The sequence below is a fragment of the Hesperophylax consimilis genome, chromosome 23, assembly GCF_061612785.1.
Source record: "Hesperophylax consimilis isolate HC1 chromosome 23, BYU_Hcon_1.0, whole genome shotgun sequence".
In the NCBI taxonomy this organism is placed as follows: domain Eukaryota; kingdom Metazoa; phylum Arthropoda; class Insecta; order Trichoptera; family Limnephilidae; genus Hesperophylax; species Hesperophylax consimilis.
In genome coordinates, this window is record NC_142858.1 from 22,471,954 (window position 1) to 23,013,354 (window position 541,401).

General features: G+C 33.9%; 5 protein-coding genes, 1 long non-coding RNA gene and 1 pseudogene across 9 annotated transcripts; 2 read left to right on the top strand and 5 right to left on the bottom strand.

Annotated features, from left to right (window-relative positions):
- Positions 1-5,393: 5,393 nt before the first annotated feature.
- On the bottom strand, positions 5,394-17,739 carry LOC149412467 (uncharacterized). The gene is made up of 4 exons (XM_089645916.1): positions 17,322-17,739; positions 15,980-16,103; positions 7,245-7,496; positions 5,394-6,428 (listed from the first exon to the last, which is right to left on the bottom strand). The coding sequence occupies exons 1-4, from the start codon at positions 17,562-17,564 to the stop codon at positions 6,337-6,339; spliced, it is 711 nt and encodes a 236-aa protein (XP_089502042.1). The 5' UTR covers positions 17,565-17,739; the 3' UTR covers positions 5,394-6,336.
- A 5,446-nt stretch (positions 17,740-23,185) lies between these two features.
- On the top strand, positions 23,186-34,116 carry LOC149412468 (solute carrier family 66 member 3). 4 transcript variants are annotated; one of them, XM_089646197.1, is made up of 5 exons: positions 23,186-23,439; positions 23,837-24,003; positions 25,298-25,523; positions 29,391-29,511; positions 30,823-34,116. In XM_089646197.1, exons 2-5 carry the CDS (start codon positions 23,852-23,854, stop codon positions 30,951-30,953), a joined length of 630 nt encoding a protein of 209 aa, XP_089502323.1. In that variant the 5' UTR covers positions 23,186-23,439; positions 23,837-23,851; the 3' UTR covers positions 30,954-34,116. The 4 variants fall into 4 exon arrangements, with proteins under 4 accessions (XP_089502323.1, XP_089502327.1, XP_089502325.1 ...); XM_089646201.1 differs by lacking the exon at positions 23,186-23,439 and adding an exon at positions 23,491-23,571; XM_089646199.1 differs by lacking the exon at positions 23,186-23,439 and adding an exon at positions 23,511-23,602.
- An 8,397-nt stretch (positions 34,117-42,513) lies between these two features.
- Positions 42,514-63,198, top strand: LOC149412469 (TBC1 domain family member 13). Its single transcript, XM_089646195.1, has 9 exons — positions 42,514-42,756; positions 47,118-47,191; positions 47,525-47,650; positions 48,272-48,450; positions 52,163-52,261; positions 53,988-54,195; positions 55,861-56,062; positions 58,067-58,189; positions 61,652-63,198. The coding sequence occupies exons 1-9, from the start codon at positions 42,737-42,739 to the stop codon at positions 61,788-61,790; spliced, it is 1,170 nt and encodes a 389-aa protein (XP_089502321.1). The 5' UTR covers positions 42,514-42,736; the 3' UTR covers positions 61,791-63,198.
- A 6,595-nt stretch (positions 63,199-69,793) lies between these two features.
- On the bottom strand, positions 69,794-478,981 carry LOC149412470 (uncharacterized). The gene is made up of 6 exons (XM_089645888.1): positions 478,533-478,981; positions 437,818-438,701; positions 236,326-236,469; positions 129,692-129,853; positions 74,937-75,117; positions 69,794-74,323 (listed from the first exon to the last, which is right to left on the bottom strand). Exons 2-6 carry the CDS (start codon positions 438,084-438,086, stop codon positions 74,126-74,128), a joined length of 954 nt encoding a protein of 317 aa, XP_089502014.1. The 5' UTR covers positions 438,087-438,701; positions 478,533-478,981; the 3' UTR covers positions 69,794-74,125.
- LOC149412471 (14-3-3 protein zeta pseudogene) lies at positions 164,704-165,000 on the bottom strand (annotated as a pseudogene).
- A 10,199-nt stretch (positions 478,982-489,180) lies between the features above and the next one.
- Positions 489,181-507,938, bottom strand: LOC149412472 (lipopolysaccharide-induced tumor necrosis factor-alpha factor homolog). The gene is made up of 5 exons (XM_089646204.1): positions 507,812-507,938; positions 500,591-500,643; positions 498,193-498,323; positions 497,715-497,862; positions 489,181-496,135 (listed from the first exon to the last, which is right to left on the bottom strand). The coding sequence occupies exons 3-5, from the start codon at positions 498,320-498,322 to the stop codon at positions 496,030-496,032; spliced, it is 384 nt and encodes a 127-aa protein (XP_089502330.1). The 5' UTR covers position 498,323; positions 500,591-500,643; positions 507,812-507,938; the 3' UTR covers positions 489,181-496,029.
- Positions 507,939-531,091: 23,153 nt separating this feature from the next.
- Positions 531,092-533,518, bottom strand: LOC149412473 (uncharacterized). The gene is made up of 4 exons (XR_016304583.1): positions 532,969-533,518; positions 532,308-532,469; positions 531,978-532,076; positions 531,092-531,314 (listed from the first exon to the last, which is right to left on the bottom strand). It is a non-coding gene; the product is annotated as an uncharacterized LOC149412473 (long non-coding RNA).
- Positions 533,519-541,401: the final 7,883 nt, after the last annotated feature.

Consider the following 541,401-nt stretch of genomic DNA (forward strand, 5'->3'; position numbering starts at 1 on the left):
TGGCCGGAATTGGATGGTATTGATCTGGACAACGTTTACTTTCAACAAGACGGCGCTACGTGCCACACAAGCAACAAAACCATTGATCTTTTACGATTGAATATTAAAATAACACCTCTTATTGGAAAACCCTGTCACTTACGAATTTTTTACACGGTATCCGCTTGGGGAAGGTATGTGTGTGGGTGAAGGGAGTAGAATATGAATTATTATATTCACAAACACACGTAAAAAGCGCCGCAGGGGAATTTTTTCTATCATATTCGCAATTAGGGTAGGTATGTGGTGTGGGTGAATGGATTGGAATATGAATTATAACATTCACAAAGACACGGAAAAAGCGCCGAGGGGATTTTTTTTCTAGGTGGAAGCGCAAATCAATAAATATTTTAGATATTTATTTTTCGGAGAGTCAGTATCCCAACAATATTTAAACGAAAATTCTTTAGTATTTTCTTAAAAGGAAATATTTTAGTAGGTATTTTTTAAAACGGAAACCTTTAAAACAACAAATGGACAAATGATGTTGATGATTTCCCATCGAGACCTTAGATATTAAAAATTAAAATAATGATCCCCCCCCCCCAACCAATCTCGATCCTAAGAGAAATTCCTGCCCTGAATGATACGACGCATAATATATGATACTAAACTTGTCACATTTATTATAAAAAATAACAGATTTGTAGTCCCCCTTCTAGTTCCATGTTAATGCGTCGTACGCTTACGATAATATATCATTTACTAAGTTTTGATTGGCACAGATGAATGTGATATTTTTAAGAAAGCTGAATAATAATTAGAAGATGTATTATCATTTTTTTTAAATGTTATAAAAAGTTTCACTCCTTCATTATATTTATACATTTTAATTTACAATTCAATAATTGTTTTAAAGAGCATGTTGTTTGTTGAGCATTTTTGTAAAAATTCACTTGTAAAAATAGAGATAAAAAATAATATTCTTAATACGGCGACGTCGGCGACGTTTTGTGAAAAATTTTCATTCCACTCCAATATGCATAAAAAATGATCCTTTTGAAGACAGGTGGCAAGAAAAATCATGACATCATTGAAGAACCTATACTATTTTGTTGATAAATTCAGTGAACTGAATTTATAATAAAAGAATGCACGATTTTCCACATAAACTACAATAAGTACTACCTAACATTCTTAAAAACAAAATAATTAAATAGTGAACTTGTTCATTAATAGACAAAGTAATAACATTTGAGAATTGAAAATAAAACTCTGAATAAATTGATTTAAATCAATTAAACTGAAAAATAATAATATTCTGATCACTTCTAAAATGACACAAAGGAGAAACGATTTATTTATTTATTTACTAACGGACCATGTCCAATTATACAAGGAGAAATTTTACAATACATGTTAATTAAAAAATTACTGGTATGAGAAAAATAGGGCACATAAACAATAAAGATAATCTCAAGCCAAGAAATAACAAGGTTTTGATGGAATTCACGACGTCTGCCACATCAATATAAAATATTACTTGCATAATGACTTATCTACTAATGATTTATCTACTCTAAGAAACATAATTGTAAAATTAGTTTCTAAATGTTTGAAAAGGAGATGGATAGTTTGTTATTTATTAATAACATTTAATTTATTAATTATGATTCCTGGTCGTCCTCATCACACGTAACTTTCTGGCAAAACACGGGTACTTTAAATTATAGGGAAACGCAAATATTCTTCTCTCAAACCAAAAGGTATTAATCACTTGCCCGTCGCACAGAGGGATTTATGATCATTGTTTTTCAAATATCGCTATTTTCAATCTGTAATGGACCAGATGAACCAGACTGTATAATTTGAAGTGTTTGTATCAGAAGATCAAAGTCAATGACATCCTAACATAACAATCCATCCTTGAACATAATTTTAAAGAATTGTTAGAGAAATAATTTTATGCGATTGCTATGAATTTTGTTCTAATATTTTGCGGGTAGATAAAACATTTAAATTTTATTTTATTTTTAATATGTATTTCGGTGACTTTTGCCTGAACGGTGACGATATTATGTTGTAAAAATAACTCTCATCCGATTTTTAAAATGGAATGTTTCAGTAATAAGAAGGCACTTTCAAATGAAACAATTTAATCGATTTATAAACAATGTTTATTTAACATAACTTAAGAATAACACTAAAAATGTATGAAAAAAAGTATTATACAGTTAAATGCTTTGACTACAATAGACTGACTTCTAAGAATAGAGTTACAAAATAAGTATAGCTTTCAACATCAACACAAGGTAGAAGTGATGATGGCAAGAGATTTCAGGTAAATTTCCACTTAGCATTAAGAATCTATCATTACAATAAAGCTAATCGATGAATTCAAGTAGATCTTAGTCCATACTTAATGATCTCAATTGGCACAAATTTCTTGCTCACATACAGATTGATTCTAAACAATGTGGTTAATCGGGAAAAACAATAAAATGGACTATTCTTAAATACTGCTATATTCAAATATTTTCAATTTGAAACTTGGCAGCATACAAATGTTTTAAGAAATATGTTCTCTAAACTCAGTTCCATACTTAATAATTATGTAGAGGAGTTATAAGTATATTCATATGCAATACAATGCTGTGTAATTTTAATTGTGTCATTTTCAAAATTGGATATGATTTGTCAAAAAAAAAATTAAGAAACTTCGAGGGCCATCCAGAAAGTAAGATTACAAGGGTTCCTGAGATAGGGGGAATTTTTTTGTTTGGATGTTAGTACACCTGGCGTGTAGGAGGATCCTAACGGTCAGTTTGTTTGGTTCCGCGTGCTTGTCGGATATTTTGTTCAGTCACCGTAAATTCTTCCGATGGAGAGGTCGTCGCGCTCTTCCCCAGACACCAAAAAGTTCAAGACGACCCATTAAGCCGGAAAAGTCATGGCACCTGTTTTTGGGAACTTAAGGTGTTCCTTTGGTGAATGTTATATCTAAAGTTACTACCATTAATGCAAAGGCTTACTACAATACCCAAAAAACTTAGAAGAGCCATTCAGAACTGCAGAAGGGCAATGCTGACCTGGGGACAGTGGCGGCTTAAAGGGGGGGCGGGGGGGGCTATCCGCCCCGGGTACCAAGGACCAAGGGGTGACAACGACAACACACTTGTGCAGCCAAATAAGACCTGCGTCACACACAGCTATAAAAGCGCAAGCAGATATCTTTTGAACCGCGAGCGCTTATCTTTTCTACCGTCACACGACGCTATCAAGTTGAAGTGAAGGAATCATTTCTAGGTTTTTTCCCTATAGCTGGAAAGACTGCAGTTGATCTTGCTGAAAATATCCTTACACAGCTGGGGAGTGATAATTTAGACATACATCTATGTCGAGCCCAAGGATATGATAATGCTGCAACCATGGCAGGAATTCATGGTGGTGTACAAGCAAAAATCAAAGAATGCAACCCGAAAGCTTTGTTTTCGCCTTGTGCAAATCATTCGCTTAATCTATGTGGAGTACACTCGTTTTGTAGCGTTTCTTCAAGTTTAACTTTTTTCGGAACTGTAGAAAGAGTTTACACATTCTTTTCATCATCCACACATCGGTGGGAAATATTAATGAAAAATGTAGGCGTGTCCGTTAAACGGCGATCAGATACAAGATGGAGTGCTCATCACGACGCTGTTAAACCATTGAAGAATAATTTTGAGAAGCTTGTATCAACACTCGAAGATATGTGTGATCCCAACACCAGTAAAGAAAACGTTGAGACAAGGGAAGCAGCATCAACACTCATACCAGCTTTGTGTGACTTCAGTTTTCTATACTATCTTTCATTTTGGTGTGAAGTACTAGAAGAAGTTAATCAGACGCAAAAGTATATTCAAACATCTGGGCTATCATTAGAAAAGTGTGTAATAAAGATTAAGGCCCTTAAAATTTTTCTTCAAAGTCAACGCAATCAAATAGTGGAAAAGGCTATTTGCTACGCAACAAAAATATGTGAGGACTTTGACATTCCGATTGAAGGAAAAAGAGGAAGGAGGAGATTTCGTAAACGTATGCCCGGAGAAATGGCCCGAGATGCTGGTCTTACATTACCAGACGAGCTGCAGAGAGCAATGTTAGAATGTCACGATAGATTTTACAAAGAACTAGACCATCGTTACAGGGCAATGGATTTTATTCTGGTTACATTTAGTGTTGTTGAGACAAAAACGTTGGTAACATCACCAAAAGGAGATCTTCGTGGAATGGTTCCAAATTTATTAAAAGTTTACGATGAATTTTCAGGAGAGGATATCGTGTTGGAGATATTACGATTGAGGCGCCATTTAGAAGCCGCCAACATTTCTGCCCACGAAGCAGTTCAATGGACTACATTGGAGCTCCTCAGATTCATTGTTAAATGGGGCTATTCTGAGTCAGTTCCAAGTTTAGCGCTGTGTCTAAGATTTTTTTTTGACAATCTGTGTTTCGGTGGCTTCATGTGAAAGAAGCTTTTCAAAGTTAAAATTAATAAAATCTTATTTAAGATCCACAATGAGCCAAGCGCGACTAACCAATCTTTCGATTTTATCAATTAAAAGAGACAGGAAAATAAATTTTGATAATGTCATAGAATATTTCAGTAAAATAAAGTCTCGTAAGCATGTTTAGTATTCGGTGTTTTATTTTAAGTAGGGGTGCTCAATACAAAACCGCCCCGGGTGCCAATCTACCCTAAGCCGCCACTGCCTGGGGAGTCAGCCTCCTGTATGAATTATGAATATTACTTTGAAAAATATTTTAATATATTTGTGAAGTATCCTGTGAATTTCAATTAAATACAAGCATTTTTCAATCTTACATGAATATTGTAACCTTAATGGAAACCCTTGTATTTCTGTAAAAAAAAACTGTTAATTTTTTGTTTTTGCAATAATTAATGTGACGTAATTATATGTTGAGCAAGGCAAGTTGTTATTATTATCTATATAAATTTCCTTTTTAGGTTTTTTCATCACCTTTAGTGACTTTATATAACTCATTTTATATAGCCCATCTCATACAAGACCCCACCGAGAGACAGCCTGGGTTCTCACTGCCTCGCAAAACCTGGTCCGCCATCAATAGGTTAAGGTGCTCCCATAGCCGCTGTGCCCACATGATGCACTTATGGGGCCTTAAAGAGTCGGCGATGTGTGAATGTGGTGCGGTGCAGACTACTGAACATGTGGTCAACGAATGCCCGCTCCATTCATTCCCCGGTGTGATTGATGAGGTCCACATGGCGACGCCTGAGGCCCTAAAATGGCTCGCATATCTAGATGTCCCCCTCTGACCCCCCACCATACGAAAGAAGAAGACTCATTTTTTATAACTATTTAAAAAAATATATTTTATAAACTACTACATAGCTGCACTCCCCGGTGTTTCTCGGGCTTCACACAGAGTTTTCATAATCACACTTAGACGGTGATTTTCCTCTCGTTTTGATGGTCAAGTGAGCAAATTTTCATTAACCTCGGAATGAAACTGTCGATTTGTATAAAAATCAAATCCAAGCCGTCCACCCTCCGGCAACCCGCCTGCCTTCCCATGACAATCAACTTTATATAATAGATTTAAATTCAATGTTTAGAAATGTTTGAGAATCTCTGGCTGTGTTCTGTATCTTTCAAATACCATATTCATGTCTCCAATCCAATCTAAAATTTCCTCTGAAATCATTCAAAGGTTGTCTGGAAGCAGATAGAATCAAATCTCTCATCACTAGATCAGTTGTGATTTGGTTTCTTTTGGAATGTGTAAAAATTAACATTATTTGAAATATGTACATAATTTTTCTTCTAATAAATTTGCATAAAAAATTATTCCAAGTCAACACACAAAAAAAGTTTTGAGGTATGGGGTATACCTTCTATTGAGGTGATGATATTATGTAATAGTAAGATGATTTAAAAATAGAATTACAAAATCTCTTATTAGTAGATAATCTGTCATATGGCTAGATATTAGAGAGGAAACTATGTGTCAATTGTAAATAATTGAATTAAATGAAGAAAATACTTATATGATAAATCTTGCAAATATAATACAGGTAGTTACATTACTTACACGTATTTTAGATATGTAGGTACTAGCAAAATACCTATTTTAGAAAAGTTTTCAACAATTTACACTTAACTATAACTAAAACCTATACTTGCAACCAGAAAGTATTAACATGACATAGGTAGTAGGAGGTATAAGGCTCGAGCTTCCCTACGCTGTTTTTTTCAGAAGCGGGTAAAATAATCTCTGTCTCAAGGGAAATAATTCTAACCGAATTCCAAATATATGTTCAAATCAAACACGGTGTCACTAGGGTGATTTTTTGGTCCAGGCCTCTGCAGCCAGACGATAGGCATTTAGAAGTTGCTTGTTTCCGCTAGTGGCAGTGCTCAAGTAATGATCTGCGAATAAAACAAAAAAATCAGTTTTACGATTTATTATGTTTTACAATGTTTGTACAATAATTTTTGAATAATGGATTGGCTCTGTGAAGCAAACACGCCAAAACCAAGGGTATGCGTCTCAAGCACTCAGCCCTGAACCTCACTACTGTGGTGTCCTACAAATGAAAAACGGACACACGAGAATAAAATTTTAATGAAGCTTTTATTTTATAGTACTGGCAATAACATGTTTGTAAAGTTTTTTTCTCTGATATTTACTTTCCAAGTTTTGTAAGCGACCTTTGAATTAAGCATTGAATTTCTTTGCAAGTGGCCTTAGTAAAGTGGATATCATAATAAATTCAATTATATATATAAAAAAATATATGATTTAACAAATTTAAAAAAAAAAATTCTCTTAGTAAAAATACGACAAATAATTAATATTATTTTTTATTTACATGAACATTTTCTTATTTTAAATAGAAATATTTTTTACATATTGATCAAATACACAAGTAAATTTTAATAAAATAATTCATATAAACATGGGTTTTTAAAAGATATTAGTGAACGACAGAAAACCAGAAACAAAGTGGGCGACCACACCGAGGGAGAGGTCGATAGACTGCTCAAAAGAGGCAGGACTGAAAACTAGAGGCAAATGGTGAAGGACCGCAGCCAGTGGAGAAAATTTGTGGAGGAGGTCAAATCTCACCCCAGGGTATTGTGTTATGATGATGGATGACCATCCTAGCATTTCCATTACGATTAGCTTGCACTCAATCCTCCGTTTTAGGTTTAGGTTATAATTATTTAAAGAAAATTAGTTACTTGGATTAAAAGTGCACAAGTGCCTGGGATCAGCCCAGCAGTACTGGCCAGGCTGTTCTCCATAGAACTTGATCGCCTGGTGGATGTTTGTAGGCTTTACGGACAGGCAGTCGGGCCTCTCGCCCACTGGCAGTATCTGCGCTGGCCACCAAACACTCTTCTTCATCTTATGCCAAACCACATCTCCAGATTTAACTCTGCATCCTGCCTTGCATTGATTGCATACCTGATTACTCCGATCTGCAGATGTGTCTGAAAAATACAACCACATACACCATATACACAAGTTGCAAAATTAATGGTAATAGGCAGGTCATCACTTAAAAACGCACAAATTTTAGACTGCTAACACAAGAAAGACTACAAATGATTTACATATCTGTAAATTTTATTGTTTTTTAAGGGACTTAATGTAAAAAACCATGAATGTGGGAAAACAATGGAATATAGAATAATACTACATTCGTACAATTGTCATGTCACTTAGGTGAGCAGTACAGTTATCTAAAAATAATAAAATATATCATTGTTTTACGTACATTGCGCAGCAAGATCCCTTATAAACAAAATTTTAAATGTTCATAGTCATTCATTCTTCATTCCTTTTTGTTTGCGTAATATTTTATGGGTAATGTTTTCGTTTTCTTAAAACACCTACGTAAGCTTTGGTGTGTGAGGGGCTCCTATTCTTTAAACATTTTCATTTTCTTAAAACACGTACATAGGCTTCAATCAATTTTCATTTTCTTAAAACACGTACATAGGCTTCAATGTGTGAGGAGCTCGCATAGGTCAGTTCCATCATTGTTGATGCAAAATAACACGGAGATCCTCTCTATCGACCCTTTACCATCATGGTTAAGACACGCCCTTTCTAGTTTTGAAGATTTTCTGCACAGTAAAATTATCATAATATATATATATATATATACAAAATATAGGACTACATAACAATAACGGATGATCGATATCAAAAATTTCGAATGTTCTGATCTTGTTTTATGAGTACCGTTAATTAAAATCAAGCATATAGCTTCAAAATATGGTTGTACTGGAGACCTACGCCAGTGACATTGACCGTAAAATAAATGAATGAAGGATTTGCAATTGAAACACAACTTTGCGAATGTCTTCGAACAACTGACTAATTGGGCCAGTTTTTTGCATATTTATTGAACAGTTTAAAATTCAACAGTTTCTACAAGTGTTAATGTGCAGCAATTATTCTTATCTCTAAACAGGATGCATGAGAGCATTAACCTTTTGCTCCGTTTTATCTATACCAGTACGTGGTACATATTTTCAAATACCTATGTACGCAATTAAATGTCAAATTATACCATTATGGCATGATTTATTGGTCTATATAGACAGAACAGATTATTCTCCACAAAATGAAAACAAATCCTCCTGTTAGATGTCTATAAAAACAAAAACATAAAATTTCATACAAAAATGAAACATGTCTTTTGAATGTGGTCGCGCCATTTACTCGACGTTTGTGTACGTAGGCCACTGTGTTAATAGACACAAGTGGGACACCATGATCACTTATCATTTTTAGTTATGAAAACTTTTTCTAAAACTCAAGACTTAAAAATAACAGATACATTTTATGTCACATAATATTGTTTTAATTATTAAAGCACTTTAGAGGAATCTGTGTCGGTCACATTTTTTTGGAACTATGGTAAACTTTAAAATAGGGTTCGATACATAAAGACCTACCACATTGATTGTGATACACAACAATTGGCATACACAACATCTAAATTCGTGAGTTTAATTGAAGAAATAAAAACATTTATAAACGATAAAAAGGAAAATTATGATGAACTAGCTGACTCTCGCTGGCTGATTGATTTGGGATTTATCACAGACATCATGGAAAAATTTAATTCTTTAAATGTGGAGTTGCAGGGGAGAGACAAAAACATAGCTGAAATGATAAGCCATTTAAAGCTAAATTGGATTTGTTGATATCACATCTGCAGATCAATAGGCCACTTGCATCATATTTTTTAATTTTTTTTTCCGGTTAAGGAAAATATTCTAAGACATTCTGTATTATTATTATTTTTTTAATCGTATTTTTGAAACCCTGGGGATTTTTTGAAAATTTCAATCCGAAAAATCAGACCTTTTTTTATAAACCGGAAAGACGGGACATAATTTTATAGGTGAGAAAAAACAATGATTACATAGCCGAAAATCATTTTAAAAAAAAAGAACGTTTTCCACACGAATGACACAGCAGAATAACGAGGCAACCAAAAATATTACATCTCATAAATATTTTTTTCCTTGATCCATCTTATTGATCATAAATCATTATAATGTACAACGTCTATATTAAGAAATCCAATGTAATATACTTGTACTTGTAAATTATAATAATAATAAGAATATTATAAAATTTGATTTTGATAAAATCAGCACCATAACCATTATACCTCTAAAACACGTACCGACATCTAAATTGTACGGGGTTCTCTTCACATCTGTCAAAAATTCAAACCAAATGAAAAGTTCGCAGAGAACAAACAATAAATCTAGTGAACGAATTCAAAAATTCGCCTGAAATCAAAGTGATGCCATATAAAAAAATTAAATCAGTGTGGAATTTTACAAAATTAATAGGAACATTTTCAGTAGACGGGACATTTTCATGTAGTGACGACACGAGCCCAAATAATGGATTTATTTATTTAAAAATAAAAATAAATGTACATTTCTACAAAATTTTACTAACATTTTCGTAATCTTAGTAAAAAGATCTATCCACACGATTTTTTCCAAGTCGTTATGAAATCCATGCAAGTGGCCTATTCTCTCATGCATTTCACACATATGAAGAAAATGCTAGGTAACAATGAATTAATCGGGTCATTATTTATTAAGAATCTTCAAGTGTTAAAAAACAGTTTGAAGAGAGATTTTTGCAGTTTACACATATCGATCCAATTGTTTCCTTCTGTATCAATCCCTTTACTTGCAAAATAAATGTAATGGCCACATGTATTGCAGATTTTGTTCAAGGTAAGACAGAAGAACTAGAGTTAGAAATTTTGGACCAATAATGATATTTTTCTAAAATCCTTAAAGTCAGAGGGCTTTTGGAATATGGTTCCATGATAACTCAACACAGTGACAATTCAACACACTTTTAAAAAGTGATATAAAGACATTAGAAACGATGAAAATTTTTTTTTTTTTAACCTAACCTACTTAACCCAGTTAATAAAGTTTTTGTTTCATCACTTTATATAACTAATAATTATGATTTATCCAGTCACCATTGATAAAATGTTTTCTTTGTATTTGTGTTTTTGGTTTACGTTTTTTAAATACATTTCTCTCTGCGTATCACAGACATATGAATATATAGACTAGAAATTAAAGGTGAGGGGTAAAATCAACTGTTGAAGAACGAAGGGGGTAAAGCTGACTGTGATTCGTCAATAAATCAATCTGACAGTATATAGGCATCTCGCATTTTAATATCACCATTTAGTTCTTAAAAGTAAAATCTGCTTTTGAATGAATAGACATTTTTACATGGGAGCGCAAATTACTCGCCACGTTATGAACAAATTTGCGAAGTCCAAATTCGGCAAAAAAAATTTCTTCTATTTTCAGAGTCGAATATTTTGTTTACGTATTTAGTTAAGACACTTTTATAAGTGTTCATAATTTACTTCCCAGTAACAACGATGCGCACACTTGGGAATCGCTACATTCGACCAATGTTGGAGGGTTGTCACAACCGCTATGTTCCTATTAATAATAAAATATTGAAATCTTTAAGAAAGAAAAGTAAAACAACTAAAAAAACAAATGAAATTATATACACACAGTTTTTACCAGCGATTCCTAAGAGTATTTGGAGTAAAAATTTGGACATCATTTTGCCTTCTGATGACATTTTTTCAATTAAAAACAAAAAACATGATTTTCTATCACACATCGCCACTCGGTATAACCTAGCGCATTACGTGATATGCACTCCTTCTCGTTCCAGCAGTACCGTACATACGAAACAAGCGCGTACCTAACACGTGGTACCTAAAGCGCAAAAGGCAAAGGCACATCCCTGATTCTTATGCAAACGGCTTTGTATTTTGCGTCCAGATATATATCGATGTGATAGTATATGTTTCTACAACTGATCCATATTATACGATGTGAATAAGCTTAAAATAATGCTTACATATGGAATGTAATACGACAATTGGGTTTATTCTCTTTTTCACATCTATTTTTACAAGTTTTCATATCACAAGCCACCATTTTGCCGTGTTATTTCGTAAAATGCCTCGACCATAGCTCGACGCTAGTTCGAACAAGAATGATGACGTCACATTCTCAAGATTCACGGGAAGCCATACGCGAGCCCAGCCGGCTCCAATGGAACTGGTATGGGGAGTGGGGAATAATACGCTTTTAATCACTTAGGACCATTGATGTATTATACTAGATTAGCCCTGTCTATATTAAATCCATTTTAATAATGACCCCACATAGCGCGTACGTCAGAAATATGGAGATGAACTTAACAACCCAACTCTGTTTAAACTCTTTTTACAACCGTTCAAACTCGTAAGCGAAACCACGGAGAATTTGTTGTCAGAGGTGTTGTAATATGGACATAAAGCCAAAAAGAAACTAACACTTACAGAAAATTTTATGTGCTGAATAAGAGCTGAATCAGGAAAAGAATTGATAAAAAACACAAAATGATTTTAATTTATTTTATTTGTGTTTTTGAATTTTATACAGGTCCTATAGAACCAAAAACGTTTATATTTTTATTATTGTGCATAGGTTTTTTTTTAATTTACCATAGTATTTATATAGAATGGTATATAATTATTGAAGAAAGCAATCACTTTGTGACTTGACATCATTTTATTTTCTTTGGTTTTATTCCCAGTGGGGCTTTTGCATGCATTTTAATACAGAATATATCTAGTAAGCTATCGAAAATTATACAAAATAATTAAAGCTGATGAATATAAAATAATATTAGTAAAACGTTTAACAGTAACATAAAAATTATAGAGACTAGAACAACACTACGTAGCAAAAAATAATTATACTACTATCATTAAATTAATTAAATTATTTTGTCTTCAACCACTTTGTTAGAATTGAGACATTGTGTCAACTAGTTTATCAACCTTCTTCAAGATAGCATTATTGAAAACTAACCTAAGTACTAAACGACTTTTCATTAAACATAATGTAAGATTAACATAAAGAGAGAGATAAATCATATAATGTTGCGTGTTCACAAGCGAGCTGAATCACGACTTATTAAGAAATATAAGGTTGCTTCGTTCCTTTCCCATAATTCGTAGTTCGGCTCGCGTTCCGGTTCGCAAATGAATAAGCAGCAATGATGAGGACAGAGCTTCAGGGAGCGTATGGGAGAGGGGTAAGGGGGGAGGGGGTGGAGGTTACATGATTACAATACATACTTATTTATTTATTTACGCCCGTTAAATAGAATTTTACGTATTATTTACGGCATTCACACACATCGGTTGTTGCAATTCTGGTAGAGGAACAACCGGCTTGTCGATTACAGAAGAAGTTTCAGCAGGATCGAGAACCAGTCCTGTTCGAGAAGAAACAATGACGGTATCTCTTTTCGCAGGACCTGTGGCCATGGTGGACAGCTACAGTCCAATAAACAACGACATTATCAATTAAAACCTGATCAATCCATAATAAACTTGCTTAAGTTTTCACACAAAAATCAAACCAAATAATTACTGGAATAACAGGCAAAGCTTTGCAGTCTACACGTCGGAGGCCGCTTGCAGTTAGATAAATATGTTTGGCGTGAAAATTATTAGAACAAACGCGGTTTCCTGCTGATGGTACCCAGTTATTGTCACATAATTGAATGCGGATTGCTTCTAACCATTTCTCCATTTTTTCCGGTTTATGTGGAAACCTAAGCGAAAATACACAAAAAATAAATGAACTAATTAAATGACGCAATTTTATTTCTATCAATTCTTCTGCAAAAAATCGAAAAGGCGAAGCAGTTATTACCCGAAAAGCAATGACGACTTAATACAACCCTGATTAGCAAAATGCACGGACCAAATAAATCACACACACTTGAGTTGTCGCGCGTGTCAACGCTAGACGACTAATACATCCATAAGTATCACGCGTTGGTTGCGTGATTTTCGTATGCTCACCACGTGATAATAATTAACATGAATCACCCTATTGGTCGAATCACTTGGAGGTGTGTTATGCATGTGACGTCACAAATTTGCCGGAAATAAATCTAATCTCGTTGAATTTTTCACATTTGTTAATACGCTGCCCTCAATCGATCTGTAAGGTACTGATATATTTTTGTATTCAGATAGCTGATTACATTTTCTTAAATAAAGTCCGCGATAGGTACAATCTAAAATATTTGGAACTGGGTTATTTTTGTGATTGAAAAAATGAACTTGCCCAGCCATAGCTGGAAGCAAAATAAGTAAACTCTAGACCAACAAAAGGCAAAACGCAATGCACAGTGCCCATTTCGCATTGCGACACAATGCGTGGGCCTTTTCATAAATGTGCACGTGAACCAAACCAAAATTGTGTTGGGGTCATTTTTCAATGGATATAACGTGTCTAGTCTAATTTAGTCTATGCTTAGGGCAGGTCTACTAATATTCATATGTCTATGCTGCGTATGCATTTTGAATAGTAATTTTATTATTTTGAAACATTTTTGTTTATTATTTATTAATAAATTATGAATATAAGAAAATAAATTATGGGAAAATAAGAAGTTATGGAAGAAGTGTTTGATTAAAAATAGGTGGTGCCCGCCACCCTACCGATATCTTAGAATGTGCTCTACAGTACAAAAAGGTTGGAAACCCCTGCTTTGAATGATGAATGTGGTACAAGGATAAAAACAGAAAAAAAAAAATGACAAATGAGGGAAAACGCTTTTTGGGGAACGATCTATCGAGAATTCACTTTTTTTTTATTTTTATAAACTCCACACAGGAGGCCCTGAAGAAAATAATTTCCCTCAGGGCCTATGTCATCTTTGGGGATGCTGTGTGGAGGGTCTTTTTGTGGAGAGGAAGGAGTGAACATGGGTCTTGAAGAGTCCCATGTTGTAGGAGGGAGGAAACACAGAGGCCGGCAGTTCGTTCCACAGCTGAGCTGTTGAACTTAAAAACGAATCGTAGAAGCGACCCGTTCTCATGTGACAAATGTCAACCGTTTACAAATGTTGGGCGCGCGTTTGGCGTGTATCCCGACTACGCACCGGTGCCGAAGGGATCAATGACGCTAGTTCCTCAGAGCATCTTCCATTGTAATACCGATAGAACAAGGACAGCATACCTACCTGACGCCTGTGCTCTAAAACTAGGGGCTTCGGACCAGAGATGGATGCCAAATTCGACAGTAGGGCGCACTTGCGATTTATACAGGGTCAGCAGTTGTGTACTATTAAAGTATCTGCAGGCCCTGTACAGTAGGCCCAGCTTCTGAGAGGCCAACTTTACTCTGGCTTCGATGGAGCCCCCGTACCTGAGCTGGTCACTTATAGTTACACCAAGCATATCAATGGAAGGCCTGTTCGGAAGATTGCTTCCGTTGAAGGAGACTAGATTATCATTTGGATCCCTTTTAGACGTAATCAGACAGGATTGGGTCTTTGAAACATTAAATTCGACGAGATTATTTTTACCCCAGGAGGAAATACTCTCGAGATAACCGTCCATTCTCCGCTTCAAAGCCCTCCGAGCCGTTGGAGTTTGTGTGCCCTCTGGGGGCTTGTCAAACAAAAAGCTATCATGAACTGTACTGTCATCCGCGTAACAATGAATCGGTGCACATGTCAAAAGGTCATTGATGTGCAACAAAAACAAAGTCGGAGACAGAACCGATCCCTGTGGGACGCCAGCATTTATGGAGTGCGAGGAAGAGGTGAAACCGTCAGCAACCGCCTGAATCGACCTATCCCTTAAAAAGTCAGCAATCCACGTACACATGGATGCGGAAAGTCCGTAAGAAGGCAATTTGTTGACAAACTATATTTGATAGCACCGAAAGAACTTACAAAAAAGCATTTCACATAATAATATTTTTTAACATTTATTAGTTCACATTTTGTTTCCTTTAGCCTCATAGTAAATTTTAGATCATATTAGTATATTTACATTGTATAATTGTTTTGTAATCTTTTTTATAAAAATTATTTATTTGGTGTATTTAATGGTACTTTTTTTTATTCATTTATCATTTTTTTTCCTTGGCTTCTCATCTCACTCAGGATTTCCTGTGTCGCGATGAGCAGCTTTACAATTATATTCAATCAAATAAGTAACTCACATAACACAAATACAGATGGATCACTTCGATTATGGGCAATCCAAAATCACCACTCTCAGCCAGTATGGATTTTTTTACCATTTTTTTACCATTCAACGAACCTTTAGTTTTTATATTTTCACCGAGCATATTATAAAACAAAGGAGCTTTATAAGAAAAACCCCACTGTCCAAAGGATGTTCTGATATTCACCGGCTGATACATTAAAGAAGAACTCAATCTAGTGTTGTGCACTTGTTGTGGACCGTAAATAAGTATTGTGCCCGGCTTGGCCTCTCGACAGTCCTGATGGTGACATACATATCTTAAACCTAGAATCAATAAATTCTCATTGACTAACTCGGTTGGTATTAGGTACTTACCACAAGTATCACGGCATGCTTCATGATAAGAGCTGCAGCATTTTGAGCAGCTGATGGTATCATCTTTCTTGGTCTTTGCGCCACAAACAATGCACCAAGGTACATTTAATTTTGTAGCCACAACCTGCAACAAAAATGCATGATTTTGATTTGAAAATGTTTGTATATCTATTAATATAAAGAATAAAGCGTGTCGTGGACAGGATTTAATTTGCATCTAAATTTTTGCACACTTGACCTTCAAAATAAGAGCAAGGTAACATGGGATTTTGAAAAACTACCCCATCCCCTTAAGACAGAATTTTGATATTTTGGAAACTTGGCATTCGAAGAGGAAAATGAGTATCTACGTCTGATTTCGAAAACTTTGCATAAAGCTCGGCCAAAAACAGTGTTTTAGTATGCTTGGGTGTTTGGATCATGGTTGTGACGTAGAACCATGCTTGTGTGAAATTACCTAGTGTGCAGCATTTATTTTTTTAAAGGGATTAATTATTTTTATCTGGACGATGGGAAAGTTTTTGTTACCGCAAATAAGAAATTGGAGTAAAGATTTCTGAAAGTAGAGCACCGGAAAGTTGATGAAATCAAGGAGCGGACAAGTAAACTGATGGAGAACCTAAAGCACACCACGTATATGATAACCGTTATCAGTTTCTGAATGAGCATAGGTAAGTTGCAGTCACAGAAAATTTCAAGAAGTGTAATATATACCGATATGAAATAAAATTGTTTTCATCAGTTTATACAACTCCTAGGCCTCAGACAGGACAATGAAATTGATTACCTTTTAGGAAAACGATCATAGAAGTAAGGAAGCACTAAGCAAACTTCGGGAACACTGACATAATGACAACACACTTATCTCGATTGATCTCTTCAGAATTATATTGGTTTTGGCTATATTTTCTTATGTCCATCTATATTATGCTAATATACAATACTTAATATACAATAATTATTGGTAATTATTTACCTAACCTCCGCACTTGTAGGCATAGATTATCGAAATTACATTTTGTTTCAACAACCAATTACGTGCACAAAATAGGTTATAAGATTTTTAGTTTGGTTGATTAAGTAATTTATGCATATTTAGATTGAAACGAAACTTTTGCAAGTGTCCCACCATACAAAAAGTAAAAAAATGGCGGTTTTGTACTTTGATTGCATAAAATAGAATTATAATGCATATTTTACGTAGTAATTAAGTTGAAACAAAGTGTAATTTCCATAATCTGTGCCTACTAAAAGTGCGGCGATTATAAATATTTACAACATTATCTTATATACATTATAATATAATATAATCCACTAATACTAGGATAATATACATTCTTACCTCTTTATATTCATCAGAGTCAAAGCTGATGGATATATCACGGGCTTGCTTTTCTCCCTTGAGGAAACTCCACAAGGTGCGTACGTGGGTTTTCATTCTTTCACTGGTATTTCTTCTACACTCGTCGTTGCATTGCGTATTAGTGTCGTGGTTGATTTGTTGACATTGTACATTGGCTTTCAACTCCCGCATTTTGAGTCTGAAAAAGTCCTCCGGATTCCACAATCTCGATTCGGACGCCATTATCAGAAAAGTGGAAACAAAAGTATGTAATTATAAAAATTATCAGAAGTAATAGTAATTACACTGTGTCATATTACAAAACTTAGTCAAATGAATTAGGATTCTTTACTTTACTACAATAAAGTTACTTTAACAATAAAGATTTCGAAATTAAAAATTAAAAGTAAGTAATGAAAACTTCAGAAAAGTGAAAATAACTATAAATAAGCAGGGTGGCCGACTAGTGCGTTCTAAAATACCCACAATAGGTGATCAAAATCCCCGAATTGGGGAGAACAAAATAACAAATTCCCCACAATTTCCATATATCATTCTACTTTCAAAATAATACAAAATTCTATTGAAATTAGCATTTATTTTTTAGTCATTGTCGGAATTTCATTTTCGTTCAGGCTTAACCCTTTCCTTACCAGAGTTCTTCTGGAGGAACACGAAGGAAAATTATTTATTTCTCTTGATTTTATGAACCAAATAGCCCCGTATTTTGCATATCGCTTGAGGAAGATATTGCTTATAAGGAATAGAACAAATGTCGTACTGGAAACACATAATATTACTGTTATTACGAATTAAAAACGCGTGTTTTGCAGTTTTTAACGGTTTGACATTTCTCGGATTTCAACATTATTTTAAAGGTAAGATATCGCATATTTTTGTTGAAAATAATTATTATATTGTATATACATGTCTTATCTGATATGTAAATATGATTTCCATTCAAAAACATTGGTTTTTCATTTGGTTTTCGGTAAAAACATTCATGTTCCTGAGCTGGCACTTTGGTCGTTCGTGGATGTTTTTCATAGAAATCTTTCTTTGGCCTTTAATATTGTTTTACTTGTTTTTATTTGATTCTTTCAAGATATATTAATTTATTTTATTATTTTCCGGTAGATTTTAACTTATTTTATTCATTTTTATTGATGGAGCATCGTGGTTTGACACATGAGGAGATCACCGTGATGCTGGAAGGAGATATTTCCGACGTGGAGTTGGAGTTGGAAGATGAAGATGAAGAGGGCTGGTCAGTTGAATATTTCCAGGATGTTGCAGAGGAAACCAATGTGGAGGCATTGAGCCAAGCTCTTGGAATGGATGTGGAAGTCCATGTTAGTACTTTTGTCATTATTTCTTATTGTTATATTACAGCGATTATTGCGTTTGAAAGAGATTTAAATATGAACAAATTTGGGTTTCAGATGAAACCATAAAGTATATATTTTTAATTATAGACTTTGGAAGAGAGGCAGCAGCCAGTGGAAGACGAGCTAGAGTCCTGCACCGTGCCTCAAGGACAGCCCAGTGAAGCTTCAGCTTCCCATGGACGGAGAACCGATCTACGGTGGATCAAGAAAGATGTCGATCATGTGGACTCCTACTGTGATGTTACTTTCTCAAAACCACTACTGGATATGTCTGCTCTACAATATTTTTTATGTTTCATAGATGAAAATATTATATATGTCTGCTCTACAATATTTTTTATGTTTCATAGATGAAAATATTATAAAAAATATTGTTGAGCCGACAAATTTGTATTCGCTTCAAGAAAATAGCACAAGCGTCAACACCACATCATGATGGGTATCCTTAAGTATCCGGCATTCCACTTTTACTGGGCCAATGATACGAGGCTCTCTCTCATCGTTGATGTCATGCCTAGAAATCGTTTCACTAAGTTACGCTGGTGTCTTCATTTAAATCACAATAGCTCGTTGATTCCAAGAGGACAAGAGGGTTACGACAAATTATTTCAAATAAGGCCGATGGTAAATGCCCTCCTTGAAAATATGGCTAAGATCGAACCTGAGGAATTCAATTCTGTAGACGAGCTCATGATACCGTTCAAAGGGAGAAGCAATTTGAAACAATATATATGAAAAACAAGCCACACAAGTGGGGCATCAAAATCTTCTTTCGAGCGGGAGCCAGTGGGCTCGTCTTTGATTTTGAAATTTACAGGGGCAAAAGCACGAATGTCGGTGTGTGTCTCCAAAGAGAAAGAAATTGTTTTGTTTTATTTCACCACTAATATTTTTTGACTATTTGTTTTTCTTACGTTAATTTAGGGTAATGGTCCGTTTTAAAAAAAAAAAAAAAATTTGATTTTTTCTTTTTTAATAAAATTATTTTGGCACAATATTAAATTTCAATTTAATATGCTTGCCTTTACAGATTAATAAAATTGATTTTTGTGTATTTATTTTCTATTTAAACAATTAAAAACACTTTAAAATTATGTATTCTCCTTGTACTACCCGTTCTTTAACTTACACCCCCTAAGCCCCAATGTTCTTCCTCAGGAACATGAAATATTTCGAAAACCGTAAGGAAAAAAAAAAAATTTTTTTTTGTAAACATATTGAAAAAAATCACAGAACTCAAAAATGTAGACAAACATTTTTTTCGTTGGCTGGAAAAAGTCTGGTATTGAAAGGGTTAAAAAAACAAAGTGGTTTGAGAAATAGCTGCGAAAGAAAACGAAATTACTAGTTTGAAATTAATTGTAAATATTATTATTGCATGGAAAATCAAGAAATAATGATCTTTCGATATTGATTACTTAGAGTTGCCAATTTATATATTTTAAAATACCCACAATAGTTCAAATCTTCGATAATAATTTTCTTTAGCTCCAAAATTAAACAAAATTCTATTGAAATGAGCATTTTTTACTATACACATATACATTTTCAGATTAAGATTACTTCCATTCAGGCTTCAAAACATGAAATTTGTTGGAATATTTATGTTTCAGTCTCACAATTATTTTGATTATTTATTCAGTGTGGTAGGATAATCAAGAAATGTCAAGAATCCTCGCATTTTCCCCACAAAAAGTTCTCCCCGCAAAATACCTGATTCTTGACAAAATTTTAGAAACTCCCCGCAAGTTGAGGAATGGTCCATGAATTGGCAAGCCTGATAATAAGGTAGTTACAATAGGTTTTCGTTTTTTTGTATCAGACTGTTTTTAATGTTTGATGGGAATAACCTCAGAGCAACAACATGCGTAAATGCATTAGTTATTATCTAACCTTTCTTATAATATTTTTTATAAAAATCTAAATCCTCCAAGCGGTGTTCCAAATTACAAAGAGTCTGTTTATGCACTTCAATTCTGCTTAGCATTGATGTATTATTAGCATTATTGCAATTAGTCAATGCTGCTTAGGCTAAAATTGTATTTAATCCGATTGGGCTCTGGAGTGACTTCATTATAATGCTTGATTGATTCGATTGTTGAATAAAAAACATTAATTATAATTTGATAGAAGCCAAAAAAATTATCTCTCTTGGCTGCCTGCAAAGATAAGTACCTACACACGTTCTTTGTTATATGTTGCAGAAATATTTCCAATATATACATAATCAAAAAATCATTTTAAACGCATTTGAATGTTCCAATAATAATTGATTAAATTATGACTAAATAATATTGCGTTATATTAGGTAGGATACTTTAGAATCAAGATTCTGTCCTGAAATTCGTACTACATATTATTTTTTAAATATTTTTTATTAAGTTATAAAATTACATTTTATATGTAGTATAAACCTTTTTTACTTATTTCTATTTCATTGAGGACACTTTACAATACATCTAAAACTTATTCTTTATCGTATTTAGGTATAACCCATGAAAAGCAGCGAGTTATTAATTTATTATTAAGTTATTAATTTATTCTCAAAAGTATTCGAGCATGTACAAACATTAATATCGAAAGAGAAAAACACATTACTTGATTATTTTACGTTATTTCATGTATATATTTTTATCTGTGAATTAGAATTAATTTTAATATAAATTTCAGATATGGAAAAACAATCGCCGTTCTTCCTTGCAAAGCGTTAAATAATAAACAAAGTTTGAAATTAAATTTTCTTGGAATGTTCTCCTTTCGGAAAGTACCAAAGTACCTACCACTAATCATTTTACTGGATACCCTTTTGTTTGGTAAATCTTGGTGTTGCCATTTAAAATCTTGTAAACAATCGCAGCCATAAATAAACCACTCGGCACTCGGCACTCACATCGCAGCGGACCAGCGGACTCAGACGTCAGAACAGGGGCATTTAACTAAGCTTTGGCCTTGAAACTCATTTGAAACCGCCACGCCCACCTCAAAATTCTTATAGAAAACGAATAATATGGCTAAAAGCTCAGATCTCATTGGTGAGAACAGAAGGATTGGTTTGATCTCTCGCTCTCTACCATAATGACTCGTTTAACAGAAAGAGATGACGGAATTTTGCCGTTTGACAGTTTCAAATCATTCAAACAAAATGAGAGTGGTTTATTTATACACGCGGGTTGTCATTTGCTGCCGAAATACTATCATTTCCGTCGAAAATATTGCGTGTTAAAGTTGTTCGTGATAAAAATACAATATAAGCCAGTATAGTGTCAGCGAGTTACAAACATATTATATTCAACCTACCTACGTAAGTTCAAGTTTAAAGTGAATTAACAGTTTTAGGTTATTCGTTCGGTTTTTTGAACAATGCTTCATACTTGACATATGTCTTCCTCCACAACGTATAAATGTTATTTATTATATCGATAAACTTATTCATGTTATTGATTATGTCATGTGTTATCCTGTATTATCTTATTGTTTTGGTGAAATTAAAGATTTTTAAACATATGTAACCATGAGTTAATGAGGCTGAAAAATGTCGGAATTTTTCGTCGTACTGTCGGACAATCATGTTTTGGAAATTTTCTTCAGTGTTTTTGCAAATTTCTTGTCATTTTGGGTTTCTTCTTCTCAGATTAACAAGTTTCATCTTAAGGAAATGCACTGTAAAAGTTAATTTTCTTAGTCAGATGAACCTTGCCCTTGGAAAACATTTCGACATTTTTCTGCTTCAAGGACATTTTTATTTTTATAATAGTTTTTTTGGGCTAGTGAATGAATAGAGTAGGCGGAGAGCAATTATGTTGTCTATGTTCGCATCTTTTTTTAAATGGCCTTGAGTTTCCTCTACCTTGTCTACTGCTCTGCTCCGCACGGTAGGTACTGCTTGTATATCTGTGGTTAAGTACTGTATAATTCTGTTGGATACAAAAAGCCGGAAGATATCGATCTAGAGAGTGGTATATTTATGCGTCAGAAGAATCAATAAGAATCGGATATTCATGGAATCACATGGAATATTCTGATTTAAAAAAAGTCAAAATCGTATATACCTATACTTATTATTTTTGTTTTTGTATATTCTTATTTATGTTACCACCATAATGCGGGCATTTGCCTAGATTGGGGTATTAATGATAAATAAATATTTATTAGGCTCATCATTAGAAAAACTATAAATCATTGACAAACTAAATACTTTTGACAAAGGCCAGAATAGAAATTTCTAAATTTACGCGGTAAGTACTGGTTTTAGAATCATATATGTTTTGTCGTTTTAATCCTTCCATAATCTAAGTTTTAAAATAAGAAATTCAATAGCAACAAGTTTTAAACAAAAAGCCGCTTTCATGAAAAAGTTCATTTTTATTTGATAAGACCTAGTGACTGTTGTGATAAAAAATATAGCAACTGGTGAGTGGTTTATTTATGGCAACTGGCAACACCGAACCAGGAAATCGTTTCGCGCTTTATCTGCTTCGTGACACTTTTAATAATTTTGACCTTAGCTGACAGAAAAAATATAAAAGTATGCTGTTTCACAGGATAGATTTAGTCGAGGGGAACAATAAGGAAATTGCCAGTTTGCATTCCAAATTCGGAGACGGCTGTCACCCTGATTGAAACAATCACAGTCCGCGCGAGAAACGAACAAGTTGTTTGCTGTTCGTAATTCGTAATATATTTCCGTTTGTGAGTTGCATCCAGTATCGATCGAGATTCTACCAGTTGAGGTGGGCGGCTATTTACCTATGTATTATACTATTTTCTTCTTTCACGGTTTTGTGATAATGTGCTGATATCTATTACCGAAAGCTATTTATATCGCCCGGGCAATTTGTGTTACGAGCAGTCAACATTACCAGGTGACAGGTGTTCTGCTGCTGATTACTTTATGTGAGGCACATACTAAATCGGTGACAATGTTTTCTTTACCAAATACGAACACTTACAACCTTACGAGGCTTTTGCAAAACAATTTAGAAATCGCGTAGGAGCTACACATTGTCAAGGACAAGGCTAAATTTTAGAACATGAATTAAGGACACGGAAACTAACTTTCAAATATCAGCATATTTCCATAGTATCACTTCTTCACACATTTTGTTTATTTATAACTTGTACTTTCAGCCTGTAAATCACACAATGGATCCTATAACCCGTCTGATCTCTGACTCCTTGAGTGTCATCACCATAGCATCATGCCTGGTGTTGAAGGTGCCCCAGATCATGATTCTGTATTCCAGGAAGTCTGCTGGAGGCATGAATCTGACAGGACTGTCACTGGAGCTTTTCAGGTAGCCAGATTTTTTTGGACTTATTTTATTATTCCACGTAGGTACATTTTGTTTAATTTTGAACAAAAAATATATTGTCAAGTTTTAATGGTGTGCTTTATTCTGTGAATATTGTTTCAAGCCTCAGAGAACCTCTGCACATAGAATTATAAAAACACCTAAAACTTTTATGCATTGCATAAACAATGATAAACACATAAAATAATCTGATACAAAAAGAATTTATGATAATAAACCCTTTATCATCCAAAAGCGTTGTTAATTATCGCTTCATTGGAATAAAAATTATTTTATTTCGAATGTTAAAAGTTTTGTCCAACTAATTCAATTGTTATGAAAATTAATTCTTTTGTTTCTAAAAATACAACCATTCCTGGATTGATTACGTTATTATTTCTATACAGGTATTTATTCAGATAACAATTGTTTTTTATTCAGTATTACATCCACACATAGCCTCGCTAGTGACCTTGGCACAATCAGATTTTTTTTCAATATCAATATTCCAATCTATCTACATATCTCTATATAAATAAAAATGTAAATATCAGTTTGTTGAAAATCTTAAATCTTAAAAAATTCTTCACCGATTGATTTGAAATTTCGACACAACGTTGCATTCGAGTACATGTATTTTTATTTACCTATTTTATATAGATATAACCTGTAACAGGAAAATAACAAAAACAGCGCCATCTGTTGGACAAAAATGCTTTTTATGGAGGTAAAAGCAGCAAGCGATATTGCTTCAATTGAGTCACAGAAACGCATAGCGGGGTACAGCTAGCAAAGAATAATTTGATGATCAAAAAAGCATTAGCAGGACATGCCAATAATTTATAATACTGGTTATCTTATAATGCAGTAGACAATGTCAAATAATAGTCTGTAAATATGTATATAACTAATCATTGAAGACAATATTAGCGACTCTTAAACGAAATTTTGAAACATTAAATTCAGAAAAAGGTTCAGTCGCATCTATGAAATGAACTCAGTTTGAATATTTACATAATATACATTCAAATATGACGGGGATAGGGTCGAAAGCCCTGGTAAGACTGCGGTTCAATTCCTAGATACGAACAAATCTTTTTCTGTGTATAACTCTTTATTACAAGCACAAATTGACGTAACTAGCAGTTTGTTTATGTTTTCTGATAGGCGGAAGTAGTATTGCGATTACATGCAGAAACCGTTCCTTTTTTTATTTCCGCTAGGCTGCTAATTGTGCTCTATTACTGGCCGTGTATAAATATACGGATTTTATAAATGATTTGTCTATCCATTTCAGCTACACTACAATGTTCCTGTATAACTACTGCATGGGGTACAGCCTGCTATCTTACATGGAATATCCTATAATTCTTGTCCAAGAATTGGTGCTGGTATTCCTTGTGCTTCTCTACAAGAACGTGCTTGGAGATGCCAGGATGCTTGGTTGCATCTTTGGATACTTCTGCATCTTGCTGGGATTTGTCACCAAAATTCTGCCAGCCTCTTATCTGGTTGTCTTGGTGGTAAGTTAATTAATTCTTGAGGCTTTTAGGTAAGATATAATATTTTGTCATCCCAAGAAAGAAATTCTTTTGAAGTATTTCATCAGAAAATTTCTAAACTACCAATCTTAAACTAAAGGAATATGATTTCTATGAAATCAAGAAACAAAAACCAGCGCACAATATCAAATTTGTGTTATAATAGATAATCTGAATATTATCATTTCTAACGGGTCCGGATTATGAAATGGGGTATTTTCAGAAAACACGAATCGTGCATGTATTATTTTAAAAATTGCATGATTCATCAGGAAATTTCTGAACACTATCGGTTAAATTTTTACATCATATAGAATGATTTGCATTCTTCCATTTCTTCTTTCTTTATATGCTGTTATCACTCTGTGGCTCGCTATGAATGTAACAATGTATTTGGTAATTGAAATGTTTGCAACATGCGTAATTGAAATAACTTGTAATCGTAATCAGAATTATTTTATCCATATACAGTACTATCTCAATAATCCGTCGCTCGATTATACAACAACTAGTATAATCGGCCATTTTTCGTACTAGTCGAAAGCACAAAATCATGTTCTATGTAAATAAAAATTCTATAGTTCGCCGCGTGCTTATACTCGAGCATCGAGCTTTTAGACTGACGGGTTGGGTTATCTCACTCTTACACACTCAGTTACTATAACGGTGTCTAGTTTGCTAGAGCTGATCATTTTTGTTCATCCCCATATTAGAATGTTTCGGTTAGTTGTCTGTGTATTTTAGCAACTGTCGCATGTCTTTCTGTTTACAAGTTCTCACAAGCGTAAACATGACACCATAAAATATTAAAAACCGAAAGTTCGATAGCGGTGTTTGTTTTTAAGGAATACGAAAGCAAAAGTATATTTTTCAGTTAATAGTTTAACAAAATAACATTTTTGTAATAGATTACTAAAAGAGTGGAAGTACAGCACATCCGACCACCAATAATTAGGAATGTCGGAAGAATCTGGGCATTTTATAAAAATGATTTATCCTATTCTTTTGACTAAAACTTGTGCATGTTATTGCATTTCGCTATTTGTTGTTATAGTGCCTGTGTTTTGATATTTATCAAGACAAATTGTGCCCATGCAACATTCTTTGCTATTTCATATATATAGAACATATATTTAGACATAGTGACAATACTGTCCTGCTTTTGATGTCTGTTTATTATCGCTTATCTTAGTCATAATGAAAATAATTTAAAAAGGATATTTGCACTAAACGACGTGTTAAATACACACCGAACTGACATCATAGTTTATATTAGTAAGATTGTTCATTTTCTTATGCCTCACATCATAAATAAAATTATTTTATCTCAGTAATAATTTTCTGAAATTAAAACATTTTATCTCTTTAGTCAATACTGGAGAAATAAGATGCGTCACGTATCATCCGAAGAGGGTTCACTAGGTCCCCCATAAATTGAAGGGCGATATGTCTCTTAATTTTCCTTTTGCCCTTTCCAGTAACACTTTTAACTAATTTTTAAATTTTTATTTTAATCACCTAATTTTTAATTTTAATCACTTAATTTTTTTTTATACCTACCGTTTTAACTGGACATCGGCCACCTTCACCCAGCTGTCAATCATTAAATAATGCAAAAACGTAAAAGTGTAGTATAAAATCGAGCATAACTAAAATATATATATTATTCTATCCCTTTTCAATAAAATTCACTTTTTACATCCGCACTCACGGCTTGTTTGCAGCAAGTATTTGAAAAAAAAAAATTATCCGGGGGGGAGTAATTTCATTACTGGTATTTGCGTAATATTATTAAAATCTTAATTTGTGGTAATGGGATAATTTTTTAAAATACTGATTGATTACCGAATAGTTTTTCTAGGATTACCTAAATTATAGACTATAATATGATGTAAAAAACAACTTAGATATTGCACAAAACTCTCATTTGGGGGATGTGTATTACCCCCCTCCGGTGCAGAAGGGTTAATACAGTAATCTCTTGATCAACTGCATAACCCATTATGTTATTTGATTAGGATTTAACTGTTTCAGTACCAATCACTCCCATGGGCAGAATAATCCTACGTAATTAGAATGCTAACAAAAGCACCTAGCAGCGATTAACCAGGTTAAGGCGATGCACTACATCGTGTAATATTTTAAATTGAGCCGCTATCAATAACAACCCTTACGTAGATAGCGATAGGGTTTAAATTCCCACTTAACACCATCCGCCTGTTTTGATTTATGCAAGAAAAAAACATGGCCATGATTTTGTGGATGTTCAGGCATAAATATTTAATTTTTTTCGATATTTTTTTAAATAACTTAATTTGCCACATTGTACAATAAAATCATAACCGAAAATGGGTTCGTAAGTAGGAGATTTTGAACTTTAAAGCAGTTTTCATAGGCCTTTACACTATTTTTTTCTGGGGTTATAAAAATACTTATCCAAAACATACTCGATTATTACAAAGGCCAAGATGTATTCTACTCGCAGTATTTAACCGTTTGAGTGCCAATCGTCGATTTTCGTCGTTTCGTGTTTTAACGAAGATTGCCGATCGTCGATTGTGTCAGTCGTGTTCTGATTCGCGCGTACGTCGGTACGTAAAATTCTCACTTTTTCGAAACGCCTGGACTTCGGGATCCTCCTCCGCGTGATTCTAAACCAATATTCTTCAGTAAAACACCGAAAAAATCATTGAAATCCTTGAAAATTCAAAGAATTTATGGGGTTTTAAAAAAATATATAGTTTCATAAAAAATAATGTTTTTTTGGTGGCATTTTACAAGCAACTGTATGAATTTTTTTGGCACTCAAACGGTTAATTAAAGCATCTGAAACATTTCTAGGCGACCAAATTTTCAAACCAAAAACACATGATTTTGCATTACTACGTATGGCATCGCCTTAAATTTGAACCTATCAATATTTTCTAACTTTTTAAGGGCGATTGTTCACACTTTCCAAAATACTTTTTGTTATTTATTCAGATTTAAATTCTTTCCCCCTAAAAAAAGCAGAAAAGTCTCCCAATGGATTGCTCTGTAAGCTGTTACCCTACTTTCGACGTATACTTTTCTTCGCGGCGAACTGTATCGGCATGCGGTACCGTCGCTCCGTGGACGTTAATAGCCGCTAATAATGAACATCGGTGACGAGTGCCTTAATATTGCTAATAACAAGTTGCAAGATGTCCCATACTTTGATTTCATAAGAAAATGATCTTGGAGTATGTTCTCCTAGAGACTATAATCGTACAAGTTGAAACAATACGGATAGTTCTTATTGTTAACGCTAGGGGTGCCAGAGTTCACCTACGCAAGTGTTATGGTGGCGGAGAGGTCTTGAATCGTCAATTGGACGTAATTCAAATGTATAAAACGAGAACTATGAAGTCGAAGTCAAAGTAGCTGGTACGAATAATACACATTGCGATTGGTCATTAAATTTGAATCGCAACCATTAGACATAACACATAGAAAAATAGTTCTGATGTTCAAATAAAAATTATGGGATTTGTAAAAAAAATTCTAAAATAAATTTTTATTTCAATGCAAGATTTAATATGGTTTGGTTTTGACGCACACTATGCACTCACATCCCTGCCGAGAGAAAGTTGCGAGAGAAATATTTCAGTGCTGCTAGCGCATAGTAAAATCCATGTTATAGATAATATTTAGGGAATATTTTAAGTAAATTTAAATACAAAAATTATTTTGTCGCATCGCCTCTCCAGAGATGTTGCCGGGCTCTTTGCACATTTTTTAATGTATGACAGATCCGACACTGTTTTCACATACACAATTGACACTGCAAATAATAAAAATATGCTTACATACTATGTTTTTCTCTTTCAGCCTCTATGTACACCCATAAGTGCAAGCAGCAAGTTAGTGTTTCTGTACGAGATAATTAAGACGAAAGAATCCCAGTCCATATCTCTCCTGACATGGTTCATATCTGCCTTCACCAATGCCAGTAAGTTACACTTTTACCATCATTATTTTATTTTCTTCTTCACATTATTGTAAAATCGGAATAACTTTGGTTGATTGTTAAATTAGCTTTGTATTTATCCATTGCGATGCTAATATAACTGCACACAACAAACTGGGTGGTTTCAGTATGACCATCGAAATGAGTAAATACGAGGACATGTCAAAAATTATCTATACTTCATTTACACAAAGGTAGAGGTTCAACATGTATTTTTCTACAGTCACATCCCTTGTTAATGTACTTGGTCCAGCGGTCCACAAGCTTGTGCATTTCTTCTAAGAAGAAGGTTTTCAGTTGGTCACAAAGGTACTTTTGAACTGCTTCCTGCACGTCTTAAGTCTGTGGGAATTCGAGCAGTCCAAATAGATGAAAGTCGGAGGGGGCAAGATCTGGGTTTCAGGGCTATAGGGCTTTTTGGCCAGTATCTTATAAATCAACCTGTTGATGGGCAGAACCATGTCTGATGTTACCTCACCGATGGTAACATGCCCATTCCCTAGAACCATCTTTCGAGCTACTGAATCTGATCCGTGGTGAAGGTTGACAGGCGTCCTGCTCCCGCTTAATGCTTACACTCTTCTCTTAAAACTTTTAAACTTTCCAATTCATAAAAAAACACTTGTACACGTTAAAGCACTCTCCCCGTGATAAAAGTCTACAGAGAATTTCAGCCCCTTTCACACCCTCCAACCAGAGAAATCGGATCACTGCTTGGTGTTCCTCCTTGGTGCAAATTGCTAGCGGAGTGGACATGTTTACACTGTACACTTTCCTTGTTAATACTTCCGGGCAATGCCGTGTTATTCCGTTTCTTTGTGTTTAAACTTTAGGAATGAAAATAACTCAATCGGGATAAAATATCGCACTTTGCACTTGGTTGCAGTTGTACCAATTCTATGAATGCATGAGCAGAAGGCAGTGTGACAATTTTAAAGGTGTGTTATGACAAAAGTCTAGATAATTTTTGACTCCCATGTGTTACGAATCGCAAGACTAGTCACCAGCTCAGTTTGTTTTAAACGATACGTTTATTTTGCCTCCAGCATTGTTATTGTTATTATTAGTAGTTCGCTAGCGCTCGTTGGTGGCTTGCCACGTTACACTTACCGCCCATACCCTCCCTTCATTCTGAACAACTCTAGTGAACAATCTTTTGTTTTTTGCCAAACTATGCCTGTATAATATGTTTGCAGTAATAATTTATATAGGGATAAAAAAATAAATAATATTGCCTTTACGACACTATAATTCCAATTGCTTTTCTATTAAATTGAAAAAAAATCATTCCAGCTCGCATTTTCACCATCTACATGGACTCCGCTGACTTCAACCTTCTGATGAACTTCATAATATCCACCTTCCTCAGTTCTTCTATCTTCCTGTCAGCTTGGTTCTACAAAAACAAATCAAAAGGCGAATAAACCCGATACCAGAGGAGTTTCAACTTCAGCTTTTGAAAAGTGGTTGTATATTTTTAACCTTCTAATCATGTTATGTATTTTCCAGAGCACTATTATTTTTTTGTCATTTTTTCTTTTTGTTTTATTGCCATTTTATTATTAATCTCTGACAGAGTGAGTTTTTGAGAGAAGAAAGTGTTCAAAAGAGAGTTTTTATATCCTAAAGGTTAATAGCAAAATGTGTTAATTGTTTATTTTTTGTCATGTGCATATTTATTTATTAAATCTGTGTTGGTTAGAGTAATTGTATGCGGTACATAGCTCTGATAATTCTTGTTACATTAAATAGACAATATATGCCATAATATGTTCCGTGTGCCTAATTGCTTAGAATCTCAAGGGGTAAAGAATGAAGACAATCGATATAGACTAATGAAACTTTTTCGTTTTACAAAATTCGGGTTTGCTAGCTCAGACAGTAAAATTCTCGGTTATTTATTGGCTTATCGGGATACATATCGGATAAGTTTGTCCTAGACATATGAATGTCAAAATAACTTTATTTATCACACATATATTATAGTCAGAAAGCACTACATGTGAAATATACAAGTACACTAATAATAATAGTTAGGTACATAAATGTTATAGTGCCGATTATTTGAGGATGTACAGTTCATATAAGCATAATGAGCTGATTGTACTGTAAATTATCCAAATCTTATTTAAGGCGATGCACTAGGTCGTGTAATATTTTAAATTGAGCTGCTATCAATAACAACCCTTACGTAGATGGCGATAAGGTTTAAATTCCCGCTTAAGACCATCCGCCTGTTTTGATTTATGCAAGAAAAAAACATGGCCAAAAAGTGTCTTTTATTTTATTTTGTGGATGTTCAGGCATAAATATTTAATTTTTTTTCGATCATTTTATAAATAACTTAATTTGCCACATTATACAATAAAATCATAACCGAAAATGGGTTCGTAAGTAGGAGATTTTGAACATTAAAGCAGTTTTCGTAAGCCTTATACATTATTTTTTTCTGGGCTTATAAAAAAAATTATCTAAAAAATTCTCGATTATTTCAAAGGCCAAGATGTATTCTACTCGCAGTATTTAATTAAAGCATCTGAAACCTTTCTAGGCGACCAAATTTTCAAACCAAAAACACATGATTTTGCATTACTACATATGGCATCGCCTTAACATAGTAGCTACCAAAATGTGTGTGTGTGTATTTTTTTTTAATTTAACTTTTTGTCTTACAAATTTATTTATGTATGCATACTTAATTTAAAGTATTTTATTTATGTGAATTTTTCAATTATTAGCATTGCCAAAAATACTAAAATGATACCAAAATTTATTATAAATAATTGTTTGTATGCGTGACGTTCCACCATTTTTGTTTACTAGTGACTGATTTTTACAATTTTTTCAGAATGAATCGTTATAATAATTATTTAAGATCATCCAAAAATATAAATATTATGTAGGTACATAATATGTATTATGGTGTTTGGTAAAGATCCTACAACAATAAATAACAGAAGCTTTTTGCTTGTTGCAGGCAACTAATTGGTAAAAAAATGTTGTGTGATGTGATGTTTGAATGTGGATGAAGCGAGTAGTGTGTGCCTACAAATGTATTATGATGAATGTGAATTTTTGATTTTATGGATACTTACGTAATCCTCTAACTAGCTAGGGCTTATAGCAATACCCTTTCATGTTTCTAACTAACTAGTACTGCGGCTCATTTGGCCTTATTACTATTACCATCTAATGGTTGTATTCACTGGACTGATTTTACGTTACATTAATGTGTTTGTTGAAGGAGCCCAGGGAGCTCAATTTACCAAACCTGCCACTGGGCCACTTCGATCGACCGGGGCAAAGTGCTCAGTTTGAGCCGTATCTCGCAAAAAGGGCTCTAGGAGCTTACGCTCAGTTTGATACCCATATCGGATAAAACGAAGACTCCTACCACCTAGCCACTTAGATTGCCAAGACTCTAAAAAAAGTAGTAAGATTGAAAAATACAACATCGTATATACCTAAATTAAGGTAGCCACGGCTCAAGGCCTACAGCATTGAGAGGTTATTTATTGTTCAATTAATTAATTATAAATTGAAATAAAATATGTTAAATAGCACAATTTATTAATAAAAATAAAATGTATTATTATGGTTCAACAATAATGGTGTAACTATTGCTAAATCTGATTGATTTAATGTGCGAGCGATATATGTTTTATTAAATTGTCTGCTATGTTTTTTGTGACGGATAGATAGATAATATTTAATGTTCCCTAGCATTCTTTCAGTTCTAATTTCAGACTTCCAACATTAAATATATTCATAATTTCACTCTTCGATCTGAAACACTTAGGACGGGTTGTTTCGGAGAATTTGAACAATTCATCAAATTTCAACGTTGATTTTCAAGTTCCTCGAAAGATTTTTTCTAGTTCTGTTTTTATTTCAGTTCTGTCAAGCAAATAGCCTATAATAATATAATAACAGAACTTGAATAGGACTTACACAGAACCTGAAAATGAATGTTTAAGTTTGATGAATTGTTCAATTTTTCCGAAACAACCCATCCTTAGTAATAAGTTTATAAATTTGTATGATTATTTTCAACTGTTATGTAAGTATTAAAATCTACATCTATTTTTGTAAATTGTGCATTTAATCCATAGTTTATTTTCCTCTAATATGGAGTAATATTATTTTATCAGAGGTTAAATTAATATGAATTTAAAAAGTTAAATTTTTAAGTTTCCATAAAGTTAAAAAATCAGTAATTTTTAAATAACTTTTACATATGAAATTAGTTATTTTTCAAAAGTATTATTGTCATTTGGCTTTATAAGAAATTGTGTGCGTTTCTGTTGATACTGCGAATGTTCCTAAATAATATTATGAAGTCCTTAAAATATTTTTACATATTTGGTTTTACTTCCATTTTCTGTCAGCTTTCGTATGTTAATTCTATCTAACTTAGCTCTGGCTCACACGAGGCTTTGAAACAGTATTTTTTGTAAGTATTTAGAATGTTGTTTGTTAAGTTTGAATTACAAAAAATGGCTATGAAGCCATTATGAGGGTTATTCAAAAATCAATACACTATAAATATGTTGCTCATATTATATGGAATGTATTTAATAATAATAATCTCCTCTCAATTAAAATTTAAAAAAACACTTAAAAACTGATTTTTCATTCACATGTACGGTGTTTAGAAACTCAAGCGGGAAACTGGTGAATCTACATCACATAGAGAACCCAAAATAAAACATATTTTTTCAATCGATTTCTTCAAATTTGTAAAAAATATATCGCGCTATTTTCATGTTAAATATTTACTATACTTATAGCAAAAGTGACCGTTGTCCTCAGAAGTGATCTTTGTAATTGGTGATTTTGTAGAAGTGATTTTTGGACTGCAAAATGCTGATTATTTTGGAAAGTTTTATAGATTTTCAAATGAATCTTTAATCTTAGTTAGTTCTTTAGCAATGCCACAACTTAAAGCCACTTATGCTAATACTGTAGAAAATATTTACCACGAATATTGCGCTAACATTTTTTGACCTTCTAGGGAGAATGACCAACAACACAAATGTGATGTAAATTGACCAGTTTCCCGGTTGTACTAAAAGTTTTCAGAGACCTTTATCCCACACACTGTAACCAAAAGTATGTCAACAACATCACAGCTGAAAAATATATCCTTTACAGAAATGGTACAATATTTCAGTCAAACTTCTGTTGACTATAACATATTTATAGTCGGCGGGCCAGGTAGCAAACACGAGGACTCCTAGGTCTGTAGTTCCTTTTTTGGAGTCTTTTTACGGAATTGTAAAAAGACTCCATTACAAAAATTAAAAATTAGCTATTTTGAACAATTTTTTTTGTGATTTTTTTTTTAGATAAAAGTAAAAGAAAGGCATTCCTTAAATATCGCCGTTGTCTTCTTAGATTTAGAACAATACATATATATTTTTTAATGTGATACCACAAAGCCCTATATCCAGGAGCCTAATCAACAAACATTGATCAACTACAACTGAAATATCAGAATGAAGCTTTAGGCTCATGATCAAGACTCTGATGCCTGATTTTAAAATCTGTATTTTCCAAAAATAATATTGAAAAATAGTTTAGGAGAAAATAGGAACCACTGTACGCGGAACACGAGTTGCCTCTACAAATTAAAAATATATATATATGTATTCTAAAAAAAGTCAACGCAGGGTAGATAGCCAGATAGAGATGGCTCACACCTGGAATGGGTTATCACTGCACTGCGTTTCCAGATTCCGGATATCGATGTGGAACCGGTTCGTTATCCAGTTATCTTTTTGAACTGTTTCATCAAAAAGAAAGAAAAAAAACCTATGAAGAGTGGCTAGAGAAATTCTGAAAAAAAGGAACCTGTTCATTAAAATTCAAAATATTTTGTCGATTTTTAACAATTTTTTTATAAAAATTACCTTTATAGATACATTTGCGAACCGAAATGCGAGACTCGCCTCGAATTATGGGAAAGGAACGAAACAGAAAATGGTACGAAACGCCGCTTGCGGTTGCTTCGTTCCTATACAAAATTTCAGATGAGGTTAACATTTCGATTTACAAATGTATACGCAGCATAATATCATATAATAAGTTCTAAAAATAATCAGTTATTTAATATTATAAATAATACATTTTTATTGTTTTTTTTTATTCCCAAAAGAGGAAAAATATTACGATGATGAAGGTTATTTTAGTTTATTTTTATGTTGACGAATAAATGTTCTATAACGATTTGTAATGTGCCATTTTCGATTTGCTGCCTAAACGACATGACCATTTTTAACCGGTCAATGTTGGTGACGGCGTTTACTTTTTGGTGCTAATGCGCAATGTATTGGGCCAACGTGTACTGGGCCTATAAAATTTTATTTGGTTTCTTCAATTGGTACCTCTGGTTGTTTTGAATCAAAGTAGCTTAGCACGACTAGCAAAGGGCACAATTGATGATTTGCACAATCTTTCGAGACAATCGTTGTTAAACGTCAGAAATCATTCGAAAATGGAATCGAGACAATCGTTGTAAAACGTCAGAATTCATCAAAAAGATCACATGAGACACTAATGTGCTAGGGGAATGAGTGCCAACCAGAGACTGACACCCGGCTCACAAGTGAGTGACGTGAAAATGGGACTTGCCCTTTCTGCATCACTCATTATGCGAAATGTCGCTCGTTAAGAGAGCATATTTTTCATCATCTGTTTTGCTCGTTATGTGAATTACTCGTTATAGGAGGTTCTCGTTATGAGAGATTCCACTGTAACAATATAATCGAATATAATGTTGCTAGTAAAGAAATCATTGTGGTAATGTAAAACATTGGTTGATATTTTTTTGCATTACCTTCCTAAAGGCTGCCATACCTATGTACCATATTTTTCCAATGTGCCCTCTCCAGAGAAAAGAAAATATATTTAACATAATATATAATGCTGTATACAAACAGGAGAAATTTACTGCGAGCCGAGCCACGAATTATGGAAAGGAACTAGGCAACCGCATACGGTGCAAAAATTCTTCTGTACACACGCAGCCTTATATTTTCTACAAACCTTGAGTCAGTGGTAAACATGAATCTAAAGAGCCGGACGGAGCTATTCAAGAACAATTTTAATCTGCGGGGCGAGGGGAAAGATGTATGACAAATGTCACACATATTTACATTTTTTAATGACATATCCTATTCCCTGTCTCATGTAATACCCCCAAAAAAATCATTAGCCTTTAAAACTGCATTAACAACACAAAAATAAAATTAAAATAGTTCATTTATTCACCACTTTGCATACAAATCATTCAAAAGTTTGTCATACGAGATGGTTGCCAGGCAATTTCCCATGGACCTAAAACTGGACAGAGACATTCAAAAACAATTTGAAGCCGCGAGATGAAGGGAAAGATATACGCCAAACCTACTTAATTATTTTAATGACATCCTATTCCTGGTTTCATCAAATACTTGAAAAAAAATAATAAGCCGCTATAACTGCAATAACAAGACAAAAATATATTTGTTCATTATGCACCACTTTGCAAACAAATCACTCAAAAGTTTTTCGTACAAGATGGCTGCCAAAAATTTCCCTTCACCCTAGATTTGGCTTCAATGATATTCATACAAATCGCAACCTCTGTCCAGGACATTAAATGGTATATCTATGGTGGTTTATTTATGGTCTATGCTTCTCGCTTATGTCTATGCTCAGCGCTCAGCTGTCAATGTGTCAAAAGGTGTTTGTTCTCAGTCAGGGGCGTATATCGCCGGTCTGACCTTGTAACCCGGATGAGGCGTGACGTCCCTATCCCGTTTTCTTATAGACAAAACTGTTGTAGCTGAAAGTTCAGATCTCATTGGCGCAGAGCATAAATTGTAGTTTAATCTCTCGCTCTCTACCATAGCGACTCGTGTAACAGAAAGAGAGGCTATGCATGGGCCATGCTCCAATAAAATTAACGGAAATTTTCAAGATGCCATTCAATTGTTGAAGTTTACGTTGTAAGCGTAGTTATTTTGAATTTTCTTTTACCCATCTAAAAATAATGTTGCTTGCTAGAATTATTCGAGGTGATATGTCAATGTCGTGATGTGTCAAAGGCTGCCCAGATAGATATTCGATTCGACTTAGATATCCGATCTATGTGACAAAGGAAAGTCATTTTAGAAGAACTAAGCGCTCAAACAGACAGACGCGGATGTCACTTTATTTTATACTGAGATACACGGACACGGAACGAGAAATTCTAAGCAAATTAGATTGCCAACAAGAAAAAAAACAAGCACCCAAAAATCTCTGATGTACCAGGCCGTTCAACTCTATAACAAAATCCCGAAGGAAATTGCTGTGAAAGAAAATATTAATAAGTTCAAAAATGAATTAAGAAAATATGTCTATCTCAATTATTAATTTTTCTTTTTTGATACTTTACTGAAATATTTAAAGAAAGATTATGTTTTCCAAACAATGTACATGTTTATATGATTATAAAACGATTAGCACACACGAAGATGTGAGCTAACAAGATTAATAAATAAATACTATTTAGTGATAGTGGAATTCCACCACGAATTGTCAGTATCCAAAATAGAAATATTTAATACACGTTCTTAACTTCTATTTTATAATATCTTGTTTTACAAGCTATATTTAAAATTTCTTTTCAAAATTTTATTGTGTACAACATTTGTATTTCTTATATTATGGTTTATGTCTTATGATTTAAATTACACCATGTAAAAATCAAAAGGCATTCCCATTGTTGTCTAATCAGGGCCGGCCCTGCGTCTAATTCTTTTTTTATTACTTACTCGACATAATAATGAATATCTTTCAACACCTTTACACATATTTTTGTGCAGGGTCAAATTAAATCCTATTAAGAGGAACGGCTGCGGTGCCTGTTTCATACAAAATTTTAATTTGGATTTACGGCTAAAATACTAGAGTAAACTGTTTTTTTTTTTTTTAGTTAAAAGACATGGTAAATATAAAGTACGCATATGGATCAGATTTTCGATTTTTGCCTTAAATTATAGAATATAGGCCCCAGAAGATGACGATTTTACATGATTTTACGAGGCATCTTTGGCAATTTTTTGTGACCAAATGGAAGATATTTTTTGAAAAAAACTCACATATCCCGTCTCAGGCATATAATGAACTATACAATAAAATTTGAATCTTCACTGAAAAAAGTTTTATTTGCTTCAAAAGCCGAATTTGGTGGCCACAAATTCAACGTATATTTAACTAGCTTTTTTGTTATTGTCTCATTCGCACTTTCTTGAGTCGGACTGGCTAGAGTAGGTGAAGCACGGGCCGGGGGGCAGGGGCCCCGGAGAGATCGCCTGCCTAACAAATACATGCATACATACCTACGTCAATCGTCCTTCATTTTTTATTATTATTGCTAGTGTATGTATATGTGACATTCGCAGTCAGCCCGCGCGGACATATAATTGACGAATTTGTTACTTTGTTTACGAATAATATTATTTTTAAACTCCACAGTTTTTAACCGAAGCATCCCCAAATAATTTATTTCATTGAACATGGGTAAGTAATCATTATTTGAGCATTTTTAACAATGATAATTAGGTTATGAATTAGGGTACTTACGTTATTGATTTTTATAAAATGTTATTTGTGTTTTAGGTCGAAAGTGGATACGTGGTAAGCCACCCAGTATGCACCGGAAAAAGAGGAAGTGCAATGTCAAAAAGACAGAAAGAACTCGGAACAGGTGAAAATTAAATGCAATATTTAAATCAATATTTATTATAAGTATTAATTTTTTACGGTAAAAATGTAATGTTTTTTTGTTGTTTTCAGTTCCGTAAATGATGTTAAAGATTGTCAGGCTAAATTTGCCAACAAGGATTTTTTCGATGCTAAAACATCGATGTGAATTGTGGGATTTTGAGCAAACGGTAAGCAAATAATTTTATTTTCACAAGAACAAACTCTCGAGAATGTACACAATAACATCAAGATACCATCTTTTGGTTAGTAGTGAGAGTTTCATTTTATTGCCGTTCAGCTTTTAGTTTTGATGACAGTGTTTTTACACATTGGTACAATTCAATATTACACCGACGATCTTTAATTAAAAGTGATTAAATTTAAGAATAAAAACCGTCCTCCATTTTTGCCTATAATTGCTTGTACTATTTTGTCGAATTTGTAAGTATAATCACTACACATATTGATCATACCTTGACAGTATAATATGCGGTCTTTTGTTTTCACGGTTTGATGCCTGATTTTTTTTCTTTTAGTACCGATGTGATTGAACCCGAAATATCGTCGCAGAAAATGTCAGACGTATCACCCGACATTATATAACATATAAGTAATGCCTTTAGTTAGAAAATTTGGAAAATTTTGTGGTTGACTGACAAATTTTATGAAATTAAATTTTTAATTAAATTTTATTTATGTAATTATTTATTTGCTTATTTATATTGGAGTCTGTTCTTACTATACAACTACTACCTGTCCGACTTTTTTTTATTTTTCACCTTGTGCACATGTATTGTGTAGATTATAAAATAGGATTTTTTTCAGTATAAAAAATCTGGGACTAACTACCATAAATGTATTCCTCACTGCCTAGAATGGACGGAAATAATTATACCGATTCATTGAACATTTTTTAATAAAATATGCTTGTTGCTATTATTCTTGCTGTTATTGTGCTGCTATTTTTATGGTTATTTTTATTTATAGTTGTATTACTTAATTTTGTTGTTCACATAATATTCTTCTTACACAACACTTAAAAATAATCTCGACCAAAATCCCAGTGATAAAGTCAGTGCGTGTTCGGAATTATATACACAGCGACACGACTTTATAACTTTCTTCCAGATAAAATAAAAAAAATGTGATTCACAAAAATTTCAAAGGTAATGTAAAAATTAAAAAATAAAAGATTATGTCAAAGGTAAGGCCTTTACCGGTGCACTTACACAAATTTTAAGTAAGTGTATATTTCTATTCTCTACAATTATATTACTTACTGTTCATATATTATTTACTGCTGTTAATTCTATGTACTTATCTAATTTATAAACTTATACACCTATTATTACTATTATAATTTCGTCTGTGGCCACATGTACGATGCACGTGTACAATTTCCGTATCTCCTACAATAATACACGTATCTGCTAATTTAAATGAACTAAACAAAAGGGTGATTCCCCGTTTAGATGCAAATATATTCACGCACAAAAGAAAAAAGCATTTCTCTTTTACTGGCCTTTTATGCGTGATATTGTCAGTGCCTAAAGGGACTTGGACACGGTCAAGCGGCTTGATCGCAAGCACGTAGTTTTTTTGTCTATTGTTGTCTATTGTTGTCTATTATTGTCTATGCTTAGCGGCTTGACAGCCCGCATCAAGCCTCTCCGTCAAGCATGGCCACGCCTTCCTGTGATTTCGTGGTGGTCTATGTATATGTACTTCTATGCCTTCCTGTCATTTCGTGACTCGCGGCAAAATGGAATCTGTCAAAGACAAAGCATTCTTGGCTCTTACGTTAGCTTTATGTTTGAATAAAATAATAAAAAGAAACGAATTTGGTGTCAAGAATGGTACAAGTTAAGGTACCGCTTTACCCATGAGCATTTGCAAAGTGTATTACAGGCTACAGCTATTTTTTGTATGAATATCTTGTGCGGTATTCATACAAAAAATATGTTTTCTCCATTGAAAATTCAGAAAATTATTTATTCTACAGTTTGATTATTAATGACCGTGAAAACCGCTGTAATAATTATTAAAAAATACTAAAATACTTCCAAAAATTTTAAATTAGATGGATTTCTACAAATTGAACACAAAAACAATAACTAAGTACCTATTTTATAACAATTTTATTCAATTTATATCATTGTTTATGATACGTGATATTTATTTGTCTATTGTCGTTTGTCTATTCCCACAAAAATATAAATTCGCATCAAGCCTCGCCGCAAGCACGTAGAATTGCGCAATGCTTGCAAGCCAGCTTCGGTACACGGTCAAAATGCTTGACACAAAGTGCCATAGACAATAAACTACGTGCTTGCGATCAAGCCGCTTGACCGTGTCCACGTCCCATAACGTGTACATGCGCATATACCAATACTATTAAAGAATAGGTCGGAAGCCCTTGTATGTCTGTGCTGCTAATGGAATGAACTAAACGAAAGGGACATTTCACCGACTTCGTGCAAATATTCAAGCATTGAACTTAATTTCTTTTTTATTTAATCTCATATTATCTAACTTTTTTTGATCGCTTGCAACGTCAGCCGTACTAAAAGCCAGGTACTCCCTCTCCGTTCCCCGCTGCACGCTCCGTTAGAAAGGGACACAGGACAATAATTATTTTTGCGGGAGTCGAAATTTCGTCCGCGAAAACAACGCTCTTAAGTTATTGCAGTAAGACAGAGATCCTGAGTTCGATTCCCAGTTGAGACCGTTATTATTATTATTTATTTATTATATTTATTACATAAGTTTATTTTTGTTTATTTGTTACAATATATGATTAAATATTTCAAGACCCCTCTTCCATAGAAGCATTAGCTTGTGGCTGGAAGAGGAGTGTACATTACTGTTACTTTTTATTTTTCTGTGTCTTGTTCTGTTTCATGTTTCGTTTAGATTTATTAGTATTATCTTCTACTTCATTGATAAATCAATGCTCAATACATCAGTGGTACTGACCTAGTTTTGTGTTACTATCCATTGTCTTTTTGAAAATAAAAACATATTTTAATATGTTTAAATGTGCATAACTGTGGGTTTTTCATTTTCCTTTTTCTGCATTACGATATATATATATATTTTTTTTTTTATTATTTTGGGCTAAAGAATGAACGATGTTCGCTGAGTGCAGTTATATTGTCTATGGTCACACTTTTTTTAAATGGCCTTGAGATTTCTCTTTCTGTATGAGTTGTTTATTTATGGTATTATTTTATTTACCTGTCTGGACCGTACGACCGTTTTATCTGTGGTTAAGTTGGTGACAAATTCTCCCCCTACAAAAAGCCCAAAGATATCAATCTAGAGAATGGTTTATTTATGTTCTCAGTTTTCCATTTCGGCGCGCCGCCAGAGTATTGTCTCTTCTGTTATCATCCAGTTAGAAGTATCAATATCTTCTTTGCTTTGGAAAACCTTTCTGGTGTTGTTACTAACCGTAACGTAACTAAGCAACATGGCCTTACTTAAATCACGGTACGTGTATACCTTTAAAACTCTTGATTTGATTGGCGCTGTGATAATGATTAGTCCTTTGTGCTAAATGTAGATCACAGATGACGATGAGGAAACACTTCATTACCTACGGTAGTAATTGGAGTCCTTTAACTTTTCCAAGTCAGTGCTGTCAGATAAGTATTACATTTTCAGACATGTTTATAGGTCTTGACCTAAAACAAATTTGGTGATTATTTCTATAACCGTCGCATTTTTAGGCACAGATTATGGAAATTACACATTGTGCCAAAAAGACAAGTTTCAAGAAACAACTATTTAGATGCACAAAATTGTTTATTAGGTTCTTAGTTTGGGTTAATTAAGTAATTTATTGCGATTGACACGAAACGTTCGCAAGTGTCATTTCATACAAAAAGTTCAAAATGGCAGCAAAGGAATCTGTAAATTTTGAATATTGAATAAAAATGGAACTTTTTTTTTTAAATATACTATTTCGAACGTAAAATACTTGGGGCACATTATTAATCAAGACCTATCGGACGATGGCGATATCGAATGACAAAGGAGAAGCCTAAGCATAGTGTCTAATATGAGTGCCCGCAGATTTTGCAAATGCAGCAATACCGTTCAACGCATTCTATACTGGCCTGTATACGTGTGAGACATGGTGTCACTACCGAACTTGCTCGATGGAACGACTCCGAATTCAATATAATGACGCCTGTAGAATCATATTTGGATAACGAAGATACAGCAGCGCATCGACAATGTTCACGGAATTAGGGCTAAATGGATTTGCCGGCCTGATGAGACACCGGGTCACTGGAGCCAGGATGCGGCTAATGGCCTCTGCCAAAACGTTGGTGACCGCAGCCCACCAGCACCAAACGCCACTCCTGAGTGAGCTCTGGGCCCAAGCTCACTCAAGACCACGCCTTGCATAGTTGTACTCTTCTTAATTATTAATTTATTCTTCTTCATTGAGTTTGGCATTTTTCAAATATCTATTGTACAAAAATATTTATATCTATATGGGACTTGTGGGATTGCACCAACCTCCCCACGTAATTTATAGAAAATATAGTAACTATTTCACCTAATTTTATACATTACAGCGCCCTTGAAAAACGGCACTATACAAATCATCCAAATATTATTATTATACATAAGATGTACCAAGATAATAAAGCTAGGCTTGTGTGTATGGGGATGTGTGATTTTGTTAGTTATTTTTTGTGTAATATGCCAAAGCATTCAGTTTATATTTTCATTGTGTTTTTTAACATGAAGTTTAAAAACTTTGTTATTTATATTTTGGATACTTCCTGGTAATGAATTAAAAAAAATGTACTCCAAGATATTTATAGTTGAATTGCTTCATTGTTTTTAGAGGTATTTTATTTCAGTTTTGCTTTCTATTACTAAACACAAGTTATTTCAGTTATGTTGTTGTGTATTTGTCCTAGAGTGGATTATAATTTGTATTCATTTATGTGTTTCTTGTTTTTTTTTATGCTAAATGGTATATAATAAGTGTTTTTCGAATTTAGCATCAATAAATTTATATAAACCATTTTTTTAGCTTGCTCATATCTGCATTAGCCAAGTTGTTGACTTCCATCCAAGTATTAGCTTTTATTAGCAATACTGTGTCATCTGTGTATGAAATAATTTTGTCATATTTAGAGACATTAAATATATCATTAACACATATGATAAATAACAAAGGGCCTAAAACTGTACCTTGAGGTATTGAAAATTCACTCTATTTAGAGTCACTAACTTGATCAATTATTTTAACTTCTTGGGTTTTTTATTTAGGTAACTAATTATCCATGCTAAGAGATTTCCCTCTATTCCAATGGATTTTAAATTATTAATTAGTTTATTATGTGATATACTGTCGAAAGCCTTTTTTAAGTCTATAAATATTCCTACACATTTTTCAATAGAATGTAGTGTGGTATATAGGTAATTCGTTAATTTTGCCATAACCTCTTGAGTGCTTGTGTTTTTTTTTAGCTAAATTAATTAGAATTTATTATTTAATTGTTTTCTAAAAATGCCCAAATCTGTTTTTTTGCAATTTTTTCATATATCTTTGCTGTATTTTGTGAGTCTTTATGACATTCTGTTTTATGAATAGGGGTGATAATTGTTTGGGAATAAACCACTTTCTAGACTTAGATTAATTATGTTTGTTATGGATACGCACTGGATGTTGTTTCATTGTGTTTAGTGTCTTAATCTCTATGTTGTCAAATCCGGGGTAGAGCCTCCTTTCAGTTTAGCAATAGATTTTTCAATGTCAGATTCTGTTAACCGGTAGAAGTTATAATATTGATGTTGTGTGTTTGCATTATCAGAGTCAGACGTGTTAATGGAGTTTGCCAAGTTTTGTCCGACATTTACAAAATAGTTAGTTAAGATATACAGTATTTTTAATTTTTATTTATTATCTCATTTATTGTTGATCAAATTTTTTTACTATTATCTTTAGCTTCTATTATAATTTTAGAATCATAGTTGTTATTCATCTTTCTGATTAAAGTTGTTAGTATATTTTTATGTTTCTTACAATATGATACTGTGTTATTATTAACTATCTTTGTGTTATTTTATACAGTTTTTTTTCTCTTATGGCTTTTATTAGCCGATTTGTAATTCAGGGTTTTAATTTTTTTGTTTTTGAATTGCTAGTGATTGTCGCTTTTTTAATATGTGAAGATAGAGTTTTTTCAAACATTATAGCACTTTGGTCAGCGCAATTAATATTTCTTCCCATTTTTAATAGCTTAATTTAGTATTTAGGTTTAGTTTTTCATTTGTCTCGTGACACTCGTGTTGGTCAGTTATATTGGTTTTCCATACAGTAGATATTATATTTTTTATGTCGTTTAGTTGTACATTGCACCAAATGTGGTCTAAGCATGATGGTGTTTGGTTTTGTATTTCTCGAGTATAGTTGATAATTATTATACAGGGTGTCCGGAAACTCGTAGTACAAGCGGGAAACTGGTGAATCTACATCACATTTGGAGTCGATTTTGTAGTATATTTTTTTTTTATTTGAGCTTTCGTTATCGAGTAAATCGAGTTTGAAGTTGATTTTTTTTTTTTTTTTTTTTTTAATCAAATTCTTATAAATTATTACTGAAGATCAAAGTACCCAACTAATTAAAACTATTTGAAAGTAAAACAAATGAAGAAACTCGGATTTGAAGCATTATTTTGAAATCACCCTTCATTTAACCCGGTGTAATCATAAAATATTTCTGCTCTGCAGGGTTAAAACATCTGTTATTCAACCCTAAACACCAGAAAAAACTTTAACCCTAAAATAGCCGAAAAATATTTTTTTTTGGTTTTTTTTTTTTTTTGAAAATGCTCAAATCAAAATTTTTTATGTTTTTTTGGGTTCCCCATGTGGTGTAGATTCTCCAGTTTCCCGCTTGTACTACGAGTTTCCGGACACCATGTATAATTAATAAACAAGATTTATTGATATTTTTATTATTGTTATTAATTTGTATGCATCGCATCGTTTAGTTGTACATTGCACCAAATGTGGTCTAAGCATGATGGTGTTTGGTTTTGTATTTCTCGAGTATAGTTATTAATACAAGATTTATTGTTGTTTTTATTATTGTTATTAATTTGTATGCATCGCATTGCTGTATCTGTATTTTTGGTAATGGTAACACTGCATCAATGGATTACAGTCTTCCACTTTAATTTGATAGAATCCGAGGTTCACGCGTTTTTTTTGCTAAAAGTAGATTTCGTATTTCTCCTGTAGTTCGATGATAATTTTTTAAATTTTTTTATTTTAACAGGAATCGTTCCTTTGAGCTCGAGTACATTTGCATCCTTTTCATTTAATATTTTTATGCCTTCATTTTGTATTTCACTTTTTGTTAGGAGTTGGTTTTGTCATTCTATTATTTTATTTTGGAGTTTCAAACGTTCCCTCTTTATTAGCTCTTCAAGTTATATTGTAAACTTTGTTTTATTTTCGACTCTTTTACTGACGTTATTTTGTTTATATCACTTTTAATAATATCAATGGCTTCTTCCATGTTTATTGTTCGCCCGCCCGTCCGGGGGTTTGTAGGTATGTTTTTAATTGAATTCAGGTTTACATGCAAAACAAAACTATAAATCGACCGCACCATAACAATGCGGGAATAATATTTATAATGATCAACGAATGCATCTTTTACCATCTATTCCGACATAAATCGTTATTTCTTGTAGTAATTAAGTTGAAACGAAGTGTAATTTCCATAATCTGTGCCTATAAAAATGTGGCGGTTAAGGAAATATTCACCACAACTTGTGAATATTAACAAATTTCTAATATTGTTTTCTCTTTTCAGGGTGAGGGAGTTTGAGAACACATTACATGCAGATATTGTAAGCCTGACAGATCTACAAAAACTCTGCTTCAATGGTAAGTCAATTAAAAACAATATTTTTAAATGTTTTTTATCTGTAAATAATATTAATTAAATAAATACAATCATTGTTATTCTTGATCACCAGCCAATACAGATAAAACATTAACGATTTGGTAAATATGCAGAGTCTATAAACTGAGTTTATAAACTCCATCTGTCTCATAAGCAAACTTGGTTTTTGCAAGCATCAGAAGGTTTTTAGTCGTTGTTGTAACGCTGTTTGAAACATTGGATAAAGAAGAAGGTAGGGCAACTTTTTAACTCCTAGGGATACTTTTGGCCATGAAAATCTTAAGTCATATGTGAATAATTTGAATTGTTTGCAGGAATACCAGACGCGGGGGGCTTGAGATCAATGTGCTGGAAGCTGCTGCTAAACTATCTGCCACTCCAGGAAGCTGCCCGTCCGTCCACCCTTCAGGCTCAAAGGCGTTTGTACAAACAACTCATTGGTGAGCCGATCCTTATATCATATCTTATAATATCAGGTATTGTAAAGAGTTGTTGCATAGCTTTTATCAAATGTAATTTTATTCTTATTTTTTATGTTTGAAAGTATTTGTCAAATTAAAATTATACTACCAACCATGTAAAAGCCCTCTGGGCGTTAAAAAAAAAAAAAAGAGTTATACTATAATATTATAATTTTATTATGAAGTAAGTCAAGTATGTCTCTTTACACCCTGTATATTTCGCAACATAAAAAGCAACTGGAAATCAGCATCCGCCAGCTCAGATAGGCCTTAAATTGACTAATTGGTGGTTGAGAGATTTCACAGTTAAATATTGATTTTAAAAGTTTTATCCAACTCCCATATCTATGTGGATGTACACCCCTCAATATAAAGAGAAAGATGTAAATTTACATTGTAAATGAATGTGTACATCGTGTTAATAAACTGCTTAATTGTAGTTTGACGGGATAATATTTTGGAGAACAATAAAAAAATGGTGAAAAGGTCCCACAGAAAGATTTCTCCAACTCTTATTTTCCAAGCTCTCTAACTGAGCTTGCCATTGTTCTACTATGCTATAGGATTCCTGTATGGTATTAATATCATTTGGTATTTCAGATGAAATGATCTCCTCACCAAATGGAGAACAAGATGATCCTCTGGGCGTCAACCCAACCAGCTCCTGGGGAGTCTACTTCAAGGACAATGAGGTCCTCCTGCAGATTGATAAAGATGTCAGGCGCCTGTGTCCTGACATCTCATTCTTCCAATCTGCCACTGAATTTCCCTGTGCTCAGGTATATCTTATTTTCTAAGGGCCCGTTGTTTCAAAGAATTCATCAAATTTCAAAGTTTATTTGAACGTTCTGTGAATGTTCCATTCAAGTACTGTTTTTATAAAATGGGCTTTTATAAAACTGATATAAAAAACAATTTGAATAGAACTTTCACAGAACTTGAAAATTAACACACAACACAAAATATACACCAGAGCTAAACGAAGAAAACCACTTTAAATAAAAAAAATAAATAAATTAAAAAAAAAAAAAAATTATACGTTAACCCTAGAATACTAAACATATTTTTTAGCCCATTAATGCTAAACTTCGCCTGTGAGGCGACTTTTATAAAAAAAAACCATATTTTACTTAAAAAAAATACAACATATTAAAACAAAAACAAAAACACTTTTATTACATATTGGGTAACAAAAAAAAAATAACACAATTCATTTTTTAAATACATTAAATATATTAAAAGCTTATTTTAAGATCATATATTTTGTTTCGTGGTATACAGAGATCTTTTACAAAAAAAAAAAAATCAAAAAAATTCACAATTGGAAATAAAAAAAAAACTTCTGGGTCTTATAGACCTGAGATGTACTAAGTCTATAAAAATATATTTCACAGCTTACAACTTAAAAATATTCATTGAGACCAAAATAAAGTTTCGGTTTTTTCCACCTACTTTTTTTTGTCGCATTTGCAACAGTTTGGAGACCGGTGTTCTAAGCAGTATGTTAACTTGCATTTTGCGCAGAAATAAATACTCATACGCCTCAATTTCGGGGGGCAGAAGTCACACATTGATCTTTTTCCCTTTTTTATGCATGGTTCATCTGAATCAGTGTCAGTATTATGACCAACCACGTCATGAATTGCAGAACGGACTCTTTTCTGCATACGTGGCCTTTCTTCCAAACGGATGGCGCACCAGTCGCTGCATAGGTTCTTGCTTAATATCTTGAGAAATTCTCTTCTTGACATTGGCTTTGTTTTCAAAGCTTCGCAATTGGATACATAAATTACAAAGCTATTGAGTAGAGCCATATTCAACATTCCATAGAACATGCAAAGTGGCCAACGCCTAGTTTTACGGCTACAGCTTGAGTGACCACACATCTGGTCAAAAGTATCCACAGCACCTTTTGTTTCGTTATAAGAATGAATTATTGTCGGCTTACCGGAAACGGAGTCAACAGAAGGCTTGTCGTGCATCGTAGAGAGCAAAAGAACGGTCTTTTGAGGTTTTGGCTTGTAGCTAACAAGAGTGAGCTTTTCGTGGAATCCAAAAAGAGATGTCCCAACAGGGCGTGATGAATTATGTTTGAACTCTGGTGGAATTTCTTGCTTATTATTTCGAATTGTTCCAATAAGAGTAAGGTTGTATGGTGGTCGAAGCAATTGCTCAGCTAGCGGTATAGAAGTAAACCAGTTATCGGCAGTTAAATTACGATTTGTGCCATGTATAGTCTTTGTAAGCAGCTTACAATAGTAAGAGCCTAATGGTTCGTTTATAGCTGTACCGAGGTTTTTTCCCAAATACGGTGAGGCATCAAACATATATTTTGATCTAACATCGCACACTAAAACAATCTTTATTCCGTATTTGGCCGGCTTATTAGGAATATACATACGGAATGGACATCGTCCCCTGAATGCCAAAAGTTGTTCATCTATTGTCACGTATGAGCTTGGTTTATACAGATCTCTACATTGCTTGATAAAAATTTCCCAAATATTTCGGATAGGCGCAAACTTATCAGTTTTTTTTCTGTCGTCTCGAGTGTTACGATCATCGAAACGCAGACACTTTACAAGGAACTCAAACCGTTCACAGCTCATTGCAGCTAAATTTTGGGATCCACAAATCGTAGGATCAAACAGCTCATTTGTTGTCAAGTGATTATTTTTCAACGCTCCGCTCAAGATAAATATGCCAAGAAGCGCACGAAGCTCTTCTATTCTGACCTGTGATGTAGTAGTATTCTGAATTTTATACTTGGTAGCTGTTTGTATAATATATTCATTAGTCCGCAAAAGTACTTCGTCCATCAACTCCGAAGTAAAAAACAGTTCAAAACATTTCATGGGATCAACAATGCCCTTGGCGCCTTCTTTTGGGCCTGGCACAATATGGACTATGTTTCTCGAAGGAGTTCTGTTCGATTTTTGTTGTGACGAAGAAGGTTCTGAGGACCAAATATATTTGTTCTTTCCCCTCATAATCGATGCCGATGGCGTAATTATCCGATTCTCACAAGCCGGCTGCTCCCTATTTTGCGCCGTGGCTAAAGCTTCCTGAACATGAGTCGGTGTGGATTGTACATCGACATGAATTTGATTTGATACATGAATATTCTGCAAGTCATCGTCTAACTCAGTGACGTAATTGGGGTCATCCACACTGTCATCTGAATCAAAATCCGCTCCTAAATCGTCGTCCTCTTCACTTCCATCTACCGATATTTCCTCCAGCCATTTAAGTAGCTGCGCTTCAGACGTTGCCATTTCATAAAACTATAAAAATTATACTCAAACTTTAATTTTTAGCAAAAAATCAAAAAAAAAACCACAAACATATATGTACAAAAAAATTACCTTTAATGCTAAACTTCGCCTCACAGGCGCCACACGTGTCTGTATCTCAACAACGCAGCCGAGCAAATCCAAAAAACGTCTGTGCGCTAGCTCGTACAACACTCAACTGAGTTGGCGCGAGCGCATGCTTTGATACGAGTGAGCGATCAGGAGATATCACTCCAAAAAAAAATTGCTTCGCCTCACAGGCGATGTTTAGCATTCTAGGGTTAATGTTAGCTCAGAGGGTTGGAGCTGGCAACACGGTATCACAACCTCATACATAAGCTCACATTTTAACACAACCTCAAATAACACATCTGCCCTGATGATGGGCACTGCAATTCTGTCCGAAACGTTGGCTAAAGAAGGAGTTAGCGCAACACGGCATAATACCCCAAAAACAAATAACAAAAAAAAAAAAAATTGAAAATTAACTTTGAAATTTTATGAATTGTTCAAATCCTGTGAAATAGCCCTTCCTTAAACTTTTTATATCAATTCATATATGAATTATGATACATAAACTGTTCCATGGCAACTCAGGATTCAACACATTTTGAAATGTGATATAGTAATTGAAAATTATGAAAAAAAAACCAGCCTGCAATCCAGTGACGGTGGGTAATTTTCTTGTAAAATGAATGTTAATGGGACAATATGTATAGGTATACCTACTACCAAATATGCAAATCTATAGGCTAGTGTGTTCACTAGCCTGATGTGATCATGATCATAATGTTTCTCAACCCGTAAAGCAATAAGTATTAAAATAAAGTGGGTCAAACAATTTTCTATGTTTATATTGTACATTATTATGACAAGCCGTAAAGTAAATGCTTTCTTCAATTTCGAATTATGATATGTTCACGAGATCTTAATTTTAACCCACAGCACCGACAAGAAACTTCAATAAATAAAAATGAATGTTACAGTCAATATGTAGTCAATCCATTTTGATAAACTGACATTTTTATTTTTGTTTTCAAATCACCTAGCAGAGTTTATATCCGAAGGCAAAATGAATGTATAAGGTCGACACTGCAATTTCAGTGCTTCGTACCGTGCGTGGACACTATTCTTCAACATTCGATGCTTTCCGGTACTGGAAAATTATGGACTAAATAATCTCACTTTCTCATTGCAGGTTGTCAATAGCAGTGGAGATAAGAGGCTACACAAAAGAGTAGAAAACTCTCCATTCAGTTATGAAACTTTGGAGAAAAAGGGAGTTGGACTCAAAAGGGTAAGATAATTTACAAGAGTCAAGAAATTAATTGTTCCGTTGTGAAAATCTTTTTGTAATTTTATTATCTCTCGCCTTTACATAATTTCTACTCTAAAATAGCTGCACAACTACACTCGCACATTAATTAAATTAACTGTTATTTAATATAATTTAATACTTAGATACTGTATTTTTGTTGTAATAACGATGCCTACTATTTATGATCACCTTAACTATTTATAAATATAATGTATTTAATTAGTAAATAGACTAGCTCCCCAGTTAGACCCGAGATTTCTCTACTAACTGGGTTATTGATATGTTCAATGAATATCATATATAATAAAAATTATCCTGTATTTACTTTATTAATACAAAAAATAATATATATACAAAAAAAACTATACTTTTTTCAATTACATGAATATTTTTGTATATTGTACTACATTTCTTTTTTCTTATAAAAATACACGATGTCCGGAAACTCGTAGTAAAAGCGAGAAACTGGTGAATCTTCATCACAATTGTGGTATAACTTTTTTTTTAATTTGAGCTTTCATTTTCAAGTAAATCAAATTTGTTTTTTTTCAAATTTGAGACCTAAAAAATTCGAACATCAGTCACTCGGGGGTTAACATCAGCTGTTTCATGGCTTTTAAAATGCGTCGCAGCGTAGGCTGGGCATAACTCTTTAACCCTTTAGTTGCTGTAAAAAAAGGAATAATTTTTTTTTGGGTTCTCCATGTTACATCACATCACTACTGTCGCTCGTAGTACGAGTTTCCGGGTACCAGTGGGTCAATTTGACTGTCTTAAATGGGGATCTTCCTGGTTACGGTCAAGGTTTTCATTTATCTGTATTTAATAAATAAATAAATGAAATTTGTGTGCGATCGATTCCTTTTCTTTAGCTACAACTTTGCATTCTTGTCACTTCTCTGACGGACCTATTTACAATCGGAATTTATCAGTCCTAGCCAAAGGAAATTTGTCAGAAGGCTCGGCCATTGTTCATGCTTTCCTTCAGCCTTGCCCATTTTATTCAAATTTAAAGATAAATCAGATTGTCTGTAGGCCCGTTAAGAATTTATTGTTCACTGTGTTTAGTAAATTATTTTATGACATGCATTCACCCATGATGTATGTACTGAATCATTTTTGAATTGCGGTATAAGTTGTAATTTTGTGATGTCTACATAAAATTTTTCTTTTTATAAAATTCATCATTAACTTATCATTTTTGGATCCGTTGAAGAATTACCAATCATCTTATATCACTTTTGTAACTGAAATATGGCCTTTGAAGAAAATCATTCAATATTTATACATGTAAACATAGTTAACATGTTGCACTTTAGTATTACAATTACAAATAGTAACTGACGCCGTGCTTATATAGCATTGGAAAAACAATTATTGGGAATATAAAAAATGTCACTGTTGTCACAAAAACAATAACTACAATTTGTGACACATTTTAGAGGTTGTCATCGACTAGAAAAAGAATCACTTTTTGGTCCCAATCTGCTTATTACATATACGGTTACGTTCACAGACATTTGTGAATTAATAATTATTGTTTTTGTATCTTTGCGTTTTGCTGTTTTAAGTATTGCGTTTTTATTGTAAACCAACTTCTTGTCCTTTTGTGATTTCTAAACATTATTATTGCATTATTTTGTCTTTATATGATATTTTTCACACTGTGTTCATTTTGATGTGGTAATCTCGATCCTTGTTATAGCTCAAGAAATGCGTTGGAAAGAGTGTGAACGATTCAAGTGATTATCGCCCGATGGATGAAGGCAGCGAGGCCCACTGGGAGGTGGTGGAGAGGATCCTCTTCCTCTATGCCAAGCTCAACCCGGGACAGAGCTACGTCCAGGGGATGAATGAAATCATTGGACCGATATACCACATCTTTGCCATTGACCCGACCACATCCTTCAGAGGTAAGACTTGCAATTTCAGTCATTGAGGAAAGTTATCAATTCGATAGAGTCCTTGAGTTTAGCCTCAGAAGAGGTTGAAGAAAACTAGTCGGTCGGATGACAACAACTGGTACAATATGGATTAAGACAGCCCCTACATTTTATAAGTGGTACTTACCTTCAAGTGATGCATTCTGACATAATATTAAGCGAAATTTTAAAGCCCAATCTGAGGTATTTAAATAACTCACTTAACATCCCAATGACGACAAACTTCATTGGGATGCACACATCGAAGGAACCTCAAAAAAGCTAACAAAACTCATCTATTTCTTCAAAAAATTACGAAATATCTTGTCAACTACAGATCTAAAGAGAGTATATTATGCTCTATGCCACTCTCTACTGGAATATGGAATAATAGGATGGGGCTCAGCATCATCAAACCATATTAAACTACTAAAGAAAACTCAAAATTGGATCATAAAGACCATATTAAAGCTCCCCGTAAGGACGCCAACTACTGATATTTTTAATCTGTTTGATGATCCAAGTTTACAAAAAATCTATGCTAAAAATATTCTAGTTCATCACTTAAAAAATAAACCAGAGGCAAACCCCTCTCACGATCATAAAACCAGAGCCAAGCAAACAGACATGCTAAATATTCCTAAATGTAATTCTACCTTTGGACAAAGAAACTCTGAATTTTTAGCAATTAAATTATATAATAAACTCCCTCTCAACATCAAACAAAGGAAAACGAAAAATAACTACATTAAGGACATCAAATTTTGGCTTAAGGAAATATCGGAAGAAGAACTAGCTAATATATTTAAAACATCATCTTAGTTGCTGAAAACGTATACTAACATATATAGTCCCCCTCAGCACAGGATCTCCTAGTGAGGAGGACTTCAATGATCTGTTTTAATTTTATATATATATTTTATTTCATGTGCCATACAAAAATGTACCTAATTATTTAAAAAAGTAACTAAATAAAAAAATAAATCATAAAGCCAGGTTGACAGCAGCCAAGTATATGGTTGTTCGCTCCTCTTGAATAGAATAACATTCTGACATTCTATTCATTCGAATTCTATTCAAATTGTGTTAACCCATTGACACACGAAGCCGGTGAATCGCCGGTCTAATGTGCAAAGGTTGACATACAGCGACTATAGGATAGGTATTGCGGAAAGCATATTAGAGAATATTACGCTACCACCATACAAGAGGCGAGGAAGGGCATCTGGAGTAGCATGCCCTTTACGATTACAGGCTGTACAATGGGCACATTTCCCTAGATAAATTCCTTCAAATCCTGTCAAACTAAACCTGTCCAGGCTTTGTAAAATGTGTTCATTACTGAAAAAGAAAAGTGCATTACGATGGGAATGTGAGAAATGCTTGGTGGCTCTCCACATGTCAGAGTATTTAAAAAAATACCATACCCTTCCAAAACTGCCTGGAGATGAAGATTATCCAAATACAAAAAAAAAATATAGTTCTATGTTGTACCGTTTTAAGTTTAGTGTTAAGGTTTCTTTGAAATAAAAGTTGTAATAATTAAATAGTGTTTTTAATTAACAAATCAAGTCATATTATTAGTGGTGGAATGGATTAAATGTGTCAATGGATTCGCATTACTAATTATTAACCACATCATATGTTTTTCTCCAGAAAATGCTGAGGCTGACAGTTTCTTCTGCTTCACAAATCTAATGAGTGAAATCCGAGACTTCTTTATTAAAGACATGGACGAGGCCGAGGGAGGAATCAACCAAATGATGGACAAGTTAGAGCGAGCCGTGCAGACTTATGATGAGGAACTGTGGAAAAGGCTCAAGGAGCTGGATATCAAACCCCAGTATTATAGCTTCAGGTATGTATACATTTGTGTTCATTAACTAACTAACAAACGGCCATACCATTTCACTGCCGGGGTAGACAAGAGGCCCGGAGACCCGGTATTGCATTTTCCTTAAAGTTTGTACATGTTTTTATGCATTCCATTATGTTACTTTTCCTTATTTATTTTTTAGAGACGCAAACAGTACAATAATGAAACATAATTAGTATAAATGTCTCTAGACAATACGTCTGCAGCATTCACGTTAGATTACGCACAAAAAATATTTAATTATTTACGTTCTGCTTTCCAAGTTCAAGATTCCACCAATATTGCTTTGGAATTGATGTAACGAATTCTATATCAGAAATGTCATTTTTTTTCAATGTTAGTCCATATTTAAGTGAATATTGTATATTTTTCAAAAACATATTATGATGTAAGCTATTTAAGACATCACAAATTTAATCTTACCCACCTAAAATTAATGATGAAATCAGATTTTGTTTAATTGATTGTAGAGGTGGGACATGGTAAAACCACACCATTTCATATGGGTATATCACCATCCTCTCGATAACTATCCATTATAATAAATTAAAATGATTACTAAAGTAATATGTAAATACTCACAATATTCAGCTAACTTATCCTATATACAGGATGTCCCAAAAAAATTGTGTCAAGCTGAAGGTAGAGGTAGAGCACCCCTAGGGTTACCAAAATCACCCCCATGTATTTTCTGCGATTTTTTGTAGTTTTCGATTAATGATTTTATTTCTCATATTTTTTGTAGCCCCTGATTGGTCAATCTGTCAATCACCAGTTATAAATCGTTAAATATACATTTTTATATGGATAGGGTTTTAAAAGCTTATCTTTTATTATATAGTTAAAAATATATAACTTTACAATTTTCTATACACATATCTGATAAATCAATAAAAATCGTGGAACATGTCAAAAACGCAATGAACAAACTTTGGCGAATATGTCATAAAACTCATTCCTACATTCTCTTCTATTATTCTGACTCTTGACATGATCGACTCAAGTATTTGATTCCTGACTTATTTCCACCAACCTGTACTAATATTATTTTTTAATGATAAACTAATGTTTATAAGACAAGGTTTTTTATGCATAGCACAAAGGAATAAGCAATAATTAGTCGCCTGGAATATCCATACAAATTGAAAATATCTACCGAGTAGAAATAAATGCCGCTGACGGGAATTGAACCCGCACTTTCTGATGTCCGTTCAGGTTCTCTGGACCACTGAGCTACGTCGGCTTATTCCCAACCCTCTTTATTTCTTATTATTCTATTTTTACTCGGGAGATACTTTCAATTTGTATGGATATTTCAGGCGACCAATTATTGCTTATAATAATTTGTTATCCTTTGTGCCATGCATATAAAACCCTGTCTTATAAACATTAGTTTATCATTAAAAAATAATAATATTTGACAAAATATTTCACCAACAAAAATGAAGATATAATATGTCTCGACGCCATCTAGTGGGAAATTTAGCACTAACAAAGTCTTTCCTACAAAAATAAAGTTGGTTGTTTACAGGTGGAAATATATAATAAGCAGTAATTGTTGATTGAAGTACTAGTACATATTGACTTATTTGGCGGGTTGGGAATAAGCCAACGTAGCTCAGTGGTCCAGAGCACCTGACCGGACATCAGAAGGTGTGGGTTCAATTCCCGTTGGTGGCATTTATTTTAACTCTGGAGATATTTTCAATTTGTATGGATATTTCAGGCGACTAATTATTGCTTATAATAATTTGTTATCCTCTTTACTAATATGTTCACATGTTTGTTTTCAATTATTTTACAAGCAATAATTATTCGTCTGAAACACTCATCCACATTGAAAAATCTCCTGATAAAAGATACATGACGCCAACGGGACTCGAACCCGTGTGTAAATGTAAAATAATTGTTACCCTTTGTGCTATGCATAAAAAAATCTTGTCTTAAACATTAGTTTACCAAAAAAATAATAATGTTTGTTTTCAGATGGCTTACTCTTTTGTTGTCTCAAGAGTTCCCCTTACCTGATGTAGAGAGGATATGGGACTCGCTATTCGCCGACTACAATAGATTTGAATTCTTGCTTTATATTTGCTGTGCAATGATTGTGTAAGTACATTTTACCTAACTCTCACAGTATTTTTTTTTTTTTGTCCTGTGTTACACCAATGTAAAATCGTGCCGTGCAATCAACCGTTCATACAGGAATTAAAATTGTATTAATGAAATGTAATAAAATCAAATTTTTAAACTTTATTCCACTTTTAACAAACCTAAATTGTAACAAGTCACAGTAATTAACAAATGAAGTTTAAACACCATTATAATAAATTGAAACAATTTAAAAAAAATTTCCACTTATTTTATTTTTTTATCATTATCGGTTTAAGCTTGTTATAGCCATCTTCACACTGGTACAATTATTTCTTAAACTATGGTTTATGTACACAACATTTATGGGTAACAGGGGTGGTATACAATGATATTACAGTTGTGTGGTTTTTCCCATCTTTAAAAATAATCCCATGTTACCAAGAATATAATAATACTGCTGTGGTAAATAATAATATAGAGTATCTTAGTATCCTTGAGAATCTTAAATCGTGTTTTTAGTTAGTTGCCTGACAACTGTAAATGGGTGAAAATAATTCAAATTCCCCAAATAAATAGTAAATCTATTAAAACGAGGTAATTACGCCTGCTGGTAATTACCAAATAATTGGAAATTCAGCTGTGAAAACCACAAAGTAATGAAGATGTGAAAATCCATATAATTGTTATAAAATCATTGTACACAACCCCCTGTTAACCCCCCTCCCACAAATGATTATATAAACCATAGTTGATGAAATAATTGTACCAGTCTGAAGAAGGCCATAATAAGCTGAAACCAGTAATGGTAAAAAAATAAAATAAGTGGAAAAAAGTTTAATTGTTTCATATATCATTACATATGTAAGTGTGAAGCCCTCGAGTGCGTTAAATTTATCAAAAATTTAGGCGTTATAATTGATAATAACCTCAAATGTAAAAATAAGATTGAAAATGTAGCTAAAAGAGTGCGCACCCTGATTCACATATTTATTTCATTACGGGAAATTTAAAAAAAACAAGACTTAAAAAACATATACTACGGGCTGTGTAACTCAATCATAACCTACGGTTGCATTGGGTGGGGATGTACAGGAAGAACTACATTAAACCCGTTATTGAAGCCACAGAAATCTATTTTACGTGTTATTATGAAGAAACCTTTCAGATATTCGAGCAACCCTCTCTTCAAGGAATTTAATGTACTAGATATCCGACAGTGCTATATAAAAAAAATTGTAATCCATGTTCATAAAAATAAAAACAAAATGAAAACAGCCGAACACAAACATCAAACCAGAAGTAAGGGAAGGAATGACCTTTCCGTTCCAACAAGCAACAGAAAGGCTTATCAAAAATATTCTCATATCTCGGTCCTAAAATATATAATAAAATCCTCTCTCAGCTGAAACTGTGTGAATTGTCATCCTTCGGTCCAAGAGTGACGAAATGGTTGTTGGATCTAGGCAGGACTGATTCCGAAATGATACTAAAAAATGTAATTTGAAATCACGAACGCCTCTATGTATCTTTATGTATCTTTTTTATGTATCTTTTTATGTATCTTCGTTTAAAAAAATATAATGAATTCCACCACGTATTGTCAGTACATATGTATCAAACATATGAATACTATAAACCCCATTGTCTTAGCAAAAATGTCTCAGCAATGATGGACGCGATTGTCTGAAACCGGTCTGGCCAGAAAGAAATAAATTTTATTAAGCGCTTGTTATATGCCAGCGAATTTTCTCAAATTGTCAAAATTTTTTTGTAGCTAGAGGGCGGTAGTTGTACATTAATGAACTTGTTAAAATACAACGTCAAATGTGCGTTCATCATATCCACATGTCGCAAAGCAATGAACGTACGCAATCGGAAATATTAAGTAAAACAAACAACATAGTAAAAAGGTATTATGTACTTATTTGCAGAACCTGCTATTTTGGCAAAGCATTTAATTTTACATTTTTTATAAAGGTTTCATCATTCACTTGCTGTTGTCAAATCTAATTAGATTTGAACGGCTTTTGGCTTTACGACTCGCATTTGAGGAACATTCCGATACAAAGAAAGTTTGTTTTACACGGTGTTCGGAAACTCGTGGTATAAACGATATAAGCGCCCCTGAGGTGATAACTCATAAAAGCGGCGCTATAAAAATTGTCTAATTATTATTATTATTAACTAATCTACCTTTCATTTAAAGTCAATTTTGGGTTATGACTTTTTTTATTTGAGCTTTCGTTTTCGAGAAAATCGAAGGTGGATTTTTTGGGTAAATTAAATTTTTTATATTTGATAGAATATCTATACATATTAATAACATCATTAATAATATTGACCTCGAGAAATAAAAGAAAGTTTATTTATATATTTGTTAAATTATTCTGTGTTATTTAGTACCTACAACTAAACAATAATCTTTTTTCATTCATTCGTTACTTGAAGCATACCTTGTTTGGAGTATTTTTTCCGGCTTCTATGGGTAAATCATGTATTGATCTACAAACTCAAAAATAATATTATTATTTGTAACTTTACAACACAACACATAGATAGAATATCTTTGATTTGACAATGTGTGAATGGTTACGTGTTTCTAAGCAGAAAGGTCATATTATTGTTGATTTCCTTAAAAGGTTTTTTTTTTGTCTGTTTAATCTAAAGATAAAAATAAAAAACGGTAATAAACTTGTTTACTCCTTATATTAATACCCCTTGCCATTTAAGGTCGGAACAGTGAAAAACTTGACTTGTTATCACTTAAAACGGCTGATTTTACCAAACCAACAAATCCAGCTTCAGATGGTAATTTTTGGTTTTATTACCAAACGCGCCATATGAAAAAGCGTTCACTCTCACAACTTAGTCAGAGCGCGTAAAGACAATGAATTCTCACACACACTTGCAAAAAGAGCGGGCCAGTCAACATCATGATGTTCGTGTTATCCGTTATTGAATGTTGTATTTTACGCGTTTCAAAGAATTTGGCACTTGAAAAAATACAATGCGACAAATTTACATAAAAAAGAGAATTTGTGAGTACTTGTATATACACTATATTGTGTAAAATCATTATTAATGCGATAATCTTAGATCGTAGTTTTAAAAGTGGATTGTATGGTGTATCAATGTTTTTATTTATTATGGTCGAATGCCTACATCAACTACAAAAAAAAAAAATAGGCAGACTGAAAAATAATACATAGTTCATTATTTAGTAACAAAAAATAAGTCTGAGAATGACATACAAAAGGTAGTATTAAGCCGTTTTAGAGAGACATTTTCCAGCAAATCACCATTCTGCCTTATAACCCACTCTTAATAAAATTGACTTCATTTCAGTCACTCACATCTGTCATCATTTGCAACTCCTAACCAAAGCTTGTTCACAAAGCAATTTCCAGTGTCTTAAAAATAATGAGGGATTACATAGTTACTGTACTTAGCATTGTATTGTGTACTTTTCTTTTTCAGGTTGCAGCGGGAACAAATACTGTCTTCGGACTTTGCAACAGTTGTGAAACTGCTCCAGAGCTATCCTCCAATGGACATCTCTGACATTCTCTCCAAAGCCGTCTGCATCAGGGATTCCAAGATCACTACTCCCCAATAAGACAATACTTCTCGAACCAATACAAATGTGCTATTACTTATAACTTTGTGAGATCAACCCAATCAAATTTTTTTGTACTGATACAAATTAGTTTGTAAGAATATAATATATCAAATTCCGTCGTTGTTCAATGCTGCTCAATTTGAAAAGACATATTCATAGTTATTACATTTGTCTGAAATATTTTTATATTCTGTGGGCCCTACAAATAAATGTGTTTTAAATTTTATACAACTAATAAACAACCGTTATGTAGGGTAAATGGTTGTGTAAAATTTGAAACAAGTTTTTTAGTAAGGGGTCTATATTTAATTAATGATCGTGGATAAGTCGATACTGTGTATCATTTCTCCAAGTTATGTTAAATTCCATTGCATGTAGTTATTGAAATTAAGCAGTTTCAGAACAAAGCAGAGATTTAATTCTGTCTATTTACATAGTTATGTTCTCGACTTGCCATATTATTTGGTTTTATATTACATATTATTTCTTATGGATCTTTTAATCCTCAGTCTGCGAATAATTGTATGTTTGGCGAAACATCTTCTCGTTTCGTGATGGTGAAACAATGATCGTTTTTTGAAACTTTGCATAATATTACAAATTCACATTTCAGATGATTTTTCCTTGTTTTCAACTGTTTGTCGCTTTCCCGCAGCCCGAGGGTTAAAAGACCGTTTAACACTTTTATATTAGTTTGTTGTTATGTATTGTAATAGTTATGGGTGATAAATAAATATCAATGAAACTCATTAGTCAGTTATCCATTAGTTAGGTTCCTCTGGGGTTACAGTAAGTGCCATTACTGCTATTTAAATATGACATATTACATAATATGTAGTTTTTAACATCTCCGCTCTCTATTCTCTAGTTCCTTATAATACTCTAATCACACAGGGTAGATGAAATATTGGGTTTTAAATAACTCCACCTAGTAGAATGTAGCTTCTAAAAGGGCCAATGTCAGTTTTTCAATATATATATATTTTCGCCACAAAATTGGGTTATCTTCCAAGTTCTAAAAATACCTTTCAATTTCGAAAAAGGAAGTTTAGATTTTCGGGGCCAATTTACAATATAAAATTGCTTTTCTTGAACTTAAAACTTGTTGAACTTGAAACAGAAGCCACAATTCTCATACAATCTGTTGCATGCCCATTTTATATATTTCGGTACTGAAAAATAATACTAAAAATGAGATAAGTGTCCATTATTATATCGCAATAAATCAAGTAATTACATTAGCAAAAGTATTTATTTTTCATCCGATTTATGTCAGTTTTAGTGACACTCGTAGTTGAAATACGCACATATACTCCCGGCTTATTCGTACATTAGAATGAGACGTATTGGTGTGCAAGCGGTCCTGATAAACATTCGTCCAGCACCCTTTCAGCACATTCCTATTATGTTAAAGTAGTTAAATATGTTTGTAATAAAAAGGTCAAAAGATTGCATGAAATGATTTGTAATTCTGATAAAATATTAATTTTTAATAACTTTACTATGATAACAAGAGCGACTATAATAATGTAGAACTTTCTGGAATCTGTAATTTTTACTAGAGAGCCACCTAATTATTTTGATGTAACGAATTTTTAAGTGGAAAAAATAATTAAATTCATAGAACAAGCTAGGTACTCGGATATCTGTCTGCCACCGGTTCGAACTTCGAAGTGACTGTTTTTTTTGTGCCTACAAGAAATGCGATAATAATAATAACAACATTTTTTGTTATTCTAAAACTATGAGGCATGTATTTTATAAAAAATCACAAATATTCTGGGAAGGGAGTGAATCCCAGATTGAGTGAAATACTTACGTATTACGTAGGTATTTTAAATTCTGTTAAATTTTTTGACATTTTCACCAGAAATGTTTGTGATAACCTTTTTTTCATATTTAAATAAAAATATTGCACCTCTTAAATATGAAAGTATATTTCAAATACAAAAACCTTACAGGTAATTTTATCTAGTTTCTAAAATGATATTTGTTATTACAACATCGTCAAAATGAAAAAAAATATACAACATTTAAAATACCTTGGAAAAATTCCGAATTTCAAAGAGAATTTTTTGTTATTTCTTGTTTATACAACAGATAAACAACCCCCTTTGACTGGATAAGCAATGTAAATACTTATGTATCTTTCCATGTACATTTTATGTCAGTTTCTATTTTAGGTTTATGTTAGTAAGGTTTTCACATACACAGTCATTTATCAATTGAATAATATTTTCACCACGTTTTTTAGTAAGATCGTAAATATCTAACCATCATGCCGCACGCGGTTTCACGGGTCACCAAACGTAACGAACCACTTAAGGTGACCAATGGCAGAGGTGTTGATTATTCAATAAATGGTTCCCGGGGTGGCGGTTCCCAAACCCGCCACCAATATTGAAATGGCTTGAGTTATGTTTGATGTTCAGTTCTGAATAGCCAGGTACTTCCTCACTTTACTCTTCCCCATCTTCTTCCCCTCCCCAATACCTTCAGATTCACAATCTTGGGGATGCCATAGTCTCACTGGCTCCAGACTCCAGTTGGGAGTCTTGTGCAGTATTCGTTAGTAACTATCTAATTAACTAACCAAATGTCAAACTGTTTCCCGCAGGCTAGGCAGAGAGGACAGATCACCACTCGACTCTGTTGCAGCACACACATCTTACTTTATTCACATTCATACCGACTCAAATATTTGATTCACTTGATCGTGCCGTGTTTTCCTTGGGCATCTCCGACTTCTTCCACCCTTCACTGTCGTGTCATATTCTCATTCACATATCATCTCATACACACTTTTCTATTATTCTGACTCTGTGATCCGACTCAATTGTTTGATTCACTTGATCGTGCCATGTTTTCCTTGGGCATCTCCGACTTCTTGTAGCCTTCACTGTTGTGTCACATTCATATTTATACATTGTTTCATAATAAGATTAGTATTACCTATTAGCAAACTCATAATATCTACATTATTATGGATTATGTAGATGCTAATTTTCCTGGGATTGAGCAGACGAGAAATATGTTTCTCTACCTAGCAATTCTTACCATTTCGTTGGTTTGATAAATTCGCTGCATTCAAATACAGGAATAGATCTGACTTCTTGACAAATATTACTTTACTAGAAGCAAAACTCTTTTTAAGAAGCATAATTTATCATTAGGTACATAGCTAGCACCCATGGTTCAAAAAGCCTGTTTAATATGATAACACATTTTATTGTTTTTAATTGAAAACAAACTGAATACATAAACATACTGATAAATATAATTTTGTGGACTGCCACATTCTTTGTTGTCAGTAAGTGAGGCTACTGGTGTTAGGGTTTGTAATCCCTCGGGATTTCAGCAATATTTGAGCCTACAACTTTGCGGGATTCGTGGGATTGAAAAAAATACTAAATTTACACCAAAAACACGCTATTTTGATTTGCACATACTTACAAGTTGCGAACCACGTGATATGCGAGCATCAGAATGCCCGGAAGTCAGTAATGTCCTTTCACTTAAGTGTGGCAGGACTCTCAATAGTCTGTGTTTTTTACAATCTTATTTTTTTATCAAAGTGTTTTTAAAATACTTATTGCGTTACATTTTCAATTTAATTTTTTAATAATATTATTAATACCAAAGATGATTGATCTCAAATGACTGTAGAGAGTCCTGTCAGTGACAGTTTTGTAATATATGTTTTTACGATTTATTTTTTTATCAAAGTCTTCTTAAAATACGTATTATGTTACCTTTTCAATAACTTTTTTATAACATTTCTAGAGAATATTTACAGAAACCTCTCAGAACTTTTCGTTAGAAAAAATAAAAATCACTAGCAAAAAATATATTCGGTATCGGGATCTATGTAATATGGACTTATCAAGCATGACCAGACCAAGATCGTATAAAATACCAAGCAGGATAAATAAGAGTCTAATTAACGCCAGCATGCGTACCGTAGGCCCTTGTTGCCCGGCCGGCCCTTTTTATAAATTAGTAAATCTCTCCGGGTGTTCATTTAATTTACTGAATACAATAATCTTCATATCTTCTATCTCTTATGCATTTCACTTGAGGTTTATAGGTACAAAAAACTATTTATACAGATTAATATATCTTATGAAGGGTCGACGTGTTAAAGGTGTTTTATTTGACAATATTGAAAATAACGCCATCTATCGGTGCAAAGTTTCTAAACATGTTTTAAATATATCCTTAAATAGTGAAAATTCAACAATGCCCCGTGAAAGCTGACATTGGCCCTTTTAGAAGCAAGCCACAGATGTAATATGAAAGAGAGAGATAAGACTTCATTTTGTTTATGAAATCCTGTTTAAATTTCCACCACAATTTTATTTCTATTGTAAATAAATAATAGTATATTAAATTTTATCTAAACTTGGTTCTACGTTTTTTATAAATGTGGTGTGAAATAAGTGTTTCAAATAGTTCTTGCATTTAGTAAGTTAGTTCAGTACATAAAACTTTAAGCACAAATTCAATATTTTTCTTACATAGTAACTTATCTGTATTTATCTCGCTGCTGCACTGTATATTTCTTATAAACATTTTGAAATAGCCATAATTGTTAATAATTTTTTCTTCCATTGTATGTGCAAGTAGGGAGGCATGTATGTACATATATGTATATCACACATGCTCCTTTTATACTCTCAAATAAGATCAATGATGTATTTAATAATATTACTTTTGTTATAAAAGAAAATCTATTTTTATAAAAATATTATATTTTTCTATTATTATTTATACTTTGTTCCTTATGCAAAAAAATAAAATCCTTTGGAAATATATCAATTAATGATAACATTGTTTAATTAATGGCTCCTTAATATTCTCCTTCCTGCAAGTAAGAACAGTACTGCTAACATGGCAGGTCCTGTGCAGGCGCAGTTGGAGCCAAAGCGCTGATAATAACCTAACACAGCGCCCTTGAGATTTTTACTAGTACCAGGCGCCGCTTGGCTCTGGACCACCCCTTACTATATTAATATATAGTTTTTCTCCTATCATGTACACCGCCATGCGTTGCTATGGCTCAGTCTGTCTGTGCAGATATATAAAAGTTAAACAATAGCGTGTGTTGCTTTTACGTCGAACAGATTGCGCTGTTTAAAAAAATAAGTATGCTTTTTACCAGTCACAGGTGACATCTCTATAATATAGGAATATAAAAACACAGACGTATATGATTTAAGATTTTCACAGTCAAAAGTATTTTTGTCGTTTGTTTTTGGGGTGTTATGCCGTGTTGCGCTAACTCCTTCTTTAGCCAACGTTTCGGACAGCATTGCAGTGTCCATCATCAGGGCAGATGTGTTATTTGAGGTTGTGGTGAAATGTGAGCTTATGTATGAGGTTGTGATACCGTGTTGCCAGCTCCAACCCTCTGAGCTAATTTATAATTTTTAAAGTGGTTTTCTTCGTTTAGCTCTGGTGTAACCGTCAATTACCGGATACCAAGAACTATTGAGCTTAGCTCCATCGTCTCTATTAATGTCTACGGGATTTTTATGAATTTCAATGGCCTCCGTAATTAGCCGTGCTCTATAAGTTTTGGGTCTCCCCAGGACTTCAGGAACAAATCCAAAGTAATGCCCGGTGTCAATCAAATGTTCGGCAATTGCCGATTTGTCAGGGTGGCCGAGTTTACAAGCTCTGAAGTGTTCTGCAATCCTTTTGGAAATGGTCCGCTCTGTCTGGCCTACATAGACCTTGTCACATCCGGAATAGCTGAGTTTATACACTCCATCTGTTTCCAGAGGAAACATAGTCTTTGCAGACCTCAGTAATAATACTGAGGTCTGCAAAGACTAAGTTAAAAAACACAGACGTATTCGAATGAAACGTTGTGTCAAAATTATATAGATGAAGAACTTTCAGAGATTTAAGATTTTGAACAATCAAACATTTACATTTTTATTTAAATAGGTTATAAAATAATAGCGAGGAAATAAACGTGTTTTCTTTTAAGGAAATTTGCAGGAGCGAAATTCTAATATTTATAATCAAACAGACCGGTCAGTAGCTGAGTTGACATCTTGTTTGGGTCCCACCCAGGCGTCGCACATTCAATTGCTCGGAAAATAAGCAATATTTTCCGCTTACTGTGGTGGTAGTAGGAGATTTTCAAATATTGTCAGTTATAAGTAACCCGGACACGTTTGTCATTCTTTTAAAAATAAAATAACTAATAATAGTTAATCTATCAAAGATAAATTTTTGATAAGATAAAAAAATATACCCGTCTTTATATATTATATCATAACAAAATTGACAACAGAATTTACCAATTTGATCTGGGAAAAAATCTTTTTTTAATACATCGCGAAATTAGTGGGTGTTTAACTTTTAAACTTGTAAAACTTATAAAAATAAAGTATGCTATTTATTTTATGGTAATAATTATTTAGTTAAAGAATTACAGGATTGTATTTTAATATAAAAACCAATTTAATTTCATCAGATATTATGGTTGCAAGTTTCAGGATAAGTGACAAGTCTAGTAGTATCAAAGGACAAATATTTTGAAAACTACCACACACTGTGGTGATCAGAAATATTAAGAAAGGGATGTTTAACACCCCAAGCCTCTGCCATATTTTGACAATAGTTTAGAGTATTTCCGCTTTGTGAATGGAATATTTCTGAATGTAACTGAAAACTAAGAATTGCTTTTTAAAGGTGGTCAAATACATTTTAAAATTTTATTATTATAAGCAAAATAATATTTTTTTAAATAGCTCACATTCATTGATGTATTATACTAATATTAGTCTATGCTCACATTATGTTTTTTGTAACTAAAATTACTGATATAAATATATATGAAAACACATGCATATTATTAGACAAATGTAATACAAACATTATTGTCACCTCTCTTTTTTGTCGTTTCGTATAAAAATAATGAATAAAAAGTTTGATAACTTTTTTCAAATTGCGTTCAGAACCTTTGGTTTCATAAAGGCGCACATTTTAATCTTTGCTCTAGATTTGAATATAAAGCGTGTGTTTTCTCTTTCTAACTCCATTTAGATTGTAATTCTCACCATGTATCACTCACCTCTATCAGTATGAGAGATACAACGATTTCTATGAGAACATGAATTTCTATGAGAAAGCAAACCAATTTGCTTGAAGGGTTAAATTGTTTGGGCATGTAGGGCAAATGAACAAAGAAAGGAATGTAAGGAGAATATACAACGCGAACGTAAATAGTAGAAGATGTCAGGGGAACCAAATAATTGAGTCGGTTCGTGGAAAGAGTCAGAACAACAGAAGAATATGTCTGAATCCGAATGAGGCAAAGAGTGTGTGGCAAGGCCGAATTGTTTGGCGGTCTGTGATCTCTGCCTACTCCTGCGGCGAAATGGTGGTTAGTTAGCCAAATACTTTTCACTCAAGCTAATAGCTACTGCCATCTGTTGATAAAAACAAGCACTTATCGCTGATAATGGTTCTGAGATACGGTGATTGTTACCGACATCTAACGGAATATTTAAAAAAACTCTTTTATTTACAGTGTAATCGGTTAAAGCAAGAGCGTTTCAAAAATATTCCGTTAGATGTCGGTAACAATTACTATGCAACCGCTGGCAGCGACAAGTTTTTTTTAGATAACAGTAGCTATTAGATGAGTTTGAAACTAGTAGAAAGAGTATGTTTATTTCCTCACTACTTTGTTGAAGATAGTCAATTTTAAAAGACTTATAACTTACATAATTATTATACATATTACCTAAGAATTTCAAAATCATCGATATGTAAGGGGAGTGGGTATGATTGGGAACTATTAAGTTAACCGCTCGTAATACACAGTATTTTATACTTAGTTTGTCTAACATTGCTTTAGAGCTCATCCTGATCCCGACGATGGCTTGAAAATTCAAGAAATAGGATCATTCTGATGGATTTATCGCCAGATCTAGTGTATTTTTTTTATATCTGGTGATATTACATGAAAGAATAAACATGAATGTGGTTCTTTTACAGTTTTATTCATAAATTAATAAATTTATTAACCAATACAGGCCTAGAATTTAGGCTTAGACACATTGAATGCCCTGTGCCAAAGTTTTTACACTCTTGACATATAGATACATTTTCCATTTTATATATTTTTACTTAATTAAAACTACTTCCCATACTTAGAAAAATAACAATCAATGTATGTACATACATATATAGTATTATATTTGAATAGCATAGTGTCAAAACATGCCTTATGTCATATAAAGAAAGAAAACTTATTTAATAAACATTTATAGAAATTTAAGGAATAAAGGTTTTTTTTTCAGGAATATTCCCCGAAAAGTGCGTAGAAAGCTTAAGTTAGTTTTGACACTTTTAATCTCCTTTCATAAATATGTTTGACGGGGATGAAGGGACTCTCACCAGCAACTCTTCTCAAACGGCAATTCTTGTACACAATACATTGTATGATCTGTGAATGGTTTCTGTTGATTCTTTGGATATTATATTTGGGTAATCAATGTAATTCATTCCATTGAAGGAATTGAATAAAAATGCCTTCAGTCACTGTCTGTTTTCATAAGTAGAGTTGAGTATGTTTACTTAACTCGGTGCCTAATTCAAGCTTTCATCTCAAACTTGGCAAAAAACATGTTATGTAGTCAATGTGCAACAATGCAACAATACATTAAAATACAATATTGACATAGCACTTGGATGTTTTAGTGAGGAACCTGTTGTAAAAAAAAAAAAAAAAACCTTTTGATGTTTTTGATGGTAATATATTTAAAAACGAATAATATGCATACAAAATGTGAATCAGAATATCTATTCTCCCCATAGACATATTAAAGTAGCATTGATATAATATATCCATGGTTCGATTTAGTGTCCCATCCACAAGGGGCACAGAAATGCCGAAACATTTGTGTTTCATTCTATCACCCGTGCGTAAGAAACGCGCACATTGGACCACGCATACTCGCATTCAAATGGTGTTCATTGGAAAGAAGCTTGGACCTTTATTCCTTAGTTGAACAAGAAAATTATGATTAATTCTATGATACAGTAATAATAATACACATTCCCTAAGTTATGCCAGGCACCTCGGACTCCTTGAGTTTTCCAATCTTACATCGGCCGTGCCACCCATTGCCATCTCCACCCTCCAAACTGGGATCTCTTCCGACCATCCTGCCATGTAGTTGATGACCAAACAAGAAGCCAGTACATAATATATAATATTAGCTACACATCGATTATTCAAAATGACCTCGGTAAAAATAATATTACAAAAACACGCCGTTAACAAATCTTCATCATGACTATTCGTACTTCTTCGCTAGGTTAATAATATAATATAGGCAATTAAGGAAGTTTAAAAAAAACATCTGATCACATTTGCGACTATATGCGACTAAGAACCTAATAAAAAATCTAGATGAAAATTAAATAGGTAGTCTTTATTATTAAAACGAGCATCCAAAAATGACAATTAAGATTCATAAAAAAATGTAATAATATAAAATTAAGGTACTAATACTTGTGACAGTTTTCGACAAGTGTAAGAATTAGTTGACTATTTTAAAATGCACCATTCTTGAATAAATAATGATAGTAAAGATGTTTTACTTCTTGTAGATTCTAAAAAATAAATAATTATGAAGTTGAAAGAGGCATACATTTTGTATTATGAATTCACTATACGATACTGTTTTAAAATAATTCTGTAGGATATTTGTATTATTAAACTAACACCACAAAGAGCTGTCAGCAAGTTAATTTGAAAAAATAAAATAGTCACTGAAAATAGCAGCCATTGATCATACAATTTAATGAGTGATAATATTTTTTATAAATTACAAACTGTTACATAAAAATACATAAAATTTATAAAAATATTCTCAGTAATATTTGGAATGTTATTTTCCAACTCAGATAAAAAAAAAGTTTTTTTGTTTTAGGTTATAAGATATATTCAATAAAAGTATACAGGGTGACTGTTACTTGATGTGAAATAATGAAGGACTAGTAGAGGAGACATATTTGTATGTGTACAAGCAAAAAATGTGTGTGAGAATTGATGTTATTTTATAATACTTAATCAATACAATATTAGCGATTCTCAAACAAAAATTTGAAACGGAAAACCCAGGACCTCAGCATTGACAGGGCTTTTCGGTTTTATTTAACTGTATCATTCTTTGACTGAGAACTACCATCATTATCTGCATTTTCTTAATGCATATGCACTGGCAGCAATTTTATAGAGCAAAGCCTGGGTTCAATTCTTAGAAGCGACTGGATCTTTTCTGAGTTTTCTGTTTCAAATTTTCATTTGAGTCGCTAATATTGTCTTCAATGATTAAATATTACAATTTAAGGTGTTAATTAAAAATAGAAAATATCTAACATTTGTTGGTTTTTTTTTCTTTCTTTTATATAGATGATTAGTTATGTTCAGACAAACTTCCGCTTGTTTCCTACAATAAGTCCTCCAATATTAAGCATAAAGTACCAGTCAAACTGCATTTTAAAATAATGTTTCTAAAAAGTAATTAAACTATCATAATACTATAATATGATAAAGTATACCGAACCTAAGTTATAAGAGACACCAAACATGTACAACATAGTGATAATATTTTTATGAGTGTTACATCGAACTATGCGTAAAATGTAAAATACCAAATGAAAAACATAGACTACTTGCTTCAGTTTGTCTACTGCCTCGGTGTGACAACGCCTGGACGCTAGTGGGGCAGAAACCGAGCACGTTGCGTTATGTGTGACAACGACGTGTTAGATGGGAGAGTCATGTACACAAATGTCACGTTAGATGGGACAGCCATGTACACGAAAATCACATGGATCGGGATAACACCAAGCAATGTACCATGATGCGGGACGACAACTGGCGATGTAGCAAGACAACACCTATATATGGGACATCAAGGGAGAGCCGTGACCGTGAATCGTAACATTAGAAGCCAGTGGTATTCGGCAGCAGCATTTAATATAATTTACAAATTCAACATTATTCTATAAATTACAATATCAATTTAAATATTTATTTCATTATAAAACAGCTTCAAAAATGACCAATCACCAACAACCATAAGATGTTTTATATTTTTGTTGAATTTTACCAGATATCTCCCACCAATCAGCTGCCACTTGTTGTGTTAGTCATTCATGAAGCTAACGGTACATATTCAATTTTATGACATTTTACATAATATATATTATGCTACATCAGTTTAAAATAAAAATTCACATAGTGGGCTCGATAATAAACACAATTGTTTTATTTTTGTAAGGCATTTGAAAAGAATGAAGCAACTTCAAATACTTATAGAAGTTGATGGAACATGCTTTATTACTATTATTAAAAGATGCAATAAGTGCGAATGAACGGTAATATGCCAGGGGAACCACAGCCCTTCAAGATCTATGAGGAGGCTTTTTAAGCTGATACGTCTAACAGATATATTACTTATTTATCTTTTAGAAAGAAAACACTCCAGTTCATAGTTGAAAATCCACAGATCCCAAGAAGCTTTTTCATCATCCTTTAAATTATGTACATTCATATTATATTATCATAACATGCCGATAGATTTAATAATCTCAGAAAAGAGTTGAAAGATAATAATTACCGGATAATGTCTAAAGGCAAAGTGTTTCATCGAGCCCCCTTTACAGTGAATATATTCTGTCTGACAGAGGCATGGAGTTGTCCCAAGTGCTGCCACTGTAATTTCCTTATGAACTTGTTCATACTCAATTAGCTGCTCAGACACTGATCATATTCATTTCTTCATAATATTGGCCATTTTAGAGCGCAATTTACTCAAAAAATAATAATTCTGCTTCTACAACCAAAAATTACAAGCCGCGGATAGTTTAAAACCTTTCAACATCCAATTAATCCAGTGGAGTCGTGCTTTCCAGGGAAAGTCATATTTTCCTACTAATGAGGTTCGAATCCACATGTTTTAGTCATACAAGCCACAAAAGCTAACATAATAAAGAGCTGCAAAGATTTTAAAGAAGAATTATTTTGGCAAATTGAACAAAAGACCATAAATACCACCGAGTGGGCTGAAAGTCTTTAGTTCACGTTTTATAAGAATTAAATAGTGGCTGCCATCAGGCGATAGCAACAAACCAATAGCATCACTCGAGAGTTTGTAGTTAAATTGTGGTGAATGTATGAAGTTTGTTGCTTGAAGTAATTATTAAAAGAAACTTGATTCCGGAGTCAGCTAAAATGGCCAAATCTGAAGGCAGAGTGCGAGGGCGTTCCCAGTGGAGTGAGAGAAGTCTCTGCGAAGTTACTGTATGACACAGCACTTGCATTTGGGTTTCTTCTTGATGACGACCAGCTCGGGCTGCATGGGCTCGGGAGGGCCGGCGCGCTGCACCTCCACCATGTGCGTGTCGGTGCCGTTGCTGGTACCGTTCTTCACGGTACTCTCCAGCGTGCTGCTGCTCACCAGCTTCTGTGGAGACTGCGACACCGGGGTGGCTACCTGCAAACAACGCACTACATATTAGAGGCGCTGTCACATTACATTTTAATGAGTTAGGTTAGGTAAGATGAGGTTAAATTAGATTGAATTAGACAAGTACGGTAGACCTTGGTCTAGGTTAGATTGATTGAGTCAGTAGACCTTGATAAGGTAAGTCTAGTTTAGATTGATTGAGATAAGCACAGTAGACCTAAGTCTAGGTAAGGTGGCTAGGTTAGATTCATTGAGACAAGTATGTACAGTAGACCTTAATCTAGGTAAGGTAAGGCTAAGTTAGATTGATTGAACAGCAGAACTTAGCCTAAGTAAGGTAAGGTTAGGTTAGGACAGTTGAGATTCTGTACTCACTCCAGTATTGTTGGCCACCTGGCTAGCAAGGCAAGATGAGGTTAAATTAGATTGAATTAGACAAGTACGGTAGACTAGTTAATAAGGAAAGACTAGTTTAGATTGATTGAGATAAGCACAGTAGACCTAAGATAATTAGATTCATTGAGACAAGTACAGTAGACCTTAGTCTAGGTAAGGTAAGGCTAAGTTAGATTGATTGAACGGTAGAACTTCACCTAGGTAAGGTAAGGTTAGGTTAGGACAGTTGAGATTCTGTACTCACTCCAGTATCGTTGGTCACCTGGCTAGTGTCGGTCTCGTCCAACTCGGGCAGCAGCGGAGTGTTTGCGCTGTTGGGAGTGGGTGTGATGGGCTTGCCGCCGCGGATCAGCGACACAATCTCATCTGCCTCTCTGCTCAGATCGCCATCGGGCCTGAAGGGGTTTTCCCATCCGCTCTCCGTGCTGGGAAAAGGAGAAAATTGTATTATAGAGAAGAATAATATTAAATGTTTATGAACAAATTTTAATTTCATACATTAAATGATCACTTTTTCAAAAAATTATCAAGATCAGCTAAAACTATAATATTATATTATATATTCTTGAAAAAAGCTTGAACATATTCTTTTGCAACGCTATATAATGATGTAGAATATTATTGTTGGTAGTAAAACTCCATTTGTCTTTTGGTGAAAACAAGTATTTCAAGTGCATTTTTGTGTATTTCAAGAACTCTATTAGGAATTATGAAAGTTGATAGAAGAACTTGACAACTTTAAGATTTAGCTGTTTACTGTATAATATTAATACTAACCCCCCTGGAAACCCGAGAATTCAGAAACGTCGTAATTGACCGAGAGAGAATTTACAACGGTGTTCTCAGCGGCAGAACTAAAATACATTTCGTAGATTAGGTACCTACCCATTATCCTGCTTCGGTTGTTCCCTCGGTCCCGTGATCACGTAGTACAACAATCCCCCGTGAGAGGTCGCCATCTTCTAACCAATACCACAGCGGGCACAACCTTCACTAGACTTGACCACTCACTTTACTGCCGGGATTAGGGAGAGAATACTCTAGTGCAACACTGAGTTGATTTCGCCTTAATTCAGTTTTTGTATTATATATTCTTGCCAGATGGTAACTAAATTGTAAAAATAACAGACTCATATTATAAATTCCTCATCCAATATCACCATGTAATGGAAAATAGAAACATTACTTAGGTTTAGTGGTCGCTATTCGCTATTCGCTATGCACCCTTACGCAATTTTTTTTTTTTTTTACATTGTCGCAGGAGGCCCTGAGGAAAATAATTTCTCTCAGGGCCTATGTCATCTTTTGGGATGCTGTGTAGAGGATCTTTTTTAAGGAAAGGAAGGAGAGGAAGTTCTGAGAAGGTAAAATTTATGAGTGTTGGGTAGGAATCTAGGGGTCATTGTGTCGATGGGTCGCAGTTGACCAGTTGGAGAGGTCAAATGGTCTCCCCAAACTAGCCTCTCCCGATCTGGCACGCAACGCAGCTTGTGGGCAGGTGCATCCCTGCTAAATCACCAAACGCAGCGAACCACTCGGGGTGACCGAGCAGAGGTGTTGGCAATCCAATAAATGGTTCCCGGGGAGGCGGTACCTAAACCCGCCTCCCAAATTCAACGGTACAAAATTCACGCGAATTTATTACAATAATGCACTATTTGCAGATTTATTTTTACTACTAATATGGTAATAAAAGCAGATCTAATAAAAAAAAAACAATTTATGTTTCGCTTTATAATTCAATTTGTGTTTCAAAAACATTATTTTCGTAGAAATACAGTCGCGAAAAACTCAATACTCGCGAATTAATCTCGGATAGTTCGCTTGATGAAATCAAATGTGGGATTTAGCGATGTTTAACATATCAAAAATAATAACTCAGAAGTCATAGCCTAATATGGCTCGATTACAATATAATGTATTTATTAACACTAGTAATAATTACGAATAACCGACGATGGCATTGTATTAGCCAATATCATAATTTGCATGGTCGTGGACTAAATAATGGGAAGCAAATGTATTGTAAGATAATATTAATGGCCTTTTCATACATCTGAGTAAGATTTTATTAATGAATCCGACCCTTACGATATATTTGTAATACAATCGGTGTTTTGATTCAGGGGGTTTAGCAGAGTGAAATCGATAACTTATCTTATCGATAGGCGTAACTTCCGATGATTTTATACCAATTTTTCCGAGCACGGTGGCGATGTTGATAGCCAGACCGATATTGAGAATTCCATATACGCTGGTAAAACTGGCGCATCCGTATACGCGTTGACATTACTAAACGACAGACGGCTACGTAAAAGTTAAAAAAATACTAATAAATTGACAATGTCGAATTGAAATAATAACTTTAATTTGTTTGTAAATTGAATAATAATTCAGTTCAACTCCTGTTAAAGTACCTACAGCGTACATTGAATAACTTTTACATAACACCAAACCAAAAAGCGCAAAAAGTAAATCAATTCTCTCATTAAACTGACTTTAATGAACTCTTACAAGTTTAACAAAAAAACTCATAATTTCTAGGTACACGTAATTTGATTAATTTAAATAGGTTTTGGGAGAAACAAGAACATAGATAAACTCTCAGCAGATACCAACGCATTTCCTTGATCAAAATACGTTATGTCCAGTGAAAGAATTCTGTACTCAGCTTCTAAATTCTATTTTTGATGTGTAAAGCTCACGCCCGCCCCCTCAAAATATTGTACTATGGTATTATAAACAACAAAAAAATGTGAGACGAAAAAGTTCCTAAAAAACGTTGCAATGGAAGACTATTAATCAATATAAGCATCAAATCGGACCGACGTTTTGACACTAATTATACACTTTTATCTTTGAATAGTCACAATTCTCAAAACCAGGTAAACATATAATGTAAATAAAGAACAACGCCTGATTTGTGACCAGATCTGATAAGTCAGGTGCTTCCCAACTTTCCCTTTTCCCATTTTCTTTCTCTTCGTTATCCCTTTAGTCTCCCAACATACCACAATTGAGGATGCCTAAATTCATAAAAAAAATCTTGTGCTATGATGACAAATACGATGCTTTGTTAAAAACACGCTATAAATTCTTAAAGTACATCTTTGGTTATTAGTTATTACAATACACGACGTTAGGCAAATTATTTATTTTTAATTTCACGCCCAGCTGGGTATTTTACATGTTTATTTTAATTTTAACACAAATAACAAATAAATTAGCATAACATCGTAAAAACAAAGTACTCTAAAGTGCAGATGGAAAAATAGTAGATTAGGAATACTACAATAAATATATTAACTACGTCGAAGCAGAGCTAGGTAGTTTGTTCAAATAGATTTGTTGTTCTGCTTGCCGAAATAAATTCTATTAACACCTATTTATATTTAGTATTGATGTGTTAAATATGTCAACATCATTACCCAAATTCTATATACGGCGAACGGGAGTATACAATTGTGATTCCGTGTTGGAGTTGTCGCAATAATACAATGATGTTGAAGTAAAACGAATTATTTTCAAAATAAGTTCGAACATGAAAAAAACTATTGTTTCTTGTATATAAAATATGAAGTAAAAACGGTATGTAAAATTATGAAATATATGTACAGCTATTTATTTTATGTTGGTAGATGTGCATTGAGTTTTCATTTCACGGGCATGAAGATCAAGGCTGGCTAATTGCAGTGGCTGCGAGGAATTGACAGTGAGGCGATGGAATAGTTGTGACGGGGAAGTATTAACGAGGATGCGACTCATTACTCAGCTTCGCCCGTGCCAAATAAATACGCCCGTATTATTATGTGGTTAGTTATTTGTAGAAAATTATTAAGAAAATAATGATCGAATCACGAAGAATGAAAATAATCATTGGTAAGTTTGAGAAGAAGATTCTAAGAAACTTTTGGGACAAACAAGGTATCAAGAGGTATATTTTTGACTCGTCATTTAAGAAGAGTTATAAAACTGGACATCTAAAGAAATCCCTGCTGGGCGTAAAACCAAATGAAAAAGCTTTTCTATAATTTCATCTTATTTGATGCCAAAAATTCATTTTTAAAACTTTCGTCACGCAGGTAGGTATCTACTACAATGTTGTAAAAATGCGAATATGAAAGTCAAAATAAAAACGGCCACCATCTTAAAACGGAACGTATAAACAAATTTACAGAAAGACGAAATTTTTAAAATTAGGTGAAATATTGAAGGTGAAACATTAAAGGAATACACTGCACAGGCATATCCTACAAGCGGAAAGGAATCTCCAGGGGATTTAGCGCCGGTGATAATGATTAAACGTAAATTATAATGATTAATTTACTAGTTCATGGGGGTTGGATTTAGAATGTAACTCAGTGACCTAGTTTCTAAAGAACAAAGGTCAAATACGAAATAATAGAATAGACGTAGGCACAGATTATTACAGAACTCGCTAATAACAGAAGTACGGTCCGGCTATCGGAAACGTTACGACTTCAGGTCCAAGAAACTTTGTCTCCTTCGGACTGCTCTGAATTGAACCATTGTCTCTAGTGTAATATCATCTGCGGTCTCTAGTGCCGTAATAACATAATCATCGACCGCTGTTATTCGTTTCAAAAGCACAAGGGAAACTAACACCCATGAACATAATAGTAAATATATCAAAAGCCGAAAATAATTCATTAGTAAGAAATAAATTTCATGCAAGTCTATTTCGATCCATTGACTAATAAATCGCCAGTCATCTCGACATGTAAACAGAAAATAAACAGAGTTGTTGCTATATTCACAACGTTTCCGAGTGCCAAGTAACGCAACGTGAGGAAGGTTGGCGAGCAAGAAACTGTGTGAAGCGGAAAAATTCGAATGATCACCATTAGTAAAATCCACTTTTAAATGTATCCTACATATTGTTTTCAGCGGAATGACTCCCAAGTTTGGCGAATGTAACACAAATAAGAATGAAATAATGACTTCGATGCGAAATCGCGGCAAAAATGGAAATGACGTTATTTCAGAGAAATAAAAACTGAGGAACGGATCGTAGGCGACATTAGAAATTAATACATTGTAACCTTATTGGTTCAACTTATTCTTACTGAGGAAACACAGTTCAATACTTTTTAGGTGTTTTGATTAGTCATTGTGTTCTGTTATCAATGAACCCTTTTTTTAATCGTAGGGTAAAAAATAATTTGCGTCGACGGAGACGGCCAGCGGCACATTAAACAGGCGGGTTTACGTGATGGAAATTGGATTGTGTACACAGCTCTATTTGATTTGAAAGATATGCCTTTATTTAACGATCAAATTGCAATAGATCAACGCCGCTTGCATTTGTCGGCTCCATGTTGTGACCTCACTATTATCATGTCATAAAAGGCGACCTGCTTTTCAATTAAGAGACGCGCATTACATTCAGTTGTTGGACGCATCTTGCCATTAGGGCATGTTATTTGTAGGGGGTCAATGGAAACATACAACGACACATTAATCAATGACAACAATACATACAAACCAACCACAAAAAGAACTAAAAGTTATATTGTGCTAAATAATTGTTGATGACAGAGTATTAGAAATAGACACGATGACACTGTATTCACAATTTGTTAGTTTTGCCAGTGCTTAATATGATGTATATTATCAGGATGTTAGAGAAAAGATACAACACAAGCGTCATGCTTGGTTCTCGTTAAAAAAGCTATTCAGTCCATGAAACCTTTACGTGATGTAATTTGTGAATATAAATGAACGCATCCATATTAGAATGAACACTTTTGGCATTTCCTAAGTTATTCAACGCTCGGAAAGGAATATTAGGCGTTGCAAGGCACAGACGAGGTATGAAAAGATATGTTTGTAAAAGGTCATCAAGCAACAGTCAGTCGGTATATATATATATACAAAGAGGTCGCCTTTCGCTAGCGCTATTGCAGCGCCCTTAATTTTTACATTGATGGCTAATGGAATTTTTAACGACATCGTAAAGGAAACCAAGTGCTAGGCATTGAAGAGTGATACTGGTAAGTTTAGAGTTATAATGGATTGGGTTGTTGTTCAACAAATGTTGAGACTTGGATTCAGGAGCTACGCCTGTGAATAGCAGAATTCGTAATTAGGGAATATAATGGAAGTTATGTCGATCGGATATAATAATATATGCATGCTCAATAATTCACTATGCGGTCGCTAGTAGCCACTAGTGGTGTGCATCGGTGAGGGGGAGGTGGGGGAACCCTGCCACAATCACCTAGAACCTAGATAAATATTGCCACTTCAAACATCAACGAGAGTTTTTTTTAACGATTTTTATAATAACTGCTTTAGAAAGTACGATTAAGTTATAAATAAAGTAATGAAGAGTAGGTTAGGTTCGTGCACAAAGGAAAGTTTTTAAATTTTACTTTCACTATAAATCTCTTCTCCCAGGATTTTACCGTCTATGTTACAATGAATACGAAAGAAAGTTCGATAGCCTCAACAACAGTCGGAAAACGGGTGTCCACAACCGCAACAACATCTATTGTGTTGAAATAAAACAACTGAAAATAGCTAATGGTGTAAACATTACGCATCGCAGTCAACATGAAAAATGGAACAGCAGAGAGACACAAGTATAGAATGCAAATTTCAATATAAAGATGCGCATTTCGCGCGGTGAGATGTGTAGGCGAAGAAGTGAATTAAAAAATAAACCCACCTGCTAGGCTTAAATAGGTTACAAAATGTAGCCGTTGATTCGAAAACTTATAACGATTGTTTCAAAATTATATAAACAGCTGAAATTAACAGATGTCAGTGTTTGCAATTAATATGTTATATATTGCAATTAATATATAATATATTTTAATGAACACTTATTCGAGTGGATTATACTGGTGCTGTTTTAATGGAAACAAACAGATGATTAAATCAAGCATTAACTATAATAATAACATAGTTATATTTATATATTATAACACTAAGAACATTTTTCCGGAGAGGGACAAAGCCGGAACGCGGAAACGAGGCAAATATTCAACGTGCGGACTGACAGGAATGTAACAATTGTAATCTTACTAGAAAATTATTATGACATACACCTATAATTTTAAAAATAACTGTTTGAAACTTCTAGTACTCTATGTTTTTTGTAATATTTTGACCGAACTGTCGCGATCGGTTTGTATTTTATACCAAGCGCGCGTTGGTTGTTGCCGAAAGTTAACCCAGTACTGACACTGAGTGACCCGGTGCCCCGGTTAGTCGCGCCACTGCGCAGGCGCACATCCGCCCCCCGTTGGCGCCATCTACCGGCGTGGAAAACTGCACGGAAAATAATATCACGCCACCCACCGGCCGGAAAACCGCCTTTTTGCTTTCGCGCTTTTAAAACAATGTTTGCGATTAAACATTACAGGTCGCGCAATTAGAGTTGACTCAAACAACATAAACTTAGAAAATGGTGAATATATCATCTTTAGGGAGGTTTGAGTAAATGCAGCAGTGCACAGAGGCCGAGAAATCATTTCTTAACCGAGCTCTTGAACCTGAAGAAGGAGTTGTAGAAGCGAACCGTTCTTATGTGACAATAAACTTGCAACAATAATGTTTTTTTATTTGAGTCACAAACAGGACATTTAAAGTACATTTTTGTATAGTTAAAAATAAATTTACATACAAATATAAATGTCCCTAGACTAATGTGTCTGCAGCAATCACATTTGCACATTCACTATCAAAGCAATATCATTTTTTTTATACTAAGCCTAAAATTACAGAGATTACAAGACATAATAATTTAAAAATATGTTTAAATTAGGTATAAAATAAAAAAATATCAAACCATCAAAAATCAACAAACAATATTTATTTTATATACATTTTTTTTTTTTTTTTTTTAAGTACAGAAATCGTGGAGATATCTCATGAAACAAGTTATATTATTTACGAAAATATCTATGCAAGCATGTGTTTTAGCAATATCGTTGTATGATCGAGACATTCTAGACATATGATTAAAATAACCAGTGTTATTGGTAAAAATTTCGGTCCAAAATATGTTACGGTTTCTAGTGAATTTGGGCCTGGCGTTTAACTTGATTAGATGGACTATGTTACTATCTACTTGATTATTGACAATTTTGTAAAGCATTAAAAGGTCATTTATGTTTCGTCTTTAAACTAGACTCTCTAATTTATTGCCAAAAATGAGAAACTGTTTTAGATTTAAGACCCCGCATTCCGAATTTCTACCGATTTATAACATATATTTTTCTTGATCACTTTATGTTTTCAAGTCCGACAAGGCGGCCGAGACGGCCGGCATAGTCCAGTGGTAACGCATTGGACTGCCATTCCAAAGGTCGCGGGTTCGAACCCCCGCGTGCGCAAATAAATTTTATTTGATTAATTTGTGTTATTTCACAATTAATTGTTTAAAAATTAATTAAAATAATATATAGTATATTTGCGGCACGTTCCAGAGTGGAAGATACTACCAGTATCGCCCTGGTGTAAGACCACCATTCAGAATTGAAACGTTGCTCCAAATGGCTTTAGCCGTGTTTAGTGACTAGATCTGAATAGCCAGGTACTTCCCCGCCTTCCTCTTTCCCTTCCCCACTTACCTTCAGCCTCACAACATCCCCCAATCGGGGATGCCATAGTCTCACTGGCTCCAGACGGGAGCAGTTGGGACTCTTGTGAGGTATTCACTATAAAAAAAAATAAAAAAAATGTAACTTAGTCAGTTGTAGAGAGATTTTTACTCTATTTTAAACGAGTCTTGTTTTATGAAATATTTTCATAATTTTCGCTTACAATCTACATTCGTATTTGCATATCTCCCTTTCAACCCATTTTCTTCTTCTTTTTAAAAAAACAGCGGAGCGGAGATAATCGAATTCGAACATTAGAAAGGTTTTACAGCGTGTTCTTTTTATTATTTTCATTTAATAACAGAAAAACAGAATTTTCATTTTTACTGGTATTTTATTTTATTACGTCGAATAAGAAGTTTTAAATATGACGTACCTAAGCATCTGTGTGAGCACTGTGTTGCAATATCTGTACTGCACGAACTCTCGTAAGCCCGTTAAAAGTTTTAATGTTTGTACGATTGTAACTGAGAATGCCGACAGGTGACCTAATATTTTATCGTTTTTTTTACGTGCGGCTTTTGCAGTAGAACCGATCAAAATGAAATATGATTGTTTCATGATTGAAAATGAAATTTTTGCAGCGGGAGAGCTGAACAAAATGTTAAGCGCGAAATAAACTATGGATAGTCACAAAGAGTCAAATAGTATTATTTTCACTACTGTAGCGAAAAATAACAAAAAATAGATAGTGCAGAACTGCCGAGACGTCGGGTAGGTATGCTGTCTTTGTTCTATGGTTATTATAATGAAAGATGCTCCGAGGAAGAAGCGCCATTGATCACTTCGGCACCGGTGCATAGTCGGAAAACACGCCAAACGCGCGCCCAATCAATTTCCACGGTTGACATTTGTCACACGAGAACGGGTTGTTTTTACGACTCGTTCTTGATTTCAACAGCTCGGCTTTGGAACGATTTACCCTCCACACAGCATATAGAAAGATGACATAGGCACTGAGGGGAAACTATTCTCTTCAGTGCCTCCTGTGTGGAGTTAATGTAAAAGAAAGTGAAACGGCTTTAAGTCCGAAACTTACAAAAATATACCTTAAAACGCTATCGTTCATAATGCAACCAACGTAGGAAGCTGAAAATCGTTGAATTGGCCAAGAAAGTCGGACTTTGAAAGAAAGAGAGATTTTGATTTTTCGTTTACGAAACCAACAGATTTTTCTCTTTAAGTCAAGATAACTTTTTATAATAATGTAATCGGGATAGGCAAATAAACACATTAATGTCCCGTACTAAGCGTTAAAAGATGGTTTGAAACAAATATGAAAAAATATGTAAATACGAATGTTAGAGCGAACGCGCTTATATTAAAAAACGATAATAATTTAGCGAAAATGGTGAAAACATTTAATAAAACACGACTCGTTTGAAATAGAGCAAACAGTTCTCGACAAATGCTTTAGTTGAATTTAAAGATATACTGTGCATTTGTTCATGCCTATAGCATGTCAAATAACAGAACAAAACGTGTTTTTAATAATTTTCGGAGCTTACTTTGCGATTTTTTTAAATTGTTTTTGTCGATCGTTTCGGCATAACAAATGTATGGATATTATCCAAAAAAATAACATATTTTTTTGGGAACTTAAAATCTTAAAGGGTTGACGAAAAACTTGTTATAAATCAGTAGAAATTGGGTTTGCGAGGGCTTAAGTAGTACTAGTTATTCAGATTAGCCCATTTTACTGTTTAACCCACGGCCATTGGTTGGCGAAACGTTCCCCCGAGATTTGTATTTACATATTCTTTGATTAAATATTGCGCACTATTTCGGGCGCGTTCGTGCAGCGCGTGCCTGGCAACCGGCGCGCGGATATAGAAATTATTTTATTAGATACAGGAGACCGAATAATCAGATCGGCGACGAATCTTGAACAATATGAGAAATCTCAACAAAGAGAACAGTCAAAATAATAACTATTGTAATGGAATATTTATTAACACCCTTTTTAAACCGGTTTAGTTATTATACAATATATAAATGTAACAATACCACAAACGAGCAATTCAAACACTCGCTTGTACCTAGATTACATGAAGTTAGTAATAGATACGCAGATGTGGTGGATTAGCCAATTACCTCTTAACTTAAGATTGGAAACGAATTATAAAAAAATCAAAAACTCCATAAAAATACTATATCAATAGCATATCAAAATCGTTTATACTTAAAAACACAATATAATCTCTCATTTTATTACTATATTGAAATCCTTTTCTCTTATTTCTTATTCTTATTTTCTTATTCTTATCTCTTTCCTTCTTTTACATCCTTTTCTCTTTTCTATTTGATATAATTATGTTATATATATGTTAAATTATTATTTACACGCGTTTTCTCCACCTTTTCAACACGAGCATTTGCTCTAAAAAAAGGTGTTCCAAGATGTATTAAAAAGAAAACAAACTCAATGTAATGTAATAACATGTAATTGTAAATTTAACGTTATATTTGAACTTCATCATAACTTGAAATTACCTAATAAAAAAAATAAAAATAAAAAATCTATCTGTATGGAATGTAGGAACAAGAAGGCTATAATTCTATCATATCTTTTCAATCAATATTAATTTTACGTAAGTGTACTTATACTTGTATCTCCTACTTGTATATCCTTCTAGAGATTAATTTTATATTTTCTGCCGTCGGAAGGATACGGGGCGGGCAGGAGATGGGATAGAGAAAGATGAGGAAGTACTTAGCTAAGTCTAGCTAGTCACCAAACGCTGGCTAAAGCGATTTATTAATAGATCTTGTATACTTTCTCCCATTTGTTCACATAGGACATTTTTCTTATTTACTTATGTACAACTTTTCTCTCTCTCAAATTTATGGTAATAATATTTGGCTTAAAGGCTTATTAGTATTATTTTTAACAGCTGTTTAGTTAATTTGTGAAAAATAGTTAGGGTGCAGTCGAGTTCTCCAATTTATGTTTTTTACTGTATCTGTATATATTCCAATAAAAAAGGAGACCTTTCACGAAGGCGATACTGAAAGTATCTACCTACTTCTCTAGAACAATGATTAATTGTGAAATAACACATATGAATCAAGTAAAATTTACTTGCGCATGGCGGGTTTAGAACCCGCTACCTCCGGATTCGTTGCCGATGATCGTAAACCCTCAACCACGGAGGAAATTTTATGAAAATTCGGGTCAAATCACATTTAAAGCAACAGGTATCTTCGGAGAGTGCAAATTTTGAACATAATAACAGCGGCAAGTCGCCGTTTGTGAAACATATCCTTGAAAAGGAGGAGCCATCTGTCAATCAAATAGGATGAAATAAATTAGTATTTGCGGGAACACATTTTCAAGCAAAAATCAGTATGCCGATGGGTTAAACCTTCACACTTTCCCCCTTACTAATAAACGTGTTTTAAATTTTACACAACTGATAAACGACCTTTTACCCTATATTCATGGTTGTTTACCAGTTGTACAATATTTAAAACACGATAATTAGTAAAGTCAATTGCTTAAACCACTGCACCTCTGACACTAGCAAACATCGATAAACAATTTCATCAGGTAAATATTATTTTTTTTTTAAATTAACCTATAAGCTATACTCTTTGTACTCTGTATTTTTGTGCAGTAAATATTTTTTTTAATTTGAATTTTGAATTTGAATTTAAATTTGTAGATATCATAATATCACGACTTGGCGACATTATAATTTTACGATCTGAAACATCTTTTCGCGAGCGGAAATCCCAAACCTATAGATACAAACCCTATTAGTGGCTGATTTGGTGAGGACCTACTTGGGAAAAGTGCCCTGAAAATGCCTTGAATCTGGTTAGGAATTGCCTTGAAATTGGCCTGGAATTGCCTGAAATTACCTGTCGGCCGCGCGGGCCCGGACGTACCCCAAAGGTCCCGCGGCGGGGCTAGTTATTGGCCCATATTCGGTACACAGCCATTTCCTGCTAAGTTCAGCGGAATAATAACGTCAGAAATGCTACCTTTCCCCTCCTCCTTAGAATTAATATTCCCCGATTGACGGCCTCCGTGGTTGGCTACAAATTCCTATGGTCACGGGTTCAAATCTAGACGTGCGCCACGAAAAACCACCATTCAGTTTCGAAACGTTGCTTGAAATGACTTTGTCGTTTTTGATGATTAGATCTGAATAGTCAGGTAATTCACCACCTTTTCCCCAACTCCTTCCTCTTTGGGGATGCCATAGCGCACCTCCAAAATTGTTACTCACACTAATATTTTGTATTCTTATGTTATCTATTACAGGCGAATTCTTCAATGTGATGCTGTTTAACCCCTCCAGCTTTTGTAGGTCATATATGTCCGGGAGTCCATGTTTTATAAAAGTATTTTTATCTTTTTTCTATCATGCGGAAATACTTAATTTTTTCACATTAGAAAGAGAGAGAATAATTCTTTCCAGTTTGCCCGGAATCCATTAAAAAATCCTAAAAATAGCAAAAATGAATAATTGAAAAAAAATGTCAGCTTTAAAAATTATTTCATATTTTTTATTATATGAACGTGATAAATGTGAAGGTACAGTTTTCATACAAATTTTCCCAACAAAACGAATGTGTTTTCCAAATGTCGAGTTCTCTAATTTTTTCTATGATTGGAGTAAAAGATTAATTAAAAATGTGGTTAGAGTTTTTGACAACATTTTTCACGTTTGATATTAAAATTTTATTATTTAGAAATATTTATTTTAAATGCATACACCAGAACGAAAACTTTATCTAGTTACTAAAACAGTATTTGTTTTTAGGGAAAATTAAAAAAAAAAAATAAGATGTACCTATATATCTCATTTGAAAAAAAAAATAGAAAACATTGGGAACTGTGCAAAAATGATGAAAGAACTGAAGGGTTAAACTTTTCTTTTCTTTGTTTATGTTAATGTAAGTACTTGGATACTGCTCACTAACCCCGTATGCATAGACTTTGGAGAATCTAGAGTGGTTCAAAATAAATGTAGCTTCGATCAACAAAAAATAGAGGCTTGACGTGTGCGGTGAAGGAGGTAACCATATGTTTCCTTATAACGCCGTTAGGAAAGTAGTGGGTCCCTTACAAAGCTCGCAAAGTTACATACATCGTGAGCTTTGTACCTTTGAAGTAACACAAAAAGACGAATTGTTTATTTCATAAGAAATCACACCATATATTTACATATATTTCACATACTACGAATTCTTTTATTGAAAAGAAGTATATATAAACAGAAATATTAAAAAGAAGACAAAAAAATCAATTTAACAAATGAGTTCTACAAATTAAAATTATTAGTAATATATTATGTGCTAAAATATTATAAGTTAATAACTGAATTCTCACCAAATTTGCTTACAATTCTGACAGGTGTTAGAGTTAGTGTTAGGACGGGTTGTTTCGGAGAATCTGAACAATTCATCAAATTTCAACGTTCATTTTCAAGTTCTGTGAAAGATTTTTTCAAGTTCTGTTTTTATTTCAGTTTTGTCAAGCAACTAGCCTACAATGATATAAAAACAGAACTTGAATAAGTCTTTCACAGAACCCGAAAATGAACGTTAAAATTTGATGAATTGTTCAAATTCTCCGAAACAACCCGTCCTTAGTGTAAAAAAAAACTTAATTCGAATAAATCTACTACTTTACGACCGAGTGGAATATTAGTCACACGATTCTCACAGTAAATAGAACAAACATTCACGTCGGTGTTTTTCAAACTTTTTACAGACATTTCTGGAAAACCGTACGAGAAATTATAACGGCCCAACCAGTACCATTACTCTGCAGGTCGGGTAAAATATTATTATTAAATATAATTGCAGAAATAAGTAAAAAAATAATAGGAGCAAGGTGCTTCTGGCACGCTATGGGAAAGAATTTTGTGAAATCGCACAGGAATAGAAAAAGGTTTAATGTTTTTCGAGAAAAATATTGATTAATTTTATTTTTTTTCTTAGTATGAATGTAAGTTGCAGTCACCGAGGAAACTAGATTGCATTAGTTTCAAAGTAATTAGATAGTTGAGGAAACTGAACAAACCCATATTATAATATCTAATTCAACAAATAGTTGCGCTACGATGAAACCAAACTGTTCCATTGTGTATACGAAATAGCACGAATATATTTTAAAGATTTTGATATTTTCACGAGGGTTCCATCAAGGCCAGAGTCAAGTTAGCTTCTCAGAAGCGGGGCGTATTGTACAGGACCCACAGATATTGCAGATAGCACACAACTGCTAACATTTAAAAATCTCAAGTGAGCCCCGCTGTTAAACGCGGCAGCCACCTCTGGTCTGGAGCTCCAAAGTACCTTAAACACTACTTGACTCTGTGCAGAAACGGGTGGCCCGTTTGATAGATTCCCCTATCTTAACAAACGGATCGCAATCTCTGAAGCACGGGCGTCAGTTAGGTATGCTGTCCTTGTTCTGCCGTATTACAAAGGAAGCTGCTCTGAGGAACTAGCGTCATTGATCCCTTCGGCACCGGTGCATAATCGGGAAACACACCAAACGCGCGCTCAACATATGTACACGGTTGACGTTTGTTACGAGAGAACGGGTCGCTTCTAAGACTCATTATTGAGTTCAACAACTCTATGTTTCCTCCCTCCTACAATATCCACTCCTTCCTCTCCTCTTAAAGATCCTCCACCCAGCATCCCCAAAGATGACACAGTGTGGAGTTAATGTAAAAAATTTATGTAATCAAAATTTTGCAACAGTTGCATATCGGGGATAGTAAATGAATTAGTGCACATTTTAAACACCCGTCACTTTTTAACTCTGGTCGTTCTCAATAATATTCCAACAACGAAAAACCGTTTTGAAATTCATAATTTTGAACAAAGAAAAAGTTTACGTTTTCCGAAAAACCATTTAATTATGCTAACGGAAATGATCATTATAAACATATAATAAATGAAATTAAAGCCAGTTTTGAACGCTAATGCCGGCAAATTGAGAAAGAAAATTGATCAATCTCCTTATACGTTAGTTTCGGCAATCGGGTACCGTATTCATTCGTCACTTACTTCCACCTGTGAGGGACTTCAATTACTTCGACGGTCATTCGCCGTCGCATTTCCGGCGATCGGGGCACATTTGGGGACTTATTGTCGCGGCGATTAGATTGTAAATGGCCCGAACGCGGCACACCTTACTCGCTGAGGAAAGCCACATGTTATATTATGTACACTGCACATATAATATGTTTTCGTATCTATTGCTAACATACGGTTCCTATCTATGTTGTTATGGATATATCAGCGAAACTACAGCTGTGATTGGAATATCCTAAGTCACGAATATCGCATGACAGATTCTTTTCTAGTTTCGAAAAAAATATTTTGTATTTATCAATGCTGTACCATGTAAGATTCAAATAAATTATGTCAATTAACAACAAGCAATGAAGGCAATTAAATATTTACACAACTTTGAAAACCTACCATTCGCAATTCAAAAGGTGTCTCAAGTAAGGAAGAACAAGAAAAAGATCAGTTTTTACAAATCATGCTGGCAAATAGCACCATTTTGTAACGTGACAATGGCGGCCTTTTAGGGGCTTTCATTGGTTATAAAAAGACACCACAACTTTCCCAATAGATTTTTTTGTCACGTGGAAATGAAGCGAATATTTCGAAAGAGCAAGCGTGTTTTCAAAAAGAAAATGCATTCTGCAGGTGAAACAGCTATTACTGATGAAATAACCGTAACAAGAGATCAAAAATATGGTTCTGGTGAAATGGTTTGAAACGGCTAGACCCGCACGGGGAAAATTTACTAATATAAAATATTGCTAATTTATTGAAAATCTGGTAAAATTATTCGAATTTCCGTTGAAAACGGGACTGCAACTTTAACGAATTAATTGACAGATTTCCTAAAAAAAAAACTATCAGTGAAACACGAATGTGTTACGAGAATGTTACGGTGTTCATAAAAAATATTTTGGTTATTAATCTTTATATTTATTAGGATAAACGTAACTGCAAGTTGTGATTTAATTCTGTATTTACTGAAATTTTGTTGGGAAATAGCGTGTCATCACGTTTTTAACAGGACTTTAATAAATCAGCAGTATTCATGTTTCTCCGTGTGTTTTTGGTGATCAGATCGGAAGAGTCAGGTACTCCCCAATCTTCCTTTTCCCATGACCTTCCCCTACCCACTCTCTTGAGCCTCACTACATATCTCAATAAGGAATGCCATAGTCGTACTGGCTCCGGTCGGCTGGAAGCAAATGGGACTTTGAGGTATACACATTAAAAATAAAATGAATGAGAATTCTATCCACCCTGCTCTGCAAACGGCGAAAAGGTACATTATACATTTTATAATAATTGTTATACATACTCAAGAATATTGGGCCTTTCAGGCGGCCACCGTATTGTTTATTCAGACAATAGTGAAAACGGGGTTATTTCAGCGGCTCAGACAACAGGTCGCTTCCAGCTTCAAATGTCAGCAAACAGCTAGCTCAACAACAGGTCGTCTTCTGCTCAAATGTCAGAAGGCAGCCAGAAGCCAGCTAGCAAAACAACAGGTAGCTTTCTGATCGAAACGTCCGATGAACTATCCATTGAAACCATTACACCACCCCAACTAGGAGTACTCCTGTCCAGGTGCGACAGGTATACCAGGGAGAACTGTTAAGACTTGGAACACGTCCTCCAAGGATGGGACGGAGGTTAGAGGTTTTTTTTTCTTCTTCATATTCGTTGTTGTATCCATGCTGCTTCTAGTTTCTTCCACTTCCATTATAGTGATAAAGGAGAGTGTACGTGCTCTGTGGTGGGTGGACCGCAGGGCGGCCGCGTGGCGCATACCGGGCGGGTGGCGTCGATTTGATTTTTATACAAATCTACAGTTTTATTCCGAGATTGATGAAATTTTGCACACTTGACTTTCAAAACAAAAGAGCGCTGTCTACATGATATTTCTTGGGACTTCGGCAAGTATATGTATAAATTCGGCAATTATAGGGCGGCCTGTCTTTATTTTTTATATAAATACAATTATGCACACTTGAACTACAAAACAAGGCATAAGGTCCACCATCCACAAGAAATTTCGAAAAACCACTCCCATCTCCTTTAAAGCAGAATTTTTTACTTTTTGATGAAATTTTGCACACTTTAAGTTCAACATAAGAGGAAAATTTCCGTCTCCATCTGATTTCGGAAAACTCTAAGTAAAGCCCTGGCAACGTCGCGCCGGTGACCAGATAGTGTAACATAAAAATGAAGTTGAAAAAAATACCTTCTCTTTGAAATTTTAAAACAAATATTTCCACAAGTACAAATCCAAAATTTTATTACAGTTTTTAGTAGATAAGTAATCCTAGTGAGTAAATTAATTTCAAGAAAGTGATGAAACTAAAACAAGGGCTATTTGCCCTGTCTGTTTGACCTGTCTATTTGACAGCTGTTTGAGGGCTATTTGCCCTGTCTATTTGGCTGTCTATTTGATATCTGTTTCGGCGTCCAAGGCCATTTAAAAAAAGCATGAAAATGGCCTTGAACGCAGAAACATCTGTCACAATAATAAAAACTAAAAATACTTGCTGAAGTTAACATTATTAAATTTGATTTACATAAAAAGGTGGAGTTGAGTTAGTAAAAAATCCGATTGAGTGTGACATAGTTCCAGTGTCTCCGAGCAGTCGGATAAATGCATAAGACGCATAAGTAACAAAAAAATGTTGAAATTGGAAATGCCAGTCTTTTGGCGGTTATTGGCCCACATAATAACAATGACATCACGAGTGCGAAAACAAAAATCCAACCCTCACCACCGCCGATCCGGTGCTCGTCACACAATAGAATAGAGCCACCCAGAGTCAGCACCACTTCTCTACGATCGATTCCACAAAGGAGAGCGAGAGTATACACATACACAGTACCTACATTCCGCCTAGTAGAACCGAATTTTCGGCGGGAAGGGAAAGGAGGAGGGATATGGGGTAGAGTGGCGGGACTTGGTGGGTGATGGGGGTGGAGGGTCGCCACCCAACAACCCGAAATATCCAAATATCTGAATGTTTCGGATGGACTCGAGCGGCGCGTGTTTAGGTGCCACCCTCGCCCCCCAGTTTACGGGCGCATGCGCGGAAGTAGTTCAGTGTAAATAAAAAGGACTGCCTAGTCTGGGGGGGTCTTATAGTAGGCGTTGTCTGATCCAAGACCACGTGGGTACCGTCACGGATTATTTACGTTTTATTGCCGGAATTTCAATTTGGCATTTTTTTAATCCCACGTTTCACTATGGTAGTTAGAGGAAAATGATAATACGAATATTTGGATGTACTAGATCGTATTTGACGTCATCTTTTAGTGTTTTCTGTCTTTTCGTTTTAAAACAAGACGCGTGAGAAGGAAGAGAACGAACCTCTTTGACGTCCGTACGAACTCTCAGTGGGACTAGTTTAATCACAACTTTACTTTACCTCGGTGTGATTTTTCATAAAAGCGGGGCTACAAAAAATTATCTAATTATTTTTATTTCTTATCATGAAGCCATTTCGCCCCGTAGTAGTAAGCAAAGGTTATGAAATGCTACAAATCATTATCTTGGCTCTTATTTTTTGTGGTTGTTTTTTTACATCAACCCTACATAGGAAGCCCTGTTTCTATGTCATCTTTGGGAATGCTGGGTAGTCTTTTGGAGAAAAGGAAGAAGAGGAAGTTCCGGGAAGGAAAGGTACCTGTGAGGGTGACAAGAGTGACGAACGTAGGGAATCCATCCCCACTGCGGTGCAAGGCAATTGGTAGGAAGAGAGTACGAAGACACGAACAAACCTTACCACATGAACCCAGGCACCCCAGCTAAATCACCAAATATAGCGAACCATTTGGGGTGACCTATGGCAAAACAGTGGGTTATCCAATGAATGGTTCCCGGGGAGGCGGTATCCGCCTTGGAAATTGAAAACATTTTTAGTCATTGACTTTACTGCAAATAATTGATTTACGTGCATCGTGCCGTGTCTTTCACGTGTCCTGCTTACTTTCCATCTCCCGTTCCACCTACTTTCGAGTCACATACGTATTCTTCCGATTACAATTTATTTTATTCGTTCACCCGCTGTACCTTCCCAAAAACGTATAATGTGTGTCTCAAGCTCAAACAGTGTGTTTCAAACCTTTATCAGACGATGCTATACGCATCAAGTGCTTTTTGGGCGTGGCCTATACAGAATATATGGTGTAGTGTCACACAAAGCAATAATCTTTCCTATCCCCCTTTTCATGTTCTAGAGTGGGAGAGCACGGAATGTCATTTCATTTAAGTTTTATGGGATTTTTCACGTTGACAGCTGACAGCCGCGCGACCACGGCAGCTCCCTAATTCATCTGACTGCATCCCCTGCATGAGGGAGTCGCATCATGTCTGTCATCAGGTCTGTATGGGACCGTATCGCGAGAGTTATGGTGATATAGGCCGCACCCAAAAAACGCCTGATGGGTATAGCGTCGTCTGACACAAGCATAATACTCACACAAGAAATTAAGCAAAGAAAAGCTGCTGAATACCTATCAACGAGAAAGGATTTTCCTCGTTAAACTTCTCCTTATTCACGCTCTACGGAGGGATTAAATTCGAAGATAATAATAGACCTACTTCTCCTCACCGGTAAGACTATCGGCGGGTTGCTTCTGGAGCCATGAAGATCTATGCTTTATCCTATTAATAATATTAACTACGTCGCTACATAGGTATTAGCATGAAAGTATCTCCATAAGAAGTATGGGAGCAACGGAAACTTACTTCTGATGACAATACTGTTGCTAAATATAAAACGAATTTTGACATTCCATTTAAAATTGTTAAAAATGCACGTTTCAAGTCGAGGACAGCTTTCCTAAAACAATAGTTGCGTTGGTAAATTAGTTTGAATTATTTGTCTTATATGTAGTTTGATGTATTTTTTTTAACTTTATGTTACTCTTGCGTTTTACTAATATTGCGTCATATTTAGTTTTTTTTTTTAATTATTTCTCATTATACTTGTAATCACAATTTTACAATTGTGTATTTTGTACCTTCTATACAATGGATTACACCTATTTACTGTCAGTATCTCCTGTATAATACAGATATTCTCCTATGTACACTGCATCATGTATCACTTCTATGTAAAAACCTTTTTAGGCGTATATATAAATAAATATATTATATCATGGTTTGCTATTTTTAATCAACATTAAATCGACATTATTTCAAGAATCCAAATAAGAAAACGTACTATAATATTCCACCTAGCTAGATTATACTCCGCGCGCACCAGTAACATAAGGTCACACTTTAAATTAGTTTGTGAGAGACCAGTGCATCGTAAAGCCGGAGTTTTATGGTCACATTTTATTGAGTCAGGACTGAACGATATATGTATTGTAAGTACAAACCTCCGTCCCACACAAATATTATAGCCTTTAATCGAATTTTGCGATTATACAAAAGTAGAAATGTTAATCTTTTTAGAACACTAAATGTCCTTTCAGATGTTATTTCAGTTTTTTTTTCATATAAAGGTTAGAATTTGATTTTGTGCATTCAAATTATTTCCATTTAGTTTTCTGGTGAAACCTGAAAGCAGAATGCACGAGCGTAATGCTTTTTGCATCTCCTGACGGTAATTGGCTTGAAAAAGAGTACGGGCACTTTTTGGCACCAACATGATAAGAATCAAAAATCGCCATGTTTTTTTAATTAAATTTTTTCACAAAAAAACATGATTATGGTCATAGTCACTGATCACTCGGCCAGCTAATTTGTGAACATTTATTTAAAAGACAGCACGGATACCAAAATGTCATTAAAATTTTACACTCCAAATAAGGTCAGGAATGACTGGTTAAAGTAAGTCAGGTATGTCTCTCAACGCGTTGCATAAATGTACATTTTAAAGGTTAAACAACAATTTGTTAAGCCTGACTATAATTAGACATAATATACGTCTCGAATAATTATTAAGGTGCTTCATTAGCCGACATTTTTTGATTCTTTACAAAATACTTCCCACATCAATAACATTGGTTATTTTCGCTTCGCTGTTCTGTTAGGCTATAGAAAGTAAAAATAACCTATTTAAATGAGGTGATTCCAAAAATAAAATATAAACAGAGCCGAGTTCCATAAACGCAGAATTTCCCAACTTGTTTGCTTTTTGAAGATCGATTATCACGAATGATAATAAAGGACGTTGTTGGGAAGTTATTTAGCTAAGAGCTTCACAGATGCACTCATAGAGGGCAGTGCAAAGAGCTTGCTTGGAAGTCCGCAAGATGGCAGCTAGTAACCAGTAGTCGCTAGGGCCAATTAGGCTGCTTCCAGACAAACGTGGTGTTTGCAGATCTCATTTAGCCAGCTCCTAGTTAGGTGCACTATCAACATTATAATTTTACATTATTTGACGCGTAATGTCATGAGAGCTCATGAGGCAATTTATCTAAGGATTCGTGGAAATAGACGACCTTCCGTAAGAGGGCTTATTAATAAATAAGAAAAAAAAAATCTGCAATAGTCAATATATTTAATGCAATGCCTGCAATCCCGATTTAAACTGCAATTAACAATTATTCCTCGAGGTTCTTAATAAATTAGCAAATTGTCATTTTCCTTCGCCTACACCTAATAATAACTACAAAATTATTTCAACAGCGCTATTGAAAATTATTTTACCCCAAGTGCGTTAACCCTTAACCCACAAATAATCTACATTTACATAGATAATTTATTCAGAGGTAGTCTTGGTGAAACTTACTCCCCCAATAGTGTTTACATAGCATTTACATTCTAACTAACTAGCTATGTAAATAATATTAATCAAATCATTTAACTTAATCTTTTATCCAATCAGATCTAATATCTTTTGATATTAAAGAATTTATATATAAAAATGCAATAATCAGTCATTTTAAATACATGTAGGATTACGAAACATTTTTTTAAATATTTATCTTGAAGAATTAGTAGGATTTATAGGTCCAGTTAGGAGTTCTACCGAGCCGAACCCTCTGATATGAAAATATCTGGAGTCGGTGAATTATTTTCCCATTTGATCTCTGGTGGGTTAATGTGTTGTTCTTGTATTGTTTTGTACTTATTATGCTTATATAATGCACTTGCATAATGTGAATTGACTTGATGTCATTTGTGGAAAAGTGTGTGGAAGGGTTTATTTTTTTCATGTGGGGAAGATTTAACCCGGACATAAAGTCGGAAAACTTTAAAAACATACTTTTAATGTTTTATGTATATTATCGAGGCTTTCGACTCACAGTGTTACAGTTTTTCGCATCTGTTTTTAAAATAAAATATTAATGTATTGTCATAATAACGTCTAATATTCTTAAACCTATGACAGACCATGCTACATACTCGTGGCTTGTACTATTTCAGCATATCGCTCGCTATACATTCCCATTGGGATTGTATGTTGAGCGATATGCTGAAATAGGCCAAGCCATGATGCGTATAGAGTAATCTGTCAGCCCCATTAAAAGGGAACTTCTTTATTCTTCACTAGCTGAAGTCTCCGATGTCGTCCGTGCTTTATATAGAGTTTTCGAAATTAGATTTCGAAACAGTTATATTTTAGTCTTATTTTGAACGTCAAGTGTACAAAATTGCTTCAAGAAGTATTAACATTCTGTTAAAGGGATGAGATATGGGGGAAGGGGTGTTTTTTCCAAATCTCATGTAGAAAGTGACCGGTTTTGAAACGGGAAATAAAACTAGATTTGTTTAAAAAAATTAAGTCACACCGCCGCCATAGACACTCGTCTTCGTATAGATCATTTAGTCAAAGCACTTTGCTGTCGCTTTGGAGCTCTTTTTTATGTTGAAGTGCACTTTTAGAATCACTAAATGTAAACTTCTTATTAAGAACAATAATATACTCGTACCTACATAGACAGCGTACTTTTTTGGCATAACTTTGGAACAGTGTTGTATCAACACACTAGCGAATTTCTGGATTAAACATGTGTATTCTTTTGATATTTCAGTGAAATAAACCAGTATAGAGGAAAGCAGTTCTACTCTAGATGAGTCCTTCTCCTTTTTTCCTACGCGACATATTTTCTCCTTGATGCAGTGGTTTCTTTCATGCTGCATCAAATGATTCTTCGATACATTAAAAAGTTGATCGAAGACTCATTTAAGAGTTCGGTTCAAAATATGAAATAAAGCTAAGTAGCAACAGAAACAGCGGAAAAAACAAATGAATGAAATACTTTTTAAAACATTTAAAATACCATGATAAAATTCGCAAAAAAAAAATTGAGCGTGTATACTTAACAGTTAAATTTATAAAAATAATGAATGTTCTCTTAAGTATATGACCTATATTGACGGTTATATACTTAAGAGAAGGAATTCTTAAATTAAAGTTGCTTACTTATTATTTACTTTAGAATATTAGGAGCGGGAGTTAAGGAAAAAAGCGAAAACTAAACCATTCGAACACAATTAACATGAAATTACGAAAGAAAATGTATTTAAACGTACTTGCTATATCGCGCCGTTATATACAGGGTTTTCCAATAAGAGGTGTTATTTTGAATAGCCCGCTATTTCGGTAGATGTTACTTTTGAAGCTGTCATTTTTTTGACATTTGACAAGTAGAAACTACGTCATTTATAAAAATGGAACGATACATGCTTCAACAACACATTGAAATTATTAAAATTCACTTGAGTGAATGAAATGCAAATCATCTTGAGTGATGAGGCCCATTTCCACCTCGGTGGCTTCGTCAACAAGCAAAATGGTCGCATCTGGGGCTCGGAAAACTCAAGAGTTATTGTTGAAAAGCCTCTCTATCCTCAACGTGTGACTGTTTGGTGCGGTTTATGGTCAGGCGGAGTAATTGGACCTTACTTTTTCGAAAATGAGGCTGGAGCAACAGTTACGGTGAATGGATTGCGCATCGAGAGATGATTAATGATTTTTTATGGCCGGAATTGGATGATTACTTTCAACAAGACGGCGCTACGTGCCACACAAGCAACGAAACCATTGATCTTTTACGATTGAATATCAAAATAACACCTCTTATTGGAAAACCCTGTATATATTTTTTTTAATGCGATTTAAATAATTCGCATTGGATCATTTAAGTATTTATCTGATGCACTGCTAAAGCGTTTTATATAATAACACCATCAACTTACTTTAGATCGGCTATATGATGTACTTGTAGGTACAAATTATGAATGGACAATTAAAAAACACCGCCATTTTCCAACAGCTGCGTTTCCGGTGCCATAACGGATCACTATCCGGATACGGTTAGAACCAAAAACGTTACGTGTTTTGTTAGCCTACCGAGGCTAACGGTGTATTGCCTTGTTGTGTTACGTCTTGATGCGTTCTGCATAAAACCCAACAGTGGATTTTTCTGGACTTAATGGAACTCCACAAAAGACGAAAGATTTCATAACACACCTGTAAGTTTTAGCCCGAGACTAATTGATATAACTTAATTAAAAATATTTTTTTTGTCCATGAACTGCTTCTGAACACACGGAGAAAAATGAGTAGTGCTAATTTATTTATTGGACAATTTGTATAGCGCCGCTTTTGTGATATATCACCTCAGGGGCGCTTTAGAGTTGATATAAATATTAGAAGAATAAAGTGAAGTTAAGTTAATTAAAATGAAGTACAGGAATAGGTGATACGACGATAGAAGATGGAGACTCTGCAGCAAGAATCCTAGGTGGTGAAGAAACTGGACCAGCTGCTGCAGCGAAATAGTCCACCGCGTCCACCAACAGATTCTTTTCAAATTATTGTTAATTAACTGTAAAATAGGAATATATTATCCAGGTGTCGGAACACGTGTTCACGAATATCCGAATATTTTACAAATTTATAAAACGCGAAACAAAACAAAATCCGAAAATAAATGTGTTAAACCTTTACGTACCCAATTTCATTAAAAATATTCAACAAACAGACGATGTATTTTTAACCCCTGGCTATAATTAACTTTTACGCTATTGTTGTGAAAACCTTTCTCTTGGAAATACGTAAATCCAGAGATTTTATAAAATTTTTCTGATTTGGTTTCATTTCTAAATATATCACATCAGAAATAACCTACCTGTTTATAACACGCCTCGTGTTTCAGAGCAATTATTAATATCAACAATCACTTCAAAATATAAAAACAAAAAAATACAGATATGTAACAAAGCTGGTTAGGGCTTTAGAAAAATTAAAAGTGAATTCCGCACAAGAGTCCCAACTGCTCCTAACAATATGAAGTCAGTGACTAAGACAATGGCATCATCGGGTTATTATTGAGGTGTGTTGTCAGTTATCAGGCTGATGGCAGTGGAAGGGGACGGAGTTGGAAAGAATGGTTGAGACATATGGAAGTAAAAATGGTTGAGACTGTTGATGTGGTTACCAAACACGACTAAAGCTTTTCGGCTTTCTACATTATCGATACTGAGACCGTCTACCTCTCCAAAGGAACATGCAAAATCATGGAAGAAAAATGTACTCGGGAGTAAAATATACCACACAGTAGCACTTAGCTCTAGCACAGCATAGCATGACTAGAGAAATGGTTCTATTGAATGGAATTTGTAAAACAGTGTTCATATTTAATTATTCTTCTTCTTAAATGTGGGTATTAGAAACCTTGTACTGTAAAAGGATCAAGGTCAATCTTTCGTACAATAAATCTAAATATATATTTTTTAAATCAGAAGTTAAAAATAGTTTTTTTTAATCTAATACATCTATTTTAAAATGTCTTAAAAAAGTTTGGCTGAAGATTGAACCTTCCTTCCTAGTGACCGGAGTCAACCGCATTACCGACCTTGCCAGATACATATTATGTACGACTGACATTTATTAATTAATTTATTTATTTATTGGATGATTTGTATAGCGCCGCTTTTGTGAGATATCACCTCAGGGGCGCTTTACAGTTAATGCAGGTATTACAAAAAATATAAATATTACAAAAATAAATTGAAATTAAGTTAAATAAAATGAAGTACAGAAACAGGTGACACGAAGATGGAGAATCTACAGCAAGAATCCTAGGTGGTGAGGAAACTGGACCAGCTGCTGCAGCGAGAGAGTGCACAGCGTCCACCAACAGTGCCAGCACGAGGTTCGTCATCCGTTCAGGCATGTGTCTGCTGCTAATAGAGTCCATCTCCATGTAATCTTGTTCCTGGTGGTTAGTGGTGCATTGTGCCCGCAATAAAAGGCGACGGTCGGGATAATAAATAACCCTGGGCACTTGTTAGAGCTTTCAGAGTTTCCAAGAATTCCGTTGTAAACATCTGGCGTACCTACAGTTACCGATTCTCGTCCCAAGTTCAACTTCAGCGAATTTCGAATATTTTTTAGCACAATTTTCGATTATTCATTTTTAACACACTGCACTCTAATCACATTACTATAAAGTTCTGATTACTAATTGGTAAGTTAATTTAAAATGTTGATTCACTGATTTTTAAAATAATTTCAAAGGGATGTTGCCTCATTTCCCTTGAAAATACTAAAAAAAAACACAAAGCGGTTGGAAGACGGCATGACGCGTCCGGCTGCTACGAATGGCGCTAACTAGGGAATGCAATCCCGGTATACCGGGATCCCGAAATACCGAGATCCCGCAGACATTTAGCGGGACTAATCTCGGTCGAAAATTTTGCGGGATCCCGCTGGACTGGCGGGATTACAGACCTTCAATTCACTTATAATGCGCTGACTATTGTGCCAACCAGCGTGGAAGCTGAACGAGCTTTTTCAGCCGCTGGCTACCTTGTGTCCAATATCAGAAGCCGTTTATCAGATGACACAATTAATACTTTAACTTTTTTACGAAGCTATTTCCAAAATAATGTTTAGTTAAACTTATGATGCTCATTGTGCAAGAATATTGTTTATCGTGTGAACGTTATTATTTAAATTTAAGTTTCAGTTCAATTTCAGTGCCGGCAATCCGGGCGTTTATTTTATTTTCATTTGTGTACATAGATTTCTTTTAGCCACCTCACTAGACAAAGTATGTTCCGAGGCGGGTATGTTATGTAAATTTATGTCTTATCTTATTCTTTGCCAATTTATGACTTAAACTTTACCTATGTCTAACTAAAGGTATACCTATTAATAAATCATTTAAAATGTCCCAAAGAACTTGTTTTATTATAGGTATAAATTTAAAACTCTAAAAACAAGGTTGGTAGATCGAGGTATCAGGTCTTTATTATACTATTGATTAGATATCTAAGTCCACTCTGCTGGATCCCGCAAATACCTGGATTGACATTTTCTTGCGGGATTGCATTCCCTAGAGCTAACTAACTATTATGAACCCTTAACATTAATATCGTTCAAGGTACGTATCGAGTTAGCAAGTTAGCTATTTAAAAGGATTTTTTTAAAAAGTAAAAGTATAAAGCGGAAAATCTTTGCTTTTCAGAAAAGAAACTCTCAAACATTGAGCTATGGTGTCATGCAATTCGCACACATTTTAAAAGCTAAGCCAACCATTTATGTTCAGCAAAAAATGTATTTTTTCCCCTGAAGATTTATTGAAATATATCTAGCAATAATATTTTCTAAAATATAATGATACAAAGGAAAAATTTTGACAATTGAAGTTACAAGAAATGCTACTTACTGGGACAGGAATTGTGAAAATGTTTTTCGTGGCAATTTTCAACTATAAGTTTCAAAGACGTACGTGTGTCGGCTAATGAGGGATAAAAAGCAGGGTATTAAAAATGTACAGAAAAAGGTATATGTTTACAAGAAAAAGCACAAAAGATTTAACGCCACACATTTCACATTCGTGAGAAATGTTTTGCGGAAATGATGGAAATTCTATTTTCATAAATATCAAGTAGGTGGTAAGATATTCCAATGAAAGATGTCAAGGGGATGTCGTTTGATGAAAAATACAATTTTCCAAATAAACGGCTTATTATTCTCAATTCTATAATAATAAAATAATAATAATACTTGGATGACTTGTATAGCGCGATTTTTTGTGAAAAAAAACCTCAAGGGCGCTGTACAAACTTATAATACATTTCTACAGTGATCAATGTTATTACTTAACTATTTATGGAGATAATATACAGTACAATACTTACCTGGTAGGTCACTTGAGATTAACACTTAATTAACATTATCTAATTGTTTATTGGCGAAATTTAGATACAGGATTTAGGACTTAATTGAAAAATTGAATATAACTGGACTTTCTCTTAGGATTGGTATATTTAATTTAAGGGTACGACAGCTTAAAAAGGTAAGTTTTTAGTTTATACCATTCTATACATTTAGTTCATTGTAGAAGTAGGTATAAAAATGCTTTTGATGTGAAAATAAGATATGTGGGACTGTACATGATTGTAACTTGTTTTTTTGGTAAACTTCATTATTAGGTACCTACCTAAAATATAATATTATAGCAAAAAAATATTTTATTTGGCATTTAAAAAATTGTAACTTATTTTCTGAAGAATTCAGATAAGCGATTAAGTACCTATCTATAATATAATTTTTTCAGAAAATTATTTTCATTCTAAATATGAGATGTGTTTTTGTTTAAATTTTTCAGGTCCAGGTCAGAATTGGAACAATTCATCAAATCTGAACATAATTTTCAAGTTCTTTAAAGGTTATATTAAAGTTCTGTTATTATATAATTATCAGTTTTTTTACAAAACTTTCACAGAACTTGAAAATTAACTTTGAAATTTGATGAACAGTTCAAATTTTGAGAAACAACTGGCCCTTGGGGTTAATCTTTATGAGTAAAATCAGTTATCTTGATTTTAGGTAATATGCAATTATTATCAATCCTACAATTAAAATCTAGATCCCCGAAACGCATTAACCAAAAAGTCGTTAAACTGCCGTAATTTCGTCCGATTTCAGAAAAATGCGTACGTGTCCACATGTGTGTATTCGATTGACCGCAAAATGATTGCATTGTCATGGACAATTGTCTATCTGCCGAATCTCAGTTCTTTCGGATGTCGAGAAGTAGGTGATTTCTTAAGCACAAACTTAATAAAATACACGGATAAAACTTACTGATATAAAATACTGTTAATTTATTTAAAAATCTGGTAAAATTAATCGTTTTCCTGTTAAAAACGAGACTGCAGGACTTTAACGAATGAATTGACTGAGTTCCTAACAAAGTATTAGTTTAAAGCGAGTGTTTTATGAGGATGGTGGAACACGTGTTCATAAAAATACTGTTATTGATATTGACATACTGATATAGTCGCATTCCGTCATAATATTTATTAGGAAAAAAACACGCGTTCTAGATCTGTGGCTGAGTTGACATTGCGTTTCGGTCCAACCCAGGCGTAGTGTGTTCAATTCCTTGGCTGGTTAAGGCGAAGCTTAATGCTAAATCACTATTTTGATTAATCTTTATAACGAATTGATGTAGATTATGAATACCAAAAAATATGCTTTAGATAAATTGAAGGTTTTCCTATCATTTCGCTTGGGTAGAATACAAATAAAATAATAAAACACTCAATAAAAAATATAAATGTTAAGTACTAAAAAAAATATTTTTTCAATAAAAATGTTTGAACGCGTAAAGGAAACAAAATACAGTATTATAGCTAAGATTATATTTCTGACAGTTTCACTTGACTAACTTTTTTGATTTCTTATAAAATTATTTACAAAATAAATGCCAGTTTTGTGCTTGAAATCGAACGATTCTAGATTCCGTTTCTCAAGCGATTTTAATGCCTATTACCTACAATATAAGGTATACCAAGAATATACACATTTTTGGCTTGTAGCTTCCTCTCAAGGCCCCATAACAACACAAGCAACATTTTCCGCTTACTGTGGTGGTAGTAGGAGATTTTCAAATATTGTCAGGTTATTCGTAACCGAGAATGTTTGTCTTTCTTTTAAAAAAAATATATATACTGAATGACTAATATTTTATCAGGAAATTGGCATGCTAACACTTTTTCAAAAGAATCTTTTATATCCGTGTACCTACTGAAATCTTATTAGATACAACTTCAAATAGAGATAAAAGTGTTACGATATCATTATTTTTTCCCTCCCCAGATTGTGAATTATTTCCGCGGGAAAATTCCTTCATGGATGATAATAAAAGAGGTCCACTGAATTTAATTATCATCTTCCGTGAGCTCAAAACTAAATTAAATTGCAATCAAACTGTAAACAATAAACTGCTTATGATGGCGTCATATAGACGTGAATGAAACGAAGTTAATTCTGGTAATATGAATAAAAAACATATTGATGTATACTACCAACCAGAGGCGTACAGATCAAAGCAGTATTAGGAAAATATAAAACAATTTTAACATTATTAGCAGCTTGTTGCTGCTTGAAAAACAAGCATGGATTAGCTTGTATTTCCTTTGGTGTTTTAAGGCGATGCACAACGTCGTGTAACATTTGAAATCAGTTTAACAAATTAATCTTGCGATGCACTACGTTATGTAACATTTGAAATCAGGTTAACAAATTAATCTTGAGATGCACTACGTCATGTAACATTTGAAATCAGGTTAACAAATTAATCTTACGATGCACTACGTCATGTCACATTTGAAATCAGGTTAACAAATTAATCTTGAGATGCACTACGTCATGTAACATTTGAAATCAGGTTAACAAATTAATCTTGCGATGCACTACGTCATGTAACATTTGAAATCAGGTTAACAAATTAATCTTGCGATGCACTACGTCATGTAACATTTGAAATCAGGTTAACAAATTAATCTTTCGATGCACTACGTCATGTAACATTTGAAATCAGATTAACAAATTAATCTTGCGATGCACTACGTCATGTAACATTTTGAGTCGAGCCGCTAACAATAATAACCCTTATGTAAATGGCGATAAGATTTAAATTCCCGTTTAACACTAGCCGCCTGTTTTAATGTATGCAAGAAAAAAAACATCGCAAAAAAGTGTGTTTAATTTTATTTTGCGAAGTTCAGGCACAAATAATTATATGATTTACGATCATTTTTTAAAGAACGTAATTTTGCATATTATTCAATAAAACCATTACCGAAAATGGGTTCGTAAGTATGGGATTTTCAACTTTAAAGCAGTTTTTATAGGCCCGATACTTAATTTTTATCTGCGCTTAGAAAAATGCTCCATTATTTGAAAGGTCACGTACGAGTATTTTACTCGCGGTACTTAATTAAGGCATATACAATATTTGTAAGCGTTCCAATTTTCAAACAAAAATTACATGATTTAGCATTATGAGTACTTCGTAGTGCTTCGCCTTATGTAATATAATTTTCCAGAATGTGACCTCAGAAATGGACCTAAATAAACTTATTTATGTAAAAAAATCTTAAAATGAAATCATTGTATTCTAAGAAAAAACAAATATCGATGTTGATATATTGAAAAAATTAAAAATTTATTTATTTATAGACTGTTACAGGTTTCAGCACATGGCGGCCATCACCATTCTGAAAATAATTATGGAATTCCACAACGAATTGTCACGATCAAAAATATAAATATTAAGATGTTAATGTTTTAAATTATTGCAAAAACTTTTTTTTAAGTATGTGCTTTCATGAACTATTTTTGTGTTAATCAAAACAAAGATATGATATTTTCGGTAACCGGATAAATCGTCACAATGATAATTCATCACATCTTTAAAAAGTTATATAAAGTCATGGAAAGTGATGAAACAAAAACTTTATTAACTGGGTTATGTAGGTTAGGTTAGGTAAAAAAAAATTTTTTTCATCGTTTCTAATTGTCACTGTGTTGAGTTATCATGGAACCGAGATTTTCACGACCTAAAATATTAACGCTATTTATTTTTGGGGTATTATGCCGTGTTGCGCTACCTCCTTCATTAGCCAAAGTTTCGGACAGCATTACAGTGTCTATCATCATGGCACATGCGCGATTTCTGAAACTTCTTTTATATCACTTGTTTTGGATACGTTAATTCTCAAGGCTTTACAAATGCCCTGTATATTATATTATATTATATAGTGATTTCAAGGAATATAACAAAACTATTGATTGTTGTTCTCTTCAGAAATTATTTTTTATTAGTGGAGATATAATTTGAATTTAAAATTGCACGCCCCTGCTACCTAGCCACTCAAAATTTGCATTGTACTATTTAATGGGAAAGTTGCTTTGACAGGAATAAACAGTCATTTTAAAGTTCGAAGGAAGACAAATAAAATTTCACAGGACGTCAATATATCGATGAAATTTGCAAGGTCTGATCATAAATTGAACTAATTTTCATTATTTGATAAAGTGGGAACGGCAAGATTCGCTTTAAACCATGATTAAAGTGCAGTGACAAATGGCAGTCGGAGTCATATAAGGTAAATGCGAGATCCGGTAATGTAATAACTTGGGTCACCATTCCGGGCTGGCACCCTGCTTTACGACCCGTGCTTTATTAGAGCTAATATTGTTAAACATGCTGCTATGCTGAGTTGGGTAAATGATGAATGAAATAATTGATACTCCTAAGTACGATGCAATTTTTTGTTTGTTTCTTGGAAAAAAAAAATGACAAGGGGCATTTCTAAAGTTTATATACTACGTTTTTGTCATGTCCCAAGATTATGATTGTTTCTTTTTCATGGTTACTTCTTGTAAAATATTGGAAGGTTATATATTTTTAACATGCAAAATGTATTAATGCACTTTATTTAGTTATTAAATAAAACTCATTTAATGAATTATATTTAGATAACAAGGAAGAGCGTTTTTATCATGTCCCATTTCCACATGCAATTAAACAAAGTGTGATTTTGTATTTAATTTTAGACATGTAAGATTAATTTTACGATGTCTTAAATAGCTTACAAAATATATTTTTTGAAAATATACAGTTTTTAGATACATTTGGACTAACATTGAAAAAGATCAAGTTGTAAGAAAACATATCTGGTAGAGAATCCGTTAGTTCCATTATGTGACAGCATTTTTTAACGCCTTTTTAGATGATTTTATGTAACGTAGGAATAGTTATGTTACTATTGAACTGATTTATTTTTATATATAACTGAAGTGCCTCAACAACAGTATTTTGTGTTTATTAAGTGATAAATTAATATTCTAGTAAAAATGTCACCGGAGACCAAGATTTCATGCACATGATTTACTCCAAATAATGTCAGGAATCACTGGTTTAAGTATGTCAAGTACATAAAACCTTAATGGCTCTGGATCGTTCATCAAAACATGTAGGAGATATATTAGTTCGGTTAGTAGTTGGTCGAGCGGTACAAAATCAAAGTTCTCAATGAGTCATCCTAAGATAAGCCCTCCATCATTGCACAAGCATATATTTTCCATATTAAAAATTTATTCTTAATCTGGGTGTTAACGCCAATAATGGCTAGTTGTCGTTTCATAGAGAATTGTTTATGGCAATGAATTTTGTTCCTAACCCCGTTATCCTCTCCTTCATACCTCTCCTCTGTGTCCGGGAGTCAGTCAAAAACCAACAGCCGTGACGCGAGGTGAACATTATTACCCATAACGCATCGCATAGCAATAAAAACCATCTTAACGCATCGCAATAAATAAAGTTTTGCTAAACCAAAACTACAATGGAATTAGCATCCCAACCAGTGAATGTTCCTCCACCTCTGTAAGTACCCTTCTACCTTTATAAAACTCATTGCCAAAGAATAATTGATTATGTTATTAAAAAGGTCCACAGCTTAAACACTGGGAATGTTTGTCCTTTTTAATATACATTTTTAAAATATTTCTATTAAAAAATTATGTTAATTAGTCGATGAATATCAAAGTAAGCGACACCGGCAGCATAATTAGTCGATGTTCACCCAGAACCGGAAGCGTGGAAACCCAATTACACCGCGACACTTGCAGCGCAACGCAATTAGGTCGAGGCGATCACTTCATCCCCTGGCGGAAATCTAGTTCAGTCTTCTAATGCAATGTGCCCCTTTAATACTTAACTGTAACTACACCTGCACCACCAATCAATTGTAATATTTAATACTTAACTGTAACTATATCTGCATCACCAATCAATTGTAATATTTAATACTTAACTGTAACTATAACTGCATCACCAATCAATTGTAATATTTAAAACTTAACTGTAACTACATCTGCATCACCAAACAATTGTAATATTTATTACTTAACTGAAACTACAACTGCATCACAAATCTATTGTAATATTTAATCATTGAAGACGACTCAAACGAAAAATGTGAAACTGATAAATCAATCGCATCTAGAAATTTAAACCAGGACCTCCGCCTTGCCGGGGATTCTACCACTGAGCTAACTCGACCATATCAACTTACGTCATTGTTAACTGTTTCATACTTCGACTGAGATCTACGAACATTATCTTCATTTTAGTAACGCATATTTTTATTGGCTGCTATCTTTAGTTATGAGTATTCAATAACACAACTAACTAAATAACTAATCATTACGCCGTTTACATGGGTAAACAGAGAGGATGGACCGCCAAACAACCCAGTAACAGTTCGTCAAAATAGACTGTTTTTAACAAATTATGGGAAATATTGTGTGGTAGAATGGATTGAATAAGGAAGGTAGAGAATTGCAGCAGTAAACTATGCTTAAATACTGCGAATTTCGCTTAACCCTTCATTAAAATATTGTAAGTAATTGTAATTATGATATAATATATGATGTACTCCATAGACAAATCATTATTAATAATTTTTGTGTTAAATTCGTAGAATTACATTTAATTTTTATAAAATATTAATATAAATCAAATTAAATAATGTTGCTATTAAGTTCTGTAAGTATTTTTAGTTTTAATTATTGTGATTTTCAAACTGTGGTTAGGCTACGTTGAGACGACTTATTTGTATGATTCTATTTAAATTTCAGTTTTTATGTTGTATAAAATGATTTATTAGCGGTTAAACCGATTTATTGAGAAGGTATTTGAGTCAATAGATTTTCTAATCTGTGGGGTATTTTAAAATTTGTTTTCCCCACATTAAATGGAAATGTGCTCTTTATTGTTTAATAATGATGTGACTGCTATTTATTTAAATGTTTTATATTGTTTAGGTCTTTGAACATACTGAGAAATGGGGAATAAATTTCTTTACTTAATTAATTAACGTTGAATTACGATCATTCGTTCGTTAACTGATTTCTAATTTTTCATGTAAATTTAATGTAAGTCCCTTTCTTTCCATATGTAAGAGTTTAGGCTCCACTTACATATATAAATAGAGAAGTCATAATCACAGTGATGGTCTTAGTTGGATGGTAATGAAGAAAATAGCTAATTAAAAAGAAATGCTGAGCTAGTTTCTCTGGGAATTGCCTGGACAGGGCTGGACCTGTTAACCGACACTGATGTGGAGATAATTTAAAAATAATAGTTAAAAAGGCATTAATCACAAAACAATGGGATTATGATTCATTAACAAGTTCCGACCGCGAATTAATTTGATACTCGTCCAACAATGGATCTGGTATTGTTTCCAGTGTGAAATGGGCTATACAGTCTATACATTGCCGAGGTCGGAAATGTTTTGGAGAGAGATGATCTCATTGTTACTGGAGTTTGCTGTAGTAAGATCTATTGTCAATATGTTCAATACAATTTGGTATATTTTAACATAATTATAAACTATTTGTATTAGTGTATTATATCAAATTCATAATAATACGTATGTTTGTGATTTCGCAGCATTTAGCCTCACAACATACCCCAATCGGGGATGTCATAGTCTCACTGGCTCAAGTCGGATGGGAGCAGTTGGGACTCTTGTGCTCGACAACTCCTGATGGAAAACACATCGGAAAATTTCAGAACTTTCTTTAATTAGTGCTCTCTAGAATTAAATGAATTAGAAAAAAATAGTCAATCAAATGACACGAATCTTTGATACAAATCAAATTCGTAGACTACAACGTCAGGACGCAATGCCAAAGTCTCGATTCATAAACTAACACTGACGGGTAATTCACGTCTGCAACCTTCACTCACTTGGGACAAGGTGGATACTTGTGGGACCTCCTTATTGAACTACACTATATAACTTTCAGCTTTGTCCATAAGCATATTAAGCATCATGTAGCGATCCGTGCATCTTATATAATGCACTAATCAAGTACCGGCAGCCTCCCGAGACCAAGGAGTATGGTGGCAGCTTCCGTTGGAGGCTTCGAATAGTGAATTGGCAATGAAGCAAGTTGCTTCTTAAATAATTATTATCACAGCCTGATATAAATTACTACATTGAGACGAGAATTTTCGAGCGTGAGAAACTGGCTGTACTGAAAAGGTGATCTGTGGTATGCAGTTTTTGGCATAATTAAAAACAATGTGAATAATAACAATTAAGGCGATGCATAGCCTAGAGTTTTTAGTAATACGTTCATCAGAAAAAAAACTGACAGAAAGATTTATTTTCTATGGCCGCTAGGGAAACCCTGAAAACTTAACAATTATAGAATTATTTAATTTATTACCTAATGAACAACAACCCAACGATAAACCCAAAAATCCCTGTCCACTTGTTGATAGCACCCTCACCACACATCACAGCAATATAAATTTGTTCAGCAGTAGGTATGTACGTACCATAATGTACAATATAATGTGTGTAGTTTATGTTTAGTATGTGTATTGTGTGTGTAAAATGTAAAGTGCCTACATCAGTCCGTTGGCGGCGCGCCAAGAGGTCCACCACTCCAAATGTTTACTTCCAGGAGCTGGGTAATCGATTACGCTAATGATGTAGGGTGACTGAAAATGGGATTTATTTGTTTGCATAAGGCAGATGTCTTGCCTTAAAGCCCTTACACAAAGGATTTTAACTTCTTTATCATAAAGCACACATTTGATGGTTTGAAACAGAATAACTCTCAAAATTTTATAAATAGCATTAAATCTTGACCAAAACACACAAGATTTTGTGTTGAATGTTGATAATTTTTAAATGACTTTACGACCCCTTGATTTTCAGATAGGTTAATGAAATTGATTGTATTAAATGTTCATGAAAGAATTTCGTTATTGCAAGAAGTATGGAAAGATTGAGTTTTACGGACACACCAACAATATACTTTCGGTGTTCTTAACCTACTCCTCACAAGAATCCATACTACTCACAACTGTCCAGAGCCAGTGGGACTATGGTATCCAAAATCAGGATATTTTATGAGGCTTATGCCTGAATGGGAAATGCAAGGATATGAGGAAGGTGAAGAATGGAAAGTACCAGGCGATTCAAATCTGGTTTCGATTTAAATGGTGATCTTTTACAAAGCCAGTTTTTCCCGAGGGTTTTTACCACATTTTTAAGTTTGGTGAATCTCAGAAAAATCATTTTCACAATTGTAAAATCTAATTTCTATATAATTCTTAGCAAAAAGCCGGGGCATATCTCGTGGAATCTACATCGATCGTTTCCATTACGCTCTTATTATACTAATTGTTTACATATTATTGTATAAATATTACAAACCAATCTTGTAATGGGATCTGTTTTAAGATCTTGAATTCAAACCGACCAAAACTGGAACGTCGCGTCGCACTGTGTTTCGTTTCATACAGCTAGATGGAAAAAAGTCACTTTAGAATTCTTGAAAAATGACGTCATGGGGGTATTAACAGGTAGTTAGTGTGACAAATGCTTTTTTAATTGGGGTAATTAATGCACGGGTTGACTCATACCAAAGCCCCAAAGTTAGGTAAATTAATTAATGAATTATCAGTTGTTTTTATTCGCATCTTGTCGCGCGAGCCTTAAGGTTGTTTATGTGCTTAAAATAATGTGTTTTGGTTCTAAAAAAAATGGAAACTACTTTGGAAGGTATGTTGTATTTTATTATTGTAAAATTTTAATATAAAACATTACAGTTTTTTAAAAAAATAATGTTAAACTTGTGTATTTTTTTGTGGTTTAAAAATATTCAATTTATAACTTCTCGAGAATTTTTTTCGGATAAAGTATCAATAAGGTTCCGTGATTTTTTTTTTGTAGATTAAACAATTAATTTTCTATTCAAATCACTTTCGATATTTTTGCTCATTAATGCTCACCAATCATAATTTGTCATTTCACAGGCACCACACACCAGATTTCCAGGCAGGAATTGTTCGAGACGCGGAGAAGTTTACCCAAGAAAGCAAGGTTTCAGGGAATATATAATCATATTTTAAGTAAATTTGAACGTCAAAATCTCAGTGCAAGCAGTGAAAAAAATTTGAAAAGCCAAGTACAGTTAATATCTTTGAATATAACCAAAAAGTGGCTAGCAGCTTCTCGGATTTGATAAATTTTAGAATTAACATTGAAGATGTAGATTTGAATGTAAAATTTAAAATGTTAAACTAGGGTAGATGGCAAAATTTGCAATGTAATGGACTGGAAACAAGTCGACTATGTCGTGTTATATTTGTGGTGCCAAACCCAGTGAAATGAATACTACGGTTATCAATAGAGTTCCACGACAAGAATTTTATTCCTTCGGCTTATCTACATTGCATGCCTGGATAAAAAACTTTTGAATGTTTTTTTGCATATCGCTTACCGAATACAACTCTGGCAAGTCAGAGGAGATGCAAATAAACTAATTTTAAGTACTATAAAAAAAGAATTACAGGAACGGTTTTAAAGTGAAATGAGATTAATTGTAGATAAACATTAATAAATTAGATTAGATTAATAAATAGATTAGCATTAATAAATCCCTTCCTACAGCCCCTACCTTATTCCGCCTCACAACGCCGCCCAACCGGGTGGTGACTCTTGTGAGATGTCACATAAAAAAATAAATAAAAAAATAAGCCAAAACCTGGGTTTGGCAACACAAACACTGGTTTTTTCGAGAGCACGAAAAGAGTGCCGAGATAACGGGTGTAGATGCGGGGCTCATCAAGAGGTTTTGCATCATTTTGAGTACAATAGCTTCTGGGTATAGCATTAACATAGAACATTTTGAACAGTATGTGCATGACGCTAAGGAGTTATATCTTAACCTATATGATTAGTATACCATGCCACCAACTGTTCATAAACTATTATACCATTCATTTGATGCGATTAGTTCGTGCATTGTACCTATTGGGCAGCTGTCAGAAGAGGCGCAAGAGGCGCGAAATAAAGACTGTAGAAGATTTAGGTCATTGCACACCAGAAAAATCGACCGAACATCAACAAACAGAGATATGTTAACCATGCTTAATTACATCAGATCCAATAATAAATAGTTTTAGAGAGGTTCCAAGAAAAAAATCGAGCTCACTTCCCTCTGAAGTGTTAAATTTACTTGTTCCACCCAATTCCGAGTCAAGAACACAATGTTTGCGATCTGATGACTCCTCTGAACATTATTCTGATGACTCCTCTGAACATTATTCTGATGATTCCTCTGAACATAACTCAGATAGCATCTACTTTCAATAAGCATTATGTTTAAGCACTTTCTCACAAATCTATTGGTTCTGTACTCAGTCATTAAAAAATTAAAGATGTTTATGTGCAGTTAATTTCTCTCGCCGCAAATGACTCAAATAGCACTTTATTAGATAAGTAATCATTTTTTGTTTCGTTACTGTTCTTGCATAACTTTTGATATTATTATTTTATTTTCTAACTGTACTTTCTGCAACTAATGCTTGTTTTTATTAAGTTCTGTTGCTAAATATGACTAAAATTGTTTTCCTAGATTAGTAATAATGATTGTTTTGATTATTTTTCTATCTATTTTTTTATCATTTATTTATACTTTCGCAATTGTTTCGTGATTTGTATTATATTTTTTGACTGTGCTTTTACATTTTTATTATTCTCAAAATAGATTGACTATTCTTAACTTTTTAAATTTGTTTTCTTTAAAAACCTCAAATACGGTATTAATACTGTTATTAATTATTTAAAAGATTTTTTTCCGATTTTTTTTTTTTTTTTAAGAAAAAAATTAAATTAATCATTTTCAACCAAAATTTTTAATACATTCGGATTAAATACTCCCCACAAGAGGGTTCCAAACACTTTGAAATTATAAAAGAGTTTTTTCCGTCTAGCTTGTATGAAACGAAACACTGTGCGTCGGTCCAAAACTATTAATTAATATTTAGTCATTGATAACAACTTCATAGGAAAACAGTTCCAACATTGCAGCAGCAGGAAGTCAGATGAATTGTCAGTTTAATACAGCGAATAAAGGACGTTGCAAAAGGAAACGTGCGCATTTTCATCGCGAATCTTTTAACGAACATAAGATCCAGGTTTGGGTTATTTTTTTAAATTATTTTATATTATAGAAACAAACAGTAGGTACATGATTTACAGAGGTGAAACAATATACAGGAATAAGATACTTCTTGTTGTGTACCTATGATATGTTTCCTTGTAATGTCTGCTAAGTGGTATGTTTATTCCTTAATTACCAGGTGACTTGTGTAGTTTAAAGGTGTGTGTGTGACGTGTGTAATGTATGTGTGAGTGTTTGTGTGTGTGTGTCTGTATGTGTGCGCATTGAATAGTTTAAATTATTGACATGATGCCACGTTTGAATTTGGGCAGTGAATCCGAAAAAATGTCAATGTTAGAGTAATGTTTTGTTCGGGTTTGGGTACCGCCACCCTGGGAACCATTTATTGGATAACCGACAACTCTGCCATAGGTCATCCCAAGTGGTTCGCTAGGTTTGGTGATTTAGCATCCCTCCTCATCAGATGAGGTGTGTTCAAAAAAAGCGTGAAAACACTGGAGTGTATTCTGTATGGCGATGTATATGACAATGAGATGATCGCCTGTTCACCTAGCAAATAATAATACCTACATAAGTAAGATTAAATTTTATTAATTTATATTTTTAAATAAAATTAATTGCCCCAGTGCGATTTGAGGCAATCCGATGTGACACAGTTTCCAGCAAAACATTAGCACCATAAATAGCAACAGCGGTAATACTCCCAGCGGTTAACCTTTACACGTCGCGTTGCGTGGACCGGCGGAAGAGCCATCCCCGGCTGGTCGCAGGGACCTGTCAGTCCGAGGGACCCTGACCTACTTGCGCTCGTGGACCGGCCCATCAGCCATTGTGGCCGCTAATGCCAAAGGGGAATGTCGGGACGGTGGAATCTACGTTCTCAAACTTTTTAAAATTAAACTAATTAAATATATTGTTTAAATGTAGCGAAGAAATACGGTAAGACAACCGGTTAGTGAAAGGTTTATAAAATAACTTACATTTAACCCTTAAATGCATGATTTATCAATTTTTCTGGAAAAAAATATATTTTGTAGATATTTACATGCATATGCAAGGAAATATAAAGAATTTATTTTATTTGTAATTTTTTAATGATATTTGATTAAAAAAAAATTGTTGTAAATTTACAACACCATGTATTTAATAAAAAATAATATGAACAATTTACGTATGGAAAAAAAAATAAAAAACCTAAAAAAAAATCTCAAAACTAATAAGTGTACCGGAAAAATACGAGTTATTACATATAAGTATTGCATTATTGTATCTACTTACCTAAGAAAAGCAAAATAATAACAGCAAAACCAAACTGTAATTCTAACCTCCAACCAATTTTCGAGAATCTTCACTTTGTTGAAGAAAAAGTGACATTTGACATTCGCGAAAGAAAAAGAAGGTGATGCCACTCGATAAAATATATTACCGTGAACTTGATAATTCTAAAACGGCATGCATTAAGTATACACCAAAGAGTTAAAGGTGGTTTGAACGGTATGTTGCAGTTTTACAACAGTATGCATTTAAGGGTTAACTCATAAAAAAATTATTAGTTTCCATATTCAATAAAATAAATACGTAAAAAAACATTTTTTTACCATAATATTACTACTCTATTTTTATTAATAGGATATATTTAAAAATACATAATAGAGACTGACTAAAATTAGTGAACAGCGGTATTACTTAAGCCAAAATCCTAATTGGATGGGACGGAGATGCATTTCGCATATTAACTGCTGTAAATTTTTATAGTGTCATCCAATTTCATAGAAATAAATCAGTGTCGCTAAAAGTTGATAGAATGCATTGTCATCGACGACGAGTCTATCTGCCGAGCCTTCAGCTCGATTGGATGTAAGAATTAATGAAGTACGTTAATTTCCACATTATTCATTAATTTATTTATTAATTCAATCAAGAATACAAAATGGAAATTCAATTAGATGTATTTACAAAAGAAACATTAAAATATATACCACAAATCGTGCGATTACGAAGACCTGTTACCTCAAAAATGTATCGGTAACTTTGTGTAGATATTATGCACGTATCCTTGAAAACAAATAGATTTTTTTTACGGTTTAGTATAATTATTGCGAAAATGCACGAGGAAAAACGCAAACATATATGTTAATCGACAAATTTTTTCTTCAAGGGATAGTTACTGCCCTCCAAAGCCCTTTGCTGTCCCTGACATATCACATACTTTGAGAAACGCTGGTGAACCCAGACCTACGCCGACGGCTATATCGAACACCGTGCCAAATAGAGCACGGAGAGTAGGCTGTACGCGGGGTATATATAATATAATGATGTTGCTTGTAATAAACGCCGAATCCGGGATGGTCCCTGGTCTATATACGGTCAGCCCTATAAACGGGGGAAAGGGGTTAACAACGTTAGCTACATACATCATACAATGAGATTACTCTTCTCTGACCTAACCTTTGGAGTGCCGGACTGGGTATAAAAGTAAGTTGATTATATATTTCAATTCTGTATGCATAAAAAGAAGGAATGATTTAAAAAATAATAATAATTCAAAGTTAGTCACAATTAACAATGTTCTCTTTCGTTATTACACTATCCTTTATCCTCCTTTCAACATGTGAAGATATTGTTTATTAGTATCTAATTAAATTGCAATATTTATATGAATGTTGGGTTATGACGAAGGGTTTTTCCTTGACACGAATGTCAAATTATCATAGTAAAAATCGATTGTGGGGGTTATTGTACCGCGAGTAGACGTGTGTACAAAAATACATGCTGCAAGCCACTTGCGGAGTCGCCATCAACAGTAAGGCCCATACCAGTCGTTTTGCAGAAAATCTAATGTGACATTGTCAACAATGACCATTCAGCGCCATTTTGTTTTTTGATATTGAAAGGTTCCCATTAAACTCTGATTCTAGGTGCGTTTCAGCATTTTATAAAATTGTAATAAGCTTAAAATGATAGTTCTATATTTCTGATCACAATTTATACAAAAGCAGAAACGGACTTGACGGGGAAATTCTAAATGTAAAAAAAATCGTAATGGAGCTGAATGGTTAGTGGATGACAATGGTACATTCGAATTTCTGTAAAACAACCCGTCCTAAGTATTTACCCAACCGATGGAAAGGATAACACCTCATGCGTGATAAGTACGAGTTGTTCCAGGCGCGCTTACACTATCTTCTAGAAGGTTTAGAACAAGGAACATTTAGAAGGTTAATCGATTTTAATTTTAATAAATATCATTTAATTTGTATGTGAAATATCAGACGAAAATATTGTGTCTACTGTGCATGACCGCGATTTTCAAAATATTTATTCTTGAATAATAATAATAATAATAAGTGTTTTATAATCTTCTTTTTTTGGTAAAAAAGGGATATAATGATATTCTCACTGGGATCTCCCGTGCTGAGGATTTCATTTACATATTATTAAAATTTAGTAGTATGGATAATGTAAAGTAATTATAAATATATAAAATGGTGTTTTTCTGAAATAGTTATGAATATTTTACATGGTGTTTTTTTTGTTCAGTTGAGAGGTTTCAGTTTCAATTTGTATTTGGTAATAAAGCGTAAATAAAATGAAAAAAATTGTTTCAATAGCAATCTGTTATGCCGACGTAATTTATAAATGTCACCACGGTATTATGAAAAACAAGGCGATAAATCAGAATCACGTCATTGTCACACTGCTAATTGTTGCTTTTTATAGTGGAGTTATTATCGCACTGCTATTTACAGAACGTATTTGCGTAATCGTGTTTTCCTGGGGCGTCCTCTAATTTTACAGCCATGCACCTGCATGACATTTATTCTCATTTCTTCGTACATTTTGTCTACTTGACCAAACAACCTAAGCGTACCACTCTTAATCTAATTGATTAAAAGTACATTAGCATTACATGATTTTCAAAGCCCATCATTAATTATTCGATCGAAAATAGTCTCACCACACTTACGCCTCAGCACTTACGTTCAGCTTTCGTACTTTATGTGTATTTGTTGGAATTGGCTGCACACCTAAATTCCAATTATTAGGGTTGGTATCGAAACTGCACTGGGGACATTTAGCCTAGTTTCCTTTGACAACTATTTATCAACGAATACTGCGTTCAGTCCTTAATTAAATGATTTTAAGAAAGTACCAATTTCTTATTACGATAATGTGTACTTTTAATGAAATATAACATCAAGGGTGTGCCCTTCAAAGTGGCTTCGATGCAAATCCATCACCGAGTGTCATTAAATTTGGCCTCTCTCCAGAAGAGACAAAATGCATTCGGAGCACATGGCTATTTTCGATGAATGTCCACTTCCAAACATCCTGAAAATCTGATATTATTCTAACAGATGTAGGAATACTACGACCCTACCCATTAACAGTCCAAGAGGGCTTTTTCTATTTTTGCGGTTTTTTTCGTATTTTCGAAGTCACTTGTGTCCGTAACAGCATATTCAAAAAAATATTTATCGTGTATGTTTTTTAGATAGATGTATGTTATATACAACCTGTTAAAAATAAATAATCTAAAAAAATATTTTTCTTACTTTACAGCTGTTTATAAAATAGTAGTTTTCAATAAATCGCCAATCGACCTCAAGATTACTTTCATCTGCTACTACATACAACATGACAAAAATATATAAAAAATATTTTTTAATAGAACATATCTCAACCTATAGGACCCACTTTCTATATTTTTATATAATAGCTAAGTAACTGTGTGATATTATTTTGAAAAACTATGTAAATACACTTACTTTGAAGTCAATTTTATGTATTAAAAAACAGCAATTTGAAAAAAAAAAAAACCGTATAATTAAACAGTATTTATTCTATCTTAATTGATAAATAAATTAAATTAATTTAAAGATTTAATTGGTGATATTCTATATTCATTTAAACTCTAAACACATATAAATGATTGCATTTTACATATTCAATCATAACGCGAAGATCGTTCGCCACAAGCGGTCGTTCGCGACGCTCTCTTCTGTAAAGTAGTGTTAAAAAACGTAAGGGTAATAGTTTATTTTCGATATACGTATATATTGTAGACATAAAATCAAAACGTAGACTTTGTTCATGTAATTTGAAGGGAGCGTGTCAAAGGTGAACAAGAATTTGAATAGCGTTGAGGCGAACGTTGTTGAGATGATTGTACCTTGTTATATATTACCTTCCAGCTGAACAATATGTAGCAGGTCTTAATTATTGTCAACTCATCTCATTTGCTTGCGCCCGCTGTGGATATGTACGAACGAGACAGCAGTATTATAATTGCTTCCAGCAGTATAGACGAACAGACGTATCGTATTTCATGTGACTAGTGTTAGGGCTGTGCAAATAGATTTTTAATTATAATAATAATTTGATTATTTAATTTGGCTATTATAGCTCTTCGTGAATTGAACAAATGAAAATAAAATATAATTATATAATATAATATATGTATATATATTTTTTTTTTGTAAAAGATTATATATAACTGTTTGAACCCGTTAGTCAATCTGCCAAAAAATGGTTTATCAGGACGTTATAAAAATACATATTTAAAAATACATAAATATTGTAAAAAATTCGTAAATCATTTTACTGCCAAACTTTTTCACTATCACGATCTAGGCAAAAAAAAATAGCACAAAAGTTCTATTATTTGGAATATTCCAATATGTAAATATCCCTTAAATTAATTTCCCCCCATCAGAAACACCAGATAAAGCAAACAACACAAACCTGACCTCAATTATTTGATTTCCCAAAAAAAAATTATTCGCACATGCCGGGATTTGAACCCGCAACCTCTGCAATCGAACTCGAGAACCTTACTTACAATAAAAATATCAATATCCACTTATTCCAAGAAGGGAAAGACATTATTCTAGTATATTTTTAAAGTGATTGTTACCATACCAAATTTTGGAAGAATCTTAAATGTGTATTTATTTATAAGCCTAAAAATTTTTAACGTAAAAGTGGAATCATTAGTGTTTATATGAAAATATCAATATTTCATAGGAAACTGTAATAGTCATTTTTTGTTTTTAACGAGTTTTATTATTCACAATGTACATTTGTTACGTATAAATTTTATTAAATTAGCGACCGGTTTCGACACGTCCGTGTCATTAACTAGCTATTACAAAAAATGTCTAGAAATTGTTACAAAGTGAATGCCAAAGAAATACAAAAAACAATAATAATATTAATAAAAATGCATAACAATAATAATAAAATATTATTGAATTTTATAAAATATATTATGATAAAACTATACTAACAGACCGAACGATTAGTCATAATAGACCCGGTATAGTTTTACATGACAATATTATAAAATAACTTATATCATTGATGTCGCTATTCCAAATTCCTGTAACATTCAAAAATGTGTTAATGAAAAAATAAGAAAATACACAGATTTAGGAAACGAAATAAAAAGAATTTGGCATTCTCAGACTATAAAAATATTATCATTCGTTATTTCGGCTACTGGCATCATACCTAGCTCTCTCATTAAAAATTTAGGCGTATTAGATCTATCAAAAAATTTATATATAAAGATGCAAAAGTCGGTCATTTTGAATACATGTAGGATAACGAAAGATTTTTTAAATATTTATGTTGAGGAATCAGTAGGATTTATAGGCCCTGTTAGAAGTTTTACCGAGCCGAACCCTCTGATATGAAAATATCTGGAGTCGGTGATTTTTTTTCCCATTTGATCTCTGATGAGTTGACGTGTTGTTGTTCTTGTATTGTTTTGTATTTATTTTACTTATACACGGTGTCCGGAAACTCGTAGTACAAACGGGAAACTGGAGAATCTACACCACATGGGGAACCCAAATAAACATAAAGTTTTTTGATTTGAGCATTTTCACAAAAAAAAAAAAAAAACCAAAAAAAAATATTTTTCGGCTATTTTAGAGTTAAATTTTTTTCTGGTGTTTAGGGTTGAACAACAGATGTTTTAACCCTGCAGAGCAGAAATATTTTATGATTACACCAGATTAAATGAAGGGTGATTTCAAAATAATGCTTCAAATCCGAGTTTCTTCATTTGTTTTACTTTCAAATAGTTTTAATTAGTTAGGTACTTTGATCTTCAGTAATAATTTATAAGAATTTGATTAAAAAAAAAAAATTAAAAAAAAAAAAAATCAACTTCTAACTCGATTTACTCGATAACGAAAGCTCAAATAAAAAAAAATATACTACAAAATCGACTCCAAATGTGATGTAGATTCACCAGTTTCCCGCTTGTACTACGAGTTTCCGGACACCCTGTATAATGCACTTGCATAGTGTTGATTGACTAGCTGATCATTTGTGGAAAAGTGAGTGGAAGGGTTTAGTTTTTCCTATAATAAATAATAATAATAATACTTGGATGACTTGTATAGCGCCGTTTTTGTGCAAAAACACCTCAAGGGCGGGGGGGAAGATTATGGGGAAGATTTAACCCGGACAACAAAATCGGAAGCATAAAAAAATTATAAAAACTGTTTTTTATATGCCTACTCACTGTCAAAACCAAAACTTTTAATTAAATAAATGTACTCTCAACTGTGTTTTATATTTCAATGTTGTGACAGCCTACTCACTGTAAAAACCTAAACTTTTAAATAAATAAAAGTATTCTCAACGGTGTTTTATATTTCAATGTTGTGACAGCCCTCATCAGTCGCAAGTCGGAAGAGCCGGCCGTTGGGGAGTGTGCTCATTGAATTGAAATATTTCCAATATTTGGGGAAAAAATATTTTTTCCTAAATTCTTACAATTTTATAGGGAATTTTAGTTTACATGTTAATTAAATCAATACCTCTCTAATAATTATTTCATATGGAGAAGATGCAGATTTACATAAAACTTTGAGATCTCTTTCGACATTTATGTATTTTGAAACTAAAATAAGCATAAATAGTAGTGGTTAAACCCAGTAAAAAGCTCATAGTTTACTTATAAAATCAAATTATTTTAATCGTGGATATCCGCCAGTTTTTAAAAAGCCGTTCATATAATGTTTATCAACACATTAGGGAAACTCAAGGGAAAATTCCCATATTGTAGGGAAAAATTGAAAGCCAGCTACCACATAAACGGCTAAGATAAAACACGCTATTTTTAATTTGTCATCGGGAATGTTCGTTGTTGTCGATCGGGAGACCTCGGGTGTTTATGCCCGGATATTAGCATCAAACCACTTGTTCAGTAACGTTTTGGCGGAATTGTCTACAAAATACGACGAGGGCGACACAATTGACCAATTTTTTAACTATTTTAGTAAATTTCGACAAAATCGTTATCTCTGCTACCCTCTTAAAGCTTTTCGGGACCACTTATGCGTTGATGGATCCACGGTAACTGTGATATCGGTTTTTGAGTGCTTTATTTTGTTTGAATACAAGTTTTAATCCTCGTGTGAATAAATACATAAATTTAGAATACGTAGTCACAACCAGCACTCTTTCCCGACAAAGTTTGCTTTGGGAACTTGCCTTCATTTTGTTCAAAATAAATAAAATATTGGAAACCAAAAATTGGAGTGTGAATCAAAACACAACACAGCAATGATGTATTCATCTGGACATCAGTATCGCTTGGCGTTTTTTCTTTAACCAAAAATAAAAAAGGTCGTTCATTGTGTTATTTTGCGAGGCTGAGAAAAATTAGGAGGGAACGGAAATGAGGAAGAGAACTGTAGGAAAGTTCCCGACTGTTAAGTTAACTCAGATAATTCATTTGAATAGTGTTCTTTCTCTTGGACTGTTACAAGTCCTAGTTGTAAGTCACTAACAATAAGTGTTGATTGTATATCATTAGTGAGACGTAGTTGTAAGTTACTAGTAATACATCGTAGCTGAGTCTTAAGTCGAAGTGATAAGTTGTAGGTTAAATAAATTAAGTAGTATAGGGCCCCTGAGGTGATTTTTTAAATGAAAATGGCGCTATATAATTAATCCAAAGATAATAATAATAATAACGACTGTTAGGTAGATTATCTTTCACTCGTAATTATAAAAGCTCATTGAGGCGTAAATCTGTATCCTCTCTTTCTCAAGTAACAGAAATGCTATAATGGAGCTACCATCGACAGGAGGATATGATATTCTATGGAATGCGGCTGGACAGATATGGATTGGAGGCTTTGTAATTATTTTCAAAATTGAATTGCAAATACGTCAAGGAGATAAAACAAAGGTAGGTGCCCAGATTATTCATACATCATTTATTAATTATTCATTATCCACAAAGTAGATACTACGTACGGCAATTGGACAGTATGATGTGTACAATTAAACTGCTAAAATAAATTAAATAAGTGGTGGGGGTAATGTAATGTTATGCGAATGTAATGTTATGTGCATAAAACAGCTAGGTATATATCACTCAAATACTTTGTCGATTTTTTATCAATATTAAATGTGCTAAAAGAACACAACAAATGCGGACAACTAGAATTAGCTCTACATTGAACTTTGTGGCGGTACATACTAAAACTTCTTTTGGTCAAAGTAATTATTTATATCAGGCACCACTTATGTTTAATATTCTTCCAAATCATATTAAGTCTACCAATTCCTTAGTTAAATTAAAAAAAATTAATTAAGGTTTATGTTTTGACAGACGCCATCTGATAAATGTTAAATTTTCAATTTAAATCACGGGCAAAGCCGGGTAAAAAAGTAAGAGAATAATACCTAAATCAGTTTATCTCGCCAGTGAATAATTATTGGTAAGGGTCAGTTTTACGTTTAATCAGCGAGGTGAACAAATAAACAACACGTTCGATTTATTGAATTTGATATACAATAACAGTAGCATACATATTTATCTTAGGAGTGATAAACAATAACAGTAGCTTACAAATTTATCTTAGGAGTGATAAACAATAACAGTAGCTTACAAATTATCTTAGGAGTGATAAACAATAACATCAGCTTATATATACATATATTAATTCTCAGTTTCTTCGTTTTTTTTTGCTCGCTGAAAATTAGGCGAAAAGCGACCACTCTCCCCCTTAAGTTCAAACAACTTGAGGTTGTTATATATATTAATTTGTACATTAGCTATATTAAATTTGTTTAAAATGATTTGAGCTTGTCCGTAGTACTACAGGTTGTTTTAATAATAGCGTAACCTATCATAATCATACGTAAGTTGAAATATAGATAATTGTCAACCATTCGTACATAAGACCTGGAGGTCTCTGCAATTGACCCTCCTGATTGACGTGTCCCATTTGTCTCTGACAAAATCAAATAAATCCATAAAACCTAATTGCGTTTGTACAAACTATCAATTTGTAAGTGATGTAAACGTCTAGATTATATGTTTTGTTTGCAAGAAAAACAAAGTAAATAACTAAACAATACATCCAACGCGTCGTTTACTCAGAGTCGTTGGCAAATAGGATGGAAAACCCCACAATTATTTTTCTCATACACACTCTTCTGTTAATCGGACTCTTGAGATGAACCGACTCGCTTATTTGATTCACCCGGTTCTGCCATGTCTTCCTCGCATGTCCCCGATTTCTTTTAACATTCACTTTCGTGTTATATGTTCTCCTGGCTCTGCCTTCTCCGTCCAACCGTTCTACATCTCTAAACCATCTAAGCGTCTCTTCCTTAATCTTGTTCATTACGCTTACATCAACATTGCATTATTTTCAGATACCCTAATCAAAACACGATGAAATATATACGTTGTGTGTGTGCTTGTATTGGCCGCGAACGCGCCGTTGCTGCACTGTCACTCACCGAATGTTGTAGGTAATACCATGTAAATTTAGTGTGTAATTTAATATCAGTCGCATTAATCTCGAAACATTTGTACCCATTATCAACTAGGTTTTTAACACAAGCTTGTTACATAAATGTCCTGTTCATGTCTCTAAGAAATAAATAAACAAGCATCGGTCTCAGGGTGTCTAGAATATTCCGTGGACCCTCGTGGGTCCCTCCTCCACTTGTTGCTCACCTTACTTCGACCTTAAATCGGGGTTGGAATCAGAACTCCACTGTGGAAAAGAAGCCTAGCTCTCTTTCCGGATATCCACACCACAGGAGAATTCAACGAAATGTTATGTACGATGTGGAAAGATCAGAGCGCCTAATCTTTTATACTGCCAAAAATTTCCATGGGTAATATACTCTGGACTGACTACAGCTTAACGCATCACATCCTAATACCCCTGAAGATAGGGCACCGTCTTTATAGTTTGTATACAGTTCCAACTAATTTGTGTGCTTCGAGCTCCGGTCCATTGATTTACGTGAAATCATCTTGTTAGGAATTTTTTAAAGAGACTGTAGCTTAGCGCATGGCATTCTGGAAGGTCTCAAAAGATAGGACATTTGTAACGCAAAAATATTGGTATTTTCATGAACACGTGTTCCGACATCTTATTTATTTACTTATTTATTTATTTATACTGTGTTTTTACAGATGTTCTCACTTACGTGAGAACTATCCAGTTATAAAAACTCAGTTAAGTTACAGGCAATAATCTACAAATTACATACATATAGGTAAAAAGGCAATTGAATACAGGTTACGTACAATGATATCGTGATGACATCGTGATAATATATTCATAATTTACTAAAAGTTTATTAGGAAACCTGTTAATTAATTCGTTAAAGGCTTGTAATCCCTCTTTTAACCGGATTACCAATAATTGAAGAGATTCTTAATAAATTAGAAATAATCATTTTTCTCCGTGTACAATAATTTTTAACCCTCGAGTATCTCAGCTGTAAAGTGGACATATACTACTTTCATTTTGATCTGTTTGTTCGTGTATTCAGCTATTTCGATAGCGTTATTATCTGTGTAAATATATTGCCGAAACTTTACTCGGTATATTTGAGCAGTAAAATCACAGTTCCTACGTAACGCAAAACGAAGCACCTATGTGTATTAAGATTAATGGTATTAATGCTTCAATTAAGAAATGAATTCATGTAGAAAATTAATATATCATGAACTATCAACCGCATCACTAAACCACAATTATCATTAATTAATTCGTTTTCCAGAATGTCAGTAATTTGTACACGAACTGTCGAACACAAATAATGGATAGCCGGGCGAACGCGACACGCGAATAAGGCTTTTATGCTGATTGTGCTCGACTAATTTTAGCTACACCCTTTCGTTGAAAAAACTGAATTCGAGAATTTACATGGTGCACATAGCGGATAGGGGGATTGTATCGCAATTGTCAAAGTTATTTCAAACTCGTACGGAGAATGTTGTCGTTCTGGTGAGAACCGACTAATTGATATTGAATGGCAGGGAATGTTTTTGATGTGAAACACCTTTAGGCGCGCCTAGGGGGGTAAAATCGACTCTTGCGTAGAAAGCGTGGCAAGACGGGACGACGCTCTTGGAAGAACGACGCTTCATTCGCCCAACCTCGAACTCGTCGGCCCTTTTCGACGGGCCACAAAAACTCTGTGCGGTATATTTGCTTTTATTCTCACCAAAGTTGGCAATGTACCTATTTGTTATAAATGAAGACTAATAATTAATTTATTTATTTGTGTATATTTAAATAATAACATAAACAGATTTTTTTAAATATAAAGACTTGTTTACTTTCATTCTCAATTCCTTCAATAAAAATCACGGCTATCTTTATTTTTATTTACATTTTCAACATATTTTAACACGGGTCACTCCGAAGGAAAACGAAAACAAAATATCAGGATTAGGCCCAACCATCCAATATTTAGTTTAAGTTTCCATCATAATGTTCAGTGATTTCTTTTTAGGAAAGTTAAGGGGAGATGACAAGATTTTCATTTCGATCAAATTAATCGATATCAGACTTGAACCGTTAAATTCTTATTCTTAACCACCCATTCTCAGCTTCAAGGCCCTATCGATAAGATAGAGTGTACTGAAGTAGACACTTTTGTCGATAATTTATAAGGATTCAGAAAAAATGTTCTGCTTTTGCTAAAAAATATGTTACGCTGATTATATTATGTATTACTTGCGTCTCTATTTGGGTCTCTTACTTTTTTTGTACTATTTGTCATTTGAGTGAGCTTTCATGAAATTTTATAATTTTGTACTTTTACTTTTATTGTTTTATGTTTGATTCGTTATTTAGATATACGAAAATGAATATATCTTATGTCTGAGTATATTTTTATGATTGTAGTATCTATTTGTGTATTAGCTCAGTTTTTATAACTGGATTGTTATCAAGTAAGTGAGATCATCTGTAAAAATCCAGTATAAATAAAATCTGCATAACATTGTTTGGCAATATGTCATTGATTTGCAATCAAAACAAAGTTGGAGACAGTATCTATCACGGTGGGACGCGAGTATTTTTTATTGGATGCGAGGAAAAGGTGAAACCGCCGGCAATCATAGACTGTATTGGTGGACACGACAAAAGGTGAAAGGTTGCACATTGATGTGCAACAAAAAACAAAGTTGGAGACAGTATCGATCACTGTGGGATGCTAGTATTTTTATTAGATGACAGGAAGAGGTGAAACTGTCAGCAATCATAGACTGCATTGGTGGACACAACGAAAGGTCATTGATGTGCAACAAAAACAAAGTTGGAGACAGTATCGATCACTGTGAAACGCTAGTATTTTTTATTGGATGCGAGGAAGATGCGAAACCGTCGGCAATCATAGACTGTATTGGTGGACACGACACAAAAAGTCATTGATGTGCAACAAAAACAAAGTTGGAGGCAGAGCCGATCCCTGTGGGACGCCGGCATTTATGGAATGTGAAGAAGAGGTGAAACCGTCAAACACCGTCTTAATTGACCTTTCAAATATATACGACCAAAGGGCATGGACATACAACAAAAATAAATTTGTAATCATAATAATTGATCCCTGTGACATGCAGTTACACCGCCTTGAGTCCTCTTTCTCAAAAATGCCCAGTGACGATCGAAAAACGTTTTCACAAAAAAGTATTGGTAGTGTGGGGATAATACTTATCAATTTTTGTTCTTTACTTTTCTTATATTTTCTGTTTTGTACAACTAAAATACAGATATGTATTGTTTGTTTCTTACCTTTCTTGGCGGTTGTAGGCCGTTTGGTGGTCAGGAGAGGCGGCCATGGCCGGGGGAGCGGCGAGCGCGGCGCTGTCCAGCTGCTGTTGCAGTTGCTGCTCAGCCACGGTCTGCGCGCGCACGCTCTGGAAGAAGGACACGCGGACCTTAGAGCGCTCCGATCTGAAAACAGTCACATCACATATTAATGTTTGGGTGGTATTGCAATGGAAATCTAAACTAAATTAACAAACCCGTATCTCTAATTTTTAAATCCTCTATTTCGTGGTAGAATTCCATTTTAGCATGACTTTTTCAATGGATTAATTCAATTTCAATTCAAAACAAAATTGTTATTTTAATGCGTTTTCAAAGAAATTTGTAAGGGATAATAACAAATGAAAAAATTGCGTCTATAGATTATATGTTTCAATGGTTGAAACTCTAAATAATCGGTGTTTACCACCTCAGATATTTTGTACCTACCCTACCTACAAATTAAAACAACACTGGCCGCTAGAGGCGCTAGTGTAGCATGGTATAATCATTCATAAACAACAACTCGGGCCGCTAGGAGGCGCTAATGTGGCATCAGAATGTATAGGAAATGTTAGAAGTTTTCTACAATATTGGCATGTATATACCATAGTTTAAAGAAAAGTGTACCATTCTGAAGTTGGCCGTCATAGGCGAAAATTCCGGTCACGACCAATAAAAAAATAGTAGATATAAGTATTAGATTGAATCATGCTAATTGCTAGTGTGTAAATTACTTATAGAATATAATGATACATTTACATTTTACAATATTAAACTTATCATAAAGTGACCTATTATCAAAAATATTTAATGTGGTTTAAATTGATGATTCCCAATCTATGGAATATTTAACGATTTCGTGGAAAAAAAATAAAAATACTGAAATAAGGTAACCAAAAACGTACTGGAAAAACCGAGGATTAAAAAGTCTACATGAATAATCGAAAGAAAATTATAGGTGCCTATGTTTGAAAAGCAGTTTTCAATTAAAGATAAATAGTGTGAATATTTAATAAATGAAAAAGTTTTATACTATAAAGTGAGTACAGTAAAATATCGATTATCCGAGGTCCAATACAAGTGAGTTGTTTATCCCTGTTTTGCTATGAAATCACAGATTATGTTGATTACATTATGGCCCGGTATATCAGTGGGTCCGTATGCTATATCTAGATCGAATGTCGCACATAGGTGCGACATTCGTCGCTCAACTTTAATCGGGCTAAATCGTCTGCCAAGTCTCGGTATGCTGCATAAAAGTTCAATATTTAGACGCCTTGGCGCTAGCAGTAACAAATGTCAAGTACGTCGTTTACGTGAATAATTTCCTAACTAGCAGTTGTAGCAGCGTAAATAATTACCGTTGTTTGAATAAATAAAATTGTACGTATTTGTATATTATATCGCTCTGAGCGGTCTGTCGGCCAATAGGGAAACTACTCCAGCGGTAAAGGAGGGATTGACATTTTTAAGGAACAGGACAGACTTCAAATATATAAAACGTAATTGTGAATAATTTTTACTGTAATGTTATTAATCCAATGGATTTAACTTTCTAAAACATATTTTCTTCGATATTATCTAAAAATTATATGAGCAGAAAAGATGCTTTTTAAGAAATCTCGTATTACATGAGGCGATCCTATTTTAGTATGAAATCGGGTCTTCATTTTCAAGTTAGCGGAATCTAGCCGAAACATACGATTTGAATTCGACCAATCAGAGGGCCCAGACCGTCCAGACGCTAGCGTAATAATATTTCCTAATTCCATCTCACTGAAATTTAAATTGCCTAATTTTTTCAGTATGGACTATATATTCATCGAGCGATGAGGAATATTGAATTAATTAATTGATAATCCATATAAGACAAATAGTCTGGTAAGGTATTATAAGGATTTTTCAACGTCAGGACAATGTTTTCAGCGGTTTGTTCATCATAATTTCATGAATAGTGCATTGACTGCAGCAAGAAATACTATTTAAATTTAGTATCCTCGCGTGTAGCACCATGCTGATGGAAGTAGGGAACTATATGAAAAAAATAAATATGTAAATTAAACGTGCCTAAAACATTTGACACTTTGAAAGCTTTCGATCACACAATGACAGTAGAGAGCATAGATATGTTACTCACGTAGAGAGTACTTTGGTTTTACAGAAAACAAGAAGTACACTCGTCTATTAAAATCATAGACAATAATGTAAGAAAAAAATAGTGTAAGATTGCTGATATCAAGGCTTCCGACATATAAATAGATTATATTCCAAGCAGCACTAAGCTCGACATTCCAACCAAGCAAGCTTAAAATCATTGATATGCCGGACCTACGTTTAGCTCAACGACAAAAAACGGTTTAACGGAGCATTTCAATTAACCGGGCTGTGAGAAACCAATATACCACGGATAATGGGTGTTTAAAAGTCCTTACTTACCGGTCAGTAGTCACCGAACCTGTGGGTACGAAAAAGTTGATTTGGTGATCAGGACTTAAAAGTAATGTAGGTAGGAACATACTAAGATATAATTTATGAAAAATTTTCTTTTATTACACATTAGGTGTTGCAAATGTCGTATTTGGAATAAAAGAAAAAAATAAGGAGCGTTGCCCAAAAATCTAGCATAGTACTTATAGAGTCGGTCGATTGCGTAATAAAATGCTTTATATAAAGTGATGTTTTTCTTATCTTTTCCCTTGAGGAGAATTCAAATAAAAAAAATTTATTTACTCCATATATAATATAAATGTAAGTTACTAAAAAATGTATTTATACAATAAAAATGTATGAATGCACAAATGAATCATTTTAATTTAAAAAAATAACATATTATGGCTAAGATTATCTGTGACAGTTTCCTTTGATTAATTTTTTGCGTACTTATAAATTTTTATACAAAATAAATAAAAACCACTTTTGCGCATGAAATCGAGTGTTTCTTGACTCCATTTTCCAAGCGATTTTAATGCCTATTACCTGTGAATTCGTCACAAAATAAGGCAAACAAAGAATATACATATTTTTGGCTTGTAGCTTCCTCTTAAGACGCGGCATTCTGCATTTCGAATTGTAGATGGGAGACGACCACCACTTTTACTTGTCATGGAATTCGTATAGGGTTACCAATCCATTGTGTTTTTTCCTATAGAACAATATTTTTCCATAGAAAAATATTTATTTATCCTTTAGTTTACTAACTTATTTACCTGAAATCGACCTTAAAGTGTTGGAATTTCGAAAAATTAACATTTTATTTTTTACTTGTATAATCACGCAGAATTACCTGCATCCTGTGTGGAGTTACGTAACAAAAACATCATCATCATTTAATGGCCAATACAAAACAAACTTACACGGTGTTTTCCAGATATTAATGCATTAAATATGTCTTTAAATGGACGCAATCTAAAAAAAATATAAAGTATTAGATTATAAAACCAACTTGAAAAAGTTGAATATGTTTTGTAATACAGAGTTGTCCCTTGAGGATAATTTCTAATACTCGATTTTTTGCTTTACTTCACTTTTTTCTTTTTTAAATAAAAATTGAATTTCATAAAGATATTTGTAAATTTTATAAAAGTATACGTGATAGATACATTTGAATTAAAAATGTTATTCAAAAATTTTTTTTTTTGTTTTAAACCACTTTATTTTGCTATATACGTCGACCGGTTTCGGTTGATCTCAATCTACTATTTCTAATGCTTCTAATTTATTAAGGCGTATTCCTATTTTATTTTTATTTATAATTTTGACTCCTGTATTTTTATCAAAAGTATGGTTAGTATTAATTAAATGTTCGGCAAAGTCTGAATAACCAGTATTTGTTAAACACCTGACGTGTTGTACTCTAATATTTCCAGAGTGGCAAAAAACGACTGCGGAATTCATTCAAGAAATAATCTCACAATAATTTTAGAACAATCAGCTTCCATTGCCTTGTGGCAAACGAATTTTTGGCGATTAGTAAAAAATGGTATACTTTTGTAAAGAAGCCGCGTCCTCTGGAGATATCATTTACGTTTGTTAATTATTTCTAATTTTTGAAAAACGATATTATTTAACCGATAATTTAATATTCACGTTAAATAAGATATTCAAATTAAATATTAAACAAAAATTCTGACAAACGTCCACTATGCCTGCCGACTGCGCGGGGACTGACGAATGTTTGAATTTGAAATGGTCTTATGTATGTAAATCCTAATGTTAGAGAGAGCGCGCTAATATTTAATGGGACTGAAATGAATAGACGTAAGCTACTGCTGTGAAAATATTAAATAAAACACGACACATTTAAAATAGAGCAAAAATCTCTCGTTATAGTTTTATTTGCATTTAAACATACACTCTAATTTTTTTTCATTCCTTTAACATATTAAATAACAGAACAAAACGTGTTTTTAATAAGTTTCGGAGCTTACTTTGCGATTTTTTTCTATCGAGGGAATTTCATATAGTTAACGTTTCGGCAAAACCAATGTATAGATATAATCTTCAAAAATAACATTTATTTTTTTTGGAACTTCAAGAGTTAAGGAGTTAGCGAGAAACTGCTTATAAATCGGTAGAAATTGAAAATTCCGGGTCTTAAGCTTGGAATGAGCTAATTTCATTGTATATGCGTTTTTCGTAAAAACAACTTTGAAGCTCTAATTCTCCCGATTTACATTTTTGTCTGTTGGACAAAAACGAACTAGAGCGACGAAATGTCTAGTGCGGATATATATTCTATTTTATTTATTTGTGATTTAAATTATAACTAACTAACTAACTAACCATCACGCCGTTTCCCCGCAGGGGTAGGCAGAGAGGACGGACCGCCAAACAACTCGGTCTTGGCACACACTTCTTGCCTCATTCACATTCACACATCGTATCATACATACTCTTCTATTATTCTGACTCTTGACATGGCCCGACTCGAGTTCCTCGGGCGTCCCCGACTTCTACTACCATTCGCATTTGCATCATATATCCTCCTTACACTCCTATCTTCGCTCATTCGCTCTACATGCCTAAACCATCTAAGCGTCCCTTTCTTAATCTTACTTAATTATAAATTACAGCATATTAAAAAAAATCATGAAATTAGAAGCAACGTTCCCCTTAAAATAAGTCTATGATTTTTTTGGGTATTACTTTAAAATACATTGCCGTCCAACATATATTTACAGCACTATATTTTGTGTAACAGTATTTTTTTATTGTATTATAGAATTACGTAAAGTATTAAAATTAAAAATTAAATAATAATATGTATCCATTTATCCGGAGAAGAAAGAAATATTCTTATGCGTAAAAATAACATAAAGGTAATACAACTTAATGGAAAAAGAGGTATTATTTGTGTTTATCGAGCGTTACCCACGATATTAAAAAGATAAACAAAAAAAACTTTATTATTTATTAACCAAAGATACAATTTTAGTAAATTTTACACGAAAAATTAATACAAAAAATACTTTTTTTATTTCACCCGTAATATAACAGGAAAAATGACGCTATAGAAATTAGTGAATTGAAATTACTGAGTGATTCCTGAATTAGACTTATTGAAGGTAACGGTAATAAATATAAAGATCGAAACATTAGTTTTTATTTAAATGTTGACAAAATACAAGCAAACGGCTTGTGGAAGGAAAGAAAAAAAAGACCATTATAAACTAGCCAAAAATATTCTAAATAATTGACTATGAAATGTAAAATTAGTTGACCACGAAAACAAGGAAGTGTGGCTAACACACAGTCAAGCAATGGAGTCTATATTTTTAATCCTTGATTGAAGAGTTGGGTGACTACGAAAGCAAGGCAGTCTATCCTTTTAACCCTTGATTGAAGAGTTGGGTGACCACGAAAGCAAGGCAGTCTATCCTTTTAACAATCAGTAAAGAGTTGGGTGACCACGAAATCAAAGAAGTATACCCTTCAACTAACAATGGAGAGTTAAGTGACCACGAAAGCAAAGAGGTATGTTATTTTAGCCTTTAGCTCAACAGTTAGGTGACCACGAATGCAGGGAAGTCTTTCTAACGAACAGTCAAGAAGATGACCACGAAAGCATGAAATTGATGCCGCGATGAGCGCTTGAGCTTGACGCGGGGGGAACGTAGAGCGTAATGCTCACTCTGGCCGCGGGCCAAGGAAGGACGATTCACGGACACAATCGATGCGGGATATTGCGGGATATCAACACATCCATCGGGGGCTATTTCGGGAATCAGAGCCACATGTGTTTGGGTCGGACATTGTGCAGATGGATATATTATGTAAACATCCATATTTCAATATTAGAAACAGAGAAGACATTCAACACAAAAAAATCCCAGTCCATTAGCGTTTCAAAATTCCGCCCGTTATTCAATAATATTCTTTTTGTGAAACGTCCGTATAATATTGAACAAAAATGCGAATTTTAGTTTATACTGCTAGGCTCGGAGGAAATCTACTAGGCTTCCAATTAGCCACTTGCTTGATAATTTTGTTTATTTCTTTTGAAAGATTTCTATGGTATCAAATATATATTTGAATTATTCCATTTTAATCCTCCGAAATGGAAGCATTTTTATAAAACTTATTATTGAAGTTTGAACAGTCAGACAAATTAAAAAAAAAACACCTAGGTGGTCGAAAACTATCAAATTACATTGCTAAAACCGAGGTTTATGTTTTTTATAAACGGTGTATATAATATGGAGCCTTGATAACATCGTCAGTTTTAAAATGACAGTCGTAAATTACCAAGGAAAATATGTTTGTTTATTTAATTTTTTAAATGTTACCTATAAATAACAAAAATGTTTATTTTTGTATACTTGGTAGTACCGAGCTTGTATACTTGGTAGTAAAAACACGTATTTGTTAACTTCTTTTAAAGTGCTCAATTATTACTTTCGTAATTTTTTAAAGAGCAAGTAAAGTCTCATTTGTACCCGATGGAAAAAAGTGAATACGTCGATTTGAATTTATTGCACGCGGATGCTTTGTGGGCACAGGGCGCCTGTTTTCCTCGCACTTATTTCACTATCTCATCCCGCATTTTTTTTTTTACGAAATGCACGTTATTTTTTTGAGTTTTTGTGAAAAAAATTGTTATTTTTCAGTAAAAGCAGATTATGTTGACACAAAAGTGACGAAATGTTATCTTTGTGATATTTGCAGCAAAATAAGAGTTGCAGACCTGTTTTAAAAAATAAATTAAATCAAAAAATCAATACGAAGTGAAGTTGAAACTGTGTTTTATTTTATGCCTATTCAAGCCTAGGAGAAAATGTTTGTAGTACTCGTATATATATATATAATTTATTTCCTTGAAGATTCAAGCTTGTTAAAACCAAAGAGAAAGAAATATATTATTTAGAATCTATACTATTACTTCACTTACGAAAAATTCCCGTTGTTTGCTAAAAAAATAGCGAATTTCGCGTTATTCTCGGAAAAATCTCAAAATTCGCGAATATCGACTTAAAATATGCGTAAAACTAAACGTGAATTTTTCAGGTCTCTAATGAACAACTTTTTCTCTTCTAACGTAAGAAAGAAGACAATATTAAATTGTAGAGTAATCTCATTACAAAGCTACACAACCCAGTACAAAAGCGCCTCATTATTGGTTTGCACTTGACTCTTGACTACGTCAACAAGGTCTCTACCAAAGACCGGCTATGTATTACAAACCCAGCACGACCCTCGGCGTGGTATTTCAAGGGGTTAGTTTGCGGCAATGCTGAACATGTAGAGTTATTCACCTCTCGGGACATGGTTTCTAATTCCTAGACCATCCGGTTTACTAATACCACTACGTTACCCGTCAAGATATATGAGGAGAATTAATTAAGCAACGATGCATTATCATAAGGCGTTTTTATATGGGCGAACATTATTCGCCAATTAAAGTGAAGACAATACGAAAGCGCGCCGCTGAAGGGGGTGAGCTTTGATTCTTGGGCTTGTGCACTCGAACATATAAACATTGGTTGTCGAGCCACCTTTTTGGTACCTGACTTAGTTTTAAGTACTTATATTACCTAGTACCTATATTATTAGTACTTATAAGTAGTGGTTTCGTAAGCTGTGTCCAGATATTCTACGTCTGGCGTATTCCTTTTTCTATTAATAAATATTTTAACATTAATGGATAATATTATTATAGCCACAAATGACATACTACTATTTTAATCTTGATTTATAAGCTTTACTTAATAAAACTTTAGATACACGGAGAAGAATGAGCCTGTTAAAAGGTGACAGCATGCGAACTTCCTATACAACATTAGTTATTCAGAATCGAGAACATGTGTTCTTTTCCTAAATGATATCATGACGGAATTCTACAATATAAGTATGATAGCATCAATATCAGTAATTAACACGTGTTCCGCTGTCCTAACAAAATATTTGCTTTTGACTTATAATTTTTTAGGAACTATTTCAATTCATTCGTAATAGAAACGAACGAACGAACAATTTGAACAGATTTTTAATAAATTAGAAGAATTTCATATCACAAAGTTTTCTCCGTGTACAAAAGAAATAATATAAACAAGATAGAGCTGAATTGAATGTTTTTTAGTTAATAATGTATATTACAAAGGATTTTATAATTCAAAAAGATGTTGTCTAAAGATTTCTCAAATACGTAATTAAAGAATTTACGAATTGTCTACCCACATCTGAAAGCCATTTACAAAGAAAGAACGCCGCAAACGGAATGTGAAAATATTTAATAAAAGACGACTCGTTTGAAATAGAGTAAAAATTCCTCCACAAACTCCTCCGCTTAAAAAGTGATGAAACAATAACTAGGTTAAATAGGTTACTTAGGTATATAGTTTAGTTTTTTTACACCACTTTCTATAAAGAGGTGGAAAGGTTTATTTGTCATTGTATAAGTTTCTAGTCTTTTATGTGTGTATGCTGAGAGACCGATTTTGTATTTTGTTAACATTTTATGTACGTAATACATTTTTTTTTATGTACGTATTAATAAAATATGCAATGTCCCTTTAATGTGAATATATCACACAATTTCAAATTTTAGGAGACAATGGGTCTGTGACATTTCGAATATTGGAGAATGTACGACTGACAAATATGCGAGAGGGAAGTTTGGGATGAACAGTACTGGTAATTTTTACCAACTTATGTAAAAAATATCTTAATTACAATTGTATTTTTTTAGCGCAACATCTGTCGGCGTAATAATAATATTGAATATTTAAAAAAAAAACAGTATTTAAATTATGTTCTTTGTTTGGAAATGGCCATCCTTCCAAGCGATTCATTTTATTAAGTGTAAACATAAAATAATTCATAATCTACTCTTTCATGGATGTCACTAATTTAAGTTATTAATTATGTTAGTAATAAACATTTTGTAAGCTAGGTTATAAAATTTATGAAGAATTATTTGTTGTATGCAGAAATGTGACAGGGCAGTTAAGTGGCAGATCAGGACACATCTGCCCTAATGATGGACACCGTAATGCTGTCCGAAAAGTTGGCTAAAGGAGATAGAACCACACGGCATAATACCACAAAAATAAATCGCTGTAATACTTTTGTAAGTGAAAATCTCTAATCATATCTATTTATATTTTCTTCGAGTGGCTTAAGTAGTTAAATTGTTTATGAATTCTTCAAACACGTTTAAATGCCGCGCTGACATTTAAATGGATTTTAATTGTGTACTTTTGGATCTTTAAAACAACAAAGGGTGTTTTCCATTATCGTTATAAAAAAACTAACAAAGTAGGATGGGTTTTCCGTTATCTTGTAAGATTTACGTATTTGTTGTGATGGTGTCTGAAAAATTGGACCTAATGGCAGTGAGGTATTGAGTAAAATGGAAACATGTGTATATTGCATTATACGTCTTTATTGCTTATTGATAAAACTATAATATTTGACTTCTTAACTAACTAACAATCGAGCCGTTTCCCCGCAGGGGAAGGCAAGAGATAACGGACCGCCATACAACTCGGTCTTGGTACACACTCCTTACCTCATTTACATTCTTATATTATTTATTAACTTATATTATTCTGAATTTTGTCTTCCTCGGGCGTTCCCGACTTCTTTTATCATTCACATTTACGTCATATATTTCACCTACAATCCTTTCTTCGTTCATTAGCTCTCCATGCCCAAACTATCTAAGCGTCCCTTTCTCAATTTTACTCACTATTCTTACATCAGTCTTGTATTCCTTGCGGATCTCCACATTTATCACACGATCATACATTGTTTACAGTGTTGTCTTCAATTTATTAATCTTACTGTGATTGTGATATTTTTAAAACCCAGGGAACTTAAATAAAAGGAAACATGAAACTAAAAATGAATTTATAACATGTATGTCACCTAATGTAGTAATATTGATTACCCAGCGATATTTCAGAGTCAAGACGAAGCAATATAAAGATGGGTGGGTGGGTGGGTAATTTGTAAGTCAATAAACGGAAACCAATTGAATATTAAAGTGGACGCATCATAAGTTACATAAAATTATAATATTTAATAGTTAATAGCAAAAGTTTTCCTGCCAATGGCCATCGAGAGCCAGTTTTCAATAACTTAGCTGAAATCGGAAGATTATGAATACACATTAAAATTTAAAAAAAAATATATGGTTAACAGATAACTTGGAAGCATCTTTCAGTTATTCTATATGATGGTGATGGAAAACGTATAAGTACATTTATATAATACATATTAATATACTTAGTAATGTGCAGTGTGTTAAGAGATGTAATTGATTTATTGTAACAAGTGTTTCCTGATAGGATTTGGAGTAAAAAATTAAATTTTGGTCTCCGGTGACACTTTTTTTTCATCTTTTTTTTTATGTTTTAATAAAATAGAAGATGGTATTGGCAGTTAGAGTCTTGGTGAGGGGTTGAGCAGTTGACGACATGTGGAAGAAAATAATATGTTCTTTTTTAAAAAAAAAGTTCACCGGAGACCAATATTTCGTTTACAATTTTTTACTTCAAATAATGTCAGGAATCACTGGTTAAGTCCCATAACTCTTTGTATACTACAGTAATTATATAATTACATAGACATGTTTATAGAAGATTGTATGTAATTTCCATAAATAAGCTTTACTCTACGTATTTGATTATGTGCAATGAAAATATTTAGACTTTGAATTATTGTCTGCGCACTAATTGCTTGTATTTTATACACCAACAATGTTCAAACTGTCTGCCAAAATCTCCACACTAAACGCAAAATAATTTACGTTCAAATTAAAAACTTTAAATAAACACAAATGGCGGAATCAACAACGAGTTCAAAGTAAGTAAGAAGTACAGGGTTTTCCAATAATATGTGTTATTTTGAATAGCCCGCTATTTCGGTAGATGTTACTTTTGAAGCTGTCATTTTTTGACATTTGACAAGTAGAAATTACGCCATTAATAAAAATCACGCTTCAAGAACGCATTGAAATTATTAAAATTCACTTGAGTGAATCAAATGTAAATCTTGAGTGATGAGCCCATTTCCACGTCGGTGGCTTCGTCAACAAGCAAAATTGTCGCATCTGCGGCTCGGAAAACCGAAGAGTTATTGTTGAAGAGCCTCTCTATCCTCAAAGTGTGACTGTTTGGTGCGGTTTATGGTCCGGCGGAGTCATTGGATCTTACTTTTTCGAAAATGAGGCTGGAGCAACAGTTACGGTGAATGGATTGCGCTATCGAGAGATGATTAATGATTTTTTATGGCCGGAATTGGATGGTATTGATCTGGACAATGTTTACTTTCAACGAGACGGCGCTACGTGCCACATAAGCAACGAAACTATTGATCTTTTACGATTGAATATCAAAATAACACCTCTTATTGGAAAACCCTGTATTTATAATGAACACAAATAATTAATGAAATGATGACACGAAGAGCACTGAGATATATTTAATGTAACTTACTCCTCTGGGCTTTGGCTAATGTCCATTGCAGCGAATCAATCAAGTCCTCTTCGTTATAAAACTTCACCCGAATCGAACTCACACTCGATTATATCGAAGTTATCACATCACATTCCTAATTAATTACCATTTTGTTATTACTTTATTACTTATTACGAATAATTCTCGTTTCATCTCCGAACTTCAAACGACCGGAATGTTCAAATCTAATACCGCACGACGAGAGACCGCAATACTTAGTGGGTGGAGGTTGAGTGAAGATAATATTATTGAATTAGAATCAGACGTAATTGCGTACATAAATTGATGGCCGTACCTATGACACGAAAAGGAACACAGAATACCGGTAGTTATTGCAGGGTTACGCCCAGATTTCAACACTATTTTATCTTATTGAACAATTGACAAATACGACAGTTTGACAGTTCAAGTTCTATCATGATTTCATATACGTCACGTTAAACTAGACAAAAATTTGAGTAAATTTGAAGTCGTCGTTTGTTCGACGTTTGTTCTGAAATTCGAGAGTTTGAATATTGTGAAAATTTCACCACTGTCTCTATTTCTTCGGATTCAGAAAATATATGTTCTGCCATTACTACATATCTTTAAGCAGAAGCAAGATAAGAAAAACGCTACAAAGCATTCTGCAGCGAAGTGAGTAAATTAATATCCGCTAGCCATTGTTGATAATATTACGTGAATAAATACATTAATGGAAAATCTATTTTTCCATTCAGAATTATGCCACTCGCCGGTAGTGTGAGTTAACAAGCAGTTCGTACGAATTGTGGATTGAATCGGAAATTGTTATTTGACTTACTCCTAAAAAAAGAGTAAGTAGTTTTTGTCAGTATTCTTTTAAATACTTCTCGAGGAAATTGTAATACCAGTCGATTTCAGGCAATAAAAATCGTTGAAAGCGCATTGTTTACAATACATCTTCACATCGTTTGTGGGACAGTAATGTGGTAACACTCTGTCCGGAGTCACCTACATGGTAACCTGCCTCTCATTGTGTCGGCGAATGAAGGCGAACTGTTGCCTGTTTTTACTCCCAATTGACCACTAATTATGCAAATCATATATGTCAGTGATAGTATGGTCGTACACTATAATGGGTGTAGGTTAAAGAAGAAAATGTACAGTGGGTGCAGTACATATGTCGTTCGTAGTTAACTAATATTTGAAGGATAGAAAAAAAAAATGGAATGGCTTAAAGGTTTGGATTATTAGCAGCTCAATTTTACACGAAGAATTCGAAGAGGACGCTCGGTAAGTGGAAATTGTATTGATTAAGATAATTGTAATAATTATTTAATAAGCAATACCGCATAAAGAACAACATCAAAGCATTTAAAAATGGATAGTAATAAAATTAAACAATTATCGTCCGATTCAAAGTGAATATGTAACGACTGATAAAAAAATACTGGTAAAGTTTTAAATGACTGTTTTTTGTTGTTGCGTAGGTTCTCTTATTTGTGTTATAAGCATAACCCAAACATCTTATTAATCAGGTTAACGTAACAACGAGCAAACTATAAATCGAGTGGTAATAAAGTCATTACTAAATGAATCTTACAGAAATGGAGTTAAATTATTGAAGACTATCACGGGGAGCCGGAATTTTTCATAAATGATATCCAATTTTTAAAATAAAATATCTTACCGGCTGAGCTCCAGGGTTTCTAACAAACTCTTTTATTAGGTAAATCTATGGCTTTAACAAAACGCTAATGTGCTCTAATATCTTAATTAGCAGGCGGTGGGAATGTAGACCCCGACCTGGGGCTCGATTCTCGACGAAGTCATTCCACTCGAACAACGAGTGGTTCGACCAACTAGTTATTAGAGTGGAATGACTTTTGGCGTATGCAAGTATGTACCTTCAACGAGACTCAAGAATAAGAGTGCCGACCAATGTATGCACTTTCGACGGCGATTACGAGCGGCCTGGATTGGAGAATCGATACATTGGAGGTTCCCACCTTATTTATTATACGCTCGGACTCTACAATACTTGACAGCTAAACGTCATCAATGTGTAAGCTAATATACTAGTCTAGTGCTATCTAAGGGTGAGCTCATACACTAATATCGAGAATATTGCACCAAAAGTGGGTACTTTATCGCTTATCTGAATTCTTCGCGAAATCAGTTCCAATTTTGAAAATGGAACTGTAATTCAAAACAATTGTTAGTTCATAGAACCATCCAGATTCCATGATTGTATGATTGATTATTTACAATATAAAACGTCACGGTACGCCTCATGTTATGTAGTTACCTGCGTTACCACAAAAAATATTGATACATTGACCGTATTCATCGAAAGCAACTGTCAACTTTTCATCTTACCACAGTTTACCGCTGATCTTGCATACACTACACAATGGAAAGTGGACAAGGGATTTGGACCGATAGAAGCGTAATATAACACGTTACAACAATGGCGGTATCGCAATAGGAATATACCGAACTTACAAACAATGGAGTATTATGTGCGTTTATTATCGTTTACTTTGGAAAAGGCTAAATGAAAGGGAATTATTATTGCAGACGTAAAAAGCGTTATCTAATAAATTGGAGATTTTAAATTATAAAACAACTTATATACATACCTTAAAAACAAAGGAACATATACTATATTTAAGGTGGGCTGCTTTTTGGCGTATTGGCGAACTTAACGTCAAATCATAATTTTCAATTAATCTTTACTACAATTCGGTTTACATTATGAATACCAAAACACATGCTTTGGATAATTTAAAGCTTTTTCAATCGTTTAACTCGAGTCTTATTAGCTTTAAAGTAAAATAAAATTGTAAGTTACAAAATTATTCATTTTCATTGGATATGTATTGAAGGACATAAGAAACAACTTAAAATACAATTTTATGGCTAAGATTATCTGTGATAATTTCCCTTAATTAACTTTTTTCTTTTTTATAAAATTAATCACAAAATTAAAAAAAACCACCTTTGCGGTAAAATCGAGCGTTGCTAGACTCCGTTTGCCAAGCGATTTTTAAACCTATTACATATATTCTGGGTGGTGACCGGATAAATCATCACAATGATAGTTCATCGCATCTTTAAAAAGTTATATAAAGTCATGGAAAGTGATGAAACAAAAACTTTATTAACTGGGTTAGGTTAGGTTAGGTTTAATTTTTTCTTCGTTTTTAATGACTTTATATCATATTTTGAAAGTGTGTTGAATTGTCACTGTGTTGAGTTATCATGGAACCATTCTGGGTGATATAAGGCACATTTTGGGGTATTTTATGAGGTTGAAGGGAGTTTTGATATTATATTTTATATTTGAATAGTTTTATCGATTTCACAAGAAGCGAGGAAAAACATCCTTACCTCGACCACACAAAAAACACTTTTATCGGTTTATATTTTCACTGACAAATAATAACCAAGTAAAATAACAATTAAAAATATTAATATTTAAAGCTGTTACATTTTTCTTTTAGTAATGTAATTTCCCGATTGAGAGCCATTGTTATCCTAAAATAGCAAATTTCTCACCATTTTGGGTAAATTACCCGGTTTTCGTTATATGATATAAGATGCAAAGGCGGCAATGAACCAAATAATAATTAAGTGGAACGGGAATAGTGCATGGGAACGTAGTGTGAGAACCGCCATTTAATTCAACAAATTACGTTCACTGCACTCTGGTGTGCTTTAAGTTTAAGGTCAACCGAGAGATTGGTGAAGTCAGTATACAAGGGAACACACCGAACAAATAGTCCCTAGAAGGGAGATCAATTTACATAGTAAATTAAATTAATTCAATACAAACACATTCACACAAACACGCACTTATATAAGAGTATTACACACTTCACCTGGTAATTAGACAATAAAATGTACCTACCAAAAAAAATACATCACAAGTAAATATCATCATAGGTAAATTAATTAAATATGGAATACAACACTTTTCTTTAACTTTTGAAGGTTATACCTATCAATTTAACATATTTTTGAAGAAACATGAAACAGAACAAAACACAGAAAAAAAAGAAGTTAATTTTTTTTTTAGTGATAAACTAATGTTTAAAAGATAAGTTTTTTATGCATAGCACAAAGGATAATAAATAATTATAAGCAATAATTAGTCGTCTGCAATATCAATACAAATTGAAAATATCTGCCGAGTAAAAGAAATGCCTTACAGGTGTTTTTTGTGAAAAAAATATAATAAGCAGTAATTGTTGATTGAAGTACTAGTACATATTGAATTATTTTGCGTGTTGGAAATAAGCCGACGTGGCTCAGTGGTCCAGAGCGTCTGACCGGACATCAAAAGGCGCGGGTTCAATTCCCGTCGGCGGCATTTATTTTTACTCGGGAGATATTTTCAGTTTGTATTGATATTGCAGACGACTAATTAGTGCTTATAATAAGAAGTTAACGGTTCAATTGGGAAGCGAACACAGGATATTAAAAAGAATTAAAGAAAAGTTGTTCAAATAAAATTGAATATTCATTTAGACATTAAGAAAAATTCAACACGTCTCCCATATAATATAAAAATCTGATGTGTTTTATCTAGCTTTGTGATCCTTCTAAAAATATCTGCCAAAATATGTGAAAAATTAGTTGCAAGAAAATATTGTTAATTCTGAATATGAAATATGAGATCGACAAGTATTCTTTATTATATTATCTTTTTATTTTCTTGTTCTGTTTCACGTTTCATTCAGATTTGTTAGTATTATCCTCTTATTCAATGCTGGAAATTATTGTTGCATAATACCGTAACCAATGTATATGTTTCTATAGTAAAAATGAATAAATTAGACTTATCGACTCCAAGGCCACAGTCCGTCCAAATATTTATTAATAATCTGTTTATTTCACTCTAAGTAAATAAGGGAAATTTGACCTTACAACGGTCACACGGACACGCCCACAATACATTTCTATCTGTTTATCTCTCCGGTGATTGGGAGCATAATAATTAAATTCAAATAGAGTCAGCCTGCAGCTTTCCCACACTAGTTTAAAATGTAACATTGTCGTGACCGAAAGAGTTAACTCAAGTTTAAATGTTCGATTTTTGTTGTAAACTATCGCAGACCCTCGAAAAACACAGACGACGTGTTTTCGACGAAAAATAAATACTTTTTTAATATTTAAACACATTTTTTTAATAAAAATAAAATAAAAGTTTTAAAAAAATCAAACGTAATTTTCAACTCATCTATTTTTATTAAAAATTAATAAAATACTTCGTTTTAACCACTTTTATTGTTTAATTACCAACATGTTTCATGAGCAACGCTCACTTCTTCAGGGTTTTTGATAAAACTAATTATAAATAATAGACGTAAACAATAGTGTCAATAGATAAATAATAGACATAGACAATGGTGTCATTAAAAAATAATAGACAAAAACAATGACAACAATGAAAAGATAAAACGGATAGGGGAAAGAGAGGCAATATGGAACAATTTACAAAGGGAATAGGTTTAATATTGGGTCATTTAAAAATCATTTTTGATTATTAATAATATTCAATTTTGCGTTCACACTCTTTCTAATCTCTAAAATTTCTAGTTTATCTAACTGGATGCCATTGACATTACAATGTATTAATTCTATTCCAGTATTGAAGTTAAAAGTATGACTAGTTTCCAACAAATGGTTGGCAAACTCCGAGAAACTGTTATTATTTAAAGATTTCATATGTTCTTTAATCCTTATTTCAAAGTTTCTCGAAGTTTTTCCTATATAAAAGAAACCACAATCATTACACTTCAATTTATAAATTCCAGATTTTTTCATTTTTGAATCTCTGTCTTTATTATTTAATATGTAATTTTTAAGTTTATTATTTGCATAAAATACAGGAAGAATTTCATTCGGTACATTTTTTGTTAAGGAATTAGAAATTTTATTATTAAAATACATAATTTTCCTCCGTTTATTCTTTTTCTCGTCCTTTTGTACAGGATAGATGTATGATTTAAGAAATTTATTCTTATATTTTTTATTAAGAATGTTTTCAATTAAATTGGTGTTATATCCATTATTGGTTGCAATTTGTTTAATGATATTGAGTTCCTTTGAAAAATTGTTAAGAGATAGGGGTACATTAACTAGTCTATGAATCATAGAATGGAAAGCAGACATTTTTTGAGAAAATGGATGATTTGAGGTGTTATGGATTACAATGTCTGTGTATGTATTTTTACGAAAAATATTAAATTCAAATTTGTTATTAATTATTGAAATATTTAAATCCAAAAAATTTATACTCAAATTTTGGCAAATCTCTACGGTAAATTTTATGTTTTTATGGAGTTTGTTTAAGAAATTAAGAAAAATATTAAGTTGTCTCAATGTACCTGTCCACACACAAAATACATCATCCACGTATCTCTTCCAACAATGTATGTATTTTAATAATAACGCACCGCTGTTAAAAATCTTGTTTTCTAAATTATTTATAAATATATCCGCGACCAAAGGGCTGGTACTAGCACCCATTGCCAAACCATCTTTTTGTTTGAAAATATTGTCATTGAATTGAAAATAGTTTTGTTTTAAAACAATATTAAATAATAAATTTAAATCCTGAGATAAGTCATTTGATAAAATTGATGAAAATAAAAGTTCTTTAATAATAGGTTTACATTCTTCAATTGGAATACTTGGAAATAGATTAACAATGTCAAATGATACTAAAATTGCTTTGTCAGGGATTTCCAAAGATTTTAAGTGTTCAATCAAATCAAATGAATTTTTAATAGTGTATTTAGGATGAAAAATATGTGAATCCATAATAATTCTATTAATTGTTGAAGATATTTTATTGTTAGGTGCGTTACAGTTTGAGACCACTGGTCTTATTGGTTGATTGGTTGATTCATCTATTTTTATTAATGCATTTTTTTTTGTTTGATTTTGGTATGACTGAGGATTGAACCTTTCTCTCCAGGCACTGGAGTCAATCGCCCTTACAACTGAGCCAAATCCCAATTGGATATGACCGACATTTATTTCGTATACGTAATTCGTCAGATTTCAGAGAAATGCGTATATATTCGCGAGTGCGTTTCATTAATAGCACAAATACACAAAACGAAGAAAAGTAAATACAGATTTAAAAAAATATATTATGTTACATTCTATAAGTACGGTATATTTTTAAGATAGAGTGTAACCAAAAATATAATTACAAAATTACAAACCAAAATAACAACAAACGTGATCTATAAATACGAGTATATTCGTTTCATATAATGCACCCTTTAAAAAATATATGTTACTCAGACAAATGGCAATACTCCCAACTCCGAAATGTTAAAATTCAACTATATATATATATATCTTGGAGTAATTTTTTTTAATTCATTACCAGATAGAATCCAAAATATGATAAAAACAAAGATTTTAAACTTCACGTTAAAAAAATGCACTGAAAATATAAACTGAGTCTTTGGCGTATTACACAACAAAATGACATCACCCACACAAGCTTAGCATTATTATGGTGGTACATCTTATGTATAAAATTAGGTGAAATAATCATTATATTTCTGTAAACTGTAATTATATTTTGTGAAATCTTTGCTCATTGTTTTACTACCACGACCCAAAAGAAATAACCGCACATTACATCGACATCCCGATTCAATGATTTCGAATACTAAAGAACGTAGAAAATGCTGGTAACGTCATTGATGAATAGGATAAATAAGAAAGGTCCCAGGTGTGAACCTTGCGGGACTCCACTGGTAGGAATAAATATTAAAATTAAGATGTATATTCAATATGACTTCGTTACGCCAGTAATATAAATATCAACAATGACCAGGTTTTCCAAGCATTGTTTCTGGTGTAAAATATTGAGAAAACCACTCGGTTGTTATTTTGTGCTATGTGATAGAAGCCACGGTTATTGAAAGACAAAAAAGCACTGTTTTTTTACGTTTGACTTGGTGCAGTTATAAAAATATGAGCCATTTTCACAGGGACAAAATATTGATTCAGCATATGATTGAATACAAGAGGAAAGTTGAAAATGAACACGATACTAGATTCACAAAGAATGAAGGCGTGCTTGTTCGAAAACATAGCAATAAAGATGGACAGCAAACCCTAGAATATAATGTGCCCAAAAAGTTAAAAAATGTTACCAAGTAATATAAAAAATTGCAAATTCCCAATATTCAGTCATGTGCTGAAAACGTGACTCATAAGTAGAGATACTTTATACTAGTCATCACTATCAATCAATAGTTTTAGATTAGGATAGTTTGTAGATTTAGGACGGGTTGTTTCGGAGAATTTGAACAGTTTATCAAATTTGAACATTCATTTTCGGTTTCTGTTAAAGTTCTTTTCAAGTTATGTTATTATGTGCTAGTTGCTTGACAGAACTGAAATAATAACAGAACTCGAAAAAATCTTTCACAGAACTTGAAAATGAACATTTGGAGAATTGTTCAAATTCTCCGAAACAACCCGACCTTAGTAGATTATGTGTGCCAATAATAATATACCTAAGTAATAATTATTCACAATCATAAATTTAATTTTATATAAAATTTTAAACTATCAGTTAGATAGATCTGACATATTAATGTTGATTCAATTTCATGTACCTACCATTAGATCAAGGTCCTCTAGTATGTATTATTGTGACAATTATACCAGTCTCAGGATATAACTCAGTTATAAATAGATTGCACACACTTAGGAACTTTAATGCTAAAATCGCAGATACTTTTAATATTCCCCTTGTAAAGTACAAAGCTGCACTAATAACACATTTTAACGCCACTTATTTTAATGAGGTCACTACATAACAGGCTATTGTCATTGCTTCTTTCTTTACCGTTATTTTATTTGTTATGTTTTAACTTAATTTAATTCTTTAATTCTTTTCATCAAAATTTAATACTGCACTATGTATATGTAAAAAAATAAAATAAAAACTGTGTATGTAAATGGCACTTGTGCCGTAAATTCTAAATAAATCAATGTTTTTTCTAACTTCAAATGAAACCGACGACAAATTCAACTCATTTCAGACTGAACTAAAATTATTTAGTTTCATGTCATATGTCGAAATACAGGCGTTTGTCGTCATCGGTTGATTACTTTACAATTTTAACTTATCAGCAGATAAGTGAAATAGTATCTACTACAGGAATTTCAGATAAGACATAATGTATATAAATTTCCACCATCGGAGTGTCAGTGACACACCATCATATATATACGATTCTCGGTGCATTGTGTGAAGATACGAAGTTGATTGAGAAGATACGGTGGTAGTATCCGAGTGAACAAGCACTTATCAAGTGAGCACAGATCAGCCATAATATATTATATTGTTACAATAGAAGCGACAAGCATTGTCATGTTTGTTACTGTCACTGGACAAAGATGGAAACAGGCATCCAGGAATTTGGTAGCTGTTTCTGATTTGTATTTCCAAGTCAACGGTTTTATCGATAATGTCGGTAACTCATCATCAATTCTGAACACGACTGCAGATCGCTAACGAAAAGTTCACGTCGACTAAAAATGCATAATTTAACGACGAAGTCGAAATGGCAATTGGGTAGGGATGCTCCTTTTGTTCACGGATAAAAATGAATATTGCTAATTTATTAAGAATCTTCAAATTATTGGTAATTTCGTTAAAAAAGTGATTGCAGGCCGTCTCCTGATAAACCTCTAGTAAATTTGTAGTAATATCGAAATACGTGTTGATGCATCTGCGTTTATCGTGATAATAATATATCACATTATATAATGACGAAATACGAAAATGGGTTTTTCAAGAATACGTTTACTGACATGGTGACAATACATTGGCATTTTACTTAAAAATTATCGGAAATCTATCAATTCATTCGTTAAGGGCTTGCAATCCCATTTTTAACCGGATTACGATTAATTTTAAGAGATTCTTAATAAATTAGCAATATTTTTTATCAGTAATTTTTCTGTGTTATTTTCTTCCATTTTTTGATTTGAACAACAGCCGATTCGACTTTCATCACATACCTACACAATAATATCTGTCAATAATATTAATAGATTGTATAAAAGGGAGATTAATAAATCATTAATTATTTATGGTGAATTAATTATTAATTCATAAGAATGCATGGGCAGCTAACTCTAAAACTGCGTAACGTAACTTAAATATATAAAGAAAAGGTTTTTTTTATATTCAGTTTCTTCGTCCTTTGGGTCCTGCCGGAAAGTTCTACAATCTACAGGTTCCACGCCAATTGGCTCTATCAGACCATCATTTTGAACGTCTGACATTGCGGTTGTATCGATTTCGTATGAATTTCGTCTGGACTGTAAAAACCTGTTTACACGAGGAGCGGGATTAGGCCCCGCATCCGCCGGACCGACCGACCTACCACCCACCGAAGAGAAATCCCATAGAAATGCTTGAAGCTGGCTCAAATTTTCCTAACTTTAGCTGAAAATAATCACACAATTCCAAATATTGTAATTCTCAGTTTCAAACAAATTTCATTAGGTTTTGCGTGGCTTAAAGTCAAAGGGTCTCATTTTTATATTAGCACTAAAGAAATTATCCAATACAAGAGTGTTGTGGGCGGGTCCGTATGCTCGAAGTAAACTCATTCTGTCCCTACTATTGCTGAACATTTTTCAAAATTATTAATGTTTTCTTGAACAGATAATCAATTTCATTGGCCTATCTGGGATGTCCACAAGGGCGATTCCAGTTCTACATAAGGATAAGGAATTGACCTTAACCTTAAATTTAACGACTTTTTCGCTGCCATCCGAGAGAACCGGAATCACAGTTAACAAAAAGTCGTTAATTTTACGTTAAGGACAATTCCTTATCCTAAAATAGAACCGAAATTGCTCCTGGTTAACGAAAAGGTTATTAATTTTAAGGGTTAGGACAATGTGTTATTTCACAAATAACTAATTTAAAATAATATATAGTATATTTGCGGCACGTTCCAGAGTGGAAGATACTCTCAGTATCGCTCTGGTGTGAGACCATCATTCGGAAATGGAACGTTGCTTGAAATGGCTTTGGCCGTGTTTGGTGACTATATCTGAATAGCTAGGTACTTCACCACCTACCTCTTCTCCATCTCCTTCACCTTCCCACTACCTTCAGCCTCACAAAATAAATAGAAATATAAGTTTAGGGTAAATCCATGCCTTTAAGTAGAGCCGGAATAGCCCATATGGAATGGAATGATCATAATTTAACACAGATTGAAGACAAACATGTTCTTCTATTCGGTATAGATCACACTACTAGAGATTACCTGATCAGTGGACCTACGTAATCAACCAACGAGCCTTGTTCCGCTGCCGGGCAACCGGTGCTTACACAGAGCAAGCATATGTATAAGGCCATGCTTGTATCCAACATAACGTATATTCATGTAAGTTATTTACATATTATATAACTTATATCCATTAATTAATTGTTTGACTATCGTTCCAATTAGCGAATGTATCCCGCTATTTGAATAAGTAAAGACGTTCTAGGAGCTAAATTTATACACACGAAATGTATATATATATTAAGATTTAATTTCTATACAATTATACCATAAGAGGCCCGACAAACATGATTAAGTATAAATCATCCAGTATTACTAATAAAAGTGGTATGAATTTTATACAATTGATAAACAACCGCGTGCATAAAAACCTTTCTAATAGAAACTGTAACGATATTATACATTGTTTATATAGCCAAAGATGATCTGTTGTATAAACTTGAAATTTCTGAATTTTTCCAATATATTTTAAATGTGAAATATATTTCTCATTTTTGAAAATATCATAAATTTTAAACCATTTTAAGAACGATTAAATTCACTTTTAGATTTATGTATGTATATTTTAATTTCAACCATGAAAAAAGTTGGAAAAAAAACAAATTTTTATTGAAAAATTGAAGAAAAAACGAAATTTATAAAACGCATACATTTTATTTAGGAAATCTCAAAGAAAACTGTCACTTCAATTTTTATATACTTTATATAATAAACAAACAAAAAAAATCCCAGAGAATGACCAAAAATTTTAACATTTGGATTAATTAATTATTCTCGTCCAATCTCGACTTTCTTATAACATAGTATGCTGGGGATCATGTCTAAAGTCCAATGTTGAACCACTAAATATTACTCAAAAATTGATCCTTAAAGTAATGTACAAAAAAAAATTCTGTTATCCATCCAACCTACTTTATAAGGAATGTAATGTTATGTGTATAAAACAGCTATATATCACTCAAATACTTTGTCGATTTTTTATCAATATTAAATTTGCTGAAAGAACACAACAAATGCGGACAACTAGAATTAGCTCTACATTGAACTTTGTGGCTGTGCATACTAAAACTTCTTTTGGTCAAAGAAATTATTTACATCAGGCACCAATTATGTTTAATATTCTTCCAAATCATATTAAGTCTACCAATTCCTTAGTTAAATTTAAAAAATTAATTAAGATTTTTGTATTGACAGACAATTGTCTTAATATTTTTTCATCCTTGTCCTTTCTTAAATAATAAGATTTTATATAAGTCCCATTTACTAAAAACTGAATGTCACCCTATCTGTCTTTATTATCTACTTTGCTTCTTCTTTTGAATAATGATTAGTTATGGTTCAAATATTGTTACAATATACTGTCAAATTACCCATCTGGTAACACATCTAATACTTATTTTTTTCTTTAATTTTGAAATATTTTGTGTTTGTATGTAAAATTAATTTATGTTTGTGATTACTCATATGTTTGCTTCACTATAATGTTAATTGTTAACCTCGATACAGGCTCAGTCCTAGTGAGGTTGATTTTTATGCGAAAAAAAAAAAAGTGTTTTATGGATAGTGAGATGCAATAAATAAATAAATAAATAAATTAATTGCGCAATATAAACTTTGATTTCTTAGAATTGTATTTACGAGTACACATTTAAAATGCATTATATTATTTAAAAAAAAAAAACACAGAAATAACCAATCGTTGATGATGGGAATAACATGTGTCAGCCAATAAAATGTGATGTTGCCAGCTCTTTCGTAGCCCAGTTAAAGATTTTTTTTTATTAGTAAGAACTCATATCCATGCTTATATTCTTACAGTGTATAACTAAACACCGTTTAAGGGCGGGTTGTGTTTTTTCATTAGTAAGATTGTTTAATTTTTGATGATTTTACCTTTAATGCCATTTTGAACCTGTTTCGATTCGTTATTGTCTGTCTCTTTAGTCTTTTTCCATCTCTTTTCTACACACACTTGCATCACATCTTACTTTTTGTAAAACTCGTTGTGTAAATAGCAAGGTTATTTACGTCAGTAAATAAACATATTCATTAACGACCATACTGATTGGCTTATATAGCTTATGAAAAAGAAGTTTTAAAATATTAATTGCAACACACATAAACAGAAAAAGTTTGCGAGAATAGATTAGAAAAAGAACGTCATGCAAAAACTATAATAAATTACATTTAAACATAAATTGATAAGTACGTACACACGTTTATTTTCTTGCGACAGGCTTTTGCCTAGTTAGAAACTAATGTTGACTAGGCCACAATGTATGTCACACCTGTAGTGCAACTTATCATTGAAGCACATGTCTACATTTTTCGGCTTAAATCTGTGAATTCATATTTTTTTCTCGAATTATAATATATGTATTCAATATATAAAATGTACTTAACACTTATTAATCCAAATTTACAGCCAAATGTTTAAAAGGAACTGAAGCCTAAATGTAAGTAATTGAAAACAACCATTATTATAACAATATTTTTTTAATTATTAAGGCAATATAGCGATTTCTAAACCAAAAAATACGGTCACATCTGGGACTCGAACCCAGGATCTTTGCCTTGCCGGGGCACTCTCCGGGGCATCTCTTTCGGTCATATTTAACTGTATCATACTTCGAATAAGAACTACCAAAATTGTCTTCATTTTTCTCACCGCACATTTTAATTGGCAGCGTTCTATATGTATGATCGCAAGATTCAACCCGAACTAAATGCAATCTAGACAGTGTCATTAGATAAATATATCTTATTTTTATTTTAATGTGCGACATCTATTGACTTTTTCTGCAAGTCTAGGATGAATATTTTATTTTTTGGAATAACTTAACGAGTAAAACTTGAAATTGTTATATTTAATTAAGAGAATATTAGCGATTCCTAAATGAAAATCTGAAACAGAAAAAACCTTTTTCTGATCTTTCTATTATAAATTTTCGTTTAGGAATCGCTAAGATTGTCTTCAATAATTAAATATTTTTTATCATTCCGGTTAGGTTAACATGAAATAGTTACAGGAAGTGGTAATATTATATAGACAATATAGAGTATTGTAACAAACACAATATAAAAGGTGAACCGTAAAGAGTTTAGAACAGGTCAAAACAAAACAGAAGGTGTTTGGGTTCCAGGTCAAACAAAAAAAAAACCTAATAAAAAAATGGTCTGGGCATCTATTGTGCATGTTACAGGTAATAATATTAAATCTTCGTAAGTAAAGTGACCTATATTTTCTTTTTCGTTTGCAATGTTGCAAAAAAATGTAAAATTTATTATTAGCCATAATTAACCAACAACAGAAAAAAATATTGATTTGGATTGGATAAAGGTAGAAATTGTGTTAAATATTTTTCCAAAATGCTCTAATGCATCCGTTATTACGGAGAAAAATGAGTATGGCTTCTTAAACAAGATACTGTTAAAAATGTGACTGCATGATCATTTTCCAATAAAATATTAATCTTTCAGAATATATCTGAATAAATGTTCATACAGGTGCCCTTGTCCGAATAAATATAATGGACCAGATGCAAAACTATTATTATTTAGAAGAACACGTGTTCCGACTTCCTTATAACATATGCGTGCTTTACTGATAGTTTGTTATGATATTTGTCAAATCATTCATTATAGGCCTCCAGTCCCATTTTTAACAGGAAAACGAATAATTTGAACCGATTTTTAATAAATTAACAATATTTCAGTTTTCCGTGTGGCCAAGAGTCTAGAACATACTAGAAGTAACAATTTAAAATAATTATCGGAAGTACTTGAGAGTATGTACCACCAAAATATTGATATTTGAGTACTTGGGTTCATGGCGAACAATCTCTCTGATCGTGCACTATAATTCAGTTATAAGAATTGTCATCACAAACCGCCAAAATTTTATCTTTCCCGTCACAACCGAGTTAAAAGGTAGGGCAACCAGATAAAACAAAACAGAACATGATAAAATATTGGGTAAGATAAGGGTTTTTTTTCTTTGCATTTATCTTAAATTTTCTTCTATGTATTGTTTTGAATGAACCTTAAGGTACACGGAAAAAATGATTTTTAGATAAAATAAATTTTAGATAAAATATTAGTCATTCAGAATATATCTGAACACGTGTTCTTTTCCTAATAGATATCATGACGGAATGCTACAACTTATGTGTGTCATCATGTATTTGTATGAATACGTGTTCCGCCGTCCTCACTAGACATTTGTTTTTGACTGATACTTCGTTAGGAACATTTTAAACAGGAATACGAATAATTTAACCAGAGATTTAATAAATTAACAGTATTTAATATCAATAAGTTTTCTCCGTGTAGGTAGGTATTATTTTTAGAGGTAAGGGATATCCATTAGCAAGTTATTATGTGCGCAGTAAACAGGTACTACTAGTAGCCATTGCGTAATTGATGGCTGCGAATCAATTACCGGTTGCCGCTGAGTAAACCGTAACGAGTAATCACACGAGGTGAAAAGGGCTTTCCTGTACCAATTAGGGGACATTGTTCAAGTGCTCTCGCTTGTCGCCAACAAGCCATCCAACCAGGGCAAGGGGTCATTGCTATACTAACGCAAGCAAACAAGAAAAAACGTTACATTCATTACAGTGTTTCTTTTATGATATGCTAGCTGACGTGTACCCAGCGTTGCTCTGGGAGTAAATGGTTTAAGTTAAAGTTTTGAGGTTTTAAGGGTGAGGCATTTTTAAGAAATACAATTCTGTAGTACAATATTTTAATGTACAGGGTTTTCCAATAAGAGGCGTTATTTTGAATAGCCCGCTATTCATTTTTTGACATTTGCAAGTAGAAACTACGCCATTAATAAATATGGAACGATACACGCTTCAACAACGCATTGAAATTATTAAAATTCAATGCCTTGTTTCCACCTCGGTGGCTTCGTCAACAAGCAAAATTGTCGCATCTGGGGCTCGGAAAACCCAAGATATTGTTGAAAAGCCTTTCTTTCCTCAACGTGTGACTGTTTGGTGTGGTTTATGGTCCGGCGGAGTCATTAGACTTTACTTTTTCGAAAATGAGGCTGGAGCAACAGTTACGGTGAATGGATTGCGCTATCGAGAGATGATTAATGATTTTTTTTTATGGCCGGAATTGGATGGTATTGATCTGGACAACGTTTACTTTAAACAAGACGGCGCTATGTGGCACACAAGCAACGAAACTATTGATCTTTTACGATTAAATATAAAAATAACACCTCTTATTGCAAAACCCTGTATCTCATAAGGTTTAATTAGCGTTAGCAATGTAAGCGTCCGAAAATATTTTTTAACGACTTGATTCCAAAACATTGAATTTTCTCTACTTACTATAAATACAATATGTATGTTTTATATATATATAAAAAATTTTGAAGAAGTTTTCTTATGACAGTGAAATTTAAAAAATAATTTTGATAGTAAATAAATATAAATTTAAAATTTAATAAATTTTCATATCCCTATCATAAACCGTCGCGTAATTTAGAAGAACTAAGCGCACAAACAGACAGACGCGGATAGCGACTTTGTTTTATACTATTTAGAGATGCGTGAACATAATTTTAAGTCGATGAGGTTATTTTAATGGTACGTATACAGTTGCGAACCGAAACGCGAACCGAGCCATGAATTACGGGAAAGGAACGAAGCAACTGCAAGCGGCGTTTCGCGCCATTTGCGGTTGCTTCGTTCGTTTCCCATAAGTTGAGGTTCAGTTCGGTAGTTCGGCTAGCGTATGTATACGTCGCATTATAATACCCAGAAAACTCAACGACAACACAATGACAATTCAACACACCTTTAAAAATTGATATAAACTCATGAAAAGTGATGAAAAAAAAACTACTAAACAGGTTATGTAGGTTAGGTTCATAGGATAGTTTTTATTTTCATCGCTTTTTATGACTGTATATCACTTTTTAAAGGCGTGTTGAATTTTCATTGTGTTTAGTTACAACGGAACCAATTTTAATATATTGTATCTCCGTAAACCATTATTTCATATTAAACCAAGTAAAACTTCAAAATCTTGAAAATTTGATTGAGCAAGTATCTGTAGAAAGGATATGTTCAACTTAATTTATTTGTGTTTCATATTATAAAATATGGGACAGTAAAGTATTCATTTTTCATGATTTTAGAGGCAACTTTGTAATTTTTTTGTCAAAGTATAATTTTAAATTTAATTATCAACGACTCACAACTAATTTCCAAAGCTGCCTCTAAAATTACGAAAAATTAATTTAGAGGCACCCGAAATCGAAATTTAAGTATGTAAAAGCCACGGAGTCGTTCCTCTTAATACCTTTGGAAGGGGGTGAATTGTTTTTTTCATTAGTTCCATATAGGAGACTCTGAGGGTCCATGTCACCTTTGGGGAAGCTGTGTGGAGGGTCTTTAATGACAGGAAGGAGATGAAATTCTGGGAATGATGGTATGAGGGGTGGGTGGTAATCTGGGGATCAGTGTGTTAAGAATGAGAGACGTATGAATCCATCCCTCCCACTGCGGTGCAAGGTGTTGAGGTAATACTGCTAGAGAGGTCAAAGGTCTCCATTAACCAGTCTATACTGAATCGGCCCGCCATGCCATCGATCTGCAGACGCATGCGTCGCCAAGACTTAGACAAGCTTTACCCCTAAGTCATCAAACGTAGCGTAGATCCAAATCTGGCTTCTTCTTAGTACAAATGCTAGAAAACCTCCGGCGATCTATATTAGGATCACTCCTACAAATATTTGGGTGGTAAATGTCATACATTTAATGTTGGCTTATCCTTGGTAGTTCTCAGTAAACGTTTCGGTCGGTGATATATTCAGTCCAGTTGAGCGAAATATCTTAGTAATGGGAATACTCGAGACACTTCGATTTTATCGATTATTAACAGAAACATTTAGCTTTTAAACAGTCGATATTTATTATTTTTTTATAAATTAGAAAGCAATCGAAATACTGCAACATGTAATGAGCAACACATAAGCAGTATAGATACATGTCAAGTTAGTTAAATTCCGTCAACAAACGATTAAAATCTAATATATATATATACAATCGAGATTAGAGAAATTCCTTGAAACACAGCGTGAATGAATTGTCGTTAGAGATTTTTACGATTTATTTCTAAGAAAATTTGGCCCTGTCATTTTTCTTAGAAACAGAATCGACATAGACGTCGACCGTGCCCGAGCAATTTATTTCGAAACATCATTCAATTAAACGCGTGAAATCAACTGCATGAATTCGAAGAGTAAAGCTCAGTCAGTGAGATTAGTTAAAAGATGTTCACGCTAAATTCAAGGCTAAGTTTGATAAATAAAACGCTTAATTGAGTAAAAAAAGTTGTTAAACTGAATAAGAGTCGCCGGAAGCGGTATTATGAAACATTCCACATATTTAAATAATCCTGCAGAATCAATGGACACAATATTAAAAAAAAAATGTTGCGTACAAAATATAGACGGAATTAACCATTATTTACCAGCAACATACCAAGCAGAACCTATGGATTAAGGCGATGCCACACGTACTAATGCAAAATCATGTATTTTTGGTTTGAAAATTTGGTCGCCTAGAAATGTTTCATATTATGCTTTAAATAAATAGCGCGAGTAGAATACATCTTGGCCTTTGAAATAATCGAGTATTTTTTACATAAGTCTTTTTATAAGCCCAGAAAAAAATAATTTATAAGGCCTATGAAAACTGCTTTAAAGTTCAAAATTTCCTACTTACGAACCCATTTTCGGTTTTATTGTATAATGTGGCAAATTAAGTTATTTATAAAATGATCGGAAAACATTTAAATAATTATGCCTTAACATCCACAAAATAAAATAAAAGGCACTTTTTGGCCATGTTTTTTTCTTGCCTAAATCAAAACAGCTGGATGGTGGTAAGCAGGAATTTAAGCCTTATCGCCATCTACGTAAGGAGTGTTATTGATGGAGGCTCGATTTAAAATATTACACGATGTAGTGCTTCGCCTTAAAAATTATTTTTAATTGCAACAACAATATCATGACCGAGTCACTTAGATACTCGCTTGTACCTAGATTGCATATAGTTGGAAATACTTTTGCAGAAATAGTAGATGTGTTCAACAGTTACAAGAAGGCTATAATAACATATAGTTAGCATAATACTAATCTTCTGAGTCCGTTCTATTTAATTTTAACTGATTATCGGACTACTAAATAATTATGTATATCACATGTTTGTAAAAGCCCGTATGGACGTATAATATAAATAAATTACTCGAAACCTTTCTTAAATTTTGTATTGTGAGACTCGGATTATTTTATTTGAGAATGGTAGATTAAGGCGATTACTTATTTAGTATGAAAAACAAAATTACGAGGTAAACCATGTTCTACTTTGATTCGAATATTTCGAAAGAAATGTTTAAGGGACTGTTCCTTGGCGACAGGAATCTACTTAAGCAAAATCTATTGACAGTAATCTTCAATGTAATAATATTTAGTTCACAAAAATACACAGGTTTTTGTGAATAAACTTATTTTCTTTCCCACGGTAAGAACACTCTTCTTCTTATTGAAAATAAAAAAAATATGGAACCAAGAACATGGATTCTTGTCTTAATTATTTACAGTGAAAACCTTTTCAGCGCCGCACTTTTATTTTCACATTTAGACCATATGTTATGCTTGACAACACCTTAAATAATTGTTTGAAAATTGTTGGTGCGTATTTTTGAAAAATTTTAGGCTCTTAGGGTTATTTTATTAGCAAGGAAAACTACCAAACAAAAACTTAAATTAAAAAAAAACAGCGTAAAATCCATAATTATAAAGATAACATAATAATAATGGATCCCAGTCCAAGCAAAAGAGCCGAAACGGGATCTGAAATAAAGGTTGTAAAATAGACGCCACGATGAATATCCTTCACTAGCGATACGCGAAATACGGGGCGATTTGTTTCACAAAATCAAGACAAATTAAAAAATATTCTTGTTCCTGAGGAAGAACTCTGGTAATGAAAGGGTTAAATGGGTGATGATCAGAAATCGCGAGCTGAACATAGTTAAGGTTACTTAGAAATTTGAAACAGAAAATACTACAAATTTCAAGATTAGAGTGACTGCAATCGTGCAGCAGAAACCAGTTATTATTTCTTCAATTTCAACATCTGTCAAAGCACTGTCCTTATCATTACGTATGCATGAAAAATAACACGTATTTATGCGCTACAATTTGTTTGAACATTGTGGAATAACCGAGGAATTGTTGAATTGGAAATAAATTAAATGACGCAGGTAATTTAAATAATTGGCCATTATCTTGTCAGGTCGGATGGAAGCCAACATGTAGCAGATCAGACTAATACTGCACTAACAAGACAAATCAACGTGTATTCTTGAACATTGTAGAGGTGATGCAACTGTTCTAAAAATATCCACAGTTCTGATGCTGATTCGTATTTAATTAAAATTCACAATCTCTTGGGAAGTTAGGAGACAATTTATACGAAAATGCAATGCAATTTATTTGTCGAATTCGTCCAATTCTTCAATGTAAAGAAAGAGCATTGAATTGGTTTCCAAACAATGAAGCTCGCAGTGTAAAAAAAGGAATCTTTAAGCTTTACAAAGTGTTAGCAGATAACATAATTATAAATTACAAATATGTACACAGACCGATGTGTGCGAACAAACAAATAATAATGAATCTGAAATGTATCTACTTTGAAAGACACCTGTGTACTTTGGATCAGAATCATAAAAATCGAATTATGTACACGTTACACTATTTCAAAATTTCCGTAGCTGTAACAAATGGTGCCTAATCGGTTATAGAATGTGGAATTCTTTGAGAACACTTGTAGATCATTGATTCGATTCAACAAAACAGTAGTCGTAATATTTAAGATCAGAATAACATAACGGTTATAAAATGTCCCTAACCTAAAATAAGGAAATATTTTAAATACGCTTGTGTATTTTGGAATCGGTCCATGGATGCAGCAAAGTCAAAATAATAGAACTATAAACATAGCCGAAATATGGACATTTAAAGAAAGCATACTTTCCATAAGTTATCACCGTAAAAACCAGTTTAAATAAAATGAAAAATATATTTTTAAAATCATCACAACATCGTATCAAAATGCTCAAAGACTCAACTACATTGAAGTTCGTACAATTATTTGAGCGTGGCAACAATGTACCTGACAAGTAAAAGAAAATATGTAAATAATGACAGTAAAGCAAATCATTTTTTGCACACTAATAGTGGATCTTACTCCACTGTAGTCCCATGTTACAGTACACCACTACACAAGCACGAATCTCCTTAAAGTGATTCTAGTTACACTTTCAGAAACAACTTTAAAGCAACGACTCTCGCTTGATGCTAATAAGAATTTGTTATATTCAAGAGCACGTTAACTAGAGATGGCTGAATTAACAATTGTTCGGCCACAGAGAATAGTGACAGGAAAGGATAATATGTAAATAACAGTACACTTGCATGAAATAAATTGGTCTAAAAACGACGATTAAAGCAACAACGACTCGCACTTGATGCTAATATAAATTCGTAATATTCAAATAGCGCGTTAACTAGTTATGGCCGAGATAATTGTTCGGTCACAGAGCGCGGTGACTGGAGAGAGTCCGTAAGTAGCGACCGACAATGCTGACATTTGCAGCGGTAACGCGCTTTGTTTTTCTCCTGGTCTAGTGGCAACACAGTCACCGTACCTACTCCCAGCAAACACTCCTCGTTCCTCGCGCCTCGTCTACGTTCCGTAGTACGTCTAGCGGCTTGAGGCCAGTAGTTGCGCCGGCAAACGGTATGATGTCATACCTGTTAGCGCCGATGACTAAATACGCTTTATAAATAGAGTAACCATAACAGACAACGTAAGGTCCCTTTTTATTTTAACTGTTACAATACAATTTGCCGGCGACATTACGCCATTATATTATGAACCCTTATCATTAATATCGTTCGAGTTTCGTATCGACATTTTTTTTCGTCGTTTTATATATATTTATACAAAGAAGAGTGTCTGTGACAAATTTTAAGTTTTATTAGTTATTAAGTTAGCTATTTAAAAGGTTTTTTTTTAAAGTAAAAGTAAAAAGCGGAAAATCTTTGCTTTTCAGAAAAGAAACTCTTAAACCTTGAGCTATGGTGTCGCACACATTTTAAAAGCTAAGCCAACCATTTATGTTCAGCAAAAAAATGTTTTTCCCTGAAGGTTTGTTGAAATATATCTAACAAAAGTATTTTCTAAAAAATAATGATATAAAGGGAAAATTTTGACAATCGAAGTTACAAGAAATGCTACTTACTGTGACAGGAATTGTGAAAATGTTTTTCGTGGAAAATCTCAACTATAAGTTTCAAAGGCCTACGTGTGTCGGCTAATGAAGGATAAAAAGCAGGATATTAAAAAGGTATCGAAAACAGGTATATATTTTCAAGAAAAAGCATAAAAGATTTATCGCCACACATTTCACATTCGTGAGAAATATTTTGCGCAAATAATGGAAATTCTATTTTCATAAATACCATTAGGTGGTAAGATATTCCAATGAAAGATGTCAAAGGGATGTCGTTTGATGAAAAATACAATTTTCCAAAGAAACGACTTATTATTCTGAATTCTATATATTTGGTTCGTTGTATAAGAAAGTAATTGTGGGACTACTTTATTTCCCCCCACATATGGCAATACTAACGCGAATTAATCCGCTGATATAGGCAAGCGAGCATGAGAAGAGAAATCATCATTCCTGTTTTAGCGTTCGATTCAACCGCCAGTACCTCCACTTTTTCTCTGTACTCTTTGGCCATCTGTTGTTTCCTCTCTGAGCCCTCCGTCTTCTGCTCGATGGAGGAGATGACTCGCCAGGAGGAGCGGCGGGCGCCTACCATGTTCTTGTAGCCCACGAAGAGGAGGTTCCTCTCCTCGTTGGACAGCTCCACGCTGGTCTCCGTTAGCTGGCGCTACGATGACATGGCGGCAGCCATGAAGGCCGTGACGGCCTAGGCGCCCGCCGCTCCTCCTGGCGAGTCATCTCTTCCATCGAGCAGAAGACGGAGGGCTCAGAGAGGAAACAACAGATGGCCAGGGAGTACAGAGAAAAAGTGGAGGTACTGGCGGTTGAATCGAACGCTAAAACAGGATTGAAAATTTCTCTTCTCATGCTCGCTTGCGTATAGCAGCGGATTAATTCGCGTTAGTATTGCCACATGTTAAGCTAATATGCAATTATTATCAATCCTACAATTAAAACCTAGATCCCTGAAACGCAGTTAACCAAAACGTCGTTAATTATAAGATTAAGGACAATTCTGCTGTCATCCGATGGAATCGCAGCTAACGAAAAGTCGTTAATAATTTTTAGGTTAAGAAAAATTCCTCCCCCCAGGTCACAGATAGCTAGGTGAAACGGGATTTTGTGTGAGGGCCCGTAATTACTTATTTGATGGAAATAAACTGGGGAAATGCATACTTCTATATTTCGTAGACAGAAAAATGGTGGCAAAAAAATTGTAGTCATTACATCGAGTTGCTCTCATTCTAGAAAATAAGAGTAACAAAAAATCTTGGGAAAATTCGAGCTCCAAGATAGAATTATATTACTAAACATCCCATATTATTACAACCTTTGTACTTTCTTCTGCTTATCTGGCAGACAATCTTCCCGCCAGAAATACTTCCAGATAAAATGACAACAAAAGATATCGGCATGTTATACTGAAAAATTCGATATCTTGAGATTATTCTCTATCAGTGACCATATCTGGATATCATTAATAACAATAATAAGGACCCAAAGGAATTTTTCTTTTAATGAAGTATCTAACAGGTTTAAACCAGGGTCACCGGGGATAGCATTTAATTGAAATTCTCAATGATATTCAGAGACTACATGACAGCAAAAATTGTTAACGAGTTTTCGAATTAACAATATCATAACCGAAACTTAATAAATTCAGATGGACACTGCAGCTGCTTATCTGTATAAGTGCTGCTTATCGGATATTTAAGACAGCGTTTGGTAATATCTAATTTGAATGCAATCTCGCGGAAATTACACTGAATAGAACATTTAAGAACTATTAATAAGAAGCCTACTGTATAAAGTATGTAAATGTATATTATAATTTTAAATCGAATATTATCGGCTATTACACCTAAATTAACTATACACACACGAATAAGTAGCAATAGCGTGCTGTGTAATTCAAGGTCAGAGAGAATTTTTAATTATAACCTTTATTCTTATTGCTTCAATTTTTGCATAATTTGGAGTGGAATCATTTTGGAATTCGACAAGCCAAAATCCAGCATTCAAACTGCACTCAAAAAAGCTTTTTGTTTTAAAAAACCGATACTGGAAACTATGTGAATATATCGCCCTGAAAATTAACTACGTAGAACTAATCAAGTGAAATGGATTTCTAGTTCCCAGTCGCAGTCGGTTCGTCCTAGCAATGAATTTAACTATAAAAACGCGGAAATGTTACTCATTACTGAAAATGTGGTCACTTAGTCTGATTGCGCGCATACAGACAGCAAATATACAAACACATTGTAAAAATATAGCGGGCCTCGTACAAAACTAATATAGGCAAACTTACGAAACAGTGAGTTGCGTAAACGAGCGGGAGATGAGTACTATCCGCGCATGTTTTATGTCTCTCCACACGCGTTTTCATAGACAATATTATGAATTTCAGTGGCCTTGCGCATCTACATAGAACATAACGGTGGCAGAGACAATCTTAATATTATAGTTTCTTTTGGAACACGCCTTATTCATTAAATCATTCAATTAATGATCGGTCCGGATAACCTTGAACGTACAATTCAGCAAAAAACATTGCATATTAAAGTATAGATCTTGAAATGTGTTCAATGGGTATTATTATAAGTGATGTGAATTAGCTTGCAATACTTTGTATCGTTCGTACGTAGGTAGGTATGTCTTTTTCTCGTTCTTTGAATCGGAGCGTATCTTGTCATTTGAGTGGTCTTGCCGCTGGGAACTCTATTATAAGTCTTTCTTAAAGAGGTAGCAAAGGAGCTATCTTTATCGGAGTCTTTCACGATATTTGTGTAGTGAGCCTTTCATATTATTTGCACCGCGGTATTTTTACGAGCTACCCATTTACCGCCTTACAAAGAATAAACCACTTCACATTCGTTAAACGGTGTTTTTGTTACACATTGTATAAAGAGTGTAAAAGTTTATATTCCAATTGGTACTAATAAAAAATATCTGTAACTGGCTCCAAAAGAACTGGCAACGTTGGATTTTCCGCAGGCTGAAATTCCGGTCTTGGAAAAATAAGATTATTTCGGACCCATTATTATTTAATTAACTGTTACCACGTGAATTTAATGATAATTCGATGAAAGTGGTGTTTGTTAATAAAAAAAAATGTTTTATGTATGAGTAAGTAAATATAAATCATAGAAATCAACGTTTATATTGCGCTAACAATAAATTCAAAATCTCATTTTTGTACCGTATAAACGAGATTAAAAGTGAGGTGACAGTTTTCTTGCAGATTACCTAAATAAAAGGAATGTGTTTTAATTTTTTTTTTTCATATTTGAAATTGAAATATTCTACTTTATAAATATCAAAGTCTATTATAAACATAATTTTAATATTTTCACACTCAGAAAAGCAAGGGTTGGCTGATAAAACGATACCAATACATTTCTCGAAGACGTGCGGTTGCACTCGATTCCAGTCCGAGAAAGACACTGGGGAAATGGGCATGAAAACATAAAATTAGTGAAAAACGACCGTTCTTGATCTGTGCCCGCCCCTGGCCATCTCATTCTAGGTGATTCATAACATTTAACTATCGGGCGAAAGCTGTATAAAATAGTTATTGATGGTGCAGTAACTCTTGTCTCGCCCATGTTGCTAAACGTTTAGAGGCACTTTGGTGTTTATATGAACGTAGCGCGGAAGATTGTTTTATCAATACAAAGCTTTGAGTACACGGTTAGGAACCACAGAGCGGTGTTCAGTGATTTTTTTTTCAATTTCCTCCATTTATTTTAAACGAGAGGGTTTGGTAGCCTTTTTTGTAAATTTTCTCCGACAGTTTTTTTACATTATGTTTCTATGGCAAAACAAGTTAAAAAAAAAATAAAAAAAAACAATAAACAGTTCAGTGGCATAAGATACAATAATTGTTTTTTTACACAAATCTAAAAATTAAAAAAAAATCGGTTAATATAATTGAATAATCGTTTTGTAATCCTTTCATTTGTAAAAAATGTTATTATGTGTATTTAAAGGTACTCAACATATTTATTCAGAAATAATCCATGCACGAAACAAGAATTTAAAAAATAACACACTAATATGAGGATCTGAACTTGATTGACTCGTTTAATTAGCAATAATAGAATGGACAATAGTTTTAAAATTACTACAAGGTTCTTCCACGAATACCGAAACATGTTTACCGAAAGAATAAATAAGCGAACCAGTGACCTGAGAAAGGTCATTTTATATAATGTAAATCGAGACAAGAATTCAACGATTTTCCAAGAAAATCATACTGTCAGACAAGGGTTGAATTCAACGATTTTAAAAGAAAAACAAAGAGCGTTTACTGGGAACAAAATCAAAATACTGTATTTTAGAATGCTTTTCTCGACGAGCAAAGTTCGCTCTGCCTTTTTATTGCAACCAAGGACCACGATGGCAACAGTGACCGTTTCGTTAGATTGAACCACTGAAAAGGTAATTCCTATGAGTGTATTATTGGAAAGATATTGTCCCGATGTTGCCGATTTAAATAAATCCACTATTCGCTGAACCACCATGCCTCACTCCATTGCGTTAATATTGTCCTGATGATGGAAGGGTACTTCAAAAGCCGGTGGAAAATTCTATTAAAAAATAGCAGTCACGAGATGCTTGGCAGATGAGAAACAACGATTTGAATTGATTTCTGTTGAAGGAAGTGAAAATGAAATAAAATAATAAATTTATTATTATTAAAATACACACAAAAACAATATTACAAATAAAAAAATCATCTTCAGAATAGATCGATTGCCAATTTTAGTGAGAAGAAAAACAAATATATCGCACAGAGTTTTGGCGGCTGGGCAAGAGTATCGCCCCGTTTATACAAGAGCATCGTCCTATCTTGCCACGCTTGCAAGGCACAGTCGATTTGCTCCCTTTTCACATCAAAAATATGGTTTATAAAAACGAAACGCTTTGGTAAAAAAACAGTCACTTTGTGGCTTGGCTCATTTATGAAATAAAACAATAACTTTGTTTATAACCATGAAATTTGTTTATTTTACTAAGACCGACCAGTTTTGCACAACACAAACATCATCAGGGTACAAATTAAATAGTATAATTTGTACCCTGATGGTGCTTGTGTGAACCGCTCGGTGTTAGTAAAATAAACAAATCTCGTGGTTATAAAGAAAAAAAAAAGTTAAAATATATTATACTTCTTTCTGTTTATCTCTTCAGTGGTGAGACAAAACCCTACTCGTGTTCCGAGAACAGTTCAAACAGAAACGTATTAAACGGAGCTATCGCCACATAAAAGTTCACCGGGCAGATCACAATATAGTCGAGCTTCGCCGGACGAGTATCGCCAGAGACGATTACGAAACTGTGTTTCCCTACGGCGGAATATTCCCGGGAATTTGATTCGAGAATTATTACCCGACCTTTTGTCGCCGATAACTTATTTAGGACAAGGTCTGTCTCGCATCTTACATTCATTTCGGAGGTTCGCAAAATTTACCTCAGTTTAATTTCGATAAATAATAACTGCATAATAAATTATCATCATTATTCAGGAATATAACTTTACATTATAACCCTGATTCAAACTAATACGACAAGGACAAGTTTATCGGGATAAAATAAACACACAAATACTTCACATCGATACAAAAGTGTAACAACTCCAAAATTGAATTTTTGAGTTAAGTATGAGGGATTAAGTATACTAAGGATGAGTTATTTCACAGAATTTGAGCGATTCATCAATTTTCAATGTTCATTATCAAGTTCTGTGAAAGTCCTATTCAATTTTGGTTTTTATACAATTATAGGCCAGTTAATTGACAGAACTTGAAAATTAAGTTTGATATTTGAAGACATGTTCGAATTCTCCGAAACAACCCGTCCTTAGAATTATAATATACAGTTCCAAAATGTAACAAATGTTATCTGTGTTTATTTTAAGATGACAGTGGTTATCATCCTTTAGAATTTAACATTTTTGAATATTAAACTTTTTCATACTATTAATAACTATCCATTACGCTATATCACCGCAAGGATAGGCAGAGAGGACTAACCGCCGATCGACTCGGTCTTGGGACACACTTCTTGACTCATTTACATTCATACATCGTCTCACACATACTCTTCTCTTACTCCTGAAATCGCCCTACATATGTATCTGATTTACTTGATCGTGCCATACCTTCCTTGGGCGTCACCGACTTCTTTTACTATTCACATTTGGTTCATATATTCTTCTTACATACTATAACAATTAATAAAGAAAAAAATCATCACCATATATAAACTAAAAATGCCATAATTGATTTAGATCTAAACTGCAACAACTACGAAAATCCGGTGAAAACGTTTGTAAACTAATCATCTCATTAATATTTTAAAATATTAAATTTGTGTTTATAATATTAAAAAATATAAATACATTTTTCTTTAAATCTGAGAATTTTCATAAAATCTACAAAAATTAGTTATACAATAGAAGACTAAACCTGCTTAAAATCCTGTTTCCTAATTATCTCAGAACTATGCTTCTTGAGTTGTTACATTTTGGAACTGAGGTTTCGATATCAAAATGAATAATCAGATGCAATTTGAGAGGATTTTTAAGTACTATAGCGCTGGTTAAGATTTGAAATTTTTATGGCCAAAGTATTATCGTCATTAAACACTGTAACGCTGTCCGAAACGTTGGCTAAAGGAGGGGGAAGTGCTACACCCCACAAATAATCACCATAATACTATGGCGCTGAATTACTTATCCAGTTATCATTGTTCATTGTTGTGAAATATATTGGTTCGTGATTTTGTTAGTGCCAGAGTGTTAAAAATGAAACATATTACATTGATGCAACCGAAAAATAGGCTTAATAAGTCCAGCAGAATACATTGTCATAATCGTACCTGCGAGAGACTATCATTTAACTTTTCCCATTCCACTTCTCATCCCTTATCCACATTTATTTCAGCCACACAACATTTCCCGAAAACCCGAAAAAGTTCTTCACTAAAAAAATCAACATAATATGTTTATAACTTTGGGACAATAAAGTCAGGTGCTTGACTCTGCCAGTATAGAGCGAGACAGATGTATTGTAGTTGTATAAAAGCCCATGTATTAGTTTGATCTCCCTCTTAATCATTGTACTTGGTTAACAATAAACATAGTAATCAATCTCGGAGCATCATTATATGAATAACCAAGAACCTTATAATAACCGCATAATATAAGAATAACAAAAACAATATAAGAACAATGTTTAATCAATCTGTAACTCTCTAGCACACACAAATTCAACAACCAACGGCGGTTGTTTTTCACACAGGGTTAAACAAATAAACCTGTTTAAAATGTTACACACCTGATAAACAACCATAATGGTTATTTATCAGTTATGTAAAATTTAAAAGACGTTTATTAGTAAGGGGGAATTTTTACGTCTGTTTAACTACTAACAACGAATTAATACAAATGCGATAAATGGTATCAATTATAACAAGTAATACATACTAAATTAACAATCAGCTATGAACCAGCGTCGTTTATTCAGCTCTCTAAGGCTTGTGGGGTATCCTCATGGCCATCCTTGGCAGGAACCGCTGGTAACTTAGCTGTGGTACTCTCCTTTCACATCATTCCTCATCCGGCACACCCTGCTGAGAATCCTCTAAAATAACAATCACCTAGTCAGTATGGCTGATACTTCTACAGAAATACCGCTGATAGCTCCGTTGTAACTTTCCCTCATTCTCATAAAATACGCTTGTTAGGGAAAATAGGTCGCGATGGTGCTCTCAGCGACAGGAACATACCATAGGTAGCTCCGTTATAACTTTCCCTCATTCTTATAAAATACGCTTGTATGGGAAAATACGTCGCAATGGAGCTCTCAGCGACAGAAACATAACATTGTAGCTGCGTTGTAACTTTCTATCATTCTTATAATAGACGCTTGCAGGGGGAAATAGGTCGCGTCAAGAACATACCATAGTAGCTGCGTTGTTACTTTCCATTATTCTCATAAAAGACCATTAAACTTTTGTAGGGGGAAATAGGACACGATGGAGCTCTCACCGACAGGAACATACCATAGTAGCTGCGTTGTAACTTTCCATCATTCTCATAAAACACGCTTGTAGGGGGAAATAGGTCGCGATGGAGCTCTTGCCGACAGGAACATACCATAGGAGAGAAATGAGTATTGCTAATTTATTAAGAATCTATAATTGAAGAAGAAGATAATACTAATTTATCTAAACGAAACAGAACAAGACACAAAGAAATAAAAAGATAACAGTCACAAGTAGGAATCGAACCCAGGATATCTTTGTCTTACAGGAACAGGCGTCTTAACCACTCGACCATTGGGACCTATTTATTAAACGTCATATTTATCAAGAACATTTTAAAATTCAGAACTAACAATGATCTCTCGAAGAGTTATCAATCATCATCTTGCAACAATTTTTTCTGGTTCAACTAGTTGTTTTCCGTTTTATGTTTGGTTTAGATTTATTGGTATTATCTTCTACTCAAATGATATGGGTATAACCTTCAATATAAGTTAAAGAAAAAGTTGTTTCTGAATATTAAGAATCTCTCCACATTATTCATAATCCGGTTAAAAACGGGAATGCAGGCCCTTACCGAATGAATTGATAGGTTTTCTGTTAAACTTTTAGAAAAGACTAATGTATCATCACGATGTCGGAAAACGTGTTCATAAAAAAATGCTGATATTCTCGCATTTGGTTATTGTATATTATCAAAGCAAATTCAAAGTGTTCCGATATATTATAAATTTACTAAAAAAATATCAGGAAACGGCCTGCAATCCATTTTTAATAGGATTACCAATAACTTGGAAGATATTGTTATCAAATTAGCAATACTCAATTTTCTCCTCATATATGACGCTTGTAAGTGCAAGAAAGGTAATAATGGACCATAGGTAGGAGCATAGTGACAGTGGTGATATCTCCGTTGTTACCTCTCCCTCTTTCCTATAAGCGACGTTTGTAACTGAAAAGGAGATCACAACGGAGCTCTCAGCTGCAGGACGAAACAATTCAATACTAGGAAAACGCCGTAACGCATCAAAATAATGTAATCGCCATGAAAATAAAATCGCAAATACACAATTTAAAACATTAACACACACAAATGGCAGCAAAATTCACAATGGATTTTAATCCTAAGTTAGTACATATAACACACAGGCACACATATCAGTCAGTCACCAACAAGCTGATAGATGCATCAATATCATCATCCGAAGGAAATTGCTGTGATAGAAAATATTAATAAGTCCAAAAATGAATAAAGAAAATATGTCTATCTCAATTATTAATGTTTCTTTTTTTGTGACTTTATTGAAATATTTAAAGAAAGATTATGTTTGCCAAACAATGTACATATTTGTATGTTTATAAAACTATTAGCACACACGAAGATGTGAGCTAACTTAAGATTAATAAATAAATAAATAAATAAAATAAAATAATGGGACGAAGATGTCGCATAATAATAATAATAATGTTTGATATTACTGTTATTATTTCTAGTTGCCTTCCAGCCAATTGACTCGGCCGTGGCAATTTTAAACGATTTATTTTAACAAAAAAATTACATTTATTTAAAAAAAAAAGTATTTATTTTTAAAAAGATCTACAGGGTTTTCCAATAAGAGGTGTTATTTTGAATAGCCCGCTATTTCGGTAGATGTTACTTTTGAAGCTGTAATTTTTTGACATTTGACAAGTAGAAACTACGCCATTAATAAAAAATGGAACGATACACGCTTCAACAACACATTGAAATTATTAGAATTAACTTGAGTGAATCAAATGTAAATCATCTTGAGTGATGAGGCCCATTTCCAACTCGGTGACTTCGTCAACAAGCAAAATTGTCGCATCTGGGGCTCGGAGAACCCAAGAGTTATTGTTGAAAAGCCTCTCTATCCTTAACGTGTGACTGTTGGGTGCGGTTTATGGTCCGGCGGAGTCATTGGACCTTACTTTTTCGAAAATGAGGCTGGAGCAACAGTTGCGGTGAATGGATTGCGCTATCGAGAGATGATTAATTATTTTTTATGGCCGGAATCGGATGGTATTGATCTGGACAGCGTTTACTTTCAACAAGACGGCGCTACGTGCCACACAAGCAACGAAACCATTGATCTTTTACGATTGAATATCAAAATAACACCTCTTATTGGAAAACCCTGTAAGTATTTGAATTTCACGTCTGTTTTCAGTAATGAATAATTGCAAATTTAAACCAACTTTCCGACGTATGATCGAGCTGAAAATTTGTTGGCAATCTTGCATAAGCTTTGAAATTGGATGACATTATAGTAGTTAATATTCGAAATAAATATCGGTTCTACCCGATCCGCACTAGTAAATTAATACTGCTGGACTAGCTTAGGTGCTACGATTCCTGGCAAGAGATTTTCTCTGGTCTCTTTTTGAAATGGTAAAAATCCTTGGGGACGGGTCTTGCGACTCTTTACCAATGATACATTGTTTAGTTCAGCCATCATTTGTTACATTGCAATGCAATGGAGCGCATTTACCAGCAGCTAGTACGGACTTTTTGTATAAAAAAACACCATAGAAATAGGACTTGCAAATTATACCCGTACAAAAAGTTCGGGATATAAACTGACTATATGACTATAAACTGAGTTTTAATTCCAGAAAATTGCGAATATCGGTAAAAAGTAGCTGCTCGCCACTGGCATTACATATTATACCGATTGCAATATACAGGATGTCCGGGGTAAAGTGCGCTAATTTAAAAGGAGCTAAGTAAAAAAGTTTAATAATTTTTTTCTAAATACCAATGTTTATTTTCCCATACAAACAATTCAACTTTAATTACCTTAAAACATTGTAATTTCGAAAAAAGTTTTAAACTTTTTTCTTCTAAAATCATGTACAATCAACCCCCGAAATTAGCGCACTTTACCCCCGGACAACCAGTATTTTAGAAGAAGTCTAACAAAGGTTTGTAAAAAAACCATTATACTCGGACTACTAAAGGATGGTCGCGCTACTATTTTTATAAATTTCATCAAAACAAAGTTATTCGGAAAATAAGTAAGATATTTAGGGTAATTTAAAAACATGTTATTTCGCAATATTTTGAGCGGTATTTCATTATAGCAATAGAAAGGCTGTTTTCAACCCATTAAGGGTTATTCCAGGAATGAAAAGGAATGTCCAGGAATGTCAGGAATGTCACTCATATCACACCATATTGCTGACAACACGTATTCCCAAATTGAAATTCCGCAAGTACTTACCGTGTAAGTAAACACTGGGTACTGCTTTTGTGTACCGAAGACCACGCAGAACATACGACGGTACAAAATGAAAGTGTTTGTTGGGGAAATTGCTTTCCCGGGAACCATGAGACCTCTTAGTGTTCGCGGCGCGACAGTTTGATAATTTTAATAGTCGTGCGCGGCGAGGGTGTGGGAGAAATTCCAGGGCCCGTGGGCGTATTTGTCAGTTTCTGACACCTCTCGATCAGATTTCCAACAATTTATATATTATGCCACTACCTATAAACATGTAACTTTTACAACATATTCAATAGGATATAATATTGTACTAAGAAACCCCTAGAACTAGTCGGCTTACGTTTACTAGCGTACGGTTTAAAAAAAATCAAGATACTGTCAAAAGTGTGACTGCATGATAATTTCCTAATATGTATTAGTCATTCAGAATATATCTGAACTTAAAGAGTTAACGAGAAACTTGTTATAAATCGGTAGAAATTGGGTATGCGGGGCTTATGAAACAACGCAGCGTTGGTCATTATATGTCTATTCTCACATCATACCCTTTAAAAAGTACCAATTCACGTCAGGTGATGTTTATGAATCCACCATCAAGCAGCAATTTGCTTGGTCGTTATTTTAGTCTGCCAGCAAAATCTGAATTTTCCCACCAGACATGGTAAGCTCGCCTCGAAATATCGGCTCAGTTTTAAGTGTGTTGTTTCAGTTAATGTGTATAACCAAACATGCTTACTTGCTTAGTTGTTAAGTCAACATGAGGTACTATTTGTGCCGTGACTTCGCGCACTGAGGATGTTCTTAGTAATGCATCGCAAACAAGAGTACGCAACGCTTGTGTTAGTGCAAAAGTTGGACATAATCCCATAATAGATGTTGCAGTTGACTTATTCGAACAATTGCCTTGTTTACATCTCCCGGAGGACAACAAAGTGTTTACCGAGATATTTTTACAGTTTAAAATTAGGTAGGATTCCGTGGGAGGAATGCTGGATTCTTTTCAATTTCGCACAAAAGTTATATTTATAGTGGTAACACTGCAAACAACAAAAAAATTGCTGAATGTAAAAGTTTTTAAGTTCCAAAAAAATATATGTTAATTTTGTAGATAATATCTATACATTTGTTATACCGAAATGATAATATATGAAATTCACTCGACACAAAAAAATCTCAAAATAAGGTCCGAAAATTATTAAAAACACGCTTTGTTCTGTTATTTAATATTTTACAGGAATGAAAAAATTCACATCAAACATTTTCACCATTTTCGCTTAACTGTTATCATTTTTTTTATATTATCGCGGTCCTTCTAACATTCTCATTTACATATCTCCCTTTCAATCCGTCTTCGTACACTTACTACTTGGAGTTTCCTATTCTAAATAAAGCTATATGAACGTTCAGATCTTAATAGGTATTTCCTTCGGCATTTCTAGGGAATGTGGAATGTTGATATCCTATTTGATTTCCTCGCAGTATGTTACTCTATTTTGCTATTGTGTTCCTCTAAGATCTGAAATTGGTATTTGTTTGGAAATGTACCTTCTTTGGAAGGTTATTTCGTTTCAGAATTACTCTAGGAATATAAAATAATGGATGTATTCTTTATTCTCTAACAACATGTTCTAACATTACAAGTTGTGTTTTTTTTATAAAGCATCTGTGTTTTTGTTGCATCTTTTCTTTTCTATTTCACCGATTTCGCGAAAACCGCACTAAAGCAAAATAATACTCATCTATTTTTTACAGAAATGCTAAAGGTTAATTTAAGGATTGAGGTGTTGCGGGTTGCAGCATGAAGTGTGTAGATTTCCCTAGTGTTGCCCAGATCCCCATCCTCGGTATATATTCGGTAAAACATAATTTGTCTGAGAAATGTGATTAAAACGGCTTTAAGATCTCATTTTTATTGGATTTTATATACTTAAGAGCAATATCTGCGCGGCCTTATTCATACAACACTTAAATATGGACTTTTAGCCAAAATACCCTACTAAACTAAATAATGATTTCACAACTTTTCTTTGAATTTTAAAGGTTGTATATATCAATGTAGAGAAGATAATACTAACAAAACATCAAACAGAACAAGACACAGAACATAAAAAAAAGATAACGGTCACAACTATGAATCGAAGCCGGGTTATCTTGTCTTACCGGGACAGATAAAACAAGATAAGATTCTGATCCGGTAAGACAATAGATCCTTACCGGAACAGAATCTTATCTTGTTTTATCTGTCTCGGTAAGACAAGATATCCAGGTATCGATTCATAGTTGTGACCGTTATCTTTTTTTTATTTTCTGTGTCTTGTTCCGTTTCATAATTCGTTTAGATTTGTTAGAATTATGTTCTTCTTCAATAATTATTTTTTTATTCAAAAGGTATAGCAGATATCTAGTACGGGATTCCATGATAAATCAACACAGTGAAAATTCAATACACTTTTAAAAAGAGGTATAAAGTCGTTATCGATGAAAATAATAAATTTAACCTAACCTAACCTAACATACTTCCCAGTTAATAAAGTTTTTGTTTCATCACTTTCCATGACTTTATATAAATTTTTAAAGATGTGGTGAATTATCACTGTGATGATTTATCCGGTCACCCTAGTACAGATATGTGTTAGTTTATTTATTTGTGTTTTAAATTATAAAACACAGGCCATTAAAGAATTCAATTAGTCGTTATGTTGGATTTTTGCCATTTTTTGTGAGTGTTTAGTAATTATTTAAAAAATAAACTTGCCCCTCCTACCTCTTAAATATAAACTAAAATCCTAGAAAACTTTTATTTGAGTGCGATACATTTGTGTTTTAACGTTTGTAATTTAGAATTAAGCCCATAAAAATGATTTCTTACAATTTACTTATTTTATATTTCAGTATATTTATAAAATATATTTTTAAATAATTATCATTAGCTCACAAATTAGCCAAAGTTGCCGCTAAAATCGTGAACAATCGATTTCTTTAAAGACCTTTATTTTATAATTCGAAAAAAATTTGATTAAAAATTATACTTAATTCAGTTTTCTTGATTATTTTAGTCTCAATCCAAAATTTAAGTTTAGCTTGAAATAGGAGGCGCAGCCGTTCCTCTTAATCTGAGCAGGTTTTTACATGTGGTATTTTATGATGCTAATAAACGACCACAATGCACATACTTGCTAAGACCACAAACAATGTAAATTGTTTACCTCAAATATTGTTTTGCTAATATAATATGTTTATTTAAGTTTAGCTTGAAATAGGAGGCGCAGCCGTTCCTCTTAATCTGAGCAGGTTTTTACATGTAGCATTTTATGATGCTAATAAACGACCACAATGCACATACTTGCTAAGACCACAAACAATGTAAATTGTTTACCTCAAATATTGTTTTGCTAATATAATATGTTTATTTAAGTTTAGCTTGAAATAGGAGGCGCAGCCGTTCCTCTTAATCTGAGCAGGTTTTTACATGTAGCATTTTATGATGCTAATAAACGACCACAATGCACATACTTGCTAAGACCACAAACAATGTAAATTGTTTACCTCAAATATTGTTTTGCTAATATAATATGTTTATTTAAGTTTAGCTTGAAATAGGAGGCGCAGCCGTTCCTCTTAATCTGAGCAGGTTTTTACATGTAGCATTTTATGATGCTAATAAACGACCACAATGCACATACTTGCTAAGACCACAAACAATGTAAATTGTTTACCTCAAATATTGTTTTGCTAATATAATATGTTTATTTAAGTTTAGCTTGAAATAGGAGGCGCAGCCGTTCCTCTTAATCTGAGCAGGTTTTTACATGTAGCATTTTATGATGCTAATAAACGACCACAATGCACATACTTGCTAAGACCACAAACAATGTAAATTGTTTACCTCAAATATTGTTTTGCTAATATAATATGTTTATTTAAGTTTAGCTTGAAATAGGAGGCGCAGCCGTTCCTCTTAATCTGAGCAGGTTTTTACATGTAGCATTTTATGATGCTAATAAACGACCACAATGCACATACTTGCTAAGACCACAAACAATGTAAATTGTTTACCTCAAATATTGTTTTGCTAATATAATATGTTTATTTAAGTTTAGCTTGAAATAGGAGGCGCAGCCGTTCCTCTTAATCTGAGCAGGTTTTTACATGTAGCATTTTATGATGCTAATAAACGACCACAATGCACATACTTGCTAAGACCACAAACAATGTAAATTGTTTACCTCAAATATTGTTTTGCTAATATAATATGTTTATTTAAGTTTAGCTTGAAATAGGAGGCGCAGCCGTTCCTCTTAATCTGAGCAGGTTTTTACATGTAGCATTTTATGATGCTAATAAACGACCACAATGCACATACTTGCTAAGACCACAAACAATGTAAATTGTTTACCTCAAATATTGTTTTGCTAATATAATATGTTTATTTAAGTTTAGCTTGAAATAGGAGGCGCAGCCGTTCCTCTTAATCTGAGCAGGTTTTTACATGTAGCATTTTATGATGCTAATAAACGACCACAATGCACATACTTGCTAAGACCACAAACAATGTAAATTGTTTACCTCAAATATTGTTTTGCTAATATAATATGTTTATTTAAGTTTAGCTTGAAATAGGAGGCGCAGCCGTTCCTCTTAATCTGAGCAGGTTTTTACATGTAGCATTTTATGATGCTAATAAACGACCACAATGCACATACTTGCTAAGACCACAAACAATGTAAATTGTTTACCTCAAATATTGTTTTGCTAATATAATATGTTTATTTAAGTTTAGCTTGAAATAGGAGGCGCAGCCGTTCCTCTTAATCTGAGCAGGTTTTTACATGTAGCATTTTATGATGCTAATAAACGACCACAATGCACATACTTGCTAAGACCACAAACAATGTAAATTGTTTACCTCAAATATTGTTTTGCTAATATAATATGTTTATTTAAGTTTAGCTTGAAATAGGAGGCGCAGCCGTTCCTCTTAATCTGAGCAGGTTTTTACATGTAGCATTTTATGATGCTAATAAACGACCACAATGCACATACTTGCTAAGACCACAAACAATGTAAATTGTTTACCTCAAATATTGTTTTGCTAATATAATATGTTTATTTAAGTTTAGCTTGAAATAGGAGGCGCAGCCGTTCCTCTTAATCTGAGCAGGTTTTTACATGTAGCATTTTATGATGCTAATAAACGACCACAATGCACATACTTGCTAAGACCACAAACAATGTAAATTGTTTACCTCAAATATTGTTTTGCTAATATAATATGTTTATTTAAGTTTAGCTTGAAATAGGAGGCGCAGCCGTTCCTCTTAATCTGAGCAGGTTTTTACATGTAGCATTTTATGATGCTAATAAACGACCACAATGCACATACTTGCTAAGACCACAAACAATGTAAATTGTTTACCTCAAATATTGTTTTGCTAATATAATATGTTTATTTAAGTTTAGCTTGAAATAGGAGGCGCAGCCGTTCCTCTTAATCTGAGCAGGTTTTTACATGTAGCATTTTATGATGCTAATAAACGACCACAATGCACATACTTGCTAAGACCACAAACAATGTAAATTGTTTACCTCAAATATTGTTTTGCTAATATAATATGTTTATTTAAGTTTAGCTTGAAATAGGAGGCGCAGCCGTTCCTCTTAATCTGAGCAGGTTTTTACATGTAGCATTTTATGATGCTAATAAACGACCACAATGCACATACTTGCTAAGACCACAAACAATGTAAATTGTTTACCTCAAATATTGTTTTGCTAATATAATATGTTTATTTAAGTTTAGCTTGAAATAGGAGGCGCAGCCGTTCCTCTTAATCTGAGCAGGTTTTTACATGTAGCATTTTATGATGCTAATAAACGACCACAATGCACATACTTGCTAAGACCACAAACAATGTAAATTGTTTACCTCAAATATTGTTTTGCTAATATAATATGTTTATTTAAGTTTAGCTTGAAATAGGAGGCGCAGCCGTTCCTCTTAATCTGAGCAGGTTTTTACATGTAGCATTTTATGATGCTAATAAACGACCACAATGCACATACTTGCTAAGACCACAAACAATGTAAATTGTTTACCTCAAATATTGTTTTGCTAATATAATATGTTTATTTAAGTTTAGCTTGAAATAGGAGGCGCAGCCGTTCCTCTTAATCTGAGCAGGTTTTTACATGTAGCATTTTATGATGCTAATAAACGACCACAATGCACATACTTGCTAAGACCACAAACAATGTAAATTGTTTACCTCAAATATTGTTTTGCTAATATAATATGTTTATTTAAGTTTAGCTTGAAATAGGAGGCGCAGCCGTTCCTCTTAATCTGAGCAGGTTTTTACATGTAGCATTTTATGATGCTAATAAACGACCACAATGCACATACTTGCTAAGACCACAAACAATGTAAATTGTTTACCTCAAATATTGTTTTGCTAATATAATATGTTTATTTAAGTTTAGCTTGAAATAGGAGGCGCAGCCGTTCCTCTTAATCTGAGCAGGTTTTTACATGTAGCATTTTATGATGCTAATAAACGACCACAATGCACATACTTGCTAAGACCACAAACAATGTAAATTGTTTACCTCAAATATTGTTTTGCTAATATAATATGTTTATTTAAGTTTAGCTTGAAATAGGAGGCGCAGCCGTTCCTCTTAATCTGAGCAGGTTTTTACATGTAGCATTTTATGATGCTAATAAACGACCACAATGCACATACTTGCTAAGACCACAAACAATGTAAATTGTTTACCTCAAATATTGTTTTGCTAATATATTATGTTTATTTGGGATCTTCATTAAAGTAAAGGTTTGTCTTTAATAAAAATCGACTAATAAGAAATAACAAAGGGTTCAGTGTGTTTGTCCTTCCACGAGCAGAATAGGCTTAGCTAGTTTTAACTTTTAATTATATAAACATATATTCAGTTTTTATAGATCACACGTAAGCACTCATTATTTCGCGAATGTTAATTCTGACTTTTCATTCTCAGCTTTCTGCAGAAATGATTAAGAACAATGGCTTTTTATATACTAAATTCTGTTCAAGAAATATTCAGCAAATACAGGAAATATTCCTCGCCAATTCAGCGTACATGGAGAGAGGTTGAATGGAGTATTCAATTGGAGAGAGATATTTTCCACACGAACAAATTTTCATTAAATTCTACTTGAATCGAACGTATCGATTCAAGAGTTTCTTTCCGAATTAATCTATTCATTTGAAGCTCGTATCACATAAAAATAAAATGTTGTTAAAGTCATTGAAGCTGAAAAAAAGGTAATAACAAGTCAAAAGGTAATAACAGTTTCTTTTTTTCATACGACAATATGATTGCAATTGTTCACAAATTTATAAAAATGTTTTTTCAAAAAGCCCAGGATCGCGGCATAACCGTCATTACCGGTATAAACATATATTTTTAATTAAAACTGTTAGGCCCTGAGGCTTTATATATTATATGTGATCACTCGCTCTATAATAATAATTGGATAATTTATAAAGCGCTGTTTTGTGAAAAAATCACCTCGACGGCGCTATGTATGTTTGTATATTATGCTGAATCGATTTAAATTGGGGAATTAAAATCAAATGTATTTCATATTAAACTTGAAAGCGTTACACTGCGACAGCCATAACACGAAAGAAGACAGATGTCATTTCAATGTACAGGGTTTTCCAATAAGAGGTGTTATTTTGAATAGCCCGCTATTTCGGTAGATGTTACTTTTGAAGGTGTCATTTTTTGACAATTGACAAGTAGAAACTACGCCATTAATAAAAATGGAACGATACACGCTTCAACAACGCATTATCAAAATTCACTTGAGTGAATCAAATGGAAATCATCTTGAGTGATGAGGCCTATTTCCACTTCGGTGGCTTCGTCAACAAGCAAAAAAGGCGCTACGTGCCACACAAGCAACGAAACCATTGATCTTTTACGATTGAATACCAAAATAACACCTCTTATTGGAAATCCCTGTACTTCACATTTGGAGTCAATTTTGTGGTATCTATAAAAAAAAATAATCTTTTATTTGAGTAAATTGAGTCACATTTGAAAAAAAAATCGGTCGCCAAGGGGGTAACTATCAGCTGTTTATCTTCGAACCGGCACAAATAATTTTCCATTTAGGTGTTTTTTGGTTCCCTACGTGATGCAGATTCACAATATTCTCGCTTGCACAACAAGTCTTTTTGTATACTTTTCTACCCTCTACGAGTTGCACCCCCTTCGAGAATAGCACAATAGGGTGGTCCGATTAACCCCCGGAGACCATATTAACCCACTTGGCTTGAAGAACGCGATGATAGTAATCACCCTATTCCTTGCAGTCAAGTGGTTCAAAGCTTTATTTGACCTATCAACCAAGTGGCGGAAGTGTAAGGAGACAAGCTTGGATTGGTCATATACGCTGAACAGGCAGGACAAAGCCATTAAAACTCCGTAGAAAGCGTTCAAGAAGAAGATGGTATGAAAGGGAGTGTGTTAATAAGAATGTTAGAGGAAGCGCGCTAATATTACATACAAAAGAACATTATATTATAATTAAAAGTCGTATACGAAAATATATTATTTAATAAAGCATGGTCGTATGGTCACATCATGGTTCAAATAGAATAAAATCACTGGAAAAATTTCTATAGTACCGCTAAAGTAACACTTTGAATTAACACCTATAACATGTTAAATAACAGAACCAAAAGTGTTTTTTATAATTTTCAAAAAATAACATACATATATATTAAGATCTTAAAATTTAAATTGTTCAAGGGGTATATGATATAGATCGTTAGAAATCCGGAATGCGGGTTCTTAATACGTGCAATGCACGAGACTATTTATAGTTTTATGAAAGCAGGACTTAGGGTCGGTATTTCAGTACACTCAGGAATGTTAATAGTCGGATTGCGATGTCAGGAAATCCACTCGATAGCTACTATAAGCCGAGCTTAAAAAGCAATTGAAATACCGGCCCTTAGGCAGATCAAGACAGATTAGTTGACAATTTATGAATTTAAGTAAAATATCATGTAAAATATATATGATATTAATAGATAAACGACGAATTAATAAATTAGAGAAACAGCTATATCTCGGAGAAAATTTATGCGGAAAACAATAAAAAAACGTATTTCGTTCAAGCATTCTTTTTCCACTTAAGTATATCACTTTTCCACTTCAAAATAATCAACGCATAATGTATGAGCAAGAAACGCTGCCACTCACCGCTAATAGATCACTTGTCTAAGTGTTTTCCCTCGGGGTAATTCTTTTTTAATCAAAATAAATATTTCATGTACAGAAACCATTAATACAGGGTGTCCGGGGTAAAGTGCACAAATTCTAGTGAATCTACATGATAGTATAAGTAAAAAATATAAATAACATTTTTTAGAAATTTCAACGTTTCAAGGTAATTTTCAGGTACAAAAGTTGAATTGTTTGTGTGGAGAAAATAATATTCGTAACAAAAATAAAACACTTTTTACAGAGTTTTAAATTAATTTATTACCGACCGGTTTCACTTAATTTACCAGTCGGTAAATAAATTTATTTAAAACTTGAGATTTTACACAAAATAAGTGTTTTATTTTTATTAAATATGTAAACCACAAAACGTTTACTTTATACAATAATAATAATAATATTGAAAATATTTTTGTATGGGAAAAAACTACGGAATTTCGAAAAAACTTTTGTATGTTTTTTACTTCTACCATCATGTATAATAACTCCCGAAGTTTGTGTGCTTTACCGCCGTACACCCTGTATTAATAAAATAAACAAAACATGTAATATTATTTAATATCTTACGCGTATATTTTTATATCGAAAAATTTAATAAAAAGATTTTTTGCATGTGTAAAGTATTACTAATTGGTCGACGGTGTTATATAGAATTATATAGAAAATGATGAAGATGGAGAAAATGATAAAGATGAAGATGCGCTCCTTTGAGAGACAGACTAATTATAAGTTTCCCACAAGTTGTTTGTTATTGTGACAGAGTTGTAAAAGTAAAATGAACCAACAAAGTTCTTTCTAAGAAAATTAGAAAGGCGATAGTATTCCAATCAAGAAGGAAATGTCAAGGAGCCGGTAAAGGTTATAATAACACGTTATCCAAAGGAGGAAGTCATTCCCGTCACGTTTTACCGCCCCCCCAGGAAGGCAGACGTTTTACCCGGAAACAAAGAATAAAGGCACGATCACGTTAATCGAGGGATGGATTGCGTAAGTTAATTAATCAACATGCCACCGAAATTGTTTTAATTAAGGCTGTCGGCAAAATGAAGCGGCGCAGGCGATTTTTTCCATCAATCAATGAGGCTTTTGAATATGCACCGACGAGTAACGGAGAAAGATAGCATAGATATTTTCATAATAAAGCCTAATCGTTTGCTAAAAAAAACGTGAATTCAACCACATTATTAAAGCACTTAGGAAGTGTGTTTTACAGATTTTGAACAATTCATCAAATTACAACGTTAATTTCCAAGTTCTGTTATTATATCATCAAATTACAGCGTTAATATGAAAATCCTATTCACGTTATGTTATTGTATCATTATGCGTAACATAAATTAAATAATAACAATTATTATAATTGAATAAGAACTTTCATAGAACTTGATTTTGTTTTAACTGGTGAAATATTCAAATTCTGTGAAACAACCAATCTTAAAAGTTGTCTTAGTTGAGTTTAGGACAAACTTGCAGTGTTCATCATCAGGGCAGAATGTATTATTAACATATCTAATTTATTAGCAGTACTTAAAAAATATATATTTAAAGAATTATGTAAAAATTTGCGATGATCAACACTTTAATAACCATATGATTAATCATGCTAATTTTTAAACGTTTATTTTTTTTAAAGAACGGTTATCGCGGAAATACGCGCCGCTTTCAGACAAATAAAATTTAAAAAAAATCGATAGTGGGATCGCGAGTTCAAGCGGAGAGAAAGAGTCGAGATAGATTAATGAGGATTCTTCTAGAGAAGACGAAGATAATTAAGTAATTGTTCAAGGGGAAAGGTTGGAAGAAAATTTGAAAGACTATTCAGATATACTGAGTACTGAAACCCCAAGAACCTCCCTTTTTCTATTTGTGTACTGTTTTGCACGTGAAACATATAATTATGATATTTTTTCTATTTTTGTACTGTTTCGTATGTGAAACTTATAATTTTGATATCAAAATACCAATGTAGTAATTGTAACTATGAACTCTCATATATGTATTGTAAGTTCCTCTCGTCTACAATTAGTATTGTAACATATCAGGATTGCTCTGGAAGGAAATAAAAAAAAATGATGCAGCAAAAACAAAAACCCTCGTACAGTGAACTCTGTCATAATAAAATAATTACAGAATTGCTAGGACAAAAAATCTGTAGGTGCTTGTGCCTGCCCTCAAACGGTGAAATATGGCGTCATAAAATTTGCACATTTTTCAAAAATTTGCTAATTTCCACCGTGATAATTCTGTCACATTGTTTGTTCAACCGACATTATTCATAAAGATCTATTTAAATTTCACTTTAGTTTTCGGTAAAACAAATTTTGGAAACTGATATTAAGCCACTTTCCAAAATGCTATCGAGCTGAAACTCGGCGGAGAGACTCGTCGTCGATGACGATGCGTGCAATTATCGTGAAAATCACGCATACACAAGCGGACATATTCGAATTTCTCTGAGATTGAATGACATTATCTACATCAGTTAATATACGAAATAAATGTCGATACTATGCAGTTGGGATTTGGCTAAGGTCTTAGAGTTGTTGACGCCAGTACTGACCCTGGGGAGGAAGGTTCAACCCTCGATAAACAAAAAAAGACATATATGTATAAAGTACAAACACTTAGTTTTATTAAATTATTAAAACATTGTTCTTAATTCTTCTGTGACTGTAAATATTATTTTATCATTCTATTTGTTTTGTTTTATTTCTACCATAAAAAATAAATATTATCACATAAAATTACGCAAGTAAATAAATGAATGCATAATGTAAACATGATAAAAATAATGAGGTGAGTTTTTTTATAGAATTTTTATTATCATACACGCAATCCATCAATAGCATTGGAAATATATACCAACACCGAAACACATTGCACGTAAGAGTGCATGAGATTCATTAGAAATGTACAAGAAAAAAAATCTTGTAACTGCGGAAAAAACTTGCCACAATAGGATAAACTTCACAAGGGGCGGCAAGAGGGATAAAACACGGAACCGAGGAAGGGGAGGCTAGCGTCACCCAACGTAGTATAGGTGGCGCACAGACTCGGTGTCGCCTGAATTCCGCTGTCGACAGGCGAAAGCGGGGATGTTCTGTTCAAGTATTAATGAAGTGACAGTATGGACGTAAGGGGGGTCCCAATGAGCCAGGCAGATTAGAAATGACTTAGCGCAAGTTGGCGAATCATGAATGGCAGGAGAAAGGACGCCCTATCACCGGATTTTGAATAAATAATTATTACTCGAAGGACCGGGGACGAAGCGATGACAACATTGTTCCATTGTTTATTATAATCTCCCTTGAAAGTTGGTATAAACGAGTTTCTAAATTAAGTTTCTAGTAACTTTGTTAAAACATGGTGAAGTGGCTTAGCAACAAAGAACTAAACGGGTTGTTTTTCAGAATTTGAACAATTCATCAAATTAAAATTTTCAAGTTCCGTTACTATATCATTATTGGCCAGTTGTTTAACAGAACTTAAATGGAACAATCTATTCAAATTACGTGAAACAACCCTCCGAACGGGTTATTAAAATATAAACAGTCCTTTTAAAGTTCTGATATTATCCAAGTAATGTGAAACAACATGCCCAAGATGAAATAATAACAGAACTCGAATTTTAATATTCTTCGAATTTCAAAGTTAATAATCAAGTCCTGGAAAAGTCCCATCCAAGTTCCGTTAGTATCCAAGTACTGTTAAGCCTCTAATCATCGATCAGAGGCTGGCTATCATTGTGACATTAATGTAGAATGCAGAATGGTACAATTCTATATTATAATATGTTGTTTGGAGGTTTGGAAGCCATGGAGTGCGAAGTCTTTCTTGGATTCCAATGGAAAACATTGTATTTTTCGTTCTTCAGGATATGACAAGATATCGAAGTTTTCTTCGTTAATAAGACGTTCGCATGTTTTGCCATACGAAAAACAATCTTGATACTTATCAAATCTGGCCAAGTTTGGAAATAACTGGGCGTAAGCATACACAAAATATAAATGAGAAACGAATGGTATTCGTTTCTCATTTATTCTCATGTTTATAAGTTTACAACTTATAAACATGTCAGATAACCGGAAAAAAGGAAGTCATTTCAGTACAAAACACAAGCAATTGATTTTTTAATATTTACTTAATAATATTAATATTATTGTATTACAAAAAAACAGTTTTTTGAAAAAAAAATTCTGCTGTTTAATTTTAACTGTTTCGCCTCTTTATTGTTTATATAAAGGGGAGTAGAACTCAAAATGAGAAATTTATAACACATTATTGTTATTTTTATTACCAGTGCCCTTATTCGGAAATTAAAAATCAATTTGTCAAAATAAAAGCCCATGTATAGAAATTTTCATTATAAGCACACGGTGAAAAATGACTGTTGTTAATTTATTAAGAATCTCTTCAAATTATTGATAATTCCGTTTAAAAGGCTTTAAGAATGAATTAACAGGTTTCCTGATAAACTTTCAGTAAAATACGAATATTTTTTGCATTACAACGAAAATCCTTTGTCTAGCAATGATATATTATCAAAGCAAATGAATAAAACATTCTTAAATTGATGTTTTCCTCCTAACTACTGAACGGAGAAAACATACTGATGAAAAAATCTCTTCCAATTATTTGTTTTCCGGTTAAAAACGGGACTACAGGCTTTTAACGAATGAATTGATAGGTTTCCTAATAAACTATCAGTAAAACAAGAATATGTTATGAAAATCATCAAAATGATAATTCATCACATATTTAAAAAGTTATATAAAGTCATGGAAAGTGATGAAACAAAAACTTTATTAACTGGGTTAAGTAGGTTAGGTTAGGGTAGGTTGAGTTAGGTTAAAATTTTATTTTTTTTCATTGTTTTTAATGACTTTATATCACTTTTTAAAAGTGTGTTGACTAGTCACTGTGTTGAGTTAGCATGGAACCGTTATGGCGAGGTCAGGACAAGTGAGTGGATCAAGTAAGAAATTAAATAACGTTACCAATATGAAAAAAAACTTAAAATTTAAATGGCGTTCTGCAAATTAAGCTCGACAACAATAAACGCAACCAGTTACTATTATTAATTTCTCCAAACCAAGAAAATTCTCTTCCCAGATACAAAATTGAATCTAAAAATGAACAAGAAAGAGTATATTTCCAGCCATTCGTACGGGTGACCTTCTGCCCTCGTGTGATTCCGCCAACAATCGATTAGTTCCGTGCGAACATTTTTCATTTGTTGCATGCTGTGACCGAGTCACATTACGATTTTTGCGCTCTCCCGCTTTTTGGGTCAAATTTTCGCAGTGCTGTGTTTAAGGCGGTTAACGGCGGCGAACATTAAAACTATAAACCAAACAGAGCGAATAGTCTAGTACCTTATTATAGGGGGGGGGCATATTACAACTGAGCGACCCCAATCAAGGGGCGGATTTTATGGAATATGGACAGTGTATGTGAACGAGGAGTGAATAACTGAGTTGACATTAGAGGTAATTCAAATTGATTGATGACATTTTTGCAATAAGTTGCATGTCGCTGAAAATTAAGAATTTTTAGTTTGATTTTGCAGCATGCGGAATAAAACATTGCTTGCGAAAGACTTTGATAGTAAGATTTTATATATACCAGTTTTTTTTATTATTCAAAATAAATCAAATTTAATAACGTTACTGCGCACGGAGGAAAATTAGTATTGCTAATTTATTAAGAATTTCTTCAAATTATGGGTAATCCGGTTAAAATCGTAACTGCCGGCCATTTCCTGATTAACTTTTTAGTAAATTCGCAATAATATCGGAACACGTGTTAACGCACCTGCGTTTATCTTGATAATATATATGGATTTTTAGGAACATATGTGTTCCTACATCGTGAATGAATTTTACTAAAAGGTTTGCAATCCCGTTTTTAATCAGATTAAGAATAATTTGAAGATATTCTTAGTAAATTGGCAATATTTTTTTTGGTTTAATTTTCACCTACCCAATACAAAGAAAAAATTAAAATACTTAATAATAACAGCAATAAATATGATTTATTTTAATTTATAACAAACTAAGTGGAGTTCTAGAAATTCATAATAACAATAAATAAATATATTATTACCGCTTGCTTCACTGAGAACTATTTATTAGCAATAGAAAAATAAAATAGATATACATATTTATTATATATTGCAGAAGTTTATAACTAAACAAGATATGAGCGTGGCGGACTTTGAAAACAGTGTAGTTGAAGATGTAAGTATACCAAAATTAAGTCCGAGCAGTGAATTCCTTTGAACGGAAATACATGTTTATTTGATAAGCAACGAATATTACCTCATTATAGTGAGAGCCGACTAAAAGCTCTGAATGCAGACTTACTTATAGGCGTCCATTGATGCTTCCAAACGAGCTTTAATATGTTGGAAACTTTTAAAATCATAACTGACTATAGCTATTAAATAATAATAGGTACATAATATATTATTATCATTAAACTGAAACCATCGAGATAGATCTATTCGAAATATTTAATCGAATGCTTTTAATAATCGAGTAATGTTGGCACATAGGTGACAATCGTTGATTTGAGCGTGTCGATCGAGAAAGGTTAAATATTAGGTTGTTTTTATTTATTTAATAACAACGGTATAAATATACCATAAACAATAAATCAAATACAATGACATCAGAAAGTATAAAATGATCAGAAACTCTAGAATGATATTAAAGTAAGAGATGCAGGTACACGCAAAACTTCTAAGTATTACGTACAAATACGCTATTTATATTTTTAATCTAATGTTATTTTAGTGCAAAATCATTGCCATAATCGACGAAAATGGGGGATGCCAAAAGAGTGTCTTTAAAATGAATCGTTTCTGAAATAATTAGCTGATTTTAGCCGTGTGTGTGCAACCGAGTTAATTCGTAGATATATTGATTTTTGGGGTATTGTGCCGTGTTGCGCATCCTCCTCCATGAGCCTAGGTATCAATCAATCTTGCAGTGTCAGTTACATAAGTGCAGATTGTGGTGAATTAATTCATTTCATATTATGTCACGTCACCAACCCTAGCAACAACTACCTTCATAATATGGATGGCAATAATTGAATAGTTTTTTTAATATTCTAGTCTTTATTTTATTTTATTTTTTTGTAAATTTGTGATTTTCTGAACTACCACACTAGGCTAATGTCCGTATTATGGTAGTCGTAAATGACTAAAAAATAATTAAGGAACAGATAAAACAAAACATATTTTGGAAAAAAAAAACAAAATCATACACAAACCATAATAGATATAAAAATCTTAATATTAAAAGATATTAAAATAAATCTGAAATTATTTAGCAAGACATAAATATTAACGCAGGTAATCATGGTAGGTAGGTAATTATCTAGAAGAGTATATGCTTATGGTCTCTTTTGAATTTAGTGAAACGAAAGAAATTGGAAAAAGATAGAATGTTAGATTGTAAGTATTTTAAAAAAAGCTCGTCACGGTATTGAACAAATAATACTCATTTTCTAAACAAAATTGTCTAAGTTAGATGTGTTTAACTGCAGTAACATGATGGCGTTTTTCGGACTCGGTATAGTGATAACCACAATGTACAAAACACCCGCTCGATTTTAGCTTTGTGTAACAGAAGACATTTTTTTAGCAAAAAATCCTGTAAGTTTACAGAAAAATCAGGATGGAATAATAATATATATTATTATATATAATAATACTATTTTTTAAATTAGGTGTCCTTATGAGCAGTTTGCAACCGTAATGACGTCACTTAACCATCACTAGCGAAACCTGGAAGGGTTCCAAAGGTCGGCCGAAGGAAACGGTCTCCGGCATGGCGGGATGCAGTTCCCACGTTTCTAGCGACACAGCAAACACAGTCAGCCTAGTTCACTATTCCCCAACCTGTTGATGTTGGACCCTTGCCGAGTTTCCCGCAAATTATCTTTCTGGCACGACTTACTCGAGCAGGGTCACCAAGTAAGAACTACATAACGTGTATCTTACCTAATTATAGTAATAATAAATTCCGCAAATAAACAAAACAAGAATAAACAGCTTTTCTGAAATTAAAGTGAGTATAAGGCAAATATGCAAGTGTGTTTAGTTAATTTGAAAAACCTTTCTGTAAACTTATAGAGATCATTGTGAAATCTTAAAAGTTATCTGCTCGTGGAGTAGAAATTTAGTTATTGAACAATATTAAGCCGTCATTTTTGTAAGTACCAGTAGCGAGTCCTCTCCTCTCTCACTTTCAAGAGTCCCAACTGTTTTCCAATCGTTTGGAGCCAGTGAGACTACGCCATCCCCAATCGAGGTTTATTGTTAGGATGAAGGTAGCGAGAGGGTGAGGATGTGGGGAAGTACTTGACTATGCAGATTGGATCATTAAACACGGCTAAAGCTATTTCAAGCAACCTTTAGATTCTGAATGCTAACTTCTTTCACCACGCCGTTACATATAAAACATATAATGGATGAATCCTAATAAAACTGAAGTATAATATCAAATTTGGATCAAATTAAATAATGCGAAAATTACGCATTTTAAATCAAAATTATAAAAAAGGGTTTGTTTCAAAATATTAATATGATGCTCGTCTCGATAAAAAAAATATATTATGGACTTCGCAAGTCCTTATTTTCACTTCCACGAAATTTTTAACAACATTAAATAACATATAATATTGTAAAAGCCGACTTGTTGTTGCGAACAGAAGAATGTGCCAGCCGGTCATTGTTATTTCAGGAAAACAGGAAGCTTCCATTAGCACTGCAATGGGGTCAACCGGCCATTCCCGACACCCACTGCAAGACCCCCGGCCACCGCATTCGGTCATATAATGCACACGCCACTCCCCTCCGCTCACCAATCACACTCACCACAGCAGCGGCATCGCAATCAGCCGACAATGCGAACTCCGTGAGGTCCAATCAAAGAACGGTAAAAAAAACACGTGGTCATTGAAGATTGTTTCATCGATCGCACGCCGCTGGGCAATAGTTGGATCGCAGATATTAATCAAGAAGATATTGGAACATCGCAGTAAAAGTCTTGATTGGTTTAGAAAGGTACTTGGAAACAGACGGGTTACTCTGAAATCGGAGTAAAAACTGCAGCACTAATATTGCCAATAAACAAGAACTTTTGACTCCTAGGTTAATGCATCTTAAATTCAGAAAAGAAAAGAATTCAGATATTTTGAAATGTTTACTCGCTTTTGTCAGAAGTTTATGAACACGCTCATAGTACACATAATATCGGTTAACCTATTCAGGATGTAACATATTGGAAAATCATAATTGATCCACGGTGATCGTTTCAATAACATCTAAAAACACTAAATATCGATACTACAGCTGTCAGCATTGATGAGATCGGGACATTATCCACGACTTCAGTCTTGAACGAGCGGTCTCAAAAAAAGGTTTACTGAGAGTATTCTCCGGGAGTGGGTGAAATGGCGACCGAGGCAATTACCTGGTATTAGTTTATAACTCTTCACTTGGTTTACCTCTTGTTTTAATCTTTTTACCTTCCTCATTATGTTAAAAAATTACATGGCGCCCGTAAAAATATTCATAATCAAAAATGATAATCACGCAAATGAATTTTATTAAAGTTATTTATGAAGAGAACTCTTTTAGTCTCATGAAAGTCATTAATAGGTAATCAAAATGATGAATCTTTAAAACTTTTAGCTTCATTCTTTTAAATAAATTTTGTAAGATGCTATTTTCTTTTAATAACCTCTAAATATTAATTAAAAATACAAATCTATGATAAGTGTTAAAAGTGATCATAACATACAGGTTAATCTGCAATCGGAGGTTCAACATTTTAAATCGTAGGTATGTGATGAGAATAATTTAATCTATATACCTACGATTTGATTCGGTCTTTCATCTTGTAATCTCTATAAGATTGGCATCAAATACGTTCTCATACTTTGAACATGAAGCAGGCACGACAAAAAAAAGCACATGATCGTGCGGGTGGGCTTTGCAGAACTGGCGTGGACTCAATTACACGACTGGCGTCAGTTAAGTAATGAGTAATGACTATTGAAATTACAATAATATGCGAAATGATGCAATTAAGACATCCAAGTTACGGTAAGAATTGAGTTGAAGATCTCCAGATCTTCGCATCCTAGCCTTTGAAACTTATATTGCGCATATTCAACACAAGTAATAATGGTATTATTGATTCACCTACTCTACTGCAACTCATTCCCTTCAATATCCCCTCGCAAAGACTCAGAAATAATGAACTGCTCTTCCTCAACCATCATTCGACAAATTATGGATATTATTCACCATTGTCCAGAATGTATAGACTGGTCAAGTGGTCAACTCAAGTCAAAACCTTAACTTTTTTGGGATAAGTCTGAATGATTTTTGCCAGTCGCTAAACAAGTGACGGAATTTTATAAGTGTCCTGTGGTCCTGACCCACGGCGTAGTCTTGACTTAATTCGACTTGTCACTTTATTTTCTTATATTATATCTGCCTTATGTCTTTGCTTTCATGTACCTTTGTCTACTCCTGTATTTTTCATTTTACTTTATTCGTGTTATTATTTTGTAATTTGGACGATGTCCGTTAATAAATAAATAAACAAGTGACGGCCATGACGTCCTCTGTGGTCGAGGGATAAACCTCTCGACTAGCAAGGCGAAGGTCGCGGATTAGAATCCGTGAATTTGAATTTAATCGATTTTTTTGCATATATTTCAAAAACGAACTATTAGAAATTAAATAATGAATAAACAATTTACTTATGGATACACATTTAATTAAAAGAGCTTTTGTTCTAGAACAATTACCGTTTGTTTTGCTGTTAAACAATATACAAGAACGTGGGTACCTACCTATTAAAACGATGTTTGTTTTGCAAAAGCTGACGTAATAATTAATATTTGAACAGAGCTCCGCTGTTTATCTCACTTATCTCGCGTTTACTTGAAATTAACTGTGTTCAAACAAGTGTATGGATTTCACATTACCGTGATAACCTGTATAAATTTTTTTTTGTCTGCTACAAACTCGGCAGTGTTATTGTTGCATGCGATAACAAAATGTAAACTTGATTTTCAATATTATAATGTATACAGCGTATAACATGTGAATCAATTCGGTTTTCGATGTGGAGTGATAACGTATTCAACAGCTGCTGTTGTGAATTGAATCTAGGTTACATTTTATTTGTTGTTTTATTTATTTAGTTTTATATCTAGTATAAACCTTTAGAATTACTAACAACTTGTTTGTATGACATTTAGGAACACTCTACTCTACATTTAATACTTATTCTTTGTAGCATTTAGGCATAACTAGAGACACCCATTCATAGCTTTAATTTTTAAGAAATGTAGCATTAATTATTGAAAAAATAGCTTTTAGAGCTTTAATTTTGCGTTTTCATAGCGTTTATAGCTAAATAGGATAACGTCAAGGAATGGGAGTCGGCAAGAGGGGAAAAACAATTAATTTAGCAAAATCACTTTTTTTTTATAGTGAATACCTCACAAGAGTCCCAACTGTTCCCGTCTGGAGCCAGTGAGACTATGGCATCCCCAATTGGGGGATGTTGTGAGGCTGAAGGTAAGTGGGGAAGGGAAAGAGGAAGGTGGGGAAGTACCTGGCTATTCAGATCTAGTCACTAAACACGGCTAAAGCCATTTGGAGCAACGTTTCAATTCTGAATGGTGGTCTTACAGCAGGGCGATACTGGTAGTATCTTCCACTCTGGAACGTGCCGCAAATATACTATATATTATTTTAATTAATTAATTGTGAAATAACACAAATTAATCAAATAACATTTATTTGCGCACGCCGGGTTCGAACCCGCGACCTTCGGAATGGCAGTCCAATGCGTTACCACTGGACTATCCGACTTGAAACATGTTTATTGTGTTATTGATTGCAACTCAACATGGCACATGTTTCTACAGTAGAGTGTGTCATGTTCTTTCTACGATCTGTCAATACAAGATTATAGCGACTAAAAAATCTTTTTATTTATCGCTTAAAACACCATTTATATCTGAAAATATCGTTAATGTTATGAATGGGTGTCTCTAGGCATAACCTACGTAGAGCTGCAAGGTTTTTAGCTTCTTTAACATCCGTCGGTAGTTCATAGAACATCTTGAATCCTTAAAATATAGATTATTTTAGGTTCCCGACAAACATAAATCTTTCTCGTGAGGTAGCCATGTATTTCGAAAAGTTACATTCTTAAGGCGATGCACTACGTCGTGTAATATTTTAAATTGAGCCGCTATCAATAACAACCCTTATGTAGATGGCGATAAGGTTTAAATTAGCGCTTAACACCATCCGCCTGTTTTGATTTATGCAAGAAAAAAACATGGCCAAAAAGTGCCTTTTATTTTATTTTGTGGATGTTCAGGCACAAATATTTCAATTTTTTTTTATCATTTTATAAATAACTTAATTTGACACATACAATAAAATCATAACCGAAAATGGGTTCGTAAGTAGGGGATTTTGAGCTTTAAAGCAGTTTTCATAGGCCTTTACATTATTTTTTTCTGGGCTTATAAAAAGACTTATCTTAAAAATACTCGATTATTTCAAAGATCAAGTTGTATTCTACTCGCAGTATTTAATTAAAGCATCTGAAACATTTCTAGGCGACCAAATTTTCAAACCAAAAACACATGATTTTGCATTACTACGTATGGCATCGCCTTAAACATGTATTTAGGGAGCCAGTTATACTTGAGCTTAAATATAAACGTATTATAAATTATAAGCTGTCTCACACTTAACCTTCCTAGTTTTTTGCATACAATTATCTCTGTGTTTGATTGCACAAGAAAAAGACACTAGAGCAGTAATTTAAATGAGATACTACTATACAAACTAATTCTATATATATATATTTTTTTTTTTTTTAAAGAAAGACAAACATTCCCAGGTTACGAATAACCCAACAATGTTTGAAAATCTCCTACTACCACCACGGAAAGCCGAAAATGTTGCTTGTGTTGTGATGGAGGACTTAGCCAGCCGAGGAATCGAACACGCGACGCTCGGGTGAGACCCAAGCGCTATGCCCACTCAACCACTGACCGGTCTATTGTATTTTCTTCTAACTTATTTCTTATTCTTCTAAAAAAATTACCTTTCTTGTTATTTTATTAACTAATAATGAGTACGTATTAAGTAAAACTAGATATTCGGTACGTAGATACATATAATATTTAGTATGTATAGTGAATTAAAAATTTTAATGCTCATAGTAAATAATTATTTATGCACAATTTATACAATTCTTGTGAAATATTAATGAAACCAAGAATGAAACAATTAAAAACTAGATGTAGTACCCGGACATAAATTCGGAAAATAAGAAAAAAAATTAGTACTTACCTATATTACTTAAAAATTATTATACTTTTGCAGTTAATCTATTCATGGCAAAACAAGGTTAAAAGTAATCGAATAAACAAATTACATATTTATCAATGTTATCAATATTTGTCAAACGTTTAATGGTTCAGAAATTATGAAAAAAGTTAACCCGTAAAAAACTAAGTTTTTTTTACCATAATACAAACATTTGGTTTCGCTGAGAATTGAACCATCCTTCCCAGGTTCAGGAGTCAACCGCGTTATCGACCTTGCCAGATGCCAATCGTGTAGGACTGACATTTATTTCGCATATTAAGTTTTTTTTTTTGATTTTAGACAAATGCTTATATTTCCGCGTGTGCATGCGTGATTGACACCAAAAGTTGATAGAATGTAGTGTCATCATCAATGAGTCTATCTGCCGAAATTCAGGCGGATTAGACATCGGAAAGTAGTTTAAATTCCGCTTCCAATATTTGCATACATTCATTGCCAAAAACGAAGTGATATTCAAAAATTATAAAAAAATACAGAAAAAAATAAATATCAAAATTGAAACAATAGAAAGCTTTAAAAATATATATTTTGTTAGTTCATGGAAAATGATGGAGAAAGTAAGGATAGTGGGATGAAAATTTCTCAGGTCCCTAAACAAGATTTAAGGCCATTTCAAACTGTTTCTGAATGGTATGTCTGAAAGTTTATGTATTCGAATCTTGAAGTCAGCGTTCGTACTGTACTCTACTTTCATACTCGTACTATAAACATTTATCAAATAAACTTGCAACTTTTCCGTCTAAAGGTTGACTCGAACTTCGCCTTAGAATCTTCTCAATTAATACACGAGAAGTAAAAAAAAGACTCTAAGCACACGGACACGGAGACAACACGATTACCGGCGCAGTGATTGTTTTTTCAAATGTGAATACCGTATAAGAGTCCAACTGCTCCGAACTGTCCGGAGCCAGTGGGACTATGTATATGGCTTCCCTAATTTGAGTATGTAGAGAAGAAAAAGTATCTAGTCACTAAATAGGGCTAAAGCCATTTCAAGCAACGTTTCGATTCAGAATTGTGTTCTCTCACCAGAACGAGCATCTAACATCTATTAATAATATAATCATCACAGCGTAATTTTGATAATGATCGCGATTTCCTAAATTCGTCTAGACCTGTGATGTGCTCCTCACGGCGCGCGGTGACATCACGCGGCCGGTGATGGAACCGGCCCGGTTGTGGGCGGGCGCGGCCAATAAAAACCGAGTGTCATAATTGAACCAGAGGTCACGGGAATATTGTGAGGAGGTCCGCGTGGGCGAAGGCGAATATACTGATTTAAAGACACCGTGTACTTCAGTCGAGCGACTCGACCGCTGTGGGAAGGAATGAATTCAATGTATTCGTCCCGGGCGGGGCTGTTGACTGATTGGAAGCGACCTCTGCACCCGGAGGTGAGAGATGACCGAATTGATAATTCATTATTATTTCATCACATACCATGAAAATGGAATTTACCGTTGAATAGTAGTAAACTTTATGAACATGCATTCTGCACTTGGGTGGGTGTGATATCGGCTAAGAAAGAAAATACAATATTCATTACAAAACATCGGTCAGACAACTTCATATTTTGTATAGACGGGAAAGTGGCTTTGTTTTATGTACAAATCTATCGTTTTTTTTCCAATATTAATGCATTTTTCATGCACAATTATTGACCTTCAAAACAAGAGGAAGGTGACTGTCTGCGCGATATTTCGAAATACTACCCCCCTTGCCGTTTCCCAAACGGAATTGTGATACTTTTTGATGAAATTTTGAACACTTGAAAAATAACTGTCTACATATGCTTTGGCATACACACATTGCCATGGCAACGCTGGGGCTTTAGATGTCTAAAAACAATAAACAAATTGGGCTGCAAATAATATAATTAAAAAATTGACTGCAGTGACAATGCAATTCGGGAGACAAGCATATGCGAGAATTCGTGAAATTTATTAGCGCTGGCAAGTTTAAACTTTTCAGTAAAGTTGGCATTGAGAAATTTTTCGGTCATATCAAAAGTGTAAATTATAACTCTGTATTGCATTACTGAAACAGATAGCACAGGCGAATTTTGAGGCAATTCAACACAGGTTACATATGCATTTTAAAAAACCAGCAAAATATTTAGGTATTTAGCAATATATGATTCTAAGAGGCTACTTAACGAACTGTCGGTAAGCTGTTCATTAGCAAGAATAATATACAACATTTAATATAGAGTATGTAGCGCTAATGAACAGCTTACTGAAAGTTTAAGAGTAGACTCTTAAATAAATGTAAAACTAATTAGGTACGGTCCAACGAAACATGGTAATCAAAATTACTGCATGACTTATTATGTTTGATCTGCTTTGATTGTCAATCCAGCAACCTCTCGGGTAAAATCAACCGCCTACACTTAGCGAGAAGGAATCTGCAAACAACGACATTATGATTATGGATTGGAAGCAACTTCTATTAAGTGCTCTGCAACTCTTCGCGAAATTCACAACAGCACAAGTCAAAGTTTTCGGATTTGCGGGCATTTCGGACATAATTTTTGTATTTTCCCACTTCATACAGCGGATCGTGACGGCTGGCTAACTTCCCACACGAAAGAGCAAGCGCGGAATTTTTCGATGAAAAACAGGGAAACAGGGGATGGTGAAAAATGCGCCAGGGCGATAGATTTCAAGCGGAAACTACGAAAAGACAAACGCAATTCTGCAACGCGATAAACCGAAGGTGGTCTTCTATCTTCTATACCCGGAAAATATAATGTATTGTATTGTACCTACATATCTAATGGAAAGTCGTTCCAACGTAACTGACGTTCATTTAAATGAAAATTACGTATTGAAGCGGTTTGAGCGATTTTGTGGTTATTCGAACATTGTGTTGTCATAAAATATGATACGTCCAACGTTTCTTGTGTGAAACTCTCTCAATAGACGTAAAAGTGAGTAATTAAATTCATAAAATTTCCCAAATGCTTTTATAATATTACGGGTTACTTCCCGAAAATTAAGGAATGTTAAGTGTGACATTTCTCAAGTGAGAAATTAAATGGCAGGCGATTTCTCAAAAGCATTATGAGAAACTTATAGGAATACCATTGTTTTTTAAATAGCCGTCACCAGACGGAAGGAAGTTAAAATGAAAGTAAACAAGTCTTCATAATATGTTTTTAATAATACAACAATTCTTTTATTACAAATAATATGTATAAATAAATTATTATTTTTTTGATAAATTAATGTTTTTAAGACAAGATTTTATTTATGCATAGCACAAAGGATAACAATTATTTTTATAAGCAATAATTGTTCGCCTGAAACACTCATCCACATTGAAAAAATCTCCTGATAAAAAATACATGACGCCAACGGGACACGAACCCGTGTCCATTCGATTTCCAGTCGAAAGCTCTGACCACTGAGCTATGGAGGCTTATCTCTTACCCGCGAAATTATTCAATATATGCTAGTGTTTCATCCAACAATTACTGCTTGTTACATTTTTTTTCACCTGAGAACAACCAACTTTATTTTATATGAGAAAGGCATTGTAAGTGCTAACTCCCTCACTAGATGGCGTTGAGACAAATTGTCTACATTTTTAGGTGAAATACTTGAACTTGTCAAATATTAATTATTATTTTTTTGATAAATTAATGTTGTTGTCCCGTTGGCGTCATGTATTTTTTATCAGGAGATTTTTTCAATGTGGATGAGTGTTTCAGGCGAACAATTATTGCTTATAAAAATAATGTATAAATACATTAGTATCCATGGATTGTATGTATGTAATTGTATAAATAAGTCTTTGAGTGGGTTCAAGTATGTTGTGTGCCTTTGAGTGCTTATGAAGATGTTGACTGTATTATATCTACCCTTCTATGCATATTATGTTTTTGTATTGTGATCACTTGAAATGTTATTGCGGCTTCTCGTTATATGTGTGCTTTAGTTTTATAATTAATATTGTGAAATTGACCTGCTGACAAACTGCTTTGGCAGTTTAGCGGGTGTAATGAATAATAAAAATATATTAAAATATTCCCAAAGTAATATATATCGAATTAACAATATATTTATTTATACCATGCGGTTAAGTTGATCATCAGTTGTATCGTTAATAAATCGGTTGTTTTAATAAAGAAGTACCACAATCACTCAAGAAAATATTGATGATTTTAGTGAAAATATTGATATTGAAGAAAGCGTTACTTCACAACAAAAAACTTCTCTTTCGAATGAAGAAAACTATTTGAGATTAGCTCCAGGACAACAAAATATCCCACAAAGTTTACTCCACAGAGTTTTGACGGCTGGGTGGAAAGAGCCGACAAATCACGAGATTGTCTTGCCATGGAAGAGTCGGTTTTACCTCCCTAGGCGCACTAAAAGATGATTCACATAAAAAATTGTGTATTAATTTCATAAAATGTCAGTTTGAATGATTTCATGAAACTTGACATTAACATTCCATTTAGATCGGTCAATGGTTGGGTCCCACACAGGCGTCAAGAGTTCAATTCATTTCTCGGTTGGTTAAGTCCATCACGACACGAGTCACATTTCCGCTTACTGTGGTGGTAGTAGGAGATTTTTAAATTATTTTCATGTTATTCGTAATCCGGGTAATGTTTTTCTTTAAAAAAATCTAATAATAATAAACATTATCATAAATGTTTAATTAAAACAATAATGGATACTCGTAAAGCAATAAACAAAGGTGCAATGGAAGATAATGGTAAGTTTCTTTTGAATTAGGACCTATTTTTCCGCGCCATAGATTGTAAGGTTCGAAGGTTATCAAGCAAAATACAGTTATAAAAACAAGCAAAAGTACTTAATTACAAATAATATAATGTATTTGCAAAAAAAACAAAAAATATATACAAAGAACTAACGTGAAGAAAAGTATTTCTCATGATAAAAATACAAATTATACAGGGTGTTAAGGGACGTACTTGACTTACTTTATAATTAAAACTGTTGAAGTTATTAGGTCACCACACTGCGAATCATTATAATTCATTTACATTTTTTACAACTTGCCTTTGTCTAGGGTGCGAATTAAATAATCTTGATTTATTTTAGACAATTTGTTTTTTTTAACATTAATGAGAGTTTCTTCAGAAGCTCCTCAGCTCACGATGGAAATCACGTTGCTAGATAACAATAGCTGCTTTAAACTAGAAAATATATTCAAATATTATGCGGCCCGATTTCGATATTCGTCTTTTTTGTAAGAGCGCTCAGCTCATGTTAGAAATAACGTCAAAATAATTGCGTTGACCTAGAAAAACAAAGAGAAAACTTGAAAAAAAATTCATAACGCGAGATATCTCTGTCCGATATATAATGTTAACCGTAGGGCAACTGTATGACATACACCGTTATAAAAAACTTATAAATTGATTGACAGCCAGAATATGTTTTCTGGTTATAAATCAATTTATAAGTTATAAAAAACTTATAAATTGATTGACAGCCAGAATATGAGAGGATTCAAAATATTTACAGCTTACATATACCAAACTCATACGTAATATTCAGAAACACACCCCGCGAGAACTTCAAACAACATAAGCTAAACATGGCAAACAGAAGAAAATAGATAATAACGTAACATTACATTGATTATATTGCAAATTTCTCTAACATCTCGAAACCATAAAGAAACTATTGAATAAATGCAAGTGTAATGCAGATTATCATATTTAGCATTTAATGTACACTACACATATTATGTACTAACTTTTACTAATTGTTTTTTTTTTAATTTTATTTATTTATTCTTTTAGATTTACACACAGTAAAAGATATAATTAAAATATTTTTAGTGATTATAGATTATTGTACCTTATCAGGTCGAAATTATTGGTTCCTTACTAGGCAAATTGCCCGTTCCAAGGAACCAAAAATATGTGAAAGTAAGTGAGTGATTTGTCTATGTCTATAATATATCTCATTAATGTATTAATTTGTGATGTTTAATCGTTATAATCTTATGATAGAGTCGAACTTGATCTATTGGGTATGTTTTAATTGTGTATGAGCAATAATTAGAATAGTGGAGGATATATAGTGTGTGATTAGTCTATGTCTATACTATGTCTATTTATTATGTGACGTTTTTTAACATTTTTTCAGATTCTCCTATACCCCGTCCAATCAACCATTAAGTTATTATTGGGCCTATGTAGGAAATATTACAAGTTTTTATATTTGTTATTGTTATTGCTACTACATACTTTTTTATGAACAGATTTTTTGTTACCATTTCTGATTTTCTGTAGCTACCTTTGATGTGTTCTACACATAATATATTGGGTACAACTATCTTATGGAGACTATGAATACAATAAATAATTCAATCAGCAAATAGTACTCCTAAAACCCTTGCAAACAGTAGATAGTATAAACATGTGTTATCCGGAAGATATATTCAGCTTGTGACTGTTTTGCCGGTGATGTTTGCATATTTAACCATTGCTAATACCACAGACATAGGAATTAATAGACGAGAAGATAAAGGCGAGGGGTAAAATCAACTGTTGAAGACCGAAGGGAGTGAAGCTGACTGTGATTCGTCAATAAATCAATCTGACAGTAAATAGGCATCTCGCATTATAATATCACCATTTACTTCTTAAAAGTAAAATCTGCTTTGAATGAATAGACATTTTTACATGGGAGCGCAAATTACTCGCCACGTTATGAACAAATTTGCGAAGTCCAAATTCGGCAAAGTAAGGCAGCTTCTATATTCATAGTCGTAGTTAGTATCAGAGTATTTAGTTAAGACACTTTTATAAATGTTCATAATTTACTTCCCAGCAACCAACCAGCTTTGTGTTTCGCGTCCAGACGTTTCTCGATGTGATAGTAACAACTGATTCATATTATACGATATATTATATGCTTAAAATAAAATAAAATAATGCTTATATATGGAATGTAATACGACAATTGGGTTTATTCTCTTTTTTCGCATCTATTTTTACCAGTTTTCATAGTACAAGTAAACATTTTGCCGTGTTATTTCGTAAAATGAACCGATGATGCCTCGACCATAGTTCGCACAAGAATGATGACGTCACGTTTTCAAATTTCACTTGAGGCCGTACGCGAGCCCAGCCGGCTCAATGGAACCGGTATGGGGAGTGGGGATAATACGCTTTTAATCACTTAGGGCAGGTCTACTAATATTCATATGTCTATGGCTAATACATAATATTACGCTTCACTAGTAGCCACTGAATCGTTTATCGTGACTGCTGTGTCGTAAATGACTCTACACCACGGGGCACGGGTAAAGAATATTTTCTCTAGATAAGTAAATAATTATTATTTTTATAAGCAATAATTGTTTGCCTGAAACACTCATCCACATTGAAAAAATCTCCTGATAAAAAATACATGACGCCAACGGGACTCGAACCCGTGTCCATTCGATTTCCGGTCGAAAGCTCTGACCACTGAGCTATGGGGGCTTATTTCTTACCCGAGAAAATATTCAATATATGCTAGTGTTTCATTCAACAATTACTGCTTTTTACACGGGTTCGAGTCCCGTTGGCGTCATGTATTTTTTATCAGGAGATTTTTTCAATGTGGATGAGTGTTTCAGGCGAACAATTATTGCTTATAAAAATAATTGTTATCCTTTGTGCTATGCATAAATAAAATCTTGTCTTTAAAACATTAATTTATCAAAAAAAATAATAATTAAGTAAATAATTGCGAATTATTGTTGAGGGAACAGAAACCGAGGTTATTCGAAACCACTGAACAGATAATCCTAGCAAGAAGCGAAATCTATACTGACAGGACAATGAAATTGGATGATCTAAAGAAAAAAATTAGATATTTGAAATGTTTCATAAATTTCAGCAGAAGTAGGGGAATAAATACATCTATGTATTTAAAAATATATATTCAACCTTACTACACAGGAACTGAAGTCGACAACTCTACCAAACATGCCAATTGCCGATCAGGTAGGACCGACATTTATTTCGTATATTGAGATGCTGTAATGTTATCTGATTTCAGAGAAATGCATATAAGTCTACGTGTGCGTACGTGGACACTTTAAGTTGATAGAATGCATCGTGTTCGACAACGAGACTATTTGCCGAGTTTCAGCTCGATCGAATTCATTCATAAAAATGAAATTCAAAGATATGTATTTTAAAATAGCTAACTGGCACAAACTTCTATCGGTTTACCTCAATCATTTTTTGTAAAGTATGACCACACATAAAAAATGCGTATAGATTAAGATTAGTATTCAAATATTTTAATACGTAGAAACCCAATGTAAATACGATTTTATATTTAATTACTTTATTTCTTTAATAAAAAAATAAATATATATTTTATAAATTATTCAGATAAATGACCACATTCCTTCCCAGTTACGTTGTGGAACTTAAGTGTAGTTCAATTTGTCAAGTACTATGAAAATACTTAAGTAGTGTGTAGTTACTGCAAATCACTATGCCAATGAAATGTCATTATCAGGGACATTCGTTCAACCGTGGTTAATCTCAAGCAATGTTACCGGCTTCAGTACTTAATAAATTCATTATTATGTACTATACCAGGGTGTGTTCTATTATATGCATTGATTCCTTACAAATTCTCTTATTTCTAAGTCAACAAAATGTATGTGTTTGACTAATTCCTACCTAGGATATCATTAAGAGTTTGCATAGTTTATCGATGTCAATTGCTTAGGATTAAGTGGAAATGTAAAAAAATAACAATAAAATCATCCTAATTCAATGTAGATTTAATTTGATTACAATAATGCGCATTTGATCTTATACATATATTAGGTAAATAATGAATATTTGATAATTTGTGCGGCGTCATAAAAAAATTCCAGCAAATCTAAATACAATGTTGGGTATTTTACTAATATATGTAGGAATAGCATAATGAAGTTGTAAAAGCAGATATTTTCAATACAATTATAAATTCAAAGAAAATGAAATCATCTTAAAAATGAGTTTTAAGTACCTACTACACGCCATGGCAATTTTACAAAATCGAATAAACCAATAAATATTGCGTATACTCCGAATTAGATAACAAATTGAAAATTGGTATTTGGTATTTGAGTACAATTATGAAATGTAAATCATTTATAATCTCTCCCTTCTTTCTTCTTTCGCGGATATTATTAAAGGAAAGATTTCAACTGAATTCTCGGTAACAGTTTAATTAAATAGGCAATGTAGGAATACCGCCAATGTACACCGCTGATAAATCCGTCAAAATCTCCTCTTTTTATAAACGGCACATGTAATAGAAAGATTGGTTACAACCACGCTCTCAGCGGGAGGATTCTAGTCATATCGTCAACGTATTCTAACAGACCTCTCAACGGTAGGAACTATGCATACTGAAGACAGATCCGATGTAACCTCACTTTTATTTACATGCGTCATTTAAATAACTGAAAGAGGTTAGACAGAAGCTCTCAGCGGCTGGACCATATAGGTATTCACCTGATGAATCCGTTGTAACATTTACACCGTCACACAAAGATGGATTCCAACGGAGCTTTCGGATGATCGACCAAAGACCGTTGTAACTAAGTATGCAACATAAAGAGATAATACAAAGGAGATCTCAATGGCAGGAACGTAGGCATCCGTCGGAACATCTCACAAACTACATGCATCACAGAAATATGGCTACAACTGATCTCTCGTTGGCAGGAGGGTGCCGCGAAGCGTGAAGGTCTGACCGAGGAGGCTGGTTGCTGGTTGGCTGGCCGGGTGGCCATGACGTAACCGCCTCAGGTCAACGCAATTCAAGACCACGGCTGATTGGCCACCGCGGATATTGCGGTTTCACTGCTGACTGAAAGGGCTCGGTACAAGACTGATGAGCTTTTTATTGGAAGTCGGTTCTTGAACTTGACTCTTTCCCAAGTTGGACCGATATTTACGTGGGAAATATAAAACGCTCTACGTAATTAATGTATGTAACTAATAGCTGAAACTATCTAATTGTATATCTTTAAGCATGAAAAGACCTGTACAGAGTTCCAGAGGCTTACTTTAGACGAATAACATTTTTTCGACCATAAATTAAAATCTTTTACGGTCAACACCGACGTTTTCTAATCAAAGCTTGCCTTTCACAGCTCGGCAAGTAGCTACTAAATATATAAGTAGGTACTTTTTATGATCCGAAAGCGAGGACTTCTGCCTATCAGAATGAGCCAATCAACAGAGCGACTTAACTGCTTAACGATTCTGCATTGACCATCGACATTTTCAATCTAACTTTCAGACAGCTCAGCAACTATCTTTGTCACAAAACATTAAAACTGCCCCTATGACCTTATGTACCTTCGATTTGTAATATATATTGGTGTGAAACCATTTTATGGAGAACATGAAGAAATAAATAAATACCTAGTACCTATAAATATATATATATCATCAAAAATACTAATTTCGGTTAAATGTTTGTAACTCGGGTTTAATTAACTTTAGAACTTCGATTTTCTTTCAATTTAAGAGTCATATTTTCAAAATTGGAAATGTTTGTTTGGAGAATTCAGACAAGCGATAAATCCTATATTGTAATATTAAAAAAAAAATGAATTAACATTTTTTTTAAATTGGAACTGATTTGTCTAGAATTCACTCTCTGTAATTTTTCACAAGCGTTTAATTAATAAAATTAAAATAAATAACTTTGTAAATTACTAATTCATTAATAAATATTAACATATTTTGAATCCAACGGGTTCTTTCATTTCATGTTTAGATTTGGTGTATTATTTTATTTCTTGCTAGAGCAATCCCGATGAGTCACAAAACTCATTGCATATATTTTTGAAATAATGGAAAGTATATAAGGGCGAAACCTTCTACAGTTTTTGTTAAAGAAACTCACTCGCAAAGGGCCTCTTTGCACATAACACGTGCAGGAAATAGGATCCAAGATAGGATAGACACAGGAAATCATCCATCGACAGGATTAACACAATTTCAGAAAAGTATCGTAGAAGGTGGGACCTTCCCGTTATTTGTCCTAAACCCATAACGGTATCACTGACCATCTTTGATCGACGTGCCAAACTTGGATTATGAATCTGAAGCGGTGATAAGCGTCGACGGGACGATGCGATACCAAGTACCTACCGAGACCTTGAGTCGGTATCTTTATTGAAAGAGGTTAGAGTTATAAGATCATTGCTCTATAGTCGACAGAAGGTGGTCAAAAAGTTGTAGTCTTTAATTATTTATATCTTCAAAAATTATTAATTAGATTTGTGGCATCAGTTTAATTAAATATATTGTATCTGAAACAGAACAAGGCACAGAAAAATAAAAATATAACAGTCTCAACTGGGAGTCGAACGCAGGATTTAGTGAGTATAATAATATATGTTTATCTGAGACACTATTTAGGTTGCAAACCTAACAAAACAAGGTTGAAGTTTGAGCATTCAAAAAGACAGCTGCCAATAATATGGGAAACATTAGTTGAAAGATTAATTCTGAGTTTGAAATATGAGATCGACAAAAAATGACGTACAATAATTAGGTTTCAATAAGACAAAGGATCCTGGGTTCGATTTCCAGTTAACCCATACCTTTTTATTTTTTTGTGTCTTGTTCTGTTTCATGATTCGTCTAGATTTATTAGTATTATCTTCTTCAAAATTGATGGATATAACCTACAAAGACATTAAAAAGTAATTCCAATAAAAATGAAATATATTTTAATTAAGTGTACTTTGTATCGTGATGAAGGAATCTTCGCTTCAAAACACGTGGAAATTTTTAATGAAAATGGATAAAGCTCAGGTTCCTTATTTTGCGTGTTGTTAAATTATTGTTATTTTACCGCACAAGGTTGACAACGCATTTATTTTATCGATATCGATGTTGCAAACTAGTTAAAAAAACTTTTATGAAATTTTCTTTACTATCGGTTTGCACAAATACATTAAAAGTGTCCTCTTTAAAGATTTGCCAGTGTATGTGCGTGTTTCAAGTGTTTGGTAGGTAGGTCACCACTTATTGAAATCGATATATTTCCGTACTAACCTAAATAAAGAACTGCGGTGTGCAAAGTTTTTTTTCGATTCTCCAGAACAAAGGAATCAAGTTTAATATTTAATATTGTTTTATTTTAGAATTTAAAATAACATTTAACAATAATAAAATCGTGTTGAAAAACAGTACAATAATTTTATATTCTCTATTACGTTTTTATCATTGACAGTTTATCTAAAAAACTATACCTTTCATAGCCTTTACCTGTAAACCAGTCTTTAAGGCCGGGTTGTTTCACAGAATTTGAACAATTCATCAAACAAATTTCATGTTCTGTGAAGGTTCTATTCAAGTTCTATTATTATTTCACGTTTGTGAAGCAACTGGTCAATAATTCTATAATAAGAGAAAGTGAATAGAACCTTCACAGAACTTGAAAATCAACATTGAAATTTGATGAATGGTTCAAATTCTGTGAAAGAACCCTAGTATTTGAAAGATTATTTATTGGTAATTTTAGTGATGTATACAAAGTACTAACATAATTTAAAGTTTTATTATAGTAATGAAAACGCCATTGAGTTTATGTTTCATAAAAATTGCGTTATGAAATTGTGTAAGTGTTATTATTTACACATACCTACGGATGAATATTCAAAGTCAAGCAATATTAACGACCATGTGATAAATAAGGTAGGCGACACATTACGCTGTACGCATCACGGCTTGGTCTATTTTAGCACATCGCTCGCCATACACTAACAATGGGAATGTATGGCGAGAGATATGCTGAAATAGCCCAAGCCACGAAAATACGGCAAAATTTTTGAAATATCCATATAAATTGATAATATCTCCCGAGAAAGAATAAATGTAGCCGACGGGAATTGAACCAGCAGCCATTAGCTAATTTCCGGTCAGCTGCTCTAACCACTAAGCTGCGTCGGCTTATTCCATACCCGCCAAATAATTCAATAAGTAGTAGTATTTTTTCTTTCAACAATTATTGCTTATTACATGTTTTCACGTGAAAACAACCAACTTTATTTTTGTAGGAAAGGCTTTGTTAGTTCTGAATCTCCCACTAGACGTCGTCGAGACATATTATATCTACAGTTATTTGTGAAATATTTAAATTTGTCTAATATTATTATTTTTAATGATAAATGATGTTTATAAGACAAGATTTTTATGCAAAGTATAACAAATATTTGTAAGTAATAATTATTTTCCTGAAATACCCATACAAATAGAGATTTTTGCTCCATGATATTTCATCAAAATGAAAATTCAACACACCTTTAAAAAGTGATGAGTTATTGAAAGCGATGAAACAAAAACTAGTTTTAATAACTATTAAAACTAACTATGTGACCTATGTAAACTATGTAACTACCTATGTAAACTATTTAACCTAGTTTTTGTTTCATAACTTTTTATGACTTTATATCACTTTTGGTAGGTTTGTTGAATTGTCATTTTGATGACATACTCGGTCACCACTTAATATATATGAATTCATATTTAATACATAATAATATGAATGCATGTGTGTATATATGTAATACGTAATAGTATGGTTTCATGTGTGTATATATTTAATACATTTATGAATGCATTTATGTGAATATATTTAATACATTATAATATGAATGCATTTGTATGTGTATATATTTAATACATACTGTGAGGGAATATTCCATGTACACATATTTCATTTCTGACACAGTTAACAGATCATGATTCATAGTTAGATCGAAAATTCGTGATGAATATTCTTGAACCAAAATAATCTCGTATGTTCAGCGAACCCATCAAATACAGGATGCCGTTAAATTCGCTGCAGACTGAGAAAAAATAAACAAACGGCGGAAAGTGTGACTGAATTTCGCAGACAAAATTTATTTATTTATTTTAATACGCGAACGCCTACGGTGGGCATGTAAATGGAATCGGTAAATGAAAACAACTGGGAACTGGATTAAATTAAAAATTAAAAATCAACCCGAAAGGTACTGACTCCAAACAGGACGGGTGTGATGCGCGAACATTTTAAACGATAAATTATTAGGGAATCAAAGTTGTAAAGTGTTCCAAACACTAATTGAATATCATAGAGGTCTAAGCATTTGACCTTGAGTCGGAAGGGTGCGGGTTTAATTTTAAAACACCTTATAAATAGGTAAACATAGTACTCGTTTAGGTGCATCGTTATAAGCATGTTATTAAGCGTCTTCAGAAAATGAAAATCTAGTGAAAATTAAAAAGTTAATTAATTTTTCATATAATAAAAATTAATAGCACCCTGTTGAATTTTTTGAAAAACTGTTCGAATATTTAAAATTGATGATCGAATAATAGTTCATTTCGCGTTTAATAATAACTGGCTGACGTGTACTCGGCGTTGCTATAGGTTCTTTTTAGGAGATAGACTTATACAATCACGGACTTTCTGCAGGCATTTTCAACATATAAAATTCCGTGCAACTTTACTTTATTCTCATATGGTTTAGCCAGCGTTTTCAATGAAAGCACGCAAAAATATTTTTTACGACTTAATTACAAAACGACTTTTTTCTACTTTATATAAGTATAATATGCATGTATTATATATATAAAACTGCCGGAAGAAATTCTCTAAATTTTATCAAAATCCGTTGCATAGTTAAGAAGAACTAAGCGCACAAACAGACATACGCGGATAGCGACTTTATTTGTATAATAGAGATAAGCAGGTAAAATGATGTTTCTCAGTGACGTTTCTCATTTTGGGAAGTGTACTATATATATGCACCAAAATACGGAGTCCCAAGATAATTTTGCTTGGGTCTATATGTGGTGATGTTGTTTGATTTTGACTGTTTGGATGTCTTGTGAAGCATTGATGGAAAGCTACATTTATTACCCACTAGCTAACGCACACCCGGCGTTGTTGGGGGTTATCCTTAGGAGATAGACATACACCATCGCCTACTTTTCTGTAGGCTTTTTTAAGATATACAATTCCTTACTACATGTTTTTATATGTCTCATAAGGTTTAGCCAGCGTTAGCAATGTAGTGCTCGAAAAAATATTTTTACGACTTGATTGTAAAACATCGACATTTCTCTACTTTCTATATATAATGTGCATGTATTACATTTGTAAACCTTCCGGAAGAAATTCTTTTAAGGATAGTGAAAACCCTATCAAAATCTAATAATAACTAAGTACACATTATACTATTCAAAGATATAAAATGTTGATTACGAAATTGAAGGTTTTGTTGATACATTTGATGAACGATATGAGCAATCATATTTAACTCACAAGGAACACAGTAGATAAAAATAAAATAATACACTAATTTGTGATTCTAGATCGCAAAAAAAAAGGTTATTCAATATTGCAAAAAGTGATTCTGGATTATAAAATTTGACTGTGAACCGGCCCTGGTGTGCAACCTTTATTATTAAAAAAAAAAAAAAAAAACAAATTAATGATTGACGCAGTTTTTTGCCGGAGTTACCGCTATCTTCCGTCCCGCCGCTTTCGACTCTAACTGAGTTCAACTTTTTATATACCAGACTGGTCGGAACCGAGATTGATACTACACAAAGCATGGCTTTGACAAAGAGGTCCATTACTGATACTCTGAGGAGATACTATAGAGATGGAGTATCTACCATCGATACTACAACTGATTTGGAACTACTTCCTGTAGCCTTTGATCATAATTATTTAGACCTCCTAAATGGTTTTTCACCCGCGCATTGTACCACGGCTCGGTGATACGATGTTTAGTAATGTTTATTAACTTAATAGAACTAATTATAGAACTTATAAGGAGTATCTAAGTATTAGAAGTAACTGAGAAGAAGTGAGAAGGAAACGAGTTGCAAGGACGTAAAGAAAATCTGAAGCAAGGACTGAAGGAGAAAACCCAATCTGATCACAATCTATTTTAGGGAGAGAACAAGCTGTTTATGGCTCCGGGTTGACTGATTAACTGTAATTATCAATAATTTCGTTTATGCCTGTGACAGACCACGCCATAAACGCGCTACACTTTCGTGGTTTGGCCTATTTTACCATACCGCTCGCCATACATTCCCATTGGTAGTGTATGGCGAGCGATTTGCTGATATAGGCCAAGCCATGATGCGGATGGCGAAAGTGTCGCCTACCTAAAACCTCAACAAACCATCCAAAAACTTTAAATGCAGTTTCAAAACTCCTTTTACAAATTGGAAACCACGTCTCGATAACCAATTGGACGATTAAGCTCATATTTGGTATTATCTTCAGCAAACTGTTTTTTTAATACTGCTGGCAGAATTGGGTTGTTAAAATTTTAACTTATTTTAAATTTTAACTCTTAAAGGGTGAAAAACAGTGGAAAAAAATGAAAAATAAATTGTATTCCTACGTTTTTAAAACATATAAATTTATGTCGGAACTGCTACCAATGATTACAAAACTCATACAGATTAATTAATACATTTTTCAGACATGTACAACCTCCGGAAGAGTGGTTAAAATATACAAAACCATAATAACAATATTAATTTTTCGGAATAACTTTATTGAGTAAACCTCAAATTGTAATATTTAAATATTGAAGACAATATTAGTGATTTTTAAACGAAAATCTGAAACAGAAAAATCAGAAAAGGAAACGGTCACATCTGGGACTCGAACCCAGGACCCTTGTCTTTCCGGGACAATGCTCTACCAACTGCGCTAATCAAAAATAAATTAATTCAAATAAATTGTCGTGGTCAGTGCGATTTATCTGTGTGATTGAATATATCACAGTATATTTTAGAATTATATTATTATTCGTAATAATATTACAAATTAATAACATTATAGCCAGATTTTCACGTTGACCTCCAATGTGATTTCACTGCCAGCAGTCGAAGCAACAGGAATACCACTGTTTATAAATTCCTCTCTAAATCTCCAAATATTTCAACAAGTGATAATGAGATAATAATATTATTACGCTGCGGCCAAAATGGGATACGATGTAAGAAGGTCGAATGATGTATTGAAGGAATACTGTGAGTGGATTGGCAATGTGTTTATCTAACGGTCCCTGTCTGGTGTCTACCATCATCCGTCAAACTCTCCCGTATTGGATTACGAGTCGAAATAAAGGCGAGTCATACACGGGGTTATTTAATTAGACTTGTTACTCTTGATTCTACATTCAACGGTAAATTGCAATACTTTTCACAAGTCAGAAGTTCCGAAGTTTAAGTTGGAGCAACAACTAGTTTATCGTTGTTTATTATTATTTACGTTACATGTCAAGCTTTTACCCAAAATTTAATGATGTGTATTGTGTTGGGAATAGAAATGTAGGTTTGTACTGAATGATGCGAGCTTTGTAAGCTCAGCTCTGGATGACATGTGCGAGCTAAAGTGTGACATTAGAGTAACTTTATGTCACCGCCTAAAATATTTGATAATATTGTGAAATGTAAAACAAAACGACACAGATAACAACACGATGATTGTAGTCCCCGACACTTTGAGTGCCGTAGAAGCAATCTTTGGAGGAATATTGTACAATATACGGAAGATTCAAAATGCAAAACTTTACACAAAACAAACACAAAAATCGCCAAGTACAAGTTGCGTCTTCGGGCTACAGACAACTAAACACTGTGTCATTGTCCGTCAGACGCATTTTTACAATATAATATCCGCAAAAGTGTACATTTCAGTCAAAGAAATAGACAAAATATCTCCGGCAGAGAAAGTGAACAAAAAAAAACTTGGAAACTTTGCATACCTGATTCAACAGCTGTCGCAGTCGGCCGGTAGTGATAATGCAATGGCTTTGTATGGAAACTTGCACTGACTGGGAATATTGAACAAGTACTAGTTCGGTTTAGTTGCCAAATAAAGTAGTGGGTATATCGACCGACAAGGAATACGCGCGAACGTCCGCCCAAGTTACAAGTATTCTCGGAGTGCGGATGGCGCGCCGCTTCTTCGCGAGTTAGCCAAAATGGCGGCCGGTCGGTAAGGCAGTCGCCTGCACTCTTATCTTACCCCAAATGGCCCAAATTCAAATGTGGGACAAAGACGTACCTACCCTACCCGCCTATGGTGTACTTGTGTGGCCGGTCGAATACAATTATTGCAACAATTAAATAAACATCACGTAAACTGTTATTGCGAATATAAATTGATATTATTATAAATGAAAATAAATCGTGAACCATGGATATTTCAAATCCTACCTAAAAAAACATTACGATACAAATTCAAATTGCGAAAAAATTAGCTCCACAGATCTTAGCCAATTTTTTTTCTGTAAATATGTAATTATTTAAAATGTATCCAGTACTTTAAAAATCCTTTAAACTGCATCATATTTTTTCCTATCAAATAATATCTAATTCCCTTGCAAGTAATGAATATAAAATAATAAATTTTTATTATGTACATAGCAAACGGAGGAAATGTTTTAGCGAGGTTCTACACCGCGTTAAGCGGAGATGTTGTCCACATACTGATAGAAGTTCGGATACATGTCACTAGATGGTGCTTGTAAAATAAAATGAACCAAATAATGCCGGAACCACAGAATAAAGAACTGCCGGAGGTATTCACATTATAATAATAATTTATAAATATAAGCACAGTGGTTGGAAGATGGCCGAATGGAAAAATTGGAAAATAACTGATTAAACCTTATATAGAATTATAAATTATATTTTAATTTTTGAGATCGACGTTTGATGAAATTCGTGGCGTAAAGGTTATAATGCCGATACTCTGTTATGCGGCCTTGGCAGGGGCGGATCTAATGCTGCCTATACATTAATTTGAGAACCGAAACGCGAGCCGAGTCCCGAATTTTGAAAAAGGAACGAAGCATCTGTAAGCGGCGTTTCGTGCCATTTGCTGTTGCTTTGTTTCTTTCCGATAATTCGAGGCTCGGCTCGCGTTTCGGTTCGCAAATGTATCCGTACTTTTAGACTCAAAAAGCAATAAGCAAACACAACTAAGGGGTAGTCTATATTGAATATCATTATAATGCCTAAAAAATTGGTCGGGAACTCAAAATAATAACTAACTAACCATCACACCGTTTCCCCGCAGGGGTAGGCAGAGAGGACGGACCGCCAAATAACTCGATCTTGGCACACACTTCTTGCCTCATTCACATTCATACATCGTCTCATACATACTCTTCTATTATTCTGACTCTTGACATGGCCCGACTCGAGTGTCTTTCTCGGGCGTCCCCGACTTCTGCTACCATTTGCATTTGCATCATATATCCTCCTTACACTCCTATCTTCGCTCATTCGCTCTACATGCCCAAACCATCTAAGCGTCCCTATCTTAATCTTACTCATTACGCTTACATCAGCCTTGCACTCTTTGCGGATCTCCACATTCCTCACACGATCAAACATGGATTTACTACACATACGCCTCAGGGATCTCATTTCAACAGCATTCAATCTACTTTCATCCTTTCTTTGCCAGTTCCATGCCTCACTTCCATACATCAGGGTAGGTACCAGCACTCCATTGTGGACTGCTAACTTCGCTTCTTTGGAAAAAATTTTGTTAGCGCCAACTGCGTTCAGTCCTCCATTAACGGAATTACCCACATTTACCCTTCTTTCAATATCTCTGTCAGTCTTCCCATCTCTCGTAAACATACTTCCTAAATACACTCATCCACCTGCTCCAAGTATTCCTCATTCACAACTATATTGCACACTGTTTTCGTACTCTCTCTTTCAAACACCATTACTTTAGACTTACTTACATTCACCATTAACTCATTCTTCATGCATATTTCGTTCATCGTAGAGACGAGAGACTGCAGATCATCTATACTATTAGCAATCAGCACCAAATCATCAGCATACAACAGGCAACATACTTTCAAATTACTCAAATTCGCGCCCAATCCCATCTCTTTCAATTCATGCATACAATTATCCATGATTTAATTGTATAACCACGGTGACATTACGCAGCCTTGTTTAACACCTTTTGTGATATCAAACCACCCCGTAAAACCACCGTTTACTCTAACACTCAAAATAATCTCTATTATAAAAGAATTTAAGTTTTTTAATGAATTACCGACAGATGTTAAAGAAGCTTAAAGCCTTGCTACTTTTCGTGGGTTATATAAATACATGAATTGTAAAGTGTCCTTAATGTAATAGAAATGAGTTAAAAGTTTATACTAGATATAGAAATGTAAAAAAATTATAACTAAATAAAAACATACAAAAAATCAAATAAGACGAACGGTAGCGCGGCCTTTTACATACGAAACATAATTATGGATTTGAAGCCAAAATACTAGGCACTAAACCGGGGGCCTCTCGAGCCTAGGCGGAAGTCCGGCGCTGACAGAGACGATGCATTACGACTGTATGTACACTAGGGTGGAGTGACATTGCAAAAATCAAATCTCGGTATTGTAATAGCTGCCAAAAGATGCTTCATGTCATTCATATTCTCGTAAAAATACTTTAAAAAATCTAAACTTATGTCTTCATTCAACAACCTAGCGATTTCGTAACGTAAAAAACGTAAATTTAGCCTTTTTTTCCCAAAATCTGAGTACAGTCTCAAAAATATAAAATAATATCCATTACTTTCAATTGCATTTACCTTATTGAACATTACATGTTTTATAAAAAAAAAACACTGTATAAATTGCTCTTAAACTAGTGAGTTTGTGAGCGCTGTGGAGGTGGGGGGGATAATTTCGCTCCTATTGTTTCGTCGCAGAAACTAGATGCGACTTGCATCTAGTTTCGTTTCGGCTACCGCTGACCGTAGACGTGTTAGAATCCTTGTCCGATTAAATTTTAACACATATAATTGTTGTGAAAATGAATGCAAATTACACGAGAAGCAAAATTTTATGTCCAATATTCGGGGCACCAACTGAAATGAACTCTCAAGTGTTACCTACTGTCTCAGAAGTGATTAAACATTATTTGTTCTTACGATATGAGCGTAATCTTAACTCTACAAAAAAACCGTCAGTATTCGAAATAAAAAGTGTTATATCTGCAATTGTTGAAGGAATTTGGAAGCGCGCTTCTATTCCCATTGTTTCACACAATCGAGTGATGAAACTGATCCAAGATCATTATAACGAATACTTAAAACTTAAAAATTGGCCAAAAAAAAGTGTGCATTATTATGTTAAGTTAAATTCTTATAAAATCAAAATGAATAAACTTTTCGATATTGCTTCATGCAAATGTAACAATCTTAATATGTGTTCCTACGAAAAGACGCGCAAGGTACCCACCAAAGAACAAGCATTCCTTGAAGACCAAAGATCCTCGAGAAAAATGATGCTGGGAGCAATAGACACCGACACAACAAAAAAATTACATCGGAAAATGAGGTAAGGGCAAGCTCGTTTATCTGAATTTGCTTCGAAGGTCAGCTCATCTACAGCATCAGCGACAAAACCACGTCAACCCCTTTTTGATGAAAACCAATCATTTTCTTCACATTCTTCGCAACCTCCAGAAAATTCCCGTATGATGTTAAAACTCCCCACTTTGGCCAGAATCTGCGATCAGTATGGTTTGTCAGACAGGTCGGCATCAGCTGTTGCAAGTGCTACATTACAAGATTTTGGCATAGTAACCGAAGACGACTCTGAAATGGTGATTGATAGGAGCAAACTCAGACGAGCTAGACAAACGTGTCGCACTTCTTTAATCAAAACATGGCAGATGTCGTCGGAGTCAACAAAAATTCGAGGTCTATATTTCGATGGAAGGAAGGATAAAACACTGTCTCAGGAAAAAATAGGGGATAGATATCATCGGAGAACGATTTCAGAAGAACATTATTCCATTTTATCTGAGCCGGGGTCTCAATATGTTGGACATGTTACACCATCATCAGGAACTGGCAAAAACATCGCAAAGAGCATATTACACCATTTAAAAGTGAACGGTTTTAATTTGAATGATTTATCAGCGATTGGATGTGATGGGACAGCTATCAATACAGGCAAAAGAAATGGAACTATTAGATTCATGGAATTGGAATTAGGTCATCCGTTACAATGGTTTATCTGTCAGCTGCATGCAAACGAACTTCCCCTTCGCCACTTGTTTCAACACTTAGATGGTGCTACAACAGGACCTAAAGGGTTTTCAGGACCTATTGGAAAACTTCTTTCAAGCAGCTCTGAAAACACCGTTATAAATTATTCACCAATACACTTTGTGATGCACAAACTCAACGCAGAGGAATTGAAAAATTTGAGCACGGACCAAAAATACTTGTACGAAATATGTTTTGCAGTTACAACAGGTCACTGCCCACCAAATTTAGCAAACCGTCATCCAGGTAGTATTTGTCACTCACGCTGGTTGACGACAGCAAACTCAATACTTCGATTATATATAGGAACAACTACCCCTTCAGTGAACCTAAAAATTCTTGCTGAATATGTTGTTAAAGCATATGCTCCGACATGGTTTGAGATAAAGAGGCACCCGTCGTGTAAAGATGGGGCATTACATGTTTTTACTATAATAAAACTCACCCGATATTTGAGCACCGATCTACGAGATATAATTAATCCAGTAATTCAAAGAAACGCCTATTTTTGCCACCCGGAAAATCTGCTACTATCCATGATAATGGATGACAACCTTTTTGTAAGAGAATTGGGTTTGAGACGAATATTAAAGGCGCGAGATAGATGTCCGAGTCCATCTGTTGTTAGAGACTTTATTATTCCAACAATAAACTTTTCAGCAAGTAAATATTACGATATTATCAACTGGCAGGAATGCGAAGTTACACCGCCACCGATACTATCCGAAATCAGTAATGATGACCTAGTCAAAATGATAAATAATTTCGGTGAAGAAAAGGACAGTATTGAATTTGCCAGATTTCCCTGCCACACTCAAGCAGTCGAGAGGTGCATCAAATTAGTTACCCAGGCATCGTTGTCTACAGTTGGGCCTGAAGCAAGAGATGGATTCATTCGGGCGACAATAAAATCTAGGCATATAATGCCCGAATTTCACACCAAATCTCATTTCAAAACACGATAAATATTATAAAACTTCGATAATGTTTAAAAAAATTCTCTTTGTTAAAGTATTTTATTAAATAAAAAAACAAGTTTCTCAAAAACACGAAAAAAACAATAAAAAATCATTAATCCTCTTCAAAAAACCAAAAATAGACCCCGCCTTGAAACTATGGTAATTTTATTTTTATTTTCACATGTGTTATGCACCTTATTAGCTATAAAACCCCTAATAAAATTGTATTTTTGCTATGAATATCGCTTGTTTATAATGCTTGGCAGAGTTTTCAGCGACTTTTTTCATACAATTTTTTTCTAAATATAAATGTGCTGGTTGTTGAATAAAGGAACGTTTCGATCGAGTTGATTTTTTTAGACGAAAGAGGTGTTATATAAAGGCAACTTTTTTTTGCTATTACAGTACTGGCATCTTTAAAAAAAAAAGTCCCATACAACGTCACTCCACCCTAATGTACACAACACTAAGCACGACGAATTTATTTCATACATAAACGTAAAATACAGTCTTGCATGACAATAATATTATAACGATGACGTGTTATGTTTCAAGTAACCTTTAAATGTATTGTAGGCGAACCTTACCAATAACAGAACAACTTTTAATTTTAACTTATTACTAAGGTTATACCCATCAATGTAATATATAAATAGGTACCGATGGTCGAGTGGTTTAAGATGCCTGACCCAGTAAGATAAGAGATCTTGAGTTCAATTCCTAGTTGTGACCGTTAGCTTTGTCTATTTTTCTGTTTCTTGTTCTGTTTCATGTTTCGTTTAGATCTATTAGTATTATCTTCTTCTTCAATAATAATTTGATTACTTATAAAGCGCCGTTTTCGTGACAAAATCATCTCAAGGGCGCTTTAAATATTAGGTAAGTAGTGTGATTTCTCGGGCCTATCCTGATGATTTATACCTCCATGAACCCTCGGCGACCCTGTCCATAGACGATGGTTCCGGGGCCCCCACGGGCCGGGGGTCCTATGCTCGTACCACACGTGCCCATAGGGTAAAGACGGAAGTGAAGGGGGCGCCAGTCAGCATTTCCTGAAATGCTGACCGTTAGATCTCCTCCTGCCCCTTCGCCTATAGTAACCTCGGTTGCTGGTTCGATTACTATTAATATTCATCATGGATTAATACAGGGTTTTCCAATAAGAGGTGTTATTTTGAATAGCCCGCTATTTCGGTAGATGTTACTTTTGAAGCTGTCATTTTTTGACATTTGACAAGTAGAAACTACGCCATTAATAAAAATGGAACGATACATGCTTCAACAACGCATTGAAATTATTAAAATTCACTTCATCTTGAGTGATGAAGCCCATTTCCACCTCGATGGCTTCGTCAACAAGCAAAATTGTCGCATCTGGGGCACGGAAAACCCAAGAGTTATTGTTGAAAAGCCTCTCTATCCTCAAAGTGTGACTGTTTGGTGCGGTTTATGGTCCGGCGGAGTCATTGAACCATATTTTTTCGAAAATGAGGCTGGAGCAACAGTTACGGTGAATGGATTGCGCTATCGAGAGATGATTCATGATTTTGTATGGCCGGAATTGGATGGTATTGATCTGGACAACATTTACTTTCAACTTCTTTCTTCAATCTTTTACGATTGCATTTCAAAATAACACCTCTTATTGGAAAACCCTGTATTATATAAAAATAATTATCTCATATGTCATCATCATCAAAAATACGATTACTGCCTATCACATTAAATATACAATGGTTTTTGCATTAGTCATCAGTCTATCCTGCGTAACTCTGGTTCAATGAACTCAGGAATAGGATTTAAAAAAAAAACTAAAGTTTCGTTTTCAAAAATGGAACAGTTTGTTTGAATAATTCAAACAAGCGATAAAGTACCAACCTAGCAAACATACTAATCTCAATCTCTTCAATTAACTCAAATTTGCTTTAAATGGTGTAATTTAAAATTGGAACTGATTGAGTGAATAATAATTATTCAAACAAGCTGTAAAGTAGTTACCTAAAATTTATAATCTTAATTTTATAATATAATACTTTAATGGAAAATTATTTTGTCTTTTTCCAATATTAGAATGGCAATATAATACTAATAAAAATTTTAATATTTCCATAGTTTCAAGAATTTAGACTATGACGTTGCTGTGCTAGTAGTATATTCTAATTACTTTCCACCACACATTTTTCACATTTCAGCTGCAGAAAATATATTTTTAATTAATTTAATTTATTAATTGTAAACGCCCTGAAGGTTTTTTATATGGTTTTATATTTTACATGATTTATTGAATGATATACAGAGTTTAAGATGTTTAGCCAAAAAAGTTATATTTTTTATTATATACATATTTTTTAAAATATTAAATTTTACATAGTACATGGTAAATATAAAGTTACAATTAAATGTATGAACATAGTACGTGGTAGTTATAAAGTTACAATTAAATGTATGAACATAGTATGTGGTTATTATTTTTCGGAATAACTTATTGAGTAAAACCTCAAATTATAATATTTAAATACTGAAGACAATATTAGTGATTTTTTCAAACGAAAATCTGAAACAGAAAAATCAGAAAAGGAAACGGTCACATCTGGGACTCGAACCCAGGACCCTTGTCTTTCCGGGACAATGCTCTACCAACTGCGCTAATGGGACCCTATCCTATTCGGTCACTTTTAACTGTATCATACTTCGAATAAGAACTACCAACGTTGTCTTCATTTTTTCACCGCACATTTCAAAAATGAAGACAACGTTGGTAGTTCTTATTCGAAGTATGATACAGTTAAAAGTGACCGAATAGGATAGGGTCCCATTAGCGCAGTTGGTAGAGCATTGTCCCGGAAAGACAAGGGTCCTGGGTTCGAGTCCCAGATGTGACCGTTTCCTTTTCTGATTTTTCTGTTTCAGATTTTCGTTTGAAAAAATCACTAATATTGTCTTCAGTATTTAAATAGTATGTGGTAGTTATAAAGTTGCTATTAAATTTATGAACATAGTACGTGGTAGATATAGAGTTTCAATTAAATGTTAGAAGAGAAAACTTATTGATAGGAAATATTGATAATTTATTAAGAATCTGGTCAATTTATTTATAATCCTGTTAAAAACGGAACTAGAAGCCTATAAAGAATGATTGGACAAATTTCAAACAAACTATCACTAAAGCACGAATATGTTATGAGGAAGTCGGAACACGTGTTCAAAATAATTATACTTTCTTTTGCGTCTGTTCCATTATATTTATTCGGATAAGACCACCCGCGTGAACAGTGCGTGTTCAGATATATTCTGAATGACTAATATTTTACTAGGAAATGGTCATGCAGTCACATTTCTAACAATATCTTTATAAAAAAACCATTCTCATTTTTCTCGGTGTACTTTAGGAATATATTTGAAAGCTTAGAAAGTTTGAATGCAAGTATTCAATTACCCCCCCCCCCCCCCCCCCGGAAGTGTTACGTGTGCACTTATGTACGATGTGCTCGGAGTAATTGGAATCGTTCTTAGACAGCGCGAATTATGATTACTTTTCAGCTTATCCTCGTTTATTCCCGGATTATCACGTTGAAGCCGGTGAACCCGAGACTAGTCTATTCTGCGTGCCTTTTCAAATATGCCTATATCGATTCTGTAATGGAAAGAGAGTATGGGTTCATTGGTACCTACATAAAACGTAAATTAATGTAGCTAAATATATAACCTGGTACCCCAACCGTGACATCAACAAAGTTACGAAAATATGGATCAATCGGTACATCGAACGCAGTTTAATGGATGACTTATATTATTTTATTTATAACTACATTAAATATATTTTGGAGGACTGTGATTATCGCTAATTTTAAATGGAATGTTGACTGGACGATTCTGTGGTTATCCGGGGTTGCGTGATTACTCTCGGTGTGTAAAAATGAGAATTCGAATATTTTCAATTTAGTTTTTTATTTTAACAAAACTCACGATACAATAATTTTATGAATTAAACAGATCGCGTACGTTAGAAGAGATTTAGGGCTAATAATAATAATAATAATAATAATATTGGACAATTTTTATAGCGCCGCTTTTGTGAGATATCACCTCAGGGGCGCTTTACAGTTGATGCAGGTATTACAAAAAAATATATATATATTACCAAAATAAAGTGAAGTTAAGTAAAGTAAAATGAAGAACAGGAGACATGAAGACAGAAGATGGAGACTCTGCAGCAAGAATCCTAGGTGGTGAAGAGGCTGGACCAGCTGCCGCAGCGAGAGAGACTACCGCGTCCACCAACAGTGCCAGCACGAGGTTCGTCATCCGTTCAGGTATGTGTCTGCTGCTAATAAAGCGCTGACATGTGTCTGCTGCTATTAAAGCGCTGACACAATATCCTCACATAGATAACAGACCTTGGCAGCACCGCTGTGACGTTCGAAGAAGATAGAGAATGGAGACTCTGCAGCAAGAATCCTAGGTGGTGAAGAAACTGGACCTGCTGTTGCAGGGAGAGAGTCCTCCGCGTCCACCAACAGTACCAGCACGAGGTTCGTCATCCGTTCAGGTATGTGTCTGCTGCTAATAAAGCGCTGACATGTGTCTGCTGCTATTAAAGCGCTGACACAATATCCTCACATAGATAACAGACCTTGGCAGCACCGCTGTGACGTTCGAAGAAGATAGAGAATGGAGACTCTGCAGCAAGAATCCTAGGTGGTGAAGAAACTGGACCTGCTGTTGCAGGGAGAGAGTCCTCCGCGTCCACCAACAGTACCAGCACGAGGTTCGTCATCCGTTCAGGTATGTGTCTGCTGCTAATAAAGCGCTGACATGTGTCTGCTGCTATTAAAGCGCTGACACAACATCCTCACATAGATAACAGACCTTGGCAGCACCGCTGTGACGTTCGAAGAAGATAGAGAATGGAGACTCTGCAGCAAGAATCCTAGGTGGTGAAGAAACTGGACCTGCTGTTGCAGGGAGAGAGTCCTCCGCGTCCACTAACAGTACCAGCACGAGGTTCGTCATCCGTTCAGGTATGTGTCTGCTGCTAATAAAGCGCTGACATGTGTCTGCTGCTATTAAAGCGCTGACACAACATCCTCACATAGATAACAGACCTTGGCAGCACCGCTGTGACGTTCGAAGAAGATAGAGAATGGAGACTCTGCAGCAAGAATCCTAGGTGGTGAAGAAACTGGACCTGCTGTTGCAGGGAGAGAGTCCTCCGCGTCCACCAACAGTACCAGCACGAGGTTAGTCATCCATTCAGGTATGTGTCTGCTGCTAATAAAGCGCTGACATGTGTCTGCTGCTATTAAAGCGCTGACACAATATCCTCACATAGATAAAAGACCATGGTAGCACCGCTGTGACGTTCGACGAAGATAGAAGTTGGAGACTCTGCAGCAAGAATCCTAGGTGGTGAAGTAACTGGACCTGCTGCTGCATCGAGAGAGACTACCGCGTCCACCAACAGTGCCAGCACGAGGTTTGTCATCTGTTCAGGTATGTGTATGCTGCTAGTAAAGCGCTGACACAATATCCTCACATAGAAAACAAACCTTGGCAGCACCGCTTTGACGTTCGACGAAGATAGAAAAATGGAGACTCTGCAGCAAGAATCCTAGGTGGTGAAGAAACTGGACCAGCTGCTGCAGCGAAAGAGTCCACCAACAGTGCCAGCACGTGGTTCGTCATCCGTTCAGGTATGTGTCTGCTGCTAATAAAGAGCGCTGAAATAATATCCTCACATAGATAACAGACCTGGGCAGCACCGCTGCAACGTTCGGCGAGTCCATCATATAATATTTGGACGATTTATACAGCGCCGCTCTTGTGCAAAATCACCTCATCTCTCCTAGTCTATTTTAGTCCCTACTAGTCGCTTCTTAGCTATTCATGCCACTTAGTGCATCTTCTCGACCCTTTTAGACTCTTTCCTGGCTCTAATACCTAAATAAAAGCCAAAAAAAAAAAAAAAAAAAATTACAATTTCTTTTATTGTGTCGTGATCCAACGATTTCATACCTCTGTCTCAGACCTATAGGGCTCGCTTATCGCAGGCTATCATAAACAAAATCTTGAACCAAAGTCAAAGTGAAGTGTATGTGTCATCTGAAACGAAAACATAAATAAAAACAAAAATTTTAAATAAAGTATGGCTTATCTGTTTTCTATGTAGATATCCTTGGTTGAAGAGGTCCCGTAAATCCCGAACTAAAGACACCACTTGACATTTGAGGAGTCAGGTATAAAATCTCCAACTGCTTTGAGCATCTTTGCTCTGGCTTCACTTCCCAAATTTTATCGGTTTAAAATGCTATAATAATTGCAAATTCCGGCTAAACAGTAACAGTTACGCACATTTCGTGAAAGAAGAAGATAAGCACTATATAAAACACGTATGCTGAACATTTTTCAGCAATCTCTTAACAAGGGAAACCTTTTGAAAGGATTAAACAAACCGGAGCAGTTAAAACACGTCCGCTCTTGTGTATATTAAACCACTGGAGAGAGAATGAAATATTTGCCGCGCGAAGTATTGCGCGCAGGTTTACAGTGATACCAGTCTCACATAAATGTAGGTAATAGTAATGTTGTTATTATTTTCGGGAGATGTAAACTCCCTATAATTTAACCTACAATATGTTAAAACAGTTTATATAATAATATATATTAATATAAATTAAAAACTTCTAATTCGGAGGTCTTGCAATACAGTTTGAATACCAAAAATGCATGAAACGGTGATTTGGCTGTGTTTGTTGACCAGAACTGAACAGCCAGGTTCTTCCCCTCCCCACCACTTAACCCAACCTCAACATAATCCAATTGTGGATAACATAGTCTCACTGGTTCCAGGCGGTTTGGGGTTTCATATAAAAATAGGTTTATCATAACCTAAAATAAAATAACATAAAATGTTTGTGTCACATAAAACTGAATACCAAAATAGTACTACCTATACAAGTCGAAAAATCCCTGTAAAATGGCGTCGCACAAAGTAAAATTGAATAAAAAAGCAAAAGAATCTCCAAAACAATGTATTGTCAAACTGATTTCTTGTTTTCATATCAACAAAATACAGAGAAAACGTATGTAAGAACATATGTAAGTAAAAACAAATCATCTCAGATTGTGTCATCTCGTCTTTATGAGTTTCATAAAAACTAAATATTCTTTCCTTTTGTACCAGTAGAACAAGGAATTATTGTGGTACGTATAAATTTGCGAACCGAAACGGGAACCGATCCACGAATTACGCGAAAGAAACGAAGCAACTACAAGCGGCGTTTCGCGCCATTTGCGGTTGCTTAGTTCCTTTCCCATAAGTTGAGGTTCAGTTCGGAAGTTCGGCTCGCGTATGTATACGTAGCATAAGATTCTTATTTTAACTTCAGTGAGTATAAGTTGGTATAAGTTTTTTTTTATTTTTATTTTTTTATTTGGCACAATATTTTTTTACATTTCAAAGTTTTCCAGTAATGTTGGCCTCACTGGGTGGCTTGCCCGTGCTGAGGCCTTCATTTTATAATATGAAAATATAATCTAAAAACAATTTACAATATAAGATAAAATAATACATTTAATATATAATCTTGTGTGTTTGTGAGTGATGTGTGTTTATATTGGTTTTGTGTGTTACGTGTAGGTTTTATTTTTATTTTATGCTATGACATTTTGGTAATATTGTCTTTTTTGTTGTTTAATCCATTTTGTAATTTTGTGTGTGAATTTATTTTTATTTTCCTCAATTTTAATTTCAATTTTTAGACTGTTGAAAGCTTTTATAGCATGGTATTGGTAGTGTCTTTGTCCAAAGCTTGAATTTACTGTTGGAGTTTTTATGTTTTCTTTGTACGCTTGTCTAACTGGTCTGTTAGTGTTATTTTGTGTATGTTGAAATTTATTTTTTTTGTCAAAAATGTAGTTTAGTAGTGTTTTAGTGTATAATTGGCGTATATCTAGTACGTCACAGCTGTTGAATATTTGGTCTGTATCAGTCAGTCTATGTTTTTTTAGTATTACCTTTAAGATCGTTTTCTATGTTTAAATCTTGAATCCCAGGGTCGATGAACTCCTCAGGGAAATTACGCTTTTATTCTAACTTCGGGCTGCGTAATAAAATATCAAATAAAAGAAAATATCCTAAATCGTTGTTATCGCTGCGGAGCTCAAATGAGAAGGAATGGTTTTTAGTTAGGAGGAGTTAGAGCATTGAGAAGTTAGAGCATGGCTCACAAAGACAAACCGGAGCGTAATGACTAAACAAACTAGCTAACCAGTATGTTATTTCCAAGCAGAAGTGGGCAGAGAGGATTGAACGCGGTACAACTCTGAACTGACACGCTTTACTTGTTTCATTTACATTCATAAACCGGGACAGGGGTGGCTGTATCTCCCTAAAAATAGGGTAGAAAAGGGGAAAAGATACCCGTAACTTCAGGAGGTGATTCTACAATATGATGGTAGAAGTAAAAATTATAAATAACCTTTTTCGAAATTCCAACTTACCAAAATATTTTTCCGTAAATAATATTTATTTTCCAATGCAAACAATTTTTTACCTAAAAACCCGTATTCAGTAAATATTTTCCTTACTCTACTATTATCTCATTGGTGATATCAACTATTGGCAACATTCTGCAGGAGGCCATAACAATGTTTTTTAAGAAAATTATTGTGTTATGTTTCCAAAAGTTTTATTTTGATTACAAATACTTGAAATATTCGTTTACAAAAATGTGTTTAAAAGCATTTAATTCTCTTTAATATTTATAAAATGTGAATAATTAAAGAACTCAACGTGCTAAAATAAACAAGTGTGTATAATATAGTCCAGATTTTGTCAGATAATGGTAAAATGTTGGGAGGGGTGGAACAATATTACCACGAGGGAGCTAGAGTTAAACTGCGAAAAATTTGCATTAGACGGCAATCAATATAATGCGTTGGAGTACAAATGTATACGTAAGAGAGGGAGGGGATGATTTGGGAGAGGTAAGGAGAGGTGGGGAGAGGGGGGGCCATTACAGGGATATGTTAAACTCAAAGAAAATATAAATCCCTTAGTAAGCACTTTACTATGGACTTGGACCTTTCAACCTGCTAGGGAACGCGAAAAAATATCCGTAGGTTGATAAATTTTACACACGGACATATTGATAAAATAATCTTATCGAATATTATTGTTTATTTGTTTTCTTCAGTCAATTTGAATCAATGTAAAGATACGAATTTTTTCGGGAGTTATTTGTGTGGTACTGCACAAGATTGTCATTGTCACCGTTTTAGGATTTTTTAAAGTTTGAAGAATTAGGATGAGGAATTAATTATATGCCAAGAGGTTCGTTGAAACTTTCTGTTAAGTGAATTGTTTAAGATTATAAGAAAAGAGGAGAGTGGAGAGGTTACAAACTCATCTGCATGTCATGTTAATGAAAATAATATTAATTAAATTAATGTTAACTTTAATAACAATCATATCGAACCTTCCCAAACTTGTCCACTGCTGGGAATACTACTAGATGCAAATATAATCTGGAAAGAACATGTATCTAAAGTTGTGGCAAAAATCAGTAGCTTTTCTTTTGTTCTAGGCACCCTTAAAAATATCATAAACATCGAAACAGTAATCACCGCATACTATGGATAGGTACGTATACTCCATGATAAAATACGGAATAGTTTTTTGGGGAAACTCAGTAAACGCCAAAATTGTTTTTATCATCAAAAAGAGGTGCCTACGAAAAATTACAAACTCTGATCACCGGGATTCATGTAGACCAATTTTTAAAAATCTCAAACTTCTGACAGTGACGGGCATATATATAATGGAGTTATCCCTGTTAGTTCGATCATCTCCAGAAAAGTTCCCACAAAAAAACTCAACACATAAACACGCTACAAGGTTCACAGAAAACTTATTAATCCCAAAAGCAAACAAAACTATATCTCAAAAAGGACCACACTACATGACCAATAAAGTATATAACAACCTTCCACGTAGCATCAAACAAATAACCGACATACTTAAATTTAAATCATCACTAAAAACATTTCTTTTCAACAAATGTCACGACACCTTAAATGAATACCTTACATAAATTAAATACCTATGTTTTTTTTTATTTTTTGTTTACATACATTTGTTAACATGTAATTGTTGAGTTATGTAATATAATGTGTATTTGTTGGGTTAGCTGGAAGAAATAGGATGTAACCTATACCCTTTGTACTCATTTTGTGCAATAAATATTTTTTTGAATTTGAATTATGTCTAAACCTATTTAACGCAGCTTTGAACATTTAAGGTCAAAAAGGGCCATTTAAGGGCCAAAACGACACCCTGTAACGAGGTGCAAACGTACATTAATTAACATAAATTAAGATCAGATTACTTAAACCTTATGGAACAACACATATGGTCTAACAGAAACCGTTGTATCTCCCTTAGCGTCTCGGTGAAAATTATTTATTTATATATTCTACGCCCTACCGGCTTTTACAAACAATTAATAAACATAATGAAAGTGCAACAGTAATCAAGAAATAAAAGTTTGCTATTAGTTTTATTGAAAAACAATGCAGAAGAATAGTATTATTCTAAGCTTAGTTATTAATATTATTGAGGTATGTTACTATAGCCTTCTTTAACTTTATCTAAAATATGATTTAAACGGTGTTGGAAAGAAAGAAATATCAAAAATATTAAAATAACAAACTAACCACATTTGTATTTAAATGTGCAACTATATGAGACAATGTTTCGACCGCATTTTTAAAATTTTAATTATTTTTAATGTTTGCATTAAAAATTTTAATATTTCAATAAATATATGTTTATTTCTACCAATAAAACGTATTTCATCATTTTCTAAAAAACAGTTTTAAGTTTTCTGATATACAGAAATGTTACATTTGTATGGATTTTATTGCAAATCTCCGACATTACGACAGTCCGTACATAATATGGCTGAGGTGTTAATCATTACGCAATATGTTATTGGTTACCTTCGACTCTAAAATAACATGAAGAGAAGGGACTTCACGGGGGGCGAACTGAGTGGGTATAATATAATGTATACCGTATTATATAAATGGGTATTGTGTTTTTATTGTATGTATTAGTGGGCATTAGTATTTTAGGGAAACCTTTCGACGAACCGCCCTTTAATCGACAGCGGGTGAATAAACTTTATCGGGCACATCACAGAAGGGAGGTGGACCGGTGAATAAATTACTAAGTCAGTATTTTACATATCACCGCTGAGACGGGTATGTAATCGATTTTCACACGCGCTTGACAATTACGTGAAGTTTTCAGTAATGCCGCCATTTATTATTTATATTTATGTATATTTTTTAAAAGAAAAGAGACTAACATTACCGGGTTAAGAACAGAGATGTGTAAAATGGGTACCCAAAACCATTTGAAATGCAAAATGGAAATGGGTCAAAACTTTTCTATTTGAAAATGCAAAATGCTAAATGGTTTTTAGAAAAGCATTTCAAAGGCAAAATGCAAAATACCTATTTTCAAAATGCATTGAAAATGCAAAATGGTTTCTCGGGTCAAACAATTAAAATTATTATAGAATTTTTAAACAATTTTGTCATTTAATAATGGACATCAGAACAAACATATTACATGATGGTAAATCCAAAAACACCACGACTACAGATTATGAAACCAACCAACGTTGCCAACGTAAAAACGTAGAAACTGCTATCTAACATTTAATATTACAGCGTCATGTTCAGTATTTTTTGTAATGGTATCACTCAATTGCCAGGGCTCCTACCAGGGAGCAACTTGACAAATGTAAATTATCTCTCATAGCGAGGATGAGGACCGACTGATATTTGGGGCTTATGAAAAAAAAGATGAGTGGAGATAGTAGGAAGAATGTTGCAAAAAAGCATTTAAAATGGAAAATACATTGAGAAAGGCATTTAAAATGCAAAATGGTTTTTAGAAAAGCATTTAAAATGCAAAATGGAAAGTACCCATTTTGCATTTCCATTTCAAATGGATTTATTTGAAATAAAGCACATCTCTGGTTACGAATAACCCGACAATATTTGAAAATCTCATAATACCACCATAGTAAGCGGAAAATGTTGCTCGTGTTGTGTTGGAGAACTTAGCCAGCCGATGAATTGAACACACTACGCCTGGGGGACACAAACGCGATGCCAACTCTCAGCCACCGGTCTAAATATTTATTTTTATAAATATTTAGACCGGTCAGATATACAGGTCTAAATATATATTTTTTTTTTTTTTTTTACATTGGCATCACACATGAGGACCCGAGGAAAATAATTCCCCTCAGGGCTTATGTCATATTTGGGTTTGCTGGGTGGAGGGTACTTTTAGGAAAGGAAAGCGAGGAAACCGAAATGATGGTTGGGTTAGAATCTGGGGGTCAGTGTGTCCAGAATGACGGATATATGAATCCATCCCTCCCACTGCGGGTATGTCCCGCTGGAGAGGTCTCCATCAACTAGTTGGTGGTCAGACCCATCTGTCGCCAAGATATGGAGAAGCTTTACTCCATGAACCCGGAAACCCCTGCTAATTCACCAAACGTAGCGTTTCCACTTGGGGTGACGTATGGCAGAGGTAATGGTTATCCAATTAATGGTTCTCGGGGCGGCGGTACCCGTACCCGCCACACAAATTGAAATATGTATATTATATAAATAAATGTGTAAATTATATAATACACAGCGCGTAACAAACTCGCACCGCAAACTTTTCGGGGGGGGGGTGATTATTCATGAAAACTTGCGCGAGCCGCTTTCTTGTCCTGTTTATACGCACCCTTATGTGTGCGTCTCTGTTCGCCACCTAAACTGTAATAATTTCGAACGCGATTAATATATTTCGATTCGGACCGCTAACAATAACACTCCTTACGTAGATGGCGATATGGTTTAAATTCCCGCTTAACACCAGCCTCCTGTTTTGATTTATGCAAGAAAAAAAGTTTTTAAATTTTATTTTGCAAACATCAAGCACAATTTTTTAAATTTTTCAATCTATTTAACAACAATATTACACAACCAAACTATAACCGAAAATAGGTTTGTAAGTATTAGATTTTGAACTTAAAATCATTTTTAGGCCTGGTTCTTTATTATTTCTGGGCTCATAATAAACTTTCAAAAAATGATCGACTATTTTGAAGGCCGTGTTCTACTCGCATTTAATTAAAGCAAAATAAAGATCAAATTTTCAAACCAAAAAAACATGATTTTTTATTACTACGTAGTGTTTTATTTGGCGATGTTATTCCAAGTTTTTTCAAGTTATTGCTGGATATCGTTTTTTTGTGTTGTGACTTTGTCTTATACATTACGGCAATCTTGATGGGACACAATATCTTGCCCGGCAAGACTAGCCAATTGAATTGGCTCGTTTACCAGCACCTTGAGCAGCAAAGATGGAAGATGCACAAGATTTTAGCGATGACTCACCACCGTGAGCAGATGGTTTCGACAATGACCAAGGTGAATTATCTTCAGCGAGTATTTTTAACACTTAAAACAGTACTTTTATTGGCTCGTACGGTGATGGTACTGTCGGGTCATTAAATTATTTTATCTTTTCAACATAATGACGTCAATAACAACTTATCATGTTTGTTCGTGGTCGTAGGATCGGGGCGCAGATTATGTATAGAATCCTTAAAAACTAGTAGTAGGTACCTATAAATATTCTACATCTTTTATAGCAGGGATCGGCAAACTCATGTGCTAAAAGAACCCACGTCAAAAATGTCAGATTTTCTTTATTAATACAATAATTTGTTGCAATGTCTAAAATACTAAACGAGTAATTCTTAAGATTGTAGCGAATCAATCAAAATCCAATCTTCCGTTTCACAATGTCGCAAGCGTGACTAAATATAACTCTTATTCTATATTCGATGGTGGCAGTAATTATAATCCATACCGTTAAATATCATTCTGTTAGAAGTAATTTCCGGCATGTATGGACATAAGGTATTAAACCAAAAATATTTCGACCTTTCCAATTTTACATAGATAATAGGAATAGCTTTGGATGAGTATAATATTTCCTGGGTACTTTGAATAACTTTAGCATCTGCCATAAAACTATATACACTTAATTCATCAGTAATCGTCACTCTAGTTCGGTTTTGTCCAACATATCAAAACGTAAATCGGGAGAAATAGCGCTTCAAAGTTTTTTTTACGAAAAACACATATTAAAAGAAATTAGCTCAATTTCTTGGCTTGCAATCAATGCCTTGGATGTTTGGATACATTTATATGAAATGTAACTTAACCGCCGGTTAAAAAATGAGGGGCATTTTGGCCAACGTGTGAATGTTGAATGAACACTCTCGGAATGTTGTTTAATTTTGGTGGACTTAAGACAAACTTCGTTTCGAAAACACATTAATTTTTTTTTTCAGTTGTATAGTATAAATAAATGCTTTCTGAGAGCAACTGCATACTTAACTCAATTTCGCCAAAAATGGTCTGTTGGACAAAAACGAACTAGAGCGATGAGTAGGCAAACTTTGACCAACATCTGAAGAATATGATGTTACAAATTTGGGAGGTGAGTACGGGTACAGCCACCCCGAGATTCATTCATTGGATAACCAATTCTTCTACCATACTTAACCGCCTATATTTTGGACTTTGGACAGGACCACCAACTGCGTGGTGGGTCTGTTGCGGAGAATCCTGTTGACATTTGCCTTTAACTGTAGTGGAGGGATGTTTTATATATCCGTCACTCATGGACACATTGAACCTCAGATTTATACGCACTCACGCCGTTTTCCTTACCAGAACTTCTTCTGATTCATTCCTTACAAATACGACATAGACCCATGGAGTGTGAGTTAATGGAAAAATACTGGGTAGGTTGGTACTCACTCTTCCTGCTCCAGGATGTCCTCCGGGAAGGGGAAGGGAGTCTCGTGGGGAACTGGAGGGCTGGACAGCTCAGGCTCCTCTTGCAGGGGACTCTCATAGATCAGTGTCTCCACCATGGAGCCCTTTGAACTGCCGAACGACACCCTGGAAAAAACACAACAAATTAATATTATTGAAGAGATGTATTGCTTTTCTTATCCATGTTTATTATTTCAGAGAGAAAACATTACCGCTTTACGAATAACCCGACAATAAAAACTCATCAAAATATAAAATGTTTATAACATCATTAAAAGAAGCAATATGGATGACTTAGCGCTTGTCAAAGAATTAAACCCAGCCTATTGTAACTAAGCCACCGATCGATACATAATAATATATTATATACATAGGTACTTATGGGAAACACATAATATATATACTTTAAAAAATAAAGTGTATAGCATGTGTTTAATGACCTCTAAATTTGGGATTTGATTTGATTTTTAAAATTGGGACTGACTGTCGGAACGATTCTGACAAGCGATATAGTAGGTACTTAAATTATTTTATTAATTATTCATTCTATATTTTAATTACGTATTTGCTTTGTTTAATTTTTTTTGACAGATAATGTGTCATATGAAAGAATCAGAGCGTTAATTAATCATGCTCTACTCGAGACTATTATTTGATGAGGATCAGATAAGACAGATGGAGAAATCGGAAACTGCATAGTGAAGAGTGGCGTTCTATTCAATCTCTGTCTACGCCCAATATATATGTAGTAATATTACAACATGTTAGATTGGCCCGCTGGTTGTGCATCTCTGCTTTACGTGGATTGGAGTTGGTGGGAGTGACAACCCACGTGGCGGAGGGTACGTTTGAAGGCTTTGTTTTACTTGTACAAATAACAAATGGTCATTCGGCAGTGTTTATAGCAAATTTGAATAAATGTGCATTATTGTACGGATTAATAGCTGGTGCTGCGAGTCGATAAACATTTACAAGCTTTATTTGCTCTGGCACCCTTGAGAGGGGGGTGGTTGGTCGATATGAGAATTACAAAGATCGTCTATTAGCCGTGCTACGTGCCCAGAGTAATATCACTCGATTATAGAGATTGCGACGATAACGTTGATAACCTTAGCTTTCACATAATCCTCTCATTAGATCTGACCCGGCACCGCCTTTTTTTATAAACACAGGCCGTGCTGTAGAAAATGCAGCCAATGTCAGTTCATTTTCTACAGTACGGCCTGTATTAATAAAGACGGCATTGGACCGGGGCGTCCATACACTATAAAAGTATTTTTATATTTTTTTCTATAATACGCCAATATGTGATTTTTTCGTCGTTACAAATGGAAATAATTATGTTTCCCAGTTTGTCTCAAATATTCACGGTATATTTTTTTAAATATAGATTTTTTGATGTTTTTTCAAAAAGAAAGACAAACACTGCCGGGTTACAAATAACCTGACAATATTTGAAAATCTCCTACTAACACGATTCCAACTCAGCCACTGAAATATAATACCTTAAAAATTGTCAAAGTGCACGATTACAAATTGGCAGAATGTTTTCGTTGACAAGTTGAAATATAAAAAAATTTAAAATTATATTACCGGTATAAAAAGTGAAGTGATAGGTTTATTACTACTTCCTTACAAAAATGGAATGTATTTTCTAAACATCGAAAATCTCTTTCAAAATGTTTCGATAAATTTATTTGAAACCATTTTTACTTTTCTATTAAAATTTTAGAATTTAGAAATACCAATGTTTATTTCAAATACAAACATCTGAAAGATAATTTTATCTAATTTATAAAATAAATCGGAAGTCCCACGGGGTGTGAGGGAAGGACGCACTTTGGGGAGGGGCCGCCCGCCGCACGTGTCAATTGAAATCACGCGGGGATTATGATCTGTTGTCTATGTTTGATCATTGGCGTTAATAAGGTTTAACTACTTATTATATATTGCAAGAAAACTTCAAAACTACAAATATTTATTTATGCCTAAAAAGGATTTTACATAAAAGTGATACATGATCATAGACATATGAATATTAGTAGACCTGCCCTAAGTGATTAAAAGCGTATTATCCCCACTCCCCATACCGGTTCCATTGGAGCCGGCTGTGATCGCGTATGGCCTCAAGTGAAATTTGAAAACGTGACGTCATCATTCTTGTGCGAACTATGGTCGAGGCATCATCGGTACATTTTACGAAATAACACGGCAAAATGTTGACTTGTACTATGAAAACTTGTAAAAATAGATGTGAAAAAGAGAATAAACCCAATTGTCGTATTACATTCCATATATAAACATTATTTTACTTTATTTTAAGCATATTCACATCGTATAATATGAATCAGTTGTTACTATCACATCGAGAAACGTCTGGACGCGAAACACAAAGCTGGTTGGTTGGTGGGAAGTAAATTATGAACATTTATAAAAGTGTCTTAACTAAATACTTAAACGAAATATTCGACTCTGAAAATAGAACCGAATTTTTTTGCCGAATTTGGACTTCGCAAATTTGTTCATAACGTGGCGAGTAATTTGCGCTCCCATGTAAAAATGTCTATTCATTCAAAAGCAGATTTTACTTTTAAGAAGTAAATGGTGATATTATAATGCGAGATGCCTATTTACTGTCAGATTGATTTATTGACGAATCACAGTCAGCTTCACTCCCTTCGTTCTTCAACAGTTGATTTTACCCCTCGCCATTATCTTCTCGTCTATTAATTCCTATGTCTGTGTACATGATGCAGTGTACATAGGAGAATATCTGTATTATACAGTAGATACTGATAGTAAATAGATGTAATCCATTGTAAAGTAGGTACAAAATACCCAATTGTAAAATTGGGATTACAAGTAGGTATAGTGAAAAAATATTAAGAAATAATTTAAAAAAAAGAAAACTTAAAAAAAAAAAACTAAATATGAAGCAATTTTAGTAAAACGTAAGATTAACATAAAGTAAAAAATAAATTAAATCGTTTTTGTGTTGGGTTTAACATAAACTGAAAATGTACATACGTAGAACGTCTAGGTCTTGTTCCTGCATTTCTCCAACTGTAAATATACTAGTAAAATAAACAGATTTTAATGTAACCGTACTTATGTTTTCGTATTTGAAATTCAAACTTTTTTAAGACAAGACCCTATATTCCTTAGTGACTTAGTTTCGGCAAATGCCGTATTGCTAGTTATGCAATATGGTGTGGAGCTTTCTTCATTACACAGCGACAGCAAAAGTCAGTACATTTTGATTAAATGTGAATGAATATTTAATTAAATATCCTCTTGAATTTGAACCCCCAGGGAAAAAGGCCGAACCGCCATTGCTCATACCACCATGATGCAATCACTTCACCTGTCCTTTCAAAGCGCCATTACGTTTGTACTGTGTATAAGGTAATCCAATGCTCAATATGCATTTTCACCACTGAAGGGATAAACCGGTAGACAATTTTTGTTAGCGTGTCTTATTGCACGAAGTAAGTTCATTTTTTCCTTACTTATATTGAAATTAATTATGCATTTTCAAATACATACAATCTTATTAAAAAAAAACTGACAATCGATTTAGCTGGTCATTCTGAGGCGTAGGAGTCGAAATTTCAACACGTGGCTAACTAACTAACTAATTAACCGATGATACAGTTTTGTTATTCCACGAAAAGGACTGGATGGACACTTATAAAGAGGCTGAACATGGACTAACTGCACTTCAAATTTGGCTTCGGATGAACTCTCTTACGCTCAATATAATTAAAACTAATTATCTAGCCTTTCCAATAAACTCAAGAGGTCAACCGGGTAAGGAATCCACTCTAAAATTGCACGAGTGTCAAAACAATAAGTTACATTGCTCTAAGAAAAAAATCAAAACATGGGTGAAAGAAATTAATGCAGACATACTAGAAAATGTATTAAAAACATCATAGAAACTAAATAACAGAAAATCAAAGAAATCTACCAGTCCGCCTCAGCACAGGACTACTTAGTGAGAAGGACTAAGAACAAACTATATGAATGAAATATTATAGATTTTTATATAATGTAACTCTCATCAAACCTTATTAAAAAGACACTAATTAAAAAAATTAAAAAATAAAATAAAAAATCAGTCGTTTCCTCGCAAGAGTAGGGGACGGACAGCCAAAGGACTTTGCAAATTTGCGTACACTCCTTGCTTCATTACAATTCACACGTTTTCTCATACATATCCTTCTGTTATTCTGACTTTGGACAAGACCCGCCAGTATTTCGCTTACCCGATTGAGGCAAGTCATCAAGAAATGGTGACAAAAGTTTTTTTCATATCGATATTATAGGTCAAACTTATAATAGGGATGCTATGTTCAGGTGTGGGAAATTTTCTTAGGTTGTGAAATTCCACATTTAATGAATTTAACCGTGTTTCGTGCCCATATCTGAATAGTCGGGTCATTCCCAACCCATTCTCTTCCCTTCCCCACTACCTTCAGTCTCGAAAAATGTTCACTTTGGATGCCGTAGTCTCACTGCACTGCATTCGGATCGTCAGGAGCAGTTGGGACTCTTGTTCAATGATTCACACATCCGCTGCTCTAATATAAACAGTTCATTGCCGCGACTCGTAATAATCCGTCCCCAGAATCGACTATTAATTGACATTAATATTCCAGGTTCAAAATGTCGATATTCCCGGGGGCGAAAATTCCGCCGTGATCAAATCTACCTCAACCCAGGCCTGAACAGCGAATCAAGTTTGTCCAGCAATTAAAATAAGATCCTCAGATCAGGATGTATTAACGCACACACAAAATACTTTAACCAGCAAATTACTGAGCATATCTGAAGTAAAAAATGTCGACGTGATAATATGGTATTTTCACTAGTTTTTTCTCGAGGAATATTAAGATAAAAATTAATGTATTTTTATGTTGACGAATACATTTTCGATTGAATCGACGACCAGCCAGTGACGTTTTCTGTCATAATGACGTTGTAGCCAGTTGGAACCGTTTCGGAATGTGCGGTTTTAGATCGTTTGCAAAATCAACAATTATGATAGAAAATACTAAAATTACATATTTATTTAAAATAAACTATTAATTTTCCACACATTTTTAACGGTATTTATGGTTTTTGAAAATTTTCCATTATGATGCACATCTATGCAAATCGTTCTCCTATGCGCATTGCACATCTACCTTTTTTCAATAAAATGGTTATAGACCAATATATTACAGATTATATAATACTTCATTAGTGTCAAAATCATCTTTTATAAATATCTTGGTAAAAATCATCTCATACAAATAGCAGTCCAACTTGATTAATTATCCTGGCCTTGGTTGAGGTGGTTTTGGGTGGAACAAGCAAAGTGCACCCCAGCGCAATGGATGATGGGACCTGTATCGATCTATCGCATTTCGCAACTTGCCGACGGTGAATAATCAGTTGATAGAACGTCGGAAGTGAAAATGAGCCTACGTTAATACAGTCTGCGAGGGGGCGGTTTCGGGTTGAGTGTTTCTCCCTACCAGCATTGTTGCAAAATTGGAAGCCGCAGACATGATTTTAATTTGTGCTGCATTGTTCGAGCGTAATGCAAATTTGTCAAGCTTGTTCATAGATTAAATTTGGCAGTTCATTCAGGTGGCGAATTCAACGTTATGTGAAGAAGAAAAAAGTAAGAAATTTACGAATCTAATCCAAGATTTATTAATGCTGTATCTTTGTGACGAACCAGAAGCAAAAAAGAATGTGGTGTATTCCTTGGTCTATCAATCCTTTATGACTAATGACTAAACTAAACTAAATGAAGTACGAAATCAATTAGATTTTGTACAAAGATCTCGTAGCAAACCTTAAAGCGAAGCTTAATGCTAAATCACTATTTTGATTAATCTTTATAACAAATTGGTGTTCATTATGAATACTAAAAAATATGCTTTAGATAAATTGAAGGTTTTCCTATCGTTTCGCTTGAGTAGAATACAAATAAAAAATAAATTACTCATTGAAAAATATAAACGTAAACTATTAAAAAAAATATTTTTTCAATAGAAATGTATGAACGCATAAAGGAAACAACTTTTCAAAAATACAGTATTATAGCTAAGATTATCTGTGACAGTTTCACTTGATTAACTTTTTTGCTTTCTTATAAAATTATTTACAAAAATAAATAAAAACTAGTTATGTGCTTGAAATCGAACGTTTTTAGACTCCGTTTGTCAAGCGATTTTAATGCCTATTACCTACGATATAAGGTATACCAAGAATATACACATTTTTGGCTTGTAGCTTCCTCTTAATGAAAGTTTTTCGTCCAGTATCCATATTATCGTCGTTTCATAATATGGATTCGGGATGAGAAAAAAAGACATTTTATTTTTGTACCTATTTTCGCACAGTTTAAGATGGAGGACATTACTTGACATCTGTCATTATTAAACGTTAAAATACAATGACATGTATTTATTACTGATTGTGAACGTATATTATTTGTGATGATTTTTTGACTCCAACGGCAAAGGCAAATGACAGATGTTTGCGTGTGATTTATGGTTATATTCAAGGTGTTTGATGATGTATTTATAAATCGTCGTAAAATATCATTTATTCTCAAATGGCAACAATCTTTATGAAATCGTACGCAAAACGATTTTCAAATTGATCCCGATATGGTTTCCATATGGGGAGCGACAGAAATTTGTGTAAAACGTCCATTAGTTGTAAAAAGTAACTCCCCACTCTCATCTACGAAGTTAACTTGAAGCACCACGATATCAAACAAATAAATACTGTCTTCTTATCTACGGGCAGTGAAACGCCACTCCTTCCCAGCGACTTATATGTACTTATGTGTACTTATCAGCGCTAGGGTATTAGGTTTAAGTAGAAATCTGATTTTCATGACTTCAATCGCGGAGCACGGTCTACTAAACTATGTAGCAAGATTAATAAAAATAATTAGGTAAATATTTGGAACGTTGAAGTAAACATTGTCACAAAAAGAAATTCTGGGACTAACTACCATATGTATTCCTCTTTGCCCAGGATACTAATGGTGGGACACAATTATACCAAGTCAATGGACATCTTCAATTTATCCTTAATCAAATATAAAATGATGTTAATGAAGGAATTCAGTTATGTACAATAAATAATGTATCTAATATCTAAAAGCCCCGAAAAGGGCGTTAATTATTAATAATAATAATTTATTTATTTAATAAATAAATAATACTAAGATGTAGGTATGAATGTAAATGGATCAAGGAGTTTTGTCAGACATATTTAGGCAGAAAGGATAGACTCTTTGCTTAATTTAATTATTATTGTTTTACCACAAATGGACTCCAAATGTGATTATTTTCCGAACACCGTGTATATAAAACTGAAAAGATCATAAAAATAATGAAGCTTTTGTTTTATGAGACAGTATCAGAACAATGAAGGATCCATTTCCTTTTTTTAAATTTTATAGCAGCCACAACTTACCCACAATTAGCGTGACCCAACGCAATTAGTGTAAAGTTTCAAATGTTTGGTTAGGTTACCTTGTGCTAAAATAGTTTCACGTAAATTTTTGCTTGTCGAATCTCTACGTTGCTTAACATTAGGTTGGTATAAGAATTTTACAACTCTGATCATTTTGTGGAATCATAAATATATATTACAGTGGTGCAACGATTCTCCCGTTGTCTGTTAAAGATTTTACGCTCGAACATGTCTCAACGTGTGTACCATGTCTCTCGAATCGAAAGATTCAAGGGCCGTAATTCTTGCTCGATGTTCGATTGATATTTCGAGCATGTGGACGCAACAACGAGCATGCTCCCAAGTCAACATCGATCGAGCCAAAACGGCGAGAATGAATATATACTAGTATGACCACCGTAGGATTATTTTTATTAGTTTTATTGGAAATATGAGTAGTATGACGTAGCTTAGTGAAAATATAATCCTAGAAGTTGATTTGGTTGCTCTTGAAGAATATATAGGGCAATTATGTGGTCGGGAGGTAAGCCTACCGACTAGCAAGCGGTATAAATACCGGCGTGTGCAAGTAAATTTTATTTGATAAATTTGTAAATTTTATCAAATAAATTCGACAAATTATTAATTTAAAATTATATAATGATATTTTGCTTGTGATTTGAACGACACAGTCAGTTAACACAATTGAGTTTCTCTGTTAGGAAAGGAGAGGTTTATTTTGTTAATCTCACAAGATTTACATAAAGAAAAGCATTCAGTAACAAAACATTACCTGTAAGGAAAGAAACGACATTAAATGTTATTAATTGTTATGTCAATTCCTTGATCACAATCACGATAGCAATTACCAATTATTGAAATTATTCCCATCAATCTGCCTTGTCAGACCCATAGATTATTTTTACTATGTCTTAAACCATAGATTACGAAATATCGAGTCGACTGTGTAGGTACTGTGGCGCACATCCAGCCAGTGACAGTCCACGACACACACAGCCACAATGACGAGACAAGCTCGGCATTGCCTTGAATTAAAGAAAATTATATTTTTCTTTACATATATACTAGTAGAAATAGAAGATATACCAGTATCGTCCTAGTGTAAGACCATCACATTCAGAAATGAAAATGTGCCTGTAATGGCTTTGGCCGTGTTTGGTGACCAGATCTGAATAGGCAGATACTTTCCCACCTTCCTCTTCCTCATCTCCTTCCCCTCCCCACTACCTTAAGCCTCACAAAAATACCCTAATTATGGATGCCATAGTCTCACTGGCTCCAGACATTAGGGAGTCTCTAATAGAATAGTACTCAAATAGTAGTAGAGTTTTTATCGCTATTTGCGCTTCACAGAACGCAAACTTTGATAAATCAGATATGAAGAAGTTGAAATATTAAACTCCGGATAACCGTACCCATAGGTTATTGTGTAAGACGTGAATAAGTCAATTCAAAAATATATCACGGACGCTTCAGGAAGACATGGTGCAATCGTGAAGTGAATATAACATTTGAGTAGGGTAATGCCAAGTTCGTATAACAGAATGAAATGTATAAATGTGAATGAAGCAGTGGGTGAAAGCCAAGTCAAATATAGTTTCTGCCCACAGACATAGGATTTCTGCCCCACCTTTCAGAGAAAAAGGCGCATAGTTCGTCACAATCGTGATCGTCAAATTGCATTACTGCTAGGAATTTAACCATTAGACGTTTAACATCGTAAATCGCGTCATACGAGTTTTTCCGATAATCGAGACACCTCGACGTAAGAAATATCGCAGTTAATTGTTCCTGTTTGCCCACCTGATTCATAATGCAAGGGCACTTGTTTGACAAACACCGCGTCGTTTGCCTCTCAAATATACATTATCGCGGCGGGTTTCCCTCCCAACTCTAAACGTTCCGGGAGTGTGTTTGTTAGCAGTTGTAAACGAGCTGCAGGACGCTAATACATATCACCTAACAAAGCATACAACTGTTTGACTGTTCCCTGTGCACAGGGGGTTGGAGAGAGAGGCGCGGCCGCGAATTAGGTTCGCCTACTTTTATTTAGGTCAGCTGGCTTTTAACTTTATAGTGGATGAATTTAAAGTTGGCCTACTAAGCAATGACATACTTGGACAGGGCGTGCTTTAGAGATGCCACGTTTTAAATCTAGCTGACATCCTACTTTGCATGGTAATTTTGCTATTTGAATTCGAGTAAAGCTGGAGTCTCGCAAAACTTATTTTATTTTTATTTAGCACATACGTATTATATTTTGTTTCTACCAGACATTCTACGTAGTTACATTGTTTTACGAGGAGTTTTTCTAAATCAAATGTAGATAGTAATTTTCCTCTCATTTTAAACGTCAAGTGTGCATAATTTCGTAATAAAATATCAAGGTTCTGCTTAAAGGGTTAAGTAAAGTGGGTGGGGCTGGTTTTCGACACCTTACGTATACTGTAACCTTCCTCCTGTTTTAAAGGTCAAGTGTGCAAAAGTGGGTGGGGGTAGTTTAAAAAAAAGACAGACGCGGGTGGTGACGGGTGGTGGTTGTTTTGTGCTATTTAGAGAAATAGAATAGATCGTGCTGATGAGAACCTTACGAAATCAGAAAATCAGAATCGAGACTTTGCAACGATTGTTTGATACAATTCAAGGTATAATATACTAGTAACTTGATCTGAAAAGCCACTAACTAATCCTTATTGTCTTACTATAGATCCCCTATTGTCTTACTGTGATAAGCTTAAATTATCGGATAATATTTATTTTATATTTATCACTATTGCCTACTACTTATTTACTTTTGGTACTATTATTATTACTACTAAAATCTATCAATACACAAGTTTTCTGAAATTGTATCAAATGCACAATATTATTCTCGTACAAAAGAATATTCAAACTTGCCGACGAGAATATTGTGAAAGCTTTTGCTTGTTATTTTCAATAGAAATGGGGTTTAAGATGAAGATGGATGAGATTGAATATTATCTTCGTAAGAAAAATGGTAAATTCTTTTAGGAAGATAAAAATTTCTAATATCTGCATACGAAAACAAATATTTTTGTGAATCTCAACATAATACTTTCATCGTGGAACATTAAAATAAAAAAAAAGTATATATTATCTCGAGAAGAATCTTGCAATCATACATAAATATAGCTGCCAATGCTGATATATAGCTGCAATAAGTTAGCTTAAGAAAATGAAGATAATGTTGGTAATTTAGTGGCGAAGTATAATAGCGATAATAATATAATAAATAATATAATAAACGGCCTACAGGTGAAAGCGAGAAAAATATAGCGAAAAAGACAAAGACCAGTAAGGATATCTAATTTATTAATTTACATTCTCTTTTTGTTTTTGTACAATAAATATTTGTCATTTATAAATACGTTTTTATTATTCAAAACCACGTATTAAAAATAACTGGGGTGACATTTTGGGGGTTGGAACGGATTAATGGCAGTCTAATTGTTTTGTATGGGGAAATCTGCATCGTTATACGAGTAATTCAAGATACGAGCAAGGTTGCGGAACGAATTAAATTCGTATATCGAGGTACCACTGTACAGTTAAATATGGTGGAATTACAATTCTCAGATGCGTCCGAATCTTTTTCTGATTTTCTGTCTCAAATTTTGAGTAGCTAATATTGTCTTCAATGATTAAATATTGCAATTTAAGGTTTTACTAGGTTTAAAGTTATTAAAACAAAAATAAAACTTTCATCTTTAAGAACATTTGTTAAAGTAAAATTGTTTATCAAAGCAATAAAATTTCTTCTATTTAATTATAATTTAACTAGCTGACTTGTATCCAGCGTTGCTCGACTTTTCTCTACTTTCTCTATATATATATATATATACCTTCCGGAAGAAATGTTCTAAATGATAGTAAAAACCTTATCAAAATCCGTTGTGTAGTTTAGAAGAACTAAGCGCACAAACAAAGAGACGCGGATGGCAACTTTGTTTTATACTATTTAGAGATTAAAAATAAATTGCAATGTTTTGGCTGTGAACGAGTCGAACTAGAAACCTAAATCGGAGACTACGCTCTAAAATCAAAGTCTTTTTATCTGGCTTTTAAAAAATACATATCTAGTTACCAAACAAATAGGGCGATAGTGAAAGCAACTCCCAATAGAAAACGCATTGATTTTTTGCTGTTTTTACCAACTAGTTTTAAATATTATTCAATGCTGTTTTTGGTAAATTCGCCGGGTTTAAGTCTCCAACTTCTGGACCCATAGTCAGCGCCATTACCGCTCATATTTGGTAGATGAATTTACTTTTACGTAATTTGATAAATACATTCCAAAAAAAATAATATTTTTCAAAGAAAACAAATACGTAGTTTATTCAAACATTATTTTCCCTTGATACATTCCTAACCAATTTCATCCCCATTCCACTCTGAATACATTACGCAAAGTGGGTCTGTTTGTCATTCATGTTCCTATTTTCTCAGTTTATTGAATATTTTTCTCAACCACAAAAGAATGAATACTACCAGGCAAGCAGCTGATAGCTATGTTATTTTATTTTCACTTTTCCCTCTTTCAAATAAAGGGCACAGTTTTATATACATAGAAAAATAAAATATAAATGAAAGTGTCTCAGTGTGGGTTTGTTTTAAACAAATATACAGTTCTATTCCAAGATTGTTGAAATTTTGCACACTTGTCTTTTGAAACAGGACGAAGTTTATTGTCTATAGTTGTCCACCACCCCAACCAGAATTTTGACACTTCTTGATGAAAAATTGCACACTCGATTTTAAAAATAAGAGGAAACTTACTTTTTTTTGTTAAATTAATGTATATAATTTTAATAATATTATTATTATTTTCCATTTTCAAACTGTATTGAAAATGACCTAGAAAGCCGAAACAGCTGTAACAATAACAAAAACCAAAAAATACTTGCAGAACTTAATAATTATAAAGGGTTTTCCAATAAGAGGTGTTATTTTGAATAGTCCGCTATTTCGGTAGATGTTACTTCTGAAGCCGTCATTTTTTGACATTTGACAAGTAAAAACTACGCCGTTAATAAAAATGGAACGATACACGCTTCAACAACGCATTAAAATGATTAAAATTCACTTGCGTAAATCAAATGCAAATCATCTTGAGTGATGAGGCCCATTTCCACCTCGGTGGCTTCGTCAACAAGCAAAATTGTCGCATCTGGGGCTCGGAAAACCCAAGAGTTATTGTTGAAAAGCTTCTCTATCCTCAACGTGTTTGGTGCGGTTTATGGTCCGGCGGAGTCATTGGACCTTACTTTTTCGAAAATGAGGCTGGAGCAACAGTTACGGTGAATGGATTGCGCTATCGAGAGATCATTAATGATTTCTTTATGGCCGGAATTTGATGGTATTGATTTGGAAAACGTTTACTTTCAATAAAACGGCGTTACGTGCCATACAAGCAACGAAACCATTGATCTTTTACGATTGAATATCAAAATAACACCTCTTATTGGAAAAACCTGTATTATTAAATTAAATTTAAAAAAAATAAAATAGAGTTATACGAATTAAACACAAAAACAATAAATATAGGATACTTACTGTTTTATCTGATTTTGAAAACTCTGTGTAAGCCCAGGGCAACGCCGGGGATTTAAACTAATAATCATATGATGATAGTTAATATATATAATAAGTAATATTGTTGAAAAACAGTAGTACCTATTTTCGAAAAATGATCTAATTTTATCCTTAAATAATACGTAGGAGAGCTAAGAAAACCCTATCAGTTATATTCTCTGGTGGCTATAATACTGCAAATAAGAACAAATAAGATTTTTCTTAAATCAGTAAGCTCCCCAATAAAAATGTGTTGTTGCTCAAGTATTAGTATACGAAGAGATCATTCTTATTTTTATACAGATATCTGCATATATGCCTTATCATGTGGAAAGTATACACTCAATACATAATGTGGACAGAATGAATACTACCTTATATGATAAGTTCAGTAATATTGTCAGTGTTATCGGAAAGCGGGAAAATGGGTCACACTAACCGCACCTCTAGAGTATCCAGAGTACAAAGGCGGGGGAGATAATGCTGAACTATTATAGCAGTCGTTTTAATGGGCAGTTTGCTTTAAACTGGGTTAACTCAGTGCCGGATTGATGGCCCACCCTATGAGAGTGCTTTATCACTCGCCAAATAAAATGCTTTGCTTGTTACCTACTAACCGACTTTTATGTGACATAACGCGTTTTCTAGTAAGCATTTTTAAATGATTGGAAAGCACGGAAATATTTAATAAAAATATATTTTAAATCATTTCACTTTAGCATCGACCAACAAAGTCTAGACAGGGCGTGTGGACATGTTAAAAATGACACCGAATCCAAAGTTATTGGTTCCAAAAATTGGGTTACGAAAACATTTATCCAAAAGAAAGTGTATTATTTCTAAGTCAAAATATCGAAAGATGCATTGCTTTTTATCTTTTTTTGGTATTCAAGTACCATTTATTGCTCAAATATATATTATTTAGAATCAGATAGGGTACCTTACGTATTAAATTACCCATTATAAGAGTTTATCAGGAAACGGCCTGTAATCCCGTTTTTAGTTCATTATGATCTGGAATGTTCCGGGATGTTCCCCAACGTTACAGACTATTCCCGAACATTCAACAATATTCCAGAATGTTCCGGTATGTTCTGGAATGTTGTGAAATGATCTCGAATACGTTCGAATGTTCTGGACTGTTCTAGAAATATATAGATTCTTCAAAAGCACATCCTTCAGGTAAAAACGGAACCTTTTTTATGGATGGGGGATAAAAGGGTACCACACCATATAACTCCGTTGATTGTACCGGGACTCGGTTCTGAGTTTTAGCGGCACGCACACTGTACCCTTACTTTCATAATATATATTGATTACCTAAAAAGTCAACCCTCAAAAATAAGAGTTATTTTCCTATAATACATCTATATTAAAACTTTAAAAATAATAATTGGTTTGACTGAGGATTGATCCTTTCTACTCAGGAATGAGAGTTAACAATCCTACCAACGTCGCCAAATGCCGATCGGGTAAGAACGACATTTATTTCATATATTAACCACTGTGATGTTTCAGAGAAATTCGCATATGTCAACTTTTATTTACGCGATTGCCACCAAAAGTTGATAGAATGCATTGTCATCGAAAAAAAGTCTCTCAACTTGATCGGATGTCGGGAAGTGGATTAACTTCTGAATTAATTTATTACACAAAACAAAGTAAATTTAAATAGATGTTATTGTTAATGATAAACTAATGTTTACAAGACAACGTTTTTGTACATGGCACAAAAAATAATGTATTATTTTCAAGCAATAATTATTAGTCTGAAACATCTATACAATCTTTTACAATTTATATATGTAGGTGTTTTAGACTAATAATTATAACTTTAAATAATAAAATTAATATATGTGTTTATACTCCGTGGTGGTGAGCCTTTGTTTTTTATTGAATTAATTTTGAACATTTAACCTGCAAAACAAGAGGAAGGTCCATTTTTGCGTGATTTCTGAAACTACCCAACCCCCACCAACTTTTCCCACCCCTTACAGCAGAAATTTGATACATCTCGATGAAATTTTGCGTACTTGACGTTCAAAATAAGATGAAAATTAATGTCTACATATGATTTCACTAAACTTGATATGAAAAACTTGGATAAAGCCCGGCAAACGCAGGGGACTTCAGTTAGCGTACGATTAATTGAATTGTACCGAAAACCGACACATAACTTCGGTGTACGTTATCAGTTTTTGTTCCTAAGTTACCCCAAAAAAGTTTGTTTTATTCAAAAAACCTTTAAAGAGACATTTAGTGATCTTTGCATTTTAGAAATTTATTATATATTTGTACAGCACCCATGAGGTGTTTTTTCTCGATCTTATTTCTTTTCTCAATCTCGATCATCATAATATGATTATTATTATTAACTTGCATATGTAAGAAGATTGGCTCTATATTTGATAATAAGTTTTCAGTCAGTTCTAATCAGTTTTCGTGTTTACTTAAACGAATATATTTGAATTTCACTTTTGTTTCCGTGAATGAATGAAAAAAAATCTTGGATGTGGAAATTAACCCATTTTCCGACATCCAATTGAGGTTAAGCTCGGCCGATAAACTCGTTGTCGATGATAATGCATTCTGTCAGCTTTTGGTAGAAATGACGCATCTGAACAGCTAGGCACTTTTAAGATTCCTCTTCCGTTTCTACATTCCCTCCCCCACTTAATTAAGTATCATAACATAAAACAACTTGTAAAGATGCAATGGCAAAAATTCCACTTTAACCGAATTAAACAAAAACCTCCTAGGTCACAAGCCCGAGACACTCAAAGCAGATTCCTAACTGTTAAGGGATGATTAAAATACTTCGTTTTAATTTTTACGTTTTAGTTAATTTAAAAAATTAAATAAAAATACATTTTTTGAAGGTTTCATACAATTTAGGAGGCGATTTGATTCAATGTCCCAGCCTTGGGATCTAGGAGGTTTTGATTTAACGCGTCTCCTAAACGGATCACTACAATTGTTTTGCTTGATCATGTATAGCTATTATTTTTATAAGCAATAATTATTATCCTAAAACACTCATCCACTTTGAAAAATCTCCTGATAAAAGATACATGACGCCAACGGGACTTGAACCCGTATCCTTTCGATTTCCGGTCGACAGCTCTGAAGGTGAAAAAATGTAATAAGCAGTAATTGTTGAATGAAACACTAGTATATATTGAATTATTAAAAATCGGATAAGAGATAAGCTGCCATAGCTCAGTGGTCAGAGTTGTCGACCGGAAATCGAAAGGACACGGGTTTAAGTCCCGTTGGCGTCATGTATCTTTTATCAGGAGATTTTTCAATGTGGATGAGTGTTTCAGGCTAATAATTATTGCTTATAAAAATAATTGTAACCCTTTGTATTATGCATAAAAAATCTTGTCTTAAACATTAGTTTACCAAAAAAAAATAATGTATAGCCAGTTCTTTTGGAACATTTTCAAATGAAAATACCATTCCAATACAGACATAAATAATAATTTTAATAAAAAAAAGCTAAAAGCGTAAAAGCTAGTAGATTAAAAAGATATAATTATACGTATAATAAAAAAAATAATAACAGATTATTCCATAAAAATGAAAAAATATTTTATTCCAAACTTGACGATAAACAAAATATTATTTCGAATAATAATATTCCGTTGCCATCTGAATCAGATATGCGCGATTTTTGGACTAAAATTTGGAGTAAAGATATAAAACATAACGAGTCAAGTCCCTGGATAGAAAATGAAGAACTCAATTTTTCAGGCATTGAACAAATGAGTTTTTCTAATATATCGGTTGAATTGTTAACTAAAATTATTAAAAATACTCATAATTGGAAAGCCACGGGTTGCGATTGGATACATAATTTTTGGTACAAACGTCTAACTACTTTACATCCTCTTTTGGCAAAAAATCTTTCAAAATTTGTCAGTCAACCACAAAATTTTCCAAATTTTCTAACTAAGGGCATTACTTATATGTTGCCCAAAAGCGAAAATATTAATAATCCCTCTCAGTACAGACCCATTACATGTTTACCGACAATATACAAAATATTAACCTCTTGCTTGACAGATTTAATATACTCATTTAGATGAAAAAAATATTTTATCTGAACAACAAAAAGGTTGTCGCAGAAAACATATGGGATGTAAAGAACAATTAGTTATTGATTCTGTAATTCTAAAACAGATTCAAACTCGAAAACGTAATTTACATACTTGCTATATAGACTACCAAAAGGCTTTCGATAGTGTCCCGCACTCGTGGCTGATCAAAGTATTAAATATATATAAAATTAACCCCATTATTATTAGCTTTCTGGAAAATATTATGTCCTTTTGGAATACCAATTTACTTATCAATTTAAAAGGTAAGAAAATAGTAATACCGGGCATTTCAATTAAAAGAGGAATTTTTCAAGGAGACTCATTGAGTCCTCTTTGGTTTTGTTTAGCATTGAATCCTCTATCTAAAATGTTAATTAAAAGCAAGTTTGGAATAAAAGTTAAGGGTAATACAAGGGAGAGTAGTACAATTTCGCATTTATTATATATGGATGACATAAAATTATTTTCGAATTCTGAACAAAATTTAGAGAAAATGATCGAGGTAGTTAAAAACTTTTCAGATGATATCAAAATGACTTTTGGTTTAGATAAATGTAGAACGATCCATATAGAGAAAGGCATAATTGTAGATGGGGACGAGAGTATATTTAGAAATTTCTAAATTACTAGTATGAAAAGGGATGAGGTTTATAAGTATTTAGGATACCCACAATCAAATAGATTAGACCATAGTAGTATTAAAAATGATATTAGGATTAAATTTCAAACTAGGATCAGGAAAATTTTAAAATGCAATCTATCTGCTAAAAATTTAGTAAAAGCAATAAATACTTGGGCAATACCTCTATTAACGTACTCATTTGGCATAATTAAATGGTCTAATACAGATTTAGATAACTTAGAAAGATTAATTAGAACTACGCTAACAAAGTATAATTGCCATCATCCAAATTCAGCTATAGAACGAGTTAATTTACCTAGAAATTTAGGAGGTAGGGGTATAGTCAAAATAACTTATTTGAAACATAATCAGGTAGAAATGCTAAGAACTTTTTTCCATAGGAAAGCTCATAGCTCAGAAATGCACAAAATAATTTGCAAGGCAGATAGAAATATTACACCTTTAAATTTATACGATGAGAATGCCAACATTTTTATAAATACCAACCAGGAATTATTAGATTCCTGGTCAAATAAAATTTTACACGCAAAACACTTCAATTATCTCAACCAAACGTATGTTGACAAAATTTCGTCAAACAAATGGTTGAGTATTGGAGAGTTGAGCGCAGAAATAGAAGGATTTATGCTTGCCATTCAGGATAGAGTCATTAATACTAAAAATTATAGAAAGCATATAATCAAAGATACAAATCAAATTGATGATTTGTGTAGAAAATGTTTGGCTTTTCCGGAAACTATAGAACATATTATATCGGGATGTTCTATATTAGCACCGTCCGAGTATACATTTAGGCACAATCAAGTTTTAAAAATAATTCACCAAAATTTGGTAATTAAACATAACTTGATTGACTGCCGTAATGTAGTACCATATTATGAATACGAACCAAATTCATTTTTAGAAAACGAATTTTATAAAATATATTATGATAAAACTATACTAACAGACCGAGCGATTAGTCATAATAGACCCGATATAGTTTTACATGACAAAATTAAAAAAATAACTTATATCATTGATGTCGCTATTCCAAATTCCTGTAATATTCAAAAATCTGTTAGTGAAAAAATAAGAAAATACACAGATTTAGGAAATGAAATAAAAAGAATTTGGCATTCTCAGACTATAAAAATATTACCATTCGTTATTTCGGCTACTGGCATTATACCTAGCTCTCTAATTAAAAATTTAGGCGTATTAGATCTATCAAAAAAATTATATATAAAGATGCAAAAGTCGGTCATTTTGAATACATGTAGGATAACAAAAGATTTTTTAAATATTTATGTTGAGGGATCAGTAGGATTTATAGGCCCTGTTAGAAGTTCTACCGATCCGAACCCTCTGATATGAAAATATCTGGAGTCGGTGAATTATTTTCCCATTTGATCTCTGGTGAGTTGACGTGTTGTTCTTGTATTGTTTTGTATTTATTTTGCTTGTATAATGCACTTACATAATGTTGATTGACTAGATGATCATTTGTGGAAAAGTGAGTGGAAGGGTTAAGTTTTTCCTTTGGGGAAGATTTAACCCGGACAACTAAATCGGAAGTTAAAAAAAAAAAGATTTAAGTTCCTGTAAAAATACAAATAATTTTCTTATGTCCTAAAATACGTTAAGGTTGGACACATTTTGATATTTTCATCAAATATTTTCGCCGCTTTAATAAATCGTTCACGGTTCATTTGTTTCTCTCAGATACCAGTGACTGTTTTACGAACGAAATTTCGAAAACTTCGACCAAACGTCCTTGGAATTTAAAAAATTACAGTGTCTGAACATTATTTTATGTGAACAAAATGGCAAGTTGGTATAACGAATCAGCGACGAGACGAAGTTATTCGAGACGTTTAGGAAACAACGGTTATTTTCATTTATTACTGTTACAGTATAATCCATAGATGTATTATAAAAGTAATAGTTCTTTGGTAAATCTTGTACTGGTATCCGATTTTCAACAAATATTATTTAATGTAACGTTTCGTTTAAAAACCAATGGCTAATGCCCATGTAAAAATAACACTTTTAGTGTTCATTTTATGATCTATGGATGGCTAGCAGTGACATTTCCAATATAATCATTAATAGACATTTCCAATATAGTTATTTCCAGAGCAAAATATTTTTTTAATTAAAAATTTTAGGCCTCCATAAAGACCATTAGTAGAATGACGGTAAAAATACCAATCTGTTGTACCCAATTTTACCTACATATTTTGTTCGTGAAAATTATGAAAAATTGGAACGATGTCACTACACGTCACTTGATAATTTCCACCAAACAATGATTTAATCGAACTAAACATCAGTTTATGTGAAAAAGGACGAATTTAATGTTTATTTTTTTAGAACTTGTTCAGTTAAAAATGTCCAGTGCAACCTTCAGCAGCGAAAAACTATTTGATGAAAATACCAAAATAGTACAAAGCCCGCCGTGTATGTGTGACCCGTTGCAATTAACCACTTGTCCAGACACTGTAATCTTTATCCAAGTACCTTTCATCGGGAGAGTTCGGAGACACGCGGCGCGGGAGAGGTCCGTCGCGGGGTCAGCCCCCCGTCACCCCGTCCCTCCGCGGCAGGTGTCACGTCGCCGGCCAGCTTCCGTCTTCAAGACAAAGCGAACCTCTAATTACTATCAAGTATGAGAGATTACAGGGCTCTTTGAAAAAACAGCCATTCTGCAGTCGCTCGCGTATAATGGCTACCGCCGCGCTGTGTGTTTTTGCCGCCTAGCGCGCTAAGTGTGATGGCCGTGGGGAAATCAACGCTCGGAACTAATCGCCCGGTATCTTCAGCGGTCGCAGACAGTAAGACCTGGTCAAATGAAAACCATCGCAGCAATATAATATCAGTTTAAAATTTCATAAAAATATATCAGTCGCACAAAAATGTAGGCAAAACAAGAAACGCATGTTAAAATAATATCACACAACACACTGACAAAAGTAAATTTGAGATTATAAGGAATACTTCACTTTGTAGGTAAGTATATAGATAACTATAAACACGAATAAAGAGATTTATACACGCTTTACAACTTGGAAGTAGGTAGTAAACATAAGTACTGATGTTAATACTAATGTTGACTGTATTTACAAACTTAAGTACTTATGTTTATTGTAGTTTGTAGTGTTTTTACCCTGGTTAGTTAAAGATGTTGTGTTCTTTCAAAGGTACTTATGCTTAAATTTATACCCGATTTACAGGTCAAAGTAATGTATCACCAGATGATTTCATTTCGCAATTACGTTTGTTAGAGTCATTAAACTATTAGGAATTCGGAACACAAAAATAATATCCAAGTCTATTTTATAAACTTTTTGCTGTGTAGTTGCGGGAGTGCGATACATGTACACATTAAATAAAGCAATGATTTTATAACAACCCGCATGTTTATAATCATTATCATCAAGATTCACCAAAAACGTGGATTATCGCTTGATGATTATTATTTAGGAAAGTTATGACGCTTTGCAAGTTAATACGAGACACAGGACAGGCAACATTTGATGTATTATATTTGTATATTAGAGAACAAATGAATCGAATTGGAGGGATCAAAGGAATGTAAAAGAAGAATCATTCACACATGAATTATGAATTATATTAGTCGCGAGAGAATCTCAACTAACTAGACTTTTTCTCAGACAAGTTAGTACAGTATTCAATGGAAAGACAGCTTTACTATGATAAATACTCTCAGGTAAAATTGGCTTTGGTCGTGTTTAGAGACCATAATGGAAGAGCAAGGAACTGCCCAACAATCCTCTGCTTCATCTCTTTGCCTTCCGTACTCCCTACAGCCTTACAACAACATTAATTGTAAAGTATTATATACCCGTAGATTAATAATGCATTGCTATTCCCCAATCACAATTAAACTATTTATGGATACCACTCTTCTTTGTACATAATGTAGTGACTTGTCAACTCAAATCAAAGAATTGAATTCTTGTCTTTTATTTTTCCAATATGAAACCGCACAAGAGTCCCTACTGAACTGTCTGGAGCCAGTGAGACTACGGCATCTCCAATTAGTATATGTTGAATGCGTAAATGATTTTTGGTGTCATCACGCACGCACACACACACACACGCATTTATTTGAAATTGGTAGACATAATAAAAAATCTAAAACATTTAATATACGCAATAAATCCAATAGGGACTTGGCTGTGATTTTTTTTACATTAATCCCACACAGAAGGCCCTGAGGAAAATAATTTCTCTCAGACCCACTTGGGATGATCAATGGCAGAGGTGTTTGTTATACAATAAATGGTTCCCGGGGCGGCGGGATATAGAGATAACGGTGTTCACTCATTTTAGTTAGTCCCTGGGGAGGAAAATTTTTTTCGGACTATTTTTTTGTGGAGATCAGAACAAATAAAAAATTCATTATTTGTGGATTTTTTTAAAGTTACATATTTCTCATTTAAGTCAAATATTCACTGTATAAAATTTTTGCGCAATACTTTCTAGACGTCCTGTGTATCACAATCTCTTTACTAAATACACCATATTGATAGTGGAATTATTGGCTGCCTGCAACTTTTTGCAGCTTATTTTATTACAAAGGACTTGTTTGCTTCATGGATTTCTGATAAGTTCCCTTTTCGAGAGAAAGAAATATTCATCTCGATATTATATTGTACAGCCACGCACACTTCAATTACCGACTTTGTTGGGAAAACAGAAGTCTACACTGATTCAATTATTAAAGTTTCAGCAACAATAGCAACAACTTAGATTTGTATTAAAGGGCTTCTTTGTATTTCCTCAATAAACGAGTGAGGCACTTACCAGAAATGTTTTACCGATTGTATATTACTTTATTTATTGATACACTAGTTGACGTGTACCCGGTGTTGCTGGGTATTATCGTTAAAAGATAGATATTTATACCATCGCGGTCTTTTCTGTGGCCCTTTTAAGATAATATGAAATTCTGTAGTAATTATTTTTAATGACTTGATTACAAAACTTCGAATTTTCTCTACTTTATATAAATATAATTCTCTAAAGGATAGTGATCTATCAAAATCCGTTGCTTTGTTTAGAAGAACTAAGTTCACAAACAGACAGACGCGGATAGCGACTTCATTTTATACTAATTAGAGATTATAAGTATTATTTGGTAATGTGAGTCTCACTGAGTGATTTACCTGTGCTGAGGCCACCATGTTACAATTCGATTCTGAATAAGGTACTTTCTTGCCCTTTTTTATATTTATAAGAATATATTTCTTCTTATTTAATGAGTTAAACCATGAACCTTTTTTATTTATGTGAAAACTCCACACAGGAGGCCCTGAGGATAATAATTTCCCTCGGGGCCTAGTCATGGTTGGGGATGCTGTGTGGAGGATCTTTTAGAAGAGAGGAAGGAGTGATTATGGATCTTGTAGAGACCCATTTTGTAGAAGGGAGGAAACACAGAGGCCGGCAAATCGTTCCACAGTCGACCTGTATTTTTAAATTGTTTTTTTTATAAATACGTTAATTAAAACGCATGTTAACTAACGTATTTATAAATAATAAGATACAAAACAATATGTGTGTAGGTAATACTTCACTTACATACGTTATATACACATCAGCGATGAACACAACATAAGTTAATTAAAGCGCATTTATTATTCAAATTCCGTGATTCTCCTTTATTGCACGCGCTGTACAACTGGTTACGGGTTACTTAACAGAATAATAAACATGTCATATTATATTGAACAGATGTTTCCATCGTTTGGTTAAGTTGGTTTATAGGCTACAATCCCACAGGCACTTAAGCAAGCTAAATTGCCCGGGATTATTCAGCGGTTTGACTAAATATTAGATCATCTTGTAAACACGGACCAATAACCGACTCAAATCGCACAACGTCATTTAGCCATGGACGCACATTCACTCAATGCAAAGTCACTAAACCATTTAGCAAATTAAAAATTAAAATTATTTAGTTTTGCTGCAACATAAATCGCACAGAAACATATTAATGCAATCGCAATGATCAGTAATGGTACATAAAATTAAAATCGCAATTAACATAAATATAAAGATATAATAGATTGCATGCAGTTGACGATATTTTTGCAGAAATTGAAGATGCACGAAATATAGTTACAAGAAGGCCATAACAACATATTTCAACAATGAGGAAATTTTAAGATTAGCATAATAATTTTCTTCTGAGTGGGTTTTATATAATTTTAAATGCATATTTTACTTAATTACTTCAAGATTACTGTTCCAATTAATGTTTATGTATATCACATATTTTAAAAAGCCTGTTATAGGCGTAGAATATAAATAAATTAAAAAATATATAGGTACATGTAAGTGATAAAGTTTCATTTTAATATCTTTTATTTTCTCAGGAATTTTGTTTTCTTAGTTACTTCGAGAATAATTATGGTTTAATTATATAACAGTCATAATATTTTATATGTATTATGCAATGATGAATGCATTTACTAATAATAACAATATGTTATGACAAACGTTTGACTTTATTGTTTAAAACCAATTTTTACCCAGAACAGAATTCATACAAATTACATTGATAATTGAAACCAGTAAAGCCAAACCACGCAATTGTTTGAAACAAAGGGAAATTGATTAATTCTGTGGCCTTTTATGATGTCTATGAAAGCACTATAGAAATAGTATTTAATAAACACGTTGTCCGTTTCGAATTCATATTGTGATTGTCGTTTACGTTAAACGTCATTGAAACGTGATAGAAATGTTATTGAAACGTGGTTGAACCGTCATTCAAACGTGTTCGAAACGTGATTGAAACATAATTTAAATGTGGTTGAAACTTGATTGAAACGTGATTGAAACGTGGTTGAAACGTGATTGAAACGTGATTGAAACGTGGTTGAAACGTGGTTGAACCGTCATTCAAACGTGTTCGAAACGTGATTGAAACATAATTTAAATGTGGTTGAAACTTGATTGAAACGTGATTGAAACGTGGTTGAAACGTGATTGAAACGTGATTGAAACGTGGTTGAAACGTGATTGAAACATGATTTAAATGTGGTTGAAACGTGATTGAAACATGATTTAAATGTGGTTGAAACGTGATTGAAACATTATTTAAATGTGGTTGAAACGTGATTGAAACGTGATTGAAACGTGGTTGAAACGTTTAATATATAATGTCCCGTTATTTTTGATTCCCAGGTCTATTTACAGGGTGTCGGGGAGTAAAGTGCACAGAAGTAAATAAGATAAATAACTTTTTTCGAAATTCAAATGTTTATTTTTCCGCAAAAGAATTTTTGTTTTTCCATACAAACAATTCAACTTTCTTACCTTAAAACGTTGGAATTTCGAAAAATTTAATTATTTTGTTTACTTGTACTATCACGTAGAATCGCCCCCGAAGTTAGCGCACTTTACCCTCGACACCCTGTAATATCCGGGAATTAAAAATATCGGGACATTATAATTGTAGGTTTTGTTAAGCTGAAAGTATTTTAAAATAAATATTTGCCTCAGAACTTTCAAAAGGAGAAATATTTATTTCGGTTGTTATTAAACATTAAAAAATACGACATTTGTCTAACATTTGAACAAAATAAATACACATTTCAAACAAAGAATTGTTAATCAACAAATTATTTTCGGTTCCTTCTTTATCACCTGTTAGAGATGATTTATATTTATCAGTTGCAAATTTTGAAAATTAAAAGATCATTGGACTTGAACAATTTAACGCATTACGCAGAAATCACTTTAATATGTGTATGTTTAATTACATCTACAATAATTGATAAAGTTATCGAATTATTATTTCCTAGAAATAAATAAAATTATTTAGATTTTAGTTTTCATATATATAACTGTTTCTTTGCAATAGCTCGTAAACCGATGTTCCTGCATCACACACATTATGAGAGACTGTACTGATCATAAATAAATAAAGCAGTGATTTATAGTGCATGCGGGTGGTGTATTCATAATTCGTATCAAGAAGGATGTAATTCGATTAAATATCATTTAATGTTAACCCCTTGTTTCGTAAAGGTCAGATGTTTATAGTGATGCGCATAAACCAAGCATTAACTTTTTTATGATCAAAGGATATTTCGAAATACGACGGAAAGACGCGAATTATTGTTAGATACTAGTAGGTTTTTGATGTGAAACATCTTTTGGCGCGCCTAAGGGGGTAAATCCGATTCTTGTGTGGCAAGCATGGCAAGACAGGACGACGCTCTTGCACGAAACTACGCTTCATTCCACCAGTCTCGTGCCTCATTGGCTCTTTCTACCAGGCCGCCAAAACTCTGTGTGGTATATTTGCTTCTATTCTCGCTAAAATTGGTAATGGACCTAATCTAAATGACGATTTTTTTTAAAATTTGTAGTATATTTATTATTAAAAAAGACTTGCTTACTTTCAATTTCACTACCATCAATAAAAATCAAATTGAATGTTTCACCTCTGCTAAGCCATTAAAAAAATAATTAAAGACGACGATAATTTTCTGTCAAAAAAATCAACAGGTGTATCGGTAGAAAAGCGGTTCAAATGAAATTTTGTTATTTATTATTAACAATGTATTCGAATGGATTAATAAATTTCAATGTATGTTTAAGTTTAAAAATGGTTATTTTTGTTCCTAATACTGGATCTTCATTGTTGTTATTATTTAAATTTAAATTTGCAAATCTTTTGCGGGGTTTTATTTCGATTACTGTATAATAATAACTAGCCATTTAATAAATAAAGATTCGAATTTTTAAAATTGTAAATTTATATGTCATACGGCATATATTGTGGTCTAGTAACTGGAAAGAATCTCAAACTTGTGATGTCCCGAAAGAAACCATTCATCTGTTCTGAATGCAATTACTAATGTTATTTAAATTGACCCTGGTAATAAATTACATCTTTGCGATTCTTTCAAGGATAAAGAAACCATCCTGTCACTTCGAATGCAATCAACAATGTTCTCAAAATTTGTTTTGACAGCATCGCTATTCCATTGTAAGAATATAATGTACTAAACACACAATTTGGCTGTCTTGAAACGGAAATCCTTCCCAGTTGGACAGACAAAGGTTCATTTTGTTTTGTATTGATTGTAATTTATATATATAAAACAAAACATTAAAAAAATGTGATGGATTGCTATCCCCAAGCGGATAAAATATATTTAGAATTTAATTATAGCGATAGATCTACTATAAACAATTATTAAATCTATCAAAGTTGTCAAGTTACTAATATTTATAATTAAATCCAATAGTATTTATTCTACGGATAGAGGAACGGCTGCCTTTTTCATACAAACTTAATTTATGATTTGAGGCCAAAAACCTGATGAAAAAGCATAGAAAATATTATTTATTATAGTAACGAAATAACGGAAATGAGCTACTTTATTTGTTTGTGTTATCAATATTATTATTATTCTACCCACAAATAAATGCCAACAAAATCATGAAATGTATTTTTTTAATTGGCCTATATTATATAATTTTAAAACAAATAAATAAAATAACCCACACCCGCACAAGATATTTGCAACACCTATTAATTATAAAAAAATATATATGTTTAAATATAGACATAATGTGGTTAAGTATTTTGGCCTCAAACCCAAAATTAAGTTTATACCGCTTGGTACTATCGACAAGTGTGAGATTGTTTTTACTAGATATCCTCATAGATATAAAATAGTGAATTCGTGTAGACATTAACCAGATAGGCCACATTTTCTAAATTGTGCCAATGCCAGACTTGGTTATTTTTATAACTCTGGAATCAAGTATTGTTTTAGCATTGAACTGTGAATAGCGAATAACTTTGTTTCATGAACAACAATTGAGTTACCTTTGCCATTTTTTCTGTCAAATATCACGTCATCAAATTCAGGAGTCAATCACCTCAAGCTTGAATCTACTAAAATTTATTCCGAAATCGTGTTGCCACAGAAATGAAAAATATTTAAAAAATTTATGAATTCTCTGGAATATCGGCGCACTATTTCTATTTTTGTTTATTTTACAGACAAATCAAAGTTTTAGCGAAATTAAAGGTGGTTACTTAACCAGATTGATAAAAATTTAAAACCCTAAACGAATTGGTAAAAAAACAAAAGAAATATATTAAATTGTCAGGACAACGTTATAATATTATGCGACGTGCGGTCGTAGTCGGTTGAAACTAAATTGTTACCATTGCATTTTTTTTTACAGATTTTATTATTAAATTTTTTTATTTTTATATAATCATCATGTCACCACCAACTGGGGGTGAGAAGGACGCTATGAAGTTGAAGGCAGACATCAGCGCGTTGAGGATGGCCAAGTTGATGATTAAGAAAAGGGACGCAGATTGGGGATGGCTTGTTGGTGTTGTGCAGTAAGTTTCTTTTGTGTATTTTAAATAAATTACTTTATAATATTATAAGGCAGTTGTATGCTTAATGAACAAGATTCAGAAGGTAGTGTGAAGATAATATTATTTTATTATGATGCAAAAGTGCATGGAAATTACATTCGCATTTTTTAACTCTAAATTATGCAGGAATCATTGGTAAAAGCAAGTCAGGTACATCTCTGAACACCTGTACAAACAGATTAGTTTGGTGTTCCATCCATTTCTTCCGCGTATCTTTATATCTTTTCCTACACGTACTAACCAATAGATATTATTCACCATACCTACACTATTCTCATTAATATTCCTGCATTGTTATAATCACGGTAAAAATCGTAGTATGTACAGGAATCCAACGAATGTTGAGTCAAACACAGTACTCACTAGGAAGCCGCTCAGATTACCGTGTTTTTTCGCAAGTTTTTGCACAAACTGTTTGCGCATGCAAGTCGCTGCGTGTAGACGGACCTTTACGAAAGTTTTTATCCAACATTTCTAATATTAAAAGCCGTTGTATCGTACGCACTAAACATGTTGTCTACTTTTTTCTGATAACAACAATAAGGCAAAAAAAGACAAAATACTAAGACAGTAATTTATTATATTATATTTCGCAGTACAGACATGTTATTCATATGCTGTATTAGTACTTAACCAGAATCCAGAAAAAACACAAGTTTAATACAACCGAGGAATCGATTAAAACTTTTTAAAAAGAAAACAAAAGGTATGTAATAAATTGTCGTGTCACTATTTTACGTCATGTTGTTTTGGCGCTCGGTAGGTTAAATCTAAGTGAGAATTATTGATTTTTTTTTACATTTTTTTTTTTTAATTTCTGTTTTTAATGACACCACCAACCGAAGGTGAAAAGGCGGTCATGAAATTGAAGGCAGATATCAGTGCAATGAGAGTGGCCAAGTTAGGGATCAAGAAAAGAGAAGCAGATTGGGGGTGGCTTATTGGTGTTGAGCAGTAAGTTCACCAAATTAATACCCTATTATATTTAACACCTCCAACTTCTGACATTTCCCGTACATTCTGATGGACCATGCTTACTAGGGCCTGTGAGTTGTGCGCCTTGGTTTTCTTTCAGGGTAAAATTCGGTTTATGGGAGTCACTCGAATAACCGAAATTGAACTTGATTTAGACTAATTTAGGGCTGGGGAATCCGAATCTGTAAGAATTAGGTGGGGGTCGGCACTATTAACTGAGTTATAGGGTTTTGAAATTTCGTACGCGATACATAGAAACCATGGTTTATTTATCAATTATGACATAAGAAAAAAAAAATTAGTGACGATTTATTAGTCTCACATTTCAGAAGTGCCAACCAAAAAATAAAAAGTGTTGCCATATTATAATAATATTTTTTTACAAAATAGGTTAGGTTTTTAGTTTGGGTTAGAGTAGGCAGAAGACTCCCATAAACCGAATTTTTTCCTTCTTTCACATATTGTGATGAATTTTATGTGAAACTTTTATTTTATGTTAAATATACTGTAACCTAATTTGTGGAATGTGGATGATTAAACACGCAGAACACCGCAATCAAGTACTAAATAAATTCAATTTACCGCAGTTGAAAGGAATTTTAACATCAAAATGCTATACTAGCGCGTCTAGCGGCCAGTGTTGTTGATGCTGCCAATATTTTACTGGAGTTGGTAGTTTTATAATGTGTACCCAGCATAGACTAAATACATCAATGGTACCCAGCGTTGTTGAGGGTTATTCTAAGGTAGATAGGCATATACTATCGCGGACTTTTCTGAAGGCCTTTTTAAAATATACAATTCCGTAGTACATAGTTCCCTCGCACCTTCCATATTCAATATTTTCTTAAAAGAAACACAACATACAACTCAAATCAACAGAAAATGTACATATAAATACTTTAATACGTGGCTAATGAACAAAAAAAGAAATTGCATTAACAAGTTACTTGCAAACCCACCATGCTAATTTTTATGACATATTAAAAAAAAAAAAGAACTTTCACACCAAAAAATGTTCAATTATTTGATTATTTGATTCACACTAAAAAAAAAAAAAATTTAAAAAAAAAAGTTCAATTACTGTTACATATGTATGTAATAATTTATATTTAGATTATTTTATCTAGGTAATCTTTTATTTTTTAATTACGTTTCTTTTTCCTGTATTTTGTATTTTTATTTATTTATTTTGTATTTTTATTCACTTTTATTATTATTGATATATGTAATGGTAGATACTGCTGGCTCAGAACAGATATTGTCTAGTGAGTCGGGTAGCGCACATAATTTGTAAACAAATATTGATGTCAATAAACGCCCGGGTTACCGGCAAATTAAAAAAAAATATATATAGTTTTAGCAGGATTAGCCAGCGTTAGCAATGTAAGCGACCGAAAATATTATTTTCGACTTTATTACAAAACGTAAATTTTCTCTACTTTCTATAAATATAATATGCATGTATTATATATGTAAACCTATATATTCACGCAAATTTAATAAACAAAGTGTGCTATGAGTGATTAATTTCTATTGATTATTAATTTATCTTCATTTTTACTAACACCGAACCTTTATTCAGTTTGCTTAATTTATTATAATTATAATCACAGTACAAATCCATTGCGATGTAATTATAATCATAGTGAAAATCCATTTCGATATTGATTTAGTAACACAAACTTGAAGTTATTTACCACAGACAAAATTCTAATATCCACAGGAAAAAGCTTCCAGAATAATGTAATTTATCTTATACTATTTGAATTCTCCGGCGTTACAGATGTAGACAGTGACCTTCCTCTTGTTTTGAAGGTCAAGGTGCAAAATTTCATCAATCTCGGAATAAAAATATAGATTTCCATAAAAAAACAAGCCGCTCGCCCGCCCGCCACAGACGCATGGAGAAAAATGAGTAATGCTGATACATTAAAAATCTCTTAAAATTATTGGTAATCCGATTAAAAATAGGACTGCAGGCCACTTCCTGATAAACTTTTAAGGTAATAATATCGGAATACGTGTTCATGCACCTGCGTTTGCTTTAATAATATATAATGTTGAAATGCGAAAATTTGGATTTTTATGAACACGTGTATCCGACATCGCATCGTAACAATTCATTGATATTTTACTATACTTTGAAGAGATTCTTGATAAATTAGCAATATTTGTTATCAGCAAGTTTTATAAGTACACTTTTCCATATATAAATAGGTAGATACAGAAAGAACCGTTATTTGGTCAAATTATTATGACATTACAAATAAGTAAGTACCTACAATCTTCAAAAGAACTAATTTTGAAAACCGATGTAAATGAGTTCGATAATAATTTATTGACAGTCAAACTTAAGTACTTATATTATGATTGCAAACTGTGACGAGCAGTGCTTGAAGTTATTCCAAAACGTCTAACAATAAGACTAGGTGCGTCGCGTGTAATTCAATCAATTTCCACATAATGCCTGAACTGACAAAAGCTGAAAAGGACGTGATACAGGTGAAGGGAGCGATCAGTGCACTTCGGAAACAGAAATGTCTACTGAAGAGATGGCACGAGGACTGGGGGTGGCTAGATGGTATGGTAAGGTGTGTAGAACCCAATTATATTAAACAATATGATTTGTTTTTAAAGAAAACCTTTTGATTCAGCTTAATTATTATAAAAGACATTAATTTTCTCTTATTCCATTTCACTCAATACGCAATATTTCACTTTCAAATAAATGGATTTAGCTTTATTAAAAACATGGGTAAAATTTCGATCGCGCTGGCCTCGCTTATTATGAATATTTTTTAGATAAAACCTTTAGATTCACCTTAATTACTGTACGACACAACTTTTAACCTTCGGGGAGGTGGAAAATATTGCAATAAAAATTTCAATTACGTAAAATTAAAATTAGCTTTCGTATTGTGAAACGAGACCGTCCATTTTCAAACTTTACTGTCAAACGTCATTTTGTTTTGTTGGTATTTCTGTTACTATGGGGCGAAACGAACGGCTAGAAGTGGCTAGATACATAATCGCGCGGGCGTTTTTTTTAATATTAAAAAATTCCGTCAAATTAGTATTTACCTAATATGCATGCATTGTGTGCGTTGTGATTGAATTTTATTAGCTGGATTTTATTTTTTTACGTTCAAATTTTATTTAAGTAAACTATTTCTGCGATGTTGAGCGGCTACGCTAAGTTTTTGTAACATGGTTTATGATGAAAAAGAAAATGCCCCTTTATACCGCCTGCTCGCGTCAATGCAAGAAAAACATCCCAGTTTTCAATTAGTTTAGCGGCTACGCTAGGTTTGTGTAACATGGTTTGTGATTCAAAAGAAAGTGTCCCTTTTATACCGCCTGCTCGCGTCAAGGCAAGAAAAACATCCCAGTTTTCAATTAGTTTAGCGGCTACGCTAGGTTTGTGTAACATGGTTTTTGAGATATATATATATATATATCTATATAAAATATATATCTATATATATATATATAAAAAACTACAACAAACCTAGCGTAGCCGCTAAACTATTTTAAAACTGGGATGTTTTTTTTGCCTTGACGCGAGCAGGCGGTATAAAAGGAACACTTTTTTTGAATCACAAACCATGTTACACAAACCTAGCGTAGCCGCTAAACTAATTGAAAACTGGGATGTTTTTCTTGCCTTGACGCGAGCAGGCGCTATAAAAGGGGCACTTTTTTTTGTATTACAAACTTAGCGTAGCCGCTCAACATCGCAGATATAGTTTACTTAAATAAAATTTGAACGTAAAAAAATAAAATCCAGCTAATAAATTTCAATCACAACGCACATAATGCATGCATATTAGGTAAATACTAATTTGACGGAATTTTTTAACATTAAAAAAACGCCCGCGCGATTGTCTCTAGCTACTTCTAGCCGTTCGTTTTGTCCTATAGTAACAGAAATACCAACAAAACAAAACGACATTTGACAATAAACAAATAAAAGTTTGAAAATGGACGGTCTCGTTTCACAAAACGAAAGCTGATTTTAGTTTTACGTAATTGAAATTTTTATTGCAACATTTTCCACCTCCCCGAAGGTTAAAAGTTTTGTCGTACAGTAATTAAGGTGAATCTAAAGGTTTTATCTAAAAAATATTCATAATAAGCGAGGCCAGCGCGATCGAAATTTTACCAAAACATGATTTATTATGTCGGGGGAGACGGAAAAATACGCACTTTTAATTTTAATTTCGTTTATTAAGTCACTTACGCGATATGTCAATTAGTATGCGGCGCCGTTATAGTCGCAGCCGACGGCGACTATGTTCAGATCAAGAGTTGGATTATATTCATAATATCGTAATTCATACCTACAAAATATTTCATAGACAATGCTGCCAACCAAAAAAAATTTAGTATTGCCATATAAAATAAATAATATCATCGTGTTTAATTAATCCATATTAATATGTAAGTCAATGTATTATTTATAACAAATAATCAACATACAATTAAATAAAATAACCCGAATAACAAACAAATAGAGTAAAATGTGATTAAACGTATTCCGTTTAGGTAGTTTAAGGTCAGGTTAGGTTAGAACATGGAAAATAGGTATAAGAATTAAATCACAAACCAGTCTATACAAACCTAGCGTAGCCCACAAACTACTTGAAAACTGGGATATAACTCTAAAGGGGACGCGAGCAGGCGTTATTAAAGGGGCATTTTTTTGCTATAGAAAATCACAGTTAGATTAGGTTAGGTTATACATATTAATTTAATATTTTCAAGTTTTTATTTTCTTTAACTGAATAAGTTCGTAGGTAGGTACTGTACCTAACCCGCGCACTGGCTAGGTAAATAACTAGTTGTGGTATTTCCGGCAAATGTCACATTATTTTGTTTCTTTGAAATGAGTCGTATAGTTCCTATCTACGATAAGTCCACTTTTCTCCAAAAATGAACTAATGATGCAGTTTTACTCTAGCGGCTCTATAGCACACTAATCAAATATCGATGAGTTCAAAACGGCCGTAAAAACCTACGAAAAGTGGATTTAAAAATCGCAATGAGTTCCAAACAACGATAAATCCACGGAGCAGTATGTTCCAAAAGCCAATAAGTCCACCGCTCGTGCAGGCAGCCAATGAGCGAGAAAGATTTCGTCCAGGCAGCCAATGGGGGGGAAGCATTTCTCAAATTCTAACATGGCCGCTGAAGCAGTTGTTTTGTAAAAGTGTCTGCCTTTTTATACGTTTTTACAGCTAAATAATGTCCGATCTAACCACAAATGTTGTTCAAGTGGCGGGTAATACATCTAGAAAGCGAGTTATCATCAAGGAATCTTGCAAAAAACACGTAGATAGCCGTAATAGGTCCTTAAAAATCTCCTATTTTGAGTGGAATCTTTCATTGAGAGTCGGTCATTACTGGGTGATCCCAAAACTTCGCTCAGTTGTTTTTAATAATTTTAAAGTTTGTATTTATTGTTTTCAAGTTTAATTTTTATTACAGTTTTTATTATTATTTCTAATAATAAGTAAGGTACATAATACTATTAACAAATTAACAAAAGTTTTTATTTTATTTATTTATTTCTTGTAATAAGTAAGGTACATAATATTATAGGCCAATTAACAAAAGTTTTTTTAATAAAAATAATACACTTGTTTTTTTTTTAAACCACGAGTTTTTATTAAGAATTAATAATTGAAAATCCTCGATTTTTGTATAAAATATCTGTTTTTGAATTTATCGAGATGAATACAAAAAAAAATTATCAAAAAAAATAATCATAAAATTGCTACATTTCTTTCATCATTTTAATAATATATATTGTTCTATAATTTAGTTTATTCGTACAATAGCTTTTGAATTTATTGTGATAAATACAGAAAAATTGTAATCATAAAATATCTGCATTTACTTTTTATAATAATATTATGTTTCATTCAATAAATTGTTTTTGTTTAATTCTTAAATATTGCAATGATTATTTACTTTTGTTTAGAGTACAAAAAATATTTTGTTTATTTTTTTAGGAAAACAATAAAAAAAATATTTTTAGGTTTTTTTTTTGTAAACACATTCTAATCCATCGTATTTTTTTGTAAAAAATTATTAAAAAAAAAATTTCGAAAAAAAAAATTCGTAAGTACATTTGTATTTTATTTAATTTTTCTTCTATGCACTTTTCTTAACTAAATTTTATAAAAAAAAAAAAACATTAAATATTTTCTTTTCATTTAAATCATTTTTTTTGTTGGCCCTATACTTGTCATTCACATTTCAACGGTGTTGAGAAACAAACACCGATAAGTACAGGCTGGTGAGTTCCTATATACGATTAATTTGACAGTTACTTTCAAATGCCGATAAGTCCATCATTATTTACGTAATTACTCCTAAACCTATTATGAAATTAATGGTTTTATCTTATTATTTACATTCGTAGTTTGACAACAAAGCCCACCTAATAAATAATTCTCTAGTTTTTATTTAAAAAACCTTGTTATTAAAAAATATTAATTTGCCAACATTTCACGAAAGTGGACTTATCGTAGATAGGAACTATACGACTCAAATCTCGTGTGACATATCGCGTAAGTGACTTAATAAACGAAATTAAAATTAAAAGTGCGTATTTTTCCGTCTCCCCCGACATAATAAATCATGTTTTGAATTAATAAAGCTAAATCCATTTATTTGAAAGTGAAATATTGCGTATTTATCGTGAAACGGAATTCGTAACCTTTACCTTAAAGACAACTACTGTTTGCATTTAAGAAATTTTTAATTTTAACATTCTAATTTTTAATTGCGTAAAATGAATATTCTGTGGGATGACGATATTTTCATATGTTGGTATTCCAGATACACGCGGGGCCTAGGAAGGCATGGAAAAATTAAGATTCCTTTTATAGTAATTAAGGTAAATCAGAAGGTTTTATTCAAAAATATTTCATATAATCCTTGTCCAGCGATTCCGAATAATTACAAAAATTAAATTAAATTAGGGTATTAGGGCAAGTTTTTTTAACAATTTATAAAAATATATTGTTTGTAAAAAAAACTTAACCTAATCTAACACATGCTAACCTTGCCTTTACTAATATAATCTAACCTAACTTAACCTAACCTAACTTATACTAACCTAACCTAACCTATACTATACTAACCTATACTAAACTAACCTAACCTATACTAACCTATCCGAAACTACAATAACCTAACCTAACCTAATCTTACTTAACCTAAAATAACCTAACCTAACCTAACCTATACTAAATTAACCTAACCTAACCTAACCTATACTATACTAATCTATACTAAACTAACCTAACCTATACTAACCTATCCTAAACTACAATAACCTAACCTAACCTTACTTAACTTACAATAACCTAACCTAACCTATACTAAATTAACCTAATCTAATCTTACCTAACCTAACCTAACCTAACCTAACCTAATTTAACCTAACCTAACCTAACCTAACCTTTAAAATTTAAAAAACACAGAGTAAATGGTAATAATAATAATAAATCATTTTTATTCCAGGATGTGACTTGAGTTTTTAATTTTTACATATGTTAATTTTTTAAACTCAATGTTTCTCTTTTATCAGTGTGCTTTAATTTATTCTTCTGTAATTATAACCTTTTTAATATTTTTTGTAATCTTTATAATTGTTTGTAAATATTCTATTTTTTTAATTCGATGTTTTCACTTTTTTTGATACATAAATAAAAAAATAAATAAAAATATGAAATTACGTCCACCGGGCGTGACGTACGAATACGTCCTAGTGAAGGAGTTCGCGCCCGTTATATGCTGCGTAATTCAAAACTGAACTTCCCGGTTAACAGGTTGGTGAATCAAAAGGTTTTATTTAAATAAAAAAATCGTATTAGCTTGGCCGGCCATCCCGAATAATAACCAAAACTTTAAACTCAATAAATTCATGATCTGTGTAATGATTTCTGGACACTTCGTTTTTTACCCCCATCAAACAACATCAAATCCGAGTTTGCCATTTCTGTGCAGTACTTGACTTAACTATATTCAAAGTCCCTCCGTGAAAAGGTACTGTTTACATTGTGAGAGGCAGATTATTTCAAAGTTGAACATGAATATAAATTTTGTTTCCTAGCCATCTACTCTTGAATGACATTACGGTGGATGAGTCTCATAAACTGAATTCCACGAATCTGATGAACCTCCTAAAATGTAAAATGTCATAAATTTTACTTTTTTTGTGTAGTCTAGTCTGGTATCATATTATGATAATTCTCGCAGTAATTACTATAATTTATGATTAGAATTATTAGTATGATGAGTGCTGTGAATCTGATTTGATTAGTATAATGAATTCCGTGATTTTTGCGACTTTTGTGAGTTTAATGAATTATCTAGTATGATGAGTCTTGTGAGTTTTGCGAATTCTGAGTCTGATGAGTCTCTCGTAAGTTTGACGAGTTCTGTGAGTCTAATGAACACTCTAGTATAAATGTCTTTCTATTATGATAAGTCTTGTAAGTTTTGCGAATTCTGAGTCTGATGAACTATATAGTATGATGAGTCTCTCGTTAGTTTGGCGAGTTCTGTGAGTCTAATGAACTATGTAGTATGATGGGGCTCATAGGTTTCTATGAGTCTGATGAACTGTCTAGTATGATGAGTCTCGTAAGTTTGGCGAGTGTATAGGACCGAATAAACTCATTAGACTTACTGGATCAGACTAATCGAACTTGCATGCATAGGGAGACTCAACTCACTTATCAAACATTTATGTGTGTGATTTGACCAGCCTCAAATAATATAGGTATTCGTAGGTATTTTAATACTCTGGGGGATAATATGTTTTTTGCATACACGATAACTCTCTTTTGACTGTTCCATCTCCATCTAATTCATTGTTCCTGTGTGATGGATTGAACAATCGATTGCATCCCTTATTATCAGGACGGTGCATTGAACGTGGTAGAAGCATGCTGGCATTGGTTCTTGTCAGTTTGAGGTGTTTAATTAGGTATGTATGACTGTGTTGCAGAGAGCGCCGATTAGCCTACAGAGCGGCGTTCGACGATGCACGCGCTCACGGCTGGCGCGGTGGGGCGAGGCAGGCCATCAAGGTGCGCGAGGACGACTCGGAGGAGGCAAAGGACTACGTCGAGACAAGGACGACCAAACCTATACCCGACACCGAGAAGAGGAAGATCGGGTGGATCAGCACTAGGTATAAATACATATTCTTAGGGGCCCATTTCGCCAGGACACTATGATGCCCGAGATAGCGAGCTGCTACACAGCGTTATACATTTTACTGCTTCGCAAATCGATGGGACACCAAGCAAACACCACGAGGTCTTGCACGGACGATCGAAAAAGCCCTGTGTCTAAGCTATATTGACGTAGTACGACATCTATGTTCAACTAGCGGTATTTGCGAGCACGGTCAGAATACGTTTCCGACAGTCGGTTGACAAAAGCAGCCACTTTTAGTGCGGCCTCCAAGGTGTCGGATAAGCTGTCAATATGCACGATTTTTGGATAATGTCGTTCGCAATGCAAAATAATTGGCTTACTAATGAATGGGGTGTTCTAACTACGCTCATAGAATGAAATAAATAGTATACACGATCCGTAGGCTTTATTAATTAATTTAATTAAGACGTGATCAATTGATTCTATTCCAGCTTCGAGAAAAAAAAGTTCTTAGTTATGGCTAATGACCTCATCAACTCATTAACTCTATTTTTAGTGTCAAAAAGTCCATGCGGACTGCCAATTTTATTGGTCTTTATGGGGTCTGGGAGCAGTAAGGTCTCATACAAAATGGCGGACATCAGTTTTCTTACATGGAATCAGAAGAAAGGTCATCTGCTTGATGGCTAGTTTCGAGATCTAGTAAAAAGAACTTGTCAATGTTTCAGGCCAGAATTCAAGTTGGAGAAGTACGTGACTTGGCGACTGAGAATACCTTACAAAGCGCTAGAAGTTTGGGAGAGGCCGGGCTTTGACTGTGATGCCATCATAAAGAAGGCAGACTGATTTATAAATACATCACTGCCCAACGAATACAGAACTTCTACTACAATACAGCAGACTCAAATATTCAAATCGATTTTTTTATGAAATTTTTCGATTGTCGATGGTGGTGTTATGATGATAGCTTTTAAAACATTTTTTCTAAAGACTAAAATTTATTGAGTTTATACATCGATTTTTGTTATAATTGTAACGTTATTTTTAATATTAATGTAAAACTTTATATTTAATAACAACAACAAAAAAACTATTTGTTTAATTTATAAAAAGAATGGCGGCCAAATTCCAAAATGGCGGTTATTTATAAATAATTTTGTACAATACTCGTTCTATTTGAAAACACGTTTTAATCACATAGGCTTTCAAAATGTCGGCGTTGTGACTAACAGTTCCGAGCACGTTGCGATCAACGTGAAGGTTTTTTTTAGAAAATAACAATGAGAGCCGTGTTACAATCATTTGAAAAGTCTTTAAATACAACGTTTGTTTGTTTAATGTTCCGTATAGGTACAACCTAATTACAATTATTATAAAGTTCATACAAAGAGTTTTTCATGGTTTTCCTTACTAGGGGTTCCTGTGCTGGGTCGGAATAGGTGTAAATTAAATACGTTGTATAGTTCCTCTTTTCCGATTTCTTAAAGCCTGGATTGAATTTGTTTTTTTCGAAAAAAATTTTCAAAATATTTTTTTCATGATATCCTCATTTTCAACACGATTATAGACAGTTTCACCACGTATACATCTGGGAGATCTCATTTATAAAGCATTCAGTCTACTTTCATCCTTCCTTTGCCAGTTCCATGCCTCCCTGCCATACATTAGGGTTGGTAACAACGCTCCATCGTAGACTGCTAGTTACACTTGGTTTACAAAATATTAGTGCTAAGCACGTTCAGTTCTCCAACAATGGAGTTTGCTGCATCTACTTACCCTTCTGTCAATATACTTAGCACCATTTCTTTCCGACATACTTCCCAAATCCACAAACTCATCCATCTGCTCTAAGAATTCATGATTTTCAATTATGTCACTCATCGTTTTTGTACTCTCTCTTTCAAACAGCATGAATTTAGAGTTACATACACTATTAACTCATTTTTTAGATCTTTTATCTAGAAACATCAGAATACAACACACAACATACTTTCAGATTGCTAATTTTTCCACCTAAACGATTATCAAATCTAGAGCTAAAATAAAAACCGCAATTCCAAAACGGTTCCAACTGGCTACATACTCATTATGAAATATAAAACGTCCATGTCTGGTAAGACGGCTGTCACCAACGTCGCCTGGCTTGACGTCAACGCTGCCGAATTAACAGAAACATGTCGTTTTGGCGGCAAATCGGAAATGGTACATTTTAAATCGTTGTAGAAAAACAAATAAATACCATAATTTTTATCGAATGTTAATAAAGTGAAAATACTATAAATAACTTTATTGAGAAATACTTAAAACATCAACTCCATTGTTAACTATTTTCACAAATCTAAGTCCAAACACCGCGCTTCTAGCGATCGAGGCAGTTCCCAACCAACCAAAAAAATGTAGTCAAAAGGACAAATTATTGTGACAGTAAATAATAAATTTTGACTCTTTTCATTGATGTTGACCTATTGCTTGTTGCACCCTTCGCGGTGTCAGAACGGAGCCTATGTTATATTATGTGTGAACATAGTAATATATTGTTTTCCCGATGGTAAAGTCTGCTAAGTGAGGTGTGTTGGCCGATAGTTCCCGACTAGCACCCGGCGAAATGCGGTATTATTAGATTACTGGACTGCTGATGGTCTGAGACACTAAAATTTCAATCCGAGAATGCGGATATTGCCTGCATTAATATTATTATCTTAACATATGATTATCTAAGGATGCTAAAAGAAGGGTGAACGCCACCTTTTTAACAATGCGAAAAAACATAAAAATGTACTACATCTATAGTCGCAGTCGATATTTTCATTTAGCATTTACGCTAAACTCTCAATTGTTAAATTTAATATTTTTTATTGTTTTTTTTTTAATTAAAGCCTCTAACGAAACATGCTGTATTTTTTTTTTTTTTAAAGAAAGACAAACATTCCCGGGTTACGAATAGACCCAACAATTTTTGAAAATCTCCTACTACCACCACAGAAAGCCGAAAATGTTGCTTGTGTTGTGATGGAGGACTTAGCCAGCCGAGGAATCGAACACGCGACGCTCGGGTGAGACCCAAGCGCTATGCCCACTCAACCACTGACCGGTCGAATGTAAGTAAGTCTCTGTATGTAAGTTTTGCATCTGTGTGATGAAATATAATGAATATCAATACTTATCCATGTATATAGATCGAGTTCTTTTTAAATGTAGAAATAATAATACTAAAAAATGACAGAAAACAACTGCTCACGGTGTTTCAAACAAGTGTTTCTAATGACTGCTTTACACAATCCCTTTTTTCATCATGTTTGTCCATTCCTAGCTATTCGGATGAAAAAATGAAGCGATCTATTTTGATACAGATTTTCGTACAGTTTACGGTGGCAGATATTATTTGATATCTGCTGTTACTCTCATTGTTTTACGTAACTATATTACAGAGCATGTTGCATGTTTCTTCAGTTTTATATTTAAAATAACGAACTACCTTTTTTAAAATCAAACAATTTCTAAGAAGGTTATGATTATTTAAATGTTTATTTTTTTAAATGTAGGTTTATTTATTTATTTGTTATTTTGGAAAATTTACAGATTTTTAACATCTTAAATTATAAGTTTAACATTGTGAAGTGCGTAAATGCGTAAGTAACCTACTTAAATCTTTTTCTCAGAATGCACAGTTTACGATTTGTATTTAATTACATAGAGATACCAACAATGATAAGACAAATAAAAGATATGAACAAAAAATAAGAAATATTTTAGCAAGTTGCTGATTATTAGAGACATCCATGGCGCTTTAGCTATAGACGAGAATATCACATGAAGTATCGATTAATATCTCGCGACAGATGTGAAGCTATTTCCGAAAAGATCATCAATCTTCTTCTTGAGTCGGTTCCTCATTGTCGAGGATCATGACCCCCCACTATAATTTCCGTGATGTACAAGGCTCCTTCACTCCTGGCGGATCTGCGCTGGGTGGAGAGCCAAGGACACCGACCAACCGGACGCCCGCCAGTGATACTTGGTCACTCCAATGCGTTAGTGACCTTCCTCTGCTTTCCTGCCAAACACTTTGCCAGTGACCATGATTTTCTCCAAGTAAGAGTAAGCAATTAGACGAGCAACGAATCCAAAGTATCTTCAAATACGCTGACATTTGATAGCCTATTGTGGTTGCCTACACGGAGAAAACTTCCTGATATTTTTTTTGCTAATTTATTAAAAAATCTCTTTAAATTATTCGTATTCCCACTAAAAACAGGATTGTATGTCATTAACGAATGAATTCATAGGTATCCTAAAAAAAATAAGTAAAATACCAATTTTTTGTTACGATGTCCTAAAACGTGTTTATACAAATCCTAACATTTCGTCCTTATAAATTATCAAGACCAACGCTGGTGGATGAACAAGTGTTCCGATTTTGTTAAGAATTTACCAACACTTTATCAGGAAGCGGCAGAATTTTAACAGGATGACTTATAATTTTAAGAGATTTTAAATCATCAGAATTATTCATTTTTTTCTGTGTAAGTCTTCACAGATAAATATGTATTAGTACCCATGGAAGTCCATAGAATCCTTAGCATTTGCCTCATGTTTCAAAACCGTATTTAATATGGGAGAAATCACCACCTAATCATTAATTTTGGAAATCCACAATAACAATAACAAGATTATGAATGGTTTTTGAAGGAGGTTGAAACCATTAATACTAAGCCCGGCGCGTGCTTTGTCACGTTTCGATGCAATTATAACGATATTAACAACCACATGAGGGATGTCAATGATATTGATTATTATATTTATTATTAGCTGTAAGGTACACCTTCATAAGTAGGATATACACAAGTTTTTATTTCCTGTACCTCTCTTAGTAAGGATATCCTACACTAGTAATCAAATTTTATTATTATTATTTAATGAACAGGCAGCATTCTGCTGATGCGCTCGTTTCTGTTTCGCAATAATTTAACAGTAATTGAGTTGTTTTAAATACAAAATAAGTTAAACCTTTCTTCTCTCCAAATAAAAAACCAATCGAACATTAAATTGGTTTACATTGGTAAAATCAATGACATGTTGTGGAAGTTTGTTCCATGCATCTACTAATTATTTTGCAAAGAAGTGTTTCCAATGGATGGATGCAAAATGTGTTGCATTAATATGTCCACGGAGATTCATATTTTTGTTGGTGGAGAAGATTTCTCGGATGCCAGGGCAAATAATCCTAATAAAATTTAGATTTTTTTAACATAATTTCGTAAGCAATTGCTTTTTACCAAAATAGAGTAAAATATAATTATTTCTCTGTACAGTCGTGTTGTGACTATCCTATTTTTGAGATATATTCTTTTGATCAAACTTTTATTGAAATATCAGCTTTTCATATCATATCGGATTTTCCATTAAAAAAATCAGTTGATATTTTTAAGATATTTTGCAAGCCGGCAATCTTGCTCGCAAAAATGGGAAATATAAGTCACGGCACGTTCCAACCCTCGCTTTAGGTCAACGAGTGGTAATCCTCGTACTTCTAGTGCGAACTTACGTAGGTACCAATTTAAAATTAAATGCGTGCGTAATCTTTCCGACAGAGTCCGTTAATAAACAATTCGTAGTCCATTGAAAATGTAATTAACGTGGGTGAGAAGAGTGGCTTCGTGTTTATCCGCAGAGTAAACGCCATCGTAGGGTAAACTGACATAATAAATTGTGTACATCCATCTGACTGTCGGCCATTTTTAGAGTTGCTGGATATCTGACGATATTCGGAAATATAATATAATTACCGGTCAAAATGCGAACAATGACGCGGAATTAGGAAGTTGTCATCCCAATAAGGTCCGACACAATAATAGAAAGGATTGAAAATATTTTTTTTTTGTAGAAAAACGTTAATATTTTCGGGTTTTATCAAATGTCATAATAACAGAAGAGTGTGTAAAAGACTATGTATAAATGACAGTACCAATACACTAATCACGTTTGTGACAGAACTGCAGACTAAGTTCACTACATGTCAAAAAATACATGGAGTTTTTTTTTGTTTGTTTTGCAAAAATTGTGTTGAGGGTCGACAATTATTTGGGTACTTCATCCAATAGATATAGATGCAACTTCTAGTAAATGTATATTATAACTCCTGTCGTATTATCAGTTTACAAAAACATACAACAACGTACGAGAAGGTAGCGTCGGTAAACAGTGTTGATTGACCCGTGGATTTGGGTGTGGAGAGTCACTGATTCCCATTTGATGGTCGAATCAAAGTTAGGCGAGTGCGCTCCAATCAGTCGAGGTCATCCGACGCTGTTATAACTTCCTCTAGTCTCGGGGGCCCGCAGGTCTCGGTGCATCACACTGCAGCACAAACACGCAAATGCAGAATTATATATATATATATATCTATATAATGTGTTGTTAATTGTAACGATAAACGTATTTAGGTGATTCCTACAATAAAAAAGATTAGCTGGTAACTAACAAAAGCAGCCATAATTAAGCCTGTTAAAAAAGATACTGCAACTTCCTGTTAAAATATTAGTCATTCAGAATATATCGAGAACATGTGTTCCTTTCCGAATATTATTATTTGTATGAACACGTGTTCCGCCGTCCGAATAAAACATTTGATTTTGATTGATGCTCTGTTATGAACTCTTTCTCGTTTAACAGAAAAACGAATGATTTGACCAGATTTTTAATCAATGAACAGTGTTTCATATCAGTAAGTTTTCTCCGTATGCATTTGAATTTTTTAATTATTCTATTTAATAAAAATTACCTTTCACAAAAAGGATTTTATAGTCATGAAAGTTTCGATTTTAAAAGACTACCATTCAGAATCGACAGAGTTCGAGAACCAGATCCCATAGCCAGATACTTCCCCACCTCGCTCGTCCCCATCTCATTCGCCTTCCCATACCCTTCAGCCTCACAACATACCATAGTCTCACTGACTCCTGGCTACCCCGCATATGGCAATGCAATAGTCTCACTGGCTCTGGTTGACAGAGAGCAGTTTGGCCTAAGGGAAAAAGTGTAATTTCAAAATAACACAATTTCACTTCAATTCATATAGACTCCACTCCGTTTCTCGTTTCTTCTAAGCTTTGCAAAATTCAGTTACAGTTGACTTCGCCTATTGTACTTACTGAATAACCTAGATCATATTTTGGTTGTTCTACTTTTATCAAATAAAATAATATTGTTTAGGTACACTCCAACAATATGAATGCTCTCCGCGCTTTGTACGGGTCAAGAGCAAACACCCTTGAGGAATGTAAGTCAAATAAATATATTACTAACATATTAAAACGAAATGATAAGAAAGAGACAAATGTTATTCGACGTTGTATCCTCAAATGGCGTCATTTTAATTAGTCATAGTAATAAGTTCGAATTCAATAAAAAATCAAAACCCGAAGAAATCAGAAATATTCTTTGAAACATGCACTACTTTCAGTGGGTAATTGATAGATATTTTCCTACTAAAAAAACTTTTGCATACTTCAAACTTTTATTTATCTGCTGATAATGTTAATTTGAGAGAAATAATTAGGATGCAGGCGAATTCTCCAGTTAATGTTTATATATTGCTTGTTGATTACTGAAGGCATCTGTGTTTTCTCTTGATATAAAAAATAACACTGAAACAATGCATGAATTTAGTGCTCATTTCGTAGATTTTCGTCAGAACTTATAGTGTTTGACAATACCTCCGAAAATCGAAAGAGTTGTGACGCGTTAAAATAAAAAAAAAAAATAATAATACGTAGTAGAAATGTATATTTTGAATCAAGCATATATCTAACGACACTGCTCAAAGACAGGCTTGATGGATTACCGTTTTTGCCGGCTATTCGATGATGTTCTGGCGGTTGGGGCGGAAAGGATTATCGGGCGACAGTATGGGGCACCTAACTTTTAAGATCGCGTAATCTAATTCCAAATCTGTTTTTGATCGAATTGTGATCAGAATTATACTTGTCAACTGATTACAATTGCATCTAAAGCTGACACGAAGCGAGAATCGGCGTTCAGATGGGGACCATTCGAATGTTAACCCTTTATAGCTAACGTTAGTCAAAATGACGAGCATCAAATTCAAATCTGCTTTTATCTTTTGAATGCTTCCACCGAGATTATAACCATCACTCGTGCGCATTTTGGTTGTATTTAGTCGGTTAGTTCTTTTGTTTTAGAGATACCTACTGGTACTAGTTATTTTTTCGTATTTTTAGTTAAAATATTTTGTGGTGTTAATAATAGAAGTATTAGCATTTTAGATATGTTATTCATTACTTAGATCTTGAATATGTCTTTGTTATTTTGTTGCTAAAATTCCAACCTCACTAGTCTACATTTTACAACATAAAATAAAAATAATAAATTCCAATTAAAAAAGTCTAATAATTTTCTGATTGAGGGACACCAGGGATGGGATAAATAACAAAAATGACACTGAACGTCGAATTGATGGTCATCAAATGTGATAGTCATCGAAAATCCCAGCCTTAAGCCGGGTTGTTTCACAGAAATCGAAAAATTCATCAAATTTCAAAGATAATTTTCAAATTCTTTTATTAATTCAGTGCTGTAAAGCAACTGTCTCTTAAAGATATAGTACTCGTATCAGAACGCGAGTAGGACCTTCTGAAATAAAAGTTGAAATTTAATGAATTGTTCAAATTCTGTGAAATAACTTGTCCTTATAGTGTTGTATTTACAGTTTGATGGTAAAACTAGTTTGAAAAAATGCTGCAGGCAGCGGCATCGAGCAGTATTATAATTCAACCGAGCCTTTAATAAAGGGAAGATACAATGTACACATTTAAACCAGAACACAATGAGAGTCATTGATACAGAACTACAAATGTCTGGCTATTTCGGGCGCAGTGTTCGCATATCGGAAATGAGCGTTGATGCCGATTTATTATGTGGAAAATTGCCCAAAAGCGTATCCGATTGAAGTCCGCGCCAAATCACGTATCGCCCGCCGGCTGACACTGTGACATTGTCACTGCGACATTGTAACTGGTACTGTGACTGTGACCGTGGTAGTGACTGTGATTGTGATTGTGATAGGACTGTGATTGTGATTGTCCGCTATCCGAGGGCCAGCGTCCGACTCGACCGGAAAGCGGCGCTTACGAACTGGGCGCAGATTGGCCCATTTTGGATCGATGTTTTCACGAGAACCGTAACCAATTTCCTCCCGTTATAATCTGGTGCCGTAATGGACCCCAAGCTTCCCCAACCGCGATATTTTACGAAACTAGAAATATTAGAACAAATGTGTCCATATTATGAATGACAATTAATGGCAAGTATCCGCAATTTATGCGTATTGAAGATTTGTCCACGAAGTGTCCCAGGTTTCTTCACACATTCTCCAGGCAATTTTTATTTCGCCAATCCACTCCAATACATTTTCTTTCATTGTATTACTCAGCACGCTTGCATCGCCATAGCATTCTTTAAGTATCTCCTCACTTGTCTCAAAGATCTCATTTCCACTGCATTACAATACGATTTCCAACCCTCTGATATAAAAACTAAAATCCGGTAAACTGAGGTCTGAAGGCAATGAAAGTTTACCAAAGTGTTGGCATAATATAAAGCTTTGATTAATTAATCATGTAAATAACGAGTAGGTAATCATAATTTAAGCATAATATGCTTATTTAAATATACATGATATCTTTTATAATTTATTTTTATTTTGTATTACACGTATATAAATTTAAAGAGTTTCTTTTAAAGTTAATTGTGATAATAACTTAACTTAAGTTTACTGTATGTTATGCTTTATTATTTGAGTTTTACTGTGGTTTTAAATTTATGTTGTGATCTTTATGTAAAAGCCCAGATAAATAATGAAATAAATAAAACCTAATCTTTTTCAATTTGGGAGGCGGGTATAAGTACCATATATTGGATTACCAACACTCCTGCAAGTGGTTTGCTACATTTGGTGACATAGCAGGGGCACCCGGGTTCATAGAGTGAGGTTTGTCTAGGATTTGGCGGCGGGTGCGTAGATGGATTCATACGTCTGGACACATTGACCCCCAGATTCCTATCCATCCCTCATACTTTTTTTTCCTCGCCAGAACTTCCTCTGCTTCCTTTTCCTAAAATACCCTCCATACATCACTCCAAAAATGACATGGGCCGAAAAGGATTTTTTTCCTTCGGGTACCATGTGTGGAGCGAATGTTAAAAAAAAATTAACAATAATGTGGGTTGATTTGTTTAAAAACCGCCTAGATAATGAATTTTTTAAATTTTTTTATAAATTATACAAAATATAAGGCAGTAACAAAAAAATCCCACAAAGGCGAAGCCTGTGCGTGGACATTATAAGGTATGTATTCAAAACAGTGGTGGTTACATTATCTTTTGTTTAAATGAAGAAAGAAATATGAATAAAGAAAATAATATATAAATTACATATAGTTATTTTTGCGTATTTGATACAAAAAAACAGTTTAAAAAGAAGTTTGACTTTTTTTTTAAATTTAGATTTAGGTAACATATTATCATATATAGGTATCATATTCGTAGTATAATTTATAGAAAAAATTCTCTCACTTCCAGATACTTTTTTACCCAGCTTTTGACATTTATTTTATACGAGTTTAGGTTTTGGCACATCTTGATGGAACTCGGAAAGGAATTAAACAATTTTGGGCCAGTATAGTTAATGTGTCTTTGGGCTAGCCTAGTTTTGCAGTTTACTTACCTCATTTAGACAGACCTTGATGCGTGCGGTGCGGACATGCAGGACTCAGCCCGGAGGTACTGATTAGCAAACGTTGACACATCCCGCAATGCACTTTGCTGATTAGGACTAACCGCCCTCACCCTCTACCAATGATAATTAGAAATCATTGGAGTAAAAGCAACCGACCAGAAAATAAAACTAATTTATTTTGCGTAATATAAGTTGATTTTTCGCTTTAACGTGATTGTACAGAATATATTTTAATAAATTAGCATAAGATAGCTACTAGGCTATGATCCTACGCCACATATACAATCCAAACACCCACAGATATTTGGAACATGAGAGGAACATCTGGTGAACAGTTTAAGCAGACAGAGAATTTTTGAGAAAATTTAAGGAAACGGTTATGGTTTGGGAACAGCTTTGTCGGCCATATTAATTTGTTCACTAGTCAACAGTCAATGTGGATGATGTATTGCACATAATCTGATCAGCTGCCAACTTTAATATTCTCCCAATTATGATATTATCGATTTATAGGAAATATTTGATGGACTACAAAATAAAATAAAATTAACCCTTTTCAGATAATATCAGCAAAGAATACTTTTTTAAGGACATATTTTAGAAGTCATAATAAATGTTTTTTAACCCTTAAAAGACGGCCAATATTTTGTAAGCATCTCAAAGCCAGATGTAATATTAAAATTTTTATTTGAAATAATTGAGAGGCATCTACAATGTCAACATTTTACTTAGGTATTTTCATGGACAACATTGAAATGCGTTCAAAACTTCGCTTTTTACACTGCACATTGCAGTGCACCTTAAGGTAGTCACGATTTCACTGAACTGCTATTGTAGTTGGTCGTATCCTAAGGGTAGAAAACGGAGAGATTTTGGCCTTTTTTAGATTAGTGAAATTACGATACCGGAAATATGTATATTAGACGACTTTTTTTGACTTTTTGATATAGTGGCTACAGAGCTCACGGCCAAAAAGACCCCTGTCTCTTTCATTATGAGTTTAAATTATGGTTCTTGGAAAATAAGATTTAGTTTTTGGTGAAAATTTATTTGCAATGGTACATGGCTGCAGTAAGGGGTGTAATTTGCGTAGAATTTGTTTCGGTTTTTTTTAAATTTAGTTTTGGCATTTACGTCGTACTGGACGAGACAATTGATGGACGCGTTTTTATGGGTTGGAATGCCCGAATAAAAAGATTCTGCGAAACTTATGATGCGGTCTTTTAGGAGAGGGACTTCAGAGTCCCGGTGGAGCTGGGAGATCCTCATCCACTTGGAGGCTCCCAGGGCTGTGCGAATGGCAGAAGTTTCCTTCATGAACCTTCTGGAGTGCAGTTTTCAGTCTTCCAACCATCCGAAACCGGCAATTCTCTGACGTCAGTCACGATCTAATTTATAAGATTCTTCTTCTTACAACTTGTTTATATTTGTTTGGAAATAGTTGGCCCAAAGTCACTTACCGAAAGACTATGATAAGCGGTTATGTTATGTGGATAGAAGTTGGTTGTGACATGTGTCGAACAAGTCTCATAGGCCCCAACAGCTGTACTAGGCTGAAGGCTTAGTTAGTAAAATTTAAGGTAAAGAAATAGGGCGCCACCGGTCCTGATAGGGATTAGACCTTCGTTATTACGGTAGAGAATATTTATTATGTTTCTAGGAGGACAATTGAAGTCCAATAAGAACACGGGGTTAACATTTCAGCAAGTATATTGTAGAAAAAAATATATACCACCTTCCTCCCTCACGCACGGAAATTATTGATCCTGTTAAGAAAGTGACAGCATGAGAACTTCTTGATAAAATATTAGTAATTCAGTATATGTGGAGAATACGTGTTCTTTTCCTAATGGAGATATCATGACGAAATGCTACAATATAAGTATGTCAGTAACAATATCAGCATTTGTATGAACACGAGTTCGGCCGTCTGCTAAATCATTTGCTTTTGACTAATACTAATAAGAATTCTTTTAATTCATTCGTTATAGGCGCGCAGTCCCGTTTTTAAAAGGAAAATGATTATATTGACCAGATTTTTAATAAATTAACAGTAAGTCGTCTCTGTATGGGGAAGCAAGCACTATTAGTTACAATTATTATACCAACGCACAAGGATCATACCTGCTATATCCTTACAAGTTTGTAATATATATTGTAATATATGTATTTTGGGTGACCGGATAAATCATTACAATGATAATTCATCACATCTTTAAAAAGTTATATTAAGTCATGGAAAGTGATGAAACAAAAACTTTACTAACTGGGTTAAGTAGGTTAGGTTAGGTTAATTTTTTTTTCATCGTTTCTAATGACCTTATATCAATTTTTAAAAGTGTGTTGATTTATCACTGTGTTGAGTTATCATGGAACCGTATTTTGAGTATCACCCCGGTGACAAAGCAGAATTCAGAAGCGATACGTCAACTCGATTATTTGATATTACTAAATTGAGTTGGATAAGTTTCACAAAACAAATGGGTTTTCATATAAATATGTGAAACCTAAAGAAATATTTAGTTAAATATAACGTACCGTTGAGAACCACCGCTATAACTGTAACATTTCCTTGATAATAATGGTGCTCCGTTTCGTAATAAAGGCTACGGCATTGTTGCTTTTGGGATTTTAATTGTTGACGAGCACTTTGGATCGTGATTGGATTACGTCGGTTAAATCCAAATTGATTTCCTTGGTTAAGATTATTATTTCAAATTACCTTCACCGATATGAAACCAATTATAATATCATTGGCTTTCGTAGACAAAGGAACCTAAACCTTCCGCACGAAGAAGCTGTAGTCAAGGTTTCTCCGCAATGGGAAACTTTTAGCCATGTTGACATCAAAGTTTTAAATTGTTTTGATGTTACGTTAGCTCGGGAGAGGTCTTAGCAATGCAAAACTGCAGACTGCAGAGTGTGTTGTCGCGTGGAGCAAATTGAATACCAGACAGACCTTTATTATATAACCATCGAGCTTTACGAGCATCTGAGCTATTGAATTGGATTTGCCATAAACGGCCATTCGGTACAGGGTGGCGATACTTGGCTATAAACTGAGAGGTTTCGCATTTTTATTGCACATGTATTATGGTTGTTGGCTTCCACGTTGACTCGTTTTGGAGACGTCGAAAACACAATTGTTTGAAGTGCTGTGACTTTTTTACAACTTTCGTGTACAAAAGATAATTATACCCCAAAAAATACACACGAAGAACATTTTGATTTTGAAAATCTCATACCACCAATTTGAATCGATAAATTTAAGAACTAAGGTAGTTCTTATAAATATTGTAAGTGAATATTGCACGAGGAAAAACAAACAAAAACCTTAACACGTTGACTCCGACGGTGAGTCAAGAATAACCCAGCAAAAATAATTTTTACGCCACAGGTTGAGGCAATTTTTCCTTAAGTTTTTTTTATAAAACATTTACCCACAATTTTAGTTTAAAATAAATATAATAATACCTTATATTTTGTTTCACTTTAGTTTTAGGAAGGTCTTGACTTAACTTGACACTTCTATTTCATTTCTATTTTCTTATGTTTTCCCTGTTTGTCTCTGCTTTTATATACCATCCTTTACTCTTGCATTGTACATTGTCCCAAATCTCTTGTCGCTTTGTTATATATTGGAAGTAAGTCCGTTAATAAATAAATAAATAATCAGGCTAGATTCAAGTGAGTTATTAATGGAAATTTTATTTTTAAAACTTGACGATTCCTGATAAAATCACTCAAACGATTTTTGGCATATTTTGGCAAATTTGAATTTTTTTGAGTGATCGCATGCCATAATTTGCTAAATTTATAGAACTTATAAATAAAGGATAAAAGGTGAAATCTAGGTGGAGTCGTTGGCTTATACCGCAGTCAGCAGTTCATATGTTTGTAGCAATGTAGGCCTGCTGAGTCTGTTCTACGGGTATTTTAATGGAGCCTGCTATAAGGAGCTAGCAGCATTGATCCCCGGTCATGGGTGCACGTGCGTAAAACTCGACGGACACGAGCGGAACACCCAGTTGATGTTGGCTTCATGAGAACGGGTTACCGGCATCTGTTTTTCCTCCTTCATTTTATCCGTGCTTCTTCAAGACCCACATTAATAAATCCCTCCCTACAGCCCCCTTCTTAATCCGCCTCAGAAAGCTTCCCAACCGGGTGGCGACAAAGCTACCCTGCCTTTACACTATACAGTCAGGGGCGCTCTTGTGATGTTTCACATAGAAAAGATTTATAAATGGTTCATATTATGTAAAAATATCCAAGTGTAAAACTGTTGAATTCATATCACATTTGTAGTCGATGTTGTGGTATAACGTTTTTTTGATTTGAGCTTTTGTTTTCAAGTTAATCGAGTTCAAAGTTGGAATTTTTAAAAACAAATAAAAAAAATCGGTCGCTACGAAGTTAACCATCAGCTGTTTATTGAAATTAAAATCCAAATTGTTGTTATTATTTAAATTTACGAATCTTTTGCGCGGTTTTATTTCGATTACTTTATAATAATGACTAGCCATTTAATAAATAAAGATTCGAAATTTAAAAATTGGAAATTCAAATGTCATACGGTATATATTCTGGTCTAGTAATGTGTAATTTCTATCACCTAAGAAATTCTAAAAAAAGTACTATAGGATTTATATGTCTTATACTGATTTATAAATGTGGAAATTCTAACTATACAATTGTAAATGTTCTCCAAAATGCCCTGGAAACAATCTCAGACTTGTGATGTCCCGAAAGAAACCATTCATCTGTTCTGAATGCAATTACTAATGTTATTCAAATTGAACCTGGTAATAAATTAAATCTTCGCGATTCTTTCAAGGATAAAGAAACCATCCTGTCACTTCGAATGCAATCAACAATTTTCTCAAAATTTGTTTTGAAAGCATTGCCATTCCATTGTAAGAATATTATGTACTAAATACACAATTTGGCTGTCCTGAAACGGGAATTCTTCCCAGTTGGACAGACGAATGTTCATTTAGTCTTGTATTGTTTGTAATTTATATATATATATATATATATATATATATGTAGAATAATGTTCTCGGTTTACCCGCGTAAAGTAGTCCTTAAAAGGACTTTTTAATTTCTGACGTTTCGGACAGATCTCACTGTCCATCTTCAGAGGCCTTATGTCCTGAATTTCGTCTCAAACTGAACGCTTTCGCGTGTCTGTTCGGTCCGGAAGTCAAGATACAAGTTACTTGTATCTTGACTTCCGGACCGAACAGACACGCGAAAGCGTTCAGTTTGAGACGAAATTCAGGACATAAGGCCTCTGAAGATGGACAGTGAGATCTGTCCGAAACGTCAGAAATTAAAAAGTCCTTTTAAGGACTACTTTACGCGGGTAAACCGAGAACATTATTCTACATCTTACACCCGTGAAAACCTTAACCATAACATATATATATATATATATATATATATATAAATGAAAAGAAAGCTTTTTTTTATTCTCTATGTGATGTAGAAACCCCAGTTTCCCGTTTGTGCCACGGTTTTCGGACACCGTGTAAAAACTACATTTACATATTTTCTTCGAGTTAACAACGAATTAGATATTGAAAAAAATAGGTCGCTGGAACGATGTTCAGTAGGAACTGGAAAATTACCTATTCGTAGTAATTTTATAGAAAGTTGTAAGTAAAAAAGATTAAGTGGAGTTAAGCGTTATAAGTTGGGCAATTAGACGAACTGAGGAATTCCCAGAGAAGCGGATTTCCGCTGTAGGTACTTAAACATAGATACGAGATAAAGGAAAGCTTAAGGAGTTAAAGAGGTGAATAATGAAAGTTAATTAAAAAGGGGTAACTCAGAATGAGCATGTCAAACAAACAAACAAACCGGTTACCGTGTGAAATTTTGCAGAAAGATAAAACAATATTGCAAAAGATGGAAAATCTCATATTTGTCCAGATTAAAGCACGTCCTTATCATATGTGTCCAGTAGCTACAAAATCTACGAGTTTATAGTGAAAAACAAGAAGTTGATCAAAATTTCTTTTGATTATTGAAGTGAAACTTCTTTAGGCGCGTAATGGATTTTCGGGGACGGAGTAAAACCGAGTCAGGATCGACACGAAAATGCGGGTACCCCCACCACCGCTCACCGTTCACTGTCCCTCTCTCACCATATGCGCTTGTTGAGGTGGGGGAGCCGCTCACGAACGTTCTCTCTCTTCTCTTCTTTCCTCTCTCTCAGACACCAGCGAACTGCGCCACGCCAAGCATCAGCTGCTTGGTTAGTATACTGCGTCGTGAGTGTAATACGAGTGAAATACGTAATTGATTGTGGTTCATACGGTTTGGTACAGAATTTCAGTGTTAAAAATGAGTAGTGACGAGATAGAGGTGATGAACACATCATTGTCATTGTAATTTCTTTGTAATTTTTAATTGTAATATTGTTATTTATGTAATATTGTATACTTGTGAATAAATTGAAAATTTTTGGAACTATACATTAATCGAACGTCATTAATCTATAAGAAAATATTAGAAAAAGCAAATCCATGCTTCGTCGTTGAATTATTTAACCTCTAATTTTCAAACTAACCTAAGAGAGAAAATAGAGATGATGAAATGAAAATAGAGAGAGAGGAATACTAGAAGTTTCACTTCTGTCTTGCGTAGGCTTGACACACCCACTTTTTTTCATTTTGTTTACGTCAATATTTAAGATTATATAATTACCTTGTTTGTGAAACCCTAATCTACCTACTTTATATGTATCCTCGTCCATACGTAATCACACCCATCCACGTTCCTACACCCTGCACCCTGCCCCCTGTGACACAATATTCCTTATATATTCATATATATAAATTAACAAAAAAATATATATACAGTACTTTATATATACAGTACGACTCCTCTTTGCTCTTAGTCTCAGTTAGCTTTTAGACGGTACAGATATACCTTATCATTATTTGTACACCTGTTTTTAGTGTGCTTTAATAAATAAATCTATACTTTCTGTATAATGTCGTTTTGGTGATTTATTTATTTGACACTCCTAAACCCGAATACAACGGACGGTGTTCTACCAATAGAATACGAGAAAACACGCGTGCAGAGAGAAGGAAATTTAAATAAGTTCTCCTAAGGGTCAATCACCAAACAGTTGCTTCCTTGATTGCCGTAACTATTAGTGGCCATCATAAAAAACCCAGGAACCAACGGGATCACATATTCGATGGGATCTCGAACCAGCTTCAAAATAGTCCCAATGGACCCCCAACAGTACGTCAAAATTGTGAATATGTGTGCACATAACTGGAGCCACAATATGAGATAACAGAGCACGAGCTGGAGAGCGAATTTCTCTTATATGCCTATGGAACAGGTGGTTGCAAGATCGACGACACGAAGCAAAAAAATAATATATGGATACCAAATCTTTATGAGCGATGTTCCCAGATTAATTGGCTTTCCATAAACGACTTTAAAGTTTAGGTAAGGACATAGTATCAAAAAATGTTCTTTTCAACCAGAAATGAATTCTAAACGTTAGTGGCAGATCTGATACTCGATGCGCATACCTATACATTTTATGTTGATATAATTTAATCTATTTTTCTTAGTGAACACACTATAATTAAATAATTAAACTGTTTTTTTTTAACTTTTATTAAAATAAACAAAAATATATTACAAATTAAAAATTGGTCATCATTTAGAATAGATGCATTGCCAATTTTAGTAAGAATAGAAGCAAATATACGGCACAGAGTTTTGGCGGCCGGGCGGAAAGAGCCGAAGTGTCACGAGGCTGGCCGAATGAAGCTTAGTTCCTTGCAAGAGCGTCGTCCCGTCTTGCTACGCAAGAGTCGGTTTTCAAAAGAATTTCCACATCAAAAACTTATACAAAGTAAAACTATCAACAAAACGAAAAACGGTGGCTCGCCTATTATGTCGGAATGATTAGTTTGCGTTTGTGACTGCTGGTATCATCATTCTAATTGGACCTTTTGTAATATTTATTTGCAATCCGTCAACAACGGGCATATTGAGCATTATAGATGAACTGTACTGTGGCTACTGAATTATTTATCGGCGCGGCTACCGTATTGTGCGGCCAATACAACGACTATCAGAATTGAAACGACCAATTATATTCCCGGAACCAATTTTTAATAATGAGACAAAACCAGCGAACCTGGGGCAAGCTTCTGACCCGCCTCCAGCGTTTTAAATTCACATTTGGTAAATTTAAATTTAAATTACGTGTTGGAACTTGCTCTAAGTTTCAAATCAATTATAATTAATATAGAGTAACTGAATTAGAATATAGATGGCGCTAGTTTACACCTTATTTAAAGGCAGCGGAACTAGGTTATTTAAGGTCCAAATTTAATTAGGGAACTCACTTCTCTTCGATATTTTCTAGCTAAAGGAACGCAAATTGACAATTATATTTCGCTCTCCGTTGGTGGAGTGATCTCCACAGAGTGTCGGTAGCAATATAAACTTTGGAAAAAAAAACATATACAAAAAAAAACAAATAAATCGGTGTAATTTCAACTTCTCCAAAGTGTTTTATTTTAAAAGAGGAATCTACCCTTTTGTTCACAAGTCCTAACTTTTTACACTGCGTTTTACCTAAAATCGGTAAAAAAAAAACCGGTTTGAATATATATTCACTAAGTTTCAATTAATGTCAGAAGACAATTAGCGCTGTGTAAAAAAATGTTGAAAAGGTTTTACGATACATTGACATTTCATCATTTTTCTATAACATAATTATATAAAAACAAAACAAAAATATATAATATGGATTATATTACGCGATGCAAACATCAGTTTTATGTTTTAATCCTTTATAATATGTATTTTATTTTTATTTTTTTAAGGAATAAAGAAACATAAAATTTAACAATATTACATTTTAGATCATCATTGGTCATGAATACCTTATCAGAAAAGAGAAGTTCTTGTGCCGGATAAGGGAGCCACGATTCTTACATAATTTTTATGTTATAATAATATTTTTGTGTAGAATATTGATTTTTCGGTGTAATGTTGAATTAATTTTTATTTTATTTTAATTTCATTTATTTGTTTTGATTTTTTAACAATACAGCGCATTTTTGTAATACTTAATTTGAACATGTATGTAGTTTGTTCCATTTATTTTCATTTCTTCCGTTCACAAAATGTCACAATTATTTTGTACGAACATAGCGATGCTACTGTTCTTGTTTATTCTGTTTGTCGTTGGCACATATTTATATCCAGGTATATAGTACGTCACTTCACTACTCGAATGAGTTTCTGCTAACACAATGCATGCCGGCTATTTGAGATCATTATTAATTGTTGCTAGAAATTCATCTATGTTTCGATCTATGCTTCTTATGTTCATGTGTAGTGGAGACAGTATTCTTCAAAACTGTTATATATTTTCTCGTTAATGTTATTTTTTTTCTTGTGCATTATATAAGAAGTGTTTCATTTTTATTCCTAGTCAATCTTGTCTATTGCTACTTTGAGAATTTTATTTTTGTAGAGACACGAAGTGCTGAAAGCCTGGTGGTGTATGCTATTTTCTTGGCCATAAATTTTGTTTTGTGATGTGCAGTTTGCACAAACCGGTGTTTTATCCCTTGCAGGACACTTGGCGAGAATGTGATCCTTCGTACAGTGAAGGCATATCGATGGATTTGTTCGATGTAAGCATCTGGTGACTGTGTGCATGAATTTACAGCAGTGGCAGCATTGGGTTAACGGATCACAATCCTCTAATAATAATTACTATTTTAATAAGTATGTTAAACAAACATTAGTTAACTTTGTTTAAATATATTTTTATTTTATTTATTCTTTTATTTCTCTTTTTTTGACTGTCCTAAAACGGGAATTCCTCCTAGTTGGACTGTCAAAACATTTTACAAATGTACAAAGTATTTTCTGTACTAAACAAATAAATAACCTTTTGAAAGTAGGTATAACTTTGTGGTTATGGATTATAAATAAATAAAACATTTTTATTTGTGTACATAATTTTTAAAAACATTTTATACACTTGACCTTCAAAACCAGAAGAAGGTTACTACCTTTATTAGATTTCAAAAACGACCGCATTTCCCACTCCAAACAGAATTTTTTTGACAGTGACAGTGAAACCTACCTATATATATATATATATATATATATTATGAGGTATTTCTATTGATGGATGTGCTCTGCTGCAGAAGGCAAACAATATTGGCGTCTCGGTGCGGGGAGGAGTGAGTAGCGTATGGTGGGTAGAGAATGAGAGAAGTGTGCACCACCCAAACCGGGCTGATTGAATATTCGCCCAGCCGATCAGTGAGCGCGAGAGGGACGCGAAGATATTCAATTGCTATTCACCCGATGCTATTCCGGCGATATTCGAATGCCATTTAGGACGTATAGAACAACCAAATTGATAGACTTGCCCTAAAATGAAATCTAGGTATCAATAGCTGGAGGCAAACCACGTGACCATATGTTTGGCACCAGGAGGAAATTATTATATTTTTTTTTTAATGAAAAAAATGTGAAATCTGGTTCTCTAATTGTTTTGAATTTAAGGGTCATTTTAAAACTGGAACTAGTTGTGTGAATAATTCAGACAAACGGTCAAGTAACTGTCTATGGTATAATGTTTTATTATTTCGAAAACTGTACTTATGTAATTTGTCAAGAACAAAGAATTCAGTATTTTCCTTGATTTTTCATGGATTTGCCAGAGTACACATATTATGATTTGAATATAACACTCAAATATGCGTTTTACACAAGATAAAAAACGGTTTATGAGCAACAGGTATAAAGGCATACCGTTGATAGTTAAGTTATAACTTTTACCTCTTTGTCGCGAACGATGCACGCAACAGAATGAAAAGCCATAGTTCTATTAAAATTCTGTGGCAGGTTTCAGAATAATGTGTCATCTAGCAGTGAAATAATACCTCGTAACCATTGTGCTGCATTTCAACTTAGTACTAAATTAACCTAACCTAATATTACCTCACCTAACCTTACCTATTATAACCTAACCTTTACAATTTTAAAAACATGCACAAATTCGTATGATTTGAGATTTTCACGGTCAAAAGTTTTATGTAGATTTTTTTTGGGGTGTTATGCCGTGTTGCTTCTTCTTCTTTAGCCAACGTTACGGAGAGAATTACAGTGTCCAGTAATATAATAGAGATATAAACAATAGAGACATAAACATTATTCACAAACCATCAGAGAAATATTATTTTATGGACCTCTTGTATTTGGTAAGTTCGCAACTGAAAATATCAACCTAGGATAATACGCTATTTTAATTATTGCACAGTCCGTTCAGGCAAGAATTCTCTATTAATAAATAAAAAAATCTTTCTGGAAATCACAAAATTTGTACAAAAAATGACAAAGCACGTCACTGTTGGCATGTACTAAACTGAAACTAAACCTAAACTGACCAATTATGGGAAGATGTCCACACTACTTCAACCTCCTTTGCTTCAATTATCCCCATTATGTCACACCGATGACTGCCGCCGAGGGTCGGAGCCAGCTCGGCGGTCGCGGTCGGTCATTACGTCATTAATTAGTTGGGCGCCCGAATGTAAAAATAAATCAGTCATTGTCAGACGGCAAGGTAGGGCCAAATCATTGCCACTGGTGTAGGTACATTACCACTGAAAAGATAGACCGATAGAAGTGTGCTATGGGTGTGACCATTATCAATTTCTCCTTAAATCTCTTCAAATCAAACAAATATTTTCAATATTAAATGAAAAAATACACTTTGTAAAACACCACTTTTATTATGAATTAATATTAACAGCCAACCAGGTTTCGCTTAGCTCAAGCTTCGTCAGGGCTTATTATATCAACTTAAGTTATTTTCATACAGCCACATATATATAGAAGAAAATAAAACAATGAGTGAAGGAGATAGAAATAAAATAACAGACACGAGTGAAAGAGATAGAAATAAAAGAGCAGACACCTTATTAGTGCTAGAACGAGAAAGGATGTAGGCTGATTACAGGATGGGTAGGTAGGGAGGGGGAAGGGAGGAAACAGTTTTATCAGAGGTTAACGGAATAAATTAAATATTGGACTATCGCGAGAGCGCGAGGGATAGGTCATATGTCACTCCTGGACACACTGACCACTATTCCTACCCATCCCTCATACTTTTTTTCTTCCCAGAACTTTCTCTTCTTCCTTTTTTTAAAAAGACTCCCACACAGCATCCCCAAAGATGATATAAGGCCATGAGGGAAATTATTTTCCTGAGGCTGTGTGTGTGCTTGTGTGGGGTTAATGTAAAAAAAACTCACTACATCAGGACTGTCTAACTGTCCATAAGTGGTCCAATAGTCACTTGTAAACCGGTGACATTTTTATTTGAATATACTATCAATTAAATTAGTTTTATGTAAATGTTGTAAAAGTTTTCTTTCACGTTAGTATATGTTAAACTTCTTTGGGTTTTCTATTCAGTGATCTGTACCTACCGCTCTACTAGAATAGGTGCAGTGAGTCATAGCCACCGTGCTGCAGTTGCTAGCATCAATGTTTATTTTATTTTTATTTCGTTTTCAATCCAAGTTTCTCGTTTTTTTTATTGAAATGGATGACAATCGAAATATAAGAGGTAATTAAAGAGAAGAATTGATTCACTTTGGAGGGAATGAAGGGCGTGCCAAAGGGTGTTTTATGATGTTCGTCGTTTTTAGACATTTAGAAATAGATTTAAAGAAATTCATTTGAAAGCAGTAAATAATAGTCTTAAAAATAAATAAAAATTCCCCAGAAAAAAAAGGATGGCTAATATTTTTACAACGGAAATAAAAAAACAATACTAGTGTTAATTATGAAGAACATTGTAGAAGAACTCTTTCACGAATAACAAGACTTTTTTGTACACGGAAAAAAATGAGTAATTATTTTATCAAGATACTGTTAAAATGTGACTGCATGACCATTTACTAATAAAATCATAGTAATTCTAAATATATATCAACACGTGTTCACGCATGCGGCCTTGTCCGAATAAAAATATTATTATTTTGAAGAACACGTGTTCCTACTCCTCATGCTGATATTTGTCAAAACATTCGTTTTAAGCCTCCAGTCGAATCCAATTATGTGAAGGCGATTATAAAAAAATGTTTTCATTGTGTAACGTACTCTCCATACGTAATAGGGTAGATTACCAATTAACGCTGGATGATTTCTGGAACACAGAATTCAAAAAACCTCAATTACCCTACTAGACATGGAGAAGCACAAAAGTTTATAATTAATAAATCACAAAATGTGTACGTAGTTAGAATAGAGAGCCACAAAATCCCTGAAATATTTAACGCATTACCTGAAGAAAAAAAGAGAGACATCTATCTCTAAAATGAAAACAAAAATCAGGTCTTTCTACCTCCTCAGAACATGAAAACGTATACCTAAGTATAAATGAATATCTAAGATGCAATATGTAAAAAGTCACGTTTTTTAACAGGAAAACGAATAATTTGACTAGATTTTGAATAAAATAACAGTATCTCATATTAGCATGTTTCTCCGTGTAGTGAAAAAATGCCATTTTTGATCTTTTCGGCTCAACTCTTCGACAAAACACAAGACAAGCTGCATTTATAGCAGCAGTGTATTTTGGTGGCACTTTGGATCTTATTTATATCCCTGGTCTTTTTATATACCGTGCCGGTTCATTATACCTATTTACTTTTTTTTATAAATTTCGGATGAATTAACTTGAGCAGCATGAAAATAAGACGAGAGAAGGGAACAAACTCACCGTGTTAACACAAAACTTTTCACAATTCTCATTTAGAAGTTGACTTCACACGTAACTTTTGTGAAGTCAGTTAGGTACTTGAATTACATAGAAACGGAGTTCTAAAATTAAACTATTTTCTCAAAAACATCTTTCGGTAGTCTTCTTTTTTCTTCTTCTCTGTTAGTTATTCTCTAGAACTCTAGAATTAATAAATATAAAAAGACTGTTCCCAGTCTTTCTCTCGGTACATTCTCTCTATAAATGATTTTTTTTAAATCTTCAATTACTTTAATAATCGAAGCAGATAATTGTTAAGACTCGAAATTGAGTTGATTCATAAAACCAAATCAACGGCTACTAGAATACGTCAATAAAACTAATCGATTTGCGCTTAGTTCTATTTTATTTATTTATTTAGAATTTACGGCACAAGTGCCATTTACATACAATTTTTTTATTTAATTTTTTACATATACATAGTGCAGTATTAAATTTGGATGAGATAAATTAAAGAATTAAATTTAGTTAAAACATAACTTTAAATTATTTGTAGCCATTTTTTTTCGTTTTAGACAATTTTCGTCTTATTTTGTACAACACATCATGATAAGTTTATTTACGATATCACTGATTCGAGATCTAAAATCTAGACAAAATTATAATTCCCATTTAATAAAACATGCTTGGTACCTACCTATACATGTCACGAGTATAATAAACCTCTTAACAACACATTCAGAATAATAACGATGGTTAGGTTAGGTTTAAGACGAGACAATACCATAAAATAAAGCCAGAATTTTAACGACGTAAGTGAAGCAGCTGTGTATTGGACAGGCCTGTGGTTGAATTTTCCCTATCGAATCTTTAAAATATAGTAGGAATCGTAACGACATAAGTGATGAAGTCGTGTAAAAACAACATTCGGCGCGCGGCCCGGCGTAATGGACGGACCTACGGTCGACTTTGCCCTAGCAAGCCTAGAAAATCTATCTTTCATTTATTTAAACATAGTTTATTTTAATTATTTCTGATAAGCGTATTACTAAAATCTCAGATGTTTCTAGAACGATCCCTTGGGAAGTTACTAATTCATTGTCTAGAAAAATAAAATCTGGTGCTTACCGCTAATTTTATAGTTTATAAAATTTAAAACCGTTTTACATAAAACATTTTAATGGTAAGGTCCTGTTTTCATTAATCTTATATAAATAACTTACATCCGTAAGAATCTCTCTAGAAACATTTGACATTTTAGTAATACGTTCATCGTAAATAATAAAATGTTATTAGAGTCTTAAATAATTTGGACCTTCCAGTAGCATGTTTTATAATTTGGGCACAGAGCATTTAAAGTATTCTGACCACATTCTTAGAATGGACTGCGTGTCGTCTTAGGTAATGTAAATGATATTGAAAACTCGGACAGTAAGTAAAAAAGCACAAAACAGAGCAAAACGGTGTAAATAAAACTTTAAAAGTACAATGGAATTTCACAAACATGCTCCACGTCTTCAATTTAAAATTATGTTAAGAGTATAAATAAGTTAAGAATCAAGATGCGATTTATTAATTTCTAGTATCTAATAAATATTGAGACTATAATGTGTTCCAATTCCTATCAATCCGTCAGATCCGCTGAGAAGAAAATAAGATATTGCTCATTGTAGCAAACATTTTAACGAAAGTACTGTCTATTTAAGGCGGCAGCTATTGAAGTTATTCGCGGTATTTCTGCGTGGATGGGTTAAGTAACGAGATTAGATCTTATTGTTTCTGTCAACATACAAGGCAATTTCATTGTACAACCATCGTAAATCTAACCAAATCCAAAGTCTAGACAACTAAGCGCTTAACACTCTAAGCTATTATGTAAGAAATTCATAAGATCAGCAATATCTACAACGAACAACGAACTCCTGAAAACGAAGCATCATCGGTACGAAGTACAAATACAATAAACGTCTTTTCGTGCTACCAGGTATGGCTGCCAGCTGCCAGTCTATAAAAGATTGTACAGTTATCGAGAAAAGTGCAGATTTAGAAGAATAATAGTCCAAAGAAATCTTGAACTCAAAAATCGTGCAGTTTGGGAGATCGTTAGATAATTTTTATTTATTTAGTGACTATATAAATACATACATTTGGGAGCTTAGGCGTGATCTTTAAAAGAGATCTGCGATTCGTGAGGCTATAAAAAGCTACTTATGAGATATTGAGAATTAAACTTTAGAATTCTGGGAGATGTCTTTCTGAATTTAAGATTTGTAATCATGGTTAAAATTATTGGAGATACTGTTGGTGTTTTGTTGTTGTCGTTGGAGACGATATCCATTTTATATTTTCATTGTTGTAAGTTAAAATTTATGTTTCTAAAAGCCTAAGCCCAACAAAATCTGTAACCGTTGCTCAAGTGATCTTAGCCAAGGTAAGTTCATGCATTTGAACTTTCAAGCATGTCAAAAATACGGGTGACTTCAAAAACTGTTGTGGAGTGGAAAAAAAGCATGATCGGCATTTAACAGAAGACTCAAAGACATTGTATTGTAATGGAATGGAAGAAGAACAAACAAAAGTAAGCGACATAATTGAATATTTTAAATCAAATGGCAGGAATGAGGACGTAGATAATAGGATTCAGTGGTGTTTAAAGAACGAATAGGACTTAAAATGAGATCCGCTGCAAACCACTTGGCAGCGCAAAGCAAGGAACTGTAAAAGAGGAATGATATTAGCATTCGTCCAGCAATGGACAGCCATAACGATGTTTCAAATGTACGTCATATACTTAACTCCTCCGGAGTTTGAGGGTCATATATGGCCGGGCGTCTATATTTTATAAAGGTATTTTTATCTTTTTTCTACCACGCGGAATACGTTAGAAAGAGAAATAATATTTTTTTCAAGTTTGTCTCAAATATTTATACTCGAATCTATTTATAAAATACTAAAACTAGCTACACTGAATAATTCACATTTAGCGACGCTATCGTTACAATCGGTTTAACTTTAATGTATATATTGTATATTTTTTATTTTTTTATTATATGAATTATCTGAAAGTGAAGGTACAGTTTTCTTAGAAATTTTACAAACAAAGTGAATATGTTTTTTTGATATCGAGTTCTCTCAATTTTTCTATGATCGGAGTAAAAAATTAAGTAAAAATTTGGATAGTGTTTTCGACAACATTTTTCACGTTTGATATTAAAATTGTATTATTTAGAAAAAGTAATATTTATTTCAATTGCATACACTGGAAAGATATTTGTTTATTATCTATTCTTTTTCCAAAAAGTATTTGATTTTACGGAAAATTAAAAAATAAGATAAATATAGCATTTGAAATAATCAGAAAACTTTGGAAAGTGAACAAATGTGATGAAAGTACTGAAGGGTTAAAATGAAACCACTTGTAAACCAACTAGTAGCGCAAAGCAAGGAATTGTAAAGAGAGGAATCAGATTAGCATTTGTCCAGGAATGGACACCCGATAACCGGATAAATCATAACAATGATAATTCATCACATTTTCAAAAAGTTATATAAAGTCATGGAAAGTGATGAAACAAAAACTTTATTAACTGGGTTATGTAGGTTAGGTTAAAAAAAATCATGGTTTCTAATGACTTTATATCACTTTTTAAAAGTGTGTTCAATTGTCACTGTGTTGAGTTATCATGGAACCTGGATACCCATAGAGTATGCCACTTTTGGAGTAATACTCTATTCATTCTTTAGGCCAATCATTTATTTATTTATTAATATCTCCATTTTTATATTTTAGACGATTCTGTATAAATATTAAAAATGGTTACATTATCAACATACTTTTTTGTTCTTTTGAGGATATGATACATTAGTTATTAGTAGAGTCCCAACCCAAATTTTCTAATATGCAGTTATTTCATGCAGTATATACGCATATTCATTAGTTCATTAGGCACCGGATTAATCATCTGTCAATTATCAACGACTTAACAGACAAAAATTCAGTAGTCCTGTGAACGACTCTATTTGAGGACACATTCAGATGACGGATTTCTTCACAAAATGTTTAATGCAGGATTGTTGGTGTTTAGTGTTCACTGTTCAGTCACTATTGAATGTAACTGTTGAGTAATAATTATTAGTTACAGTAGCGGCACGACTATTTCGGGCCAGTTTATTTACGTAATGCTCCGCCGCGACTTGCCGCTTCTCACGCTCGTCACTCATTCGAGGGCGTTTCTCGGAAACTCAGCGTCTCTTTAGGTACTCCGTGATCATTGGGTCTTTATAGTAAATTTAATAAAAAGATACTGAGGGCAGATAATACGGACGTGGAATACGGATCGAAACACCACCACGTGTTGACGTGTTAGAAGAGAAATAAAGACCAGGAAATCTGACGTTAAAAGAGAAATGCTTAAGTAAAACTTAACAGAAACAAAATTATTTTTCTAAGTAAGCATGCTTAGTAAGAATTCGTGGATTTTCGATATAACTTAGGATCGAAAGCTCTGCTGCCTCTTCGTGTGTATTCGTGGAGAAACTTCAAAACAAAATACTTTTTAGGTAATAGGTACTCAATGCTCCACGTGTATTTAAAGAGGATTAAGCGACAAAGGTCAGATTATACTAATACTGATTATGGTATGGGAGTCTTTCACGGAGAACAGAGATCAAAGAGAGATTGAAGACGGGAGTGAGTAAAAGATCTGAATACGGTTTCGCGAACTCTTCAAGCTCTTCAGCAGCAAGAATCAAATTATAAATTAATCTAACGAAATTAAATAAATAATATGTTTTAAGTGCCTCAATGTTGAAAGGAAGAGTAAACGATCAGCTGGTTACGGCCAGAAATAAATTAGCGAATCGATTGAAACCCGCCTCAAGCAGTGCGGATGTGCGGAAGGTTTGCGTTTACAGGTGAAGTGATTGGAGCCGCAGGGGAAATGCCCCGGGGCTGGGATCAAATTATGGAGGGGTGGCAGAACTTCGTAAACGTAGAGTTTTTCATCACATCGATTTAAATCCTTTTTTTTCACATGTATGCTTAACACTGATGTCTGTTATTTTATCTCTTTCTTTTTGTAATAGAAAGAGAACTTATGGTGGAGCTCTCAGTGGCAGGCCCATACTAATAGTACAATTATAAAGTGGTGTATTTCTATATAGATTGCACATAAGCAATATAACGCATTACCTAGTAATCTAAAACTTCCGGCAACGAACAAAAAAACATTGGCAAAAGCTATTAAAAGCTATTTCCTCAGCAGTTTTATTAATGACTGACACATTCTTTCTTTGCAACTTCAAAATAACTTCTGCGTTGATTTATTTTAATGTATCTATGTTGTCTTGTCTTTAACATAATGTTGTTTTTTCTGAAATGAGTTTTTTAAACTCACTGGGAATAATAGATTTTAACTTATTATTTTGTAATGTATTATTTTGAAATAAATAAAATAAAAAAATTAAAAATAATAGATTAGATTAGATAATATATTTTACACTGAAACACGCAGTTTGCATGGTATTGTTAATCCAAAAACAGAATGCAGTTTCTTGAAGGTATATTATTTAATATCATAACAGTATGCCAATCTTCAGTGTCTTTTATTAATATTATACCCGAGATTCAAGACCCTTTCAAAACGTGATCAATTGCAACATTCGTCATTGCGTTATGACCAGCCATGAATTTTGATCGGTTTTCCAGATGTCTTGGATGGTATTTTTTAAGATTTATTGGTTAAATCATTTAACAAAAGCAGACTAGTTAATAACTAAGCATCTTCCGTTAATGATTAACTACTCTCCTTCTGGCATTTTGGAATGTAATGCCCTGCATTACATTTCAAAACTCATTTAATTATAATTTATATATGCTTACATGACAGAGAATTTTAAAACTTATCAACATTAAAAATCTTATATTTTTCTTTAGTTTGAAGTCAAGTCGAATTCTTCTATTTGGTCCCCCCTCGCTTTAAAATCCGCTCCGATTCCTTTAAAAAACGGCAAAAAATTCTAAGATACTCGTATATTAGAAATATTATGGAATATTTTAATAAAGGTATTTAATTTGACTTTTTTGTCAACTGAAACAGAAAAAATATTTTTATTTTTTTATGTTTTGTGCCTGCATGCTGTGTAGATCAAGTTCAGTGACATTTTGACTTTATATTTATTTTTCTGCAATTGTTTTAAATAGTCGTTTCCTGCACTATTTTCGTGTATAATTTCGTAAATATTTTTTATATATGTGTATGTAAAAGCCTTCATAGGCGTGAAATAAATAAATAAATATTGAATTTATACTCGGTCTACCAATAGAAACTATAAATTACAACCACATGATGAAATAATTAAAATTATTAAAAATCTCAGATAGAAGACTTATTTCCGACTTGAATTTTATTTTTTTGATGGAATTATAGACAGCCCTGATTTATTCAACCTAAATCACTAATATTGTCTTCAATATTTACATATTCTTTTCATTTCTGAACCCTCCTTAACTTCTCAGGCCTCTGTCATATTTTGACAGAAGGTCGGAGTATTCCAAAATCAAAATAAATGGAATATTTCTGAATGTATCAGAAAACTGTTAAAGAAAGATGATATAATACGCTTTCAAATTTTATTATTGTAAATAAAAATATAATTTTCAATATTCATGCGTCATTGTAAAAAGGACTAATTATTCTTAAGCAGGTTTTATTTTTGAAGACTAAATTCCACTGTGCGAGTTGTCTTAAAACTATTAATCGGATTAATTTATAATTAATTTAATATTGAAGATAATTCCGTTAATGGAGGACTGAACGCCGTTGGCGCTAACAAAAAATTGTCCAAAGAAGCGAAGTTAGCAGTCCACAACGGAGTGCTGGTACCTACCCTGATGTATGGAAGTGAGGCATGGAACTGGCAAAGAAAGGATGAAAGTAGATTAAATGCTGTTGAAATGAGATCCCTGAGGCGTATGTGTGATAAAACCATGTTTGATCGTGTGAGGAATGTGGAGATCCGCAAAGAGTGCAAGGCTGATGTAAGTGTAATGAGTAAGATTAAGAAAGGGACGCTTAGATGGTTTGGGCATATAGAGCGAATGAGCGAAGATAGGAGTGTAAGGAGGATATATGATGCAAATGGTAGCAGAAGTCGGGGACGCCCGAGGAAGACATGGCTCGATCAAGTGAATCAGATACTCGAGTCGGGCCATGTCAAGAGTCAGAATAATAGAAGAGTATGTATGAGACGATGTATGAATGTGAATGAGGCAAGAAGTGTGTGCCAAGACCGAGTTGTTTGGCGGTCCGTCCTCTCTGCCTACCCCTACATTAATATATTAAATGTACCTACCTACGCATAGGAAGCTCTAGCTATCGATGATCAAAAAACACGTGTTGGCATCCGTGAAGTGGAGGGGGAGGGGGGAATTGCCCATATTGACAAGGCACGCGGCTACTTGATCAATCAGTGATGAATGTGTGCCCCTCCGGCGGAAGGTTCGCCGCCAGGTGCCCACGTGCCCGGGTGCATACTGACACCCGTGAATCCATCGGGCAACACGTGCCCGATACACAAAGCGGCCTAGTGTCGTGTAGACGTGTCTAGAATAGCACACACAGCCTCACAGAGGCACGGGGATACACGAGGCGCGCTTTGATAGGCTACCCTGACCCTTACATCGCGCCGGCCGTGTGGACAATGCTATTTATTTATTTATTTTTATTTATTTAATAACAACGGTATAAATATACCATAAACAATAAATCAAATACAATGACATCAGAAAGTATAAAATGATCAGAAACTCTAGAATGATATTAAAGTAAGAGATGCAGGTACACGCAAAACTTCTAAGTAGACTTTCTAGGTTTAGTTAATATTTATTGAAAATATATGATATTATAGCCTTCTTGCAGTTAAATAGATCCGCCACATCTGCTTATCTATTACTAACTTCATGTAATTTAGGTATAAGTGAGTATTTTCAATGCTCAACCCTGGTATTGATACATTTAAACATTATTTTGGAACGAGTAGCTCGCGCAAGTACATGAAATTCATTGAGGTTAAGTAAATTAGGGCTGCCTATACTACCAATTACGATCTTGAATATAAATATTAAGTCGGAGAATTTTAATTATTTGATTAAATATTTATTTATTTATTCAAGTCTTGAAGGCTTTTACACGCAAACATTATGTAGGTAAGTTGTTATTGAACTTACGTGATTAATTCTATTAGCAGAATAACTGATTCGACTGGTTCCTAATCAACTCGGGAATGGTGTGAGGTTACATTAAATAGAGGGAAGGTAAAAGATGCAATAAAGGGTAGGAATACATCCAAAACATTTGATTTGAATTTTTATGATGAAACACAGTTCTGAAATTGAAATATTGCAAAGAATAACTTGGATTGACTTTTATATCACAAAACACGTCCACGTCGCATTTCTCGTGTTCTTATTTATTCTATGCCTGGCATTGATATAACGAAATATTAAATGTGTTTTCAACTTATTATTTTTTTAATGATAGTCTAATTATTGCTTATAATAATTTGTTATTATTTGTGCAATGCATAAAACCTTGTCTTATAAACATTAGTTTAGCATTAAATAATAATAATATAAGTCAAAATATTTCGCCAACAAATGTAGATATAATATGTCTCGACGCCATCTAGTGGGAAATTTAGCACTAACAAAGACTTTCCTACAAAATTAAAGTTGGTTGAACAACCAAACATAGGTGAAAAAAAATAATAAGCAGTAATTTTTGATTGAAGTACTAGTACATGTTGAGTTGTTTGAAATAAGCCGACGTGTCTCAGTGGTCCAGAGCATCCGACCGAACATCTGAAGGTGCGGGTTCAATTCCCGTCGGCGGTATTTATTTTTACTCGGGAGATATTTTCAATTTGTAGTGATATTTCAGGCCACTAATAATTGCTTTTATAATATTATATAATTGATATTGAAATTCACCATAAACTGAATGTATTTTAATTGAGATTGATTTAAAACCAATTATTGAGACGTTGGAGATTGTGGATGTACCTACCAGCCGAAATAATTATGTTTATTTATTTATATTTTATTGATGTACACAACAGACAGCGGATAACAAAAAATACAAATAAATAACAAAAAACGAATACAACCGTTTAATAACGGTGTTCAACAATGTCTGAATATAATTTTATTTTTTTTAAACATGGACAGAATTTTTTTTTTAATAGTCCTGATTCTAGCTGAATTTATTTAGGATGATATGTATAGGATGTTATATAGTCGATACATTCGCACAAGAGGTCGGGAGAAGGTTAAGTTGATTCTTTGGAAAGGAATATGGAAAGTTTCGGGGTTCCTTAATAAACTGTGATTGGTATAGATTTTAATTATGGCCGAAACGGAAGACTCTACATGGTTATTTATAATATTGAAAATAAATTTTATGTAATTTTTATCACAACCTACATTTAATGTTTCTAATTTAAAATATTTTTAAATGGCATGCTCTCTAAATAATACTAAATTCCAAATCTTAAATGTTTGCTTAAACAGTTAATTATTTTCAAAGGCCTCAAAGTTACTGCCCGAAGCCTTGGATTCAAAGGGTCTTATGTAAATTAAAGACAACAATATTCTTTCAAATCGGTACGGTATCTATAGATTACACAGGGTGAAAGTCTTCTAACGTCTATCGGTTTATCTCTTCAAAGAGATTAATTATCTTATAATTTTTTATTAAATTAATAGTTAATTAAGTAAGTACATTGTATTTCACCAAGTACAAGATGGCGGTTAATATTATATGATATAATTTACTTAATATGCGCAAGGCGGTGGCTCTTTTTATTACAATTAAAAGGTAAAAATTGAATAAAATTTCGGAGACTTCCTAAAATAACGGTGATCATTACAAGTCGAGTTTGACTAATTGTCCGCATTATCCTTGGTCTGTGACTTGGCCTTGGAGTTCTAGAGACTAGAACGTTTTGAAAATGGGTAATACCTATCATTCCCATCGGATCACTCCTACATAGTGTACTTAAACGTGAAGAATTCATTTCCCAAGGCGAGAACCTTCCGAACCCAATTATTGCACACTACATTAGCGATGTTTAGAACTTGTCCTTGGGGTTTAAATAACGTTTTCGACGCCCAAGTACTAAAAAAACATAGGGCAAAAACGAGTATTGCGAATCTCTTGAACTTATTGGTAATCCAGTCAAAAACGGGATTGCAGGCAGTTTTCTGTTAAACATTTACTAAATTTCGAATATATCGTGTTCCGACATCGCGATCATATATTCGTCATTCATTAAGGCCTGCAATCCCGTTTTTAACCGGGTTACGAATAATTTGAAGAGATTCTTAATAAATTAGTAATGCTCATTTTTTTTCGTGCATATTCTATCGTTATCTGTTCGATAACGAGTTTTACGACAAATCATTTGGTGACAGATATAGCACTACGTGGACCGAGTGATTTTAGGTGCATGTTATAGTGATAAAATCGTAAAACTTAAAGTTTTTCAACTTACCTGGAACGAAATTCTTTTGGAGATAGTACGCTCGGCTGACAGAGATCGTGCCATCGCTCCCGTAACCAATTTGGTTCACTTTTTATATATCCAGAACTGAGAACTAAAAATAATTAAGTGCCGATTCCGGCGACTACAGCGGTCCTAACAGGGCAGTGCTCACCGCGACTAGACTTACCTACAGACCAAACATAATATTAACACTTTTCAGAGTGGTAGATCCAGTATTGCCCTGGGCAAAATAACCATTAAGAATCGAAACTTTCCTCATGTCTTTAGCCGGGCCAGGTACTTCCTAGCCTTCCTATTCCCCACATCATTCCTTACTCCCCTTCATCTACACAATATACCACGATTGGGGAAAACCATAGTCCCACTGGCACTGAAAAATTGGGAGCAGTTGGGACTGTTGCGCGATATTCACATTACCAGAGGGATTGGAACATTAAAAAGTAATATCTTTATCTCATTTTGTAATGGATAATATTAAGTAATTGTAAATAATTATAATATAATAGCCCTGGCGAAGCTTGAGATAAACTGGTTGGCTGTTAGTTATTAATTCAATAATAAAGTTGTATTTTACAAAGTGTGTTTTAATTTAATTATTATTATTAAAATTAAAAAGTGTTTTTTCTCAAATAATTATGAACTAATTACATGGTGTTTTTATTGCAGTTGAGTGATTTCGGTTTCAGTCTGTATATGTTATATTTCTGATCTTCTTATGTTTTGTAATCAGCTTTTCATTTGAGATTTAAATGTTTTGATATTTTTGTGAATTTTGAATGAGAGTGGGATTTTTTTGTAGAGTAATGTAAGAGAGTAAAACTTTCCACATTTCGATATTTGTGAAGAAGTAATTAAAACAAGGTAGGCTGTAAAAGTCCCCTTAAAATAATTTTCTACCGTAAGATTATATACAATTATAGAAAATATGAATTTATTTTATGCTAGTAGCAAATACTCGTTATTGAATGAGTTTTAAAACTATATCTCCAAAATTAAGGTTTGGGGTTTTTTTAAAGCTTTGTCACGATAAAAATGTAGTAGAAAGCTGAAAAATTGCATCGATCCAGAAATTTGTACAAAACTAAGTGAATTTTATAAAGAGGAGCTTCAGAAAACAGATTTCTAATTCTAATTTGTCCGAAGGAAGATTCAGTGAAGTCATGAATACTTTTTCTCTTCCTCTTATTTTTTTTTCAATAGAATACTTCACCCAGCAAAACATCCAACATTTAAGTAGGTAGGTACTTAAGTAAATCTCTTGGCGAAGTTAAAAATCTAGTAAATTTTCATTCGATGAGGTTAGCCAGGTCGCTGAACCCGGAGCACAGTTAGTATAAAGACTCGATTGTGTGGAAAAATACTTCAAATATAAAGACTCCAAGTCTCGGAGCCGAGAAATACGAATTCTCGCCACTAAGCTATTCACCAGTGTATTTTTGTTATTTATGGATTATTATTTCATTTATATAATCATTGAGTGGCAGCTCTGACTAACGCAAGTCAACATCCAACAAGAGGTGAAGAAAATAGTCTTTTACTAATAATATTATTTCTTTGTTATTTGTTAAGCGTGGGCTTTCACACATGTTATTGTGTATGTTTAATATTATACGAACAGCACAATGGCAAAGTGATTTCTTCCATATAAGGTAAAAATGAATTTGTTTTTTTTTTTTAATACAGGTTCGTGTTATTTATTTATGTTTTCCATAAAACGGCATGCATCAATGTACAGGGTGTCCGGCCGGGGGTAAAGTGCTCAAACTTCGGAAGGTGATTCCACATGATGGAAAAAGTAAAAAAGATAAAAAGTTTTTTTTCGAAAACAAAAAAATCGATACAAGAATATTAATTTCTCCATGCAAATAATTCAAACTTTGTTCCTGAAAGCTACCTTAAAACGTTTAAATTTCGTAAAAAGTTTTTTACTTGTAATAATAATATTTGGATTGTGAAAAAGTACTATCATGTTTGCGCACTTTATCCCCGGACACCTTGTATTACGTATGAGATTACAATTTGAGGTAGGTACATGTAAGTTTAAAAGGTCAAACATGCTTCCAAAAATAGTTGCCGAACTGTCTGTAAGTGATGTTGAAAATGTCGATGGTCAATGCAGAATCGTTAAGCAGTTGAGTCGTTCTGTTGATTGGCGCGTTTTAATGGGCAGAAATCCTCGCTTTCGGAGCATAAAAAAGTGCATTGGATTTCCCATGAGTATATACTTGTTGGTACATATAAGTTAACCTCTTTCAACGACTAAGAATAGTTTCAGCTTAAAAAAATGGTTATGATGTTTATGGTCGGTGGCCGAGTTGACATCGCGCTTGGGTCCCAACCAGGCGTAGTGTGTTCAATTCCTCGACTGGCTAAGTCCTCCATCACAAAACAAGCAACATTTTTCGCTCACTGTGGTGGTAGTAGGAGATTTTCAAATATTGTCAGGTTATTCGTAACCCGCGAATGTTTATCTTTCGTTTTAATTAAAAAAATATATCTCTTATTGAAGAGATATTGTTACATAAACTATTTGTAACAAGGTGTAAGGAGCCTTGTTTATCTGCCCAGAGCAGTGGTACTTCCTCTTGGCTGGTGACCGATGGATCGATGTTTCATCACTAATTAAAAAAAACCGAAATCTTCATCCTGGACGATGAGTAATCAAAAAGCATCTTCCCACCCAGCACGGGCTACTGACAAATTATTATTATTAAGTACTTACTCACAAAATTATGCATGTACCCTCCATTTGTTATTTTGATGTGAAACATCTCTTGGCGCGCCAGGGGGTACAACCAAAACCTCCTAGATCACAAGGCCGGGACACTGAATCAAATCGGCCTACTAACTTATACGGGAACCTCAAAAGTGTATTTTTTATATATTTTTTTAATTTAAAAATGTTTTATGAATCTCATACAAGTTAGTAAGCTGCGTTGAATGAGTGTCCCTAGTGACCTAGGAGGTTTTGGTAAAACCGAATTTTGGGTAGCAAGCATGACAAGACGGGACGACGCTCTTGCACGGAACGACACTTCATTTGGCCAGCCTTGTGACTCGTCGGATATTTCTGCCCGGCCGCCAAAACTCTTTGCGGTATATTTGCATATATTCTTACTAAAATTGGCTTTAATGGATTTATTGATCTAAATGATGATTAAGAAATTTTAATTTCTAATATATTTCTTTGCATCTATTTTAATACTAATAAAATAATTGTTTTTGGTTTCGAAAATATAGAGGCGTGTTTAATTTATTTTTCACTTCCTTCAATACAAATCAATTTTGATGTTCACGTCTGCCAGGCGTTTTAAAAGTACCCAGTTTTATATGTGATTTGCATAATTAAAGGCATATTACATACTCCTATTCCACATTACTGTCCGACAATTGGTAAATTAAAAATTCTATAATATATCAAATCAACATTACGCTAGATAATCTTCTTTTTATTAAATCTATCCTACAAAATGATTCAACCACAAAATGTTTTTATCCTCATCTTTAATACATTTAAAGGAAAAAATAATGTTTCACACGCATAGAACACTGCATAAACATAATGCATCCATCCGGAAAAGCATAGTAAAAAATACCACCGCAGGAGAAAATTTCGTTGTTAGTTTAACACAGTTTTATTGCTGATGTGCATTTAAATGTGTTGGCTCTATCCACTGAATAGATAATTCCAAGAGTAGTGATATAATATTCTGATTCGAAAATAAATTTACATAAGACCTTTCGATTCCTACAAACAGAAAACTTACTTATTATTTTTTTGGTAAACTAATGTTTAAGACAAAAAAATTTTATGTATAGCACAAAGGGTAACAATTATTTTATAAGTAATAATTATTAGCCTGAAACACTCATCCACAATCGAAAGGACACGGGTTCAAGTCCCGTTGGCGTAATGTATCTTTTATCAGGAGATTTTTCAATGTGGATGAGTGTTTCAGGCTAATAATTATTGCTTATAAAATAATAGAAAACTTACTGATATTAAATATTTTTAACTTATTAAGAATCTCCTTAAATTATTCGAAGACTGCAGGCCCTTGACGAATTCATTCAGTCACGAACACGTGTTCTTAAAAATCATATATTTTTAACATTTCGTCATTATATATTATCAATGCATGGTGCCAGTGCATGAACACGTGTTCCGATTTATTAAGAATGTACCAAAAGTTTAACAGGAAACAAACTGCAATAATTTTAAAATGTTTTTTAATAAATCCGAATTAAAATATGATTTCACAAGAAATAAAGACAAATTAAAAACTTCTTTGGAAATTCGTTTTAAAATCAATTTCTATAAAAAAACGTGTAACATTTATTGCAAATATCAATATCACAAGAAGTAATGAAAATTCAGAACACAGAAACGCCCACAGCACTTCTTACTATCGGTTTATTTCTTCAGTGGTTCAAGCTCTATTCCCCTGCCCCCAGGCGGGCCCATTGGCGCGACGCTGGATATTGCGAGGCGTCTTGCCCGAGGAATGCAGCTCGAAAGAATACGAAATCATTCTAAATATAATTACCTAGTTCTGAAAATAGCCAAAGTCTATTTGGAGAATGCAGAAATCAAAGGGGGATTGCGAGGTGATTAGACAAAATTAATTCGATATGGTGTCAACAGTTCTCTAAGTTATATGACAATAATACCAGATCAATATCACTTCTTCGATAATTATAAATTTACTTCGTGGCATCATTTTAATTATCATAAAATAATTTAATAATTGAAGATGAATTTAATAATAATAAATCTAAACAAAACATGAAACAGAACAAGACACAGGAAATAAAAAGGTAACAATCGCAACTGGAAATCGAATCCATGATCTCTATCTTTTCGGGCCAACGCCTCTAATCACTCGGCCAATGCGTGAACTGATTTTTCGTCATTTTTGTTCATTTCATATTTCAATTTCAGCATCACCAATATTAATCGTCAATTAATTTGTCCCATTTTTTGGCTGCTGCACGTAGAAAAATAAGTTTTGCTAATTTATTAAGAATCTCTTTAATTATTGGTAATCCGATTAAAAACAGGATTGAATTAGAAGATATTCTTAATAAATTAGCAATATTAATTTTTCTCATTGTGTCTTTTTGAATTGACACGAATTTCTTTGTAATCTAGATAATGTCTCAGATATACATATCAGATATTTATTTATATGGGACACTTATCGATATGTACTTGGTCGATGGAGACTCCCATTAACTTTTTCAAAAATATATATATTTAATTGAATATTAACATTTTTTTAATTTCTGAAGTTAACATTTATAATGCACCAGAAAAAAAGAACATCTCTTCTAAATTGATCACCTCAATGGTGTGGCAATCAATGCGAATTTAAAACTAATTTCTACATTGCGATGTCACTAATACAAGTTTTATTTTATTCGAATCTGAAGCAAACAGAGATACCTTGTGATTCGCCAAAGATTTTAAACCGACATTTACACTTCACAACAGAAAAGATGATCGGAAATAGCCCCACACATAATATTTACACGATGGAATTAGACGTATGAGGCGACACTAGCTCCGCACGTGACGTAACTCGTAGAAATAGGAATATGAATATGTGAATTATCTAGATCATTTATTTTCCTTTTAAACTCCGAGATTTCGGGTAGGTCTTCCACGTGACAGATACACACAGGTATGTTGAACAATATTTCTTAACTATGTTGACGAGAGTATTTTCAGTAAGCACAGGGTGACCGCAAAGTCGAAGTAAGAAAATAAATATATTCATAATTTTAACGGATTTAATGTAACAATCGCTTGTGTTTTCAGAGTAGGTACACAATTTTATTTTCTTCAATAAAATACACTAACGAACATACCTAACAAAATCACTAGATCCTTCGATTAAAAAAATATATCCAACGCACAAACGAAGACAACTTTTGGAAAAAAGAAATTTCATTTGCTACGGCATACAACTTAACAAAAAATTACCATACTTCTACAAAAAAACAAACAAATGCCAATATATTCAAAGCTTTCATAAAAAAATGGATCTGGGACACAGGGAGACAAGAAATTGAGAGAACATTGCAACTAAACACAGACTGATTGAAGTGAGATAGATATATAGATTACATTAGATTAGATTATATTAAAATTTAATAAATAAATACGGAAAATTTTAAATTTTTTCCCCAGCACGGGAAATCCCAGCGGGCAAAACATTATGAAATTCAATTATATTCAAAAAAAATTATCTTGCAATGGAATTTGTGTACCATAAGGTTTGAATTTGCTTTTCTTTTAATTAACCCAAAACTAACAACCTTAGAACGTAAAATATATGTCTTAAAAATCCAAACGGTAAAAATCTGCGACTTTTCAGCAAGCTAGCGTGGTACGATTGAAACATACGGCAGATTTAGTTGCATCTAAAATTATATTATTTTTAAAAATTTCAATTTTTTGGGGAATGAAACGAACTGAAAGAATCCTGAAATTCTTCATTAAAAAAAAACGACATTTGAATTTTCAACGTTATTTTTCAATCTTCTTCAACTACTAACTGAAAAGTTGCGGACCGTCACTAATGACTGTTTAGATTTACTGGTTTAACCACTAAAAAAAAAAAATTGAAAAAAATATATATATTCTGCTACAACAACGTTTTTGTTTCAATTTTACCTCTATAGTCTACTGAAAAGTCGCGGAACGTTACTAATAAAACTATTTAGATTTGCTTCTTTAATCACTGTGGTAGATACTCTCAGTATTACCCCTGTGAAAGGACCCCATTCATAATCAAAACTTTGCTTGAAATGGTCTTAGCCATGTGACCATACCTGAATAGCCTGGTTTATCCAACCTTCCTAAGTTCCACCTCCTTCCTTTTTCCACTTCCTTTAGCCTCACAATTAATAGCTAGAAAAAGTTCTGTGGCTTGTTTCTAAAGGGTCAGTGTCAGTTTTTTACATTTCACTAGGGTTGTGTAGAATTTGCTCTTTATAGCGAGTTGAAAAGTCATTTTCTTGTATAACATTGGCTCCCAAACACCGAAAAATACTTCCACGAAATCGAAAGGTTCTTTTAGATAAACCAATGTGTAAGCGAAATCGCACAAATGTATATTTATGACTCTAGTCCAGTATCTGATAGTATTATTGTCCTAGCGTCTGGACGATGTAGGCCCTCTGATTGGTCAAATTGAAATTGTCTATTTCGGGTAAATTCAGCTAACTTGAAAATTAAGACACGATTTCATGCTAAAATAGGATCGCCTCATAATAATACGAGATTTCTTCAAAAGCATCGTTTCTGCTCATATAATTTTTGGATAATATCGAAGAAAATATGTTTTAGAAAGTTCTTAATCCATTGGATTAATTACATTACAGTGAAAATTATCCACAGTTACGTGATTATGTTTGACGTTTATAAAAAATCACGCGTTCTTTCAATATGGCCGACAGAGCGCACCTCTGGCGGTATAAAAACGAACCAAATGCCTGGCGCGAATATTTAAATATGCGGCTCACAATACTTGACTACTTGACCATTAACAAGCGTTTAATAATAAGATTTCTTCTGGAAGCTTATCACTTTGTAATGGCATTTTTCATTATTATTTATATATTTTTTGCTTCTGATTTTATATTGACAAGTTTTCTAATTTCTAACAATAATTTTTTTTATAAACTCTCTTTTAAATATTTTCCCACTTAACTGGTCTTTCCCGTCTAACGATATTGTAATTCCTAATTCTTATAAACCCAGCCTACTCTTACCCCTTCCCCCTCCTTCCACTTCTTCTTTCCAATTGCAATCTATATTTAATTTTTGACTTCGGTTTATACACAATAAAATGTAAACATTATATTTATTTATTTATTGGACAATTTGCATAGCACCGCTTTCGTGAGATATCACCTCAGGGGCGCTATGTTGTAATAATCTACCTTTATATATAGATTTTTAATCTCCTGATGAAGGTGTATATACGAGTATAATCTAACTTTAAACTTTATTAGATACAGTAACAGTTGTAGGTAAAGAATTACCACCAGTTGGAGTAAAATTAACGCCTTTTAATTAAACCGACTGCTAAACTCATCGCACAATTACCCTCCTTTTATCCATAAACACGGATACAATTAATCACTATGTAATAATATATTTTTTCAGTGAAATTTGTTATAACTATCTTTGATTGTTGTGACAAACTTTACGATATTGATTCAACTTATAGACACTGACGGTTGTAACACATATTTAAGCACTGCAAGTCTCCTATTAGCAAATTATATTAGGTAAGATAACAGTTAATATCAGTTGTAGACATGTAGTCAATAACAGTGTTTCATTTGAAATAATTCATCACAAATACGTAAAATTTAATTTATTCAAACCACTTTCATTCTTATTGTGCGTAAATTTTGCATGTTATTATTCATTAACTCCTTCCTATTCCGTGTTTTAACAATATATACTCACCCTCTCTCTGTGAATGACCTAATATCTATCTATTAAATGTAACTGTTGTTAATATCACTTAAAATGGGCGAACCCCAACTAAGTGCCGCCCGCAGGGCCTAGCAGAAAAAACCCGCAGAGCGGGTTTTTAACTGCTAGTTTATATAAATTCTCCGTGGTTTAAATTATGATTTTCCTGTTTTCCATAACCTTAACATTTACGGACAATCCTACAAAACTACAGTGGGTAAAAATGATCACTGTACTTGTTTACAGGGTTGCCAAATCGTGGGTAAAATGCGGGGATTTTGAGCATTTTTTGATTATTCAACCAAATTGAAAAATAATATTTCAATAATTGTAGGAACGTACTATATTTCGTTTTTTTCACATCAAATTATCAAAAAAGATCCTTTTTTTAAGTCTGAACGAAAATGAAAAATTGAAAATAACTGGATAATAAAAAATTTGCGTTAATTTCAATGGAATTCTGTTTCATTTAAGAGGTAAATGAACTTGTGGGGAATTTGAACATCTATTATGGGGATTTTAGAACATATGCATCGGCAACCCTGCTTTTACATGCTGAATGTTTTCAATGCTCGGTGTTCAGTCCATTTTCCAGAGTACGCTGACACTGACATCCACGTCTCAACGCCATCATCTCAATTCGTGAGGAAAACGTGCGAGATGGATCGGCTTCACGCACAACACTGACATGACTCAAACTGCGTGTGCGGTCTGCGCATGTAATCAGTGTCAGCCGTCAAAATATTACTGTCATTCACCGGAGGAGTGCAGTGACGTTTCTTTTATACTCGGAGAAAACTTACAGATATAAAATATTGATAATTATCTAAAAATCTCGTCAAATTATTCGTATTTCTGTGAAAAACGGGACTGAAGGCCTTCGACAAATGAATCGACAGATTTCCTAACAAACTATCAATAAAACACGAATATGTTATGAGGATGATGTTTTTATCATCCAAAAGAGGTGCCTCCGAAAAATTACAAACTCTGATCACCGGGATTCATGTAGACCAATTTTTAAAAATTTTAAACTTCTGACAGTGACGGACATATATATATATATATATATATATATATATATATATATATATATATATATAATGGAGTTATGCCTGTTAGTACGATCATCAACAGAAAATTTCCTACAAAAAACTCAACACATAAACACGCTACAAGGTTCACAGAAAACCTATTAATCCCAAAAGCAAACAAAACTATATCTCAAAAAGGACCACACTACATGGCCATTAAAATATATAACAACCTTCCACGTAGCATCAAACAAATAACCGACATACTTAAATTTAAATCAACACTAAAAACATTTCTTTTAAACAAATGTCACTATACCTTACATGAATTAACCTTACCTCTATTTTGTACTTTTTATTTACTGTTATTTCTTTTTATTTATTTGTTAACATGTAATTGTTGGGTTATGTGATATAATGTGTATTTGTTGGGTTAGCTGGAAGAAATAGGATGTAACCTATAAATTATACCCTTTGTTCTCTTTTTGTGCAATAAATATTTTTTTATTTTTTTTGAATTTTGAATAATGATGTCGGAACACGTGTTCATAAATATTCTAATATTGTCGCATTTCGTCATCGTATTCATCAGAAAAAGCGCAGCTGCATGAACACGTGTTCCGATATATTCTGAATGTAGTAATATTTTTTTACGAAATAGCTTGCATTTCTAGTATTTCCTCAAAATCTTCAACATAAACCGTTTGTTTAAAAACCGCCTGACCCAATTATTCATTAGCTGCCCCGTCTGCATTCGCTGCAAATTAGCCCCCGGTCCCGCATACTAATAAATTGGTAGCGCAGACCGGAATCAATACGTGGCGCAAGCCGGCCCCAAATTGAAACGTTTGCGCACACAGAACGCGGGGCGCCGCACAGTGGGCTGAAAATCGCCTTTCATAGACATAGAGATTTGAATTTTCAAGGGTATTTTTTTGGCTAGAAATGGATTCTGCTGATCATTACTACGCTATAAAATGTCGTACGAAGCAATTGCGTGTACAAATGAAGGAGTTATAATTTTTTTAAGAAAAATTTGTATGGCGCTGACATTAAAAATGAGGCTATCTCTGGAATCATAAGGTTGTGCACAGTGTTTTGGCTTGCAGTGTAAATAGAATATTGTAAACTAGACAAAACATAATCATATGTAAAGCATTTAAGCATTAAAATGAATCATCAACAAAAAAAAGTTTTTTTTTTCCACTTTAGGATTTTTAAAAAAAAAATCGCACCTTGCGCCACAATATGAAGTATGTCAAAAAATACAAATAAATAGTAGTATTATCTGTGTGTAAGGATAGAACGGCCAACCTTATGATTCCAGAGATAGCCTCATTTTTAATGTCAGCGCCATACAAATTTTTCTTAAAAAAATTATAACTCCTTCATTTGTACACGCAATTGCTTCGTACGACATTTTATAGCATAGTAATGATCAGCAGAATCCATTTCTAGCCAAAAAAAATACCCTTGAAAATTCAAGTCTCTATGTCTATGAAAGGCGATTTTCAGCCCACTGTGTGCCGGCCATCCCCTGTTCCGCAGATGCAGCACCTCCGGGCGATGCGACGCGCGTTCTCTTGCACCTCTCTCGTGCAGTGCCTACATACTCGACCCAGCCCGGCTAGCAAACATAACACTCCACATTCTCTACTACACACTGTTGGCATACAGGACGGGTAGTTCGAATGGGGTCGTCATATTATTGTACCTTCTGATATTTTTTTTTATTATTTAATAAATGTTTACATGATACATTTTTTTACATTTTTTAACTACCATTCTAGGCTAATGCCAGTGTTGTGGTAGTTATACATGAAATAATAATAAAAAATAACATAAAAGAACTAAAAAAATACTATTTTATAGAAACATAAGTATGCAAGTAAAAATCATACATGAAATAATAATAAAAATAACATAAAAGAACTAAAAAATACTATTTTATAGAAACATAAGTATGCAAGTATGAATCATACATGAAATAATAATAAAACTAACTTATAAGAACTAAAAAATACTATTTTATAGAAACATAAGAAAGAAGTAAAGAAAAAAAAATAAATTTAATGATAAATAAAACTAAAAACAAATATATTAAAATTAATAGTAAACTGAAAAATAAAGAAAAAGTATAAAACCGAATTGCGCTGTATTATGAACCAACAAGAACAAATAAATAAAATCAAACTTTTTTTCCAAAAAAACTTATATTAAACAAAAATAAAAATATATATATAATAATATATATTATTATAATATATATTATTATATTATTATTATTATATCTCATTATGAATTATGAATCTAAGTAAGAATCGTGGCTCCTGTTACCGGCCATATTTTATATTAAATGCCATCCCGAACTTTGCAGATTTTCTGCGCGCCAATACTCGGTCCTCGAGTAATGTTCGGGATGGGCAGAGCATGAAACTGTCGCCAAGGCATGGGCACACAAAGGATTACAGGTTCTACTGATTGTAGTGAAATGAAAGCAGTAGTTTTGTTTTTGCACATTATAAAACATGGAGAATATATTTAAGTAAACATGTTACATATTATGACTCGGCACTTACCCCCAGGGATCAAAAATTGGTTCTTAATTCTATCTAAAACTGATTAACCACTTAATTACGGAAAGTGAGCGGGGAGCTTCCATACGGCCGGCGGTGGTCTGTCCCAGACAGATCGAGCTGGCACCATCAGGGCTTTGGTCCAGGAGACGGGTCCAGCGTCTCCGACAAGGTGGCTGATAAGCGGTTCTGGAGCGTATCGGGTCTATCGTTTATGTAACATTAATGGAGCGAATCCATCCATTGAGCTGATCGGCAGATTACTTGAGCGGGTGCCGTCCGGGCTTGTGATTTTATTATCCGTATCTTATTAAGAAAAATACGGCTTGTATCGCGCCACTTGAGGTGAATGCTTCATTTCCCGGAGTCCGCGGAATAACGATTTGCAAGGGATCGCGTATATAAACTTCAGTAGAACATTATTTGTGATCTTCACGAACACACACACGGTCATCCATTATACGGACGTTTATTTAATAGAGCCTGCACCGACTTGGTTTTTGTAAAAAAGAACCGAATAACCCGCATCAGGAATACTGATGTACACTTTTTAATACGATCGCCCATCCAGGGTAAAAATGAATTATAATCTCATTGACTGTGCGATCATTACACGGCCGTCCCGCTCGTGTAACAATTCCAGAGTGCCCAGCGAAAGGAAACGGAAACAAACAATAGACTGCCCGGCGGTCTATTTGTTGCCAGACCGTGCTCTCTATAATTTTAATCAAAATTAATGCTATGAATGGTACTTGTTCTGAAGAGGTGTTTTAAATAATTACTTTTAAATAAGACTTAACACCGCTTCATAACATTACCCCCCGCGCCACACAAATGTTTGTCCCCAAACATTAATACAACTCTAAAAAAAACTACAACTGCAATAACTAAGCTTGAAAAGATCCTCTGGGTTTCTAAAAAAACAATCAACAATTATACATGAGCATCATAATTTGTAAGATAAGTAAGGAATAAGACAAAATCTACGATTTGGATAGCAAAACTTATGATGAATGGGTGTGCCGCAGCTTCAATCGCACCCATCGAGCGTGCAGCCGGATGGTTGAGCCTGCGATTCATCCATTCTAGAACTTAAAGATAACTTAAGATTAATGTAACTTAATTACAAATTTTAGAAGATATTACGTGAACGGAGTCTGCAAGCACCCACAGTATCGGAATACCGGGTGATGATAAATTGACGATTGTCGAAGACTGCCGTTAGCGTTATATCTGTGACGGAAAATATTCTTAAACAAAATTGTAGGTAAACCTGTAGGTATATAAAAAAATATTATTGTTCTTCTCAACACATCTAAACAACTTAAGCGTTAAAGCTTCACTGGCCCTTTAATAGGGCGATAAGCCACTCAGGCAACACTTTTTTTTTAGGGAGGTAAACCAACCCTCACTTTTCACTGAGTCTACTTCTCCGTTGGAGATAAAACACACTTCGAAGAAATTCTATCTACTCTACCTGACCTGGTTATTGGGTAAGTCTTTCGAAGAGAATTTATACAATAAGACAAAATAATCATCCTTGGAAAGCATTATTTCGTAATAGTAGAAAAAACTTTTAACCTTTACACACACGCAGGTGTGTAAGGTGGTTTAATCGAGTGGAACTGTCAACAACCAATCTTATAGATGTGGTGCAATTAGTAGTAGTATACATCCATTGTTGTAAATGGAGTCATTGGTCGAAGATTGTATACATCCATTGTTGTAAATGGAGCCATTGGTCGAAAATTGTATACATCCATTGTTGTAAATGGTGCAATTGGTAGAAAATTGTATTATTGTACTAATTTATAGATAAAACTTACTTTTACTAAATATAACTAAAGTTATAGAAGGAATTTAAGGAAAAGACATATGCTGAACCAGCTCTTATAATTGTATCATTAATTACTATGAAATTATTAAACAAAATATCAAGAGTACTAACATAAGTATACCATTTCCAAACATGACAAGATAATTATAATAAAGTAAACAAAAATATATTTGGTAAAATTCAATTCTTAATAATAAAATTTTTAAAACTGCTTAGAAAACAAAGATGTACTGGACCGGTACATCTTCACTTTCTAAGTAACGGGCGAACGTATACAATATGCACATAAGTATATATTAAGAAACCTAGAATATACGGGGATAGTGGGAAAGTATCACCGTGCATTCCAAGATTTGGGCAGTTTATATATCCCATGCTACCTAACTTTCACTTGTTTAGTCAAAGCCATATTTCAAGTCGTTTTTTTTTTTTTTTTTTTTTAAATTATTTTCCTATAAGCTTATCTGAACAACATCATTGTCGTGTAACAAACTCGAGTAGGATACTAGAGTATTATACTAAATTTATTATGTTTCTTTCTATTATTTACCGATTATACTAACCATTTTACGAAATTTCTATATTTTCTAAAAGAAAATTAACTAGGACAGGACTAAGGACTGTCATAATGCTGGGTCGCTCCAACTCGGGTGATCAAGCCGCTTTGTGCTCCCGTGCATTGAAAAATATTTGAAATATTAATTAATTGAGAGTACTTGGTAGGGTGGCCAGACCCACCAAAGCACTATCAGAAACATATTAATCCGGTATATTTTCTGACTTGACGATGTCTTTCACGTGAAAGTTACCAGTTTCCTTACCTTTGAGGTCTGCTAATGTATAGATTAAGTCTGATTTTTTCTTCACGACTATATTTTGCACAAAGCGTGGAGCTAGTTTCTGTGCAAAGTAATTTAAAGCGTTTGATTGGACGAAATTTCTACGCCAAACCCTGTCTCCGACTTGAAAACTAACATGTTTTCTCCGCAGGTTATAATGGTTTGCTCCTTTTTGATAAGCTTTTAGTAAAGCATCTGAGACTTGCTCATAAACTGGTGACAGTTCTTCTAATTTTTGTGCGTAGATTCTCTGACTAGTATAATTTTGTGAATTAGATTCCGTATCAGCTATAGGGTTACGATGCAAATCACCGTCTAATATTTGCTCCCGACCATGCATTAGAAAATAAGGTGTAAAACCCGTAGCGCAATTTACGGAATTGTTCATAGCTGATTGTATTTGTGGTAAAAATTTTGACCAATTACGGTGGTCTGATTCAACTAATATCGATAATGCGGTGCCCAAAGTTTGGTTATATCTCTCTACCACATTATTTTGAGGGGTATAATAAGAGTTATAAAACGGAGGAGGTATATTATAATTATTTAATAAGTCCTTAAATTCTTTGGATACAAACTGACGGCCGTTATCACAAACAATGGTGCGCGGTACGCCATGTACAAGAAAGATACTTTCTTCTAAACTCTTCACAATGCTTCGCGCGGTACCTTTGCGCAACGGGAACAGCCAGGTAAACTTTGAAAAAACATCGACACAGGATAAAATAACGGTAAAACCAGAGTAACTTCTCGGTAATGGACCTACCAAATCCAACGATAACATTTGCATTGGACGTGTAACTTTTTTTGGATGTGATGAAATACCGTTAGGTGAGGCCGTACTGATTTTGTGGGCCTTACAGACCGTACAGCGATTTACAAATTGTTTAATGTCTCTGTACATATTTGGCCAAAAATACCGTAATTGTGCTTTTTTATAAGTTTTAAAAACGCCGGGGTGACAAGATCGAATAGACTCGTGAACACTACTTAAAATGTCTAATCTTTTTTCTTGAGGAATTACTTTTTTCCACGCAGTGTCTTCACACAGTGCTAAACGAGTTTTCGTGTGACGAAATAGTTCGTTTTCCCGAATTTGGAAGTTCTGAAAACGTTGGGGAAATTCTTGACAACCCTTCCAAATATTTTGATACCACTCATCTTGAATATTTCCTGAATCTATAATGGAGATTTCGGCAAGATCCATCCGCGAAAGGACATCTGGGACTATGTGTTGAGTACCTTTACGATGGATTACGTCAAACGAGAATTGGGATAGGCGTGAACTCCAACGCGCGAGACGACCGCTGGGGTTGGACAGAGAACCTAACCATTTTAGGCTTGAGTGGTCGGTTACAACTGTAAAATGAGTTCCTTCAATGTATGGTCTAAAGTGTGTAACGGAGTCTAGTACGGCTAAAAGTTCGCGCTCAGTTATTCCATAATTACGTTCGTGAACGTTTAAGCATCTCGAAAAATAAGCAATAGGGTGCTCCTGTCCATCTATAGTTTGAATTAATACCCCCCCAATGCCTACGGAGCTTGCGTCACAGTGTATAGCGAAGGGTTTCGAAAAATCTGGACAACTTAAGACTGGGGCAGAAGTAAGTGCTTGCTTTAGTGCAATAAATGCGGATTCAGCTTCCGGTGACCATTTAAAATTACTAATTCCCTTATTTGAACCAGTAATACTTGTTAAAGGAGCTGCAATGCTTGAAAATCCCTTGATAAACCGTCTAAAGTAACCGCACAGGCCAACAAATGCCCGAATTTGTTTAGCATTTTTCGGTATAGGAAAATCTTTAATACTATCTATCTTACTTGGATCAGTGCGAAGTCCCTGGGAATCTACCATATAGCCCAAGTATTTAAGCTCGGCTTTACAAAATTCTGACTTTTTTAAGTTAATGGTGAGACCCGCGTCTCGTAGACGTTCGTACACCCGATTTAACAAGTTTAAATGTGATTTCAAGTCTTCCGATACTAATATAAGGTCATCTAAATAGCAAAAAACATTATCATCGAAATCAGGTCCAAACAATGCATCCGCTAGTCTTTGTAATTCGCTAGGAGCATTTTTCAAACCAAACGGCATGCGAGTGAACTCAAAGAGGCCCCGCCCAGGAACAACAAATGCTGTCTTTTCACATGATTTTTTGTCCAAGGCTATTTGCCAAAATGCCTTGGAGAGGTCAATCGAGGAAACATATCTGGCACCGCCCAGTTTATCTAGGATACGCGCAATATAGGGAAGAGGGTAACTATCACGTACCGTGACGTTATTAATTTTTCGAGAATCAAGGCAGAATCTAGCTGTTCCGTCTTTTTTTTGTTACAATTATTACTGGACTGGACCATGGTGAACGAGAAGGTTGAATAACCCCTAATTTTAGCATTTCATCAACTTCTGTTTCTAATTGTTTCTGCCGTGCGGGTGAAAGAGGGTAATACCGCTGTTTGATGGGTGGTCCTGTTGTAATTATTTTGTGTTTAACTAAGTGTGTTAGACCTAACCCCTTTTTTTCAAAAGAAATTGACTCGAATTTTTTAACTATTTTAGAGAGTTCCCTGTTCTCTTCAATAGTTAGGGATGAGGCTGGCCGAATAGCCCGCAACCCACTAATATTTCCTTCCGAAACAGGAAGAGTAGCTTTCGAAAACAGTTCCGGTGCGATGTGGAACTCCTTCCAAAAGTTAACTCCTAGAATAATTGAAGGCGACAATGTCGGGATGACGTAGAAAAGAATTTCCTTTGTGGATGATTTATACGTGACCGGCAATGACATTGTCCCTAAGACTGGTTGGTTTGAACCGTCCGCTGTATAAACACTAAGCTTAACTTTAACTAACTTAATACCTAATTCCTTAAAAATTTTATAACTATTGCCTCCTAGACATGACAATGAAGCGCCGCTGTCTAGCATTCCACTGTAGAAATTATTTATAATATGTACATAAGTATAAGGACGGTTATCATTTTCAATAGCCATCTCCCGTGGCAGCGGGCCCACTGTTCCGGTTGATGGGGATGAAAGAAATTTATCAACTATTCGGAGCCAACTCTCCCACTCGCTTTTCCTCTGCGCCAAGGACGGCTTGTAGCAAGAGAGACTCCGACCTAGTTTTTTGACTTTTTATGAGCTTTGTCATTGATAGCTCCCACTTTAGGATTGTTAGACCTTGAATTTTTCTTCCTGCAATCTTCTATAACGTGTCCCGATAGTTTACAATATGAACAGAATGGTTTATTGTAAAACGTTCTAGAATTTTCGTGTTCAGTTTTTATATATGTGTTAGAAGTAGAAGAAGACGGTTTATTGTATTTATAATTATTATCTCTGTTTCCAAGACTAACTTTAGTATAGTTGTTGGAATAATTGTTGTTATTTGGTTTTCTGTACTGATTTTGGTTATAACCTTGGTGTCTATGCATATTATTATTATTAAAATTAGGTGTTTGTCTAGCAGTACTATCAAATTTCTCCGGTTTATTAGTGACAGGTAAGTCTACTTTTGGTTGAGAAACGTTGAAAGATACGAAATCATCCGACAGTGTTGCATAAGATTCCAAGTTGCCTGCATGAGTAGTCAATTGATCGAATGTCGATATATCTCTTGAGACTAGTAAATTTGTATACATAGGCAATAAAGCTTTTTTTGCCAACCGCAAAAGTTCTAATTCCGGTAGTTTAGCTTCAAGCATATTGTTTAATGATTTCATTCTGAGAGTGAATTCTAGCACTGACATACCTTTAGGTTGTGTCATGTTAAATAGTTTTACCTTAAGATCTGTTTGAAGGTCGTTTGCTTCAAATTGTCTTATCAAAAGTTTTGAAAGATCGTCCCATTTCAAATCCTGAGTGTAAATAGACCTGAACCACAGGAGTGCTAAACCTTCTAAAAGATCAGGAAAAACGCGTACAAGATGATCCTGGTTAAAATTTTTTGTCCTACATTTCTCCTCAATTAATAGTAAGAATTCCCTTACACTACTTTTTCCGTCATATTTCAGTTTCCAACCGTCTACGTTATTTGAGTGTGAGTCCCTATAAATAATCTTCGTTTGTTTAATTATGTGGGCTTTCTTAATGGTTGTGTCGTCTAATTCAGAATCCGATGATTCAGAATTCACTTCACTTATAGCAGGTATTTTAATCTCTTTATTATAAGCGCGCGCCTGTAAACGTAACTCATGAGAAGTCGACGATGGATCAATATTCCTGTCTTTAAGTTCTTTAATGAGAACCTCCTTCGAAGCCCCATTGATATTTGGTATTGGTATTGGTGAAGACATGATTACGTTCTTTGATGTTCAGATAGAAAGAAAGAAGTAAAAGAAGAGAAAAATAAATATTTAATTTTTTTTGTTTATAAAACAAAAGAAACTCTTCATTGACGGCTGTAGTATCATTAGACGTAATATTAGCTCAACTTCTATTGTACAATTGTGAAAAAAAACAAAAAAAAATTGTTAAAAAAAATATGCTCCACCCTAATGAGAATTGCGAAAAATGGACCACCCTATTATATTGTGAAACGTTATTAAACGTCGGCCTAATGTAATTGTCAATCAAAGATATCATTTAATTTGGGCGAAAAAAAATGACGTAGGTATGTATATAAATAATATTGAGTGTTTGTTGACTTACGAGTAATTAAAACGCATATCGATTGTAATGTGGACTTACAATTTGTATTGTAGAACGCCGACATAAATGTTTTTAATATTATGTATATTAGCGTAAAAATCTAATAATATTATAAAACGCAAATATGCCTTGATCAAACAAGTGAATGACATCGTAAAATAATCGTAAATAATTATGAATTAGACAGTTTGACATAACCTCCCATATAATCATCTTGTTTACCAATTAGTGTTGACATAAAATTTGACAGCTACAAAAGCATAGATAAATCATAGATTTCATGAAAGATGAAAGTTTACGCAAGATTTTACCATAGAATAACGCAAATTATGAATTATCGTTACAAGAATACTGAGTGTATTTGAGGTTATGAAACAATATTCAAATCACTTGACATATGTGATACAATATTATGTCAATTAATCATGAAACATTTCACCAAAATCAGCACAACATGCAATCACCACGAGCCAAAACACGTTGAGGCGCCAATTGTTACCGGCCATATTTTATATTAAATGCCATCCCGAACTTTGCAGATTTTCTGCGCGCCAATACTCGGTCCTCGAGTAATGTTCGGGATGGGCAGAGCATGAAACTGTCGCCAAGGCATGGGCACACAAAGGATTACAGGTTCTACTGATTGTAGTGAAATGAAAGCAGTAGTTTTGTTTTTGCACATTATAAAACATGGAGAATATATTTAAGTAAACATGTTACATATTATGACTCGGCACTTACCCCCAGGGATCAAAAATTGGTTCTTAATTCTATCTAAAACTGATTAACCACTTAATTACGGAAAGTGAGCGGGGAGCTTCCATACGGCCGGCGGTGGTCTGTCCCAGACAGATCGAGCTGGCACCATCAGGGCTTTGGTCCAGGAGACGGGTCCAGCGTCTCCGACAAGGTGGCTGATAAGCGGTTCTGGAGCGTATCGGGTCTATCGTTTATGTAACATTAATGGAGCGAATCCATCCATTGAGCTGATCGGCAGATTACTTGAGCGGGTGCCGTCCGGGCTTGTGATTTTATTATCCGTATCTTATTAAGAAAAATACGGCTTGTATCGCGCCACTTGAGGTGAATGCTTCATTTCCCGGAGTCCGCGGAATAACGATTTGCAAGGGATCGCGTATATAAACTTCAGTAGAACATTATTTGTGATCTTCACGAACACACACACGGTCATCCATTATACGGACGTTTATTTAATAGAGCCTGCACCGACTTGGTTTTTGTAAAAAAGAACCGAATAACCCGCATCAGGAATACTGATGTACACTTTTTAATACGATCGCCCATCCAGGGTAAAAATGAATTATAATCTCATTGACTGTGCGATCATTACACGGCCGTCCCGCTCGTGTAACAATTCCAGAGTGCCCAGCGAAAGGAAACGGAAACAAACAATAGACTGCCCGGCGGTCTATTTGTTGCCAGACCGTGCTCTCTATAATTTTAATCAAAATTAATGCTATGAATGGTACTTGTTCTGAAGAGGTGTTTTAAATAATTACTTTTAAATAAGACTTAACACCGCTTCATAACACTCCCTTATCAGGCACAAGAGCTCCTCTTTTCTGATAAGGTATACATGACCATATATGAACCTTAATATTATATTTTGCAAAATATGTATGTAAATGTAACCCATATGATGTATATTAAAATAATAAAAAAAAAAAAAAATAAAAAAAATAAAAAATATGTATATTTTAAAAGATACAAATAAAAATATTAAACATTAAGATTAAATTATAAACATAATTAATATAGATTGTTTAATGCATATAATTGTTTGTGTGCGTGTTAATTTATCGTAGGTATTATCTATAAGACAACATGTTTATGTTCAACACTTAATTTTAATTTTCGTGATATGAGACAAGTTGGACAGAAGTTTTTATAATTTTTTTTTGTTTGTGTTATGAACTCATATAATCTTTAAAGAAAGGTCGTCCCCTTTCAAATATCCATTGATGTACACGGGCACTAAATATGGATATAGAATTACTTGATTTTAAGTCGGTACTCAAAACATTGTATATTTTAGGCGCGATTTTTAGGCGATTGTTTTAATAAATATGGCATACCCATCGTTGTCATGTTGAAGGGAGGGTTGTTGAGAAGGGGCTAGTTGTATTGGGGAGCGAAAGTTGGGAAGTGACTAGCTAATCAGATCACGATGTTGTGATTCTGAATATTAGTATCTCAATGATTATACTATCCACTCAAAAACGAGGTTAAAAGAAATACATGTCTGTTTTGAATCAGCGACCTCTGGATCCAAAGTCAAGTAGTTATTTATTTATCTTATGGAACTAAAGTTCTAACAAAAACCGTCTACATGGTGTCCGGAAACTCGTAGTGTATCACATTTTTTTATTCGATTAGTGGTATGACGATCTTTCCCGAGCTTTTGTTTTTGTTGGAATGTTTAGGTCAAATTTGTGAAAAAGTCGGTCGCAAAAGCAATTTAATGTATTTTTATACGCGCTGAAGTGTAGACCCGGGTCTGAACGTTTTTTAACCCTTGGTTGATAAAAAACAAGATTTAAATGAATTTTAAAGTTTAAAAAAAATTCTCTATGTACTGACCTTCTCTTCACCTTAGTACTGACTCCACTATTTATTACTATTATGAGTTGAGACTCTTGTGCTGTATTCAAATGAAAATGAAGCACCTTCCTAAGAACTTAAGTAGGTACAAGTTCGTTTTATTTATATATAAATATGCAGGTAGGTATATATATATATACCCATATAAATGAGGTATCAACATATTTACTCAAGTCACACACGCACGCCTTTATAAAAATAGATAGATTATATTATAAGCAGTGATTATTAGCCTGAAACACCCAAACAAATCGAAAAAATCTTCGGAGAAAAAATAAATATATAATAATTGTTTATCCTTTGTGCTATGCATATTTCCAACTGGTCTGGCAATCCCTAGCCTCCCACCGCTGTCGGAGGGATGTGTTCATATTTCCATCACTCCTGGACAAACTTATCCCTAGATTCCCACCCAACCCTCATGCCTTTTACCTTCTCAGAACTTCCTTTCCTTCGTTACCTTAAAAAAGACCTTTAGCACAGCATACCAAAATATAGGTGGCTGGATAACTCATCAAAATGATAATTCATCACATATTTAAAAAGTTATATAAAGTCATGGAAAGTGATGAAACAAAAACTTTATTAACTGGGTTAAGTAGGTTAGGTGAGGTTTAAATTTTTTTTTCTTCGTTTCTAATGACTTTATATCACTTTTTAAAAGTGTGTTGAGTTATCATGGAGCCCAAAATATGACATAGGGCCTGAGGGAACCAAAATATAGGTGGCCGGATAACTCATCAAAATTATAATTCATCACATCTTTAAAAAGTTATATAAAGTCATGGAAAGTGATGTCACAAAAACTTTATTAACTGGGTTAAGTAGGTTAGGTTAGGTTAGGTTAGGTAAATAATTTTTTTTATTCGTTTTTAATGACTTTATATCACTTTTTAAAAGTGTGTTGAGTTATCATGGAACCCAAAATATGACATAGGGCCTGAGGGAACCAAAATATAGGTGGCCGGATAACTCATCAAAATTATAATTCATCAAATCTTTAAAAAGTTATATAAAGTCATGGAAAGTGATGTCACAAAAACTTTATTAACTGGGTTAAGTTTGTTAGGTTAGATTAAAAAATTTTAAATTCTTCGTTTCTAATGACTTTATATCACTTTTTAAAAGTGTGTTGAGTTATCATGGAACCCAAAATATGACATAAGGCCTGAGGGAAATTATTCCTTAGGGCCTGCTGTGTGGGGTATGTAAAATAAATAAAAAATAAAACATGCATACAAAACCTTATCTATAGTATATCACGAAAACAAATATAAAATAATAAGGTTGCTTATCAGTTATCGGCAAACTAAATGGCTGTAATTAATTATCAAATATTATTAAATTGAGAAATCATACTGGCGGCTTTAACGTATCAAAGGTCCGATGGTCCCGGTTAATGTGTTCCGCTTGTCCTTTAGTAGTCACGTTTTGGATCCCAGCTCGATAAGAAAACAAACGGCGAAGATATTATTGCGAAACGATTCCGCTGTTTGTGTTACCGATCTTAATTGGAACGACTCTTCAAATAAATGATTTCAAGTTGCACAATGAAATTGAAATCTCACCTATAACGTATTATAGAATTTTTTATGTAATAAAGTAATTAAAAATAGCCGTCACGGGATGCCTGGCAGATGTGAAAATTCGTAATTGATTTTCATTGAAGGATTTTTTTTATTTATTCAGTGCATTGTTTATTACAGTCATTGAGAATTTTTCGACCGCCATGCTAGGCACATGCCCATGTTGTGGTGGTCGATTATAAATAAAGTACATTAAAATAATACATCAAATATAGAAGAATATAAAAGAAATGTGGAAAGTGGTAAATATAAAAGAAAATAACGAGTTCAGAATTTAAAATAAGTATATAATTCAGAAAATATATATAATATCAATATGTAAAATCAAATTAACTATTAAGGAAATAAGTAAAAAATAAAAACATCGTTAAAGCTCAATTTTTATATGTCACAGTTGTGTCACCGATAGATGGTCATTTGGTCAATATAATACGACAGCGGAAAGTACCTACTGGTATATCGTTTAAATTATTTTATTATTTAATTTTCTTCAATTCTTATTTTTCATAAAAAAAATATAATTAAATTAAATTACAAAAAACATGTATTTCGGTAATGATTACTTATAGTAGTGTATTGAGAATTTGTTCATGCAAAACCTCACGTTGTTTACACTAGCCACCTGCAGACACTACACTGTAATTTAAACGAATTTAACTCATTGAATAATGATAATTTTACTGGCTTGCTTTTAATAATGTGTGGCTCTGGAATTCTTCATTTCGCCACAGCTTTGAACAAACAACGTGTATTAATAATCAGAAAAAAAACTTTGTATCTTCAACAGATTTTTAACGATATTATTGATTTGTGAAAATATCCCGTTCGGGTATGCTGTGAGGTTGAAGGGAGCGACACACATGAAATGGTGGAATTACCCGGCTGTAAAGCTGGCCTTTCCTTAAAAAAAACTATTAATTATATTTACATTTTTTCACAGTCACATTGAAAGAATATATTGTAAATATGAAATATAAAAGAATTTAAAAAGAAAAGTATTGAATATAAAACAAAATATGTATAAATATGTAATATGTAGTATACAATTTTAAAGAATATAAGAAGTTTATAATTTTTTTTAATATGTCTTATATATATATATATATATATATATAAAATCAAAACCAGTACTAGGTAAGCACAAAAGAAAAATACTAAAAACTGTTGATATTTTATATATGCGAGTTACAGTGTTTATACAAAGTACATTAAAATAATTTCAAAAAGGAACTTCTCTAAGGCGATGCCATACGTAGCAATGCAAAATCATGTGTTTTTGGTTTGAAAATTTGGTCGCCTAGAAAAGTTTCAGATGCTTTAATTAAATACTGCGGGTAGAATACATCTAGGCCTTTGAAATAATCGAGTATTTTTTAGATAAGTCTTTTTATAAGCCCAGAAAAAATAATATATGAGGCCTATGAAAACTGCTTTAAAGTTAAAAATCTCCTACTTACGAACCCATTTCGGTTATGATTTTATTGTATAATGTGGCAAATTAAGTTATTTATAAAATGATCAAAAAAAAAAAAATTTATGCCTGAACACCCACAAAATAAAAAAGGCACTTTTTGGCCATGTTTTTTTCTTGAATAAATCAAAACAGGCGGATGGTGTTAAGCGGGAATTTAAACCTTATCGCCATCTAGGGAGATCCCAGTGAGGATATCATTATATTTATTTGTTACACAAAAAAAAAGATAATAAAAAACTTATTATTATTATTATTATCTACGTAAGGGTTGTTATTGATAGCGGCTCAATTTAAAATATTACACGACATAGTGCATCGTCTTAAGAATATAAAAATAAGAAAAATTGATAAAATGATAATATTTTATACGTGCGAGTTACAATGACATGGGTAGATACATTATTCTTCAGCAATTTTTTTACAGATTCTTCTTTGAACTCCAGCTAATAATATTAGAGTGAAAAAAGTATTTATATTTTTGATAATAATTTTTTTTTATATTTTCCGATTTTATGTCCGGGTTAAATCTTCCCCATAGGAAAAACTTAACCCTTCCACACACTTTTCCACAAATGATCTTCTAGTCAATCAACATTATGCAAGTGCATTATATAAGAAAAATAAATACAAAACAATACAAGAACAACACGTCAACTCACCAGAGATCAAATGGGAAAATAATTCACCGACTCCGGATATTTTCATATCAGAGGGTTCGGCTCGGTAGAACTCCTAACAGGGCCTATAAATTCTACTGATCCCTCAACATAAATATTTAAAAAATCTTTTGTTATTATTATTATTTTATTATTGTTATTAAAATTTATCATCATTTAGAACACATCCATTGCTAATTTTCGCGAGAATAGAAGCAAATTTACGTTATATCAATGTAATGTATACGTTTTGGCAGCAGGGCGATTCTGAGATTATCTTCCACTCTGGAACGTGCCGTTAGCATACTATGTATGATTTCTTAATTAATAAATTGTGAAATTACACAAATATATCAAATAAAAATTTCTTGGGCACGCCGGGATTTGAACCCGTAATATTGCTAGTCGCCTTACCCCTCCATCACTGAGGCTTTGGCAAACGTGTATAAAATTATTGATGTGTCATTAAGAAAGTACGTAAGTAGGTTCTGCAGTGATTAAAAAATAAATCATCTATTTCACAAGGGCCCACAAATTTATCTTTTCCGGCAACTTACCACCAAATATATTTCACAGCAAACGCAATTTCAAGCTGAATTAGAACCATAATGATACATTTTGGATACCAGAACAAACATAAAATGTACAGCATAAATATACGACATATGATATGGCACATCTCATAAATTTGTTACAGTAACTCTACACAGTAGGCCTTAAGGAAATCGTACATGTATCTGCCTATATTTTAAAGGGTTAAAGTCTAGACTAGATCTGGAAAGATACAATTTAACGAATGTGGTTTCTCGTTTCTAGTTGACGTTTCTCGTTTTCCCCAATACCTGACAGCCGAGGGGAGAAGAGATAGACGAATAGGGTAAATTATATTCCACAGAAGCATTACGTGTTATTGGTATGGAACAAAATAAAATACGATTTTCCAGTCACGTCTGTATAATCCTAGATGTATTAATTTTCTACTGGTGGTTTATTATACGTTTGTTGTTGTGATATGTTGCGCTTTTTGGTGTGACATTATACGTTTACTGAAGATCATTTTTATGTTAGTAGATACGTAAGTACCTTTGTATGGGTAGGTATCTAAATAATATTTAATATTGCCACAAATAAGGATTACCTAACTTTTACGAAGCAAAAATGATGTCAAGCGACAACATTTTTTTTATTTTTTTATTTTTTTATAGTGAATACCTCACAAGAGTCCCAACTGCTCCCGTCTGGAGCCAGTGAGACTATGGCATCCCCAATTGGGGGATGTTGTGAGGCTGAAGGTAAGTGGGGAAGGGAAAGAGGAAGGTGGGGAAGTACCTGGCTATTCAGATCTAGTCACTAAACACGGCTAAAGCCATTTGGAGCAACGTTTCAATTCTGAATGGTGGTCTTACACCAGAGCTATACTGGTAGTATCTTCCACTCTGGAACGTGCCGCAAATATACTATATATTATTTTTATTAATTTTTTATTAATTAATTGTGAAATAACACAAATTAATCAAATAAAATTTATTTGCGCACGCCGGGTTCGAACCCGCGACCTTCGGAATGGCAGTCCAATGCGTTACCACTGGACTATGCCGGCCGTCATCTAACATTCAAAAGATACAAAACATTTCTCTTCGAAGATGTGTTCATTATACATATATATAAATATATATGGTTATAGTAATGGAACAAGCGTAACTGGTATGTTACTGGTAGGCATGTGTAACTGGTTGCAGTACGCAAGGTGAAGATTTCCTAGATTACAACCAACCTCCGATAGGAAATTGTATTAGAACAAAAATAAGGAGAATCTAATACTTTAATTTACATTAAAGGTGAAAACCAACATTTTATTTAATATTTTTAATGAGAAACGTCTTTTGGAGCGCCTAGGGGGGATAAAACCAACTTTTAGCAAGCATGGCAAGACGGGACGACGCTCTTGCAAGGAACTGAATGCAAAGCAAACCGACGCTCTTGCACGGAATGACTCGTCGGCTCCTTTAATAATAATTCAAGAATTGATTTGTTAACAAAAATATAAAGACTTGTTTACTTTCATTCACTTCCTTCAATAAAAATCAATTTCAAATATTCACATCTGCCAGGCGTCCCGTGACGACTATTTTTTTAGAAAATCGATCAAGTTTTAATCAATGTGCCGAAGTCTGTATCAGATTTATGTTATTTTGCAATCGACTCAAACCAAGTTTACTGTTTATTTAGTCATAAATCTTTATTGTCCTTGTGTTTACTGATAATACCGAGTAAATGTATTAAATTGGAAAGCCGTAAGGAGGAATTTAGATTGGAAAAGACGGATGGCACGTGCGCAGAAGTGTGCTCAAGAAATGCCGCCGTTTATTTATAAAGGTGCCACCACCACGTATCGAAGATAATATTAATATTGACGACACTGCGCACTTTCACAGTTGTGAATCTATTAAGAGAAGACGAAACATATATAATGTTCATATTAATCTTTGGATGGTATGCCACTGAGAAGGTGTGGCAGGTTTTGATGGGGGGTTTGAATACTATTATTATTTATCTTATCCACACACTAGCTGAGTTTTTCAAAATCTTATGTGACCTTCCTTTTGTTTTGAAGGACGGGTTTCGAAAGTTTCAAAATTTTTTGAATAAAACTGTATATTTGTATGAACATCAAATACATACCGCTCACAACAAACAAACAGGCACTCTAAAGAAGAAACATTATAAACAATTTCGTACTGAAAGGCGTCGGCACCTGGAAAAAGAGGACAGAGAGACATTGTCCCATCCAATGGCCGAAAAGTTTGTTTGGATAAGCGGATATTTATTTATTTTTTATTTTGCTCTCTCGAAAAGTGATAAGTGATAACACTTGATATAAAATGCATTTCGCCTAGGTACAAAACACATATGTATAATTTATTACAAATCATAACTTTAAAGTGGAAAATGTTAAAAAAGCAGTGTTTTGTTTATTTAAATCTATTTTAAGTATCTTTATTTTTTTTAAATTGGTTTGACAGACAAATGAACCTTCCTACCCAGGAACTGTAGTAACAATAATAAACAACTAATTAATTATGCCGATCGGGTAGGACTGATATTTATTTCGTATATTAACTGCCATAATATCATCCAATTTCAGACAAATCGTATACACGTGATTTTCACCTAAATATGCACTGTCATCAACAACGAGTCTATTTGCCGAATTTCAGCTCGATCGGATGCCGGGAAGTGGGTTAATTTTCGCTTCCAAGATTTGGATTCCTTCATTACCGAAAACAAAAGTGAAACTATATATAGTTTCCCTTTTGTTTTCGGTAATATACAGGGTTTTCCAATAAGAGATGTTATTTTGAATAGCCCGCTATTTCGGTAGGTGTTACTTTTGAAGCTGTCATGGTATTGATCTGGACAACGTTTACTTAAATAACACCTCTTATTGGATTTTTTTTTTTTTTAATCATTTAAATGTCAAGTAAAGCCGAGTACTAGAACTACTATAAAATATATTTGCAGGTTTTGAAATAACTTAATTTTTTATAATTCCCTTCTAGTTTCTAGATTTGGAATATTAAAATATACGAAATAGGCGATTTCTCAGATTAGAAATCTTTCTAATGGCTAAGTAGATTAGATAAATAAACATTCAGTATTAGATAATAACCAGAATGAAATGAAAACCCCACTCTCCAGGCCGTGAAGACTTAATTAATCTGAACCGGGCTTCCTGCTTCAGGTAACAGGTGCAACACTACCAAACTTCCAATACCACCTCAAACCAGGCCAGGACACTGAATCAAATTGGCGACTTACTAACTATTTAACTAAATGGCAGTTTGGCTTGGGTTTAATGGGAATCTGAAAAACAATAAATAATGTCAGTTAAATTATACAGTTAAATTAAATTATATAGTCACCTATTGATGACACACCTAGTAAAAATCTATCAGTTAGTTTTAATAAAAATAAATTACAGCATTCATTTGGAATTTTCATGAGCATTTGGTTCTTTAGAACAGGCAATCTGCTTAGCTAAGAACTAAAATCTACCTAATGATGACGCGATGACACTTGTTAATTAAAATTAAATTAAACGCTCTGTACGAAACTACATTGATAAAGTTGTTGCATTGGATTGAAAAATTAGAAAGATTAATAAATGTCTACTTCTGTATATATATATTTTTTTATTTATGTATAAATTACAAACATACAAAACAAAATGAACCTTTGTCTGTCCAACTGGGAAGGATTCCCGTTTCAGGACAGCCTAATTGTGTATTTAGTACATAATATTCTTACAATGGAATGGCGATGCTGCCAAAATAAATTTTGAGAACATTGTTGATTGCATTCGAAGTGACAGGATGGTTTTTTTATCCTTGAAAGAATCGCAAAGATGTAATTTATTACCAGGGTCAATTTGGATAATATTAGTAATTGCATTCAGAACACATGAATGGTTTCTTTCGGGACATCACAAGTCTGAGATTCTTTCCAGGCCATTTTGGAGAACATTTACAATTGTATAGTTAGAATTTCCACATTTCTAATTCAGTATAAGACATATGAATCCTATAGTACTATATTTTTATAATTTCTTATGTGATAGAAATTACACATTACTAGACCACAATATATGCCGTATGACATATGAATTTCCAATTTTTAAATTTCGAATCTTTATTTATTAAATGGCTAGTCATTATTATACAGTAATCGAAATAAAACCGCGCAAAAGATTCGTAAATTTAAATTTAAATAATAACAACAATGAAGATCAAGTTATTAGCAACAAAAATAACCATTTTTAAACTTGAAATAAAAAGTGACTTTAGATTTAGATATCTTTAGATTTAGATGTAGCCTCACGGTTATCAGGGATCGATTACACTGTAATTTAAAAAATATATATAATATTACATAAATCGTGTATTTCATCAAAAGCTTGCTCAGAAATCATAATATTACTGATGTATCGTTTTGTGAAATCTGTCATTGCTTTATTTGTGTGTAGCTAGGTACTTACCTACCATTTTCTTCATTCATTGCTACTGTTTTCAGTTCGTATTATATGCTTTTTACTGTGTTATTATTGGACAACAAAATATGTTAACAAATGTAATTAAAAAAATAACTATATGATAATTTATTTAATTTAATGAAGTAACTGTATGTGGTAGAATGGCTTTTAAAATAACAATAATAAGAGGCCAATTGTACAGACCTGTCGTACTCGTAATACAACTGTGTGAGACAGTAAGAAGAAAATATAAAAGCAAGCTTTTAAAAAAGACCAATACAAGTTTGTGAACGTAGATAATAGAAACGACCAGAGATTTGGCATGCAAACGTGCCGACCGTCTCCGACCTACGACCAAACTGCACGGTCTATCAAAGCTGCTTAGCATTGCAAGTTATGTGTGGTGTATACAAGGAGAAAATTGAGTACGGCTTTTTTTATCAAGATACTGTTAAAATGTGACTGCATGACCATTTCCTGATTAAACATTAGTCATTTAGAATATATCTGAACGCCTGGTGGCTTTGTCCGAATAAATATAATGGACGAGATGCAAAATATTTTTATTTTGATGAACACGTGTACCGACTTGCTCATTACATATTCGTGCTTTACTGGTAGTTTGTTATGACATTTGTCAAATCATTCGTTTTAGGCCTCCAGTCCCGTCTTTAACAGGAAAACGAATAATTTGACCAGATTTTTTAACAGTAAGTTCTCTACGTGTAGGTAGAAATAAAGACGGGGCGCTGCTGTGACGAGATCTGCAGTAGTAAGGGCAAACGTTGTTGGTGATATTTTTTAACGTTTTGAACAGGACTGTCCAGTTTTTTGGTACTCTGTCCTATTATAACCGAGGAGAACTTCGGGACGCCAAATGTCCCGTTTCCAGAAATGAGACATTAAAGTAAGAGAAAAATATTTATAAAGGTTAATCCGATTGTTTACCGCTATGAAAACTTATCCGCGCTGCAGTTAGATTGGGCATTTTGACGAAAATATCCACGTGTGAGGAAGTACTCAGATTCTGTACTAATTACTGCCTGAAAACAATCTGTAATGTCATGAATTTAAAATAGCTATTTAAAACTCAAACACTTTGCAATTTTTTTTAACAATATTAGTATTGAGAAAATCTTCATTTGGTCAAAGAAATTATTTGTATCAGGCTTTACTTCTATTTAATAGCCTTTCAGAAACACAATGAGTCGTCTAATTCCTTATGTACTTTTAAAAAGAATGGTACATTATTTGTCGTACAAAAATCAACTTTTCTGTACTTTCCATTATACATACCAACATACATACCATTTATAGATACCCAGAAGACCTAGTGAGACCCACATTATCAAATAATGTTTCATTCCGAGATCCGATTTTTTTTTGCACACACTACCTTTAAAACAGGAGGAATTTCACTGTCTACATGAAATTTCTAAAAACTACACCCATGCCATGTTCCTACACCTTGAAACAAATATTTGACAAAATTTTGCACACTTGAAGTTCAAAATAAGATGAAAATGACTATCTTTATCTGATTTTAAAAACCCGGAAAGTTCTGGGGAGTTTGGACATTTAACTAGAAAGACTACTAACTACCATATGTATTCCTCATTGCCCAGAATACTTATGAATGGAAATAATTATACCGAGTCGGTGAACATCTTTAATCACTTAACAAATACAAAATATTGAGTATATTATAATTTGATACTGTATTAATATTTAATTAAAGTAATTTAATAATTCATTTCAACTCTCATTGTTTACAAATTGAAAAAATTCAAAATAAATTTTTACGTTTTATTAATTTCAAAATTGGTATTCCTATTATTGAAATCAATTATGTCAATTTACGCAGTAAACTTAACTTATCGAATTTATCTGAAAGGCGAAAAATATTTGATCTTCTTTTATTATATAAAATTGTTCATTCAAGGTTAGACTGCCCTGACACTATAAACTTGCTATCTTTACATATACCTCCAAAATATACTAGACGGAATATTTTATTCTACAACAATAACTTCGCTACGAATTCTGTGTTAGAAAGAATACATAGGTTGGGCAATGAACTAAGTGATGTCGCTGACATATTTAATTTAAACTTCTATACATTTAAAGCCAAATTAGTCCACCACTTTTTAAATGTAAATAATGTATAAGAAATCATTTATTTTATTTCGATTTTCTATTGTTTGTTTTATACTGTTGTTAAAAATGATATTTGTAATTTTTATGTACTTAAAAGCCCAATAGGGCGTCAATAAATAAATAAATAAAAAGGAAGTTCGTGTAAAAAAGAACCAGGTGTTTATAATGCTACCTAAATCTAGTCACCTCCGGAGGAAATGAATAGGAAGTTTGTTTCTTAAAATGATTTACATTCTCAGAATTAGACAGATCGAGTTGTTAGAGCGGTCGCCTGAACGTAGCAAGTTTAACAATAAAACACAGAGTTGGATAATCAATAGACTGTGGGGTTCACAGCGCTTCGTCAGGTAGTTCCCGGGGTGCTCTCTCGCGAGGGGCGAATCAGTCTACCCCCTCTCTCCCCAAGCAACCCCACAGCAGCAGGCGGGTGGGTGATTCTCCCCGAAACCACGCAGTAATTTAAACGCGGTGGAATCGTCTAGCGTTTCCAAATGATTATCATTTATGTCTGGAAAGTCTTAATACTGAGAATGAGAATTAAATTAGTTACCTTATGTATTTATTTGAGACACAAACAGGATTTTATAAAACATGCTTACAGGTAATACAAAAAATATTAGTATTCAAACATAAATGTCTCATAAAAGACTCTGTAGCATTAACTGCAGCAATTTGTTTTGTGGGTATTGGTACTGCCGCCCGGAGATAATCAATTATTGGATTACTAACGCCCTCCCGTAGATCACCCCAAGTGGTTCGCTACGTTTGGTGACTTAGCAGGGGTTCCTGGACTCATGGGGTATGGTTTTTCTAGGTTTTGGTTGCGGAAGCATTTTCGCACCTACTGAGACAGGTTGAGTGAGATCTTTTGATTTCTCCTGTCGGACTCTCAAAATTTAAAATAATACTAGAGTACACACTAAGACAACATTATACAATTAAAAGAAAACCATTTTTGTGCAATATCTTTTGTAATACTTCCGTCTGTCTTGTCATTATAAAAAAGGAGTCTCGCTAACAGATATGGTATCATAAACATATTTTGGATCTGTAACCCCAGAGATCAAGTACGAGTATTATAAATTCACCGATGAAAGAATCTGTACAGAGATTTTTCACAGTTGAATAAAACGCATAAATGAATTAATCTATATTCTTATTTTAATAATACCCCAACCGTCAGCGTGAAATTATAATTAAAATATCGATTTATCATTTGCGTTTGTTTTTCTTGGCCCAAGTTCAAATACCCGAGATCTGGATCAAGAGAGTTCTGTGCCAAGTCGTCTCTTTGGTCCACCGAAGACCCTTATTTCAACGAAAAGATATTTGAGAAATTGACGAATTTATCGCCGCTAATAGAAAGCAAGAAAAACATTAATTTTGTGGGCCAGTGTCACTGTTTTATTTTAGAAACTGCCAGCCCAGGGAATGGGTAATAATTTAAATTTTTCAATGCGGGAGTCAGAATTTATTATACTCAAACTATTGATATTAAAAAGTGACGACGGGTATATTTTTATTGATTTTCCGGGACAAAAAGTTTGACCTTGGTATTCTTATAAAAAAAATACATAATAGATCTACGTTCATACGCGCAAAACGAAAATCGTAATAATAAACTTATATATTTACAAGACAAGGTTTTTTTAGGCTAATTATTATTGTGTATAATTTGTTATCCTTTGTGCTTTGTATAAAAAAAAATTCTTGTAAACATAAGTTTATCGTAAGTAATAACTAACTAAAGAAACTTACAAAGACAATGTACTACTTTAGAAACGTACGCAATATACTAAATAAAAATGATCTATATAAAGTCTTTTTATTTTTTTTATTTTTTTTATTATCAATATAAAGTTTCTTTTACAGGTTTTTTTTTTCGATGTCTGTCTCACTAGAATAAACCTGTGTCGAGACAGACGTATTTGATACATTAAAAATGTTTACATATTTTTTGATACATTAAATATTTCACTACATTAAATGACATTGTGAAAAAGATAGAAAATAAGTCTACTATGCTCTTTGCCAATCACGCTTAGAATTGGGATTATTGGATGGGGATCTGCCTCAAAATTTCACATGAAGGAGCTCGTTAAAACACAAAAAGTAATAATAAAAATAATCCTGAAAGTACCAATAAGGACTCCATCAAAAGAAATTTTAAAAAAATTTTACGTGTTCAGGATTATAAAACTGTACTAAAAAAATGCACTACTCAATTTTAAAGAAAAATATGAACACCTTGCTGAACAACATACCTACACTACAAGAACGAAATCGTCAAATCTACTAAACATTCCAAAATTAAATACATCTTTCGGCCAGAAAAACCACTATTTCTATGCAATAAAATTATATTATGCCCTTCCTATTGAAATTAAAAACACCAAGGATAGAGAGAAGTTTAAAAAGGACATCAAATTATGGCTAACTAAATATGAAGATGAGGAAATCATTAAAATTATGAAGTAACCCCAACGCAACCTACAGACAACAAACATAAATACGTTTTGCTTAATTTATTTTATATTTTGTGGGAACTAACAAATTAGAAGATGAGGAAATCATGACCAACACAAATACAACAAACTACAGTCTGCCTCGGAACAGAAATACCTAGTGAGGAGGACTGAGAACAAACTACATCACTTTATATCTTTTTTTACTTAATATTGTATCATTTTTACATTACATTATATTGCCGGTAAATAAAAAAATAAAATAATAATAATAATATTTGACAAGTCAAAATATTTCACCATTAAATTAAGATATTTATATTTCGGCGCCAACAAGTAGGAAATTTAGTATTTAACAAAGCCTTTCCTAGATAAATAAGGTTAATTGTTTCCCGGTGAAAAAATCTAATAAGCAAAAATCAATAAAATACTATATTTATTGATTTGGCGGTTTAAAATAAGCCGAAGTAGCATAGTGGCTCAGTGCACCTGACCGGCAATAGGAAGGTTTCCATCGGCGGCATTTATTTTTTTCTTCAATTTATACCTATAAAGGCTAAGTTTTAGGCTAATAATTATTGTTTATAATAACTAAGTAATCAATTAATCATTAATTAGACATCATTCTCTTTACACCTATAAGATTATCCTCCTCGATTATTTTTATTTTTTTTTTTCTTCCACTGCTCATCTCATTAAGGAATTCCTGTGTCGAGATGAGCAGATTTACAATTATATTCAATCAAATAAGTTAAGCACATAACACATACATAGATGGATCACATCGAATATGGTGCTCCTAAGTTGATTCATGACAAAGCCACGATATGGGCAATCCAAAATCACCACTCTCAGCCAGTATAGAATTTTTTACCATTTTCTTGAATAGATTCAATGAACCTATAGTTTTATATTTTCACCGAGCATATTAAAGAGCAACGGAGCTTTATTAGAAAAACTTCTTTGTCCAAAGGATGTTCTGGTATTCACCGGCTGATACATTAAAGAAGAACCAAATCTAGTATTGCGCACTTATTGTGATAATTAACTATTTGTACATTTCGACCTACACAAGACATACATTCGAACAAATGCTAAGTATTAAGCACCTATAGGTAGTAAAATTGGTTACGAAGTTGCTTGTTTAAAATACCTTTTCATCCGTATTAACACAATAGGTTCTAAATTCTTCATAATATTATGTCAGTTCTCAGAATCAGGACCAGTAATAATAAAGTAAAACTTCGTGTAATGAAGACGAAAATAAGAGCCTGCTTGGCCCGATTTGTTATGGCATACATTTTTCTGAGCCTGATATGGTATACATTTCTCTGCGCCTGCTTGGCCCGAGGCGTTATGGTATATTTCTCTGGGCCTGCTTGGCCCAAGACGTTATGATATACATTTCTCTGGGCCTACTTGGCCCGAGACGTTATGACATACATTTCTCTGGGCCTGCTTGGCCCGAGACGTTATGATATACATTTCTCTGGGCCTGCTTGGCCCGAGACGTTATGATATACATTTCTCTGGGCCTGCTTGGCCCGAGACGTTATGATATACATTTCTCTGGGCCTGCTTGGCCCGAGACGTTATGATATACATTTCTCTGGGCCTGCTTGGCCCGAGACGTTATGCCATACATTTTTCTGGGCCTGCATGGCCCGAGACGTTATGGTGTAAATTTATCTGGGCCTGCTTTGCCCGAGACGTTATGGCATACATTTCTCTGAGCGTGATGACACAACTAACGATTTCAAGGATTTAGTGATGTTAACTTTATAGAAAGTAGATAATAAACGTTCGGGCAAGGAGGCACTTTCATAATAACAGTTCATTGTGTTTATTTTTAAAGTTACATATTTGAAGCAATTTATGTGAAAGTTGTTAATTCGAGTAGAAAATACATTTCCTGAATTTCAACCAATCCATCACGTATGTACATCAAAATTTTTATAAATATTGTTTTTATAGATGTTTTTGACACATTTGCAACTTAATGTTACAGGAATGATTTTTTTGCTCTTTTTTTAAATTTGTGTTTAAAAAATGGTTTTATTATTTTCTTTTACAAACATATCAAGTAATTTAAAGCTAGAAATTGTCAGTTCAATACATGTTTATCCAATTTTCTAAAACACCTTTAAAAGCATCGGTTTAAATGAAAAAGAAACGATGAGCAACCTTATGTCAATTCAACCTGACATTTGAGGCAATAAGAAAAAAAGGAACAAAGATGCGTGGTAACCTTGTTCCTATGACCCAATGATCGTGCGCCCCGGCGCTCCGAGCCTCCGCAAATGACGAGGCCATCAGATGAGACTCAACTGCTGAAACGAGATGCCCAATGATATGAACCTCCAGAGACTGGGCTGACCCACGACACCATTTTTTATTATTAGATACATCATCCTCAAATACATAAACATTTTTACATTTGTATGGTGTTATTGTGGTTCGAAAATATCATGATAGGTATTTATACAGATATTTTTTTTTTTCGTAAATACCGCACAAGACTCCCAACTTCTACCAACCCTCTGGAGCAAGTAGAACCATGACATTACCAATTAGGGTATGTTGTGAGGCAGAAGGTAGTGGGTTGGAAGATGTGTAAGATGAAGATGGAGAAGTAACTGGCTAATCAGATCTGATCACTAAATACAGCTAAAGCCATTTCAAGCAATATTTCAATTCTGAACGGTGGTCCTACACCAGGGCGATACTGAGAATATTTTCCACTCTGAAAGAGTTCAGCTTGAGCGGTTTATAATGGCTCACAAAATGAAATGAAGTTGTTTTTCTCTAATGCTTAGCAGTAAAATTGTCATCAATTTAGTCAGATATTTTATCATACCATGGGTATTGTGTTTTGAAAATGATTTACAAACATTCAACATACAACAATGCGACGGAAACGCAGGATTATCTCTTAATAACAAAGACACGTATTAAATTTAAAATATCATTGATAATATCAGCCATAAATATCGTGATATACCTGACAAATTATTATAAGCAATAATTAGTCGCTTGAAATATTCATACAAATTGAAAATATCTTCCGAGTAAAAATAAATAAGCCGACGGGAGTTGAACCCGCACATTATGGCTGATTAGGTGCTCTAAGGCCACTGAGCTACGTCGGCTTATTTCCAACACGCCAAATAATTCAATATGTACTAGTACGTAGTCTCACGTATCGATTACTGCAACGGCATTTATGCCAGCCTTCCAAAATATCAAATTGACAAACTTCAATCAGTGTTACATCTCTGAACTATGCGTCCCGGAAAACACTGGTCTGAGACAGTCAACTCTTAGATCAGCAACATCATCAGCTGTAGGCAGACTGATGGAACCTAAGCGCAAGCCAAATACTAAGTTTGATGATCGTGCTTTCGGAGTTTCTGGGCCGAAGGCTTGGAATAAACTCCCTCCGGAACTAAGATCCATAACAAGTCCAACAGAATTTAGGTCTAAACTAAAAACTTACCTTTTGAAGCTGTCATACCCTTAAATTAAATATACCATTCCTGAGAGAAAGTCCAGTTATATCCAATTTTCTAATTATGTCCTAAATCCTGTATCTAAAGTTCGCTAATAAACAATTAGATAATTTTAATTAAGCGTTAATCACAAATGACCTACCAGGTAAGTATTGTACTGTATATCTCCATAAATAGTTAGTAATAACATAGATCACTGTAGAAATGTATTATAAATTTGTACAGCCTTTGGTGATTTTGCACAAAAACGGCGCTATACAAGTCATCATTATTATTATTATTACTTCAATCAACAATTACTGCTTATTATATTTTTTTCACCTGTAAACAATCAACTTTATTTTGTAGGAAAGGCTTTCTCAGTGTTAAATTTCCCACTAGATGGCGACGAGACATATTATATCTACATTTGTTGGTGAAATATGTTGACTGTCACATTTTTTTTTTAATGATTACTCGGGAGATTTTTTTTTAATTTGCGTAGATATTTCAAGCGACTAATTATTGCTTATGATAATTTGTTATCCTTTGTGCTTTGCATAAAAACCCTTGTCTTATAAACATTAGTTTATCATTAAAAAATTGTGATTAAGCTATATTATATATCGTGAAATCATGATAAACATCCTTCGAAACCGGATTATATACAGAATATCGATAAAAAAGAGCAGATTATGAGAAAAAGTTGTTTTTTGAGAGTCCTTTTAAACTGACGTTGATCATTTTCATTCAAAATTTCACTGTTTTACAAAGGCGTAAAGAGCAATTCACATATTAAGATGATATACAAATGATTTAAACATTATTACATGTTCGTCTTGGAGTCGTAAAATGGCATATTCGTCACATTTACGGTACGCTGCATACTGGCGTTGCCATTTTGGGTGATTATGTGGTGTTGACTGTACAAAGATGACTTCACAGTAGTCGTAATCTTTTTAAAGATCATTCTTAGTTTTCATTTGGAGTATTACAATTATTGTGAGAAGGTGGATTTTTTTTACTAATTTATTTAACAAATTATAACTTAATGAAAAACGAGAACTACAACAATCTTTAGTTAGCCAACATTACACACTATTTCAAAAATATTTTAAAATGCAATTACCACAATTATTAATAGACTATCCAGGCGCTTTAAAACTTGATATTTTCTATTTAAAATGAACATTTTATCAATTAAGAAGACTTAAAATACAATTTCTTATTAAATACTCTAAAAATACATACATTAGAAGATAGACGTAAAATAAACGATTTAACGTTCTTATTCAAAAAACTTAACTCTAAATTCAACTGTTGTGAACTCCTGCAACTTATAAACATACATACACCCACAGTAACAACAGGACAAAATACAATATTCTACAGCAGCACACATAAGCATAACTACATTGCCCACTCTCCGATACAACGACTTCACACCATGGGAAATCATTACTTGGGTGATGTTGACATATTCAATACCAACTTGGCAAGTTTTGTGGATCATTTAAAACATTTATTTCAACAATACTCCTAAACACATCATGTAAACCTACAAATAGCTGTAATTTTCTGTTTATGTTTCTTGTGTTTGTATGGCTTGTTGCATAGCTTTTATCAAATGTTATTTTATTCTTATTTTTTTGTTTCAAAGTATCTGTCAAATTAAAATTATACTACCAACCATGTAAAAGCCCTCTGGGCGTTAAATAAATAAATAAAAATTTATTGGACTATCTTTTTTTACGTATTAATTTAATATATCATTGAAGAAGAGGATAATACCATTAAATCTAAACGAACGATGAAACATATGTATATATATGTTGACCAGGGTTATATTTATCACATATTTTATTTTAGGGTTTATATGACATCTGTACAATAAGGAGATTTAGAAAGCATATAATACTAAATCAACAATTAATTATCTAACTGTAGTCAATATCAATTCGGAGAAATCGAATTATTATGAATTAGGGAACGTGCCATGTGCCTTCGAATATAGCTGATGGGTGGTTGTCGTTGGCACCGCCCGCTCTGTAACAGGCAGCGGTCGAGCTCGACTACAATGGGACATGAAAAATAAAAGCTCGAGACTCGAATCGAACGCAGCGAGGAGCACATTGGATCACGAGGTATGCAATTAATGTGAGAACATTCGGGCAACTGAAGTAAAACTACCGGTTAAGATTCCGAAGCGAGCCGCAAAGAAAAGACTATTTTGTTTTTGGACTTTTGTATTATAGGACGCTTATGTTCTTTTTGTTATGTAACTTTCCGAATTCATCTTGTTTTGGGACACAGACAAAAAATCCTTGACTCTGTGCAAAAACGGACGGTCCGTTTGAAAAATTCCCCTATCTTAACAAGCTGATTGCAATTTTGTTTTTGGACGTATTACAGGACGCCTATGTTTTTTTTTGTCATGTAACTTTCCGAATCTATCTTGATTTGGGAGACAGACAAAAAATCCCTGACTCTGTGCAATAACGGACGGTCCGTTTGAAAGATTCCCCTATCTTAACAAGCTGGTTGCAATCTTTATAGCCCAGGCGTCAGGCAGGTATGCTGTCAATACCAATATTACACAGGAAAATGCTCCGAGGAACTAACTTTGATCCCTTTCGCACCGGTGCATAATCGAGAAACACGCCAAACGCGCGCCCAACATATATAAACGGTTGACATTTGTCACATGAGAATCGGTCGTTTCTACGACTCGTTCTTGAGTTCAACAGCTCAGCTGTGAAACGATTTTCCATCTTCAGTGTTTCCGCCCTCCTACAAAGTGGACTTCTTCAAGACCCACGTTCACTCCTTCCTCTCCTCAAAAAGACCCTCCACACAGTATCTCCAGAGATGACAATACACGTACGTAACTCATGTGTGGGGTTAATGTAAAACGAGGGTATAAATCGACGCTCATAGTCAATTTATAATTATTTTTCATAACGATTAATATTTGTGAACTTAAATTTTGTGAATGAGTTCGCATGAGGAAAGAATCACCTGACGCTGTAAATAAAAGCAATTGCTTGGTATTTCATTATATTTCTTCATAAAATTTACTTATCGAAGAATCGTTTTTTCAAATCATCAAATTCTGCATAGTAATTCTACATAGTAATTTTACATAATAATTCTACATAGTAAACCAAAAAATCCCATTGTCTGATAGTTCAATGGATTTTCACAGAGTTTCCTATCTCTTCTTAGAAAAACGTAACGATATGAAAATAGATGAGTTTGCTAAGAAAGAAATAAATAGTTTTGTAAATTTCAGTTTATCCATCAAAGAGATTTTCTGTTTTATAGAGAATATATTATGTAATTTTATGCTATTTTTACTGAATAGATAATTTTTACATCGAATACAATTTTTTTAACGGAAAAAGCTTTCAGAAGATCGAATACAGAAGATTGAATACATTTACACGGTAATATATGTGGTTACGAAATGTATTTCCAAGCTGCTCAAAGTCTTAGTGCTATTAGAGTAACTAAATACAAATACTAATCTTCATTATCAACAACTTCATTAGAAATACGAAGGGAATAACCGACAAAGAAACCCAACTGCTTCTTAAAAGTGTTCCGGGGATGTCGTGCCAATAAAGAGATTGCTTTACGTTTACCATTAATCTCATTTATGAAACTTTTCTGGCAAAAGAAATAATAAATCCCTATTAACTGACTGAGCGTCCCAAAGCTTTTATTTTTTATTAGAGAAACTACAGATACAGACAGTAATAAACAAGACAGTAAAAAAACATAAATTGGAGAACTTGCCTGCATCCTAACTCTTTCTCACAGATTAACAGTTCTGTTTTACCTTGTCTGTAAGTTTGTTTGTTAGGTTCCGAATCAAGATGGTGGAAACGTAGGAAACTACCTTTTTATCCCGCCAGAGTTCGCATGATCAAATTTTTATCAAATCGGAATAATCAATAGTATTATAGGTACCTACCGGCGTAAATGAAATTTGAAAAAAGAATTGTCAGAAAAATTGTATAATTCCTTATATGAAACAAAAAAAGTTGCATGAAATGTTTATGGATTTATAATTAAGTAGTTAGGAGTTTATGTAGCTACTTGCAAATCTTATGATTTCAGAGGAATTTTTGGTTTTGAATTATTAAATAAGATAAAATTATAAAAACATATGACCAGTCAGTGGCTGAGTTAGCATGGCGTTTGGGAATTATTTGGCGTGTTGGAAATAAGCCGACATGGCTCAGTGGTCCAGAGCATCTGACCGGACATCAGAAGGTGCGGGTTCGATTCTCGCCGGCGGCATTTATTTTTACTCGGGAGATATTTTCAATTTGTTTTGATATTTCACGCGACTAATTGTTGCTTATAATAATTTGTTATCCTTTGTGCTATGCATAAAACCTTATAAACATAAATTTATCTTAAAAAAAAATATTATGTTACTAAAATCATAATTTGTAAATCGTGGTAAATAATTATTTTTTATTATGGACACAGTTTCAGAAAATACACAAAGAAATTCAATTCGTACGCTTTCAAAGTCAAACTCGTTATTTATCCATTAAATTTCTATGTGATCTTTGTTAGTGGAACAAATTCCTTAACCACGCAGTCTGGAGGCACCGAGAATGTCCGTTTCCCACTCGCGTTCGTAACAAGCCATTGAGTTCATAGAAAAGAAGAAAAGGTGAATAGAATTCAAGAGTTATAACTTTGCTATTGAAAGAATTTAACGCACGTGCACGTGCTAATGGATTATTTTTTTGGATTTTGTCGATTTTTGAAGTAATGAATAATTAATTTGTATGGTAGGAAAAAAATCAGGTCAGAAGGAAACCCGTGTTCATTGGTCCCAACTGACGAACATTTTAAGTCGAATTAATTTATTTGTAAATATATTAAGGAATCGTTTTATTATCTAAAATATACAGACTTATATCGAACAAGAAGATAAATTCACCGGTTTGGAACCCGCGCTATATTGTTTATGTTAACAGGTTAGAAAGAGTTCAGGAACGATTTCTCAAATTCCTCAATTTTAAATCATTTAACGTATACAACTCTTACGACGAAATCGAGAAACATTTTAGAATCACGAAACTACTCAACAGGAGGATTGTCGCTGATCAGATGCTCTTGTATAAAATTATTAACTCTAAAGTTGACTGCCCGGAGTTGCTGAACAAAATAAATTTCCATGCGCCAATTCGATACAGCAGACAAAATACCCTTTTCTACATTGATAGATGCAATACCAATTCCAATCAAAATGAATTTATGCAAAGGACATTTAACTACTATAATAATAAATTTGCAAATATAGACACTCGTGCTGACATATTCACTGCTAGTTACTATCACTACAAAATTTCATTGTATCAAATTCTAACTCATATTCACGACTGTTAAATTGATTGTACCTAATATTTTAATATTACTTGCGTGGCAACTTTTCCTTATCCCTCTCCTCCCCTTTCCCGTTCCAACCCAAGCTATTTAAGTATAGTTATAATCACATTTATTTTATTTTATTGCTGTTTATTGTAGGCATATTATAGGTTTATCGTTTGTTGAATTTACATTCGTATTATTATTTTTCTTATTTGCTGCTTTATTCTGATTTTTTTCTATTTTTATTAAATATTCTAGTTTACAGGTTAGTTTTATGTTTCTGAATATCTATCTGTGAACATTGATAATTGTTCTGTTTTTTTGTTATCCTCTTATGTATATTGTATTACTAAGACTGTTTATGTTCCTCAAATAAATAAATAAATAAATAATACCAACATCTTTGAGGACGCCGTGTGTGTGTGTGTGCGCTGGGTCTTTTTTAAGGAAAGGAATGTGAGGAAGTTCTTGGAAGGCAAAAGGTATAAGTGTTGGGTAAGAATCTAGGGATCAGAGTGTGTCCGTATGCATATATCCCTCCTATTGCGGTGGGTTGGAGAGGTCAAAGGATCTCCCCAAACCAGCCTCTCCCGATCTGGCACCTGATGAACCCGGGCACCCCTGCTGTCACGTCGTGTGACCCATGGCAGAGGTGTTGGTTATCCAATAAACGGTTTCCAGGGCGGCGTTACTCAGACCCGCCTCCCAAATTGAATATCTAAATGAAACATGAAACAGAACAAGACATAGAAAATAAAAAGATAAAAGATGACAGGATCTCCTGTCTTACCAGGACGGCGTCTTAACCACTATACCATTGGGACCTAATTTTAATATCATTTTGCAACTAATTTTTCCTAAATTTTAGATTTATTAGTATTATTTAAATAATAAAATGTTGTTCCTGCATATAAATACTTGTTTAGTTTCATTTTCACTTCCTCCAATAAAATCAAATTCAATTTTTCATATCTGCCAAGTGTCCCGTGATGGCTATTTTTTACGATTACTAATACAATATGGTCCTACCGCTGATAGTTCCATTGGAAGAAGTTAAGACTCTCTGCGGTATTCCTTTGTATATTATACAACCCAAGTACTAATTGTTTTGTTTTCTCTTTAGCCATTGTTTGGCATCATTTGTGGGTCTTTAGAAAAAATAATAAAATAGATTTTTCTTTCAAATCTTCACCGTTCGACTTCTGTCACAAAGTCCAGGAAGTCGCCATAGTGGCTGGCAGTGGCCATCCGTGAAGAAAGCCGTTAGCCGTTAGACCAAAAGCTGCAGCCAATAATGGATAATAAACCCAGTGTACTTGTGTACCTAGGGACGACATCAAACAAACTGCAACCATTGGGATGCAAATCACGTCAACTCCCGCTACCGATAAGGGAACAACGCGCAACGCCCAGAAAAATATGAGCTTCTCTAATAACAGTAGTAACAATAATAAATAACCGAAGAAATCGATTAAGAAACTATTAATGCTATTAAAATTGCAATAAAAGATTAACGGAATACAATATATTATAACATTTATTGTTTCTAGGTACGAGTGAACATGCTTACTATTGTGTTGAGTGCTATTACCTGCGCGTCGCATAGGGTTAACAGTTTTTAAATCGACGACCACCATGGGAGCTTTATCAAGCTTTACCTAATGAACGAAGATTTTTTAAACTTATAAATATTTTATAAACTAAACTAGTGGTTCTTTGAACAGTAGATCTTGCGTCTTATTCAATTAATCAAAAGCAAGATTTTAATTATAATATTGTAAGTTTTAATCTATTTGTTCAAAGAAACGTCACTTTTACAATGAGAATTCTTTTTCAAACTTTAGATGATCCACGCTTATGCGACCTCTGACGGGTTAAAAAGGCAGTATCCAACACGGTCACCATCTTGAATTGGAGACAGACGAAATGCAAAACGTTTTGAGTTATGACAGAACTTCGCTACACTCAAACGCTCGGTCAATAATGTTAACTGGTTGTCTAGTGTTGTAAAAGTCCAAATATCAAAATATTAGTATGAAGATTACTGTATAATAATAACTAGCCATTTAATAAATGAAGATTCGAAATTTTAAAATTGGTCATACGGCATATATTCTGGTCTAGTAATGTGTAATTTCTATCACCTAAGAAATTTTTAAAATACAGTACTATAGGATTCATATGTCTTTTACTGATTTATAAATGTGGAAACACTACACAATTGTTAATGTTCTCCAAAATGCCCTGGAAAGAATCTCTGACTTGTGATGTCCCGAAAGAAACCATTCATCTGTTCTGAATGCAATTACTAATGTTATCCAAATTGACCCTGGTAATAAATTACATCTTTGCGATTCTTTCAAGGTAAAGAAACCATCCTGTTACTTCGAATGCAATCAACAATGTTCTCAAAATTTGTTTTGACAGCATCGCCATTCTATTGTAAGAATATTATGTACTAAATACTAAATACACAATTTGGCTGTCCTGAAATGGGAATCCTTTCCAGTTGGACATGAACCTTTCATTTTGTTTTGTATTGTTTGTGATTTATATAAAATAAAAAAATAAAAATCATAATTTAAAATTAGGTAAAGTTATGTTTATCTGGTAAACGTTAAAAATGTTTTTTAAGCATTAGAAAAGTTCATGTTTTTGGATTTCAATGTTAGGAAATATGAACCGAAATCTGAAAAAACTTATTTAGCAACGCGCTCTTGCAGTGTTTCGTTTTTCCCAAAGTTTCCTACAAATATGGTAAAAGAAGACAAGGAATGCTTGAATTGATTATTAGATTGAGTATTTAAGTCTTTTCAGTGCATTAATGCACTAGCGCACCGCAAAAGAAAAACTAATAAAATGTATCGACTAGTATTTAATATACGCGTTACCTCTTTATTATCTTACAACAATGGAACATAGAATAGTTATTATAACATAAACATTAACCCATTAAGAAAAACTATGCGACCAGAATAATGTTATGAACCGACCTGTATTAGTTTGCATATCCTTTATACAGGGTGTATCGGCACTAACCCGACAAACTTTAACCAGCTATTCCTTAGCACATTTGGAGTAAAAAATGTTATGGGCACTTTGCTGTCCGGTAGCATTTTTTTTTCAATTAAAAACAAAAAAAAATAAAAATTTCCACACTTCATCACTGTCATTGGCATTGCTTTTCGTGTTCAACAGCTGTAATAAGCAAGTATGTCGAAGAGCGTCTTCGCTCTTTCGCACACACTAAATAATAATAGTTAAAAATGAGACGAATGGTGCCGTGCCATTTCGTTGTGATTATAAAAGCGCGCCAATATTGGTACACACGTACATTATTCAACGGAATTCGAATAAAATATTCCCAGATGGGTTTTCAAACTTTGACAAAGGATAAAACAGTGGTGACATGTGGTGAAAATATGAATAATAAATTTTTTATTAAAAAAAAACGTTACCGGACAGCAAAGTGCACAGAAGATTTTTTACTCCAAATATGCTAAGGAATAGCTGGTTAAAGTTTGTCGGGTACGTGCCGATACACCCTGTATGTGTGTCAATAGTTGATTAGTTTGTACAATATGGACGGACGCCAATATTGAAATGAGAATTTCCAATGGAAAGCATTACTCTAATACATATTAAATATGTGTACACATATCAACGATACTCTCAAACTCATTTATAAATGGAAATTAATTAGCTATATTATGAGGTCAGTAATATTTACACTCATCAACCCATTGAAAGCTTTCTCTATTATTCTGCATGGTATGGAAACGAGGACTATAAACCAACAAAAATAGAGAACACATTTGAAATGTGGATATATATATATATATATATATATATATACCGCCCTGGGAAATATTTATTTAATTACAAAAACCGCTGCCATTGGTCACCCCAAGAGGTTACACAACGTTTGGTGATTTAGCAGGGGTGCACGGCATCAAGGGGTGAGGTTAGACTAGGTCTTGGTGGCAGATCAATCTGCCCACCCACTGGGTTTTGGTCCGTTTGAGGGAGACCTTCTGACCTCTTCAGCAGGACTCTCTTGACTCATTGCCTTGCACCGCAGTGGAATCGATGAGCTCACGTCCGTTACTCCGGGACAAACAGACCGCCAGATTCTTACTCAACCCTCATACTTTTTTCCTTCCCAGAACTTCCTGACTTTAAGAGACCCTCCATACAACATCCTGAAAGATGGCATAGGTCTTGAGGGAGATTATTTTCCTCAGGGCCTCCTGTGTGGAGCTTACGTAAAAAATATATATTTAACCAATTTAGAAGTTCCTGATCGACTTGCAAAGAATTATTGTAAAAAATTGTAACAACAAGAAAACTCCAATATCTTATATATAGAGTGTTTTTAATTCGAGGGATTTATCAGCTTAAAATATTTTGAGGAAGCGCCTAAACACGATGTCCGGTAACTCGTATTACAAGCAGAAAATTGGTGAAACTACATCATATAGCGTACTCAGAAAACCCTTTTTTTTATATGAACATTTCAATTTTTTTCGGCAACTAAAGGCTTAACAAAAGCTTTTTTTAACGCATTTATTTATTTATTTTAAGAAACATAAACAGTCTAAATAAATCATTTTTATCCTTAATTTTCTATCCTCCAATATACCTTGGAGGATAAAAAAGAAACAGACCAGTTATAAATGTTCACAGATGGTTGAATTAGTAATATACGACTATGGACGGGTTGTTTCACAGAATTTGAACAATTCATCAAATTTAAAAGTAAATTTTCAAGTTCTGTGAAAGTTTTGTTCAAGTGCTGTTATTATTTTAGTTGAGTCAAATAACTCGTTCGTATGGATATAATAACAGAAATTGAATAGAACATCCACATAACTTAAAAATCACTATCAAATTTTTTGAAATACGCCATCCGTAGTATTTAGTGAATGTTGACTAAAATATAAAAAGCAGGACTAAGTAACAAAATTTAAAAGCCGAACTAAGTAACAAGTAAAAAATATATATATAAAATGGAAGTAGAACAAATGTAATAAACATATATAATGAATTATACAAGCACATATGTGTTTATAAGTATACCAGATGGATAGTGGGGGATACAACGCAATATCGTTGGAGCGAAAGGGAAGAGGGAATGTTGCCGCGCAACTCAGATTTAAAAGTAACAATTTAAAGATAAAATAAGGTACAATTAATTTAATCGTCATGATTTAGTGCTTTTCTCACCTAAAATGTCATACAATGACCTTCTGTAACGATGGTAACTATATATCAGGGTAAAAAAACACTAAATAGCCGATATTAATCCCCTATTGACCTTAGATTCAACGTTTCCCGCTTGTAGTGCGAGTTTCGGGACACCGTGTATATCAAGTAAACCAACATTCAAAATGCCTCTATGTTCCTCGTCGAAGCTTGGTTTAGTGTCAAAGCTTTGTCAAACCTCCAAAATTATGTATCATGTCTATTCTTTGTTATATTAAACTCTTAAATCGTACTGGTGGTTAGTTACATTATTCGTTTGAACACGAAAACTACACAAACACAAAAATTTCTTCAAGAGTTTGTTTAATAGTAAAAGAAAGAAGACAAATCCACTAATTCCCACTTATCAAAAGAATACTTTAACACATGTGTGTAAATGTTTGATACTTTTAATGCACAACTCCCATATGAGTCCATAACAACTGTAATAATACCAAATGTAGGACATATCGCTTCCTTTGCGCAGCGCTCGTTGCGACACCTAGTTTACACTTCTGCTTGTGAAGGAAAAACAGCTGTCCAGAACAGAAAACCTGGTATTGAAACAATTTAATTGACGTGACGTCAAAAAGATAGCTATCGGAACGGAGGATGTAGGTATTAAAAGTGTACATTATAGTATATCGTACAGATACTTACATCATATACTGTTTTTTCTTCTCAATGCAGACACCGAACCGAAATGATGTAAGCGAGTGACGCATACTTCACATTTGCCTATTAAGAAAGATTTTTATAAAGGTCGCAGAACGTCAACAGTGGTGGACACTAAAAATGAGTATTGCTGAGTTCATAAAATCCGGTTTAAAACGGGATCGCAGGCCTGTTAAACTTTTAGTTAATTCCTAATATATCGGAACACGTGTCCAGTCTTGCGGGGTTTAGGATCACAAGGTCCTATCTACAAAAAACAGTATTTGAGATAAACGCAAATAAAGATTGGAATGCTCATACACCAAACTGTATGCCCAACTGCAATCAATGCTTAACTCACTGTAATTAAACAATTTCTTTGAAAAAAATGTCATCACACCTTTAATGAATACCTTATATAAATTAAATACCTCTGTATTATTTTATTTTTTATTTACATACATTTGTTAACATGTAATTGTTGGGTTATGTAATATAATGTGTATTGGTTGGGTTAGCTGGAAGAAATAGGATGTAACCTATAAGTTATACCCTTTGTACTCTTTTTGTGCAATAAAGGTTTTTTTTAATTTGAATTTTAATGCACCTGCATTTGTCCTGATAATATGCAATAATGGAATGCGAAAACATAAGAATTTTTATGAACACGTCTTCCAACATCGCGATAACACATTCGTCTTTTACTGAAAGTTTGTTAAGAAACCTGTCGATTCATTCGTTAAAGGCCTGCACTGAAAACTGTGAGTTCTGGTGATATTAATCTTTACTTCGCACTTTGGGCCAATTTTTCAACACAATTTTTTAAGAGTGTTGTAATCTAAAAGCTCAAAATTTGAATTTAGAACCTTCTACAATCACACATCCTATTTAAGACAGGTACAGCATGAGCATCTCCTGCCCCCATCCCATCTTCCTCTGCCTCTTGCCCTTTCGTATTCCTTCTTCCTTCTAATATATTTATATGATTTTTTTTTTATCTTTCTCTTTTGTTAATTTCATTTTTAGTTAAATAGTTATAACCAATTTCAATTTAGTATTATATCATATTAACCAGCATAAGAAACTATCTTAGCTTACCTCATATTTAACCTCTTGTATAACTTATTCTGTATAAAATTGCTGTTTGTTTCTTACAATAAATAAATAAATAAATAAGAAATATAAAATCATTTCAAGCAATGTATCGATTCTAAATGGTGGTCTTACACAAGGGCAATACTAATAATACTATCTTATACTCTGGAATAAACACACGCTTAAAGATGTAGCTGCATTTACCGATTAAATAATTAAGAAGAGATCGCGTGATTGAAGCTGATCCTTCTTCCGATAGTCGTTTATCGGTGAAAGGCCATGAATCCCCCCCCCTTCGAAACGGTTTGCTTAGTCATACCAGTTCTTGTGTCCCCGCGATAGAATTTTTTTTTTCAAATCATTTGAATGATAATACATTTTTAATGGCCACGTCTCTGCTTCCATTCCTCGGTCAACGTACTCATTTTTCATTCATCAAGTAGCGTGCCATTGACTCGAGATAATAGTTCCTAGTTCCTACCACCGAAGATGTAGAAGTTTGTTGTGGGCGTGTCCGTGTGCCACACTGATAATAGAAAGAAGGGATTATGGGCCATGAATCACTATTAGTCGCCAACATAATTCATCCATATGCTGCTACACTTTTTTACACACATAACATTGATTTCGTAACCGCTATAGTCGGTCCATTTTTGTTAAAGCTCACCGTCAGTCTTCCATGTCATATTCCATTTTGTATCTATTAACTAAGGTGTGACAGTGTCTATAGTGTGTCTATTAAGGAGGTATTAAGGAGGTTATTTACCTACCTATCTTGTATATACTATAATTTTTAGAATCACCTCTCGAAAATCGTGTCTTACACCTTTTATGGTATATTTAAGGCACATACCAAGATGGTAGCTACTTTCAGTATAGCCCTGATAGACACCACCAATTGAAACCTTGTTTAAAATGTCTCTAACCGTGTTTGGTAAAGACATTTGAATAGCCGGTTACTCCCCACCTTCCTCTTCGTCTTCTCCTTTCCCTCCCCACTACCTTCAGACTCGCAATAGGGGATGACATAGTCTCACTAGCTCCAGACAGTTGGGAGCATTTGACAATCAATTTAATATTTTAAAGATAAATTATCAAAAAAATGAATAGTAAATATTCTACTTAAGAAGCAACTTCTTCTCCAAATATAGTATACATATTAATAAATATAGTAATAATAATAATGGTCTTTATTCCAGAAACTAATAACATCTTGTTTTTTATATATATATATTATAGCCACTAGTATGTATATCTACAATAATATAATGTACACTCCTCTAGCAACCACAAGCTAATGCCTCTCTGGAAGAGTAGTATTAAATATTGTCATTGTAAATTGTAAACCTTATTACTTATATGTACGTTTTCCTTTAATAAATAAAAAATAAAATTAGTAGCCTAATTAGTCACTTTTTGAAATATTTAAATTATATCGAATATCCATAGATAAAACATTCTAAGGTCGTACATGTAAATTGGATGCAATCATTTTCATTCAAAATTCTCCAGAGCACACTTCTAATAATTACCTCTTCGGTGGTCCGTAGGCTAGGCCGGGCAAGCATAGGCCGGTACTTTTGAGAAACTTCAAATTTAATGTTTTTGGAAAGGACTAGCGCAGACCAACGAAAAATAACAGGCTAATCTGAATTGTAGATAAATCAGTTAAAATTTTTACAACTACAATAACTTTACTGTTAAAAATTTTGGCATATTATGCCAAGTATGCAAAAATCTTTTGAGCAATTGCTTGACATAATATTCCAAATTTACAGAACCTAAAAATACGGGATAGACGGTGAAATTATATTGGATGTATTGGCCTTAAACTGCAGAAAGCAGTTTTACGTTTCCATATTAATATTTCAGGGAAAAATAACAGGGCGATACTGGTAGTATCTTCCAGAGTGGAAGATACTACCAGTATCGCCCTGGTGTAAGACCACCATTCAGAATTGAAACGTTGCTCCAAATGGCTTTAGCCGTGTTTAGTGACTAGATCTGAATAGCCAGGTACTTCCCCACCTTCCTCTTTCCCTTCCCCACTTACCTTCAGCCTCACAACATCCCCCAATTGGGGGTGCCATAGTCTCACTGGCTCCAGACGGGAGCAGTTGGGACTCTTGTGAGGTCTTTACTATAAAAAAAAAAATAAAATTGAGAAATGATGTTAATTAAATAAGGTAGATGTTTATATATGACAACAATCATTCGAGTGGTTTTAAAAAAATAGAATTTATTTAACCTCAGTTACGCAGACAATCGAAATTAGAACTTTCAATGATGATTTTGTTTGCTTTGCATTTTATTTCGTGTGTAGGTACTACCGACCGAATTACATCATAAGTTGAAATGTGAGAGACAATGTATATGATCGAACCCGCCACGCTCGTGTGGGAATCTAACGCTGTTGTTCACTCGGCTAATAACTTGTCAGGTATTTATTTACTTATTTTCTAACCCTAAAAATGAATTAAAAGCTCTACAGCATATTGTGCGTTGCCCAATGAAAAATATTTGGTTAACTTAAAAAAAGCTGAGTTTTTGCTGCATCACGTACACACACACAGAATTTCTGATTTATTGCTTAGAATGTTAAGATTGTGTGGAAGTTAAAGAAAAAAGTTATGGAGCACGATATATTTCAGAGGTCGAAGTTATAAAAATATTAAGTGTTCTTGCATCGTTAAAACTGTGCACAGTAAGGCAATGCAGTCATTTATACGCGTACAAGTAATTAGGTATTTAACTTATGGATCGTGCTTGCATCGCCAAAAAACTGTAATTTTTATGGGTGGATTGGGTCATTGAGCGCGCTATGGTCAAACTGACTTTCCAACAAAGCCTTATTAAGGCAAAGTATTGCAAAATCATGTGTTTTTGGTGTGAAAATTTGATGACTTACAAATGTTTTAGATGCCTATGATTATAATCCCAGAAAAAATAAAGTATCAGGCCTGTGAAAACTGCTTTAATGTTCAAAATCTCCTACTTTTAAATCCCTTTTCGGTTATGATTTTACTGTTTAATTTGTCAAATTTTAGAAAATGATAGTAAAGCATTTGAATATTTGTGCCTGAACGAACCACAAAATTAAATAAAAGCCACTTTTTTGGGCTTTTTGGCCATGTTTTTTCTTGCATAAATCAAAACAGGTGGCTAGTTTTAATCGGGGATTTATGCTTTATCGCCATCTACACAAGGAGTGTTATTGTTAGCGGCCCGATTCCAAATGTTATACGACGTAGTACATCGCCTTAAGGGATAACAGGTGGTGCAACATTTGGGGAAATCCAACGACGTTGATGATTGGTGACCTCTTTAATGAGATTGATTATAGTAATTGCAAATATTAACACACGTAATTGAGTGGTTCCAATTCTTGGCTACAAATCCGGAAAAAGCGGGTTCAAATTCCAGAGTGCGAACATTACATTGTATGTGGTTCATTTGTGTTATTTTACAATTTATTCCAGTTAGTTCTAGAGTGGTCCATACTTGCATTGTCACCCTTGTGAAAGATAACCTTTCAGAATCTAAAAGATGCTTGAAATGGCTTTAACCGTATTTGGTGACCAGATTCAAATACCCAAGTTTTCCCTCACCTTCCACTTCTCATCTTCTTCCCCTCCCATCTACCTTCAGCCTCACTACATACCTCAATTTGGGATGCCATAGTTTGGCTTCAGATGGTTGGGAGCAATCGGGAATCTTGTGCGATATTCACATTAAAAAAGTGGATGTAAACAAAACCTAAGGGTATTTCTCAGTGACGTTTCGTAAGGTTATTACATTCAGAAGTATACACGTATGCAATAAACAAAATTTTAATTTTGTTTTGTTTGAGAAAAACCGTAAATCACAATGTGGATCGCGTAATTTACTTTAGTTTTTTTTTTTTAATTGCACTCGATCATTTCTTATTATGCAAAACAATGTACACAATGGAATATTTTCAAAGGCACGTCATTCCCGGCCAAAATGCGTCAAAATGAGTTTTTTTATGTAAGATGCAAAACGTTGTTCAAAATCTCAATACGACAAAAACAATATTCATTTAAATTCGTCCCGCTTCTACTCTCCTCAAATTGAGGCTTGAAAGGCAAATAATTTTCCGTCTCAGCTGAGACAAATGTCACTGACACGATAAATTGGACGTGGAAAGAATAAAAAGTACAAATTTATGGCAATATCGGTATGTATGTACTTTGGCAGATCCTGTTACAGTACCTACCATGTTTTTTGCTTTCAAATCATTTAGAAAACAATCATTTGAATATCGAACAAGAAGTTTGAATGATAAGGGATTCGAACGGGTTTTTTCACATAATTTGAACAATTAATTCATAATATTTCATCATTTAAAAAATCATGTTCATAGAAAATCCCATTCAAGTTCTGTTACTATCCAAATATTGTGAAACAACTGGACCATGATGAAAAAATAACAGCACTTGAATAGGACTTTAACATAAGTTGAATATTTACTTTGAAATTTGAATTCTGTGAATCAACCCGTTCTGACTGATATGATTTGATTTTTATGCCGTGTTTCGCTTCCTCCTTCTTTTGTCAGCGTTAGAGTGTCCATACATTTGCCCTGGTGATTAAAAGCTTACTAAATAAGGAAGAGCGCAACACGGCACAATAACCCAAAAAAATAATCAAGATAATATTCTAAGACTGTTTAGAAGTTGTTGTCATGATTAGGGGTCATAAATCCGCGTGAAGGAGATAGGTACCTATACAGGTATGAAGGTACTCGTATATTGGTAAATGGTAGTATTATTATATTTTATATATAATGTGATATTAATACTAAAGCGTTTTTATTGCATGACACTAAAATATACTATGTACAAAACTTCATCGTATGTCGGCCACTTATTATCGCGTTATTAATATTAAAAAATTCAAATTACGTTAGAGATTATACTGAATACAGTAGGTACATTTGTTAGTATTTCAGACTCGCTAATAGCCTGTCGAATGGTAAAGCATTCTCAGCGTTAGTACCTACTTAGTGACTTAATCCGATTCCTCATAAATCTCTTATCACCACATTCGTTACGCTGCGATTTTCTATGAAAGTTTTGTAATTTCACAATCGATAAGAAATACAACATAAAAAGTTAAGATATAGTTCACAATAACTCCATAATTTCACAACTCAAGTTGATCTACGTCTCCCCTGCAACGTAACTGTCCATTTGCATCGATAGGTTTGTGCGTAGCCAATCAGTCGTTAGGTTTCAGTCGGTCGAGCAGATGTCGCATTGAGCGAGCCAGTGGGTAGTGGGTGTATACTATGGAGGGTCGGTTACAAAAACCTCTAATTTACCGAAAACTTATTTTTATTTATTTATTATTGAAATCAATTACGAACCTACACGATTCACTTACAATACTACACTTAAATTTTAAGCAATGTTTTTGTAGAGAAGCGGAGTGTATATATTGAAAATATATAAAAGTAATATGGAAATAATGTATGAAAACATGCAAACAAAACTAACCCTAATTGGGGACGCCATAGTCATACTGGCTTCAGATGGTTGGGAGCAGTTGGGAATATTGTGCGGTAGGACTGACATAAATATTTATGTGTTTATACCTACATTCCGAGATTCGAACCTATGGATAAGTAGCCGACATAGACATCCGAATTAACAGACTTGTATTAACATGAAATCTGGGTATCATTTCTACGAGCTGTAGACAAACTACGTAACCATATTTTTGGCACCAGGAAGGTTTGAATAAACTATGACGTCATTCGCACATTTACCACCGAAGAGCGCACATTGAAATAACCATTCACAGAAAATTCGCTAAAGTAAGGCAAAGGTTTGCAGCGCGTCCGTCAATTGAGGAACTTTTCTGCGCAGGAACTGAATGTTCGTTCTTAAACGAATCGTCTAACGTAGCGACGCTAAATTGAGTGAGGTGAATAAATTATAACACAATTGTGAAAGTGTCTAATTAAATAGTGCAACAAAATATTAAATTTAAGAAACAAGCCCGAACTTTTGTTAACCCGATTTGGTATTTGTAGTTTATTTTTTACGCAGCCTTCTTCTTCATGTGCCGTATCAGGTCCCCCCGACGTTGGCGATCACTCTAGAAAATGTCTCTTTGTCTTGCGCTGCCCGGAATGGCTCCTCCACACTTCTAATGCCGGTTCACCTTCGTATATTTCGCAGCCAAGAAATTTGTCTCCTACCAGGCCCTCTGCGACCCTCTCGCAGCCAGCAATTTAAAAAGAGATAAATAATTTGTAAGTGCATTGTATTTTATTTAGATATTTCCTGTAAAGTGTCGTTGGATTAATGTATTGAAAAAATCACCGAAAGTGGGACGGTCACGCCGCCTCCCGCGCTTAGCGTAATTTGGTTTGTTCCCCTTTTCTTGATTAGCTCGTCTCTTAATTTGAACGTCTTTGGTAGCCGAGGGTATTAACCACTAGGTCACGGAGCACTTTATTGCTATGCATAATTTTATTAAAACCTAAAACGGAAGAACGAGTATTAGATACACCCCTGTCCTAGATTTACTCCTTATCCACTCGCTTGACATTCTATCTGGCAAAGATATAATATGTATATCCATACCCACAAAAATACAAACAAAACACATACATACAAATTGATTAAAAATAGAAATGAAATGGTTGTTTTCAATTCCAATAATTCTAAAAGTCTCGTTATTGAAATCGATAAATCGTTTCCGATGAAAAAATAATACCTCTGCGCTTTACAACGATGTTAATTATATAATTCGTCCTATGCCCACCCCACAGGTCTTGTGAATCCATACAATGTGGCTAATTTGGTTAACGCCTGGCTAGCCTTGGCCGAACATTCCGCAAAATTACCGGAGAGTGACAGATTTGGCCGGCGAGCGACGTAACAGTGAAAATAGATCAGAAATATGGGTAATAGATAGTCCAGTTAATCCTAAGCATTATGTTCCAAGTGATTGCACTTCATTGTAATATTTAATAATTTAAAAAATCCTAAAATTGTTGGTCTCGGTAAGACTTGACGATCTGGGATCAAATTCAAGTTGCGACCGCTACTTTTGTTTTCGGTGTATTGCACCTCCATTCTGAAATAGAGGAAGAAAGCTGTAATCTAGGCCTACTGATCAACAAAGCCAATACAAAACTAATGGTGATCGACAGGGCAAACACCTTTGTAAGAACAAATAATGCTTTCACAGACTTAGAAACGCGAACAACTTCACATACTCAGGCTCGTCTATAAGAAGTAAATAGACTGTAAAATAGAAATGAAAAGAAGAATTTACATTACAAAAGACGCCATGAGCAAAATGCAAAAGATATGGAGTAACAAAGGCATAATGAAGACCACTACATGAACATTTAGAGCCAGCGAAAAAGAGCGGACAGACGCCCTCGAAATGTGGTGCTGGACAAAAATGCTCAGGATTACAAGGACAATCGAATGTATCCACATTAGTAGATCTAGACATCCACAGTAATAGGCTTTCAACTATCTGTCTAGAACGTATTTTAAGATACTTTGAACACGTTGTTCGCGAAACTGAGGAATTAAACTTGGAGAAACTCATAGTTACTGAAGAAGCAGAGGAATGTTACCAATGTGCTAGAGTGACCAAGTATTTCTGGCGTCAGGTTCGTCGGTACCCTATGCTCTCCGCGCAGCCAAGAACCACTAGAAGTGGACGAGCCTTGTCCACTATGGATATTGGAATGGGGGTCACGGCTCCTCGGCAACAAGGAACCGATTTAAGAAGAAGACTACATTTTCGTTTAGTTTATATTGAAGTGAAACTTCTTTAGGCGCGTAATGGATTTTCGGGGACGGAGTAAAACCGAGTCAGGATCGACACGAAAATGCGGGTACCCCCACCACCGCTCACCGTTCACTGTCCCTCTCTCACCATATGCGCTTGTTGAGGTGGGGGAGCCGCTCACGAACGTTCTCTCTCTTCTCTTCTTTCCTCTCTCTCAGACACCAGCGAACTGCGCCACGCCAAGCATCAGCTGCTTGGTTAGTATACTGCGTCGTGAGTGTAATACGAGTGAAATACGTAATTGATTGTGGTTCATACGGTTTGGTACAGAATTTAAGTGTTAAAAATGAGTAGTGACGAGATAGAGGTGATGAACACATCAGTGGCACAAGAGGAAATATCCTATCAAATCCATGCTTCGTCGTTGAATTATTTAACCTCTAATTTTCAAACTAACCTAAGAGAGAAAATAGAGATGATGAAATGAAAATAGAGAGAGAGGAATACTAGAAGTTTCACTTCTGTCTTGCGTAGGCTTGACACACCCACTTTTTTTATTTTATCATTACATGAAATAGTTTTTTTTTTTAAATATTTCATTAATTTCTGCTGTAGGGATAGACTGAAAAAAGCAAGCATATCCGTGGGTCCTAAGGTAGCCCATTTTAATATCACTTCTTGAGATTTTCAGAGGTCTCGACAATAAAATATGTTTCACTTATTACCATACTGGTGAGCTTTGAAGTTATGAAATGTGCATTGATTTTTTGGATTTGAAACGTCTGAAGTGAACCATTTAAATATCCATTAAATTATAAGGTAATAGCCGTCATGGGACGCTTAGCAGATGTGAAACTTCCGACGATCCACGAGTACGGCAGAATTAAGAAAAGAACTAACTTTAGAAAAAAAATCACCAATTCCACGTATATGTGCCCAATATAATACTTAATTTCAAAACATAGACATTTTTAGCAATACACTTCAAAAATATCGATTAGAAGTATCACGTACGATCGAAAATTAATACAATAGTATGGAATGTATCCAGAGCATCTCCTATCCTCATCTTAAATTCCTATTCCTCCCCTTCTCACCTAAAATATATATATAATATATATTATGCAATAAAACTCCATCTCCAATCAATTTTAATAAAGGAGACTTTTTGGCTGAATGTATTTAACATGTGCATATTTATATTTTATGTATAAGCTGTTTGTCTCTTACCTTTACCAAGAAATCTAAGTTTTTAATTAGAAACAAATTCGTTAATTTAATTATTCGTGATTTTTTATTATTAAGTTTGACAGGTAATTGAAAAGGCTATTTTAAAATATTATTAGCAGTCGAAACAATCACAAAATCCACTCCAATATGTATTGAATGTTGTAATGACATGAACACATGAGAACGCAGCCTTCAGCCGACGCTTTAGGTAGCTCTGTTTTCATGTATCGATTTTCGATAGCGCTGCCCTTGAATATATTCACAGCTCACAGCGTGACATTCTCGCCATTTAAAATAATAAAAAAAAACTATACTATTGCTTTTAGTGGGAACAGACGCAACAGACTCTGAAGATAATAAACAAAGAGAAAAGCGTATTGTGGGCGTGTCCGGTGCGCCGAAAGTAAGGTCAATGATCACTTACTTTACTGAAAATATTTGCAATGTTGTTACATAGATGTGGGAATGAACATTCAGTTTTTTTATCACCCGAGAAATAAACCATAGATTTATGTTGGGGGCGTGTCTGTGTGACCGTTAATCTTTCTTATTAAATAGATAATCAATTTCATCGACTTGTTTTGAGCTCATGTGAATAAGCGACTTCTGTTTTCTTTCAAATCTGTACAGATGACACTTTAAGGCTTTTCTGTTCAGTGGATGATGTTTTTCCACTTCCGAACATACAAGTCTTGATTATTCCTTTTTTGAGCCCGTGTCTACCTATAATGTTTATGTATTGCCCAATTAAACACTTCCAAGTATCCTTTTTATGTTCTGTGTAACTTTATAGATAATCACATATTTTCAATACGTACACTCCGCTTCTCTACACAAGCACAGGCTAACAGAGAAGCTTAGTATTAATCGAATTAAATTTGTAATCGATTTCAATAATAATAAAAAAAATTGTATTGCATCCATTGTTGTTGCTTCCGAAACTGCTTAAGAATTACAGCTTGAGATGAACATGAAAGTGGACTGTAAAAGATTTAAAATTAGACATAATGAAATTGGTGTTTGGTGGAATTTAGTAATAGTGTATGTAGGGTAAAGAATGAATGGAAGGAAGAAAAACAGGAAGACCAAAACACTTAACTCTGTCTCTGAGCACACAACAATATCTCGAGGTAAATATCGCCACAACAAAACGAATGAGTATTTAAAATGATTTTATACACTTTCTAAATATTAAACTTACTTTTTTTTACTTTTCAACGAGATTATGAACACGAAAAAAACTAACAACTTGCTTTTCAAGATAGTCCCAACACTTTTTTTCTGTTTTCAAAACAAATGCACTCGAATTTGCACTAAGTTCCTACCATTGTTCCAAATTTCATATATTTTTCCAGCAAGGTTAAGGATAGGTAGGAACTGGACAAATAACATCCCGGTAGGAACTAAGCTTATTCTTATTTCAAAATCAAACAAATCTCTTACTTCAATTTCTAACAACTTCTTCTGAAATTGATATGTCAGTAGAATCTAGAATACAAAAGGTCTAATTTTTATAGGTCTTAGTTATCTGTCAAATCGTTATAGGTACCTACTTCCATTTTCATATTTCTCAACATCTTCCCCTCCCCTCTACCTTTACCCTCCAAACATACCCCAATTGTGGATACCGAATTCTCACTGGTTCCATACGATAGAAGTTGTAACTCTTGTGCGGTACTCAAATGAAACAAAAAATAAAAATAAAAAAACACACAAATACCAAAAGTTTCAAAGTTTTTAAGCACATCTCTGAATTGCTTGAAGTGACCTTAATAATGAATGTGCACGATCGATTCTTACTTTCTCGACAAAACATTAGGTCATAGTTTTGGTATTATGACAGATATTATTTTACAAAATTAATATTTGTTTCTAATTTGTATGTTAATTTTTGTATTACATTTGTATTATTTTATGTACAATTTGTGTATTCATTGTAGATTCTATAAGCTTAATATTATATCATAGCTTATTTTCGAAGACTGGTAAATTGAAATTAACTTCAATTTCCTTGATATATCGATATAAATGGTGATGAATTTCAAGACAGAACATTTTGTGTTAATTTAATGATTCTAGAGCTCACCGATCTTATGTGTTGATATTCCAGCACACAGAGCATCTTCTTTAACTCAGCAGTAAGTCACTAGTAATAATCTCAGTAATTAAGTAGTCAAAAGTATGAGTGATAGGTTGTAGGTAAGATAAAAGAGATTTTTCACGAAAATAGCGATATTATTATTATCACTGGTGCTACGCGTACCATATGCCATCTACATTGAGGAAACTATAAAAAAAAACATGACCGCGTAAACCAATGACACATCTTTCGTTGTATTTACTCAACTGGAAACTTAATACAAAAGTTTAAAAACTACTGGCCGCCTCAGAACAGAAAACCCTTGCGAGGAGAACTGTAAAAATATTGAATTTATACTTACATTATACTTATACCTACATCATGCATTAACTTTCCAATTGCAACTAATAAAAAAATAACACTTTTCCTCAGTGTAAATAAGTAATCTTCTAAGGTTTTATTTTTCTTATAACTGATGACAATCGAACGTCGAAGGTCATAGACAATTGTATACATTTTTCAAAGGTTTCATTCAATGCATGTTGAGTTTGAGATACTCTACGCATCGCCATGATGATGGAACACCATTCAGAATCAAAACATTGCTTGAAATGGCTTTACATTGTTTAGTGACCAGATCTGAATGGTCAGGTATATCCAAATCTTCAAATCCTTCGTATTCATTCCCTTACCACGCTTCTCATCCAACCATGGCACTCCCAATTGTGTAAGTAGAGGTAATGGAAAAGAAAAGATAATATGTGGAAACTGAAGTATGTTGAGTAGAAGTACGTTGAAAGTACCTATTAAGATCCGGTTAATAAAACACGGCTTAATCCGTTTAGTGCAATTTTTCGATTCTAAACAATGGTCTTTCACCATGTCGATACTGAGGGTATTGAAATGTCACTATCTTCGTTTTTTTGGTAACTAACTAGTCCCCGACGTTGTCCGGGATTTTCGTGATCATCGTGATCTTCTTCTTGATTTGAAGGTTATCTCGGAATAAAACTGTAGATATGTAAAAAAAAATCAAACCCGGTATTCTCCACGCGGCAGTCTACCCTCCACAGACACTCTTCTTTTTATAAATAATTAGTTTGTTATCAGAGCCCTGAGTGAACTACTCCATTTGCACCTGCACTGGACCGACCCTGATTGTTATCGTAAAATTGAGGCAGGATATTATAAAAACATAAACTAGAAAAAGATCAATGAAGATATCTCTTTCCTTGGATTAAATTAAGCCAAATGACTCATGGCGTATTAAAGTGTAATGTTTCTCATATTCGTGGGCAACATATTCGAACATTGTTCATCGGGTAACCTTGTAGGTGGGTCCTCCGGAGGTCGCCATCTCCGAAGAAGGTCGTCATATGAGATAATAATACCGCGCACTCCGCACTATACTGTCCGAACGATAATTCGAATGATAAAATAGAATAGAATTTTTGTGATAAAACAGAACAGTGATAAAATAAAACAATGATAAAACAGAACAACGATAAACAAAAAAATATCCGTCATGGGAAGCCTGGTATATGTGAAACATCGAAATTGATATTTACTGAAGAAATTGAAAATGAAAAAAAAAACAAGTCCTTATATTTTTGATAATAAATCAATTATTTTAATATGATTAAAATACCCAAAAATAAATATTATACTAAAAATTCATCATCATTTAGAATAGATCTGTCCAATTTTAGTAAAAATAGAAGCAAATATACCGAGTTGACCAGGCAAGAGCGTCGTCCCGTCTTGCTACGCAATAGACGGTTTTATTCCCATAGGCGCGCCAAAAGATGTTTCATTTCAACATAATAGTGAGAAAAAATTGAAAAATTTTATTTTGATAAAACCTGCTTTTTTTGTCGTAATTTCATATGTATTTTTTAAATTAACCCCACATGCGAGGTCCCTTGGAAAAATAATTTGCCTCAGAGACAATGTCATCTTTGGGGATTCTGTGTGGATGGTCTTTTTGGCGATAGGAAGGAGTAAACATGGGTTTTGAAGAAAAAAACCTGGATATATGTTACTAATAACCGTGTATAAATGTTGGGCGCACTTTTGGCGTGTTTCCGGACTACGCACCGATGCCAAAGGGATCAATGATGCTAGTTCCTTGGAGAGTCTTCCATTAAAATAGCGGTAGAAAAATTTCGATACTGAAGAAATATTTATATTATGTAAGGTTAGGTTCTTCACTATTCTGTTTAATTTATTTATTTTATTTTGGGGTAATCAACAGTTTACAATGTGGTTTTGTGCATGTTCAATTTACTGAACTGAGGAATGTATTTTTCAATTAAACAAAATATTTAAGATAATACATGTATAAAATTGTATCAAAATATACTCCGTGTATGTTATTACCTAATATACCATTACATTTTATCACTGTTCTGTTTTATCATTGGTTAGGTTAAGTTAATTTTCTGCAAAGTTATTTTTACTCTATGTTCTTTGTTATCACTGTTCTGTTTTATCGTTATTCTGTTTTAGTAGTGATGTTTTGTTTAATTGTGCCTGTTTTATAACGATGTGTTTCATCACTGTTGTGTTTTATTACAGGTCTGTTAAATTACTGTTCTGCTTTATCATTGTTATGCTTTATCATGTTCTGTTATATCATTATATAATGAAAACTGTCCGCACTGCTGTCTGCTGAAATGTGTGTTGTTCTGCTACTACTCCGTGGCTTGGAACACAGGAAATAATCTACTTATTGCATTCAGCGGATGAATTAAAGTTTTAGCACAAGATTCTCATTTACATCCGTTCCCATAATACGTAACTACAATGTACGATAAATTATACCTGAAAGAATTCTACTTGAATGATTTGTTTTTATCATAGTTTCGCACCCACTGCTATAACCATTACTAAAAGTAGGTACTTTAAATATTTATCACATAGAACATTCAATATTTTTTTCTATGTGAATAGTGAAGAGTCTCAACTGCTCCCACCCGTCTGGAGCCATCCCCAACTGGGGTATGTTGTCTGGTGGTGGGGACGAGGAAGATATGGGGAAGAGCAAGGTGGGTTACGTACGTTATCTGATGTAAGATTTCTGAGGCTATCAAGAACACAAGACAAGGAACTATAATATCAGGAAAGTGTAAATATTCTTGTCACTTTTATAGCATGTCCACATTCATAATAAATTACAGATAATTACTATTTAAATTTGTATGTGGAGTTAATTAAAAATAAAAAAAAAACAAACCATTTTCATTATTGAAGACAATATTAGTGATTTCTAAACGAAAATCTGAAACAGAAAAATCAGAAAAGGATACGGTCACATCTAGGACTCGAACCCAGGACCCTTGTCTTTCGAGTCCTAGATGTGACCGTACCCTTTTCTGATTTTTCTGTTTCAGATTTTCCTTTAGAAATCGCTAATATTGTCTTCAATAATTAAATATTACAATTTGAGGTTTTACTCAATAAATTTATTCCGAAAAATAAACAAACCATTTTCAATGACATCACAGTGTGGTTGCTTTATTATGCTAATTGTGATTCTCATCTTATCTGTGAAAAAAGTAAAGGTTTACTTTTAAAGAGTAATTAACAATGAAGTCATCGAGGCTGCTTGGACTGAGAACCGTGTTCTAACAGTTCTTGAACATCACCGTCATCCATTCAGGAGAGTGCTAATTTACTGACACAACTGAGGAAATGGAACTGCGATGACTGGCAAATCCTTGAAACATCATTACTACTTGACCTCGACCCATTCAAGGGTTGATAACCCAACCTAACCTAACCTAATTAACAAATACTTAACTTTGGGCTAATTTTAGAGTCAACTTGTAAATGATTACAACTGTATGTCTGGATTTAAACAACAAAATATAACATAACTCTACCTGAAAAAGGGTTAACTAGAATAGCCTAATTCGACTACAGACTGTGTGAGCTGAAGTTATTGAATGCTAACACACAAAATTTGACCGTGACCAATTCACAGGTGTGAGAAATAATTATGTATAAAAAATGAGTATATCTGATTTATTAAAATCATGTTAAAAACGTATTGGCAAGCCATTTCCTAGTAAAATAATAGGCCATTCAGAATATATAGTAGCACGTGTTCGTGCAGCTTCGCTTTTACTGATAAATATAATGACAATATAAGATTTTTTATGAACACGTGTACCGACATCCTCATAACACATCCGTGTTTACTGATAGTTTGTTAAAAAATCTGTCAATTCATGCGTTAAAGCCTTGCAATCCCGATTTTAACAGGAGTACGAAGAATTTGACCAGAGTTTTCCACGTGCACTAATGTAGCTAATATAGCTCACTCGTAGTGTCGAGTACAATAAATAATTAAGTAACTTAGTATACAAAACACACGGAGAAAAATGAGTATGGCTGATTTATTAAAATCATTTTAAAATGTGCTCGCCTTATGACAACCAATTTATTAGAAGATAAACCATTTTTAAATATCTGTATGAATTTCACGTTTCTTTTCGATGATGAATAAATGCAAATCTTAGAACTGGAAATTAACCCACTTCTTGACATCCGATCGAACTAAAACTCAACAGATAGACTCGTTGTTTTAGACTCGTGTATTTTAGTGATAATCACGAAGACACACGCGGACATATACACATTTCCCTGAAATGGTATGACATCACAGTAGTTAATATACTAAATAAATATCGGTCCTACCCGATCTGTATTTGCCGAGGTTGTTAAATTGTCAACTCGTGAGGATATTATAATTCTTCCACTTTCTTCCTTTTATAACTATTACCTACTCATACATTAATTTAAATTTAAATTCATTGATTTTAACTTAAAATCTATAGTTGAGTTTTCAGAACCATCTCAAATATTTTATGGACATACGTAATGGGTATTACAACTATGTAATAACGAAAAACATCCTTAACTGTATCTTATTGTACTGTGTATGTCTTAGTAAATAAATAAATAAACTCCTTTTCCTGGGTAGGAAGGTTTAATACTCCGTCTAACTAAACAAAGTCCTAAAAGACTGATGAAGAAAGAGAAGGGGTTGAGTTTTTATAACAATATTACATTTCGTACCAAGTTACTGGAAACATAGGATAAAATAGTGTGATACTACTAGGCTATAGAACGACAGAAAGAGAAAAAAATCCAAAGAAATAATCTAATCTAACCATTATCAGTTATTTAGGGGAAGGGAGGGCAAGATGGAAGGCTTAACGTTAAGATGTAAAAAAAAATATAACAACATAATATCAATAATTTATTTTAATAAGTCTTCAGAGAGATCTTACATGCTTATAAAATTGAGTTATTAAAAATAATTAAAATTGAGTATAAAATCTGTTACGACCCATAAAACAAAAACAGAAAATATTCCATCTTGCCCTAACCCTGAGGGCAGGATGGAAAGCTTATAAGGGAAAGATGGAATGAATAGGATATCCTTACATTTTACAGTTGACACATAAAAGACAACCGTTTTCTATGTCTGAACATAGTTCATGTGCCCAACCACAACACTGTGGAAACTGTACCAAGTCCTCTGTGGGCGGTTCCACATATGCTTCTCCACATAATACACACAACACATCGTCTTGTGTTGACTGCTCCGGATGTTGTAGTATGTTCTCATCTTTTTCTGTCATTTTCCCCTTTCTTTTACCCTTTCCTTTGCCCTTTCCTTTGTTTTCCTTGCCATTGATGACCGGATTAAGGAATAATTTTGGTTTCGCTTTCAGCTCCTTATTTTTTTCAATAATTTCTTGGAATGAAGAACTAGTTAGGATTTCTGATTTTTTACATCTCAATTTTCGCTTCTTTACTGTAGGAGTAACTTTTGGTGATGGAAGTATTTTAATTGGCGAAATTTAGTACGAGGTGGATGGTTGTTCCAAACTCTTATCAATAACACCTAAACTTGTTTTAAATATTCTGTCTTCTCACATCGTATTCTGTGTATTATCAAAATTAAGTTGCACTTCTTCATCCTGTTTTTTTTTCATAACCATCATGGACAGTAGATGTTTCATTGGTAATATTGTCTACAATATTGACGAATAATCATTTGTGTCGGCATTTTAGTCTCCCTCATCAGTCACAATGAAATTTTGTTCGCCTTCAATTACTGGAGCGTTTTCATAAAAAGTGGCCGATGCAAAGTCTAAATCTGTAAACAAATGTCTATATATGGGAAGATGCCAGCCTTTCTGAACCCACTAGTGGCATTTTGCACAGTAGCGCTTTTGTTCATAGGCGATTCATACTAGCCTAGCTATATCAAACTGATTTAATCTTCTTCCAGGATGATTCTTTTGAAAAGTGTCAGGGCTTGCTCAAAAGCCACTTCCAAGAGACGTCCAATGGTTACAGCTTGTGGCTTGGTGAGGGGGAATACTGAGCATGAATATATATTTTTCTCGAGCTAAATTTAAAGCTTCTAGATTTTGATGAGTAACATGATTATCTGGAATTAATTAAACAAGTCTATCTGCTGTTGGTCTTGTTTTCTCAATAAATATTTGTAGCTGTAAGCTGCGCGTATTGTAGTAGTTACAGCTTCGTCCATCACTATCTGCATTGTTTCTTCAGTTCAAGATCCTATGTTTCTCTTTGTAATATACTTGAACACCATCTATAAAGAGAATCATTCTTAATTAGTTGAAAAAAATTAAATCAGTAATCAAAATAATTGCACGCGGGCAAAATGGAAACTATTCCATCTTGCCCTAAAATGCAATTTTCCATCTTGCCCACAAGCTAACTTCCAATAATAATATCAATTTCTTATAAAATCCTTTAATTTTTTTCCTCTTTAAATATCGATTCATAAATCTATTCCTTATAGTTAGTGTTTATAAAAACAAAATGGTAGTATTACTTACTTTCTATGCGTAATCACACTTTTAAAGTCCACTGATTTTGTAAGAATTCGTCGCGAAAATACAAAACACGCGTAGAAGTTGCTTGGTGGCGCGAGCCGAACCGAGTCACCGGACATAAATACAACATGGCCGCTTATATCTGTGTGCGTAGAGACACGGGCACTTTGTCGCATGGTTGGCGATAGGTAGATAGTTTCCATCTTGCCCGCTCCTTCCATCTTGCCCTCCCTTCCCCTAATGCAGTTCTTAGCCTAACTGTTCCATACATTTAAAAATTATATTAAATGAAGGCTACCATTATTTAAAAAAAAAAATTATGTGCGTAATATATGATGTTCCGTGGAAGTTTCAAAGAGAGTTTATTTCAATATCAACGGTATAAAATATACCATATCCAGTAAATTATAAACAGTGACATCAGAAAATATACAATTAACAGAAACTCTAGATGGATATAAAAAGTTAGAGATACAAGTACATGCAAAACTTATAGGTAGACTAGGTTAAGTTAGGTTAGAGTGCTAACAACAGAATCAATACATATCTAAAATCTGTAGCCTTGACCCAATGGAGGGAGTTATAAATAGATTACATTTTAAATAATAATTTTCTCGTCAAACATGGTGATTCACATCGGTGAATTTTGAACAAAATTGTAGTCAAATTACGCATAAAATTCGGAAACCAATTTGCGCTATTGGTGAAAAAGGCGAAGAGATAGAGAACTGTTATTTGAAACGGGGGGAAACTGCAATCAGACTGTTGATTGGAAAAATCACGTTTTCCGTTGTACAGTTAGTTAGAATATTATTATTTTAACAGTCGAGGCCATTTACGGATTGGCAAATATTTGCCGAAATCAGCAAACACAATGCGTTTTAAATATCCATATAAATTGAAAATATCTCCAGAGTAAAAATAAATGCCGCCGACGGGAATTGAACCCGCACCTTCTGAAGCTTAATAAACTGACGAGTGGATTAAGACGCTTGTCTCGGTAAGACAAGAAATCCTTCGTTCGATTCCTAGTTGTGGCCGTTATATTTTTATTTTTCTGTGTATAGTTTATTTTTGATTTCATATTTCAAATTCAGAATTAACAATATCATCTTGCAACAAATTTTTCACATATTTTTGGCATCTACCTTTTTAAATGGAAACAAAGTTTCTAATATAATTAGTTTATAACCTAGATAGTTTCTCGGATGAATATAAAATTAAATTTTAAGAATAATATAAATAATAAATAAATTAAATTTTAAAAATAAATAAAAAACGGAGATCGCACTAATTATTTTCAGTTTGCTGTGTCATTTCTATCACGCCTGTGAATAATCAACACTTATTTTGACACCTCGAGTATAACCAATCAGCGTCGATCATTTCGATTTACACAAATCATCAAAACAAGTTCCAGGATTTACAACCTTTGGCAAAATCGAAAACAATAGGTATTTGGCTAACAGACCGATTGTCGTATCTAATGGATAGACGCAATGTGGGCGTGCTGGGTCTGTTCTTCGGGTATTTTAATGGAGCCTGCTCTAATGAGCTAGCAGCGTTGATCCCCAGTGTACCGATGCACGTGCGTGAAACTTGACGGGCACGAGCGGAATACCCGTTCACAGTTGATGTTGGCTTCATGAGAACGGGCCGGTTCTACGACTCGTTATTGTGTAAGTACAGACGTTTGAATAATTAATATATACCTTTAAACAGCCCCTATCTTAACCCGCCTAACAGTGGATCCCAACCGGGTGAAGAAATAGTTCCCTTGTCTTTACATTGCACAGACCTCTCTTGTGAGGTGTCACATAAAAATATTACAGATAATAATAGCAAATGTATCTATTAGGACCAGTAATAAAGTCTGGATGTAATCCGAGGAGGTAAGCCAATACGGCTGACCTTGACTAGAACACGGCGAAGTACTTCCTTCAATTCAATCACAGTCACGGTAGGTACCTACGTGAAGCGTTATTCAATCACCGGATTTTTTTAACGCAGAACTCAATATATTTTCAAGAAACTCCGCGTATCCTCCTCAGTATAATGTGCTTACAAAATATAAAATAGCTGCTCAAAGTTATAACATAAGTTTAGGAAAAGCAAAAGATTGTGGAAAATCCGAGAAGCATGATCTAAACTGATTTGAAAGATAACTTATGTCGCCAATTTACATAATATGTTTCAATGAAATTTATGATCTGCGAAAGGCTCCGTAGTAAGCGTTCAAAAAGAAGAAGATGGTTTGAAAGAGAGATATGTATATATAATAACATTTAATAAAACAGGTAGAGCAAGAATCTATCGATAAATGCCGAAGTTGAATTTAAAGATATACTGCGATTTTTTTCATACCTATAACATATTATATAGCAGAATTCTTGCCTGAACAGACTATGCAATAATTACAATAGCGTATTATCCAAGGTTGATATTTTCAGTTGCGAACTTACCAAATACAAGAGGTCCATAAAAGAATATTTCTCTGATGGTTTGTGAATAATGTTAGTCTCTATTGTTATATCTCTATCATGCTCTGATTTATATCTACAACCTCTCTCCATGGCTATAAATGTATTGTTTTTTAAATTTTTCGTTTTATGTAATCTTTTGTTTAGTATAAATTTTTTAATTCATATTCCTTTCTTACAAATTTTATTTATTTATTCTATATTATGCTGTCTCAGTAGAGGTAAAGTCACAAGGAGGAAATCCATAATTGGTTTTATTTTGGCTAAATAAAACTTATGTACAAACTGATTAAATATATAAATAATAATAAAATAAAATATTAAACATCAGAAAAAATGTGTTGTTAATAATTTTCGAAACATACATGGCGATTTTTTTTCTATCGATGGAATTTCATATAATTACCGTTTCGGCTCTACGAAAGTGTAGATATTAATTTACGTCATTTTTGTTTGCCCATGTTATAGGTATACAAAATGACAGTAATGAATGTGGTAGAAGGAGTCATATCTATTTTTTCGAACATAAGAATCAATAACTGATTTAATAATTGTGTGAGGTTTTATGTTGAAGCTATTATTAACACTATTACTGAACCCATAATTCGATTTATCGTAACAATAACAATAACAAATATAAACGCAAAACTCATCCATCCGTTATAAAATAATTTGTGATTTACGAGATCCATTAGAATCAATAGCAATAAAATGCAACCTTCACGATGAGAAAATGTGTTTGAAGACATGTCCATAATAATTAATACTACTCCTATTATCTCAATTAGTCGCAGTACAAGTGAAAACTTCTTTAAGTAAGAGGATCGGTTCGGTTAGCTTAAATTAGGTTGATTATTTATTTTATTTATATCAATTCACTTTTCTGCGTCTTACATCACTCGGTTTATACATTGATGTATTGATCTCTATTGGTTTGTATCGATTTCTTACCGGCCCGTGTGGGAGCCGCGAGTCGCAGAACTCTAGCAAAAGTGTGAAGTTGGAATGAGAAAACTTGCAACTCTGACGTCAAACTCTGTCCGTGTACCAGATGAACCATCTATATATATGGTATGAACCATCTACGGGTCAGAAGAGATGTGCATATTGTATCACACTTCTTCAAACTGATTCGTGGATGGTTTGAAAATCCGACTATCATGGAGAGTATTAGTCTCTATGTTATTTATTGTTTTGGTGTTTAATTCGTAGAACTCCATTTAATTTTTTAAATAAATTTAAAATAAATCAAATTTAATAATGTTATAATAATTATTAAGTTCTGCAAGTATTTCTGTTATTTTTACAGTTTTGAATGTGACAGCTGTTTCGGCTTTTGAGGCCATTATCAAACTGTGGATATGTCCACACGGCGACGACTTATTTATATGATTTTATTTATCCCCACCCATTTAAATGTCTATAATGGTCAAAAATTATTCATTAAGAATTGGAATAACCAAAATATTTGGTAATCCAGCAGTGTTTGCACACCTGTTAAAATTAATGACCTAAGGGTTTTCTTAATTGTTGGTACGTGGCTGATTATGCTAAGGAATTATATTGTTTGGGTTTTTTGAAAATATTAAGCAGGGGAGAATTGATCATTTTTGTTTGATTATTAATTAGGGTTATGTTTGGATCATTAGTTCTTTTATTTATCTCTAATTGTTCTAGTAAATTTAATCTAAAACCCTTTCTTTCTATGTGTAAAGGTTTAGGCTTGTTGTTGTCAAGCGGGACGTGGTTTTTCTCCAAGAGGTGAGCTGCGAATTTTGAATCATTTTTGTTTTATTATTTTTGTAGCAACGCATATGTTCTTTGAATCTAGTTGAAAAGGCTCTCCCAGTCTGTCCAATATAAACGGCATCACAGTCTATATGGTCGCATTTTAATTCATAAATGCCGCTATTTTTAAGTTTAGGGATTTTACTTTTAGAAAAAAAAAAAAAAAAAAAGTCTCTATGTTCCTGATAGTTATCTCCGTCACCGACAGCATAGACTGTTTTATCTCCCGGCCTACAGGACTAACTTGCCTGCAGGTCATGCCGGTGGGGAGAGCAGTCTTGCTGTTGAACAGAATCAATTCGGATATCGACATATTCAGCTGAAGGTGAAGCTGCCTTTAAAAGGCAAGCTCTATTGATTCTGGTATAGTTGATACACCGCTTACTTATTATTTAATACCATTTTACAAATGTACTTAAAAACGAAATAAAATGTAATTTTGTAATGTTTTTAAAGGAATAAACTAATTGAATTAATTGAAAAAAATGAAAGCTCAATATTTTCTTACTTCTGCCGAAACTGATCAAACATGTTTTAAATATCGAATTTATTTATGACCGTTCAGTGGCTAAGTTGGCATCGCGTTTGGGTCCGACCCAGGCGTCGTTCATGTTCCTCGGCTGGGTAAGTCTTCCACCACGACACAAGCAACAATTGTGGTGGTAGTCAACAGACAATCATTGAAAATAGCCTCTCTTGGACATAGGAGTTGATACTTCCTGTAGAAGGCTTAAAGAAAAAGTATTGCTGCTCCATTTGAGATAAACGTTGAAAGTTTGAAATTCTTGGAATTTCGATGAAATTAGTGTAAATATATTATTTGAATTGATCTATGTTAGAAATGCCATATTTACAAATAAAAATTTAGGTGCCTAATCCTTAAGGCGAAGGACCTCGAAGTGTAACATTCTGAATCGGCCGAAATCCTTATTCCAGCTGTTTTGATTTATGCACATAAAATCGCCAAAATGTGCGTTTTATATTATTTTGTGAATTTCATGCACATATCTTTAAATTTATTCCAACCATAATCTAAAGAAATTAATTTCCCACAATATATAATAAAACCAAATCCAAAAAGGGGTTGGCAGGTAGGAGATTTTACACTTCAAAGCATTTTTCACAGACTTATGAAATTATTTTTCGATATGGTCGATAATAAGAAAATTCAAGATGTGTTCAGCCGTCGTAAGCAAAAATGCAACTTCGAATTTGCAAAAGTCACATTCTGATATACGAAACCTTTCATTGTCAACCTATTACAATGAAAAGTACACCAGAATGTTACTTTTGCAATTTCCTAGCTGCCTTTTACTTATGTCAATTAAATAATTAAAGTATGTATTCTTTGATGGGCGGACATAACAGTATAACTGCATTTTTGACCATTTAACTATTTATATGAGAAAATGTGTACATAAAACATAATATGTTTTGAGTACTGGTGTAACTATACTGTTAATACCATTGATGCCGGCATACACAAGACACATTTTCTCATATAAATCGTTAAATGGTCAAAAATGCAGTTATACTGTTATGTCCGCCCATCAAAGTATTCTAAACGAAGAAATTTCAAATAAAAACACATGATTTTTCATTATTTCGCCGTGCATCGTCTTAAAATCAATGATATGTAAATTGGCCACTTTTCAGATGACACTTCTAGGAATTATTTATGAGTTGGTCCCCCATTCCGAAATGATAAATTTCGGAACCTCATTGTAGGTGACCCTATTTTTTGCAGTGTTGAAAAATGAAGCACCTCTTTCAATAATATATTATGGTTTAATAGATTAAATGAAAAATGAGAGCAGCAAACAGGGATGGTGATCAGTCCAGATATGTTCGTATTGTGTTGTGCGTGGGGGAATTAACAATGGATCCAAAGCGTGATATCGTAATCTCTATGGATGTCATTTTTAATCAATTCTTATAATGCATTGTCATTACTTAAATAGCGTTGAAGATGTTTCAAAGACTGTCTTTGATAGGATGAGAGATAGGTAAACAAATCCTGCACCTACGACGAAATTTCATGTTGTTTACAAATCTATAAATTAGAAAATGTATTATGTTAATGAAAGAATTTTATAATTAGTCCCGGCGAGAACTCGGAAATGTTAGGAAATACCTATCTATTCAGATCCGGTCTCTAAATATGACGGCTTCCATGGTCAAGGGGTAAAACTCTCGAGTAGCAATCCGAATGTCACCGGTTCAAATCCCAGCGTGTGCAAGTAAAAATTATTCGAAGAAATTTTTGTTATTTCACAATTTATTCATTTAAAATAATATTTAGTATTCTTGCGGCACGTCCCAGAATGGAAGTTACTCTCAGTAACGTCGTGGAGTAAGACCACTATTCTGAATTAAAGCGTTGCCCGAAATGGATTTAGCTGAATTTGGTGACCAGATCTGAATAGCCAGGTACTCCCCCACCTTCCTCTTCCCCATTTCCTTCCCATTTCCACTACCTTCAGCGTCAAATCATACCCCGATTCGGGATGCCATAAGCCATTTCAGGCCAAGCCCAAGTTTTGATTTTAAATGATGGTATTTTACCAGGGCGTTACTGAGGTTATGTACTATTTATCACAACGATTACAATAAATTATGTTTATTTATTCTTCAGCCACGGAGCTGATGGTTTAGGAGCTATATTATTTTGAGCAGAACAACAGATTATTCAAGACACGGTGAGAAATAAAACAAACTATTTGCTCCTGTTTTTAGAGTCCCGCTATCTCTTTGCATTCTCCTGGCGTGCTCGTGTTTCATGTTCGACTCTTAACCAACTTGTTCTTGCATCAAGAGAATTGTTAGCGTTGCCATCCAATTTATTTTATTTTGAGAAAAGTGGTACCATGCAATAATAGTATGTTTATACAATATTCTATGAACATTTCGAATTAAATCATTATCATGAACAATAGTTTTATATACTCGTAAATAACAGCATTCAACATGTACTAAATAAAAATTATTTTTTTTACAATTTGTCCAAAGAAACGCCACTATTTTTATGAGAACTCTTTATTCAAACTTTCTTCAGGCATGTAGTTTTTTTTATATTTTTTATTTCAAATAAGGAATTATACAATTTGTCCAAAGAAACGCTACTATCTAAATGACAATACTTTTTTTAAACTTTCTACTGCCAGGTAGGCACCATGATGTTGAAAATCTCAGTCAAAGTTAGCCAATACTTGGTAAAGGTTGCTTAAATATTAAAGTGGATGCAGCCATTGATGTATTATACTAGATTAGCCCTGTCTAGTTAAATTCATTTTACAAATAACGCCACGTAGCGTACGTCACAAATATGGAGATGAACTTAACAACCCAACTCTGTTTAAACTCCTTGTACAAGCGTTCAGACTCGTAAGCGAAACCACGGAGAATTTGTTGTCAGAGGTGTTGTAATATGGACATAATTCAAATTTAAATATTTGGAACTGAGTTATTTTTGTGATTGAAAAAATGAACCTGCCCAGCATAGCTGAGAAGCAAAATAGCTTACTCTAGACCAACAAAAGGTAAAACGCAATGCACAGTGCCCATTGCGCATTGCGACACAGTGCGTGGGCCTTTTCATAAATGTGCACGTGAACCAAACCAAAATTGTGTTGGGGTTATTTTTAAATGAATATGCCGTGTCTAGTCTAATTTAGTCTATGGATGCAGCAGATTTTCGAAATTGAAAACGGTCGTGTTAAAATAGGACGTTGGACGTTAAAATAGACCCCGTAAGTATCGCCCAGGTAAAACTCAACCATTCAGAATAGAAACGTTGGTTGCTTGAAATGGTATTTGAGGTGTTTGGTAACCAGGTCTAAATAGTTATGTAGCTACTTCCCAACCCTCTTCTTAACATCTCCTTCTTTTTGCCTTTTACTTCACCCTCGCGGGATACCCCAATTGGTGATACCATAGTCCAACCAGCTCCGGATAGTCGGGACTGTTGGGACTTTAGTGCGGTAATCACAATAAAATATAATAAATTAAAATACTTAGATATGTATTTACGTGTATACAATTGTGGTGTTCATTAGCAATTGTTTTTTTTATTGAGTTTTCTCTAGGAAACATATTTTATTAAAAAGCTTTGAGAAACACGCCAGTATGAAAATGCTTCCGTCCTCTTCAACAAACTTTACCGGATCAATTTTCAAAGGAAGAGGGTAACAAGTTGGCAAGACAGAGTCCTTTTCATGGAGTTTTATTTAATAAACTCGAGCTTTCTTCTGTCGCGTTTTCTTCTATCTTTTTCCGATTCTTCGAAAATTTATCAGAAACGCAGAAAACCTGCATCCTGCATCCTACCTCAATTTGTACTTACTACTATCTTCACCTTTGATTCAAAATTGAACTTATTTCTAAATAAATAAATAAAAGTATAATTTTTAATTAGTGAAGACAATATTAGAGATTCTCAAACGAAAATTTGAAACAGAGAAATCAGAAAAAGATACGTCACATCTAGGATTTGAACTCAGGACCCTTGCCTAGCCGGGGCACCAATCTACTAACTGAGCTAATAGGACTCATAATGACTTTGATGAGAGAAATATCTCCCATGAAGACTCTAAGGTATAAAAACCTAACCTAACTTAACCAGTTCCAAAAGGAACAAAACTACAATAGCAGAAGGATAATAATGCAAGACTTAGCAGGGGAAGAGACATAACAAAGAAAGACCTAGTGGATTTAGAAGCCGCACTTCATGTATTCGAAATCTTCGCAGGTGGTGCGCTGGCAGTTCAGTGCCTGTAAGGTAAAGTTGACAGCCAACCTTCGATAAGAGATGGCACCAGAAGAAGAACGAACCACTATATAACGCTACGTGTACTTTAATCGATATTCTACATGGCCAGTTCTGTCGCGAGAACACTATTGGTCACGAGAAGACTCGTTCAGCCATACCTTCATCCGCCGCAAGGAGCAGACCATGAATTATTCAGTCCGCCTGTCCCGAGTAGCGGACGGGTTCACTGTGTTCACACGTGACCCAAAAGAGAATACGCTCAGCAGTATAAATCGAGTACTACCACTGGTGCTGGAATCAGGACCACACATTATACCTACATAGTCAAGTCAGTCTTCTGAAAATGGAACACATTTAGGCATAAATCTGTGCACGGAGAGAAATCAATTTTTGCCCTCACGATAGATTAACCGGCCTTATAAATAAAACATCAAAATAAGAACTTTTTCTCGATTTGCCTTGATATCATGACAATACAAAGAATTTTCATTGTAATGCAAGAATAAAATCCAATTTTTAACCGGAATTATCAATAATTTGAGATATTCTTAATAAATCAGCAATGTTAATTTTTCTCGGTGGAGCTTAAAACAATTGAATGAATACAATAAACTTGAGTTTTAAGAGATTGGTGGCATATCTAAGGTTATCCAGTTCGAATAGCCCAGAATGAACTTAAATTTAAATAAAATAAAAAATTAATTAAGTGTGAACTTGATTTTCAAAATACTATTTTTGTAACTATTCAACGAAAATATTAAAAAGGGTTCCATGATAACTCAACACAGTGACAATTCAACACACTTTTAAAAAGTGATATAAAGTCATTATAAACAATGAATTTTTTTTTGACCTAACCTAACCTAACCTACTTAACCCAGTTAATAAAGTTTTTGTTTCATTACTTTCCATGACTTTATATAACATTTTAAAGATGTGATGAATTATCATTGTGGTGATTTATCCGGTCACCACTAAAAAGATAGCACTACAAAGTTTCTTATTTATAATTAAGGAAAAAAGTTATTACAAATAAAATGTTACATTTTTGTCATCAAAAAATCTTTGTCCACCGTTTTCTCAGGTTTGTGATTTTATGGCTTGGCTCCCTTGACATCTACGGCGACGACATTTGAGGAAAGTTCCAGAGCGGAAGATACTCTCAGTATCGCCCTGGTGTAAGACCACCTGAATGGTGAAATTGAAAAAAAAATTTGGGCTGTGTTTTGGTGACCCGATTTTAATGGCCAGGAACTTCCAAACCTTCCTCATTTCCTTCCCCTCCCCAACAACTTCAGCCTCATAACATACCCCAATTAGGGATGCCATAGTCTCACTGCCTCCCCAGACGGTTGGAAACTGTTGGGACAATTGTGCAGTTTCACAAAAAAAAAATACATATATGTGTGGAGTTAATGTAAAATGTGATGTTTTGTGATGTCGATTATTAAATTGGATAAACCTTATGATTTAAGATTTTCACGGCCAAAAGTATTTTTGTTATTTGTTTTTGGGGTATTATGCCGTGTTGCGCTAACTCCTTCTTTAGCCAACGTTTCGGACAGCATTGCAGTGTCCATCATCAGGGCAGATGTCTTATTTGAGGTTGTGTTAAAATGTGAGCTTAAGTATGAGGTTGTGATACCGTGTTGCCAGCTCCAACCCTCTGAGCTAACATTAACGTATCATTTTTTTTTTATTTAAAGTGGTTTTCTTCGTTTAGCTCTGGTGTATCCGTCAATTACCGGATACCAAGAACTATTAAGCTTAGCTCCATCGTCTCTATTAATGTTTACGGGATTTTTATGAATTTCAATGGCCTCCGTAATCAGCCGTGCTCTATAAGTTTTCGGTCTCCCCAGGATTTCAGGAACAAATCTAAAGTAATGCCCGGTGTCAATCAAATGCTCGGCAATTGCCGATTTGTCAGGGTGGCCGAGTTTACAAGCTCTGAAGTGTTCCGAAATTCTTTTGGAGATAGTCCGCTCTGTCTAAAAAAAGTAAAAGCCTCTAGAACTCCTGCCCTGTATGGTCTCCCAAAAATACATAAAAAGGAAATCCCAATGAGACCGATTGTCAGCGCTATTGGCGCTCCTACATACAAACTTTCCCAATACCTCTCAAGATTACTGCAGATGCAAACTGGTAAAACTGAATCGTGGATTAAGGATTCAACAGATCTGATAAGTAAGCTCAAGAAAGTTAAGACTGAGGAAGGAGATATTCTGGTCAGCTTTGACGTCGTGTCACTTTTCACAAATGTGCCTCTAGAAGACTCCATGACAATGCTCAGGGAGATATATGAGGAAGACATTTGCAAACTTTTTGAACACTGCCTCAAAACGGGATACTTTGCATTTCAGGGTGAACTATTTGAGCAATTGGAGGGAGTTGCGATGGGCAGTCCGTTATCGCCAGTACTAGCCAACTTTTTCATGGAGAAGTTTGAAGAAGTGGCACTCGACACAGCTTCGGCTGTCCCTAAAGTATGGTGGCGCTACGTCGACGATGTCTTCGCCATTTGGCCTCATGGAACGGAGAAACTAAACGAATTCCTGGACCATCTTAATTCTCTCCACAGCAAAATTAAATTCACAATGGAACTGGAAAACGAAGATAAAATCCTGCCCTTTCTAGATGTGGAGGTGATGCGGAAACACGATGGTAGCCTAGGGCATACTGTATATAGGAAACCAACCCATACGAATCGGTACTTACACGCTGATTCGCACCACCACCCAGCGCAGAAGAGAGGACTTATTCATACATTGGTGACCCGAGCGACCAGAATATGCGAAGAACATAAAATCGGAGCGGAACTTACGAAGCTGACCGATGCACTGGAGCGTAACGGCTACCCAGCAAGTCAGACAAGGCAAATCATAAGAGCCAAATCTGCACCAAACGAAGACAGAGTTGAACAAGAATCGCAAGGCTGTGCCTTCCTGCCTTATGTGCACAATGTGACAGACAAAATTGCCAAGCTTTTGAGAAAGGAAAATATCAAGACTGTCTTCGGAACAACAACAAAGATACAGGACTTACTGAGGTCTCCAAAGACTAAGTTTCCTCTGGAAACAGATGGAGTGTATAAACTCAGCTGTTCCGGATGTGACAAGGTCTATGTAGGCCAGACAGAGCGGACTATCTCCAAAAGAATTTCGGAACACTTCAGAGCTTGTAAACTCGGCCACCCTGACAAATCGGCAATTGCCGAGCATTTGATTGACACCGGGCATTACTTTAGATTTGTTCCTGAAATCCTGGGGAGACCGAAAACTTATAGAGCACGGCTGATTACGGAGGCCATTGAAATTCATAAAAATCCCGTAAACATTAATAGAGACGATGGAGCTAAGCTTAATAGTTCTTGGTATCCGGTAATTGACGGATACACCAGAGCTAAACGAAGAAAACCACTTTAAATAAAAAAAAATGATACGTTAATGTTAGCTCAGAGGGTTGGAGCTGGCAACACGGTATCACAACCTCATACTTAAGCTCACATTTTAACACAACCTCAAATAAGACATCTGCCCTGATGATGGACACTGCAATGCTGTCCGAAACGTTGGCTAAAGAAGGAGTTAGCGCAACACGGCATAATACCCCAAAAACAAATAACAAAAATGGATAAACCTTATTTTTTACTTGTTTATATATATATTGTATTGTTGATTTTATTGATTGACACAGGAATATTCCTTAAGAATGTGCTCAAGAACGCTTCAACCGAAATAACACCAATCAACAAAACAATAAAAGAAGTATCCCGAGTACCGATGTGTAATGTTCCGGATAACTCGAAACATTATCGGATTCGTTTGTATAACGCACAGAATGTATCAACAAAACGAGCGAGCAATGAAATTATTTACTGCTTCGGCTTACGATATAACATGGGTGCGACGTCAACCTATTATTGTCTATGTACTCTGTACGATAAAGGTACTCAATGAGCATTACGTGAATGACTTGTATCACATACAATGGAAAATCACTCTTCAGATTTAAATCAAAGAGGGAGCCACATTCGATTCGTGAAGCAACATTCAGCAAACAGATACATTTAGCAGAATTTATAACAGTTTTATTTTTCAATTTGGTAGCAATTAAATGCAAAGAAGCAAGCAAAGGCTTCAATTTGTGGGGCCGGTTTGGGTAACGTGACCCCGGAAACCATTTACTGGATAACCAACACCTCTGCCATAGGTCACCCAAGTAACGTGACCCCGGAAACCATTTACGGGATAACCAACACCTCTGCCATAGGTCACCCAAGTAACGTGACCCCGGAAACCATTTACTGGATAACCAACACCTCTGCCATAGGTCACCCAAGTAACGTGACCCCGGAAACCATTTACTGGATAACCAACACCTCTACCATAGGTCACCCAAGTAACGTGACCCCGGAAACCATTTACTGGATAACCAACACCTCTGCCATAGGTCACCCAAGTAACGTGACCCCGGAAACCATTTACTGGATAACCAACACCTTTGCCATAGGTCACCCAAGTAACGTGACCCCGGAAACCATTTACTGGATAACCAACACCTCTGCCATAGGTCACCCAAGTAACGTGACCCCGGAAACCATTTACTGGATAACCAACACCTCTGCCATAGGTCACCCAAGTAACGTGACCCCGGAAACCATTTACTGGATAACCAACACCTCTACCATAGGTCACCCAAGTAACGTGACCCCAGAAACCATTTACTGGATAACCAACACCTCTGCCATAGGTCACCCAAGTAACGTGACCCCGGAAACCATTTACTGGATAACCAACACCTCTGCCATAGGTCACCCTAAGTAATTCGCAACGTTTGGTGGTTTAGCAGGGGGGCTCGGGTTTTTCGGGTGAGGCGTGTTCAGGATTCGCCTTCCAAATCGGGAGAAGCTGATTTGAGGAGATCATTCGACCTCTCCAACTGGTCTGTCAACACATCGCCTTGCGCCGTAGTGGGTGGGATTTATTCATATCAGCTTCTCAGAATATAACTTTCTCAAATAACCCTCCACACACCATCCCAAAATACTACATAGGACTGGAGGGAAATTATTTTCCACAGGCCTCCTGTGTGTGGAGTTAATGTAAAAAAAAAATGGTAGCAATTGTAGCATGCCAGTCTGGGTTTTGTGATGTCGAATATCAAATTGGATAAACCTTATTTTTTACTTGTTTATTATTAACTGAACACTTTACACAATGTTGTCAGCTTTATAAATGACAAACACCCGACTGTACATACACTCGTAACCCCAAATTAGCTACGGCCGTTTAGTAAAACTTGTGCACACACATTCCCGCTCACATTCTTTCATCACCTATCTTCCTCTTCCAAAATCTCACATGCTGTACTATTATTATATAGTTTTTTTATATGCATAACTGAACTGCCCCAGTGACAATATTTTGTATATATATTAGCCAGTCGAGCGATTTATGGCATATTGTGGCAATTTTGCAAAAACCTTTTGAGCGATCGATTGTCATAATGTGTAAACGGCGAAATCTAGCTGGATTCATTGGCTTTAAACCACAGTAGGTAGTTCATATGTTTCCATAATAAATATTTTGACGAATGATATTAATAAAATAATATGGTAAATGTATATATATATATATATATATATATATTTATATTGATATATACATGTACAACCAATCTCTTGGGTAGTTAAGTGATAAATTGAAGATTTCCACCGAGTTGGCATATTATAATCGTCCTAAAATGTTTGCACTGAAATAATTCCCCACTTCTATGTAGTATTACGCAATGGAATCGAAAGACTATCAATGCAAACAATTCTGGAACATCAAATACATCATTTAGAATTTTTTGTAGTAAAATACTAAGTACGGGTTGTTTCCGAGAATTTGAACAATTCATCACATTTCAAAGTTCATTTTCAAGTTCTGTGAATGATTTTTTCAAGTTCTGTTTTTATTTCAGTTTTTTCAAGCAACTAGCCTACAATGATATAATAACAGAAATTTGATGAATTGTTCAAATTCTCCGAAACAACCCGTCCTAAGTCAGTGAAAATCTGACAATTTATTCAAATCATAAGAGCGTTGTAATACAGTTATAGCAGGGAACAATGACAAACAAATAAATAAGACGAAAGGTCAATGTCTTTGTTCTGCGATGTTTTTCACTGCTACCAAAAGTCAACACATGAGAATTATTTCAAAGTTATGTATTATTCCGAGCAAACACTAAATGCACCGTCCGACAAAAATACCCTGAAACTATTCGTGTTTATTAAAATAAAATATCTGTAATAAATATTAATGTCAATAAGAAATCGTTTAAATTCTTATGTGATGTGTTATGGTGGATATTATAATATAAAGCTTTTATTTTGTTTATTTCCCAAGCACGACGAGGAAACGCCCGTTAGAAAACAGGCAAATTTTCATCCCAGATAAATCTCAATCCAAGCTCTGTTTATATACAAAGAGCTGTAAATAGTGTTTAGTATCCTCCACATAGTATTATAGTACGTACATACACACATGCTCACATATACGAGTAGGGTGGACCATCGATTCAAAAAACTTTTTTTTATGTTTTGCGTTTTCAGGGGATTGAAGTTGCGTTTGATTGATTCCAAACTTACCTTACACCGAAACTTGAATATGGGGCGGATTGAGTTATTCCGAAAATTTCTAAAATAGGTTTCAATAATTTCATGACTCAAGTGTTACAAACAGATTTGTTTATTACGGTAATTCCAACAATCCGGTTCCTACCTAAATTTCCCTCTCCCTTGTTTTTATTCCATTTCCTAAAGGTCTTTCACTCGAAAAAAGAAGGAAGAAGATTTGAAAAATAGAAGGCCAACTGCTAGTGGATTTTTAAAAAATGTTATTTTCGTGGTTGTTGTATATCGTTGCATATTTGCCGCCCACTCGTAATATTTTTTTTTTAAGAAAGACAAACATTTCCGTGTCTCAAATAACCTGACAATACCTGAAATTCTCCCACTATCACCACAGTAAGCGTAAAATGTTGTTTGTGTTGTGATGACCTCCTTTCCCACTCCTATTTTTCCTTGTAATAATTGTATTTTATGGTTAAAAATTAGTAAAAAAAGGACCAAACGATTTGGTACCCAATACAAATTTCTTATCATATTAAAATGTTTTCCACAAATTTCTGATCAAAATCTATGCTACGCTATCAAAGTAGCACTCAAAAGAGCGTTATATTGTGTATAAAAAGACAAGCAATTCTAATGCGCGTTTACGATGCTGCCATATCATTCAGTTTAAAATGACGGACATTGTTTTACATGTGTGTCTGTCATTGTTTTAAGTTACTATGTTATGAAGAAATGCTGCATATTTATTTCGTATTATATTTAAAACCTATGTGTTTTGACGATTTGTTGACGGCAACGGCCAAGGCAAATGACAGATGCTTTTTTGACTGTGATGCTGAAGGTATTCCCACTTTTCGACGATTTGGTACTGTCTTTTCTCTAATGGCAACTATAAGTATGACATCGAAAAATAACGATCATGTAAAGGAAAGATTTTCCATATGGGTCTCGATGTAGTTTCCAAGTAGGGATCGGAATGAATAAAAACATATTGTAAAACGTCCATAAGTATCTCTCAGATGAAATACCGCCATTTAGTGTTTGATACGTTCTTGAAACGGCTTTAAGCGTGTTATGTGGATATGCAGGTACTCCAACCTCGAAGAGGAACCTCGTGTACTTCGCCTAGAAAATTTAGGGGCCACCCGAATATACATATAAATTTAGTCCGCCTATATAACGCGCTCGGATTGTATATGTGATGTCATAAGTCTTCCTCTTTCTCTCTTTCTACAAATCGCGGCAGAAAGAATGCCAGAATCATCAATATGTTACTTGAAACAATGCCAACTACACCGAATAATTCTTGACACAGAATTCGCAAACACGGTGTCCAAAAAATTGAGGTTGGTGCTGTGTGGTGCGGTTTATTGTCTTGTCTTCTTTCCACCATTGTTATCTTTATCTCTGAGGGTATCGATCATCGCATACTAGAATAGGTCAGGTCATCTCAACATCTCACCGACGTTAAGTCGCACTGCGTCGTAACAAAATCAGGTCAAAGGTACTCTTACAAAAGGATTTATTTTCATGTCTTCCTTTTTACCTCTTTGGATTGTGATCTCGGAGTAACAATGTTCTGATTGTGATCATCGTATTACTGTTAAAACGTCTGGTTATCTAAACTTCTTCTTCTATTCATAAGTAGGTGAAAGGCTAAGTGGCATAACAAGGTCGAAATAACACAATAGAAAGGTTACCTTGTCTTCACTTCTTCGTTATTATTTTTTTATTTAAATTTCAATTGTATTTCAAAAAGTATTTTAACAACAATACAATTTCGGTTGTCTGTGCGTCCTGCGTAACTCTGGTTTAATGAACTCGAATGTGCTTTAAATTTAAATGTCATATCATGACGGCCACCGTGGTCGTGAAGTTCGAATCCCGGAGTGCGCAAGTAAATTTTATTTGATAAATTTGTGTTATTTCACACTTTATTAATTTAATATATGGTATTCTTGCGCCACGTTTCAAGTGGAACTCTCAATATCGCCCTGGTGTAAAAACACATCTATAAATAAAACGTTGCTAGAAATGGCTTTTGCAATTTAATGGCCGGAATATTAATGGCCTCGTTTGGTGACGAGATCTGAATAGCCAGGTACTTCTTCACATTTCTTTTCCCCATGTCCTTCCCCTACCCATTACTTTCAGCCTCACAGCAATTGCAAACAGTTGGGATTCATGAGTGGTGTTTACATAAAAAATACATATTAAAGATTTATAAACTTTAAAATTGCATCTGGTTATGTGAAGAATTCAGACAAGCGGTAAAGGACCTATTTTTCCGTAATAAAATATTTTAACAGAAAATTATTTTAAACGTCATTTTTAAAATTGGAACTGTTTTTGTTTCAGACTATCCAATGATTGTTCACGGATCTGTTTTTGTATTATTTGTATGCAACTGTAACATTTATGCCACCTTCCTAAAATAGTTAATGATGTAATAGACAGCATAGCTGCCTTCCAATCAGTTATATAAATATATTTTTATTTTTATTTTACTTTTCTTTTTTTTAAATTTTAATAATAAAAATTAACAAACTACCCACTAAAATCAACGACATATCTATTTTTTCTTCAAATCGATTACTGCAACGGCATTCATGCCAGCCTACCAAAATATCAAATTGACAAACTTCAATCAGTGTTTAATGCAGCAAGACGGGTCATAACCGGGGTCTCTAAATATTCGCACATTTCTTCAGAACACCTTCGTAACCTTCACTGGCTCAAGTGCCCTGAAAGAATCCAGTACAAACTGTGCTGGATGGTGTTTAAATCCATCAATGAAATGGCCCCACCCTACATCTCTGAACTTTGCGTCCCGGAAAACACTGGTCTGAGGCAGTCAACTCTTAGTTCAGCAACATCATCAGCTGTAGGCAGACTGATGGAACCTATGCGCAAGTCAAATACTAAGTTTGGTGATCGCACTTTCGGAGTATCTGGGCCGAAGGCTTGGAATAAACTCCCTCCGGAACTAAGATCCATAACAAGTCCTACAGAATTCCGATCTAAACTAAAAACTTACCTTTTTAAGCTTTCATATCGTTAAATTAAATATACCATTCCTGAGATAAAGTCCAATTATATTATATTTACCAATTATGTCCTAAAATTTGTATCTAAATTTCGCTAATAAACAATTAGTTATTATTAATTAAGTGTTCATCTCAAGTGAGCTACCAGGGAAGTATAGTACTGTATATTATCTCCATATATAGTTGGTAGATAATTGTAGAAGTGTATTATATATATTTGTACAACGCCCTTGAGGTTATTTTGCACAAAAACGGCGCTATGTCAATCATCCAAATATTTTTTTTATAAGATATCCATTCAAAATAACATATCTATTTTTAAATAGCGTCGATTTCTTATCTGAAATGTAGAGAATGTAAGGGCAGCGAACGTGTCCGCAAATTTTAAAGCGGGTAAGATCTGCATTAAATATTTAACTCCATCAAAAACTTTTATCATTATTTGTAGATGTTTGTTCTTTCCAGTCATCAATCATAAACCCTCTATTAAGAGTAAATATATATTCCTTTGTCGAGTGTTTGTAAAGAACGAATGCATAAATAATAAATAATCGAAATCTCGGCCGGTGCTCGAGCAATCATCGATCGGAAGGCCGAAGAAGTTAAAAGCTAATGAGCAGGAAATAAACAAGTTCGCTCGCAGGGACGGACGTACAGAACTTGGTACAATCTTATATCCGTGGCATGCTGTAAATTACACGGAGGATACGAATACTTAGCTTATATTCTAGTACCACTACAAAATTAAAAATAATTTTAATCGAGAAAATGATGTTACCTTTCTTTCTCGTACTTAGAACCTAAATTATTTAATATTTATTTATTTATTTATTTAATACATGTTACATTATTTTGAAATTTACATAAAGTAGATATAATGAATCACCATACTAGGCGGCTGCCTGTTTCCAACTGCTGCCTGTTTTGGTGACCAATTGAGTGTAATTACTTTGTATGAAATATGAAATCTAGTGTAAACATATGAAATTAGTAACTATAGATGAAGTATAATATATATAATATATATAACTATAATATCATTCCTAATGCTTGGAAAACGAAAAGTACAAATGTTTTGCGCAAATTGGTCAACGACTGGCTCCTCTATTTAGGGAGGGTAAAAAGTGAAGATATGTTGATCAATAGAAAATCTCATTACAAAAAATATATATGTACATTATTGTCAAATAATTTCATCATAATTTTTTAAAGTCCATACAATACAAAATCACATATTTATTACCTCCGAACACAATTGTCTATTCTGTATTAATCTGTACTTTATTTATCAATGCTATCGATTATTTTCTAATCACCCAACTATATTATAAACTTATAAACTACCCTTCCCATTTTTTCTACCTTACAACTCCTGTGGTGATCTGTCTTTTTATTACTACTATTTGGCTGTTATTTACTTTACCGGTTTTGTTTTATATTAAGTGCTAAATTATGATATGAACCAAGCTAAAATTATGATTTGAATATAAGCATACAATTACAATATTGAATTGAAACACCGGTACAATATTGTATTTGTATACCTTCTTTCAAAGAATAAAGTTTTTATAGGAACGAAATTATGTATTCGTGATTATATAGTGTGTGTACGGGCGCAAACAAATAATACGTCTTAATATTTTAAAATTGTATTTTATTAAAATAATTAAATTAACGCCATCTAAGAACGCGTCGATTATAACGAACTTTACGTTTACCATTTTTTTATTTCAAATAATGAATAATGCAATATTTGTCCAAAGAAATGTCACCACCTAGATAACATTTTTTTTTCAAACTTTCTTTCAGGCCGGTAGATATCACATAATTGATTATTCTGATTTAATTGTTGGCTGTAGGAACCACGATAAAAGGTAGTACCTATCCAACACGGTCGCTATCTTGAACCAGAATCATTTGAACGTGACTAACAAATTTACAGAGAGATGAAATGCCAAATGGTCGAGTGACAGGACTCCAACGCTCAAAATTCTACGCAAAGATTTTTCATCTGGGTCTCGATGTAGTATCCATACAATGATCGGTATGAAAAAATGCATCGTGTAAAACTGCTATTAGTGTGAGCGGCCAAAAGGATGTGAAGCGGATCTAGCCAATCATAATTGCTGCTACTACTCCGGGTACACTTCACACTACACAGTGCCCAGTAAACTGAGTACCTACACAGGCAGTAGTTGGTGCCGTCAGTGCGGTGCGGGGTCATAGCTGCGTTGAGTGCTCTAATATCTACCTAATGTGCCGTGGGGGACAGGCCATGTGACCGGTCGAGGTCAGGCTGACTGACGTCTTGCCGGCTAGGACTTCTGCGACCCGGAGACAAAAAAATAATTATCCGTACTCTGCAATTGTTCACGGAAACGCGTAGGTAAATCTTGTTGTAGATGATTGCTTTGCATGACCTTTGAGACCAAAACTACGGAACTTTTTTATTATTTTAACTCGAGGAACTCAAACATTCCATTTCATCTAGTGATATTATCAACGACTACGAAGCACTTGTTAAATTAGTTTAAATTTATTTAGTGGCACGATTGCATAAAATAAATATTTATTTACTAAATTTCCTGTTTCGTACAAGTACTTTCGGAAAAAATAAAGGAAAACCCGTGAAAAATTAAAAATAGGCAGCATTTTTGAGAATACAGTTATAATTTTGAAAATGAAAAGATTTTCTGTTAAAACCATTGTATTTTATGTAGGTACTTTATCGCTTGTTTAAATTATTTAAATAAATAGTTTCAATTTTGAAGATGACAATTAAATTCAATGCAAATCCTTGTTCTAAAGTTTATGTTTTATGCTGTTTTATGATATCAACATGTTTAAGACTATTTTCCCTTTTTCGGGAAAGAAGAAGAAGATTGTTAAAACGATGAAAAAATAGTGGTAAAAACAAAGTGTTAAACGTTTAAAAAATATTTTATCTCTGTTCAATCGGTAAACAAGGGGGACAAAGAAGGTAAACATTTGTTGTTTTTAGTGGGAGAATGAGTCTTTCAGCTCTCAGCTGTCCACATTCGTCTTTCGGCCTAGTTTTGATGGGGGCATCATGATTAAATATCTTCTTTAAGGCTCCGTAGTAAGCGTTCAAATATGGTTTGAAGGGGAGATATGCAAATGCGAATATTAGAGGGAGCGCACTAATAATAAAAAAAACGATAATAATTAAGCGAAAATGGTGAAAATATTTAATAAAACACGACTCATTTGAAATAGAGCAAAAATCTCTTGACAAATACTTTAGTTTAGTTTAGGAAGATGCTCTGAGGAACTAGCGTCATTGATCCCTTCGGCACCGGTGCGTAGTCGGGATACACGCCAAACGCGCACCCAACATTTGTACACAGTTGACATTTGTCACATGAGAACGGGTCGCTTCTACGATTCGTTCTTAAGTTCAACAGCTCGACTGTGGAACGAACTGCCGGCCTCTGTGTTTCGTCCCTCCTACAACATGGGACTCTTCAAGAACCATGTTCACTCCTTCCTCTCCACAAAAAGACCCTCCACACAGCATACCCAAAGATGACATAGGCCATGAAGGAAATTATTTTCTTCAGGGCCTCCTGTGTGGAGTTAATATAAAAAAATTTAAAAAAGTTACATTTAAAGATAAACTGTGAATTTGTTCATGCTTATAACATATTAAATAACAGAACAAAACGTGTTTTTAATATTTTTCGGAGCTTACCTTGCGATTTTTTTCTATCGAGGGAATTTCAAATAATTTCGGCAAAAAAAATGTATAGATATTATCTTAAAAAATAACTTAAAAACTTCAACTTAAAGACTTCACTATAAACTTGTTAAAAATCGGTATGAGGGAACTTAACCCGTCTCTCAGTCACCCATTGGGTTGGCGGTATAAAAGCGAGAGGCAGATCTTCTTAAGGTGTCACAAAAATAATAATAATTGATTTGTATACGTACTCACCAAGTATTCTTTCTTACTACAGGGTTTTCCAATAAGAGGTGTTATTTTTAATAGCCCGCTATTTCGGTAGATGTTACATTTGAAGCTGTCATTTTTTGACATTTGACAAGTAAAAATTACGCCATTAATAAAAATGGAACGATACACGCTTCAGCAACGCATTGAAATTATTAAAATTCACTTGAGTGAATCAAATGCAAATCATCTTGAGTGATGAGGCCCATTTCCACCTCGGTGGCTTCGTCAACAAGCAAAATTGTCGCACTCGGGGGTCGGAAAACCCAAGAGTTACTGTTAAAAAGCCTCTCTATCCTCAACGTGTGACTGTTTGGTGCGGTTTACGGTCCGGCGGAGTCATTGGACCTTACTTTTTCGAAAATGAGGCTCGAGCAACAGTTGCGGTGAATGGATTGCGCTATCGAGAGATGAATAATGATTTTTTATGGCCGGAATTGGATGGTATTGATCTGGACAACGTTTACTTTCAACAAGACGGCACTACGTGCCACACAAGCAACGAAACCATTGATCTTTTACAATTTAATATCAAAATAATACTTCTTATTAGAAAACCCTGTAGATGTATGAAATAATAAAAAAAACATAGCTAAACTTTTCATAGACAAACAAATGGAACATAAAAAAAGTACAAAAGGAAATTTTTCTTTGTATTCGCCTTGAAGGAAACACCTCCTGACAATCCAGAAAAGAAAACTGCATTTCTTTTGTCACATTCACAATTTATAAAATTCTAATCTCGAATGGTGCTAAAGAAAATGTCACCGTTCTCAGTATTTCCTCATCTTTTGTTCATCAAACACGATGTTATTTTGTTTAGACTTTTAATACCTAGACCCTATTAGTAATAACCATACTTAAATCTTTCTAAAATTATCACGAAATATACTTAGATTACACTCTGCGTTGTAAGTGCTTAAAGCTCCGTAGTAAGCGTTAAAGAAGAAAAAGAAGCTAATATTTTAAAATAACAATTAAAAACTATTGTAATCAGTAGACGTTAGCGAAAATATTGAATAAAGCATGACTTAAAATAGAGCAAAAATCTCTCGACAAATTTCTTATATAGCATTTAAAGAAACACTGTGAATTTTTTGTAAACTTTAACAACAGAACCAGGTTTGTTTGTTTCAAATTTCCGGGTTCTGTGAAAGTCCTATTCAAGTTCTGTTATTATATCATTATAGGCTAGTTGCTTGACAAAACTGAAATTAAAACAGAACTTTAAAAAATCTTTCACAGAACTTGAAAATGAACGTTGAAATTTGATGAATTGTTCAGATTCTCCGAAACAACCCGTCCTTAGCCTTTCAGAATCAAGCCACAGAATAAAAAATGTATGTTACGATATGAATAAATGTGTGTTATATAATCTATCCACTCATACATAAATTTCTTACATTTTCGCTTATATTTTGCGCGTATTCAGGAAACCCGAAAATACGAAAGAGTGCCAATAAAGGCCATTGTGCCATTTGGTAAGCCGCCAAAAATAAAGTTGGATCAATTAAATTGAATCGGTACACCAGCTTTTATGTACGATTTACTGATCACGAGATTCGAAAAGTCAAGTCCCTTTGCGGGTGAGCAGAGAAATCACCGCGCCACTCACACTTGTCAAAATAAATAAAAAATTATTATGACGTGATGTTGTAATTTGTAATATACTGTGCATGCTATGTCGTGCGAGAGTGATGTATGCGACTGTATACCGTTGATAGCTCCGTTAATGCCTCTCCCTTTTTCTCATAAATGCTGCACGTATCGGAAAGAGAGGTCATAGCGTTGCTCTCTGCGGTGGATCCACGGCGAATAGAATAGTCCAGGTGTTTGAGGGCACAACCAATTATTGAGTTTTTTATTTCGCACTAATGAATTGGCCCATTGAACTGACACTGGCTTCAACAATATTATTTGTATTGTGTAGGGTCAATGTACGATATTTTATTTTACATATTATTTATTAAATTAATATCAATCATCATCATAAAACACACACATTTCGTTGTCTGTGACGTGCGTTAATCCTGTGTGAAATGATTCTCGTTGAAATTATTTAACTCAAATTCTCTTTGAATTTTAGTGTCATTTTCAAATTGAAACGTCTTGTGTGAAAAATCATTCCGACAAGCGATAAAGTAGACGTGTATACACCTATAATATTATTTTTATTGTCGTGTTCAAAATTTTAACTATTATATCCCGTGATTTTTCATGTTTTATGTTTAGTACCTACCTATTAACCGCCCACGATATATTGTGTAAAGTCCATTTTTAGTTTATTTTCCGGTTTAGATTTAATATTTTGGTTTTGGCAAAACACCTTCTTTATAAAAATATACCCACTTTCATGAAAATTTTGAGGTCGCATTTTCGACCTGAAAAAAAAGCGGTCAAATTGAAATATTTCGATTATGTACTAATTGTTTCGATTATTTCTGTCACTAGTTTCAAACATGCAATGCGCTTCCTATAAAACATCCGGTGGAAAAACCGCGTGATTGCATTTGTCACAAGTTCATCGATAAGTCTCAACTCAACCCAGTAACCAAACCCAATGTACCCGCCATGCCCAATATAACTGAAGTAACCATACGTCCGTCGTTTTGAACGGGACCATTTCGTTTTCAAGGACCCTATCTCGGTGTCGCGATTTCAGAAAACGGGCCACTCGCGACATTAAATTGTTAGTGAAGGATTATCTCAACTACTAGATATTATAAATGAGATGTATTACAATATTTAATAGTAAACTGGTGACGTAAATAAATTAGATATACCATAAATTCTTTCGACTTGTAAGCACCATGCATTCAATGATATTTACATATTCATCTGTTAATTGTTTTAATTGTAAACTCTCAGAGTGCTTTTACATACTATGCTGTACCTACATCCTTTTTTAAATACATCTATTTGAAGTTCACTTTTGTTTTCGGTAATGAATCAATGCAAATTTTGGAAGCAAAAATTTACCCACTTCCCGACATACGAACGAGCTGAAATTCGGCAGATAGACTCGTTGTCGGTGAAAAATTTGGTGTCAATCACGCATCCACTCGCAGAATACATTAAACATACACATTTCTCTAAAAAAAAGGACATTAAAACAGTTAATTTGCGAAATTAATTTCGGTCCTACCCAATCTGCATCCGGCAAGGTCGGAAGCGTAAAAGACATTTTATAATTTAAAAAAAAATATATTTTTTACGGGTTGACTTTTTGTTAATTTGTAATGAAAATTTTAGTTTTTTACATGCTTTTCGACTACCACACTAGACATATGTCCGTATTAATATTAAGTAAAATAATAATGAAATGCAACAAAATATTGAAAATATTAATATGTAAGACAACTGGTCGATATTTGTAAATTTTGGGCACACAATACAAAGTTTTTACCCTTCCTGCTCCCCCCCCCCCCCCCCAGCCCATGGCATTCCATATAAATGTCCCATTTTAAGGGAACAAAAATCTGGTCACCTTGAGTATACCTATGGTGTAGCAGTGAATACTATCATAGAATGTGTCCAGTAGGAACTCGCCTAAAACAAGCGCTCCCTGATGAGCAGATTAGGATTCCGCGCACGGAGACGGAGCAGGCTATGATGTCAGAGGAAATAAGGAAGAGGGCAATCACTGATGCGCTAGTGTGGAACCGCGACTAGTTTACAGCATTTACATTACACACAGATGCTACTCTGTGACGTCTTGTACGAGCGATAAAGTGTTGTTCTGTTGGCTTTGAGCCGTATCGATAGGTACTGGTTAACTAAGCTTGTGTATTGCGATTTAGATGATATTTATAGATGAAAAACACCCAACAATGGAGAACTGGAAGAAAAGGAATGCAGTGGTAGAAATGATAATGAAATGAAACCAGGAAGGAAGTGGATGATAAATGAATTTGAAGACGCCCCAGGAAAACCTAGCACCCACAATTAAATTAAAATAAGGGGCACTTGAAAAGGTGAGACTATGGCATCACCAATTGGAGTATTGTGGGGGCTGAAGGTAGTGAGTAGTGGTGAGATCGAGAGGAAGTTGGGGTACTACCTGGCTATTCAGATCTGGTCACCAAACACGGCTAAAGCCATTTCAAACAACTTTTTGTTTCTGAATGGTGGTCTTTCACCAGGACGTAACGGAAAGTGTCCACAAATTAGTGCCGCAAAATATTTTAAATGGATAAATTGTGAAGAAATGTAAATTAATTAATAAAATTTACTTGCGCCCGCCAAGATATGAACCCACGACCTCCGTAAATGTAGACAAGGATCGTAATCAATCAACCACAAAAGAAAGTATGAATGTGGATGAAGCCATAAAAGGGTGCCAAGAAAGCTTCGGAGTAATGCACAATAGCGTGATGTTTATTAAAATTATCCAAGTTTGTTTGTTTGTTTTTCCATTCCCCTCTCAGTGGAACTTATGTGTGGTTTCAATAACATGGAACTCACTACTAGGATTACTTACAAAGACTACTTATCCTTATCGTACTGCTCTCCTTGGCGCATTGCCAGAAATTCTGAGCGAATCACTGTTACACTAAAACCGTGCCTCCAACATTACGACAATTTAAAACACAAACCCCACAGAAGCTTTATCGTTGTATTGTTTATATGTTTTACAATATCACTTTTCTCCATTTTTCCAAAAATAATAATTCCTCACCATGATCAGAATGCCCACGATCCATGTAACGTCTCATCTCTTCTGAACTCAACTCCGATCTTCCATACAATTATGAAACTTTCCCATTTAAAGAAAATTAATACATAAATTCAACTTCACCGTCTCCATAATTTTGTTGAAAGTAAACGTTGTCCAGATCAATACCATCCAATTCCGGCCATAAAAAATCATTATTCATCTCTCGATAGCGCAATCCATTCACCGCAACTGTTGCTCGAGCCTCATTTTCGAAAAAGTAAGGTCCAATGACTCCGCCGGACCGTAAACCGCACCAAACAGTCACACGTTGAGGATAGAGAGGCTTTTTAACAGTAACTCTTGGGTTTTCCGACCCCCCAGATGCGACAATTTTGCTTGTTGACCTCATCACTCAAGATGATTTACATTTGATTCACTCAAGTGAATTTTAATCATTTCAATGCGTTGTTGAAGCGTGTATAGTTCCATTTGTATTAATGACGTAGTTTCTACTTGTCAAATGTCAAAAAATGACAGCTTCGAAAGTAACATCTACCGAAATAGCTGCCTATTCAAAATAACACCTCTTATTGGAAAACCCTGTAGTTAGGTCGGCATAAATATCCACCTGCCAATGAGCCCTAATAAGCACTAATTGATAAACTGACATGATTTGTGATTTTCATCGCCAAAAGTATTATTACACCGTTTTGCGTTTCTTCCTACTTTAGCCAACATTTCGGACAACGTTACATTATCCATCACCTGAATTCAGTAAAAGTAAACTGTGTCATGATATTTTGCACAACTTAGCCTGTCTGAAATACCTTTTTAGCAAGCATCGTCAATCCATCATGAGCTTTGCTGTGGAGCTATAAAATACGTATTTATGTTACTGACAAACACAAACCTCATTTTTTTAGAAAATAAGAAAGTGATCTATAAAAAAGATCTTTGCGAAAACTGTACCTTTGTCTATTTTAGTTAAAATAATTAAGTTTTTGCAGCTAACTTGTGATATATGAAGTTTAAAAATATCAAACTGTAAAACAATAAAGTTTTTTTTCTATCATACATCTATTTTTTATTACATAATAGCCTATTTAAAAATACATAGGATAACAAATTATTATAAGCAATAATTAGTCGCCTGAAATATTCATACAAAATGAAAATATCTCCCGAGTAAAAATGAATGCCGCCGACGGGAATTGAACCCGCACCTTCTGATTTCCGGTCAGGTGCTCCGGACCACTGAGCTACGTCGGCTTATTCCCAACCCGCCAAATAATTCAATATGTACTAGTACTTCAATCAACAATCACTACTTATTATATTTTTTTACCTGTAAAAAACAAAAAAAATATTTTTGTAGGAAAGGCTTTGTTAGTGCTAAATTTCCCACAAGATGGCGTCGAGACATTATTATGTCTACATTTCTTGGTGAAATATATTTTTTTTTTAATAATTTTTTTTTTCTTTCCTTTATTCGTAAAATATATTTTTATTTACATGCTTTTCGACTATCACACTAGAAACATGTCAGTATTAAGGTAACTAATGTTTATCCCTTATTCGTAAAATATATTTGTATACAGTTTTTTACATGCTTTTCGACTACCACACTAGACCCATGTCCGTATTATGGTAAGTAATGTTTATCCCTTATTCGTAAAATATATTTGTATACAGTTTTTTACATGCTTTTCGACTACCACACTAGACCCATGTCCGTATTATGGTAAGTAATGTTTATCCCTTATTCGTAAAATATATTTGTATACAGTTTTTTACATGCTTTTCGACTACCACACTAGACCCATGTCCGTATTATGGTAAGTAATGTTTATCCCTTATTCGTAAAATATATTTGTATACAGTTTTGTACATGCTTTTCGACTACCACACTAGACACATGTCCGTATTATGGTAACTAATGTTTATCCCTTATTCGTAAAATATATTTGTATACAGTTTTTTTACATGCTTTTCGACTACCACACTAGACACATGTCCGTATTATAGTAACTAATGTTTATCCCTTATTCGTAAAATATATTTTTATACAGTTTTTTACATGCTTTTCGACTACCACACTAGACACATGTCCGTATTATGGTAAGTAATGTTTATTAAAAGGTTTTTTTATGCATAGAACAAAGGATAACCAATTATTATAATCAATAATTTGTCGCCTGAAATATCCATACAAATTGAAAATATCTCCCGAGTAAAAATTCCCTTTGGTGGCATTTATTTTTACTCGGGAAATATTTTCAATTTGCATGGATATTTCAGGCGACTAATTATATAATAATTTGTTATCCTTTGTGCTATGCATAAAAACATTGTCTTATAGACGTTAGTTAATGAATAAAAAATACATCATTTTCCTTTTTTGTATTGACTGAGGAGTGTGCCTTCCTCCCCAGAGACTGACTCTGGACTGCTGTGTTCTTTAAAAATGTCTATGAAAACTTAAAAAAAATGCGTTGACTGAGGATTGAACCTTGGTCCACAAGAACTGACTAAAATGAGTGAACCGCACTATTATTTTAGCCAAATCCTAACTAGATGGTACTGAGATATATTTTGTACATTAAATTCTTTAAATTTTTATGTGATTGAATTTCATATAAATGCATTTGAGTGCCACCTAAAGAAGTTTGATGGAATGCATTGTCATTTACAACGATCCTGTCAGCCACGTTTCATCTTGATCGGATGTCGAGAAATTGATTAATTTCGACTTCAAAATTACAATTCATTCAGTCATACATAGATTCATTCATTCATTCTTACGGCACAAAGTAATAAAATATATATTTTACGGTTCACCAAAACTAAAACCCAAAAACCACATTAATTTATCTAATTATCATACTTCTTATTCTTGAGAAAACCTTACTTTAAAGTCTCAGCTTCAAAAAAAAATCTTCGCTATAGGACCGCCAGTATCTCATATCCATTTCAGATTTAAAAGCTATGTAATTGTGTAAATATGGCTTTAAGTTGCTTTTGTAAAAAGTTTTACTTTGCTTGGTGAGATAAAAATTATGTGAATTTGAAAATAAGTCATTACCGACTTGCATTTCAACCCGAAGTCACGAAAAAGGGGTGAATAAATTATTATTATTTTCAATTGCATTGTGCTTATTTTGTAATGCCAATATATATTTTTTACGATATAATGTGACTGATTTTTTAAGTTCTGCTATATATAATTATTGACTAATAAAAATTTCAATAGTTCCCCACTGACTGAGTTCGAAGGTTGATTAAGCAAAGAGTGAGTGCATAGACATATTTACTCTACAATAGGCCACTTGCATCATGTTTTTTAATTTTTTTTTCCGGTTAAGGAAAATATTCTAAGACATTCTGTATTATTATTATTATTTTAATCGTATTTTTGAAACCCTGGGGATTTTTTAAAAATTTCAATCCGAAAAATCAGACCTTTTTTTATAAACCGGAAAGACGGGACATAATTTTATAGGTGAGAAAAAACAATGATTACATAGCCGAAAATCATTTTTAAAAAAAGAACGTTTTCCACACGAATGACACAGCAGAATAACGAGGAATACCAAAAATATTACATCTCATAAATATTTTTTTCCTTGATCCATCTTATTGATCATAAATCATTATAATGTACAACGTCTATATTAATAAATCCAATGTAATATACTTGTACTTGTAAATTATAATAATAATAAGAATATTATAAAATTTGATTTTGATAAAATCAGCACCATAACCATTATACCTCTAAAACACGTACCGACATCTAAATTGTACGGGGTTCTCTTCACATCTGTCAAAAATTCAAACCAAATGAAAAGTTCGCAGAGAACAAACAATAAATCTAGTGAACGAATTCAAAAATTCGCCTGAAATCAAAGTGATGCCATATAAAAAAATTAAATCAGTGTGGAATTTTACAAAATTAATAGGAACATTTTCAGTAGACGGGACATTTTCATGTAGTGACGACACGAACCCAAATAATGGATTTATTTATTTAAAAATAAAAATAAATGTACATTTCTACAAAATTTTACTAACATTTTCGTAATCTTAGTAAAAAGATCTATCCACACGATTTTTTCCAAGTCGTTATGAAATCCATGCAAGTGGCCTATTATATTAATTCACTATAGCCTACAATTTTACAACAAAAAATTATCTTACAAAGGTGTATTGAGTACTGAAAAATTATTTCGATACAAAATTTTTGAGGAGTGGAAAAAGATGGTTAGGGTGGTTTTTATCTCATCAGTGACTTTCCTCTTGTTTTGAAGGCCAACACACTTCTCTTTATAGAAATATATAGACAGTTTTTTTTAAATGATTTTCCCATCGAAAATGCCACTTCCCCACTAGTGACGGCTCGTGACTTTTGAGTCATTATTGACGTTGTTTAGTCCAAAACGATTGTTTTTTCTCGAAAATTTAAATTTTTTGTACGAAGATTTTCGGGACAACTTAAGTTTGGCATACAAAACACATACTTTAAAATTAAAATAAAAGTTTTCGACTATTACATCGATAATGTTTTTTTTAATATCCAGTTTACCCAGAAGTCACAATAAGCCATTGTTTCCCAAAAAATCTAGAATATTGTGAATTATAAATTCGGTTTGTTAAAGAAAATTATCCCTCCGAAAGATAGATTGATTACGTTATTCACGTTTAAATGCATGTCCACGATTATCATTCTCAAAACTATAAAAAGTTGATATGTCTAAAAATACGGAAAGAACCAGATTTTTTGAGATTATAAGTTTTTCTGAAGGTACGCATAAACACAACGTAAGGAAACTATTAGGGTGTGTTATGGCTATCTAAGATCTAGAGTCAGTGCGCCAGAGCAACTGGTAGGTCATAACAAAATGTGATTAATAGTCGGGTCGGGTCGTATCGCTTCAGGTGCGAGCGCAGTGGTGACCTAGCCGCGTATTGATTTCCCGAAGAGATCGGGCTTAATCCACCCTACCACCACCCCCGACCGCTCTTACCTACTCCCCTCCCTCCTCCCCGGGCAGTTTCAAAGACATGACGTGTTAATGTCACCCCAATTCATGAAATAATGTAGCCAAAAATAGGGTGGAGAAAACTATCGCATGTACAATTTCGTTCGTTACTAGTTTTGATGGTGTGACAGCGTTGCTACTTTCAAAAGCTCGTGAATATTATTACATTCATATAAGGGTGTGCAGGGGTAAAGTGCGCTAACTTCAGGAGGAGATTCTACATGATTTTAGAAGGAAAAAAGATTATTAACTTTTTTAGAAATTCCAACGTTTTAAGGTAGTTTTCGGTTAAAAAGTTGAATTGTTTATTTGGGAAAATAAATATTATTCAAATATTGAAGACAATATTAGTGATTTCTAAACGAAAATCTGAAACAGAAAAATCAGAAAAGGATACGGTCACATCTAGGACACGAACCCAGGGCTCTTGTCTTTCCGGGACAATGCTCTATCACTGAGCTAATGGGACCCTATCCCCCTCGGTCACTTTTAACTGTATCATATTTCGAATAAGAACTACCAACATTGAACTATCTTCATTTTTTCACCGCACATTTTTATTGGCAACTATCTTTATGTATGATCGCAAGATTCAACCCGAACTAAATGCAATCTAGACAGCGTCTTTTTAGATAAACATATTCTATTTTTTCGACCGTATTCTTTTCTGATTTTTCTGTTTCAGATTTTCGTTTAGAAATCACTAATATTGTCTTCAATATTTAAATATTACAATTTGAGGTTTTACTCAATAAAGTTATACCGAAAAATAAATAAATATTATTATTCTTCATTTTTTCACCGCACATTTTTATTGGCAACTATCTTTATGTATGATCGCAAGATTCAACCCGAACTAAATGCAATCTAGACAGCGTCTTTTTAGATAAACATATTCTATTTTTTCGACCGTATTCTTTTCTGATTTTTCTGTTTCAGATTTTCGTTTAGAAATCACTAATATTGTCTTCAATATTTAAATATTACAATTTGAGGTTTTACTCAATAAAGTTATACCGAAAAATAAATAAATATTATTCTATGGAAAAAAAATTTTGTATGGGAAAATAAATATTGGAATTTCTAAAAAGTTTTATTTTTTTATTTTGATCGGCATGTAGAATAACCTCTTGAAGTTAGCGCACTTTACCCCCGGACACCCTTCATATTAAACATTACTAGTCAGCAGTGAAATATTTCATAATTTTCCCTAACATAAATATGGAGTTGGGATTTTAGGAAGATTTTATAAAGTGAAATCTCGGAAGTGGAAATTAACACACTTCCCGACATCCGATCGAGCTGAAACTCAGAAAATAGGCTATTTGTCGATGACAATACATTCCATCTATTCTATATATACCTATACTTTTTTTGTACATTTTGCCTATGGCAATTTGAATTATATTACACATTTTGCCTTATAGTGAAAAAGAATCTCAAGTCGTTTCATTCCTCAAGGCCAGTGAATATTCGTGGTTACGATTAAGGTTAAACGCAACGCTCGTTGTATTCTACGTGTTCACAGATGGCGTTAATTAATTAATTTTGTTTAAATACGCTTTTGCAAGGTATTGCTTTACAATATTAAGACAAATCATTTGTTTGCGCCCGTATATACGCAATATGAATATGAATCAATAGTTTTGTTCGTTTAAAGACTTAATTCTTTCGAGAAAGGCACACAAATACAATATTTTACCGATGATTCAATCCAATATTGTATTTGTATGCCTTTCTCGATAGAATTGAGTTTTTATATGGACAAAACTATTTATTCATATTCATATTGCGTATATGAGGGCGCAAACAAATAATTTGTCTTAATACTGTTGTACGGTACGTGTCGCCTGCACAAGAAAAAACTGTAAAAATATAAGCACCGGCACACATTTACCTTTGTCCTGTGTAACGATTCAAATAAAGCACTTGAGGTATTTCATTTGAACCATTACAGAGTTATTTAAAGTATCATAAAAATGCAGGGAATATCGACTCTTGTAATATGTTTGCCTCAATGAATGCGTCTTGAGAAAGACGATATATTCGAAATTTGTAATTTGCTTTTGAAAAGAACGCCTTTATAAAGGCGGTTGTTTTTATTGCGGATAAAACTCCTTGTATTCGTCCAAGGTCAGTCAGTAACGGCTCTGTGACATCGGGGCCAGTGAGCAGGACCGCACGCTGGAGGAAAGGCTCTCCGGGACTGGCTGGCAGGCGGGCTGGCAGGCGGGCTGGCTCAGTCGGCAACGTTCAGTCCCCTCGATCCAGGGAATATCGACTCTTGTATGTTTGCATAAATGAATGCGTCTTGAGAAAGACGATATATTCGACATTTGTAATTTGCATATTGAAAAGAACGCTTTTATAAAAGCGGTTGGTTTTTATTGCGGGTGCAACTTCTTGTATCCCTCCAGGCTCAGTCGGTAACGGCTCTGCGGGGCGCTGGCTGGTTCAGTAGGCAATGGCAGATCCCCTCTCCGAGGCTGGCTGTTGGGAAGGCTCAGTGAAGCCCGAGGCAGAGGCGCCGCGACGTCGGGGCGTCGTTGGCTTGTCGGTGAGCAGCGAGCTCAGCAGCAGGCAGTTGCAGTAGACAGCGGAAGTGGAGCGGGGGGGGGAACCGGGTTGAAATCAAACACAGCGTGTTGGTCTCAGGTAGCGAAGCGGGTCAGGCAGAGCGGACAGCGGTAGATGTTGCTCGGTCCAGGGCTTATGGTGGAATGGGGAAGGGACCGGTTTTTGCGGCGCCTTTATAAGATTCTATAGGACCGCGCCTCCGACCCTTGATTGTATTATGAAATTCCCGTAACGAGCTTGCTTTTTTCTTGCTATGAAGCTCGCCACGTTTGTAGGATTAAATCTGTTTATCTCAGAAATATAGGAATATTTTATAATATTAGACCTTATCTGCCTCTGTCGCCCTGCCAAAACCACATCGTCGCAATATTGTTTATTTAGTTATAATAAGACATATTCTACAAGATAAGTGGTCAAATCTCTGTAACATTTTCAGAGTTTCGCTGATTACATAATTATCTTACGTGTAACATATTTTATTTCTATTCGAGCTTATTTAATTAACATATAAGTATCTTTGTATATAATTATTTAGTTAACATTGTTTCCTATTATTACAGGAAGGGCTTGCAAATTTGTATTTTTTTACAAATCTCTTGGATACACGTGGGCCGTTCAAGCAGGTTTTGTGCTTAGCCAATCAGCGGCTGCCTAGCCAGAGTAAGATGGTTGCTTGAGTTGAAGCGAGACAACTGCCTTTTAGGTCCGAGCGATAAAATTTACCGTTAAACGGCAGGGCAGGTTTTTAAACATGAGTTACCTATATGTAAGGCAGGTTTATCAACATTAGTTTTATGGAAGGTTTTACATAGTTTTCGACAGTGGTAAATATGATGGCATTTTGTTGTGTTTTTTTATAATTGATGTACATTTTATATTGATGGTGCTGATGACGTTCGATACACTCCTTCCCGTGCAGTAGTGGCTGCACCGAGCTATTTTTTCGAACGTGTCAGTCTTCGGTGGTGGTTGATGCATCCAAATCCAGTGATTGAGTGCGTGGTCACTCCTCCCATCTGGCCGTGGTGTTTACTCTCGGGTCTTGCTTGTTGGTTCTCGGTTCCGGGGAGCGGCTGCAGGGTGACGCCCGTGTGCTTTTGCGTGTCGGGGTATCGGTTGTGGGTTTTGAGTTGTTGCGTATCCGGGGGAGAGGGGAATTTCAGGCCGGATGTGCGCTTAGGTGCGCGCTGGAACTGTGAAGGGGCCAGAGTAGTATCCGGCTAGCTTACTCTGCTGCATATTTTGGTGACCAGCCGGACATCATGTAGTCACGGGGATTACTTTGCGGCATATCCAGGGGCCGGCATTCGAAACCGGTACGGTCACTGCAAGCTTGTGGGTGACAGGCTAGCCATCATGTAGTCACGGTTCACTGCATATCCGGGACCGGCATTCGAGGCCGGGACGGTCGCAGCAAACACGTGACTGACAGGATGGCCAACATTTAGTCACAGTTTGCAGCATATCCGCAACGATTCGAGGCCGGGACGGTCGCCGCAAACTTGTGAGTGACCATTATATAGTTGCGGTTTGCTGCATATCCGGGACCGGCATTCGAGGCCGGGACGGTCGCAGCAAACACGTAGGTGACTGGCTGGCCGCAGTCGAATCGGGCTGCGCTCCGGATGGTGTCGGCTCTCGAGATGTTACGTATCCGGGGGGCCAGCATTCGAGGTCGGGCCGGTCGCTTCAAGCTCGTGGGTAGACGTAGCCATCATACGCGCATCAGGGGGCTCTGGAGGTGATGGTGGCCCAGTGTAGTAGGGGGCCTGTCCAACAAGGCGGGCTGCGGTACTGCGAACTCGGCAGCTTGGCGGCGAGATGTTTATTTTTATAGGTCTGCAATCTGTTTTGCGTGCCAGTTAGCATTCATCCCCCGGCAAAGCGCACGTAATGATCCCCAGTGTACTCGAATTGTATTGTCGTCATCTTATCGGAGTCCTGGGGGTGCGGGTCACTGTACGGCTGGCACATCGTATAAGGTAATAGGGTACTCCGTCTGTAGGCGGTGTCACTGGTTGCATAGGTTTCTGGCCGCCAGCGGGCTCGGGGTGCATGTTATACCCCTGCTGAGTAGATATTCTGGCTGTCTGGCGGGCAGGCTGACACCTCTCACGGCTCTGCGGGCTAGTGCATGCAGTGTGAGCGTTGTTTGGTTGCTCACCCGGGCAATGTCACCGGCAATGTTACTGATTATCACCGGCGGTGTCACCGGTTGCGCAGGACCCATGCGCATTGTACCGCGGCTGGTTAGATATACTGGTTGGCTGTCGGGCTGTCCACTGTAGAATTTGAGTAGGTACGACACCGCATCCGGGATGTCACCGGCAATGTCACTGGTTGGCACTGGCGATGTACTGGTTGTCACCGGCGATGTACTGCTTGTCACCGGCGCACAGGACTCGTTCGCATTGTAACACGGCTATTTAGGTATACTGGTTGGCTGTCGGGCTGTCTACTGTAGAATTTTAGTATGTAAGGCACCGCATCCGGGATGTCACCGGCAATGTCACTGGTGATGTACTGGTTGTCACCGGCGATGGATGGTTGTCACCGGCTACACAGGACTCGTTCGCATTATATCTCGGCTGTTTATGTATACTGGTTGGCTGTCCGATGTAGAGTTTGACAGGCAGTGGCTCATCGTGCCGCTCTGAGTATGTAAGACACTGCATCCGGGATGTCACCGGCAATGTCACTGGTTGTCACCGGCGATGTACTGGTTGTCACCGGCGGCGTCACTGGTTTCGCAGGCCTCGTGCGCGTTATACATTGGCTGAGTTTGTATACTGGCTGGCTGTTGGGCTGTCCACTGTAGAGTTTGACAGGCAGTGGCTCATCGTGTGGCTCTGAGTATGTAAGACATTGCATCCGGGATGTCACGGCAATGTCACTGGTCGTCACCGGTGTTGTACAGGTTGTCACCGGCGACGTCACTGGTTGCGCAGGCCTCGTGCGCGTTATACATTGGCTGAGTTGGTATACTGGCTGGCTGTCCAATGTAGAGTTTGACAGGCAGTGGCAAGCCGTGTGGGCGTTGTTTGCTCACTGGAGCGGTGACTGTGTATAATCACCGCCGCCGGGATGTCACTGGTTGCGCAGGCCTCCGCTCTATATACCTCGGTAAGCGACAGCAAGCTCAAATAAACCCGAGCCATGTGGGGCCCGGGGCCGAGGTGCTGCGACATCGGGAGCAGCGAGCACAGGGGAGCACGTGGGCCCGGGGAAGAGGCGCTGCGACAACGGGGCCTTGGTCTCCGGCAAGCCCGGTGAAGAGGCGCCGCGACGTTGGGGCGTCGGTCACCGGCAAGCTCAGGGAAGCCCGGGGGTAGAGGCGCCGCGACGTCAGGGCGTCGTTGGCCTGTCGGTGGAGCCCGAGCCAAGAGGGCTCAGGGCATGAGGGAGCCCGAGCCGAGAGGGCTCAGGGCTCGGTGGGAGGGGGGTGCCCCTGGACTGCTCTGACATCGGCTGGTGTTCCAGCGAGCAGAACCGCACGCTGGCGGGAAGGCGGTCGGGAGCCGGCGTGTGTCTGCTTTCAGGGCGGGAAACCGGCATCTTAGATGACTTCCGGGTCTCTCAGCCACTGCAAGGTGATGACATCTCCACCGGGGTAGGACTGAAGGCGTGATGTGTGGTTCCGGCTCGAATGGACCACTTTGTACGGTACGTGTCGCCTGCACAAGAAAAAACTGTAAAAATATAAGCACCGGCACACATTTACCTTTGTCCTGTGTAACGATTCAAATAAAGCACTTGAGGTATTTCATTTGAACCATTACAGAGTTATTTAAAGTATCATAAAAATGCAGGGAATATCGACTCTTGTAATATGTTTGCCTCAATGAATGCGTCTTGAGAAAGACGATATATTCGAAATTTGTAATTTGCTTTTGAAAAGAACGCCTTTATAAAGGCGGTTGTTTTTATTGCGGATAAAACTCCTTGTATTCGTCCAAGGTCAGTCAGTAACGGCTCTGTGACATCGGGGCCAGTGAGCAGGACCGCACGCTGGAGGAAAGGCTCTCCGGGACTGGCTGGCAGGCGGGCTGGCAGGCGGGCTGGCTCAGTCGGCAACGTTCAGTCCCCTCGATCCAGGGAATATCGACTCTTGTATGTTTGCATAAATGAATGCGTCTTGAGAAAGACGATATATTCGACATTTGTAATTTGCATATTGAAAAGAACGCTTTTATAAAAGCGGTTGGTTTTTATTGCGGGTGCAACTTCTTGTATCCCTCCAGGCTCAGTCGGTAACGGCTCTGCGGGGCGCTGGCTGGTTCAGTAGGCAATGGCAGATCCCCTCTCCGAGGCTGGCTGTTGGGAAGGCTCAGTGAAGCCCGAGGCAGAGGCGCCGCGACGTCGGGGCGTCGTTGGCTTGTCGGTGAGCAGCGAGCTCAGCAGCAGGCAGTTGCAGTAGACAGCGGAAGTGGAGCGGGGGGGGGAACCGGGTTGAAATCAAACACAGCGTGTTGGTCTCAGGTAGCGAAGCGGGTCAGGCAGAGCGGACAGCGGTAGATGTTGCTCGGTCCAGGGCTTATGGTGGAATGGGGAAGGGACCGGTTTTTGCGGCGCCTTTATAAGATTCTATAGGACCGCGCCTCCGACCCTTGATTGTATTATGAAATTCCCGTAACGAGCTTGCTTTTTTCTTGCTATGAAGCTCGCCACGTTTGTAGGATTAAATCTGTTTATCTCAGAAATATAGGAATATTTTATAATATTAGACCTTATCTGCCTCTGTCGCCCTGCCAAAACCACATCGTCGCAATATTGTTTATTTAGTTATAATAAGACATATTCTACAAGATAAGTGGTCAAATCTCGGTAACATTTTCAGAGTTTCGCTGATTACATAATTATCTTACGCGTAACATATTTTATTTCTATTCGAACTTATTTAATTAACATATAAGTATCTTTGTATATAATTATTTAGTTAACATTGTTTCCTATTATTACAGGAAGGGCTTGCAAATTTGTATTTTTTTACAAATCTCTTGGATACACGTGGGTCGCTCAAGCAGGTTTTGTGCTTAGCCAATCAGCGGCTGCCTAGCCAGAGTAAGATGGTTGCTTGAGTTGAAGCGAGACAACTGCCTTTTAGGTCCGAGCGATAAAATTTACTGTTAAACGTCAGGGCAGGTTTTTAAACATGAGTTACCTATATGTAAGGCAGGTTTATCAACATTAGTTTTATGGAAGGTTTTACATAGTTTTCGACAGTGGTAAATATGATGGCATTTTGTTGTGTTTTTTTATAATTGATGTACATTTTATATTGATGATGCTGATGACGTTCGATACAACTGTAAAGCAATACCTTGCAAAAGCGTATTTAAACAAAATTAATTAATTAACGCCATCTGTGAACACGTAGAATACAACGAGCGTTGCGTTTAACCTTAATGTTCACAGTTTTTGGGTGCTGTTACTAAACTTAAATCGGATAGTATATTTTATAGGTGACAGTACTCCACCCCTTGTCCACGTTGTGCATTTTGGGAATCGGGAGATTGAAGCACGCTTCAACTAAATAGTAGTTAATCCCACAGGATGGTGGGTAAGTAATTGGGGTAAATAATATAATAATACACACACAGCTGTGAATACAGATATGCAAGTTTTCAGTTAACACTATCATATTATATTCAATAGATTTTTATGCTTCACTCCGGACTTATCGGTGATGCTAGGCGGAATATATGTTTACGGGTGAAATGGTTTTAACCTTGTTTAGTGACAAGATCTCAATAGCCAGGTAATTCCCAACCTTCTACTTACCCTTCCTAGTTTTCTTTCAGCCTATTACGACCATAACACATATTACAGCCAACCAATTCCACGGGGATGCCATAAACTCACTGGCTCCGAACACTGAGGAGCATCTGGTTGTACTTTTGTGCGGTATGTCTATTTGTTTGATACCGTTGTGTTGGATTATTGTTCAGCAATGCCGAAGTAATCAATAAGCACCTTTCATTGAAATCATGGTAAAGTAAAGATTCCGACTATTGCCTGATACTTAACGGGTTGGTCATTTTTGCATAGAGATTTTACTGGTAAAATTTGAGAGGTGACCACCAAACGCGACGAATTGGCCCACCAATTTAACCAAAGTAGGGATTATTCATACAATATGGAAGTGAAAAGCTCTCCCCCAACTATGTATGTGTTCGCCAAGACATGAAATACAGTATCATAACAAACATAGAAAATGACTGCATCTTCTTCCCCTCCCCACTGCTCTCCACACTTTAGCCTCACAACATACCCCGATTGGGGTTGCCATAGTCTCACTGGCTCTAGACGGTTGGGAGCAGTTGGGACTCTTATGAGGTTTCGTATAGAAAAAGTTTTATCTTTTCAGTGCCCGCATTATACTTCTTATAATTGCAATTCTAAAATTAGATAAATAAATGGTTTATAACTTCACGTACATAAAATATAAACTAATTAAGTGAACACATTCATAATGCCCCACAGTCTCATGAAAATAAGCTATACACTTTTCAGAGTTGACCCAATTTTACGCAACGAATAAATGTTTTGTTTCCGAGGCAGTTCCAGCAGCGTCTGCCCTAAAAATATTGCTTCAAGGTCAAAGTGGGAGCCAGGTGTGAGGGAGGGCTCCCCTCTCCTCTCCCCACAGGCCACCCCTATGTCGTCAGAACTGGATACGTCATCACCGGAATCGCCCCCGACACGGGAACACTTTATTATTACTTTGGCCAAACAAGCGTCCTGATAAAACCACAAAGGTTAATGTGTGCCGCTCTGCTGATAGGAAACAGTTTGTTCTGGCTCTCCTAGCCAATTAAGATAAGATAAGTCCGCGCAACTATCTAACCAAACCAAACTAACCTAACCACTACAGATAAATCTCTCTTGGTACACTTTTCTTGTTATAACTGTTTACTGCAACTTTGTGGATATTCATTTGATAAGAAACTGTTGGCAGGGTTAATATCTGTTATCTAGTTAATTAAGGATGCCCGTACAACTATCTAATCAAACCTTTTTTTTACATAATTACCGCACAATAGTCCAAAATACTCCCCACTGTCCCAGGGGCAGTGAAGATACTACAGCTTCCCCAATTGGAAAATTTGTGAATGTTGTGAGGATGAAGGAAGACGGTAATGAAAGGACTGATACGAGAAAGAGGAAGGTTGGCAAACATAACCTAACCCAACCACTACGCTATTGTGCGTTAGACATAGTGGATTGAACGTCATACAATTCTCTTTTTCTCTATTCTGCAACATTTTTCACATTCATATTACGTCTCATATATATCTGCATCTCAATAGCGTAAGCTAAAAGTCGCTTACAATAATGCTTATCGCCAACTATTCCGCCTACCGAGATACTGCAGCGTTACAGAAATGTTCCTGGAGGGACGAGTGCACTCTTTCAGAGCGCTTCTCCGCCACTACTAGGGAAGCTTATGGGGCAAACTACGCCAATCAAATAACACAATCATCACTGCCATGGTTGCCTGAAAAGAGTCCCCTCTGATAGCCCTCTAGAGACGGAAGATATTCAAACATCCTCCATAAACGGCTTCTTGCACACAATTTTGTCACATAAATTCTGCATTTTTGTGCCTGTCTGTGTATTATTATTTTGTCTTATTCTAATTATTTTATATATTATTTCAAAATGTAAAATGTATTGCATTGTTTCCCTGCACACATTCTGGAATAAACTCTTATTATTATCATTATTATAACCCTTCTATAAATTCTGACTATTGAAAAGAACATACACCACTATTTTATTTAATGGAATAATTGCTTGTCACTTATAATTTAAAAAAAACGGTAGCTATTTGATTTTAAAAACAATAATAATAAAAATACATTGAAGTTGAGTTTAAAAAAATATATTTATTTAAGCCAATATATCCTCTTTTTGACATGCTGTTTTGGGGAAAACTTAAGTGAGCAATGTCATGCCAATTGACTCGTTCAAATGTAAATAAAAGCATTACGTATATTTTCTTTATCGTTAACCACTGGAGTGTTCTGCTATTTCAGCCTTGAGTGCTCGAAAATGTCTTTTGTTTGAAAAATTCCCGCCCACGTTCAAGAAATTATATCTTTTAATATTGAGACACATAAACTGCTTACAGTACTAGAGAGCCATTGAATGTACCTACATTTTATAGCATTTATTATATTTTTAGGATTCATGAAAAAATTATGAAAAAATCTTTAATTGAAAAAATGTGAATTCTGCTTATTACTTACTTTAAAATTGCCGTTTGTAGTACCTACTTGGAGCAATATTAAATATTATGACTTTTTCGTGTTGTGTATGGCCTAGTTGAATATTCAAACACGTGATCAATGATTTGTAAGAACAAATATTAAACTTTCATGCACGGAGAACAGCGTGTTTTATAAAGAGCAAAAGCTTTATAATAACCTACCAAGTGCCATAAAGGAAGCCTCAAGTCTTGACACCTTCCGTAAAACATGTGCTATATATATTAAAAAAGAATTATGAATTGTATACACTAACAAATATTATTGTCACCTTAACAGGAGTTAAATGTATTTTTCAAACTCTATTTCTTAAAACGGGGTAAATGTTTTTCTTTTGTTATTATGTATAGTTCTTTTTCCCTATAATTTGTATGGTTCTATTTCTTATTTTATTTTGTATTTAATATTCTTTTATTACTATGAAAAAATTTGCTTACGTCTAAATAAAGCTTCAAAAACAATTATTTCGGTTAATGGAATGTCAATAATAAATCGGAAAAGATGCGATACATCTTTTATTAGAGTGTGAAACGACTAAGTTAGCTTTATAATTAACCGAAAATTTCGAATGCGCTGGAGCTTATGAAATAATTGCAATAAATTTTTCAAAATATGTCTTTAAATTGCCCACATTTTGGTCAGCGTGAGATCGCGGGCGTTTGTAAATTGGCCAAAATGTGGCCAAATAAGGTCCAGTGGGTTTACCCGTTTACACGTATAACATTATTTTTATCCTTGCTTTATTCACACTTCATACGTCTCGTCTTTTTTCAATTAGCTTCTTCTAGGTATGTAAAATTCTTCTGGTTGTCCTTTCTCAGTCAAACTGATCAACAAAGATAAGCAGAATGTTGCGCAATAACAGTACTTATGTTTTGTACTTTTTATTAACCCGAGACGCCCGACAAAATCGGGTTACAAGTTAAAGTTTAGCTATGTATAGCTTCCCATTTTCCTAAAGAAAAACATGGGACGGAACATACAAGGCAGGCGTGGGACTTCAGCGTTACCATCCCCGACTTTCCAAAAGCAATTTAACCCGAATCCAAGTACATATCACACGACATATTATATTTTCTCTTAGGTTCTTCGTATTCGTATATATATTCTTCGTATTCCCGTGTGGTTTCTCACGTTTTAACGAGTATTACAAGTGAGATAGCGGACTTTGGGAAGAGGCTCACAGTTTGTTGCAGTGCCGTGGTTCAACCCAAGGACCCGACTACCCGCAACGTTTCGACTGATTCATGCTAGTTATTAAAAACATACATGCATTATATATACGACACTTACCTGGTCGGTACAACTTATAGTTACCCGGTTGGTCGAAATTGTGAGATGCTTAAAGGAACTGTCCGCTTGAAAGGATTTTCAACGCAGTTCTTGAAGGGATCCAGAAGAAATGAAGGAGAAAATAAGAACGTGCCATTGTAAAAAACCACTTACAGAAGCTAGAAGAGACTCGTTTACACATATCGAGGTGTGCAGGGTATCAATGCTGCTAATAAGGGCTAAATGCTGCTAATTTCCAGTAAAATAGAATCAGTTAGCCAACGTTTTATCTGTTCCTTAGAGATAGTATAATTTGTAAGATTATAGAGACATATTGCCTCCTTTGCAAAGGTGGTTTACATCTCAGAATCTTTGAATCTTCCAAATTCAAATGAAACCCTTGAAGCCTGGGGTTAGATTCAAATCACTTTACATTAAAATTTTCGTAATAACTTCCTTCTTTTTTGAAAAAAACTTATATAACATTATGCAATTTACTTAAATATATTACGTGTTTTTGTAAATTGCACCGTCTTACCATATATTGTGTTATATATATTATTTTATTATAATTTTCAGCTAAATAAGGGTTCTTCACTTGTAAATAAATACACAAAATACAGTTGTGAATCGAAAGTGTGACATTTGACTTTGAATTTTGCGACGCCCCTTTTCACCGATAAAAAAAACATATTTGCAAGTGACGTAACGGAAAACTAGAATAATATTAAGATACATTATTTTATTGCCAGGCGAATAAAATATATTTTAGTATGTCAGGAGTATTTTTTAAAGTTAAACATACGCCTGCTAAATGTTAAGAAAAGATTCCGTTTAAAATTACTTAAAATTTTTAAAGTTTAATGACATACCTACGCTATTGTGCAGATGGTATAACTTGCGACCACCCCACCATGACAACTCACATTAATGCCCTAAATATGTTAATCAATACTATACAGTAAACGATAACCATCTGAATGAAATATAATAACGAAAAAGACAATAATATTTTTAAAAATCCATAAAAACGAGGCGGTGAGCTATTTGCGAATCCAAGGTGGATTTATTGGCACCCTAGGGGTTAAAGCGTCCTTCAGATATATACAGCTAATCACTGTGGAAGAATCTGCAAGCCCTGCAGAATGCCCAGCTTCTCAGAAGCCAGATTTACTCGAGCTCCAGTGAATACCTGATACTTGATAGCTGCTCTGAGATACTTACTCCAAGTATCTCAATGAACTTTGGTTGGGGAGGATGCTTCCTTCGAAGGGTACTAGACTGTAATTCATCTCCTTCTTTTAATCTACAGGATATCATTCTTTGAACTACCTACAAATTGCATAATTTTATCAAGACACATTACAAATATTTACACAGGGCCCCGTAAAACCTCACTACATCTTTAATATAGTATCTTATAACATTAATAATAATCGCTTAGTTTAGGTTAGGTTTGTTAATTTTGTTATTTTTCTTCAATGTTCTGTTTTGTCATGGAACCATTTCCTGCTTATTATGCCAATCACATAGAGTAATATTAGATATTTCAAATTGCCACCATTGCCGGTTCCGTCATTTGAGATATTTATAACGCAAAAGCTTTTAAGGCAGAGGGAAAATAAAGTGCCTTTTACGCGATCAGATATCATACAAAAATATATTCTATAGAAAACCAGTGAGAACAGGAACACAATGCATTAATTTATTTATAAATGCTGTTGCATTGATTGCACACATTAAGGCATTCGCCTAAAGTTATACCCACACATTGCGATGATGTCATATTTTTAATAAATTATATGTAAGTTGCCATCGCGTTATCAGTATTTTTGCATTGAATTAGAAAATATATCAAGGACCTTTTGTCAAATTTTCAAAAAGCTGTTTCGTTTTAGGTGACCATGGAATGCGAAATGCGAAACTTAACATGAACATTCTAAAAGGCACATCAAATGCAACAATTCTCTTTATTTACTAGCCATGGCTACTTATCACCGGGTCGAAAGTGTTAGATTGCCACAAAAGAGTCGCGGGTTCAATCCTCTACAAGCTAAATCCTCCATCATCGCACAACCAAATTTTCCACTATAAAATTGAAAGTTAGTAGTAGGAGGATTCAAATTGTCATGAAATCAAAAACACTTTGTGGTTTGTCATATTTAATAAAAATAAAACATTGTTTTGTGTATTTTGTGTTATTTACTGGCCGGTAAATAAAATTAATTTGGAACTCGTGGTTTTACACAAAATAAGTCTTAGTGTTTTATTTTTATCAAATATTTTCAGGTTAATCGTAACCTAAGAATATTTGACTTCTATTTATGTATATCAACTGAAGAGGGTTTTTTTGGTATATTCGATAGTTCGATATCGTCAAAACATGAACCATTCAGTGAACAGCCCTATATTTTGGTAAATATTATTGTCTTTTTCTTTATTATATTTCATTCTACGGTTATCGTTTACTGTATGGTATTGATTGACATATTTAGGGCATTAATGTGAGTTGTCACGGTGGGGTGGCCGTAAGTTATACCATCTGCCCAATGGCGTTGGTATGTCATTATACTTTTAAAATTTTAAGTAATTTTAAACCGAATCTTTTCTTAAAATTTAGTTTGCAAAACTAAAATATCCCAGTAAAACAAACAACTTGTCATCAGGTGCCACGAAATCACTGAACTTTGATAGGGTTAAAATCAACAGAACCCTGATTTTGGTATATTGGCGTTGTTCGGGAAACTTAAACACATACGTGCCTAAATTTAATGTCTTTCGAAATGCTTTCATGATCCTACAAAGCAAGGTTGTGGAGGAGTGGAGAAGGAAGAGGAGAGGGGGAAGGGGGGGGATAAAAGACGAAAAGCCAATGAACGTGACATTAAAACCTCATTCATTTAAATTTTTTACCTGATTTGATCAATGGTTTTTTTTTTTACATACACAGTATGCTCTTAAAGCGGGTGCTTTACATTTAAGGCGATGCACTACGCCGTGTAATATTTTAAATTGAGCCGCTATCAATAACAACCCTTACGTAGATGGCGATAAGGTTTAAATTCCCGCTTAACACCATCCGCCTGTTTTGATTTATGCAAGAAAAAAACATGGCCAAAAGGTGCCTTTTATTTTATTTTGTGGATTTTCAGGCATAAATATTTAATTTTTTTCGATCATTTTATAAATAACTTAATTTGCCACATTATACAATAAAATCATTACCGAAAATGGGTTCGTAAGTAGGAGATTTTGAACTTTAAAGCAGTTTTCATAGGCCTATACATAATTTTTTTCTGGGCTTATAAAAAGACTTAAATAAAAAATACTCGATTATTTCAAAGGCCAAGATGTATTTTTGCAGTATTTAATTAAAGCATCTGAAACATTTCTAGGCGACCAAATTTTCAAACCAAAAACACATGATTTTGCATTACTACGTAGGGCATTGCCGGGTATCGTTTAAGACTTCAAGGAGTTTTTTTTTGTTTTTTTTTTGTGTTTTTAATAATAATATTTATTATATAAGTACATTTTTGTTTATTTGTTACAATATATGATCAATATTTCAGGACCCCTCTTCCATAGAAGCATTAGCCTGTGGCTGGAAGAGGAGTGTACATTGTTTTATTACAATAAGTAAGTAATTAAAAATTAAATGATTTTAAACTTATTTGAAGTGAGTTATTCTTAAGATTAATTCAATTGGAAACATTTTTGTTTTTTGTAAGTTTGTCTTTAAAATATTTTTTCACAGTGTTTATTATTTGAATGTTATCATTAATGTAAATTAAATTAGTTAAATCTTTTTATTTTACACATTTTTTCTCTTTATATATATCAATAGGTAAACGGATAGATCGCGGGTTCAAATCCCGGCAAGTAAATTTTCTCAGTACCTACTCTCAGTATCGTCCTAGTGTAATATCTCCATTCAGAATTGGAATGGCTTCGGCCGTGATTGGTGAGCAGATCTGAAAGGCAAGTTAATTCCCACATTCCTCTTCCCCCTCTCCGCTACCTTCAGCCTCACAACATACCACAATTGGGGATGGCATAGTCTCCCTGGCTCCAGACGGTTGGGAGCAATTGAGACCTTTGTACGGTTTCACATATATATATATACCAGTATACACCATACCAGTGCCATTTGCCGTGCAGACGCGCATCGGTAAGATTTATATTCCAGAGGTATAATTCATAATACCAGTGCCAGTTAAACGATTTACCGTTTAGACGCGAATCAGTACGATTTATATTCTAAAGGTACAATTCAGTATACCAGTGCCAATGGTACAGTTTACCTAGAAGGCACTCATCGGTACGATTTACCATACAAGTTATAATTTTACAACAGTCCAGAAATTATATTAAAATACCTTAAAGCAGGAACTTTATAAATATTATACGTATAATTCCTGTGTGTTTATTTGAAGTTTCGCGATAGCTATTACTACAATACTAATGCGCCCGTAGAGTGCTTCAAATTATTGTTATTTTTAATTATTTAAAGGAATGGCGAAGACATCACAGTTCAATCTTAAACGAAATTTGTATTTTTGCTATCAATTTTTTTTACATTAAAAATGTGTTGTCATTTGAGTCTGGGCGAATTCAACTTAAAAAAATTATACACATTTTACATATTCAGTGCGCTAATTAATTTCCAATGATTTTTCGTAAATTGTCTTAATCGTCCTTTTTAAAAAAACATCAGCAATATTTTTGAGAGAAAAATATTTCAAATTATTTCACCTGGGGAATTACACACAATAGTGAATTAGAGCCGGATAAGAACACACTTGACTAAACAAAATAAACATTTCATTTTGTCTTTTCTCCAAACAAACATATATTATATACCTACAAAATTTAGGATAGTTATTTCTTAGCAAAAGATAATTGCAATATTCCTCAACCACCAGACCCTTTTCCCTATATAAACGTGTATTATATTAAATGCTAACCCTTCAAAATTTGCTCATTTGCACTCCACTCCCCCCGGCATCTTACCCTCCCCCAGATTCCAGACATGCGTATTCATTGTGCCATATTAAAGTCATCAGATGTGTACAGTTGCAAATCTTTGAGGAGGAAATAATTCTTCCCTTCCTCTCAAACTGTTCAACCTTCACATTTGCATACATCATTCCTCTTTTACCCTCTAAGCAAAACAAAGGCTATCAAAAAGAAAAAAACAAAACTACGTTTGAATAGGTAGGCACTTAAAAAATTAAATTACAAATTTGTATCAATCTATTTTTTTTAATACAACTAACGTCATCAGATTAATATAAATAATTAAAATTTGTTTCATTATTTTATTTTAATTATGTTAATTACAAGGAAAATAAACCATCTGAAAAGTTCATGAATGAACATTTATAAAAACGAAATAGAGCGACGGACCAAATACGAATTTTGATTTTTTTATATATATATATGTACGTTTATATACCTATATAAATTACAAACAATACAAAACAAAATGAACCTTTGTTTTTCCAACTGCGAAGGATTCCCGTTTCAGGACAGCCAAATTGTGTATTTAGTACATAATATTCTTACAATGGAATGGCGATGCTGTCAAAACAAATTTTGAGAACATTGTTGATTGCATTCGAAGTGACAGGATGGTTTCTTTATCCTTTATCATTATAACTTAATCTTTTTTATTTTACTTGTCTATTGTCGAATTCACATGGTTTGAGTATATTTTTTAGTGTTCATTCAATCATTAATATTAGATAATGGTGTTACGCTTGTAATACGTTATATTTATTTTAAATTTTTTGAATACGTTTTTTTATAATTTCAAAAACAAATGTTACGAACATTAGTGGACGGACCGCGTACTGTACGCGTAGTCTGAAACCTTATTATTATGCAAACGTGTTATTTCACGTTAAAAAGTTCTACCATACGTACGTAAATAAAAACAAGTCGCCAGAAATCCCGTTCTGTTTGAATAATATGTGCGGTGCCATTTCGCGTGGTATCTTTCTTACTGAGACCGCACGCGACCGAAACCGGTGTGAATTCGGCAAACCTCTGTCGGCCTATTACTTTTGGTCTGGCTGCCGCGGCGGGTTGACTTTAAGCCCCCGAACAATGCAATAGTGGAGAAAATCAATACAAAGTAACCTTGTGGATGTGTTTGGGCACGGAGACAGAATCGCCGAGCGAGCGCCATACGCTAGCTTCGAGCAATATCATCTTCCGCGAAACAACTGGGTAGTAATAATAATAATAATTGGATCATTTGTATAGCGCCTTTTTGTGTAAAATCGCCTCAAAGGGGCTGTGCAAATATGACTTCCTCGGCTCTATATTAGTATTTACAAACTGATACAGAAAATATGCTTACATTGATAAACACAGTTTTATCAGAATGTTTTTTTTTTTTTTAGTTATTTATTAAGTTAAAAGAAATACATATTTCGCTTTGTTAACTTAAGTGTACATTGATTAAAATAAAAATAATATATATTAATAATTATGGTTTACTACCTAAGTAACATATTTTTCTTAAGTAAGAGCATTTTGGTTTTGCTCATTGATCTTGAGGGCAAACAGTTTTTCCTTAAATATATTTATTCTATTTACGGTTGTCAGGTTATCAGGAAGGAGATTATATATGTGTACACCCTCATGGCCTATGTTTCTTTTACCACACTCTGTCTTTGCTGAATTTGTATATAATTTATTATGTTGTCTTGTGTGATGGTCATTTACTTGTGATGTTTTCATAAATGAAGTATTTGTGTGTATGAGGCCATTTTGGATTTTGTCAATTAATAGGCATATGTTGTATTCGTACAGTTTTCTAATTTTAAGTAAGTTAGTTTCTTGGTATACTCTTTTGGTGGGGGTATCTGGTCTATAGTTAAGTTAAGTTTAAGCTTGGAGAAGATACGACTTTGGACGCAGAGGACACTATATAAAAAAAACTGGATATTCCATGGTTTTGTCGTTACTTTTATATTACGTTTAGTAGAAAATTGGTGGCAAAGTGTAATTGACATTTAAAGTATTGCTAATAATACTGCCAGGTTAGGAATTAGATTTTTTAAATACAACCTGTGATGAAAAAATATTTTTTGTCACAATAACAATACATTTTTTTTAAATATCTAATGTTTATAACTAAATGTTTAAAACTTTAAAATATGGTTTGTCTGAAGATTGAACCCCCCTACCAAGCAATATTACCAATCTTGCCAAATGCCAATCAGGTAGGACCGACATTTATTTCGTATATTAACTGCTGTAATTTCATCCATTTTCAGAGTAATGCGTATATGTCCGCATGTGTGTACGTGATTTCCACCAATAACAATATCCAGTATATCTGACGAGTTTCAGCTCGATCGGATATAGAGAAGTAGGTTAATTTCCGCTTCTAAGATTTGCATTCATTCATGAATAACAAAAGTCAAATTCAAATAAATGCATTAAAAAAGAAAGACAAATATACCCAGATTAAAAAAATATATTTGACAAGATTGTAAAAACTCTGTGATGGAGGACTTTCTTTGGGAAGAAATTGACAACTTGGTTTTACGCAATAAAATATTATTAGTTATTACTGATTATAACGTTGCTATACCGAAATATTAAACGTTTTGTATTTTAGTTTTGATTTTTATTTTTATTATTTTTTGTTAACAATAATAAATAAATAAATATTGGCTTAATTTTCTACCAACAAAGCTCGGACAGGGGTCTACGGGTATTCGTGCTACCAGCCAGGAATTGTTTAGGAAGACGTGTATTTAAATATATATTATATTGTATTGTCATTTAATTGTAAGGATATTTTTGATATTAAAAGAAGTTATTTTTAGTGTGTTACGCCCCCACTTTAAAACCTTTCCTCATACAGTACTTTCACATATCCACAATGAGGGGGACAGTTCTGTTCTGTGAGTCTGGCGAGTGGAACCATTTTACTTATTCATTAACTTTGCAAAATGTGCTGTTTTCAAGTTAACATCCCAACGGATTTCACATAACAGAACACTTTCAACAAACTTGATTGGAATAATACCATGCATTTTCATTTATTGCGTTTATATACGGCTGGATGTTTGCGATGCAACACAGCTATTAGAATTTACCTTCTTTGGTTATAAAATGTAATATCGGTCAAATAATTGTTTTAGATTTACGTCCGATACTGCAAATTGCAGTCTGCGATATGTAGGAAAAAATTCTACAGGAATCTTTTAAATCGATCGAACTTTGTTACTGAGAAGACATAGCTTACTAATTTTTGTATGTGCATAATATTACAAGCACTATATTTCATTTTCATGATATATGAGAAAATTTAAATAAATACTATGTGTTTTTTTACTACGTAAGTACATAATAAAATTTAAATATGACATTTAATGTTATGTTTTGCTGTAGTATTATGTATTTCTCGTGTCTCTTTTTTAAATCTTTATTTAGAAGTACTTCATTTATGTATCCTATGTCCGAGTATATTTTTGTAATTTTATGCACCTACATATTAAATTTTATTTGTCAAAAATTTAATTTTACATTTTTATCTAGTATATACCAATACTAAAACTACAATAATAATATTCTATTACCTACGTACTAATATTTTGACTTCACAACATTGAGACAATCCACGAAAAGCTTTGAGACTTCTAGATTGCTTACATTTACGGGGAGAACATTTTAAAACCTTTGTAATAAATATTGTTTTGTGTTGCCGATAAATTTGTCTTAGGAAACCTAAAAACGTTGCAGCTTTAGTTCTCGTTCTCATAGGATAGCAATAGGACTATTATTATTATTATCAACTGAGTTTTTATAACTGGATGGTTCTCGCGCAAGTGAAATCTGTAATAACACTGTATAAGTAAATAAATTTGTTCTTTAATAATTGCATTATTGATTTTAATTATAATATGTTTATCCTGACGAAGATGTCGATCCTTTTGATTAAATAGTGGTGTTTCGTGACGCTGAATTGTTTTATGTATAAGAAGAATAAGGAGGCTAGGATTCAAATTTTACTGGTTTGAATCTGCGCAGTGTTGCTTTGATTTGTATCTAGCCGCCTCATCTAATGACAGTTGACCAAAACACCGTACCGATAAAACAACCGATGTGTCAATTCAAATTTTAGCCGGAGTTATAAATAGCTCAATCTTATACGAGTGCCTGTGAATTCCTCCATCATACGAGCGCTACCAAAAGTACCATATTATTGAACATCACAACCAACTCTTCCGTAAGTCACATTTGCGAATACCTATCTTTTTGGTTCAGCGAATAGAGCGTTAATTTACATAGGCACATACCTGCCTAGATTGTAACCATTATAATCTAACCCATGTGTCGATAGTCTACGCGAATATCGCACAAGTGGTGTATGCAATTATTTTCATATAATTAAATTTGTACTTAACGTTTGGCAGTACTCGCGACTATTATATAAAAATCACTCCCTACTGCTGTCACGCAATCATCATTGGTTATTTCATATTTTCTTACATTTCTAGGTTGGTTTTTGTAAACTACATCAATATACTAATCATAAGTTATTCTCAATTAGGGGGCTATTAATTAAATTAACAGCTTAGAACTTGTTATTTTTGTTTTGCATTGCGTACATGTCTTGCATTTTCATTTTATATTATTTTATTTCTTTGTATATAACCTAATCGTTGAATTTTTAACCAGGTGTCGAAAAACATACGGTTTTTCATTTTTCTTTTATAACTACACACTTTATTAATTCTTCTCCATCTATATTTATCTAAATTTAATATTTCCTAATTTTCTGTCAATAACGAGGCAATGAAATATGTTTACTGTACATTCCTGTCGCATAACTTAGAAGAGGTCACACCTAATGAGGTAGGTAATGTAAAACATTTTATAATTAAATTACATAGATAATTACTTATCCTAACTTCTCACTATGTTAATCTCTTATTTTGTATGAACATGAAAAAATTGTATTTCAATAAACGCCAATTTATCAGCGTTGAAAAATGGTGTTCAGAATCGCATTCTGCGATATGATCAGCGTTCGTTTTGTTGATATATGTTTGGATAAACAAATAACATTTATGAATGATATATGAACTTACTAGTACAATATTAATGCATGAATTTAATGCTTGTGTTTTGATGTTCTAACTAGGTCTCAAGCAACCTGTTCTAAACAATCGATAAGAGTTGGGTATGCGTAACGAAAAAAAATGCCAAACGTGAAAATAACATGAACATAATATTCAACTAACTAACTAACCATCACGCCGTTTCCCCGCAGGGGTACGCAGAGAGGACGGACCGCCAAACAACTCGGTCTTGGCACACACTCCTTGCCTCATTCACATTCATACATCGTCTCATACATACTCTTCTATTATTCTGACTCTTGACATGGCCCGACTCGAGTATCTGATTCACTTGATCGTGCCATGTCTTCCTCGGGCGTCCCCGACTTCTGCTACCACTCACATTTGCATCATATATCTTCCTTACACTCCTATCTTCGCTCATTCGCTCTACATGCCCAAACCATCTAAGCGTCCCTTTCTTAATCTTACTCATTACTCTTACATCAGCCTTGCACTCTTTGCGGATCTCCACATTCCTCACACGATCAAACATGGTTTTACCACACATACGCCTCAGGGATCTCATTTCAACAGCATTTAATCTACTTTCATCCTTTCTTTGCCAGTTCCATGCCTCACTTCCATACATCAAGGTAGGTACCAGCACTCCGTTATGGACTGCTAACATCGCTTCTTTGGACAATTTTTTGTTGGCGCCCACGGCGTTCAGTCCTCCATTAACGGAATTACCTGCATTTACCCTTCTTTCAATATCTCTGTCAGCCTTCCCATCTCTCGTAAACATACTTCCTAAATACACAAACTCATCCACCTGCTCCAAGTATTCCCCATTCACAATTATATTGCACACTGTTTTCGTACTCTCTCTTCCAAACACCATTACTTTAGAATTACTTACATTCATCATTAACTCATTCTTCATGCATACTTCGTTCATCCTAGACACGAGAGACTGTAGATCATCTATAATATTAGCAATCAGCACCGCATATTCAGCATACAACAGGCAACATACTTTCAAATTATTCAAATTCGCACGCAATCCCACCTCTTTCAATTCTTGCATACAATTATCCATGTATAGATTGAATAACCACGGTGACATTACGCAGCTTTGTTTAACACCTTTTGTGATATCAAACCACCCTGTAAAACCACCGTTTACCCTAACACATGCAACGCTTCCCTCATACAGAGACGCAATTGCCTGAGTCAGATTCGTATTCACTCCATACTTGGACAACACCTTCCATAGCTTTTTCCCGTCGACTCGGTCGAATGCTTTTTGTAAATCTACAAAGGCACAGAAAAGTTTTTGTTTTTTTGCCAGAAACTTCTCAGTGAGCATACGCAATGAGAAGATCTGGTCCATGCACCCCCTTCCACTCATAAAAGCACCTTGCACATCCCATATTTTATCCTTTGTTTCCTTTCTTACTCTTTCAATCAAAATTCTACCATACAGCTTGCCAACTAAACTTAGCAGGCTAATAGCCCTATGATTCCCACATTCCATACGTGACCCTTTACCTTTGTATAATGGCATGATCACAGCCCTTCTCCAATCTAAAGGCATGTAACCTTCCTTTAAACATTGGTTAAAAAGATTGCACAACCATGTGAGAATTACACGGCTACCTCCTTTAAAATATTCAGCAGCAATATTGTCAAACCCGACAGCCTTACCATTCTTCATACATTTAATCGAGCTTTCTATCTCATCCATGCTAATTTCGGTAACATTCACTCCATCGTCATTCATATCTGATTCGCCGCTGGCATCACTGTCACTCACTTCGCTTTCGAAGACTTCCTCGAAATAATTCATCCATCTCTCTTTTATTTTTTCCTCATTCGTCAACATTCAAAAATGTGCATAATACGCTATTTATAATAATTTATTTTATAATTTTAGAATGTAGTTGGCAGCTCTATTTAATGAATGTTGATGATTTAAATATATAAATTGCTCTATTTTATAATGTTAGAATGTAGTTGGCAGCTCTATTTAATGAATGTTGATGATTTAAATATATAAAATGCTCTATTTTATAATTTTAGAATGTAGTTGGCAGCTCTATTTAATGAATGTTGATGATTTAAATATATAAAATGCTTTATTTTATTATGTTAGAATGTAGTTGGCATCTCTATTTAATGAATGTTGACGATTTAAATATATAAAATGCTCTATTTTATAATGTTAGAATGTAGTTGGCAGCTCTATTTAATGAATGTTTATGATTTAAATATATTAAATACTCTATTTTATAATGTTAAAATTTAGTTGGCAACTCTATTTAATGATTTTTATGATTTAAATATATTGAATACTCTATTTTATAATGTTAGAATGTAGTTGGCAGCTCTATTTAATGAATGTTTATGATTTAAATATATTAAATACTCTATTTTATAATGTAGTTGGCATCTCTATTTAATGAATGTTGACGATTTAAATATATAAAATGCTCTAGTTTATAATGTTACAATGTAGTTGGCAACTCTATTTAATGAATGTTTATGATTTAAATATATTAAATACTCTATTTTATAATGTTAGAATGTAGTTGGTAACTCTATTTAATGATTTTTATGATTTAAATATATTAAATACTCTATTTTATAATGTAGTTGGCAGTTTTTTATATATTTAAATAAAAAAAAAATTTATTTAAATATATAAAAAACCGACTTTTAAAAGGGGATAATTATATTCTTTAACTAATGCATAGTTAGAAACAAAGAGATCCGTATTGAAATTGGATACAGATAACACTGTTCTAATTCTAGCAAGCTAACTTGGGCTAACAGCTTGTATCAACTTATTATAATACGAAGGACGTATAGTGATTTGTTTTTGGGGTATTATGTCGTGCAGGAGGATGTAGCGCAACACGGCATAATACCCCAAAAACATATCACTATAATACTTTTGGCCGTGAAAATCTCAAATCATACTAAGGACGGGTTGTTTCAGAGATTTTGAACAATTCTTCAATTTTCAAAGTGAATTTTCATGTTCTGTGAATGTTCTTTTCAAATTCTGTTATTATTTCAGTCCTTTCAAGTAACTGGCCTATAATGATATAATAACAGAACTTATATAGGACATTCACAGAACTCGAAAATGAACGTTTAAATTTGATGAATTGTCAAATTCTATAAAACAACCCATCCTAAGTATTGCCGCCACACGTAAATTGAAAACTGGAGAAAAACGGTAAAAATTACTTTCAAAAACTTCGTCGATAGATATTTCATTTCATTAGAGTATCTAAAGCACCATAAAGTACAGAGTGAAACACAAAGCAAACGAGTTTTGCCGCACATTATTTTTTTGACTCGATACGGAAATAATAAAAATATTATCAATTGATGCACGGGAAATTTTTATATTCTAAATAATATTTACGCTTTTTTATTAGTAGGTGATAAAATAAAAATATTTATTTAATTTCGATTGGGAGAATGAGTTTTATGAAATTATTATTGCACAAAATCTATAAACTATGAATGGAAAACTTAACGATTTTATATTTTATTGTAGGAATATTGTCTTTGGATTATCATCATTACAAAATTTCACATTATTCGTTATTAAAAACCTGTAAAAAAAAGCATGAAAAATATTACGATTTTACATATTCTTTCAGGGTTTCCGGATAGAGTGCACTAACTTCTGGGGGTAATTCTTCATGACGGTAGAGCTAAAAAAATATATTTCAAAGACTTACTACGGAATCCCATTGTTTTTATTTCGTTATAAACAATTAAAAATTTATACCTTAAAATTTAGTAAAAATTTATACACTTTTTTACTTGTACAGTCATGTAGATTCGCCCCCAGAAGTTAGTGCACATTACCTCCGGAAATCTTGTAATATTGTCTCTTGATAAGTAGATTACCGTTGAATACATCGCTACCTATAACTTAAAGGCATAGATAATGTAACGATTATGCATTTAGGAATATAAATCTCCTGATTGGTAAGTTTTTTATTACTTAGAATTAAAAATACGCTGCTGGAATCATGAAGACAGCAATCAAGGAGATGAATAAAATGAAAGTAAAGTGTTACCTTTTAAGCGTAGTGTGCTTGGTGCCGTTAGTGAGCAACTTCAACTTGGGCTTCTCCAGGCCCGTAGGCGTGACGGAGGAGCCAGTGACGTCGCTGCCAGCAAAGGAGCTCACGCTGCTCTCCTTGGAGATGATGGAGCTCTTGATGGGCGCAGGGGGCGGCCGGCCTCCCACCGCGCCCGCCGCCACCATCCCCTCGGCTAGCTCCAACTGCAGCCGCCCCTTCTCGGAGGGAGGCTTCTCCTCAACCGGCAACATGTAAGATAGCATTTCGCTTGCAAAGTTCACCCGACTAATATCAACTCGAACTGCCGCAGCATTTAGAATTCAAAATGTCCTCGATGACGAGATGCTACGGACGTAACTACACTTGTTGGTATTTGAGTCGCGCTCTAATCGTCTCATTATCATGTTTTGCGCACCCCAATTCGTATTCTCTTAATGTACTTTAGTAAAAAATATACAAAAGAAAATCTACTTCGAAGCATCTACTTATGTTTACGTTAATTTTGGCGGTCTCTGACAATTAATAACATAGTCTTTGCGATTTTCTCTGTTTTTAGTTTTATCTACTTTCAAAAGAGGTCAATAGGTTGGTGAGGTTAACAAGGTGTATTGGATAATATCTGATATAAACTCTCTGCAATTATAACATTTAATAACACTATTTGTGAGACTTGGTTTGGGCAGCAAGGCTGGAGGGCTCTTCGAGATATATTTACACACAGTCGGTGAAGAACGTTCACCGCATCACATCAGCACAGACGTTACACTTCACTGTGATATTGCAACTTCACAGGGTTCCTTCGCAAGCTCTGAGCATTCGGTCAAAGCCTTACACTGGACACTGTTGATGAGACCCCTAAACGGTTTCGGTGGCAGCATCTGGAAGAGAATTAAAATAATATATTAGCAATTGAATTTAAACTTTTTTTATGAAAAATTTTACAGCTATTATAAGCTCGAGCGACGCATCATGTACAAACAGTAAAAATATTTTCCGCAAACTATGGTAAACAACAAAAAAAGGGATTGGGAAGCAGAGGTTTAACGAATTAAAAATAATCGAAGAGGGATGGGCAATATGGGCATGGGCGATAGTTTAGTTATTGAAAACTTTTAATATTCTAGGCATCTTGTACAAAATGTTCAAAATAAAATGGATATTGGAAAATTGTATAAAATTAAAATTTTATATTATTTTAGGTAAAACATATTTATCAAAACTTAATTATTAATGTCTCTTGAGGCGTCTTTGGAATCAGCGCTCAGACAAAAAAAAACGTTGAAAAATTATTCTCTTTTGCGTCGTTCTACACTCACAAATTAGCTATCGAAATAACACTTCGCTTCAATATAATACAATAAGAAACCACTATTAACTTCGGGGTAATAGCAAAATAATGCATTGAAGTTGTTATTTTGCTAAAAATAAAATACAAGTAACTTCCTGTTTTCAGTTGACACCGTGTTGTATTTTGATATATTTATCCGAATTACAGTAGACAATCGTGCCAACTTATAATTTATGTACAGGCAATGTAATTAATGAGGCTGAATTAATCACATTTTCACTCTTAATACTTAATACACCGCTAACCTACCTCAGAACAAGTTACACCTAATGAGGTAGGTAAAGTAAGACATACAATTATAATAGAACCTATTTTGAATTGAATATAAAATTGATTATTCGATCGGGTTTTTTTTCATCATTTTAATAAGGTTGGTACTTCCTGCAAATGTCACATAATTTAAAAAAATATTGAACATGGCGTCAACTCTAACGAAAAATTTCGATCATATAAGTTTTTATCAGATATTTATTTAACTCCTCAGGCCTCGGGCGTACTCTGTCAGAAGGTAGGAGAAGTTCTTTGCAATAAAATTAAAACAAATGGAATATTTCTGAACAAATCTGAAAACTGACAACTGAAACTGAAAAAGTTTTATTATTAGAAATAATAAAAATAAAAGAAATACATGACACCTAGTTGCTTAAATATGTTACCTGCTGAAATAAAAAAAAATGTACAAATGTTAAAACAAATATTATGTTGAAAAATTGGCTCGCTGAAAGAAATAGTTTGTATTAGAGTCTAATACAAACTATAGGTAGATACTATCACTGTTGTATATATGTTTTTATATTTTTAAAACAAATTGTTATTTTTTATTGATATCACTGTTGTCAATAAAAATAAGTATTTATCTGAATTGCGCTGTATTACGAACCAATAAGAACAAATAAATAAAATCAAACTTTTTTTCCAAAAAAACTTATATTAAAAAAAATATGTATATATATATATATATAATATATATATTATATTTATATTTTACACATAACATTGAATCTAAGTAAGAATCGTGGCTCCCTTATCAGGCACAAGAGCTCCTCTTTTCTGATAAGGTATACATGACCAACTATGTACCTAAATATGATATATTGCAAAATATGTATGTATTAATGTAACTATGATCTATATTAAAATAATAAAAAAAAAATAAAAAAAAAATCTTTTTTTAATATTTTTTATGTGAAAAGTTGCCCTCGAAAAACTACTGAAAAGTAGTTTATTTGGAACTTTTCTGTATTTTATTTTATTATTTACTGTAATATATATTTTTGTCTTGCTTTCTTTAAATAAAACGTTGGGTTTACCTCACTTTTTTATTAACTCATATAAAAATTCTCATTAATTATCTTTTCAAATGGCGATCGGAACCTTTGGTTTGATAAATGTGCATAATTTAATCACTTCATGCACAGACATAGGAATTAATAGACGAGAAGATAATGGCGAGGGGTAAAATCAACTGTTGAAGAACGAAGGGGGTGAAGCTGACTGTGATTCGTCAATAAATCAATCTGACAGTAAATAGGCATATCGCATTATAATATCACCATTTACTTCTTAAAAGTAAAATCTGCTTTTGAATGAATAGACATTTTTACATGGGAGCGCAAATTACTCGCTACGTTATGAACAAATTTGCGAAGTCCAAATTCGGCAAAAAAATTCGGTTCTATTTTCAGAGTCGAATATTTCGTTTAAGTATTTAGTTAAGACACTTTTATAAATGTTCATAATTTACTTCCCAGCAACCAACCAGCTTTGTGTTTCGCGTCCAGATGTTTCTCGATGTGATAGTATATTATGTTTCTACAACTGATCCGTATTATACGATGTGAATATGCTTAAAATAAAGTAAAATAATGCTTATATATGGAATGTCATACGACAATTGGGTTTATTCTCTTTTTCACATCTATTTTTACAAGTTTTCATAGCACAAGTCAACATTTTGCCGTGTTATTTCGTAAAATGAACCGATGATGCCTCGACCATAGTTCGCACAAGAATGATGACGTCACGTTTTCAAATTTCACTTGAGGCCATACGCGAGCACAGCCTGCTCCAATGGAACCGGTATGGGGAGTGGGGATAATACGCTTTTAATCACTTAGGGCAGGTCTACTAATATTCATATGTCTATGACTACATGGTTGTTTTCTTCAGATTTGAATATAAAATGTGTAATTTTTTTCTTTCTTGCACCATTTAAATCATGTTTCTTACAACAACAATAAGAGAGACACAAGGATTTGTGAGACCGTATGTGTTGTTCTCTAAAGCGAACAAATTAAGCAGGGTTAAATGCGTGTTTTTCCATTTCACCCAACGTTAATAGATTTTGTAGTAATTAATTTTAATTTTAAGTATTATTTCATAATTCATAATTCATGCGTAAAAGTTTATTTTTATCTGCTTCTTCATCCATTCGTACATTTTACGATCTATTTTATTATATTACAAATTATGCTTTGAATGCATCTCCCCATCCCACGTCATGCTACTTTCAGCTGGCAGTCTCAAATTCACCAAATTTAATGTTAGGCGTTTAAAAAATCCAAGGTCCGTCACATCACGCTGTCACTCCTAATATAACACTACGATTCATTTTTACATAAAAATTCACTTAAGGTATGGTCAAGAGTGGAGATAGTGCTTGTTCATCTCCGAAATGATCTCGCAATTATAGAATGGTGTATTAAATAACTTAATCGAAAAAAAACTCGATTACATCAACGAAATTAGGCAAGTTGAAATATCGTGAGAACTATCTTTTGCGAGACAAAAGAATTGCACTTATTTTGTGAGATATCCCATTAGATATCTCCCAATGGTTCTCATTATAGAGTTATTACACAGAGTCTAAAAACTCATAGTACAAATGGGAAACTGGAGAATCCACATCACAAAGAGAACCCAATTTTTTATCGATCTGTACTTTTTTTGGCATCTAAGATGTCAAAAGAACTTTTGGAGACAGTTTACGTTTCAACACAATTAAAAATAAAAAAAACCACCCCCTAGCAAACCATTTTTTTTTTAAATTTGACATAAAAAATTCCAACTTAGCACTTGACTTACTCAAATCGTAAAAAGTACACAACAAAATTGACTGCATATGTATTTTCACCAGTTTTCCGCTTGTTTACATTAGTTATATGTTATATACCTGCTCTAGAAGCGATTAAACTGAGGACAGGTTGTTTCCTAGAATTTGAACAATTCATCAAATTTCAACGTTAATTTATGAGTTCTGTGAATGTCCTATTCAAGTTCTGTTATTATATCGTTATAGGCAAATTACTCGACAGAACTGAAAAAAATAGCAGAACTTGAAAATAACTTTCACAGAACTTGAAAAGAACTTTCACAGAACTTCAAAATTAACTCTGCTGTAGGTTGAATCTTGATTTTGAAAATGATAATTTAATAATTATTTTTAACTTGGAGTGATTTTTTTTCCAATCAATCATACGGAATTACTTAGTCAAGGGAGGTAAATTTTTGGAGGAACCCATCCGTCATTAGAAACCTTGCGTGTCTGATGCGATTTACGCCTTATTTCTTTTTGAAACGTTAAGGTTTTCAGATAACTAAATAATAATAAGCTTTTACCAGAATGACACGGCAAAAGAAGTCTGTTTAATAACGTACGTATTTATGCAGCCAACACGTATTTAAAAATACGTTACACTTTTTTTTGTTTTATACCACCTGTATTCACAATCAGAATTCAGTAAACTAACTCAGATAAATATATTTTTTTTCATTAGCCCCACACAGGAGGCTTTGAGGAAAATAATTTCCCTCAGGTCCTGTTTTGTCTTTTGGGATGCTATGTGGAGGGTGTTTTTTAAGGAAAGGAAGGAGATTAAGTTCTGGGAAGGAAAGGTATAAAGGTTGGGTAGGAATCTGGGGATCAGTGTCAAAAAGTTTCCCCAAATCAACCTCTCCCGATCTGGCACACCATGCAGCTGGTGGCCAGCTGCATCCTGAACACACCTCACCCGATGAACCCGGGCACCCCTGCTAAATCACCAAACGTAGCGAACTACTCAGGGCGACCTATATCAGTGGTGTTGGTTATTAAAAAACAATAAAGATAGAAATTTTTTACATATTTATTTTTCAAATCTGTGATATTAAAAACTCTGGAGGAGGGTATTTATAGAAGAACCCACATTTTTTGTTAGATTTATCTTTTTATTATATGTTCATATTTTATAAAACTTCTAGATATATTCTAGATATACTTCTTCGTTATATTCACGTATTTTATATACAGGGTTTTCCAATAAGAGGTGTTATTTTGAATAGCCCGCAATTTCGGTAGATATTACTTTTGAAGCTGTCATTTTTTGACATTTGACAAGCAGAAACTACGTTTTTAATAAAAATGGAACGATACACGCTTCAACAACGCATTGCAATTATTAAAATTCACTTGAGTGAATCAAATGCTAATCATCTTGAGTGATAAGGTCCATTTCCACCTCGGTGGCTTCGTCAACAAGCAAAATTGTCGCATCTGGGGCTCGAAAAACCCAAGAGTTATTGTTGAAAAGCCTCTTTATCCTCAAAGTGTGACTGTTTGGTGAGGTTTATGGTCCCGCGGAGTCATTGGACCTTACTTTTTCGAAAATGAGGCTGGAGCAAGTTACGGTGAATGGATTGCGCTATCGAGAGAAGATTAATAATTTTTTATGCCCGGAATTGGGTAGTATTGATCTGGACAAAGTTTACTTTCAACAAGACGGCGCTACGTGCCACACAAACAACGAAACCATTGATCTTTTACGATTGAATATCAAAATAACACCTCTTATTGGAAAATCCTGTATTATTTTGTGGTCTATAAGTGGGGATGATTTGAAACCAATAAACTTCCTACAACACATTTTATCATATCCCGCGTGTGGCAAATTACACATTGTTATTTTTTTAATTTTACATAATTATATTTCAATAAAAATGATTAGGAGTTTATCTAGATAAGTGAATATTAGAACATGTTTTTATGACTGGTGTATAATTTATACATCTAAATATGTATTTTTATACATTAAATAGATACATGAATTAAGAAACGTAGCTTCTGAAAGAATCAATAGTGATATCACATAGAAAATAATAATACGTAATTAGTTGGCACAATAAAGGTGATATGATATTGTGGGTGAATAGCTACTACGAGTGTAAAATACGGATAAATTCATTAAAATACGGATTGTTCGCTCTTACGACAGTTTGCTCGCTCCTACTACAGATATTGCGGGTGAATAGCTACTACGAGTGTAAAACACGGATAAATGCTTGCTCCTACTACAGATATTGCGGGTGAATAGCTACTACGAGTATAAAATACGGATAAATGCTCGCTCCTACTACAAATATTGCGGGTGAATAGTTACTACGAGTGTAAAACACGGATAAATGCTCGCTCCTACTACAGATATTGCGGGTGAATAGCTACTACGAGTGTAAAACACGGATAAATGCTCGCTCCTACTACAGATATTGCGGGTGAATAGCTACTACGAGTGTAAAACACGGATAAATGCTCGCTCCTACTACAGTTTTATTCTCATTGTTATAATAAAACGAATGATTTAAGGCAGTGATGCACAACGTATAGAGTTACGCTTAATGATGATTACAGATTAGTTCATTTTATTCTGAATTACGCAGTCTTGGCTTGAAGAGAAGGGGCAGAAACCCAAACACCAGGACGAGTTCCCGTTGAAGGATCAGTCTGAACTATACAGGGTACACAGGTAATAAAAAAGTGAACCCTGTGTGTCCTGACTGCCCCTCCAATGGTTGTTAGTAAAGTGAGCAGCTACACAGTAGGGTTAGTGAAGTTTTCTTGTCGGGGAAAGTCGTCTTGCTTGATCGAAGTCAATTTCTTCCGTAAGTGGTTGTCTTGACATTCTAGCGACTGGGAGGAATGCCCATTGGATGAAAGTTCTCGGACGTAACAGGGTACACTAGTCAAATCTATTCAATCTATCCCAGACTATCCATTCAACGGTAGTTAGTTAAGTAATACGTTAAATGAAATTTGATTGTTGAGTCTTTCGTTTAGCTGATTGTCTTCTTGCTTGGCTGGAGATCAATTTCATCCAAGAAACCAAGAGGTGGTGTTGATTGTCTACTAATAGAAATAAATTTCCATTGGATAGATGGTCTCGGACGTCACAGGGTACACAAATTTAGACGCGCGCCCTGTCGGTCACAAGCTCTCCATCCAATGCATGTTAGTAAAATGATCCGATAAATTAATATTCTTGCAGCTTATTGTCTATTGCTTGGCTCGAGAACAGAAGTTTATTCCATTAGAAGTGGTCTTGACTTTCTGGCATTAAGGATGAATGTTCATTGGATGAAAGTTCTCGGACGTAACAGGGTACACAAGTTAATAACGCGAACCCTGTCAATCCAAGACTCTCCATCCAACGACTATTAGTAATGTGCTCCGTTACATTCATTTTGATATTAGACTTTTTCTTTTAGAATCGTTTTCTTGCTTGGAGACAATTTTCTTCTTGCTTGAGAACGATGTCTTTCGTAATTTCTTTTCCAATAGGGTTTTCCAATAAGAGGTGTTTTTTTGAATAGCCCGCTATTTCGGTAGATGTTACTTTTGAAGCTGTCATTTTTTGACATTTGACAAGCAGAAACTACGCCATTAATAAAAATGGAACGATACATGCTTCAACAACGCATTGAAATTATTAAAATTCACTTGAGTGAATCAAATGCAAATCATCTTGAGTGATAAGGCCCATTTCCACCTCGGTGGCTTCGTCAACAAGCAAAATTGTCGCATCTGGGGCTCGGAAAACCCAAGAGTTATTGTTGAAAAACCTCTCTATTCTTAACGTATGACTGTTTGGTGCGGTTTATGGTCCGGCGGAGTCATTGGACCTTACTTTTTTGAAAATGAGGCTGGAGCAACAGTTACGGTGAATGAATTGTGCTATCGAGAGATGATTAATGATTTCTTATGGCCGGAATTGGATGGTATTGATCTGGACATCGTTTACTTTCAACAAGACGGCTCTACGTAAGCAACGAAACCATTGATGTTTTACGATTGAATATCAAAATAACACCTCTTGTTGGAAAACCCTGTACAAAAATAGTTAGAAATGTCGAAATTGTAAATAACGCAGTCTGAAAAAGAATGCGCAAATTTGCAATAGAGAAAAAAAGAATTCGCAGAAGCTGTGATAATCCAGTGAATATTTGAGAGCTTCCCATCGTCAGAAAACAACATTTTAATACGAAAACAATAATTACCGAAATAACACATCGATCATAAAGAAGACAAGTATTAACAGCAAAAGTGGAACAGTTAAGTATTGGTATAACATCAGTTTGTCAATATCGCAACTCAGTATGCATATATACAAGGAATTCATCCAACATAATACAAACAAACATGATATATATGATACATATATAACGATGCTCTGCTGACAGGGAAAATGTATGTTTCACACATGCAATTAAGAAAAAAAATCTCTACCAAGAAACACAATCCGCAATAAAACCATAAAATCAACGTCATATTAAATACCAAAATACTGGCGGCAAATGGTAAGGAGCAAATGATTATAGACGTCATTCTATTTGTCTAAGGAACAAGTTACATAAGACATATTTTTAATTAATGAAAAAAAATATTGGTTCATAATAGAAATGAAAAAAATGGACAGTAATGAATAACGAACAATCATCGTTAAACTAGCAGTTAAAAACCCGCTCCGCGGGTTTTTGCTGCTAGGCCCTGCGGGCGGCACTTGGTTGGGCTGCGCCCAGTTTAAGTGATACTAAAAACAGTTACACATAATAGATAGATATTAGGTCATTCACAGAGAGAGGGTGAGTATATATTGTTATAACACGGAACATGAAAGAGTTAATGAATAATAACATGCTCAATTTAGGCATAATAAGAATGACAGTTGTTTGAATAAATGAAATTTTACGTATTTGTGATGTATTATTTCAAATGAAACACTATTATTGACTACATGTCTACAACTGATATTAACTGTTTTGGTACCTAATTTTGCTCATAGGAGACTTGCAGTGCTTAAATATGTGTTACAACCGTCAATGTCTCTAAATTGAATCAATATCGTATAGTTTGTCACAACAATTAAAGATAGTTATAACAAAGTTGACTGAAATAATAGATTATTACATATTGATTAATTGTACCGTGTTTATGGATAAAAGGATGGTAATTGTGCGATGAGATTAGCAGTCGGTTTAATTAAAAGGTGTGAATTTTACTCCAACTGGTCGTTATTCTTTACCTAAAACTGTTACTGTATCTAATAAAGTTTAAAGTTAGATTATATATACACCTTCATCAGGAGAGTAAAAATCTATATATAAAGGTAGATTATTACAATATAGCGCCCCTGAGGTGATATCTCACAAAAGCAGCGCTATGCAAATTGTCCAATTAATAATTAATATAATTTTTACATTTTATTACGTACGTATGCATTGATATACAATGGAAATAGATAAAATAATGTTATCCGATTAAACTTTATTTTATTAAAAAAACAAATAACTTTTTTAACATCACTTTATTATATACAACCAATACATGTTTCATGAACGAAGTATACACCGAAGTCAAAAATTAAATATAGATTACAATAAGGAAGTTGAGTCCATTTTTTTTAATTTTTTTTTATCAATGTTCGCATTCAAAATTAATGGCAGATCATAAATGAAATAACTAATGCTAAAGCCTCACATAATGACAATAGCATTAAGGAATTAAACATTGATGAGATTCCCACATCTTTTACAGAACACCCGGACAAACTTCTTGACTTTATAAACAACTATTTTTGCAATATAGGCTCAAACTTAGCAAATAAAATTAAACAAAATTCAATTAGTACTATCGAAAATACAGTGAGGATTGACGATGTAAATCAAGAAAACAGCCTCAATATTGTCAAGATAACAAGTGATGAAATAAGAAATATTATAGCCTCCCTAAATATAAATACTTCATCGGGAAATGAACTGATATCAAGCAAATCAATTAAATATCTACAAAATGAGTTAATCCACCCACTGACGTATCTTATAAATCTGTCAATATCAAATGGTATTTTTCCTGCTTGTCTTAAAATTGCTACGATCATTCCAATATATAAAAACGGTCCCAAAAATGATGTATCAAACTATCGACCAATTAGTATTTTAACTACACTATCAAAAATATTAGAAAAAGTTATAAAAAAACAAATGCTTACATTTTTGGATTCTAATAAAATATTATCATCTACGCAGTATGGTTTTAGGGAAAACCTGGGTACTGGTGACGCTATAGCTAATGTAACAAATACAATTATTAGAAAATTGGATGAAGGCAAAAAATGCCTAGCAGTTTTCATTGATCTTCAAAAAGCTTTCGATACCATTGACCACGAAATACTGTATTTAAAACTAAAAAAAAATGGAATAACCGAAACAACCCTAAACCTACTTAGAAGTTACTTAACGGGAAGAGAACAATTTGTACAAATTGGTAAAAGAAGGAGCAAAACTCTACCAATTAAGTACGGTGTCCCCCAGGGAAGCGTATTAGGACCTATACTATTTCTAATTTACATAAATGACCTTATGAATCTTCCCATCAAAGGAAACATAATGAGCTTTGCAGATGACACTGTAATTTTATTCCATGAACAAGATTGGACAAGCACATATAAGGAGGCTGAACATGGCCTAACTGTTCTTCAAAACTGGCTTAAAGCAAACTCCCTTACATTAAATGTGAATAAAACCAAATATTTAATTTTCTCCAAAAACAAAAGAGGACAACCAATGAATGAGCATATACTCAAACTACATGAATGTCAAAAAAAATTTCCTCAATGTTCCTGCTCGATTATAACTCAAACCAAAAGCATAAAATATCTTGGTATTGAAATTGACGATAAACTACACTGGGATTCACACATTGATCGTACTTCAAAAAAGTTAACTAAACTCATCTACTTCTTCAAAAAATTACGGAACATTTTGTCAGCTACGGATTTAAAGAGAGTTTACTATGCTTTATGCCACTCCAAATTGGAATATGGAATAATAGGATGGGGCTCAGCAGTATCAAAACATATAAAACAGCTGAAGGTAACTCAGAATTGCATCATAAAGACCATACTAAAGGTTCCCATAAGGACATCAACAACAGAAATTTTTAAACAATTTGACGTTCCAAGCATACAGAAAATCTATGCCAAAAACATTTTGGTACAACACCTCAAAAATAATTCTCAGGAAAACACCTCACATACTCATAATACCAGAGCCAAACAAACAGAGATACTAACTATACCAAAGTGTAACTCTACCTTTGGACAAAGAAGCTCTGAATTTTTAGCAGTAAAGGTATATAACAAACTCCCACTTAGTATCAAACAAATCAAAACAAAAAACAACTGCATTAAGAACATTAAATCTTGGCTTAAGGAATTACCGGAAAAAGAACTTACTAGCATATTTAAAACATCGTCGTAGAAGTTTCTGGAAACCCTTACCCAAAACATGAAGTCGAACCATAGAAGTCGCTGAAAAATTATTCAAAACCTAGTCCCCCTCAGCACAGGATCTCCTAGTGAGGAGGACTATAAAAATCTATATCAATTAATCATATAAATATATATAATTCTTATAAAAATGTTTAAAAAAATGTAATATAGTAACTAAATAAAAAAAAAAAAAAAAAAAAAAAAAAAATTAAATACTGGTATTTTTTTTTTTTTTTAAAGTTTGTTTTCATAATTAAATTAATTCTCAAAGTTTAAATTTTATTAAGCCCGCCAAAACGAGCGGAATCCGAGCGGTAAGAGGCGGGGTGTGGTGTGACGTCATTCGAACTGTGAAAACCACGTCGCATAAGCATTTTGTATCGAAAAATTTGTAATTCTTCAACAAGGAATTCCAGTAATTTTTTTTACCAATGTTAACCGTCTATTAGAATTGATGTTATTAAAAAAAAAAGAAAATTGATTAAGATTTCATAGTTAAATTAATATTTTAAGTTAGAATATTTGCTTTTCTCACCCGGTACGGTACTTGTACGGTATTGCCGTCGCTACTTGTTGACGTTCCCCGCGCGAATTCAGGACCACCGCGCAGAAAAGTAAAGACCAATAGTAAAATAACGGTTTACAGCCCAGTTCACTGTTTGACTTTTCTGGGCGGCTGGCGGCCTGAAGTGTATCACATGCTATGTGACATGTATAATAATAAAAACTTCTATGTTATGCAATAAACAACATATTATTATAAAGCACTATACGAATATGTATCTTTAGAAATCCATTTCATATAATAATAACAACAAATACGTACATATATTTGACAAACCCAAATAAACCTTTGGCCTATACACCTCTCTCATCTAAACCGACCATCTCTCATGTAATAGAAAGAGATGCACCATAGGTGATCTGTTGTACGTACAATCACGACACATGTGACGTCAGAATTCTTTCGACCGATCGTGGAGCGTATACAGTCTATTGCTATTGCATGCTTTTTCAAGAACGTTTAACTAATTCTAAGAATAATAACATAGAAATATATTTATATATTTAGAATCGATATTTTTTGATCTACATGAACATACTTTTTATAAGTCAAAATATTTTTTACTCAACTTCCTTATTGGAAAAAAGAAGTGGAAGGAGGGGGAGGGGTAAGAGTAGGCTGGGTTTATAAGAATTATGAATTACAATATGAAAGACCAGTTAAGTGGGAAAATATTTAAAAAAGAGTTTATAAAAAAAATTCTTCTTAACTATATCTACTTTTATAAACATGTTCTCTTATTTCTAAAATTTCGAAATTATTTATTTGGAATGTTTTATATCCTGTGTGAAGTATTTTAAGACCTGAAAAAAAAATTGCATATAACCATATAACAATATATTCATAAGACAAATAACATTTAATAACGGTTATTCTAATAAATTGATAGTTGAAATACTAAATAAAAAAATTAAACTTATTATCTTCAAACGGTATTTTTACCCTATTTCTTAAGATATAAATAAACAATGGCGTAGAATTTTGTTTGTGGATAACGACACTTCTAAAATTATATATATATAAACATTCCTGGTACTATTCAAACGGCGTTTTACACTAATAACAGAATGAAGAAATATATTCTTAATAATAAAGATGGCGAAAATCAAACAAAAAAATCAGGAGTTTATAAACTCAATTGGGATGATTGTAATTTCTTTTACAAAGGTAGAACCAATAGAAACTTTGAAGTCAGAACTAAAAAACATCTCAGGGTTCTAAATGGAAATAGTGAATCTGAGTTTGCAAATCATCTTTTGAATCACACTTTCGATAAAAATTCAGGTCTTAAAATACTTCACTCAGGATTAAAGCATCGCAAATAAATAATTTTGAAATTTTAGAAATTAGAAAACATGTCAATATAATATTAGATATAATTAATAAGCAAATTATAAATAATAATGAAAAATGCCATTGCAAAGTTGAAATAAACTTCCAGAAGAAATCTTATTCTTAAACGCTTGATGTTCAAGTAATTTTGCATATTTAAATATACGCGCCAGTCATTTGGTTCGTTCTTACACCGCCAGAGGTGCGCTCTGTCGGCCACCTATTGCAGCGGTGCGTATCGGCCATATTGAATTAACGCGTGCTTTTTTCGTCAAACGTCAAACGTAATCACGTAATTGTGGATAATTTTCACTGTAATGTAATTAATCCAATGGATTATGAACTTTCTAAAACATATTTTCTTCGATATTATCCAAAAATTGTATGAGCAGAAACGATATTTTTGAAGAAATATCGTATTACATGTGGCGATTCTATTTCAGTATGAAATCGTGTCTTAATTTTTAATGTCTTATTTTTTTTGTATCCGGTCACCTGCAAACCGAAATGAACCTTACGGTTGCTTAAAATTGAGGGGCAGAGTGGTATTTTTTGCCTGCAGACCCCCATTGCAGAATTTATCAGAATAACATAATTTGAATTTGACCAATCAGAGGGCCTACATCGTCCAGACGCTAGGACAATAATACTATCAGATTATTTCCACTGAAAAAAAAGGATTCGTAGTCGCAGAGGACTATAAAAAAATATTGTAAGATAATACATACACAATAAACGAAAACGAAAGACCTTTATAATAATAATAAAGTTTTTTTTTTTTTTTAAAAGAAAATTTTTTTTTTATTATTTTATTTTAATATAGATCATAGTTACATTAATACATACATATTTTGCAATATATCATATTTAGGTACATAGTTGGTCATGTATACCTTATCAGAAAAGAGGAGCTCTTGTGCCTGATAAGGGAGCCACGATTCTTACTTAGATTCAATGTTATGTGTAAAATATATATATAATATATATATAATATGTAAATATATATATATATATTTATATATATATACACGGTGTCCGGAAACTCGTAGTACAAGCGGGAAACTGGAGAATCTACACCACATGGGGAACCCAAAAAAACATAAAGTTTTTTGATTTTAGCATTTTCAAAAAAAAAAAAAAAAACCAAAAAAAATATTTTTCGGCTATTTTAGGGTTAAAGTTTTTTCTGGTGTTTAGGGTTGAATAACAGATGTTTTAACCCTGCAGAGCAGAAATATTTTATGATTACACCGGGTTAAATGAAGGGTGATTTCAAAATAATGCTTCAAATCCGAGTTTCTTCATTTGTTTTACTTTCAAATAGTTTTAATTAGTTGGGTACTTTGATCTTCAGTAATAATTTATAAGAATTTGATTAAAAAAAAAAAAAAAAAAAAAAAAAATCAACTTCAAACTCGATTTACTCGATAACGAAAGCTCGAATAAAAAAAAAATATACTACAAAATCGACTCCAAATGTGATGTAGATTCACCAGTTTCCCGCTTGTACTACGAGTTTCCGGACACCCTGTATATATATATCCCGCTACATTTGTTGCGTCCGACCCCTAAAAACTCCATGGCATTGTAGCGTCCACCGACTTACAGCGTCCGATATACGGACGCTGCAATGTTTTGACGTCAAAATTGGCCAGAACGATGCTTACCCCATGTAGAATCGTATGGCAAAAATTTTTGTGGAAGCAAAAAATCTCTCGGAATGTCTGGAAACGAATATTGAACGTTTGACATTTTGCCGACAGGTTCGCTACACAATGTATATATCGAGCAGTGTATGTTTTTATTCATTTCTACGATCTTGCCGCGTCCACGAAGTAATATAATTTTCGATACATAACGACGATCTTGCTGCGTCTACGCATTATGTCGATAGTATTGCGTCCTCGAGACCGATTACGAGTAGATATTATTTTATATACATATCGACGGTCGTACTGCATCCACACATTACGTCGATAGTATTGCGTCCCCATGGCCGTTCGGGAGTAGATATTATTTTGAATACATTACGACAGTCTTGCTGCGTCCACGCATTACGTCGATAGTACTGCGTCCCCGTAGCCGCTCATGAGAATATACTATTTTTAACACATAATGACAATCGTGCTGCTTCCATGCATCACGTCGATAGTATTGCGTCCCAGTGAACGATCACGAGTAGATATTATTTCGAATATACGACGACGGTCGAAATAATTTTCAATACATAACGATGATCGTACTGCGTCTACGCATTACGTCAATAGTATTGCGTCCTCGAAACCGATTACGAGTAGATATTATTTAATATACATAACGACGGTCGTGCTGCATCCACGCATTACTTTGATAGTATTGCGTCCCCATGGCCGATCACGCTGAAATATTATTATGAATATATAACGACGGTTTTGCTGCGTCCACACATTATTTCGATAGTACTGCGTCCCGTGGCCATTCACGAGTGCAGTGTTATGTATTATTTGAGCGTTTGGTTGAGTAAATCATCAGATTTGGCAACATTGGGTTAATTTACAACGATGCCGCTTGACATTCAGAACTAAGAAGCGTCCTGCGTGGTTTTTAATGCATAACGACGATCGTGCTGCGTCCACGCATTACTTCGATAGTACTGCGTCCCCGTGGCCATTCGCGAGTACATTGTTGTATATTATTTGAGCGTTTGTTTGGGTAAATCATCAGATTTGGCAACATTGGGTTAATTTACAACGATGCCGCTTGATTCTCAGAACTAAGAAGCATCCTGCGTGGTTTTTAATGCATAACGACGATCGTGCTGCGTCTACGCATTACGTTGGTAGTATTGCGTCCGTTTACGAATAGATATTATTTTTAATACATATCGATGGTAGTGCTATATCCACGCATTACATTGATAGTATTGCGTACCCGTGGCCGATCTAGATTAGGTATTATTTTTAATTAATGAAGACAATATTAGCGAAACACAATCGAACATCTGAAACGGAAAAATCTGAATAAGGCACTGTCACATTTGGGACTCGAACCCAGGACCTTTGGGTTTCCGAGCCGTGACCCTACCAACTGAGATAATGTGTCCCTATCTGATTCAGTCATATTTACTGTAATATACTTCGACTAAGAATTACCAACAGAGTGGAAGTTACTCCCAGTATCGCCCTTGTGTAAGACCACCATTCAGAATTGAAACGTTGCTGAAAAGTGGCTTTAGCCGTGTTTAGTAACTAGATCTGAATAGCCAGGTACTTCCCCACCTTTCTATTCCCCATCTCTTCCTCTTCAATATACCCCAATTGGGGATGCCATAGTCTCACTAGCTCCAGACGGGAGCAGTTGGGACTCTTGTGAGATATTCACTATAAAAATAAAACATACTTAATCTTAATTTTCTTAACGCATATTTTTATTGGCTGCTATCTTTATGTATCATTGCAGGATTCAACTCGAACTAAATGCTATCTGGATAGTGTCTTGGATACATTTATCAATTTTTACTTAATATGCAACACCTATTGACTTTTCTTCATGTCTAGGATGATTATTATTTTATATTATATCTCTACACTATGTTTTCAAAACTCGTATGAGCGGAGTTTACACAAACACGCTATTTTACATTGAAATCATTATCGAACGAAGAACGAAACAATATTGTTTTTTGAAGAACATTCGGTGGTAACGAAACCCGGTCGAAACAAAATATAAAAAATAAAAGTGGTGTTTACAAAGTTATTGTTAAATTATTATTTAATTGCAAATAAAATCGATTTAAAATTCTAAAATACCACCTCATAACTTTTCTTATTGTTTGATATTATTTATTTTATTTCAGGGAAATCAACAGTTTACAATGTGGTTCATTAATACATGTGTAATTTACCTAACTAAGAAACCAATTACAGATTTCCTCAATATACTATTCTATTATGTATCTAAAAATTTAAACACTTTACTTACAAGAACTAAAAAATACTAAATTTATCGAAGAAAACAAACACTTTGTAGCTTGACATTATACAAAATGAAACAAATACTTTGTTTAAAAAGACTTTATTTTAATTTATATTTCGTTGACCGGTTTGGATTGAACACAAATATTGTGATAAATAAATATAAAGTGGTTTAAAACAAAGTACGGTTTTATTTTGTAAAAAATATAACGTTATTCAAGAGGGAGCTTATTATAACATGAGTTTATTATAACATAATATATGTCATTAGTCATTACATAATATAATTACATTTTATGCAGTTTGGTACACGTTTAATATATTTTAAATTGAGTTTTTAAATTTATTTTGGTTACATTGAAGATAGAATCAGAGAGAATGTTATTATACATATGTTGAACATATTCTTCTAAGACAAGCATTTTTATTTGAATTGGTTTTACAGTGTTTTTCTTTAAATAGATTACATGAACGTGTGTGCCGTGTAGGTACTTTCAAATCAATTCTGCTTAATAAACTCCACATATTATGTTTCTGCTTAACATTTCTTGGTATTATTTATATCTAACCTGTTTTTATTACTTTTATTGTATTTTCTTGTAAGGTTATTCAGAGTTTTTGTAATAATATTTGCAATATAAATATATGTAAAAATATATAGTTGTCCTCTCCTAAGCACAAGCATCTGATTTATCAGAAAAGTGATTGAAATATTACATAATATTATGTAGTAAATATTGTAACGCTAAAGATGTTAAGAAATAAAAATAAATAAATATTTTTATTTTTAACTTAATGATAGTAATAAGTTTAACTCATTAATTAAAATATTACAATTTGAGGTTGAACTAATTAAGTTAAATATAAAAACAGATATTATTCTATTGAATACGTAACGACGGAAGTGCTTCGTCGATGGTATTGTATCCTCGTGACCGATCACGAGTAGATATTATTTTGTATACATAACGACGGCCGTGTTGCGTCCACGCATTACGTCGATAGTATTGCGTCCTCGTGTCAGTTTGCGAATATATACATTGTTATGTATTGTTTGAGCCTTTGGTGAAGCAAAACGGTAGATTTGGCAACATTCAGTTCATTTACAACGATGCCACGTAGCACTCAGAATTAAAAATCACCCTGCGCGGGTGGACATTTTTGTAAGATGGTTTACAGTAGACGGTAAATTGATGTCCGGACCTAAGGTCCGACCGCCCTCTGCAATGGAGCGAACTGGCGCGTTATGAAATGATACATTTTTATTCAGGATATCGTTATAAAAATGATTAAAATTAAAATAAATACTCAACTATTAAACTAGAATGTAAACGTCTATTAGGTGTGATAAATAAATTAACAAATAAATAAACAACACAAAATATTTCTTACTTTTCTAGTGAAGTTTTCACGTTCATAGTGAATTCATTAATTAATTACAGCATCTGTGGTTGAGAGGTAAGACTCTCGACTCGCAATCCGAAGCCCGTAAATCTGACGGTCAAACCCGGCGTGCGCAAATAAATTTTTATTTGTTTTTGTTATTTCACAATTAATACATTAAACATAATATAAAGTGTGTTTGCAGCCCGTTCCAGAGTGAAATATACTCTCAGTATCGTCCTGGTGTGAGACCACCATTCCGAATGGAAACGTTATTTCTAAGCTTTTGCCGTGTTTGGTGACCAGATATAAATAGCCAGGTACTTTTCTACATTTCTCTTCCCCATCTTCTTCCCTCCTCCAATACCTTCACCCTAGTACTCAGATTGGGGATGCCACAGTCTCGCTGTTCCAGACGGGAGCGGTTGAGACTCTTGTGCGGTATATAAAAAAATATATGTAAATATATATATATATGTTTTATTTTTTTGACATCCAGAAACACACCAGACCTGACAAAAAACTGTCTATTGATAGTGAGAATTTTGAATGAATATCTTGTTGCATCTTGTATACAAAAGTACCTACTGGGCGCAGGCGTGCAACATTTTTTTTTACAACGATATCCTTAGTAAAAATGTATCATTTCATAACGCGCCAGTTCGCTCCATTGCAGAGCGGTCGGACATTTTTAGGTCGGGATATCAATTTACCGTCCACTGTAAACCATCTTACAAAAATGTCCACCCGCGCAAGGCGCTTTTTAGTTCTGAGAGCTAAGTGGCAACGTTGTAAATGAACTGAATGTTGCCAAATCTGGGGTTTTGCTTCACCAAGGACTCAAACAATACATAAAAATGTACAAATTCGCCAACGGCCATGGGGACGCAATACTATCGACGAAATGCGTGGACGCAGCACGGCCGTCGTTATGTATACAAAATAATATCTACTCGTGATTGGTCACGAGTATACAATACCATCGACGCAGAACTTCTGTCGTTACGTATTCAATATAATAATATCTGTTTTTATATTTAACTTAATTAGTTCAACCTCAAATTGCAATATTTTAATTAATGAGTTAAACTTATTAATACCATTAAGTTCAAAATAAAAATTTTTTTTTTTATTTTTATTTCTTAACATCTTTAGTGTTACAATATTTACAACATAATATTAAATAATATTTAAATCACTTTTCTGATAAGTAAGATGCTTGTGCTTAGGAGAGGACAACAATATATTTTTACATATTTATATTGCAAATATTATTACAAAAACTATTAATAGCCTTACAAGAAAATACAATAAAAGTAATAAAAACAGGTTAGTTATAAATAATACCAAGGAATGATAAGCAGAAACATAATATGTGGAGTTTATTAAGCAGAATTGATTTGAAAGTACCTACACGGCACACACGCTCATGTAATCTAGTAAAATAAAAATGCTTGTCTTAGAAGAATATGTTCAACATATGTATAATAACATTTTCTCTGATTCTATCTTCGATGTAACCAAAATAAATATTAAAACTATATTAAAAATGTATTAAACGTGTACCAAACTGCATAAAATGTTATTATATTATGTAATGACATATATTATGTAGTATTACGTTATAATAATCTTCTGTTTTAATAATCTCCTGTTATAATAATCTCGAGTTAAAATAATCTCATGTTATAATAATCTCCCTCTTGAATAACGTTATATTTTTTACAAAATGAAACAATACTATGTTTTAAACCACTTTATATTTATTTTATACAATATTTGGGTTCAATCCAAACCGGTCGACGAAATATAAATAAAAATAAAGTGGTTTAAAACAAAGTTTTTGTTTCATTTTGTATAGTGTCAAGCCACTAAGTGTTTGCTTTCTTCGATAAATTTAATATTTTTTAGTTCTTGTAAGTATAGTTTTTAAATTTTTACATACATAATAGAATAGAATATTGCGGAAATCTGCAATTGGTTTCTCAGTTAGATAAATTACACGTGTATAAATGAACCACATTGTAAACTGTTGATTTCCCTGAAATAAAATAAATAAATAAATAATTTAAAACAATAAGAAAATTTATTAGGTGGTATTAGAGAATTTTAAATTGTTTTTTTTTTGTAACTGTCATAATTTTCCTCAGATATATTCAGGAGTAATTTATTGAATAATTTTATACCGTTAAATAAATAATGATGTTTTGCTGTTGTAGTTCGAACTAGTGGTACGGTTAGTCCTCCAATATAAATAATTATTTAGCTTAAAATTAATTATGGAATATTATTTTTATCAAATAAATCTTTATGTAATTGAAGTTCTTAATGTACGAGTATTTTTGTCATAAATTTTTGTGAGAAGGGGAACCGGGAAACCTTGGAAAACATTTATTGTTGGATAGTTATATGGCTTTTTTAAATATGATTTTTATTAATATTTTTTGAATTGTCACAAGTGGACGTAGGTATGATTTATACGCACTCCCCCCCCCCCCCCCCCGCAAACCACGATTTCATATTGTAGTAGTGTAGAATGTGCAAGTGCAAAATAAATACCTTTAAGTATTTTTAATGATACAGTAAGTCTAAAAAACATAAAGATGAGTTTTCTCATTCTGTCTACTGTGGAGTTTATTTGACTTTTCCATTTGATGTTATTATCGATAATTATTCCAAGATGTTCACGGCCTAAGCACCCTGATCAAAATCGCTTGGGTACCTACTGGATTATAAGGGTATAACGAGCTATGTATTCGATACATGCGATTATATTAATTGGCTAATTATTTAGATTCATTAATTGACAAACAGTTTGCGTTACATATTGGTATTTCGTTAACATTGATATCAGTAAATTTTTCTTTAGCATAGACTACAATTCCACTACTTTTATTTTTGTGATAATTTGTGACATATTGTTTGTAGTTTGGAATACTTGGTATATTTTTATGTATTGCATGCGAGTGTGCCTCGGATAGTATTAAAAAATCTGGTTGTGGACATAATGTTAAATACATAGGTATACCAGAAGTTCGTCCATGTTTCAAATTATACTCCTTATGTTTAAGTGCAAGATTGTTAGTAGATTTATTATATTGTTCTAGATTTTAGTGCATTCGCTGTATGTTTCACATACGTATTCTTCTATATTTTGATTTTTTGTTGATTTCATTTAAGTTAAAGTTTTCATTGCATTTATGAAGGTGTGATATTTATAATTCTATGAATATATTAATAATAATCCTCACAACTTGTGTTACGATATTCTTGCTAGATTTCAATTCATATCTTGAGGTTTTTATTTTATTCTATAAGATTTATTTTATATTCAGATAATAATCGGGAACTTATAAATTGTTTGTTTAATTGACAACAATATTTAATTTAAAATAAAACAATAACTTTGTAAACACCACTTTTATTTTTTATACTTTGTGCCGACCGGGTTTCGCTCCCAAAAAAAACGCTTTTTCTTTTAAAAAAAACAACAACGGACGCAATACTACCAACGTAATGCGTAAACGCATCACGATCGTCGTTATGCATTAAAAACTACGCATGATGCTTCTTAGTTCTTAGTGTCAAGCGGCATCGTTGTAAATTAACCCAACGTTGCCAAATCTGATGATTTACTCAACCAAACGCGAGTTTTTTCAGAGTGGAAGATACTACCAGTATCGCCCTGGTGTAAGACCACCATTCAGAATTGAAACGTTGCTCCAAATGGCTTTAGCCGTGTTTAGTGACTAGATCTGAATAGCCAGGTACTTCCCCACCTTCCTCTTTCCCTTCCTCACTTACCTTCAGCCTCACAACATCCCCCAATTGGGGATGCCATAGTCTCACTGGCTCCAGACGGGAGGAGTTGGGACTCTTGTGAGGTATTCACTATAAAAAAAAAAAAATTCACTATAAAAAAACGCTCAAATAATTTATAAAAATGTACTCGTGAATGGCCATGGGGACGCAGTACTATCGAAGTAATGCGTGGACGCAGCAAAATCGTCGTTATGCATTAAAAACCACGCAAGACGATTCTTAGTTCTGAGTATCAAGCGGCATCGTTGTAAATTAACCAAATGTTGCCAAATCTGATGATTTACTCAACCAAACGCTCAAATAATATTTAACAATGTACTCCGAATGGCCACGAGGACGCAGTACTATCGACGTAATGCGTAGACGCAGCAAGACCGTCGTTATGTATTCATAATAATATTTCAACGTGATCGGCCAGGGGGACGCAATACTATCAAAGTAATGCGTGGATGCAGCATGACCGTCGTTGTATATTCAAAATAATATCTACTCGTGATCGTTCACTGGGACGCAATACTATCGACGTGATGCATGGAAGCATCATGATTGTCATTATGAGTTAAAAATAGTATATTCTCATGAGCGGCTACGGGGACGCAGTACTATCGACGTAATGCGTGGACGCAGCACGACCGTCGTTATGTATATAAAATAATATCTACTCGTAATCGGTCTTGAGGACGTTATACTAACGATGTAATGCGTAGACGCAGCATGATCGTCGTTATGTATCGAAAATTATATTACTTCGTGGACGCGGCAAGATCGTAGAAATGAATAAAAACATACACTGCTCGATATATACATCGTGTAGCGAACCTGTCGGCAAAATGTCAAACGTTCAATATTCGTTTCCAGACATTCTGAGACATTTTTTGCTTCCACAAAAATTTTTGCCATACGATTCTACATGGGGTAAGCATCGTTCTGGCCAATTTTGAGGTCAAAACATTGCAGCGTCCGTATATCGGACGCTGTAAGTCGGTGGACGCTGCAATGCTATGGAGTTTTTAGGGGTCGGACGCAACAAATGTAGCGGGATATATATACATTTTTTTTTAATATAAGTTTTTTTGGAAAAAAAGTTTGATTTTATTTATTTGTTCTTGTTGGTTCGTAATACAGCGCAATTCGGAAGGGAGATTATTGTAGTTTTTTATGGCTTGGTAAATATAATGGTTTTGCATTTGAGTTGTTTTAAAGATTGGCGTAATAAATTGATTTCCATTTCTCATCAGTTTGTAAAATTCTTGATATTCTGTGTTATTTTTTTCTTTACACATTTTTATAATTGAAGTTTGCTTAAATATATCATCAATATTTGGTACTGGAAACAATTTAAAAAGCAATTTCGTTGGGAAAGTAGAGTTTTTTTTAAAGTATTACCTTTATAATAATTTTTTGTGAGACTTTTACTGAGTGTAGGTTGTTTTTATAAGATCCTCCCCAACCTATGATTCCGTAAATAAGCAGGGAGTGGACAAGAGCATAATATACATTTTTTAGTATTTTCACATTTAAAATATTTCTTAACCTAACAAATATATATATATATTTTTTTTTATAGTGAATACCTCACAAGAGTCCCAACTGCTCCCGTCTGGAGCCAGTGAGACTATGGCATCCCCAATTGGGGAATGTTGTGAGGCTGAAGGTAAGTGGGGAAGGGAAAGAGGAAGGTGGGGAAGTACCTGGCTATTCAGATCTAGTCACTAAACACGGCTAAAGCCATTTGGAGCAACGTTTCAATTCTGAATGGTGGTCTTACACCAGGGCGATACTGGTAGTATCTTCCACTCTGGAACGTGCCGCAAATATACTATATATTATTTATATATATACATTTCCTTATTCTCTTTACTAACTCCGTAATATGGCTTTTCCATTTCAAATTTTCATCGATGATCACACCAAGATATTTAATTTCAGAAGAAGAGTTGATTACAGTACAAATAGGATTAAGTAGTTTACATTTGACATTGTCACAATTTTCATTATGGATTATGATATTTACTTTGTGTTTAGGTATTTTTTGTAGTGAAAATAATACATATGTTGTTTTTTTGGCATTAAGTGTGAGTAGGTTATTATCAAACCATGATTTTAAGATATTAATACATTCATTTGCAAGTTTGTTAACTAGTTCCCATGTTTTATATTATTTTTTTCTCTATGACATCAGGATTTGGCTTCATCGCTTGTAAATAGGTCCCTGCCAGAAGTGCAGTGCTGCCATCACAAGACCGTTTTCACTCTTAACTTTGAAATGAACCTTTTTGATACGCCTTTGAGAGGAAATCCTGAATGCGCGCGGCCTAACCCTACAACAAATGTCACAAATATATTATAAAATGAACATACATGCCTAAAATAAAGCATCAAAAATCAGAGCAACCAAATAAAGATAATTCTTGACAAGAAACACTAAAGCCGATAAGTGCAAGAAAAAATCTAAATTGATTTATGTCATGGATATACGTCACTAACAGCACAAAAACATTTCTTCCCGAAATACCTCAAACCCTTTAGATTTAGAACAATTCTGTTATTATACGGTTTATAATTAAGTAGTTTGGTATTGAAGTACCAAAATTAGGCTGCTTCAAAAGATAAAAGTTAATTTTTTTTCGGGGCACCCTTTTTATATGCTTTAATAGGCAAAAAATAGTTTGTTTTTCATTTAACAAAATTTTTGGGGTTAACAAAATTGAAACTTGGATCAGAGAACCAGCCCTCGAAAGACAAGATTTGGAAGATTCTAGGCTACCATTGACAATGCTCTTATTCTGGTTAAAGTTTAACAAAATGTACAAATTTAACTTTAATTTTTTCTACCTGGAAGAGTGATGATGACTACAACAAATCTAAGACTTTTGTACATTCTATGAAAGTTGTTAATGTTACAGCAGAGAGAAGAGTAGCGTTCATGGAAGATTACAATCGTCTTCACACCAACGATGAAGAGCGAAAGCAATATTTTTACTCTTGGCCCCGCATACCCAATTTCTATCGATTTATAACAAGTTTCTCGCTAACTCTTTAAGTTTTAAAGTTCCAAATAAAAATTATGTAATTTTTTAAGATAATATCTATAAATTTGTTATGCCAAAACGTTAATTATATGAAGTTGATTAATTAAAAAAATTGCAAAATAAGCTACGAAAATTATTAAAAACACATTTTTTCTGTTGTTTAAAATGTTATAGGCATGAAAAGTTCACAGTGCATCTTTAAATGCAACTAAAGCATTTGTCGAGAGATTTTTTGCTCTATTTCAAACGAGTCGTGTTTTATTAAATATTTTCAGTATTTTCGCATAATTATTATCGGTTTTTTAATATTAGCGCGCTCTCTCTAATATACTTATTTTCTAATTAAACTTGAATCTTTTTTCCGATTTTTCAAAACAATATCAATTGTTTGGTTTTAATTTTAATTTTAGGAGCTAAAAAGATTCTCACATAAAAAATCGTTTTCTTCTAGTTTTAAAACAGAAAATAAATATTTTCCGTATTGTACGTTTTTAAAATAAAATGAAAACTTACGACACGCCACTGTCCACTTCTATGGAGAAACGGGTAACCACTGTAATAAACTTATCGCCAGCAAGAAGTGACAAATGAGAAGAAATTGCGCATTAGCCCACTGTCCTAGTTGACAAACGCGCGGCGATCCGAAATTTGAGACGAAATTGTCGCTTCCTTTTCCACGCAGATAGAATTTCGTGAGTGACTCGAATTCCTCACTCAACTTTACTCCCGATTGGTGACGGGGATATCCAAAGGTTGGCGAGTCCCGTCACCTTATTAAAAAATACACTTATAATAATAAAATACACCTTGATGTTACTTGAAGTTTAATACACAACGAGCATAAACTACGCGCTCGTGAATATAAAAAAGTTTGACGTTTAAACATTAGAAAACTATAATTAATTGTCTTCAAACAAACTATTAGCAATAAAATAATTAACCGAGGAACTATTTAAATTGCCCAGAAAAACAAAAGTCAAATTCCAAACGCATACCCATATAAAAGGATAGACGCATCCTGGCGGACGAGAACAGTACCGTTCTCACAGGAATGTTTTGACTCATTTAGTACCCGCTTATTGCAATTGTATTTTGATGGAAAAAAATGTATTTAAATAATATTATTAATAAATAATAAACAAAAATGTATTTAAAACACGTCTTTCTTCAAAGAGACGCACTCAAGTAGCCAAAGTTTGCGACCACTGGTCTAATATATAGAATAAAGAAGAACCACTAACCGTATGAATTACTGGTGGCTTTTGTACATACTCTGCGTAAATTCAAACTGATAATGTAGTTAGTAGGATGTGAATGGTAGAAGTAATCTGGGATATCCGATGAAGTATTGGCACAACCAAATGAAACAAATATTCGAGTATGGTCATATCAAGAGTCAGAATAACAGAAAAGTATGTTTTAGAATTTTTAGACGATGCTTGCATGTGGCAAGACAGAGTTTTGTAGCCGTCTAGCATTTCATACGAAACAGAAAATAAAAAGTTAATGGTCTCAACTGGGAATCGAACCCAGGATCTCTGCCTTACAGGGTGCAACGCCTTTATCTGTTTTGTTCTGTTTAATGTTTCGTTTAGATGTGTTAACCTTCAAAAGTTAAAGAAAAGTTGTTCCAAGATTCTTTTATTTTACTTTTTTAAATAAACGACTGACAATACATTATACTCGTCATAATATAAACTTTCAATGAGAACCAAACAGCAAATCTAAAATTGGTAGGATGATAGGATAAATGTTGCGAAAAAAATTGTAGAAAAATATTGACTAACCTCCCCATAAAGCCGCGTGGCTACTTACCCATACCCAATTAGCCCTGACAGTAACAGCCGAAAAGGTGGCCGGCTTTTCAAGCCATAAGCAACGAAATTCAACAATAACTCCACTCGAATATTTAAGAAAACAAGCGAATATTTTAAACTCTTGGGTTAAACTGTTATTTACACACGGTGTCCGGAAACTTGCAGTACAAATGGGAAACTGGTGAAAATACATCTACATCAAAGAGAACCCAAAATACTGTTTTTTTTCGATCTGAGCATTTTAAAACTTCCGGAGACGGGTGTACGCTTCACTGTCATTAAAAAGAAATTAAACCGCTGAAATTAACCTCAAAAAGAAAAATTCCAACTTCGGACTCGATTTACTCGAAAACGAAAGCTCAAATCAAAAAAAGTTGTACAACAAAATCGACTCCAAATGTTTTTTTTTTTTTTTATATTTACTCCACACAGGAGGCCCTGAAGAAAATAATTTCCCTCGGGGCCTATGTCATCTTTGGGGATGCTGTGTGGAGGGTCTTTTTTTGGAGAGGAAGGAGTGAACATGGGTCTTGAAGAGTCCCATGTTGTAGGAGGGAGGAAACACAGAGGCCGGCAGTTCGTTCCACAGCCGAGCTGTTGAACTTAAGAACGAATCGTAGAAGCGACCCGTTCTCATGTGACAAGTGTCAACTGTGTACAAATGTTGGGCGCGCGTTTGGCGTGTATCCCGACTACGCACCGGTGCCGAAGGGATCAATGACGCTAGTTCCTCAGAGCATCTTCCATTGTAATACCGATAGAACAAGGACAGCATACCTACTTGACGCCTGTGCTCTAAAGATTGCAGTCCGTTTGTTAAGATTGGGGAATCTATCAAACGGACCGCCCGTTTCTGCACAGAGTCAAGGGTTTTTTTCAGGTATTTTGGGGCTCCAGACCAGAGATGGCTGCCAAATTCGACAGTAGGGCGCACTTGCGATTTGTACAGGGTGAGCAGTTGTGTACTATTAAAGTATCTGCGGGCCCTGTACAGTACGCCCAGCTTCTGAGAGGCCAACTTTACTCTGGCTTCGATGGAGCCCCCGTACCTGAGCTGGTCACTTATAGTTACACCAAGCATATCAATGGAAGGCCTGTTCGGAAGATTGCTTCCGTTGAAGGAGACTAGATTATCATTTGGATCCCTTTTAGACGTAATCAGACAGGATTGGGTCTTTGAAACATTAAATTCGACGAGATTATTTTTACCCCAGGAGGAAATACTCTCGAGATAACCGTCCATTCTCTGCTTCAAAGCCCTCCGAGCCGTTGGAGTTTGTGTGCCCTTTGGGGGTTTGTCAAACAAAAAGCTATCATGAACTGTACTGTCATCCGCGTAACAATGAATCGGTGCACATGTCAAAAGGTCATTGATGTGCAACAAAAACAAAGTCGGAGACAGAACCGATCCCTGTGGGACGCCAGCATTTATGGAGTGCGAGGAAGAGGTGAAACCGTCAGCAACCGCCTGAATCGACCTATCCCTTAAAAAGTCAGCAATCCACGTACACAGGGATGCGGCAAGTCCGTAAGAATGCAATTTGTTGACAAGTCCTCGGTGCCAGACCCGGTCAAAGGCCTTGGATATGTCTAGTGCGACCGTTTGGGTCTCACCGTGACGTTCCAGGCACCGCCCCCAAACATGCGTCACATACGCGAGAAGATCACCGCACGAGCGGTTCCGCCGGAATCCGTATTGACGGTCGTTGATAATTTTGTTCTTCTCGAGGTATGTGAGCAGTTTGTCGTTTATCACACGTTCCATCACTTTGGACAGAACTGATGTGATCGCTATGGGGCGGTAGTTGGCCGGGTTGGAGCGGTCACCTTTCTTGGGAATAGGGTGAATGACCGCTTTTTTCCAACCAGAGGGCACAGTGCCACACTTCAGGGACATTTTGAAGAGCTTTGTCAAAACTGGAACTATTTCCGCAGCACACCTCTGCAATACCAGGGCAGGTATTCCATCAGGTCCACTAGCTTTGTTAACATCGAGCCCCCGTATGACGTGGAGTACATCCCGATGCCGGATCCTCAGCTTTTTCATATAGAAGCCGCAGTGAGGAACCGACGGCGGAACAGCACCCCCGTCGTCGAGGGTCGAGTTTTCCGCAAACATTCTCCCTAATAAGTTAGCCTTTTCGGTGGCGGTGTTTGCTAGTGAGCCGTCAGGTCTGGTAAGAGGTGGCAAACTGGGTTTGCAAAAATTTCGACCTATTGAGCCCGCAAGCGACCAGAATGCTCTGCTGCCATGCGGGCAGGCAGCCAGCTTTTTGCTGATCTGCAGGTCGTGTTCGAATTTTGACCTATTGATGATTCTCTTGCATTCCTTTGCCGATTTGTTGTATGCTGATCTGCTTTCGGGCGTTCGAGATGTGTTGTAGGCTCGGTAAGCCGCGTTTTTTCGTCGGACTGCTTCGGAGCATTGTCGACTGAACCACGGCTTTGAGCCCACACCAGTTTCTTTAGTAGTCGATTGTATGAAGCCATCCATCGCCGATTTGATGACTTCACCAATCTCCTGGGCACATCTTGAAGGGTCCGAAGTCCGAAAACAAACAGCTGACCACGGAAAAGCGTTGAAATGGGCCCGCATACCGAACCAATCTGCTGACCTATAGTGCCACACTTTTCTCCTCAGCCTCTCATTGGTTGGTCTGAGGCTAACGGGGATTGATGTCGTCACTAGGCAGTGGTCAGATGATCCCAGAGGCGCTGTGACGTCAATCTTATAACCGTGTGGCACAGTAGTTAAGAATAGGTCTAACAGATTGGAGCGGTGAGTCTGGACATCAGGAACCCTTGTAGGCTCCTGAACCAATTGCTCTAATCCGTAGCAAATGGCAAAGGATTCCGCCTGTCGGCCAGCCGAGTCCGTTGGGCCTGAGAACTTCAACCATGGTTCGTTATGAACGTTGAAGTCCCCCAGAACAATAAACTCGGCCGAAGGGTAGCGGGGCAAGAGATCATCAATAGTATCGCTCAAATGTTTGAAGAGCTCGGAAGTGTCTGATTCGCTATGGTTCGGTGAGCGGTATAGACATGCGTAGAATCTTGCCGTACTGGCAAGATTGACGCGCACCCACATTACGTCGAATCTGGAGTTTTCCAGACTCAATAGTCGCACACAGTTGACGTCAGCTCGACTATAGAGGCAGACTCCTCCTTTCAGTCGGAATTTGCTTGCGAGGGTAAAGCCCGGGCAGTCCAGATAGGAGGAGTCTGGCGGCTCGGCTATCTGAGTTTCGGATAGGAAAAGAAGGTTGGGACGTTGGGACAAAAGATGGTGATGGACGGAATTTAAATTTGTGTGCAGGCCGCGAATGTTGGCAAAATTTACCAACAGTTTTGGCCCGCACCGGGGACGCCTGCTACTCGCCGCTGTAACGATGTTAAAATTGTTGTGTTGTATGTGATGATGAAATATTATTTTAAATGTGATCATAAATGTATCATAAATGTGATGATGAAATATTATTTTGTGTGTAATTTAATGTTATTATGAGCGTTTTCTTTGTGATTCGAATTTTAAATAATGGCTTGTAAATAGTGAGCAGACTAATTTGGGTTGTGATTGCAGTGCAGTGCGTGTTATCTCGACGAGGTATCGGGAGCGACTGTCACCCGCCCAGGGGTGGCCGATGCAGGCGGGTGGCGGGCACTCCTGCGCAAGGTCCTGGGCAGGGGCGGACCAGACAGAGGATCTGCACCAGCAGCAGCGGTTCTCATTGGCCGAAGTTGAATCCGTTGTTTGCGAAGGACGATTCGATAGCCAAATGCACTGGGGTGGCTGGCGAACTCGAGTCTTAGGCGATCGGGTTACATAATTTTATAGCTCTCCTATTGAGAACTGCGCTGAAAGTTATCTGATTGGTACTTATTCTGACTGAAATGTCAAAGCAAAGCTTTACAATAAATTAATGAGGATATTTAAGCTACAAAAGTTAGTGGTAATAATAACCTGTATTGCCCTGGTGAAAGACCAACGTTCAGAATAGAAATTCGGTGACCAGATCTGAAAAACTAGGTAATTTCCAACTTTCCTCGCATCATCTCCTTCCCTACCCCACACCCTTCAGGATTACAACATTATTTCATTGGTTATGACGTAGTCCCATTATCCCCGGACAGTTAAGAAAAGGTTGGATCTTGTATCCTATTCGCATTAAAAATATATTTCTTTCAAGCAGATGTCATATTTAAAATAATAGCCAGCAAGAGAAAACATACAAATTTAAATATCATTGGTTTCTAGCAATCAAACATAAACATTGATATTAGAAAAAAAAAGACCAAGTGAAAAGACTGGACCCGGTTAACGGTTGCTCTGGGGCCGGGGACTAATCCGATAGGCCACTGGCCTGGTGGCCACGGAGTGGTACAGAGAATGGAAGCACGAAAACTACAGGATTTTCCAATAAGAGGTGTTATTTTGAATAGCCCGCTATTTCGGTAGATGTTACTTTTGAAGCTGTCGTTTTTTGACATTTGACAAGTAGAAACTACGCCATTAATAAAAATGGAATGATACATGCTTCAACAACACATTGAAATTATTAAAATTCACTTGAGTGAATCAAATGCAAATCATCTTGAGTGATGAGGCCCATTTCCACCTCGGTGGCTTCGTCAACAAGCAAAATTGTCGCATCTGGGGCTCGGAAAACCTAAGAGTTATTGTTGAAAAGCCTCTCTATCTTCAACGTGTGACTGTTTAGTGCGGTTTATGGTCCGGCGGAGTCACTGGACCTTACTTTTTCGAAAATGAGGCTGGAGCAATAGTTACGGTGAATGGATTGCGCTATCGAGAGATGATTAATGATTTTCTATGGCCGGAATTGGATGGTATTGATCTGGACAACGCTTACTTTCAACAAGATGGCGCTACGTGCCACACCATTGAATCCATTGATCTTTTACGATTGAATATCAAAATAACACCTCTTATTGGAAAACCCTGTATAACCCGAACGGTTCGAATTAGGGGCTGGGCGGTTATCCGAACAGACGCCCAAACCCTGGTAAACAACCTGGTAAACGAATAATTACGACACTTGCCATCAATTTTTTTCAGCATCCGCCAACTAATTTCAATTTCAATTTCAAGAAATTATTAAAAGATGTATTATTACGTGCAATAAAAAAAAAATCTCTCTGCCATCACAAGGAACATTATTTATCCAGCGGGTACTCAAAGATTTCCGGAAACATGTATTTTTTTGTTGAAAACCATCGTTGTGTAAATTAGATGTCACTATGTATACCGTATTATTCAACTTCAGAAATGTTCTTGTTAGAAATATCATTTTATACGTGTAAAAATCTATGGAATGATTTGACCTTACCTACGTTAGTAATAACTTAATGTTTTCAGAGAGCGGAACAAAAAAATGTCACGTTCTTGGGTGAATTTCAAGGTTAGTCTCAAATAATTTCATATTTCAACGGCCAGTTTACCCCCGCGAGCGAGCTAGGGAACTGAGAACCTAGCACATAAAGTTTTTATCGACAATGTCGGCGATTTGTCATCGATCCAACGAACAAACGTTTACGTCGACTGATTAACCATCTTTACCTAGTCAAAGGTTTTGACGAATTATTATCGATATTTTCGATTAACCTTTATCGATGTGATTGTGCTAGGACCCTGCGAACTGAAGCTGAGACTCGAGCGTTGAGAGCCAAGAGACGGTAATGCCAAAGTGACCCATAAACAAGGATTGTATGGTGGAGTCCACTAAAAAACAGTACGTGTAATTTACCGAACATTCTACCCCAGTGATGGATAACATTTTTTTAACGATAGGGCGAAATTCCTATTAATGTGTTGCAGATAGTATATTTAACTAACTAACTAACTATCCATCACGCCGTTTCCCCGCACGGGTGGGCAGAGAGTACGGACCGCCCAAACAACTCGGTCTTGGCACACACTTCTTTTCTCATTCACATTCATACATCGTCTCATACATACTATTCTATTATTCTGACTCTTGACATGGCTCGACTCGAGTATCTGATTCACTTGATCGTGCCATATCTTTCTCGCGACCCCGACTTCTGCTAGCATTCGCATTTGCATAATATATCCTCCTTACACTCCTTTGTTCGCTCACTCGCTCTATTTGCCCAAACCATCTAAGCGTCCCTTTCTTAATCTTATTCATTACGCTAACATCAGCCTTGCACTCTTTGCACATCTCCACATTTCTCACACGATCACACATGCTTTTACCACACATACGCCTCAGGGATCTCATTTCAACAGCATTCAATCTACTTTCATCCTTTCTCTGCCAGTTCCATGCCTCGCTTCCATACATCAGGGTAGGTACCAGCACTCTATTGTGAACTGCTTACTTCGCTTCTTTGGATATTTTTTTCAATAAGTCCTCCTTTAATGGAGTTACCTGCATTTACCCTTCTTTCAATATCTCTGTCAGTCTTCCCATCTCTCTAGAACATACTTCCTAAATACACAAACTCATCCACCTGTTCCGAGTATTCCTCATTCACAACTATATTGCACACTGTTTTCGTACTCTCTCTTTCAAACACCATTACTTTAGACTTATTTACATTCATCGTTAACTCATTCTTAATCCATACTTCGTTCATCCTAGACACGAGAAACTATAGATCTTCCATAATGTAAGATCAAGCAATAAGCACCGCATCATCAGCATACAACAGGCAACATACTTTCAGATTACTCAAATTCGCGCCCAATCCCACCTATTTCAATTCTTGCATACAATTATCCGTGTATAGATTGGAAAACCACGGTGACATTACGCAGCCTAGTTTAACACCTTTTATGATATCCAACCACCCCGTAAAACCACCGTTCACCCTAACACATGCAACGCTTCCCTCATACAGAGATGCAATTGCCTGAGTCAGATTCGTATTCACTCCATACTTGGACAACTTCTTCCATAGCTTTTTCCTAACTTTTTACTAACGGGTCATGTCCAATAATTCTATTTCAGAAATGTTCTTGATGTAAAATGTAATTTTATATACATAAAATAAGAATTTAAAAATATCATTTTATTCGAGTAAAAATCTATAGAATGATTTTACTTTACCCACGTTAGTAATAACTTAATGTTTTCAGAGAGGGGAGCAAAAAATGTCACGCTCGTGGGTGAATTTCACGGTTGATCACAAATAATTTCCTATTCCGACGGCCAGTTTACCCCTGCGAGGGAGAGAGAGAACTGAAAACCTTGCACAATCATTAACTGAAAGTTCGGAAACATCCAACTATTAATAGAATTCGACTACTGGAACCACATGTTTGGTGATAAATGTAAAATTAGACACTTCGAATATGGCAATAAATTTAAGACTGTATGTAATAAAAATATATTTAACCAGGGTATTCAAATAAGAATTAATGTTTTGAATGTCAATTTAGCCAAGTGGCGGGCCGCAGAAATGGGCTCATGGGCCGCGGGTTGTGTAATTCTGGCTTAGGATCAATGCACATTACATTGGAAGTACTAGCTCTCATCTGAGCAAAACTTCCTTTGAAAGTTGAAATCGTATATATTATTTTAATTAGGATAAAAACGATCTAATCTTTCTATTATAGCATGTGAACTAACTGGTAAATAGGTAAATTGAGGCCACTAACGTAATAGCAGTCTAACCCCAAATTAACACAATGGCTGCAAACGTAATTGAAAAGTGTAAATTTTAAGTCTTCGGTTAAGGCTTATTTTGAGGTTAACCTTGTAACTTTGTTGAGGTCTTAAGAATAGTATTTTGAAAGATGAGAAACAACAATTAATATTTTTTTATTTTATGTAATGAAAAAGACTATTTAAAAAAATATATATAGTTCACCCGCCGTGCTACGATGCTCCTGCTTTATGGTTAAAGCATGTTTTTTAATGAATAAATCACGATTGCAAAAGCAGTGTTTACTACGTCGACATCTTTTTTTCATTACATTAAAGAGGTTTTTTTCACATGCATTTTATTATGTACTAAATAGATGTAGATTCGATAAATAACACGTTTAAGCTGGACACATACGGCAGAGCCAAAGCGTTAGGAAATTAGGGGGCGACATGGCCGAGCCTAGATCCGTGCCAGGTTTGATCTATGTCCACTGTCCAGTGATTCCATGCTGCAAAAATTAAAATCGGTAGCTCATCAAATATTTGCATTGGCTAGTTGTTATATTTTTGGTAGCCAGAGAACTTTAGAGAGGTTTTTTACTCCAGAATATTTTAGGAATGGCATCACTATCTACGTCACCATCGAGTAAATAACTCGAACTTGTGAACTAAAATCGTATACGGGTATATAAAATAGGTTTTTTTCACAAAGGTTTATTTAAAATAACGTAGGTCAATAATATAATAACATACAGAACAAAATCGCTCGTTTGAAAAGGCTGTACCACGGAGGAATCCTTCCTCCGTAAGCCATACTGTCTGAATCAAAGATATTAGAAGAACGAGATATGCTATGTTGGCCGCCGGACCGTAGGCGGAGTACTACCTAATTAGGGTACTTTGAATACTATCGGGACGTGTACGCACAGAAATCTGTTCTATGTATTAGTGCGGATACCTTAGCGTAAGCGAAGGTGTGCAGTAGTATTGGTGAACAAAACCGGCGACACTCGGCAAAACAATTCCACACAGTAAGAACTGCTCATAGCACATCTCGTTCTTCTAATATCTTTGGTCTGAATTCATACTGAGTTGATATTGGTTCGGGGATTGCTCAGACACGACGGAGCCGGCGAACCATTGGTTCAGGGATTTGCCACATACGAATGAGCCGAGCCACGGCGTTTTGGTTCGACTTAGATTAGAGATTAGCCACGATGAGCCACGACATTTGGCTCGTAGGCTCTGCCGTGTGTGTCGAACTTAAGACCACTCCTGAGCTAGTAGACACAAATCGCTATTCATATAATGTTGCTGGTTAATTCTTGTTTCCCTTTTATCTTTTTTTACATGCATAAATTTAACATAATTCTCCATTTTACATTGAATAGAATAAAATGGTTATTATATCTTCTTAAGAGTTACTAAGTAGTATTATTAGTTTCTCGTTTACATTTTATCTTTCTTTAAAAAGACATAAAACATTTTGGATATACGTTTTTTTTTAGAAAAATTCGAATACTCAAAACAAAGGGCAATAAAAGTTAACATTAACCAACCATAAAACATATAAACGATCCCATTAATTTTAAAACATCATTAAAACAATCTTAGATACTAATCTAATGTCACTTCTCCTTAAATGGATGCTTATCACAAACTCGGCATTAACAGATACTTTTATTTGATGTGGCCTTTCTCTTTTAAGGTTACTAGGTACTGTGTTTTTTATTATTATTTCCTGTTCATTGTGGATTTCGAATTGCCTGGATTTTTATCTACGAGTATGTATAGTATATTTAGATTGGTTTTAAAAAGAGGGTTAATCATAATATAAGCGAAACCCTTCGTAAAAGATATATATCTTATGTTAATTTAAAGTTTAGAAAAATATTAATGATTTATTTTTATTTTAGGGAAATCAATATATGTATATCAAATAACGTTTTTGCAATGTTTGTCAATCATCAACACCACATAAATAAATAGTCTAATGCGATCCTGCTATCTCTTGACCAGTCAATTTAAAAAGTGAGTTTTTTGATAATGGGATTGAATTAGATGTACACATTTGAGTAAGTGTATTGGGAATTTAATGCTTGTAGTTTGTATGTTGGCTTAATTCTTAGATCTGGAGGTTCTCGGTCCTGGTACATCCCAATGATCTCAGCGATCCTCTTTCCACACCCTCAATAGAAAATAAGAAGGAAAATAAGTTATGTTATTCTTGTTATGTTCATGAAAATAAGAAGGTTCTGTATTCACACCAAGCCACCTTAAGTCAGGCCAGAACACTGAATCAAATCGACCTCTTATTTCTATCCCCCTATACAGTGTGTATCAGCACGTACCCGACAAACTTTAACCAGTGATTGCTGAGCGCATTTCAAGTAAAATAATGTATATGGTATTTTGGTCTCCGGTGACTCAAATTTAATTTTTTCGCCTAAAAACATTAAAATAACAACAATAGGTACTGGACAGTTAGGTTCGATTCTGGCGGCTGGGCGGTTACTCGGCTGAGTGATCAGTGACGACATGTCAAAGAATTTTTTGTTACTGTGTGATTTAAAAAAAAAATCACTGGTGTCCAAAATTTCATTAATTTTTTTACTCGAAATTAGGTCAAGAATCCCAGTTAGTTGAGTACTTGCTGACACCCTGTATAGTATTAATATGTATTATATGTTAATGAAGTAGTTATAAATATAAGCTATCATGGCGCGACTCATAATTATATGGGCGATCTTATAGAAATAAGATGCCGATTTTATTCAGTGTCCTATCCTGGCTTCAGGTGGTTTTGCCTTGATGTGATTTTTAGTAAAAAGTACATTAACTTGAAGCAGCTTGAGCCCTCAGAACTTATTATAAGTACATCCGGAATGTGGGGGGTTAGGGCAGTCCCACCTTCCCATATAAATATTGCAGGTGACGTTATATACTCTCTCTCTCCTCTCCACCTTCAATGGAATATAACTCACCCATTGGCTTGTTTTCTTATTGTTTGGTAAATCTCATGGTTCTTTAAATTAGTACATACTTCGTTGGACCAATCATTAAGCCCCCATAATTAATTTATATCGATTTATAACATACTTGAACGCCTTAAGTTTTTAAGCTCTTAAAAATAAATGTTATTTTTGATAGTCTCAATACATTTGCCGAGTTGAAAATGTAATTATATGAAATTCCCTAGAAAGAAAATTATAAAAAAACACACCTAATTAATGTTATAGGTATGAAAAAAATCAGTATTTCTTTAAATACTGCTCAAGACTTTATTGAGAGATTTATACTCTATTTTAAATAAGTCATTCAAAATATTTTCGCTTACGCATAGTTTATTTACTGTTTTTTTTTATATAAGCGCGCTCCCTCTAACATTCGAATTTACATATCTCCCTTTTTAAACTGTTATCTTCTTCTTTTTAAAGCTTTCTACGTGTCCTTAAGTTGACATTGCCAAATTTACTGGGTAGTTACCTCATTCCAAGAACTTAATATGAGGAAATTTTGAAAAAGTATGAATTATGTCAATGATAACTAGTGATATTGGGATATTGATATCCCAGAGAGATAAATTATTATTATATATTTATGTAATATTAAATGGTACGTGTTCGTTATTATAGCCTGCTGAATCAAAGAAACAAGCTTTCAACCAGTTTGACTTGAATTAATTTCCAAAAGTACTTAATGCAGAGCTAAAGTGATATAATTTATCACTAAGTTACAGTTATAACAGTATATGATAAACAATACATACTTTAATCGCAGGACTAAAAATAACATACTTAAAGTCTCTTATATCTTATTTTTTTAATAATTTAATGAGTAAAACCTCAAATTGTAATATTTATTCATTGAAGACAATGTCAGCGACTCTCAAACGAATATTTGAAACAGAAAAATAAAAAATACAGGAATATGTTTTTTTGCTATTTGTTTTTGGGGTGTTATGCCGTGTTACGCTAACTCGTTCTTTAGCCAACGTTTCGGACAGCATTGCAGTGTCCATCATCAGGGCAGATGTGTTATTTGTATTAAATGAATGTTATTAAATAACACATCTGCCCTGATGATGGACACTGCAATGCTGTCCGAAACGTTGGCTAAAGGAGTTAGCGTAACACGGCATAACACCCCAAAAACAAATAGCAAAAATACTTTTGGCATTGAAAATCTTAAATCATATTTACAGGAATATGATTTAGAAATTGATCTTAAACTAGAAACCTCCTAGAGCACAGCCCCGGCGAGGCTAAGGTCCTCTTCCCGATTGAGTGGCCATAATATTGTATTTTATATCTTTCAATTTCATGAATATCTCTGTTATAATTCGTAGTGTTTTTCATTTTTATCTTATGCACCCACCTACCTAACATAATAATAAAAGGTATATTTATGCGTGTATTTTAATCTAACGTTTTTAATATTATTCAATAGTTTTGTTTATATTTTCTTTAAATAATCTATGATAAAATAATTCAGTTTGTTTTGGTTTGTATATTTAGTTTTTTTTATATATTTTATTTCTACATCATGTATCAATATAGTTATTATATTATAATGCATTCTATGTACGACTATCATGATACGGGCATGAGCCTAGTATGCTAGTCGATAAAACGCCAAAAAAGTTAAATAATTTAAAAACGTAAGTTAACGTTAAGTATTAACTGTGTTATTCTATTTTAAACTGATAATCAGAAGAATGTGGCTACTAGAAAATTTAAGGATGGTTCTTATTTATAAAAAAACTAATATTATTATGTATATTCGATTTCTGTATTGAACTCATCTTTCGTATTCATCGAAGTATGTATTTAAGAGGTAATATTAATAGTGTCCATTTGCATCCGACCTTAAAACACAATAGCCGAGCGCAGGCGCTAAGGTGAAAGGGTTTCGGGTTCGGTTCTGAGTACGGCCATATAGAACACAGTTTCTGTCTGGTCCACTTTTATTCAACAAAACCAAAACGCAACATAATGCAATACAATACATCGCACGGCACAAGGTGAGCAGCTATCACTAATCAATGTGGAACATTCGCAATCTGCAAACGAGCTTTCTTTTAATGAGAACCAGAATTTAAAATAAATTGCTGAAAACACCTTCACAGCATACTTTAAATATTATATTTGTTCACTCTTTGAGAGCTGGTGGGTCATCGATGATTTATTTCCCTCTGGAAGCATCTAGGATCTAAACATAAATAAGCGAACATAAAAATAAGCGCTTACCTAATACGCAGCACATGGCAGCCGGCCGGTAGACGAATTTGACAGCCAAACTTCAAAGCGGAAAATCCGAGGCAAACTCCAAGTTTCCCGGCTAATTTTTTCGAGTAAGCGATCACTGAAGGTCGTAAATCGTTCGTAAGCGGAGACTTCTTAAACAGATTTCCCTCCGATAAGATTTCAATTGGAGTTCCGGTTGACGTTACTACATTTGCGCATCCGATGTAAACAAATGTTGCATTTGGCTAAAATCGATCAGGACCCGCGTCCCGAGATGCACGCGTACGAGGAGCTTCGCGCTTTTTTGGCGGATAATATTTTGAATTTCGGTTTCGCGTGGCTTTTAGCGCGATTACAAGCGGCAGGCCGCGGTTATCGGCGGCGGAGTGATCGATAACAAAGCGGCGCGCGGCGATTCGCAGGGCCCGCCGCGGACGTTCATGTCGGAGGACGGCGCGCTCGGCTTTGGCGCAGTGTCGGCGAGTGACAGCCGGCCCGCTCGCCGCTGCGCATGCGCGGCCTGCTGCCGGCCCGCCAGTCCCGTCGTCCACCGTCACCGGCCCGTCCCGGCCTGCACCGGCCCGGCTTGCACCGGCCCGGCCTTCACCGGCCCTGGCCCTGATGGATAGATGGATGCGCTGCGCTAGACGATGCCTCCGGCTCGGAGATGCGACACCAGTTCCCGGCCTGATTGCTATGTCTTATTCTGGGTCTCCGACTTCCATCCACGTACTTAATAATACACTCTTTCCTCGATCATTTCTAATCATGTCTAGTAATCTCGTGACCTAGGGTGAGTGGATATTAGATATCTGTCGCGCAATGTTACAGTTTTTACGGTTGCATGATATTTCATCAAAATGAAAATGAGCCTTCAAAAAGTAATATAGAGTCATTAAAAGTGATGAAACAAAAACTAGGTTTAATAGTTACCCATGTAGCCTATTTAACCTAGTTTTTGTTTCATCACTTTTCATGACTTTATATCACTTTTTAGAGCTGTGTTGAACTGTCATTTTGATGACATACCCGGTCACCAAATATAAGACATCAATGGTTGTTGTGTATTTTGGCAGTGTTATTAGATTGGTCAGTATTCTAAATTTAACTTCCGAAACAGTCGTAATTAGCTATTATTATTAATGGATAAACAAGTTTTATAGTTAACCGCGCATTAGGACTGATAATTATAATATTATCATGAAATAATGGTATTTTATCGCCAATTTGGCGGGAAGCCAAATTAGTTCACTTTGGAGAACATTCGCCTGGTTGCGAAAGGTGTCGGGCTCATGTCTCGGTTCCCAGTACGTAAACATGTTTAAATAAGACGATTTCATAATTCTACCAAACAGCCAGTTTTAATTAGAAAAGTATCCACATTATTCAACTATTTTTCAAACAGAAATTTCCAAATTTCGTAACAATATTTAAAATTATTTATTATTTATTTATTTATTTAACGCCCAGAGGGCTTTTACATGGTTGGTAATATAATTTTAATTTGACAGATACTTTGAAACATAAAAAATAAGAATAAAATTACATTTGATAAAAGCTATGCAACAAGTCATACAAACACAAGAAACAAAAACAGAAAATTACAGCTATTTGTAGGTTTACATGATGTGTTTAGGAGTATTGTTGAAATAAATGTTTTAAATGATCCACAAAACTTGCCAAGTTGGTATTGAATATGTCAACATCACCCAAGTAATGATTTCCCATGGTGTGAAGTCGTTGTATCGGAGAGTGGGCAATGTAGTTACGCTTATGTGTGCTGCTGTAGAATATTGTATTTTGTCGTGTTGTTACTGTGGGTGTATGTATGTTTATAAGTTGCAGGAGTTCACAACAGTCGAATTTAGAGTTAAGTATTTTGAATAAGAACGTTAAATCGTTTATTTTACGTCTATCTTCTAATCTATGTATTTTTAGAGTATTTAATAAGAAATTGTATTTTAAGTCTTCGACAGGGATATTTAATTTAAAATTTATAAAACGTAGAATTTTTTTTTGTATTCGCTCAATGTTGTTAATGTGAATTTTGTAAGATGGAGACCAAACTACTGAGTTATATTCAATTAGACTTCTTACTAGAGATACGCATAATAGTTTAATGGCTTGTAAAGAATTAAAGTTTTTAATTGTTCAATACGAAGCCTAGTGTTTTCATACCTTTGTTCACAATTTGATGGATATGATTGGTGAAATTGAATACATTTTGTGCACATTAGATGATTCCGAAGCGATTTTTCCAATAAGAGCATTCTATATATGTATCCACTTATGGCGACACAAGACTCTAATAACAGGGGTTTGCTCAAGGCTCACATTTTAATTAATCCAGTATAATTCGTAGCGATAAAACCTTTTTCAGACTGATACCCACGGATGTAAGTTATTTATATTTAAGATTGATAAAAACATAACCTTTCCATTCAAATATTTTACGTAGAACGGTTTGAAATATTTAGAAAAATTTTATGAACTATAAAATTAGCGGTAAGCACCAGATTTAATTTTTACTAGACGATTAATTAGTAACTTCCCGAGATTTGCTTTCAGAAATATCTGAAATTTTAGTAAAACGTGCATCGGATTGAATTCAAATAAAACTAGCTGAAAGTTTTAGATTTTCTAGGCCTGCTATACCAAATTCGACTATAGCCTTCATATTTACATAATCCTTTATTTTAAAGTGTTTGATAGAGCAAATTCGACCGTAGGTCCATCCAATTCCCGGAGGCTTGCGTCGCGTATTTTTGGAGACGTCTTCTTCACTTACGGCGTTAACCCTTTCACACCCGCATTATTGTTTCCGCATATATTAAATATTTAATATAATGGAAAATTTTTTGAAGATTTTTGGTATTAATATTTCTTTTTTTTAGATTAACATTATTTAATTTGGATTAACATTTGACGTCAGAGGGTATTTTTTAAATAGTTAGGTAAAATAAACATACCACAAAAGTAATACAAATAACTAAGTAAATAAATGGCTAAGTCCTCCATCACAACACAAGCAACATTTTCGGCTTTCTGTGGTGGTAGTAGGAGATTTTCAAACATTGTTGGGTTATTCGACACCTGGGACAAAAAAAAAAAAAAAATTCTCATGTAAAAATACACATTTACAATGCAGTGATAATCTCTAAGGTGCAAACAAATAAGGTTTTTACTTAAATTCATTCAGAAATAAAGTAATAATCTAGGATAATAAATCTTTAAAAATTCGCCATTCTAGTCGAAAACATGTCACTACCAGTGTTAATTTGAATGAACATTGAAATTCATTTTCAAAATACTGGCAAATGAGTGGGAACAGGGAATTGAACTGATGTTATTTATTTATTATTATTTATACACAGAACCCGAAAATGAACGTTGAAATTTGATAAATTGTTCAAATTCTCCGAAACAACCCATCCTTAGAATTTAGAATCTTGAATAAAAAAGTTAAGTCGTTTATTTTACGCCTGTCATCCAATGTGAGTATTTTTAGAGTATTTTATAAGAAATGATATTGTAAGTCTTCTAGTGGGATATTTAATTTAAAATTTATAAAACGTAGAAATTTTTTTTGTATTCGCTCAATGTTATTAATGTGAATTTTGTAAAAGGGAGACGAAACTACTGAGTTGTATTCAATTTTACTTCTAACTAGAGATACGTATAACAGTTTAATGGCTTTTATGGAGTTAAAGTTTTTAGTTGTTCTTAATACGAAGCCTAGTGTTTTCATGCCTTTGTTTACAATTTGGTGGATATGATTGGCGAAACTATGATAGATGTATTAGAATAGATTATGATCTTGGATCATTAAATTTATTGGTATAATGTATTTATTAATATATTTTGTACCATTACCCACTATCTATTTTTAATACCTACCTACAGCTCAATCTTTTAGTCTAGGTACAATATCCGATGAATTTTGTACCGATACACGTTACTATGTGTGAATGTTTCCTTCACGAGAAAAATACAGATTTATAACATAATGATCACGTTTACATCGCGCAAGAAAGAAATGCAAGTTTTCTTTCCATGGGAGCATTCGAATAAGGTTGTCTCCTAATTATTTTTAAGAAAATGAATTAAGTATATTTATAAAATTTTTAAATATTGAAGACAATATTAGTGATTCTTAAACGCAAATCTGAAACAGAAAAATCAGAAAAGGAAACGGTCACATCTGGGACTCGAACCCAGGACCCTTGTCTTTCCGGGACAATGCTCTACCAACTGCGCTAATGGGACCCTATCCTCATCGGTCACTTTTAACTGTATCATACTTCGAATAAGAACTACCAACGTTGTCTTCATTTTTTCACCGCACATTTTTATTGGCAACTATCTTTATGTATGATCGCAAGGTTCGAGTCCCAGATGTGACCGTTTCCTTTTATGATTTTTCTGTTTCAGATTTGCGTTTAAGAATCACTAATATTGTCTTCAATATTTAAAAATATTATAATTTGAGGTTTTACTCAATAAGTTATTCCGAAAAATAATAAGTATATTTAAATACTTCAAAGCTACAGTAAAAATAGTTTCTCGATATCTCAAAAAAATACGAAGTTATGTACTTTCAAAGTAAATGTATGCAATTGTGTTTCGCGACGACACAGGTAGTACAATTATTGATAATTCGGTGACCGGATAAATCATCAAAATGATAATTTATCGCATCTTTAAAAAGTTATATAAAGTCATGGAAAGTGATGAAACAAAAACTTTGTTAACTGGGTTAAGTAGGCTAGGTTAGGTTAGGTTAGGTAAGGATTAAATATATATTTTTTTATACTTTTTAATGACTTTATATCACTTTTTAAAGGTGTGTTGAATAGTCACTGTGTTTAGTTATCATGGAACCGATAATTCGAATGGCAGTACTGCAGTAGGTACTGTCGCGTATTTTCCGTGATGTCGCTTTTCGGTCGATCGCAAATATCAACGTTTTGACAGCTTATATTATTTTCGGTGCCATTCGGTATTATGCAAAAAATCTAAAAGCTTACATTACACATTTGTAAATAACATGAAATTTTGTTGTAGGATTCAACCGCATCGTTCACCGATCACAGTTCTTTTCTGGTGTGCTTTAAAATTGGCTTTTTAATTAAATCTAACGATTTAAATAGAAATCTAAATTCTACAACTGTGCAGTTACTACCATTACTAAAACAACCATTACCTTCTAACATTACATATCTTTAACACTTAAAAAAACGTATTACCTTTAATCATATTAAGCTGATATTGTGATGAAGCCCTTTATTTAAAGAGAAGCAACATTGTACCTACCTAATCAGTGTCTCACCAGTACAGGTGTGACAATAACAAATCGTTTATGAACATATTTGTATTAAGCTTTTACCTATTCTTATTTGTTATTTACTTCTGCATATTTAGCTTATTTATTTTGTTACTATTTTTGTTATTATTATGTATTTAAACATCCATGTATGTAAATTTTTGAGCACCATGCCTGTTTTATGTACTTAAGTAAAAATAAATAAATAAAAATAAATATCTGAATAATATCAGTAACCATTCGAGAGAAAAATTAAATAAAGTCCTTTTAAATTATATAATTTATTAAACGTGCTAAAATGTATTTCTTCTTAATTCTAAATTTTTTTAATAATATAATTTTTTTATTACAAAATAATATAACATTTCAAATTATAACAGTATGGAAAAATAAAATACTCCAACACGAGCTTCAGGAGCTCGTGTTTATGGGAGGAGTATTTACATACAAAAATAAAATAATGCTTATAAGGCGATGTGTAAACAATAGTCAAAGACTAAATAACTTTTATACAACTCTGTGATAGTTGGTACATTAAACTCACGGAATATCTCTAGAGTTGGGATGTCGTATGGTTTCCTAAGGATAATTATCTTTTGATTAATTCTTTGAATTGTTATTAGGTAGCTTTAAAGACTACCCCCAACCCGATACTGCAATACTGCGTTCCTTTTGCGATACTGCAAAAGGAACGTATGTTATAGAAGACATAGATAAGTTTTCTTATTATTTCCACAATTAGATTGATATGGTATTTTCATTTGACATTTTTATCTATAAAGATTTCAAGATATATAACATTAGATTTATGATTTAATTCAGCGCAGTCCATAATAATAATATCGCACAAGAAAAAGTATCTTGAAAGGCAAAAAATGGGACACATTATAAATTTTATCTTGTTTTAAATTATGTACTCGTACCTACTCAATTTACTTATTTAAACAATATATAGTATATTTGCGTTTCAGAGTACACTCTCAGAGTACACTCTCAGAGTCATTGAAACGTTGTTTGAAATGGCTTTCGCCGTGTTTGGTGATCTGAATAGCCAGGTTCTTACCCACCTTTCTCTTCCCCTTCTCCTTCCGCTCCCCACTACCTTCAGCCTCACAATTTATGTTGTGGATTAAGAGGAAGCTACAAACCAAAAATGTGTATATTCTTGGTATACCTTATATTGTAGGTAATAGGCATTAAAATCTCTTGACAAACGCAGTCTAGAATCGTTCGATTTCAAGCACAAAACTAATTTTTATTTATTTTGTAAATAATTTTATAAGAAAGCAAAAAAAAATAATCAAGTGAAACTGTCACAGATAATTTTAGCTATAATAATGTATTTTTTTTAAGTTGTTTCCTTTATGCGTTCATACATTTCTATTGAAAAAAAAAATTTTTTAGGAATTTACATTTATGTTTTTTTATTGAGTAATTTTTTATTTATTATTCTACTCAAGCGAAACGATAGCAAAACCTTCAATTTATCTAAAGCATAGATGATACAGTGATAACTATTGAGGGAAATTCTTGGAATGAGGTCGAAGTATCAGCTAATAATGCCATAAATATCGTTAAACTATGGTTTGACGAAAACTTATTGACACTAAATGTCGAAAAAACCCATTTTATACCTTATAGCCTAACAGGGAATATCTCAAATGTAAATGAAACATAAAAATTCACGAAAGAAATTGCCTCCTTAGAATCGCACCCTGTAACTCAAACTGTATACACATTAGTAGTAAAGAAGAAATAAAATATCTTGGAATATATATATATTTTTTTTTTTTACAGTGAATACCTCACAAGAGTCCCAACTGCTCCCGTCTGGAGCCAGTGAGACTATGGCATCCCCAATTGGGGGATGTTGTGAGGCTGAAGGTAAGTTGGGAAGGGAAAGAGGAAGGTGGGGAAGTACCTGGCTATTCAGATCTAGTCACTAAACACGGCTAAAGCCATTTGGAGCAACGTTTCAATTCTGAATGGTGGTCTTACACCAGGGCGATACTGGTAGTATCTTCCACTCTGGAACGTGCCGCAAATATACTATATATTATTTTAATTAATTAATTGTGAAATAACACAAATTAATCAAATAAAATTTATTTGCGCACGCCGGGTTCGAACCCGCGACCTTCGGAATGGCAGTCCAATGCGTTACCACTGGACTATGCCGGCCGTCTAATAACATCAAATGGAAAAGTCAAATAAATTCCACAGTAGACAGAATAAGAAAACTGATCTATATATTTTTTAGACTAAGAAATATTGTATCATTAAAAATACTAAAAGATATTTATTATGCACTTGCGCACTCTGTACTACAATATGGAATCCTGGCTTGGGGGGGTGCATATAAATCATCCCTACTCCCATTGGAAACTATTCAAAAAGTATTAATAAAAATCATCTTAAAAAAGCCATATTACTACCCAACTATAAATGTTTTTCAAGATTTCCCGGTTCCCCCACTTACAAAAATTTATGACAAAATTGCACTTCTACAAATACATAAAGATTTCTTTAGTAAAAATAATTTACCACTATTGAATATTAGCAAAAGAATAATATCTGTTGGAGGACTAACCGTGCCACTAGCTCGAACCACAACAGCACAGCATCACTATATATTCAAGGATGTAAAATTATTTAATAAATTACCCCTTGATATACGATCGGAAGAAAACTACGAAAAATATAAAAAAAAAATTAAAATACTCTTGTACCACCTCATAACTTTACTTATTGTTTAGAAATATGTTTTTGCCTTTTCAATTCTTTGAATCATTTATTAACTAACCTATATTTTTATTACTTTTATTGTTATTTTTTGTTAAATTACTAATATTTTTTGTTTAATTTAAAAAAAAATGTAAAAATATTTTGTTGTCCTCTCCTAAACACAAGCAGCTGCTTTATTAGGAGAGTGATTGAAATATTGGTGTTTATATTGTTATAAAATTGTAACCTTGTTTATATGTTTCAATAAAAATTAAAAAAATATATATGTTTTTTTTTTTTTGGTATTCATAATGTACGCCAATTCGTTATAAAGATTAATCAAAATAGTGATTTGGCATTAAGCTTCGCCTTGACTAGAAATTTCAACAATATTTTGCCTTTGTTAGAAGTTAACTTGAGTAAAATTCTCCCGTCTGGAACCCAATTCATACTGAGGTTAAACCGGCAACTACCATTGGCCTTACTGTTTTTTTTTATTCCAATTAAAAACAAAGAAAAAAATTATCACACGTCGCCACTGATCACATTGTCACACATCGCAAAGGATAATGTGATACGATCTCTGTCTCGTGTTTTCTCGGATTTTAAAAATATTTTTTTGACATGGGGGGGTTCTGAAATTAAATGAAATTTGGGACATTTGAAATGGGGGGTCCAAAGTAATTATCCCTGAGAGGCCCGATAAGAGTAGGTATAATTTGTTAATCGAGAGTGGTGCTTGCAAAAACTGAAATCTTGGTGACAGGGGCGAACTAGCAATCAAGATTTTGAAAATAAGCCTTTCCACTGAAAAAAAAAGTTTAATTGCATAAGAGAACAAAAATATTTTAAGCATACTATCTTAATAAAGACGTGTCCCCAGTTTGGTGATCGTGGATAATATTCTATACAATAAGTTTGAAGTTATCAGTTGCTTGGAACGGCTTATATTTGGTGAACAAATCTGCAAAGCCAGGTACTTTTAGACCTTTCTTTTCCCCATATCCCTACCCTGCCCAGTATCTTCAGCCTCACAACTCCCCAATTGGGGTGTCATAGCCCATAGTCTCGCTGGCTCCAGATGGTTGGCAGCAGTTGGAACTCTCATTGCGGCATTCACTTAATACTAAATTATTGAAGTTATCAGTTGCTTGAAACGGCTTTAGCCATATTTGGTGACCAGATCTGCATAGCCAGGTACTTTTCCACCTTTCTTTTCCCCATATCCCTACCCTTCCCAGTATCTTCAGCCTCACAACTCCCCAATTGGGGTGTCATAGCCCATAGTCTGGCTGGCTCCAGATGGTTGGCAGCAGTTGGAACTCTCATTGCGGCATTCACTTAATACTAAATTATTGAAGTTATCAGTTGCTTGAAACGGCTTTAGCCATATTTGGTGACCAGATCTGCATAGCCAGGTACTTTTCCACCTTTCTTTTCCCCACATCCCTACCCTTCCCAGTATCTTCAGCCTCACAACTCCCCAATTGGGGTGTCATAGCCCATAGTCTCGCTGGCTCCAGATGGTTGGGAGAAAAATAATGCAATTCCTTACATTTGTACGTCCTTTTATAAGCGAGAGCTATGGGCCAACTTTAAGAAGAGCAGCATGGAAAGACTACGCATGCAGTATAACAACGCCTACCGCATGATGTTTGGCCTACCCAGATACTGCAGTGCTTCCAACAGGCGCATTTACAAACAAATTTACACAGAGACAAAATGCAAAACGGTTGAATTAAAACAGGTCTTCGTTACGCTCGATCAACAATTTGACAAGAATTCAAGTCATTTTTCCCACTAGAATTCTGGTTAGCGATTAACATTGAGCATTGGTCGTCTAAACCTAAACGCTGGCAAAACAAGATATTTAGATATTTAGACTTTTCCGTACCCCACTCTTTTGACTGACGTTATTTTACCGGATAACGGGCCAGTGCGAAACTGGTGTCATGTTCACGATTAGTTTATGTAAGGAAGACACTCCCGATGTCTACGATCTTGTCAGTTTGAAAAAAGATGCAAGCGAGAATACACATTTCTAATATATACTAGAAAGAAATTTAAATTCAATTCTTTCTTTTTCAGATAATGTCTCAAAATTTTCATGTAAAATGGAGCTGATTTCCTTCCATGCCGTTAATTAATCTGCTTATTTTTATAACTCTCCGTGGTTTTATCCCATAGTACTGTATTATTACATAGTATTTCTTTTCAAGTTGCGCTAAAAAATAAAACATTTGTCCGGCGTTGTTAATTCATTTTAGTGATGTTCACTGCACCGGGCCATGCGACATACTGCCGAGGGACGACAGGTGAACAGCCAGTACGGCGGATGTTGGTGAATGAACAAACATTCATAGTTAACTCAAACAACACTGAGCAACGCGCACTTGTCCGTTGGAAAAAACAGACTATCACCCGTCGCCGTCAACAACAGCCCTTAGTGTCTAACTTGTATAATTTCTTAAATACGATAGAACTAAAGCCAGTTCTTGGACATGTTTAATGATTATACTTGTGAAACAAACTACATAATTGTCATTTTCTTTAAATTGCAATGATTAAGGATAACAAAAAATAAATAATGTTGTTAAAGTTTGTATATTTAGACCACATAAGCATTCACAAAACATTTATAGTACATAATAATATCATTTCTACAATCAATACACTATTTTGTATATAAAGACGTTTCACTCATAGACTAAAACATTTATTTCATTTGTGATATGAACTTTTTCAATACATATTTCAATTCAGAATGTACATAATATTTGCAGCAGAAATAACATAATAAATATTATATCCTCAAATCCAAGACCATGAGAATTATTATTCAGATCAACAAAGCAGAGGAAGAAGAAAAATAAATCATTATTTTTATAAAAGAGTAGATCTTCTATATCACATATAAACATTAATTATAATATTTATGTAGTTAGTATTCCAAACATTATAATATATTCCACTGATATACATTACAAATTAGTATGTAGTAAGTAAAACGGATTCAGATCACAAATATTTTAATGATTATTTATAGAAGTACTTCCTGATCAACTAAACAGCACCATGGCATATTTCAAAATTAAAACTATCTACAGACCTGGTCGCCGCAAATCAAAATACATTCATACTTCTCTGGCTTATCATTTGGTTTTGCAAATTGATTTTTATCAAGTTACCTTTGGATAGCAGACGTTAGAAGGAAGGAAAATGGTAATGATCTTTTTTATCCTTTTCAAGTTTTCCGAAATTTTAAGTTATCGTCACATTGATTTATTTGCAGTAAAATTTTGGCAAATATAATATGCATAGTGCCAGAATTAAATCCATTCAAAAACTCTCAATTATTTTCTCTGTACAATTTTTTAAATGTTAATAGAACATTATTAACATTTTTTCAGCTGTAAAAAAATAAGATAACTTGAGACAATATTTTTCCAAAAACTGCTGTGTATTTAAGTTCTATTGTATTTAAAGTGACGAAATGCAATACATATACGTATTATGTAGTAGTTAGTAGAGGATTATAATTTATTGTTAATTGGAAACTTGGAGAAACAGTAAATGATTTTTTAAATAAATTATATAGGGTTTTCCAATAAGAGGTGTTATTTTGAATAGCCCGCTATTTCGGTAGATGTTACTTTGAAGCTGTCATTTTTTGACATTTGAAAAGTAGAAACTACGCCATAATAAAAATGGAACGATACACTCTTCAACAACGCATTGAAATTATTAAAATTCACTTGAGTAATCAAATGCAAATCATCTTGAGTGATGAGGCCCATTTCCACCTCGGTGGCTCCGTCAACAAGCAAAATTGTCGCATCTGGGGCTCGGAAAACCCAAGAGTTATTGTTGAAAAGCCTCTCTATCCTCAACGTGTGACTGTTTGGTACGGTTTATGGTCCGGCAGAGTCATTGGACCTTACTTTTTCGAAAAGGAGGCTGGAGCAAGTTATGGTGAATGGATTGCGCTATCGAGAGATGATTAATAACTTTTTATGGCCGGAATTGGATGGTATTGGTCTGGACGTTTACTTTCAACAAGACGGCGCTACGTGTCACACAAGCAACGAAACCATTGATCTTTTAAGATTGAATATCAAAATAACATCTCTTATTGGAAAACCCTTTAGATAGAGAATGGGGTATTTTCACAAACTATGAATACCGTTAAAAATGTGCAGAAGATTTTAAGTCTATTTTACCGATTCTGACATTGTACTGAAAGTGTGTATTTTATTTAAATAATTATTAATTTTTAAAACAATCTATAACCGCACATTTCGAAATGGTTCCAAATGGATACATCATTATGACGTAGAAAATGCTGCTGGCTGGTAAGATGGCTGTCACAGATGTTGGCCGGTGTGATGTAAACAACACCATATTCACAAACAAAAATGAACATGTCGTTTTAAGTTTTGGCCGCAAATCAAAAATGGCTCATTTTAAATCGATATAGAAAGTTTATTTTTTTGAGAAAAAAAAACCCAGTGAAAATACCTTACTGAACACTTTTTATGCAGAAATTTTAAAGAGATACACAAAAGCTTTTATTTTGCAATGCGTGCATAACTAACCTATTAAATGCAATATTACAACATTAAAAAAACAACAATTTCTATAATTGGCTCTCAGGAGCAGGGTCAAGCCAGAAATATTACACAATACATATCAACCATAAATAGGTAAAACATTTCAAGCCACTTATTTTGGAAATTTACTTTTAGGTAGTGTAATATAGAATGGTCTTCAAAATATAACATTATTTTTAGTAATGTTTGCCGATTAGAGTATTTTTAATATTAATAATTAAATACATGGTTACAATTTTTCAATAATGCATCTACTTGAATTTTACTTGTGTTTTCGTGAATGAATGCACATCTAGGAAGTGGAAATTAACCCACTTCCCGACATCCAATCAAGCTGAAACTTGTCAAATAGACTCGTTGTCGATGACAATGCATTCAATCAACTTTTGGTGGCAATCACGCATACACACGTGGACATATAGGCATTTCTCTGAAATTGAACAACATTACAGCAGTTAATATACAAAATAAATGTCAGACCTACCGAATCGCAATTCGACACAGTATTAAGCGCGGTTGACTTCAGTCCCTCGCAAAGAAGATGCAATCCTCACAAACCATTTCTTGGTGTTGATTTTTTAAGTTCACAGCAGTTAAAGGAAGGTTCAATGCCCAGTCAAACCAAAAAAAAAATTGCGATAATTTAAAAAATAAAATTTATTGTTATTATTATTATTATTTAATAATCACTATTGTATTATGGGTACACTAGCAAAAAACATTAACTCTAAAATCGCTCTTATAACAAACATTTAAATTGTGTACCAACATAACATTTTATCAAATTCAATTGCATTTTGTATTGATATAAAAATAAAATATCATGATGTGTGTTCAAATTTCAAAATAACTTTATCTCTCATGTTTTCTTGAATTATAATTACGAATACATGATCGGTTTTTAAATTTATTTCCAAAATGGTAGAAATTTGTGTAAGTTAAAGTTTTTTTCAGTATAAAAATATTAATTTTTGGCTTAAAGTTAAATATATTTTTTAAATTATAAAAAAAATAATTTGACACGACTCATCGTGTTCTGCTTATAGTTTTTAGAGCGTAAATAATTTCATAATATTGCATTATTAAATAAAAAGTAAAATTTCACACTCAACGTTTTTTGCCAGTAAGCCCACAATAAAAATGTTTAAAGATGTTTTTTAAGTTTGTTGTAAATATTTGTTGTTATATTCTCCTGTTAAGTTTTTCACTGTGTGGATTGAAGTGTTTTAACTATTTACAGTAATATTATACATTCATCAGGTAATGGCAATTATGAAATGTCAAACAATCTTACAAACAGCAGCTAAGTTTTGTCAGAAAGTTAATCAACTTATATCAAATACTATATTACAAGAATAAGGGAAACTCTCATTAATGATTTGTCAGTTTAATTTTGAGAAAGGGATTCCAATCAGTATTGCTTCTATACACGCTAGTAAACTTAAATACATTTTGATTGTGAATAAGTTTAATATTTTACAACAATAAATTGTTACAATACAATACCAGACACCATATTATACATTAAACTAATCAATATACATTCATATCACGCAATACACATCCAAGACATGCATACATACACAGGTACATACATACCTATCATATATGCAGTACACGTGCAAAACATGCTTTTTTACACGGTACATTTGTAAACAGGGTGGCATGACTATTTTCCAAGGTTCGTGACATTCTAGAACAAATTATTTTTTTTATAGTTTTGGCTTTTTGTACCCAACATCTTACTTTTAGTTTTTTATGAAAAACCTTTCTTAAGTAAATGTTCAAATGTAAACATTTTTTTCTGTACAATTAAAAATTTGTAAATTACATTCATGACACCCTGGTGCATATATTTACCTACACAGTACCTGTGCACGATTTGTGGCACTTTCGGCAATAACTTCTTCAATAATTTATATTGATTGAAGATTAGGTCGGATTAATAAGTTTTTCCAATTATTTTGAAATTGATAAAAAAAAGTATTTTAATATATTCATAATCAAAACACTGTTTCATGCAAATATACTTATGTGTGTTAACATTTTGGATATAATATAGAGTATAAGAATATTATTACAAATAAAAATTAAATTGAAGGAAGCAGGTCAATAATTTTAGTAAATTCATAATTAGATAGGTATAATAATAAAAAAAATTATACATAATAAAGTATCCAGATGAACTAAAAATAAAAGATTTTATGTATTATCAGATGCTTGCAATTCATTTTTAGTTTCATAAGAAAAATTGCTAATTGAAATCAAGTATTCACAATAAAATCCATCAGACCTAAAATTCACAGATCAAACTTCTGAACACTATATCCATACAGGATTACTACATCCCCCAGGATTTGCATATTTTACTTAACTATTAATATAACTTGAATGATGTTCATGAAAAAAAAATATATCCTTACCGAATTATAAAACAATTAAACATATATTATTGTGATTAAATTTTGGGTTATTATGCCTCTTGCACTACCTCCTTCTTTAGCCAACGTCACTTCTGTCCTGATGATGGACACTGTAATGCTGTCCAAGACAATAGCTAAAGGAGGAAACGCAATACAACAGAATAACCCAAAAAATAATGATCTTTTAAAGATTCTCAAAATCTCAAATCATATCAAATTAAACATAATATTTACATACTTATTTGAATGCAAGATCATCGTTCTTAGAACACGGATGAGTGGAAATAAATTCATTGAATGAATAAGTAACAAAACTAAGAACTGTAAAAACAAACATAATATCTTATATACATATATTTAGATTTTTTCCTTTTTCAATTTCTTACGTCTTTACTTCTCATAGTTAAAACATAAATTTAGGCACTGGCGGCCAGTAAAAACACGCAACATGTATATAGACTTATGCTCTTTTTACACTGTATCGTTTTCACCTCACAGTTGATTGCCGTGCATGTATTGTTTTCATGCTGTAAAAGTTCAAGCTTTATCTTTGATTAAAAACCGTGCTATGTAAAAGAATGCATTTAGTCATATAGGCCATTGAATCAAGTCATGGCACGGCAGTGGTTGAATCCAGTGGCAATTTACAGCAACTACACGGCACCGAGCTGTAACCGTGTAATGTGAAAATTTCTTCTTTAATTCAGTAAAAGATTTTGCAGAATACCGTACAGTATGAAAAGAGTCTTACTATTTTAAGCATTTCGTCCAATAACACTCCCAACACCTTGAATAGTTAATACATACGGCTTACTTTTATGGTGCCCATACAGTGAATAGTATAAAATAAAAGCAAAATTAATTTAATATCAAAACTCAGTTATATTATAGTAACTTTACTGTACTTATTTACGTAAAAAGTGAATCAATAAAGAATGAAAAGGAAAACTGCATTGCATAATGACATGCCTGAATGTATTACTTTGATCTTATCATATTTTTATGTGCTTTACAAATAAGTCATTTTTGTTATCCATGTCATTTTGAAATGTTTTAAAATTATGTTTAAATTAGAAGGTGGCGGCTTAGCTATGTTAGGCATCGATTAAGTCTGACAATTTGATGGTGTCCACAATGACTAAGTAAGGTCTAGTCCTAAGGTTCACATACGCTACGAGATTAGACACTCGCACTAGAAATGTAGACACTTGTTTATGAGTTGTGTATAGATCAGCGACTGCAGTGTCCGTGTTGTAATATCACCACATTTATGTCAGGGAAGTCTACACAACACTCGCATACACATAGTGTTGTAAAGTCAGTTATGGACAGACATTGAGTAGCAATTCGTCAAACACAGATGATTATAATAATATCATATCAATTTTTAAAAATAACTTACCAAGCTGTGTTTGATTGATTTTCGCAGTTGGTATTATGTACAATATCAGACTTTCAAAAAATTCCTACAGGCAAATATAATTGTCGCATGTACATTTGCTACATTCTTTTTCTTTAATTTGTTATTTAATTGCAACCTCAACATATCTATTGTGCTCTGCATTGTTGCAGAAGTTTCAAAGCCAACTTCAAAATTGTCAATCGCTTTCTTTTTTTAAACCCAGTATTTTTTTATTGACAGGGCATATTTTCCAGAGCTCTGGAAGCCCTTCCACACGTTCGTGTGCAACATGATCTAGCTGGTTTAGTTAAAAGTCTTTTGCTTTTCAAAAGTTACACCCCAGTAGACCCTCCCTCGACACACACAGTGGACAATGTGACACTGACATAGGTGTCCTGACACTGTCGTAATGCTAGAGCAGACAGCGGTGAACACACTCAGACACCCAGTGTATACGTATACACTCAGTGTCAAGTGTCTAGTGTAGTAGCGCATGCCAACCTTTATAATAGAAATAGTAAACGTCATATAATATATGCCTTTTTAATTATCATGATCCTATAGAAATTATCAACTAGTTTTTTGTGGGTGGTACAATTAGCACTTATGAAAATTTTCTCATTTGTTTGCTGCACGATGCAATTGTAAACATTAGAAAAAAATAATATTCAAGATCAATTTGATTTTCAGCAGTAAGAGATAAACTTGATATGTGGATAAAATTGGCGTTTGGTGAATTTTTACAATTTCCCAACCAAAAAGTTTTGTTGTGCCAAATTCTAACATTTCAACGAGAAACACTAGAAAATAGCGAAATTTCAATGATAAGTTACACACATGCTACATAATTAGCTTGCTAGTAGTGACAATAATAAGCAAACGTATTCCTTTTATATACTTATATATGGTAATGCATGGTTAAAATGTGAATTATACTGGAAGGAGTTACGTTCGAAGACCCGAAAGGTAGAGATGGGTAGTGTAGAATTTTGGAAAAGTTGGAGAATATAGAAGTAGTTTATCGGCGGTGGCGGCCGAGGTAGGCGCCACAGTTGGGACACGAGTGGTGTACGTCTTTGCACTCGTCGATACAGCACGGGATCAGACAGCACCCCAGAGTACATCTGAAAGACATTTAGTTACATATTACAAAGTTATTTATTAGAATGGTTCGGTCAACAGTAATTTTAGTGACAGGAAGAGGTGTATAATACAAACATAGACAAGTTCATAAACAACACAGATTAATAATCTCCGGCTATACCAACAGATAACCACTCGAGCGATGGGTGTTTGATTTTCAATTTGGCCATTCTATTTAATTAATAGGTATCGTTCCTCAAAATATGAATAGGGAAACATATATGAGCTGCTTACTGCGGTTTGAAGCCAATAACTCCCATTTATCCCATATTTTTAGGTTCTATAAATTTGGCACATTATGGCGAGCGATCACTTAAGACAGTCTTTCAAAATTGTCATAATAAGCCAAAAATCGTTCAAATGGAAAACAGTTGTATTGGATATAATTGTAGTGGTTAGGGCAGAAGTGGCATAACCCACAAAAATGTCTAGTGGAAAAAAGCAAGAGGTTTAAAAATGTGTCTCAACAAACAGAAATTTACTAGATCCATTTTTAATGAATATATCACTGGGATTTTGTTACATATAAGTTACATAATAATGTGTATGAGTATGCTTTTACCAAAGGATTTTCAGTGAACTATTTAAGAAATGATTTTTGAAAATGTTCAATCAAATTTATTAGAATAAGATAAATTTCTCTTACTTTAGGTAAATGTACTTCAGACACACGTAGGCTGGAGTGACAAAATATGGAACTTTTTTTTTTTTTTTGGAATTTTTTATTGTTGCATTATATAACTCAAGTGAACAAAAAACACCATGTATTTACAATTATTTCAGAAAAATAAGCTATTTAATATATTTATAATTACTTTACATCATCCATACAACAAAATTTTAATATTACATAAATGAAATCCTCAGCACGGGAAATTTCAGTGAGGATATCATTATCGCTATTTGTTACAAAAAAGGAAGATAATAAAACACTTATTATTATTTTGGCTAGTTGTGTTATACTTACCTTTATAACGGCCAATAAATGTGTATAGTTTAGGTTGTGATAAAGTGAAAAGATGTAGTTGATAATTTAAGTTTATTGCAAACACGTTACACTATTACACGATTTGAATATCAGAAGGATTTAGTAGGAATCAAGAAATGTCGACCGCCAAGGTAGATCGGAGAAACAGGAATGTTTGGTCGGTAATGAATTGGCAGCGAGCTCTGTTTTTGGGTTGCCATCCGTGAAACAGTGTTTCCGTATTAAAATATTATTTTAGGCTGGCTGACGGTTCTTGACCCCACATTATTATCAACTTTCTTGTAAAAACAAACAAATGGACAAATTTCGTGAAAAAAGGCAAAATTTATTATTTTCACATTCATAAATCGAAAGGTTGCCTGGTAAAGACACATACGCAGAATTTTAAAAGTATTTTAACAAGAATGTGGATGATATAATGTAACTTTTTCTGCTATTACAATACCGACATTTGATTTTTGCATTGTGCTCCACGCTAACGTACATGCCCACAACACATTTCTATTGGTTTAACTCTTTAGTGTATTTAATATACTAAATCTTTTCCATTGTAAAATGGTGAAAAGACTCACCCGAGCAAAGCGATGACAAATCCTGATACGTATGCGATGATCCCGGGTTCGGTTTTGATAAGAGTGTCTATTTCAGCATGGCAGCTCGGGCAGATGGTGTGCGTCGGGTTGGGCCCAACCGGCACTACGGTTGTCATTATAGCGGGACCTGCAAACATCATCATCAGTGTGTCTTAAATATGTGAAATCTCTGGAATTTACACTGTAATATAATATATTCCCTGGCATATTTATTACTTACCCGGAGATTTATTACTAACATACTTATTTACCTTTACGTCAGGGACACGATAAGACACAACGCACTGAGAAGTCAAGTTTTGTTTTGTAGTATGTAACTTGTCTATTTGTGTCGCAACGCGAACACCTCTATACTTGAGTATCCGTAATTGGGTTAAAGGGTTTACTCTATAAATCTTGGGGTTGCCTACGCCTCTAGAGAAATGGTGGTTAGTTACTTGGCGGAAATGGATATTACCTGTGGTGTGAGGAGGTACATACGGACTGGATGGCCCCACGCCACCCACGGCCTGCGCATAGCTCGGGGGAGCTGCTGGGGCGGGCGCCATGAACCCGTAGGTCGGTGGGTTGGAGTTTGACTTACTCATCCTGGAAATATTAAGAAAAAGATTAACACCAACAAAAATAAGTATATAAGATACACAGATAACACCACGTTGTTGGAAGAGTGGACGTTTAGTAAGCATTAAAAAACTGGTCTGTCGGTGCACAACCTGGAGGGTTCTTTAAAATCACGGAAATTGTGAACTATTTTTTGTGACCAAATTAGGTATTTTTTAAATTTTTCTAAAAAGAAAGACAAACGTTCCCAGGCTACGAATAGTGACAATAATTTCAAAATTTCTTACTACCACAACAGTAAACAGAAATGTTGCATGTATTGTGATGAAGGACTTAGCCAGCCGAGGAAATTAACTCACTCAGCGATGCGACCCAGACGCGATGCCAACTCAGCCACTGACCAGTCAAATATAGTATCTACACAAACAGAATCAAAGCAAAATAAAATTGGTCTGCCGACTGTCAACCTGGTACTTTTCCGGTCAGACAGATTTAACTGTTTGATTGCCAATCGTCGACTTTTGTCGATTCGTGTTTTAACGAAGATTGCCGATCGTCGATTTCCGTTGATTGCGTCAGTCGTGTTCTATTCGCGCGTACGTCGGGTGTGGTGCTGCAGCGTTGGTAAATATTATCTTAATAGTTGTAAGATCGTAGTAAACTGTTTAAATTTCAGATTCATTTATTATTTTTTTTATTTTAGTTAATTGAAAAAATATAACGTCGAGGGCGTCCTCTGAAATGTCTGACAGCGGGAGCGACGATTTCCACTCCTCTAATTCAAGTTCGAGTAAGAGTAGCTCTGATGAGAGTGATGTCATACCTGTGTTTCCCAACCGCAGGATGCGAATTTCCAGTAATTCTTCGGATCGTGACCAAGAAATGGAGAGTAACACCGGAAATTACTCATTTTCAAATGTACCTCCCGGAACCAATTTTTCTACCGAAAATTCTCATTTTTTCGAAACGCCTGGACTTCGGGATCCTCCTCCGCATGATTCTAAACCAATATTCTTTAATAAAACACCAAAAAAATCATCGAAATCCTAAAAATTCAAAGAATTTATGGGGTTTTAAAAAAATATATAGTTTCATAAAAAATAATGTTTTTTTGGTGGCATTTTACAAGCAACTGTATGAATTTTTTGGCACTCAAACGGTTAATGTGCCTATTATAGCACTATTTTTTTGAACAATCACCTCAAGGGCTCTGTGGACACTCCATGACTGTACAAAACTCTCCTAATTGCGCAGTGGCAGACCAGTTTTTTTTAAACTTACCAAACAATAACAGCCTAACTTAAACATGATGAATTATTGATAAACAACATAAAATAGTTCATGGAAAGAAATATATAGAAATATGGATATATTTATACATGTTGTTTATGCAGCCAAAGGATGTTGTTTATCTGTTGCATAAACTTGGAATCTCTCATTGAATTTCTGAATAATCCAAGGTATTTTAAATGTGCTATATATTTATGTTTTTGAAGATGTCGTAAAAGAAAATACCATTTTTAGAAACTAGATAAAATTACGTTTTATTTTTGTATTTTAAATATACTTTAATAGATATATGAATTGGAATATTTTAATTTCATCATGAAAAAAATTGAAAAAAAAAACAGATATATTTTTAATCCAAACATGAAAAATTGTATAAAATATGTACATAAAAATATCACTTGTGAAATATCACAAAAATATAATTGTGGAAAAATTTTGCTGAAACAATCAATTAAAAAATGATATATCAAAAATAACTTTTTGAAGACGAGAACCACATGTGTCAGTCTGCCAAATGCGGCGTTACCAGTTATTTCGGGGCCAGTTAAAGAAATTTTTTTATTAGTAGTAATTCAAAACAGAAATTGTGTAGTCTTTTTCAATGTGGAATTAAAACACCGTTTAATGGTTGGGAAGTGTTTTTTGTTATTATTAAGGCTGTAAGTCTCTAATGTGTAGATTTTAGTGGTATGGATTATGTTCCTGTGTTGATGTTGCTTTTTGACCTGGGTGTTATAATGTTAACTAACAGAAACATTGATGAATATGCTGCAAGTAGGGAGTTTATCAGATCGAATTTCACTGTCTTTGTTTTCATAAAACATTACTGTTGCAACAATAATGCCAATGTGCTAATTCAAAGCACTAACAATACGTTCACCACACACTTTTACTGCCTGAAAGTGACACTCAAAATGTCATGATTGCCAAAGTAAAATGAACTGTAACTTGTTGAAGTAAAAAGGAATCATTTATGACTTCAATAACCAAAACATAATATTTACCTGCTTTAGTTTTTCAATGGCTTAATAAACTGCAAAAGATAATCACTTCCGATCTGAAATAAAACAATTTCTTATTAAATGACTGAAGCCAGATCATCGCTAAGAAACGAAGTTATGTGTTATTGAAAATCGCAGTGTTTTATCATAATAATAATAATACCACCACCGTTATAAAACACTTGTAGCATACAATACAAATTTGCAAAAATATTGAACATTCGCAAAAAGATAAAGCTAAGCTAAGTAAGCTCGTGGAGTTTCAATTCAATTAATTATTTTAAATCTTCACAAAATTGTTCATTTTAGTGCATTTTAAAATACATTTGTAAAGAATAAATATGGACAGTGGGTATATCAACTATACTAGTACATAGTAACAGAGCTTGCCTTTTAAAGGTAACTTCATTGATGCTAAATATGTCGATATCCGAATTGATTCTGTTCAACAACAAGATTGCTCTCACTACCGGCATGACCATTGGCAAGTTAATCCTGCAGGCTGGGAGATGGAAAACTCTATACTGTGGGTGACAATGATAACCATTGGGAAAATAGAAATGAATGCTCTCCATAAAAGCCGAGTTTTCAAACCATCCTCAAATCAGTCTGAAGAAAAGTGTAGCAATGTGTACATCCCTTCTGACCCATAGAAGATTAATTCTGAGCATACCCAAAAGAAAGTCGGTAGGATAGAGCCACGGGTAGAATCACTACTCCTTCAAGTAGAGAAATCTGAGAAATTTCTTCTGAACTCTCTCCAACATGAGGGAATACTTTACTTGGTTTTGACTCCAAATTACCAACCCACTTTCAAGTCTACTCCTTACTAAGGAAATGAATAAAACTATGAGAAACCGGTATCTGAAATTGCTTGCAGTATGCAGAACAAAGCCCAGCATTCTGAATGAAGTGCTACAAGCCATTTCAAGCCATATCAGCTCAATATGAGCATGAAATATCAGCCTGTTCAAACACTCATCTCATTTTGTTCTTAAAAGCTGATCACAATTTGCCTGAAATTGATATCAGCTGAAAACGAAAATTGAAACAGACTGAGGACTGTTCAAATATCAAAGTTCAAAATGGTGTTGATTGTCAATTCGGTGGTCATAAAATATGATGATAGTGAAACAACCCAAGTAAGATTGGAGCTTAACCTCTAGGGGCAAGATCCTTGCATTTGAAATGTTGAAGAAGAGTGCCTACACATAGTATGAAGCACAGCAACTGCAGTGTCGACCTTCTATGATATTAACTCTATTCAAATGTATGCCTTATTCGAGAGATGATAGCCACCATTCAAAGCTCTGGTAAAACTGTAACTCTGATTTGGATTCCTGGACATGTTGGTATCATGGGTAATGATATTGCGGATGCCTTAGCAAAACAAGGAGCGTCCAACCCTGTTGTTACCCTCGTAAACCACATTCCCCTATCTGACATTTTTTCCATCATCAAAGATAGATCCCGCAATGTTTGGTCGGAGTATTGGCACATTGCTAGTCAATCCAAGGGAGCCTGCTATGCCTCAATACAAAGGACTATTCCATCAAAACCGTGGTTTCAGCAATTCCCTCATTTTTCCAAAAAAGAAATTTCTTCACTCATTCGAATGAGGATCGGACATTGTTCCGTTCCTTCCCATCTTTTTAAAATTCACGTCGTTGACTCCCCAGATTGTACATTCTGTGGTCTAGAAGTGGGAACTTTAGATCACATATTTTTTGGTTGTCCCTCTCTAAACAAATATCCTCTCTTCTATCAAGCCTTATCTAAAATTGCCTCCCCTCCATTCAACATCTCATCTCTTCTAAGTCTGAACTCGGCTCCAATTTTCATTATAATTTTGAAATTTGCCAATTTAAATAAAATTAATATTTAAATTCACCTTTCATTTCTCAATAATTTTAAATGATGGCCAAGAACACCCTTGAAGCCAGAAAAAATGGAAAAAAAAAACTCTAATCAAAGTAAAATGTCACTTTATCAAGTATGGTATTGTCTACACGTTGGTTTTAATAAATATATATTTTATTTTTTGAAGTTGCTTGTCTTAAGGGATTTTTAAAGGTTTTTGGAAAAAGAAGCGACTATAATAGTGTCAAAAAAGAGGAGATGGAGAACGCAAAAGAATTATAACAGTAAATATGGCGAATTCTCCATGACTGAAAAACCGAAACATGAAACAGCAAAAATAATTATTGAAAGATATCATGTACTTTGTAGTGTATTTTACTAGCGAGAAAATAGCCATTAAACCTGAGTAAGATATTTCAATCTGTGAATTACAAGCGCATATGAATCCGGCTTAAGTGGTGAATAATGGAGTTAAGTGCATTCCACTAAGAGTCTTTTGAGTTCAATAATTTGAGCTTACTAAAGACTCCTAATAATAGGTCAGGGGATAAACGTGGAATGTCGCTCAGAGATAGTTGGTCGGAAATGCGATTTTTTTAAATAAAACCTTTTCATTAAAATCATATACTGTTATGAGACTGGCATTTTTGAGTGTTATCAATGAGAATGCATGTTTTCCCTAGATGTTCCTCTTCTTTCCCTAACAAACATGTAAAGCGAAGGACGGTTTTTCGGTAGCAAAGATAATTCTCCCCTAACTTAGGTGTACATATTGGCATAAGTTATGTTAGGCCATATTGGAAGCAGCAAGATTGTGTCTTTGGATGAGGTAGAGGCCAAATTATAGCTTAACAACGCTAAGTTGATTAGTAATGACCACCTTTATTACTGTAATACGACTCGGTTCAGTCAGTTCAATTTCTTCATTTCAGACGAAAAAGCGCGTTTTTTCCTTATTTTATTGAAATAAAAGGAAAAAATGGTTGGTTAGGTTACAAGGCCATGTAATTCAATCAGTACACCATATGATGTAACACAAGCAAACTGTTATATTAAATTATAAACAAAGATAACACCGAAATGGTTAAGGTCAGTAAATAACTCCTAATCATGTCAATTGCATGTACATACCTCATATACATCAAAATTCTCTTTGATAAACTTTGAAATTTATAAGGAAAATTAATGAATAAATGTATTATTTTAGTGATAGCTAAAATATTTATGTTCTTGAAATTATAATTTAGAAGAAGTGACAATCATACCTATGTGAATTATGCAAACAAATATTTTTGCTAAACTTTATTTAGACATTCACGGTACATTTTACTACAAGTTATAAGGTACTAAATATTAAAATTCGTCTGGGATTGAAATTATTCTTCATAACCCTTATGAAGAATAATTGAGTAGTTATTATTATTAATAATTGGTGTAGTTATGAGTAATAATAAATATTTTTAAGTATTAGAAAGTGTGTGGAGATGAAGAAAAAAATATTTAAATCATTAAGTACTAAAAACTCTATGAAACTTGTTCGCCATATTAAAAATCATTTCTCTGAATATAACTAGTTATTCTGGGCAAACTACTTATTTTTATAAATATATAAATACACTATCCGGTTTTTTTTTTTAAGACTACAATTTACAAAAACATCATTTCGCGGAAAAACAAGTAAGTTATTACGAAAATAGAATCAGCTGGCGCATGGCAAAAATTTAACATCAGCGATCAAAAACCCAATGAAAAGATTTACATTTGTGTAATAGCTCGCCTTATTTTTTTAACACAAATACTAAAAAATTTAATTATAACCAGATTTTGAAGTTGGTATTTGACCAATGGGGCCTCCTAAGCATAATGGCATACTCAAGGGTTCTATTCCGACCCAGAGGTAAAACATATTGACATAATACGTGTATAGTATTCCCAGGAAGAGCACGTATCCACGTCATCATGGAGCATTCAAAAGGAATGTACGTCGTAACTTGCTTCTATAATATTGATGAGTGACAGTGACCATTCTTCTAAATATAATTGACGGGACCTTTATAATATAAAATATTTATATTAATAAGTATCTAAATCGATTATTCAGACACATAAAATTTAATTGGTATTCATATGTCAATATATGTGAATTCGAAGAAAAAAAAGCGAGAAACGTATTTTCGCGAAATGGACGAAAGTTTGTTGGAAAATGTCTCATCCATTTTAGCAAAAGTGACAGATGCATGGACATCCATTACAACGGAGGGATACATCACTGTCACGGCTCACTTCGTATCAGACGAATGGGTTTTGCATTCTTGTCTTCTTGAATGTTTCAAGCAAGAGGAATGGCATACAGCCTTAAATCTGAAAGTTTAATAAGAGTAGCGGGGAAGTGGAATATATCCAGAAAATTTATGCAGTAGTGACGGACAAAACAGCTAATATAACATCAATGGTAATTTGCCGTATTTTGCGCACTCCATGAATTTGGTGATGCAGTGGATTAAAAACCATTAAGGAAATTCAATCCAAAATAAAAACCATCGTTGAGCACTTCCACAGAAGCACGGGCCGACAAACTGAGGACAACACATGACCAAATCAACAAAGATACGTCACCTTTGAAATTAAAGAACAATGTCATCATTCATCCGTCGGAACCGAAAGTAGTCTGATGTAATCAAAGTAACCAAAGTACCAAAGCATTCAGTAACGATTTGTGTTCTAGTGGTAGGTACCCTCTACCCGATAGCGCAGTAACGAAAGTAATTAAAGTAATCAAAGTGTCAAGTAACAATTATTTTATGCGAAAGTAATGATTCATAATGGGTAGTACAAGTAATACTACTAGTGGCTCGTACTCTCAAAAATGAGTGGTACATTAAAAATATTGCTATTGATACTAGATACTAGCAATTTTAAAACTTATACCGTTCTGCTGGAATTATCGGCGAATTATGAACTAAAGTGGCGCCATCTCGCCGAAGAGTTCCGAGGCATTGGTGAGCGTCGTTCATGTTTCGGAGAAATTTCAATATTATGGTCAACATCTATGCTCTGCATATATAGATAATTGATGTTCCAAGGCGACATTTCTCGATGAGCGAGGAATCCGATAACACCACCTGACTTATGGCTCCTGACACAAAGAATGAATATTCAAGCCGTTTTAATGCCTTTTAAACTTAATGCTTTTACAGTATTACATTTATTACCGTTATGTGTTTTGTTGGCTTTATTATCGGTTGATAATTGTTATTTTTAGATTGATGAAATTTTGCTACTATGCTCCTTGGCGCTAGCCACTACTGATTTCAAATATAATATGTTACCATCTCATGTCCAATAATTAATTTATGTATAAGATTTCGTAACAAGAATGCACGAAAAATAAAAATAGTCTCTTTTGCCTTAAATATGTGAGGAATCGTGTAGGTAGGTAGGAAAGAACCGTTTAAAGGATTATGACACAATTTTAGTAGTCTCTATGTGTGTGTGTGTGTGTGTGTGGGATATAACCATGAATAAGTAATGTGCTGTGACATAACAGTTATTAGGAAAAGATGATGCCAGGAGTCAAGATTCCATGAAATAAAACTATTTTAAACTGCCTTCATTTTTTTAACCTGCAATATTTTGAATACTGAGAAACAGGCAACTTTATCAAAAAATATGTAAAATATGCAAAGAGAATGGATATATGCATTTAGATATACATATACAGGATATATCAACATTCACGAAATATTTTAACCTGCGATTTCTGATAATATTTTTAGTAAAAAATGTATATGTCATTTTGCTGTCCAATGATATATTTTTTCAATTAAAAAATATATATATTTTCCATAACATGTTGCCACTTGGTACTCCATATCGTTTTAGTGTAGACAAGACAAAGTGTGTACTATATGATCTGTTGTAACATCCGTGGCAGTGTGAACAGTCGCAACCTATGATAGAATTAAATAATAATAAAAAAATCATCAGACAGCAAAATGACATCTAAATTTCTACTCCAAATATGCTCAGGAATCACTGGTCAAAATCTTTCAGGTAGATGCTGATACACCTTGTATATATAATTTACATGTTTAACCTTTACAATGCTGACCTTTTCAACGCGGCACGCTTTGACACAATGTATGTGTATTAGTGAAAATTCATGGATTACATAATAACAATTCGTTAACGCGCCCTTCAGGTGATTTTTCACAAAAACGGAACTATATAAATCATCTAAATATTGTTTTTAATCCGCAACATTCCCGTTCAAATATAGCGACCGATGGATCACATCTTCGACAGCTGCGTACATAAATTAACAGCAAAATTTTATAATCTTATGAACTTTGAAAGTTGTAATAATTACTGAGAACTCGGTAATTATTAGACGTCTAAATTCTACGAAATTTCATACTGGATGCGAGGTGATTTTGTTTAACGCTATAAAAACTATGAGGTTCTGATAGCAATTGATCATTGACTTAACAATTATCAACACATTGACAACTGAGTAATACAGACATTGCACAAATTATTAAGGGGTGTAAATAGAATGTATAACCTGGAAGTGAATGGAATCAGGGTCACCCGAGGATGGCACGATCAAGTGAAACAAATACTGGTAAATTGAGATTAAGAAAGGGATACTTAGATTGTTTGGACATAAAGAGCGGATGAACGAAGAAAGGAGTGAAATGGGATTATATGACATGGAAGTGAATGGTGGAAGAAGTCGAGGACGCACAAGGAAAACATGGCACGATCAAGTGAATCGAATACCTTAAAAACTAACATCTTTTATAATTCTTAAAAATGTTATTATTTACCCCGAGCAACGCCGGATTCACTTCAGATAGTATCAAACAAACATAAAAACTCTCCTTCAAGATTAAAAATAGATCGGATATCTAAACTGGCCTAGGCAAACATCACAACTCAGGAGAAAATTAAAGAAAAATTAAAAACGCAAATAATTGGGAAACAAATAAATTCGGTGGACTCGCACACATCAAAAGATTAACTGTCTAATAAAAGGGGTAAACAGATATAGGTCAAGGTGGAAATTAAATGGAAACACGAAGGATTCAAGTAACTGCTACGGAATCGCTTGGCTATTAATACAATATAAACCGTTCATATTAATTATGTCATTTCAGTTGTTTTCGATGCTAAAACGCTAAACATGTTGTAAAATATAATAATACATAAAAACATGACAAACTGAAAGCACTTGCTGATAAAACAAACTAAAAAAAGTCCATCTGACATAATATAACGCGCTGACAGAATGCTATCGTACTTTTTTGACATTGACAATAAAAGCATAAACTATGTATCTAGTAAATAATGAATCGCTCTTACTTTTTACTCAAAAGTGTCGGGAAAATAATAAAATTACTCAAAACAATACTTTTCACAACACACAAATTGTGCACTTCTTTCCACCTACTCGTTTTATATTTATATATTTCTGGAAATGACATCACATCTCATATCACATCACGACAGTGATGCCATATCCAAAAAATAAAATAATAAAAGATGTTTCAGGGGTAAAAAACAATGTTTTTAACGATGAAAAAACATGTTCTTCGTAAGTTTTTTATTGCGAATTTAAGTATGAAAAAATGATAGTTATGTAAATTGTCTATAATTATAATTATAATTTTTCTTTGAACAATAGGAAAAATAAACCATACCAATAAAAATGTAATATTAAAAGAATTTGTTTTGTTTTTTTACTGTTTTCAAGTTTAATTTGTAGAACTCCGTTTTAAATTAAATACCTAATTATATTAAAATGTTAATAGTTTCAGTTTTCAGATCCACGAAGTGAGGAAGAAGAAATTCTCCTGGAATTCCAGTATATTTTTTAACATTTTACAGCTAGTGAAGGTATCTAATTAAATTTTTATTAATTTAATTGTTAAATCAATGTTTTCATATAATCTTGTATGTTGGGGTTCTTGTCACAAGACAAGATAATGCATAAGAAAAGTTTTTTGTATTTTTCACACTTATTACATGGTGAAAGTAAAATTATGTCAACAAGGCAGGCTCTTTGTAATATTTTTTTTACCAAAAGATCTAAACAAGTGCGCAACACTAGGTTGGGTCCTTCTTTAATGTATCAGCTGGTGAATACCAGAACATCCTTCGGACAGTGGAGTTTTTCTTATAAAACTCCGTTGCTTTTTAATATTCTCGGTGAAAATATAAAAATTATAGGTTCATTGAATCTATTCAAGAAAATGGTAAAAAATTCCATACTGGCTGAGAATGGTCTGCCATGAATCACCTTTAGAGCCTCATATTCGATCTGATGTATCTGTGTATGTGTTATGTGATTTACTTATTTTATTGAATATAATTGTAAAGCTGCTCATCTCGACACAGGAATTCCCTGGTGAGATGAGCAGCAGAGAAAAAAAAGATGAATGTGTTCGTATTATTTATTAACAAATTAATAATTAGATAAAGAGGCCATTGCCTCTGCCACAAGTAGACTTCGGAGCGGTGGTACCCGTTTTGAAGTTCAAGAAATACATTCTTAAATTCGTGATTTCTCCCCCACAACCTATGCTAAAAAATCGTATCTTACTTAAAAGTACATAGTTATCGTCACCGGTAAAAGCCATGTTTTTTTCAAAAGTTCGGCATATTTTTTCAAAAAACCATGGCGGCGTAAAATGACCCAAAAAAACAAAGTAACAAGGTAAACATCGTGCATCTGGCAACACTGACACCATATCAAGAACCTAAAAGGCACTGGACAGAACATTAGTGCGATTTTGTATGAATGGCATTGAAGCCAAATCTAGGGTAAGGGAAATTGCCTGGCAGCTATCTTGTATGACTTCTTTTGAACTGATTTGTATGCTAAGTAGGGCATAATGAACATTTATTATTTTATTTTTGTGTTGTTAATGCAGTTATACCGGCTAATGATTTTTGGAGTGTTTGAAGACATAAGGAATGGGATATGTCATTAAAAAAAATAATTATATTTTGTCATTTCCGTAAATCTTCCCTCTCACCCCGCGGCTTCTAATTGTTGTGGAATTGCTCCGTCCTAGGTCCATGATATCACCCATGAATCACACCACCAGAGTTGCCAATGCATGTGTTCTAAAATACCCACAATGAAACACAATTTATCGAAAGTAGCATTTAATTTTTAATTATTCAGTCTTTTAGTAATTATCGGAATTCTTCTTTCGTTAAGGCTTTAAAATATCAACCCATAAAAATAAGTTCTTTACTATGATACATCTACCGGTTGTGTGTTCAATTCCTCTACTGGCTAAGTCCTCCATCACAACACAAGCAACATTTTTACGCTTACTGTGGTGGTAGTAGAATATTTTCATATATTGTCAGGTTATTCATAAACCGATAATGTTTGTCTTTCTTTAAAAAAAAAATAAAACATCTATTGAGTACCACCAAATATTGATAGAATGAATTGCCATCGACAACAAGTTTCAACTCGATCGGGTGTCGGGAGGGGGGTAATTTCCACTTCCAAGATTCCAATTCATGCATTAATTCAATCTATAAAACGAAATCGAAATTCAGACAGATGTATTTAAAAAAATTTACCCGTATAAACAATGTTTTTTTAACTTTGTTTTTCAAGTCGTTTTGTAAGAAATGTACTGACAGTTAAAGAGTCGTATTTTCGGACTTCTTTGGACCATTGTTCTATGGGTTTAGTTTAGTAGGGGGGTATAACTCCGAGAAAAAAGTGGGTCAGAAAAAAAGACACGGTAATCTCTATGGGTGACTTGTGACGTATATTTTCCACAAACCAATACGAACTTCATGCATGTTTATAGGCCGCTGTCACGAACTTCATGCATGTTTATAGGCCGCTGTCATTGGCCGATTTTAGGCTAGCCAATGGGTTGGCTCCGAATGAGAATTATATTGTCTATGGTTACGCCTTTTTTATAGTTTCTATCAGGGGCATTTAACTAAGCTTTGGCCTTGAAACTCATTTGAAACCGCCACGCCCACCTCAAAATTCTTATAGAAAACGAATAATATGGCTAAAAGCTCAGATCTCATTGGTGAGAACAGAAGGATTGGTTTGATCTCTCGCTCTCTACCATAATGACTCGTGTAACAGAAAGAGATGACGGAATTTTGCCGTTTGACAGTTTGTAAATCATTCAAACAAAATGAGAGTGGTTTATTTATACACGCGGGTTGTCATTTGCTGCCGAAATACTATCATTTCGCGTCTAAAATATTGCTTGTTTAAGTTCTTCGTGATAAAAATACAAAGAAAGTATAGTGTTAGCGAGTTACAAACATATAGTCAACCTTACTACGTAAGTTCAAGTTTAAAGTGAATTAACAGTTTTAGGTTATTCGTTCGGTCTTTTGAACAATGCTTCATACTTGACATATGTCTTCCTCCACAACGTATAAATGTTATTTATTATATCGATAAACTTATTCATGTTATTGATTAGTGTTATCCTGTATTATCATATTGTTTTGGTGAAATTAAAGATTTTTAAACATATGTAACCATGAGTTCATGAGGCTGAAAAATGTCGGAATTTTTCGTCGTACTGTCGGACAATCATGTTTTGGAAATTTTCTTCAGCGTTTTTGCAAATTTCTTGTCATTTTGGGTTTCTTCTTCTCAGATTAACAAGTTTCATCTTAAGGAAATGCACTGTAAAAGTTTATTTTCTTAGTCAGATGAACCTTGCCCTTGGAAAACATTTCGACATTTTTCTGCTTCAAGGACATTTTTATTTTTATAATAGTTTTTTTGGGCTAGTGAATGAATAGAGTAGGCTGAGAGCAATTATGTTGTCTATGTTCGAATCTTTTTTTAAATGGCCTTGAGTTTCCTCTACCTTGTCTACTGCTCTGCTCCGCACGGTAGGTACTGCTTGTATATCTGTGGTTAAGTACTGTATAATTCTGTTGGATACAAAAAGCCGGAAGATATCGATCTAGAGAGTGGTATATTTATGGTTTCTATCCTAGTCGATGGTGAGTATCTGTAGTAGTGACGTATATTTTTCAGTTACAGACTTTTATCTATGGCAAACATTAGGACCCATGGGCTCAGTACTAAAAACCCGAAGATATTGATCTAGTGAGTGGTTCATTTATGGTTTAGTATGAAGTTTGCAAGCGGCCAGAGTTCATGCGAATGAATTAAACTGAAACCATTTATTTAACGTTAACACATTACCATATTTTTAAAATACGTTTGTTGGTGATATAACATTAAGGTGAGATATTTTTAACATATTTACGTTTATAACCTAGTTTAAATAATGTTTAACCAAAAGTTTTTCGTAACGCTTTGTGTAATACGGCTTGCTTTTTAGTTATAATTAGTTAAGAGACTGGGACACGGTCAAGCGGCTTGATCGCAAGCACGTAGTTTTTTTGTCTATTGTTGTCTATTGTTGTCTATTATTGTCTATGCTTAGCGGCTTGACAGCCCGCATCAAGCCTCTCCGTCAAGCATGGCCACGCCTTCCTGTGATTTCGTGGTGGTCTATGTATATGTACTTCTATGCCTTCCTGTCATTTCGTGACTCGCGGCAAAATGGAATCTGTCAAAGACAAAGCGTTCTTGGCTCTTACGTTAGCTTTATGTTTGAATAAAATAATAAAAAGAAACGAATTTGGTGTCAAGAATGGTACAAGTTAAGGTACCGCTTTACCCATGAGCATTTGCAAAGTGTATTACAGGCTACAGCTATTTTTTGTATGAATATCTTGTGCGGTATTCATACAAAAAATATGTTTTCTCCATTGAAAATTCAGAAAATTATTTATTCTACAGTTTGATTATTAATGACCTTGAAAACCGCTGTCATAATTATTAAAAAATACTAAAATACTTCCAAAATTTTTAAATTAGATGGATTTCTACAAATTGAACACAAAAACAATAACTAAGTACCTATTTTACAACAATTTTATTCAATTTATATCATTGTTTATGATACGTGATATTTATTTGTCTATTGTCGTTTGTCTATTCCCACAAAAATATAAATTCGCATCAAGCCTCGCCGCAAGCACGTAGAATTGCGCAATGCTTGCAAGCCAGCTTCGGTACACGGTCAAAATGCTTGACACATAAATATACCACTCTCTAGATCGATATCTTCGGGCTTTTTGTATACAACAGAATTATACAGTACTTAACCACAGATAAACAAGCAGTACCTACCGTGCGGAAAAGAGCAGTAGACAAGATAGAAAAAACTCAAGGTCATCTAAAAGTAAGATGCAACCATAGACAATATAATTGCTCTCGGCCTACTCCATTCATTCACTAGCCCAAAAAAAATATTTTAAAAATAAAAATGTCCTTGAAGCAGAAAAATGTCGAAATGTTTTCCAAGGGCAAGGTTCATCTGACTAAGAAAATAAACTTTTACAGTGCATTTCCTTGAGATGAAACTTGTAAATCTGAGAAGAAGAAACCCAAAATGACAAGAAATTTGCAAAAACACTGAAGAAAATTTCCAAAACATGATTGTCCGACAGTATGACGAAGAATTCCGACATTTTTCAGCCTCATGAACTCATGGTTACATATGTTTAAAAATCTTTAATTTCACCAAAACAATAAGATAATACAGGATAACACTAATCAATAACATGAATAAGTTTATCGATATAATAAATAACATTTATACGTTGTGGAGGAAGACATAATGTCAAGTATGAAGCATTGTTCAAAAAACCGAACGAATAACCTAAAACTGTTAATTCACTTTAAACTTGAACTTACGTAGGTAGGTTGAATATAATATGTTTGTAACTCGCTAACACTATACTGGCTTATATTGTATTTTTATCACGAACAACTTTAACACGCAATATTTTCGACGGAAATGATAGTATTTCGGCAGAAAATGACAACCCGCGTGTATAAATAAACCACTGTCATTTTGTTTGAATGATTTGAAACTGTCAAACGTCAAAATTCCGTCATCTCTTTCTGTTACACGAGTCATTATGGTAGAGAGCGAGAGATCAAACCAATCCTTCTGTTCTCACCAATGAGATCTGAGCTTTTAGCCATATTATTCGTTTTCTATAAGAATTTTGAGGTGGGCGTGGCGGTTTCAAATGAGTTTCGAGGCCAAAGCTTAGTTAAATGCCCCTGGCTTGACACAAAGTGCCATAGACAATAAACTACGTGCTTGCGATCAAGCCGCTTGACCGTGTCCACGTCCCATAATGGTTTTATGTACTTGTTCTGATCCATAAATTTGTTTCTATGTTATAATATACAGAGCTTAGAATAAATATATAAAAAAATATTGTATGTTTTCGTGTGTTCTTTGTGTCTTTTTACGTGTTAATCGCAAAGTAGACATTCTTGCAAAATTATTTTATTTGTTATGAAAGTATTTATTTACAGACGCCTCATAAGTGCTGTCTTCGTGGATGTTAATACAATTACAGCAGTTCCCTAAATAAATAAAGTGCAGTTATCATTTTAAATGAAAGAAATATCGTTCTTCACATTGATGTCTTATTTAGTCAATGGTTCTTCACCATTGCGAATGAAAAACGATTAAAAAATCCGGATTCTAGGTTGAATTTAGAATACTGGAATAAAGTGGCATGCATAATATGAAAACAAACACAATTTGAATTTATTAAAAAATGCCAGATCAATTATTATGACAAATTTAATGAATAAATTTGCAACCAATATATAATATCGAATTATATGTACTTTCTGAAATAATCTACCTTCACACTTAAATTCACCAACATCTTCCACTGAAGTCTATCGAGGCAGGAATGTTGTTTATGTTTGTTTTTAACTTGTTCCCGCCATGTCTATTGCACGGCTTAAGACATGCTTAAGAAATAAAGATGGCGGTGATGCCAGTAATACAAAGTAAGAAAAGTAACGAAAAGCGGTTCGTTGTATACAATGTACATTGATGTATCCATATATTTGGTCGATGTTTTTGTATCATAAATTTAACATTTATTTTTTGTATTAAAAAACCGGCCAAATGTGACGCACTATTGACAATAAATTGATATTGGTCGCCCTTTTGATTTTAGTGTACTTCATATTATTATTTATTTATTGTAAGAAACATACAGCAATTTTATACAGGATGAGTTACATAAGAGGTTAAATATGAGGTAAGCCAAAATAGTTTCTTATGCTAATGTTGGTTAATATGATATAATACAAAATTGTAATTGGTTATAAGCATTAACTGAAAATGAAATTAACAAAAAAGAAAAAAAAATCATATAAATATATTAGAAGAAGAAGGAATAGGAAAGGGCAAGAGGCAGAGGAAGATGGGATGGGGACAGGAGATGCTCATGTTGTACATTTTCTATAACTGTGCATTAATTTAATTAACATTTGTGGTCGTACGCTTGACTTCGTTTCGGTATTTCATAAGAGTATTATTAAGAATATCGATATTGTTAAATTGCGTGTTATATTGCGCGCATATACGGGGGATTGGAGTTTTTTCTAAGGTTGGTTCTGCACGCGGGCAAATGAAAAAAAATGGTTTTGTCTGGTTGGCCTTGTAGGTATGTGAATTCTTAAATAATTTACGAGTTCAGGAGAGTCCAGGCCGTTATTCAGAATTTTGTATAAAAATATTTGATCAGATATTAATCTATGAATATGGCAACACGTGAACAATAGTGAAATGTGCGGGAGCGGATAAAACGATTTTTTTTGTGGGTGTGGCGGTTTTTATTTAATTTATATAAATTACAGACAAATTGTCGTCAATTTTCAATCTAAATTTGTGCGCTTCAGCAAACTGTTACATTCGATTGCAATATATTATGGAATAGCTTCCATTTACCTCTTTGAATTTAACAAAACCTTCTAAAATGATACTACGATGGATATTAAAACAATCGTTAAAACTTAAAAGACAACCACAAATCATCTCAATAACTCAGATCAACATACCTGAATACACAATACAAAACTGTATAGCTACCTCTCCCTCATATAATAATAATAATTGGATGACTTGTGAAGCGCCGTTTTTGTGCAAAATCACCTCAAGGGCGCTGTACAAACTTATCAAAGTAAGCATGTAACAAGAAAGAGATGTTTAGTTATTACGTTCTACAAACTTAAAACGGATTACATTTGACATCAGATTTCGTTCGACCAATCATGGAGCGTATACAAAGTGAAATTTTTAAACCATTTTAAGAACGATTTATTAATTCTGAGAGTAAAAATATAGAAACATATAAGTATATTCAGAAACGGTGTTTTTTGATCTACATGAATATATTTTTTAAAAGTGAAAATATTTTTACAAAATACCTTATTCGGGGAGCTACTTACAAGGTTTAAAAATATATAATTTATGTGAATACCTGAATTTGTGTGGGAAGGTTCAAATAAGTTTTGTAATTCATTAGTTCAACCATATAATATAATAACCAATATAATATAATTTATTATCATTACAGGCAGACGTTCAATCCCCCGAAGGTGGTAGAGAAGGCCTATTCTTTTTTATTTAATTTTTTTTTTTAATTTTATTAGGAACATTAACAGGTTTATAACATAACATGCATAGAGAGAGAGAAAAAATAAGTAAAAGAATTAGGTTACAACCCAATAACCAATGTTCACATCATGCAATAAAGATAAAGAAGGTTAAAAAGCAAAAAACAAACAAAGAAAACAAAGAAAGGTTAAAAACAAAGAAATGTTAAAAACAAGGAAATAATAAGAGAAAATGTATATATATATATATATATATATATATATATATATATATATCCCGCTACATTTGTTGCGTCCGACCCCTAAAAACTCCATAGCATTGCAGCGTCCACCGACTTACAGCGTCCGATATACGGACGCTACAATGTTTTGAGCTCAAAATTGGCCAGAACGATGCTTACCCCATGTAGAATCGTATGGCAAAAATTTTTGTGGAAGCAAAAAATCTCTCAGAATGTCTGAAAACGAATATTGAACGTTTGACATTTTGCCGACAGGTTTGCTACACGATGTATATATCGAGCAGTGTATGTTTTTATTCATTTCTACGATCTTGCCGCGTCCACGAAGTAATATAATTTTCGATACATAACGACGATCGTGCTGCGTCTACGCATTACGTCGATAGTATTGCGTCCTCGAGACCGATTACGAGTAGATATTATTTTATATACATAACGACGGTCGTGCTGCGTCCACGCATTACGTCGATAGTACTGCGTCCCCGTAGCCGCTCATGAGAATATACTATTTTTAACTCATAATGACAATCATGATGCTTCCATGCATCACGTCGATAGTATTGCGTCCCAGTGAACGATCACGAGTAGATATTATTTTGAATATACGACGACGGTCGATATAATTTTCGATACATAACGAAGATCGTACTGCGTCTACGCATTACGTCAATAGTATTGCGTCCTCGAGACCGATTACGAGTAGATATTATTTTATACACATATCGACGGTCGTACTGCATCCACACATTACGTCGATAGTATTGCGTCCACGCATTACGTCGATAGTACTGCGTCCCCGTAGCAGCTCATGAGAATATACTATTTTTAACACATAATGACAATCGTGCTGCTTCCATGCATCACGCCGATAGTATTGCGTCCCAGTGAACGATCACGAGTAGATATTATTTTGAATATACGACGACGGTCGATATAATTTTCGATACATAACGACGATCGTACTGCGTCTACGCATTACTTTGATAGTATTGCGTCCCCATGGCCGATCACACTGAAATATTATTATGAATACATAACGACGGTTTTGCTGCGTCCACGCATTACTTCGATAGTACTGCGTCCCCGTGGCCATTCACGAGTGCATTGTTATGTATTATTTGAGCGTTTGGTTGAGTAAATCATCAGATTTGGCAACATTGTGTTAATTTACAACGATGCCGCTTGACACTCAGAACTAAGAAGCGTCCTACGTGGTTTTTAATGCATAGCGACGATCGTGCTGCGTCCACGCATTACTTCGATAGTACAGCGTCCCCGTGGCCATTCGCGAGTACATTGTTGTATATTATTTGAGCGTTTGGTTGAGTAAATCATCAGATTTGGCAACATTGGGTTAATTTACAACGATGCCGCTTGACTCTCAGAACTAAGAAGCATCCTGCATGGTTTTTAATACATAGCGACGATCGTGCTGGGTGTACGCATTACGTTGGTAGTATTCAGCGGCGTAGCTACCTAGGGGCTACGCGGGGCAGTGCCCCGGGGCCCTCAAGCTCAGGGGGCCCTCGAATCCTTACCAAAAATCTCGATCGAACTGAACTTTTGGAAATTTCTCCCATTTTCAAAATAAATATGACAGGTTGTAACTTGCAACCCCACTTTAATCATGACAACTCAGTTGAGAGAAATTCAAAAGTTATGCCCAGGGAATTCCCCTAAATTCTTTCTGTAGGTTGGCAGTGTTGGGATATATTTATATATATGTGCGTCATTCCCCAACGACACTTGTAGCGTATTAAAATATGGATAAAAATAATAAACCCAGTGGTGCATTTAAACGCAAACAACCCCAAGAAAGAGAAGATAGCAAACAAAAATTTTCCAAAATTGACAAATTTTTTAGTCAGCCTTCTGCAAGTACATCTGGCCAAAATATTTCTATTGATAGTGACTCAAATAATGTGGTAACTGCAGTGTTGGTTGAGAAGCCTGCTGAAGAAGATTCGACAATTATTGCAGTTGAAGATACCTCCGCCGCCGATCATGTGAACGTGGATGATGTTTGCATGATACACATAAGAGCGGAGGATTTGGAGAAACCACAGACCTCTACATTTTTCGAAAATCTGTACGAAAAATCTTCTTTTGACTTGGGAAACTTCACAAACAAAATATTAAGTGATAACGAAAAACGTCAAATTCTTGATATGGGGCCTTTACAGACTTCAGGACCTTTTCCAACCGACATCAACCAGAACAATAGGTGTTTTTCAAAATCGTACTACTTTTTGTGTTCTAAATATGGGCCAGTTAATCGTTTTTGGTTGTGTTATTCCAAAATACTAGACGCTGCCTATTGTCAACCCTGCTGGTTATTTGCTTCACAAAGGAATAATGTTTGGTGTACGGGAATTCGAGATTGGAAGCATTTATCAGAAAGAATTAAACAACACGGTTGTTCGAGTGGCCATTCGGAAGCATGTGCTGTGTATGAATTTTGGTAAAAAAACGAAACTAATACCTACTATTGAAAATGAAATTCGCAAAGAAGCATCATTTTGGAAAATGGTTCTTCAAAGGTTATGCGATATCATACTTACCCTAGCAAAGAGTTTTTTGGCTTTGAGAGGACATCAATAAGACTAAAGTCCGGAAGGATACCACGGAAATTTTCTGTCCTTTGTAGAGCTTGTCGCCCGATATGATCACATTTTTCGGCAAGTTTTGGATATGCCCAAAGGTAATAATAATTATTTCCAAGTTTTTAACTGTTTAACTTGACTTGACTTTTTTGAAATTGTGTTTTTTTATGTTTTTAGGATCTAGAAGATATCTGAGTGCAACAATTCAAAATGAAATGATTGAGAGCTTGGGGACTAAACTCGAAACCCATCTACTAGAACAAATTAGAGCGTCACCGTTTTTTGCCATCATAATGGATACGACACAGGACATATCGAAGGTAGATCAGCTAAGCATTGTTGTGAGGTATGCAGTAATAACCAGATCGGAAAATAGACAGCCAATTGATATAGAAGTAAAATAAGTGTTTCTAGGCTTTTATGCAGCCATTAAACATGGCGCACTAGATTTAGTCAACCAAGTGACAACATTATTTATCGACAAAAATATTGATTTTAAAAAATGTGTGGGGCAAGGCTATGATGGAGGCAGTGTGATGAGTGGTGTGTATAATGGTGTACAAAAACATATTAAGGATATCCAGCCTAACGCAGAGTACGTACATTGTGCCACTCTTTATTTAAATTTGGTGATAAATTATGTCGTTAGCAGTTGTGTGGAAATACAGATTTTTTCGCTGCGTTGCAAGATTTGTATAACTTTTTCGGAAACAGCATCAAACGTTGGGATCTACTGTCAAAAGTCACTGGCGAATCGGACACCACTCTAAAAAAACTAAATCCGACTAGATGGTCCAGTAGGGTCAATACGATATCTGCAATAAAACTTCGTTATTTTGATATTATCAAAGCATTATCAGAAATAGTTCTAAAGAGTCCTAATAAAGATGAGCGTAGTGAAGCAGAGAGTATTAAAACAAAAATGCTAAATTTCGAGTTCGTGTTTGAACAGTGTATTTCATGCACAGTGTGTTGAACGACATCAATTATGCATCCAAAACTTTACAAAAATGCGACATCAATTTGGGCGAGGCGAGTAAAGTTTTAGCAGAGACCAAAGCAAAGTTGCAAATATATAGAAATGATTTAGAATTATTCAAGTGCAAATCCAGTGAAACTGCAAGAAAATATGGTATTGATACCCATTTTCAAGAAAAAAGGCAAAGAAAAGTTTTAAAACATTTTGATGCTGATCACCGATTTCCAAACCGAGAAAAAATATTTAAAATTGAGATTTTCAATAATGTACTAGACACAGTAATATCTCTATTAGATACACGTTTTATTGGTATGAGTGCAGTCTGTCATACATATATTCGATTTTCTAACACCAACATTTTTATTACATGTTGATGAAGCAACTTTATTACAAAAGTGTGACGAATTCCAAAGAAAATATTCAGATATAATAGGCCCTAGTTTTTCACTTCAATTTATTAATATTTACCATTTACCATCTAGTTTTACCTCAACTAACTCAAGCATGGACTGTTCACCAATTATGTAAGGAAATAATGAGCAAAAATGGAGTGGTAGAATGCAACCCAACGGAAGTATTTACAGCAATGTTATTATTCTTTACAGTTCCTGTCACTTCTGCAGCAGCTGAAGGGTCATTTAGCAAATTAAAAATAATACAAAATTATTTAAGAAATAAGATGGGCCAAACTCGACTCCGACATTTATCGCTAATAGCTATTGAAAACAAAACCGCATCAAGCCTGGATTTAAACAAAGTCATTGATACTTTTGCGAAAACTAAAGCTAGGAAAAAATTGTTATTCAATTGTTATGAAAAAATTGTAAATATAAATAGTCAGTTGGTAGGCCCGACCTTTATATAATAAACCCTTGAATCTTCTTTATTTCGTTTTACTAGCCAAACCTACACCAAGTATTAATTGTAATTTATGTTGTTACTGTTTAATATTTTTATTACCTGCCCTGCAGTCTGCAGTGCACAAAAAAGAGATTAAGTAGCTTAGCATTTTTGTGTTTGTATATTTCATATTTTTATTTGATAAAACCTAATCAGTTTACATTGCAGTGGGGCCCCATTTTTTAATTTGCCCCAGGGCCCTTGGTTACCTAGCTACGCCACTGGTAGTATTGCGTCCGTTCACGAATAGATATTATTTTTAATACATATCGATGGTAGTGCTGTATCCACGCATTACATCGATAGTATTGCGAACCCGTGGCCGATCTAGATTAGGTATTATTTTTAATTAATGAAGACAATATTAGCAAAACTCAATCGAACATCTGAAACGGAAAAATCTGCAAAAGGCACTGTCACATTTGGGACTTGAACCCAGGACCTTTGGTTTTCCAGGCCGTGACTCAACCAACTAAGATAATGTGTCCCTATCCGATTCGGTCATATTTACTGTAATATACTTCGACTGAGAATTATCAACAGAGTGGAAGTTACACCCAGTATCACCCGGGTGTAAGACCACCATTCAGAATTGAAACTTTGCTCCAAGTGGCTTTAGCCGTGTTTAGTGACTTTATCTGAATAGTCAGGTACTTTCCCACCTTTCTCTTCCCCATCGCTTCCCCTTCCCCACTTACCTACAGCCTCACAATATACCCCAATTGGGGATGCTATAGTCTCAGTGGCTCCAGACTGGAGTAGTTGGGACTCTTGTGAGGAATTCAATATAAAAATAAAAATAAAACATAATCTTAATTTTCTTAACGCATATTTTTATTGGCTGCTATCTTTATGTATGATTGCAGGATTCAACTCGAACTAAATGCGTGAGCAGGTACCTAAGCGATTCCTTCAGAAACTTGATCAGGGTACTTAGGGTGTGAACATCTTGGAATAATTATCGATAATAACATCAAATGGAAAAGTCAAATCAACTCCACAGTAGACAGAATGAGAAAACTCATCTTTATATTTTTTCGACTTAGAAATTCTGTATCATTAAAAATACATAAAGATATTTATTTTGCACTTGCACATTCTACACTACTACAATATATGGAATCGTGGCTTGTGGTGGGGGGGTGCATATAAATCATGCCTACTTCGATTTGTGACAATTCAAAAAATATTAATAAAAATTATCTTAAACAAGCCATATTACTATTCAACAATACATGTTTTCCAAGGTTTCCCCTCTCACAAAAATTTATGAAAAATACTCGTACATTAAATACTTCAATTACATAAAGATTTCTTTGATAAACATAATATTCCACAATTAATTTTAAGCTAAATAATTATTTATATTGGAGGACTAACCTATTAGGACTAAATTATTTATTTTTTAATAAATTACTCCTATATATATCTGAGAAAAATTATAACAGTTACAAAAAAACTCAATTTAAAATTCTCTAATACCACCTCATAACTTTTCTTATTGTTTGATATTATTTTTTTTTTATTTTATATCAGGGACATCAACAGTTTACAATGTGGTTCATTTATACATGTGTAATTTACCTAACTGAGAAATCAATTACAGATTTCCTCAATATACTATTCTATAATGTATCTAAAAATTTAAACACTATACTTAAATTTATCTAAAAAATATTAAATTTATCGAAGAAAGCAAACACTTTGTGGCTTGACATTATACAAATGAAACAAATACTTTGTTTTAAACAACTTTATTTTAATTTGTATTTCGTCGACCGGTTTGGATTGAACCCAAATATTGTGTTAAATAAATATAAAGTGGTTTAAAAGGAAGTATCGTTTGATTTTTAAAAAAATATAACTTTATTCAAGAGGGAGATTATTATAACAGGAGATTATTAAAACAGAAGATTATTATAACAAAATACTACATAATATATGTCATTACATTTTATGCAGTTTGGTATTTTTTTATTTGAAATGGTTTTACAGTGTTTTTCTTTAAATAGATTACATGAGCGTGTATGCCGTGTAGGTACTTTTCAATTATGTTTAATAAACTCCACATATTATGTTTCTGCTTATCATTCCTAGGTATTATTTATAAATAACCTGTTTTTATTACTTTTATTGTATTTTTTTGTAAGGTTATTAATAGTTTTTACAGGCATCTGATTTATCAGAAAAGTGATTGAAATATTATGTTGTAAATATTTTAACACTAAAGATGTTAAGAAATATAAATAAAAATATTTTTATTTTAGTATTAGAGAATTAGAGATAGTAATTAGTAAGATTAGTAATTAGAAGAGTAAGAAATATTTTGTGTTGTTTATTTATTTGTTAATTTATTTATTACACCTCATAGACTTTTACATTTTAGTTTAATAGTTGAGTATCGCAGTTATTATAAATTCTACCACTAGTTCGAACTACAACAGCAAAACATCATTATTTATTTAACGGTATAAAATTATTCAATAAATTACTCCTGGATATATCTGAGGAAAATTATGACAGTTACAAAAAAAAACAATTTAAAATTCTCTAATACCACCTAATGAATTTTCTTATTGTTTTAAATTATTTATTTATTTATTTTATTTCAGGGAAATCAACAGTTTACAATGTGGTTCATTTATACACGTGTAATTTACCTAACTAAGAAACCAATTGCAGATTTCCGCAATATTCTATTCTATTATGTATGTAAAAATTTAAAAACTATACTTACAAGAACTAAAAAGTATTAAATTTATCGAAGAAAGCAAACACTTAGTGGCTTGACATTATACAAAATGAAACAAATACTTTGTTTTAAACCACTTTATTTTTATTTATATTTCGTCGACCGGTTTGGATTGAACCCAAATATTGTATAAAATAAATATAAAGTGGTTTAAAACATAGTATTGTTTCATTTTGTAAAAAATATAACGTTATTCAAGAGGGAGATTATTATAACATGAGATTATTTTAACTGGATATTATTATAACAGGAGATTATTAAAACAGAAGATTATTATAACGTAATACTACATAATATATGTCATTACATAATATAATAACATTTTATGCAGTTTGGTACACGTTTAATACATTTTTAATATAGTTTTTATATTTATTTTGGTTACATTGAAGATAGAATCAGAGAGAATGTTATTATACATATGTTGAACATATTCTTCTAAGACAAGCATTTTTATTTTACTAGATTACATGAGCGTGTGTGCCGTGTAGGTACTTTCAAATCAATTCTGCTTAATAAACTCCACATATTATGTTTCTGCTTATTCCTTGGTATTATTTATAACTAACCTGTTTTTATTACTTTTATTGTATTTTCTTGTAAGGCTATTAATAGTTTTTTCTAATAATATTTGCAATATAAATATGCAAAAATATATTGTTGTCCTCTCCTAAGCACAAGCATCTTACTTATCAGAAAATTGATTTAAATATTTTTTAATATTATGTTGTAAATATTGTAACACTAAAGATGTTAAGAAATATAAATAAAAATATTTTTTATTTTAAACATAATGATAATAATAAGTTTAGCTCATTAATTAAAATATAACAATTTGGAACTAATTAAGTTAAATATAAAAACAAAAATTATTATATTGAATACGTAACGACGGAAGACCTGCGTCGATGGTATTGTATCCTCGTAACCTATCACGAGTAGATATTATTTTGTATACATAACGACGGCCGTGCTGCGTCCACGCATTACGTCGATAGTATTGCGTCCCCATGGCCGTTTGTGAATTTGTACATTTTTATGTATTGTTTGAGCCCTTGGTGAAGCAAAACGCTAGATTTGGCAACATTTAGTTCATTTACAACGATGCCACGCAGCACTCAGAACTAAAAATCACCCTACGCGGGTGGACATTTTTGTAAGATGGATTACAGTAGACGGTAAATTGACGTCTCGACCTAAAAAGATCCGACCGCCCTCTGTAATCGAGCGAACTGGCGCGTTATGAAATCATACATTTTTACTAAGAATATCGTTGCAAAAAAAATTGTCACACGCCTGCGCCCAGTAGGTACGTTTGTATACAAGATGCAACAAGATATTCATTCAAACTTCTCACTATCAATAGACAGTTTGTTGTCAGGTCTGGTGTGTTTCTGGATGTCAAAAAAATAAAACATGTATGTATACATATATTTTTTATATACCGCACTAGAGTCTCAACCGCTCCCGTCTGGAACAGCGAGACTGTGGCATCCCCAATCTGAGTACAAGGGTGAAGGTATTGGGGAGGGGAAGAAGATGGGGAAGATAAATGTAGAAAAGTACCTGGCTATTTATATCTGGTCACCAAACACGGCAAAAGCTTAGAAATAACGTTTCCATTCGGAATGGTGGTCTCACACCAGGGCAATACTGAGAGTATATTTCACTCTGGAACGTGATGCAAACACACTTAATATTATGTTTGATGTATTAATTGTGAAATAACACAAACAAATAAAAATTTATTTGCGCACGCCGGGTTTGACCGTCAGATTACGGGCTTCGGATTGCGAGTCGAGAGTCTTACCTCTCAACCACAGATGCTGTAATTAATTAATTAATTCACTATGAACGTGAAAACTTCACTAGAAAAGTAAGAAATATTTTGTGTTGTTTATTTATTTGTTAATTTATTTATTACACCTAATAGACGTTTACATTCTAGTTTAATAGTTGAGTATCGCAGTTATTATAAATTCTTCAAAATTAAAACAATAGAGAAAACAAAATACAATGAAAAAAAAAATGTTACAACAAAAGCGTATAATAAAATAAGATACATTGGTAAAAATGATAAGAAGTCTCACATAAGTAGATATTCAAAATAAACAAAAGATTGCAAAAATTATAGATGTCTATTTGTCTCGATATATAAAAGAATTAAAATAAACAATATTTATATTGATTATTTTTAAGGTGAAATATATCCCCCATATCAGAATAAGTCATGTTATCCTAAGGGGTTTTATAATATAAGGGGCATAACAACGGCCTAAATGTACCTTTTGAAACTCTCAAAACAAATCCAAGAGTCTTAAGGGCCTTATATACGGAAGACGCAAAAATTAAATCAACCTTCAAAACGCCATGCAACAAACAAATAATATACACTCGGACGCAAGAATAAATTATACAGTATGGACGTGAAACCTTTATTAGAATAGTCAGCAATATACGGAAGACGTCACAATTAAATTAGAGTGAACGGACGTGAAACATATATTAAAAGGAACCTTCAATATACAAAAAATATACACCCGGACGTGAGTATGTACGTGACGCTAGAAATGTATGAAAGTGTAATAAACATCAAAACCTGCATTATTATGAATATTAAAAAAATATGATACTAGCGATTATCGTGAGTAAAACATAGTGCAATATTCACAAAAACAATCTAAAAAAAAGAACTAGAAGTGCTGGACGCCCAAAGACGGATTTACGCACGGACGCAATAAATGTTGTGGGACCTATATATATATATATATATATATATAATATACGTGACAGCCTAGGTGGTTGAGTGGTTATGTATATATATATATATAATATACGTGACGGCCTAGGTGGTTGAGTGGTTATGTATATATATATAATATACGTGACGGCCTAGGTGGTTGAGTGGTTATGTATATATATATATATAATATACGTGACGGCCTAGGTGGTTGAGTGGTTATGTATATATATATAATATACGTGACGGCCTAGGTGGTTGAGTGGTTATGTATATATATAATATACGTGACGGCCTAGGTGGTTGAGTGGTTATGTATATATATATAATATACGTGACGGCCTAGGTGGTTGAGTGGTTATGTATATATATAATATACGTGACGGCCTAGGTGGTTGAGTGGTTATGTATATATATATATATATAATATACGTGACGGCCTAGGTGGTTGAGTGGTTATGTATATATATATAATATACGTGACGGCCTAGGTGGTTGAGTGGTTATGTATATATATATAATATACGTGACGGCCTAGGTGGTTGAGTGGTTATGTATATATATATATAATATACGTGACGGCCTAGGTGGTTGAGTGGTTATGTATATATATATAATATACGTGACGGCCTAGGTGGTTGAGTGGTTATGTATATATATATAATATACGTGACGGCCTAGGTGGTTGAGTGGTTATGTATATATATATAATATACGTGACGGCCTAGGTGGTTGAGTGGTTATGTATATATATATAATATACGTGACGGCCTAGGTGGTTGAGTGGTTATGTATATATATATATATATATATATATATATATATTTATATCGGACAACACTTATTGGAACATCTTTGAGTAAACCACCTTTCTTGATCATCCTTTCACATGTGATATATAACGCTATAAATTACGTGGCAACATGTTTTTTTGTGAAATAAATTTAAAATGTGGTCAGCTATTATATATACAGCTATTTTATGCATATGCTCACAAAATTTTCATCATTAAATCATGAACGCATGTTGATCTTTTTTATGAAAGCACTTACTTGATATGCAATGTTGCCAAATCTTTTGTCCTTCTGTCGAGCTTCTGTTTGGACGGACTTGAACAGATTTATTTGTTGGTTGAATATTCGAAAATACGTAATGCATTGGAACGTTTGGCGCGAATATTTAAAATTGCGGGTTTATTTAAAAGTAAAGTTATACAATCAAAACTTATTTATATTACGTTTACAGTTGAATTAATTATTTTAAAATTAGTTTTGTAGAACAGGCTTTTATAAGATATTCTATCTTTTTAATAGCATTAATTTATTATTTGAAAATGTAGATTGATTTACAATTAAAATACCAAAGTTCAATAATATTAGTATTGTGTTTACAGTATTATTGGAAGTATATTTTATAAAATCTGATTTATTTGAGTTGTTTTCTTTCCTTTTATTATAAAATACCTATTATATGATTTTCAGAAAACGATTTTTGTACACAATATTTGTGCTGGTGTATAATAATAACTATTAATACATATTTTGTATTAATAGTTCTTCATTTTTGTTAATTTTATAACCTTAAATATAAAAGTTACAAATCAATGTACACCATAATATGTATGTATAGTTGTAATGTGTAAACTTTCCTAAATAAAGATATTATTATTATTTTTTAGTGGAATAAATCTTTGATTTTTTTTTTACATTTACTCCACACAAGAGGCCCTGAGGATAATAATTTCCCTCAGGGCCTATGTCATCTTTGAAGATGCTGTGTGGAGGGTCTTTTTGAGGAGAGGAAGGAGTGAACATGTGTCTTGAAGAGACCCATGTCATATGAGGGAGGAAACACAGAGGCCGGAAATTTGATCCAGAGCCGAGCCGTTGAACACCGAAACGAGTCGTAGAAACGACCCGTTCTCATGCGACTAATGTTAACCGTGTACATATGTTGGGCATGCATTTGGCGTGTTTCCCGACTATGCTCCGGTGCTGAAGGGATTAATGATGCTAGTTCCTCGGAGCATCTTCCATAGAAATACCGGTAGAACAAGCATATGCTCTAAAAATTGCAATCCGTTTGTTAAGATGGGAGAATCTATCAAACAGACCGCCCGTTTCTGCACAGAGTCGAGGGTTTTTTCAGGTATTTTCGGGCTTCACACCAGAGGTGGCTGCCAAATCCAACCGTGGGGCGCCCTTGTGATTTGTACAGGGTTAGCAGTTGTGTACTATTCAAGTATTTGCGGGCCCTGTACAGTACGCCCTCATTAACCTCAATTAATTGAAATATTCAGAACTGTTTTATAGTGAATTGTTTTATAGTGAATACCTCACAAGAGTCCCAACTGCTCCCGTCTAGAGCCAGTGAGAATATGGCATCCCCAATTGGGGGATGTTGTGTGGCTGAGGGTAAGTGGGGAAGGGAAAGAGGAAGGTGGGGAAGTACCTGGCTATTCAGATCTAGTCACTAAACACGGCTAAACCCATTTGGAGCAACGTTTCAATTCTGAATGGTGGTCTTACACCAGGGCGATACTGGTAGTATCTTCCACTCTGGAACGTGCCGCAAATATACTATATATTATTTTAATTAATTAATTGTGAAATAACACAAATTAATCAAATAAAATTTATTTGCGCACGCCGGGTTCGAACCCGCGACCTTCGAACTAGTTATGTTACTGAGCCATTTGTTTGTTTGTTTAACAATAGCTCCACACAGGAAGCCCTGAGGAAAATATTTTCCCTCAGGCCTATGTCATCTTTGAAGATGCTGTGTGGAGGGTATTTTAAAGGAAGGGAAGGAGAGGAAGGATAAGGGGTGGGTGGGTGGGGTCTGTGGGTCCAGGAGTGACGGACGTATGAATCCATCCCTCCCACTGCGGTGCAAGACGATGTTCCCAAAGAGTTCTGCCTGAAAGGTTTCCCTCAACCTGTCTCTCCGGCCTTCCACGTAGCTGGAGGACACATCCACCGCCAAGACCCGAGCAAACCTCACCCCATGAACCCGGGCACAGTCACCAAACCACTTGGGGTGACCTATGGCAGAGGTGTAGTTATCCAATAAATGGTTCCCGGGGTGGCAGTACCAAATTGTAAATAGATTAGAAGATACTTTCCTGAATGGTCGCCATTCCCCATGGGGTTACCAGTCACGTCTTCCACTCTGGAATGTACCCGGCAGTAGCTGTAGTATAATCTACCATAGCCACATATTGCACAAGTCTTGTGTTTTAATAAAATTTTGCACAAATTCATTGTTTGGTAAAATAAAAACAAATTTGAAAAAATTCACATTTTAATTTATTTATTTTCAGACATTTTTAAAAACTTTCATTAGGAAATTCAACAGAACTAAAACAAACTTTAAAACTAATTAAGTAATGATTTTTACATAATTGAAGTTTAAAAAATATACAATACGTTATACAAAACTGCCATTATCAGAGTTTAACAAAATATATAATAGCAAAATCGAGAGAAACAAAACATACTTAAAAAATAATGAAGTAATGATTTTTACATAATTTCAGTTTAAAATAATATGGAAAACGTCATACCAAACTGACATTATCAGATATTAACAAAATATATAATAGCAAAATCGATTGAAATAAAACATACTTAAAAAATAATTAATTAATGATTTTTACATAATTTCAGTTTAAAATAATATGGAAAACGTCATACCAAACTGACATTATCAGAGTTTAACAAAATAGAGAAATAAATCACACTTAAAAAAAAAATTGCATTCATTTTCAACTAATTAATTTTCCTTATTTAGTAAAATCCTTATTTAACAACATCCCCATTAAAGAATGCCTTAAAATAATTGAAAATATCCTAGAACAATCTAATGTCAACCCAATAATAAGAAAAGAGTTATTCCAGCTCATAAAATTTGCATACAAACAAATTATTTTCTTTTTAATGATACATATTTTGAGCAATTGGACGGACTTCCCATGGGATCCCCTTTAAGCCCACTTCTAGCGGAGATATTTATGGATCATATTGAAAATATTATTCTAAAGTCTCCCTTAGCTAAATATATAATATACTATGTCAGATATGTAGACGATATCTTAATATGTTGGAAAGGCACCAACCGTCAATTAGATATCTTTATTAATTGGGCCAACACTGTTAATAATAAAATCTGCTTCACAGTCGAACATGAGATCAAAGGTAAAATATTTTTTTTAGATCTAACAATTGGAAAGAATAATAATAAACATACTTTTGAAATATTTAGAAAACCAACTTTTACAGACACTACAATAAATGCAAATTCAACTCATCCTTCAGAACAGCCAGAAAATGCAAATTCAACTCATCCTTTAGAAACAGAGGTAATTATCTTTAAAATGTACAAAAAGTACGTTACCTGAGAAAAATCCACATGATCGTGTTAGAGTACTAAAATCATCTTCTATATTATTATGCCCAGACAATTCTGAAATTTCAGAATCTCTAAGAAACTCAAATATTTCATGTATTTAAAAATGAAAATATTGCAAAAATAGCAATGTCTGACCCATTAATATGTTCATATGGGTCTTTATTATTAAGTAATCACACGGAACACCATTTGAATACACATATAACATCGAAGATGAGGGATTTAGCCAAGGTGTATATAGTTATTAAAGAACAGAAACCTTCAATTTCAACCTTTGATTTAGCGTTTGACCCTGTGCATTTTGATGTTTTTATTAAAGCCGTACAAATAAATAGTGGTTACGATGAAATAACAGGTTCTGTAAAAATTCCTAGCATGTCTCAACGACTTTGTACGGCTATAAAAGATTGTACAAAGTCGTTGAGACATGCTAGGATTTTTTACAGAACCTGTAATTTCATCGTAACCACTATTTATTTGTACGGCTTTAATAAAAACATCAAAATGCACAGGGTCAAACGCTAAATCAAAGGTTGAAATTGAAGGTATGTTCGTTACCAGTTTAGTACAATATGGACATGAGTTTTTACGGTCATGCACTCGTGCTCATTTACTAGTAGAAATAGTGCTTCGAGTTGTAGTCGATGACACTTCGATTGCCTCCTGCTTCTCTAAATGATGTTGCTCATCATCGGCGTTGGAAATTTTCATATCTAAAAAGTAACAATACATTATTTAGCTTTCTTTAAACTTAATTAGTAAAACCTCAAATTATAAGAAAGCAGTCATTGTTGAATGAAACACTAGTATATATTGAATTATTTCGCGGATAAGCGATAAGCCGCCATAGCTCAGTGGTCAGAGCTGTCGACCGGAAATCGAGGGGACACGGGTTCGAGTCCCGTTGGCGTTATGTAAATCTCAATTATTTGTACCTATATTTTGTTAACTCGGATATTTTCTTATATTATTTTGTATAACATATATTTATCATATAAGATATAAGATCTGTATAATTAAAAAAATATATAAATAAATAAAGATGTACATTATTATCTGTAAAAGCCCTATGGGCGTTTAAATAAATAAATAAATAAATAAAGTATCTTTTATCAGGAGATTTTTCAATGTGGATGAGTGTTTCAGGCGAATAATTATTGCTTTTAAAATAATTATAATTAAATTAAATTATTTAATTAAATGAAGACAATATTAGCATCACTCAATCTAAAATCTGAAACAGAAAAGATACGGTCACATCTGGGACTCGCACCGGACCTTCGGCTTTCTGGGCCGCACCTCTGACCATATAATAATCAAATTATATGTTACGTATTGATTGTTTCAAGAGTATTAAACATGTTTTCTGTAGATACCTGATTCTATCGAAGAAGTAACGTTGTTCGGTTTGTATAGTGAATCATCATCTTCGGACGTCGGCGGACTCCTTTCTAACATTACTTCAGTTTTGGTTTCTAAAATAAAGCATAATATATTATATATTTATCCAATAATAATATCTCAATGTAGTAAGTAAGTCATGTGCACAAATATGAAACCTAACCTAATAAAATGACAAAACAACAGACTAATTAAGCATTTGCAACGGAATATTTAATTAGCAGCATTTCTGATATTACCTATAACAATTTACTATAAGCTAAGGTAGCTCTGTAATATTTCAGATTATTATCAGTGAATATTACCTGAATCTGAGGAAGTTTCATGGTTAATTTCTTCGCCCAGTATGCTCTGCATATTGCTGATGATTAAACTTTGTCCTTTGGAAATTAGCGAAAAGGGTGAAGACGAGATCATGTCGTCAGTACTGTTTATTGATGTACGTAAATCACTGGTTCTTGGAACATCTATAAAATATCAAGAACAAACACATTGAAACATACATATATGTACCTGCAGTTTTCTGTTTTTGCTAATTTTATTTCCACAAAGGAATTTGTTTAATTTGAATATGAACAAATTAATGGGTGATTATCCGACGTGTAAAACTTCGTTTTAACTTAATTATTTTAAGAAACAACTGTTTGAAAACAAAACATGCTTTTAAATGCATATTTTAGTATAGGAATATGGCTTTAGTTTGATTTGACATTTTTACCACAAGTTGTTAGGTTAGCTTTTTTGAATTTTGTTAATACATAATATATATCTATTATTCAAAATAATTTTACTGCTTGGGTTCTCAAAAAAGAAAGAAAAAAATCATGACCTATATAATAAAATACGGTAATTATTCTGTACTCATTTGATAAGCATATATTAAAATTGTTAATATTATATTTATTATATTAATTCTATATTTTACAATTTAGGTTATTACCTATTTAGAAATATGTAATAGCTTACCGTATTTAAAATCCATTTCGCAAAGCTGAAAGATTTTATTAAATCTCCTTCGTAATAAAGCTAATAAAACGCAAAAACAAATCAACCTGTCAACTGATTCGTGATATACGAACATTGAATAACGGTAATATTTAATATTATCTGTTAGCCAGTTACAAGTCATTAAGTGTTTCAGAAAACTAACCTGAAGCTAGCTTCAAATGGACCAATACAAACAAACCAGCCTTGTGCTAGCAAACAACATCATTCGATAATGGGCTCTAAATAATATAACTTTAGAGGTTAATTTTGCATACAATTCTTGAGCCTTATAGTTCCTTTCGAATATTGTTTAGACCAATACGCAATGTCGTACGATAATAAGCTCTAAATAATATTACTTTAGAGGCTATTTTTGCATACAATTGTTAAAACATTTAATTACTTTAGAAAATTATTTGTACACCTGCGTTTGACACAAATAACGATGGCAACGTCGCTTTTTGAGATCAATGAAGTTAGTTTAACATACGATAGAAATAATTAACAAAGTCAGGTTGAATATCTGAGATAAAATCGCATATAGGAGCATATCTAATGCTCACGAAAATCGCACTTGTCACATCAAATTGAGTTGAAAATGCCACTGATCTCGTCTCGCCGAGACGATTAAAATGGCATTTAAATCTCAATTTGTCGATGATCAAGTAAGTGCTCAGTGATCAAGTAAGTCGAAATGATCCAATAGTTCCGGTTATTTGCAGACGCTAAGATGTACAAAGTGCCGTATCATAAACCTATATATATATATACACGTATAAACACATACATACATATATATACATACACATGCATATACACTTATAAATACATACGTACACACATACATATACATAGTTGCATACATACATACGCATACATACATGCATACATACATACATACACACACGTACATTTGATATTAATTACAAATAATATGTAAGAGTGATAATGAATAAATGATGAATGTAATGTATTAAATTTAGAAAAGGGTTAATTATTACAATACTCTGTTAACAATTTTTTTTAAATCTCCTAAGGTACACGACAGGATATCAGCATCAAAATAAGTTTTATTATAATGATTGCAAGTTCTTAGTAAGAAAGAATTTTGCCTGAGACTCGTTGAAGGAATTTCGATATGAAACAATAATTTGTCTCTAGTTTTCTTACTCGGGACTCTAATATTGATTGATGACAAAAGGGCTGGACAGTCAATATGACCAGTCAATGAAGGGAAAAAAAGACCCAATGTCGGAACTAATTCCCCGGAAGCTGAATTTTTCACAGATATTAGAAAATCTTTAGACATGTATTTTTACAAAAGTCCCCGACTTTCCCCCTTGTGCTTCCTTCCCCACCCCCTCTTGAATATATTTTCCAAAGCCTTTCGGAATACGCTAATATCTCCTTAATGGTTTTATAAAATCATATTATTTATTTTTTGTTTAGTTTCTGATTAGTTATTCTAAAAAATAGTATTCTTTCATTTTTGCGAGAAAAGTTATACAATCTCTACAATTTATTAGTAAAGGAAAAATATCAGTTTTTAAAATAGTATTTCAGAATATATTTGCACATAACTTTTTTCTGAGCCTCTTAACGAAAAAAAATAAATCAACAAAACTTATAGACAATATTTTTAGCTATAAAATAATGTATATAATGATGGGTTTTAATTTATAATAAGGCACGTAGGCTGTTAATAAGGAGCACGGCGCGCGGCGGCTCGAATACGCAGCGGTTCGCGGCGCAGCGAGAAATTACAAAAACCTAAGGAAAGTAATGACTAATTCATGGGTTTGCTTTTTTTATAACAAATTCATTTAACGTTGAAGAGTTTTATTGTTATTTACCAGTTTTAGTTCGGAGGGGAGGGGGGTAATATAAATATTTCCCCCTGCCCAATGAAGCGCTTTCATTATCCACCAACCGCCGTGCCCCGGTCTGGCTAAACAGTCATATTATGTTGTATGATTGTTTGTTACTTATTATTTAAATAAAGTTATGTGAAATAAGCCAAAAATACCTACAACAGCGTGGGACTACCCTTTAACAACATTAAAATATTGCAGACCTTATGTTATGGCGAAGTTCTAAAAAATCTTTTGTGGAAATTCTCACTTGTTTTATTATGTGCACCTATCAACAATAAAATACCGACACAACAAATCACTTAAAATAGTGCATAGATCTAAAATGGTTTACTTTCAAAAAAGCCTCTTAAAATACACCTAAAAAATTATAATGACAAAACGGTTTGTAAATTATATTATATACTTATCAATATTATCTATGACAAAATTAGGCAAATATTCAAATAATTTTCTAGTCAAGAGAGTCTTCCATTTATTCATCATACTGGGGTGTGTTCAGACATGATAATCCGTTACGGTTGTAGCACATGGCAGAGCAGGTAAATCCAGATTTTCTGCAGCCACATTAAGGTCATCAGGAGCAAATGATTTTAAAAATTTCTTCTTTCCACCATTTTCATACCTCCATCCCCAGTTTATAGGGTTTAGTTTGTTTCCTAACCAAAACTGTACTTGCAAATAAACTCTCAACAAATGTTGATGACACGATTCTGAAGTCGGTGGTAGTTTTGCTAAGTCAAATTTAGATTTAAAAGCTGATTTTGTCGTTAGTCTGGTAAACTTATAGTATCGAGCTTCGTTTCAATTAGAGCAGCTACCAGTCTTACTACATTAGTAAGACCATACATGGCGAGAGCGAATTTTTCTCCATTTTGCAACAAGTTCTCTTCAGTTGCATCTTTTTCCAGAAATGCCTCAGCTGCGCGTTTTGCTTCGGGATTGTTTTTCATCATGTCAACAGCTTTTATCTTTCCTAACCCATATAAAGATGGGGTCATATCACAGCCCGTAATGGCATGGGTAAATAGCACGTGTTTTCGAATATCTTTATGTAACATTATAGGTTTCTCTATGATGTAGAAAGTTCTTGAATAGGCCTTTCCACCAACATCTATACAGAAAAAATAGATTTTCCTTCAGGAGCAAGACTTACAAGTAATACCAAAAGATTACTATCCGTGCCAACAACAATCACTTTTGAGAAGATGTTGAGTTGTTCGATGCCGGTTAGTACAATGTCAATATCGGCATCACCTGCGGCCGTGACTGTTTTCAAACCAGACTCACTAAATTCATGACACAGTGTTTCAATCATTATTTTTGTTGTTTTTCTTATTAGATAAGAAAGCTTCCTTCTTAGTCAAACAACGTGTAGTGAAGTTTAAATGAATATCGCACGATGAGTTGTTAGCCGACCTTCGTTTTTGCTCTTCATATTTTACAGTTGGTTCTTCAGGGTATCCATCGAAAACGACAATAGAATGTTTGCCAAATTTTGTATGGACGAAACGTGAGTATGATTTAATGATGTCTCCGTAAGCAGTTTCAGTTTGCCAAACAACAGAGTGTAGTAGGTATCCCCCATCGATGACTATTGCAGCATTTTCCAAATCAACTTCGTCATGAATACTTTCGCTAAATACTTTCGCCATACATGATTTTGTTCCTTTACAAAGGGAGACTTCATCAAAAATAGAAGGGGTCATGAAGCCAATTCATATCCTAAGTAGGTCTAAAGCTTGCTAGGACTATCACTAATGCACAGTATTCTGTTAAATAGCTGCTGGGGGTTTACTGCAGATTGTCTCGTCCTAACAGTTGCGGATTTGAATCTTGCTGGGTAGTCACCATGTCTTTCCTTTTCAGTCGTATATCTCCAAAATTACATCCTTTCATTTTTTGCATAGCTGCCAGGCTCACCTCATAAGCGTTATCACAATTGACACTATTATCTGAAATAAACCCTGAAGATAAATACACCAGCTCCCCCGAGAGCTTGGTGAACGGGCTGTGCTGTCTTAGCCATGATGTATATTTTTCTATATCTAGCTCATCCCTTTTCTTCCGTGATTCGCGCAGCTCAACATGCTGTTCAGTAAAATTAAATTCTATACCGATGAATTCTTCAATGCTCTCTTGCACTTTCACGCAGTAAGTGGTTCCAAGTTTCCACTTTGACAAAGCGCTGTCAGTGATTCCGCGCCAAAGTGTCAAACCTCCTACTGATTTCATTGGTCGCATGAGACACTGCTCGATGATCATGTCCGTCCACGTACCGGACCAATATCTGTCGCTTCTTCTTATTGTAAAGTACCCATTTTCAGTGAATAGTAAATATTCTTCTTTAGTTATTCTTGATTCGAGTTGCAACATACTTTGAACGTACATATGTGCTGATTTTCCGTATGGTAAATGTCCTGCCGGGTGGAAAAATGGAAGCATATCAACAATAGTATTTAGGTGCATTTTCCGATTCCCGGACTTCTCTGCAAATATAAATCTAAGCATGAGGTCGATGCAATGTCGAAGGTAAAGCCATAACTTGGCAGTCCTACTCGATGATTCCTTAATCCTGTCTTCACTTGCTTCAGTATATGAAATCGTCTCTTTTAGATTGTCATCATTATTAACCTCCTCCATATCTTTTTTCCACGTAACTAAATCTTGATACATTTTTTCTATTTGTCTTAATTTACCATCAATATCTTGGTATTCTTCTCTCATTACGTGGACAAGAGACGCTGCTGTTAAAGTGTAGGCTCTGTTTGCCCGAGAATATTCATGTCCCTGGAGCATGTGGGTTACTGTTGAGGACGCGTAAACTGATTCCCATAAATTTCCCACATACCTTTATTTAAATAATAAGTAACAAACAATCATACAAAATAATATGACTGTTTAGCCAGACCGGGGCACGGCGGTTGGTGGATAATGAAAGCGCTTCATTGGGCAGGGGAAAATATTTATATTACCCCCCTCCCCTCCGAACTAAAACTGGTAAATAACAATAAAACTCTTCAACGTTAAATGAATTTGTTATAAAAAAAGCAAACCCATGAATTAGTCATTACTTTCCTTAGGTTTTTGTAATTTTTCGCTGCGCCGCGAACCGCTGCGTATTCGAGCCGCCGCGCACCGTGCTCCTTATTAACAGCCTACGTGCCTTATTATAAATTAAAACCCATCATTATATACATTATTTTATAGTTAAAAATATTGTCTACAAGTTTTGTTGATTTATTTTTTTTCGTTAACGGGCTCAGAAAAAAGTTATGTGCAAATATATTCTGAAATACTATTTTAAAAACTGATATTTTTCCTTTACTAATAAATTGTAGAGATTGTATAACTTTTCTCGCAAAAATGAAAGAATACTATTTTTTAGAATAACTAATCAGAAACTAAACAAAAAATAAATAATATGATTTTATAAAACCATTAAGGAGATATTAGCGTATTCCGAAAGGCTTTGAAAAATATATTCAAGAGGGGGTGGGGAAGGAAGCACAAGGGGGAAAGTCGGGGACTTTTGTAAAAATACATGTCTAAAGGTCTTCTAACATCTGTGAAAAATTCAGCTTCCGGGGAATTAGTTCCGACACAAAACCTTCATTGACTGGGCTATAAGTAAATCATGTCCGCAGTGTCTCTCCTGCTTTTTAATGTTTTAAGTCCGTAGTGCTTGATAGAGCTTTCCATATCGTAATAACGTAATTGTCTCCTGAAGTTCAAGTGATGTGCAAACTTTCTTTGAACAGCTTCAATGCGTTTTGTGTGAATGCTATAAAAAGGATTCCATATGGCAGAAGCGTACTCAAGATGACTACGGACGTAGGAGTAATACAAAATTTTGAAATTCAGTGATAATAAGGAGATAATTGAGAAGAAATGTATAATATGCTTCTGTCTATTTTGTTTATTATCTTACAATGGGACCGCCATTGAAATACACAGAACAGCGACTTGATTTGCCCCTGTTTTTTTAGTTGCCTCGTGAGCGAACGAAAACATCGATTATACCCCATTCAGACAGGGCGATTTTAGTTGATCAACTATGTCTCGAATGACACTTGAGAGCTAATCGACAAGTGTGAACATCTTTCAACAGAATTGATCAAGTTTTTAGTTGAGCGACGAAAGATGAAAGCCCGTCTACTTTTGTTGTTAAAGTATGCGTCATCGTTCGATTTTCTAGCCGAATCGAAACGGGTGAACATATGTTTCAAGTCGCTTGCGATTTTTAGTTATCTGCGGTCGAAATTAGACGTTCTTAGTGAGTGTTTTATTTATGCGAACCTAGTACCTACCATCATGGCATCTACTTCAATAAAAAAATGTATTAAGTAGTCGGATGATATGATGTTTAGATTTATGGATCTTTACCAAAGCCATCCCTGTCTTTATAATAGTAATAATATTTGGATGATTTGTATATCGCCGTTTTTGTGCAAAATCACCTCAAGGGCTTTGTACAAATGTATAATACATTTCTACAATGATCTATGTTATTACTAACTATATATGGATATAATATACGGTACCATACATACCTGATAAGTCACTTGAGATTGACACGGAATTAACATTAACTAATTGTTTATTAGCGAAAATTAAGGAACAGGATTTAGGACAAAATTGGACTTGGCGGTACTACAATACAAGGTTTTGATCAGAATTCACTTTCCTGAATGTTATTCGTCCCTCGGTATAAGACAGGGATCATAAGCAAGCCATTTACAAAAATAGGCATGCCCGTGACACTGCAATAACTAATATTATTTTTGAAATGTAACTTAGTAGTCATTATTATTAAATAGCACGTCCTTGAATGTTTCTAAAAGTATTAGTTTAAAATTTAAAAAAAATACAGTGTGTGGCAAGCCTACGCACGACGGAAGTGAAACTTTTATTGTTCTTCTCTCTCTCTTTTCATTTCATTCTCTCTTTTTTTCTGTCTATTGACATATTTATAAGTAGCATATGATAAAAAAAATAAAAGTTATACAAATATGGGATTCGAACCCGGGTCCTGCATAACGAGTGTCGAACGCTCTGCCTCTAGACCGCGAGGAGAGATATTTCTTGCGACGTGGCGCTATTGGCCTTGATTGGTAATTTTAATGATTCAAAATAAAAATAATTAATCAAAATACCGAGCGACTCTACCGGCTCGATTTGTAAGCTATATTTCGACCAAAATATCATATAGGTACCGTAAATTAAAGTAAAGGTAAATTAACAAATTTATGTAATTTTTTACTACATTATTACAAATCGTTGATAAAAAAATAATTAATCAAAATACCGAGCGACTCTACCGGCTCGATTTGTAAGCTATATTTCAACCAAAATATCATATAGGTATCGTAAATTAAAGTAAAGGTAAATTACCAAATTTATGTAAATTTTTATTACATTATTACAAATCGTTGATAAATAAAAATAATTAATCAAAATACCGAGCGACTCTACCGGCTCGATTTGTAAAATATCAAGTAAATTAAATTTAAATTAACAAATTTATCTAATTTTTTACTACATTATTACAAATCGTTGATAAAAAAATTAAAAGTTATAAAAATATGGGATTCGAACTCGGGTCCTGCATAACGAGTGTCGAACGCTCTGCCTCTAGATCGCGGTTATTACGTATTCGACCAAAATATGATATAGTCAAAATATCTAAAATTCGCAGCACTAGAACATTAAATTTTATCACTATAAAAAAAATATTATTAAAAAAATCACAAAAGGAAAAAAAAATAGTTAAAGCGGGGATCGAACCTCGGTTCTTCAAGACGACAATCAGGCGCTCTACCTCTAGACCGCGAAGCTGAGTTTGGAGAGTGACCTAAAGTAGGTATATAATATTGGCTAGGCTCCTATAGTGAAATGATCACGGTTTTTCATGACGGTCATGAGTTGGTTTTACTCCGGTCCTCGAAATTGCATAACGCGCGTAAAGAAGTTTCACTTCAATAATTATAATTTTTTTACCTTCATAACAAATTTTAGGGCATCAACTATTACTATTTGTTATATCTGCTTTACTTTGCAGATTTAAGTGTTGGGAACACTTTGTCAAAAGGTAAAAGGTTCTGCTTACAATTATGTTTATTTACGTTACAAATAATAGGTCTGGAATTAGCTACACCCGAGGGTTGGGAATTCTCTGGTTCGAGAAGCTTGTTCCCTCTCAATCTCATCTCACAAGTAATTGTTATGTACACTCTAGTGACATTTGTCAGCCTCTGGAGTAAACTTTATGACTAGCGCCATTTATCGCTTAAATACTCAACTTTATTACCATACATCAAACTATTAGGTATGACAAAAGACTTGTCAAAAGGTAGATGATCACTGAAATCAATAATATTCTGAGTCGGTAAGCTATTGCCATAAACATGCTGTAAAGCTAAAAAAAAATCACACTGCACTGCGCTGCAGACCTTGATATATTGAATTTAATTTTCTGCGCAGAGTCTTGCAATATTTGGTTTATGTCGATTGCTTACCGACCCGTGGGACGGAAATAGGG

Bases quoted from the DNA above. Each gene is read 5' to 3' on its own strand.
- LOC149412469 (XM_089646195.1), top strand. From the start codon at position 42,737: ATGGCCTTACTTAAATCACG. The intron at 56,063-58,066 runs GTATGTATACAT...GTTTGTTTTCAG, and splicing joins CCCCAGTATTATAGCTTCAG to ATGGCTTACTCTTTTGTTGT. The intron at 58,190-61,651 runs GTAAGTACATTT...TTTCTTTTTCAG, and splicing joins ATTTGCTGTGCAATGATTGT to GTTGCAGCGGGAACAAATAC.
- LOC149412470 (XM_089645888.1), bottom strand. From the start codon at position 438,086: ATGCTATCTTACATGTTGCCGGTTGAGGAGAAGCCTCCCTCCGAGAAG. The intron at 236,470-437,817 runs GTAACACTTTAC...TGTTTTTTCCAG, and splicing joins AAGCACACTACGCTTAAAAG to GGTGTCGTTCGGCAGTTCAA. The intron at 129,854-236,325 runs GTGAGTACCAAC...GACTGTTTTCAG, and splicing joins GACATCCTGGAGCAGGAAGA to ATCGGAGCGCTCTAAGGTCC.
- LOC149412472 (XM_089646204.1), bottom strand. From the start codon at position 498,322: ATGAGTAAGTCAAACTCCAACCCACCGACCTACGGGTTCATGGCGCCC. The intron at 497,863-498,192 runs GTAATATCCATT...TGATGTTTGCAG, and splicing joins TGTACCTCCTCACACCACAG to GTCCCGCTATAATGACAACC. The intron at 496,136-497,714 runs GTGAGTCTTTTC...AATGTCTTTCAG, and splicing joins TTTGTCATCGCTTTGCTCGG to ATGTACTCTGGGGTGCTGTC.
- LOC149412467 (XM_089645916.1), bottom strand. From the start codon at position 17,564: ATGGCGTCCGAATCGAGATTGTGGAATCCGGAGGACTTTTTCAGACTC. The intron at 7,497-15,979 runs GTAAGTACCTAA...TGTATTTTTCAG, and splicing joins AGCATGCCGTGATACTTGTG to ACACATCTGCAGATCGGAGT. The intron at 6,429-7,244 runs GTAACTAATTTT...TTTTATTCGCAG, and splicing joins CTTGTGCACTTTTAATCCAA to ATCATTACTTGAGCACTGCC.
- LOC149412468 (XM_089646197.1), top strand. From the start codon at position 23,852: ATGGATCCTATAACCCGTCTGATCTCTGACTCCTTGAGTGTCATCACC. The intron at 25,524-29,390 runs GTAAGTTAATTA...TTTCTCTTTCAG, and splicing joins CTTATCTGGTTGTCTTGGTG to CCTCTATGTACACCCATAAG. The intron at 29,512-30,822 runs GTAAGTTACACT...AAATCATTCCAG, and splicing joins ATCTGCCTTCACCAATGCCA to CTCGCATTTTCACCATCTAC.